The sequence below is a fragment of the Nothobranchius furzeri genome, chromosome 3, assembly GCF_043380555.1.
Source record: "Nothobranchius furzeri strain GRZ-AD chromosome 3, NfurGRZ-RIMD1, whole genome shotgun sequence".
Taxonomy (NCBI): Eukaryota; Metazoa; Chordata; class Actinopteri; order Cyprinodontiformes; family Nothobranchiidae; genus Nothobranchius; species Nothobranchius furzeri.
The window spans coordinates 70,417,473-70,994,188 of record NC_091743.1 but is presented as its reverse complement, the minus strand read 5'-3'; the positions used below and the strand labels follow the sequence as shown (position 1 = coordinate 70,994,188).

General features: G+C 41.6%; 10 protein-coding genes and 1 long non-coding RNA gene across 14 annotated transcripts; 6 read left to right on the top strand and 5 right to left on the bottom strand.

Annotated features, from left to right (window-relative positions):
* Positions 1 to 626: 626 nt before the first annotated feature.
* Positions 627 to 3,162, bottom strand: LOC139068995 (uncharacterized). Its single transcript, XR_011520226.1, has 2 exons — positions 1,598 to 3,162; positions 627 to 867 (listed from the first exon to the last, which is right to left on the bottom strand). It is a non-coding gene; the product is annotated as an uncharacterized lncRNA (long non-coding RNA).
* A 10,648-nt stretch (positions 3,163 to 13,810) lies between these two features.
* snrpc (small nuclear ribonucleoprotein polypeptide C) lies at positions 13,811 to 22,952 on the bottom strand. The gene is made up of 6 exons (XM_015958582.3): positions 22,826 to 22,952; positions 16,925 to 16,967; positions 16,389 to 16,497; positions 14,723 to 14,782; positions 14,381 to 14,476; positions 13,811 to 14,264 (listed from the first exon to the last, which is right to left on the bottom strand). Exons 1-6 carry the CDS (start codon positions 22,831 to 22,833, stop codon positions 14,143 to 14,145), a joined length of 438 nt encoding a protein of 145 aa, XP_015814068.1. The 5' UTR covers positions 22,834 to 22,952; the 3' UTR covers positions 13,811 to 14,142.
* A 688-nt stretch (positions 22,953 to 23,640) lies between these two features.
* Positions 23,641 to 36,879, top strand: ilrun (inflammation and lipid regulator with UBA-like and NBR1-like domains). The gene is made up of 5 exons (XM_015958583.3): positions 23,641 to 23,930; positions 28,513 to 28,667; positions 30,054 to 30,251; positions 30,346 to 30,650; positions 34,850 to 36,879. The coding sequence occupies exons 1-5, from the start codon at positions 23,773 to 23,775 to the stop codon at positions 34,883 to 34,885; spliced, it is 852 nt and encodes a 283-aa protein (XP_015814069.1). The 5' UTR covers positions 23,641 to 23,772; the 3' UTR covers positions 34,886 to 36,879.
* A 24,532-nt stretch (positions 36,880 to 61,411) lies between these two features.
* On the top strand, positions 61,412 to 75,164 carry LOC107385019 (SAM pointed domain-containing Ets transcription factor). Its single transcript, XM_015958584.3, has 6 exons — positions 61,412 to 61,694; positions 69,826 to 70,276; positions 70,919 to 71,116; positions 71,339 to 71,386; positions 71,608 to 71,742; positions 73,896 to 75,164. The coding sequence occupies exons 2-6, from the start codon at positions 69,835 to 69,837 to the stop codon at positions 74,072 to 74,074; spliced, it is 1,002 nt and encodes a 333-aa protein (XP_015814070.3). The 5' UTR covers positions 61,412 to 61,694; positions 69,826 to 69,834; the 3' UTR covers positions 74,075 to 75,164.
* A 1,783-nt stretch (positions 75,165 to 76,947) lies between these two features.
* Positions 76,948 to 114,375, bottom strand: pacsin1b (protein kinase C and casein kinase substrate in neurons 1b). Of its 3 annotated transcripts, XM_015958585.3 has the most exons (11): positions 114,063 to 114,375; positions 98,247 to 98,716; positions 91,650 to 91,775; positions 88,661 to 88,817; positions 88,252 to 88,487; positions 88,011 to 88,166; positions 87,329 to 87,504; positions 87,126 to 87,246; positions 86,916 to 87,037; positions 80,098 to 80,288; positions 76,948 to 79,037 (listed from the first exon to the last, which is right to left on the bottom strand). In XM_015958585.3, the coding sequence occupies exons 3-11, from the start codon at positions 91,707 to 91,709 to the stop codon at positions 78,928 to 78,930; spliced, it is 1,329 nt and encodes a 442-aa protein (XP_015814071.1). In that variant the 5' UTR covers positions 91,710 to 91,775; positions 98,247 to 98,716; positions 114,063 to 114,375; the 3' UTR covers positions 76,948 to 78,927. The 3 variants fall into 3 exon arrangements, with proteins under 3 accessions (XP_015814071.1, XP_015814072.1, XP_070406039.1); XM_015958586.3 differs by lacking the exon at positions 98,247 to 98,716; XM_070549938.1 differs by lacking the exons at positions 76,948 to 79,037; positions 98,247 to 98,716 and adding an exon at positions 79,471 to 79,638.
* LOC139068808 (uncharacterized) lies at positions 80,295 to 84,719 on the bottom strand. Its single transcript, XM_070549058.1, has 5 exons — positions 84,549 to 84,719; positions 84,006 to 84,261; positions 83,811 to 83,815; positions 83,555 to 83,767; positions 80,295 to 83,470 (listed from the first exon to the last, which is right to left on the bottom strand). Exons 1-5 carry the CDS (start codon positions 84,717 to 84,719, stop codon positions 82,250 to 82,252), a joined length of 1,866 nt encoding a protein of 621 aa, XP_070405159.1. The 3' UTR covers positions 80,295 to 82,249.
* An 8,951-nt stretch (positions 114,376 to 123,326) lies between the features above and the next one.
* On the top strand, positions 123,327 to 129,650 carry rps10 (ribosomal protein S10). Its single transcript, XM_015958589.3, has 6 exons — positions 123,327 to 123,435; positions 123,794 to 123,943; positions 127,971 to 128,145; positions 128,602 to 128,679; positions 129,382 to 129,437; positions 129,574 to 129,650. Exons 2-6 carry the CDS (start codon positions 123,794 to 123,796, stop codon positions 129,613 to 129,615), a joined length of 501 nt encoding a protein of 166 aa, XP_015814075.1. The 5' UTR covers positions 123,327 to 123,435; the 3' UTR covers positions 129,616 to 129,650.
* A 524-nt stretch (positions 129,651 to 130,174) lies between these two features.
* Positions 130,175 to 139,900, bottom strand: nudt3b (nudix (nucleoside diphosphate linked moiety X)-type motif 3b). Its single transcript, XM_015958588.3, has 5 exons — positions 139,589 to 139,900; positions 138,101 to 138,211; positions 133,455 to 133,499; positions 133,279 to 133,363; positions 130,175 to 133,044 (listed from the first exon to the last, which is right to left on the bottom strand). The coding sequence occupies exons 1-5, from the start codon at positions 139,685 to 139,687 to the stop codon at positions 132,848 to 132,850; spliced, it is 537 nt and encodes a 178-aa protein (XP_015814074.1). The 5' UTR covers positions 139,688 to 139,900; the 3' UTR covers positions 130,175 to 132,847.
* Positions 139,901 to 157,247: 17,347 nt separating this feature from the next.
* LOC107385024 (metabotropic glutamate receptor 4) lies at positions 157,248 to 437,549 on the top strand. Its single transcript, XM_015958590.3, has 12 exons — positions 157,248 to 157,672; positions 197,170 to 197,297; positions 205,885 to 206,895; positions 298,202 to 298,418; positions 355,911 to 356,046; positions 356,256 to 356,410; positions 356,699 to 356,839; positions 388,431 to 388,631; positions 407,378 to 407,514; positions 408,620 to 409,555; positions 430,906 to 431,152; positions 435,824 to 437,549. The coding sequence occupies exons 3-12, from the start codon at positions 206,335 to 206,337 to the stop codon at positions 435,871 to 435,873; spliced, it is 2,781 nt and encodes a 926-aa protein (XP_015814076.1). The 5' UTR covers positions 157,248 to 157,672; positions 197,170 to 197,297; positions 205,885 to 206,334; the 3' UTR covers positions 435,874 to 437,549.
* Positions 437,550 to 509,812: 72,263 nt separating this feature from the next.
* On the top strand, positions 509,813 to 553,311 carry igfn1.1 (immunoglobulin like and fibronectin type III domain containing 1, tandem duplicate 1). Of its 2 annotated transcripts, XM_015958592.3 has the most exons (24): positions 509,813 to 510,006; positions 527,503 to 527,691; positions 533,302 to 533,421; positions 534,567 to 534,709; positions 534,810 to 534,909; positions 534,992 to 535,036; positions 535,642 to 535,675; positions 535,767 to 535,950; positions 536,042 to 536,155; positions 536,232 to 536,400; positions 538,766 to 539,038; positions 539,140 to 539,964; positions 542,480 to 542,604; positions 542,693 to 542,834; positions 544,119 to 544,412; positions 544,529 to 544,825; positions 544,927 to 545,106; positions 545,198 to 545,326; positions 545,430 to 545,738; positions 549,693 to 549,778; positions 549,961 to 550,153; positions 550,238 to 550,534; positions 552,211 to 552,537; positions 552,633 to 553,311. In XM_015958592.3, exons 2-24 carry the CDS (start codon positions 527,523 to 527,525, stop codon positions 552,635 to 552,637), a joined length of 4,560 nt encoding a protein of 1,519 aa, XP_015814078.3. In that variant the 5' UTR covers positions 509,813 to 510,006; positions 527,503 to 527,522; the 3' UTR covers positions 552,638 to 553,311. The 2 variants fall into 2 exon arrangements, with proteins under 2 accessions (XP_015814078.3, XP_070405594.1); XM_070549493.1 differs by lacking the exons at positions 509,813 to 510,006; positions 527,503 to 527,691 and adding an exon at positions 528,667 to 528,869.
* Positions 553,312 to 555,611: 2,300 nt separating this feature from the next.
* LOC107385027 (immunoglobulin-like and fibronectin type III domain-containing protein 1) lies at positions 555,612 to 569,734 on the top strand. Its single transcript, XM_070549494.1, is given in 24 exon segments — positions 555,612 to 555,917; positions 555,920 to 555,937; positions 556,026 to 556,162; positions 556,236 to 556,335; positions 556,423 to 556,464; positions 556,546 to 556,591; positions 556,668 to 556,851; positions 557,620 to 557,630; positions 557,632 to 557,731; positions 557,846 to 558,008; positions 558,086 to 558,358; positions 558,884 to 559,312; positions 559,423 to 559,547; positions 559,624 to 559,765; positions 559,852 to 560,145; positions 560,258 to 560,554; positions 560,621 to 560,800; positions 560,898 to 561,026; positions 561,111 to 561,419; positions 561,489 to 561,574; positions 562,277 to 562,469; positions 562,633 to 562,929; positions 563,751 to 564,077; positions 569,472 to 569,734. Coding segments are annotated over 24 exon segments (3,987 nt in total). The 5' UTR covers positions 555,612 to 555,817; the 3' UTR covers positions 569,477 to 569,734.
* The last annotated feature ends 6,982 nt before the right edge of the window (positions 569,735 to 576,716 follow it).

The following is a 576,716-nucleotide window of genomic DNA, read 5'->3' as shown; positions in this document are numbered from 1 at the left end:
AACTAGTTTCCTTGTCCGGGGATTGGACCGCCAAGGCTCCCGCCTTGGTCTGCCACCCGATTCACATTGCACCGGACCCTTCATGTTCCTCCTGCGGGTGGTGGGTCCACAGTTGGACGAGCCCATGTATCCGGTTCGGGCTGGGCCCGGCCGGGCCCCATGGGCGAAAGCCCGGCCACCAGGCGCTCGCTCACGGGCCCCAACCCCAGGCCTGGCTCCAGGGTGGGACCCCGGTAACCCTCCGGGCCGGGTACTCCGACTCTTCGTTTTCACCGCCATGAAAGATCCTTCGAGCTTTATTAATTATTAATTACAAGAACTATCTCTGGCATAAAGTAACAGCAGATAATTTTTTAAACTTTAAGACTGAGCTTTAACATTGAACTTAGTGATTGTTGAGTTAGAACAGGCTAAAACCGGCTGTGGCATGGTTGTTTACGATAGTTGTAAATCAACTTTCTTTATTTTTTCTAGGGCTGCAACTAACGATTATTTTCATAATCGATTAATCTGTCGATTATTTTTTCGATTAATCGATTAATCGGTTTGTTATTGTTTAGCTATTTAACCTATACAAGTGATGGATGCATTTCAGTTAAGAACAAAAAAACATAAGAGAATTGTGCAGTTGACTGCAATCTATTTTATTGCACATGAACACAGTCAGCAGTATAAAATGAGCTAAACAGTGCAAAATATCAGTCCAGAATAATTTTTAGCATTAGCTGGAAGCCTGCTCCTTCCACCATGGATAGTGGCCTCATGTCTTTTACCAGCATGTTTAGAATAGAGTTTGTAAGTGGTATGAATTGCTGGGGGGTGAGTGTCTTCTTCCCCATGTAGTTGTCCATCATTGCTTGTTTTTTTCTGCATAAGAAACACAAATAGACTGAAATAAGTACACATATAAAATAAAGCAGCACACACACTACAACACTAAATCAATATTATATTATTTGAATTAATTAACAATATACAGTGATCATTTATTTTGAGGGTTACGTTCTACAAAATAGCCCGCAACAGGAGATATTCAGAAAAAAAGTAAAACATTTTTACTATTAAAAAGCTCTAAGTAAGAAGCTCATGAGGTTTTTACTTTGAGTCGGGAGTGTTTAAATTAGCCAGAGAAATGTGAAAAATGTTTATTTTGTGTAATACTGTTTAAGAAACATGATAAAAATGTGTTGTGAGGCGTTTTACAGCGTTAGATAGTAAAACAGCCTTTTAATAGTAAAAAAATGACTTTTTCTGAATTTCTCCTGTATTTAAAAATTGAAAGTGTACAACTATGCCGTGTTATATTCACCTGGACACAGCTTGTCTGTATATTTTTCTCCGCGGAGTTGTCCTTTTTTGAATGAGGAACATAGTTATGGGTTTGTGCCGTTTTTCTCTTAACGAGAACATTCTTATAAACAGACGTGCTAAATTTGGCAAGCGCATGATACACAACACGGAGGAGATTCACGATTGCATCTAGTCAATCAGAAGTAGAACACCGCAGACTGACGCGGCAAAAAAAACATGTTTAACATCCACTATAACGAACTCAGCTAAAACACTAAGTCCAGCTTGTTTATTTTCTGTTACTTACCGGGCTGGCTCTTCCAAATGACGGCTCACTTGACCGCGGTGCTCTTCCTCTGCTGCATCAGCCCCCACATGCTTTCGTCTCAAATGTGCTCCCATACTCGTGAGGTTTTTGTCCGGGGTTTCTCTTCAGTTTTGTCGCTTCTATTTTTCTTCCGTATTTCCTCTTGTTCCGCCATCTCTCACAGCAAGATGAGCGTCAGTAACGTGATACGTCATGAAAACCGAGGGCACCCATTGGCTCATTTCTTCTTCTACGGCTCCACTGGTAGATCAGTGGCTCATTACTGCCACACACTGGCGGCAAATTTAACAGCTTGTAACCGATGTCAGATTGTGGTAAAAAATAGACTTTATGCGGTAAAATATGATTATTAAACAACTAATAGATGACTAAAAAAGTTGTTAACTATTTTAATAATCGATTATAATCGATTAAATCGATTAGTTGTTTCAGCTCTAATTTTTTCTTTCTTTTTTTTCTCTTTTTTATTTCTTTTTTCTTTTCGCTGTAATTCAACTTCAACCAGTAGGTCAGAGGAGCAGGAAACTGCTCAGTGTTACTTCATGAGGAAATAAATAGTAATATTTTTTTATTTACTTTGTACATCTGTGGCACAGTTTCACCCCAGGATTTGACCTTGTACCCTGACAGGGATGAAGGTGTCTCCAAAAACTGCATCACAAATTGTTTTAACAGGTTAACTCAGACTTAGAATAGAATTTCTGTACAACCAGATTAACTGTTATAGATTAACTGTAACGTGAGTTTGGTGTTAAACAACACGCAGGTAAACAAACAAAAAATTGCCAAGAAACAAAAGTTTTAACATCAGGAAAGACTAAAGTCCACAGGTTGTATTGTGATTTTAGCTTTAAACATCAACTGGCTGCAGGGATAAATGTAGGATTTAGTCACACAAGCTGTTTATTAAAGCAGATGGAAATTAGATAAATAAATTAGAAATATGTGGCCAGATGGTTTTTGGTCTAATCCTTGTAAATAACCAGACTAAATTTAAATCTGTTTTATAAGCAGTACACGTGCAAATGTTCTTTATAAGATTTGTGCAAAAGAGTTTTGTAGTGCTTTCCTGCACAATTTCACTCCATGTTAGTTTTATAGGCTGCATGCATTTTTTACACACAAAGTGTGTTTGAAAACTGCTGTATGTAATCTTTCCACTATCGTGCACATTCTAACTCTCACCTAAAGGCAGTCTGAAAGATATGCCTGCACTTTACTCCTCAGAGAAACTTCTTATTGTGACTTATTAACCAGATTCCAGACAAAAGAAAATGGACAAGGGCATGGAGATGATGAAGTTTCAGTTAAAGACAAATGGAGTCAGGATGTTTTGCAGAGGGCAAAGAGAAACAAGGGAAGAGACGCTTGAGACAAAATAAGAAAAATTATCTCAGTTTCACCAAAACTAAGCTAGAAACTCACACAAGAGGCGTAAATTTGCAACCACTTTTATATGCATGTGAGGATAAGAACCATATGTTTGAGATGATGAGGACCCTGATAAAAAATTCAAATCCTTAAGCTGGATGTAAAGTTATATGAAATATTGATCAAGTGAAGGTTTTTTTTTTCGTATTCTTTTTCCAAATTTAGATCTTTAGAATTAGAAAATGGAAAAACACTAGAGGACTTTTCTCTGTGTCCTTCAGTTTCTCCAGCTTCTTTATCGCCTCCTCTGTCAGAGCGCAGCATCTTAAGTTATCCTATAACAATAATCTAATATCTAATCCATAGTCGGGCCACTGTGGACACCAACAGCAGCACAAAGGAAACTACTTTTGTTGTATTATTTTTCACAAAAATTATCTAAATGAAGAAACGTTTGCTGTGTTACGTATTTAAAGTTTTAATGTATTTTTTATGAGCGAAACTTGAATGGTGGCAGGACAGCGTTCTAAACTCCGCATTAACAGTGCCGTTACTCAAAAATTACATTTTCATTTAAGATACAATATATACAAATTTTACAGTGAAATAATCACAAAACCTAAGGAAGAAAGGTTATACTGAAACAGATTTTCTTCTCAGTCGGCTGGGGGGTTCTCAGGTTTTCTCCTTTTATAAAGCTAAAGAGGGACATAGTCTTTGTTTACGATGATGCCCCCAGATCATTTTCATAGGGGTGATGGGGCCAGAAAAAACTTTGGGGGTGGTCCACCAGATTGGTCTGTGTGGTAACGCCAGGAGGGTATAGCCTGTGGCAATGCATTGCATGCCCCTTTATTCTTTTTCATTAAAAAACAATATGCATCCAAACAACATGCTCACCTCAAATTGGAAGAACACATTTTTTATAAAAAGACATCTCAAACAGTTATTTGGAATGCTACTTTAAAATTTTTTGTAGTTTTTAAAGACAACACGAAATATTTAAAACTTTAAATGTTTGTTTTGAAAATGGTAAGTAGAAGAATACATTTTGTTAATGTGATTATTTAAATGACCCGCACTTGTATAGCGCCTCTCAGAGTAAGGACTCCAAAGCGCTTTACACTACAGTGTATCATTCATCCATTCACACACACATTCACACACTGGTGGGGATGAGCTACATTGTAGCCACAGCTGCCCTGGGGCATGCTGACAGAGGCGAGGCTGCCGAGCACAGGCGCCGCCGGTCCCTCCGACCACCACCAGCAGGCAAGGTGGGTTACGTGTCTTGCCCAAGGACACAACAGCAGAATTCTCTGTCCGGAGCTGGGATCGAACCTGCAACCTTCCGATTACTGGACAACCCTCTCAACCTGTTGAGCTACTGCTGCCCAATAATTTGCCCAATTATTTACTCTTTAATTGTATATTTTTATTGGGTTTTACATTAGTAAATAATTTGTGGGAAAATTAATGTGATTTATTAAAGAACATTGGTCTTGGCAATGGGGTGGCCAGCGATTTTTATGTGTGGCCCGGTCATCCCTTGGGGATGCCACTGGAGCTAATGCTGCAGTGGCAACCTTTGTATTTTGACACCAGCTGGTAAAAAGCTCCAGCGTTGTGGACAGTATGTTAGCCAGTAAACAGGAGCAATCCAGAAGTTATATCTTGTACACCAAAAAATACATGACATCTTTTTTGTTTTTCTCTAATATCGGGTGAAGCAGGCTAGAGGCTAATATTGAGCTAACGTTGAGTTAGCAATACTAACAGTAAATTAGAAACAGACAGCTCTAAAAATATCTCAAGCTTCGATTTCAATTACCAACAATTCGATATTACATCAGTTTATTGTGTATTGTAAGGAAGTGAGAGGTTATTAAATTTTATTTAATGAGCCATACGGTGTGGGATTCCACAGTAAATATGAAATCCACCTTACGGATCGAGGGTTATTTAAACCAGAAGATGGGATCTTTTTATTGCAGAGATTAGGTAACCGTTATGTATTCACTCAAAGACACAGAATAGAGAGAGTCAACTTTGAACTAAATCTATAGTGTAACTAAAAATGGATGAGACGGTGAATGGATGACGTGTGATGCAATCAGAACCAGCAAATCCGAAGAAGCGATTAGTTCTGACGGGAACTGAAGATGTTGTTTTGAAATAAGCTTTGGTTAGTTTCAGAACCGCATGAGACCCCATCAAGTAGTGTCTACCTTTGCCTTCGGTGGAAGTCCTCTGTAGATCAGGAATATCAAGGTCCAGTGAACCCTCTCTGGAAACCGAGCTGGTAGAAGCCGCGGTTCCGATCAGACCCGTCTCGAGTTACCTCCGGCACACGACACGTTATTGGAGTCTGTTCAGACCCAAGCCTGGGTCGGTGGAGCTTTTATTCTGAAAGGAGCTGTTGTTGCCGCTGGTTGTTATAGCGACTGGATTTTTCAGCTTGTCGCTGGTTCTTTCGGTTAAAGAGTACAAGGTCAGGATTGGCCACTCCATTGCTTGCTCTGGAACGCTTTGAACTGGCGTTAGAGCTGACGTGGCGTAGTTTTTTACCTCGGATGTTATGGTTTATTGTCAAATGAAAATGACCAAACACCGTCAGAAGCACGCCTCCGTCAGATCTGTAAGATTCTGATTGGATCAGTGAAAGGAATGTGTTATGTCCTTTTAACACTACGTGAAATGATTCCTGTTGTAATCCTTAAAGTCACAGTACTTATTATTTCTATAGGATCATAATAAAGTAATTAATATTTTGATTTCACAAGTTGGTCACATCTTATTACATTGACTAACACTTTGATGGATTAGCTTCATTAAAATGGAGTTCTTTGATTAATTAAAAGAAAAGAGTTCATTTTTCGTTCTTCTCTCTTCATTGCTGGATCATAAACAGTTTAGAAGCGAATGCTTCTGAAAAAAAAAAAAAGAAGAAGCGAATGCATGACCTTGAGGCTGTTTCATGCACTCTGGCACTGCGTCAAAGAGACTGTGGAAAAGATTAAATAACCTTGGTGGAAATAGCTCCTTCATCACGTTACAGTATGTAATCTTCGCTCATCATCTGGAATCTTCTGGTGCTGATCCATAACTGGCAACAGCCTTCAAACTCTGGGAACGGTAGTTAGAGTCGCTTGTTTTGAAAATGGGCTGCAGTAACCAAATTTGACCACAGGATGTCATTCATACTTCATTCTTGGCCAAAAATCCAATCTCAATCTGAAAAGTTTAGATAATAATTTAGGGTTAAGATTAGAACCTGTAGATGTAAAAGGATGAGAGAAATTTTAAAAAGTGCAATCCCATCTTAAATTTCAAATATTTGTTTTAAATCTGCTCCTGGTCTTATTGCAAGAACGTTTGTGTAAGATATTTGACATCAGTTCTCAGTTCATTCCTGTCCTTTTGACTTTATGAAACTCAACAATGATCCACAGAATACTTTGCATGCAAATGCAGCCGGATGAATATTTAACAGTTATTTGTAAAACATGGCGATGCACAGCGGACTGAAGCAGGTGAAGGAGAAACGGTGTCACCGGTCATCAACCAGGGATCCGGTCTGAGGACATTTGTATTTATTATAAGGTGGGGCTGCTGATAATGCGACGTGTACAGCTTGTTCTTATTGTTTCAGCCAAGGGAACCTTAGTCGAAAACATACGCTGTTAGAAGTGATCGAATCTTTGCAGCTTATTAAAAATGGCCATTCCTCTTAGATCGTTCTGACAGTAAATCAGTCCTGAAGGGAGCAGAAAAACTATTAGTCCTACTTTTTTTCTGTTAGTTTTGTTTTCAGGTCACTGACAAGACCTCCTGAACAAATTAGCCTCAATTGAATTAGATTTGATGTCATTCATTTGCTAACAAATGGTAAATGGCCTGAATTCGATATAGCGCCTCCAAGACGCTTTACAACACAATCAGCCATTCACCCATTCACAAACACATTTACACCCTGGTGGTGATGAGCTACACTGTAGCCACAGCTGCCCTGGGGCTCACTGACAGGGGCGAGTCTGCCGTACACCACCAGCAGGCGGGGGGGGGGGGGGGGGGGGGGGGGGTACGTGTCCAGGACACAATGACAGTGACAGACTGAGCAAGGCTCGAACCTGCAACCTTCGGATTACGGGGCGGGCCCTTATCTCCTGTTCCACCATTGCCCCTAAGAAGATGAACTCAGCTTTACAAGAACTAAATACATGGGAATAATTTGTAATCCAGAGAAGAGCTTGAGGATTTTAGGTGATGGACAGTGAAAATGGTATAAAAACCATCAAGGGTGAAGTTTTTACAGCAGTTTTATGTTTAAGTCTTTGTTTTCTCAGTGGTCTACATCTGTATCAGCCCTCAGGCCTGAGTGAGCCCCTGCTGGTCAACACAACCGCTGCTTAGAACAAGCACATTCAAGCAGCTCCGCCTAAGGCCAGGGAAAATGGATATTGATCTGGAGCCATGACTAAATGGATTACATTACAGAGTAGTGTTGGTAGCAGGGCAGCAGAGATAGGAAGAAGAGAGGGAGGAGGAGAGGAGGAACAAGAGATGGCAAGAGAGGCAAAAAAAAACTGGACGATGCACAGAGGGAGAACAGGGCTATTAGAAGTCTTGGAAAAACTTGTTTTTCCTAGCGGACTGATTCCTTTCTCACAGAGTCTTTTACTCCATACCCCCAACAAGCAGCCATGTGGAATCATGCTTTCATGCCATACTCCCAGCCTCCTCCTGGTTCATCGTGCAGTTATGAGCCAATTGGCTTCAGAGGAGTAGCTAGTCAGGAGGATTATCACCCTCTATTCAACCAAGGCTGTTGAGTGGTTAAGACTGCGAAGTGCGCACTGGGAGCAGACGAAGACACACTATCCTGAATACAGAACCTGAATAATCCTGCAGAGTGTGTAAATCTGGCCGTCAGTCAGTCACAGTCAGACCTGTTTGATACTAACAGTTAATCAATCAGCAGAGCTTCTTAAGCCTCCCTCCTGCACTGCCTTGCTGATGGGTCCAGAGGATGCAGAGAATTGCTTTCAGAGTGCCTCTCCTGTGAGCTCTGATATTCATGACATTAATGCATTCACTTGTGACAGGAATATCAAAGAGGTGAGCGTCAACCAAACCATAAAAATGAAAAACGGGAGAAAAACTTTGTTTGAGCCTCAGTAGAATTCTGGGCTGCACTTTCTACCCCCAAAGACTCAACGTAGTAAATACAAACTAATACAACAAGATTTTGGTCAAATAACCGATTACTTAAACATTTTCCACAAACCCCTGCAGAGCCAGCCTATTCATAACAGTTAAACATACCACAGCAGCAATGATTTCCTCAGATGTGATGAATAAAACCAATCATTTCAGATTGCCACGTCTTCAGTTTGAGACTATAGTCAATGAAGCTGAAAAGGAAGTCAGCTCTTCTTCAAAGCTCTAACAAGGAAAGTAATTTCAGCTGAAGCCCTCAGGGCTGGATCAGGTCCTGCAGGAAGGATTTTATCTCTCAGCTGTTCTGGGAACAGCTCAGGATCCCGCAGAAGAAGCAGGAAACCGTTCCTGGACACAGTAACATCTGGACTGGTCTGAAACAAGACTTAATGTTAACGATTTCCTCTTTAAGATTGTACAATCTATTGATTTAATCTGCTTTTAAACAGATTTTATGCATCCTACTATTGTCTTATTTGCCTTTTGCTTAATCTTGTGAGTTTTAATTGGTCATGTAACTTGAAATGTATTGTGAAGGCCTGCTGGGAACGTCTGGCAGAGTCTCCTGTCAGAAGGAGCTTCAATTCCCACCTCTGACAGAACTTTCAAAACATTCCGGGGAAGGTGGGGGTCTCCGTCGTTGAGGCGACCGACCAGAGCTGTGGCCACAGGGTCGTCGGTGCCTGTCGTGGCGACAACTCCAGAACCCGCTGATGGACAACGGTTAGGGATGCTGTCAAGCTGAAGAAAGAGTCCTATTGGGTCTTTTTGGCCTGTGATACTCCAGAGGCAGCTGATAGGCGGAAAGTGGCTCGGGTGGTCGCGGAGGCCAAACCCCGGGCGTGGGAGGAGTTTGGTGAGACTATAACAATCACCCCTCTAACTTTAGTCCAGGTGTGGGACTGCTAATTCACATATGAGGGTATTCTGAAAGAACAACCTCTGAACCCAACATATTTAAATATAGGATCACCCTCTCTTGGCACCAAAGGGTTTCCGTACAATCTTCCCTGCCAAAGACACAAAACACCAACCACTTCAGATCTCCCATGTATGGTTCTTTTGTTATTCAACTTGAATCACATGACATTCAAACATGGCTTTGGTGTATATCTCCCTGGAAATTAACCCCCTAAATGTCCATCTACAGCGCCGCCATAATGCGCCATAATGTGCTTAGGAAGTCTCTGATTGGTGCGCAACACACCGACCCGAATGCAACCGAAGCAGTCCAGAGAATTAAAAGGGGGAAAAAAATGCGGCAGCTAGCAAAAAATTGAAAATAAGTGGTATACCACAAAAATATGAAAAAAAAAAGGTCAATCTCACCGGGTTCAGCAGTCAATGACCCAGTACATCCACCGATCTGGCTACGCTGATCAGCGGTGAGGCAGGTGATCTGGAGTGGTTCCTCTCATTCAGCTGGAGAGCGCAGATATCAAGGCACGATCCAGTGCGGGACCATCGGGGGGTTTCTCTCTGGCTTAAACCCCTAATCTTATTCATTATTATTAATCTTCTTTTTTAACAGTCACCCATAGACCTACTGAGTTTTCCACTCAGTTACGTGGTAGACCTTTAGTTGGATAACTAATCAGGCTGCAGCAGATTCACGCTGACACCTGCACCACACCCATCCGTGCTCAGTTTTTTTTTCTTCTACCTCCACACCTGACGCAGCCCTCTCTTATTAGCGGGTGTGGTAAACAACACAAATACACTGATGAATACATGAACAACCCCGATTCACCCAATCACATACAGTGGAAAAGAAAATCACAGTGGCACAGTTTTACAATTATACTCTGGTAATTGTTTAGACCATTTTCTCACATCCTCTGTGCAACTATTAAATATTTTCTTTTATTTTAACACTGATCTAATGTAGCGATGGCACAGACACCCCCCCCCCCCCCCCCCCGCCAGAGGCATCGGAGGTGGAACCCCAAAGTAAGGATTCAGGTCGACCACACTGACAGTGTGTCTTTTTGTTTTGGTCCTTCCACTGTATTTGGTAGTTGATGGGGCCTAACTGTCTCAGCACAATGGCTGGCCCTGACCATTTAGGCGCAAGCTTTGCTGAGAACTGTTCAGATGCTTTGGAGGATGGGTGCGTGCGAACCCAGACCAAGTCTCCCAACCCGAACGGTGCACTTCTCCGGTGGGTATTATAGTACTTGGCTTGTCTGCATTGACACACTGCAATCCTCCTTTTGACTTGTTCCACCATTTGCTTCTGTCTTTCTAAGAGCAGATATGGTGACTGTTGAGGTTTAGCAGAGGTATTGATAAGCCTCTCAATGGGGCCTTTCAGGAATCTCCCAAGGTTCAGCTCAGCAGGAGTTCGGCCAGTGGTCTCCTGGTAGGCCGAATTGATGGCAAAACGGAATTCCCTGATCCACTGATCCCAGTTTTTATGTTTATTCCCCACATAGGATGCGATCAAGGCCTTGATGGTCCGATTGGATCGTTCTGTGAGGTTGGCCTGGGGGTGATAACTGGTGGTGAATTTCTGCCCAACACCCCAGGCCTTGCACAGATTGGCCACTTCATGGCCAGTGAACTGTGCACCCCGATCAGACACCAACTCCCGGGGAATTCCAAATCGGGTAAAGACCTCGTCTTTCAAGATGGTCACTATACGATGAGCCTTGGCATCTTTTAGAGGAAACATTTCCACCCATTTTGTAAAGTAGTCCACGACCACTAGAAGTATGGTGTTTCCTTTTTGCTGCGTGGAAAAGGTCCCATGAGATCCATCCCCAGCTTCCCCTAGGGTTCTTCTGCAGGAGTTGGCTGCAGGAGACCAGCGGGTTTTTGGTTTTCAGGCTTGTAGACTTGGCAGATGTCGCAGGTTTTCACTTGGTTCCAGACATCCTTTCAGACTGATGGCCACCAGGCCACCTCTAAGACCTAGAGGAGGGTTTTCAGTCTTCCCAAGTGACCACTCAATGGATGGTTATGAAAATAGGTAAGAAACACATGAACCTGGGCCTTGGGGATGACCAGCTGATATTTTTCTCCTACGTCCTTCACGGGACTACGTCTGTACAGGAGGTCCTGGAGCCTTGTTAAGCCCATTCGGTCATGTCTGATGTTGATAGCTGCCTCCTTAACCATCACGGCGATTTCTGGGACCTCGTCTTGAGCTTCTCTTATTTCATGCAAAGAAGATGGCAGATCAGGGCATTCGGAGGTGGATACGGCCACATAAGCATTCAAGCTGGGAATGGCTACTCTGGACAAGGCATCGGGCACAACGTTATGAAGACTTTGCAATATTTGACCTGGAACCGGAACTGTTGTAGTCTCAAGATCCAAAGAGTGAGCCAAGAAGAGGTCTTGGGACAATTTAAAAGCCCATGTCTTTGGACTAATACAGCCCCCTAGACCCACATTGCTGGCATCTGTATCAGTGGCGGTGCCAGTGGGGCACTAGGGGATCTAAACTATAATATATATATATATATATATATATATATATATATATATATATATATATATGTATGTATGTATGTATACAAACATAAATAGCAAAAGAAATTGACGTATTGTCTACATTGTTTCCAGACTATCACTTTTACAGATTTCTAAAAAGAAATCACACAACTCCTGAAAGGAGGAAATCTCCAGATTGCGGCTTTAATAACCACATTTTCTAAAAGTATAGGGAAATATCACATACTTGCTTTAGTTCTGCATAGACAAAAAAAACTGACTAAACAAAAATTATTTTCTCACAAAATCCCTTCCAATCTGGTTGAAGCCTTTTTTTTTCTCCCATTGCACGAGTGCCTTTCTTTCTGTAGGCCATAAAATAATCCTGATTTCTTGTAATTTCCTCAACTCCTGAGCTCTAATCATAAACACTTTTCACCACTCCACCTCATTCCCTTCAGGGCAACACTCCACTTCATGGCTAGATTGAATATTCATAAAGGCTCCACCGATTTAAGATGACACATGGGCATCCGCCTTTGCTCGACATATGCATAAAATGTGCATTAACACGGTTTTATTTCTGTCTCACTGTTAGGGAGTGGATGTTTATGGGATATTAAATGATGTCCGTCCCTTATGAGAGGCCAAAAGATTCTGTATGATCTCTCAAAGTCCCCGAAGATCATAATGTACAACATGCATGAACGACAGCTCCCAAAGGTTATCTGATGTTGTGCACGGCTTCTGCAACAGTCTTTGTAGTGCTTTCCCTCCAGTCTGTCACTATAGAAATTGTCAAACACAGCATGAAGCATATGGCTATTTCCCCGGACAACTTTGTTTCTTTTTTATACATGGCCTAGAAATTTCTTAAACCGGTGAGCCACAAAAATGTCCTCTGGGAGCATGAGATACAAAGGAATTTGACAGTCCATGGAAGCACAAAAATCAGTCATTGTGCATCATTCCAGAGCCTTGGCTCCAAAGACATAGCTGTGACTCTCTAGCGCCATCTGTTGAGACACTTCCACAGTTGAAGGCAAACATTTAGTGATTAGAGATAGAGAAGAAGCACCCTAGCAAGAAAGGAGCATTAAGGGGTTGTGCACACAAATGTCAGCCGAGATAACGACTCACAGGCTGCAGATGATTCTTACATAAGACTCATAATTCCTTCGAACGTGCTTGACTGAGTTAATTAATGAGGGCTGGGTCAACTTTCTCATTTGTCTAGCAGAGGAATCTTATAAATATCCATCTGTGTGCTCTATTTGCTTATGCTCATCTCGGATGAGGGTACAGTCTGTTCAGATCATAAGGCCGTCACAGAGATAACACTTCTTACAAGCACGTCAACACCTTCAGGCTGAGAGCATGTGTCACTTCAATTCAGGTGAACTCTGCGTGGAGGGGGTTACTTCCTACCAGAGATCTTTTATGTCAGCGCTGCATTCTAAATGCCAGACTTCCATCACACCCTCAAATCTGCAGGTTCATTCGAAAACCAGGAATTGCAATGCACAAATTAACTCCAAATGTACTCTGAAAGCTGAGCACCTTCCCTTCTAAGACACAACTCTTGATCAAGAATCCCCCCTCCATCTGAGCGAAAACAAACGTTGTTGGAGCGATGCCGTGTCAAGTCTGTAAATCGTGTAATGCTGTCAGAAGCTCCAGATTGTATTGAGCTGCTGAGCCACAGCATTTTATTTATAACGCCGTTCATAAATCACCATCCAGGCAGATGCACTGAAGTCCTTAAAAGGATGGTATGCCAAAATCCTCAGCCACTTCCAGGATACAAAATAAAAATCCTCAACTCAGGAGTTTCGTTGCAGCCCGTATGCTCCACCTCCTGAGAAATCAACTCATTTTAGCAGCCAAATGCTTAATTTTCTCCAAGTTTGCTGCCAACTGTATGAGTGATTCTGTATAGAAAATGTAGACAACTCATGTCTGGAAACACTTCAATGAGAATATGCAGATAAAACAAGAAAAGGCAGGACTATTGACGATCCAGAGGTTTTCAGTCCAAATGTTCTGTAAGTTTTTCATCAATGGATTTAAACCTCAGACTAAACAAGACTAAATAACATGTTGACTCTTACATTGAAAATGGTCAAATTCATTCACAAATTCATACTTAATTCAGCAAACAAGTTTGTTTCAAAGGATTTTATTTGCCAATTCAACAATGTGACATACAAAAAAAAAATTCTAACTAAATCCAGCAAACATCCTCAGATCAAACATGTGGGCTGAAATATTTGTTTTTGACACTAAAATCTGAGAATGTCGTTTTACTAAAACAAAAAAAATCATCCGAGTCTGCAGTGAATAGTAATAAATACCAGAAAATAATCATTCAGAAATGACTATCACAGGATTCTTGTCGTCGAGATTAAAAAAGAAAAACCGCACTGAAAAACCCAAGCGTCTTCTCTAACGGGACCAGGTAAAGGTAACCGAGGGTACACAGAGTCCACTGGGCCTTATCTATCCGGGCGCACCATGCCCATCCTGATTGGCATCATCATTGGACGAGGATGACGCATCATGTGGGGCGGTCCTGGCATCATCTGCATGGGTCCTCCCATTGGTGGCCTAATGTCTCCTGCAGAGACGAGACACAGAGTTGAGGCACAGTTTTAACAGGAGGAATTGTTTTTACCGGACATCTTATGGAGACTTAACTCCTGCAAAAATGTTTTAAATGCAGGCATCTCTTACCAGGCATCATCCCAGGGGGTGGAGGCCCCATCATGGGCATCATTGGGGGGCCCCCCATGGGTGGTGTTGGCAGCATGCCGGGACGTGGAGGTCCAGCTGCATCGCAAACAGCAAAAGTTACAGTATCATAAATACAAGCAGAGTAAATCTGCCACAGTGTTCCTGACGGTTAGTTTTATAGCTGACATCTTAGTTTGACCTTTTTATACAATAAAAAAAATCATAACGGTCTCAAGTCAGCAAATTAGAAGACCTTGTGTCATGTGATGATAATGCCCCTCATCCAGAAGTAACCGTGTTTTTGCTCAGAGATCAATTAACGCTACGAGATGCTGAACTCACCTGGCGGGGGACCACCTGGGAAAGGAGTGGGAGGAATTTTTCCCTGCTGAAACGCAGCCGCTGTGTGGGAAAAATAAACAGGAAACATGAAAAAAAATGGCACCAAACAAATATTTCATGCAGAACATGAATCAAAGAATAATCTGCTGGTGTTTAAAGATTTAAAAGCAAAGGTAGTTCAGACTCTGCATATGGGAGAAAAAAAAAGTCCAAATAGTTATATTACGCATGACGTGATAACTCTGCAGTAGACCAAATGCTATGCTGGCTTTGCCTCCCATATGGGAATTAGTGGATTGTAATCTCAGAGGGGGCCAGAATAAGCTGATGTATAGAAACAGTGTGTAATTATAACACACACACACACACACACACACACACACACACACACACACACACACACACACACACACACACACACACACACACACACACACACCATGTGTGGGATATGTAACAGCCTTTTATCGTTTAACCAAGCTGCTAAATATAGACAAGGAAATGCATGCAGAGCTCACATTAGTGTGAACGGTTGACCACACAACTAAATAAATCATCAGTATGTTACTGCCACTGGAGGTCAGTTTCACATTTAAGCTGAGCTCACTGTGGCACACGAACGGTATCCAAAAGAGCTCTGAAAGCCAGAACACACTTTCACAATTCTCATCAGGATTTGCACTTAGCTAAAACGTTCACGACGTTTCGGACTCGTCTAGGCTTCGGGGTGTCAAGAAAAGCTCCGGATACCCAGGAGCAAAAACCTTGTAGCGACTCGACACTTCACACAAGATGCTAAGGCACAACACCAGACTTATAGTTTGAATCGGCTTCACTTCAACATTTACAAAAACATTTAAAGCCCCAGTGTGTGTGAAAAATTAGACTCTCTAACGCCACGCAGTTCAGAGTAGGTATTGCAGTTATGGTAGCCCACATGCATTAAAAAGGCAATAGGTCATCAATGACTTCCAGCTTTCAATCCAGCAATCAGGTTCGTTATTTATGTATTATTTTGTAAATGTTATCTAATATATGTGTTGAGTAATAAAAAGAGTCAGAGGGGTGTCAGGTGTGAGCAGCCCAAGAGGAAGGAGCAGAATTTCCCCAAACTCGCAAGGCTGAGAGAACAGGCACCACCCCTATACCCAAAATAATTAGTTACAAGTTTTTATACACTGTGGCTTTAAGGAAAATGAAAGTTACTTCTTTTTAAAGGAATCTCATTCAGGTTTCCTGCATGTCTCCAGTTTGAACCTTTTCGACTTTTCCAAACTTAAATTGATTCATTTTCTGGTCACTTTTGAGAACCAAATACAACCATTTCCTGTAAACGTAAAATTCAGGTTTTAATAAAGATTCTTCTTTTTGCAAAGGACATACTTTTATTTATTTTTAATTCAGAGTTTAGATCTGCATTAGTAGAAAGTAGAGTTAATTTAGTAAAACTACATTCCGGTTCAGGATAGGAATAGTAAAAGCTGCATCTCAACTGGGATACTGGGTGATTGGCAGGTTAAACACATCATGTAGATATAGATCTGTCTGTAGATAGACAGACAGTAGTCTAATATAAATATTAGTAGTCTAATATAAATATTAGTATATATATATTTAAAATGCTAACCTGATCAGGTCCAGAGAAAGTTTTTTTTTTCATACTTACTTGTTTTGTCGATCAAGCTCTGAGCCTGCTCCTCCATCCATTTCTGGTAGTAATCTTTAACATTTTCTTTATGTTTTCGCCCACTGCAGTGAGTTTTTCTCACTGATGGCTGAGAGAAAAGAAATTATTGAAAACAGAATAAACCATTTAGGCTGAAGTTCTTTTGACTAGCTAAGTGGTCTCAACACAGCAGTCTGTGCCCAATGTGTGCTCGGTTTGGATAGCTGAGGAGGAGTTGTGAACAGGGAATACAGCCAACTGGTGTTCTAATCCAGCTACAAACTAAACTAATTTGTCAACACCAATCATAGAATCTTCAAACCATTTCGGTTCTAGATTTATTTAATCAGTTCAGCAGACCCCCTTTTAACTCTTCTGTGTACACTTTTAGGTTATGACATGTGCTCAAAGAATGATATTCATCATTTTTAATCAATTTATAAAAGTGAAATATGTTGTTGACTACTGATGAATAAACCTGCTTTAACCACACATAAAGTAATACACATTTAAAAAGGTACATAAACATAACTTACTGAATCATGTGTAAGGTAGGTATCACAGTAGTCACAGTAAAACCTGCAAAAGGTTGAAATTTGGCAGGTTAACACTTTCAGAGTCACAGCTGTAGATGGAGCATGTACACAGAAGAAATATCCCAAACTGGGCTGGTAAAAAATTGTTTAAATGGTTAAAACGACTGTCCAAGTAAAGTAATTTATTTACCAGCTTTTCATTATTTAATATTTAGCTCCTACCCCTTGATTTTCAAGTGTAAATCGGAAGTTACGGTGTAACTATGGTTCTGTGAGTTCCTGGATGACTGCCAGGGGCAGTAAACAGAGTGGATGTATCTCCTCGCGCTCTGCGCAGGTCGAGTACTGATGTAAACAAAGTCACGCACGTGACACGTAGCGCACCTGGTCGCGAGTCTATAAATTACGCGCCGATAGCTACGTTCGGGTCTCCCGGAATCTTCTCGCCCGAGAAGTTCCGAGTGACCCCTGTGACTGGAACTCACAGAACCGTAACTTCCGTTCTGCTTCGTTCCCTCCTGACTGCCAGTGGCAGTAAACAGAGTGGATGACTTATGCTCGCAGTGTCACAAGGAACGTAAAACTTACCTTCACTCAGGAGGTAGCCGCCAGAGGCAGCACCGCCGAAGCGAGCATGGACCCGTGGCCAACGTTGAGGCGGTAGAAGGGGGCAAACGTGCACGGAGTTGCCCAGGACGCCGCCGCACAGACGTCCGCCAGTGGCACGCCTCTCATCGCCGCCCAGGATGTAGTAACACTCCTGGTGGAATGGCACACGATCCCAGGGGGAGCCACTGCACCCACTGCCGCATAAGCCATCGCAATGGCATCCACGACCCAATGCAACAGCCTCTGCTTCGAAAGGGCTCGACCCCTGTTCACTCCTCCGTGACAAACAAACAGCTGGTTCGACTGCCGGACAGTGTTTGTGGCCACAATATAGAGCTGCAGTGCCCGGACCGGGCACAGCAAATTCGCCCGCCTTTGTCCCTCCGAATGAAATGGGGGAGGGAAATAAGCCCCCAGCTTGATTGCGGCATTTACGTAGCCAGAGGGCAGAACTTTGGGAAGAAAGGCAACGTTGGGCCACAGCGTCACCCCCGACCCATCTGCCTTCCACCGCAGGCAGGCGGGGCTGACGTCCAGTGCGTGCAGCTCACTGACCCGTTTAGCCGTTGTCACTGCCAAGAGAAAGGCGGTTTTCACAGACACCACTTCCAATGGGGCGGTAGTCATCGGCTCAAAGGGTGGCCCACACAGGGCCTGCAGGACCAGGGGAAGGTCCCAAGCAGGTGCCGGCCTGCACAAGGGAGGACGCAACCTTCTCACACCCTGCAGAAACTGGGTCACCAAATAGTGAGCCCCAATGCTCCCGCCATCCACTAAGAGGTGGTTGGCCGAAATAGCCGCCAGGTGTAACTTAAGGGTCGAGGCAGCCCGGCCCCTATAAAACAGGTGCCGGAGGTACCGCAGAACCTCATGCTGGAAACAAGAACCAGGGTCCACGTCCCTGCCGGAACACCAGGTAGAGAACCACTGGCAACAGCGAGCGTACGTGGCCCTTGAAGACGGAGCCCTGGCACTATCCAGCACCTGCTGGATGGAGGGCTCTAAGCCGACTGGGGGCTGCCTTCCCCCTTCAATGGCCACACTGTGAGCCGAAGATGATCTGGGGACGGATGCCAAATTCTCCCCTCCATCTGAGACAGGAGGTCCGTCTCAGATGGAGGACATTCCAGGACATTGATGTGAAGCCATGCCTGACGGGGGCTCCACAACCCCCGGACCGACCTGCTCTGCCAATGCGCCCCCCACCCCCGGGGTGACGCATCCGTCGTGACCACCTCTCGTCTGGCATGGAACGCGCCAAGCGGGACACCGAGACTCAGGTAGGCGACATCGACCCAACGACGCAAAAGAGCCACACAGCTGCTCGTGACCTCCAGCTCGACCCGTCAGTGTCGCCGGGGATCCAGACGCAAGCCGTTGAACCACCTCTGCAAGGGCCGAAGGTGGAGCAGCCCGAGAGGCACCAGTGCAGAAGCCGAGACCAGCATCCCCAACAGTCGTAGCCACACCTGGACCGGGGTGCTGCCCCAAGGCAAAAGGCCCGGAGCAAAGACCGAATCCGGACCCTCCTCTGCTCGGTCAGCCTCGCCCGCATGGCCACAGAATCTATGGCAATGCCAATAAAATCCACCCGTTGAGTCGGAGCCAGAGAAGTCTTCTGCAAGTTCACCATCAGTCCCAGCGCCTCGACGTGGGCAAGGACACTGGCTGTGACCAGACCCACTTCGCGACACGACGGCGCACAGATGAGCCAGTTGTCGAGATATGGCAGGACCTTCAACCCCGCCCGACATAGGGGACACAGGGCTGCCTTCACGCACCGCGTGAAAACTCGGGGGCGAGGGACAAGCTGAACGGCAGAACCAGAAACTGGTACACCCTCCAGAGGAAAGAAAACCGCAGGTACTTCCTGTGCCCCGGATGGATCGGGACGTGGAAGTACGCGCCCTTGAGATCTATTGTCGTGAACCACCTGAAGGACATTGCGAATCTGAAGCATGCAGAAGGGCAGCACCTTCAGGAACCGATTGAGACCCCTGAGGTCCAGTACTGGCCGCAGGGGCCCGTCCTTCTTTGGTAACAAGAAATACGTTGAATAAAAGCCGTCTGCCTGCAAATGCGGTGGAACGACCTCTATGGCCCGTTTGTCCATGAGACCATCTATTTCCTGCATCAGGATGCTGACCCGTGTAGGATCTGTGACCGAAGTCACCCTGACCCCCGAAGAGGGTGGGGGCCGACGGAGGAACTGCAACCTGTAGCCCTGGGACATGGTTCGAACCACCCAAGCGTCTCCGCATTGGGCCTCCCAGAGGGCCAGGTGCTGTGGTGAAAATCTGCCCGTCGCCAGCCCACGGCCCTCAGGTCATGTCCCGATGCCTGTTCGGGGCCCTGGGTGGGCGGCGGCCCCTCTCCTGCCCCGAGGATCCCCGGGGCGGTGCCTGACCTGCCCCCGAGTGTCTCCACGTCCCTGCCGTGGCAGCGGTCTGCTGGGTGGCTTGCAAGAGGTCCGCCGGACGAAACCGGCGCCGAGGGTCCCGTGCCCCTTGTGGCCTGGACTGTGGCACAGGGAGGACCCCTGCCCCGCTACGCCCACTCCAGGCCTCTGCGGCCTGTCTGGACTGCCGCCGACGTTCCAACTCTCTCTCAGCCTCGGGCCCGAACAACTGGCCCGGCACCACGGGCAGTCCACGCAGGCTCTGTCGGCAGTCATCAGACACCGGGGCCTGCGCCAACCAGACCTGACGGCGAGCCACTACCAGTGTGCCCAACAGCCGACCAAGCTCCCTGGACATCAGCCCAAACGCTTGCAGGGCTGCGTTGTTTGTATCGCCCAGTGCCATCCCCGCTGCGCCCGACTGCAGCATCTGGGACTGGGCTAGCAACAGCACCGACAGCGAATTGCTGGTGCGCGCCATCCTTGCCCCGATGTCTTAAGCCTGGCACAGTAAGCTGTCGGTCACCCGACACTGTGTGCTCGGACAGCGGACCCTGTCCCTCAATGCCTCATCTGGGGAGAGCACCAAAGAAGCAACGAAGTGGTCCACCGGGACATGCGGTCCAACCCGTAGGTTCCTGCCTCCCGCATCGATGCCAGGGTCCTGGCATCCCTACCGTGGTGGGAGAGCTGCCTCGGGTCCCCCCAGCACCGCTGCAGCTCCTCCACAAAGGCCGGCGATGGTGGGACCTGAAACGGGGGCGCCGCCGGAGCCCGGCGGAAGAAGGGATTCCCCGCCGGACGGGCCACCGGACCGTCGTCCAGTCCAATCCTGGCCAGTGCCACTCGCAGAATCGCCCGCAACTGACAGGGATCCTCCTCCAGCTCCAAGCTTGCTGAGCTATGGAGAGACATCCCCGAGTCCCCGTGACCTCCCAGGCCCGGGGGCTCCACTACCAGCCCCTGACTACGACCCGGAGAGGGGCCCTCCTCTCCGAGGGACTGAAACTCAGAATTTGAGGCCCTCATAGAGATCAGGTCATCCAAGCCCCCCTCGTCCGGGGCTCTGGTCAGTAGCGCTTTGAGCTGTTCCACCTCCGCCCACAAAGTGTCCACTTCCTGGCGAGAGGGGTGCGCCACACGCCGCTTCTTGCGCCTCGGGCTACCGCGTTGCTCAGCCGGTCCATCCCTCCGTCTCCGGGAACACGGATGAGGGATACCAGAGGGCAGCAGGCCTGACTCAAACAGGAGGCACTGTACTTGACTAGCCTGTCCTCCCGCACCGCCAGCGGCAAAATGCTGCAGTTCATGCATGGGTCAGTCAGTGCCTCTCTGAGGTGACCGACGCCCAGGCACTTTGGACACAAGTCGTGGCCGTCCTCCACCTGGAGGGGAACCCCACATGACGTACACGCCAACATCCCTACTGATGTGGGAGACGCCAGTGACTACACAGGAACTGAGCGAGGACTTCAAGGAAAACTGAAGAATGTGATTCAGTCCTGGAGTCGTTAAACAGCACACAATGTGTGTGTGTGTCGGCTGGGTAATCTGAGCGTGCCACCTCCACGGTCAGAACATCCAGCCCCACTTACCTGTAGCGCTCGCCGGCCGCACCCCCCTCCCCTTTCACACAGGAGAAAATAGCGACAGCCAGCTAGCCCTATCCGAGCCGGCAGCGGCGGTCCGAACGGCGCCGGCCGCACCACCCGCTCTCGGTAACAATTGACAGATAACCGCGTCAATCCACCTCCCCAGAGGGCTCCTTTGGGCGCTTCGACCACCCGGTCTTGGGCAGGATGACGCCAAGTAATAAATGTACTCACCTCTAAACCGACAAGATCCGAATCACGGACTTACGGAGCGATTGACCAGCAAAGCACGCCAGGTCAACAGCGAGAAGATCAAAGAGACCCGAACGTAGCTATCGGCGCGTAATGTATAGACTCTCGACCAGGTGCGCTACGTGTCACGTGCGTGACTTTGTTTACATTAGTACTCGACCTGCGCAGAGTGCGAGGAGATACTGCTACTGGCAGTCAGGAGGGAATGAAACAGAACGTCCCATTACTGCACAAAGCAACACAATTTTTTCTTTTGCCTTGAAAACTATTCAACAAATAACTGCAACCACGTTGTAAAATATAAACAAGCGTAAAGCTCTGCACGACACAGGCAGGAAATATATTTAAAATATAATTTATTTATTCAAATTAACCCTTTGATGCATAGTGGTCACTACAGTGGACAGGTACTCAAAATTGTTATTTCTTTATGTTTGCTATTAAGCACAGCTTATGAAGACTTTATTGCATGTGAGCCCCTACATTTGGACCTCAGTAAGTCAAGCCACCATATTTCATGTTCAGAATGCACGCTGTCCACTGAGATGGACATGTAATAAATTATTTGTAAATTAACAAAATGTTACAAAAATATTTGTTGGAATTTGTTTCATTCACACCTAAAGATGAATGAAAAATAATTGTTTAAAAAATCATGGTTGAAGATTTCATAATTCATGCATCAGAGGGTTAAAATACTTGAGATACGTCGTAATCTTGTTAGGAACTCCATATAACGATATTTTTTTAGGAAGGGCAAAAATGCTGTTACTCAAAATTAAATTAATAAAATAGGGTTGGTAAAAATATACATTAGCAATGTGTGATGCTTAAGTGCTCATGTAAACTGACAGACGTTTACACAAAGGTTTGTTTCAGCAATTAGACGGATCCCACAGCAAGTAACATCATCGTATGTAAACACAAATGAAAGGTTTTACCATAAAAACACATTACTCTGTTATTTTTACAGGTTAGTTATACGAGACTGAACTAATACAGAGTATGACAGATGACTAAGAAACAATAATAATGGCGATTAAAACTCACTTCGGCATGTTTCTCAGTAGACCCCGCCGAGAACGCGATTCCTGTGCTCTCTTTAACTGTTCCGGTCAGATTTCAGTACAGCTGAAAAACAGTTCCGGTAGACGCTAGTGAAGAGCCGCGCAGGTGTTCAGTGGGTGAATATGCGGAGAGTCTATCTTTAAAAGCTCTAGTAAGCAGCTGATGCTGCGTAACCAGCTGGTACTGCATTTAGACTCAGTCTCTTTCTACCCCCTGATGGACAAGGGTCAAGCCTGGAAAGTCCTAAAACACGATGGACAAGGGAACGCCACCAAAACGATCTTTTATGTAGCTCCTCTCAAAATAAAAATCACGACGCGCAAAAAATAATAATAATAATAAATGAAAAAAGGGGAAAAGAAAATTAATAAGAGGTCCATTCATAGCTACTGGCACAGACCAATATCTGCATCTTTGATGCACATCACCCACTAGAACGCAAACTGTTATCAGAATGTTCACCATTTCTTTCTAGCAATACACACACACACACACACACACACACACACACACACACACACACACACACACACACACACACACACACACACACACACACACACACACACACACACACACACTTTCTCTGGTTGTCCTGAGCTGAGGATGGGAATTCGTGATTTTGAGTGATAAACCAATGAAATATTTTATTATTATTATTATTATTATTATTATTATTTATTTTTTACTATTTTTTATTTTATTTTTTTTATTAGATAAACCAATGAAAATGTGTCTACAAATAGCAACAGATGACGTCAAAAATGACGCAGGTGGCGTTGCAACGTCAAACATCGTCCCCTGTTCGTGCCATGCGCACTGGCGGTTGTTGTTGTTGTCAATGGTTGTTATGGCTGGACTAGGCCTCGGACTCTACTGACAGAGGACCAACGCACCACCCCGTCTCAGCCACGGGACAACCGCCACCCATGGAGGGCACGGACATGGACGTGGACGCGGAGCTCATGCAGAAGTTCAGCTGCATGGGCACCACGGACAAGGACGTGCTCATATCTGAGTTTCAGAGGCTGCTGGGTTTCCAGTTGAACCCTGCCGGCTGCGCCTTCTTCCTGGATATGACCAATTGGTGAGCGCGCGGATGGGAGGGCCTACTATCCAGCATCAACATGACGCTAACATAGCTCTGGTGTAGACAGAAAGCATTTGCTGATAGGAAAATAAAACATGGAGGTTGTCACAATGCGGGGTTTATAATGATTAAATACGGAATGGGCCATTTAACTGTCCGTTACGGAAGTGGCTGTTAACTCTTAAGGGGCGAATAGAGCGGAAGTGAAATGGTAAAGTTTGACTGAGAGTCTCTCTGCTATAAAACAACAAAGAAGGTGGTCCAAGAAGCTAACGGAAGCTAATGTTGACAGAACGGTGGGTTAATATATATAGTAAGTCGCTGCCGCGTTACATAATTATGTGAGGAGCTAGTTAAAGTGAGCTCCATGTTAGCGCCAGTCCTGTATGGAAAGCCAATATAACACATAATGAACTAAGAAAGCCAATATAACACATAATGAACTAAGCATAAGCAGCAATGAATGGTACTGCTCTGTTCAAACGAGGATTTCAGATATTCAGAAAAGTAATTTCAATTTTGTATTGAGATTTGAGTTCCAGACACACAAGTAAATTACTCCTTTTAAAAAGTATTTCAATCCTTTTAGTTTCATTTTTTAAATATCAGTAGTTGAAACATTTCGGCACCACTGTTGTAGCAACTGAACGTGCTATTTCCATATAAAAGAAACACCCAAGTGGAAAGACAAGTTAATCATCCAGCTTCCCTTTTCACTCACCTCAAGTCATGTAATGCAACATGACTTGTTTGAAAGCTCTGAATCTGTCTGATTACTGTCCAATCACATAAGAAATGGCTGTTATGGACTTTGCTTTAACAGGTTATGGAAGCCATGACTGTAGAACTACACTTAACAAATTGTAACAAGGCATCTGAAAAAAGAGGAAAGAGATGTAGTATCTTCTCCAACTAGGCAGTCAAGTGGTTTTGATAGCTGGATGTGAAAATAACTTATAGGTATGTTTTTCTTTCAGTTCAAGCAAGTTGCCTTTTGAGAAAACCCACTTCAAAGGTCCCACCCCTCATGCCACACTGTTGGCCCAATTGTTGTTGTATTTCTAACAAAACGCACCTCTGTAGTTATATAAAAATTGACTATGCTAGCTAATATAGTGTGATGTTTTTATGGTGAAAAAAATATGCAGTTTTTCAACTTTCTTGGTTTTTGTTAAGTTCGAAATCACAGCATCTCAGTGCCACTGACAATCTGGAGAAATCCCCACAAACAGCAGGCCAAAACCTCCAGAACCCACCATCTCCTCTCACCTGCTCTCCCCATCTCACGCTCTAAACAGAACATGTAAACGACAATTTAAATGGAATTTGCAAACGACAAACCAAACAGAACATTCCGTCCATGGCGCTAGGCAGCTCGGCTCGGGCTTCACTTCCTGTTTAAGCGCTAAAAGCCAAAAATATGGGTCTCACGCGCAGAGGGGGGGAGACACGCCAGAGGGAAGTTCTACAGGTGGATAGCCGTTTAGAATGATGATTTGATGAGGTGATTAAAATTATGACTTGTTAACAAAGCATTTCATTATTGGTTGACATTGGAATGTGATGAGCATTTCAAGCAATATGGACAAGAATGCTCCAGAAAGAAGAAGAAAATATCTTTTCTATAGCGCCTCTCAAGATAAAAATCACGAGGCGCTTCACAAAAACAAATAATGTAAAAATATAAAAAAAAGAGTTTAGAAAATGATAAAAAATATATATATATATTTTAAATGAGCAAAAAATAGACAATTGTGATTAAAAAATGTAGAGAGAGAGAGAGAGTGTATAGGAAAGAGGGAAATTAGTGGATCCTGAGGAAGGTGGTTTAGGTAGGGAGAGCAGAACAAGGAGAGGGTGATGGAGGTCACACAAAAGCCAGCTTGAACAAGTGAGTCTTCAGCTGCTTTTAAAGAAGACCACTGAGTCCACTGATCTCAGACTCAGGGGGAGAGAGGTCCAGAGTCTGGGGGCCACAGCAGCAGATGATCTGTCACCTTTGGTCTTTAGCCTGGTGCGCTGCACAACCAGTAGGCTTTGGCCACTGGACCTCAGGGACCTGCTGAGGGTGTAGGGACTAAGAAGATCACCAATGTAAGATGGTGCTTGTCCATGTAAGGCCCTATAGACCAGAACCAGGATCTTGAAATGAACCCTGGAGTTGACTGGCAGCCAATGAAGCTGGAGGAGAAGCAGGGTGATGTGGGTGTGTTTGGAGGACTTGGTCAGAAGCTGAGCACAGGCATTCTGAACTACCTGTAGACGGTTCAGGGAGGTTCTGCTCAGACACGTGAAAAGAGAGTTACAGTAGTCTAAGCGTGAGGAGATGAAGGTGTGGAGAACTGTCTCAAGTTCAGAGCGGGACAGAATGGGACTCAGCTTAGCAATGTTCCTGAGATGGAAGAAGGAAGAGCGAACAAGAGAACTGACATGAGAATCCAGGGTGAGAGCTGGGTCAAAGGTCACGCCAAGATTCCTGATGGAGGGTTTGGTGTGAGAAGCAAGCTGACCAAGAGAGTCTCTGACTTTGGGAACCAGCTTGTCTGGGGCACAGATGAGGATCTCAGTCTTATCTTCATTCAGCTGAAGAAAGCTCTCAGCCATCCAGGTTTTGATAGATTCTAAGCAGGTGTGTAACAGCTGCAGCTTAGACATCTCATGGGGCTTAAAGGAGATGTACAGTTGGATGTCATCTGCATAAAGATGGTAGGAGATTCCTTTGAAGGAGCTCAGGATGTGCTGAAGAGGAAGCAGATAGAGGAGGAAGAGCAGAGGCCCAGCACAGAACCTTGTGGGACACCATGGGTAAGGGAGGTGGTGGAGGACCTAAACTTGTAGACAGCCACAGAGAAGGAACGCTTTGAGAGATAAGAGGAGAACCACTCCAGAGCAGTTCCTGATAGGCCTACCCAGTCTCTCAGCCTCTCCAGTAGCAGGTGATGGTCAACAGTGTCAAAGGCTGCAGTCAGGTCCAGCAGGACCAGAACAGAACAGTCCCCTGCATCACTGTGAGTCAGACAAACAATCAACTGATTATGAGGACAATTTGCCAACTTAACAACACTAAATCAGAACTGCGGGAGATTAATTATGGTGTGCCACAAGGGTTGGTCCTTGGACCTAAACTGTTCATACTATTTATTAATGATCTTACTTGGTACAGTTTTATTTGCTGATGACACAACATTGTTCTATTCAGGGTCAGATATTAATGAAGTAACTAGAGTGATAAATGACGAACTGATAAACGTTAACAACTGGTTTGACAAACAGACTTTCACTGAATCTTAATAAAACAAAATTTATATTCTTTAATAACAGAGACACAAAGATATAACCATAAAAATAAATGGAATGGACATTCAAAGGGTGAAAGAAACGAAATTTTTAGGAGTCATGTTTGATGAAGCTATCACCTGGAAGTCACACATACGTTATATCAGAGATAAAATTGCCGAAGCCATTGCAGTACTACATAAAGTTAAGTTTTTACTGAATAGTTCTGGATTGCTGACATTGTATAACTCACTAATTGTTCCATACTTGAATTACTGTGTAGAAAAATGGGGATCCATGTGTAAAACTCATACACAACCACTGTTTATTCTACAGAAAAGAGCATTGAGAATCATTAATAACAATCACCATAGAGATCCATCCAATCCGTTATTTATCAAATATAAACTACTGAAATTTTATGTTCTAGTGAATGTGAAAATATTGCAAACAATGTATAAAGCTAAAACCAATACAGAAAATGTTTGAAAAAAGAGTCAGTAATTATTTCTTAAAAGGAACTGAAGTATTTAAAAAACGAAATTTAGAACCAGAATGAAGGAAATGTCTATCTTTGTAAATGGCATGAGAAAATGGAACAACCTTAGCAAAGACATAAAAGAATCAAAGTCACTAAATATATTTTAAAAATGTGTCAAATCAAGTGTATTACAGAACTACAATAACCTAAATTCAGTTGTCTGTAAGTTACAAGAATATAAAATGAATCTGTTTTGTTTTGTTGTTTATTGAGAATTGTATGGAAGCATTATTAAAAAGTTTGGTTTGTAAATAGGGGCAGATAATATAAGATATTTCTTCCTTCTGTCCCTTTTCATTCAAATTGTTTGGTGTTCATGATTATGTATGCTTTTTTTTGTTGTTTGTGTATGTATGTGTATATATATATATATATATATATATATATATATATATATATATATATATATATATATATATATATTATTTTTTTAACACTTTGAATGAAACAAAAAATAGAAAAAAAGGGTCATTAGAGACCCTAAGAAGAGCATCTCCCTAAGAAAAGCATCTCCTACTGCTCCTCTCATGGAGTCTGCATTTAAGGATTATTTTCTTGTGTGAGTCAGACGTTAAAACTCCCATCAAGTCAAGTTGATGCCATTTTGAAAGTGAATCATCATGAAAGCAAAGTCCTTGGAACAAACTGCCTGACCTGTCTGTGTTTAGTCATGTTTCATCATCACTAGTGGAATATTCATTGCTAGTGTTTGAATGGTGTTGACCCTTGATAACAGTTTTTGTTTGTTTTGTGATGGAACAGGAATCTACAGGCTGCTATTGGTGCATATTATGACTTTGAAAGTCCCAACATCAGCACACCATCTATGTCGTTTGTTGAAGATGTGACGATCGGGGAAGGAGAGTCTGTCCCTCCAGATACACTGTTCACAAAAACATGGCGAATACAAAACACAGGTACTTCTGGACAGACCAGCATGAGTAAACTTTCTTTTTTCTTATGGTACAGATGTTTGTTTTTTTAGCGATGTTTGATATTGTCGGTCTACCATTAAAGGTGCATTATGTAGAATTTATGAAAAAATGACATCCTGTGGTAAAATGTGGTTACTGCAACCACTTTAAACAACTGGAGCTTTTTGCCAGCTGTCCTCAAATTACAATTGTCGGCGCTGCAGTATTAGCTTGCAGGAGACACGACAACCCCACGCTCACTGATGGTAAACCGTGACATCCCTCCTTTCTTTGTTTTGAAAGGAGGAAAAACGACAATCCCCGCAGCCAGCAGGATATGAAATATGTTTCAGTATAACCTTCCTTCCAAAATTACTCATTTGGGGTTTTCTCACTATATTTTTACATATTGCCCCTTTAATACAGCAAAAAACTTTAATATTGATATTGATTTTCACTTTTGTAATGACAACATTTTACATACCATACATCAAAATCTTCAGTTACTTCTACTCTCTCTCTCATAATGTCAAGTTAAGACAGATCTGAGGTAAAGTTTTTGAGATATTTTAGTTTATGTGACACAACTTCCGTAGAAACTTGTCCTGTACAGTGAACGTACACCGTCTTCACAGCACATAGCTACGTGTAGCTCGCCAGCTAACAAACGACTAAAACAAAACAACAATCTTCACCTAAGGCTTGTTTTTCTTAAGATCTTTATAAATGTTTTATCACCATAGCTGTAATATAGAGAAAAATAAAATAAACATTACTAACACACGTCTTAGCATCACACTTAGGGAGTATGAGATTCAGCTGCTGCTGGAGACAAAATACACATAGCACTTTTCCTGTTACTAACTTAAGTTGAAGTAGTTGTCATTTGGCATGGAAAATTTTTACAATTTATATATATATATATATATATATATATATATTTTGTGTTCGAGTAAGACCTTACCAATGGAAAGCCTTAAGAGTCAAACATCACAGAAGTACTTCATCAAATTGTTTCACCTCCAGCAAAATGGCACATCGGACATTGTTTAATCGCTGAGCGAAGAGGTAAATGTATAAAACAACAACTTTTATGAATGGCAAAAGTTTCTTAACCATTTCAGTCGATGCGTTTTGTCCTTGCGGGCTCCTTTAGAAGGAAGGAAATATGTCATCACCCAGAGACATATATTTTAGACCCCATTTTTATGGTTACATGTTACAAAGCCACTAATATTTTGCAACACCTGGGCATCATATAATACATTTTCAACATAATTTCAATGGATATTTCCAGAGATTAATGGTAAAAACTATACATTGCCACTTTAAGAGTCAGCAATGTACTTACGTGGGTGTGATTGTTTCTGTATTCTATGTAAATTGTAGGTGCGGCGTCATGGCCACCAGGCGTTTGTCTCAAGTATATTGGCGGGGATCAGTTTGGGCATGTGAATGCAGTGATGGTGAAGTCACTAGATCCACAGGAAATCTCAGATGTGAGCGTGCAGATGCGAAGTCCCACAAGTCCAGGCATGTATCAGGGACAGTGGAGAATGTGTACAGCCACTGGGTTATTCTATGGAGGTAGGAAGTTACAGCTTTTTGCTATTCAGGACCAACATTACTCTGCTGTCATATGCCGTAATCCTGTTATTGTTCCTGTTTGATTTGTTCACAGATGTCATCTGGGTAATTCTTAGTGTAGAAGTTGGAGGTCTGCTTGGCGTCACACAGCAGCTTTCTTCCTTCGAGACAGAATTCAACACACAGCCCCAGCGCAGTGTACAGGAAGACTTCAACCCCTTCGCTTCGCCACAGAAGAACAAACACGATGCCTCTGACGGCAGCTTCAAAGATCCCGGTGAAGCCTGGGAACACACGCAGGAGTCAATCCCGCAAGATCAGAATGGACTCTCTCATAATGCTGTACATAGAGCCTCAAATGGTCTCCAAACCAATTTTTCCATGGTGACTTATGGCCAGGTATGTATTTGGAAATAAAATAATTTTTGTAGTTTCTTATGAAGTGCATTTACCAGGTCAAGTAAATCCACTTAATAAATTGTTCCCACTTGCAGTGTCTGTTAGACACAAAGGAAATGATGACTTAATGAGAAATCATGCAATGCTTAAACTAACGGCTCATACAGAAGCACTCATCAATTTAATAGAAAATGACTACAATTTTACTCTGAAGTTACAATTTTATTCTGAAGTTCGTAGCTTCACTCTTCTAGTCACATCTATGCATTGATCTGGCCCCGGTTGGAAAACACCACCGTAGCTATGAGTAGTAAATTATTTCTGAAGGTTTATTAACAGGATTTGAATGTTTTTGGATGGATCCTGAGCTGAAAGGTGCCACTCTAAGCTGCAGATCTGTGTACTGTTACAGATATTTAAAATCATCGCACACCCAAACATTATGTAACATAACAATATGGTCATTTTCTGAAATGATGAAATGTTTTTGGAACTACAGGTGCTGGCCAGTAAATTAGAATATCATCAAAAGGTTGAAAATATTTCAGTAATTCCATTCAAAACATGAAACTTGTACATTATATTCATGCAATGCACACAGACCAATGTATTTCCGATGTTTATTACGTTTAATTTTGATATTTATAGGTGACAACCAATGAAAACATCAAATCTGGTATCTCAGAAAATTAGAATATTCTAAAGGCCAATGAAAAAATGTTTGTTTCTCTAATGTTGGCCAACTGAAAAGAATGAACATGAAAAGAATGTGCATGTATAGCACTCAATACTTAGTCGGGGCTCCTTTTGCCTCAATAACTGCAGTAATGCGGCGTGGCATGGACTCGATCAGTCTGTGGCACTGCTCAGGTGTTATGAGAGCCCAGGTTGCTCTGATAGTCGTCTTCAGCTCCTCTGCATTGTTGGGTCTAGCGTATTGCATCCTCCGCTTCACAATACCCCATAGATTTTCTATGGGGTTAAGGTCAGGCGAGTTTGCTGGCCAATCAAGGACAGGGATACCATGGTCCTTGAACCAGGTGCTGGTGGTTTTGGCACTGTGTGCAGGTGCCAAGTCCTGTTGAAAGGTGAAGTCTGCATCCCCATAAAGTTGGTCAGCAGCAGGAAGCATGAAGTGCTCTAAAACTTCCTGGTAGACGGCTGCATTGACCCTGGACCTCAGGAAACAGAGTGGGCCAACACCGGCAGATGACATGGCACCCCACACCATCACTGACGGTGGAAACTTTACACTGGACCTCATGCAACGTGGATTCTGTGCTTCTCCGCTCTTCCTCCAGACTCTGGGTCCTTGATTTCCAAAGGAAATGCAGAACTTGCTTTCATCAGAAAACATAACTTTGGACCACTCAGCATCAGTCCAGTCCTTTTTGTCCTTGGCCCAGGCGAGACGCTTCTTGCGCTGTTTCATGTTCAAGAGTGGCTTGACACACGGAATGCGACACCTGAATCCCATGTCTTTCATGAGTCTCCTCGTGGTGGTTCTTGAAGCGCTGACTCCAGCTGCAGTCCACTCTTTGTGGATCTCCCCCACATTTTTGAATGGGTTTGTCGTCACAATTCTCTGCAGGGTGCGGTTATCCCTAGAGCTTGTACACTTTTTTCTACCACATTTTTTCCGTCCCTTCGCCTGTCTGTTAATGTGCTTGGACACAGAGCTCTGCGAACAGCCAGCTTCTTTAGCAATCACCTTTTGTGTCTTGCCCTCCTTGTGCAAGGTGTCAATGATTGTCTTTTGGACAGCTGTTAAGTCAGAAGTCTTCCCCATGATTGTGGTGCCTTCAAAACAAGACTGAGGGACCTTTTAAAGGCCTTTGCAGGTGTTTTGAGTAAATCAGCTGATTAGAGTGGCAGCAGGTGCCTTCTATATTCAGCCTTTTCAGAATATTCTAATTTTTTGAGATACCAAATTTGGAGTTTTCATTAGTTGTCACTTATGAATATCAAATTTAAATGTAATGAACATTGGAAATACATTGGTCTGTGTGCATTGCATGAATATAATGTACAAGTTTCACGTTTTGAATGGAATTACTGAAATATTTTCAACCTTTTGATGATATTCTAATTTACTGGCCAGCACCTGTACACACACAGCAGTTTTAGAAGAAGAAGAAACAATGTTTCCTCTCAAGATGAATCATGACAAAAATGTTTAAACAAATCAGCGAATTCCACATAATATTAATTAATGGTGGGGTCTTCTTGTAGACAAAAAAGAAGAAACCATCTTTTATATAACACCTCTCAAGATAAAAATCACGAGCCGCTTCACAAGAACAAAAATAAAAAATAACAAGAAAAAAGGATTTAAAAAATATCATAAAATTGCACTGAAGCTCACTCGAATCATTTGGACGTAGAGTTGTCTCTGGCATCATGTGCACAGAAAGAAATTTTCAGATAAAATACTTGCTAGATTTGCTGTCTGAATGTGGTTTTCTGAGAAGTTGAGTAGAAACAAAAATCAGGATCGTTTTAAGGAACACAGTGTTGCTTAGAGCATAAAGTCCAACTGTCTGACTTCTGTTTATTTAGTTGAGTGGTTCTGAATTGTTTTCCTGAAGTTACTCGGGTTTAGGCTAGAAGTTTAAAGATAAAACACATGATTGCTTTGATAATTACTACAAATTCTACTCCCAATTTGGCATCAGTGTGATTCTAGATCCTGCGTCCGCCTGAGAAAATGTGGCATTGACATTAGCTATTGTTAATCAGAGGTCTTATTTAAAGGTGTGGTTCACTCATTTAATCAATGCATTTGCAGTGGAATGCTTTGTAAGTCACACGTTGGGGAAACAAAGCTCTGGTGCACCAGTTTCAGGAACTAGAAGTGAGCCACATTAGAGTCGAGCTTCAAATGGCAGGGGTTGGGGTCTTATTTCCTGATATTTGGATATCTCGCCCTAGATTGGATAACAGAAACGCAACTCTACAACTGACTGATTGTTCTGCAAAATGTAGGTTTTATCTCCACAAATAACACAAGCATGGAGGAGTTGAGCTGTGTGGTGGAGTTGCTAATGCTAATGGTTAGCTTCCACTAGCTGAAACTTTCTCTGCTGTTTCCTGAATGCTAAATCAACAACAGCCTTTCCTGTCGTGAGTCAAGATGGGCGAGTCCACAAATATTAGTGACAGTGTGACGTATATCTGTCAGGATTTTCTAATCTTAAAGTTTCACCGTCTGTTTTCTATCAGAAGCTAATGCAGGAGATAAGTGTAGGAGACTATTTTCATGTTCAGCCTGCATGGAAAACTCAGAGTGATGGATTATAATCAGAAATAATAATTAAAAATTAGGACTGCACAATATATCGTAAATATATTGTTATCGTGTTATCAGCATGCACAATTTGCATATCGCAAAGAACAGATAAACATCGTAATGAATGGTCAGCTCAAATGTTTGCTACACATGATGCAGTCTGTCAGTCAAACGGAAGCATGATGTTTTTTTAACAAATCAAATAGAGCTCTTCACCCATTTGGCCAAATGGGTGGGTTCTCATAGGTTAGATGCCCGCCTCCGGTACTTAATTTTGATGGTTAGCAAACACCTGAGTTAGCTTTGTTCTGCTCTTTTTGCTGATTCTGCTTTTCCCGGGATCCACTGATTGTCTTTTCTTGTTCATTTTCTTTTTCCCTTTCCTCACATTTTTGCTTTTCTCATTTTTAATTTCTTTGTTTTAATTATTTTTGTTCCCGAGTTAAGTTTTTATTCATCGCAAGTAATATTGTCATCACAATGTTAATCACTGTTATCGAATATCACAGGTTTTCCTAATATCGTGCAGCCCTATTAAAAATGTTTTTTTTCATTGTTCCACAATCAACTTTGACTTTAGTTTCATTCAGTTCCAAGTTTTTTATTTATTTATTCATTTTTTTAAAGAAAAAAATTGTACTTCCATCATTTATCCCCTCAGTTTTGATCCCAGTTTTAACTCACACACCCCTCTGAACTGTTGAAACTGTTAGTCTGTCTGAATGTAAATTAGAGATGAAATCAAAAGGACAATGATCAGGTGGTTTCCTGTTAGAACTGCAAGCTTTGTTTCTCATCTGAGATCAAAGTGCACCTCACTGTTTTGGTCACCACTTCAATTCCAGTTTTGCTTTTAATTGAAATAGAACATTTCACGCTGTAAACTAACACATTTCCTCTTGTTTTTCAGGGTATTCATGGTCCCTATCCGTTTGGACAGAGCTAGAATAACAACGAGCACCCCCCACCCTATTCCCGGCATCCTGGGAGTCCTTAAAAGGCAGAGGAGCTGGACGGGGGAGAACCAGTTGTTTTATATTGACTCATGACAACACTCTCCTCAAGCCCCCTCGTGGAGCTTTACACAGAAACTCGGTCAGCAGAACGATGATGGATCACACGTGCCACAGAGCCTGACATGGGTTCGCATGTGTGAATGCTTCGTTTAAGAGTGCTGCGAAGCTTTAAAGACAGGAACACGTGACTATTTTTATTTCCACCAAACAACACACCTGGTTAAAGAAAAAAATCACCCATGGTTACCTACATACGGTTTGTGAGTCTCTCTCATTTGCTGGGGTTACTACCCTCCACTACCTGAACATGAACATGGTGGTCTTTTGAACACCAAGCCAAGCCAGGGTAGATTCAGACAGTTGTGTGGAAAAGTCTTTTAGAATGTTGGAGTCCATCTCAGAGGCATCCTAACTCTTCGGTCCCATTCGCTGTTGTTCCTAAAGAGGATAAAAATCGTAAGAGCTTCTCATTTATTGGAAACGTAACTAAAGGTTGTGGCGATTGTTTAGACAGATTTCTTTTATTTTAGGCTTTTCATCTGTCTCCCAAAAGGTATTTGGACAAAAATGAAGAAGAAAGTTGATGTTTCAGATTTAAAATATCACACTATAATAGTTAAAATCATCATATTCTTCTGTTTGGACCTTAAAGTTGTCACACTAAGTGTTCGTACTTAAATGTGCTTAATTTTTTTTTTAGCCCAACCCGTGAACTCTGATTGGATTACGTCATTTGTTAGCTTTAGTGTGAAAACATTTGTTTTTAAAAGATGCGTTCACAAAGATTGTATATATTGGATGTTTTTGGTTTTACTTATAATAGAATATTTGCCTTTTTAGGGGAAAATATCAACAAATAACTGAAAAGCCAAACACTAAAACCTATTTGCATTACACTCAAAGTATTCTGTCATTCTGTTTCACAAGAATCTGAAAAGGTCTTTGTGTCTGCGGTTTACGGGAAATTATTTGGGATGTCTTTGGGAAGAGATACTGGTCCATTCTTGTGTAGGAACCCCGTTTCTCCCAAAGATGAAATGTGCACGGGAGCGGGCGGGACCAGGCCCGTTTTTAGGGCCTCGATTGGTTCATGCAGCACGAGACCGGCTGCATTTTTAAGGTTTTCACTTTGAAGTAAACGCTGAAAAGGATGCAAGTCCGTTAGAGAAAGGTATGTGGTTGAAAAAGCCATTAAATCTATTTTGCCTGATGAGTGACTAAAATAAAAAAAGATGTGTGTTTGAGTGCGCATGATTTTTTTTTTCCCTCATACTTAACTGAAATAAACAAGTGTATGCTACTTGGGTAAAGGATGACTGGACACACACCGTTACTAAGAGAGCTTTAACAGTTGCGTACCTCAGAAGTATTTTTTTCATCAACTCTGCATCATTTGGGTGAAGTGATGTAAGAGCACCCTTATCTTATTTATTTGCCGTCTATTTTTGTGCACTGCAGATTCAACGTGTCCCCTTTTACTACCAGTAGGTGGTGCTAAATCAGAGAAGACGACATTGTTCTGAGTATGAGTTGTAGTGTGAGTCTGGTATAGCTTCTGAACATGAGAATTAATGAGTTGCATCAGCTTTGTTTGTGCTTTTCTGTTAATTGCTATTTGCACTATGATGTCAACACTTTTGGAAAGAAAAAGACTATTTTGTTGGGCTTTTTGTGGACTGTGACACCAGCATTTTCACCCTGAAAAACGTCCGTGGGCTTTGTTTGTTGCTCTGTGTTTTCCCAACATGAACTTTTCACACATCCGTTTGGTTGCTGCAGAAATGTCAGATGTTAAATACGAAGATGACTTTACCTTTTGTTTTCACTGCCTGAATGAGCTCATCTTCAGCTCTGGGGTGTCTTTTTTTTTGTCTGGATGTGTTCTTCATGTATTTTTGGTTTAAAATAAAAACAGAAAACATTATTGCCAGAACTCCACAATACTTTTTTATGAAGAAATGTTCAAACTGACTTCAAACTTATTCATTCTCATTTTTATCCAATGCATTTACACACATCTGTGAATGAAATCAGTTTTATTGCCAGTTCACATCCCAAACAGTACACACTAAACTCTATGGCCTCTTTAGTCACGTTTACTGTGTGTGTGTGTGTGTGGTTCTTCCTGGATTTGCTGGTCGTGTGTGAGAGAGATGAATATTACAGAAGTTTGTAAGTTGCTGGATTTGTTTTCTACTTTTAGTTTGTGGCTGTGTGGACTTGGGATGAGTGGCATGGTGAGTGGATAGGATGAATGTTTCCTTAGTCCTAAAATAGAACATTTATCCGAAGAAGAAAATGTCAAAGTTTTTTTTTCTGTATCTATTATTAAGCATTTTTATGAATAAATTGACACAGACTAGAAAATGACTGAGTTGTCTTTTTTTAAAAGGGGTCTTGGATGATTTATATCCTCCTCCACTTAACTGAGACACGATGGTTCAGGCTGAACTGGGAACAGCAGGTGCGTGTCCACACCACAGCCCAGGGGGCCATCTGCAACCCTTTGAGTGAGTTTGTGTGGCTCTCAATTGCATTTCCAGAATGATGAAGGTTGTCTCCTGTAGGCTGTTGATGCGGCTTGAGACTTTCTAGCATTTATATGGTCAGATTTTTACTTGTATGCTTAGTTTGGGCCTGTCTGAGGAGTACAAATAAAAAAGTACCATGAAATATGTTTGTATGCTTTAAAGGTCTCAGTTACTCACCTTTTCAGAAAACATGGGAGTAGATGGTTTATGACAGGAGACCAGAGGTTCCATCACTGAAAAGGAATGTGATTATTGGTATTAAGTTATGTATGATTGAGTTAAAGACAAAATGTTTGTTTTTTGGTTATTTATTGATTGTGTTGGGGCATTCACAACAATCTATTTAAGAATAGAGTAAGAATGGCAATATTTAATGACTGTGTTTTCTTAAATTATGAGTTAATCCTTAAAATATGATTTGAGAGTGTGCACTCAACTCTTCGTGGTCTGTCTCCTTAGCAGGATGGGGCAGCAAAGGAAGATGCAAATCCAAAGTGCTGCTTAAAAGTTCTTGGAGTGTAGCATTTATAGAAGGAGGGATGAGGCTTAGAGAAGTTATGTGAAATTTGGTTTACTTGGTTGATTGACTTTAGATTTATTTAAGTTTAATGATTTGTATTTATGTAAATATTTACTGCTACCATTTTAATGTTAGGTATAAGTAAATATCGTTTGGTTCTTGTTTTCTGATTACCCTTTTCTTGGTCTCTTCCAGTAATCACAGAGGTTATAAAGGCAGATTGGTTGTTTCTGGGTTGATGTGACATGGTGCTTCAATGAAGCAATCTCAACCTTACTCATTGTTTTCTCTCTGAACTGGAGCCTCCGCCGGTCAAAGACTGCCATGGTTGAATGAAAAACAACAAATGTACGAGTCAAACTCATAAATATTCACCCTACGCAAATGTCTTACCTCTGGTTGGATAATAGCAATGAAATCCCTCCAATGCCTCCATTCGCTCTTCTTTCTTGGATAAAAAATAATGCAACATTGATGTTTTATTTCCACAAATAACACAAGCCAAAATGAGCTGCTAATGCTAATGGCTAGCTTCTACTAGATGCAGTCTGCTCTCACCTGGCTGCAGAAAATTAGTGATGTGATGCTGATGAACGAATCAAATCTTTTGAACAGATTTTCAAAGTGAACGATGACAGCCGAGTCCTTGTAGATAACCATTCATTTTGTCTTCCAGTAGTGCCGCAAATCCCACCCTCCGCGAGCCCTCATGGACATTGGCGAAATGCAGCCCACCCCTCCTCTGAGTGCTGTCATAGGAGGGATATGTTGCTTTCTCTCCATCCTCACAGCTCCGCTTTGTTCAAAAGAGCCAGCATTAAAGTTTAGTTATGGGTGTCCTATACCAGCTGGTTGATCAAAGACATAAATCATATTGGGCCGTCAGAAGGAGGAAATGCTGAAAGAACAAGATGCACGTGTTTCGTTGTTTAAAAAAAGGACTTGAAATTGGAAGTTTCAGACTTGGGACTTGCCCTCTCTGCTTTAGTGCAGCTCTTGTTCCAACTGTGAGTCAGGACATCAAAAATGGCCACCAGCAACATTTGGCTGCTATTCTTTCACCCAAAAGCACTCGGGAAAGGATTAGGGATCATGAAGGAAGGGGGAAAGTTGACTGTTGTGGGGTAATTATTTCATCTTGTAAAGAGCTTTGAGTTGCTCTCAATGAATGAAAAGTGCTTTAGAAATAAAGTCCTGATTGATTGATTGATTGATTGATTGATTGATTGATTGATTGATTGATTGATTGGTTGGTTGGTTGGTTGATTGTGTAGGATTTGGTAAATTGATTTTGATTCAAGGAAAGAGTCAGGTTTGTAAAAGTAAGAATTTATTGTCCAAACAATTAAAACATGGATGAATTTAGATGGAGGAGATGTGGTATATGGTACCTATGTGTGAATGCAATGTTATCAGAACTTCCGTATCTAGGAAAGCTGAGTTCTGAGTGTAAAAGAATTTGGTTTGTGTTAAGCTATAAAGTTGATTCTTATCAAAAAGCATCAGACGCAATCACACTGTGTTCTACCTCACCCTTCTCAGAGACCCTCTTCACGGATCTGGAGGTCATCGAGGTTGGATGACCTCTGAGCACCCAGGTCCAGTAGATTGACCACAGCGCCGACTTCTCCAGTCCAGAGATGTCGCCAGGCGCACAGGTTGGATGGAACCATTTGTGTCTAGACTCAAGGAGTCGGAACAAAATCAGCTTTGTTCTGCAGGAACCGTTTGCTGTGTCAGCTTTGCAACAACCTTGACGGCGTGTCAAGGCTGCTTCTTAGTTAAAGAGACTCCACAACGGACGGCCCTTTCCATAGCTTCCTCTAGAACTCTGTAGAACCGGAACACTGACTGATGAGAGCTGGAACTGGAACTGCTGAATCACCAGAGTGATTCTGTTTTAATATTCTCATGTTATGATTTGTGTGGCCAATCGGAAGTTGACATGTTGAGGAATATTACCAAGACAACCTCAGAAAACACGCCTTGTCAGATACCAAATGCTCTGATCTGTGGGTAAGAAATATCTATGTGTCACGCGTTTAACTTAACTTTACTTTGTCCTTGTGTGAGTGTAGATGGTGATGGCCTTGTCATATCAACATTACTGATCCATATACTATAAATCAATGTAATAATAACATAACATTCATTTGAAACTTCAGTCATTCAAGCAGAGATTAATGAAAGCATTTCATTTATCTTATAATTATTATAAGTGACAATAAACAAGCGTTTATTTTATGATTATTTATCTTATAAGTTTTAAAAGTTCTTCTGTCTTGTGCTGTGAATAAAAACCAGTCTTAGATAAGTGTGAGCCTGGAAGGACTTTGAAGCAACAGTGTCTCCTGTAGATTAGAGCTCCAGTTGGAGACTTACAGTATGTCTCCATATGACCGATACTGAAGAGGTGACCTGTAGATTGAAGAACAGACCATTTCCGGAGGCTACAATTGATTGATTGATTAGTTGGTTGGTCGGTCGGTTGTTCGGTTGGTTGGTTGACTGATTAGTTAGTTGGTCGTTCGGTTGGTCGGTTGGTTGGTTGATTGATTGATTCAAGGTTGGGGGAGATTGTCAATGATCTGGTATTCATTTAATTTTCCCATAACTGCTCCAACAGTTGATCTCTTCTCACCAAGCTGTCAGCCTTTTGTAGATTGGCTCATCCCAGTCTTGTACAGGTGTAAAATATTGACCCTGACGTCCTTAGACAGCTATCTGGTCTTGGCTGTGGTGGAGTTTGGAGTCTGAGTGTGAGGGTGTGGACAGGTGTCTCATAACACCTGCAAACAGGGGCCAATAATATTGAGTGAAGGATAGAATAGCTTCTTAACAAAGAGACAGGTCTGGGTGGGCCAGAATTCACACTTGTTTGTAGGTACTAAGTACTTGTTTTTCTGCACCATTATGCAAAAGAAAACTTTAAAAATCATACAATGTGATTTCCTGAAATTTTTTACACAATCTGTTTGACAGTTGAAGTGTACCTATGAAGAACATTTATGATCTGGAAAGCTTGTACAATCGGTGGCTGTTAAATACTTTTTGCCCCACTGTAAATAAAAACCATCTAAAGGTGAGAACAGGTACCATTCAGGCAAACAGTTCCACGTAATTTCTGCACAGCCTGCATCTCTGTGTATTTAGGGGACAATTCATTTCACTTTGTGACAGACTTTCAATGAAACTTCCACATAGGTGGTATGGCACCTGCAGCTACATTGTTTTGTTGATGACATTTGTCATTTCCCACTTAAATTACGTTGCATTGCTTTTGTGTTTATATCCAGATAATCATAATTTTGGAAAAAACAGATAGGCTTCCTGTAGTCCAGGTACAGATTGTGTGTGTGTGTGCGTGTGTGCATGCATACGTGTGTGTGTGTGTGTGTGTGTGTGTGTGTGTGTGTGTGTGTGTGTGTCCTTGGTGCTCTAAGGTACTTGAATGAAGCTTGAATGGGCCTTGTGCACACATAGAGCAACAGGGAAACTGCAGACAAATATTGACTTTTGTCTCAATGTGAGTTCTGCCAAACCTCCTATCACCCATCTCATCTATCATCCCACTTGTGTCAATAGTTCTGTGTTTGACAACTGCCCATCAGCTCTGGCACTTTGCTCAAGGGCTGAGGGAAGTGCAGAATCATCAAGGATAGATCAACTCTTTTAAAGTAATAACATGTATTTGATCATTCTTCTGATCATTTCTTTCATACAAATAAAAACTCCAGAGCTTCAAAGTTACTTAATCTAAATAAACAGAAATTATAATAATCTGCAGGTCAATTCAGTCAAACATAATTTCATGAATTTGTATTTCTTAAATTAGTTTATTACATTCATGCACAAAAACTGTGTATCATTTTTGATAGAATGCACATTATACCGCCCACACACAAAGTGGCACCTCCTTTTCTGCTATAATTCCTAACGCAATACACCTACGTAACCATGTAACAGTTTAGTATGCTATCTTAAAGGGAGACCAGGCAATTTTGGCTTGCTTTAAGGACCCCCTAGTTAAAGTTAAAAGTCCCATCAGTTATCACACACACTGATGTGTGTACGAAATTTGTTCTCCGCATTTGACCCATCCCCTGGTGGAGCGGTGAGCTGCAGACACAGCCGCGCTCGGGAACCATATGGTGGTTTTACCCCCCAATCCAACCCTTAATGCTGAGTGTCAAGCAGAGAGGCATTGGGTCCCATTATTTCAAAGTCTTGAATATGACCCGACCAGGAATCGAACCCTGATCTCCCAGTCTCAGGGCGGACACTCTACAACTAGGCCACTGAGCTAGTGTCCATTTACAAATGTAAACCAAAACCTCGCCTAACTAAGTGCAGTAACTCAGGAGGTAGAGCAGACTGTCCAGTAACCAGAAGGTTGCAGGTTCAATCCCAGCTCTGACCAGAGAACGTTACTGTTGTGTCCTTGGGCAAGACATTTAACCCGCCTTGCCTGCTGGTGGCGGTCGCAGGGACCGGTGGCACCTGAGCATGGCAGAACTCTCCTCTGTCAGTAGGCCCCAGAGTAGCTGTGGCCACATCGTAGCTCATCATTACCAGCGTGTGAATGGGTGGATTGTGTTGTGAAGTGCCTTGGGAGGTTGTAGAACTCCAAGAAGGCGCTATGTAAATACAGGCTATTTACCACTTTACTATTTACCATAGCTGTGCGTTCATCTTTGTAACACTTAATCTAACAACTAAAACACTTAACAGCCTTCCTTATTGTGTACAGGTGTGGTTCATCACTAAATTAAACAAATCAGCTGTGTTCATGATCTAAAATATGCAGGAAACGCCCTGGAACCAGACTGCCCTGCCAGGTATGGCAACTCCATTTCTTTCAATGTCCCAACAACCCGAACCGGCAACTCTGAAGTTGCAAGTGTCAGATGTGCCTGTTTCAGCACAGAGAGATCAGCTGGAGGAAACAGTAGCTTCAGACGACAGGATTTGGAGTCTTATTTCCTGATATTTGGAAAACTCGCCTCTGATTGGATAACAGCAACATCACTCCACCACTAATTATGTTTGCTTTGCAAAGTTGATGTTTTATCTCCACAAATAACACAAGCCTGGAGGTGTTCTGCTGGGTGGTGGAGTTGCTAATGCTGTTAGTTTCTACTAGTCGAGATGTTCTCTGCTGTTTCCTGGACACTAAACAAACAACAGCCTTCCCCATTGTGAGTCGAAAGGGTGAGTCCAAGCAACAGCTTGACGTAGAGAGTTTCACCGTCTATATTCTATCAGAAGCTAACGCAGGTAATACCTAAGCAGCGGCCATATTAATTAATGGAAAACCAACACGAAGCTCTTCTTTGAAAAGCAATGATTATGAGTAAAATACCAGACAAACCTCTAAATACATGAACAAAAAGGATGATAGACAATCTAGTGGGTTTCTCATCCCGATAACAAATCAACAGGCAAATAAACAAACAAGTGTCCCTGTGTACACACATATCTTACGTCTTATATATAAGATAGTTCAGTGTATGTTTGATGTACAAAAATGTTTTTTAAATGTTATTATGTATTTGTAGTTGTGTTCAACTGAACTCAAAACAAGATCTAATAAAATACCTTTACTTTTGCTTGCAGAATATTAGCATGCATATAACTTGCCATCCACAAGGGGGTGCTGCAGCACCCTCAGCACCCCTACTTCCTACGACCTTGGGTGTAGGACACAACTTTCGCGTTCAGCCTGCATGTTAAACTCAGAGTGACTGATCGATTACAAAAATAAAAAGTAAAAAATGATTTCTCAGTGAAGGACCTTTTTTAACTGAAATTTGCAAACAGAACAGAACATTCCAGCCATTACAAATGGCATCCCAGCTCTGGCTTTGCTCCCGGTTCAGCTGCTCCAAGCCAGGAACAGGCCATTTGTGCACAGAGAGGGGTAGACGCAGAGGGGGGAGGAACGTTCACAATGATTGGATGAGGGTTTTTCGGGATTGTACATTTCATAGGCACATACATTTATTTGTATTTTGACAAAATATTTAATACCATCAACGTGTGATGAACATTTCAAGCATTATGGGAAAAAATGACTATATTATCCCATTGCACCTTTGTGTATTTGATTTATTCAGTCAGAAATATAAAAAAACATAATATAATCATAAAACATAAATCATTACAATCATTAAATTCAAAGTGACTGAAAAGGCTCAGGCAGAAGCAAGATGCTTATATTTATGCCTGTCCTTTTTATTATATTATAATATAATAATGTCCTTGTTATTATAATAATAGTAATTAATTAAAACACAGACTGTCAAACTGAAATACTGTATACTCTTCAATTCTGTAACTGGTACAAATATTGTTTTTGTATTTGTTTTTAAACAGAATCATCGTAACACATTTCCTTAGTGTCCCCTCCATCCTATTCCACAGTCTTGCTCCACATACCGAAATACAAAATGTTTTATTTGTTGTACGTGCAAAAGGAATTCTGAAATGAAATTGTTCCCATAATTTATAACCCTCTTCCTTCTCAATGAATAATTTTTGGATGTTTTCTGGTAATAGTTTCTTTCTTCTTAGGTGTGTTCTTGCTGTGTCTTTCTAAATCCATGCTTTCGTTCTTTTTAAACACAGAAACAGTTTTGTTTACCAGTTTTGTAGCTACAGTGTCGGCGACGGCTGCCGGCTTCTTCAGGCTGACGCTGATGGTGGCGCGTCACTTCCTTTGTTTATCTGCGGGCAGCAGAGGACGTTGTCGCCCTCTACTGCCCGCTCTCCCCTCTCCGACGATGCAGTCCCATGCGTGGTCCAGCGTGTAAACTCCGTCGTCCCTGTTCATGGTCCCACATCCACGTCTCCTTATCTCTATTGCTTCCTTGATCCATCTTTTGTATTTTTGTTGTTCGGTGGTTATGATCCGTGTGTTGTCCCAGTCCATTATATGGTTTTCTCTTAAGCAATGATCTGTTACGGCTGACTTTTTTATTGTACTTTCTGCTTCTTCTTTTGCTGCTCTTGTGTGTTTACGATTTGCCTCTTTCTCGCACTCCTTTCTATGTTCTATTGTCCGTGTATTGAGTTGGCGTCCGGTTTCTCCTATGTATGTTTTATTGCATATTTTGCATGGGATTTCGTAGATGACTCCACATTTTTGTCCAGCTGATATTTTGTCTTTTGGGTGTAAACAAACATAGGAGAAACCGGACGCCAACTCAATACACGGACAATAGAACATAGAAAGGAGTGCGAGAAAGAGGCAAATCGTAAACACACAAGAGCAGCAAAAGAAGAAGCAGAAAGTACAATAAAAAAGTCAGCCGTAACAGATCATTGCTTAAGAGAAAACCATATAATGGACTGGGATAACACACGGATCATAACCACCGAACAACAAAAATACAAAAGATGGATCAAGGAAGCAATAGAGATAAGGAGACGTGGATGTGGGACCATGAACAGGGACGACGGAGTTTACACGCTGGACCACGCATGGGACTGCATCGTCGGAGAGGGGAAAGCGGGCAGTAGAGGGCGACAACGTCCTCTGCTGCCCGCAGATAAACGGAGAAGGAAGTGACGCGCCACCATCAGCGTCAGCCTGAAGAAGCCGGCAGCCGTCGGCGAAACTGTAGCTACTAACAGGTAAACAAAACTGTTTCTGTGTTTAAAAAGAACAAAAGCATGGAGTTTCTTTCTTGCTAGAAATAATTTTTGTTCTGTCTGCAATTCTACATTGTCTCTAAATTTTAAGAGTGTTGACTGTATAAATAATTTATTGGTGTGATCCCTATATCCTACCTTATGAATGATTCGTATTGCTTTCTTTTGCAAAATTATTAATGGTTGGATTGCACTAATGTAATTATTACCCCAAACTGCTGCACAATAGCAAAGATATGGAAGAATGAGCAATAAAGTAACCCGAGTGATTTATAATCCAAGACATATTTCACTTTGTTTAATACTGCAAATGATCTTGAAGTTTACACATATTTAATTTGTGGTTTCCAATTAATTTTATCATCTATAATTACCCCAAAGAATTTTGTTTCCTTCACTCTTTCAATATTTACTCCATCTATCTGTACATTCAAATTCATATTAGTGTTATGTCTACCAAAAATGATTAGTTTTGTTTTGTTCATATTTAGCGATAGTTTATTTATATCCAACCATGATTTTAATTTGATCAATTCAGCATTTGTCTCTTGTATTAGATGTTGTAAGTCACTACCAGAGCAAAATATGTTGGTATCATCAGCAAATAGAACCATCTTAAGTACTTGGGAACAGGGCCGGAGTGGGACACATTTTCAGCCCTGGAGTTTCAGACCCCAGACCGGCCCACTTAATGAATTATTATTAAAATCATGTTAGAACTTTATATGTATAGTCTACAAAAGCACACTACTCGGTAAAGCCTTGTAATTCAGTGCAAGAAAGAGTTGCTTTACAATGTAGGTTTATTTGAACATCAGTGCACATCTCCAACATTGTTCTTTACAACACATTCTCTAACAATATAACAATCTACATTCTGTTCAAACAGCTGTTCTGAGATTTTCAAATCTTTAAAATGAAATGACTCAGCACTCCCTTTCACACTTTTTCCAGTTTCCCTAGACTCACCTGCACACAATTAAAATAATCATCTGTAAAGCTTTGGCACATTTGATATGGAAAACACATTTTTGTAACCAATGAAAATATTTCTATGGCAAAATATGCAGGTTTATTTCATTTTACTTTCATTCTAATAGCGATCTGTTGTGGGCTTTGTGCATTTACTAATAAAAATACATCAGGTCACTACTATTATTTGGACATTAAAATTATTATAATGAAACTGATGTTTGCACATGAGTTGGCTCACCTTCTATCCCAACAGGAGCAATACCCTCACTGCTGGCTCCTGGCTCTTCTTCTGACACTACATTGTGTGAAAATGGTCACAATTCAGCATTCATTTTCCTTTTTTACATGCTTTCTGATCAATGCTGAATCATCTAGCATTTTAGAACACTTTCATATAGAGCCAGGATAGTTTTCATCATATAAATTTTAATAATATTCAGTTCACTGACTCAATAAGTAATCCTACCAGTACATGCCCACTCTGGAATTGTGGGCTTCTGCCTGGTGCTTAGGCCTACTGGATCTTGTGTTTGACTCTGAGGGGCTACAAGACAGTTTGGTGGCATCAGTCACATCATACTGTTAATTATATTACATAACGTTATGTCATGATGCCATATTATTCATTATTGATGCTTAATTAACTTGAATGGTGATTTGCAGCCGGTAAAGTTTAACATCTTGACTTGCCTTACCCTTTTTATCTTCATTTGAAGTTAAAGACCGCGAGCTTGTTTGAGAAAAAAAGGAGCTAATTTTTGCACATTTAGCTGCATCTGTTTCCAGCGCTTTCCTCTTTTTAATTCTTGCCTTCTCCGCGCCACCCTTGCTCTTTCTACTTTCCATCTTTCCATCAACTGCGTGGTCACGTGGTGCGCACAGGCGCATACGGGGAAAAAAACGAGCTGCAGCCTGCAGGTAGAGACAGCCGGGAGGAGCGTATGAGATCAGCCCGGCGGCCTCAGTGCCATGACTGAACACCGGCGGCACCAAAAAATAAAAATAAAATGATAAAAAACAAAAACGAGAGCACCGGCCCATGCGGCCCAAACATTGCGCGGCCCACCGGGAATTCTCCAGACCCTCCCGATTAGCCACTCCGGGCCTGCTTGGGAAATATTACATATGTCATTAATGTACATTAAAAATAGTTTAGGGCCCAATACCGACCCCTGTGGGACACCTTCCTGACAGGATGAACAAACATCATCTAGTTTCACAAACTGCTTCCTTCCAGATAGATAACTTCACATAAACAATCTTAAAGATTTTTTTTACCCTTTTTTATATTTGAATCGTAAAAAAATCAATAAATGTGCTGGGGACAGGAAGCAAATGTGTGTTTTATCCAACACCTGGCTAATAGAGAATCTTCTGGAAGTATCAGCGTGAATAGATTAGAGACTTTATTTGTCTGGGCGGTGAACGCCGGAGGTATAATAAACGACAAGCAACTTGTGCCAATTTTTTTTTGAGTGGCTGGCTCAGAGAGCTCGTAAGGAGAATAAACAGTAAGGCATAATTTTCTCAAATTAAAGTAGCAACAAACACATAAAGCACTGTTTTACTGGCAGTTTTCACCTGTCAAAAAATGTCAAGTACATTTCTTATTTCCTCCAAGTATTAGTCTAAAATCTAAATGGCAATAATTGTAAAAACATTTCAGAAACACAATAAGCAGCACAACTTTGCTTTTCATTTTCTACACTCACAAATATCCAAAAGCCCTATTACTGTCAACATCATTAAACCATGATTTTGTTTTTCTTTACCTCATCTTCATGTCGAATCAGATCAAGGGAAAGATGTCATCATATGGCCCAGATGTGTTTGTTTCCTTGGTCACCATATTGTGAGACACGTCACCTTAGAGACCTAAGTCAAATTAGATGCCGTGTTTACACTCATAATTTTACATGGTGTCACATAATGAGTAGAAGAGAGGAGGGCTTTTTTGCATGAATTACCGTGATGCTGACATTTTGAGTTTTCTTCTTTTTAATCGTTCTTACTTCATTTAAAGTTTTACTAAAAAAAAAAACAACCAGCATGAATTATGCAGTGGTCAAAAGTTTCAATTATAAACACAAATAAACATTAGGCACGAATTTTGCGCCGTGGCCGATTTGGATTAACCCGATAGACTATAGATTATAATGGATTATTTTTGATGCAGTGACGTTCTATGCCGTTGATGCTATAGGCCCGTTGATGCGTGACATCAAGTTCCAAAGCTGGCATCAGGGAGCCATTGGTCGTTTATAAGTGGTCAGGCCGTGGCAATAATGTGGCACTGTCATGTCCTTTTTTACAAAAGAATATGCAATGGTGGCAGGGTCAGATTTAGGACTGAAGAAGATCCGGGGCTTAACACACACTCACTCGAGCGCACACACACACGTGGCAAGCACTAGTCAACATCATATATATTTGTCTTGTACCACATGATTTTTAATCTGAAGCTACATATTAAGCATTTTCAGGGCAGAGTATTGTTCCTGTTAGTGTTTAGTGTGAGATTATAGTAAATATTCCCTTTCTTTCTCCAACAACTTTACCTGATAGTAAGCTAACTTTAGGCAAACCAGCAGCACAACAAATATTTTCAAATGAGACTCACAAACCTGAGTCAACACCAGTCTCATCAAAGCTGGGGTTCTGTCGTTGTAATTTTGTCTAAAAAACGTCCTTATGTCCATCTTCACTCATGCGTTTCAGGTAGAGTGTAGAAGAAGCCGGCTGCTGAAGGGCTTCTTCTTCAGTGGTGGAGGCTCAGGCAGGCTGTATACAAACTAATGCTAGCTGCTCCCTCTCTGTTGGACTTTGGTACTGCATGTTACTTCCGCGATTTAGATCTGGGGCTTTTCATAAAACATCCGGGGCTTGAGCCCAAGTAGCCGGGCCTAACGCCGCCCCTGAATGGTGGTAACAAGGGGGTGTGGGGGCAGGTCTCTGCGCTGCCACAGACTTCCCTTTAACTTCAACATAACTTGCTTTTTATTGCGATTGAAGCTGCTCAGGCTGCTTCCCCTGTGACCGAACCCAGGATCAGCGGAGGAAAATGGAAGGATGAAGCAACGCTCCTTAAGAATTTTTGACAAATCGCTCCTAAAGTTGAACTGTGGTGATTTGAGCTCCAACTCTAACGGAGAGAAGCTCCCGGAGCTCTGCATTCCTCAAGTTTGCCATCTCAGCTGATTCTGATTTAAAAAGTGAAACTTGTTACTGTTTTACTGTTACTTTCAAAATAGTTTCTGGCCAGAGCTCGGCAGTATGTCGTGCACATGTTGCGCCAAGGCGTAATCGTCATTCACAAGTCTGGCGTTACGGTGATATTACTACCAAGAATGGGGGCACAAATGCGCCAAAACTCCCACATCGCCATGCCGCCACAATGTGTCTTTTGAAACCGGCTTTACTGTCTTGTTCATCATGAAACAACCCCTCCGCCATCCTGCAGGACTGTCACTTGGCCGATCAATAATTTCCTTGGCAACTGGCAAGTTGGTTATTTCACCGAACAAGGACTTCCTCATTCTGCAACACATTCCAATTTCACCGCTGGCGGGATGGTTACTGTTCCAGACACTAACTTTGTTCCCGACTGAGATAAACCAATTTTTTTTTTCATTGTAGGGCTAGTCCGTGTGTTTGAATTTGGCCACTTGGGGGCTTCTGGGTCATTGTGAGCCCTAGCAAAGTTTCATAAGCTGTATTGAGGCTCAAAGCACTGTTTACAGTGTTCTACTGCCACTGTATTGTTACCCATTTCACAGTGAGAAGAAATCTCTTTACTGAATGTTTCTGTCCTTTTCTCTGAAACAATTATTTTGCTATGACATCGTTTTATTACACTTGCCTTCAGATTTCATACATCAGTAAGTTATAAAGTCTTCATGTTTATCGAGGATCTTGCTCACCAGTAAAATTCACGTCACCGAACCAACTCCTTTACTTGTTCTATGTTGGCTTTCCTGGCATAATCCTGCACTGAGTGACAAGCAAAGTGACTTCCACTACTGAAAATTTAGAAACAAAAGGAGAAGATAATAAAACTCAATGTTGAAAAAATAGAATTATGGTTTGAAGATGCATCTTTATTCAAGTTTGCAGCACCAGATTGAACAAAGCATGAAAAAAGAGCATTTAGTTGTTTTTCGTTTAACTGCAGAGCTGCCTTTCTGCACTGGAGAAAAAACCCTTCAACCGATCAAGTTACATGAGACTAAATAAATTATGAATTGACGTTACCAACACCACCAGATGCAACTGAACAAACAAACCCAATAAGAAGGAAAGGAAATACGACATTCTCACTGTTGCACAATGTCACAAAACACACATTTCATTAATTAATATGCATTTGACTACCAAAATAATTGTAGGATTCCGTATTTTAATCTGTAAAATCAAATAAATGACAGGAAAAATTGACAAATTGTATGTAAGCTCTGAATCTCTGATCTCTGAATTGTGTGTACTGAAACTCTAATTTCCCTCTGGGACAAATAAAGCTTTCTGATTCTGATTCTTCTAGCTTTCATAATTCCTCTCCAGCTGAAACTGATAGCTTTTCTTTGCATTAAAATGTTGTACTGTACTTTGAGCTTTTTAGAGACATAAACTATGTGGGAACACTGGCTGTCACAGCTCAAACGGGACACCGTTACAGTCCCTCTGCCTACTGCATGAAAGGGGTGGGAGGATAAAATCTGACCAAAGCTCCCAGTCTGTAGCCTTTCAGCTACTTGCATGCGACAGTGAGACAATGAACAATCTTAGAAGCTCCGAGGCTTATCAGTACATACACAGTAATAAGGATGGTTGTGTCAAGTTGAAAGTGGTGGGACACAATTTTATTTACTTCAATTAGACATAGAGCTGAGTCAGAGTCTTAAAGAGCTCCTTGACTCATTTTGTTAATACATTTGCAGTAGTCTATAATAGGAGTGAATGCATTGTAAGTCGTACTCTGACGAAAAAAGCTCCGGTGCACCTGCTTCAGCAAAGTTGCAGGTTCGATCCCGGCTCTGACCAGAGAATTCTGCTGCTGTGCACTTGGGCAAGACACCTAACCCACCCTGCCTTCTGGTGGTGGTCGGAGGGACTGGTGGCGCCTGTGCCTCACCTCTCTCAGTGCGCTCCAGGGCAGCTGTGGCTTCATCGTAGCTCATCCTCACCAGCGTGTGAATGTGTGTGTGGATGGATGAGTGACTGATTGTGTTGTGAAGCGCCTTGGGGGGATGTAGAACCCTAAGAATGCGCTATAAAAATACAGGCCATTTAATCGTTTATACATGAGCCGGCTCAGGAATTAGGCTGATAGGAAAATTTGGTTTTGGTTTGTTAAGATCACCAACAAAAAGATAGCCTCTTTAAAATACTACTTTAAAAAACATTTCTATTTGGTCTTTTGAAGAAATTAGAGTAAAATTTTCAGACTCAGATTTGTGAAAAACTACACATCAGCAGAAATGTCTCACAACCACCACCGGGCACGGCGGTAGAAAGCTCATGATTTGGGCCTTAAACGTATTCCCTGTTTAAGGATATGGGCACCATGTCGTCACTGGTTGAACTGGATGAACTCTCTCTCTCTCTCTCTCTCTCTCTCTCTCTCTCTCTCTCTCTCTCTCTCTCTCTCTCTCTCTCTCTCTCTCTCTCTCTCTCTCTCTCTCTCTCTCTCTCTCTCTCTCTCTCCAGCCCACTCTTACAACCATGCCATAAATGCTGGTTTCCTGCCAGATTTCAGCATCAGCGTATTCAATGTTAAACACAACCCAGCCACTTTATTAGACCTGTCTCTCTCTCTCATTTAACCAAGTATCACTGTGTTTTCTTTTCCGTCTGATTATTTGTTTTCCATCTGCTGCCATCCTCTCTGCCTGCGTGCCTGCCTAGGATCCCAATCTGTCTGTCACCTGTAAACAAATCATTAGTTCCAATACAATTTAAGTCTCCAAATCTGGATTTGGGTTTAAAACCTACTGTTGTGTAAAACTCTGTAAACCCAAGTTTTTTAAGGTCTTATAAAAAGCTCATAAAAAGACAAGTTGTGTATAAAAACATATGCAAATCTAAAACAAAACTGCATAAAAAAGCAAAAGACAATTCACTTGTTGCAAGTTCAGCACAGCTATAGCAGTGCAATGCACATGATTTAGGAGACACGGTGTAAAGTGTCAAGTGTTTTTGTTCGTCTGAGGTTGTATTTACCCAGAGACTCAACCATGTTGTCTTTAAGTCACCACTGTCCCACAAATGGCTGCAGAGAAAGTCAAACTCTCCACCAGACCCTCAGTGTCATTGGTGTATGAGGAGGGACACTACAGATCATCATAGAAGGAAAAATTATTTTGGTCCTACCAACGGCACTTTGTTGATAGATCTCTTCAGAATACTGATGTTAAACGTTGAATTAAAGTCCAACAACAGCAGTCTGGCCTCTAATTTTGATTGAAACACAAACAAGTATCCTCCTCATCCACCTCTCCTTCCAAGTTTGAGCTGGTGATTTAATAATTTAAAGGTGTGGTTCACTGAAAAAACATGTTTTAATGATTATTTCTGATTATAATTAGTCTCTGAGTTGTTCATGATATGAAAACATGAAAATAGTCTCCTACACCTATCTCCTGCATCAGTTTCTGATAGAAAATAGGCATGAAACTCTAGGATATGAAAATCCTGAAGATCTACGTCACACTGTCACTTAACATTCATGGACTCACCAATAGACCTTTTTCACAAAAATGGGAAGTGCTTCATCTTCAGGTTATCTCGTTCCTCTCGGTCAGACTTCATTCAGCATCGATGTGTTTACACTTCAAGCCTTCATGGGCGTCGCACCCATGGGGGATGTGGGAGTTTCAGCACCCACACTTTTCTTTTTGAGATCGTTCAACACCCACACTTTTCCAGCCGTTTTGCTCGCCTCCACACCAGTCTGGTTTCTCTATGTCGCAGGAGGTAACATTTTATCTTTGATTTTAGGAAATTCACGCAGAACCTGTGAGTGATGTTTTGCCAAAGCCAACAACAGCTGGCAAAAGTGGTCTTCGATCAACATTGTACCAGACATATGCAGGTGATGAGACAACTCTATTGTACTGATGCTACAGCTAACGTAAATGTGTGTGTGCATGCATTCATGCATGTTGGTGTTAACAGAATAACATATTTTGTTATGACTATTTCTTTCTCAAAGGACTGGCTTAATTTTTTTTTTGTATCATTTCCAGACCCTGATTTGATGGCTGATGGACCTAACCGGCACAAATCAAAGTTTAGTGAGAGAAGAAATCTAAAGTTTTGTAGTATGTCATAAATAAACAGCTCCGTTAGAAACACAGGTTTCTCATCATTCTGTATGTTAAAATCTATTCAATTTCAGAGCTATAAATTATTTTTATGCGACAGAAAAGGCATAGTCTCTCTTTACTACCTCTTGCAGATTAAAATGTGAGTTGTAACATGATGCTTTTACCCTATTTTTTGTGGAAGTGGTGGTGTTGTGGAATTGCAGAGATGATAATGGAATAGAAAATAACTTTATTGTCCCTCTGTGGATACATTATAGTGTCAGCAGTCACATTTGTTACAGGAAGAATAAAAAAAGGTTGTGCATTAAACAAAGAACATACAGTACGTATATGCAAAGCAAGACATAGTTAAAATATTTAATACATTTCAAAAATAAAAGATACCCAGAGTATGACTTGCAAGGCATTCATTCCTACAAGAGACCAGTGCAAATGTATTGATAAAATAAGTGAACCACACCTTTAAACTCCTCTAGAGGTCCTTGGTTAAATAGTTTGTGATGAAGTTTCCTTCCAGGTTAATACACCAGTGCTCACTTTTCGTCGCTTCATTTTTATCCTTTTTTATTAACAGGTTTTCTGCCTCTACATTTCATGACTCCATATTTTGGCTTGAAGTTAGTTTTTTCAACATCTGCATGTTCGGGCATGTTATGGCTGCACTGACATGCCCTTCTTAACCATTACCGGTGAGTAACCAGTTTTTTATAATTCAGAGGAATCTTCTAAACATGTTCTGCAAAAATTCCAGCGATGTGCATTTTTGCAATTTTGCATCTTAATTCACCAAACCGTAAAGCTCTCATGACCTCAATGAAATGGTAATTGACTGCATACCTAAATATACTTAAAGATTGCGCTGAGGCCCAACTAAAAACTGTTTATTGACTCTGTTAAGACAACTTAGGTGGGTCACTGACACCTGTTTACAGTAGGGACACCTGTACAATCATTACTCACATCAAGATCACTGAGGACCATTTGTTCTTTCATACGAGGCATCTTTTAGCAGGTTGCCATTCAATTGCACAAATGTTGTTCCAGTGCCAAGAGAAAGGTCAGATGTTATTGAAGAAACTGCCATGCAAATTCTGCAGCAGAGGAAGAATGTGGGGGAAGCCACAAGCAAATAGACATTTTCTTCAAATAAAAATATTCCCACATTTGCTTCCAGATGTCTGAAGTACAAAAAACAGTACATTGTTCACTTTTCAGTCAATGCAAGCCCCAGTGTGTGCAACTTATTTCCCTTTGTACCCTAGAAATGTATCGTATGCATGCACAAGTTGATACTGATGCAATTTTTTGCACATGCACAGTCCAACTTGAGATCAAACTCTGTAAAGAAAAGAGACTGCCATTGCTCAAGTTTAATTTGGTGTGTCCTTAAACATTTAGAGAGGCCTTGATGTCTTTTGTGCACACCCTCTGAATATTGCACGTTTAATCTTGTCTGTGACTAATCGTATCCAACTAACGACTCCTGAACCAGAAAGAAATCATTTAAACTAAGCCTACATCCTTAAAAGAAACAACCACTTAGCAAAACGAGAGAGGTAAAAGAAATAGGAAACTTTTTTAAAGGGAACATTAATAACTTTTGACTTAAGTCAATTAATATCCCTGTATGCATGCCATTTTATTGTCTTTTTTAATGTTTTGGTGTTTCTAACTAATATGTATAGAGTTATTTGGGTCTTCCTGAACTTTTCCTCTATGAAAATAAAAACATCATTATCACAAGTCCTCTTCTACCTATGCAAGCCAACCAACACATACCTGTACAGTATATATATATATATATATATATATATATATACATATATGTAAAGGATTTACCCAGAATAATTGTCAGCAAATAATAATGGACAAAAGATGTTGTGCAAATGAAAGTGCTCCCAACCATGTAAAAGTCAATATTCTCAAGTACTGCATAGACATAGAGATCTTATATTGAGTCTGCTTCCTGCTGTTGCTCTTCTGTGTAATGAAATCATTCATGCAACTGAAAACAGTCGCCGTGTTGAATTGCAGATGGGTAAAGCCACTTTCAGTAATGCAAAAACCCTCATCACTTACTGCATTTGAGGAACGTACTGTGTAGAACCTTTGTGTGAAGAGAAAAACTGATTATTCACTCACCTTTTGAGCATTGTTTGCAACTTCAAAATGGGACTGAATTTCCTGGTACCTTACAGCAAGTGGGTCGCAGGTTTAAAGCCCAGCTGCAGCCTTTCTGCATTGAGTGGGTTCTCTCTGGGTGCTTCAGGTTTCCTCACACTGGCTGCAAACTTGCATCTTAGTATAATAATATGACTAACAAAACATGTAACATGTAATACAACTCCTTAAAGAGGTCATTCCCTCATATTTTTAACACATTTGCAGTGGTCTCTAGGATTGAAGACAGTCATACTTGGAAGGGCGGTGAAGGGCTCAGATGCACCTGAATCAGGAAGTACTTGTCAGCAGGAGGAGAAAGTAGTTTCACCAAACTGAAGTTGGCAGGAATATAAAAAAGCCCCCAAATTAGCAATTTTAAACATTATGATTAGATTTTTTCATGCTTTTTAAAATTCCTGGAGAACTTTTAAATACATTCTAAAAATGTAAAAACAACAAGTCATGGGCATATTTAAGCACACAATACCAACTGTTCTTGGAGAATGAAAAAAGATAAGGTATTGAAAGTTTGAGGGCATTTTAAACCAATTTAACGTACAAACTGGGACAATAAATTTCCCGTATTTGTGGGCTTGAGTGGTAACGCGAACAGCTGTGAGGTAAAACGTGTTGCTGATGTCGGGGCTTGTTGAGTCAGTGGGTACGTTCACTCGGAATTATGGGCTTGTTTTCATATGACCGGTTTATCCAGTATTTTAAATAATAACTGTAAAAAAGTTAGCTAAAAGATATTCCTTTCCTACTTTTCTGGATAAAATAAAAAGGAGCAATGAAGCAAATGAACAAGGAAACATTTCTTAGGTTACATCACCAACAACCATGCCATGCTCAAAATTGCTTAAATCACCTTTCTTTCCCATTCTGACGTTCAGTTTGGCGTTCAGGAGATTGTCTTGACCAGGATCAAATTCATTGAAGCAACTGCCATGTGATTGGTGGATTAGATTATTGCGTTAAAGAGAAGTTGAACAGGCGTTCCTAATAATCCTTTAGGTGAGTGTACTTCTAAATTTGAACTGACAATTAATAAAAAGATCTTCATTTAATTTTATGACCAGCGCCTGTTTGAGAAAACAAATTTCCTGAATTCAGACGGTCTCATTAAAACTTAAAAACTTCTGTTCTGGGCTTCATCAATAAGCATTTAAAATGACTTCTGTACACTTTATTACCTAAAATGTACCACCAAATCGAACACAAAGAGTCCATGGAAAGTTTAACTGCAGCTGAATGTCATAGAAATCTTGTACCAAAAGGATAAAGAACAAATAAAGAAAAATAATAATAATAATAATAATAATAATAATATAACATTGGTGAGCATTTTGCAGATAGTCTAGTTGGTCCAAATTTTTAGGAACTAAAAAATACTTTTTGTTGTTTTTGCAGCTTTAAAATAATTTATCTTACATGATCCTAATTTTAAACAACTGCAAATTGATGACATCTAATATGTTACTAATAAATGTGCTGCAGTTATCGTTAAATTCAATTCAAGTTTATTTATGTAGCGCCAAATCACGACAAGAGTCGTCTCGAGGCACTTCACGTAATAAACATTCCCATACAGGTCATTAAGCCAATCAGAAAAAAATTTCCTAAAAAAGGAACCCAGCAAATTGCATCAAGTCACTGACACTTTACAGCAATCCTCATACTGAGCAAGCATGCAGCGACAGTGAAGAGGAAAACTCCCTTTTAACGTATCCATTTACTAAGGATAGATTGATCATATCTAGAATGGGGGCAGTAACCAAAGGAAAAGCATCTTTAAATGATTAGGTTGGGATTGAATCTAAAATGCAAGTTGAAGATTTTGATGAAGCTGATATTTTTGATAACTCTGAAAGCTCAACTGGATCAAAATGGTTCAAACACAGATGAGGTTCTGCAGTTACCTCAGATGCTGCCTCACTTACTGAGGAAGAAAAAATCGCATTAAGGAGGATGCTAAAGATTTTGTTTCTAAAAGAATTAATTTTACTTGTGAAAAATCCCATTAAGTGGTTGCTGCTGAGGGCTAAGGGAATAGATGGTTCTGAGCTATGATTCTGTGTAAGTTTGGCAACTGTACTGAAAAGAAATTTTGGATTATTCTTATTCTCTTCAATTAGCGATGAAAAATAAGCAGTTCTAGCTTGTTGAAGCTTATTTTTTATAAAGCACAAGACTATTTTTCCAGGATAAGTAGGACTCCTCCTGGTAAGTAGAGCGCCATGTTCTCTCCAATTTCCTAGAATTTTGTTTTAAGGCTCATAAATGTGAATTAAACCAGGGAGCCAGCTTCCTTTCCCTAAGTACATTCTTTTTTTAAAGGGGCAACATCATCTAATCCCACACGTAAAGAGGAAGTAACATTATGAAATAAAGCATCAATTTGCGAAGGGCTAGAAATAAAAATATTGCCCTCTGATACGTTCCTCTGAGATGCTGAAGATAGTAAAGATGGAACAGTTGATTTAAAAGATGCAACAGCGTTGTCAGATAGAGACCGACTATAGGGAAATTTACTTTCATGTCGCGAGAACTCAGTTATAAAAAACTCAAAGGTTATCAAAAAGTGGTCTGAGAGGACTGGATTATGTAGAAATATTGTTATTTCCTCACACTCTATGCCATAAGTCAGCACAAGGTCTAATGTATGATGGCAGGAGTGGGTGGAGCTATGCATTATTTGGGTAAAACCAATTGAGTCTAAAATATTACTAAAGGCTACATTGAGGCTATCATTTTCAATGTCCACACGAATGTTAAAATCCCCCACTACATTGACCTTATCAGTATTTAGCACCAAATCAGATAAAAAATCAGAGATCTGATCCAAAAACTCAGAGTACGGGCCTGGTGGACGATATAAAACTACAAACAAGAGTGGTTTTACAGTTTTGCAATCTGGATTAGGAAAACTAAGAATAAGATGTTCAAAAGAACTGTAACTATTATTTGGTAAGGGATTGATTAATAGGTCTGAATGAAAAATGGTTGCTACTTGTCCTCCTCGCCCTGTACTTCGAGCAATATGATGATTTAAATAATTAGAAGGAGTCGTCTCATTTAAGCTAACATAGTCCTCTTGCTGCAGCCAGGATTCTGTGAGAAAGAGCAAAGAAATCTGATTATCACAAATCAAGTCATTAACTAACAAAGTCTTAGAAAAAATAGATCTAATGCTCAATAACCCACATTTATTTTATCTAGTTTTCTGCTCAGCTGAATTTGTTCTAATATTTATGAGATTTCCATGATTTGCTTTATTAAGCCTGATATTTAATCTGTGTGGTTTTGGCTGTGGGCAGGACACTGTCTCAATGGGGTAGTGGGTGGGTAACAGTACAGAAGCTTCAGAGGGGTGGGTTAAACTACGACTCTGCTTCCTGGTCTGGACCCTGGGTTGTCATGGAGGACTAATAAAACTGGCCATGTTCCTAGAAAGAACAGCTGCTCCATCCAAAGAGGGATGGATGCCGTCTCTCCGCATCAGACCAGGTTTTCCCCAAAAAGTTTTCCAATTATCAATGTAGCCCACGTTGTTTTCAGGACACCACCTAGACAACCAGCGGTTGAAGGACACCATGCGGCTAAACATCTCATCACTGGTCCGATCAGGCAGGGGGCCAGAGAAAATTACGGAGTCTGACAATGTTTTGGCAAACTTACACACTGAAGCAACATTAATTTTAGTGACCTCCGATTGGCGTAACCGGGTGTCGTTACCGCCAGCGTGAATAACAATCTTACTGTATTTACGCTTATCCTTAGCCAGTAGTTTCAGGTAAGATTTAATGTCGCCCACTCTGGCCCCAGGTACACATTTAACTATGGTTGCTGGAGTCTCTAATGCTATGTTTCTGACTATGGAGCTGCCAATGATCAGAGATGGCTTGTCAGTGGGTGTGTCACTGAGTGGGGAAAATCTGTTAGAAACGTGGACGGGTTGGTGGTGTCCCACGGGCTGGGTTCTATGCTTCCTGCATACCGTCACCCAGCTGGCCTGAGGTCCCGGCTGCTCGGGTTCTGCTGGAGGACTGCTACGGGGTGGTTCTGAGCTAGTTAGTCCCACGCTAGCTAAGAAGCTACGGCTATCTAAGAAGCTACGGCTATCTACGGGCTTTTCAACAGTGTGGAGCTGGTCCTCTAATTCCGACACCCTCTTCTCCAAAGCTACAAAAATGCTACATTTATTACAGGTACCTTTATCATTAAAGAAGGCGGAGGAGTAACTAAACATCTGACACAGAGAACAAGAGATAGGTGGCGGAGAAGCAGAGACAGAAGTAGCCATAGCCGTGCTGAGGCTAAGCTAACTGGACAAGCAACTCGTTCAACACCAAATAAACTGTGTGCGAACTCAAATGGTTCCCTAAATGCTAGGTGGAACAACAGAAAATGTGTGTTTTAGCATGCTTATGTGCTACAATAACTCAGAGATATCCTAGTACAGGGAAATTTAATTAATTTTAGCAAGCCACAAACACCAAACAGCTACACGTAGTGCAACACTGAAAATGGGAAACGCATTACCGCAGATACTGCCACCTACAGGGAGAATTTAAATGAAAGCTCAGTTATTAAAGTTAAAGTTCCATTAGTTGTCACACACACCGATGTGTGTGCGAAATTTGTTCTCCACATTTGACTCATCCCCTGGGGGAGCGGTGAGCTGCAGACAATGCCGCGCTCGGGAACCATTTGGTGGTTTAACCCCCCAATCTAATGCCGTAATGCTGAGTGTCAAGCAGGGAGGCATTGGGTCCCATTTTTTTTGTGTCTTTGGTTTGACCCGACCAGGAATTGAACCCTGATCTCCCAGTCTCAGGGCGGACACTCTACCACTAGGCCACTGTTATTAAGCAGAACTCTCCATTAATAATCCTTCTGATTAAATATTTCCTTTTCTTCACGTCATTATTTGTCTAATTATTCCTTGAAGTTTTTTTTTCAACCATAATATTTGAACTTCCTCTCCTTGTTGAGTTAGCAGGAGAAAACGGTTTTGAATGGTTGCATTTTCTTCACCTTTAAGGGGTTCTTCTGTGTTCAATCATCTTTTATAACTTTGAATTGCTTCACCTTAATAACTCAGGTCAACTGCTGCAGTTCTGAACCTACCCATGGACACACACACACACACACACACACACACACACACACACACACACACACACACACACACACACACACACACACACACACACACAAGCCTTGGTAAGTAAACAGGACTGCCCTATAAATATAAACTGCAGTCTGCTGGAATTCCTTCACACGCAGTCACCGAGTCACTTGCTTTGTCTTACTCTCTGCACACACCCCCCAGCAGGTGCTTTCACTGAAGCTTTCATCTGCAGTTGTGCTTTGGGCTTTAGGCTGCGTCTTTCAGGTTACGTATAATTCTGCCAAAAGGTCTTTTAGTGGGCTTTGGGGCCTCAGCCTGGGAGCTCAGCATCAGACCTCAGGAGGAAGTGGACTGAGGAGTCCCTGCTGTCTGCTTCACCTCCGACCTCAAGTAGCATCTTAACATCCCATCGATTGGAAGCGTCAGAGCATCTTTAAAGAGGTAAGATGCCTCAGCCCTGAAATAAAGCAGATTTTTATTTGTTTAGTTATTTATTTAATTTATCGTAATTTGCTGGGAGTTTCTTCATCATATTGATAATTACATTCTAATGTCCTTACTGTAGATGATGCCATCATCATAATTTCATCTTCCAGGTGTCAACCCCCAAAAATGGGCAACACATCCTGCAACAACAGCATAACGTTAACTATATAATAATAACTAATCAACACATTCTCACTTCCTTCGTCAATTTTAGCCGCTTCGGGTGTGAGAATATGTTCAACTAATTGTTGCACAGACACCCCCCTCCCCCACAAAAATAAAAATAATAATTACTGAAATAGCATGGGATAGGGAGCCCAAGTCTCCTCTCTTTCTGGTCGGTTCATGGGTCCCCGGAAGAACAAAAACATGACTGTAAGTCAACGGGACTAAAAGATCTATTTTTGAATACGCTTTGCCTTATGCCCTGAATTTAAATGAAAAGTAATGATGTGTGTTTTGACCATGCCTGTCATGTACTTTGAGATTTATCAGCTTGTAAAAGTCTGTAATTAGCATGACTACAAATCAGGCAACGGTACATCGCATATATGATATCACCACAGAGTCTCTTCTCCCCTAGCGTAGCTGCTACTTACCACATGGTGAGATTTATGGTGGTTGATTTCCTCCTGGACAATGTATTCGAAGTTTGATAAAGTCACTTTGGTAATGCACATTTGTAGTCCTGGACTTATTTTCACACAAAACTTAAAATAAATTTTGCCCCCAGTCAAAAATGAGCGCTTTCTTATCATCAGAATGTATTTTTAAAATTTACAGATATCATATGTGAAAATCATGGCACCAAACAAATCAGAAAATATCGATTTTACTTATTTGCTTGTTTGTCACTATAAGTAATATGACCAGTTTGGGTTCATTAAAAAATTGTTTATACTATGTATATATATATATATATATATATATATATATATATATATATATATATATATATATATATATATATATATATATATCCTCTTCAAAAAAAATTTTAATAATGAAGGTGGTCTCATGATAATTCCAGATAGGGTCTTTCCCAGTACCTAATTAAAAAAAACATGTAAGAAGTTGACTTTTTGTTAGCTTTTACTCAGACTGATCAAATTACAGATGTGGTTTGATAACAGCTGCCAGACCACCAAAACCTGTTCTAGGGGTTAAAAAATGTAAAACACATTTGTCTTCACTGTCTAGATTAAGACAAGAGATAGAATTTGGATTTAGATCAAAGCTGGCGATAAACTATTGCGGGTAATTCCCTCGCTGTAGGACAAAACTTATGACAAACAGAAATAACAGAACTGGATGGGATGCTGGTGCTATGCTGTTCTCTCAATCAACATAACACCTGGGTATCTATTATAGGAATTATTCTGCACAATAAACATCACAGAAAACTTTTGTTTTTAGACAAATTTAGACTAAGAAAAGTAGAATGACCCCTTTTATTTAAAAAAAACAAACAATAAAATATAAGAATGAAGAAAGAAAAAGTCAAATTTTCTTACACCAATTTTTTTCCCTGTTCCTTTACCATTCATGACAGTATTAAAGAGACTTCATGCTAGGGAGCAAATAGATGCAATGACATCATCCAAACATCAAATAAGCAGAAACAACATTTCATCTTCATTCGTGGGGATGTTTGAACTTTCCGTGAACAACTTTGGTGCTCCACTAATTACTGATGATGATTGATGAATCTTTTAAACCTATATTGATGCAAATCCGTGTTTGTTCATGGCGTTGATCACTTCTGGTGGTTGACTTTAATTTTTATTCTGAAAGAAGAGTTTTTCTTTATTGCTTTGTTCTCATTTGGATGCATTTACGGGTGTTTCAAATACAGAATAAGATGCATGTCCCTTTCTCCGCATCTCAACTTCCTTTGTGCAGAACATCTGTTCTAAGGCTGATGCTGGAGATAGCAATAATCAGAAATATGTAAATTTTGATGAGAGTAAGCACCTTTGATCTTTCTGTAGAGGCACCTGGTGACATTTATCACAAAGTTTAGCTGATGGCAGGTGTATTTCTTTGTAAGAACATCCCACAGACTGATTTAACAAGTCTCTAGCAATTTTGACCTCAGGCCTTTGCGCCTGACAACAGAAATGAATCAACATCATTCCAATAATGGCAGTTAACACAACCCACGTAGAGGGTGTGAAGTAGAAAGTGGGGACAGGTAGAGAAGGACTGGCGAAGAAACAGTCCCCTACGTTTTAATCGTAATGTGAATGGAGTAAGTACATTATATTTATATGGCACTCATCAAAGACAGAAGGTCACAAAGTGCTTCACATAGATCAAAACAAAACAAATAACAACATCATAAAATCATAATGATAAAAACAAAGTCACAAAATTATAAAATACCATAAAACTAATGAAAGATGATTACAAATTCGAGTTCAAAATAAGAAAATAAAATATGAATGTAAATATCTGGTCTGTGGAACTTCTAGAAGATTCTGGTGTGTGGACCTGAGGGCTCGAGTTGGAGCATAAGGCTTTAACAGTTCAGTAATATAGGGAGGAGCTTGACCATGTAGATCCTTGAAAGTTATAGTCAGGATTGTAAAATGAACTCTAAGCTAATGAGTAACCAGTGCAGAGACATTAGAATAGGAGTGATGTGTGCTCTTCTGTTTGCCCCAGTTAGGAACCTCGCTGTAGAGTTCTGGACCAACTGAAGGTGGTGAAGGGCTTTTTTGTTAAAACATGTGAAGAGTGTGTTACAGTAATCTAGGCGGGAGATATTGGCATGGAGAACCATTTCAAGTTCATGTTTTGACACCAACCTTCGCAGTTTGGAGATGTTTCTTTAGCAATAAAAACAGTTTGGGACCAATGTTTTTGGGTGGTTTTCAAGAGACATTGATTGGTCAAAAACACCCAAATTGCTCAAGTTTGTCTTGATGGCAAAAGATAAATGACCAAGTTTTTGACTGATCAGGGTAACCATGCTCTCGGGAAGACATAACCTGTCGAAACATTCGTTCTGTTTGTTTGCACCTATTAGAGTACTCAGGACCAGTTTGCTCCAGCCATTCTTTCTCCTCTACATTTGATGTCCCATGGGCTGTCAGAGCACCTGATGTCCCTCTGGATTATGCGTGACATGCTCTTCTATTAGGGTAACCATGCTCTCAGGGGCAATGATCAGACATTCAGTCTTTTCAGAGTTGAAGGAAGTTGTCTTCTAGCCAGCTGGTGATACCTGAGAGACACTCTAGTAATTCAGACAGTTTATAGAACTCAGAGTGCTTAAAGAACAGTACAGCTGAATATCATCTGCATATAGGTGATAATAGACATTATGAAAAAAATCAGTTACCTGTCCAAGAGGGTGTATGTACAGTAGAAACACGAGTGGACCCAAAACAAAGCCTTGGGGTACCCCACAGAACATATCAGAACAGAGCAGCTGCACTTGTTGCTGGTGTCATAAACACGGCCCAAGGCTACTAATTGACAAACACAGATCGTTTCCTCCAACCAGCAGACTCTCTTCCCAGCAACCACGGTGAAGCTTCACACTGAGATAAAAACTTCTTCCTTCATCCTTGTTCTGGGAACAATCATTTCCTTCGTTGGCTCGGGTTTCCCATGAGTAACAATAACAAGTCAAAGAAAAAAGAGAAAAGATCTCCCTTTAACCGTCACACATGGCAAACAGTCACGCTTGGCTGTACGCACTCCCTTAACTCCAGACTCAAACAACACCAGAGGACAACCCTTCCATTTTAAATCTCATCTGTGATGGAGCATCCATGTTGAACACCACTCTGTGTTTCAGCTGCTTTAATCCCTACTCATTAGCTTTAATTCAGGCATAAATTGTGAGCAGCAGCAATGATGAATCAGCTTGTGGGTTAGTTTAAAGCTCCACAGGTCCTCAGATCTTTGTCTCAATGTGAGACTTTTCTTTTCTTATGCTGTTTGATTCCAAAGACAATAAAACGCACAGCTTCAGTTGGTCATTTCTTTCCTATTTTTTGGTTTAAAAGGTAATTTTTGTCTCCTTCTCATGTTCAATGAAACCAAATGTAAATAATAATAATGAAAAAATCTCCTTCTCAGGAGGGGCGCCTGCTTTAAAGGGAGTTCCTTTCCTTTGGTGGCCGACTCGGTAAATGGAGCGAGCCCTAATGCTCCTGAAATGAGTATCAGTGTCTTGACCAAACTCATTTAGAGATCAGTCAGGGTCTTAATCCCTCTCTCTTTGGGGGGTGAGTTTGGCTCTTCGTTTTCCCGTCTCCTCTTCCTTTTGGAAGAAGGTAATATGGCTAAATTTGCTTTGCTAATGGGTTTAGTGCAAGCTGTTGCAGGGTGGCGTTGACACTCAGCAGCAGACCTGGGATGCCAGAGGCTTTTAATCTGACTCCTGATGGAGTGGATGGGAGGATGGGTTAGAGATTTTGGGAAGTTTAGAAATAAAAGGAAGACCAGGGAGGAGGATTTACAGCTGGGGTGTCGGGGACCTTTTTGGGGACGTGGGTTGCAATGATAACTTCATTTAAAGTAAGCAAAAAGAAAGAAATGTGTGGAAAAGTGTGGCCATAAGAAAAATCTGATGTAAATCTCCTGGTAAAAACTTGTAAAAGACTTTAACTGAAAACATATTATTCTCTGTGTTGAATATATTAGAATTTGTTGGAGTTGTAAAAATAAACAAGCAAAAAACAAACAAAGTTGCTTGCTAAATTTTGCAGATATAAAGTTTTGGAGGCTGAGAACTAGGTGTTTGCGTGTTTTACAAATATTTTTGTAACACTTTGCATAAAGGGTCCCTTTATTAATGTTATTTAGTGCATTATTAAGCATTAATAAACGATTAAGCAGAGTAATAAAAACTGCTTAATATCAATGTTAATATGCATTACTAAGCACACACACACACACACACACACACACACACACACACTTAGCCTGTTGTCCTAACCATAAGGGCACTTAATATTAACAATATTGGTTATGTTAATAAATGAGTTATTTGTTTATTAATGCTTAATTTTGCACAAAGTTAATCAAGGCACCCTTATTTTAAAGTGTTACCAAAGTTTTTGCAGGATATTAAAGGTACAATATGTAAGAATTCTACAGCCCCAAACTGCCTAATGTCTCAATCATGTTGGAAGGAAGGTTATGTTGAAACAGATTACATTCTCAGCCGGTTGGGGGTTGTCAGTTTTTCTATTTTAAGAAAAGATCGAGAAAGGATGTAATCTTTCTTTACACTCTGTGAATGCGCAAGGTTGCAGATTCTGTGAGCTAACGCAGCAGCACCAGTATTTGTAGTTCGATACCGACCGGCTAAAATGCAGCCGGAATTTGTAAACATTCTAAGCCAGTAAACAGGAGCGACCCTGAATTTATTTCTTGTACCCATAAAGCTGGGCGGACACTGTGCAACTTTTTCACTCGTAGCACTCAGCTTCAGCTCAAACTGTACGGCTTCCTCGCAGGGCAGATCTCATGAGTCATGTGCTCACACTGCATGACCCAGTTCTCGGATGCAACCTGACTGCTCACACTGTACGTCTGGTAGCAACACGTCAGACTTAAAAAAAATGCTAAAAATAGCAGTTTTTACACAACACGTCAGACTTTTTTGTGTTGTTTTGCCTGTTGTCCTTCGGGAGTGCTGCAGGAGGACACACAGGGATTTATGGGGTTGGATGAGAAAAACGAAATAAAGAAAGTAAATCTGTGTTTTGTGATCAGTTTAATTTGACACGAACACGACAATCTTGACAATTCTTGTCACTGTGTGTAAAAAAAAAAACATTTAGAAATAAAAATGAACAACGTGTGTTATTAGGGAAATAGCGGGTGAGCGGTGTTGATGCATTATTGCGCATGCGCCGTGAGCGGTTCTGGTACTTTTTGGGTTGCAGCCGCTCGCTGCGCTGCTTCAACCCTCATGAGGAACGAGCAAAATATCAAACACTCCAGAAGTCAGAGTGAGCTAATGATTGCTGATCGGTAGCTGGTCACGTGGTGTTAATCGCCTCTCGTAACCTCCTGTATACTACATGACGCTCAGCGCAAAACTCGCCCCGATCTTGTGGATTCTCGCACGAGTGGAAAATTGGCTCAAAAAAGTGAAAAAGTCACACAGTGTATGCCCGGCTTAAGAAGCCCGACATCCTTGTTTTACTCTAATATCGATCCGTAGCTAGCAACAGCCACGAAACTCACGGAACAGCAGTGAGAAAGTCACTTGTGTGTTTTGAAAATGGGCTGCAGAAACCACATAACCAATGACTCTTAATGCACCTTTAGTGTTTTTAGTTGTTCTTTAAACAGAGTCAAAATGACTAAAGCTGCTACGATGCTAGTTCTGTGGGTTTAACAGAAAAATATCGTACTCTATGTGGAATGTATTTGGATTTTAGAGAAATTGGTTTTGATTTTCCATGTTTTAGCAAATTAACAATAACATTTTTAATCCTGCTAATTGGTATACCAAGCCAACAACGGCTTGAAGAGGTAAATGAATTCACCTACTTGGGAAGCATAGTCACATCAGATGGTGGCACGGACCGCAACGTCACATGTCGCATTGGAAAGGCAGCGGCAGTGTTCCAGCGGCTACAGCCAGTCTGGGCGTCTGGGTCCATCGGGCTACAAACAAAAATCCGCCTATTCAACACGATCGTCATTCAAACCGCCATATACGGGAGTGAGACATGGAGGTCGACAGCGGCCATCACACAGCGCCTCAATGCGTTCCAACAACGATGCCTCAGGCGCATCCTTCACATTTCCTACCTCGACCACATCACGAATGAAGCGATCCACCACCAAACGGGAACACGCCAACTCGCTGAGGTCGTTGCAGAGCGACGGTTTCGGTTTGGGGGCCATGTGCTACGAATGGCTCAAACACGCATACCAAAAGTGGCATTGCTGTGGACCGCAGGACGCGGAAAACGGAAACAAGGACGGCCAAAAATCACATGGCGCAGAACTTTTATCGAAGACCTACGTGCCGTGAACCTGTCATGGGATGAAGCCGAGGCTGTCGCGGCCGACAGAGCTCGCTGGCGATTACTTTGCGCCCAATGCGCCAGTAGGCGCCAGAGGAACTAAGTCTAAGTAACTGGTATATATCTTATTTTTCAGATGTAAAGTTTTTAGATGCTGAGACTACATATGTTTTTCTGCTCTTAAAGTATGATTAAAGTGTAAACATTGTTGTGATACCATGACCGGAACATGACTCACACTTTTACATTATTTCTGAGGAACTTTTGTGTCTGAAAACCAAACAAACCCTTATGAAATTGTCATACCCCTTCATGTCAAACTCATCCCTTAAGAGATGTTGGACTTGATGGGGCATAAAATAATGTTTTCTCTAATTTTACGACACTTGGGTTGCTTATCCTTGGACACATCTTCCGATAAACATGTGCTCCGTGCTTCCTTTATTGCCACTTCAGCCACAACCTGATGTGTGACAGTGTTGTGTCTTCCCATATGCCAGCTGTGGCAGGCAGGTAATATTGGTACCATATTGCACTCTTGCAACAGTTTGCATCCGTAAATGTTCACTTTTGATTACAATGGTCACAACCTTTTCTCTGTTGGCTTCACTAAAACAGATGTTTCAGCTGGTTTTGAAACGTGGGATTTAAAGCAGGTTTTGTGCACGCCCCTTGGTGTTATCTAACTTCTATTTGATTAAAATCTCCAGCTGACACTGGAGACAGAGGGCTGCAGAGACGGCACCTTGAAAGCCCAAACAGGAGGCTGAGTCGCCTCAAGGCTCAATACAAGTCACCTACCCCCAAGACATGAACCATTCTGGGCCACTGACCCTCAAATAAGAGACTCAGTCAAATCCATTTTGCCCCATGCCTGCCAGCGCTGTGTGCGTGTTTGAACTCCCTTCAGAGTGCTTTCACGATTAGAACTTGGGGGTTCCTATAAAAGCGTCATTCGGCACAATCTCACCTCACGAATACATCTGATGGAGTTATACAGAATAGCTGCTGGTTTAGCCTTTTTAAAAGGGGACTTTTGCAGATGTTTTTAACGTTTGCATCCTAATCTGCCTTCTTTTTAGCAAGCTGTCATGTCACACCCAGTGAGCTGTTTATCTGAAGGTGAAGAGTTTGGGTCCCGGATCGGGATGACAGCGGACTCCCTCGTCCTCCTGGAGAGAAACAGAACTGAAGATCCGTGGGAGATGGTTGAAACCAAACCGAACATAGAAGCCCTGGAGCGGGGCGTCCCAGGCCTCTACTTCCCCTGTTATGACATGCTCCTCACTGAAGATGCTACATGGCTGGTGAAAGTTTCAGAAGCCTCCCCGACACTTGCTGGGCCCATGAATCGCATGGAGAGCCAGGAGGAACCGGAGCAGTGCCCCGTCATCGATAGCCAGGAGCAAGGCCTCTCTCCGGGCCTGGAAGGGCAGGAGGAGGAGCGGTCTCTGGAGCAGGTCCAGAGCATGGTTGTTGGGGAAGTTCTGAAGGACATCGAAACTGCCTGCAAACTGCTCAACATCACCCCAGGTACAGCCTCTCGCCACCACACCTGCTGATCCAATCAGTCATTTTCAGGAGACATCTGAAAGAATTAACGCATGTAACTGTTAGAGAAAGAGGAAAGTGTTGCTCGCCATTTGCAAACAGTGAAATATTGATTCAAAGACTTTTTAAGCCATAGAGCCTCACTCCCAAAATCAACATTTTTTTGTGTAAACAAGCTCCAGCGAAATGACAGCTGCTCAGAACCGTGTCCTCTCTGACGCAGAGTCGTGTTTGCCTGCGCCAGGATCTGTTTAATCCTGACCTTTTGCTCGAGGTTTTCTGAACTGTGACAGCAATGACTCTTCTCCACCTGCAGACGTGTACACAGTCTTATGGGCGAGGTCTCTCCTGCTTGGAAAGCAAACAGAGGAAGCTTATTTATGCATTGTACAGCTTCTCGCTGTTATAAACCCATGTGATACCCTGGCATCTGTTCTCCTGATTAGAAAGAACTCTGGTACCATAAAAACATAAATACCTGTTGATTTATTACACATTTATTACATGGCACAGTGAAGCATAAAATAACCTCTTATCTGGCTGAAGAAAAATGATTTGGAACGAGGCATTCTGCTGTGGAAGCAACTGTTAGCTTTCTCACATCTGGACACTTTTTCCCCACAGATCCTATAGACTGGAACACGGCGAACGTCCAAAAGTGGCTGCTGTGGACAGAGCACCTGTACAGGTTGCCTCATGCAGGAAAAGCCTTCCAGGAGCTGACAGGAAAAGATCTGTGTGCCATGAGTGAGGAAGAGTTTCGCCAGCGCTCCCCGCTGTGTGGAGATACGCTGCACGCTCACCTGGACATATGGAAGTCAGGTAAATGAGCGGTAATTATTTAGGATCACAACCAACTCCACCTCATGATGACTGTGATACTTGGCTTGAGATCAAAGAGTACGGAGCTTCTAGCGAAATAACACTTTTATAAAATAATCTGTTTCATTTTTAAAAAGAAGGGTAGTTTAAAACTTTTGCACAGCAATAAACAAAACAGGAGCTTTTTCCTCTGATTGATTGCATGTCACATTTTATCTCCAGCTGCCTGGATGAAGGAGAGGTGTTCAGTAATAGATACCAAAGCTGCAGGTAGGATGGATTTCCTTCCACGCTTTTCATTTGAAGCCACTAAACAGCATCAATGAAAGCTGTTTTTACAGCATTAGGCTAAATAAATTGAAAGATAAAGCACTTTTCACACTTTTTACCCCAAGAACAATTTTCTAAAGCAGATGAGATTTTACATCATTTTACATTTTTGACTATAAACATGCATAAATGACCTAAGGAGGTTGTGTTTTGGTGCACAGGCGGCGAGGAGCTGTGGTCTGAGGCAGATTCGTCTTGTTCAGGCCAACCAATTCATCTGTGGCAGTTCCTTAGAGAGCTCCTGCTCAAACCTCACAACTATGGACGCTGCATCCGCTGGCTCAACAAGGAAAAAGGTACAAGGACATATCTCCATTGTTCTGGACAAACTGAGTTAATACACATCAAGGGATTTTATTGGCTTTTTACCAAAGGAAAACGTGCAGCTGCAGTAAACCTACAGCTTTGATGTTGATGGTTGTTCGAATTTAGGGAAATGAGGATCCATCTGATAGCCAAATATATTTTTTTTCCTCATGCAACTTGAGTGTAATTTATTGGAAGCCTTTGCAATATTGATATCACAACATTAGTACATGTAGGCTATTTCTGCAGCCCTTAAAGTAGCTATCCAGAGATTTCCCCCTTTCGTGAATTATTTGTGATTTTTTAAAGAAAAAATATAAAATAAGTGAGTGATAGTCGTACTGTGATATAAGGTATATGTCAGATATATGCCAATTTACTTTTAGAGCCACATACTAATTTACTTGAGCGCTGCTCAGCATTAGCCAGTAGGATTAGACATCTGCTTAGGTACAGATGTCAGTCACAGAGCGGCCACACGTTTGTAGACGTGCCCAGACTGATGCAGAGTTGGCGACATGGCAACATTTCTTGTGGAGAAGTAAGTCTTAAAAGAGAATTTTCTCACATACTTACCACATGGCCAGATAGTTTGCTTTGGTTTTCCCCACATTTAATGCTCCTTCTGTCATCCTGGAAGAAAGATTCAAAGCTCGCTAAACTCACAGCAGTTTTCTTCTCCGTGTATGGTTCAGTGATGTCAGTACGGCGTGACGCATTCATAGTAATACATGTCTTTTCACACAAACCTAAAATTACTTTTGCAACCGTTTTAAAATAGGTCTCAAAATGTGTCTGTAAAATTCTCGGACATCATATGTGAAGTCCATGGCACATAATAAGGGGATTAGACAATCGCTTGCATAACTCCAATTACAGTTAAACAGACAAAGGCAATAATCTAGTGTCGTAACCTTCAACCAATAAAAGCAACAAATAAAAATAGAAACTTGTGTTTCCAGAACTACGCAGCATAAGGGACACAGACATCCGGTATTGCACAAATATTGAACTCATACTGAATATTGCATTGATGCTATTGTGTACCAGGATAATGCCAGTAGTACCAGTTAAACTGAGGGGTTATACACTCTTACTGCGGAGAGGATGAATGACCTACGGTAGCGTTCTGTTTTACACCTGGGATGTCTCATCTGCCACAGCTGTCCATGGCATCTTCAGTGGAATAGAGTGGGTGGAAGGGGTTTTCCAGTAAGGAAGTCAACTTCACCACCATCCTCCTTTCACACATCTCATCAACAGAATCCAGTGGGAAGCCCAGAACCGAGCTAGCTTTGTTGACTAGCTTGTTAAAGTCCCATTGGTCATCATCACACACTGGTGAAATGACATCTCCGTATTGACCCATCCCATGGGGAGCTGTGGCCGCTCTCTGGAACTATTTGGTGGTTTACCTCCCCAAACCAACCCCTTGAAGCTCCCCGGCAGGGAGGCATTGGGTCCAATTTTTAAAGTCTTTGGTGTGACCCAACCAAATTTGAAACCAAACTCTCAGTCCAAGGGCGGACTCTACTATGGGCCACTGTGAAGGCAATCAGCCTTTTCCTGTCTCGATCAGAGATGCCTGCACCCCAACAGACCACAGCAGAATGATGTAGCTGTAAATATATAGTGGAGGTCACAAATGCACATAATAAACTTAACTTTATGTTTTTCTTTATGCAAGCATTGGTCAGATATATTTTGTCATGTGTTGTTGTTACTTAATGTTCATGTTGATTTTATTTATAAAGTCCCGTCCCACCCCCAATCAAGGGGGCCCAAGGTGCCGCACATAGTGCAGAGAAGCAGCACAATAAAACAGCTCTATAGTAAAATACAGAGATAAAAACATTTAAACACAGAAAAAGAGCTAAAAACAATAAAAGTGGGCAGCGATGTTTGATTTCTTGTGGGAGTTGGATCCAAAGCCGAGGACCCAGAACTGCAAAGGCACGACCACCCTTAGACTTACGCTTTGATTGCGGTACCACCAAAAGGTCACTCTGACTCGAACGTAGCGATCTTGCAGGGACGTAACGGGTCAGCAGAGAGGCTGAATATGGTGGCGCTGATCCAGACAGGGATCGAAAAACAAGGACCAGGATTTTGAACAAGTGTCTCTCCTTTTCTTTTGTTCCAGGTATCTTTAAGATCGAAGACTCAGCCCATGTGGCGAGGCTGTGGGGACTCAGAAAGAATCGTCCTGCTATGAACTACGACAAGTTGAGCCGCTCCATCCGTCAGTACTACAAGAAAGGCATCATCCGCAAACCAGACGTGTCTCAGAGACTGGTGTACCAGTTTGTTCACCCAGTATGAGTCTTCAGCGACCTGGGACCAGAAGTAGGAGGAAAACTAAAATAAAAGAACTAAATAAAATTGAACACATGCACTTGAACACTAAACCTGAACTGAAAGGTGGATAAAACTGACTCAAGCTGCGGCTGTGTGAAGGCTTTACTGAAGACAATACGCCTATTCAGGGGAATTTTCCTGCTGCAAAATCAACCAAACACAGATGACCTGAAGTGAACTGCCTCGTCATTTGCATGATCTGCCTGTTAATGTTTCAAAATGTGATCCACACTAATAAAAGTCACACCTAATTACTCTCCCATGCTTCAGGCAGTCAGCCTTCTGATACCTGCCGTGACTGTGTGGATCTGCGGAACTACACCAAACACTCACCGTACAGGAGTCTTACCTACAGACAAGGACGAGTCAGCAGTCAGGCAGATTTCTGAGCTCCTCCGAGACGTAACGGGGCGACGATTCCTCTAAAAGTGCTGTTGAGGAGATCCGTGTTTCTCCTGTCAGCTTAGCTGCAAATTGCATTTTGTGTTGTAAATGTTGTTGTAAAACTTAAAGGACTCGAAACAAAATTAATAGAAAATAAGGCAGAATGCTGACAAAATGTATTTTTTAAACAAATACTAATTTTCTCTGTCTTTTGAAAAAAAAATCATGTCCACTTTATTTTGTTTAGCACCGGTCATGCATTTTTTTGTCATAATTATGTTTATGATCAAATCTGTGCAGAATATGTAGTCAACCTCAAATTGACTTTGCATGTGCCAGTATGCAAATGCACAAAACTGCTGAATCTGTTGTGCAGCACAGCATCCAAACGGAGCCACGGAGAGGCGTCTGTGTGAAGAAGAATAAAATCAGATAAGGTAAACACAAAAAATATGTGTACATAACTGTTTATATATTCCAGGTTAAACCACATTTTATTCACTTTTGTTTCTGTTTCATTTCATTGAAACAAACTTTTTTTAATGTAATTGAAATTTGTCCAAGCTTTAAAGGGTCTCAACCAACTGAACTCTATTAAGTGGTTTCTGGGAGTTTTATTTGCAAGAAAATGTTTTCTACAAGTAGTCATTACATTTTACAATCTGTTCTTTGATTTGTGTCTTCTCTGATTTCGTGGACAGCAGCAGCTCAAGAGTTAGAGCGGGTTGTCCTGTAATCCGTGGGTTGCAGGTTTGATCCCGCTGCTGTCGTGTCTTTGGGCAAGACACTTAACCCGCCTAGCCTGCTGGTGGTCGTCGGAGGGACCTGTGGCGCCCGTGCCTTGCCTCCGACAGCTCGCCCCAGGGCAGCTGTGGCAACATTGTAGCTCATCATCACCGGCATGTGAATGGGCGAGGGAATTACTGATTGTGTTGTGAAGCGCCTTGGGGGGTTATAGATCCCTAGAAGGTGCTATGTAAACACGGGCCGTTTTTACCATTTAACAGGTTTTAAATGTGTCATAATTACCCCTCATTTCTGAGCATGAGTCAGCGCGTTAACACCAGCCAAGACAGCAGGCCACGAGCTAAAGGAAGGAAAAAAGGTGTCCTTGTTGAACTTTAAATTTTTGCTCGAGATTCAAACGTGCCTCTGCATGTTCTGATCAAACGATTTATATTAGAACATAATGGGCGTTCAGTTTCAGTTGAAAGTCAATTTTTATGTGAAGACTAAGATTATTTAGAGTCAAAGTAAAAACGTAGTGGCAATGATAAAAAGTCAGAGCTGACAAAACTTACACAAACCCAGCGAAGGGCCAGAACTTATCTTAAAGTAATTTACAAACCTCATTCTGAAAAAGAAAGGTGCCACAAACTAGTTTTTAATGCTGCATAAATTATTTAGCATCATTTTGTTATTTTTACTACAAGAGTTTCCTGCCAAGTGAGTAACAACCTCTTTCAGTTTAATTCAAATGGAAGTTAAATGGTAATTATAGGCTGGAGCTGCCGGTGGGTGAAATAATAACACCCTGTGTTTAACCAACTGACACTTATGATAATGACAAAACAAACAAAAGCCGACCACAAAATCTACACAAAGAGGAAAGCAGTTTTGTTTTCACCGCACGGTTTCCCTGCATGCCGTGTGTCCTGCAGAATGGAAACTAAATCCTGGAGAGAAAAAAGAAAAGCAAATGAACCCTGTGACCAAACCTCAGAGGAAATGATGGATGGAAGATAAAAAATGATAAACTGACTATATTCTGTTGGGTTTCTGCAGCGTAGTTGCCTGCTTGCATTGTCATTTAAAACAGAAAACAAACAGTCAGCAAAGAAATGAGCCTGAGAGGCCTTATGGACAACAGGTGCAGCTGTCAGGTGCACCTAACTGACCCGTGTAACTCTGGATGTCATGTTCCTGTGACTGTGATGAACTGGTGAACCTCACCTGTCTGCCTGATGGGCTCTGGGGCCAGGCGATGGGTGCAGTGAGATGGGATTTAAATCTGAAATGATAACATCTGCTCACCGAGGACCTCTTGTGGCAACTTCTACTGCAGAAAAGTAACTAAATATTTAGATAAAGATCAAAAGGACAAACTGTTCTGAAATGTACATTTTTTTTATTCACACCTTATAGTCTTGACTTTATTATAGTCACCTGACCGACTAAAGCCAACCTAATCGGAGTACAACTGATACTATTGGCTGAGAAACAATGTAATAAGCTGTGCAAGTGAACTTCTATTTTTCCAAGGATGGAGGGAGCACATCTACTCGTGTTTACAGTCAATAAATAAATAAAATAAATAATACTGAATGCCCATGTACATGCACGCACACACACACACACACACACACACACACACACACACACACACACACACACACACACACACACACACACACACACACACACACACTTAAAAACAAAAACTTCAGCAGTCATTTACTTGTGTGGATGACATTTGTCTTGCATCTTTATTAAGATAAGACATGCGTGTGAAGCCATGACACAATTTTAAGGTATTTTATACTTTTGTTCAAAATCAAAAAAAATCAGAGGTGTTTTATAATTTAGAATATACACAATAAATAAGAGCAGGATTTAAATATTACACTAGTGCACAAGATGAGACCAATATTTTAGACCTACAGTAGAAAATTCAACATGGGGGATTAGATTTTCGTATTTTCACAGTGTTATCTCTACTTTCTGTGCACTTTGAATAAATCACATCTTGCATTTTAAATGAGCAGCACACGCGTGCTTTCCCTCTCCAATAATCTGTTATGTGCCTCGGTTTTCAGATTTTTTTTATTTGTAGCTAATTCAGAGGAACGGACACAATCCAAAGACGCCCTCTAGTCTTCCGACGTTGCAGCAGAAGCAAAGGAATAGAAAAAAGATGTTTGTGGATTTTTAAACGACCAAATTCCAGGAGTTTGGACAGTGGAGATGTACGTCTTCAATCAGTTAATGAAGGAGGAGTTGATGTGTCAGTGTAAACAGATCTGGATGAGCTGGTGTCAGATTCAGCGCACTCGTTCACCGTTGAGGCGACTCCCTCTGAATCAGGAGCTAACTGAAGCCACACTGAGACTGAGAAAGGAGATATTTTCTTCACGATTTTGTAAAATGAATCATTATGCATTTGCAGATTAAATATTCTCTTTATCTTTCTGCTTTTAGAGCTACGTCTTTCCTCATTTGCATCAGCAACACCTGCCTTCCGTCCGCCACAGAAGAGGATTCTTCAGAAACACGTGCCGCTAACAAACCAACCCTTTCCAACACCGACATGCACTCGTAATTTAAATTTTCTGATTAAAACAAAACATTTAAATAGCAGGAAATTTCATTCAATACAACCTACATTTTTTTAAATTTGTTTTGGTACACAGTGAAACAGCTAATCATCACCCCCGATAACAGAGGAGTTTTAATTAAACTGAGATTCAGCCAATAATTAGGTGGAAACAAATCAAGGCCATGCGCTCGATCAGTTCAGTAAACGGTGAGCAGGAGCATCAGCATGCACCGAATCACACAGACGAGAACTGAGTCACAATCGCTCAGAGTAAGCAAGGCTCATTAACTGCAGAAACAAACAAGTTCTGATTGGAAATGGAGCTAATCTTCCAATAAAAGAAAAGAAAACAGCGATGAGGTAAGGTTTCCAGGCAGTTTGTGCTCATGGAGTCTGCATCATCAACACAGAGGAGAACATCAGCAGATTGTGATAAATAGAACAGGCACATCGTTGTAGATGGGTAAGACAGCGAAGGTTAATGTAAACAAACCTCCTGGTGTTTGGTAAAGAACCATTTCCACTTCAGAGACGTTTTACTCACCGATGACAGGCGGATTCATCTCACTTTTAAATAATTCAGCAAGACAGGACAATTAAAACTAAACTTCATCTGAGAAAACCTCAGAACGAGGCTGCACAGAGACTTCTGAGCTGTAACTCATACCAGGAAATATCCTGTACCCTAAGTGGTTATTATGAGGCTTTGCAGTTGGTTTGTTGCCCGGTGATGCTTACACATCCTGTAGATGTAGCCGAGGGCAACAAGAAATCCAATCTGAGAGCTAATGCTGAGCGAAACATCTGAGCAAATGCATGTCCTAAAAACAAAGTACCACCGTACAAGAAATGCACAGCCCGTCCCCCCCCCCACGTTCCAAATGATGATGCCGTGTCAAACGTCTGATCAGAGAAAATGTCACGTTGGCATCCCAGCCGGTGAACACAGCTACAGCTTCAGTTTCTGTGGCGATCCCGAGCGCTCTTCCTCCGTGATGAAGATGAAGACAGCTCTCCTTGTCTGACAGGAAGAGGAAGCTTTGCTTTGAAGTCTCTGGCTATGTGCAGGTATGAGTTCAGACTGGGTTTCACCTCCGAAGAGCCAAGCATTCCTCAGTTAAATCGGCTCAACGTAATTGGCCGGGTAAAGACCTAGCTGGCCGTTGTCTAGGCGACCTTTACACCAGCCCTGATCGTCCTCGTCCTCCAGCTTTGTCAGCATATCACCTTGATCGATAAACAGGGACATAAAAATGCAGCAGGGGGTGATTAGAGGAAACTCACACAAATCACAACAAGAATATTCACAAAGACAATGCAATCTCCAGGTTTCTGAACACATTTTTCATCTTTAACGTTGCACTAATTCCACCATCAGTGGATTGTTTGATTTTGGAAATGGTTTGTGATGTCAATACTTCTGTTGAGTCGTGACCAGAATAGGAACCCCTTTGGAAATCTTCCCTCTAATGTCATCCACATCCTGAGATCTCTTCAGGAGCAAACATCTGAGCTCATTTCTGTTATAAAATACTACAACCATTGAAACGTAGTGATCTCAGACATCCTTCATCCTTTGATCACCGACCTTGTTGCCTACAACAACCACAACGATGAGAAGTGAACTGGGATTCAGTAACGATGACCGAGCCACAACAGATTAAGTTGACTGGTTTATTTTGATTTAAGGAAGAGTGAGAGAGAGAGGGTACGGATGAGGGAAATGGTTGAGGCTCATAAGGGGAGTCTTGTGAATGGCAGCTAAGAAGGAGAACCAGGATGCAGGCTCGGTCAAAGTAGCCAACTTTAGAACCTCCCTACATGGCACCTGGAGGCACAGATAGTAGATGTGGGAAGAATGGATAAGAAGGCAAGGATGAGGGTTAGGAATGAAGGATGAGAATAAAAAAAGAGAGGACGATGAACTGGATTTATTTGTTAGAGGGATGAAATGGATCTAATGCAAGGTTTAATGGTTGTATTCACGTAAATAGTGATTAGAGATGAGTGGGGTGGGGTGAGGTGAGGTTGAGGATGTGAGGTAGAGGGGAAATTGAGAATTACAGGAAGGCCTTCTCACTGATGAGATAAAATATAAAGGTGTGCCCTTGTTATCTGAGTTAATCATTCATTTATTGGTTTCTATTGTAAATTGATAAAAGTACATTAAAGTAGCTGTTTGGCCCGGGATAAGATACAGCTGTATAAATGTGACCTTTGGCCAAGTTCAAATGGCGTTTGAGGTGTACCTTTTGTTTCACGCAGCCTTAAACAACCAAACACTCACCAGCTCTGAAGCTGAGCTCGTCTTGCTCTTGGCCTTCGTAGTCGTACAACGCTTTGACCCTCACACCTTCCCCTTCGTAAAAGGGGCTGGGTCCTCCATTGGTGTCACTTCCTGAATGTGAGCCCTTCTGCTCATCGTCTGACCACTCGGTGGAGGCCGTGTACGCCTGGTTCTTCTCATAGCTGCTCACACTGAACACAGAACCCAACATTAAACATCCATGGATCAAAACTTCTCATTTATAGGTGAAGTGTTTATAAGCAGAAGTTTAGCTTGAAATGTTCTTCACATATCGATGGCAACCAATCACTGTGAACATCCGGCTCTTATTGATTGGATCCTGATTTGTACGTCAAACTCCCCGTTCCATGCAAACTTCTCTTTGTGCATGAATCACATGTTCTTGGTTTGGTGCAGCCAAACAGCAAGCGAAGCCAGAACCGGGCTGCCTAGTGTAACGGATGGCACATTCCGTTCTGCAGATTTCATTTAAAGATTTGTGTCATGGTCTGCGTCTGTCTTCCCCATGTGTCTCCTGGTGTCCTCCATCCCTCTCTAGATTCCCTCTTGTGTCTCTTTGTTCCCCAGCTCCTCTTGTGCTCCACTCCATGTTCTCCCCTTGTGTTGTAGCCCTTTAGCGCCCTCATGTGTCCTTGTCTGTATCCCTGTTGTGTGTCTTATGCTGTAGCTCTTTGGCGCCCTCATGTGTCCTTTTTCTGCGTGTCAGTTTAGTGTCTTATGTTTATAGTCCTTTAAGTCTAGTCCTCCCAGGTTTTGTGTCATCTCATTCTTCCCCAGGTCCTCCAGGTCTCGTTTACATTCTGTGTCCTTGTAGTCCCCAGCTTCCTTGTCCCCAGCTCAACGTGTGTGTGTGAGATCCAGTCTCCTGCTCAGTTTGTGTGTTTGTGTGTGTGTGTGTGTGTTGTTCTGTGTGTGTGTGTGCTTGTCCATTCCCCTTTCCCGTTTATATATTAGTGCCTTGGTGTGTGTGTATTAGTCCTTCCCGCAGCCTTTAGATTTAGTTTTGGTGTCTTAGAGTTTCTTAGGTTTATTTGGCCCTCCTCTGTTTCTGTTTGCCCATTTTGATTATTAGGTTCACCTGTCTTCCCTCCAGCTCTCACTTCACACACCTGCTCCCATTTTCCCTAATCACTTCTCCCAGCGTATTTAAGCCCTGTCTGTCTCTGTGTTCTTGTCGGTCCATTGAATGTTTGTTATTCTGTCAGTCTCGTCTCGTTTGGAATACCAGTGTTCTTTGCCCCTTGGACTTTCTAGAGTTTTTGATCTCCAGAGCTTATCTGGAATTTTGGACTTCTGGCTCGCTGCCTGGATTTACTTTTGTTCCGCCTTCAAAATAAAGAATTTTACTTTTTCATCATCTCTGCCTCGTGTCATCCTGGGTAACTGCATATTTGGGTCCTAACATCCTCAGAACGTGACAGAATGGACCGACCTGAACAGGACCCAGCAGGAACTCCAGGTACACAGGAGATGTTCTTTTATGACGGTGATCCAGACCTTTGTATGGGTTTCATTCGGGACTGTGCCCGTTGTTTGGACTTGGAATCTTCAGAGTTCAACAAGGTGTCGTATATGGTGCTCTGGTTGAGGGGTAAAGCCATGCGGTGGGTTGCTGACCGGTTCGACATAGAGGATCTTAAGGCTGTGTCTTTTTGGGACTTTGCTGCATTGCTCCTCCGCACTTTTGGCCGAGATCCTCCTCCACCAGTCGCTGATGCCACCTCAGCATCTCAGATGGGTCACACCGCCACACCCTCACCAGGTCCTGACAGGGCCACCACTTCCTCTCCGATGTGTCACACCGCCACACCCTCACCTGATCCGGACTGCATCAACTCCCCATCTCAGACCATCAGAACCGGATTCATTTCAATCTCTCCTATGCATGTTGATGCCACCTCAGTTTCTCAGATGGAGTACACCACCACACCCTCACCAGGTTCTGACAGCGCCACCACTTCATCTCCGGTGGGCTGTATCACTTCCTCCGCACCTGTTGAAGTCACCCCCGCACCTCCTAGGAGTCGTGCTCATCGTAGACGACAACGCCATCACCAGCACTCTACTGAGGCCAGAGTGGTGCCGCCTATCTCAGAGGCCCCTACTCGGAGACCTGCGTCTGAGTCACACCTCACCTCAGCGGTGGTCCAAGGGAACGCATCGCACCTCGCCTCAGCGGTGGTCCAGGTGGACGCATCGCACCTCGCCTCAGCGGTGGTCCAGGTGGACGCATCGCACCTCGCCTCAGCGGTGGTCCAGGTGGACGCATCGCACCTCGCCTCAGCGGTGGTCCAGGTGGACGCATCGCACCTCGCCTCAGCGGTGGTCCAGGTGGACGCATCGCACCTCGCCTCAGCGGTGGTCCAGGTGGACGCATCGCACCTCGCCTCAGCGGTGGTCCAGGTGGACGCATCGCACCTCGCCTCAGCGGTGGTCCAGGTGGACGCATCGCACCTCGCCTCAGCGGTGGTCCAGAAGCGGACGCCACCCGGCTCGAGCCCCGAAGCAGACGTACCCGGCTCGAGCCCCGAAGCAGACGTACCCGGCTCGAGCCCCGAAGCAGACGTACCCGGCTCGAGCCCCGAAGCAGACGTACCCGGCTCGAGCCCCGAAGCAGACGTACCCGGCTCGAGCCCCGAAGCAGACGTACCCGGCTCGAGCCCCGAAGCAGACGTACCCGGCTCGAGTCCCGAAGCAGACGTACCCGGCTCGAGCCCCGAAGCAGACGTACCCGGCTCGAGCCCCGAAGCAGACGTACCCGGCTCGAGTCCCGAAGCAGACGTACCCGGCTCGAGTCCCGAAGCAGACGTACCCGGCTCGAGCCCCGAAGCAGACGTACCCGGCTCGAGCCCCGAAGCAGACGTACCCGGCTCGAGCCCCGAAGCAGACGTACCCGGCTCGAGCCCCGAAGCAGACGTACCCGGCTCGAGCCCCGAAGCAGACGTACCCGGCTCGAGCCCCGAAGCAGACGTACCCGGCTCGAGCCCCGAAGCAGACGTACCCGGCTCGAGCCCCGAAGCAGACGTACCCGGCTCGAGCCCCGAAGCAGACGTACCCGGCTCGAGCCCCGAAGCAGACGTACCCGGCTCGAGCCCCGAAGCAGACGGCGCCCCCTCCGGCTCCGAAGCAGACGCGCCCGGCTCTGAAGCCGACGTCGCCCCCTCTGGCTCTGAAGCAGACTCGCCCGGCTCTGAAGCCGACGTCGCCCCCTCCTGCTCTGAAGCGGACATCTCTGTCTCAAGTCTCCCCACACGTGTTCCAGTTCCCCAAGCCTCAAGTGTTCCCATCTCGAGTGTTCAAGTCTCCCAGCCTCCCGAGTCACAAGCCTCCCAGTCTCTAGCCTTCCAGTCACCTCAAGCCCTCCAGCCACCTCAAGCCTCCCAGTCTCTAGCCTCCCAGTCTCTAGCCTTCCAGTCACCTCAAGCCTTCCAGTCACCTCAAGCCTCCCAGTCTCTAGCCTTCCAGTCACCTCAAGCCTCCCAGTCTCTAGCCTTCCAGTCACCTCAAGCCTCCCAGTCTCTAGCCTTCCAGTCACCTCAAGCCTCCCAGTCTCTAGCCTTCCAGTCACCTCAAGCCTCCCAGTCTCTAGCCTTCCAGTCACCTCAAGCCTTCCAGTCACTTCAAGCCTCCCAGTTTGACGTTCCCCAGTCTATGTTCCCTCAAGTTCCCCAGTCTGAAGTTCCCCAGTCTACGTCCCCTCAAGTTCCCCAGGCTGACGTTCCCCAGTCTACGTCCCCTCAAGTTCCCCAGGCTGACGTTCCCCAGTCTACGCCCCCTCAAGTTCCCCAGTCTGACGTTCCCCAGTCTACGTCCCCTCAAGTTCCCCAGTCTGACGTTCCCCAGTCTACGTCCCCTCAAGTTCCCCTGTCTGAAGTTCCCCAGTCTACGCCCCCTCAAGTTCCCCAGTCTGAAGTTCCCCAGTCTGTGTCCCCTCGTAGTCGTGGTCTTTGTCCAGAGTCCCCTGTTGGTAGTGGTCCTGTGTCCCCTCTTAGTCATGGTCTTTGTCCAGTGTCCCCTGTCGGTAGTGATCCTGTGTCCCCTCTTAGTCTTGGTCTTGATCCTGTGTCCTCTCTTAGTCTTAGTCTTGATCCTGTGTCCCCTCTTAGTTTTAGTCTTGGTCCTGTGTCCCCTCTTAGTCTTAGTCTTGGTCCAGTTTCCCCTCTCAGTCTTAGTCTTGGTCCAGTTTTCCCTCTCAGTCTTAGTCTTGGTCCAGTTTCCCCTATCACCACACTCCTACAGTCCAGGCTCCTGGTTCCCCGTCGCCGGCCCCCCAGACTCCCACAGTCCCGGCTCCTGGTTCCCCGTCGCCGGCCCCCCAGGCTGACACAGTCCAGGCTCCTGGTTCCCCGTCGCCGGCCCCCCAGACTCCTACAGTCCCAGCTCCTGGTTCCCCGTCGCCGGCCCCCCAGACTCTTCTGTTCCCTCCTCGCCCGCCCCTTTTTGGGTTGTGTTTTGTTTGCTCCCTCCTCTCCCTCCCTCTGGTTGTTTCGTGTCTGGTTTTGGTCTTGTCTTTTGCTTGTGGTGTTTGTCTGTCTTATGGTCGTCTGGTATCCGCCCTTAGAGGGGGGGGTACTGTCATGGTCTGCGTCTGTCTTCCCCATGTGTCTCCTGGTGTCCTCCATCCCTCTCTAGATTCCCTCTTGTGTCTCTTTGTTCCCCAGCTCCTCTTGTGCTCCACTCCATGTTCTCCCCTTGTGTTGTAGCCCTTTAGCGCCCTCATGTGTCCTTGTCTGTATCCCTGTTGTGTGTCTTATGCTGTAGCTCTTTGGCGCCCTCATGTGTCCTTTTTCTGCGTGTCAGTTTAGTGTCTTATGTTTATAGTCCTTTAAGTCTAGTCCTCCCAGGTTTTGTGTCATCTCATTCTTCCCCAGGTCCTCCAGGTCTCGTTTACATTCTGTGTCCTTGTAGTCCCCAGCTTCCTTGTCCCCAGCTCAACGTGTGTGTGTGAGATCCAGTCTCCTGCTCAGTTTGTGTGTTTGTGTGTGTGTGTGTGTGTTGTTCTGTGTGTGTGTGTGCTTGTCCATTCCCCTTTCCCGTTTATATATTAGTGCCTTGGTGTGTGTGTATTAGTCCTTCCCGCAGCCTTTAGATTTAGTTTTGGTGTCTTAGAGTTTCTTAGGTTTATTTGGCCCTCCTCTGTTTCTGTTTGCCCATTTTGATTATTAGGTTCACCTGTCTTCCCTCCAGCTCTCACTTCACACACCTGCTCCCATTTTCCCTAATCACTTCTCCCAGCGTATTTAAGCCCTGTCTGTCTCTGTGTTCTTGTCGGTCCATTGAATGTTTGTTATTCTGTCAGTCTCGTCTCGTTTGGAATACCAGTGTTCTTTGCCCCTTGGACTTTCTAGAGTTTTTGATCTCCAGAGCTTATCTGGAATTTTGGACTTCTGGCTCGCTGCCTGGATTTACTTTTGTTCCGCCTTCAAAATAAAGAATTTTACTTTTTCATCATCTCTGCCTCGTGTCATCCTGGGTAACTGCATATTTGGGTCCTAACATCCTCAGAACGTGACAATTTGTTTCACATTAAGATTCTAGTTCTGCTCTAGTTGGGAAACGTTTAGGAGACGGACCTGCTGTATGTGAATGCAGCCCGTCCTCCGTTGGCCGGCAGAACTATAGCAGAGAGGTGCGAGTAAGAGTGACTGAGCTGTTCAGGGGTTTTTCCCCAGACTGTTGGCAGCACTGTGCTGCTATGATGTTGAAATAATTGATAAACCCAAAAAGCTGAAAAATTGTCTATTTTGTTCACCATAAAATGCCACACTTTATTAGCTAGTATACTGAATTGTTGTATTGTTATGTAGGTGCGTAACTTTAGGAATATGGCAGAAAATGTGCCGACAGCGAGTCTGAAACGTACGTCCTGTATTCTGAAGGTGCTATATAGGAGGCGAGTCCTGGAGAACAGGAGTTGGACTGCTGAACTGTGTGTAATCTAGGGGTGGGAATCGAAAACCGGTTCTTGATGAGACCAGGTTCCCACTGTTTCAATTCCTAGGAATCGTTTGCCATTTTCGCAAAAGATTGCCTTATCAAATCCAGTTGGAGCAAATGATGTCACAGTGCACGTTGCGTAGCTTACGCATTTACTCAGCAGGAAACATGGCGCCTAAGCGGCACAAACACTTCAAAGTTTGGTTACACTTTACGAAAAAGGATGGCAATAGGACAACTTGCAAAGTTTGCAAAGTAGATATGTCATCAAAGGGAGGAAACGCAACGAATACACAAAAGCATTTGAACACAAAATACGCAACGACGAGCGAATATCGTTTTTGACCCACTCCGAATTGGAGACTTTCAACACAGCAGCAGCGGTGACGTTGGCACGTCCTCTCCTGTTAATACTGCAGGTAACTAATCAGCTAGCACCGGCTAGCGTGTTAACGTCGTTTCCCTCATATATTCACCTCCACACTAACAGACTCCAGCAACTGATGTCCAACCTCTTATAATAGCTAAGGCAACACTACACCGAACAAGAAGACTCCACCTTCACAAGGAGCTTAAAAAAGAACATTTGGAAAGATCTTTCCAACCATACCATGTACAATTGATTATTTATCATTAATAAACTGGCATTATAATGCAGGAGACTGCCCCCTATTGAACTACGTGAGAATTTATAAGGAATTGTATTGATAGATAGAATCGACAATGATATAGACATTGATAAAAGCTTAATATAATCATTTATGACAAAGAAAACCTCTCCTATTCCACATTTAAGTGAGCAGAGAAAAGACCAGAGTACAATACTCTGTGTATGACGTTAACTTAAAACACTGAATTACCTCCCCCTGTCTCCAGACTGAGGGTTACCCACTGCTGTCTTGACATTAGTCAGCATGACATCATCATTTAACTTCTTCTTTTCCTTTTTGGAGATGTTATGAGAAAGGTCTGGGTTGTACTCCTGCAAGCAAGAAACTATGTGAATAAATAATACAAAGTAAGTCAGTCTAAATGCTGAGTCTTTAATGCATATAATGTATTAGTTTTACCTCAAACTTGGGCCAGTTCATGTGCATCCCAGGGCCATGGACACTGCTGAACCACTTCAGATCTTCTTGAGCACTAGCCGAGGTGATGGTTCGCTCCAGATCTCTGTACACTGTGGCATAACTGTGGATGGATAGTAAGCATTTAGTGTGTGGACAGTTCCGCTGACTTCATTTCCACGTTAACAGCTTAAGAGCTGCCAAACCTTTGGTCCTCTGTAAGGTTGAGGTGGCGTTTGATGTCCAACAGCACCTCCCTTAGGAAGCTCAGCCTCTTCTCTTCAAACTGCTGGCACTGGTCAAACACCTGCTCCATGTTTTCCATGTACTGAGGCGTGCACTTACTCAGCTCCTCCAGGGCCTTTTCATATTTCTCCTTTGCCTACATGACAGAAAACACCAAGAAAAACGAGGTAATATTTATTCATTTGCTGGCTAGATGTAGAAAACTAAGCTGAGAAGCACTAATTCTGGATTTTAGGGGAAATGCTGATTTCTTTTCCGTTCACGGCTCTGACCTGCTCATACCAATTGTGTAGTTTGGTATATTTATTTTTATACCTCATCAACTTTAAAATTCAGGGCTGTTGTTGCACAGTTCATGTTTCTCAAAGGTAAAACAGTTGATCTTTGTGACAGAAATACAGATGATCCAAGTAAAATTAGGACTTTTGGCTCATTTACTGTATGTTTAGGCGCTTTTCGTGAATCAAATAAGACGTCCCCCTGCAGAAACTCGATGAAACAATAAAGAGGAATGCAGGAGTGGTGATCAGTCAACTTTGACTCGAACTCTGCAGCTTCAAATGACCGGCCAGCTGATTTGCTTTTAGCTCAGTTTCTAGAACCCTGCCAGCTCCTCGGGCCCGTTACAGCTGACGTTTTCACCTTCTGCGAGTCCTGTTTGCATTTGTCCAACTTTTCCTGCAGTTTCTTCTGCTGCTCAGCCGGCGCCGAGGCTTCCCCCTTGCTGTTGGCCTCTCTGGCAGCAGCCAGCTTCTCCTCTTTGCAGGCCATGTGGTATGACTTCTTGGCAACCTCGACCTGAGCAGTATAGGTAAAGGTTCTGATCAGGAGGTCTGCACTAAACAACAACACAACAGTCTCTCTGTGGGACTGCCTTCCTCACCTCTTTTAGCTTCTTGGCCCACGGTTTCTGGCCCTTCCTAAAGCCCTCATCTGCCTCTTTGGTCTCCTTGAATCCTCCCATCATCTGTTTGTGGTATGAGTCCTTCTGCCAGTTCTTCACCTTCTCAAAGTCTTCATTGACTAGGTGGTTCTTCACTTCCTGGTGAAGCTCGCTCACCTTTTCTGCCTCGCCCATAACCGCCATCCAAGCTAGCTCCACCGTGCCGTACTGAGGACCTGTATATATGCAGATAACGCTCAGTTTTATTTATCATCACAATAATCAACACAGTCCAAAAGGTTCATTAGAAATTTTTCAGCTCAAATCACCAGACTCCTTTGGAGGTAATCTTTAGAAATTAGAAAAACGAGGCATTCAAGACTAAAGAGCTCTACTGCCTGCCACTTACCTTTATCCACCAGCTGTTTCCATCTCTTAGACCACTCAGTCAGCTGCTGTGCATATGCTTTCTCGATTTTGGCACGCTCCTGGATGCAGTTCATCAGGTCGTTGCAGAGCCGATGACCGTCATCGATGCGTTTCACTGTGCGTTTGTAGTTCCCAACCTTACATAACAACAGAAAATTGTTGTTGTGAAACCCATCCAGTAATAATAATAATGCATTGGACTTATATAGCGCTTTTCTAGACACCCAAAGACACTTTCACACATTCACACACTCCTAGTGATGATAAGCTACTTGTAGCCACAGCCGCCTTGGGAGGTCTGACAGAGGCGAGGCTGCCATTTGGCGCCGTCGGCCCCTCTGGCCACCACCAACACAGGCAAGTTGGGTGAAGTGTCTTGCCCAAGGACACAACAGCAGGATACCCCTGGCGGGAGCTGGAATTGAACCCATGACCCTCCGATCATGAGACAACCCGCTCTACCACCTGAGCTACTGCTGCCCCAGTAGATGGAAGACAACCAGTAGTTTTTCTTAGCAGCTTCAAACTTTTTGTATAAATTTTTAAAAGCCCAGACCACATTTGTATCAGTTGGTTAAAAACATTAAAAAGTGCCTTATATATGCTTCTGTCAAATACTTTCTATTAGAAATTGTCAATTGTGGAAATATTAATTCAATCTAGTGACATAAAAAAAACTCTTAAAAGTCTAATGTGTGAAAAACTGGGACATCTCGTGGCACAAATAAAGAAATGCACTTAAATAAAATCCCAAGCCCATTTTCCCCTGCTGGTTTACTGTATCAGCATGGTACTACAATTATGTAAAGTGTTTAAAAAATCTTTTAAAAACATACATAGCTTATTTTAGGATTTAATGACAGAAATTTTTAATCTAAAAACATTTAAAGAAATAAAAACAAGACTATTTTTGTTCTTATTTTCTAAATGTTACAAACTCTTTCTCCTACAGTCGTTGTTGAACATTTTTTTCTCATCTTTAGAATAGAAATCTTTCCATTTTTAACAGTGTAGAAACAATGCTTTGTTACTTTTGGTTTTCAGGTATTTTAGTCATTGACTCCAAAGGCTGTAAAACCATCTTGTTGTCTCGTTCTTCTACTCATTCAGGGTCAGATCTTATCCATCTACTTTCAAATAAAAACAGTTGAAAGAGTTAAAGATTTTAACATGAACTCAAGAAGCTGTCCTGGTTACTGTTTGCTGTAGATGTACTTTAAATCTGTCCTTCCACTTGTAAGATCCCTGTGTGAGATGCCACCTCACAACCTGCAGCTGCATCAGCAGGGAGGAGACTGCTGCTGCTGCTGTGTTGTGCAATGAAAAGTGCAGGGTGGGTTAATGTTATATAATTTACAACTCCTCGTGGGTGAAGGGCAGCACCTTCCCAGAGAGCTGATCATTAAACTCAGATCCATATAAACAGCCGTGGCTGAAACTCCAGGCTTGCTGCTGTTTTTGCTTTCCCGTGAACAACTGAAAACATTTAAACTCGCTGCATGAAAGATTTACCTGTAACTCACCCTGAAAATGACATTCTACAAACCTCGTATTTGCACCAAAGCAGCTGGAGGGTAAATGATTGTATTCAACGCCAGGACTTCGCTTCAGCAGCAGCCAGCCACGTCAGCAATAAGCAGGCGGCACTGCAGCAGCTCTAATGTGATGCAGAGACTGACGCTGATGAAGTGACAGCGTGAAGGATGCACTTTACCCCCTTCAGCTGATTTCTGAACACACAGGCGGACTGTGGGCAAAACTCGGGAATATGAGGGGGAAAGAGATAGCTTTAACGTCTCCTATGAGTCCAATCGTTCTATACAACTGTCTGAAAGCAGAGTAACACAGCAGTCTGTGCTTTCAGATGAGGGGAATCTATTCCCAGTTTGCCCAAAGAGTCACCTGCTCTGATCAATAATGAATGTATATCTGGGAGCACACAGCTCAAATAACCTGTGACTCTTTATGTTTGCGAAAGGTTGTTAGTGATGTAATGAGATGACAGAAAACAGCAGCAACATGCTGAGACAAGGAAATGAGGCGTTCCTCCTCTTTAGCTCAAACACCTGACTCTGTTGATGACACTTGACCTTGGAGTTTAACTCTAATGTCTGAAATTTGTTCTGGACTTTGATTCAACATCAATTTTCTTTTAGCAGGGGTTGATTAAATTCCCGTGGACTATAAACATCGTGTTGTTTTCAGATGATCTCCTAGCCTTCATCTTTAACATAATCTTTAGTTCAAAAGTAAAGTCTGACTTTGAGTTGAGGATTTACAGCAAATCTTGAATCAATATGGTTTATGCAAGTTTTTTTTTACTTCAGGTCTACATATAACCTCATCCATGCAGCGACCAGAGTCCAAACCACCAACAGCATCATCCACTCCCTGCACCCACCCTCTCATTTGCTCCAAAGTCCCTTCAGCAGATGCTTTACTGCAAAACTTCCTAATAATAACCCAAAAGATAACAGTGGAAAACATTCCTGATGGACTGAAGTACACAAGCACTGATCAATAAGCAAAAGATAAATATACTGGATTAAAATGTTGACTGAAGCCATTTTTACATTGTGGGGGCATTTTGCCAGTCCACACAATGTGGAGCACTCTAAAACCTGGTTTTAGAGGTATGGTGTGAATTAACTTTTAGTTTAGGTTAGGATTAGGAATAGAACCCCATTGGTTAAGGTTAGGGTATGGGTTAGGTATAGTGGAGTCACTGAAATTAATGGAAGGCAATGGAGGTCCACACAAACATATAAATACAAGTATGAGTGTGTGTGTCATTGATGTGTGAGTGTGCAGCATTCAAAGATCAGTGAGCCAGTCCTCCAGATAAATCTAATAGCTGAGTCCAGGCACTTTCCATCCCCCCATCCTCGTATGAAGCAGGTTTACTGAGAGTTTATCAAGCCAGTGCCACTTCCCCGTTAGGTTTAATCTGTCAGAAGCTTCATTCTCACCTCCCAGAAGCTGTCCGTGGTCTCCTCCTGGCTCGCATACTCGTCATAGGCTCCAGACATGGCTGCAGGTTTGGCAGGGCGGCTTCGGGTTGTCGGGGTCTACAGCAGAGGGGCGCTCTTCATGCACTGACAGGAAAACAGAAACAGTAAAGATGTGTAAATCAGAAGCTGTAAATAATGTAGCTAAATAAAACCATGTTACATTCAGAGAAATGTTTCTGCAAGGCCAGGATTAGATGCCACCGTTCTACAACAAGAAGGGAAACGTCTGCAAGGAATTATTAAATTACAGTTTTTTATTTTTTTTTCCTGAATCCACTGAAAAATAGAAAAGAGCTTAGAAAAGAGATGCAAGAGGCTATTTTTGCAACACTGTGCAGATAATGTGGGTAGTTGTTTTGTTTTAGCATTTCAGCTACTGGAACTGCAAATGCATGTCACTTTGAATATAACATTATTGTATTATTATTATTATTATTATTATAATTATTGTGGGCCAAGCGATCTTTGCAATATGCACATTTCACACACTGGAAATGCAAAAATAGACACGTCTACATGCGCCATATTTCCCTAAATATGACGATTCCGATTCAAATCTTGGTTGATCAGAAATCCCAAATCTCTGTTTACATGCACACTAACTGAAATGATCTAATCATGCCGTGAATTTATATGCACCAAGTACTCAATCAGATTAAATAGGCTGAGCATGTGCAGAATTTTCTTTCCCAGAAAAAAAAATTATTTAAACAAACAAAATGAAAAATGTAAAAACACAAAAAACAATTGTTCCTGCTTTCCTGATTCATTTAATCAAATTAATGTTTTAATTTTGCTCATAGAAGTTACATTTTATAAGTCAATAACTGCGGATATATGCTTTGCTGCATTTTATTGTTGATGATATTAAAATAAGGGAGGGTTACAGAGGGTTGCACAGACAGTCGGCCAGAACATTTAACTGAGGATGTTTTTCTACTCAACAACAGTCTCCTTAAACTTAAACCAGGTGTGTTTCACCGATGTTAACCTGTCTTCTTTACGAGCACGTCTCCATCCAGCTCCTGCAGAAACAGCTGCTGCATTCTTAGAAACGGGGATTCGTGCTGCAAACCCCGCAACGAATCTGCGTGTTTCCCGTACAGACTTAAACATGTTTGTCTAATAATTTGAGCATTAATCAGATTTTTATTTTACGTCCACAAAATGCAAATTCTGGATTATTTAAAAAGCGGCGCTCGTTAATTAGGCCGTCATTTATTAAGTCAGGTAATCTAAATGACGGCGGGGAGGCTTGCTGGTTGTTGCACACATGCAGAGTTTATTTTACTCCAACAATCCGAATGGCTGTGTGCATGCACGTCAATCAGAATGATGATGGACAACACCACCTCTCTCAATCGGATTGAAATTTCATTCCGATCGGGCCGAATTGGATCAGAACATTCCGATTGACATGTTTACATGCAGAATTTTTTATCTGATTGGGCGTTCAATCCGATTAATATTGCGCACGTAAACGTGGTTAATGATTTGTCCATAATTTGTTGAATACGCCTAAACTTTAAATTAAAAGTAAAACTTATAATAAGGAGTAAATGTTCATTTATTTCAGTGATTCTGCTCCGACTGAGAGACAATCTAAAGGCCCAGGAACCCTTTGCAGATGTTCTTGATTCATTAGCTGATTAGAGTGTAACATTCTGAGTCTAGAATATTGAACCTTTTCACAATGTTGTAGTCTGAGATGTTGATTGTGGGGTTTTCATAAGCTGTAAGCCATAATCATCACAATTATAACAAATAAAGGCTGAGTTATCTGGCTTTTATCAAACTTATTAGTTCAGCCTTTTAAGTGGAATTACTGAAATAATTGAACTTTCGGACCATTTTCAGATTTTTCGAGTTTTACCTGTGCCTGATTTTAAACCTACATTCAAAAATTCTAACTGTATTAAATTAATAAAATGGATAAACTAGTCAGCATTGGCTCTATTAAATATAATGTTTTTGCAATAAGATTAATACATGCACCAATCAGGATGTGAGACCATAAACTTCCTGTCTAAATGTGGTGGAACTAAATAAATATCTATTTATTTTATGCTTGTTATTATCCAGAGAAAATCAGAGTTGACCAAAATCAAAATGGGAACATTGGAGCTTTACGAAAACCTGGATATTGGAATGGACAAAAAAAAAAAACATGAAAATACTCCAAAGACCCCAGGAAACAGACAAAATTCCTTAAACGCTGAAATGAAGGGAAAATTAGTGTAATCAAAAGAAGTAGACTCAAAATCTATATGTGTGTCCATCTCTGAGAAGACAGTAGTCTGTTTTGAACAAACTCAGCACGAAAACCGAGCAAAGACGAACCCTCAACGGTAACATTATTCTGCTGCACACTCACGCCCACCTCCGTCAGGTCAGGTTCAGCTTGCTACCCACACTGCAATTTTAAACCCGAGGATGTTGTCAAACTGGCCTGCAAGGAGCAGAGACTCTTGCTAAGGGCTAATTAGCAACTGCCAATGCTATAAATACATCACACTTTTAAAAAACCTTAATATAAAAACTTTAAAAGGAAAACTAGAGCTAAACAATAGGATGAGACAAAGTTTGGTCACTTTCTACACAAATACAGTGATAAAAATACTATTTTCTATTTACTATATTTGCTAATGGTTTTGTGGCACTGTTTAATAAACATTAATCACTGTAATCTAAATTTAAAACAACCTAAGTGTTTGGGATTTTATCAATATTTTTATCAATAAACCCATTTCCTGCAGCTAGAGAGAGGGACAAGAAGCAATAAGGCAGACATACATCCAAATCATGATTTGTGGCAAGTGCGCAGGGCAAATGCCCCGAACATCTGGTCACAGAGTTTATTTATACAAAGAGATAAGAAAGGAATGGGAGTGGATCATGTGTGTGTGTGGGAGGACAAGAATGTGTGTGTGTGTGTGTGTGTGTGTGTGTGTGTGTGTGTGTGTGTGTGTGTGTGTGTGTGAATGCTTTCAGGACATTCAATTAGTAGATCTGTTAATAGGACTAAAGTAATGAAATATAAAATTTCCATAACACTAAGTTTTCCACATATATCATAGTTTTACACAAACACTTGTCATACACAATAAAACAGATGATTTCCAGCTGGTAGCAATAAAGCCAGACATATTGCAGCAGCAAAAGTGAGAAAAGGATGCTTTTGCATAAAGCAAAAATAACAGCACTAACATATTCTCCTACAAAAGATATAAGATATGAATGTGTGCAAATGAAGCGCGACCTACAAACCACAACAAAGGCAACAAACAAAGAGACAATGCTCCAACCAGAACGAGATCAAGATAAAATTCAAAGTAAAGATGCAAACATCTGACAAAAACCCCACAGAAACAAGAGTGTGGGGATGGTTTTCTGACAAAGCTGCTATCAGTGCAGCTAAACGCCATCTGCAGAGACAGCAGGTTTCATGGAGCCTCTGCTGGAATACTGAATATCAATAAGTAGATGATGGGACACAGAGAGTGTCTGATCTCTAATGCTGTGCATTACTGACTGGTGCCATTTCTGCTGCAGCCATTCATTAAATGACCCAAAAACGGGCTGAGAAAATGCCTGATCTGTGATGAATGACATGGTTTGCATGGTAAATTAATAGTTTGGCATTTAGAGAAAAGTGCTCATTCGCTTTCTTGTGGGGGCTTTAATGAGCGGATCAATGCTGCTTTTAGGTTTAAAATTAGCTTCAGAAACAGAAATGAAACAAACATAGAAACAGGTGTTAAGGCTTGATGCAAGACATGAAAACAAACTATTAAGACATAAAAAGCTCATTTTGACCCCTGCATCATAAAACAATTGTTAGTAATAAATGAAAACACAAATTTAAAAGCTTGCATACGTAGCTGTGTCTGAGGAATGGTGAGTTTGATTCTGTTTCACTTTCCCTTCAAAGCATAAAGAAAAGGTTTGATAGTTTCTAAAGAGAAAGACCAGCGCTCTCTGTGGCACTTCTCACTCTAATGTGGGTCAATGATGCCAGAGCACCCTAACCTGGCAAGCCTCTTTATATATGTAAATGTACAGACTGGCCACGGCCCATAGACAGAGCTCAGTCATAGGGGCAGACTCTGCAGTTGTCTTACAAACTGTCGCTGGATGTAGGGCTGTGCAATCTGAAGACATAAGATCGTTAAAGATTATAAAGTGATGACGATCTACCAAAGCTTGGAGATTGCAGAGCCGTCTATGTGCGTTCTATCACCTGTACCATTATTTCTGCACGCGTCTACCGGCACTTTTTTTTTTTCAGCTGAGTTACACTATTTGCTAGTCCTTGCTTCGCTGCAGCTGTGGTGCTACACCTGCTACAAACACATAGTGTCATGATTGGCTGGACCTAAAATTGTTCAGGCCAATGACAGACCTGTTAAAATGGAGCGTTGCTAACCCAACCCGAAGAGCTAAATCCTTTACTACTGCTACGGTTTATCTAGGTTCCCCAGAGACAGAAGCCAAACTGCATATTGGCCCATATTCAATGATAGGTTTGTTTACCTGTAAAGAGCAAGTCACCTCCAAATCAACTTTTTTTTCTGATAAACTATATAAATGTGTGTCTAATCGTGCTGCAGACACATGTGGTCAATAGTTTAGCACTTAAGTGAATTTTAGTTAAAACTTAAATGTTCTGCCTAAAACTGTCAGTGTTGTGCCGTTGTCAGCTAAAAACTCTGCACTGCGTATGAATTTAAATCTGCCATCACTATTAGCTAAGAGGTACCCTAGAGCGTTAACTAGTACCATATGATGTCGCAATGTCATTGTGAGCCTGTGTGTGTGTGTGTATTTGTTAGCGACTCCGCCCTCTCTGTCTGCAAGGCAACAGCATTTGTTGCATTTTTCAAACAGGAAGTGGGAGTGGAGTAAAACTCTGGTAGGGGGTGACTTGCACTTTAAATGGTAAATGGCCTATTTGTAAAGATCCTTCAAGGATTCTACAATACCCCAAGGTACTTCACAACATATCCGCCCATTCACACAAACATTCACACGCTGGTGGAGAGGAGCTACAACGACCCAATCCCATTATTTGCACTGTGCCCTGCGGTCTTCAGCAAAGTGCACTAGGAGAAAGTGCGGAGTAGGCTTCGAGTGCGTGGTACACAAGCGTGCCAAACTGAGACAGGGAGCATTGAGTAATCGACTGCAAAGCATGCCGGGATGCATTAATGCACACTTGGGTGCAAAAGGGGCGTGATCAACTTCCGCACTTGAGAATCAGGACACCCTATGCACTCGCACCCCTGGCCGGGTTTCCGCAATGGAAGGGCACATGTATGGAAGTGCGAGTATTGGGATTGGGCCAGTGTAGCCACAGCTGTCCTGGAGCACCCTGATGGAATTGAGGCTGTTGAACCGATGCCTCCGAGCAACTCCAACTACCACCAGCAGGCGAGAAGAGTGTTCATGGTCATGTATTTGTGATTTCCATCAGTGGCGACATAAATAAATGACTCCTTTTTTCTTGTTTTAACCAATAAATCAACAAATATTTTTCTGGTGTGTGGTAGAGAGTGTCCTTAGACTTTCTCACCCTTTACGACATAAACTGGTATTCTCCCTCCTCAAACAGTTATCTGACTACATCTAAATAATAATAATAAAAGTAAAACGTGGTGTTTCTGAAACATTAGGAATCAGTTTTACATTCGCCTAGACTATTTGATCACTGCTTAATAAAGTAAATAAATGAAACAAATTCCAAAAAACCCAAAAGCTGATTAATAAACAATTTTAATCGGAAGCAGCGACTATCGAACAATAGAAGGAGAAGCAGCCATGATGTGTTGTGATGGGAGGTCAGGGGGAGGGGTGGGACGCGTGGTGGGTATTTGGGTCAGTCGTGGACCGGAGGATGGATGGAGCAACATATTTTCACAATAAAAGGCTGAGATTAAACGAGGAAGTGAGCCGAGTCACACAATCATCCAAAAAAAAGTCAAAATCTATAGTTAATGGTTTAGTTTCCAGAGCAGAGCTCCAACAGTTTCATGACGACCTAAAGCTTCTACAGCAATGCAGCATGGAGGGTAGAGAAGTGGGTGTTTATCACGCTTGGTTGAGCCATTAGCTGCATGCGGGGGGGAGGGGGGGGGGGGGGGGGGGGCTTTTGTTTAAGATAGCCAGTGCTTGGCTTATGCCTCTACTTTTCATAAAAGTCAACATGAATCTGTTTCTAAATCAAAGTACACAACCTGATGAATTATTTATTATGGAGAATATAAAACCTTCCTAAAAAGCTCAAATTGAAGCAGCATCTTCCAATGTTCAGTTACCATCACACAGTTTTGACACAACCTTTACTCTTCCTCCTCATTTAAAAGTACAAACAACAGATTCTCTTCAGCATCCTCATCCTCACAAACAAGCAAGAGCGTCATGAGTCTCAGTTCATCTGCTGGAGGCACTCAGACTTCCAAATCTGTTGCCTCAACACATCCGACTGATTCAGACCCAGCACAAAGGCTGCCACGGTCTGCGAGAACACAGCCCCGCACAACAGCAACAAAAGCCTACCTCGAGTCCTCCTTGAGCAGCGGCTAAGGGTGAAGCTTGGAGGGAAAAAAATGGAACACGTGGGCTCCTCTAGCAGACAGCCACACTCCTCATCACCTCCCCTCTCGTGTGTTGATCTCTGTTCGGTGCTGCCTGCTCGCCCTGATGGTGCGTCCAGAGGAAAACCAGTCGGTCTCTAGGACAACAGATCTGCGATCTTCCTCCCTGGAGCCCAAAGCAAAGTCCATCCGTGTCTGTTTTCCCTCTGTGACTGAGCGATAATCCTGGTGTGTGGTGCTTTAACGGCTCAGACAGAGCAGCAGGCCGGAGCGAGGAAGCAGAGAGGAAGGGGGGTGGGGCAGGTGAGCTGCTGCTTGTGAGAGGCACGGGAGATGCTTCAGCATGGAAACGTGAGCTGTTCAATGTCCAGACTAGTGTGAAGAAAGCACTGGGATTGTTAATCATCAGATCACTGAGACACCTGAAGCCTTCTGCAAAAGGAGAATTGCACATTGATGAGTAAAAAAGCTCAGTAACAAGGTTATTTTTAAAATGATAAACAAAAATTCTTACTTGACAAATTTAGAAAAGGCAAACTTTTCAATCATTGTGTTTTTTATTTTATTTTGTAAATGTTATCATATCCACTTGTCAAATGTTTTGGATTCTATCAAAATAACAGTATCCTGTTTTTTATTGTTTTTTGGAGAGGTCTAATTTGTAGTATTTAAAAGGAGGCTGTGTTTTAGTCTGTTTTTGTGTTTTCTGCTTAGTTTTCCCTACTTGGGGAACTCTGGTGGGGGTTTTTAGGCTTTCAAACCTCAGAGTCACAGATACAAACAGAAGCACAAATCCTGTTTTCTCAGTGGCCAACTCGTAGGTAATTAGATCAAGATCTTTTATTAATTAGCACTGTTTCAAACCTCCTGAAACACAAACCTGCTGTGTCTGTGTTTGAGCAGGCACACTGCCCTCTGCATGATGAGATCTCAGAGATCATGAGATCTGCATGATTGGCCCTCATCACTTTTAGGGTCTATATACAGAGTCACATTCATCAATAATTCACTCAGCTGTGTAAACATATAACTCATGGAGGAGATAATCCTCCATTACTAACAGGAAACAAAGAGACCAATCTAACACAACTACACCTAAAATATGAGCTAACATTTATTACACAAGTTTAGACACAGTTGGGCGATGGCACCATGAGTCAAGATAGTAAATAAACCCAATTACACAAATCAAGAACCACAAATTCTCAGGTTTTCTTCACGTTTGATCAGAAAAAAAAATGTTGCCGCCTTCCCATTTTGAGCTATATAAAGTAAAAAGCATTCAACAGAAACAGCTTTGCTTAGTTTCCAGTGGCATCATGATGGCTGCAGACAACGGGGAATTCACAATGTTAGTATTGTTAGATCTTTCTGCAGTTTTTGACACTATGGATCACAGCACCTTAATTAACAGACTTGGTGACTCTGTGGGTATCTCTGGAACTGTTCTAGACTGGTTTAGATCGTACCTTTCTAACAGAAGTTACAGTGTCTGCATAAACCAAATCATGTCAGATTCTACTGATCTGTTCTGTGGGGGTACCCCAAGGCTCTGTTTTGGGTCCACTGTTATTTCTGCTGTACATACACCCTCTTCGACAGATAATTGAATCTTTTCATAATGTCTTTTGTCACCTATATGCAGATGACATTCAGCTGTACTGCTCCTTTAAGGATTCTGAGTTCTATAAGCTGTCTGAATTACTAGAGTGTCTATCAGCTATCAACAGGTGGCTAGAAGATAACTTCCTTGAGTTAAACTCTGAAAAGACTGAATGTCTGATCATTGCCCCTGGGAGCAAAGTTCCCCTGATTAATCAACAACTTCATCATTTATCTTCTGCCGTCAAGTCAAACTTGAGTAATTTGGTTGTTGTTTTTGACCAATCAATGTCTCTTGAAGGCCACTCAAACACACCGGTCCGAAACTGGTTTTATCCCTTAAGAAATATCACCAAAGTGCAAAGGTTGGTGTCAAAACATGAACTTGAAATGGTTTTCCACGCCTTAATCTCATCCCGTCTATAGATTATAACACACTTTTCACATGTTTTAACAAAAATCCCTTGACTGCCTTCAGTTGGTCCAGAGCTCTGCAGTGAGGCTCCTAACTGGAGCAAACAGAAGAGCACACATCACTCCTATTCTAATGTCTCTGCACTGGTTACCCGTTAACTTTAGAGTCCATTTTACAATCCTGACTATATCTTTCAGGGCTCTACATGGTCAAGCTCCTCCCTATATTGTTTTAACTGTTGCAAATCTGCAACGCCTGCCTCCAGAGGGTTAAACAGGTTTTGCTACATAACATCTAAGCTTACATTCCATCATTTAATGCATTGTCTTAGTTATCTTGTTTCAACCATCATTCATCATAATTTGTTCTGCATCATCATTAGTAGTAGAACTATAGCATTAAATAGATTTTATAAACTATATTTTTGCCTCTTTTTCAAGTTATTACAAAGATGTGATTTCCCTGGACTACCAAAAAGATCAAATTTCCCAAGATCAATGATATTGATAATTCATATTTATATAGAATATCACATCTTAATGGTCATTTATTAAAAGTAACCACTTACATCATGTTACATATGGAACTAAAGCCCCAGCTAACATGGTCACAACAGTGTTGATGCTCTAAATGACTCTAACTTGATTGTTAGAGGTTTGTTTCTGTGAAAGGGTTCAAATCTTACCAGCTGAACAACCTCAGTTAGGAGAAACAGATACACTCTGCCTGGACAGAGGGGCTAATGGCTAATCTCAGTGGAGCAAGTTGGAGTTTTCCAAGTGCTTCTGCAGATGTTTGAATAAAAAAAAATTAAATAAAAATATGTATCCCTTGTAGCACCAGAATTTTTTTCCCTCCACAGAAAATGACTCACAAGGCATGCATTCAGTCTAGATTATTTGGTACAGGAGTTGATTAAAGTCATTTTGTGATTAGTTGCTAGCTCATCTTTTCAAAACTAACCACTATCTCAAAACTATGGCTGTTTAAGGGGCTATCTACACCAGGTAAGGTAAATATACTTCGGATACTCAATTTAAGCATCTGGAAACAAAAAGTCCTACATTTCTTTAACGTGTGTGTTATGTGGCATAAGATGACTTACATGTACAGGTGAAACTCTAAAAATGTGAATATGATGTAAGAATTATTTTGTTTTAGTGATTCAACATAAAAGGTGAAACTAATAAATGAGCTAGACTCCTTATTTGTTATAACTGTGAAACTTGCGGCTTACAGCTTATGAAAACCCACATTCAAAATTTGAGACAATTAGAACATTGTGAAAAGGTTCACCTGCAAAGGGTTCCTGAGCCTTTAGATCAAAGGTCACAAACTAGGAAACAGACAGTATAAGGTGCCCACAGGCATTTTCTCTAAATTGCACAAGTATAAAATAAAAGACAATCAGCAGCCATCTTTTTAATCACAAATACATTAATATAGATTAAAAAATTACAACTTTCTTTTTTTTCTATTAAATATGTTTATTAAACAGTGTTAGTTTAACTCTTATCTATTCTAGTTCAAAGGTCAACCTGGTAGTCCTTCATATGACTCAATAACCACGAAATAACTCTTTGTTTCACAAAAGTTAGTAACCCCTGCTTTAGACAGTCTCTCAGTTGAAAACTGAAAAATATTAAATTTTGCACAAAATTTAAAATTTTCAAGTATCACCCGTTTATGTGTTCAACAAGTCTGTTTTCAGCAGCCCTTAAACCAGGCGTGTCAAACTCAAATTCCTGTTCCAGCCAGATACCTGCATCATGGGGTTGAGCTCTGCTGAGGAGGAGACTCCTGTTGTTTTGTTCATCTTCAACATAATAATGACAACATTAGATGACAACAGGTGCTCACACAGGTTTGTGCTGCTGAACATGGAGAGCGCCTGAGCAGCTTGACCACACTGCTGTGTGTCGGGGAGGAAAAATAAAAACTACAGCAGCCACAGAGTCATGCTGATTTGAGCGTGTCGCTGGAGTTGTATCAGCTCTGTCTGGAAGGTTAGTTGGAAAACTTTCTCTTTCAGTAGTGAACACATTACTGAGCGGTTAAAATCTCTGTTTCTGGACTTCTACGTCGTAAAATAGCTGAGTAAACTCGGAGCTGAGTGAGAGGAGTGTTTAGTTTGTCCGAGACAGCGTAGCTGCAGACACCGGCAGCAGATGCTGGGGAAAGAAACGCAAAGGAGGGGTCGTTTCGGCTCCGTGCTAACGCCGCAAAGCATCATGGGAGTTGTTGTCTTTGCAGTAAAATTGGCCAGCAGGTCAGTTTTAATATATTTTTGATGTTTATCTCGCGCGCCACATCTGGCCCGTGGGCCTTGTGTCTGACACATGTGCCTTAAACTAAGCAATCAATGACTAACTGATCAATATTTGGCAGGTCACTTTTGGTTGGAAGACCTCAGTTAGTCACCTCTGAACCTCTCGTTGAAGGACCACTGTTTGGTGATTCAACCTCCGAATCAAGTGTGATGGAGCAGAGAAACCACAAAGCTCATTTCTATAGTGGTGTCCCCCAGGGATCTGTCCTGGGGAAACTTCTATTCTCATTATACATGCTACCACTAGGAGGAATTTTAGCTAAGCATGAACATCATTTTCATTGCTATGCTGACAATGTGCAGATTTATCTCCCAATTAGTCCCGACTCCAACTCTAGCATATCATCTCTGCTGAGCTGCCTCAATGACCTCTAACTATGGCTCTCCGACAACTCACTGCTGCTAAATGAAGACAAAACTGAGTGCTGTTTTTACTCCCTTAAACCACCCAGGTGTCCTTGCGATCGACCTTGGTCAGTTGGCCATTAGACGTAAGCAACATGTTAGAAACCTCTGTGTCATCTTCGATGAATACATGAATTTTGACAAACAGATCGTCAAGTTTTCATCAACTTAGGGCTGTTTCCAGGCTGAAACAATTTTTAAACCGCTCTGACCTGGAAAAAGTAATTTATGTCCTTATAAGCTTGCGCATTGATTACTGCAATGACCTGTATGTCAGTTTATCCAAGTCCTCCATTGCTGGTCTTCAACTAGTCCAAAATTCTGCAGCCCGTCTCCTCATTAACACATCGAGGTGAGGCCATATTACTACCATTCTCTTAGAACTGCAATGGCTTCCTGTGTTTTTCAGAATACAATTCAAAATCATACTGTTCACATTCACAAGTATCCGTGGCCTAGGTCCTGCCTATCTCTCTGACTCCTTGTCCATACGTTGGCTAACACGGTCCACTAGGTCAACGGGGAAGCTTTTTCTTGAAGTCCCTCAATCTAGACACAAGCACTGGGGTGACGCGGCTCCAGCAGTCTGGAACAAATTCCCTGATGACCTGCGTTTGACTTCTGAGTTGTCTTTGTTCAAGCGCAAGCTTAAAACCTACCTTTTCCAACAGGCTTTTAATCAGTAGCTATCCTCTGGTGGCTCTCTCTTTTTTTTTAGCTTTCTCTTAAGCTTAGCTATGTCACTCTATATGTTGCATTGAACTGTATGTTATTGTTTTATGAGTGTTTACTTGCGCTGGTTTCATGTAATATCTTTTATTGTTATGTCCTGTAAAGCACTTTGATCTCCTTCCATGGTTGTGCGAAGTGTTATACAAATAAACTTGACTGATTGATTGGTTGAACATTTTGATGGATATATCCAGAGATTAACGGTAAAAACTACACATTGTCTCTTTAACCCACTCTGATTAATCAGTGATGACATTTTAAAATAAAAATGTCACAAAATTGATAACAGACCAAGTTTTATGAGCTGGGTTGGTTTATAGTTTTGTCTTAGAATCCATTTAGTCAAAGATAAAAATAGCACAATCTAAATGTTCTGATAATCATTTATTAGCACGGCATTGATAATAACAGTGTTCTACAACAGTCTCCCTTGGGATTGAATATCTCTCAAAGGTAGGGTCGGAGTTCCTGAAAAAGTCGCTACTTCAAAAGGTACTTTTTGAAAATACACAACCCAAAGTTCCAACCCCCTTCCCTAAATGTAGAAGATTTGGTCATTTGGAATAGCCTGGCAAGCCAGACTAAATAAATATCTTATTTAGTCTGGCAATGCTCAATTGATGACTCTTGGTCGTGAGGCGGGTTCTACCGTTGTCTTTCAATCGATCTCTGCATGCTACTGGACAATGAACAACATGACGTATTCCTCGCAATGGATGTCGGTAAATGAGGCGGTCCGCTGTTGAAGACGGTGGAAATACATCCTTTTTTTCTAAATAAAGAACTTAAATACATCCTTCTGCTCCTGCTTCCAATAAAGCCCAATTCCAAATAGTGCAAATTTGATGTAAAAGCTGTTTCAAATGAGCTGTCGCCATCTTGTTCCACTATGTTGCATCATTTCACCCACCAGACGAATAGATGGCCCTGATTGGGCCACAAAGCGGATAAAGAGCTGTGATTGGCCCACCATTATGGATCAATCACAGCTCTTTATGTGTTTGAAACCCCTCTAGAGAGCTGTGATTGGTCAGCCAGGATGCTGCTAGGGGCTGCAGAGGTTCCAATGGAGCGTTCCTAAACCAAACTTTGAAAAGCAAGAATTTGGTCTAGTTCACTAGGCTAACTTTCGAATGCTTCTAGCAACAAGTGAATATTCTAATGAAGCCTAAATCCAGGCTTTTAGGATGTGGAAACAAAGTGCACAGGAGGCCCAATCATTTAAGTTCTATAATTTTCTTCAGCCTAAACATTTACTACTTTGTGCAGAAAAACATTCATCAGCTTACACATATTGTTTGTGGCTGTAATCTCAACAACCATGCGTGCATTTACAGCCAAACATCTGCATGCAGAGCAATTGCTGACAACACAGTCACTATGGCAACACTGAGCTCTCCTCCATCCTTGCTGCTCCTCTGTAAAGTGTTTTACTGACAGTATGAATCTGATGTGGTCAAGCCTCGGAGGAGCAAAGACATCCTGCAGCCAAGAGCCTCTAACAGCTTCTACTCACTCCTTTTTAAATATGAGACGTCTTTTGCAGTACCAGCTAACAACTTTTTGGCTCACCTCGACACATTTTGTTGACTCAATATCCCAATTCTTGATGTTTCAATCCTAACCTACGGTCATCAGCTTTAGGCGATGGCCGAATGAATAAAACTGGAAAGTTTCCATTGCAGGGTGGCCGGACTCAGCTTTAGAGAGAAGGAGGAGCATTTCAGATGGACTCGGACTAGACCCCAGTGGCAGCCATTAAAAAAATAAATTCATTAAAAATATATATTTTACAAGTGAAACTCAAATAATTTGAATATCATGCAAAAGTTTGTTTTTTGACCAGCCACCACTGGTACGATTGCTGGTTTCCATAGGGTACTCCAGAGTTCAAAAAGTAGTGTGAAGTGATCTGTACATGGTACCACTACACAACCCAACACATTGGAGGATATGGTAGTGATGATAAACGTTCTGCTTAGTCAGCGGCTTTTGGTCTGCCTCAGAAAAAGAAAGATCAGAAAAAGGCTTCAGGCAGTGAGGCGGAACACTGGTGCAACCAATGACTCCACCTCCTAGCCAATCAGTGACAATAGTCTCTGATGTTGTATTTTTGTCCCGGCTTGGTACTCTTGAAACAACTTCCAAACAGGTACTGAAAAAACCTGAGTTACTAGTGGAAACGCCTTGGAACCGGGGTGAATTAGTCCAACTGATTCGAGCCGAGGAAAGTACTGGTGGAAAAGGCCCATTAGTCAGGACCAGAGAAGCTGGTGAAGGTGGTAGGGGAGTGGACTGTCTTGGGTTCCCCGCAGGAGTCCCAAGACGAGAACCTGGATAAGGCTGAAGACAACGAGTACAAATATGAAATTTCCTGCCTGGAACATTCACAAAGCATAGAGGGTTTTGCCAGAGGCACTTGTGCAACAGTTAGCTTAAAAGTTCTTAAACAATAAGAGCATCCACATTTTTCCTACAGCCATCACACACCAATATGAACACATACAGCTTTAAACTTGTGACATGAGCTGAAGAATAATGACAACAAATGCAAACCTTGGACCTCTAATGAAATGCAGCCTTCCCATCTCCCATGATCCCCTGTGAGGATCCGATCTCTGGCTCCAGTTACCTCACAGTTCAGGGCAAAGTCACTGGCCCCTGCAGAACTGAGCTGCTGAGCACGCACAGAGAAAATACTGTTGTGTATGAATTACTCAAATGACACGATTGTCATCAAATGTTACACACAATCATTTTAAAAAAGCAATACATTAAATATGCTCATCCTTTCTGCAGCAGCAGATCTTGTTAATGTTGTGGTCACTCTCAGAGCAACCAAGGCAAAATAAAATATTTAATTGCTCTGATCCAAAGCCAGACATGAATCTAAAAGCCTAGGGTGTCTGAATCTCTGTCTTAGATTACAAAGACCAAAGGGACTAATAAATAAGTCTAAGCTGTCTAAATGTCTCCCCTTCAATCGTCCAACATCAGCTGGGACTGAGGGCAGCAGATGGGATGAGCCAAGCTTGTAAGAACCAATGAAAACAGCATGAAACTGTCGTTTCTGGCCCCACTTGGAATAACAAATTCATAAATTTTCACACAGACAGCAGCTCAGAGAGAAAAGACAACTTAGGCCGGGGACACACTGGCCGCGGAAGCGCCGCGAAGCGCCGCGAAAATGGGACCGCCTTCATTCGGCGCCCTTGTTAAGCTATTCTATAGACCACATGGGCCGCCGAAGCGCCGCGAATCGCCTCGCGCCGGCGCGCGCCGGCGCTCCAGCCCGCGCCGTGCAGCGATCATTTCGGCGTTGGCTCTATTTTTTTCGCGAGCCGCGGGTGAATCGCGTCAATTCTGGCAGGAAGTCAAACGTAGACATAAGAGGCAGGCCGGTAAAGTTAACAAAATAAAGCATTTCAAAATAAAATTCCGCAATAGTCAAATGTGTTCGTAAACAGACACTGCAGAAAAACCACACGAACACGCACACACATACACACACATCGAACTTGTGTGCGTGTGTGACCACGTGAAGGGGGGAGTGGTTTTGGGTGTCTTTTCACCGGAGCAAACAGGACAGAGAGGCAGAAAGTCTGAGGCAAGCAGTTAGGATGGATGACTTTAAATTAATTATGGAAGTTGAGAAACACAAGGAGCTGTACGACCCCCGAAAAACATGATTGTTTACGTACCCATGTCGGAAGAAACTGCTAGGATACAGCTGCAGAATTGGAGCGGGTTCCAAGAGATTCAACTGGCAGAAACAACTCATACCATAGGTTCACACACACACGCGCGCGCGCGCGCACGCGCACAAACACTCAAACGTAGGAAAAGAGCTGAGAAAAGGCAGAGAGGAAATGGAGGACACCAAGTGTTTAAAAGAAAAACTACAGCTGAGCCGAGGCGCGCCTCGACTGGGGCGCGTCTGATCTGAACTGAGGAGCGGCGAGCAGCGGCCGAATTTCGTGAGCGATTCGCTTCTCGGCGCTTCGCGGCGCTTCCGCGGCCGGTGTGTCCCCGGCGTTAGGGTACAGTCTACTGTATTTTCACGACCATAAGGCGCACCTAAAAGTCTTAGATTTTCTCCAAAATGTACGCCGCGCCCTTTGGTGCGGTGCGCCTATTGTGTTGTTGTGAGACGCGAACGTAGTAGAAGACAAGGGGCGTGGCATGAACGTGCGGACGTGAGCGAAGACAGACCTGTGGATCTGCCACATCGTCATCAACATCCTCGCTGTTTGCCTCAGACTCCGGCTGTGAGTCTCCGTCCACTTCCTCTGCTTCCAGTTCAAAAAACAGCCGTACTATCTGAACTGCCTGGTGGACATTTATCCTTCTCATCATCCTTTATATAAGCCTAATAAAAGCCTACTAAACTGCAGAGACAATATATCTGTCCGGATCGCTCCAAAATATATCATCAATATCTGTCTGTTTGTTGTTACTCCGGTCGCGCCACTCCTTTCCCCGCGAAGCAGCTCCTTTTTGCGCACATCTCGTTACTCGTGCGGCCTTCCTCTCTCTCTCAGCTACATAATGATACTTTTTATCAATTGAATATGTGAGACTTCCATCAACAGCAAAAGGATCTCATGTTTTTGTGGGTTTTTTATGTTCACAAGCACATTCCCTCTCACAGATTACTAAACTGATGTTTAGACAAGTTATCAGATTGTCTAAAAATAGGTCATTTTTTAGTTTAGTATAACTCCGCTTTTACATTGCCTATTAACACAATTTAAAAACTGGGGTGTAGTTTATAATCTCCTTTTTAAAGCTGAATTGAAACCGAAACTCAGGGAGGCGGAGTCTTGCTGCTACAGCGTCCCAAATCAGACCTGTTCAAAAGACGCGGATATGCGTCCATGGACCCCAGAGGGTTAATCAAACACAATTCAAATCACACTATTTTCTTAGGCCTATTAATAACACACATATGATTTTGTTCATGTGGAAAGTTTATGTGGTTAAATCCACCAACTACCAGTAAACACATTCTGAACTTCAACACAGCGCATCAGCGCTTGAAGCGGCGCTGCGAGCAGCTGCGACCCAAAAAGTACCAGAACCGCTCACGGCGCATGCGCAATCATGCATCAACACAGCTCACCCGCTATTTCCCTAATAACACACGCTGTTCGTTTTTATTTCTACACATTTTTTTACTCACAAAGATTGTCAAGAAAGCGTGTTTGTCGTGTTCATGTCAAATTAAACTGATCACAAAACACAGATTTACTTTCTTTATTTCGTTTTCCTCATCCAACCCCCATAAATCCCTGTGTCCTCCTGCAGCACTCCTGGTGTACGCCCGGCTTTAGTAGGAGGGAGACCCGCGATTATCGCTTTGTCGCGCATGTCTCATTAAAAATGAATGGAGGAGAGGGGAAGTTGCCTCTCGTGTGACGAGCCCATTAGAAGAGCACGAGCCGTCAGCGCACGCAATGAGGAAGTGCACGTGCGCTCTAAACCAGGTCTGAACCAGAACTAGACCAATAAAGTGAAGCATGCTTTCGGCTGTTTATAATTTTCACAATGTCTGGTTTGCACTGATATGTTCCAAGTCCTCAGCCCGCACAGATGTTTTACCGGTACGTTTTACCGTGCCCGCGCCCTATAACCCGGTGCGCCTTTTGTATGTGTTAAATACCAAAAAGACACCCGTAACTGAAGCTGCGCCCTATAACACGGTGTGCCCTATGGTCGTGAAAATACGGTAATCACATTTGTAGTGACCCTTCATCCTAGCCTAGTGAACTAGACCAAATTCTTGCTTTGAAAAGTTTGGTCTAGGAACGATCCACTGGAACCTCTGCAGCCCCAACAGCATTCTGGCTGGCCAATCACAGCTCTCTAGAGTGGTTTCAAACACATAAAGAGCTGTGATTGGTCCATAATGGTGGGCCAATCACAGTGCTCTATCTGCTTAGTGAACAAATCACAGAGCTTTATCCGCTTTGTGGGCCAATCAGGGCACTCTATATTCCTGGTGGGTGGGATGATGCAACAGAGTGAAACAAGAGTATGTCACATTCATTGTCCAGTGGAATGCGGAGATCATTTGAAAGATGACTTTAGAACCCGCCCCACAACCGAGAGCTATCAATGGAGCGTTGCCAGACTAAAGTCTGGCTTGCCAGGCTACCTTCATCCATCACCCCTGCTACAAAAAAGGAATGGTACCAAATACTTCAAATCCAACGTGTGTCCTTCATTTGTCACATGAGCTAATCCAGCTAAGCAGCAGTCACATAAAATCCCTTCAATTGATGAGTAAAGGGACAAACCCATCCACTTAGGTCTCCCCAGGAATGAACCAGATGGTTTTCATGTGATTATTTCTACTCACAGGGTTTCCCAGTGATCCTTGGTGTATTCTTAGTCTAGTTATGGCAAATAGGTAAGTGGTGAACAGACATGGGACTACGGATGGAAACCAGCTTTCTGCTCATTCTGGTATATTCTGGTATATTTGGGTCTTGTACGTTCATTAATATGCACTGTCAAATAAAAAAATTCTAATTCAAATTTAAATGAGCTCAAGTGAAAACTACTGCAAAAAGAGGATTTGGGCAAAACATCAAGAATGACAAGGTCACTGGACGGACCCTTGCAGAAAATCACGATAAATTATATAATGACCTTTCTGTATAGCACCTTTACTGAGTCAGAGGACTCCAAAGTGCTTTACACTTCAGTGCATCATCCATCCATTCACACACACACATTCATTATGCTGCTTCGCTGCCACCTAGGCTTGACTGAATAGTCTTAGGTGTGTTCTTGCTGTGTCGTATCTCTAATTCCATGCTGTAGTTCTTTTTTAAAACACAGAGCAGTTTTGTTTACCTGTTTTCCCGCTACGTTTTGTTTGCGACTGCAAACATCCTCAGGCTGACGCTGATGATGGTGTCACATGTGCACGTCAATCAGAATGATGATGGACAACACCACCTCTCTCAGTCGGATTGAAATTTCATTCCGATCGGGCCAAATTAGATCAGAACTTTCCAATTGACATGTTTACATGCAAAATTTTTGATCTGAGTGGGCGTTCAATACAATTAATTGTGCCCATGTAAACATAGCTAATGACTGACATGACTGCGAGAGACTGGGTTTGAACTCGATCCCCAGTGAGTCGTGGTGGATGGCTGCTTATACTGTGCCAGGATCCTTTGGAGGTTTCTTCCTGTTAAAAGGGAGTTTTCCTCTCCACTGTTGCTAAATGCTTCCTAAGTATGAGGATTGATGTCAGTGACTTGATGCAATTTGCAAAATAAGGGTTCATTACGGAAATGAATTATAAACTTACCGATTTAATACTTTTTTAATCCAGGTACTTTACACGAAAAAGCGCTGAAAACCTCCACCTAAACTTCGTGTGAGGTTCAGGTAGATAGGTGTTCCACAGTTAGCTCCGGTTGGGTTGTACCTAGGTGGCTACATCCGTTAGCTCGGCTCCCACCTCCGCGTTAGCTTTGAATTAGCCAGGGTTAGCTTCAGGTTAGCTTGTAGCTAGTTCGCCCGGGTGTCGTCAGTCGATCCCAGCCTTACAGCCCCACCCTCAGCTCCTCGTCTCTTCCCTTTTATGGAATTGTCTGGGCTGGACGGAACCTGTGACACGGTCAAAATGGCGGTGGTGGCCACCTCCCATTTCAGACAAAAAACTTGTTATTGGAGTCTATGGAAACCCATTGTCCAGTATATATGTTGATGCTAAAATGCAGCTGAGAAACATTCTCGTTAGTCTCCGATTCATGAAGCAGAGATTGCGTGCAGCTGTGCGTACTCCATGTTTGATAGATCACAAACCTACTTGGCGTAAGTACATTTTTTTTGCTGAGCTTAAGTACGGTTTTAGTAAGGATTCTATGCAATGTTTGATAAATGAGACCCATGACCTGTATTGGAATGTTTACTATGCGAAGTACCTTGAGACGACTCTTGTCGTGATTTGGCGCTATATAAATAACCTTGAATTGAATTGAACTAGGGCTGGACAATAATTCAATACCAATATATATCAATTGATAGACAATAGAAAATAATGTATCAATAAAATCTTCAATAAAAGTTTCATTTTTCCATAATAGCCTATCTGATAGCTTTATACTAGTCATTACTTATACCCAACAAATCAAAACAGACCCAAGCTCTCTCGTCTCAAACCTAAACAGACAGCAATGTGACTCAAGCAAGATGTTGTCTCGAACAAAGGTCACAGTACTTCACCAGTGTGGCAATATCTTCATTCTTACAAGTCTGACAAAAAACAAACAACGGTGGATTGCAAAATTTGCAGAGAATCGATAGAAACCAAGTCTGGTAATGCAAACCAACTTGTTTTATCATAAAGCAATGACTTAAAATGGTCAGGGCTGCACTTAAAATATATTTTCCTACATTTTTTTATAGTTTTCAATAATTACTGATATTGATCAACTATGTTTTATCAGTAAGCTTTTTATCTCTATAGGTCTTACTCCAACACAAACATATTGCAAAGTTTGTGTTGGAGTAAGACCTTACCAATGGATGGCCATTAGGGTCAAAAATCCCTGGGAGTACAACCTCCAGTAAAATGACTCCCTTTCATCACTGGCAACGAGTGAAGAGGTAAACATGTAAAACAATATTTACGAATACTGAAAATTTTGCAACTGTTTGTAAATGCATTCTGTCCTCACAGGCTCCCGTAGAAAGATATGTGGCATTACCCAGAGATATTAGACCCACTCCCATTTATTTTAAACCTTATTTTTATGGTTATATGTTACAAAAGCCGCCAATATTTTTCAACAAGTGGGCATAATTTTAATCATTTTGAACAACATTTAATGGATATTTCCAGAGATTAATGGTAAAAACTACACATTGTCTATTTAAAATGAAAAAGTTATACAATGTTTTTATTTTGTTCCCAGCAGCAAACTTGTTTTGTTTAAAAGCAGAAAGAATAGCAAAAAAAATATGATCTAAACTTTAAAAAGTGTGACTTTAAAGAACTTCTACAGCATATCCTCCTCAAGAATCAAAAACACCAACAGGGAAATGTCCAGAGCAGAAATCAACCAGTAGACGTACCTGACAACAACTTTTTGACCTTTGACTAGGAGTGGCTGCAGCCCAGCCCAGATCACATCATAACTACCTAGTTTTACATGTGTAGCTATTCATAGAAATTATCTTTTGAATGACTGCGCGAGGCTCTGGAAAGCATCTTAAACAACTAAATTCAGGTGTTTAGAATAGGTCCATCAGTTTCTACGATGCATGTCAGAAGCTTTCTTTAATTTATGCGGGTAATAAGTGTTTCTGTTGTTAACTTCCTGGTTGTAACTCAGACTTTGTTTCACTTACGTAAATCAGTGATTCTACAAAAACTGATTTTAATAAGTAATACTCTTCTAAACTGAAAGCAGTTTAGCAAAACTATTTTGATACTGTACATGTATGTTTTGTCTTTAATCAATGCATTTGTATTTATTTTTATTTGTTTAGATTAGGTTTTGGGGGGTACTTTTGTGAAATTTGTTGGTTTTGAGTTGTATTTTCGTCATTGGGACTTGTTTTTTTAAGTGAAGCCCAACAGGCTAAAACGTTAACAGGTGACTGAACAGAACATCTTGATAGGGAGGGACCTGGCTCTTTTGGCCCCCAGCTGGAGCCCAATTAGTTATCCTTTCATGCAAACAGTCCAGAAAGATGTTAGAACATTGGTCCAAGTAATCCGAGTTCAGAACCGTGGACAGAGCCCACTCAAAGATGAGTCTCCGCACAGATGGAGGTCAGTAGCTCTGACCTGTTCAACCACCAGCTGCTCTTCAACAATTTATCAGATAAATAACACACTTCTCTCCTGAGATTAGCTTCTGTTGTTGATGTTTTAAACCCCTACTCCCCCTCTACCCAGCAGCAGCCTGCTGACTCTCCAAAAATCGCTGTTATCTGCACAGAAACTCGCGCAAAATAATGCAGAATGTCTGAAAGTCCAACTAAAAATCTGAGAATCCTGGATGATTTTAAAATGAAGATAGGATTAAAGCAGAATTTATAGTCTGGCTGAAGTTACGGCCATGTAATTTTGGGTTCAAATTGGCTAATAATAAAACAGTTAGCAGATTTGTTTTAAATTACCGCTTTAATTGAAGTAGAATAAAAAGAGTTATTATTCGGTCACGACAACAGATAATTAGGCAAAACATTTTAAAATTGAGCCTCTTTAGACATAGGGTTAGCTGGTTATAGCTCACATGCATATTAAAAACAGAATAACTCACCCGGAGGAACTCATCTTATTGTAATGTGTTAGCTTATAATTCATGACTCAACTGCAGGCTGCCTCCGCTGTGGTAAACGTTTTACTGAAAGCAGTCGCCAGATGGGGGATGGTTCCCAGGGGAAGTAACAACTTCCGGCACGCTCCTTCAAAATAAAAGAACCGGTTGCTGAAGGGGACATTCAGAAGAGCATTAGGTTTGGGGGAAATTATACAATTAGCCTGTTCCCAAGAGGCCAAATCAATGATTAGGATCCGTTTCTGACTTTATTGGGAAAAAAAAAGATAACGCTAAAATGGATCTCCTGTCTTCGTGGAGGTTTACGAAGACAGCATATTTCTAGCTTGTAGCCAATAAAACCTCTGACTTTGTGACCTTGTAGCCTGTGGCGCAAAAAGTGGGTATGCAGTGTATGCATGCATGGGGCACCAGGCTGGAGAGGGCGCCAAAGCAATGATGCAAAAATAATTTTAGTCTGCATTTCCTGTGTTTAGTAACAGTTGTGGTTTTTTCTGTTGTGTATTTGCAAATTACATTGTGAAGGAGTCAGGGACGACACAAGGTAGGTTTCATTCACATCATTACTCCTTGCAACACTGAGCTCTTCTGCTCTGTGTTGGTCACTAAGCCTATACCAGTTGTGCAGCACACCAGGCTAAAGACCCAAGGTGACAGATCATTTGCTGCTGACCCCCTGAACCTGAGATCAGTGGACTCAGTGGTCTCTTTTAATGTTACCTAATGCTGATCTGCTTGTCTTTTTTTTTCCTCATCAGACACTGTCTTGAGCTCCTTTAATACCACCATAACAAAAGGAGAAGACTGCATGGCCAAATACTTAAAATATGCACCAGAGATGATGGGTGGTGGTGGCAGAGCAAGAACGAAGTAGAATGACTGCTTCAACCAGCAGTGTTCAGTTATGCCATTTTTTAAAAGTGTGAAATGTTTGCAGACTTGCAGAATAACAACATGTTGTCGCTGAAGTCTTCTTTTTCCTGCTTGCTTGGGTTCATCTTAGCGGGTTGTGTGTCCTGCTATCAATATTTTTGTAAAAACTGACAAAAACCATTTGAAAAGCAGGACTTTATAAAAATGTTGAAATGTCATCATTGATTGGATTTGCACAATCTAAACTAAAATCAGTGTTGATTAAATGTTGGCAAATTCAACAATGTTGAGAAGCGTGACGTTGGAATGACATTGCTATTTCAACATTGATTAGATTTACAAATTGTAAACAAAATTCAATGGTTATCCAACACTGGCACCTGACGTTGATTCAACATTGACTCACCGTTAAAATGACAGCTGGGTGTATATATATATATATATATATATATATATATATATATATATATATATATATATATATATATATATATATAGATAGATAGATAGATAGATAGATAGATAGATAGATAGATAGATAGATAGATAGATAGATAGATAGATAGATAGATAGAGATATATATTACATTTTCATAATTTTTAGTACACTCAATTTAGTACATCTGCAATCAGCAGCAGCTGTCCCGCCTAGGAAAGATTTACTGAAAGATTTTTTGAACCGTCTACAGGTGGTTCAGAATGCCTGTGCTCGGCTTCTGACCAAGTCCTCCAAACACACCCACATCACCCCGCTTCTCCTCCAGCTTCACTGGCTGCCAGTCAACTTCAGGTTTCATTTCAAGATCCTGGTTCTGGTCTATAGGGCCTTACATGGACAAGCACCATCTTACATTGGTGATCTTCTTAGTCCCTACACCCCCAGCAGGTCCCTGAGGTCCAGTGATCAAAGCCTACTGGTTGTGCAGGCGCACCAGGCTAAAGACCAAAGGTGACCGATCATCTGCTGCTGTGGCCCCCAGACTCTGGACCTCTCTCCTCCTGGGCCTGAGATCAGTGGACTCAGTGGACTCCTTTAAAAAGCAGCTGAAGACTCATTTGTTCAAGCTGGCTTTTGTATGACCTTCTTCAACCTCTCTCTTTATTCTGCTCTCCCCACCTATTCCACCTTCCTCAGGATCCACTGATTTCCCTCTTTCCTATTCACTCTCTCTTTCTTAACATTTTAGTAATCACAATTGTCTATTTTTTGCTCATTTTAAATATTTTTGTAACCATATTCTAAATTCTTTTTTATATTTTTACATTTTTTGTTTTAGTGAAGCGCCTTGAGATTTTTATCTTGAGAGACACTATAGAAATGATATTTTCTTCTTCTTCTTCTACACTCTGGCTACAAATTTCTCAGAATATTATCAAAAAGACAATTTAATATATGAAAAATAATCTTTATGGCAAGATTTTACATGTCTAATTTTAAATATAAGCATTTTTATAAATGCCATACTCATACATGTTTAGTTTTTTCAAGTTCGATTCAAAACCAAGAAAAACATGGATTTTTATGTTACTACAGTGTGTTCTATGAAATATTTCAATCAAAATACAGAATATTCCACTGTCTGTTATGTATAAGATGTTAGACTCTCGTTTTAGGGTTTTGAAAATGAGTAAATGCTGAATTAAAACATCTGAATGTAAGAAAGTGCTTTGATGCTGTAAACTGCGGCACAGACAGCGGTTGGTTGAATTCCGAAGACTCGCAATATGGAACGGTGGTTTGCTTAGGGACTATCAACAAATTTGTAGTCCTTCGTAAACGAGTACAAAAAAATTAAAAGCTTCCAGAATAATTTGCTAAATGACTCAAAATTACTTCTGACTTTGTTACTAAACTACATTTACAAGACACAACAGTTTAAACACATTTCACACAATCTGATCTTTTTTATTGGGATTTTATTCCAAAATTAAGGGATTTTTTTCAATGGCTCCTAGGTAAATGAGTCTAAATACATAAAACCATTTCTCAATGTTGTTACTAAGCCACACTAATGAGACACAGCAGTTTTTAAACACCTTTCATACAATCTGATCTTTTTTATTAAGATTTTCATGAAAATTTCTGTGATTTCTTTCAATATCTCTTAGATTAATTGATTTTACTCAAAACCATTTCGCACTTGTGTTACTAAGATAGACCAATGAGACACAGCAATTTTGAACAACTTTCATACAATCTCGTCTATTTTTATTTTATTTTATCCCAAATTAAGGGATTTTTTTCAATAGCTCCTAGGTAAATCAGTCTAAATATACAAAACCATTTCTCTATTGTGTTACTACGCCAGACCAATGAGACACAGCAGTTTTTAACACCTTTAATACGATCTGATCTTTTTTATTAGGATTTTTATCAAAAATTAAGGGATTTTTTTCAATAGCTCTAGGTAAATTGGTCATAATACCCAAAACCATTTCTCAATGATATTACTAAGCCAGACCAATGAGACACAGCAGTTTTTGATCATATTTCACAAGATCTGATCTTTTTAATTAGGATTTTCATGAAAAATTCTGTGATTTCTTTCAATTCCTCTTAGGTTAATTGATTTTAATACTCAAAAACATTTTTCAATGATGCTACTACACCAGACCAATGAGACACAGCAGCTTTTTTAACATTTCACAAGATCCAATCCAAGTAATTTTTGTCAAAAGCTCCCAGGTAAATCAGTCAAAAAACTCGAAACCATTTCTCAATGGTGTTACTAAGCCATACCAATGAAACACAGCACTTGTTTTCACATTTCACAAGCTCTGTTCCTTTTTATTAAAATTTTTATTTAAAAAATAAGCGATTTATTTCAATAGCTTTTAAGCTAATTGCTGTAAATACTCAAAACCATTTCTCAATGCTCAGCAACACAGCTTAGGCCATTGCAATTAATCTTTGTCCTCAATCAAACCTCTCCTCCCACAAATTCTTAGGTGGTATGCTTTTCTTCCTCCTGTCTTGGAGTGGGGATCTCGTCGATGGTAACCTTTCTCAATCGTCACCTCCTCGTCACCACCTGGCTTGATATCAAGTTGTAGTCAATCGCATTGGTACACAGTCCATTTAATTTCAATTGGCCTCATGTTTCAGGCGAACATTTTCATCAGTAAGTGACAAGACCAAATTCTGTCTAATCTAGCCATGTGCCATGATGGGGTTTATGTTTTAGTATTTCACAAAGACAAACATCACAGCCACCAAGGCTCTGGTCAGCACATTGGGCGAAGTGAGTTTGGGGTCCTTGCAGTTCTTGAGCAGCATCCGGCCTCTGGTGGTCTTTTGAGTGTTCAAGGGCGAGGTCCATGGTATTTGTTTGTCTTTTCTTTCTAGCTGAAACGGCGATCATGTATTTCCTTTATGAACTCCAGAAGCGAGGGCTTATCTTTTGACTCAACTGTTGGGAGAGATAGACAACAATTTGCCTGAAGATGGATGTTTAAGATGTCCCTGCCCAGAGTGCATAACCTTTTTTTTTTTATTTTATTTTCATTTATTGACATTAAAATAAAAATACAGTTAGAACTAAATTGCTGCAAGCCAAAATGAAAAAGGGGACAGAAAGAAGAAAAACTTGTGTTGTCTGCCCCTTTTAACTAAAATAGCATTAATACAAATGAAATAGTCATATGATTCTTAAAGAAATTGAACAATATAGTTCCTGGACCTGTTAGCCGACAAAATCTCAACCCATGAAATTGAGGAAAAAATAGAAAAAGAAAACAATTTACACAGAAAGAAGCATTAAGTTATAGATCTATATACATACATATATACACATACAAGCACCTAGGTTATTATTTTTTTCCTTTCATCCCCCCCACCCCCCTCCCCTCACACATTTATGTAACGGATCTATATAAGTTAATCGTTTTATTTTTTTATCTCTTTTTTGAAAGTCAATATTGTTTTTGCATTCTTGAGTTCAGTATTCAATTTATTCCACAATTTAACTCCATATACGGAGACACAATGTTCCTTTACGAGTATCTGATGTCTAGGTATGTTAAATAATTCATGTCCCTTTAAATCATATTTGCTATGTCTTTTTGAAAATCGTTAAATTAAACCTGCAGGTACGTTCCTTTTGTTTGCATTATACATACATTTTAAAATGTTGTAGTCCACCAGATCATAGAATTTTAGTGTTTTTAATTTAATAAATAATGGATTGGACGGATCTCTGTAGTTGCTCCTTGTGATTATTCTTATTGCTTTTTCTGTAAGATGTAAATGGAATTTGTGTAAGTTTTATATGTTGTTCCCCAGATTTCAATGCAGTAGTTCAGGTATGGTATGATCAGTGAGTTATATAGCAAATATAGTGAATTATTATCAAGCAACCCTTTTGCTCTATGTAACAGTGCAATCGTTTTAGATATTTTAGTTTTGACACTGTTTATATTTAGTTTCCATGACATTTTTTCATCAATGATGACTCCCAGATACTTGACTTCTTGAACTCTTTTAATATTAATCTCATCTATATTTAATAAAATTTCATCATTTGAATTTATATTACTAAATATCATAAAACAGGATTTATCACTGTTTAATGATAGTTTGTTTCCATCAAACCATAGTTTAATTTTTTTCATCTCTGTTTGTATCACTTCTATCATCTGCTCAACATTATCTCCTGAATAGTAAAAAGTTGTATCATCTGCAAATAAGGTGCATTTTAATATATTGGATGCCTCAACAATGTCATTTATATAAATGATAAATAGTTTAGGGCCCAATACCAACCCTTGTGGTACACCACAAGTAATGTTATTTATATGTGATTTTGTGTTGTTAATTTGAACATATTGCTGCCTATCGGTAAGATAACTTGTTATCCATTTTAGGGCCATCCCTGTGATGCCATATTTACAAAGTTTTTTAATAAGAATTGTATGATCCACTGTATCAAATGCTTTTTTTAAATCAATAAAGATACTTATGAGATGATTTTTTTTGTCAAGGGCTTCCGATATTTCTTCTGTTAATTCCATTAATGCCATAACCTCACCCAAGACGAAGACATTTACAGCTTTCATATTACATAAGTGAAGGGGGATCAGCCTTGGCTTTTCATCATTTGACAAAATTCCTAAAAAAAAAAAGGTTGGGTCTTGTGAAATGCTATGAAAACTGCTGTGTCTCAGTGGTCTCCATTAGTGACATAATTGAGAAATCATTTTTACAGTGTTCTGCCCTCTGGTGGAGGATCTGTGTACTACAGGTCGCTAGTCGCTGGTATTAGGCATTCTTTTGCTTCAGCTTTTATGGTCTGTTACTCAGGGAACAAAAGCAAATTCTAAATGTGAAGAACAGTGAACCCGATGCTCTTCACACAAACGTCCACCAAACATTTGGCTCTAATTTAGACCTTTTTCACAAAAACCGGAAGTGCGTCATTGACGGTGAATCTGTTCCTAACTAGTTCAGATTTCAGTCAGCACGGATCGGATCGTGTCTACAATACAAACCTTTTACATTTGCCCAATATAAATTACAGCGATATTACGTTAAACATGATAATTATTTTGTTCTAACAATAATAATAATTTTCTTGTACATACAATAAAAAATCTATTTGAAACAAAATAATATGTTCTAACATCATAAACATGTATAATATTGAATATATAATAAAATGTATAATAATTCTATTGCGCGGCCCTCAATAGCATTTTTAGAATTGTGGAATGAGGTCACTATGGTATATATATATATATATATATACTGCCTTTTCTGGGCAGAACAAATGAAAAATATAAAATGTTTGCATTCTTTAAAAAAAAATTGGAGTTTTAGCTTGCTGATTTTGGCCCTAGTCTTGAAAAGGGACGTCCCTGAAATGTCACTCAGACCTCCACTGCCCCCAATGGTCAGAATAGTGCATTTGCAACTTCTAAGTGCCAGTCCACCACGTGTGGATTTACATTCAGTTTATAAACCTGGCACTTCAGTCTGCTTCGCATGTTTCCAGCATGTTTTAGGTCACAAAAACAGATGATTTGTGTGATTAATTTGTCCTGCAGACACTAATGAAGGCTGGGGAGACATTTCAGCTGTTAGATTAAGGTGTTCACAGCGAGGAGATGAGTTTTATTTTCGGTTTGACCAAAGATAATTAATAACATACACTAGGGGGTGCTAAAAACAAGCTGAAGTGCCTTCAAGAGCAACTGCAGTCAATAATCCTGTGCTGCGCACCTCAAAGCACAATACTTAGTTTGGCGCATACAAATTGAACCAGATATGCTGTTTAAAACCATTTAATCCCAGAAAATGAGAACAATGGTTCTGTTCTACAACCCCCCAAGGTGCTTCACAACACAGTCAGCCCTTCACACGCTGGTGGGGATGAGCTACAGTGTAGCCACTGCTGGGGCACACCGACAGAGGCAAGGCCTGCTGAACACAGGCACCACGGTCTCTCCAACCACCACCAGCAGAAGGTGGGTTAAGTGTCTTGCCCAATGACACAACAGCAGCATTCTCTGGTCGGAGCTGGGATCAAACCTGCAGCCTTTCGAGTACTGGACAACCCGGACTACCTCCTGAACTACTGCTGCCCCCATTATAACACAATTTAAAGCAGTAGCTATTATTTCAGCACTATATTAAATCAACATTGTGTGTGTGTGTGTGTGTGTGTGTGTGTGTGTGTGTGTGTGTGTGTGTGTGTGTGTGTGTGTGTGTGTGTGTGTGTGTGTGTGTGTGTGTGTGTGTGTGTGTGTGTGTGTGTGTGTGTGTGTGTGTGTGTGTGTGTGTGAGGAAGTGACAGAGAGAGTGAAAATAATTCCAGCACCTTCTAGCAAGTTAAATTCACAGGTGTTGATTGGCTAAATATTTGCCGGTTCTCCCTAGCAACCAAATGTGACAGCAGGAGCTCCACCCCAGGAATTACGTATGTCAAATATTCAGATGACACACTCACATGGAGAACTGCTCGGACCTGCACGTCTCCAAGACCAAAGAAATGGTCATCCTCTTCCCCCTCACTCATTGTAAACAGTCAAACTATTGAAAACGTTCACTCACACAAATATGACGACTTCATAATTGGTCATAAACAACCTCTGTTTGCTCCGTAAGCTCCGTAAACTTCAGGTTCACCGCTTTTATAGATGTTTCACTTAATCCATTCTCACACGTGTTCATTGTCTATTCTACCTTGTTTTTTACAACTTTTCTTGCACCTTATGGAGATTTTTTTACATGTTGTGTCATTTTATGGAGCTGCTGCCCCCCAGTTTCATTGTCACTACAATGACAACAAAGGCTTTCAATTCAATTCAACATAACTGCCTGGTTTGGTTCAATCCATCTTGCTCAACGTAACACGCTCAGTAAAATGACCCAGATAAGCAGCAAATTCATAGTTCAGGAGCAGCAGCCGCTCATCATCATCAATAACACCAGAGCCCTTAGGAAAGGCTCCCAGATTTCCACAGATTCCTCACATGTTCCTCACTCTTGCAATACCATCTTACCATCAGGTTGTCGGTTTCAGGGCCCTTTCACTGAAAACTAAGAGGGGCTCCCCTCCTCGGTTCACCACAGTGACTTTGGATTGGACTAAACTGAAAGTATTTTATTTTTCCTTTAAATTGATTGAATGTGTGTGTTTTGATTGTGCTTTTTTGGCCTGTGCTTGCACTTTCATCTGGAAATGAAGTTCCTAAAAGACAAATGAAGTGACTGACTGACTGTTTAGCTGCAGTTCAGGGGTGCTTTTTTCCCGGGCCCCAGGAGTGAAACAAGTAAAGGTTCATTGATGTAGCATTTATCACAGAAATCAAAATCACAAAGTGCTTCACAAGGATGAAGAAAACACAAAGGATTTGCAAAAAAAGCAGATTAAAATAAGAGAGCAGAGCCAAATAAAATAAAATAAATAAAACTAGTGAGCAGCACATCTACCACATTTATAAAAGTATTGTTTCAGGGGTTTTTTTGCCACTGGAGAGCATTAATTATCCTACTCGCAAACCCCATTAAAAACTTGTGCTGTGCTTGTTTTTCTACAATTTTTCTACAAGCTGCAGCAAGCTGGATTTAGCATGTTGACCATGGTGTTCAGTTCTTACATTAACAAGGTTTTAAATTATTTTTAAATCTGCAAATGCAATAACATTGGATACCACTAGATATTCAAGTGTAATAAATTAATCTGAACTGCGAAGGGTATAACATATTTTAGAAAATTACTACAGCAGCGTAGCATTGCATATTTGTAATTTCACTGGTTACGTTTATTTTTATTTATTTATTTTATTTATTAAGTTTTTATTATGGTGATGTTTCGCCTTAGCGGAGAAGGGTCTCATCCATACACCATTGGGCCTTCGTGGTGTTTCAGCAGGTTCCACCACACCGACAGGGGGCGATATACAGTACTGCGCCAACCGTGCTTAACCTTCTAACCCACCAACTGACGTTCTTTCCGGCTCCGGTCCCTACGCAAGTGTAAAGGTAAAGAGATACTCGGTGTAAAAATCCAAATATATCTTTACCATCTCATGTCTTTTAATTAAACAACATTGAACATCCGGTTGTTGATAAGGTCTTAAACGTAAAAGTGCACGTATTTATTAGTTGAATGTCTAATCATCGTTAATATGTGGTGAAACTGGGGAAGCGAACCCGGCTTTGGCGCTGTACGGTTGCCATTTTTTCCTCGTCAATCGCGGCCCAGTTTAATTAACTTGAGCGTTTGTTACTTTTCCTGGTTGTTGCTGCCATTGTGCCGTAGAATTAAGGTTGGGTGTTTATTAAGCACGCGCTGCTGTCATGTTTGTGAAATTGATCTACATCCTGTCGCTTTACGCAGATGCTGATGCCCAAGAAGAATCGCATTGCTATCTATGAGCTCCTCTTTAAGGAGGGAGTCATGGTGGCTAAAAAGGATGTCCACCTGGCCAAGCATCCAGAACTTGCTGACAAGAATGTGCCCAACCTTCATGTGATGAAAGCAATGCAGGTGAGAAACCCGGGCTTTTTGTGTGGCATGTAGTGTTTTTCTGGAGCTATCAGGTAGCATTACGAATAAACTACACTGCATCGATGACATCCTGACATTCATTTAAATGCAGCAAATATCACGTGACTTTAACCGTCCTCATGTGCATTGTTTGAAAACCTGTTGAGAAGCGATTATATGACGTGGTTTATGTGGTTTTATGTGAACTATAAACTTTTGCCATAGATGATTAAAAGCTGTCTTTGTATAGTTTTTTTTTATTGGCCAGCAATGTTTTCTCAATTTAGTGCTGCCTTTAGTCATGGCACTAATATGTTTCCTTGATCTGATCTAATACGGATAAATGTAACAAGTTCACACTTGCCCGTCTAAAATGATCCAAGTGTTTGGATTTGTTAATGTCTTTGCATCCTAACAAACGTATCCAACCTCAAGGTCATCTGAGCAACTGACAGGATGTCAGCAGTCACTAACTCTTCAGACCTGGTCATATTTTCAAATTCACCTCACTATTACCAAGGGTTTTATAAGCTTGCCAAGTGTAATAAAAGTAATTAACGAGGCCTTTTGTAGATCTTTTCAGGGTCTCTGTATGTTTTAAATTTCTCTGCAGTGATTTCTAGACCTCCATTTACTGTTTATTAATCATGCGAGACCATCAGGTTGTTTAATAAATTTGTCTTCGGAATAGGGAGTCTTAAGTCTCCTCCCTTTCCGGTCGGCTCATAGTTCCTCGGAAGAATGAAAAAATGAATGCGAGTCAACGGGTCTGAAAGAGCTATGTTCTAATCCACTTTGCCTTACGCCCTGGATCACATATTTTGTACTTCAATTTAAATGAAAAGTAATGAGGTGTGTTTCGACCATGCCAGTCATGTACTTTAAGATTTATCATTTGGTAAATGATCATAATTCGCATGACTACAAACCAGACATCGGTGTGTCGCATATGTCACCTCACCACTTAGTCTCCTCTCTGCTAGCGCAGCTGCTACTTACTGCATGGCCAGATTTATGGTGGTTCTTTCCTCCTGAAGGGAGGATTTGAAGGTAGCTGAACTTAGTCATTTTCCCCGTTTTTCTTCGTGTCTGGTTCGGTGATGTCACTTTCATAAAGTACATTTGTACAGTTGTGGCCAAAAGTGTTGAGAATGACACAAATATGGGAAATTGGAAAAGTTGCTGCTTAAAGAGCAAGTCACCTCTTACAAGAAGCGTACTTCACTCCCACTTCATGTTTGAAAAATGCAACAAATGCTGTTGCCTAGCAGACCGAGAGGGTGGAGCCACTAACAAATACACACACACTCATGACATTGTGACATCATAATGTACCAGTTTACATCATAGCATACCTCTTAGCCAATAGCAGTGGCAGATTTAAATTCAAATGCAGTCAAGAGTTTTTACCTGACAACGGCACAACACTGCCAGTTTCAGGCAGAAATTTTAAATTTTAACTAAAATGCACTTAAGTGCTAAACTATTGACTACACGTGTCTGCAGCACGATTAGACATGCATTTATATAGTTTATCAGAAAAAAATAGTTGATTTGGGGGTGACTTGCTCTTTAAGCTTTTATAGTAGCAGTTTGCATATACTACAGAATGATACGAAGAGTGATCAGATGAATTGCATAGTCCTTCTTTGCCATGGAAATTAACTTAATCCCAAAAAACCTTTCCACTGCATTTTATTGCTGTCAATGAAGAACCTGCTGAGATCAATTCAGTAGTCGTCTTGTTAACTCAGGTGAGAATGTTGACAAGCACAAGGCTAGAAATCCTTATGTCAGGCTGACTGGGTTAGAATGGCAGACTTGACATGTTAAAATGAGGGTGATGCTTGAAATCATTGTTCTTCCATTGGTGACCTGCAAAGAAACACGTGCAGCCATAATTGCGTTACATAAAAATGGCTTCACAGGCAAAGATAATGTGGCTACTAAGATTGCACCTAAATTTATAGGATCATCAAGAACTTCACAGAAAGCGGTTCAGTTCTTGTTAAGAGGGCTTCAGGGCGTCCAAGAAAGTCCAGCAAGGATCGTCTCCTGTCGAGGATTCAGCTGTGGGATCAGAGTGCCACCAGTGCAGAGCTTGCTCAGGAATGGCAGCAGGCAGATGTGGGCACATCTGCACACACAGTGAGACGAAGACTTTTGGAAGTTGGCCTGGTGTCAAGAAGGGCAGCAAAGAAGCCACTTCTCCTCCAAAATAAAAACATCAGGGAGAGACTGGTCTTCTGCAAAAAGTATGACAAACAAAAAACCCACTAATTCTGAATAACTCCAAGAAGTGGTTATCTGCTATCAGTCAGGATTTGGCCCAGGAGTTGACTGAGAGCATGCCCAGCCTTAGAAACATAAGGGCTTGTAATCGTCTCAGTACCTCACAGAAAAAACTGAAACAAAGATCTAAAAGCGGTTTAGCAGCAAACTTTGTGAAAACTAATATTTGTGTCATTCTCAAAACTTTTGGCCACAACTGTAGTCCTGGACTAATTTTCACACACCAGCGTTTCCCCTTGTTCGAAAATAAGCGCTTTCATGGTTTCAAAATGCTTCTTTAAAATTCACGGACATCCTGTGTGAAAATCATGGCACATAACAAGCAGAATTAGAAAATAGCATTTTTAGCTCCATTTACTTGCATTCATTTTTTTCTTCTTTTGGGGACCCATGGTCCGGAAGTAGATTAGCGTGACTTAGGCTTCCTATGCTAAATTAATATCCCGCATCACTTTGAAATGCGTTATGGATAGGGATGGGTACCGAATTCGGTACTTTTTAAGGTACCGACCGAATTCCATAGTACCGACCGAGCACCGATTCACGTCATTTCAAACGGTGCCTCGTTTCGGTACCCGTCCATCCTAACGAGAACTTGCCAAGACAGCTGCGCATGCGCAGGAGCGTTTTGTCGTCGCTTGCTGTGAACCAGTTGTAAACAGAGCAGCATGGTAGAGAGAACGCAGGCTAAAGCTTGGGTCCACTTCACTAAATGTGATGGGTAACTGGATGATGAAACCAGTGACAACTATCTAAGTGAGACATCCTCATCTTAATCTGCTCCGGTAGGTAAATATAATTAGCTTGATATATTAGCTTCCGTTTCGCTAATGGTACGTTCGCTTTCTCCTCGGAACTCCGAATTTCCGACTAGAACAACATGAACGCGCTCTAAAGTTTTGCTTCACTTTACTAAATGTGACGGGTGAAGACGAAACCAGTGACGATCTAAGTGTGAGGCATCGTTTTAATCTGCTCCAGCAGCTAAAAAAACTGTTTAAGATATCGTTAGCTTGATATGTTAGCTTCCATTGCCACCATTGTTATCAGCTAATGGTGCGTTCGCTTTCTCCTCGGAAATTCTAACTTTCCAGTAGGAAAAATCAAATGAAAAAAGATGGCAAAAGGAATGAAGACACAGTAAATTTAGTTCACCGTAAAGATGTTTGCTTCAGTTTAATTATCAGCTTATAAAACTACAAGGGCAATGTTAAAATACAAACAGTTATATGTTATTTATCGGGATATTTATCAAATATTGTTATATATTGAGAAAAATATATATTTAATTATAAAAGAGAATTAAAATAATAAACACTCAAAAGTATTGAAAATTGGTACAGTTAAGTACTGGTATCGATTCGTAGGTACCGGTAATTAGTACCGGATCGATTCAAATGTCAAAGGTACCCATCCCTAGTTATGGATGATCAGATCTGAGGGCATCACTTGTCCTGAGTGTGTGTATCTGTATTTATCTCCATTCACTTCAACCAGGGCACATGTTGGTGTCGAGGCTGAAAGTCAAAGCACTGATTAGTGCGAAGTTGTCACTGATTTAGTGGTTTAAAGCTAAAAACTTTAAAGAATACTTGAGTATTTCACAGCAAACTCACATGTTTGCTTTAGGTTGTCTTGTGTGAATCTAGTGGGTTTTCTGTACTAAATATACTGAGATGGTTTTTCAAACCGTAACTGTGTGTGGATTGTTTTTTTTTTTTTTTTTCTCTTTCAGTCTCTGAAGTCCTGTGGGTACGTCAAGGAGCAATTTGCCTGGCGTCATTTTTATTGGTATCTCACCAATGAGGGAATCCAGTACCTAAGAGACTTCCTTCACCTTCCTCCTGAGATTGTACCCGCCACCCTGCGCCGCCAGACCCGCCCTGAGACAGCCAGACCCAGGCCCAAAGGTAAAACACTTGTACACAGTTGACACACACAGTAGTCTGTTCTGCGTGTTTCCCTCTGAATGCTGAGATTCTAGCTGTAAAAGAAAGTTATTCAGTCATGTCATGTTTGAATATAATATGAACTGTTTTTTGGGGAGGAGCCTGTAATGATAACATTTACACTTAGTTTCTGACCCATAACTGTTGGTTGGAATTAATTGGCTCATGTGTAGCTCAGGCCAGATGTCTGATGCTGCAAAATGATTAAATATGATTAAGAAAACAAAAACATCTCATTGTGGGGCAGAGAAACAATTACATGTGCTAGAACACCTTTAATGCCTAACTTATCTGACAAATTTGGCTTAAACTTTGTTTAACTGATGAAATCCTTTAAATGAAAGCAAACATGTTTTGTTTTAAGTAACTCATGAAGTTGAGAAAACTAAGATGTTTTTGTCTTGTTTTAATCTGCAGGAATGGAGGGAGAGAGACCTGCCCGCCTGAACCGAGGAGAAGCCGACAGAGACACCTACAGGCGATCTGCTGCACCCCGTAAGCGTCGTTCCAACCTTAACTTTCACAGTGTTAATGGAGTTGTCTGGTCTTTTCCTGTAAAGTTTAATGAGCTGCAAAGAGCCCCTAAATAACCATTCAGTGTACTTATAAAATGGACAAACCCTTCTGAATAGCTGAGCAGTTCCCATCACCGCCATCTTGGCCATGTCTCATCATTCACACAAAATACAAAAATGGAGCTGAAAGCAGGGCTGTGAGGGTAGGGCTAGATGATTGACAACCTGGGGGGGGGGGGGGGGGGGGGGGTTGGAAAACAGTAGATGTGAGCAAATTTGCTCGTCAAAAATTCTCACCAGATGTGAACAGAGGAGCAGCGGGCAGCTTACGAAATAAATGAACAATCCGCTTCAGGGTGCTTCGCAGCTGGTGTGATCCTGGTGTAAGGCAGAAAACTGCGCTTGAGTGCTGCCTTCTAGGCTGCAATACTTAACTTGAGGCCGTCTTTTATTGGTCTTGTTGAAAAGGTGGGACTTATTCTCAATTTATTTTTTTTTTATCCTTTAAATGTTTAATTATAGGCCTCTAATGTTTTGGGATTTTAATCAAAGATGTCTGGGAACTACCCAGACACATTTGTTGTTACATAGTTGACTACACAAGAAAATAATTTCCTAGGCTTCACCAGAAAACGTTTTAAAATGGGTTTAACTAGTAAAATAAATAAAATGTTTTCATCAGCTGGTGCCGACAAGAAAGCAGAGGCTGGTGCCGGAGCTGCCACAGAGTTCCAGTTCGTGAGTACTTTTTCTCTTGCTCCACTAATGCATCGATCGTTTCTAAAGCAGTTCTGTTTTCGTGTTTCTCAGAAACTGAGTTAGTGGTTTCTATTATGTTCAAGCAGCTAAACTTGGTTTTTCTGTTTCCTCTTAGCGAGGTGGCTTCGGACGCGGCAGAGGACAGCAGCCTCAATAAATTTCATTGGTTTATTAATAAAGAAAATAAAACAATGGCTGTGTGATGTTTGATTTGGTCTAGGTTCATGCTTTGAGTTCTCTGAAATAATTTTAGCTTTCATTAAATATTTTTCTATTATTTCTGCATATGAGCTTTCAAAGATGCCACATTTAGTACAATTATACCAGAAAAAGCATTACAATTGGTTGGACAATTGGTTGCATGTAGATGATGCACTGATACCAATCCCGAAAGGTTTTTCAGAACCAGCCTCAGATTTTATTTGGTTTGCCGTCTAACTTGATGGCAAGTCGCCTCATCTTACTATATACTTTAAAATTTGCTGTCAAGATAATTTCATAAATATTTTTTTTTCCATGGGACATTGAGGTAAAATGGGAATTTGCATGATTAAAAATAAAATACTTCCTACTATAGATTCATCTGATGTAGAAACCAAGTTAGTTTTGAGAGAACACTTTTTCCTGTCAAACTGGAACAAGTGGTCTTCAGATTGTAGCATTCACACCTGCACAATCACACCTGCTGAGTTACAAACGGGAAACATTAAAACAAATTAAATGTGAAATACTGGTTTATTTGTTGGCACATTTATATTACAATCTTTAGTCTTCTTACACTGGTTTTATTTTATTCCACAATCCCAAATGATGAGAAAATCCAGTGATGCAGAAAAAAAACAGCACACATTTACAGGTCTAACTTCAAGGCTGAGATCCACAGCTAGAAGTGCATGTTTTAAGGGGTTTTCTCATTAAGATGTCAGTATTTGTGGTCATTCATCCAATAAAGGAAACCTTTTCCTCTGGTGTAATACTACTGCTTTGGCCGCAAGGTGGGGCCAGCTGGCTGACATGACTAAACCATTAGGTAATACACTTTGGAGTTTCAGATTAAATTTACTAATAAAAAATAAATAAATACCTTTCTCCAACTAAGAAGCTTTAATCAAGACCATCTTTTTCGGAAGAAACCAAACCCACTATGAAATGTTTTTAGGACCATTTTCTTATTCCACTAAAAAGTTTCAAACTGGGAAAGACTCCGCCAGTTTGTGTTAATCTGATCTGTATCACAGAGACAGGGCTGCCATAAAGAAAAAAACATTGGGTCATCATCAGTGTCAACAAACCAAAACAGTCCTTTTCTCCATCATTTCATCCACTTATTGGGATTTTCTGAGGGTTTCTCACCATTAGAAATAAAAATACTAGTTTCTGCACATGCCGATAGTAAATTGTTTTCTATATATGAAAAATGTATTTTACTTAGTAAAACGTTTAGATTTTAACCGTCATGGTTGTAGGAAGTCCGGAAAAAGACAAATCAAGGGGGATAAGTCTTCCACATGAAATAATATGATGGTATTAAAATATGGAATACATGATTCCTTGTTAAAATACCTTTCAGGTGGCTTTTAGAAGACCAATCTCAGAGTCATGCAGTCAGCCGGGGAGCACATTGGGGATTCTAAAAATAGTCAAACTATTCAAAGAGGGCACAACGAAGAATGTGAATAATCAAATGTTTTGGTTACAACAAACAAAGCTAAATGCGTTTCTCAATTTGTCTTCAGATGAGACTAACGAGACAAACCCTTCAAATCAAAATCCTCTGACTGAATGGTGAAAACTAGACTTTATTTCGGAAACTTTGCTGTTTTACCAGAGAAAATGAGGAATCTCTGGCAGCTATTAATTTGTCTTGGCCTTCAAAAACCTCACCCACGACCTCATCCCTTATTCTTTAGCCTCAGATGTTTTTGTATTCCACCTTAAGAGAAAATTCCCCAACAGCTCCAAAGCCAACAAAAGAAGTAAATCGGTTTTCCAGCCTCGGCTGAATTAACATGTTGCACTCACAGATGTGTAAGAGGTGTTTTGTCATTTGTACTCTCGCCTTTGATCTATACAGAAATAAACAATTTACAATAAAAACCTCTTACATGCTATCTACAGCGCCTCCAGTTTCACAGTATTAAGCCAGCTGCCTCACGGCTTACCGAGGCGGCGTGACGCAGCTCAGCTAGAGACTCGCCAGACGTCAAGAGAAAGGAAAACATTAGTATCCAAAAGCAATTTACACGTTAAAGATGAGGTCTCAAAACTGTACAAGGCTTGTTTGTTCTGCATCGTGCCAAAGACAGCCTTACAGATCCTTTACTTTCAATGTCAAGCACATGTTCTGTGTTTCTGGGGGAGGCAGATGAAATACTACAGAAGAAAAAAAAAAAATCACAAACACAATAAAAAAACGCCCGCAAGTCATCTGTGCTGTGAGGATCACAATGTAAACAACTGTTTTCAACCAAACTGAATGTGAGGAGTTAATTTATGGACTTGGGTTTCAATAACTTAAGAGATATGTGCTGCTTTTTAGGAGTCCATGATTCTTAAATCTCCTTCACTCTCAGCGTGTGGAGGAAGACTTCGTAGTCGCAAGAACACATCCCCCACCCCCCAAAAAAAGGATTGTTAGGAGGTAAAAACGCGCTGGCAACGCATAGATGTTGACATTCTTCACTCTGAACATTACACAGCATATGCTCGGATCAAGAGTGGAACCTGTAGTGCTTCGCTAGCTTCCCAGGTAAAGAGAAATGTAGCTGAAACTCAAAAGTACTCAGGGGGGTGGGGGGTGTAAAATACCTCGCCACTAGTCTGTTGCACAGTCAGCATCAGATCACTTGAGTGAGACAATACAACACAACGGTGCTCATGCAAGACACTTCCCACAAATCTGCTCGTCCACATACAGATAACACTTTCTATCCTCGGGGGTGGGTTACGATAACGACCACGTCCATTCTCAGATAATAACCCAAAAAATGGCAAAGACGTTTAAAAAGACCATCAAAAGCCTTCAGCTTAAGCACTATGTATACACATTTACATTACAACAGTAAAAAGTAATTCTTGCATTCAATCAACACCGCACTAAGGGTGCATAAAGAACTGGAAATTATGGGATACTTCATGCAGTTTGTCAGTAAAAAGAACATAAAAGAGGGATTAAATATGACATTTACAAAGTGTTTCAGGCTATTCATCCAACACTTCTCTGTAGATCTGTGCCACAGTTCTGGCACAAAGGAATTGGCAAGGCAAATCCATGTTATAGAGTGGAAAAAAAAGACAGAGAAAGAAAGTGGAAAAAGAGAAGTGATACTATTAAGAGCGCAAGTGATTGCAAAAGCTCCGGGGGGGGGGGTTCAGAGTTGTGGTTTTAGTTATCTGATTCCTGAGACAGAGCTCTGATTGATGCTGTAGGTGGGGGAGAGTTCCCCACCTATCGTGGTCACCAGTGGTGTTCCGTTACTGGTCAGGCAGCTCTCCTGGAGAGCCCCGAAGTAGGTGGCCTGCACAGGCTTGTGACTCATCAACACTCGCTTGGCATCATCTATTTTAAACCATTCCCTTTTTCTCCCTGTGGACAAAACAAAAACAGCCATTGTACAGATGGTTCACTCACAGAAAAACAACAAAATGAAAACTAGGTCTGGATTAGTTCTGAGAGCTTTACTCAGAGCCCATGGAAAAATCACAAGGGCAGGAACAAAAATCCTTCAAATGTATAAACAAAGCCACAGCCGAGCATGTGACTTATAGGGAACGATCATGTGAGCTCCATTTTAATATGTAAACAGTTGTTTGTTTTTACCAATCTTGTCTGAGTCCTCCCACTTTTCCAGCACCTCCGTTACAATAAGAACATACACGTAGGTTCTGTGCTTCCTCTCCTTGTTCTGTAGAAGGCATGCAATGTTATATTTTTACTCCTCAGTCACAACCGAGCAAGAAGATTGGTGACACAAATGCCAATATAAAAAAGCTTACCTCAAATATTCCAATTAATCGACCTAAAGTCCCCTTCACGCCGGCCTGTAGGGTGAACAAAGTGTTACATAGTAATCCCAAAATAATAAAAACATTCTCTGAAAATAAGAAAACACAAAAAGGCTACCATAATACAGTTTAATAAACAAACTGTGGTACTTTTATCTTTCAACTTCAGGGTGTTTTGCAGAGATAGAGTTGGAGTCGCTGATGTGATTTGTATGGTAATCCAGAACCTAGTGTCTGTGCTGCAGTAGACAGTTTTGTTTAGCTAATAAACACATAAGGGCCATGATTTACTTGCTGTCTGACAATGCGAACGTGTTTAAAATGGCTGCCACACGTTACTTGCGTTGATTTGCGGTGTCCCCCAAAATTAACATGATGCGTTCAAACGCAGTAGGTGACGTTGACAAGACGAGTGAGACACACTTACCATGGTGACCCCATCTCTGGTTTAGAGGTCTTTCATATCATATTTTTCAGACCTGAATGTTTTCTGTCTATTTCCCATTTTGCAGCTAATGCAGCCGATGGGGGATAAAGAACGTTTTAATGTGCAGCATGCATATGCAACTCCAAGTGAACGATCGTATTTGAGAAAGAACAAGTATTTCATGGTCTCTAAGTGAACAAGGTCTTTGAAATGTAAACAAGTGACTTGCCATTTTTGATAACACTTTTATGAAATAAATCTAATTTAAAAAAGCAACGACAGCTTCTAGAGTCTGAAAGGTTAGTTTAATAAAGCATTGTTACCAAGCAACTAAAAAAGGATCGGATTTGTTTTGTTTTCCTTTAAAGGAACTTCATTAATTAACAACTAATGTAAACCGTCGACTGGTCGTTTTCTGCTGACAGCTGTCTGAGTGTTGTAGTTGAGGATTATGCCACAGAAAATTCATGAAAGGCCATTGTTCAGCTGCCCCTTTCACACAGACATCTCATCTCACAAAATCCTTCAACTGTCGTGTAAGACCATGAAAAAAGGTCCGAATCAACAGACCAAATCTTCACTGTCAGTTATGGTGACTTCACTCACAAACCTGAAACTTGCCTCCAGTGAGGACTACTTTAAGACAAGACTCCTTAGTGCTCTTTACACTTAATCGTATTTTAAGACCAGTAACTATCCTCAAACTCCAGGTGAATAGTTGGTGAGGTTTAAATAGAGAGCAAGGCCATAGCTAACATGTTTTTAACTTCTTCAGGTTCCAGTTTCAGTCTATAAATAAACACTGGCTACACACACTGCAGTATGGGATCAGGGTTGCCTTCCTCAAGTCTTCTGATAGATCATATAAAAATGAACACTTACTACTACAGACTCACAGGCAGCCATGCCAGGAATTAAGTAATAGGTCAAAGGTCAGCCTGGATGACCTAATGAGATGGAAAAAGCCTTGTGTAACTGAAAACAGCAACGCATCATCCCAGAGGATAACACTGAAAGTGCCTTGTAGTAATGCAATGCTGTCCTGTGTCTTCCTGCTGCAGAGTTGGGGCCCATCATTGACACTAGAATAAGGTCAGGTGGTGGATAAAAGGATAAAGACATGCTGTGCAACATCTGGCCTAAGCACCCCCTCGGTGGAAGTGTACACTCATAAGCATAATAGATGCTTCACCGCTCATTTGGTCATCACAATACGCTGCTTCACCGCTCATTTGGTCATCACAATACGCTGCTTCACCGCTCATTTGGTCATCACAATACGCTCCTCGCCAGGGTTAGAATACGCCCTATTACACAACCGTCCAATAAGATGACTAGGAAGCAAGAGTATGTGGTGTATAGAACACCCCACTTAAACTCATGACTACATTTCTGAATGCAGGTGTTTAGTACTTTAACAAACCTCGGTAGAGAAACATGTGACACTACTTTTGATCCTGTGGAAATGTGTCGGCAAGCTCAGATGTCCCGCACTCAAAGAAGTCACGATAACGGATTATATCAGCATCAATCAGTGCAATGGATCACACACACACACACACACACACACACACACACACACACACACACACACACACACACACACACACACACACACACACACACACACACACACACACACACACACACACACACACAATAGATCTTATATAGTCAGGAGCCTACTATGAGAAAACTGCTACGCAAAGCAAAAATCAGTACCTGCACTATTAATGTCGTTTTCAAATCCAAATGCTCACAAAGTAAATGGAACGAACAGCTGAGACCCATCCACTGTGTTGGAGGCATTAGCAAGAGCAAGCCTCACAACTCATTTCTATGATAAAACCAAAAATTCTATGTTCTGATGGGCGCTGTTGTAAAAAGAAGAAATTTTAGGAAAGAGATTATTCTTCATATTAGGAGTTTGTGTGACTGCTAATGTTGTGCAACCACTGAGCTGCTAGGATTTAATCTCAGTGATCCCTTTGACACCTTATCCAGTGTACACGTTGCTAAGCTTGCAAACAAAGAGAGTGTAGACCAAAAAAAAAAAAACTCTTGAGAATACTATAACAAAATGTCCTCACTGCAAATGAAAAGTGTTCTCCAGATATTCCTGGCTTTGGGAAAACATAAATGGGGAATGTTTTACATAAAAGTTTATGACAAAAAGGTACAAAAAACTCTCCCAGCTAAGTTCACACGAGGATATTCTCATGACATCATCTGTGGGTCAGAAATCATGTATGCAGATGGAGCCAGACACAACCAGTGTTTTCGTTAATGAAAACGATGACGAACAGATTTTGTTGACGCCCTTCCCCCCCCCCCCCATACGCTGATGACCTAAAAATAGCTCTTTGGTGACTAAAACATGAGGAGATGAATGGGAGTTTTTGTTAACAAGCCGAAACTAGAAGAAAAGTCTGCTCAAAATGCAAATTTTCGCCTGTCTTACAAAAGTTAAAAAGTAACCACGCTGCTGCTCTGTGTCCCAGCAGAAGCGTATTCTGCTCAGCAGACCATCCTGAGCAGCTGAATGGAGCTGGCTCCCACCCACATCAGAAATCCTGCACAATAGCACTAATTCCTCCATTTGCATGGATTTCTGATGTGGGTTGGAAGCCAACTTCAGCTTGGCTCAGCGGCTCCCTGCCGTGGGAACGTGCAGCGCTCAGCCGCTCATTGATGCTACTAGGAGCGACGACTTTTAAATTAATCCGCTTCCTGAAAAAGTCATGCTTTTGAGCAGATAAATGAAAGAAATGACAGTTTTTAACATGTTTTATCTGAACATGTTTAAGACGAATGTTTTAAAGTCAGTGTCAGGATTATAGTGTCTGCTCCCTGGTTCCTAATAACGGGCCACAGTCCTGCTTTTTAACCCAACAGCATAACAGTTTAAGCCCATTTAAATGTCTGAGTATCTCTGCTGATGAGTAGAACTGGGATATTTATATTAATTCTGTAGGCTCGTGAAAACTCACAACACTGCAGCTCCATGGAAAAACATGACTGTATTTAAGTAGGTGGACTTTGCCAAAATATAAATTTAAAGACACTAAGATGGAGGTCTGATAACTGAAATATTAAATAAATAAATAAACAAATTTCTTTATTTCTATTTAAATATTGTGCATAATACTCTGTATTCCCCCTGAAAGTCCATTCTGTTAAGGAAAGAAAATCATACATTTGTTTTATGAAAATCTACAGAATGATGCACAGATCTGCATCAATACATTATATACAATATAGTGATTATCAATAAAGTAAAGAATAAAAAAAAGATATGTGTCTGGGGATAATTGTTTTACAAAATCTGTAAAATCCAGAGCCATAAAATAAACAATAACTCACTCCAGTAGCTCAGAGTACATGTCTGACCTATAAATTAATTTGTTAGAGAATAACACTTTGTTTAACATTTTGGAAAATTAAAAACAAAAATCTTTAGGTGTTTCTCAATGCCAAGGAACCTTGCCTTGATGTCTTGGCCCCGCCCTGGTTGCCTAGGTGATACGTCATCGGGAGCCGCCAAGACGTGTTCCAATCGGTTCCTATGTTCATGTTCTACCGAGGTATGTGTTCTCCGTTTGTTAGCCGTTTAGCTAGCTGAGCAAGGATACATGGGAGGTGCTTTGTGCCTAGCCTTGGTCAAAAATTACCCACAATACACCGCGGTATTTTCAAAAAGACGGCGGATCAGAAGTCGGAAGCTACTTCAGGGACAATTTTCAAGTTTAAAAGTAAGTCAATTAATTTAAAATGCTTTTTTTAGATCCAAAGAAGTTATCTATTGTTGGTTAGTTGCGGCTTCGGTGGCTAGCGGGTAATAACTCGTTTATATTTTTAATTTAATAAACATACACAATTTAAAAAGTAAAAGGCTCGTTATATATTTACATTGAAAGTAATACATATAAAATATGTTATCTCCCATGCCACGTGACGTTACGTGACCGCCGTGGAAGCCGCGGTCACGTGATGCAAGTCTGTTCCATTTAACCATTTTCTTTGACCAAGGAAGGACAGTGTCCTTGTAAGCAAGGCGCCTTGACATTGAGAAACACCCTTTGTCAACTAAAACCTTTTTAAGATGTAGTCGACTAAAACCAAGACTAAAATGCATTTTCGTCATCAAGACTAAGACTAAAACTAAGATGCACGCCAAAAACAACACTGGATAGAACACACCAGAACAAACCTCTTCGCACACTTCTCGAGCTGCAGCAACACTGGGCTCCTCTTCGGGCTCCATTCCTCCTCCAGGAACTATCCACTTGCCGGTATGTCGGCTACTGCTCACCAACAGCACCTATCCCATACAGCACAGATTAAATATAACAGATATTTTGCTTGTTGTTTCGTCACATAGAACATACAACTTGACAAAACTAGTCTAAACTAATCAAATAAAGCAACATTGAGGGCAGCAGTGGCTCTGGAGGTTGAGTGGGTTGACCAGTAACCAGAAAGCTGCAGGTTCGATCCTGGCTCCGGACAGAGAATTCTGCTGTTGTGTCCTTGGGCAAGACGCTTAACCCACCTTGCCCGCTGGTGATGGTCGGAGGGACCGGTGGCGCCTGTGCTCGGCAGCCTCGCCTCTGTCAGCTGTGGCTACATCGTAGCTCATCATCACCAGTGTGTGAATGTGTGTGTGACTGGATGAATGATGCACTGTAGTGTAAAGCGCTTTGGAGTCCTTCCTCTGAGAGGCGCTATTCAAGTGTGGGCCATTAATCAATTATCACATGCCTTTGTCACAACAGTGATAAGTTGCTGGATGAACTTGCATGATCGTTTACCCAAGCACTGGCTTTAGTTTGTTTTGTTTCCTGTACGGGTATAAGAAGTTAAAGGTTAAAGAATTTCACTGGAAACACCTCATCTGTGCGACACTGATGCACTTCCTGTAAACAACACATTTTATTCACAATCTATCTTCTATTATCTAGGACGAGTCTCTTATTTAGTTCTAATTTTGTTTGTAACGCATTTTCTTTTATTACAAACACATTTGTTCTTGCTTAGGAACGGGCAGTCAGTTTTCAAAAAAATTTAACAAACCTTAGTTAAAGCGGATTTTTATTCTATCATTCAGTTGACGCTACTACTACAATGTTATAAAGTTTACGACCTAAATTATTTCCTATGTATGTTAAGTGGCTCGCCACAAACGGAGCGACCTGTTAGTTTAAACTATTCCAGCTACACAATTCAATGGGGTAAAATATCTGTTTCATTGCACTAGGCGTTATTTAACATGCCACGATAAACCAGAATAAATACACACATTTTCTTAATTGTCTTAAAAACAAAATCGTCATTTTGTACATGTCTTACAAGTCAGCCAGCAGAGCCAATTCAGTAGGCTGTGGTTGCTGGCTGACAGCCGGCTGCCCGGAGCAACAACCTGGCTAGTTAGCATTAGCACGCAGCTAACGGTCCAATAATGCAAAACACATAGGCTTCCATTTGTACAGCTAAAGGGGCTTACATAACACTTAGATAAGTATGGGCAAAAACTAATTTAAATACACATACGTGGTGAACTACATATGAACCGGGAATAAGAGTTAAAAATCATTACAATCACAGCTATGTTCATTAATGTACTGATTTACAGACGGTAAGTACCTACGGCCGGCTAACCTTAGCATGGCCTAGCAGACAGCTACATCACCGGACTCACCTCCTCTTCAGATTCGCTCCTGAAGCACAGACAGGCGGCCCGCTTCTTGTAGCCGTCCCCATCGTACGTCCGGGTTTGGTTGGACTTGAGCTTAATCATTTCGCAAGCGCAAAAGTTTAAAAGTACAGCTAAGTTTACCGCGTATATAGATGATGGTTACAGACCAAAAGCCCTCTTCAAGGGAACCTCAGCGTTTGACTCAAAAGAAATAAGTTCTTCTTCGCTTCATTTTCACAAACCTAGGCACATCTACGGTACGGTCGCCATCACGAGGAGCCGTTACGTCCACGACGTAATTGAGCCTTTAATAGTTAGAACAGCGTAATGATGTTGCGTAACCAGCGCTTAAGAATCGGAGACTGTGAGGAAAGGAGGAAACGCAACACCACGCTCTGAGCCGGTGAAGGAAACTAGCGGTTTTGCCTCCAGACTCAAACTAACCTGATAAGCCCACTTGTTTGAGGCAGCAGTGATTTTGCTTTATTTTTATGAGAATTATAATCTAACCTTACATAAATGCTTTGAACTTAAACACTCAATTTAGATTATATTTCTCATTCAGCATTTTAACAGTTGATTGATTAAAAAATGGCCACATTTGTAATTTAGTATGGCACAAATAGAACACAGTTTTAAGTTTATATTTCCCTAATTGTGGTTTATAGTTTTCTTCATAACACCTTCTGGCCTCAAACATAATGTACACTACAGACAAATCAAACTACATTAAAATAATGCAGCCCCAAGGCCTACACTGTTTTTTTTAAATAAATAATTGAAACATACAACTGTCAGTCTTGGTCTCTTGGACAAAATTTCAATCCCTGAACACTACATTTAAATGATTAAAATCCATTTAAGGAGAAGTAATTCGAGGGAAACTTCTACAGCATGAGGATGTTAACATCATAATATTTTTAAGGGAGAAGGTAAAAAAAAGTTGATATCAAATATTTTATCTATCAGGGATTCCCTAAGTGTGGTGCCAGGGTGCGCGAGCTGCCGCTAGGGGGTGCGCGAGGTGAAAAGTGTAATGGCTGCGGAGCTCAGAGAAGTCTGTCAAATGTCATCATTAGCGTAGCCAGAAACTCATTTGTGGGTGGGCTTAAGAAAAAGTAAGTGGGCCCAATAAATACAATTGAAAACAAGTATATTTTGCGTGTGTGTGTGTGTGTGTGTGTGTGTGTGTGTGTGTGTGAGTGTGTCCTCCGCATGCGCCCTAGCTTCATAATAATAATGCGCCGAGCATCGGCACTCTGGCCTGCGCACGCCGTTAATAGCAAGATATGTTCCGTATTTGATCATTTTTCATGGTGTTGGAGAAATCTGAAGGTGGTGAGTCATTCTGGCAGATTGTAATTAACACCCTGTCTCATGCAGGTGTTCTGACATTGTAAACCTCACACACAGAACATTGTGAATGTAACTAAATAAATCAAGAAATGATTCCCATCTGAGCATTTTAGCATTATTATATTAGCACACTGACTGTGGGACAGCATTCTAAACGTGTCAGGCTATTAACAGCGCGCTGAAGATCTGAAGTTCAGAGTTAGACGCGTTCCAGCGAAGCCACGGCTCACATGTGAGCACTTCTGGGCTGGGCAGAAGTTATTTTACAACATTGGTTTAAATAGTGCCAATAACGAGACACGGTGAGCGGCTCATGGAGCTGTGCCGCCAACACATTCTCACTCCCAGCACGTCAAAAACAAACGCTTGGTCAGCCACCCTCCACATCAGTCAGACCCCTGATGCCAAAAGTGCCCTTTTTTGTTACTGTGAGGGATCAAGCCAAATGAGTGGAGGAACACAGACAATTTCCAAACATAGACTCTTTAATTTCCTTTTTGTTTTAAAATGTCCTCACAAAAACAGCTAGAGCTCATAAAAGAGGTCAAACAAACAAACTGAAACTCAATAAACTTCTAACTTAACATACTGACTGACTGAAACCATAACTGACCTTTCAAACAAAGACACACAAGGGTATATATATACACACTGGCTGATCAGACCATATGAACAATAGGGATTACTAGACAAACATTTACCAACTAAAACTAAAACCACAAATAAGTACAGTCAGATTGTTAATAAACCTAAACACCCTAACCCATAAACCTAACTATTTAACTTCAAACTTAAATTAATTAACAAATGACAAAATAATAAACTAAAGGAAATTCTTCAGTACCCTCTTCAGGGAGCTATTGGTTTGGCCCCATCAGCTCCTCCTGTATTTAGCTGACAGAACCCCTTCAACCCTGTTTGCCTGTCCCATCTCAGGAAGCAGGAAGTGGAGAACCTCTCAGCACCGGTAAGAGAAAACAAATCAACTTAAATTGAACAAATGAAAGGCAAAAAATACAGCAGTTAACTAAATGTGCGCGCTTAAAATTAGAACTAATGCATTTAAGCCATCTAAACAATAAATCCCAAGAAATATAAACATACAAACTGCAATCATAAAAGTGCAAGAGTGTACTAACGTTCACCGTTGTGTGGACATGGATGCGGCCATCACAGTTACTTATGTGCGAAAAGGGGTTTTTCCCTTATTTGACTGCAGATCCCAATGTAGCGTTACACTGACGCGATGGGATGTCCGCAGCCAGGGCACCAAACAAGCTCAATGTACCTCACCTTAACCTTATCCTCTTATTTAACCTTCCTCTCACCCCTATCCTAACCTTAACCATCTTGCTAGCGAACACGTTAGTGATGTGTCGATCGCTCTATGAAGTGAACAGCGGGAGCCGCCTCGTCATTGGTCGAGTTTGGGCCGAGCCAACGCGAGGGGGAGGTTTCAACTACCACGGTGGAGGTTAAAAGTAGAGGGTATGTGTAACGTCCCCCTCGCCAGATGGTATGTTCTAACATTCCCCTTGGGCGGCAAATACAAAAATTGACAGTCAGACTCTGACTGTCAGAGTCAGAATGCATGGGAAACAAATGCTTGATCACAGTGAGAGTAACGTTTTAGGTAGCAAGAGGGTTAAGGTTAGGATGAGGGAGAGGGGAAGGTCATAAATAGTGAAACGTTAAGGTTTAGGTGCGGTTAAATGAGCTGGTTCAGTGCCGCATCAGCGGATATCTAATCACGTCAGTTTTACTCTGCATTGGGAACTGCAGTCACAAAAGGGAAAAAACCCTTTTCGCACATAAGTAACGAAAAAGGGCACTTTTGGCGTCTGGGGTCTGACGTGGAGGGTAGCTGACCAAACGTTTGTTTCCGACGCTTAGGGTGTGAGAATGTGTTGGTGCCGCTCGCACACACACACACACACACACACACACACACAGAGTGATTCAATAAGCGCACGCTGCGCAAACTTCGGCGCGCCGTCAGACTGAAGGCAGAAATGAGCGCTGCCTCCTCCGTGATGAAAAACTTTTAAGAGGTTTTATAACAACAATTTTAATTCAAGGTCAAATTAAGATATTAGCTTCTATTTTGGGATGACGTATTAAAGTAGAGTCCGCTCCAGCCAGCGACTGCTCATGAACCTGACCACAACTCATGTTACTGCAGCATTTGTTATTCCAGTCTGCGTGGAAGCGGATCGCAGATTCAGCCACACCATAAAACAGCAATAAGTCGGTCTGAGGCAAAAGTGAACCTCATGGCTATAGCTTTTCCATCTTTTCCCCTATAGACATTTGATTACGCACAAGTAGGTGGCCAGTTCAGGTTTATGCTGTCACGCGAGGGTACACAGGAATAAACCCAAATGCAGGAGGCAGGATGACTTGATCCAATACTGAGTTACTTTAATAACAAAAAGTAAGTGGGGAAAAGGACTTCACAGGTCTTACTTGAAACAAAAACTACTAAAGATGAAGATCCACAGACTCTAAGCAATACCACAGACACCAGCAACACCACACAACAACGCCACACCAAGCACTGGGAGCAGCTGCTTAATATACATGGTGTGGCAATCAGGAAATTGTAGTCAGCTGCGGCACTCCCCGGTGCTCCACAGAGGGGGTAGGAACTGCAGGAAGAGCCACAGCCACCCTGCATAGAGAAGAAACACACATTAAAAACAATCATGAGGTGTAAACCATAACATACGCAGAGCAGAAGGAAGGAGGGAGCTCTGGCCGCACAGGTTAAACGTTCCTGCATTAAGAAAACCGTTAAATTACAATTTTTATGTGCTACCTGGGAACTCTAAATATTGATTTAAAATTAAATCAAAGGAAATTGTAATGGTATTGAATGTTTATTAATTACTATTTCAAAAATACATAATACATAAACATAAAAATGAAAGTGATGGGGAAAAAGGTCGATCATATTTTTTTAACCCTGTCTGTCGAGTATATATAGCCATGCCCTGATGTGGGGCTGGGGGGTGCGTTGACATGGTCGGGACATAGAAGGGGGTGCGCGGCTAAATAAGTTTGGGAACCGCTGATCTAAGTCAAAGTGGATTGCTTAGCTATCTTGTGCTTCATCTTCATCCTCAGAATCCCAAGGCTGTTCTTTCTATTTATTTATTTGTTTAATAATTTATTTTACCACAAATATATCTTCAGGGTCACTCAGCTTCAAAAAGTGCGGATAAACTCAACAACCTTGAGCTTTGAGGATAAGAGACACTTAAAAAAAACTATGAAACACATTTAGGCTCCTTATTTGTAGTCCGGGAAGTACCGGAAAACTCAAGTATGAGCTGACTTTTTCATAAACTCATCCTCACGAAATTCATCAGCTGTTTTCACAAAATGATCAGAATACGAGAATATGATCTGTATTTACTCTAAGGTGTTTGGCTCGTTTACAACTTACACCTGACACATTTTGGGTATGTAACAATACTACAGCAACACAGGGTAATTAAAGTATTTGTACAAAAATTTTTGAGAATCACCTTATTTTTCTTTTTTGGTCATTTTGTAGGTTTACCATAAAAGTCATATGAGTAAACTGCCAGAAAGTCAAATGAAATAGTAATCTTTCCCTTCATCATCTCCAGAACTTGTTTACAACAATTGTTGATACTTTTAATAAAGGTGGAGTATGTAATAATATAGTGAGAAAATCCCAAAAGGAAGGTTATACAGAAACATATTTTATATCCAGCTGGCTGCTGAATTGTCAGTTTTTCTCCTCTCTAAACAAAGGAAGGAGGGACATGACTACTGTTTACCATCAGTGAGTGTGGGGTTGCCATGTCTCCTGCAAACTAATATTACAGCGCCGACAGTTATAACTTGAGACAGCTGGCCAAAAGCTCCAGAGTTGTTTAAAGTGGTTGCTGTGACCAAATTTTACCACACAGGATGCCATTTTGACTTCATAATGCACCTATAAGCCAGAGTAGCTTCTATATGTCATGTTTATTTATACATGTTTGTTTATCATGGGGCTTCATGATAGAATAGGTTAACAAATATCTGATAATTTGCAGGAAATATATATAATCACACAATGTTTAAAAGCAGGAAATCTGAAGTGATAGTTGCTCCTGTGAATAGTAATGTTGACAGATTATACACAGAAATACAAGGTTTTTTTTCCTCTGGGGAAAACAATAAAATAAAATAAAATCAAAACATGCAAAATCAACAAAGGGCAAAAAACGGACAACATAGCATGCAAATATGATTCCAATTCTAATGAATTTACTGTTGCTCTGCATGATTATGACAGCCATGGTCTTAAACGGTAAATGGCTTGTATTTGTATTGCGCTTAGGGTTCTAACCCCCCCCCCCCCCCCCCCCCCCCCCCAGGCACTTCACAACACAATCAGTTATCCATCCATTCACACACACATTCACACGCTGGTGGGGATGAGCTACAATGCAGCCACAGCTGCCCCGGGACACACTGATGGAGGCGAGGCCTGCCAAGTGCTGGTGCCACCGATCCCTCCGATCTCCTCCAGCAGGCAATGCGGGTTAAGTGTCTTGCCCAAGGACACTATAGCAGCATTGAATTGGATTGAACCTGCAACCTTTTGATTACTGGACAACCTGCTCTAACTCCTGACTTACTGCTGTCCCTTAATGCAGCATACTCATGGTGCACAATCAACTTTTCTTCCAAAATTGGTAAACTGTGTGCAGGTTCAATAACGTAACGGGTTTCTGCAGTGTGAGCTGTGTTCTGGAATGATTTTTTTCTCCAGTTATCAGGTTTTTCATTGTCTGCAAAATGCTTGTGGGCAAGAAAGTGATCAAGATGAAATTATCAACAAAGATCTTTTTCTTCCCTGCCCAGATGCAGAATGAATGCATCTAAGAGGTAAAAGTGATAAAATGTATTTTAGGCATTTATTTAATTATAAGAAAATGAGCCAAAAAGACAAACTTGAATAATTTAAGGGTCAGTGAGGGTTGCACATCGAGAAAAACAGCCCTCCTCTTCCTTTTCATCCCTTTTTGTCTCCTTTCTTTCAGGCAAACAAAACCATGCCTTACACAATTAAATATAACTGTGCAGGGTCACTCAAGAGGCTGCACTTTTACGATCCAGCTGTTGCTACGGCAACCCCTTTCTCTTTGCAGTTCTCTGGTGAACCAGTTACACACAGACGGAGGGATTACAGTTACCGTCCTGTCCAAAAGAGGGCGCTCACTTCTTTTTCTTTATTTGCTTCAGACGAAATCATGTTCTGATAAGTATTTATCTTTACACCCTTTGCTAATTTGATTTTCTTTAATGATCATTCAGACATGCTCATTTCTTTTTTACAACATATTCGAGACTCATTTGTTGTTCTTCCTGAGATTAAAAAGTAGTTTTAATCCCTGTACAAGTATTTTGAATAACTGTCACTTTTCATCTTCACGCTTTAAGGGAGTATACATGTTGTTTACATTGTGATGCCTTTTGAAGACATTGTGCGATGTCCAGGCTTTTAAATTACACAGCATTTATGTGACAAGGGAACTTACTTGGATTATGGAATTTTAAAATATTATGAATTATATGCAGGTTTGTACTCACTTTCACATAATAAATAAAACTGGAGACATTACTCACATATGAGAGATTTTCTGATGTTTCAGTTGATTCTAAAGAGACACTGACGACTGTAAAAACCTAACAATCAAGCCTATGTTGTTCAGACACAGCAGCATTGGTAATCAAACCAGCAGAATATTGGAGAAAAGCTGAGGAAGGTTAAGTCTATCAGAGACAATGAAGATGTAATCCACTGAGTAACCTTGATTGAATGGGGCTGCATGGGATGTTTAAGGGTACATTTAGCCAAGCTCACAGATAGATGTAACATGTTTTTTTACATTTAAAGGAGCAATATGTAACAATTTTACAATGGAATAATCATAAAACAGGCTAATGGGTGGGGTGGGGTGGGGTGGGGGGGGGTAGCTCGGGTATTCACAGCATCTGTCTGCATTCCTTCGTGGGGGTTTTAGTTGCCTGCAGCTCAAGGCTACCAGGGCGTCAGATTCAGATAACAAGAATTTGTTTGGGTCAGGCTGAGATAATTTTCCTCTCTGCCTTCAGTCTTTAAATTGATCATTTCCAGTCCTTCAGTGAAGCCAATTTTGGGTTTTTAAACTTGTCCATACCATCTGGTGACTCTCTCTGAGATGACATCCCTTTTGCGCACTAATACCGGTAATGCAGCTAGACCATTGTCCAGCTTACGATTCACGTCGAGTAACGTCCCAGTCTGTGAAGTCTCCACACGGACGGTGCTTTCCGTGGGTACGGGTCACCCTCCAATCGCTCCCATCTTCCCAAATTTCCAGAAAACCAGATATCCTCCCACTCCAGTCAGGAGAAATCCAGTGATCATCAGACCAAATATCCACACGTCTTCGATGTCCTCAATGGACAGCTGGGAGAGGCATACGATCTTCCACTCCTTCCAGGATTCCAAAATATATCCCACCGGGTGCGTCCCCTGTGGACATGTGGGAGCCCCCTGCTCCATTCTCATTGTTGAAAAAGTCTTATCGATCGCATTGAATGACCAGTTTATCAAATCCATGGTTAGTAAAAAATAGAGTTTTACCATCCCAAGGCTTCCATAATATTATACACTTAAATTTCATACAATATTATAACATAAATGTTCTTTTAATCTAATTTTAAATACGATTTTACACCAATATGTGAGATTTCTTTTGGGAGACTATTCCACTCGTACATACCTCTATGCATTGCTGTATGTTTTAAAGGATCAGATCTCACTTTTGGTAATGTAAATTTATCTTCTAAGGCATGTCTTGTATCATACAAGTGCTTATTTTTACTAAATTCAAGAGACGTATATAAAATAGATGGCATCTTTGTCTCCCTAAGCTTCCAAATAAAAATAAGCAGTGAATATAATAGTCGGTCGTACACAAATAGCCAGTTTAGTTCCGTGTGCACATCTCTTACATTTGCTTTATAATCCTTTTTTAATACTAATAGTTCAGCTCTGTTAAAGATTTTCTGTAGTTTTTCATTTGTTCCTATTTGACCAAACTATAGAACAATAGTCCAGATTTGATAATAGCAACGCTTGTGTAAGCTTGAGATGCGCTAGATAAAATAATGTTTCTAAATTATTATTAAGGATTTGTCAGAGCTGCTCTCTGGAGTAAACGCGTTTCCGAGTGCAGTGACAGGAGATCCTTCTAGAGCTATGCTGTGATTTGAGACCATTGTGGAGTGACAGATAAACCACACAAATCCAATTCCAGTTCATTTTCTATTTTACAACTACGAGAACCCCCCAGAAACTCCTCTGCTCTCTTATCACACACACATTGCCAAGGTTACCAGAATGAATGACAGGTCAGAAGAGGCTACACTCAGACACTTCCAAATAAACCGAAAACCACCCAGAATGGCTCTTTAAATGTAAATTATAAATGACAACCAGTTACTCTACGATTTATCATATTAAAGTTTTTATTTATTCCTGACAGGAGCCTTTCCTCTGTCCTGACCACATTTATAACCTCTGCAACTTGTTGTTTTGCACTTCGGCATTAAGTGTCTCAATCTCGCAAGGTTTCTTTTTTCAAGATGTCATTCATACTTCATACACTTTTCACTTTTAAGAAAATAAAAAAGATGCAAAAAGTTTCCCAGTAGTTGTTAATGTCAGTGCAAATTAAATATGCCAAATCAAAGCTCATATATCTCAGTTGCAAAAGTGATGTTTAACAAATTGATCCTAAAATATGACAGAATGAAACTCGAAAGAGTGTATGTAACAGCCTTTAAAATGCAACAGTTATAAATGTGCGATCTGATTTTCAATAAAACCATTTATTTGTATTAAAGAAGCACTGTAAACAGTGTGAGCATGTTGCTACCTTCCTCCGCAGAGGCGCCGGATGGTTTGCCAGAACCTTTTTGGAGCCAATCGACAGTCTTTCTTCATGGTCTCGCCAAACTCCTCCCACGCCTGAGATTTTGCCTTGTCAACTGCCACTGCAGCACCTTGCTTGGCCCTCCGGTACCTGTCTGCTGCCTCTGGAGACCCACAGACCAGCCCGCCCTGTAGGCCTCCTTTTTCAGCTTAACAGCTCCCCTAACCTCTGGCGTCCACCAGTAGGTACGGGGGTTACTGCCACGACTGGCAGCAACAGCCGCCTCAACAATTGCAGAGCGGAACAAGGCCCAAATTCAGATTCAAAAGTCTCCACTGCACTCAGGATGTGGTCAAAGCTCTACTGGAGGTGGGAGTTGAAGACCATCTGGACAGGTTCATCTGCCAGGCGTTCCCAGCAGACCCTCACAATACATTTGGGTCTACCTGGTCCGCGCGGCATCTCCCCCTGCCATCTGATCCAGCTCACCACCAGGTGGTGATCAGCTCTGCTCCTCTCTTTACTCGCGTGTCCAAAACATACAGTCTCATGTCAGATGACACAACTACAAAGTCAATCATTGACCTGTAACCTAGGCTGCTTTGGTACCAGGTGGCATAAGGATGGGCATCCTTATGTTTAAACATGGTGTTTGTTATGGTCAAACTGTGACTTGCTCACAAGTCCAATAACAGAACACCACTTGAGTTCAGACTGGGCGGCCGGTTCCTCCCAACTATGCCACTCCAAATCACGCTATCATTGCCAACGTGAGCACTGAAGTCCTCCAGCAGGACTATGGAGTACCCAGTCAGAGCACCATCTAGTACTTGTCACAGGGACTGTGCATAAGCACAAACAACAGTCAGGACCCATTTCCCGACCCGAAGGCGCAGGGAAGCTACCCTTTCGTCCCCCGGAGGAAACCCCAGCCTACAGGCAGAGAGCTTTGGGGCTAACAGAAAGCCTACCCCAGCCCTCCGCCTCTCACCCGGAGCAACTCCAGCATAAAAGAGTTCAACCCCTCTCAAGGACTTGGGTTCCAGAGCGATGTGTGGAGGTGAGCCCAACTATATCTAGCTGGTGCTGCTCAACCTCTTCCACAAGCTCCAGCTCCTTCACCGCCAGAGAGGTAACGTTCCATGTCCCAATAGCCAGTTTTGGATAGCCAGGTGGATGAGCTCATGTATTCATTTCGGGCTGGGCCCAGCCGGGCCCCATGGGCGAAAGCCCAACTACTGATTACCATGACGATAAACTATATCCCTAAAATACCAACTTCTAGTTGAGATAATTGTCATCAAAATGCAAAAGCACACAGAATGTGAGAGTTGTAGTGACAGAAAAAGTATATTTTGTATTTTTTCTAATTGCATCATAATGTTACAATTGTAATTTTGTGCAGCAACCAACACATCTGTTTTACAAGCTGTTGATGATGAATTTCTTCTTAACTGATCTCTTCTTGTCTCCTCAACATCTGTAGGATGTCAGAGCTGTCACACGGTCATGAATCATCCATGGGACCCTCGGGTTTAGAAAGGTCTTTCCTGCTCAGGTTTCCTCCACTTGTCACCCAGAATATGATTGATTATTAAGAATGCATTATTTATCCATCAGTAGGTCTGGACATGTGCAGCAGATTTGCAGTTTAACACTACATTGTTGGATTTTGAAGATGGCGTAGATGCTATTAGCACTGGACTGGAAGCCCTGAGGCCTCCAGCTTATCTGTGCTTCACTCCCTCTGACACATAACCCGCTCACAGACACCCTCCAGCTTCTCAGCCTGGTGTGGACTTTTTGATTGCTTTTGAACAGATGCTGCTCCATGGAAAGATGGAGGTGAGCATTAATTGATTGAGTCATCCACTTCAGGTCAGCCACACCTACCAGCCCTGCGTTCCCTCTCGTCTCTTCCCAAACCTTCTCCGACCCTCCGCTCACCTGTTCTCAGTCTACTAATCAGACTCCTAGGTCTTTCATGTCTCCTCCTTCCACACCTCACATTTTAGATAGTCTCCATTTGCTTTGCAGCACTCTGTGCCTCATCATCTACTTTGTGTGTTATTTGAATCTCCCTTTTTAATCAGGATTCTGACTGTGCTCTGGCTCTCGTTTCGGTTTGCATGGCTGGTCTGTGCGCAGCCTCGTGTCAACCTTTTGTTAATGGAACTGGATTCGTGCAGCATCTCTTTTTTCGTGTTTCTGATTTTCCAAACCTAACAGAACTAGAACTGAGCAAATGATTTACACATCATTGGAGATCTAAGTAGAAAAGACATTATGATTCAATAAAGCAAAGGGATTAAGTTAATCACTGGATTTACCAGCACATTAGACTTTGCACACAGTCTTGGCAATATGTTTAGCACTGGTACCTGCCGCACCCCAGTACCCTCTCCAGTCTCATTTTTGGGAGTGAGTTTATTTTTAGACGTGCACAGAGGTGGTATGAAAATCTGATGAACTTGGTGTGTTCTACCTTTCATTCAAATAAAAAGTTGGAGCGTGCTTAGCCCGAGCAGTCACGTAGCAGATAAGCAGAACTGTCGCAACCCAGGTGTGCCAAAATTAATTGAGCTGAGAAATTCTGCTTTAGTGTTCAGTATCTCATGATGTGGCAATCTTTAAAGATAAAACACAACCAAAGGCTAAACAGCAGCAGAGGTTTGTTCAAAAGAAGACTCCACAGATACTGAAACATTAACCTTTCCAGATCCTTTTTTCTCCAGGTAAATACGAAAGTTAATTGACTAAACAAGCAGGAAATTGTGTTTTCTTGCCCAAGGCCAGAATAGATTGGAGTTAGCTTCACACTTAAGAGAAATTCCTGTGTTTGATTTTTTTCTCCCCTTAAAGTCATGTTGGGTCCTCTGAAGTGAATCCTTTGCAAAAAACAAACACATTGAAAACACTTAAAATATGTATTTTATGAAATATTAAATGGAGTTTGTAATAAAAATGACCTTAAAGGTCAAGCAGAGGATCTTGTTCTTCTGGGTGGATCATCTGAATCACTGGTCCTAATAACTGTCAGTCATTCTGGTGAGGCTTTCACGCAAGGCCGTCGTCGTACGCGCTCGTTCCTGCGTTGGTTTTCACTACCTGTGCACTCTGTTTATGTCTAGAGCGATAGCCTTCATTCCTTATGGTTCTCACCAGGTTCTTTTGAAAATGAGAGTTGCAAGAGAAAAAGTGTCTTCGAAGTCTACGATAAGAAAAGAAATAAGTGGAGAAGTGAGAAATAAAACCAGAGTTTTTTTTAGGAGACTCTTTATAACGATTGCGTGCGCTGAAAGCAAAGGTTGGACTCAGGACCGGCTTTGCCGACAGGCGACACGTCCTTTGAGTGATTCTGTCATGTTTTAAGTGTGATTCTGTCACCTTTGTTTATGCTTGTTGTGGACTCGGACCAGAGAAGGTTCGACGTTAGCACTAGAGCTAAACAACTCTAACTCTGGCTGATCACCAGTGGTTATTCCGATGCGATATCGGACGTTTTCCGAAGCTTATACCAGATTTTTCAAGGCAAAAGACCTGAAGCTGTAGTCCTAACCGACTCAGAGGCGCGCATAGTTCCCGCAGCTTGGTTAGCAAGAAAGCTAGTCTCTAAACCCTATACCAGAAGGGTGTAACAAAGTACATGCCGCAAATTACATGCTATCCCGACAATTTACGAGAACCTGTGGAAGGAATACCGTGTGGAAGAGGTTAATTTCCCCCTAGTGATTTAAGACTTAAAAGTCCTGACCTGTCCAGATCTAGGCCCTGCTGACGTGCCTATAGTTAGCATTAGCTGTTGAGCCCCGAGATAAAACACTGAAACTCCTTCAGGTTTTATCAAGCCCCCACAATGCGGGTGAAAAATTGAAGCAAACCCGGAAGTGAAATAAATTGCAGTTCCACCCTCATCCGCTGTGTCAGAAGCGAGCAAATCCTCATTGACTCCCATTTAAAAATACCAATTTCACATCAGAAATAAACATGTTTACAGCCTGGTACCAAAACATGTTTTTTGTTTAAATGATCTAGTTTACACTCATGACAACTCTGAGGGGGGTGAATTTTTTTCTCACTCTTCTAAGTGTATTAAATGCCTAAAATTCTGTATAATTAATGAGCATCAGACCCACGTGACCGCAGAGCTAGCTCCGGGGAAAGGCCTCAGTCTGAGCCTCGGCCTTGCCTGAAAACTGTTCGGTCATTTTCAGTCTCTCAACTTAGACCATTAGTTGTAGCGTTTGTGCGTTCTTTTTGGATATTATTTGTGCAATTGTTGGACAAAATGACTTGCTGTGGCATTAATTGCACTAATAGAGCGTCCAAGGAGTCTCCACTTCAATTTTTCGGTAAGTAAAATTATATTTATGTATTTTAGGTCACTGCCGAGCTGAGCTTAGATTTTAACATGTACTGTTTAACCATGAAATTTAAATGTAATAGGGTAAAACCCAGTGCATTTAACATAATGCTGCACTTTAGAAAATGGGTTGAAATATAACATGTTGGTGGAGCTGGGTTCCGTCTATCGGCTTGTGGAGCTCTCGGGAAACGAATGTTTTCCACCCGGTTTTCCCCTCCCCGCAGCTCGGCGCATCTCTGTCTGATCGCAGCTTCTGTCTGCTGCGCGGGCTGCCGGCTTGTGGAGCTCTGGATGGAAACCTTTCCACCCGGTTCTCCCCAGCGGCAGCTCTGCGCATCTCAGATCGCAGCAGCGCTTGTCTGCTCTGCGGCTGCCGGCTTTCAGCAGCTTTCGGGAGACCTCTGTGTTCCACCCGATTTTACCCAGCGGTCAGCCCGGCGTATCTCTGACTCAGAAGCTCTGGTGTTAGACTCTGGAACTCTCTCCCCCTGAGCCTGAGATCAGTGGATTCAGTGGTCTCCTTCAAAAAGCAGCTGAAGACTCACTTGTTCAAACTGGCCTTCTTCACCACTCTCTCTTTATTCTGCTCTCTCCACCTATTCCACCTTCCTCAGGATCCACTGATTTCCCTCTTTCCTATTCACTCTCTCCCTTTCTTAACATTTTTTCTTTTAAATCGCAATTGCTTATTCTTGCTCATTTTAAATATATTTTTAACATTTTCTAAGTGCTTTTTTATATTTTTACAATTTTTTATAGTTTTTGTTTTTGTGAAGCGCCTCGTGATTTTTATCTTGAGAGGCGCTATAGAAATGATATTTTCTTCTTCTTTTTTTCATGTTCGTGTCATGCTGAGAATGGTTGAAGGGTTGCTGATGCACGAAACCAAGCCTCCATCGTCGCCTGTTCTTGTGGCCCTAACGGGGGGGTATGATCGCGCAAGCTCACGACTCTCCTTCCTCTGGGTACAAAGGTGTCAAGGCCACGTTCGGTGCCCTGAGCCAGGTTGCTTCTTGGCTGAGGATGCGTCGAGACATCTCAGACTACATCCAGAGCTGCTTGGTTTACTGCCAAGTTCAGCCATCTAACCCCATCCACAGAGCTCCTCTTCAGAGCAGGGGGCCGTCCACACCGTGGTCGGACCTGCAATCCGATTGGGTGGGGCCCCTGACCAAATCCAGCAGAGGTAACAAATACTTCTTGACCGTGACCTGTGCATTCACCAAATGGGTTGAATGTTTGCCAACACCTAACGACACGGCTCAAACAACTGCTGTCCTTTTGATAAATCACATCTTCTCCCGGTTCGGTCTCCCCGCACGTGTTAACTCAGATAGGACCACTCACTTCACCTCTGAAGTGATGGAACATCTTTGGCGGCCTCACGTTCTGATCTCTACATAAATCAGTTTTAATCTTTATTTTTCTTTTCTGTAATCCATTTATTGTCTTTAAATGTGAATAAAAATGTATTTTAGCACCAGCCATGTTTGATATTTTGATGCAGAAAGCTTTATAGGTCATTTAGAATGCAAATTTCATGGAAATCTTTAAATAATTTGAAGATAATTCCTATCACGACCACCAGGGGCTGCTAACAAGCCAGTCAAAGCAAACCTTTAATGTCCAGCATCTTCTAGCTGTTTGCTAGAGTTTGATGACCCGATATTAAAATTTAAGTTGAGTTAAAACAATATTTAATATTAACAATAGCATCCTGAAACCTTTATGCTTATTATAAATGTTTATCCAGTCTCCTTTCTTGTTTTGATGATACTACAGCTTTATGCTGACAAATCACCTCATTAACAGTATTGAGTTCCCTCATGCATTTAGTTTACAAATATGTAGGTGTTTTCAAGTTGTTTTCAGATCAAATGCTCTGTTTTTCCATTTTAGTATCACAGGGAGACTCATTGTAAGCTGTTGGGGATCAACAGGCTGCAGATGTAACAGCTGCTAGCAAACATCTCAGCACAAAAAATCCCTCACACTCAGAGCGTTCGGTCAGATTGTCTGACCCGGCTGCACCCCTCCATTGTTGTAACATATTGCTTCAAACAAGATAGAAAAAGTGACTCATTTCTGCGTCCTCCCACCTGTTGGTGAGCGTCTGTGTCTGTGTTAATAAATTACATGTTTGCAATTTTTTTTATTTTTAATATCTCCAATATTAAACAGATTGTCACTTTTGTTGTATTAGATTATTTGCTGAGCCAGCTGAGATGTCTTCATCATCGTTCTTTAGTTTAAGTCTCACTCATCTTATTCATGCTTTTATTTAATGAGAGAAATAATTCTATAAGCCACCAGTAGCAGACATGTCTCTGAATCCAGCAGATGCTGCAGGCGCCTTGACTGAAAAACCATCATTAAAATGAAATTCCTCTCACCTTAGAATTTACATTTGGATTTATTCCTCTAATGTTTCCATGAAATGAGAGACGTCTGGGGCAGGCGATTATGCCTGAGTGCCTGATGTCTTTGACTTGGATTTTCACTAGTGACTGGAATTAACATGGCTTAAATTCCCCCGCCCCATGGCTAATTGAAACATGTAATCTCCTGAGCTTGTGCTGTGTGGAGGGTGGGGAGGGGCTCAGCTGTGTCACGTTATCCTTAGAGCAGACACCTCCAACAGGACCCCCTGCCAGTGTAAACGTGGTAGAAAGTGATGCAACAATGGTACTCCTGGAAGAAATAAAATTTATATCAGCTCTCCATACAGCTGAATAATTCACTATACTAACCATGCCTAATAGAATGCCAGTTCGGGGAGCTGGGAGGGATCTCATGCTTTGAGAGGTGTGAAATGATGTAAAACATCCTTTTTAATAATGTACACAACTTTTGCATGACTTATTTGTGGTGCGACCCACAAGACTGTCAGTTTTGCAACTGTGTAGCTGAAATTTGCTCCAGGAGAGGGGATGATGAATATTCAGAGGCGCAGCTGCCTTCAGGGCCCACAGAGACATGGCACGCTCCCCTCACAAGAACCCCCCCCCCCCCCCCCCCCACACACACACACACACACACACACTTTCCCTTGATCTGGTGGAGTGAGTCCAGAACTCCACAGGTGTGACCCAAAGCTTCCACGCACTGCTTGACCCTGTGATCAGGAAAAATAGCAGCTGTGCATGTTTAGCAAGTGGAGGCAGATTTTTCACCAGGATGGACACCAAGGCAGGAATGAGACAATCCAGCTCCAAGACTCCTCTGCACCAGAAAACCATTGTAAGACTGGATGACTGGGATGTCGTTTGACTCCTCCACAACACCGTATTAGCCTGAATTCGACATACCAAGGTGCATGTCACACAATAATAACAACAATTTTGGTTAAATTAAACCGTGCATGGTAAAAAAGAAAAGTAATTTCTTGATTATCTTTTTCCAAGGTACAGTTGAACAGGTAGAAGCCTGCCCTTGGACATAATTTCATAAATGTGCTGCAGAGTTTGCTTGCAGTTGTAGTCAATGCAACACACGCGCGCACACACACACACGCACGCACGCACCAGTGTCTCGACTGAGTTTTCGCACCCTGTGATTGGACTTGATACGTTCGTCATGGTTTACGCACAGCATGCCAAGAGCTTTGAGATGCTGCACGCGCTGCAGCAGCACCTGTAACGTGTGAGATGAACCGGAAGACACAAACGAAGCAATGAAAAATCTTCTCTTGATGGGAGTGAAAACTCACTTATTTCACACGAAATATACAAATTCTTAGTTCTTTGTACTTCAAGTTGACAGCTGATTTGAATGAATTCCTTTATGGTGCCACTTTATTCGCTCTGCAGACACACGAGTCTCATGCGCAAATGCGGCCAACTCGATATTAAAATTGACCATTTTAAACCAAACGCCGCACGAATTATTAATTTAAAAAAACTCACGATGGGAATTTGCTTCCTCGCATTTCACTGATGGGGCTTTTCTTCTCTGATTAGGACGGTGATGCGTTTGTCATCAATCATCCAGTGCACTGAGCGCGCGCATCCTCCGTCTATCAGTTGGAGAGGGCTCTCGCCTCGGGTGTGAGATACGCGCTACTCTGTACCTTTTATCCTGTAAAAGATCCGATCCCGGTCTCGATTATTGGCGTTTCTCAGTCCAGCCCTTCGCTTCCCATTCGCGCACTGCCTAAAGTTGAGGACTTGAGACTTTCAGCACCACTTTTCCACGGACAGCGCTCGCTACGATGCCGAGACACGGATGCAGCCTCGACACGCGTGCGGATTCCTGATGGATACTATTAAGTTACGAGGTTTCAGCGCTTTTCTCTAAAACAAAGGAACTCGTTTTTTTTTCTTGAACAGGAAATCTTTGCCCCCAAAACAACAAAAATAACGACATTTTTCCGTGGAAGTGGGTCATTTCTTATAGGATCCTCGTGGGGAGAAAGGCAGGGTAAGTGTTGATTTCAAAGATGGAAAACATGCATACGTCACTGCTATCAGATTATTTAAAAAAGCTCGTGACTTTAATCTCCCTAAACGATAAATCAGATAATTCATATTACATTGGATTAATCTTGGGACCCACGCACACATTTCATTGCACATTTAAGTGATTTGAACGATGTGTAATACTTGAAATATGAATAACATAAAGAGTTTGTGCAGTTTTGAAAAGTAAACGCGTGTATTATGTTCGAAGGGAGTGCAACGCCCTGAACTGAGTGCATTGATTGTTTTCTCTTATACGCGTTAAGGCGCAGCGCTCTCTCTCTCTCTCTCTCTCTCTCTCTCTCTCTCTCTCTCTCTCTCTCTCTCTCTCTCTCTCTCTCTCTCTCTCTCTGCGTGTGTGTGTGTGTGTGCGTGCAAGACTCGCTGCGCTGCAGAGGCGCCTGAAGTCTCACAAAATATGAAAAAGGAGAGAATGACTCAACATCCAAACTGCTGCAGCGGCAGGGTTTCACAGTTACAACTCCACAGATGAACCCAAATCATGTATGAATCGTTCCCTTTCTCATGCGCCAATCCAGACTGAGTCTGAAAATCGGGATGCAAATAAATACACTCCCCCCCCCCTCCACCACCACCACGATTTATCTTATCTCCACCTCTCACTTGGTGTCTCCCTCTCAGCCTAGGAACAAGTTGATTCATGGAGGGGGAGCACCCTGGTGTTTGGGTGGTGTGCTGTGTGAGTGTGCGGAGGAGGTGTGGGGGTGTGCGAGCATCTATTGTCAGTGCATGTGCAGATGTGCAGCCTAATGCAGGTGCAAACAGCAAAGTTTAAACCATGCAGCTACTTTAAGACCATTGCTCCGGGGGGGGGGGGGGGGGGGGTGCATTACACCCAGTTTGATGCATCTGTAGGCAAACAGAAGGCTGGAGGGTGGTGGTGAAGGTTCAGAAGATCTACCTGAGACTATGGATTTAACACTGTTTCCATTTAGAGTTGCTCCCCAGCGCCTTTCGGCAGGGCCAGAGATACTCTCATAGTTCATGATGGGGGTGTGGGAGGGGCTGCCGTGATTACAGCCAAATATGCCGTTGTATGCATTCCGTGTGAACTTACAGGCAAGAGGGGAACTGTTCCTCATCTCGGTGGGTAATTATCTCAAAAATGAGACTCAGCAAAAGAGAGTTTTTAATTCGCTCTGGTCTAGCCCCTGAGCTCCCGTGAGGCAGATTTGATGTCTTATGCCGGGTTTTTCTTGTTGGTGTGTTGTTGGGTGACTGATGCTCTACCTGGCTCCTGCAACAAAGCATGCTTAGGAAATCTCCCCCAGAGAGAGATTGGGAGGAACAGTCTGTGTGTGGATGGTAGCAGGCAGTGAGGTGCAGGGCTTTAGATTTACTTTTCAAAGCGTTGCTTAGCTTATCTTGTCCTCAGACTTAGTTTAGCAAGTGCAGACTCAGCATATAACTGCTGGTTTGCCTAATGCTAAGTTCTCTTTAATATGTCATGGGCTGGAGAGCGAGCAGCGATGAAGAGATACTGTAGCACAGCCTCATTGTCTGCTAAATAATACATGAGAACTCAGCAGCACACTGTAGATTAGCTTGTCTGCAGAATGCAAGCATCCTTTTATTTCATTTTGTTGGCAAAGAGGTGCAAATAATGAAAACGGTGCATTCCAGTCATGGAAGCCGTGATGATCAGAGTGACTGACATCTTTCTAGGAGAAAGAAGGGTGTTTGAATCTGTTCTCCAGACTGCAGAGAGACTCCCCGGCTTTTACCGTTGCTGTTGCTCGGATCCAAGAGCAGGACTGCAAGAAACAAACAAGTGCACTGTTCCCTAAAACAGACCTGTGGTTAAAATCCCACTAGACCCGTCTCCTTCCCTTGAACAAAAGCTTGTGGTGGAAATGGGGAAATGTCTATGCAGACCCAAGAGCCCAGGTTCCAGCTTCATTCTTCTCTCGGCAGATGCCATCTGCTCACCGAGGGAGGCTTTCCAAACAATTCCAAACACGCTACGTGAGAAACATGGCGGACACAGCACGCTCAGCTTTTCTCTGTGGATAAAAAGATAACGCAGAGGAACCACAAGCTAATACCATGCTATAACTATTGCCCTAGTAGCATTTAGGAAGATTTATTCTACATTTGATTATTTTCAAATCATCCCAGGAGTTACTGAAAATAGATTTTTGAAGTCAACTTTTTGGTTCAGTTATCTTTAAGAGAAGCTGTTTTTTTTCTGAGCTTTCTGGGTTAAAATCAAATGTTTGTTCTTATAACGACACCAGAACGTAAAAACAATATTCTCTTGTTCTCTTCTCAGTGACAGTGACGATGTCAATGTGGAAAAAGTAACAAGCAGAAATTAGACTTTCAAATTGCAAAATTACATATAAAAAATGTATTTTAAAGGCATGGCAGCTTTATTTGTATAGCACGCTTCACATTCAGAAGCAATTCAATGTGCTTTCCAGGTGAAGGACCACGGATCAGCAAGAACATGAAACATTAAAATCAATGTGACAAAATAAAACAGCAGATTTTAAAATCAAATTTAAATGCACAAATAAAAATTAGATGTAAGAATAAGATAAAATGACAAAGTGAATGTAGATGTCAGACTTATGTTATTCTATCATATACATTTATATACAGACGACACATTTTATATTCACGCAGTTCTTCCTTGAACACAGCTTTGTCCTTCTTGCAGCACAACTTTAATTGTCTTCAGCATGTCTTCTCCAACCTTCATCTTCATTTAAACACAAGTAAAACAAAGTTTGTGATCTTCAACCGTAACTTACCGCAATCCACTCTTCACCCTAGTGCTGTTTCCCTGGATGGTACAGAACTACAACTTGTCAGTTCCTATAAGTATCTGGGTATCTGGCTTGACATCACACTTTCATTTGACATTCACATTAATTCATTACTTTCTAAAACCAAGTCTAGAATTGTGTTTCTATACAGCAACAGGCCATCCTTTACTCATTCTGCAAAGCAAACCTTGGTAGAAAAGACAATTCTTCCCATCTCAGATTACAGAGACATCATTTATCGGACTGCTTCCAAAAAAAGTCTTCATAAATTCAATGTCATTTATCACTCAGCAATCTGTTTGGTCACTGGTGCCCCTTTCACTACACCCCTTTATTGTGATCTGTACTCACTCATTAACTGGCCATCACTCCATTCCTGCAGGTTGTTACTCTGGTATCAGGTCATATACAAAACCATCATCGGTATAGCCCCGTCATATCTTTGCTCATTACTCATCACTTCCAACTACCAGCGCAATTTACTTTCCAGTAACTTAATCTTTATGGTTATTCCCAAAGCTCGCATCTCATTTGGCCGCTCCTCATTCCAGTTTGCTGCTTCCAACGACTGGAATGAGCTTCAAAAATCACTGAAGCTCACTACTTACATTCCATTTTCTACCTTCAATAATTCATTGGCTTGGATGTGCTCGGTTTTCTTGGTTCTTGTTAGGACTCCAGCAGCAGCATTTTGAGCATTTTAAGCTGCAACTTTTTTTTGGGAAGGTGATTTCCAACCAAACGCCGATTTCTACCGAGAAGTGCTGCTTTCCTGCGTAACACGGAGCCAGCTCTTATTACATGTCAGGCATATCATTAGTTCCAAAATGGCATTGGGGGTAGCTGGAGATTAATAACAATGGAGGAAAGCATCAACAGAAAAATGCAGAAGAGTGATGTTGTATGTTCCCTGAGTCATCACACACACAGATTCTTCCAGGGGCGGCATTGTGTGAAATGGAGTGTGAAATGAGTGCACTTAACATCTTTGCAGTGGATTATGTACATTATCTTACGCTGGGGCGGGAAACCATCTCGCCTCCTGCTCGTGAATCTGTCATCTAGTTACATTCACCTTTTCCCAAGTGGAGCCCTCTGATTCAGTCATGCACAGACCTGAAGACCAGAATGAAATTAATCCTGGTTTACCTCACTGAGAGGTTTACACCATATTATGATCAGGTAGTACAGAAATTCACTTAAACAGGTTTTCTTCTGCCTTTCACTTTGCTTTAAGCAGAAAACCAGGAAACAATAATCAATAATGATTAATATAAATGTCGTTGTATTAAAACGTTTAATTTTTTAAGGAAGAGCATTTGGAATTTTGAACTTTGAAGCATTTTTTGAGCTGTAATGTTTGTGTTTTTGAAGTAAAAAGTATGAAGTAAAAACAGTAACACTTAGTTGAAATAATTAAGTAGTAAATCTGATGTAATTTACTTTGATCTATATACAGCTTTATGATACACATAATTCATTTTTTATACGGTGTATGTCATTATAGTCTAAAGTACTGCTTTGAATTGCTTCATATTTTTCAAATACAGCTTCACACACAGGAACACCTCTGACTTTCATTTATTTTGCTGTAAATAACTCCCTCAGTAACCCAATAGTCTTCTCACGACTTAGTAGAAAGAACTATTTCTTCACTGTGACACCAAGAAGGCGACTTCATTATTTTTTTATTCTCAAATTCTTAGATATTGAAGAGTTTGCTTTTAAAAACTCAAACATCAATGAAAGACAATAATTTAAACCGGAAGCTGGTAAATGTTTTAAATAAGATATCTGTAAAAAGATGGTTGGTTCTGATGCTATACAGACAGTCTGCATCAAACAGGAACGGATATCTCTTAGGTTTTATTTTTCTCTTCTGCCCCAAGTGGCCTCAGTGGGTCACAAAAGCATGGAAAATACTACATTTTGAGTAAAAATGACAGCCATGATCACTGCTACAGACACAATTTCATAAAATGGTGCAGTGGGAAGGTGCATTTGTGTGCCCACAGGTCTAGGTTTACTGGAAGTCACTGTAACATGGGCACCTTTTTTGTATGGGGGTAAAAAGAAAAGCTTCACAAAGCAGGAATGGTAAAGAAACAGCACCATTGCAAACAGCGGTCAATAACAAGCGGATGTTTCAAGAGAAATCCCCCGTTCTTTCTTCTGTACACTTCCTAATCAGAACTCAATTTTTTGATAATGAAAAAGTCAATAAAATATTTTGGCATGACTCAATTAAGGGACTATTACCTAGGAGACACTGGTTCGTGCTGTGGATTGTTCAAGCTATTTTTAACCCCCTTCTCAGTTAATCACAGTGTAAACCGTTTTATTGGGAACTTAGCTTGAGTTGCTTAGTGTTTATTTCATCTGTAAAATGCAGTAAATCAACACTCGGTTTTTTTTCAATACATTTGAAGTGGCCTCTGTATGAATTAATGCCTTATGAGGTGTTTTCTGTAGGAAAAAAGCCCTGCTGCTCTAGTTTCAGGAAGTAGAAGTTAGCCGGAGAAGAGGGGGAGCAGAAGACAGCAGAGTTTGGAGTCTTATTTCCTGATATTTGGACATTTTGCCTCAGATTGGCTAACAGCAACGTGACTCTCACTGACTGTTTGATTTGCAACATTGTTTAATCTCCACAAATAACACAAGGCTGAGGGAGTTCTGCTGTGTGGTGGAGTTGCTAACGCTAACGTTAGGTTGTACTAGCCCAGATGTTCTCTGCTGTTTCCCGGATGCTAAACAAACAACAGCCTTCCCCGGCATGAGCCAAGATGGGCGAGTCCATGAATGTTATTTGACAGTGTGACGTAGATCTGCCAGGCTTTTCTAATCTGACTGTTTCCCAGTCTTTTTTTCATTGGCAGCTAATGCAGGAAATAGGGGTAGAAGACTGTTTTCGTGTTCAGCCTGCATGGAAAACTCAGAGTGACCAATCACTTTCAAATATAATAAGTAAAAATTGGTTCTCGGTGGACTTGATCTTGGACTTATTTTTACACAATTTTATGTTTTTTTGTCTATGTTTTGCCTCTGTTTATTTTAAATTGAATAATGTATCAGTGAAATTAAAAAAAAATAAGTAAATACCATTTTAGATATGTTAATTATTCAAAAAAACTTTGTTCAAAGTTGAAAATATAAGATAAAAAATACAACTAATTGTATTATTTTATAATTTGCCCATTAAGTGTTAAATAGCAGTGGCTTTATGTTGCTTGCTTGTGCAAGTGACATAAGATCATTAATTGTACAAATGAGTAAACAAATCTGTCAAAAAATCATCTCATGAGACAAAAAGCATTGATACCTCATCTTTAACCTTTCTCATCATCTCTTAGTTCCAAGCTTCGGGCCACCTCCTCTCACCATTCCTGAATTAGCAAACATCACTGACATACGCACACAGACACCCGCAGCGCAAAACGCTCTACTTTAATGAGCAGCATGAATGCAGCCTTTTCTTCACATGAAATCATGGCTGCAATGACAAAAAAAGGGGAGCCACAGACTTTTGTGCTGAGCCTATCTGAGCCCTCCTCCTTTTCCACCGCAAGAATGACAGTTACAATGATGCCAGAGATGAGAGGCTTGGCGGAGAATGAGAGCTGTGTCAGTGCTGATAGTACTCTTAGCTGTTGCCTCCCATTTTCCCAGACTATCACCTGTAATTTCTTTTCCTGCTATTCCTGCATGGCTGTGTAATGTTTCTGCTGATTTCAGGGCTTTTCGTGTAAAGCATCCGCATAACGAAATAATCGAAAAAGAAGCTGCTGCCACATACAAGATGCTCAGAAAGGCTGTATGAGCATGCATGCATGCATAGATGGATGGATGGATGGGTGGGTGGATGGTGGGCGGATAGATAGATCGATAGATCGATAGATCGATAGATAGATGATAGATAGATAGATAGATAGATAGATAGATAGATAGATAGATAGATAGAAGAATAGATAGATGATAGATAGATAGATAGATAGATAGATAGATAGATAGATAGATACGGTAGATAGATAGATACGGTAGATAGATAGATAGATGATAGATAGATAGATGATAGATAGATAGATAGATAGATAGATAGATAGATAGATAGATAGATAGATAGATAGATAGATGATAGATGATAGATAGATAGATAGATAGATAGATAGATAGATAGATAGATAGATAGATAGATAGATAGATAGATCAACCAGTGATATTTAGGTTCTTCTAAGACTTTATCTTCGCTAGTTTGTGCAATATCATCCAGCCAGCCGCTAAAAGGGGTATTTTTGTTTCCAAACGGAAACGCCCCCTTCTTGTTTTCTCCTGAAATGTTACTTCACCTCCGATATTCACCTCCGACGTTTCTGTAGCCCAAGCAGAAAGGGCCCGCTGCTGGCTGGACCCTGCTCAGTTTGTGGGCAAGGGATAAGCCCAGAAGTTTGGAAACCACTGGTTTAGACCAAATCTTGCATCGACCATCTGAATGTTGCAGCTGAAATCGAGACTTATTAGATCAGGAAACCTGGAGCCTCAGTTTGCTCTTCTTGGCTGACAGGAGTGACCCCAGGTGTGGCCTTCAGCTGCTTGCTCAGGTGCTGCTTCTGCAGACCTTGGTGGTAACGAAAGATATGAGCTACTCCTGCTTCTCTATCACCTCCAACCAGTCTGTTAATTCTCCTCTGACATCTTGAGGCATTTTAATTCACACAGTTGGGTTCTCTGCTTCAGACCATTCTCTGTTAAATCCCAGTAGATTAATAGTTTCTTGAATACTCAGACCAGCCCATATCTGGTGCCAACAACCATGCTACCTTCAAAGGTGTGGGCCACTCATTTAATTAATACATTTGCAGTGGTCTCTAATAGGAATGAATGCTTTGCAAGTTATACTCGGGTGAAGAAAAGCTCCGATGCGCCTGTTTCAGGAACTAGCAGAACGCCAGATCTGAGAAGAGCTTAACACGTCAGGATTTTGAGCCTTATTTCCTGATATTTAGACATCTCACCTCTGATTGGATAGCAGCAATGCCACGCTACCACTGATTTCGTTTGCTCTGCGACGTGGATGTTTTATTTCCACAAATAACAAAAGCCTGGAGGTGTTCTGCTGTGTGGTGGAGTTGCAAATGTAATCGATCAGCTTCTACTATTCGAGACATTCTCTGCTGTTTCCTGGACGCTAAACCAACAACAGCCTTCCCCGTCACGAGTCAAGATGGGTTGAGTCCATAGATGTTAAGTGACAGTGAGACGTAGATTTCAGGCTTTTCTAATCCTAGAGTTTCACCATCTATTTTCTTTCTGCAGCTAATGCAGGAGATAGGTATAGGACACTGCTTTCATGTTCAGCCTGCATGAAAAACTCCGAGTCACCGATTATAATCGGAAATAATCATAAAAGTTATTTTTTTAAGTGCTCCACACCTTTAAAGTCACTGAAGTGCCATTTCTTTCCCATTCTGGTGCCATTTAGAAGTCTTGTTCTCTGAGAAACTCCACATGCATGCTCAACATGAAAATAGCCTTCAACCCCTATTTTCTGCATTAGCTGCAGAAAGAAAACAGACAGGAAAACAAAAAAAAGCCAGTTTATTCTTCGTGACAGGGTAAATTTACATTTTTGTACTCGCCCACCTAGGAATGCGTTTGCGGAAGTCTTGATTTTGCAGCCAGGAAAGAGCAGACTACGTCTCTGCAAGTAGAAGCTAACATTAGCTTTAGCAACTCCACAACATGACAAAAAACATTCAGGCTTTTGTTATTTGTGATGATAAAACATCAATGTTGCATTAAAAAAAAGACAAAAGAAGGCAGTGGAAGAGTCGCATTGCCTTTAATCTATCAGAGGTGAGGCATTTGCATACCATGAATATTAATTAAAAGGCACATAAGTCAACCGTTTTCTGTCCCGCCTCAGACAAACATCTATTCCCAGAACCAGGAGCACCAGAGCTTTTTCTCACAGGTAACAACTCACAAGACATTTATTCACAGTAGAGAACACAGCGATTTTATAAGCCACCCTCATCACACAGAATAGCTACCTGCGTTAACGAGTGGTTGAACAGGTCTAAACTGACCTGATGCATGTCTTCACAATCTCTTTGAAACTCTTCTCAAAATTGGGTTTGAATGTAATTCTTTAAAATGCATTTTTTATATTAAATGTGAATACTACCCTCACTAAAAGACTTTAATATTAATGGTAGCAGGAAGAGACATCGAAACACAGAAGATCAGAAAACGGAACATTCTGCTGATGTTATGTTGCTCTTTAAAAATGCAGCATACTTATTTTTTCCCCTCCTGGGGGCAGTTCGACAAGCCGAAAACACGACATGTTAGCAGATTTGTCTTGTTCACACATCGATTCAGCTTTCATCTGGGAGCACTAAGCAGAAAGTGACCACCTACAAGAAATCAGCTGCTCGCTGCGCTGACGTGCTTCAACTCCCAGATATCAGCTCCGTGTCTGTACATCAGTTAGAAAGGAAATGAAGTAAACATGCTGCTGTTTAACTAGAACGAAATCAACAAATCTGATTCCATTAATTTTTAAGACGGTTGAGGAAACATTTTAAAGTCTCAACTTAGTTGGTTAGGATTTTGATGCAAATTTGCCCCCAATTTATCCGTGTGAAAGGGTTAGCTAAATTGCTAAATTGACCCCATATGTATGAAATGCTGATTTTCTGACATTTGGCTCTATGTTTTACACTGAGAGCTTTGAGTAACGTGCCTCCACCACACATTTGCTGCAACCAGTTCATCCCTAAGCTGCACGGTGCACCTGCACTTTGACATATTGTAAACAACTGCAGAGCCTGGGGAAGATGGGATAAGAGCGGTTAAACGCTGTGGTTTTCCATACATCGGACCAGTTAGTTTTGATTCTACCATATTCATCTGCTAAATAGGATGAAACATGAACATTTTCATCGATCTATAAATGCTCCGCAGATTCCAGGGGCAGACCGTGAAAGCGTACGTGTCCGGAAAAAGGAACTTTTGATCACCTTAGTGAATGGAATAATAATAGCGGAATAATCCTGGAATGACCAGAGAACATGAAGTGACAACTTTTTTTTACTGTGGTGGTGGTGGTCTGTCATAAAGGGATCTCCGACCGGTGATCAAAATCTAAAGATAATCGGTGTCTGTGATTGACATTTATGACCACATTTGACATACATATTTAAGTTTGTAGAACAAGCGTGTGATTATTGACTTACTGCTGGAAACTGCTGGCTTTTTGATTCCCGCCTCCTGTGAGCCTGCGGGCTGCTGTGAAGCTGTGAGCGAGGCAGAGCCGGCAGCCCCGCCCGTTGGAAACAGCGTGTGTGGACCGACCGTACCAACTTGAGGAATTGGGGGGGTGGGGGGTGGGGACGGACTATAATTTCTCAACAATTAAAAACACATTGTTTTGTATTTGCAGACTAACTTTTACGTTGTGGTTTTAGACGACAATACAGGTTTACTGATGGTATTTATGTGTGTACAATAACTTTTGTGTGTGTGTGTGTGTGTGTGTGGGGGGGGGGCAACTTTGTGTGGGGGGGAACGCATCCCCCCGTCCCCCCTGGGATCTCCACCTATGCTTCCTTTGTTTGTTTTGAAAGGAGAACAACTGACATTCCCCGCTGCAGCTGGATATAAAATATGTTTCAGTATAACCTTCCTTCCAAAATGACTAAGACATTTGACTCTTTTGGAATTTTCTCACTGTAAAAATCTCACTATTTTCATACATACTGCACCTTTAAAGCAACACCAAACAGTTTTTAACACTTTAAGCTATTCCTTCAAAAGTGGATTTGAGTGACTGTGTGAGTATAAACGTCATCATCTTCACCTTGAACACCACTCTGCAGCCCTCTGCTGTCCAGATACTGCACTTAACAGTTTTGTGGAGTGGGTAGGTTCTCTAGAGGGTGCTCTTTACCTGCTTTACGGCTGTTAGCTGTTAGGCTGGCAGTTAGCATTTTCAGTTTGCCGATTCTTAATAAAAAGCGCGAGAAGAAGAAAAAGAGGAAGTTTACATTTTTGTTGACATCTTGGCGAAGCCTTAAAGTAAAAGAGTAATATCTTTGGAGGCAAAGCGAAGAGCTAAAACCAAAGTGAACATTGGTGCAGCCTACTGGAATTTGAGGGAGCCACAGGAGGCTACAAAAATCATGGACTGATGGTGGCCTGGCTTTGTTGCTACTGAATAATGTAATATTTTTGTCCAAAAGTGTGGATCCTTTTACTTTGTAGTTTATTGGAGTATTAATTAGCTGTTGTTAGTGTTAGCTTGTTGTTAGCACTAGCTACAGCAGGCTGTAGCAGGGTTGTTTACGATTGTTGTACTACCACTTTCAACCAGTAGGGCAGAGGAGCAGGAAACTGTTCAGTGCTACTTTAAATGCAGAGATGTTGAGATTTACCTTAAGGGTAAAACATCAAATGCTCATCTCCTGGTCTTGGAAAGCTTATAAAGCAGGGATCCTTTAAGCTACAGAGGCAACTCAAAATGTTTTCAAAAATGTTTTCACTCTGTTCTTTAACTTGTCACCTGTGTCACTACTAGCACTTCTTGCAAGTCCATATGGTTATAATAATAATATTTTAAAAATGCTGCTTTGTTTCCATGAGTACATGAGGTTTCCTCTTGGTGAGAATTCCAAGTGGATTTCAATTTCAGTGATTTGTGAAGTAGCCATGCTAATGCGCCAATCCTAACCAAAGCTACCCCCCCCCCCCCAAAAAAAAAACAAAACAAAAAAAACAGCTGGTTTGAAGGAAACTGACACAAGTTTCAAGTTGTTTTCAAGACTCCTGCTGTAGAAATCAAGATCTCTTCACAGTCATCACTTATCAACCCAGGTGTTGATAAAGAGTCCACATTTATTGGCTCAGACATCAGCAATACAAATGGAAGCCTGGGTTGTTACCTGGGGACAGCACTGCTTCTCACAGTCACACTCTGCTGGCTGGTGGGAAGGTGTTTGATTCAAAAAAATGACTCTTGCTCAGAAGGAGATTGCCGTGGTTGCTATGATGAGATTAGTGTGTTGCAGGTTCCAGAAAATTGACAGAACGTGACGAGAGCTTTGTAACGACTATACGCCTGATGTGCCCTAAAATTAGCATCCTGGGCACCAAAGTGAGGCCAGAATTCTCTGATGGCCTGTAGTGATTCATTTAACTTTGCAACGGCTGATTAAACTGTCTCTACCTCCTTTTTAACAGAGCATGACAGGACGACAGTTTGACATGTGAAACCTGTTTTAGTTTGAATTTGCACACCATCGTTTACAGGTATCAGTGACACCTGTGTGGGGATGTTAAACTTGTAATCACCGGTGCAGATGTGCAAGCAGGCACACAAAGGCGAACTGGCAGCATTCGTTAGCTGATAATCTGACTCAACTTCAGCTTGTAAACTGCAATTTTGGTGTCTGATCTTATCTGATAATGACATTTAGGAAAGCCTCTGATACCATACTGAAATCTGTAAAAAATAAGTAAATAAATTCAACTATTGTTTGGCTCCAGTATGCTGTTTAAGACCCCCACCCCCCAATGTAAGGGAATAGGGAGCTTAATGGTTGGTTTATGCTTGACACGTCCGTGAGCTTCGCACCGCTCCACGCGGCAAAATTGCATCATTTTAACAACCACGCCCCTCCACCTGGCCTCCGCACGGCCCAATCTTTCCGCACCACACACCTAGGAAATTTTCTAACCACGCGGACGGTCAAACAGGGAAAAATGTGGCGGACTGGCAAGAACTAGTTATGGCAGAGTTCGTAAATACAGACATTTGTATGATTCAGCTCTCAAAGATCACGGTGATCAACATGTTGTTAATAATTCTTGGAGAGAAATAGCTCGCACTGTCGGAAAAGACGAGGGCGCTGTTAAAAATGCTGGAAAAACACGAGGGACCGATATGTGAAGGCAAGGAAGGGGAACAAACGGAAAACTGGTGATCCTGGAGGAAACAAGAACACTCCACCAATTCTAAAAGAGCTGAGTTGGCTCTCAACTTTCATTAACAACTGTTGTAAACAACAGTAATTTCTACTTCTACTATGGTGTAGTGTTGGATGCATGCTGTAGAGCTCCATGCTGCCCCCTACAGTTTGGGGGAATGTTGGCTCACCGCAGAGACAAGCCGCATGAACCATAGTTGTGAAGCGCGTTCCATCCGCAAGCCGCATCACCAAGCGTTAAGTAAATGCGTCAAGCATAAACCAAGCTTAAGCCTCCTCCCAAGTCAACGGGGTGAAAAGAGCTTTTTTCTAATCCGCTTTGCCTTATACACCCTGGATCACACACATATTGTAAGTCAATTTAAATGAAAAGTAATGATGGGAGTTTTGACCACGCCTGTCACGTACTTTGAGATTTATCAGCTTGCAAAAGTTCGTAATTAGCATGACTACAAATCAGATACGTACATCATGATAAATGACATCACCACAGAATCTCCTCCCCCCAGCGTAGCTGCTACTTACCACATGGAAGTGCAGTGGAGGGGCGTGGTTGTTACAATGACGCAATTTCGCCGCGCGAAGCCGTGCGAACCTCGTGGACGTGTCAAGCATAAACCAACCTTTAAGCTTGGTTTATGCGAGGTTCGCACGGCTCCGCGCCGCAAAATTGCATCATTTTAACAATCACGCCCCTCCACCATGCCGCCGCACGGCCCAAACTTTCTGCAGCACGCACCTAGGAAATTTTCTAAAGGTTTTTTTATGCTTGACACGTCCGTGAGGTTCGCACGGCTTCGCGCGGCGAAATTGCGTCATTGGAACAACCATGCCCCTCCACTGCACCTCCGCACGGCCCAAACTTTCCACCCTGCGCACCTAGGAAATTTTCTAACCACGCGGACGGTCGGACGCGGAAAAACATGGCGGACTGGCAAGAAGTAGTATGGCAGAGGTTCGTAAATACAGACATTTGTATGATTCAGCTCTCAGAGATCACCGTGATCAACATGTTGTTAATAATTCTTGAAGAGAAATAGCTTGCACTGTCGGAAAAGATGAGGACGCTGTAAAAAATGCTGGAATGCCATGTTGTAAACAACAGTAATTTCTACTTCTACTATGGTGTAGTGTTGGATGCATGCTGTAGAGCTCCATGCTGCCCCCTACAGTTTGGGAGAATATTGGCTCACCGCAGAGACGAGCTGCATGAACCATAAACGCTGCGAGTTGTGAAGCGCGTTCCATCCGTGAGTCGCATCACCAAGCGGAAAGTGAATGCGTCAAGCATAAACCAAGCCTTTGGCTCCCTAAGGAAAATACAGCTTAGATCATTTTTCATTCAGTTGCTAACTCTTTTTTAGATAAATGTAATACTTTATTATTATGTACTGGAAGGCGGGACTTTAAGCTCCACATTTAAATGAGCTGTCACAGCGTCACGTTGAAACAACAGAAAACGTTGGAGATGCGTACATTTAAACGATGTGTCTGGTAACACTAACTAAACAAGTTTAACAAACATGAAGGTTTTCTGTTATTTAGAAGAACAAAAGTTTTCAGTTTTCTTCTTGTAAATAATATATACGTAGCTTTATTACCTCTTAAACAGAAATACTATTTGGATCTTGTTGCTGGTTTCTATTTTAACATGTGGGTATCATTAACAGGATCCTTCCGAAATAAAATGAAAAGACTACATCTCTGACCAAATGCTGCTTTCCTGCAAGTAAAAGGCTAGATAAAATTCACTGTAAATTCTGTGAAAACCTATCTCAACCACATCCTCCTACACGCTGCACAAAGAGCACAAGAGCATATGTAGATGCCATTGAGAGGCACGCACACATTGGCACTTGCAAAAAACGATGCATGCTCATGCAGAAAAAATAAATTATTATTACAGAATGCCATGCACTTGACATATTTTATATGGCTACAAACATGCAAATCACCACTGTACTCAGCGCTAAGGGGGGCGGATGCATAGAGAGTGAGCCCATCTCTTCTGAGAACCCTCCCATCCAACGTGGGTGTTTTGTCTCTCCTGCGAGGGACGCTCGTTGTTTTGCAGAAGCAGGTTCAGCTCTGAGATTAATGAAAAGCTTCATCTTAGTCATGAAAAGAGCATTTTCACAATCTATTTAACATCATGCATACCAAAGGCTCACATTAGGCACTGTTGACTTATGCTCGCCTACGGCAGGGATTTCTGATGTGTTCTCTGCCGCTGCTGAGATCTTCTGTGGCTAAGCTGCCCCCCCCTCCAGACATGCCCGTTGAGTTTTTCTCATGTTTGGTGTCGGAAGACTCGTTCTTCAGAGCAGAGATGAAATATGGCTCACAACTGGACGTCTGAGTGAGTTATTGAAAAAAATGAGAGTAATAAAGCTTCCAGGGATTTTTGGGTTCTGTTTCACCAACATCTTATGGAAGACTGTCTACAGAAACAGAGGGTTTCAAGCAATTTGGCCAAACCCTGGCAGGTCAAGCTCAGAGCTATGTGAACTCAAGTCAAAACATTATCACACAAGATGTTATTTTTTTTATTTTTTTTTTATCTCCGTGGTTTGGTCCTGCCCAGCAGAGTAAAGTGGTGTAATGGGCTGCAGCGGAAAAACTCAAAGAAGTGCATTCCATGAAAGCTGGATGTTGTCTCAGCGGTTGCTTCTGGTGAATTATTTAGTGCAAACAGTTGTAATTACACAGTGATTACAGTAAGGGAGATTAGATTGTGGCGTGACTGTATCACTGCATGGGTCATGGGACGATTTGGCATACCAGGAGGAGCTGCACCGACTCACTCCTCTCATCCCTCCCTCGCTGAAGCTCCGTCAGCGATTTCTCCCCCCCGAAAGCCCGGTGTCAGGCCGGCCTTCTCCAAACCTCTCCAGGATGCTGAAGGTCCCTGCGTGGCAAGGCCTCTGTCCCTATCTTGCCACCAACACCCTCTGCCCAGCTCACACACAAAGCCCCTCCCCCCCGAGCAATCACAACATCTTAGGATGTCAGTAAGAATTGCAGTACCCCCACCCCCCACCCCCACCCCACCCCTTATGCCTGTGATCAGGGCTCAGCCAGGCAGAGAAACTGGGGCAAAGAGAAGGCGCTTGCTTGTAAAAGCCAAGTGAAAGATGGGTCATCTATGGCTCACTGACCTTTTGTGGCTTTTCAGGGATGGTGATGTAATTGAGTGGGCGATGAGCAAAAGTGTGAGATATTCATGTGTCGGTGTAAACGAGGAGTGACTGGCACAGCAGAACGAGTCCGATCTGAGGACACAAAGGAGAAAAAAAACGTCATCCTATACACTTTCTTAAGAAAAAGACAACTGGAGGGCCCATTATGTGGCCCAGCTCTTCGGTTCTGTCCAAGTTGGTTCGTCTGTCTGGCTAAAATGGCAGAACTGCAAATTGTACTTGACAGCACAAGCTCCCCTTAGGGTGACTAAGTGGCGTCAACCTGTGGTAGTCACACACTGTTGCTGACACGGTGGTGATGAACACCTTTCATTAAAAGACAGGAGCTACTGTATAGGCTCCCCCTCTCGCACTGGATTCTGGTCTTAAAGTCAGCGAGGAAGGGGCAGAGAAGACAGGAAGGGGAAGATCCTGGATCCACCGTTTGCATGATTTTATACATAAAAACTCCTTCATGTCACAGCGATGGACTCAGAAATTCGAAGGAACCTTCCTATCAGAAGCTCCCTTCTTAGATTTGACATCTTCACTAAAAATGTTTGAATTCGTCACAAGCTGCCAACATAAGATGCTGCAGTGAACATAAAATATGTGGATGGACTTATTTAGCTTAGCTCCAAAAGGCAGAGACAGATAGAAGTTTAGAGTTGAGCAGAATTACAGCACGGGTAGCATCAAACTGCCCAGAGCGAAGTGGGGTTGAGTTTATGAAACTAAGCTGTAAAAATGTGACTTTACATTTTTGTGGTTAGCGCTTGTTGCTGATTAAGCCACATCTTCATTTATATCTATCATGCAACGTTTTCTTTTTGGAGCTTTGGAAAAAACACTCCTAAAGCAGATTTAGGCTTCACACGTGCGTTTTCCTGTCTCAGCTGCAGCTGCTCTGCAGGTCTAAAAAGCTATTGCAACCGTCTGGAGTGAACAGGTTGTTGTCATCACGCACCTCCCCTCCCAATCCAGAGAGTTACAAATCCGGATCCCTCCTCCTTTAGACTGTAAACACTAATGCCTACTCTCTCCGCGTAGCTAGCAGGGAGTTTAGTCTCCACAGTTGTGAAGGAGTGATTTCTTTCTTATCTAGTCTGCATTTTTGGCTGTGAGAGGTACAGGAACCTGTTCAGTCTTCATAAAGAAGAATTTGAAAAAGTTGGGCATAATCTTTAGGACTTCTCAAAAACCGAGCCAGAATGTGATCGTGACTTCATGGACTGCTTGTTAAATTCTGCCAGTTTTGGAGAGGGTTTTTAGACAGATTACTTCCTCAAACTAGTGCCACTCCAGTTTTAAAACCATCCAATGGAGAGGCCAGAGCAATGATTCAAACCAAACTGCTTAACTGCCTTGCCGCTTCCTGAAAAGTATAAAGTTTGGCGGGTGAACGTTAGGAACAAACAGGGACAATAATCCATGCCAGCCGTCTTTTCTCCATCTGAGTGGTTTGTGTGTTAGTGGCTAGATTCCTTTATGGAAAGTCTCCAGGGATGCAGTTCTCATTGGGTTAGTGGGCCAGTTCAGCAGCCAGGGCACTGGGAAATGTCCCTGTGCATAGATGCTGCAAAAGCTGCTTTATTCTCCTTTATGGACCACAATGCTTTGCTGGGAATCTAGACTTCCATCATGAAATGGGTGGAACCTACTGGGTGGAGGCAGGATTTCATCTGATCTACGCATTTTTCTTCTGGGTTGATAAAATGTCTCAAGAAAAAAACAACAACTTATATTTCAGAACAAACAAGATCTCTATAGTTCCAACGGTGACATTTTAATCACATATAGGCCTATCCTTGTTCTGAAAAGTTCTAAACAGCTTCAAACAGGTCTTTTAACTTCACACGTTTCACATCTGCATGCGCGGTACTACAGACGTCAAAGTGGGGGGAAAAAAATGTTAATCAATGTACTTTTTATTGGGGCTTTGGCTTAAAGCCGGATATACCAAATGCCATTTAAAACCGTGTCTTCTTGAGCTTCAAAATGTAGCATGACGCCACCTCTCATTGCATTTTGAGTGAATATTTCATGCCAGAGCTCAGATAGACAGGTTTTACCATTACAATGTCATGCTGAGAATAATTTTTGACAGATGTTCCGTCTGTGTGAGAGTCGAAGAGTCACTCTGTGTGCCGCTAAAGCATATCACAGCCTGAATTACATAAAAACATTAAATAAAAAGCAGCTAATCAAGGGCAAAAAATTCCATCAATTAAAGTTCCATTATGCATCCAAAATATGCAAAGGTAGTAGTAATGACTGTTAAATGGCAAAAACACACCACCACTGAGACCTTCACTAAAAGTAATATCCATTAAAAAAAGGGGAGTGCACTGCATGGTCAAAAAGATAAAAAAACAACATTTTCATTGATTGGTTAAAAGCAGGAGATAAGACATGTTGGTTCCATTAAGGTTCTACTGGTTGAATGGAAACGATGACATTAGGAGCTATAAACTAGCCTGCATGGCTCTTTCAGTAAACACTGGCACCTGAAGCACATTTAGCTATTAAAGGGGTTCAAAAAAGACTCCCGCATCTACGGTCTGTCCATGAATCATTACCGCCCTTACAGGCAGCCTTAAACTCTGCAGGTTTATGAAAAATTACAACCACCACCAAGGAGATCGCTCAATGACAGACGTTTTCTGCTGCCTCTGCTCGGTTCTCACATCCTGAAACTTCACATCAGCGCTCCTGACCATCAGGCTATGGAATTCAGTTCATTTTCACTTTGTTTCGTCGGGTTTGTGTAAGTGCAAGATGGTGATGCTGCATGTTATTCCCATTTGAACATACGTGAAGGGAATCTGCACTCACCGCTCAGTGGCCACACCCTCTTGGTCCTGCTGAGTGTTTTTACAAGCTTTAAAGGTGCACTCTGAACAGGAAGCAACAGAAAAACAAAAACTGGTGCAAATGTGAATTTTCCTTTAGGTTCTTTTTACTGTCTTTCTGATTAGTTACATGATCACTCCTTTTGATCACTATTAGATGTGTTTCCATTGTCAGAACTTCAGGGTAAATACTGGGAGGGGGAAATTGACTATGAGATTCAATGGCCCAGTCCTCTCAGCTGTTGTGTCTCCATTCAAATTCAGCCTTTTCAGGACTTTGCACAGACTTCAGCATGTCACGACTGCTTCGGCAGTGAGTGATGTCACTGATTAGCGCCCAAAACGTCCACAGTAACATTAAAGGGCAAGTAACGCCTAAATTCACTTTGTTTTGCTGATAACCTGTATAGATGAGTGTCTAATGGTGCTGTACACATGTGTAATCATTAGTGTGGCAGTTTAGTGCAACTTACTATAAATTTAATATTTCAGCCCCAAACCATAATTAGATCTCCATCTTCAGGTTAAAAACTCTGCTCCACATTTATGTAGAATCAGCTGTGGTTGATGGCTAAGCTGAAAAACGTGACATCAGCAAATTACAACGTGGCTGCACTGCACTGGTCTCCAGGTGAGGCAGCCGCACCTCCACCTGGCTCAGCCACTCACCTGCTGATATGACACATTAGCGCTGCGAGCCGCTCGCCTCCTTGAAAAATAATGCCCTCCTCCCTTTTTCATCTAATGATCGCGTTTAATAGGATATCCTCCAGAATGCTGCAGAATCTGTGTCTGCTTTTCTCCTGAGCGGTAAGTTGTGTGTGTGTGTGCACGCGCTCGTTGACAACTCATTTTTCTTGGGGTTGAGGGGGGTGTGGTCTACAACTGCCTCAGTGCTGCTCTCTCGGTCCGCCAGGCGATGCCTCTTTCAGAAGCGTTTTCCTAACAGGAAGTGTGGATGAAATACGTCTCCACCCAGGCCTTGACCTTCACTTTAAAGGCAAACTATGCAACCTTTTCATGCATCTAAATACCGAGCAAGTATATATTAAAATACAGATATATATATACTAAAATGAACCTTTACAGAGTTAATGAAATGCTACTCAGACCTCCACCACCCTTTGTGGTCAGAATACCACACTTGCAACTTCAGAGTTGGTGGGCTGCCCCCTGCTGGTGGAGGGAGCTGTGGAGTGGAGCTGACATGGTGGAGCTGCAGTCTGTTTCCAGCACGTTTCCTGCATGTTTTAGATCATGAACCCAGCTGATTAGTTAGATTTAGTGATGAACTACTACTTTAGAAACTAATGAAAGCTGAGGAGACATTTCAGCAGTTAGATTAAGGTGTGAAAAAGACAAACTCACAGCAGGGAACTTTTCGGTTTACCACAGGGAATTAATAACGGACACTAGTCAGTACTAAAATCTAGCTAAACTGCTTAGTATCTCTTTAATAACAGTAAAAGTTATATTCCGTGAAAGTATGGCATTATTTAATCCAATCAGAGGATGAGAGTGGCTGCATGATGTAAACTGTGACATTCAATGACCGGAAGAAGCTTCATTTTTTTTTACGGCGCTCTGTGACACAGCACATCCCTGTGAGTTACATTACTGTGGGGGCTTTCTACCGTGTTTTTGGGTGGTCTGAGTTTTGCGCTTATTTTCTCTTCCTTGCATTCTGCCTCAAAGGCAACTTTTTGTTGTTTGGGACGGCATCTGCTGATGTCATTTCCTACTGATTTACAACCAATCAGGTTCCGCTCAGCTACTCAGCCAGGCCATTCCGATTGCCTACCCCTGTTCAGCAACATCGAAAGGTCCTGAAAACGTCCGTTCAGCCGGCACGGTGAAGTGGAGACACGAACATGCTGGGAAGTTCTGGTAAATTCACCCTGAAGTTCCAACGTTGGAAACAGAAACATGCTTAATAAGCTGCGGTAGTGAAGCTTGTTTTAAGGACACAGATTATTTTTACAGGCTTTAAATAGAAAATGTAACTCTGGAGTGATTAAGGAAGGAACGTGAGTGGGAAGATTTGAGTACAATGTTCTACTTGTTTGTATAAACAGTGTTTTAGTTCTCAGCCACATTTACAGAAGATGTTATTTTGATTTAAAGTTTAATGACATAACACCAAATTCATGTTTTTCTTGATCATGTAGAGAATAATCTCAGCAATTCTGTAGAGCACAGCAAAACTGCCCCAATTCCTTTTGATTTAGAAAGAAGAAATCTTTTGTTTAAAATCTAAAAAGAAATATAAAAATGTAAATAGAATCAGAATATATTGCATATATGTTTATATCACCTGCCTCAAAATAGCAAAAGGATGCAAAGGAAATACAAAAATGGCTTTACCTTAGTCAGCTTTCCAGATTTTGGGCTAGAATTTGGTAAAAAAAAAAATCACCCAGATTGCGTGCAACCTTGCAATGCAACATGAGATCACTGGTAAAAAGACATCATTTCCCAACATATGATGGAAAAACTCAGGCTTACAGGCACCAGGTGAAAAGTGTTTCAACAACAAAACCAAGGCCTGTAACTTAAACCCTTCATTGAGTTAAACATGAAAACAATATTTCATTTGCAGAAATTAAGAGACGGGACACAAAGTCAAAACAGCTTGAATTTAAAAGTGTGAGTGCAGTCATGAAACATAAACTTAAAAAAGAGTCCTAGAGTTGTTTAGAAGCTGAAACAAACTTTATCATCAAACCTTTGGGCTCAGTTCTGTGTGACTGTGTGACTTTTTCAGTCGTAGCGTTCAGATTCAGCTCAAACTGTACGACTTGTACGGCAGAGCAAATCTCACGCTACGACCCAGTTCTCAGATGTGACCTGACTGCTCACACTGTACGTGTGGTAGCAACATCAGACTTTTTTGTGTTGTTATCGATGTCTGTGTTCCTTCGAGAGTGCTGTTGTAGGACACACAGGAGTTTATGGGGATTGGATGAGGAAAACGAAAGTAAGAAAGTAAATTAGTGTTTTATCAGTTTAATTTGACTTAAACACGATTTTTGACCATCCTTGTCATTGTGTGCAAAAAAAAGTGTATATTTTTCATCCTGTTTGTGGAACTGTGGACCAACTCTTTACCCTTGCTAGGGTGATGGAGGGGGCATGGGAGTTTGCCCAACCAATCCAAATGTGTTTTGTGGATTTGGAAAAGGCTTCTGTCCATATCCCCAGAGGCACCCTGTGGGGGGCACTCCAGGAGTATGGGGTGGATGGTCTTTTGCTAAGGGTCATTCAGTCCCTGTACCAGAGGAGTGCGAGTTTGGTCCGCATAGCCGGCAGTAAGTTGGACCTGTTCCCGGTGAGGGTTGGGCTCCGCCAGGGCTGCCCACTGTTACCGGTCAGCCGTGGTGTTGAGGGTGTGGAGTTTGGTGGCAGGAGAATCTCATCTCTGCTTTATGCGGATGATCTGGTCCTCCTAGCTTCATCAGGCTCTGACCTACAGCTCTTGCTGGGGAGGTTCGCAGCTGAGTGTGAAGAGGCTGGGATGAGGATCAGCAGCTCCAAGTCCGAGATCATGGTTCTCAACCGGAAAAGGGCGGCTTGCCAACTCCGCGTAAGGAGAGAGGTCCTGCCTCAAGTGGAGAAGTTCAAGTATCTCGGGGTGTTGTTCACGAGTGAGGGAAGGAGGGAGCAGGAGATCGACAGGCGGATTGGGGCAGCGTCGGCAGTGATGCGGACGCTGAACCGGTCTGTTGTGGTGAAGAGTGAAGAAGGAGCTGAGCCGGAAAGCAAGGCTCTCGATTTACCAGTCGACCTACTGCCCAGTCCTGACCTATGGTCATGAGCTTTGGGTAATGATCAAAAGAACAAGATCGCGGATACAATCGGCTGAAATGAGTTTTCTCCGCAGGGTGGCTGGGCTCAGCCTTAGAGATAGGGTGAGAAGCTCGACCTTCGGTAGAGACTCGGAGTAGATCCGCTGCTCCTCCATATCGAAAGGAGTCAGTTGAGGTGGTTTGGGCATCTTGTTAGGATGCCTCTTGGACGCCTCCCCAGGGAGGTGTTTCAGGCATGTCCTGCCGACAGGAGCCCCCCTGGTCAACCCAGGACATGTTGGAGAAAGTCTACGAACTGGCCCAGGAACACCTTGGGGTCCCACGGGAGGAGCTGGTGGAGAAGGCCGGGGAGAGGACGGTCTGGAACTCCCTAGTTGAGATGCTGCCCCCGTGACCCGGGCCCGGATAGGCGGAAGAAGACAAGAGATGAGAAAAAAGTGTATAAATAAAAACGACCAATGTGTGTTAATAGGGAAATAGCCTGCGTGCCATGTTGACATATGTGTAGTGAGCGGTTCTGGTACTTTCTAGGTCGCAGCTGCTCACAGCGCCGCTTTAACTGTGCGATACCCTCACGAGGGATGAGCAAAATATCAAACAAACCAGAAATTCATGCAAGCTCACAATTGCTGATTGTTAGCTATTACATGACGCTCAGTGCAAAACTCGTCCTGATCTTGTAGATTCTCACAAAAGGGGAAAATCGGCTCAAAAAAGTGAAAAAGCCGTACAGTGTATGCCCAGCATACATACCCGCAGATCAGCCATATGAAATATTTGGCTGCTACAGAATCCAAAACGAGCATTAATTTTAGATACTTGGGAACTTTTCCCAGTTATGGCTTTTTATCTTTATTTTTCACACAGAGATTTACTGGTCTTAGAACAATTATTCTATGTTTTATGCAGTGTACTTAAGTAACACAGAGCGCTTTTCTGCTCTTCCGCCCTACTTGGTTTGAAAGTGGAATTACAACAGTTGTAAAGAACACTGCAGCAGCCTGCTGTAGCCAGCGCTAACACTAACATGAGGCAACTAATAAAATGAACCATGAAGTAAAAAGATCATCACTGCTGGACAAAAAATGTTATTACTTACAAGTTCAGTAGCAACAAAGCCAGGTCACCATCAGTCCGTAATTTTGTAGCCTCCTTTAGCTTCCTCAAACTTGTAGGCAACGCCGAAGTTCCCTCTGGTTTTAACTCTTTGCTTTGCCTCCAAAGACATCACTCTCTTATTTTTACCTTCAGTCTAAGCCATGATGCCAACAGAAAAAAGAAAGTTCTTCTTTTTCTTCTTATTCTTATCTGCAAACTGAAAATGCTAACTGCTAGCCTTACAGTACCAAATATAAATTTCACCATCTGTGTACGCAAGAGCTTTCTGACAGGCTCGCAGAGGGTGACGGAGATATGCCCATGCCCAACTTTTAACTATCTGTCAAAAGTAATGGAGACCGTAAGCCTGTGATTTGTCTGGATGTTGCTTCCTTTAAATTTGTCAACAGCACCACTACTGCCACCTCAAAAAATAAAAATATATTTAGCTGCAGAAACTAAAGAGATTGAAGAATGCCTCGCAGAAAAAGTCCAAAAATATGAACATTTATTCACCCGTCACTGAAATAGTACAAAGATATGCAGCAAGAGTTTTATTTGTGGATGGAAATGATGAAAAATTTAGGTTTAGACGTGTTGATCATATGAAGAGGTGGAGAAGAATTAGGGACAAATTTGTCTATGTTAAAAAATCTCTTAAATACGTTAAAACAATATAAACACAACAGTAAATGTACTATCTTGGACCGGATATGTTACTGTAATAGTGGCAGGATACCCCAGAAAAGCACTACGCCCGCTGTTGTCCTGGTGGGGAGTTGTTTTGCAACAATCCCCAAGTGATGAAGAAGTCTGAAAAGACAACATCTATGCTAATTTATCTGCGAGAGCCAACGGAGAAGTATAAATTAAGCTCAAAAGCCATAAAGCAGGTTAAGAGCGCCCCCTGTCACCTACCCCCTCCACAAAACTATGCAATTTTTGGTCAGAAGACAGCTGTCAAACATGAAACTGGTCAATTTTCTAACCCAACAATCACTGAGATCAATGTTAAAGCTGTAGCTTAGATCTGTTGTTACTTTAATATAAGTAGTAAATGATGGAAAGACTAGCTGGATTTATGCTCAGCTGCTTTTTTTCTAGAATGTCTAAATTTCTCCTAATCATAAGATAAATCAGCGTAATAGCACGCTGCACAACTCTACGAATTTAATAGCAGTCGATTATCATGAAATGGTGAAATCAAAACAGTTTCATTTTTGTGGAAAATGCTGCACTACTTCACACATTTGTTTTGATGCACGTTTTAAGCTAGGACCAGAAATGTAAAAATCCCTTCCACTTTGAGCTAAGAGGCTTCCCAAACATCATACCTGTTTATGAATTCATACATTTCTCCTCCACCACGTTTTTTGCATCTGAAGCGGTTTTTATTTTCACATTTTCAATGTTCTGTGCAAGTGTGTGGGGAACAAACAGAGATGTGAGTGTTCAGTTTACTCTTTCAATGCATAAAACTAAAGTTAAGCTAACTTTTACAAAATCAGACTTCCAGAACCAGATATTTTATTTGTTGTCTCTGATTCTTAGAAAGCAGACACATTCTCTAAGCAGCTTCAACTATGGAATAAATCAGAAGGAAGAAAATGAAGCACAACGTGATTTCTGTGGTTGAATCAGTTAATTATCACTGAATTAGGAGGTCAGTGGAAACGTTCACATCCTGCTGTGGGATGAAAACAAACCTCATCATTTATAGTAATAGGAGAAAATAATACTCATCTTTTATGAGGACATTGTGAAGACTGTAACAGGAAACAAAACAGTGTCACAAATTAGCAAAACAGATTAAAATGCAATGGAAAGACGAGGAAATTGGAAACAAATATGTGTTTATGTGTGCAACTGGATGGAAACACAGTAAACGTTAATCAGAGGTGCTGCCAGGGCAGACCTTTAAGAAAATTGTTTTTTAGGAAATGATTTATATTTGTTTATATTTGCATCAAGGAGAGAAAAACATTGCTCATCAGCAGTCAGGCTTCATGCTGTATAAAATTGTCAGTGACATTGTTCTCTGCTGCCCCTGAAGACTTGTTACGGTGTTCAGGGCAGCTCCTGCAGGCACGGCGGAGCAAACTGATGTTTGAGTTGTGACATGAATGCAGCTAGAGCTCTGCTCCAGAAAAAAACATCTATCTTCTTTAACAATGCCTTTTTTGTTCTAATGATCTTAACTTGAGATTGCATTGTTGCGCCGTCTCCCTAACTGTCACCTAGCAATTACACACTTGTGGGGACCTGCGATAATCTGTGCACTGGAGACAACTGCACATTATTGTCATTTGTTGTGCGTTGGGGAGCTCTGGTTGGTGGTTTTACTTGTCTGAGATGGAACATAATTACTGAGAAATCCTTCTACTGTGCAGCTTGTAGAGACAGTTTCCACAAGCAGTCAAAAATTTCATCTGAAATCAACTTTTCAGCAGAGTTTAACTCATCAGACTTCCTGGAAGTAGGATAACGACCTAAATTGCAAATTTATACATTTTGTTTAAAAATAAAGTATTTTTGTTAATTCTGTTCACAGCTGGACTTTGAAAGACTTTGTAAAAGATGAATAAATAAGTAAAATTAAAAGATAACAAAACCATCCTTTTTCTCAAATCATCCGTCAAAGGTAGAGCTGCTCTGCCGAGAAAGTTTATCTGGGTTAATTCCTTTACCTGCATTTTCTCGTGCAGCCCACGACTTTCACAATCAGCAAGCGTGTATTAAGCATTCCAAGTTACCTTCTCCAAAAGATGTCACTTCATATCATGCGACTTTGTGAAAAACTGGCTGAGTTGTCTAGAGAAAACCTCAGCTGAGGCGCTATACTTCCAGTCACCATGTTATGTCATTTATTCTGTGTTAACACTGGTGAGAAGAACGGTTTCCAGCCCACACACTGGCCATGCATTTCTTGGCAAATGCCCTTTACCACCTGCAGTTTTGGAAGAAGATTTCACACTGCCAACATCTGCTGAGGATCTCAAAGGACCCGTGGGTTGCAGGCCGCTCATTTTCACTGCAGAGGTTTGGCTTTGATCCGTACAAGAGTTTGACAGACAGTAAGAGCTCTGCTTGTGGAAAAATTGCAGTAGAAAAAAAATGTAATGTGCTCGAATCTTCAGGAATTCACAGCCTGAATGGTGGCTTTCTCTGTGGGAAGGCAGGTGTTTGTGCTCCAGAAAAATGTAATCAATCATGCATTTAAAATAAATCCTTACATGCATGAGGATGTGCTGAATGGATCGACTTTTCTGAAGGTAGTGGATCTATAAATGTCATCCCACACATTCACACTACAAAACCGACTGAATGAAGCACCCGACAAAAAAACAAACAAAACAACAACAACAACAACAAAAAAAAAACAATCACAGGGTTCTGAAGGGAACTTAGGTGTGAATGGAAAGGGAAACTTAGAATAAGACACGTAAACACCTTTGGTGTCAACATATGAAACAGATTAAACACATTATGGAAAGTCAAAGACAAGTTTAATGGAAAAATAACATTACTGTAAGAAAGATTTGTCAAATTAAGTTCTTGTAGAAATTCCTTAGCCTGACAAGCCGTCCTATATATGAGAATATATAGACTCAGTCATAGGGCAGAATCTATGGTTGTCTTTCAAACTTTCCGCGTGCTACTGGATAACAAACAAGGTGACGTACTCACCGCAATGAATGTCGGTCAACAAGACAGTCCACAATACTCTGTCAAAGAAGACGCAAAAGAAGAAGATTCTAAATAAACTTAACTACCTGGGCGATGGTGGCACAGGAGTTAAGTGCTCGCCCCGTAATCGGAAGGTTGCAGATTCATGCCCAGCTCAGTCTGGCGCTGTCGTTGTGTCCTTGGGCAAGACACTTAACCCACCTTGCCTGCTGGTGGTGGTCAGAGGGACCAGTGGCACCAGTGCTCGGCAGCGTCGCCTCTGTCAGTGTGCCCCAGGACAGCTGTGGCTACATCGTAGCTCATCCCCACCAGTATGTGAATGTGTGTGTGAACGGGTGAATGACTGGTTGTGTTGTAAAGCGCCTTGGGGGGTTCCAAGTCTCTAGAAGGTGTTATATCAAATATAGGCCATTTACCATTTACCTCTATCTCAAAGAAACGCTCAAGTCCAAATAGTCCAAAGTTGATGCTAAAATCATTTCAAATGAGCCGGCACCATCTTTGCATGAGTAACATCCTGCCCACCAACAGAGTGCTGTTATTGGACCACCAAACCAATAGAGCGCTGTGATTGTACTGCTTTGAACCCGCGGCCCTCTTGGTTTTGCTTAGTCACTCTAACATCCTGCCCACTGGGCTGTGCTGAGATTGGTCCAACAAACACATGAGTGCTGTGTGATTGGACCGTCATGGATGTCAGTCAACAAGGCAGTCCGCCATTACATCATGGAAGAACTACATAAAACATTAAATAATACATATTTCTAAATAAACGCGCTGTGATTGGCCGGCTACAATACTGGCCGAAGCTGCAAGGTTCTAATGGAGCATTGCTAGATCATGAATTTTGCTACGGCAGGGTGGTTTATTTTGAAATAGATTTTCAGTTGTCAGTTTTAACAATGCTAACGCTGAATGAGAAGTAAATAGTCGGCTCTAAAAATATCTTATGCTACATTTTCAGTTACCGACAACTCAATATTACAGTGAAATGTATGCGTGAAGTGAATAATGAGTCAATCACAGCAAACTACACTACCTCTAATGCCTGAGGCATACCATAATAAGTGTAGTAAGTGCTCAGTACCGTAAAACTCCCAAAAGTGCTAACCCCAGATATTAGAGACAATGTATTCATCTGCTTATCATCTTACTGTGTGTGACTCGTCTTTGTTTGTCATGTAGTCTTCTGGTGCTGATGCGGAACCAGCAACAACCATGAAACTCATGGAACAGCAAAGAAAGTCACTTTATGTTTATAAAAACGGGCTGCAGTACCCAAATTTAACCACAAGATGTCCTTCTTAGCTCATTCTTATGTACTGCACTTTTGATGAAGTTAAATAGAAAGCAAAGCGTTTTATCTACCATCTTTATTCCCTCTTTGAATTAGCAAATACATTTAAGTCTTCCAATTTTTTGTACCTCTATATTCCTTTATATATTTCAAACATTTGTAGTTTCAGCTTGAAGCAAAAATATAACGGCTGCTATTTAGTGCTCAGCAACGTTCCTCCTACTCTTACAGAAAAATATTGGCTATACCACGATTTATATAAGAAATGAAAATATCATGCAAAAGCATGAACCAAATCTGCTCCAAACAGTCATAAATTACTAAAAATGTTTGAATGAGCAATGCATTTATCCAAAACTACTGGAGGCCTGTGTTATTCAGTCATACCTTGACTCCATCTTCCTGTTTTGTGGTTCAGTACGTTTATTGAGTGGCACCATCTATAATCTGGCAGGTTGTTCCTCCAGGGAAGGTTTTATTGTTTAAACTGAGCTTTTCTGTAGTTTGGGCTGGATGTGTAATGACCAGGTCAGCTGAAGTTGACATTAGCTGAAGCAGAAAGCTCCTGGATTGAGCTCATTAAGTTGGATATACTGGTGCTTCAGTCTCTTATTTACTAGGCGAGGTTGTTCTCTGCTTAGTTTTGCTTGTTATCATATAAACAAAACTGACTGCATTTAATAGTTGCTTCATCAAAGATAGATAAGGGCACTACTCGATGAATAAATTTACACTTTTGAATGTGATATTTTATTTTATGCTATTTTATTTTGTTTTCATGAATAAATTAACTGTTTGTATTACATTTAAAAGGAGCTGCACTCTCTCCAGTGCCAGATAATTTCACGATATTGTCTGGAAAACTAATGATCCCAGCCTCATAATTATTTCTTATATTTTATTTTGGGATATAATAAAGAAAAAGTCACATTAATAAAAACAAATCGCCAACAACTGCTACTTTAAATGAAAGTACTTTTCTATCTACTCCGCAATCAATTTGCAATGCATTCATTTTAAATATCCTGAAAAACATTTATCACCTTAACAAATGGCCACAGGTCATTAGAGAGCTGGATCCTCAGCAGCTACACTGAAAAAATGACATTTTGTCTGTGTTTTTTCTTTCTTCTGCCCTGCGAGGTAATCTGCAGCCAGTGCTGATTATCTGAAAATGTCAACTAATCAACTGACTGATTAATTGTTCTATCTCTATTTGTACGTTGTCAGAAAATCTATTCCCAGAGGCTGAATTGACATTTTGTCGCTGCTTTTCTTTGTCCTAAAGTTTTTGTCCTAAAAATAATGAGATAAACGTCACTGAGGAGAATTGGACGAAAAGATTCCTTGCACTAATAATCAATTCTCTTATTTGCCGTGATCAATTTTTTGTGTGACTTATCAATCAATGAATGTGAGGGCTTTTAGCATCGCTGCGTTTGAAGGTCCTTATTGAGCTGCAGAAATAGATTCTTTGTTGTAAACTTTGAAAATGTTTATCCTGTTGTCTCTTAATATGGTTGTCATTTATTGTTACAGCTGGCTTCCAAAGAGTGCATCGTTGAACCTTTGAAACTGTTGGTGCACTAAGCTGGGTTTCTCGCATTAGTTGTGCCGCGTGCATGATGCCCATTGCATCTGCGAGAAGATCAGACTTTTTGTTTTGATGTTTTATAAAGATGCCAGTAATATTTTGTTCCGGGACTTTCCACTGGACGCATAAGGGTCCATCCGTGAATTGTAGTACGCTTGTTATCACGTAAACTGCTGAAATCTGATGTGGTCCTGCAATTTTCCGGCGATTTAGTGACTTTGTTGGACCAGCTGAGGGGACACCATCATTACGTTTCGAGTATATTTTTTGCGTGCTACACTTCCAAAATGGGTCAGAGTCCAGTTTAGATTATGCTAGACTGGAAGTCAAACACAAAAGCAGTGTACAACTCTTTAAATAAAAGTCTTTCACTAGTACTAGCAGTACGTAAACAAAAAGAAAATAAACCACCAACCTTTTTTGGAACATGCAGCTGTTTTTCTCCTTGCTTGTTATTGTGTGTGGACTTCTAAAACCATGCGTGGTGTTGCAATTCTTCCATGATTTTGTTACATCACAGCAGTAGCTCAGGAGGTAGAGCGGGGTGCCTCGTGATCGGAGGGTCATGGGTTCGATTCCAGCTCCTGCCAGGGGTATTCTGCTGGTGTGTCCTTGGGCAAGACACTTCACCCAACTTACCTGTGTTGGTGGTGGTCAGAGGGGCCGACGGCACTGAATGACAGCCTCGCCTCTGTCAGGCCTCCCCAGGATGGCTGTGGCTACAAAGTAGCTTACCATCACTTCCAGTGTGAGAATGCGAGAATGCATGAAAGCGTCTTTGAGTGTCCTAAAAAGCGCTATATAAGTTTGATGTATTATTATTATTATTATTATTATTATTATTATTATTATTATCATGGAATCATCTTTCTGGAAGGCTTTTGCTTCTGTTTCGCTTCAGAATATCTCCTGTTTGGGAACGAGCTTGCGGGTAAATTGCAGCTATTACATTACATGACCTATTTCACAAGGGGTAACTCTTTAGCTGCCGTTTCTAGCCTGAAACGCTCCTAGTGGGAAGGAAGCTTGGGGGTAAAACACACATCTATGTTTCATCCCGCTTACACATCCAGTGAAACGCCAGGGTGAGGTACACCTATTTAACTCTTTGCTAACACAAACAGCCAATGGCAGCAACCTACTTTTGGTACAGACGTCCTAACGTCTATCTGATCAGGATCTACCTCATTAATTAGAGGAGGATTACCCAATCCTGGTTCTGGAGAGCCCCTAACGCCTCATTTACACCAACTATGGCATGTGGTCTGAATGTTTCTGTAAATTTGTTCCCATGACGATCAGAAATTTACAATATGCGTAAATGTATACTTATAAAAATAACGTGGACTATCATACATTGTGAACACGTGCTTATTGTTAATAATAAAAAAAACGGTGTGAACTATGTATCACAGGTTTTGTTTTGAAATAAACTGAATGCGCTTTGTTGAATCATATCTCACTTCCTGTTTGGCTCATGCAATTTCCATAAATTCATGATAATCCGCATGTGACGTCAGATTAAAAATAGACTCCATGCAGAAACTTCTTTCAGATGCGCGCTGTAGCTGGTGTGAATGCTCTGATTGGACTCAGTGATTTTAGTTTTTTGCGGAAACCATACGGAAACCGGACCACGGGGTCAGTGAGGCATGACCAGTATGCTTTTTAGATGTTTCTCTGCTCCAACACACCTGATTTCAATCAGCAGGTGTATCGACTTCTTCAGAGCTTGATGACCCACTGAACAGGCAATTAAGCAATTGAATCAAGTGTGTTGGAGCAGAGAACTAAATCCTGCTGGATATAAGATCTCAAGGACCAGGGCGGGATAGAGCACTGATTTTATATAAATTATGATATTTGAGTTGATTAATTAATCTCTGAATGTAGATCACTTAACCCTCTGGAGGCAGGCGTTGCAGATTTGCAATGTTAAAACCTACCTGGTTACTCCACGTACGTATTTCATGAACATTTTTTAACTCAGAAGTACCCCTGAAGGACTTAGTTGTTCATCCTTTGATCAAAACATTTTGAGCCTGAGAGGGTTAATCTGACAGGCAACTGAAACAGGATGCATGCAAAAGGCCAGAGAGCAGCCTTAGGTGTTTCAGTTTAAAAGGCTTGAGCAGCTTTATTTTGTGGACTCTTGTTAAATCGACGACTCTACTCTTTACATTCCTCTGTCACAAAGCTAAATTGTTCCTTTAATAGTTTATTTGAAGAGAGTCTGGTCCAGTTAACAAGTCTGAGGCCAGATTATCTCAAATTCAGCTTTCACACAGACACTCGGTGTTTGTGTGTCACCACCAACCATTATATTTCCATTATCTGAATCCTCACTACCCCACCAAAGCTCTCTTTCACTCTGATATGCCCTAGTTTTTCATATGTTGCAGTCTGGAGTGATTGTGTTGGAAATGGGTCTGTCAGGGGCACAGGTTTGATAAAACATAATTCCTTAATCCTAACAGACAGGCAGGTCCAGCTCCACAGATACAGTAAATCAATCAATGTGAGGTAGCAGCTCTCTGTATCGATCCCTATCTCGCTTCCAACTCTCCCTTCTCCCACAAACACTTGCAAAGATGTGAGACCATGATAGCTCATGATGCAGTTGGTTCTCCCGTTGGAAATTTGTAAACACGGCACCGTAACGGCTTTTATTCTAAAGTACAATGTTAGAAAAGATTGTATTTGATCCACAAGATGAAGTCTGTTAGGCGCCATTACCAGGCTATGCTCTGAGTCAACAGGAGGCTGGAGACGGTTCACCTCACGCCTCCCGTCTTTTACTGGGCCATTAACCAGGCTCACATATTTAGTGAAAGCCGCCTCCGGTACCAGAGGCTTCAGGAGATCGAGATATGTTTTAACCTGTAGATTCAACAGTCAAACCTGCCCTTTGAGTCATTTTCAATCCAAGCCCCAAGGTGTGCTTGTGATGATGGCTAGGAACCGAAAGCTGTACAGGCAAGGAAGCTGGTGATGGAGAAGAATATCAAGTAGGGCTTTTAAAAAAAATAAACTCTGTAAAACGTGTAGTCGTGTGGGAGAATGTGAACAAAAAATACTCTAAAGATCACGGGAGGGAAGTGAGGACTGTAGGATTCATTGTTTTGAAAGATGATCATCATTGACTAAGCCAGTCAGCTAACAGGAAGTCAACAGTTTTTAATATGCTCTTCTGACTCCCAGATGGTTTCCTCTCAGAGCATCTTCATCCTTAATAGGCAGCATGAGCATCCTCCCTCCTCTCCTCCAGGGCAGGAGATGCAACGCTCCTGTTCCCACATTTCAGTCCATTTATCTCCTGCTAGATGCAGCTCAGCGATCTTAGCCCTCCATTAGCTTGCACTGAAAAGCATCCAGGGTGAGTAAACAGAAAAATTTGGGACGGCTCATTTCTCTCCCCCTCCCATTCTGTTCTTTAACCTAGTCTTCCAATTCGCTTACACTGTCTTCAAAACAGCACATTCCAGTTGCGGCTGTGAAAACGCAGCTCTTGTCGTGTGGCCTTAAAGGAACGCGCCCTAACATTTCTGGAGCTGCCATAGAAAGGAAGCGGCTCTCTGGGGCGGTTGTCATAAAGTAGATAATTCATGAGATAAATTACAGCCTTGTTTCCTCAGCCAGCACTCGCATAACACGGCGTCCTAGCGAGATTCACCACGTTTCTCAGGGTTCCAAGTAAATCACAAACGTTGACCGCATTTTTTGGTTCCTCTTACTTAATGTGCCTGAGATTTTAAATGTTCCGGCTCCAAACTCCCACCTCCCCTTATATCTAATGGTGACAAAGCGTCAGGTTTAAGGAAGACAAATCTGTTTCCTTTCATTTCTTTGCTCAGTAATGCGTTTTCACTCAAGCCTGCAGTGTTGTGCAGGAAGTAGCAAAGTCCAAACAGCAAACTAGACATGATTTAATTAATTTAAATGGATACAGCTTTTAACTGTTTACTAAATGGATTTATTACTCACACATGAATTGTCTTGTTCTACATCTTTCAGGTATTGGTGTATTTTTTCAAATCAATGTAGAAAAAGTTAGTTTCTTAGATAATTCTCACGAGGCTTTACTTTTGAAGCAGTCGCTTTATTACCTCTTCAAATTAATTAATTAATAGAATTTGCTGAGGCCTTGAGAAAAAGTGACAGAATAATCCGAGTACAGCACCCCAGCGGTCATTTAAAGCTTTTCTGTGGCGCTCTTTCCTGTGCAGCTGAATTTAGGGGCCTGAATGGGACATTTGTCCACAGTCTTCTGTTTTTGTGCAGGATATTTGATATTTGAAAATGGTTGTTTGCATAAATGATATTCAGTACTCATGCAGAATAACCCTACAGTAATAAATCTGATATTGTTTGTAAGATTTAAGGTGTTTTTCACACCAGCAACCAAACTTTTGTTTACTTTGTTTCTTTCTTTTTTCACACATTCTCATAAGTTTGAACTGGACAAACTTAAAATCAAACCGTAAAACTTTAAATTAACATAACAGACCCATGACTTACTAATATGTACCGCGTAGAAATGCCACAGTCACACACAGTCTCCATAAACCAGAGACATTACTTAGTATTTCTGATGTTATTTACTGTGTTTCTTTAAATATGTCACAACTAATGAAAAAGTAACCAGATAAGGAGACCTGCCATTTAGCTTTTGTTGCCTTTAAATAGGGAGTTGTTGAAAGAGGTTGCAGTAACCACATTTTACTTTTTACTAATTTTTTTTACTTCATTTCTACATAATGCACCTTTAATCTATTTTCTGATTAAACAATAAAAAAATAATTTATGACATAACCAAGAAAAAGGTAATCAACACTATTATGTTAAATTTTCTTGTTGAAATATAATATACACCATACATTTAATACAGTACTGGTACAATATAAGTTTTTATAAATCCACATTCATGCACATGGCTGTGATTGAACTATTCTGATTATGACGACTGACTCCAATTTTACACTGCAAAAACCTGATATAATTTTTTGTCTTGAACGAAAACAAATCTTAAGTTAAAAAACAGCACAACTTGAAATTAGGTAAATATTCTTAAAGGTCAACTTTACTCATACTTTTAATCCATTTGCTGCAGTCTCCAGTAGGAATGAAAGCCTTGTAAATTGTTTCTTCTTCTTTTCTGTCTGTGGGGATTTAATCTCTGACACAAGTTAGTGACTCGATGCAATCTGCTGGGTTTCCTTACACAGGAAACCTAACTACCGGCAGAAGGAACTGAACTCAATGCACTGATAAGTAGGTTCAGTTGGAATGTTTACTTTGTAAAGTCCCTTCAAAAGACTCTTGTTGGGATTTGGCACTATATAAATAAATCGAATTAAATGAGATTTTAAAAAATCTGCCAATGCGGTAATAAAAAGTTGTTTGGAAATCTTAAGACTAACAAAATAATCTACGGTACTATTTAGTTATTTGTTGGTCCAGATAATTTTTGGACTAAAAAAATAGGACAAAAGATCTAATATTAAACAATTAATTAACCCTCAGGATTGATGGTTTATCCCTTGAGGTCCACGTGGCAGGGGTGAGGTGGTGCTCACTCCTCACCCCTGCCACGTGGACCCAAGGGATAAACCATCATTCCTGCTCAATGGTCAACTTTCCTCGCAAGGTCACCCATTAGGACAGTGGGAGGGTTCATTTCTTGAAAACTGTTTTTTGCAGTGTAAGATCAGCAGAATGGATTCCCAGCCATAAGAAACGTGTCTCATTGTCACAGAAACTCAAATGGATTCACTCACAGAAAAAAAACTTTCATTTGCTTGGTTCTGGTCTTACACGACCAAGTTCATTACGCTGCTGGTGCAATTAATACTGTGAATAAATTGGAAAATTGATTCATTTGACTACTGAGGATTTCTATACCAGACTGTATTCATGAATAAAATTAATTTCACTTTGACTTGAGAGAAACTAAAATTGTTTCCATGATATTTTCAGACCTAAAGGCCTTTTTCATGAACTTTAATTGGAATCTCACAAATAAAATATAAATAAAACTCCTATATCCAGCTGTCAGATTGGTTTTACAGCTGTTTACTGGATCCACGACCTGCTTCTGTCATGATCCACCCCGGCCTCCCTGACTGTGTCTCTCCTGCCTTGATTACCCTTATTGTTCTCACCTGTCCCTCATTACTCTGCCCATGTGTTCCTGATTCCCTTGTGTATTTATACCTCCCTCCTTGTTGCTGTCTTCGTCAGATCATTGTCGTTTTGTGCATGTTCGTTTGTCCTGTCGCTCCCGTTCTACAATTAAACATATTTTTATTTTCATCCGTTGCCTGCTCTTCTGCCTCCTGAAACCCACCACCACACATGGTCTGCTATCTTCACCCGAAGAACATGGCAGCTTCTTTTCACTCTAGTAAGCTCCAACAGTTATTTAAAGTGAAAGTGGAACACTATAATGATCAATCTTTTCCTTTATGAGTATATCTAAAGAGGAAACAAACAGAAGCCGATAACAGCTGATTATCTCTGATTAGAACAGCCTGATGTTCAAATTTCTCGATCTGTTAGGTGTGAGACATCAAGCAGAGACTTTGTGTGGCTTCAGCCATTTAACCGTCACCCAAAAAGTTCCCAGTTTGGAGCAGAATAAAGATGAGAATGTGCTGATTGATAACTGATCGATCCATACTTTCTTGGAACCCTCTTCTTTATTTTGTGTTGAACTCAATATCTCATTATTTCTGCAAAATGTGCTGAAGTAGGAATCTCTGAGACAAAGTAATTATCTATTGTTGCACATGAAAGGTGGATTCATCAGGGTTTTTGAGAGTGAAACAACTGATTTTGGACGCTGTGTGCAAAGACTCAGACCTGTAGAAAATAGGGGGATCGAATAATGGCGGCCTATCAGTAAACACACTTGAACCTCTTTTTGCATCATTTTTTCATTTACGTTAAACTTATTTTCACACAAAAGACAAATGTACTTCCCAAGCAACATAATCACAAACCCAGAAAAGGAATATGTTTAACCCTCCCACTGTCTTTATGGGTGACCCCTCGAGGAAAGTTGACCACTGAGCAGGATTGATGGTTTATCCCTTGAGGTCCACATGGCAGGGGTGAGGTGGTGCTCACTCCTCACCCCTGCCACACGGACCCAAGGGATAAACCATCAACCCGGCTCAATGGTCAACTTTCCTCGTGGGATCACACAAATTAGGACAGTGGGAGGGTTAAAGGGGGACGGGCATTTTAGGGTTGCTTTTAGCACCTCTAGTGGCTGTTTGAAGAACCGAATGCAAAACTATCTCCTGGCTGTGCGTTTGTCTTTTTAACATTAATTTAACAGCTCAAATGCCTCCCAGGCTTCCACAGTGTCTACAGGAGTGATTCATTACTAAATTAAACAAATCAACTGGGTTCATGATCTAAAACATGCAGGAACCAGACTGCAGTGCCAAGGGCAGCAGTAGCTCAACAGGTTGAGCGGGTTGTCCAGTAATCGGGAGATTGCAGGTTCAATCCCGGCTCCGGACAGAGAATTCTGCTGTTGTGTCCTTGGGCAAGACACTTAACCCAGCTTGCCCACTGGTGATGGTCAGAAGGACCGGTGGCACCTGTGCTCAGCAGCCTCTCCTCTGTCAGTGCGCCCCAGGGCAGCTGTGTGTGTGAATGGATGAATGATACACTGTAGCGTAAAGCGCTTTGGAGTCCTTACTTTGAGAGGCGCTATACAAGTGTGGGTCATTTATCATTTATCAAGGATGTCAGCAGATTTTTTTTTTCTTGAGTGGCTCAGCATCTCCGCAGCTGTAAGGGAAATATTTTGGCCACAGAGGGCAATAGGGGCTGGGCCTTTCATTAACCCTGTAAAGGGTCATTTTAGCACATACTGGCTCAAGAAAATCACTTAAAAATATGACACATTTGCAATGTCTCCCTTTAAGTGACTAGAGCATTCAGTGTTCAAATCACCTCATTTTCCTTTGAATAATAATAAAAAAATATTTTAAATCAGGCAATATTTGTTATTTAGGGTCACCTTGCTTTTCTGTCCCGCAGCTCATTCAGAAATGTGTTTGTGCAGAAAAATCTAACAAATTAAACTTAAGAGTTTCAAACACATCAGTGAGTTATTTGATTGTGTCCTATACGCGGACTTAGACAAATATCTCTGCTAAATTAGTGGCACAATGAGTTTTTTTCCTTTTCTTTCTTGAATTTTAACAATCTGAGAATCGCTATTAGGTCAGAAAAAGTGTGGAAATATGCAGGGATAGATAAAGACATACTGATTATTTATACAAAATACACACATTGTCAAATTTCCACAACTGAAAAGTGTGATTGGGAATAAGAAACTGTGTTTACTGATAATTACTGTGGGAACTGATTGCGACTTCAGTCACTAGATATTCAAATAAATAAAATATTTTGATGCTGCAATAAATACTTAACAGAAATCTAGCCTAATGCTGAGAGTATAACATGTAAAGGTTTGAGTGAATTGCTGGAATAAACAAATGTTTCCTGTTAAACAGAGTGACTAAATCATGACGGAACGACTGTGTAATATTGCTGAGTTGCAGCCTGATGACAGATGGGTCTAATTGCAATAACTGCATTGTGGTTTTTTAAATTTGCTTCTCCTAAAAAAAAAAATTCCAGTTGCTTACGAGTTAGATCCACCTAGCTGATGAATCTCTTTAAGGTCGCTTCAGTCCTTTTATTCTTTCATTAGCAACAAAGTGGCAGCCTCCACTGAGCACTCCGGTCCGTGTGCAAGCCAAGCCCTGCTCTCTCCACCCATTTTCCACAGGGCAGCACTCCTACCTTCCTATTGATCTGCTGTGCAGCATCAACATGCTGGAGTGTCGATTAGAGAACCCCTCCTGCCCATGTGAGAGAGGAGCACCCTCTCTGAAAAGTTTCTCTCCCATCCAGCAGCTCCTCGGGCCTCAGGGCACCCTGATGAATACAAGTAAACGTTCATGACAAACGCACCTTTGCTTGTGTTTATTATATGTTTCTTTTAATGGGTGTGAAATGACCAGAGAAAAGCTGTGAAATCTCCAGTCTGAAGTGATAAAAATGCAAGATGGTGTGAAAGTGCTGCGGCGGGTCTGCAGAGTAGATTTGTTTGCTTCAAAGACCGACCTGCTTTTGTCCTGTTTCCAGGTGAAGCGCACGTGAGGGCTGGCAGACTGAATAGATCAGAAGGACACCCTTTTTTGTGCCATTGTTACTCATGGCAACCACAGCCTTGAGTCTTGCTTGAATTGGCTCACGTACAAGAACATTTTCTGGTAAGTGGATTTAAAAACAACTAGTTCTCTTTAAGATTAAATAACCTCTGCAGTGATGAAGTTGGGTATTAATAGGGATAGTATGATCCAACATGACCCTCTGCAGGAATATTGTTGCTGGGGAACGTCCTGTAAGATTAACACTCATCCCTCAATGTGTCCGGGTGACCCACTTTTACCTGCAACAGTGTCAAGTCAAGTCTCATGCAACATGTTAGGCTGTCGGAAAGGAGATTAATTTATGAAGGCTGAAAACGAGTTTACGACATCAGACATCTTTAGAGCAGGAGGTAACTGGGACGAAATCTGTCTAAAGCCCAGAAGGATGATGAGCTAAAGGAAGAGGAAAGCAGTCTGAGGAGGTAGCTGTCAGAGGGAATAACGCCGACTGCTTTAAGAAGCTGGCAGGACACAAAGTGAGTTTGTGACTGATGGGACCAGATACACAATGTGCTGTTCATCTATTAGGTTCAGTTTTATACAAGAAAAGGCTGCAGTGATTTTGCCTGAATGTCATCTCAAAAACCTCTGAAAGGCCAGTATTACGTGGTTTTTACTGTTTTTATTGGAGCAGTGGATTTGCTGTGATTTGTTTGCATTTAAAAGCATTTTATTCAAGCTGTTATAGCAAATCTACAGAACCAGCTAGGTTTTGAGCACCTAGCTGGTTCTGAGACACTTTTGATGGAACCTGAAACGTGTGATGCCAGAGGAAACCAGATAGTGCTAAACACCCGTCGCTGTTTCTAGGTCCAGACATCTTTTATTGTCTGTGACTTCAAATGGTGTTTTTTCTTTTTGGGACTCTGGCAGTTTGTCCTAAAGGTGAAGTGGTAGCAGCCGGCTGGTTCTCTGAGAACCTCTCACACCAATGGTGTTCTGCTGCTAAATACACTAGTGCGTAATGAGTGGAGGACCCAGGTAAATGCAGAAGAGCGACGGCTCAGCGAGACCAACAACCAGATGCTCCAATAGTTACTTTCAGTCTGAAACATGTTATCGACCGAGGTGTTTTTTATTTTTTATCTCTATAATATATTTATAGCTATAAGGTGTTAGAACGTTGTGAAGATGCATGAAAAAAAGTCTTTCACGCTAATTTGTATTCCAGTTTAGCCAGTGCAGCTTTATTCTAGAAGAAAGGGCTCATTGATTGAGTTGCAAATTGATTTGAGTGGTCAACGTTATTGTTAAGTTGAAGTTTATTCAAACGTGTGCATTCAAAAACAAGAAAAACATCAAGGTTCAAATCCATGTAAATGATACAGTACTCAAATAAGAAGTAGGATGAAGCAACAGATTATTAGATCCCACCCCTTTCTGTCCATATTAAAAGTCCAAGTAAACAGTTTCCTTCTGTGCAGTAATTCCAGCACAGACTGCATGAGTCCATGTAGGTGCAAATAGTTGCAATAAATTCATGTTTGCTCATTCATAAATGACTGCATGAAAATGAATATATTAAGCCATAAAGAGTAGAGGGAGGTGGAGTGTACACTCGGTAAAGACGGCTCTCCCTTGCCCTGACTCCAACATGCCTCCATCTAAAAGGCTAGGTTATCCAGAGTTATCTCTGTAGTTATGCTGCTATAGGCTTAGACTGCTGGAGGACACACTGACCACTTTCCACACTCGACTACTTTCTTGTACAATTTACTCTTCAATTGTATTATTTCCTGCTATTTCAGCTGTTTACTTTATTTTTTATCTTAAGTGTTTTTCTCCCCAGAAGAAGCTACAATGGTGTTCTGCTGAGCTGTGGTGGCCTTTTACTTTCTTTGACATGGAATGTGCTACTACTAGTTTACCTGTTGAAGTAATTATAGATTCACTAGGATGAATACAATAAAGTTTATCTCTTACTAAATAGAACATTTACTAAGAAATCACACTGTAGCCATAGAAACACTTAGTATATATGATGTGCAGGCGTGTTTGTGTGTGTGTGTGTGTGTGTGTGTGTGTGTGTGTGTGCGCGTGTGTGTGTGTGTGCGTGTGTGTGTGTGTGTGTGCTCTGTCTTCTCGATCCCCAGTGAGTCGTGGAGGATGGCTGCTTGTACTGAGCCAGGATCCTCTGGAGGGTTCTTCCTGTTAAAAAGGAGTTTTCCTCTCCACTGTCGCTGCATGCTTGCTTCGTATGAGGATTTAAGACTCTGACACTAGTCAGTGACTCGATGCGACCTGCTGGGTTCCTTATATAGGAAACGTTTTACTGATTGGCTTAATGAACTGACCTGTATTGGAATGTTTACAGTGTGAAGGTCCTTGAGACGACTCTTGTCGTGATTTGTCGCTATATAAATAAACTTGAATTGAATTGCATATAGACATCTGTATCTATGCATACTTACACATACAATCATACAAACACACATTCATACATCCACCTATACTCATGTATAGACAATGTGGTTACATACAAAGATATATGCGTACACACACACACACACACACACACACACACACACACACACACACACACACACACACACACACACACAGTACATATACATTCCCATGCACACAGATTCTCACATGCACGCTTAGAAAAATGCTCATTTAATTGAAGTCACTTAGACCAAATGTCTATAAATAATCTTAGTTTTTTGTGTGAGAATGCACAGTTTTAGTTGATATTATGAAAGCAGGCGGCAAGTTTGATCCACAATGTCAGCCATCACCCTTCTGCCCCTGGAGATGGTTTCCTAACATCCTATTTTTTAAACTACTTATAATAATTCCTGTTGTTCTAATTTATTTTAAAACGAATGACTCAGAGAATTTGATATTTTGAAGTGAATTTCTAATAATTTCACTCTGTTTAAATAAATTTGCATCATAGCTATTGTTGAGCAACCTCAGTTTGGAGAAACAAAGATTAATTCTGACAAGTCACATAAGCTAATGGCTAGTCTGAGTGGGGCTGGCTACAAAGCATTTCTGCTGTCTTATACTGTAAATGTCAAAAACTTGTAATTTATTTAATTATATTGCAAGAAATGCACTGACCATGGTTTTTGAGGGCCAGCACTGATTCTACTGCTCTGACCTAGTAACGCAGATTTTAGATGAATCCAGTGTCTTTAATTAGTAGAAACATTTTAAAAATCATGAATAAAGTTCCATTCATTTTTTGCGCAAATTTGAGCTCACGAGGACCAGGAAATATGTTGGGATTGTCTTTATTACTGCTTGGAAATGATGCGTTCAGGGATTTCAAAAGAAAAGAAAGATTTATTTAGTTTCCGACCGGTTTATCATGCTGCTTATTGGCCTTTCATAATCGGCAGCTGTTTTGGCACATCTGTATGATATGCAGAGTGTAAGTTAGGGAATTTTCATTATTTTGCTGGGAAAAAAAAAACACGAAAAGCAACATTTATGAAAATGGTTGTAAACCAGAACTAAACTTTAACTGCTAGAAAATCTTTGTGATCGTAATCATTTACTTTGTAAACGGCACAAATTATTTTTTAAACTCGTTGATGTCTTGGGCAGGTACACAGAAGAAAACAGCCACACCCCCCTTAAAAAACGTACAGAAAAGCTGGGAAATGATAAAGTCTCATATTTAGCTGCTGCAGTTTTCCATACACGCACTCATTTGCCTGAAGGTTATTATATTTTAAATGCTTGTGCTGTTGCAGCTGAGGAAGGTTTGCTCTCATGATGTAAATCTAGTGTTTCCTGCAGCTGTCACTGACATTTTGTTGCTGGTAAGCAGTTTCTGTTGTTTTTGCCTCTAGTCTGCACCGTGCATGTTTACAGAAGTAAAATATTAAAGGGTCATCTCTAAGTATATGTGCATTCTGTTTATATGGTGCCCTGGCAGCCCAGATCCTCTTGTCTCCATTTTAAAAGCAAGCTGGAACTTAGGTGGATTTACAATCTGGCAGGCCTGAAATAGCATTTGTGTTGAATGCCGTGTTTTACATTAGAGCTGTGACTGAAAACACTTCTGTGCACCCAACACTTAGAGGAGCATCCCTTCATATCACAGGGGATAAAATCCTGAAGGTGGAACACTGACGGCGGAGAAAAATGGAATTCTTGCGTTTCAGATAAGCGATGATATTTCCCAGATGATTATTTCACAGGACAAGACAGGACTGCTGAGATAGCAGAGATCTGTTGAGTTATTAAGGAAAGATTTACTTGCATTCAGGTCTGAAAGCAAACACCACATGATGTTGATCTGAAAGGATGCAAAACAAACTTATCAAGGAAATATTTCACGAGGACTATTTCTGCAGCACTTGAGCAGATAAGACTCTTGTTCACACTGGTGAGTGCTTTAATTCCAAAGGAGGCGTACGTACTCTCATCCCACCAGATTGTCTGTCCCACAATCACAAGTTTGATCCCACTGACTTTGATTCTGCCATCTCAGAACACTTTCTTATTTGAACAATTCAGCAGTCACAGCTGGACCCCCCTTCCCCACCTGTACCATGCAGCGCTAGCAGCAGAACTCGCTCTCTTCATCTCAGCGTTTGCTGTCGGTCTTTGGTTTGCATTTGGTTGTGAGAGCTGAGGTGAGCTGGCTGGCCTCCCGGTCGTCGTCTGTTCTGCAGCAGCTTAAATGGACCTACATTGAATCGACTCTGAAAAATTACTTCTCACTCAGTAGGAGATAGTTGGGTGTATTCAAAGGACCCTGTCACTTCCAATATGCTCTCAATGAATCTCAGCCATTGCTGATCCAAGGCTTTAACCCACTCCGCTGACAAACCAATGCCTACAACCCTATTCTGCCACCGTGTGCAGGGAGATTGTTCTTTCAGAACTCTTTATTGTTGCGAGACTTAACAGGCTTCAGACATCTACATACAGAATGGCTAGTATTGGCACATTCGGTGTGTTTCTCTGGCATGATCGCAACTGTGTGGGAGTGTCGGTGACAAAAAGGAGAATAGAGGTAATAATCGTGTCAGAGTGTGGAGATGTGCATTACTGTGCGAAGTGTGGAGACGCCAGATCTTGCTCCACGTTCCGTGGAACACGAGCGTATTTACAATCCCGGAATAAGGAAAGAATCTTCATTTGGGAGAAATACAACAAGGTTTTATCGTGGAATGTTCTTTTTCTGTATGGTAATCAATTATTTAAACCTTTTGTTTGCAGACAAGGGTCTGGTGAGTTGATGGTTGTTTACAGTCCAGCCACGGCTTACATGAAGAGAAAATAAATGTTAAATTTTAAATTAAATGCAACAAATGGTCAAATTTAAACATTTATTTTCCTTTATGGCTTGAACATACCTTATTTTAATGCAGAAGGACAATAGGATATTAGCCATCTTATATTATTTATGTTGATATTTTCCATTATAAAACCATCACAGAAAATGATAGCGTGCCTAATAGCTGTTATTTGAGCTGAGCATAGTAAATTACCATAATAATGTTCTGCTCTCACCTTTAGCAGCTCAGGAACATGAAGCTCACAGAAACATCAGACTTCTATCAGTCTCCCCACAGCCGCCCAGCATTCGTGGCGTGATGACCTTTAAACGACTCCTACTGTTTAACTGAAACCCGAGGGGGGTGTGGTGTAGCACCAAAGTGGTTTAACCAAAGAAAGTTGAGCAACGTTGTCTCTTTGAAATTCTTTTGATAATAATGTTATGAATTGGGTTGCAAAACCAAATCCCACGGCATCTGTGCTGGCTCCACTCGCTCGGATTCAAATCCAACTCACAAAGGAGATGGCCAAATAACTTGGAACAGGTTCTTTGTTGCATTGGAGACCAAAACAAAAGGCTGATGGTCAAAACGCACCAACAGATCCTTGACCAGCCAGCTGCTTCTCCTCCATGAGATGCTCGTGTGTTATTAGACTTCAAAGAAAGGCCAGCGTGGTTGTGGCCTTTGTGGCGATCAGTTGATTCACTGAGGGAACTGAAACGATGTTTAGATGAAGCCTGGCTTCTTTGTGACCGTGAGCTCACAGACGGATGGGGCGTAGATCAAGTCGAAAAATGTTAAATGAAAAAAGGAAAAGTTTCTAAACTTTTAGAAACTCTGTTGTGTAAATTTAGTTTTAAAAGTTTTTAAGTTGTGCTGGTGAGTACCGCTATCTCAAAGTATTCTGTAAAGTTTTATTACGTGACGTCAAAAGCCTAAAGGTGGCTGATAACTTTTTTGAGAGAGAGAGAGAGAGAGAGAGAGAGAGAGAGAGAGAGAGAGAGAGAGAGAGAGAGAGAGAGTGTGTGTGTGTGTGTGTGTGTGTGTGTGTGTGTGTGTGTGTGTGTGTGTGTGTGTGTGTGTGTGTGTGTGTGTGTGTGTGTGTGTGTGTGTGTGTGTGTGTGTGTGTGTGTGTGTGTGTGTGATTTAGATAAATTATAATAGTTCTAGGGTCCCCAATTGGCTTCTATCAGGTCAGGAGCTTGGACATCCGGAAGGGGCTTTGAGTAGAGCTGCTGCTCCTCCGGTGTCGACAGGTGAAGGGTTGCTCTATGTTCACTCAGCTCATAGCAGCAAGGGATTACCAAATCCTAAACCGTACAGAAAATGGATGGGATGGTTTTTATCTATGAAGTATTGACCAAGGCAGTGGAGACCCACATAACAGCACAAAACGATACACAAAAGCAAATGCTGTTCTATTCAATAAAACTTTGTGAAAGTCTTCTATGGATATAAATCTATAACTGGTTTACTTGTCTCCTGGACTCTGCAGCTGATTGACTTATGAGACTTAAACATGGCTATACTTTCACAAATGATGAGCTAATGTCTGACATGGTAGGAGATCTTAAGCTCTGATCTTAAACTTGCATTAAAGGCAACGAGCAACGCAAAGTCCTTTGAGGATCTTATGTTACTAGTGTGCACGTATCTGCTGCAGTTATTTGGGAGTGTCCTGTAGGATGTCCTCAAAAAGACTAAGAACTCCACACAGCTATTTAAGTATGGGATTCCTCTTTATCTTGTGGTATCATGTCATTTAACAAACAATGCACAGTTTTTGGTTTTATTTATCTATTGTCAATTAAAACTGTTAACACTATATATATATATATATATATATATATATATATATATATATATATATATATATATATATATATATATATATATATATATATATATATATATATATATATATATATATATATATATATATATATATATATATATATATATATATATATATATATAATTATAACCCCCTTGTGTACGATTTTTCCCTCTGGATTAAAAGCCTTAAAATTGATTATTGGGATTAGTAGTTTTATCTTAAAGGAACCACATCCAGTCCCACTCATGCTTTATGCCCTCTGTTGGAGGATCTACAGGTGGCAAGGGGCCACTTTTATTTCATTATTGTTGTTATTATGGGGTTATATATAATAAAAATACATTTCTACATAGGTTTTATATCAGTATTAATCAATAAATGGTTCAGTTTAAAAAGTTAATCTTAATTTATATTTTTTTCTGGCTTTAAATCAGGGGTGCCCAGCATGTTTTAGTAGTTTCTCTGCTCCAGCACACTTGATTCAGTTCAGCAGTCTCTGCAGACGCCTTTTGATTTCCTGCAGATTGAAATCAGGTGTTTCGCAGCAGGGAGACAACTAACACATGCTGGATACCGGCCTTCCAAGACCAGGATTGGCCACCACTGCTTTTAAGTATCATAATCAGGAAACAATGGAATTTAATGTACTGTAGTTAAATCATAGTAAAAAATCCCTTCATTTTTAGATCGTTTTGCTTTAGTGGCTTAGCTTATGCAGTTAAGTGCAGTGCACGCTTCCATGGTAGACCTGCCGGGGTTAAAAACATTCATTTCTCCCATTAAATCTTGTAATTCTCCAAACATATTACAAGATGGAGAAATTGAGCAAATATGCACATAACCATTCAGAAGCAAAGCAGACTTTGTTTAGATTTTTTTTCTTCTGTAAAAGCCACCTTGCATGTTTATTAGCTTCACATCGGTTTCAGACTCATTCCTCCCACTTTACTCCGGCTGTTGTTGCTGTACCTGTTCTTTTCTTTACTGCAAGCCTCAGACGTAGAGAAGCCTCGGAGACCCACGTACGGGTTCCATCTATCATAATATGTGTAAATCATTCTGCCTTTCATAAACACACATCCCTAGGAAATGCTGGAGTGGTCCATTTGGCAGAAAGAGATTTCAACTTTATCAGAAACTAATTCAGGCTATTGAACTTTCCTTTAAACCCAAAAAGACTTAATAATTTGACGGGTTTGAGGCAGAGATAATAATGTTTTGTATGCTTCTGCTGCTTCTCAAACCACAAAACAGTCACCTACTTCTTTTTAGTTTGCAACATGATGCAAGAGAAAGGAAGGCTGAAAGAACGTTGCAGCACTGTGATGATCTATGTCAAGGCTGATATGTGGAAACCAAATGTAACCAGATGTAGATGTCGCCAGGCTGCATAAAAGAAAATATTTGTGATGCATAAACGTCTTCTCCCTCTTCATAATGCTGCAGTTAAAAGGTTAAGCACGGAGAAAAACGCTATTGAAAATCTCATACCAATTCAAATTCCTTTGCCCTTTTCTGTTTTCTCTAAGCACTGTCTCACTTCCCTTCTCTTTTTCATCTTTAGTTCACTCTGAAGCCTGTGGACCTGAGACGGCCTGAGGGCTCTGACATACACCACCTCCCTGCCCAGGGGAACGGCGCAGATTAAAAACTTCTGATTGAGGTCGAGGGGAAAGAGACACAGAGAAGGAGGGAGAAAGAGGAAAAAAACCTGTCGTCCATCTTTGTTCTTCCTAATGTTCTAACTGAAAGATCTCTATAGGAAAGGAGACACAAAAGCAGCAGCCCACAACAGTGGTCAGATGATGGAGTGATGGAGTAAAGGAGGAGAAGAGGATTACGTCCTATGAAAGAACCAAACTCATATTTTACTCTAATTGAAGGCCGAGATAAGAGAGGAGAGACATGAGAGGAAACCTTTTCTCTGACAACTGCTTCAAGAGGCAATGCAATTAACCCTCTGGCCTTCATTAAATAATACCTGGCTTTTGTTGCTCTCTGATTGCCGGTGTGGATGTGTGCTCGGGCTGTGATCATGTTTCAGCCCGCAGCGCGTGCGCCGGATCGGACCGGCTGTCACGGAAACATCCGCACTTTGCTACTGCTGCTGCTTCTTTATGGCTCCCTCAAGGCCTCTCAGGCTGCCAAGCCCAAAGGGCCAGGACAAGCGCACTTGAACTCCATCCGCATTGACGGAGACATCTCCTTAGGTGGGCTATTCCCAGTGCATGCCAGGGGTCACGACGGGAAGCCTTGTGGGGAGCTGAAAAAGGAGAAGGGAATTCATAGACTAGAGGCGATGCTCTTTGCCCTTGACCGCATCAATAATGATAATAATCTTCTGCCGAACATCACTCTGGGAGCGCGGATCCTAGACACCTGTTCCAGGGACACTCACGCCTTGGAGCAGTCACTCACCTTCGTGCAGGCTCTGATTGAGAAGGATGGGACGGACGTCAAATGTCTCGGCGGGGGCCCGCCCATCATCACCAAACCCGAGAGAGTGGTGGGTGTGATTGGAGCTTCCTCCAGCTCCGTTTCCATCATGGTGGCCAACATCCTGCGCCTCTTTAAGGTAAGACATTAGCATCCTCGTTCCGTGTGGATTAAACAATATTAAAACAAGAGCAAAAGAGTGACTTCTGATGCGTTTGCTGTATTGATCCTGTTTTGTACACAATGTGTGTTTGAATGATTAATAAGTGAACAAGAACACACGCTGCTGATCATCTGTGTTGGTTTGCTGCCACACAATGGACGCTTCCGTAACTTTAGAGAGGAGATCCCGTTGTACATCTCATCAGTCTGACTGTTGCCCTGGAGGAGCTGGTTGCTTAGCAATCAGAGGTATTGCCTGTCACAATACCAGAGTGATTAATAAGAATCTAGATTTCACCCCCCCTAGCTAGTTTGCTGTTTACCTTCGCTCAGGACAGAAAGAAAATATGTTCCGTTCGTCGATGTTTGGACATTTGATGAATTATTTAACACATATTTTATTTGCTCTCCACTCAGCTATGGCGGATGTAATAGTTCTTTCTCCTTAACGGAAGGTGGGATTGCTATTTATCGGTTGGCTTACGACAAAATAACTCGCTCTTTTTTTTTTTCAACATCGACTGTCATGTATTTGCTGTGGTTTTATGGGCATCGTGTCTTTTGATACAAACATGGTTCAGCTCCTTGGAGTGGTGCTACAGATTACTTAACTCCGTCAGACTGGACGAGGGATTTGCCTTCATCTTGTGTCAGCATTCAGATTCGTCACTCATTTAGACTCGTAACTCATTTAGACTCGTAACTTGTAAATGTAGTGACAATCCTCATTCAGTGCGTTTACACGTGCATCAGAAAACTGAACTTTTGCCCCAAATAGACTGGTGTTTCTTTTAAATGCATGTAAGCACGTTAGTCTAGTTAGTTATAGTCTGCTGCAGACAAACTGGTTCTGTTGGTAAAGTTTGTTTAAAAATCAAGCTAGTTCATTGTTTAGTTCGTCATAAAATATTTTTAACTAAGTTCACTGATCCAAAAACGAACTAGTTCATAGTTGTTTATATATACATATATATATATATATATATATATATATATATATATATATATATATATATATATATATATATATATATATAATTTTTTTAATACCACGAGGAAAAACTGTTTGAATGGTTTTCATAAAAAGGCGAATTATCAATCAATCATGAACTAGGCTGAGATAGGAAACTTAGATGTACCTCAAATTCCAATATTCAGAGTGCTGTAATTACGTTAATTTACATCTAATTAAGGACCGTGAGACATTAGGATTGCATATCGAGTATGGAATCAATCTTACGGACCACTGAGTTTTTTAACCAGAAGATTGGATCTTTTTTATTGTAGGGATTTGTAACACTTTGTATTAACTGAGAGACAAGAGAAGAGAGAGAGAGTCCTTTAAACGTTTGATGATTTATTACTAAATAATTTAAACAATTTAAAAAAGACTAACTCTCTAACGATGGATGTATCTGGTATGAATGTGACGTGAGGTGGATGCTGTGTGTGAGTGATGTTATTATCAGAACTCTTGTATCCGGAGAAGCAAGTCTGAGTGAGGGATGATGTTTTGCTTCTAATTACGATCAGAGTTTTGACCGGAGTTTCATGAACACATGAGACGCCATAGTTGTCGCATCCACACATACCCTCAATGAGACTTCCGTACAGATCCGGAGTGCCAGGTCCACAGACCCTCCTTGGTACTGGAGCCGATGAAACAGCGTCGGCAGTACGACAAACCAGTCTTTGGATCGTCTCCAGGTAAAAAGCGACAGGTGGTTCACAGCATCAAAAGGGACCCTCCTTGGGTCAGTGAGCTCAGCTTTTATTCTGAAAGGAACCGTTGCTTGGTTGGTAAAATGCAACAGATTTTTCCAGCTTGTTGGTTCTCAGCTTAAAAAGGGAAGTACGGATGGCCGGTCTGATACTCCGCTTAGCATGCAGTGAACTCCAGTGAGATCTTGAGAACTGAACTAAGATGGCGTTGGAACTGGTTTTATTAATCTGGATGTTTTGAATTCTGGTCAAATCAAAGCTGGCAGAGTTATAAACACCACAGAGACTATGCCACGCTTGGGTCATAGAGAGCAACAATCAGCCCCAAATGATTTAGTAAAAAGGAAAGCAAATAAATAAATAAACGAATAGTTAAATATTACCGCTGTGACTGTGACTGGTGACCCGATTTATTCCAGTTAATTCAGCTTCCGTGTAGAAACGATGAGCTGGAACAACCCTCAAAGTCAGAGGATGTTCGTTCATAAACCAGTTCATGCATGCCAGAACGAACGTACTCACTTTAACATTCGTCAGGTAAAATATGAATGAGTTCACTTCATGTTCACAACAAAAAACGAATGAGTTCATGAACGATCGTTTAATGAACGTGTTCGGGCACAACACTTGTGCTGAAGAACCCAGATACACAGGTGGGAAAACCAAGCATCTACATGTAAACGGCTCAGTGGAGCTGATACCGGTAACTTCTGGGAGTGACGAGACCGATGAAGTGGTCCTCTGATAATTTCATCGCTGCAAAGTAACTTGTGTGGCACGTCAAACAGAATAGTATGTACCAGATAAACTTTACTGCAGCATTGGCCATTCCTTCGGCCATTGTGCACATCCTGTTTTAACTTCATCTGCTTCGCCATGTGTTTGTTTACTACTTGTGTTGATACACGGAGCCTAAGTCTCCTCCCTTTCCTGTTGGCTCATGGGTCCCCGGAAGAATGAAAAAATGAATGCACGTCAACGGGGCTAAAAACACTATTTTCTATTCTACTTTGCCTTTTGAGGCAAAAACTAACTCTGAGAAACTCTATTATTAGATTAGATCTGAATTTTTTAGAGATTAGAATCTGATTTTTATTCTCTCACCTAAAATCTTGAAGAGATTTGTTGTCATGTTTAAAAAAAGCACCTTATCGTGGTGGAGGAGTTTGAGTGCCCTAATGATCCTAGGAGCTATGTTGTCTGGGGCACTTAGTGCCCCTGGTAGGGCCTCCCATGACAAATTGGTCTTAGGTGAAGGGTGAGACAAAGAACGGTTCGAAGGATCTTTCATGGCGGTTAAAACGAAGAGTCGGAGTACCCGGCCCGGAGGGTTACCGGGGTCCCACCCTGGAGCCAGGCCTGGGGTTGGGGCCCGTGAGCGAGCGCCTGGTGGCCGGGCTTTCGCCCATGGGGCCCGGCCGGGCCCAGCCCGAACCGGATACATGGGCTCGTCCAACTGTGGACCCACCACCCGCAGGAGGAACATGAAGGGTCCGGTGCAATGTGAATCGGGTGGCAGACCAAGGCGGGAGCCTTGGCGGTCCAATCCCCGGACAAGAAAACTAGTTTTTGGGACATGGAACGTCACCTCGCTGGCGGGGAAGGAGCCGGAGCTTGTGGCAGAGGTTGAGCGGTACCGGCTAGATATAGTCGGACTCACCTCGACACATTGCATTGGCTCTGGAACCCGAGACCTGGAGAGGGGTTGGACACTCTACTTTGCTGGAGTTGCTCCGGGTGAGAGGCGGAGGGCTGGGGTTGGCTTTTTGTTAGCCCCGAGACTCTCTGCCTGTGTGTTGGGGTTTACCCCGGGGGACAAGAGGGTAGCTTCCTTGCGCCTTCGGGTCGGGGAACGGGTCCTGACTGTTGTTTGTGCTTATGGGCCAAATATCAGTTCAGAGTACCCACCCTTTTTGGAGTCCCTGGGACGAGTGCTAGATAGTGCTCCATCAGGGGACTCCATTGTCCTGCTGGGGGACTTCAATGCTCACGTGGGCAATGACAGCTTGAACTGGAGGGGTGTGATTGGGAGGAACGGCCCACCTAATCTGAACTCGAGCGGTGTTTTGTTATTGGACTTCTGTGCAAGCCGCAGTTTGGCCATAACGAACACCATGTTCGAACATAAGGATGCCCACCGGTACACTTGGTACCAGGGCAGCCTAGGTCACAGGTCGATGATAGATTTTGTAGTCGTATCATCTGACCTGCGGCCGTATGTTTTGGACACCCGAGTGAAGAGAGGGGCGGAGCTGTCAACTGATCACCACCTGGTGGTGAGTTGGATCAGATGGCAAGGGAACATGCCGCGTAGACCTGGCAGACCCAAACGCATAGTGAGGGTCTGCTGGGAACGCCTGGCAGAAGAACCTGTCAAGACGGTCTTCAACTCCCACCTCCAGCAGAGCTTTGACCACGTTCCGAGAGCAGTGGGGGACACTGAGTCCGAGTGGGCCTTGTTCCACTCTGCGATTGTCGAGGCGGCTGTTGCTAGCTGTGGTCGTAAGGTGGCCGGTGCCAGTCGTGGTGGCAACCCCCGTACCCGCTGGTGGACACCAGAGGTTCGGGGAGCCGTCAGGCTGAAGAAGGAGGCCTACAGGGCGTGGCTGGTCTGTGGGTCTCCGGAGGCAGCAGACAGGTACCGGATAGCCAAGCGGGGTGCAGCAGTGGCAGTTGCCGAGGCAAAATCTCGGGCGTGGGAGGAGTTTGGTGAGGCCATGGAGAAAGACTATCGATCGGCTCCAAAGAGGTTCTGGCAAACTGTCCGGCGCCTCAGGAGAGGAAGGCAGCAACTCGCTCACACTGTTTACAGTGGGGATGGGGAGCTGCTGACGTCAACTGAGGCTATAGTCGGACGGTGGAAGGAATACTTTGAGGAGCTCCTCAATCCCACCAATGCGCATTCCGAGGAGGAACCAGAGCTGGGAGGCCTGGGGATGGACTGTCCGATCTCGGTGGCAGAAGTTGCTGAGGTAGTCAAACAACTACACAGCGGCGGAGCCCCGGGGGCGGATGAGGTTCGTCCTGGGTATCTCAAGGCTATGGATGTTGTAGGGCTGTCATGGTTGACACGTCTCTACAACATTGCGTGGTCATCGGGGGCAGTTCCTAGGGAGTGGCAGACCGGGGTGGTGGTCCCCATCTTTAAGAAGGGTGACCTGAGGGTGTGTTCCAACTATAGGGGGATCACACTCCTCAGCCTCCCTGGAAAGGTCTACGCCAAGGTACTGGAGAGGAGGGTCCGATCGATAGTTGAATCTCAGATTGAGGAGGAGCAATGTGGTTTTCGTCCTGGCCGTGGAACTGTGGACCAGCTCTATACCCTTGCAAGGGTGATGGAGGGGGCATGGGAGTTTGCACAACCAATCCACATGTGCTTTGTGGATTTGGAGAAGGCTTATGACCGTGTCCCCAGGGGCACCCTGTGGGGGACGCTCCAGGAGTATGGGGTGGGTGGCTTTCTGTTAAGGGCCATTCAGTCCCTTTACCAGAGGAGCGTGAGTTTGGTCCGCATAGCCGGTAGTAAGTCGGACCTGTTCCCAGTGAGGGTTGGACTCCGCCAGGGCTGCCCTTTGTCACCGGTTCTGTTCATCACTTTTATGGACAGAATTTCTAGACGCAGCCGTGGTGTGGAGTGTGTCGAGTTTGGTGGCAGGAGAATCTCGTCTCTGCTTTTTGCGGATGATGTGGTCCTCCTAGCTTCATCCAGCTCTGACCTTCAGCTCTTGCTGGGTAGGTTCGCGGCCGAATGTGAAGCGGCTGGGATGAGGATCAGCACCTCCAAATCTGAGACCATGGTTCTCGACCGGAAAAGGGTGGCTTGCCACCTCCGGGTCGGGGGAGAGGTCCTACCTCAAGTGGAGGAGTTTAAGTATCTCGGGGTCTTGTTCACGAGTGAGGGTAGGAGGGATCGGGAGATCGACAGGCGGATTGGTTCGGCGTCTGCAGTGATGCGGACGCTGAGCCGATCTGTCGTGGGGAAGAGGGAGCTGAGCCAGAAAGCCAGGCTCTCGATTTACCGGTCGATCTACGTCCCAATCCTCACCTATGGTCATGAGCTTTGGGTAATGACCGAAAGAACGAGATCGCGGATACAAGCGGCCGAAATGAGTTTCCTCCGTAGGGTGGCCGGGCTCAGCCTTAGAGATAGGGTGAGGAGCTCGGACATTCGGGAGGGACTCGGAGTAGAACCGCTGCTCCTCCGGATCGAAAGGAGCCAGTTGAGGTGGTTTGGGCATCTGGTCAGGATGCCTCCTGGACGCCTCCCCGGGGAGGTGTTTCGGGCATGTCCTGCCGGCAGAAGGCCCCCGGGTCGACCCAGGACACGTTGGAGAGGTTACATCTCCAATCTGGTCCGGGAACGCCTTGGGGTCCTGCCGGAGGAGCTGGTGGACAAGGCCGGGGAGAGGACGGCCTGGAGCTCCCTAATTGGGATGCTGCCCCCGCGACCCGGACCCGGATAAGCGGAGGAAGACGAAGACGATTTTGTTTCTGAATTATGAAAAAATAGCAAAAAAAGTATGGATATTTTTTCAATGAGAAGCTGATTTTAGTGGAAAATCAATTAAAAGAAAACATAAATAGATCTAAAAAATATATTACTGGTGATTTTACTGTCATTCTGTTGTGGAAAACATTCAATGAAAACTCTGAAAAGCTGCTTAAACCTGCATTTTTTATTATTGTAGCCTATCTATATTATTAAATGATCAGAGCCACTACAGAAGGCCCAAAGAGCCTGAGTCATGTTGCGGTAACTTGAGAGGAACTGTGAAATAGTAAAGCTTTTGCTGTATGCTTGTTCATGTTGAATTCAAATGAAATTTACACAAGAAATATATGATGATAATAAGAATAATAATTTTATGTCTATGTAACAGCGATATTAGGGCAAAAATGCAGAATATACAGTTGTTTGTTTGTTTTCTCATTATATTGGAACTTCACGTTGTCCCACATTTGGCAAGTTGGGATCTGGTCACCCTACGCTGCAATAGTCTTTTATTTTGAAATGTACCTGCGGTTTTACACTGAAACTGAATATGATTTCCTGTCTGGCCGTATGTTGCGTACTGAGTGCTGCAAATTAAGGAGATGTCGCTCAGCATTTTCTCTGTTTTTCTAATCACAGAAGTCACAGAACACCTTTCCTAAAAGCTGAGTCAGTTTATAGAGATGCACAGAAAATGAGATGATTTTTGAGTACCCTCAGAGACAAATAAAGTTGTAATAAAAAGTCATTTTTAAAGAAAATGCGGGAATCTCATGCCTGCTGTGACTTTTGAAGACAGACACTTTTTTATATGTATGTCTGTTAGATGCTTTTTGGACTAAAATGTTTCTGCTTTGAATCTAATTCAGTTACTGTTGTAAAAACATAGCATGGCAAGCCGTTCCATATATGTAAATATATGGTATGTCCATGACCCATAGACAGTTAAATGTTTAAATGTTCTTCCACATTATTGGGCTTCTTTCTGACATATGTTTATTATATTATTACATGACTCTTTACAAGGATTTAAAACAAAGGGTGTAAAAAAACAGCATCTTAATGTTCTGCTTATAAAACAAGTAAATCAGGTCGTTTTTATAGCAGGTATTTATTTTTTTATGTTTTCTAGTAAAAGCTTCTCACTTTCTGTTTGAAAGTTTAGTGGCTCTGTTAGTGACAAGTAATCAAAAAAGTAAAGTTTTGGTTTTTATACAGAGATGCTATTACTGTAGATGTAAAAAGCTGCACATGAGGGATGCTCTTCAAGCGGACACACACACACGCACGCACGCACGCACGCACGCACGCACGCGCGCACACACACACACACACACACACACACACACACACACACACACACACACACACAGCTCTTATGAAAACATTTTCTGCCTGAAAGTATCAGCCCACTCAAACAGAAACAGTATAGATTTTAGTGCCTAGAAATTGCAGCTTTTCCTAATATCGATATAGCATCTAATACAAACTGATTTATCTTCTACATTCCTCTGTGATCGCCTCCATCTGGAGCAATGCTGACTGCTGGTGGATTATTGGTCATCTATGATTGGACCAGGTGCCCTTTTGTTGAATTGATTGGGTTAATTATCAGGTTATATGTGTGTTTAGGTGAATACAACCAATAAAATGTGAGATGAAAGTAAAAGACTGTGGGAGTTTGGTTTAGGAGGCTCTCAGATGTGCTTTTCTGCAGTGCAACTAAACAGAAGTAAAGAATACGAGTATTTGTCACGGCTTCATGTATGGTGGGCGGATGTTGAATAAAACAAACCTAAACAGCTTTGTATTGATTAAAATGTTTAAACAGTTTATAAAGAAACAAAATTACATCTGATCAACTAAATAAAGCTAATTTCTCAGGGTTTCGTTTTACTTTTAAAATAAAAAACTAATATATTTGTGCACTGTCTCTGTTGCGTGACAAGTTATGCTAAATTGAATGCATTTATTTTCATTAACCCAACATAATAATCTTATACTGATGCAGAAATCAGGACAAATGAATGATGTTTGATGATGGTGGAACCACTCACCTTCTGTACATTGCTGCTCTACCAGCTGAAGGTTTGGGAGCACATCCGTGGGTGCAGAGGTAACGTGCCGTGGGATTTCTTCCCAGAGAGGCCAGCACTTATAGAATCAAGAAAATACAGGAGCGTTGGGGCAATGCTGGTTTCTCCGCGGTCCTCTAAGCCACCCCTTCTTCACATCTTCTCTGAAGTTGAGAATGAAATGCCCCATCAGCTTTTGTCATGTGCAACTATAAAGGAGAAAACAGCGGAGACTCTATGAGGATGCAGCTTTTTATTTCTACAGCTTGCAGAGCAGCTGTGATGACTTACCACTTGATTTGTTTTTTTTGTGTGTTTTTTAAAGTTTCTGATATGAATAAAAATAAGTCATTTTTTGCAAACTTTCTGCAATCAGTCAGATTGCAGAAAGTTAATATTAAAGGCACACTTGGCAGCTTTGCTTGCTTTTAGCACCCCCTAGTGTTCTTTATTGATTCTCTGTGGTTAAACCGAAAATGAAACGTACCTCCTCACTGCGCATTTGTCTTTTAACACCTTAAAGGGGCATTATGGAAGTTTGACAGCCAAAACATGTATAGAAATAATAAATTTCTTCTTCATACATTCTCCTGCAATGCCCTGGTCCTGTAGAATAAGCCCTGGCATTTTTACTGTGATTGCCTGTTTTTCTGTAAAATCACAGAAAAAGAGAGATGCTCGGGTCGAGCAGGCTGCTTCATGCGCGTTCACGCTCAGGCATAGCCCGTAGCTTTTGCTATCAGTAGCTTTAGCAGCAGAGAGTGAGGTAGTGCCAACTCAGCGACTTTGTCGCTATTCCTAACGCCTAGTGATGAACCTAGCTACATTTCTGAGGACCCTTAGCTACTTTCCTCTAGATATTTCCTGCAAATTAGCAACAAAATAGCCATTTTCGCTCCAAACCGTTTTTTGAACGTTGTTTCAGCTGTCATCTAGCATATAAAAGTTACAGATACAAAAGACGTTATTGATGTCGGACTCCCGTGCTGAAGATCCGGGTTCGATTCTTGATGTGAACGTTATTTATGTAGAGTTTATTTTTTACATTAATGGTATTTTTTTACAGTAAGATGTCCAAATTTTTATTTGAGACTCGCCGAACAGCTTTGACTTCACAGATAAAAAAAAGATGTGGGTTCAACTTTCATTTTGGAACAATTTTTCAAGCAAGGGAAGGGAATGATCTGAGCATGCAGGACTGACCCATCTTAAACCTTTGTCTGCTGTGCTGAAGAGAAAGGTACAGAACCAAATTATTTAATTAATTAGCTGCACGTTCTCCTGTCCTCTGGGCCACACACACACACACACACACACACACACACACACACACACACACACACACACACACACACACACACACACACACACACACACTATCTCAGCTGTTATTTTCGTTAAGGAGTGTGCACGTACAGCATGCGCGCCTCATGCACGAGCCTACTATTGAAGCTGCCGTTACGCTTTTGGCCTGAGGGGGCAATCGCGAGCATAAAAATTCAAAACTCCGTAAAGTCCCTGTAAGCTCTCAGCTGAAATTTCTCTCAGCCTTCCTTAGTGTTTACAGGAGTAATTCATCACTAAATTAAACAAGATCAACTTTGTTCATCATCTAAAACATGCAGGAAACATGCAGAAAGACAACTGCAGCTCCAGGCATGCCAGCGAAGTTTTTTCTAAGTCCAACAGGTGTTGGCTTGCCACACTGATATTGCAAGTGTGATTTTCTGACCACAGAGGGTAGTGGGGTCTGAGTGGCATTTCATCATGCCTGTAAGGGGTAATTTTAGCACATACTGGCTCAAGAAAATGATTTAAAAAATCAAAAAGTTGCATAGTATCCCACTAAAATCAAAATCATAGTTAGGTCCATGTGTCACAGCTTTGATGAAGATATTTAGCTTCTTTTAATCCAAGAATGGAAGAAAATCTACTGGTTCCTCACGGCGAGTCTCATTCTGAAATAGCACATGGCAAAATAAACACTATGTGAACATTAAAATGAATAAAACGGCTTTCTGGTAATGGAGCCCACAATAGCTCAATACAGTAAAAAAATAAATAAAATAAAAACACAGCCCATCGTGTTCTTTGGTATGTTTATTTTCATTATAAAACAAGCAGAAACCCATTCACGCTGTCAGTGTGAGGCAAGTTAATAAAACATCATAATAATAAATAAAGTTAGACTTGCTTGGGTGAAAAGAGAGAGGTCATTTCAATGTAAAACACATAAAACTGACATTAATACCAAATAAAGACTGAAAAAAAACCCCACAACAATTATGGGATGAAGAAGAGTAAAACCCCCACAAAACCCAAAGACCATTAGAGCAAGTCCACCCATCAGTTTAAGGATCTGAGGAGACAGATGTGAGGCTTTTACTTATGTTTGTTTACGTTTTAGTTAATCTAATACTCCACGGGAACAGCCTGCAGTCTATTACTTTATGAGCTCTGAGATTCAAAAGTGTTACAAACCTCGTGGGGTGTATCCTCCTTGTAGAGGACTCCTAGCAGTGTGGTGTTAGTGGTAAATGTGTTTCATACAGTCGGAAGGAAACATAAACGGTTAAAAAAGCCCTTCATGAGCTCTAGATCTGCCTTCCTTTTATTAATCTGAGCTTGCATGAACACACACACACACACACACACACACGCACACACACACACACACACACACACACACACACACACACACACACACACACACACACACACACACACACACACACACACACACACACACACACACACACACACACACACACACAGGTAGGGTTGCGGTAATGAGCCTCTCCTGCAGAGCGTTCCTGATCCCACTCTCACACGGAAACCTCCAATCTTTTGTCAGTAACACTGGGCCTGTTCCTTCTTCATTAATGCATACAAGCATTGTCCTTGCCTTTTAAATTCAAAATTCTCTCCTCACTGTATGCATTAACACTCTGTTCTTCTTTTATTTAAGCATCGTCTGAATGGAATAGCTTCATTAAACTGTATTTGGGGTTGTTTCTAAAAATACCCTTGCAAGTACAGCATTGTTTCTGGAAATGCCTTCATCCACACAAACACACCACAAAATACCGAGGCATGTCTGGTCTGTGCTTGATGCTGTAGAGGTCGGGCATGCACATTAAGCTCACATGATCGATGCAAAGTGTAAACTCAAGAGGAAGGAGAGAATAAGATATACTGAGTGTGCATGGAGTCATAGGTCAGGTTAGAGGGGCTGTGGTGTTGTTTTCAAAAGATTACATCTCAGCTGTCAACGTGAGAAAGCAAGTGTCACAATTGTGCCACACTGGAAACTAAATAGTATATAGTTGCAAGGATCTTAAAGCACAATTACTGTGAAGATGCAGGACTGAAATGATTTTAAAAACTTTGCGTGGCTGTGGAACATCACTTCTGTGTGACTGCTGAAGATCAACAAGCATCCCTGATTAGTCAGCGCATTGAGTAACATTGGTCATAAACTACCAACGACCTTTAGGAAGAATTTTCTGAAAAATGTTCATGAGTGTTCTTCGGATCCTTGTGTGATACAAAGGGCCTTGCTCTCATCCTGCTGGATGTTAAGCTTGTTGAAAAACGTAGAGGCAAATTTTCTCCCAAACAAGGGGAAATCGGGAATTCTTGTCGATTCAGATCTTGTGAGTGTAAAAACAAACAAATGTGCTGTGTGAAACTAAGCTGACCCATTAGACATAAAACAGAATCTGACTTTCCTGCCATGAGACAAAAGTCATAAAAAATGCTAAGAAATAGAGATAAATGCAAACATAAGGACTGTAAGAAAATGTAAAATATTCACACACGTTTCTATCAAATTTTGCTCCCCCAAAATAGCTGCTACTCACCAAATGACCAGCTTTATGTGGTTCTTTCCTCCTGTGGGAAGTTTGTTGAACTTACAGCCCTTTATCCTCAGTTTTCTCCGTGTCTGGTTCCATGACGTCACTTTCGTGAAGCGCATTTGTAGACCTGGACTTATTTTCAAACAAAACCTAAAAGAACGTTTCCCCCTGATCGAGAATAAGCACGTTCTTGGTATCAAAATGCTTCTTTAAAATTCACAGACATCATATGTGAAATCCATGGCACAGAACAAGTGGAATTAGAAAATAGCGTTTTGGTCCCGTTGACTTGCATTCATTTTTTCGTTCTTCCAGGAACCCGTGGTGCAGTAGGCTCCCTATTTCTAATATAAATTAGCCATTAATGGCTTTTGGTGCATCTTTAATTCTAAATGAAAAATTAGCACATTTGTGTCAGAATAACATTCCCATACTCACCAACACCCATAGCCCGATGAGATCTGGGCTGTATGTCCGAGCGATGAGATTTCCTGTGACAGTTCCACTCAGTGTGGTTTCTGAATCAGGTTATTGTCATTAAACATTCTCACCAGCTAATCAATCAAATCTCACTCTAATTGAAAAACAGTCACTGTAAGAAAATAAATAAAAAGGAGAGAGCTTCTGACCCGAGGTAAAGTAGGCTGGTTGGTTACACAGATTAAACACTAAACCCATAATGGAGAGTGGTGTGTGCTCGTTTAGGTGGGGCCTTGAGTTATGGCTATCCAGGGATCCATAGGTCAGACTGATGCCAGATGGTCCTCCTAGCCCTGATGGACCTGCTGATGGTCTGGAAGGTTCTTACCTTTACAGCCTTCTCATATTGCGTCATCTTCATCAGCAAGACATCCGTTGCTGCACAGTGTGGAGAGCAGGATGGCTACCGGCTCTGCAGCTACACATTAATGTTTGCTTTAAATTGAGCCAGTGCATGCACACGAGAACCCCCCTAGCATACTGATGAAGGTGAGTAGAGACTTCAGCATGAGTGAACACACTGTCACACACAAAGTACACAAAAAATGGCAGTGTTAAAACACACACCTAGTTAGAGAGCAAATGCCTCATGCAAAGAAGCATCCGCTTACGAAAAGTAATCAGGCACATTTGTGTGTAGACTTCCCTCAACCAGCAGCAGCAGCCACCTTGGAGGAGTTGGCAGGTTTACAGTAAAGTGTTTTCTTAGCTCACAGCTGCATACAGATGTGATCTAAAGCAGCTTGATGAATATTTTACTTCAGCCGTATGCATTGCTAACGCACCGACCTGCAGCTGCAGCTCAAGACTATTTTTGTTTTTTTGAGAAGTGGGAGCTGCTGTGTAAAGCATTTGGGGAAAAGATAATTTGTGATCACAGACAAGATATGTCAGATGAATCCATTATTCATTTGCCTTGCAGATGTGCTCCTAAGTTGACACACATCACCTATGATGCAGATTACACCACCCGTTTAGCTCAGCGGGCGGTTCTGAAAAGGATTTCCTTTTCATCTCGAGCATAACAAAAGCCCGGCTCTTGTTCGCTGAGAAGAAAAACATGTTCTCATGAATTTCATCTTTTTTTAGTTCTGGGCTGCACAGCAGTTGCACTAAAGAAAGGCAGTGACCCAAGATTAAGAAGCTCAGAGCATTCTACCCTTTAATGCTCGCTGGAAATCATTTTGTTGCCTCGTTGTTCTGACAATGCAGTTTACTGCTGCACTGAACAAAGCATCTAACATCCACCCAATGGCCAGTTTCAGTGGTAAAGGGACCAAAATAGAGAACGAAATGACACATTCTGTGGAAATAAAATGTTTTTTTTTTCATGCAAGAACACACATGACCTTCAGCAGTCCACTACTTATCTCTGGGGCAGCAGTAGCTCAGGTAGTAGAGCGTGTCATCCCATGATCGGAGGGTCATGGGTTCAGTTCCAGCTCCTGCCAGGGATATTCTGCTGTTGTGTCCTTGGGCAAGACACTTCATCCAACTTGCCTGTGTTGGTTGTGGTCAGAGAGGCCAACAGCGGCAAATGGCAGCCTCACCTCTGTCAGACCACGCCAGGGCAGCTGTGGCTACAAAAGTAGCTTACCATCACTAGCAGTGTGTGAAAGTGTCTGTTATTATTATTATCACAGGCTCTTGTTTCCAAATTTTGCACCAAAGCATCAGAAGCTCACCCAAAGATGTATTTTCTTAATGTGTCATACTCTGTCTGACTCTGCAACGTTGATGTTTTATCTCCACAAATAGCACAATCCTGAAGGAGTTTTGTTGTGTTGTAGAGTTGCTAGTGCTAACAGTTAGCTTCTACTAACTGAGGCGTTCTCTGCTGTTTCCTGGGTGCTAAACCAACAACAGCCTCCCTCGTTGTGAGTCAAGATGGGTGAGTCCATGAATGTTAAGTGACAGTGTGACGTAGATCCGTCAGGGTTTTCTAATCCTAGAGTTTCACCGTCTATTTCCTATCAGAAGCTAATGCTGGAGGTAGGTGTAGGAGACTATTTTCATGTTCAGCCTGCATGAAATACTCAGAGTGACCGATTGTAATCACAAAAAAATCATAAAAAAAAACATTTTTTTAGTGAACCACACCTTTAAGCTAACAAGTGCATGGATGTGAACACAAAAAGAACAAGGCAGGAAACATTTTCACCTGCCTTTCCATGATGGCTGAAAACTAAAACAGAAAATTACACGAGAAAGAGAGCTGCGAAAGACTTGTGAACTCACAAAATGGGCCTTGCAGCTGCAATTAGTGCTTTGTCGTAATTTAGTCCCAAATCCAAACCGGCTCCTGTAATTCCTTCGTCTTGCTTTTTATTTTGATTCGCAGTCAGTATGATTATTGTGGTCACCAAGAAGAATTAGGATCAAGGTTAAGTAGTTTTCAAGATTCTTTTCACGAAATACTTGCTGTTACCATTCATTTACATTTTTTATGTTAAGCTAAAGCTAACGAAATAATGCCAGATTAGTAGAATGGTTGGGCTGGTTACAAAATGCTTTGTCCCACTTATCTAACTCTAGGGAATATGGCAGCCAACTAAATTTCATTTAAGGTGGACTATTTCTTTAATATAATGCTAATTCAGTCTGAAAGGTTTCGTGTTTGCATTCATTTACTGAGCAGATGCTTTTATCCAAAGCAACCTGAACTCAACATGGATGGAGAAAACGCACACATGCATGCATGGAACATTCAAACTCCACACATTAGGGCTGCAATTGGGATTTGAACCAGCAACCTTCGTGCTGCAAGGCAACAGTACTATCAGCTTTACTACCATGTAGTCTTTTGTTTGCTTTTATCCAAGATTTTCTTTTCCCTTTTCACTATCATGACTTATTTTAAGTGAGTGCTGGAACAGAGAAAAAAAATCAAATATAACTTGAATTACATAACACAATGTGAGGTAGAAGCTATCGTGTTAATCTGATTCAGAGTAAGCTTGACCAGCAGAAACTACTCACACAGAAACACGTAAAGAGAATGACTGATATCATTGCCAGCTGACTGTAAGTTTTGCGATCCCCCTCAGTGAGCGAGACGATCCATTCTGCAGCTGCGTTGTGGTCGAAGTTCCCCTGAATCCCAAAAGGTGCTCACCATCTGCTCTGCTGGAGCCTCTTTTAGCATGTTAATGATGATTTCCCCCCAGTCGATCTTCTGCTCCTGACTATGTGCATCTTTGCTTCAAACCATTTTAGTAAAGTAGGTTAACGTTCAGCTTGTCTGATCAACTAATGTGCCAAAAACCCACATACTTATTTTTTATTGCTGGTGGAAAATCACTGAGCAGTTTCAGAGCTAATAGATGATGTAGAGAGAACAAACATCTCTGATCAAAGTACACTACCATTTTAACAAAAAGACTAACAAACATCAAATTAGTGCTAAAATGACAGTAAGAGCTAATTAGCTCATTGATGAAACATCAACTCCAGCTAGCCACTGGGAGTGCTTCGTTTGTGTTTGCTCTACATTCTCATGTCTGGCTACAGAGCTTTGTCACACTTCTGTATTTCATTTTTCACTGAGAACTGAAGTGTAGCAACTATTCTAGATATGACTAAAGTATGGCATTCGTGGTGCACATCAGTGTTTGAAACAAAAAACATCCATGTCGTAAGTTCCACCAATGAACACAGAACAGAAGCCTCATTCATAAAGCTTGTCTAAGTGACTTTCCATGCAAAGGTTGTGATTCACACTGAAAAAAAACTGCACACAGACCTGGCGTGAGTTCATTTTTGAAATGGGAAACCTGGCAACACAATATGTGCTAAAACTTCCCTTTACAGGGTTAATGAAAGCCCCCCCCCCCCCCCCCTGGAGGAAGGATACCCCATTTCAACTTGCCCTGCAGTCTCACAAAGTCACGCTTTGCAAAAATCCATGTTTACACCACAGGATGAATGAGCTATACCTGGTTAGCATTTATTCTAATGTGTTTATCATGGTGGACCCTCAGAAGAAATAAAGAAACCATGTTTTAGATTGAGAAAACAGCTGCTGTGATTGATTACTGATGAATCGCTCTGGTAGAAATTAATGAAGGCTGAGGAGACATTTCAGCAGTTAAGGTGTTAAAATAAAGAATGCATAGTGAGGAAAGTTTGTTTCATTTTTTTACGACAGCGAATTAAAATGGACACTAGGGGGTGCTAAAAGCAAGCCAAAACTGCAACTTTTTCCTTTGATCAAACTATAAATTGAAACTGCACCACAGCGAACCCGGGGCAGAGGTGCAGCTGTCGGGGTTTCATACCAGCGGGGATTAGCCAACGAGTGGGCTGATATTCGTTTGATATAAAAAAAATCCCTGCCTAAAGCCCTTTTGGGTTAAATTAAATATTCCCTTTAGATCTGGAATATCTCAGTGATCCCTGTGCACCATGCTGCTTTTATTGATAGTGTCAATGATTATTAAAACCTTAGACTTCATCAGACCACTTCTGTTATGTTTCTACCTTTTGTGTGTCACCACGGTCCCACTGTTGCAGCAGTGCGGTGCCGCCCAAAGGCAAGAAAACATTTCTACGAGCCTATGTCACGCCCCAGAGCCTGGATTTCCATCTCGGTTGGCATGGTTATCCATGAAATTCTGCATATGCAGAGTTATTCATGCACAATGTTCATAACGTAGTTTGCATTTTCCATTTCAGGCAGAAAGTGGGTGTAGGAGGCAGGATGTGATCCAGGCACACCTGAGAACATTTCTAGGACAGGTGTGATGTAAAAAGCAGAAACTGCATGCAGATGTGTGTACGCAGAGTTTTATAGGTCAGAAAATTAGTTTGCACAAGTGATTTTATTTTTGTTGAGCTTAAGTAGGGCTTTAGTTAGGATTCTATGCAAAGCTTCATAAATGAGGCCCCTGAACTGTAAACGAACATGGGCAATACAACTAGAAGCAATAACAAATGACTAAATAAATAACTACAATTGAGCATTCAGAGTTACTTTTCAACAAGTGAATGGGTCATAACGACATCACGTCAAACGCACCCCCAGGTATAAGATCACACTGTATGGTGGTGACATTAATGATGACTTCAAACTTGGGATCAGTAGTTTAACAGATTAACTGCTGCCATCTTAAAATATCCCCAATCTTAAAAAATACCACAGCAATCTATGTGAACATTATTTTATAAGCCTTTACATGGCTGTTCATTATTATGACATACCTCCTGGAAGGACCCCCCAGACCATAGCAGTGAGAAATTCTGCTGTTTGTGCAGCAAATAACAAACATTAAGTCAAAAATCAGTATAAAGGTTCATGAAAGAAAGTTTACACGAAGTTGGCTAGGAAGAGTAATTGTGAAAATGGAAAACACACAGCTATCCTTTAGGTCGAAGCTAAGGCAAACCAACAGTCCCTCCTCTAACCATGTTTTCTGTGTGTTTTGGCACCATTTTGGTTCCATGTGATCACATTAAAAGAAAATATTTCAAGTTCATTTATTCAATTTTTATCATGGGACTTTGAATTCATGTACTAAAGGTTGGCATAAAATGGGACAAAGATGCTTTGAAATTTATTTTTTTGGTGAAACAATTTTTTCTCTAAAAATGAATGGAATAATTTGAATTTCTGTTATGAAAAACTAATAAATTGATCTGCTTCATTTGAATGAATTATTATTGTGGCCTCGATAAGCTTCTGAAAGAATTTATTTACATCCAGTGTTACATTAATGTTGTACCAAGATCTTGCATTGATGATGGTAGAGTCTGACCGCTGCACAAAGCCTTCTCCAGCACATCCCAAAGATTCTCAACAGGGTTAAGGTCTGGGCGCTGGGGCCAAGCCATGTGTGAAAACTGGTCCCTGAACCACTCTTTCACTATCGGAGCCCGATGAATCCTGGCTTTGTCATCTTGGAATATGGCCGTGCCATCAGAGAAGATGAAATAATCTGGTCATTCAGTATATTCAGGTAGTCAGCTGATCTCATTCTTGGAGCCCATCCTGCTGCTGAACCTAGACCTGACCAACTGCAGCAACTCCAGACCATAACACTGCCCCCACAGGCTTGTACAGTAGGCACCAAGCATGATAGGTGCATCACTTCATCTCCCTCTCTTCTTACCCTGATGGACCATCACTCTGGAACAGGGTCTATCTGGACTCATCAGACCAGTTTTTAATGAAGCGTTGACAGTTCTGAACCCAGTTTTAGTCGTTTCTGAAATCTCCTTAGATGTTCTCTCTGCTTGATGCCGATGATCTGACCCTTGTGTCTTTCCACGTGACCTGCCATAGAACAAGTTTGCCAGAGCGTATATTTACATTTTTACATGCTGTGGTGCCATGTTTTGGAGTATTTCAACTTTCTATACATCAGTACAACCTTTACATTCTAAATTTTTAATAAAATAAATGTAAAATATTCATAGCACTAAATATTTTACTAAAAAATGCAAGTATCTATACAGAAATTGAAAATCGTTTTTTGTTTTTACACATATTTTTCATTATACAGAAATGCCAAAGCTTTATCCCTCAAAATTGTCAATGGAAAAAAGTTTCACACAATCCTTTCAAACAACCACAAATTTATTTGAAGTGCTTCCATAAAAGAGTTTCTGAGATACACTCATTCATATAAACTGTAACAAAAACGAAAACATAAATAATAATAATCTGCAGGAGTCTAACATAATAATGTTGAAAATTTGTAGCTAATTTTTCAGTAGTATATAGTTTTACTTTTCTCTCACTAATAATAATAACAATTATAAAGAATATTGCATGAATTTATACATGAGGAAACTGAAAGTGAAACCTAAACATCACCCGGTGCTGTAAAGGCGTCAACTGCTTCGAGGAGGGAGGATGTACCATTTGTCGGGTCCATGAGTCATCAAAATGTTCGGAGTGGTGTGTGTGTGTGTGTGTGTGTGTGTGTGTGTGTGTGTGTGTGTGTGTGTGTGTGTGTCAGAAGTTTGTAGTGGGTATGTGATGTGTGTAGGATGTGTTTGTCTAAATGTATTGCGAAAAAGCACAAGAAAAAGCCGAAAGACTAGGACTACAAAGAACTAAAATTTGCAGGAAAATGACATCAAAGCAGGTGATTGGGTGAGTGATAATCATCTGACAGTTCACATTGACAACGTCCATCCATCCATCTATCCATTTTTATCCGCTTATCCGGAGTTGGATCGTGGGGGCAGTAGCCTAAGTCGAGAGGCCCGGACTTCCCTCTCCCCAGCCACTTGGGCCAGCTCCTCCAGGGGAATCCCAAGGCGTTCCCTGGCCAGGTGAGAGACATAGTCCCTCCAACGTGTCCTGGGTCTACCTTTAGGCCTCCTCCCGGTTGGACGTGCCCGGAAAACCTCACCAGGGAGGCACCCAGGAGGCATCCTGACCAGATGCCTGAGCCACCTCAACTGGCTCCTCTCGATGTGGAGGAGCAGCGGGTCTACTCCGAGCCCCTCCCGGATGACCGAGCTTCTCACCCTATCTCTAAGGGAGAGCCCAGCCACTCTTCGGAGAAAACTCATTTCGGCCGCTTGTATCCGCAATCTCTTTTTTTCGGTCACTACCCAAAACTCATGACCATAGGTGAGGGTAGGAACGTAGATCGACCGGTAAATCAAGAGCTTCGCCTTCTGATTCAGCTCTCTCTTCACCACGACAGACCGGTAAAACGCCCACATTACTGCAGATGCAGCACCAATCTGCCTATCGATCTGACACTCCAGTTTTCCCTCACTCGTGAACAAGACCCCGAGATACTTAAACTCCTCCACTTGGGGCAGGACCTCATCCCTGACCTGGAGAAGGCATTCTACCCTTTTCCGAATCAAGACCATGATCTCAGATTTAGCGGAGCTGATTCTCATCCCAGCTGCTTCACACTCGGCTGCTAACTGCTCCAGCGAAAGCTGAATATCACATTCTGATGAAGCCAACACGACCACATCATCTGCAAAAAGCAGAGACCTGATCCTCAGGCCACCAAAACGGTTGCCCTCCACACCTTGGCTGCACCTAGAAATCCTGTCCATAAAGGTAATGAACAGAATCTGTGACAAAGGGCAGTCTTGACGGAGTCCATCTCTCACTGGGAACAAGCCCGACTTACTGCCGGCAATGCGGATCAAGCTCTGACACCGGTCATACAGGGACCTAACAGCCCGTATCAGAGGGCCTGGCACCCCATATTCCCGGAGTACCCCCCACAGGGGCCCCCGAGGGATGCGGTCAAACACCTTCTCCAAATCCACAAAACACATGTAGACTGGTTGGGCAAATTCCCACGCACCCTCCAGGATCCCCCTAAGGGTTCAGAGCTGGTCCAGCGTTTCACGGCCAGGACAAAAACCACATTGCTCCTCCTGAATGAGGTTCAAATATCCGATGGACCTTCCTCTCCAGAACCCCTGAATAGACCTTACCAGGAAGGCTCAGGAGTGTGATCCCTCTGTAGTTGGAACACACCCTGTGGTCCCCCTTTTTAAATAAGGGAACCACCACCCCGGTCTGCCAGTCCAGTTGGACTGCCCCCGATGTCCACGCAATATTGCAGAGCCGCGTCAGCCAACGCAGCCCCACAACATAAAACTCCGGGCGGATCTCATCCACCCCCGGAGCCTTGCCCCAGAGGAGCCTTTTAACCACCTCAGTGACCTCAGCAACAGAGATTTGAGAGGCCAATCCAAAGTCCCCAGACTCTGCTTCCTCACTGGAAGACGTGTCAGTGGGATTGAGGAGGTCTTCGAAGTATTCTGCCCACCGATCCATAATGTCCTGGGTAGAGGTCAGCAGCACACCGTCCCCACTATAGACAGTGTTGGTAGCGCACTGCTTTCCCCCCTGAGGTGCCGGATGGTGGACCTGAATCTCCTCAAAGCCGTATGGAAGTCTTGCTCCATGGTCTCACTGAACTCCTCCCATGCCCGGGTTTTTGCCTCAGCGACCACCCGAGCCACGTTCCGCTTGGACTGCCGGTACCCGTCAGCTGCCTCTGGAGTCCCACAGGCCAAAAAGACCTGATAGGACTCTTTCTTCAGCATGACGGCATCCCTAACCGCCGGTGTCCACCTGCGGGTTCGGGGGTTGCCACCACGACAGGCACCGACGATCCTGCGACCACAGCTCCAGTTGGCCGCCTCAACAATGGAGGCACGGAACAGGGTCCATTCAGACTCAGTGTCCCCTGCCTCCCCCGGAACATTTTAGAAGTTCTGCTGGAGGTGGGAATTGAAGCTCTTTCTGACAGGAGACTGCCAGACGTTTCCAGCAGACCCTTGCGAAACGTTTGGGCCTGCCAGGTCTGACCAGCATCCTCCCCCACCGTCTGAGCCAACTCACCACCAGGTAGTGGTCAGTTGACAGCTCCGCCCCTCTCTTCACCCGAGTGTACAAGACATGCGGCCGCAGGTCAGATGAAACAACAACAAAGTCGATCATCGAGCTGCGGCCTAAGGTATCCTGATGCCAAGAGCACATATGGACACCTTTACGTCTGAACATGATGTTCCTCATGGACAATCCATGACTGGCACAGAAGTCCAATAACAAAACACCACTCGAATTCAGATCAGGAGGGCCGTTCCTCCCAACCACACCTCTCCAGGTCTCACTGTCGTTGCCCACGTGAGCGTTAAAGTCCCCCAGCAGAACGAGGGAGTCACCGGAAGGAGCGCTCACTAGCACCCCCTCCAAGGTCTCCAAAAAGGGTGGGTAGTCTGAACTTTAGTTTGGTGGATAAGCACAGACCACAGTCAGAACCCGTCCCCCCACACGTAGGCGGAGGGAGGCTACCCTCTCATTCACCGGGGTAAACCCCAACGTACAGGCACCAAGATGGGGGGCAACAAGTATGCCCACCCCTGCTCGGCGCCTCTCAGTGGGAGCAACTCCAGAGTGGTAGAAAGTCCAACCCCTCTCGAGGAAACTGGTTCCAGAGCCAGAGCCATGCGTTGAGGTGAGTCTGACTATATCTAGTGGGAACCTCTCAACCTGACACACCAACTCAGGCTCCTTCCCCACCAGAGAGGTGACATTCCATGTGCCAAGAACCAGCTTCTGTAGCCGAAAATCAGACCGCCAATGTCCCCACCCTCGACTACCACCCGTCACACACTGCACCTGACCTCTTTGGCCCCTCCCACAAGTGGTGAGCCCATGGGAAGCTGTTGACAACGTGACAACGTTTGTTCTAGCATGTAAAGCCCTGTGAGCTGCAGATCAGAACGACACAGCGTCTGTGTCTGAATGAAAACGCTTTTCTTATTTACGCATTTTGGTTGTTTTTTGCAAAATCATTTGTGGAAATATGCAGCGCTCTGGGAAATATTCAGTGTGTGAGATATAAGTGTAACTCCTCCAGTTTAATATGCAAAAAAACCTTTTGTTCTATCTTAAATAGTTTCAGTTCTACAAGCATTTGACCACAGATATGCAAATGAGATTACCGGCGCTCCCGCCAGTCTTAAAGGGTTAAGGAATGAGAAGCAGCTCATTGCACTACAAGCATTTGAACACAGATATGCAAATGGGAGCGCCGGATCTTCCGCCAGTCTTAAAGGGTTAAGGAATAAGAAGCAGCTCTTTGCACCACTTGGGGCTCAATAACTTATATAATCACTCATGCAGCAATTATCCAATAGGAGGCTCCTACTGATTTGTTCATGTTTATGTTTATTTATTTGGCAGATGCTTTTATCCAAAGCGACATACAATTTTTAACCTATAGGGTGTGTTTTGATCTGTGGGGGAAACCGGAGTACCCGGAGGAATCCCACGCATGCATGGGGAGAACACGCAATTCCACGCAGAAAGGCCACAGTCGAGTTTCCAACCTGCAACCTTCTTGTTGCAAAGCAACAGTGCTATCAACTGTGCCACTGTGCAGCTTTGCTTAGTGGAAACTTTTTATTTGGTCGAGCAAAACATTTGTTTTAACCCTTTATAGGGCCAATGTCCATATTTAGATACTTCCACTCATATCATGAAGAAATGATGTCGGTGTGCCTTTTGACAAACTCTTAGAATTACGGGATTTCACCCAAACAATCACTAGAGATCAAGCTAGTCTCGGTTTGTGCCATGGCACCATTCCACCAATCAGTGCGGGGCTATAATGCGCCAAATATCGGTGTGTCTGCAGAGCCAGAAAACTGCTTGGTCTCCTTTTGTCCTCCATCTCTAAAACTAGCAATGCTAGGTTTATGAAATTCTCACATCACAAGGTTTGTTAGTTGTGCTAAAGAAGGGTAAATATGATGTAAATGTTAAACTCAATGAAGTTGGTGAAATCTTAGCCTGAAACTCAAATCTGCCATATTTGAACATGTGCCCTGAACAAGTAAGGGAAATTATGAATATTTTTAGGTAAAATCTGTTGTTTTTTAGACATAATCTTAATATTCAAGGTAACAGTACTCATAACAATTATCATATTGAATATATTTAGCAGTTTTAAGCTAAGATTTCTCTGGGAAATGGAGGAGGACTGTTATTATGCAAACCAATCTCACCATCACTGATGATGATGAACTGGAGGAAGATGACAATGAGGCAGATCCTGAAATATAACATATTCTAACAATCTATTTTTGATAAGAAATAGTATATTTTGTTCAATAACTTTAAAAAAATATTCCACAATAATCTGTTTTAAAAAAAATATTGCTAGATATTTCTAAAGTGTCTTATAATTATCTATAGCAGGGGTGTCAAACAAACTCACACGGGGCCGAAATGAAACAGGGACGGAGTCGAGGGCCAAACTTAATATTTTTTGAAAAAGTGACGGCAAATTTGCACATTTTCTTCATCAAATTATATGCAATTTTGAACCTTTAAATTTGGAAACAAACTTATTTCTGCATTAACACTGAATGTGGAATAACCAAATTACACACGAGCAAGTCAGTTTTAAATAAAAGGCATCAGTGGTATTCATTACTTGTGGTATAATCAGCATTTTTAAAGTCTTTTAAATCTTTTCTCACGGGCCAACAACAAAATAAAAATATAATTTTATCTTAAATGAAAATGCAACATCTCACCTGTTATCTTTCACGTTTTGGAGCAGAAAAAGAGCATAAAACCAACATATTTAAAGCTCAGTTTGCTCCACTGGTTTACTGTGATGCTCACCTGTTCCAGCCAGATACCTGCATCATGGGGTTGATCTGAGCTGAGGAGGAGACTCCTGTTGTTTTGTTCATCTTCATCATAATAATGACAACATTAGATGACAACAGGTGCTCACATAGGTTTGTGCTGATGAACATGTCTGAGCAGCTTGACCACGTTGTTGTGTGTCGGGGAGGAAACACGACAGCAGCCACAGAGCCGTGCTGGTTTGAGCGTGTCGCTGTTCGCTAGCGTTATATCAGCTCTGTCTGGACGTTAGTTGGAAAACTTTCTCTTTCAGTCGTGAACACTTTACTGAGCAGCTAGAATCTCAGTTTCTGGGCTTCAACGTCAGAAAATAGCTGAGTGAACTCGGATCTGAGTGAGAGGAGTGTAGTTTGCCCGAGACAGCGGAGCTGCAGACACCGGCAGCAGGTGCTGGAAAAAACACAAAGGAGGGGGCGCGTCGGCTCCGCGCTGACGCCACAAAGCATCATGGGAGTTGAAGTCTTTGCGGTAAAATCGGCCAGCGGGCCAGTTTTAATATATTTTTGATATTTATCTCGCGGGCCACATAAAAATGCGCCGCGGGCCTTGAGTCTGACATATGTGATCTATAGTATTCAAAAATTATGTCTTAACTTGCTGATGTGTTTTATTTTGGGATTTCTTTTACCAGAATGGGACCAATGTCCATATTTGATCACTTCGTTTTTTTCAGATTTTCTGCATGAAAATAAATATTTTTGAAAATTGTAGCCACAGAATACACTTTGGTTATTTACAATAACACCCTGGGGTTGACATCTAAATAATTAAATTACTTTAATGAGTGCCCTATAAAGGGTCAACCTTTAAACATCATCTTTTACTTTTGGTCCCTGTGAGGTAAAAATCCTAAACCCTGAAAAGTAAAATAAATAAAAACGGGTGATGAAATTTCACGCTTTGTCTCACCTTGTTCTGATGGGTTTTATTTCCCCATAAAACTTCCACTGACACAGCGTAATGACGGCTCTGTGCCAAAACTGATTTAGCTGCTCATTTGTGGGAGTGACAGTTATATCAAGATTAACTAGTTTTAGCCCATCGGGGCGTCTCACATCAGCCAAGCCTTCTCATTTAGTGAGCCACTGACAGTGTGATTGTTCATATTTTTGACTCGTCGTTCGTGGTCTTAACAAGATGTCATGTTTAAGGCCTCAGCAGCAAATTTTAGTGAAGTAAAAATAAATATTTATTTCTGGTTTATTTATTGATGCTTTAATGTAAATACATTTGTAAAAACTGCTGCCAGTTTAGGCACTTTTTAAAAATAAAAACGTATTTTATTTGGTATTAAAATACTTCTTTTTGCTTCACACACCAGCTCATTGAAATACAGCATAGGGAGTCTTCTTACCTTGTAATTGTAAAATAGGAGCCATTTTGTTCAGTCACAGTGGGAACTGCAGATAATAATCATGCTTGGTGCAGGAAAATGGCATTTTTTTCCATTTTCTGCATTTTCAGATGTCCCACACCCCCACCACATGCCCTCCTCTCATCTTCCTTTTTTTTTTTTAGATTTGTTTTGTTTTCCTGCAACACAATCTACAAATGTTGACTGACTGTGCAGCTATTAATCTTCCAATCTCATTCCGTTTCCTTTGATACTCCATCTACTTAGAGTAATTGTGTTAATTTTCTTCTGACTTTGATCAAATAGATAATAAGGTTATTTTTGCATCATTGATGTCACATGCTTCTCCTGTATGCACCAGTTGCTTTTACTCTAGTGCACAAAAAGAATCATTTTAAGAAAATGTTTTTTTGCTCCTAATTTGGCCAAATTCTAACCCAGACCATGTGATTTTCATCTTTTCACCAAATGACCCAGATTTCATGGATTTTACTGGTATTTTTCAGCAGGTTGCAGGGGGCTGAATGAGGCAGATTCTGATACCTTGAATTGAAACTGGCAGTTTGTTCACATTCAGGTTTTACTACAACTTTCTTTGGCTTTAAACCTTTAAAGTTCAAAGGCTGAAACCTTGAACAAAGGGCAGAACAGTTTTTCTAGGTAACCTTTTTAAAGTTTCACCTGCAGAGAAAGGAAAGTAAAAGGTTGTATTTTCCCATTTGAATCTACTCTAACTTCATGTGGCAGTGTTTTCATAATCAGTCCTCTGACTCATTATAGTGACTTAAATTGCAATTTGAAGGCTTTTCAGAATCATACAAATCTGAAAACAGCTTTTGAATGTTGCCTTTAGGTGTTAATTTTAATTATTGATCAAGGTGAGAGCTGGTGAAAATGTAGAAATAACCTTTAGCAAGTTTTAGGAAGATCATAAAAAGGTTTGTATTTTTGTGATGCACAAATTGCTGTTTTTCAGAGTTAACAATGTGGAACACTGAAAAACATTTTTTATCATTATTTCTGATCATAATCGGTCTCCTACACCTATGTCCTGCATTAGTTTCCAATAGAAAATAGATGGGGAAACTCTAGGATTAGAAAATCCTGACAGATCTACGTCACACTGTCACTTAACATTCATGGACTCACCCATCTTGACTCACGACGGAGAAGACTGTTGTTGGTTTAGCGCCCAGGAAACAGCAGAGAATGTCTCGACTAGTAGAAGCTAACTTAGCATTAGCAATTCTACCACACAGCAGAACTCCTCCAGACTTGTGTTATTTGAGAAGATGAAACATCAACATTGTGAGACAGTGGCAGAGTCACATTGCTGTTAGCCAATCAGAGGTGAGATGTCCAAATATCAGGAAATAAGACTGAAGCTATATTCTCCTCCAGCTGAATTCTCTGTGCTGACACAGGTGCTTCTGAGCCCCAGAGTAAATCTTACAAGGCACTCTTTCCTATTAGAGAGACCACTGCAAGCATTCAACATATTTTAGATTGTGCCTTGACTTTTAAATGCGGAGAAAAATGTTAACTCTTTTGTTTTGCACTTTTCTCCTGGTGGAATTGTGGCTTAACAAGCCTCATCGTAAACAGCTTTTGCTGTTGTCTGTATCACATCTAATGTAAATGTTGTCAGTTTTCACTAAAAATGTTGAGTAAAATCTCTTTTATGTGGTTTACATCTAAAAATAATCCTGATGAGCGTTCAGCTTCACTGTAAGAGATGCTGAAATAGAGAGCTATCTTCACACTCAGGAAAACGGCACGCTAGTTTTATTATTGGTGGATTTCCACTTGTGTTTCTTGCTGCTTGCTGAGTAAGTGTTGATCAACTGTGACAAGACACTATGGCTGGGCTTGCAAAACAAATATGATTTAATAACAGAACAATTCCTTATCATGCATCTTTATTGATATATTTGCATTTTTTCCTACAATAAAACACAGTACAGCTGGCAGAAGCTGATGAATGATTTAGACAAAAATGTACATTTTCTTGCCTAATGTTTTGTCTCTTAATTATGTTTGGTTTAAATATAATCTCTTTTTACCCAGAGGCTCATTCTTTTGACGATTCCAACATAACATGTCTGTATTCCTGACGAACATCCATTGAGAATCTGGATCTAGATATTTCCCCATCTGTTGCTTTTCTTCACAAGCCAACCGCTCGTGTGTTTGTTTAAAACACAGAAGTGACTTCCAGGCTGTCTGTTTATGTTTTTTCAGCTCAATTGCATACAAAATATTAACAATAATAAAGATCTTTCTATTTGGATGCGCACATTTGGGGAGAAAAAGAAAAATTTATACCAGTGCATTACTTGTGACTCTGCAATTAACATTGCTAGTGTTTTGGGTATGCATTCACTAAAATGTACCAAAAAACACCTGTTTTGAGACAATTGTTTCAATTACATTGAAACCAGTCTTGCACAAGAGTTTAGTTTTGATTTAAATTAAGTGCAAAAACCTGCATGTTTCATTAAAAAGTACAGACTGCTTCGATGTGTCAAATGAATGTGTTGTCTCTAAAACATAAAAAGCTAAAATCAATGCACACCTTTAATTATTTTTATTGCTTTATAAACTGATTTTGAGTTGTTGAGCACACCTGCCATTTACTCATCAAAAACACAGACGTCTGGAATAATAAAAAGCAGAAAACGCCTTCCCTTTTAACTTTGAGACTTCTCATCTGTGGTGAAAAATTCATAAAAATGCTTCCAGACATCATTTTCAAAACACTCCCGTGTCTTCTCAACTACCAGACGCAACTTTTCAAAGTCAGATTCTTGTGAAAAGAGTAGATGATAGCAGTTTATTGTTGTTGCTTCGAGCCATGTTCACGCTGCAAAACGCTAAGCTTCATTTTCACATTTACAGGTGCATTCTGGAGTTTCTCAAGAAAAAACAAAGAATTCCAGTCTGGATACGAATCTGACAGACGGTCCTAAACCATTGTCTATACCCTTCAAAGATCTGATTTGTAAAGACTGCAGACTTTTCACAGACACATTTTTAGAAAAGTTGAAGGGAGAAATGTTGTCTTCATTGTTTTGAATACTATGCCAGAAGGAAGTAAAGCCAATTAGAGCATAAGAGAGGCGGTCAGGGGACACGAGAGGAGCAACTCAGGAGGACAATATAAACATGACTGAAATCATTCCCAAGATATAAAGAAGACTGAGCTAATTTGTTTGAATGGTTGTAATAAAATCCATTTCTGTTTGATGTTTCAAACAAAATGATGACAGAGCTTACAGCCATAGAGAAAAACTGTCGACGGTTTCCAACAACACACTGAACAAAACAGGGTCATTTGTCAGGAATGCTTTGTATTACTGCAGGATTAATGACGAGAGAGAAGGAGACTTGTTTGCTGTTACAGCTTGACGAAAATCAGTCAGATGAGTTGAGGGTTAAGTTGAGTACGGACTCTTGTTTGTTGTTTGATGTGGATCGCTTCTGAACTCTAGTATTTCCAACATTCCGAAAGGGCTTAGCGCGCATGGCCATGCTGTGATTGTAATGGTGAAGCCGTTGAGCCACTAAAAACAGTCTAGATGTTTAATATGTCTGTTCATAGAAAATCAGATTGATTAGAATCTATTTCAGACTCTTGCTCTTCCTGCTGTTTAGCATGTTTACTAAATAGCAACGCCTATTTTCTAAAGTCAGAACTGTAGACCTGATGGTAGCCTTGACAACAAAGATGGAAGAACTCTGCACTGTCACACGTGGGTTTTTGATAAGCTGAATTGAAGCCCAGTTGGCGGTTCCCACCACCTCCATCTTTGTCGCATCTTGTCAGTCCCAGAAAACACAAAAATGGAGCTGAGAGCGGAGCTTTGAGGGTGGGGACTGAGGATTGACACCCACCAAACTCCAAGCTGATGTAGCCACAAACTAACTGAGCAAACCGAAGCTAACCAAAGCTAACGGAGGTTTGTTCGCACTTTTCGCCATTAAACCGTATTTGAGTGAATCTGCTAATCTTTTCTAGGCTGTAAAAGTTTTAACATGAGGCTGAGGCCTTTCCTGGAGAAAGCAGGGTGGGACAAGCTGCTAGCTAGCACTGATGGCTTACCTACTACCTCTCAGTCAAAAGGACATGTCCCTAATTATTAATAATTTCAATGCATTTTACATATAAAAGGATGAATTACCAATAAATACATGAAAAATCATCCCCTCAGCATTGTCACAAAGATAAACTTGACCAAGTAAACTTAAAATGGATTTTTGAACCAGGCTAGCATGTTTAAATCAGCTGTGAAGCTTGCCTTTTCCACATGGAAGTCAATGGAAACTCACTAAATCCAGCCCGTAATGGATGAGGAAGGAACTGCACTTTGTCACTTCTGTGTTGGCTTCACTTTGGCAGCTGGAGTTTGTCCCTTGGTGTGGGTCAGGAAGCATTTAAATTAGTTAATGTTTCAGTGTTTATGATAAATAAAATTCACTTCGTAGCTGCATTCCATTATAAGTGTTGAGCATCATCAGTCATTAAAACAGAATCTTTTATTTACTTCATCCTATTGCTTTTGCACTGAATCTAAAAGTCTCATGTCTTTTAATACACAAACAAATGTGAGAAACGCTGAAGACTTCCTGCTAAGTGACCTAAGGAAGCTTTAGAAGGTTACCATAGCTGTAAAGATCTCTTCTAATACTGGGAATGTGTGCCAGAAATACCAATGACTTTGAGTGCTCATGTTTCATTTGCTCTGGCAGATTCTTGGACCCCTCCCATTCAAACAGACGTCCACTCACTCTGATCAGGGCCAACCAGAACCATTTATCTAATATTGGCTGGGTGTGATTTGATAAAGCGGTGCTGCAGAACGCCGTAGAGGGACGACCCCAGATACACCACATGGTCCAACAGTTAAGGCCCATCCAGACACATTTTGGCTCGTGCCCACAAATAATGACCTTGGAAAATTGAAAATAACCTTGGAATCTCTGTGAATTAGCATTTATAATTATATTAGACTATATGAAAACATGATAATATAGTTTAGTAATTTAGTCATAATTGTTGTACCCTAATCTCAATCAATTACATCACAGAAGATCAGAGTGGCTACATGCAGTATGACTGTCTGTCACTGTTTAGCATGGGAGGAAGTATTCTCTAATAAATAGGTTAAAACAATTAATATGCATGTTTTAAGGGAAGTTGTTCCTGAACATCTTTCTGTTTAAAAAAATTATGAAAAAAGTGACAAAGGCAAAAATAGATGTAATTTCCTCATAAAATTACACAGTTTAATCACTTTTCAAGCTTTCAAAATAAAGTTCAGAGTTGTGGTTTATTCAGGCAGAACTAAGCAGGAAACGGACATGTTAAATGTGAAATATGATTCACGTTTAAGAAAAACTCAGTGTGTTACTTGGTGTTTTCTAAAGCTGTTATAACAAAGCTACAGAACAAGCTAGGTTTGAACAGAAACACGACCCCAGAGCACTCACCCCCTTCCTCGGGTATCCCTGAGATGCTTCTGCCGGAACGGGAAACCTGCAATGCCGGACGAAACGAGATAAAGCTAAACACCAGTTATTGTTTTCTAGTTGAAAACATCTTTTGTTGTCCGTGACTTAAAACAGTGTTTTTTTTTTGGGGGGGGGGAGGGGGGGAGGGGGGGGGGGGGGGACTCTGGTAGTTCGTCCTAAAGTTGAAGTGGTAGCAGCCGGCTATTTCTCCTTCTCTGGTGTAACTGAGTAGAGAACGTCTCACACGAGAGGTGTTCTGTTGCTAAATACGTGAATGTGCAATAAATGGAGGACCCCGGTGTTGGCGGATGTTTCTTAGATGAATGCGAGAGAACCATTAGATTAATTTTTGATCATTTTTGTTTTTAGTCTCCATAATATATTTACAGCTATATCATGTTAAAATGTGGTTAAGAGGCATGAAAAATATTTTATCCAATTAGTTTTCCTAATTTGCCACTGCAGCTTTAACTTCTGATATGGTTGAATTATAAGGAGTTTACACAGTTGTTATGTATAATCAGACCACACTTTCTATTGAGTTGTTCTTTAATAGATTATTTTCAATGAACTGGTCAGTTACTACAATCTAAACATCTGTCTACAGACCAAGTTCACTCCTTTCAATACATTTGCAGGGGTCTCTAGAATAAATGAATGCCATTCCAGTCGATCTCTGTGGGGGAAAAAGCTCTGGCGCTCCTGTTTCAGGAAGTAGAAGTTATTTAGAGTAGGTAGCAGAAAACAGCTGGGTTTGGATTCTTATTACATGAGATTCCTGATATCTTTGTCCAACAGTACGTGGCAAGCAAGTTCTAAATGTTAAAGCTAACGGCGCCAAGTTAGGAACGCTGTTAAATGCTAAGATTAGGTGCTCGTGTTAAAGGAAATAAAATAGTAACTCAGAAAGTCTTAGACTTAAAGGCCCCGTGTGTGAAATTCACAGAAATCATAGTAAAAAGATCCGACTCTTTAGCACCACGCAGTTTAGAGTCGGTATTGCAGCTATTGGAGCCCCCGAGGATCAAAAAGGGTTTTTTTAATCATTATTTAAAACTTTATTAACAAATATAACAAATACAATACAAAATCGTGTTGCTGTAAACGGCAGCATGTCATCATCTAATTCCAGCTTTCAAGTCAGCGAACAGGTTAGTTGTTTTCATCTAACTTATTTTATTAATTTAATCTAAATAGGTTTTGAATAAGAAAAACTTTTTAATGTCAGTTATGTTTGCTAATAGCAAACGGCAGCTAGTTAGTGATGACTTCTGACTACAAAAAATGACAATATTTTGTTCATTTTATTTGAGAAATGTTATATTTCTATTTGCCATTTTGGAAATATACAAGGTAGTGTAGTCTGTAATTGTTTTCTCTCCGTAAACAGAGTCAGATATCATCCGATGGTTCATCAGTGAAGACAGACAGAGGACGAGGGAGAGGAAGAGGGCGAGGAAGAGGGAGAGGAAGAGGGAGAGGACAGACGTGTGCCAGCGCACAGAGAGGCAGAGGTGTTAGATATGCGACAGAAGCAGGGCAAGCATCCCAAGATGAAGGAGCCGAATTTGCTCAAACCAGCCGCAACGTTCCACGCACAAGAGGAAGAGGCAGAGCTGCAATAAAGTCTAGAAGATCGGCGCTTTCAAGCGCTTTCAAACTATCCCGTTTCTCAAGTTTGCTTGTAGAATATGTGTGATCCTCCATCGCTAGAAGTACGGTGTGGCTAGTTTCTTCTTCTTCTTAGTTACTTTGTCAGACTGCATGCTTACAAGGCGCACTTCTGCCCCCTGCTGTTTCTTTGAGGTTACATCATTTAAAAACGCAAACATCAAATGCGAAGCTTAATATGTTGTATGTCCCTAAAAGGTCACTGTATTTTAAGATGGCGCATGCCATATGGAGCACCGGTCTGCTTCTTTTGTCTAAAATATTAAAATATAAAGCTAATAATAATGCTTAGAATAAATGCTTGTTTGAATTATCATTAAAAAAAAACAAATTTGAGAATGTGATACAAGAAATTTGATAACTTATAAGATGAAATATCACACATTGGGCCTTTAAGTTAGTTTTTTTACTGTCATTGTCATTGCTAGGTTGTTGCAATCCTGTATTTTGAGGAGTAAAAACGTAAAAACGTGTATGCATAGCTGTTTAAAAAACATGAACCATAATTAGGTCTTTTTGCATTTCTATGTAAATTAAAGTCATACATGCATTGGTTTACTGAAAAGTTCTCCTGCAAGGTTCAAAAATAAAGAAAAAAATTGGACAGTGAGTTCACTGAATCACAATGACACCAATGTGAGGGTGTCTTCTACCTCCCTGTAACCATGGTGATCTTTGACAGGTGCCAATGTGTCTGAGGAATGAATGGAACTGTATTGACTTAATATTGACCTTCACATGCTTGATTAAACCTTTTCACAGCTAGGTTTGCAGACCAGTGATCTATGTGATTGTATCAAATTCTCTACCTGTGACCGACAAAATCTCTGCAATAAAATCACATCATATTCTGGAGATAAACTCATGATATGAAACGCTGCACAAGCCTCCTGATTAAGGCAAACATCTGAGTGAACATGAAAGCATCACACCTCCCTGTTTTCTAATAAATCTGTTGACAGGCAAAAGGTCTCCGGTTTTTATTGGAGAAAGATGATTTATTGATTTTTGATGCTCCTGATGGGTGTTTGGTAGCTCTGCTGTGCTCTTTTTTATCGTGTTCATTCCCACAACAGCCATCCAGGTGATTGCAGCTGCTCACAGATGACTGCTGTAATAGACAGGTGTCAGGCAGGGAAAAGGCCAAGCTGTGCCCACAAAACATGATAATAGTCCAAAGGAAGTCCAAGTGCATTTTACCAGTTTGGCTGAGCTGCACCGATCGATTGTCAAGATGGCATATTGTAAGGCCGACCAGAAATCCTTAAATTTGATCTATTTTAGAATGCCTAAACACACAGAGACTTTCTGTTCCCATTTGCAGCAAGTAATTATTTAGGCAAGCTTGCTTTCCAGACACTTTAGACAACAGGCAATTTGGTTTGACCTATAGTGATTGTCAGCCTGACACTAAAGTCGACAAATGCCAAACAGTGCAGAGAAACTGCAAACAAACTCTGCTTTTTCCTTTTTGTGCATGTGCTCTAGCGTGGCACGTGTGTGTGTTTGTGTGTGTGTGCCCGCAAGGGCTTTCAGTGCGTGCTGCTTGAGCATCTATTTGTGAAAAGGCCACCGGACCAGTGGGGAATAGTGGCAGAGCGTTTGTCAACCCTCTGCTATCCAAGTCTTGATGTAGTTTTCTCAGACTGAAGACAGTCTGCAGCGAGGCATGAGGAAGACCATTACACACACGTCTACCACGCTCTAGAAGATGAAGAGGTCCGGGAACCCATCCTCCCATGGAAAGTGCCTCTGGCTAAGATGCAGCATGCTGTGCACACGGGCCCCAGTCGGACCCTGCAGGACTCCACTGACATAACAGAGTGGAAGCTCGCTCCCACTAACCCCCCCCCCCCCACACACACACACACACCCACACACACACACCCACACAACTTTTAATAATGTAATGAAAGGAAATCAGGGTTTTCTGCTACACAGAAATGATTTACTCCCAGTTCTTCTTTGTGTTATGTACTTTCTGCCTTTAATAATTTAAACACATTTGTTAATCATTAAATGGTGCTTTTGATTTTTTGTTGATTTTTACACACATTTGCTTATTTCTAAAGACTAATCAACAAAAGTTGGGTAATTTAGGAAGTCTTCTGGGTTTCTTTTTGTGCTCTGGTGGCGTTAAATGCCAGGCTCATGGTTTGTTTCACAATCAGCATCGCTGAAGCAATTAGAGGCAGTCGCATCAAGTCTCTGTCTGACTGATCCAAGCCAATATCTTGTCAGCTGCTCTAGTGGAGGCAAGGTTTGTTGAGTGTGTTTAAGTATTGAGTTTCCAATGGATTACATGGCTCATTATGTTGGATTAGCTTAATTTAAATTATTTAATTTGTAAATCATTCAAATTATTTAAATGTTTTATTGCAATTAGAAAAATAGTCATTATTGTCTGAAACTAAATGTGAAAGTCAACTGAGCAGTGACTCAGGAGGTAGAGCAGTTCATCCAGTAATCGGAAGGTTGCAGGTTCAATCCTGGCTCCAACCCGCCTTGCCTGCTGGTGGTGGTCGGAGACCGGTGGCACCAGTGTTCGGCAGCCTCACCTCCCTCAGTGCACCCCAGGGCAGCTGTGGCTATATCGTAGCTCATCCCCACCAGCGTGTGAATGTGTGGATGACTGATTGTGTTGTGAAGTGCCTTGGGGGGTCATAGAACCCTAAGGTGCAAGACAAATACAGGTCATTTATCTTTTACCATTCACACAAATTAATTTGTTTTAAAATTTGAACAGGTAAAGACAAAAGGTCCATCCATCCATCCATCCATTCTTATCCGCTTATCTGTGTCCGGGTCCCGGCGGCAGCAGCCTAAGCAGAGAGGCCCAGACAGCCCTCTCCCCAGCAACTTGGGCCAGCTCCTCCGGGGAATCCCCAGGTGTTCCCTGGCCAGCTGAGACTGGAAAAAATAAGCAGCAAAACCAATCACCTCGCTGTAGGTTTGTCTTTATAACACCATAATCTAATAGATGAAACATCTCCCAGCCTTTCTTAGTGTCTACAGGAGTGATTAATCACTAAATTAAACAAATCAGCTGGGTTCAGGGTCTAAAACATGCAGGAAACGTGCTGGAAGCAGGCCGCAGCTGCACCAACAACTGTGAAGCTGCAAGTGGAATATTGTAGCCACAGGGGCCGATAGGGGCTGAGTGGCCTTTCATTAACTCTGTAAAGTTGTCCCATCAAGGACAATGTTGCTTCTTGTGGATGACGAAATGAACGTTATAATGTAAGATATGTGATGCATGTTTTTATTTGTCTATTAAAGCAAATATCTGGAATTTCTTGCCAGAGGGCATCAAGTAGAGGCAGAAAAAATGTTAAGAAAACATTCCACATTAGGTACCTCTCCCAGCTTCTGTGAGTAGGCTGGAAGCAACGCCTTTTGTTTGTGAACGCACATCTCTAGCCAGGCAACAGAGTTAAAACACATTATTTTCCCATAATTACTGTCACATTATGCTGTTTATTCATGTCCACAATAAAGCTTGACAACTCTGTAAATGTCTTGGTTCTTCTGCAAACACTTGGCCCGCTCTGAGAATGACATCTGTACGCAAGCGGAAGTGAAACGCTACTGGCTAATGCTGAGTAGTGCTGAATTCTAATTGCATGGGGCTCTAGGAGATAGAGGTTGGAAAAAAAAAGAATTTGATGTAACACCTATATTATGTCACAGTACAGGGAAAGACTAACAATTTCACAGCTTTCTAAAAAAATCATACAAAACTCTAGCTTAGAAATATAGACCTACCGTAACAGTAGTTAAGACATTTTGGTTGGTCTAGCTACGCTCCACTGTAGCCTCAGCAGGCCTACCATTGGCCCAAACCTTCTCAGTGGCCTAGTGGAAGTGTCCGCCCTCAGACTGGGGTTGGATTAGGGATCTTATGCTACCATGCGCCATCCAACACGGGGGGTGGGGGGTGGCCTGGTGGTAAAGTGCTGGGGAAAACCCTGCAATATTGTCCCTTGCTCTGACTGTGGACACTGACTGTGTGTGGAGACAGTCTGGAAGACAATCGCAGGTTTCCATTTCTCGTGGTCAGACTTTACATTTACATTTATAGGAAGCCTTGCAAGGCTAACAAAGTTCCTGAGAGGAGGAAAACTCTGGATTGCTGCTTTAAGGCCAACGAGTAATGTTTTGATCAGAATGATCGGGGAAGCTACCTTACTGTTATTTTCTTCACCCCTCCCGAGAGTTACTTGCAAATGGCGAACGAACGTCTATCAAAGATTGTTTCCCACCTTCACCAGGCTGTCAAACCCACATGTATTTAAGTTGAGGAAAGCACAGCAGGCTGAGCGGCTTGTGGCAGAGAGCTGTGGGATGATGCAACAAAGTGTGCACCTGTTCACCTTTCAAAAAATTACAGCATAAGTGAGCCACATATAGAAGACGGCGAAGGAGGCGTGGACATGTTTTCATGATCCTGCCGTTTGGCTGTAAACCGGGTCAAACTGATAATATGAGGCTCCTGTTGTTTATGCCTGCTGTTTACAGAATTATGTGACAGATGCACAACAAAAAAGTGAGTATCTGTCTAACTTTGAAAGACACATTTGATGGTAGATTATTGAGATCAGAATCAGAATCAACTTTATTGTCAATGCCCCATTGTCCCGAAGCATAGAAATGTCTTTTTGATTATAGATGATCACACATTTTAAACATCACAAACTGTAAATGAGAAGTTTTTAAAAATAAAACGCCATGTTGATACTGAAATAGTGGCAAAATATCATGAACTAGTAAACAGTGTTTCAAAGCCGCATCATTAGGAAACCATTAGTTCATCATTAGCTAATCATTAGGCAACTGTTGGGTTATAAACAACAAACACTAACAACATTGAGTGTTTTCCGACCATTAGGTTCAGCTTGTTCTTTATTAACTAATTAGTCTTGTTAAGTAACCACTACTCATTAGTCTGCTACTGAACTGATTAGCTTATTATTGACTAACTCCTGCAGTTTATCATTAAACATTGGTTTACCAATACAACTTAGTTCATGACTTAGATAATTGCTGACAAACTATTGGTCTATTATTCACCAACCAGTAGTTTATCCATAAATAGCAAGTGGGTTATTAACTAGTATTAGTTTATCATTAACTAACTTGGCTTATCATTAGATCATCTCATAAAATCTGATGTTTATGATCAACTAACCATTTGTTAATAAAAACATATTTTTTCATCATTAACTGGTATTCCTTTCACTATTAATTTATTTTTCTGTAATGCTTGGTTTATTATCAACTAACTTGACTAAGCATTTGCTTAATCAATAAATGACCATTAGTAGAACACTAACTAAGCATTAGTTTAACCAGTGGTTATGTGATCATCAAGTAATGGTTGTCTAAACAGAAAAAGATTAAATCACCATTAGTTAAGGATTAGTTTAATAGTTTTGTTGCCGTATTAATATGATTCACTTCTGTGATTGCACAGTTAATATTTTAAAAGCTCACATGAAAAGTATTTTCTTTTATTAAATGTTTTAAATTTAATTTCTGTAATAAATCTCAGCAAAGTTCAGCACTGAAGGTTTATGCCAGTATTTTCTTATTGACCATCCTTTAGACAACAGTTGAAATGAAAGCTTTTCTATAAGGTCAACAAAAGTATTACGTTAACTGGAGGATTTTTACACCCATAGCTACAAATCTCCTTGTAAAGGCAGATTGTTTTAATGTATGCTTGTGAAACTAAAAGCTACATTGCCTGTGCTTATTACTGTACTTTGTTTCATTTCCAAATGATCCCACGCTTATTCAGAGCTTCTCAGAATCTGTTTTTAACTCTCACTGATGTGGCAAATATCTCAAAAGCACTGAATACACTAAGGTCATTTTAATTACCAGAAATGATGTTTAAATATCTGTCGTGCGTTAATATAACTGTTCATGCAAATTTCCTTTATCAGCAGTGGGTGCGGCGGGATTCATTAGCAGCCAAATTTAAAGACGTTACCATATTAGGCCTCAGCTGTGAGGGAGTCTGGAGACTTGATGGACTCTATGCACATCCTACTTCACCAAGCAATTAGAAACAACACACATTATTATGGTTGGTGTTTTTTTCTTGATAAACTAATAAATAAAAAAACCTATCTTAATGTATAACGTTGCTTGATTTGAAATGGCTAATAAAAAGACCAGTTGGTGATTAAAGGAGCTAGAACTTCCTGAGAGAACATTTGCTAAAACATCACAGCAGAAACATGTTAATGCACCCGGGAAAACTGTTTATCTGTCTAAACTTTTCCAAGAATATAATGAAGGAACAAATACACCAGTCATACAGGGACCTAACAGCCTGTACCAGAGCGCCTGGTACCCCATACTCCCGCAGTACAATAAGTTTGTTTCATAAACATACTAAAAATGTTTGAATGCTGAAAATAACATTTTACTCTCTTTGACACTGAATGTGCTACTACTAGTTTACCTGTTGAATTAAATATAGATTCACAAAGGATGAATACAATAAAGTGTAACTCTTACTAAATAGGATATTTGTGTGTGTGTGTGTGTGTGTGTGTGTGCATGCGTGCGTGCGTGTGTGTGTGTGTGTGTGTGTGTGTGTGTGCCTGCTCTGTCTTCTCGATTCCTAGTGAGTAGTAGAGGATGGCTGCTTATACTGAGCCAGGATCCTCTGGAGGTTTCTTCCTGTTAAAAGGGAGTTTTCCTCTCCACTGTCACTGCATGCTTGCTTAGTATGAGGACTGCTGTAAAGACTCTGACACTTGTCAGTGACTTGATGCAACCTGCTGGGTTCCTTATATAGAAAACTTTTTACTGACTGGCTTAATGAACTGACCTGTATTGGAATGTTTACTGTGTGAAGGTCCTTGAGACGACTCTTGTTGTGATTTGGCGCTATATAAACAAACTTGAATTGAATTTACAAACTAAAGTTTACTTTAAAATAAAAAAATAAAAAACAACTTACACACTGGTGAGTTTTGTAGAAATTAAAGATCGACACTTCAAAACCCCAACTTTTCCAAATGTCTTTTCTCGAGTTTTGAGCTTTTTCCTCCCTCTCTCCATGTTCCTTTTAATTTCATCCCATAAGCACAAATGTGGGAAAGCCCTGAAAAGCTTGAAGGAGACATGTTTATCACTTTCTAGCACATGCGTGCAAAACTAAATCAAACCTTTGTGTGATGTGATGCAGAGGAAAGAGATTTTCCTGCAGTCACTTCTCACCTCGGTTACTTTTGACATTCCAGGAAATGATCTGAGTGGAGAATGCTATCTGTCCTTTACAGCAGGTCCAAAAGTCATAGCAGAACTTTCCCAAACCCTTCGCTCATGGGGATGACACTCCTAGTAATCCTGTTTGCTTGTTTTTTTGTACGTTTTAGTCTGATGAGGTTGTTGAACATGTCTTGTGTGTGAAATTAAGACTTTAAATGTTTGATGATGATTGAATTGTCATGAATATGTGTAGCATATAATTGTATTTTGACATTTTGCAGGGATGGCTTTTTATTTTTTATTAAATGAAGCTCAGAGGTGAACAAGATGAAGTTAATTAAGCGTTTCTGCCTTGCAGCGTGTCTGTGAACGTGTAGGTGTAGAAAGATGAAGGATTAAACTTCTAAAGACACAAAATCTTTCCCTCTTTGTCTTCATCACTGCCTCCATTTTTCATCCAGATTTTTGGGGGGCTTTGTTTTGTTTTCTTTATCTGGAAATGTGTTGTGACTGTTTCCATCTCCATTAAACTCAACCCCCCATCTCTCACTGTTTAACAGTAGTTTTTCTCTGTAGCTGAGCAGCCCTGTTCTACTCTGCTCTGCTCACTTTCTTCTGCTGACTTTGTGCCTTTCAGCTCTGAAGGGGCCGAGTAGCCAGCGGTGTCTGATGCAAACCTCCACATTACTGTGATGGACAGCGTTTGCTAATTTTGCTGTGAAATAATAAAAGTTCAACGTGTCAGCAAGGTCATTATTTGGAATGAACCACTGAGAGCAGGGGCACTATCATGTTTAAAAGTAAGAGAAACCTCCAACAGAGTTTTGGCCCAACTTCTGACAAGTTTGGCGGCTTGATCATATTTATTCTAATTAATTTGCCCTACTTTAGAAGGTTCCACTTCTGTTGGGCACATTCATCTTCTGTGGCCTTTATCAGAGACCAATGCAACCCCCCCCCCACCCCCCCACCCCCCCACCGCATATCACAGGCACAGAAACCAAACTCTGATGGCGACTAAAGAACGCAGTCCTTCAAAGGAACTCCAGTGGGTATTCATGAAAAATGCATGAGTGCAGACTGCACATGGATGCTCCCTAAAGCTGACTCTCTGGAAATCTGACAGTGACAAACAAGGGTCTAATATGTCACTACCACAGTGAGGAAGAGGAGTATCTGAATGTGTGTGTGGGTGTAGAGCATGCTTATATATGTAGATTACAAACTCACTGGGGCTGGTGTTAGCCATTAAGCACAAGTCTACGGTCTCTCCTAAAATGTAGTGATATCCCCCAGGCGCTCGAAGAGCAAAGCAACTTAGAGATGCTCCTCCTTGTCAAGGCTAATTCCATCCATCCGTTTTTGGGAAAGAGGCGGGGTATAAAACCAGGTCACCAGGTCATCACGAGCCCACGCAAAAGGTCAAAAATCAAGCATTACTCTGGGGTTGCTAGGAACAAAACATGGTTTTATAATAACCCCAGACAGACATCATGCATGTGCAAAGTGAATATGTTAACTTCACACAGGACAGGTTTTAAACCCATGGCCGTCTTGCTACAAGGCAACCGAGCTAACCAGTGCAATAAAACAAACAAACAAACAAAAAAAGACAAATAATTAAATAAAAACTGAAGATAAATCATTTCCCGTTTTGGTAATAATGCAACATACGGGTCTCTTATTCCTTTGCTTCCTTCTCCTCAAATAGCATTTTCAACAAGCCCATAATTACAGTTTCATATATGTAACCTTTTGTATTTTTGAGGATCTAAACTGCTTATCACCAGTCAAACTGATCAAGCTGGGTTTTTTTCATTCTAGTTAGTACATCCATTCTGAAAATCCGAAGAATCATTCATTTTCCAGTAGTCTGTTAAAGCGACACTATGCACTTTTTTCATATTTTTAAATTATTTTCTTGAGCCAGTATGTGCTAAAATGTCCCTTTCACAGGGTTAAAGAAATTTCACTCACACCCCACCACCCTCTGTGGCCAGAATATCGCACTTGCATCTTCCGAGTTGCCAACGCGGTCCCTGTTGGACTTAGTAATATGGAGCTGACATGCCTGGCACTAGAGTCTGCTTCCAGCACGCTTCCTGCATGTTTTACAACTTGACATCAATCATGGAGAGGAGGGAACAAGGAGTGAACAGTAGAGGGGGGGACGGGTGCAGGGAGGGTGCTAGTTTAGAAGATGCACCCTGCTCTTCAGAGAGCATCTTCTAAACTAGCACCCACCCTGCACCCGTCCCTCCTCTCTACTGTTCACTCCTTGTTCCCTCCTCTCCAAGACTGATGTCAAGTTGTTGTTGTTATTGTTGTTAACCTCAAGGGCAACATGCCGATTATGACTTGTAAGTCGCTTTGGACAAAAGCATCTGCTAAATACATAAGCATGTTTTAGATCATGAACACAGTCGATTTGTTAGATTTAGTGATGAATCACTCTTGTACACACTAACGAAGGTCTTGGCTGTTAGATTAAGGTGTTAAAAAGATGAGTGAAGTTTAACTTTAGTTTTTTTAACGGACACTAAGGGAAGCTAAAACTGCTTAGAATCCCTTTGAATAGGCAATGCTTTGTCTTCATCTTTCACTGCTTCATCGTTCTGAGTAAAAACATTGAAAGTGAAAACCATCATTATCAATTTGTTTGCCTTTAATTAATTTCATGATAAAACAGCATGCCAGTGGATATACAGTTGTCAGCTATTCATGGCGTAGCTTTTGTTCGGTCCCACTGTAAAGCAATCATAATTGATGCCTGAGTGTCGAAGACTAGTCTTACAGTTTTACTTCCACAGGTGGAGCGGTATAGCTTCAGACGTAACTTGTTTTTAGAACATGTGCTGATTTTTTCCTCTTTGTCCATCCGTCCATCCATCTTCTGAACCCGCTTTGTCCATGCAGGGTCACAGGGTGGGGGGGCTGGTGCCTATCTCCAGCAGTCAACGGGAAAGTAGGCGGGGTACACCCTGGACAGAGAGCCAATCCATCGCAGTTTTTCCTGTTAGTGATCCCTAAAATTAAATTCTTTGTCGAATATGAGTTTTAAAGGGGATGTAATATGATTTTTTATATTAGTTCAATGGTCAATTTCAAATCATATTCATGAAGCTTACTCTCACATAAGATTTCAGAACCTTCCAGAAGGAACCATTTTAGGACCCTGCTATGTCAGCGCAAATAAGCTGTTGCTGACCACGCCCACCCACCGTGATTGGCTGCTATGAGTTGAGGAGCTTAGATATATGGGAGGGGCTTGGAGAAGAGCTGCTGTTCTTCCAGAATCAGGAAGTGAGAGGTGATTCAGTGCTAATTTACCTTACCGTGACATCACTCACGGATTTTTTTTAAACGGCTCATTTTAGGAGGAAAATTTCTAAAAACCATTGACAGAAAATGAATGGACATGTATAGAGGCTAGGATTGGGCATCGAGCATCGATCGGAACTGGTTCCAACTGTTTATTTTTCCGGGAATCGTGCAAAGTTTTTTTATTTCGATTCCTAGAATGCCGACCGGAAGAGGACTCCGCGGCCGATCTCCGTGAAAAATAAACGTGATCTGCAAATTGTGATCAACGCTTTTCAGAGCTGATTACACCAGCTATCTGCGTGCAGCACGAGTCCCCCCTCCCCCCACCCTGTGTTCAGCGGCCAAAAGCGAAAAATGTGGCGTAGAGGAAACTTGTTAAATACGTCAACACGGTGGATTTAATAGAAGCTTTAAAGAACAAACTCTGGATGGAGTGAAGTGAGTTTGTCTCACTGCAGAAATAAAAACACACATGGAGCGTCCGCAGTCAGACACAGCCGCTCACCAACACTCGTGTGTGTGTGTGTGTGTGTGTGTGTGTGTGTGTGTGTGTGTGTGTGTGTGTGTGTGTGTGTGAGCATGAGCTCAGAAGGCTGAACATTAACCTGTAGAATAATTAAAGTCATCATGCAAGAGAAGCTTCTCTGTGGTGGACCACACCAGCTTCTGCCACAACAAATAATTATGATAATAATAAATCACACATAAAGCTGTGAACATTTTAATTTCCTTTCTGAACTATTTCTGTTGAGAGTTTTAATGTTTAAAATCTGTTAGACAGTTACTGACAGCAGCTACATTTAAGTTTCACTTTCTGTTCTGACTGAATGCTGCTGCAGCATGGAGGTGTAGTTCTCAGTCATCCTGGACATGATCATCCTGAGAGTTTTAGCTGAAAACAGCTGGACGTTTCTGGATATGTTGGAGACATTTAGCCTCATCCCAGAGGCGTCTTCCATTGTGTTCAGAAACAAACTCACTGATTGTGCTGCAAGTCTTTTTCTTTTTTTTTCTCCAAAACATGTTTTTGTTTGAATGAAGGGGATGTTATTGTTCATAGAATTAAAATTCATGTTGAAGTTAAGATTATTAGTGGGAGTATCTAAAAATGACAGTGTCTTCACTAATATCATGCAGACACACACCTATCTGGAATCATCCTGATATTTTGCAAAATAACAAAATGGTGAACCTTCCGGACTGGAAAAATAAAGGAATCCTATACCTGGAACACATATATGAAGGCTTGGACTTCATCCCATTTAATAGAATAGTCTCCCAATTTGGAATGGATAAGAATAGCTTTTTAGAATATCACTAACAAAAATTTAAGCTCAATAAAATAGAATTACAAACACCACCAAGGGTATTTGACTTCTATAATCTCAAACCCCCCAAACTACTGTCTAAAGTATATAAGACACTGTCCAAAATAGACGATATAATAGCAATCCCTATTGAAAAATGGGAGGTGGAACTATCAGTCAGCTTTGACCAGAACGTCTGGTCTCAAACTTTTAAAAATGCTTTTAAAATGATCAGACACACCAATTTGCAGTTAATTCAGTACAAAATTCTACAGAGTACACTATACAGGTCATCGGATGTTCAAGATGGGGTTTGTGTCATCTGACACCTGTACACACTGCACAAACAACGTTCTTGGGGGTCAGGTCCTGACATGTTGTATGCTGCCGGGAAGAAGGCAGGAACATGCAGCAGTGCCTGGCCCGGGTTCAGGGGCCTCGGGTAGACCTTGGCTCCTCTGCTGTCCCATCACAGGGGAGGGGGAGGTCCAGGAGGGAGAGGACCCAACCTTACCTGGATGTCCTATGTCTTATATATTCTGGAAGTTGTGCAAATGCATGGATGGGCGTAGATATTCTGCTGAAGTGGGGCTGGGTTGGTGCCCTCGGACTCCGTGAGGCTCTGTAATGCTGCTGCTTTGGGCCCTGGCAAGATGGGCTGGGGTCTCCATGCCCTGGGTAGCATTTTGACAACAGAGGTGCCTATTGGGGCCAGTGGGGGAGCTGGCTCCCTGGAGGGCTAAGCCCTACCAGCCATTCCTCCCCATCCCCACATATTTTTCTCCTCCTGCTCCCTCACATCATCACACAAACATGCACATAGGACCTTTGGGGGTGGACAAGTCAGGGAGTGCGGGTATGGACCCCATCTCTGCATTCATGTGGCAACCTGCCCCCCAATTTTATTTGCACCTTAAACACTTCCACCAACGACATTCCACGCAAATACACACTTAGGGCCTTGGGAGTGAGCACATTCAACGGCAGTTGGTAGGGGAATTTCTCAGCCTCATCCCGAGTGCCGGTGCCCACTTCCAATTTTAAACTGCACTTAGACACTGAAGGATGTGAGTACAAGTGGGGTGGTGCGGTGGTATCAGCTGGCATAGGCCAGTTAATGCCCATACTGCCCGCTCACCACAGCCATGGAATACACCTCATCAACACACACTAACACTATATTGGAGCAGGCGGAGGGAGACTAGGGGGTCTTAGCACACCTCTGTTGTTGTTTGGCTTCCTGGGGCTGGAGTCTAGGATGGAGATCTGGCTGTCTGGTTGGGGTCTGGGGTGGTGGGTTGCTGTGCTCAGTGTTGGGCAGGGGAGCCTGCTCATCAGCACTCCAGCAGAAAGGTCGAACTCTGGGAACCAGTAATGTTTGTACCCCATGTGCAGCAGTACCGGGACCAGAGTGAATAGGGTGTGTATGGGGAGCATGAGTGGGTGTCCGGCGTGCATTTTTGTAAGTCTTTGGTTGTAAGTGTATGTGTGAGCATGAGGGAGGGAGTGTGTGACTGTGTTTGTGTATGACTGTATATGTCAGGTGGGGCCTTTGACTCCTCCCCTCTCCTTGGACTTCTTTTGATGATATACATCTTCGTCTCCCCTCTCCCTGCGACACCTGGTGTGGAGTGCGGTGCCTTGGTCTGCCTGAATGTTCGTGGCTCATGGGTCAGGGGGTTTAAGATTTTTGGCATATGCCTGATCAATCCCGGTGGCGGCCTGGTGGGTCTGGGTCCCTGGACTCTGCTGGGTCCCCGGCGGGGGTCGTCGTCCCTGGGTCTCGATTTGCTGGGTCCCGGGCTCAGCCGGCTAGGGGGTGGGAGGCTGCGGGCGGGCCTGTGGGCTTGCCGCTGATATCTCCCTGGTCTCTGCTGGCTGCTGGTTGTGGCCCCCCGGGACGATCCTCTGCGCCTCTCGAGGGGGGCGGGGGCCTTTCTGGTTGCAGTCTCCTTGAGGTTCCTGTGTTCTGGAGCAGTGCCTGGATCTCTGGGATTTGGAGCTCCCTCCGTCTCCTACACATCTTTGGGGGGCAGATCTGTGGCCCCTCACACTCTCTATTGGACGCTTTTATAGAGAAACCTTACATAAACAAGCGCGTGTACACACACAGGCACTCACATGGTGCTCTCATAAGTATGGGCTCGGGCACGTTAAACACATGTCTTAAGGCTGTCGTTGCCACTAAATGCACTATGATTTATTATCGTGTGATTGTTCAGTATTTCTTCAAGTTGACGCAGCGATAGCTTGCTCCTCTTGTATTGTTGTGTGTCCCATTTTTTTTTCTCTAATTTCTCTTTCTGCAGGTCTAGAAGCAGACTCTTGTTCATTGTTTATCCCACACACACACACACCTTTTGTCTTTTCCTTTCTGTTTCACCTCTGATTCCGTGTCTGGTCGGAATTGCAAAGCATTCAAAAACAAGAACAATAAAGTTTTAAGTATCATGCGTGACATTAAAAGCAGACGCTTTGATGCTCCACCTGAGAGTAAATCTGTAAGGCTTGCCACCAGCATTCAGACATCAATTCTGTTTGCTTCACAGCCAGACAGGACACGGAAAAAAAAAAGTTAAGATTATTTCATCAGTAGGACCTGTGGTTAGCTAGCTCATGTAAAGCATGTCATATCTTGAAAGAACCGGATTCAGGAATCGATAGGAACCGAAATCAAAACAACGAATTGGAATTGGAATCGGAATCGTTCAAAATCAAATGATGCCCAACCCTAAAAGCTGTACAGAGCCACATGACAGCACAAAAAGAAGCAAAGTATGAGTTTTGTTTAACATGTTCCCTTTACATTTTCAACATTTGACTCAATTCAACAGGATCCTGTAACCCAAATGTTCTGAAGTATGAAACAAGGCAAAATATGTATTACTGTAATTGCTAACTGTAATCCAGGTGTCAGAAACAATAGTGGAGCAAAATACTAAGTTTGCCAATAAAAAGTAAAGAAAGTAAATTAAAATATTTTTTATGTTTTCCGAAAGTCAGCAAATCAGTCTGAGGAGCACAGCAGATGCTGGGCTTGTCTACTTAATTGCTTGGCAAAAGGTGTAATGAAGTCCTTCTTTGTCAAAGAAATCACATTTCTAAATGAGAGTCAGACTAATTATCTTTGGACCTCACTTTGGCTTGTTTTTGCTATGCTTTCACTTTTAGCTCCAGCCCAAGCCCTCTGTGGTGTGTAATGCAATTTGAGCCACCCTTTCTGGTGACTCATCCCTGTTTCAGCAAAGGAAAAGAAGGTCGTATTAAATAGGGACTTTTGCATGAGGCTATCCGTGAAGTCCTATGCTTTAATAGCACACTTTAAAAAGGCCAATGAATGATTCTGGATATGTGCAAGCCAAGACACTTTCACATTTTGATAGCTGCTATTGCCTGGTGCAGCATTACCATGTGTGGGAGAAGAAATTATGTCATTACAGATTCTTCAAAGCCCATTACCTTCAAAGTGTCTGCTCCTTAACAAATGGATAGCTATGCTGAAAAGAGCCAGGTCCAAAATATCAAATTCACCCCTCTGAAAATAAATCTTCCTGCAGCTTGTAACTGTTGTCGCTGCTGTCATAATCTGTATGGATCTCCGTCACTCTGCCAATCGCAGAAAGAACCTTTAAGAATTCAACAGGCGACACTGCGACATACCAGAAAGAGCCCACTTGCCAATATTGATGTTTCATCAGCCACGTCGAGCCCGATGTGCATGACACGATTCAACATAAAGCCAACAATATTGCTAAAGATTTATTTCCCAGGTGGTCCTGTTCACAGTATTGGACATATTTGTAATATTGGACAGCACATAAAATATACTGATCTATTTAGTCCAGTATAATTCCATATAGGCAGAGCATTGATAAGAGCTGTCTAATTGAAACAGCAAGTGGAGGGGAGGATCGATGGTTACACTGGTATAGAGAGGTCTCCTTCTGAGAGTCATATTATTAGATTTCATACAGTATGATAACCCTTTTGCTCTTGATTGATCTCTTCCATTTCAAACATTCAGGCCTCGGATCAATGGTTCTGCCCTGCAGCTACTACCGTTAAAGAAAAAAGCAGAATGCAGCCACTACCCCACACCAGTGTTTGAGGGAAAAGGCGAGCTGTCTGATTGTTCTGACGTACGCTCCAGCTGTCTCTCACTGTTAATGTTTGTTTAACATGCATGGGTAGAACGTGCTACCTCCTTGCAGAAGGGCTGCAGCCAGGATTTGGAATTGTACCTTCTTTGCCACAAGGCTAACTGTGACTCCATGCAGTCTACTACATCACAAAACATAGGTTTCATTTAAAACATCCAGAGGTCTTTGAGTTTGACAGGATCCAAAAGTAAGAGCCTTAGACTCTTTACATTACACTGACTGATCTTTCCACAGTATGCATATAAAACTTAGAGGGATTTGACCATGAAGGGTGGAGAAAAGGCAGAGCTAAGTGCCCTTCTCTAATTCTCCCGGCCCAGTCTCTTGAGACATCCTGGTGGAGCAGGTGGGTGTAACTATACGGACCATAGGGCTGAATGAACTGTAATGAGATTAGTGAGTACAGTACACAGGAACAGCCATTTTATGGGCCTGCCTGGCCGGTATTACACACCTTCTCTGAACTGGTCTTCCCGCTGAGCCGAGTGTACGCAATCTATGAAAATGTAGTCCGCGGAGATGAAGCCGCACAGCAGTCACACGAGGTACTCTGGTCTTTGATTAAAAGAGCTTCAGTATCTTTAGATGTTGTTTTAAGGACACAGTGGGTCATTTACATTTATGCATCATTTGCATAAAATTGCATACAAGTGGTACAAAAACAGACAACAGCAACAGACAACCCCTCAATGTCAAAAGAAAAGCAGTTACTTCTGGATAAAAGCATTTGTTGTTTAGCTCAGAATAAAATACGTAAATTGTTGCTCTGTTTATTTTCTTAGACTTGCAAACGTCAAATTACACGTTCTGAAAAGTGACTCACTGCTTGGACAGTTAAATTTTTTTAGAGGAGCTTCTGGGTTTGTTTATCTTTCCTGTCGTCACTAAGACGCTTTTTCTGTGTGAAGAATTATGTGGTACATAGCAACCAAGCAAGAAAGGGAGAAAACAAAAGATCTGAAAACATATTTCAAGGCTATTTTATTGTATTTCATATTTCATATCAAAGCAGCTCTGACTCGTTCTCTGCTTTTTGTTCTCTTTGGGAAAGTCCTTGCTTGTGTATGTTTCAGAAGTCCCAAATCCATCACAAATTAGCCATTTTCAAACATGTGACCCCCGATCACAACCACGGAAAAAATGCTAAATAAATTCTCAAATGTTTAAAGGAGCCATAACATGGAAAATTCACTTTTTGGAGCACTTTACCATGTGATATTGTTTTTTCCTCATGAAAAAAAAAGCCCAAACCCATTTTTGGCTACTGTAGCGCTGTTAATCTACATAACTAGAATTTAATGCTGTTGCTACTCAGCTTTGCTAAATCCTGAGGAAGATCAAATGAATTGGCAATGAAACTTATATATATATATATATATATATATATATATATATATATATATATATATATATATATATATATAAATCTGCTCATAAATCCACGGATTTTTATATAACTGATAGAAGTTCATACACCAACTGGCTTGGTCTATATTTATTCAAAAGATTAATATTTAATTTAAGAGATTGAAATTAATAGCAAACGTTTATTTATTAATTCAGAAGATCTAAAGAGATCTTTGCTCGTTCAGTGACCAAATGCACCACTCTGTGTTTTATTTCAAAGAAAAGTCAGGTTTAAAAGGTTAAGAATTTATTACTAACAATTTAAAGATGACCATTTTAAAAGACAATTCATAAATGACAATTTATAAAAGGCTTGGCATTAACAACTTGGTATTAAAGCAATCTGTGTCTGGATGAAACTAAAAATTAAGTGTGTGTGTTTGAATGTGTGAATGTAGGTGCTTAGAAGGTTTTTATCTTAGAGAGAGAAAAACGCGTTCTGGGTGGAAGAATTTGGTTTGCAGTTAAGCTAAATCATTTCTTAATAAAACAGGCATTCCAGACGCAATCTTGTGTTCTACCTCACCGTTCAGACGACCCTCTGTTCAGATCCGGAGGTCAAGGGAGGACGTTGATCAGCCTCTGGGTACCCGGTCCGGTAGGGTAGACCAGTGGTACCAACTCTCTGGTCCTAGAGTTGCCGCAGGCACACAGGTGGATGGTTTTGTGTCTGAGCAGATTCTGAAGGAATCTTGTAGCGTCAGCTTGTTGCAGATGGCGTTTCTGTTGAAGCAATTCTATCGGCGTGACAGAAAAGCTTTAGTAGAGGTTTCGAACGGCCAACTCAATCCTCTGGACTCTCGTTTCCACGGAGAGAATTTTGGTGAGCTCAAGAACTGAACTTGAACTGAGGAGTTTGATTTTAAGAGACGGCCGGTAAGCTTATTCTAACGAATTAGATTTTGACACGTAGATTTAACATACCCCTCCCATGATAGAAAGCTCTTGGTTGTCATGTGACAAAGACATGTGAGTGCAGTTAACCTTAACCTGATTACTGTGTCCTGCATGGTGTGTATAAGTGCACATGATCTTCTTGTCACTGTTAAACATTACTGATTATCATAAATAATAATAATTATTAGTAGTAATTAAATACATTTATAATGAACCATGATGACTATTTATGAACATTGTAATAGACCGTGAAAAGAGTTTATTAAAAATGAGTCTTTTAAATCTTGAAGTGTCCTTCGTCTTGCGGTTGGAACAGCAGTCAGATAAAGGCAAACAGATTAAAGATGGTTTACAGCAGACTTTGCATTTCCTGTGATGGATAATCTGTAGATAGAAGGACAGCCAGGACAGCTTGACCCAGCTGAGGAAGTGTGACCTTTGGGTCACAAAAGAGGCCATTCATGTTGCTACACTACATTTGTGCATTTCAGCTGCAAATTTTGAGTTTTTCTTTAAAAGTCCTGTAGCTTTCTGGAGTTTTCCCCCTTTTCAGAAATTATGTATGGTTTTTCAGAAATCCGTAAAAGTGTCTCATCCATAAAAGTCTCATCATGTACTGTGATATAATGTAAGCAATACGTCTTTATTTATTTATATATTTGTTTTGCTAAGCACGCCCCCTGACCCGCAGCACTCCCTGTAATAGGAAACTGAGTGCCGACCAGAACTAACCAATAGCATTAGACTACCGCTTACATGCTTCTAACTTAAGGAAGTACCTTGGCTGATGCAGAGTTGATGAAGTTTTCATGGACAAGAAAGTCTTTAAAATATAAATATATGAAAACGCAACATGACACGAGAATAATACTTGTAAAACAACGTGTTTTAGCTCTGTTTGTCGGCTACAGAAGCACATTTGTAAACAGAAACGTGAAGTCGCCATCTTAAAAAAACAGAGCGACAGACTTTTTGTGTGATATGTTGTCAGCCACTAGATGGTGCCATCGGGTAAGAGAAATACTGCAGAAAGAGACTTTAAACTAAAATATAAAACCAAATCAGCTTCAGCTGGCTAAATAAATTACTGCCGATACCGAGAGTCAAACCCACGTCAGCACATGGGAAAACTGAGCAAGCAGGAAGACACTTTAATCATTGGACTCCTATAACCAATAAAGCAACTGACTTGTAGGCATGTTTTGTCGGGCGTGGGTGGAGCTTCACTGAAACAAAGCATTTTATTTCCAGGATATGAATTCAGGCTGATAAAAATAACTCTTATTTAAGAAATGACACCTCAATAGTGCTAATGGTAATATTATATCATTTACTGTGCTTACCTTTGTTCTCAAAGGTTTAAACAAGCATGATTTGGATCCTTTAATGTATGTAAAAGGCTTCTTTTTTATTTTGGCCAAAAATTTGCAAGAATTTTTTAGTAACCTTTTAAAGCCGTTTTTCAGAGGTTTTATTCCAAGATTGATATTCGTAGAAAACTGAATAGTTTAGGAAAGAATGAGTAATAGACCTATTTTTGCTTCCTAATCGGCTGATTAGCCTCCAGTGCTCCCTGTTTATACAGACAGATGCCAAGTCTGATCATGTTTTAGGCTTGCTAAAGTAGTTTTTTCCCCTGTAACTAAAGAAAACAGAGAAAATATTGCATGTAGTATTTTGTTTTCAACAGAATAAAACGAGTGTTCTTATAGTGTGAGTGAGACACAGTACCTCTCTCTGCTGAGTAGTGTTTTTTTTTATCTTGATTTCACACTGGGGCACCAACAGGGAAGGTTTTTTAACAGCCAGCTTTCATGTCCCAACAATTAGGCAGCCAAAAGGAGACAGCGATCTCATAGTGGGACAGCTGTTCACAAAGAACTCAGTTACAAACACATTACAAAGTGTGAAATGGCTAAGTTGGCAGAGCGTTGGTGTCTATGTGGATATGAGGACTGTCTGAAGAAAGAAAATGAGGATGACATTGAGAAGACACAAGAGAATGCAGTACAATCCGACAACTGCTAAAAATTCATAACACAATAAATCCTACAGCACTAATGCTTTATTTCCACAAATGACTCAAGCCCGAAAGTGTTCGCCATGTTGTGGAGCTGCTAATGCTAAAGGTTAGCTTCTGTCGTAGCCGCAAAATCAACACAGCCTTCCGTGGTTAAAAACCAAGATGGGCTGGGCTATGAATGCTAATTTTCACTGGCCACAGCCAGGTCTAATTATAATCAGACCTGTAGAATTAAGTCATCGAGAACCTGTCTCACAAACTAGAGGTTGGCTGTAAGATCTCAAAAATACAGAAAATGTTTTATTGAAATTCAAGAGCAAAAGAAAATCTTTGCAAACTTTGGTTGAAAATAAGAGGGTTGGATTCAACAATTAGACAGAGACCTGTAGATAAAAATAGCATCCAAGGAAGAATACCAAGGTCAAAACCACAGAAAACCAATTTACAAAGTCTTGGGCCACATTTAGAAAAATTATTGTCGAGACAAATGTTCCAGAGAAACCTTTAGGATGGTATAGATCTTGTTTTATCTGGGGAAAGCTAATCCTGCATTTAAGGGAAAAATATATCATGCAAGCAGTCAAACGTGGTGGTGGCACTTGCTGCAATTAATGCAACCATAATTTCTGCTCTCTACCACAAAATTCTGAAGAACACTGTCTGACCTTTGACCTTAACATGTAACAACTCCCCAAATAAAAAAAAAGTCAAGAAGAGTGGGACAAACATCCTCTTCAGCGACGTGAGACACTCTATAAACTGATCACAACACTTGATGATCATAGTTGTAGACACCTAGAGCATTACGGCTAGCTAATTAATTTTTTAGATCCCATCGGGCTTTTCCTGTATTTGTATTTCCTTTGTACTGGCATTTTGACACTAAATTTGACTAACATTAGATTACATTTGTAGCGTGATCAGAACAGAAGTAAAACCACTGCTCAAGAAAATGAGAAGCAGAGCTGAAATGTTATGTTCTGCTTGAGTTTCTCTAGATGTTCTTTGGCAGCTGTAGGATAAAACATGGCAACCCAGTGTAATGATTTTCTACAGACTCGGTGTTGCACTGGAGAATTAAAAAAGAAATGCAAGAATCAGTAAGGTCTGCTAGATTCAATTCCAGTCAAAGAAGTTTGATTAGTGTGTGTGTGTGTGTGTGTGTGTGTGTGTGTGTGTGTGTGTGTGTCCCTGCAGGGCTGAACAACCTCATCAAACTCTTATACAACTAATGTTAAACACTCCTAATTTGTTTGTGTTGCAACTGCAAAGAAAAAAAAGCAGATTTAAAAGCATAAATATTCAAAAACAAACAAAAAATAAACGTAGAATTTATGTATTCTTATTTTCTTGTATGATTTTAAAGCTTTGGTTCACTCATTTAATCGGTTCATTTGTAGTGGTCTCTTGTAGGATTTAAAGTTTTGTAAATCCTATTTCACACTGAAAGCATCAGCGGCATGGAACGGCAGCGGAATGGAGTGTTTCAAACCAGCCACGATGTGGCAATTCTCAGGTGAAGCGACTCGTCGCCAAAGATAGAATCGGCATCTATTTTTGCCACGAGCCACTTCTGGGACACGCCGATTTCCGCAGTCAACATAGGTCTCGACAGGAAATCACACGGAAATCCTGTGTAATTTTCAAAATAAAAGTACTACAGCAATGCAATTTCATGTATACGAAGCTTACGTGTGACCCAATGGCTCATTTACTCCCAGTATTGTTCCATAAGTGCAGCAGTGTGTTATTCATGGCTTTTAGTGTGAAACCGGGGTAAGTCATTCTTGGGGTAAAAAACACTGGTATGCCATTTTTTGGAGCTAAAAGTTACCCACATCACAGCTGAGCTTCAGAAGGCAGGTTTTGGAGTCTTAAATCCTGATATTTGGGCATCTCAGCCCAGATTGGACAACAGCAATGCAGCTCTATCACTAATCTGCACTGTTAATGCCTGGAGGAGTTCTGCTGTGAGGCGGTATTGCTAATGCCAACAGTTAGTTTCTACTAGCTGATACTTTCTCTGCTTTTTCCTGGATACTAAACCAACAACAGCCTTCCCTGTCGTAAGTCAAGATGGGTGAGTCTATGAATGTTAAGTGACAGTGTGACGTAGATCTGTCAGGATTTTCTAATCCTAGAGTTTCACCACCTGTTTTCTATCAGAAGCTAATGCAGGAGATAGGTGTAGGAGACTGTTTTCATGTTCAGCCTGCATGAACCACTCAGAGTGACCGATTATAATCAGAAATAATCATTTGATTTTTCATTAGTTTTATTAATCAACCACACCTTCAGGGGTTTAACCTTAATTTAATGTTTTATTTTTTGATTTTAATAAAAATAAATGTAGTTTTGTCTTTTTTCAGACTTGAATTAAATGTCATAAATTTTTCATGACATCTCATGTTCAGGCAGAGAATAGATCAGCAGCTGATGGAGGAGGAATACAAGCAACAGCTTCTCTCCGGTGAGCTTCCGTATCCTAAAACCAGGAAAAACAGAAGCAGAAGTAACACCGTGATGCTCAGTTTTTGTTTTATCCCATTAGATCCTAACATGTCCACTGACATGTTGAATTAAGAATGAAAAGCTAAAAGCAAATTCTGCTCCTTTCTTGTAAAAGCTGTGAAAAAACAAACACTGAATTTAATTCTTTGTGCCATTATTGACACCAGAAAATGGGCTTCTCATTCCAAATGATATCCTTAGTCGGCTAATCAGGGTTTAACTTCCACACGGACCTCAGCACTTCCCGGACCACCTTCACTAATCATCCAGACAAGCTGATCAGTACAAGCCCTCTCACGGCCCGTCTTGTTGATGCTGCACCTCATTTAAACCCATCTGCAGGTCATGTTATCTAAATGAATGGAAACAGGATAGAAAGACCCTCGCTTGGCTGTGATTTGAATTTCATGGCTACTCTGTGCTACCGAGCTCATTTTGATAATTGTTCCTCTAGTTATGCTAAACGATAGGTGTTGAAAGGTGAGCACACAGCGTCCACATTCTCCCTACATCACTTATTCATTATTCAAAACTACACTAGGTGCTTTAGTAGTATGTTTTGCCTAAAGACATCATTGATTACCTTATTTCTCACAGGTTTTCTTGTACAATAATAACTGCACATCTGACCCCAATGATCTTTGGTGCAACCACTAATGAGCTCATGGAAATCCCTGAGCGAGAGCAGCATCCAGAATGAATGAACAAACTGAGTTTTTTTCTTTTAGGATCTAAATTTAATAAGATGATAAATGTCTCAGAATTCATCTTTCGGTCATATCTGGTGACTCGACCGACGCGTTAGCGAGAGCTGATGGGGTCAGTGTGTCTGGTCAGTCATGCAAGGCAAATGAAAGGCAAGGTTTGGGTGTGGCTTTAAAATATTAACTAAATTAAAAGCCAGTCAGCATGATTAAGAGAAGTAATTATGTATTATTAATCAGCCACACAGCATCATAATGGTCTTGGATGTATCTGTTATACTTCTGAGATAAGAAGTAAATTAAAACTCTAATGCATCTCATAAAACCAACGTTACAGGTAACAATGATCTAATTAGTTAATTAACAAGAACAGGTTGGGAGTTTCTAGCTGAAATTAGCATGTTCTGGTATTTTCTGTCACTCATATACAATCAGATTTTTCTATGTATATAAAAAAATGCCAACTCTGCATAAAATGCTTTTAAATGCAGTGTTCTTGTCTTGTTCTCCAGCGGTCAATGGGCAATCAGGCAGGGTCCACCCAGGACAGAGAGCCAGTCCATCGCAGGGCAACACAGAGACTCACAGGACAAACAAACAAACACACACACACACACACACACACACACACACACACACACACACACACACACACACACACACACACACACACACACACACACACACACACACACACATACACACACACCTAACGACAATTTAGACAGAGCAATTAACCTAACAGCCATGTTTTTGGACTGTGGGAGGAAGCCGGAGTACCCAGAGAGAATCCACACATGCACAGGAAGAACATGCAAACTCCATGCAGAAAGATCTCAGGCCGGGAAGCCAACCCAGGACCTTCTCGCTGCTAGGCAGCAGCTCTAACCACTGTGCCACTGCTCAGCCCATAATCAAGCTGCAAACAAAAATAAAATCACTTTTCATGAACAAAACAAGTAAAATACAAACATTTAAAAAGGAAAAACCATTAGTTTTGGTGTTCTATTTTTAACGGCTGACTATAAAACGAATAAAGGAAAGGGGGGGTATTCCGTCATTCTGTATTGATCTGAAAGTATCGACCACATGCATGAGACCAAACTGGAGGTTTTGTACTGAAGTGTTCTTATTTATGTGTCCATAAAACTGGCACAGCTTTGAAGTCTTTTGTTGTTTGCGAAGGTTCTGAGATATGCACAATATCCAGCTCCCCCTGCAGATTTATTACATTTATTCCTTCCAAGTTTGTATTTTAATTTGGTGTTATGCACGCAGATCCCTGGGTTCAAAGACTAGGTTCACTGAGAAACAATTTTTTCCCTTCTTTTTCAAAATGATCAGTCATTCTGAGTAAAACATGCAGGCTGAACGTGAACATTGCCTCCTACACCTGCATTAGCTTCTAATAGTAAATAGACAGAAATGCTCTGTTGAGAAAAGCCTGACAGATCTACGTCACACAGTCACTGAGGATTTATGGACTCACCCATCTTGACTCGCGACAAGGGAAGGCTGTTGTAGGTTTAGCAATCAGGAAACAGGAGAGAACGTCTGAACTAGTATTACTAGTAGTAATAGAAGCTATTCATTAGCATCAGCAACTTCACCACACAGCAGAACTCCTTCAGGCTTTTATTATTTGTAGAGATAAAACACCTACGTTGCAAAGTAAACAAAGTCAGTGGCACGAGGCGAGATGTCTAAGAATCAGGAAATAAGACTCCAAATCCTGCTGCCTGAAGCTATTTCCAGAAAATCCTGACAGATCTACATCATGCTGTCAATCAACATTCATGGACTCGCCCATCTTGACTCGCGACAAGAGAAGGCTGTTGTTGGATTAGTGTCCAGGAATCAGCAGAGAACGTCTCAACTAGTAGAAGCTAACCCCCAAATTCCACTACCTCTGCTCCGCTCCGCTCTACTCCGACACGGACGCCAGAGCAAAATCGGTCCCGTTGTAGTCAATCAGAGCAATTCCACTACTGCGGCCTTGCTCCGGCAGTGCGGCGCAGTGCGCCGCCCTCTGTTCCGGCGTGCGGCAAAAATAGAATCGATCCTATTTTTGCCGGACGCCGGAGCACCTCCGCAGTAAATGGACAGAAATCACAACCGTCCAACAGGACAAGGAGCGGGCACAACTTCCGTTTTTCACAATACATCGATAAACAAAAGGCGTTTTTTGTTTCATATGCACAGGTTTAACAACTTTTAACAACTATCAATGGCGGCTGAAGTTTAAATGTACAAAAGTAAGCCATAAATACAGTTTCCACTATCAAAGTAGTCACACTTTGTTGATCCAAACACTGCTGATCTCTCAACACAAATGATGGGCAGATTAAACAGTTCATGCCGATGCTTCTCCCACACAACGGGTGTTTGGATCTAACTTCCGCGTTTATTGCTCGGACTGTATCGCAAGATCTCGAAAATCCTGCGCATGCTTGTTTGCCCACCTCAGGTCTCCACACCGGAGCGGAGCCGTTGTAGAGCGGGTACCAGTAAAAATTGAGTTCGGAAGCGAGCGGCTGCGGAAGGCGGGGGCGAACCGGACCGGAGCGGAGCGGAGGTAGTGGAATTTGGGGGTAACTGTTAGCATTTGCAGCTCCACTATGAATCCTGCCGTCTGATTCTACTTTCTCCACTGGCTAACTTCTACGTAAACAGGAACATCCGAAGCATGCATTCCACCTATAGACCACTGCAAATGTATTAAAAAAAAGATCTTTATATCTTCAAAATCAACTTTAATCATTAGCAGCAGTCCTCGTTGCAGTATTGATTCGTAGTATCTAACCTTGTCCTTTGTGGACAAGGCTTAGTGCATTCCTACAATGTCAAATTCAATATTCATCTTAACATCATGATTATGAATAGTTTACATTATAACTCACTTTCTACCTCCCGCCATATTTAATTAGTCACGGGGAGCTCAGCGACCGTATTCTTCTTCCCGTTAAGGTCGGCCATGTCGGTCTTTTGCGACCCTGACTGTGTTTTAAAGCTGCCCATTGTGCTGTTTTAAAACATTTACCCATCCAGTCCTGAAAGCTAGCTGTGAAGTGCCAATCCCTCCCACCATGCGTCTGGTTGCCTGCGCCTGCTGATCAGGGATCACATGCCAGAATTAGAGTGGCCAGGGACTCCATCCCAGGGCTATTTTAGTGTCGTCGTGACACATTTCCTCAGCCACCCTTTTCTAATGTGGCTGCTGCTTTTTGAGCCACATATATGTTTAAATGTGCTGCACTTATTCACTCATTATTCACTAAGCTTGTTATTTCACAAATATGTTTTTGAGAATTTAAATTTCACACTTAAAGAGAAACACATCGACATTAGAGGGTTGCAGAAGCCTCTCCAGTTTCTTTAGGCTGACTGAGGGGGAAAAACCACAACGTCACACTGAATGTGTTAATTGCTTTGTATTTCTGACTCACAGCGTGATCGAGGGACTCTGTTAGAAAAATGCTGCACTTTTGTAAAAGGAAAAGCTGAATTTCATGGGAAAAGCTCATAGCTCTGAGGCTTCCATTTTCAATGAGTCGCTGTGACCAATAGCATTTTCTCCAGCTGTTGCAATACTCTAACTTATTCTTGGGGCTGGGGAGACTATCTTACAGCCTTGCCAATAAAATGTGTGTTGCCAGTGGGAAAGAGTGGGAACTGTCAATTGGTTTCACCTTATCTACCTTAAACACGCCTCTGCTGACTTTATGCTTCTGCCTATTTCCTTTCTCATTGCAGTTTTTGTATCGTTTCCTTTTTTATTTGATTATTTTTTCATTCTTCGCCTGAAGCCAAAGAAATTGATAATCTACTTTTAGTAATTGACTAGACTGTTTTAGTCATAATTACAACTAGCAATTAGCATTTAAAGAAAGCTTAAATGTTGCTTCATTTCCTAGTAGTACGTAAATATTAGGGATGTAAGAAAATATCAATATGGCAAGGCATCGTGAAATTTTTTTGGAAGAATTTACATGCAAATATTTGTGTCTTTTCTTTTCTTTTTGTGCGATTCAAACGCCGACTGCTAGTTGGCAGCAGTGTGCAACGGGTTTTGTTTCCACCACTGAAATGTAAATCCCTCTCTTGTGGTTCTGATTCCTCATTTTAAACATGTTAAGTATCAGTTTGGACTGTTTATTGAATTTTCCTAAAATAAATTCAGTAAAATATATTCTCTAATAAAGTCTGACTGAATGTATCTTAATATATCGTGACATATCGTATCGTCTCCCCTGTATCGTGATGCGTATCGTATCGCCAGAATTTCACCAATACACATCCGTAGTATATATTATTAACTGTAGATAAAAGTCTGAAAGATGAAACCAGACATGGACTAGGAATAGACTGATAAATAGATGGGCTGAGATATCGTGTTAATAACTACTACAGGTGAACACGAGAAAGAACAGGTGGAACATAGGAGGGTCTGACAAGTGGCACATCAGCCAAGGGGAATTATGTACAGGGACAAGTGAGCTGGTTACTGACAGGGGAGCTGTGGGAAGATGAAGAGTGAACCCGGACAAAAACACGGGAAAGCAAACAAATCTAAAGGAACAAAAGATCAAAAAGATGCAAAACATATGATTAAATAAACTCAGACAAAGGAAGGAACTAACATGGTGTGAAGTAAACCAACAAACCCACATATGACTCATGCAACACTTGGGCAGGTCACAAAGGGCACATGCTAAGACTTAAAAAATTCAAGCAGCTGTTGTGAAATGTCTTTTAACTCATTTGCTGCCAGCTGTTTCCTGATCGGTAAAGCCCTTCGCTGTTGAGCGCTAGGATGATGTCGACGCCAAAACAACCAAAACAAAGAGGAGACTCACCTCTTACATCAGGAAGAATTCACGTGTTTCGAGCTATATCCGTTCTTTCATAATCCGTTGTTGAATTGTGATCGGCAGAAGCTTTTCCGGTTCACGCCTCACTTTTTTTACAGCAGCGGACCAAAACGATCTCCTAACACATGGATTTTCTGCTTCCTGATCACGTGACGTGTGCGGATGAAGATCGGCTTTGGAGCTGAGATGTTTGTTCTCACGGTGTTGGGGCTTGTTCAGATGCCCACACAGTAAAAACATGCAAATGACGACTTTAGCCGTCACTGGCAGTGAATGAGTTGACAGAATTGAATCACAAAAAGTGTCATATTTCAGTTTATTTCCAGTGTGGTCACAAACTCTTCACAAAGTTGTGTCACATTTTTCACATTTTCTGACTCAGGGAGACTAAACGTTTCAGTCTGGTGAGGAGGAAATGGTTGAAAAATTTGTTTTCAAGATTTGTTCTAAACAAATTAATCTGATTATCACAAAATGCCTCAGGATATTTACTCAATGCAATTTGTTTCTGCCTCAGATTTGTTCCTATTTAACTGCAAAACAAATCCAAATTTGTGGACTTAAATGTCCACACATTTGTTAGAAAAGGACTCAAATAATGAATTATGTAGAAATCAAGAGTTTGACGATTTTACTTACGTCTGAGGCAGTTTGTGTGATGATCATCTTACTGCTAATTGAGTGTGAGCTCACTTTGTGACACGGACTGGAAGCGCCTGATCTTCAGAGACGAGAGGTGGTCAGGTGAGGTGGAAGTGGTCGGCCCTGTGAGTGCTCTTCAAAATCAGGTCCCCAAACAGTCGTGGAAGTATAGATGACAAAGCCCAGCCAGGGACTCGCTCTCAAAGAGTCTGATTGTAAGCTGATGTCAGTGAGGCGGCAGTGATCAAAGGACTTGTGTTGCTCATGTCGAAGGAGACCATGTTGAGAGCTTGATTTATCCAACACCCTGATTCACAATTCAGAGGCCATCATTTTACACTGTTGGTGCTCCTCGCTGGTGTTCTGCTCTCTAAAACCGTGCCTCCATCTTCCTCCATGTGCAGCAGTTTCTTAAAAAGTCACAAAAACGTCTGCATTGTTGCTTCAGTGGCATCTAATTTCATTATCTGTCACAAACGCTTAGAGGTGTCCCCATTTTAGTGACAAAAGATATAAAAGGAGAAAAAAAAACAAAATTTAGCAGCAAATGTGTCTGAATTCAGAGAGATGCTGTACTGGCAGCTTTGTTGTGAAAGCCGTGTCATTGACAAGCTGCCTGTTGAAATGTGACGCTGCCAAACGGCCAATTAGGAAAGCACTCGGCACCAGGAAGAAGGTATCTATGCCACGGCAAACGGAGAATAATTGCTCAGCAGGTGACCAAATCCTGCAGATTTGATTTATTTTGTAGCTTGAGCAATAACCAGCAAGAGTTCAGAAATTCAGTGGTTTTTACTTTTTGATCAGTAAAGGCCTCACAGGAAGTGGGAGGCCCTGCAGCTTCTTTGTTGTGTTTTTTATTTAAAGAGTAAATCAGGTTAAAGGGGACACATTATGCAAAACTCACATGCTGCCATGTAGGTCTCGACTGCCTCTATAAACAGCCCAATGTGGAAAAAAAATCAATCCATATGTCTTTTGTTAGTGAGTGGTTTTAGGAATTTTGTGCCTAAAACAAGCCATTTCAAAAAGTCCCTATTTGTGATGTCACAAAATGGTCTCTAATAGGAATGAGTGCCTTGTAAGTCATTCTCAGGGGGAAAAATACAGATGCACTATTTCTTAGAACAAAAAGTTGTCCACATCACAGCTGAGCTTCAGAGAGCAGGGATTAGAGTCTTATTTCCTGGTATTTGGTCACCTCACCTCAGATGGGATAACAGCAACACATGTCTACCGCTGACGTGAAACGTTGATGTTTTATCTCCACAAATACCACAAACCTGAAGGTGTTCTGCTGTGCGGTGGTTTGGCTAATGCTTAGCTTAACAGCCAATACTTTCTCTGCTATTTCCTGGACACTAAACCAACAACAGACCTCCCCATTGTGAGTCAAGATGGGCGAGTCCATGAAAGTTAAGTGACAGTGTGGTGTAGATCTGTCAGCATTTTCAAATCCTATATAAGGGATATTCATTTCTGATCCTCAAGGGCCAGTATCCAGCACGTTTTAGTGGTTTCCCTGCTCCAACACACTTGTTTCAGTGGTTGAATCACCTGTGCAGAAGCTCATCAGGCTCTGCAGAAGCCTGTTGATCACCTTTTGATTTAAATCAGACGTGCTGAAACAGAGTTAAAACTAAAACATGCTGGATAACGAATCGAATACCCCTGTCCTATATTTTCACCATCTATTTTCTATCAGAAGCTAATGATGACCCACACTTGTATAGCGCATTTATACATTCACACACAGGTGGTGATGAGCTACAATGTAACCACAGCTGCCCTGGGGCACACTTGTACAGGTGCCACCGATCCCTCCGACCACCAGCAGGCAAGGCGGGTTATGCCCGCAGAGCCTTGGGAGCCCCTAATGCAGTGACAGATTATAATCAGATGGATTCATTAAAAAATGGTTTTTCAGTGAACCACACCTTTAAAGTGACAAAGTCCTACGACTCATTCTGGAAGGTACTGAAACTCTCAAAATTAAAACTGCTGAAACTGCTTCACGTGAGAGAGATTTTACAACTTCATAAACACGTTCTTTACAGCTCATAGAACTTGTATAACTTAACAAGTCACAAAATTTCTAAATTAAATGTTTTTATTTTAACAGAAATACCAACAGTGCCATGTATTGCTGTTATAATTTTATTTCTTAGACTTTATATAAATATGTTAGCACTTTTTATTCTTCAGATCTTGTTTTATTCTTTGGAGAATTTTTAATCAGTGCCCTCATTTCTTTGTATTTGTTGAGATTTCCAGACATTTATTATAACTTAGTTGTATCTGCAGTCCTTTATAATTTTATTTATTCATTGATTCTAACACAGTTTCTGATTTGCATGTATTTACAGAGTATGTGTAAATAAAAACAATAATGACATGCTCTTCCCCCTACTGAATCATTTACAGATCACCCATGGATGGATGGGTCTGGCTATAAAAGCTGTTAAAAAAATCTATATTCGTTTTTTTTTTTTTTACTTTTTTTTTAATTGCTTGGATGTCATTCCATATTTTCTCTGTTTTTATTATTTTTTCTGGTATTTTTTGTTGATCAACAAACCAGATTAGTGTGCATTCAGGTCAAATCATTACAATTAGAATTCACTTTGGTATCCCCTACACTAACCCCGAGTATGCTTTAAACTTACTAGCACGTTTGAATAATTTAGGAATGCTGAGATCATCAATAATTGAGGAGTTTAAACATTAAACAACAAACTGGAAGAACCGGAGGGCACAATCAGGTGACGGACTCGGCACAGTTCAGCCCGAGCTGACAGGGAGGCCTGATCTTTGGGCTCCAGATTGGACTAACCAGGTTTATGAATTACAATGTGGCAGTAATGTCTCTCATGGTGTGCAGACAGGTTCTCCAGCAGTTTGACGGATATGTGGTACGGATAATTGGGCTGGTGATAACTGTCATCTGGCCACTTAATGAAGATAATCAGCTTTTAGTTTGACAGCTCAGTTAGGGCTATCCAGTTTTTACTCTCGCTGCATGCAATTTCGAAACAGGGAACAAATCTTACAGTCAGCTACTGCTTGAAAGAAGATGCTGTTCTCATATTTCAGGTTTTGTTTCTCACCTGAGAGTTCCCGCTGTCCAAAATTGAAGCTTTTCTTGGTGTCATTTGCTCATGCAGCTGCAGAGCCTTCCTTTCCTTTTCCCGATAGACAAAGCCTGACCAGGAGACAGATTTATAGATGGGCACAGAAGCCAGAAAGCACCACGTTTTTCTATCAAATTCACAACATTTTACCGTAGTTTAGCAAACTTTATATGGATGTTGTTAACAACTGCAGAGCTGCTGCCGTCAGCACCTTGCATACTAATGACACCATGGAAAGAATTCTTATTATTGCTCCCAAATTTATTCACCATTAACAACCAGCAGCCACTCATCCCAGGAAAAGAGGCAATAAATAAAATAGAAACATAAAACAAAGCTTCTGTTCTTGAAGCTTCCCCTGCTTCTACCTGAACAAAGTAATTCTCATGTCAGGGCAACACAGGGGGAGTATTTTGCTGAATTGATGAATTTGTGATACGTTCAGGGATGAGTTTGTGATGGACAATTTTTCAAAAGACAATTCAAAGTAATATAGACTGTGCTTTAGAAACAGAAAGCATCAGGCTGAGCTCAACCCACTTTGAATACCAAACAGCAAATGTACTCAAGCTGTTTTTTTTTCCTTTTATTTGAAATATATATATATATATATATATATATATATATATAGAGAGAGAGAGAGAGAGAGAGAGAGAGAGAGAGAGAGAGAGAAAATTCTTGCAATGTTTCAGGTTTCGTTAATGCATCATTTATAGAGGATATGGGCCCATTTTATTTAATTTAAATATCACAAAAAGATTAAACAGACATTAGTTTTCAGAATAAACCTATACATGACAGCTGGTGCTAACTGACTCTGTATTTGAGTTCTTTAACATTAAATGCCTGTTTAGCTGGGTGAGGTTTTTGCTTTTATGTTTTTCCAAATATTTGCCTTTAAACTTCACTTTACCATTTTTATCAACACAGGATAAAAAAGAAGCTTTTGCAAATACAGATTTCCTCTAAATTTAAATGGCTCACAACTAGAGTTTGGTGTCCAACTGACTGCAGCTTTCTCTGTTTTGAACATGGATGTGTACCAGCTTATAACTGTTGTTCACTTTTATTCTGAAATATTGTTATTGCCTCTTGAAAATCCAAAACTTTGAGCTCATCCTCAGTGGTTCAAATAGCCAAAATTTGCCTAATGACTGTTAATTGTGCAAATACATTTGAGTAGCTTTAAGCAACATTGTCTTTTGCCTTACAGGTGATTTACGCAGTCTACCAACATCATTTAGTCTCCAGGTGCAGATTTTCTAACCGACACTAAAACTGATGACTAACAAATACACTTTCAAAGTAAAAAAAAAAGCCAAGCATAAAGACAAAGTCACACAAAATGAGTTAGCAGCCTGATGATGAGTGCAGTCGTGCATAAAGGGTCATTAGATGAGTCATATTAGATTGCTGAACCTCCATACATTAAGCTGATGTTTTGATTTTATTTGTGATCACAAGATGTCATCATAATCACTGACCTAAAGAGGAAGTTCCCTGAGAAATCATTTTTTTACTTGTTAGATACTTCCTGTTTTTTTTAGTTCAGTTCATTTCGCCAAATCAGGACAGGAGCCGTCTCAATGCACTTCAGAGTAAACATTCCAATTGAGTTCAGGTCATTATGCCAATTAGTTAAAATTTTCCCATACAAACCCAGCAGATTGCACCAAGTCACTGACTTGTGTCTGTGACTTTATAGCTATTAACTCATTCGCTGCCAGTTGTTTCCTGATCGGTAAAGCCCTTCGCTGCCAGCATTTCTCACCGTTTTTACAGTTTTTTTTAAGAGTCACAGAACGTTGCGCGCTAGGACGATGTTGACGCCAAAACAACCAAAACAAAGAGTAGACTCACCTCTTACATCAGGAAGAATCCACGTATTTCGAGCTTTATCCATTCTTTCATAATCCGTTGTTGAATTGTGATCGGCAGAAGCTTTTCCGGTTCACCCCTCAATTTTTTTACAGCAACGGCCCAAAACGATCTCCTAACACATGGATGTTCTGCTTCCTGATCACGTGACGTGTGACGTATGCGGATGAAGAGCGGCTTTAGAGCTGAGATGTTTGTTCTCACGGTGTGGGGACTCGTTTCGATGCCCACACAGTAAAAACATGCAAATGATGACCTTAGTCGTCATTGGCAGTGAATGAGTTAACAGTTCACGTAAATAAAACATCAACATTCCAGATGCAGTCATTGGTAGAGCCGCATTGCTGTTAGCCAATCAGAGGAAAGAAGTTTAAATGTCAGTAAAAAATACTCCAAGACTGTCGTCTTCTGATCTGGCTCACTTCTAGGTCCTGAAACAGGAGCGCCAGAGCTTTATTTTCCCCACAGAGATCGACTCAAGTCATTCATTTATACTAGTGACTAGGGCTGGGCGATATGGCCTAACAACACCTGAATAACGATACATGGACGATAACTACATGTATGTGAAGAAACAATGGTTGTTCAGTAGATGGGGCTGTCACAAGTATTATGCTGAGTTACGTTGTCATGTGACTCGGGGTGGTACAGCTTCTTAAAGGGACACTAACGTTGTCAACTTAATTTCCGTTTCATTTTTTTGAAATGATCAAATTTATTGACATGAGAAAATAGATATTGATTAGAGTGAGAAATTTTAATAACAGTAAATGTTTGATTTATTGCTCAGCCCTATTAGAGACCACAGCAAATGTGTTGGTAAAATGAGTGAACTTGGTCTTTAATTTTATTTTGCTAAATACCTGCACTCCCTGGAATGCAGGTGCTGTGTTTCTGAAGTCTGAGACCAGTTTTGAGCTGAACACAAACATTTTACTACTCTACATAGTAGTGGTTGTTTTGCAGCTCTACAAACTACAGTAGACATAAAAAACACACATATTAAAAATAAATCCTCAAATCAGCTGCTCCATCTTTAATCCCGGCTGGTGAACTTTAAGTTAAGAATGAACACCGGTGATGTTCAGATTTTGTAACGTCAAAAAAAAAGAAAAGGGCGAACACGAACGCAGCGCTTTACCTGTCAGCGTCGATAAGGCCAGATTCACTCATGATTGTGTGTATAAAATCGTGGATTGAACGGTGACATTCGAGCAACAGCGGTTTAAATGGGTCAGTGATTGTGAGCCCTTGTGCAGCTTTGTGGTCTGCTTGGTTTGAGGAAAAAATAAATTTGGATCCAAGGCCAACATCTCGCCTCCTCCCTGTCACTCCGATCCTCAGGAGCGTAATAATTTTGATGGCTGGGGTATTGATTGATGCTATCTTTGGGCTTTTTATGAGGATGTTCTCTACCTTTGTTATTAAGTGACATTTTATTGGATGGTGAGGGTTCATCCGGGGGCATTTTAACCACACAGCAGACGTCACAAAGGAATGCTCTTCTTTTTTCTTCATCGTATAAATGATAAGTGATTAATATTTTCCTGCCAGCTGTTGTGAAATGCCAGTCACTTTTATTTAAGTCAAGGGGTCCATCATTCCTCCATCATGTAATGTTTTCTTGGATGTCAGTGGACCTTAGGAGACCAAAACTGAGTCGATGAAATTCTGTTTGGATGATTTACTTTCAAGGTTGTCACCGCATTTCACCCACTGAAGTTCAGTTTTCAATGTTTTTTCGTTACCTGGTGGACACGTTTCCAGAAGCTGTGTTTATTTTCCCACCTGTGAGGTCACATCAAATGTGGAATGCAATTTTTGTGCTTGTGGGTATTTTTTCAGTGTGTGAGGCTGCATCAGTGTTTAAAAACCAGAGTCAGCTGTTCTACAGAGCAAGGACTCCCCATCGTGTCAGCTGTGTGTTGTGGAAGAAGATAGGACAGCTCGAAAAATATAGAAAAAATATTTTGGCCAATATTGAAATCAGAATTTTTTTTAGATTGGAAGCAGAATCCAGAGTTACAATGTTAAATAAACTACATAATTACATCAGCAAACTCCAGAGGCACAGTTGTGCTTTTTAGTGGAGAATAAAATTCACAAAAGTATAAGCTATCAGAAAATATCACAACAGAGTCAGTACTGTAAAAAGAGGCAGGTCTTATGAGGGTGAAAAATATGTCAAGTAACATTCAGATATCAGTTTGACGCACATGTGACCAATTAAGTAAACCTTCCTAATTGGTTGATCATGTGGGAAAACGTAAACAAATAGTGCTGCTAAAATAAAAAAATAAAATAAAATAAAAACAGAGAAAAGCTTCTAGAGAGGCCTAAAGGTAGCCAAGCCATCCCATATATGTAGAAATGTATAGTCTGGCTATACGACCCATATGACGCGTGTGACCAAGCCTCAATATATGACGATTCGGGATGCCCCAGCGCGTCAGAAGAGGACGCATTGAGGATGCACTGTCCCTGAGCGTCGGTGACCGACGCCCGCCGTCAGACGGAGATTAGACCGACTTGTGAACTACTTAACCTTTCCCTCACCCCCATTCTAACCTTAACTCAGCTGAGTTACTGAGTTAAGGTTAGGATTGGGGTGAGGGGAAGGTTAAATCATGGAATAATGTCCGTGTAACCGCGAGGGTCAAATACGGACGCCGGCGCTGCCAAGTGTCCCTGCGTGTCCCTGATCGTCCTCTCCTGATGCGCTGGGGCATCCTGAATCGTCATATATTGAGGTTTAGTCACACGTGTCATATTTTGATGCTTTGGGTGTGAGAATGTGTTGCATGGACAGAGCTTGGGTATGGGGCAGAATCTGGTTGTCTTCCAAATGGTCTCCACACACTACTGGAAAGTGCTGGGGCCAATTGGAGCAATGAACATTGTAACATATTCATCACTACAGAAATCAGTCAATGGGGCAGCCCGCCATACACTCTCAAAGAAGAAGAATCCAATTGTTTTTCAAAACTTACATACCTATATGCTCATGTTTCAAAGAAAAGATCAAGTCTAAATCGTTAGAAGTTGATGCCAAAGCGGTTTCAAATGAGGGTCATCCCTGATCCAGCGATGGTGCTTATCCCTACGGACGTAGAGCGTTGTGATTGGCCAGACACAAAACTGTTCGGGCCAATGGTAGACCTGCCGATGCTACAATGGAGAATGGCTAGACCGACCTGCAGAGCTAAATCCTCTTGCCATTGCTTTGGATGTTCTAGACTTCTAGGCTTGCCGAGAAGGCCCCATGCTTCCCTCACGTAGGCTCAGGCGTGGCGCTGCACCACGGCTACGAAATTCACTGGACACAAAGGTGGTAAATTTAGATTCTTTCATGTTGCATTTAATTTAAAGGTACTAAAGCAAACCTGCAAACAAGCTAGATTTTAATGCAAACATGGCCCAAAACACTTACCCCTCCCCTCGGGTATCTTCACCAGTTCTGTGTTGACTGGCAGAGGAAACTCACATTGCCAGAGGAATCGAGAGCGCAAAACACTAGTTGCCATTTCTAGGTCTAAATGTCTTTTATTGTCCATGACTTCCAAAGGTGTTTTTCCTTTTGGGACTCTGGTTTATCCTGAAGTTGAAGTGGTGGCAGCCGGCTGCTTCTCCTTCTCTGATATTATTGAGCGGAGAACCTCTCTCACCAGTGGTTTTCTGTTGCTAAATGCATGAGTGTGTCATGAGTGGAAGATCCAGGGAAGTGCATCAGTTCAGTGAGACCGACGACTGGATGGTCCAATCGTTGTTTTTAGGCTGAGCCGTGTGATTGGTGGAGGTTTGTAAACAAATGCGAGAGAACAACTTTTTTTAATCTTTATACAATGTTAGAAGTGTAAAGACGCATGAAAACAAAAATGTTTTAAGCGAACTTATTTTCCTAATTTTGTATTGTAGCTTTAATATGTAGTAGAAAAATAAAGGAATCAAAGCCAATCTCCTGATTTTATTCCTATCAGGTAAAAATCCAGACGTCACCCATGGGACAGTGCACGTGTGGCTTTCCAGTTAAAGAAGCTTACATTTTAATTAGCGCTCCTCCCTGAGTCAACCAGAGTGCTGCTCACATTCATAACACATTTTCATTGCAGAGATTTGACATGTTATGGCAGGAAAAGTACATATGCAATTAGTATTGATGATGTTTAATATTTCACTTTTAGTTTGACTAATTCAATAGTCCTGCTACTCAGCATGCACACAAATTTCCAGGGATGGCTCTGACATCTAAATTTGCTATTAGCTCCATTTCTGCTGTTGCTAGAGAGACACTGTTTCACCGTCTCATGTCAGCAAACCTGAACACAGACATCCTGAGCACAGCAGCAAAGCTTTTATTTGTTTGCTTTCTGCAAAACTAGCAGTGTTTCATATTTATGTGCTCATATTTAGGGCTGCCGATATTCTCTTGGTTAAAAGTCCAAAGTGTTCCAATATTTATTCACAGGAAAACCTTCGATTTTAGAAGCTGGAACAATGAATTATTTGCGAAACCCAACTTTGCCAAATATCCAGTCTCTGCATCCGTGATTACATAATTCAACTGTGTTCATTTAATCTCGTCTCCAAACATGACTGTGAACTTTTCTGCATTTTTACGTTTCTGGAGAAAGCCTCTCATAGCTAACTAGATCATGTACAACAGGTAAACGTCATGAACAGTTTGGAAAGAACTCCTTTAATTTTTACTTTCATTTATATTACATACTGAGAACATTAAGGTTTTCCACAGTCAAAAAACATATAATATCAAATCTTAAAAAACAATCACAGTCCACAGTCACCAATTCTTGTCATGTGTCTTTGCCTATGTATGTCTGATCTCTGAATTGTAGGTACTGAAACTCTAATTTCCCTCTGGGATTAATAAAATCTTTGAATTGAATTGAACAAATCACTCCAGAAGCATATTCAAGGCCTTTCCAGGTACACAAACAGTTCTCCTAGTTGTTGATCTCATCATAGGATCATCTTGAACTCATTAGTTATCAGTAGCTACTCATTAGCTCAACATGCTGCCTCATCAAATGGTGCAGCAGAAAAAGTCAGAGGGCTCTTGTGAAATGAGACTTCTTGGCAACCTCATCAGTCTCCAAATAAATTTAAATAACTTTATTTTAACAATGTAGTGCCAAATGTACCATGTTTAATGTATTTTTCTGAGATCTCCAAGTCCCCAAGCGGATAATTAATTTCCACAATCTCTGCTGTTTCCAATCCTAAACATGCCTTCTGCCCTTCTGGAGAAGGATCTACAAGTGGAAAATGTCATCCATCCATCCTCCGCTTAATCGGGGTCAGGTCATGTGGGCAGCAGCACAAGCAGAGAGGCCCAGATTTCCTTCTCCCTGTTCTCCCTGTTCCCTGGCCAGCCGAGAGACATAGTCCCTCCAGCATGTCCTGGGTCTTCCTTTAGGTCTTCTCCCAGTTGAACATACCTGGAAAACCTCACCAGGGAGGCGTCCTAACTACAGTAGATGCCTGAGCCACTTCAACTGGCTCTTCTTCATGTGTAGAAGCAACAGGTCTACTAGCAGCCCCTCCCAGATGACGGAGCATCTCACCCTATCTCCAAGGGCGAGCCCAGACACCCAACAGAGAAAACTCATTTTAGTTGCTTGTATCCGCGATCTCGTTTTTTCAGTCACTACCCAAAGCTTGTGACCATAGACGAGGGTAGGAATGTAGATCAATGAAAAGTGTCAGTTTTGAATTTATTTTTATCATAGTTAAATTGTATAATAACAAAAATAGGGAAATATTCCAACCTAAGCCTATAAATATATTATTTTAAATAAAATTATACAACTATTATTTTATTTATCTGGCTTCAAAGGGTTAATCTGCTAAGAAAGACAATTTTCTGTAAATATTAAGATTTAAAATAGTTTTATTATTATGGGATGGAGTTTTTAGTTGTCTAATTTCTGTTCATGAACAGAGAACACAAAGTGGGTCAAACAGGTGGCTGTTAAAGTTGTGTTGAGGGAAATCAGTATGTTATTGTGAGAGGGTGTGTGTGTGTGTGTGTGTGTGTGTGTGTGTGTGTGTGTGTGTGTGTGTGTGTGTGTTTGCAGTCAGCACTCGATGACCCCCTCTGTGGTTTGAATGACACGCTTCCCTTGAAGCAGCAGGAGTCAGCGCCTTATCAGCCTGTGATGGATGGTCTGAGGAGGTTTTGGGTGATGGATCTGTAGGACTAAAGCAGAGCTCGATGTGGCACTCCGAGCTGACAGAAACAGCACAGGACCAACATTCTCTGTTGTCAGATTAGTAAACACTCACATCCTGTTGTCCCAGGAGATGGGAACGTTGATAACAGACTGAAATGCTTTTATTTTATTTCATTCAGGATCAAACCGACTTGATCTCTGAACTCATCACTGGATTGGAAGTCTGTTTGTTTCTGCTTCTCTATAACATCACTAAGCTCTCCATTGCCTCATCGATGGGCTAAATTAAGGGTCACTTAAAGGTGCCATCTTTGGTACACACAGAGGAGCGCAGATAGAGACCCAGAAAGCAGGAAGTCGATTCCTCTCATGTCAGGAGGTCTTCAACAGATGGAGGAGGCTAAGTTTAGCACAAATGAGAAGCGGTTCAAAGAAACTTGGAGCATTGTAGAGGTTCAAAGAGTCCTGATCAAACTCCTGTGATCAAGTTTGTACTTGGTCTGTTATGGCTGTTCCAGATTTCTATTGAACAGTACATTTTAAAATATCTCATAGGCTTAATGAGAAACAAATGATAAGATAATCATGAGAAAACTATAAGAAAATAGAGAACTTTTCATCCATCCATCCATTTTCATTCGCTTATCTGGAGTCAGGTCGCGGGGGCAGCAGCCTAAGTCGAGAGGCCCAGACTTCCCTCTCCCAGCCACTTGGGCTAGCTCTTCTGGGGGAATCCCAAGGCGTTCCCTGGCCAGGTGATAGACATAGTCCCTCCACCGTGTCCTGGGTCTACCTTTAGGCTTCCTCTTGGTTGGACGTGTCCAGAAAGCCTCACCAGGGAGGCATCCAGGAGGCATCCTAACCAGATGCCTGAGCCACCTCAACTGGCTCCTCTCGATGTGGAGGAGTAGCGAATCTACTCCGAGCCCTTCCCAGATGACCGAGCTTATCACCCTGTCTCCAAGGGAGAGCCCATCCACTCTGTGGAGAAAAGTCATTTTGCCCATTTGTATCCGTGATCTCGTTCTTTCGGTCACTACCCAAAGCTCATGACCATCGGTGAGGGTAGGAACGTAGATCGAACGGTTAATCGAGAGCTTCGCCTTCGGACTCAGCTCTCTCTTCACCACGACAGACCGGTACAACGCTCGCATCACTGCAGATGCAGCACCAATTCGCCTATCTATCTCATGCTCCAGTTTTCTCTCACTCGTGAACAAGACCCCGAGATACTTAAACTCCTCCACTTGGGGCAGGACCTCATCCCTGACCCGGAGAAGGCATTCTACCCTTATCCGGAAAAGGGTAGCTTAAATTTATTTAAAAAATATGGAAAGTCTAAAGAAAAAGAAAAATACCACCCATACACAAACAACCACCCAGAGACACATCCAGCTTAGCATTTCAGCCATCTGGACTGCTTCCATGTGATTCTTGGGCTGGACTTTATCCTTAAATGACACATTTCTGAATTCATGCAACATTAACAGACAAAATTTGGTTTCATCAAACATCCTTTACAGCAGTCATTTAGAAACATCTCTATAGTAAGTTTAATTTGGCGTATAATTCCACTTTGATTAGTTTGGCGCACACCTCTGCTGGAGAAGTTTCTGGGATAAATCCAGATTCACAGCTGCGTTTTCTCACATGTTTGAAGACTAACATCAAAGATACCCGCTTCATTGCTTTTTTCTTTTAACCATCACATTGCCATCAGCTGTAGCTTAGTTCCTTGGTTCCTATGTCCTTTTTGAACAAGTAACATCAGTTGATCAGAGCTGCAGTAAGCAGGGGAGAGGCTCAGGCTCCCCAGAGTGATCTGCATGATTGAAACAGGGCGATGTCAGTCTCGGCGGAAGACAAAGCAGGACGAGCTTCGCTTTGTGTCAGTTTAGTCGAGTGTCAAAATGTTAAAGGTTGAACCTGAAAGATTGAAATGTTATGAAAAGGTCTAAGTCACGTTTTCTATCCTCAGCCTCTGGAGAGTTCTGGCAAGCGAATGATATGTGGCAACTCTTAAATTAGACGTCATTATTTGGATTAGAGGTTTGTTGTTTGACATTGGTGTCTCAGTCCTCGAGGACATAGCTTTATAAAATTAACTGGACTTCTTGTTTTGCCAGAAGTCCAGTTTTAAAGGGGGCATATTCTTCATAACTCACCTTTTGCACTCTTGTGCTGCCATGTGTGTCTCATAAACATACCAAATATGAAAAAAACAACTATCTGTTCTCTCGGCGTTTGGTTTTACTATTTATGTGCTTAAAATAAGCCGTTTAAAAAAACTGTTTGTGATGTCATAAACAGGGGCGTTAGCATAGAGCCCCTGTCAGTTGGAACAGAGGCACTGCTCATTTGGCAGCCTCTTCCAGATATCAGAGCTTCTCAGCTTGTAGCAGCCTGAGCGGGTGATGGATAGGCGTGGGCAGTTCCAACTTGTTTTCTTATAGTGACAGAGCCCTGAAATGGGTCATTCTGTAAGGTACTGAAAATGTCAAGAATAAAAGTGGGCTGGGGTCTCCATGCTCCATAGGTGGCATTTTGACAACAGAGGTGCCTATTGGGGCCAGTGGGGGAGATGGCTCCCCAGAGGGCTAAGCCCAACCAGCCATTCCTCCCCATTCCCACACATTTCTCTCCTCCTGCTCCCTCACATCATCACACAAACATGCACATAGGACCTTGGGGGGTGGACAAGTCAGGGAGTGCGGGTATGGACCCCATTTCCTCATTCCTGTGGCAACCTGCCCCCCAATTTTATCTGCACCTTAAACACTTCCACCGAAGACATTCCACGCAAACACACACTTAGGGCCTTGGGAGTGAGCACATCCAACGGCAGTTGGCAGGGGGATTTCTCAGCCTCATCCCAAATGCCGGTGCCCACTTCCAATTTTAAACTGCACTTCGACACTGAGGGCTGTGGGTGCAAGTGGGGTGGTGTGGTGGCATCAGCTGGCATAGGCCAGACGATGCCCGCACTGCCCACTCACCACAGCCATGGAATACTCCTCATCAACACTCACTAACACCATATTGGAGCAGGCGGAGGGAGACTAGGGGTCTTAGCACACCTCTGTTGTCGCTTGGCTTCCTGGGGCTGGAGGCTAGGAGGGAGATCCGGCCATCTGGTTGGTGTCTGGGGTGGTGGGTCGCTGTGCTCAGCATTGGGTGGGGGAGCCTGCTCATCAGCACCCCAGCAGAAAGGGTTGAACTCTTAGAACCAGTAATGGTTGTACCCCATGTGCAGCAGTACCGGGACCAGAGTGAATAGGGTGTGTATGGGGAGCATGAGTGGGTGTCCGGTGTGCATTTTGTAAGTCTTTGGTTGTATGTGTATGTGTGAGCATGAGGGAGGGAGTGTGTGACTGTGTTTGTGTATGACTGTATATGTCAGGTGGTGCCGTTGACTCCTCCCTTCTCCTGGGACTTATTTTGATGATATAGATCTTCATCTCCCCTCTCCCTGCCACACCTGGTGTGGAGTGCGGTGCCTTGGTCTGCCTGGGTCGTGGCTCCCGGGTCAGGGAGTTAAAGATTTTTGGCATCTGCCTGACCAATCCCGGTGGCTGCCTGGTGGGGTCTGGGTCCCTGGGCTCTGCAGGGTCCCAAGCGGGGGTGGTCGCCCCTGGGTCCCGGGTCATTGGGTCCCGGGCTCAGCCGGCTAGGGGGTGGGAGGCTGCGGGCGGGCCTGTGGGCTTGCTGCCAATATCTCCCTGTACTCTGCCGGCTGCTGGTTGTGGCCCCCCGGGGCAATCCTCTGCACCTCTCGAGGGGAGCGGGGGGCTTTTCTGGTTGCAGTCTCCCTGGAGTTCCTGTGCTCTGGGGCAACTCCTGGATCCCTGGGACTTGGAGCTCCCTCCGTCTCCTGCACATCTTTAGGGGGCAGATCTGCGGCCCCTCACACTCTCTATAGGACGCTCCTATAGAGAAACCTTACATAAACAAGTGTGTGTACACACACAGGTGCTCACCTGGTGCTCTCATAAGTATGGACTTGGGCACGTTCAACACATGTCTTAAGTCTATGGTTGGCACTTAATGCACTGTGATTTATTATCATGTGATTGTTCAGTTAAACAATGTTGATTATATATTTCTTCATCAAGTTGATGCAGTGATAGCTTGATCTTGTTGTATTGTTGTTGTGTCCCTTTTTTTGTTTTGTTTTTTCTTGTCTCTTTCTGCAGGTCTAGAAGCAGACTCTTGTTCATTATTGTTTATTTTTGTGGAAGTTATATTTAGTCTCTTTTAAAGACATACTAAGGAAACTTTCATATTTTTAAATCATTTTCTCGAGCCAGTATGTGCTAAAGTGACCCTTTACCAGGTTAAAAAAATGTCTCTCAGCCCCCTCCACCCCTTGTGAGCAGGATACCCCGTTTGCAAATTCAGCCTCTCTGGATCGCTGCTCTGAAGTCTCACAAAGTCACGCTTTAAGGCAACCCATGTTTACACCTCAGGACAGACAAGCTATACCTGGTTAGCATTTATTCCAACGTGTGCATCATCGTGGAGCATCAGAAGAAACAAAATCTGATGAAGCTGCAAATAAATGAAAAAGAGAATGTCCATCCACAGAAAATATTTGAATCACCAAAGCTCAGAGACATGATTCCTGCACGTTTTAGATCGCGAAATAAGCTAAATTGTTAGATTTAATGATGAACCACTCTTTTAGAAACTAATGAAGGCCGAGGAGACATTTCAGCAGTTAGATTAAGACAGGAGTATTACATTCTGGGCTTTCAGTTTCAGTTTTGTTTTCACAACAGTGAATTAAAATGGACACTAGGGGGTGCTAAAATCAAGCCAAAACGACAAAGTTTTCCTTAAGTTAGTTTGAGGTCACATATTTTCTTAAATTATAAACTAAAGTCAGTATTTCACTGACAGAGAAAGTTACTGTAAATGTTATTTGGGAGGAATTTTCCAAAATGTCTCAAAAGATTCACGAAGGTTAGCTCACAAGATGCGGACCCTAATTCGTGTTACACTTCAAATTAGAAATCTGTTAGAAAAACATTTGTGTAGCCATGTTTTTTTCTTAAAATAGTCACAGGTTATCTGTAATGTCCATCTGGAACGGTTAAAAAACTGTTCTAACTGCAGTCTCAGTGAGTCAGGAGTGGCAGGAGATGTGTAGTATCTTCGGAAGAGGTTGGCAACCACATTGCAAATTAAATTGGAATAATTTGCTTTACAATCTATTATCACCAGGGATGGACAATATATCGGCATCATTATCAGTATCAGCCAGGGTTAGTCGTTTTTTAACATATCAGTCTCGGTCTGATAAATAAAACCGGGCCGATGTTAACAACCAATATTTTTTCCATTTTGACTCCATTTGTTTGCCTGTTTCAGAGGGTGAGGGGGGTAATGTGTAGCCATGTGAACAGTGACTGCAATAATCTCAGAACCATAAAGGTGTGTGGTGTGTGTACATAATAATGTAAATTCAGCTTTAATAATTTTCATTTTATACAAAATAGCTGATTTTAGAAGCATTCATGTCAGTATATCGGTATCGGCAAATATCGGTTATCAACCCTAACGGCGATATTAATATCGGATATCGGCCCTAAAAGTTCATATCGGTGAATCTCTAATTATCACAGTTTTTTTTTTTTCAGAATGACCTCAGCTGCTTGCCATGACTCAGCTAAAACAATTAGCAAAAGTGTCACAAATGCCAGTTTAGTGTAGAAATTAACATATTTACTTGCACATTATTGTCTTTAGCCATTACGGCCCAAAGAAACACCGGTTTAAGATAAATACTGTAACTAATAATAGTTGTGCGACTTGTGACAATGCTCTAAAATCCTATACTTAGCTTTTTAAACAGTTCAATTAGTTAGAACACATCAGATATTTAATTGTTATGGAGGGCCTGTTTTACAGATCCAATTGCCTGTTAAGTCTTTTTAACTTTAACATCAGCAGCATTTGCAATAAAGGACAGCAGCACATTTAGTTTTAGGCAGACATGTTGGTTTTTATGCTGAAAGTCAAACACTTTTAATAGACTATAAAATAATTCTCTCTAATACGCTGTTTTTTTTATCTCTTAATCCATCAGTCTGAATCATAGCCTGATATCTGTATTGTGTTCAGTTGTTGTTCATTCTTGCAGCGGCGAGTGTCTGTTTTGTTGAATTATTATGCAGAAATTGGTTTTCTATTCAAGAGGCTCAGCTATTTGCTGCTCCACTTACCCCGACAGTCACAAAGTGAAACTTTAATCTCTCTTCAGTGGCAACAGCAGCTGATAGCAATTAGGGACAAAGCCTGGATACTGAAGTGATGCGTTTGACTTAGAGTTTACCCAAATGTCTCGCTGTGAAATTTCACTGACTTCTTGTTATTTCTGCAGCTTCAGTCCAGACCTAAATCTCCTCTGGCCCAAATGGAATTAAATCGCTGTGTGAAAGGAATGCTTAAGTTTGTTTGTGTGGCTGTTTGGCATCCGTGAAATCTAAATAAACTAGATTTCTGTGCTTAATCTGGACCCTCAATGAGTAGCTTTTAATGGAGTTTAACAACAATAATTTGATGCCGTGATTGAAGCGAACTCCAGCTGTGTGATGCTGTTGCAGAAAGCTGCAGGTAAATGATGTGACTGAATGAAGTGAGCATATTGTCTTTTATCCTTCTGCTACTTGGTTTTAATGCAGCCTTTGCTGAGCAGCAGCCAACACACACACACATCCTGCTGTGGCCAAGCACAGAGCTTTTTGCACTGCGAGCTTTGCTTTCTCTCAGAGAAAACAATGTTGAAGTCCACTGCTCCTAGACTCCAAAAGGAGACCTCGGCACTTGCACATTTTTCTACGTTTAGACTTTTCTATGAACAGTCAGGAAAGTAAAAATGGGTCAACATGCTATTGACAATGCATTTCTGCTTACTGATATGCTAGAAATCAGTAATTTATAGATGCTAGGAACAGTTCTAGTCAAGTAATTTTGTCTGCATGTTGAAATGTGTCCTTTTTAAATAAATACGGTTCTGTTCTTTACTGGAGAACTGGATTCTGGTATTTCACTAGAGAAAGATAATGGCACAAATGGAAGAAGGGTTATCACCGACCCAGCTTATGGTACCAAAATTTGGAACGACCATTCAGCAAAAGGTTTTGGCTCTGTGTTCAGTGTGAGTCCTGGCAGCAGTAGAGAGATGATTTTGTGTGAAGAATTAGAGCAGAGTTTCTAAAATATGAAGTATTTTCTCCTTAAAGAGCAAGTTCACCGAGGAGCTGTGTTACTTTTCAAATTGAATCGGTCATTCTGAGATTCACAGGAATGCAGAACATTAAAGTAGTCTTCTGACAGTTCCTACATTAGAAGAAGAAGAAGAAGCACCTCTCAAGATAAAAATCACGAGGCGCTTCACAAAAACAAAAAATGTACAAATATAAAAAAGCATTTAGAAAATGTTTAAAAATATATTTAGAATGAGCAAAATAGACAATTGTGATTAAAAAAATGTTAAGAAAGAGAGAGAGTGAATAGGAAAGAGGGAAATCAGTGGATCCTGAGGAAGGTGGAATAGGTGGGGAGAGCAGACCTCGTGGACGCGTCAAGCATAAACCAACCTTAAGGCCCTATAGACCACAACCAGGATCTTGAAATGAACCCTGAAGTTGACTGGCAGCCAGTGAAGCTGGGGGAGAAGCGGGGTGATGTGGGTGTGTTTGGAGGACTTGGTCAGAAGAGCACAGGCATTCTGAACCACCTGTAGACGGTTCAGGGAGGTTCTGCTCAGACACGTGAAAAGAGAGTTACAGTAGTCTAAGCATGAGGAGATGAAGGTGTGGAGAACTGTCTCAAGTTCAGAGCGAGGCAGAATGGGACTCAGCTTAGCAATGTTCCTGAGATGGAAGAAGGAAGAGTGAACAAGAGAACTGACATGAGAATCCAGGATGAGAACTGGGTCAAAGGTCACGCCAAGATTCCTGACAGAGAGTTTGGTGTGAGAAGCCAGCTGACCAAGAGAGTCTCTGACTTTGGGAACCAGCTTGTCTGGGGCACAGATGAGGATCTCAGTCTTATCTTCATTCAGCTGAAGAAAGCTCCCAGCCATCCAGGTTTTGATAGATTCTAAGCAGGTGTGTAACAGCTGCAGCTTAGACATCTCATGGGGCTTAAAGGAGATGTACAGTTGGATGTCATCTGCATAAAGATGGTAGGAGATTCCTTTGAAGGAGCTCAGGATGTGCTGAAGAGGAAGCAGATAGAGGAGGAAGAGCAGAGGCCCCAGCACAGAACCTTGTGGGACACCGTGGGTAAGAGAGGTGTTGGAGGACCTAAACTTGGAGAAGGCCACAGAAAAGGAGCGCTCAGAGAGATAAGAGGAGAACCACTCCAGAGCAGTTCCTGATAGGCCTACGCAGTCTCTCAGCCTCTCCAGTAGTTGGTGATGGTCAACAGTGTCAAAGGCTGCAGTCAGATCCAGCAGGACCAGAACAGAACAGTCCCCTGCATCACTGTGATTCAGAAGGTCATTAGAGACCCTAAGAAGAGCTGTTTCAGTAGAATGAGCTCTACAAAAACCTGACTGGAAGCAATCATAGATGTTATGTTCATCAAGAGTTGTTTAGCCACAACCTTTTCCAAGATCTTGGAGATGAACAGAAGTTTAGAGATGGGTCTGAAGCTGCTATGGAGAGAGGCATCAAGTCTCGTTTTTTTAAGAAGCGGGTGGATTACAGCGTTCTTAAAGTAAGCAGGGACCTGACCAGAAACCAGAGAAGCATTAATTATAGAGAGCACGCTGGGACCGATGGACAGAAAAGCACTTATAAACAAAGATGAGGGTAAGATGTCGAGTGGGCATGCAGCGGTCTTCATAGAGTTAACTAGTTTGGTTAACTCAGGCAAAGAAACAGGAGCAAAGCTATCTAGGATGATGGGCCTGGTTTCAGTCGGGAGAGGCAGTGATAAGGCTGAAGGAGAGATGCTAGATCTAACCTTATTGACTTTGTCCACAAAGAAAGACAGAACGTTTTCACAGTCTGTAACAGAGTGGATGGAGGCTGTAGGAGCGGCAGGAGACACGATGCTGCTGATGGTGTTAAACAGCACCTTCGGGTTCCCTTTGCTCTGGGACACCAGGTTGGAGAAATAGGAAACGCTCGCGTCTCTGACTGCAGATTTAAAGGATGTCAGAAGATCCTTTAGGTGCAGCAGATGGACGTGGAGATGGGTTTTCTTCCACAAACGCTCAAATTTTCTGCATTGGCGCTTTAGGCTGCGAAGGCTGTCAGTATACCAGGGAGTAGGGTTCACTGCAGGAACTGATCTGGTTCTGACAGGACAGATGTTGTCCAGAATGGAGAGGCAGCGCTCGTTAAACTGAGAAGTTAAGGAATCTGGGTCGTTATCAGAAGAACAGGGTGGATCAAAAGCAGCAGAAAAATTGCTAGCTGTGCTCTCATTAAGAAAAGGAGAACTAACCATACGGAGAGCAGGAGGTGGGGATGCAGAAACTGACAAGTTAAAGAAAATGCAATGGTGATCTGAAATATAAACGTCCTCAGGACAAACACTGTCAGCATTTAGACTCAGGGTAAAAACAAGGTCTAGAGTGTGCCTCCTGGTGTGTGTGGGGCCAGAAACACTCTAGGTAAAGCCGAAGGAGTCCATAAGGCTGGAGAAATTCATGGCTAAGTGATCGGAGGGATCATCAACGTGGATGTTAAAGTCACCAACAATCACCAGTCTGGACAGCTTCACAGTGGAGGATAGAAAGTCACTAAACTCCTGAAGGAAAGAAACGTTAGGACCAGGTGGACGATAGACCACAGCACAGTAGAACGGGTCCTTACACCCAACTTTAATCAGCTGCAGTTCAAAGGAAGCAAAGTGACCAGAGGTTGTAGAGCTACATGGAAGATGATCTCTGAAAACAACAGCTAGGCCTCCACCACGACCAGAACCCCGGGGCTGGCTAAGAAAAGAATAACCACTCGGGCAGGGTTCAATCAGACCAGAATAATCAGATGTTTGCTGCCAAACTTCAGTCAGAAACAGAAAATCCAGGTTTTAGAGAGAATTAGATCATTGAGCAGGAAGGACTTATTGTCAACAGAGCGGGTATTTAATAGAGCCATGCTGAGTGAGGTGGAGGAATCAGAAACTACAGAAACAGCTGGAGTTAGTGGATGTAAATTAGCGGGTTAGATCCATGGTGTTTATAAAAACCACTTATGGAGGGAACAGGATGAGAAACCGCTGAGGAATGAGGATAAACCGACCTTAAAAAACTTGGACGCATGAACCGCGCTGCAACGCGGCCTGGCGGAAATGCGGAGGTGGCGCTCAGGTCACCAAACAAAGGAAAAGAAGCTAGGAGATTTTGCCGATGTTTACTAGATAAACCACGCTTTAAGAGAAGTCTTATTCTCACCTGGATTCCTGCTCGTTTACCTCTTTTCCTCTGACGTTTTCCCGGGACCGGACAAACATCGCTGGAGGTGTGCAGCTCGGGACCGTCGTTTGGCTCCGGGCCAGTGCGCCACTCAGGTAAACAAACAGGATGGTACGTCCTCGGTGCATCTTGGGCGATCATGAACGAACGGAAGGACAAAAGAGTCTGGCGATCATAGGAGATGGTAGCAGGGTCACTACTGAAGAGGATTGCAGACAGGAGCAAGGTGGAAAAGAGGAGGTTAGTGGAGAAAAGTTTGAAAAAGTGGCCGGTGACTGCGGCTAAGCCAAGCACAGGCGCCATCTTGTTGCCGACCGGAAGTGAGTGACCGGATTAGCCGTCAATAGAAAATAGATGGGACACTTGGATTAGAAAGGCCTGACAATTCCATGTCATATTTTCAAGTTAGCACCGATCTTGACTCGTGACGGGCAGGCTGTTGTTGAAAACAGCCAAGATCATCTTGGCTAGTAGAAGCTAACTGTTAGCCTTAGCAAGTCCACATCATGGCAGAACTCCTCCAGGCTTTTATTTGTGGAGATAAATCATCAACATTGCAAAGCAAACAGAGTCAGTGGTAGAGTCGCTTTTCTGTTAGCCAGTCAGAGGACGAATGTCCAAATATCAGCAAATCCTGTCGTCTGAAGCTAATTTCCAGCTGAATTCTCTGTTCTGAAACAGGCTCATCTGAGCTTTTCTCCTCTCCAAGTAGCCTATGACTTACAAGACATTCATCTCTACTAGAGACCTCTGCAAATGCATTAAAATCTGCAAAACAAGCTAGCTTTCAACACGTTTTTCATGCCTCCTAACAAAATAGTATGAATATAAATATATTGTGGAAGTAAAAAAAAAGTGGTTTTCTTGCATTTGTCTAAAAACCTCAGCCAATAACATTACTTGGTCTGAAACCAACGATTGGACCATCCGGTTCTCTGTCTCACCGAACCTCGCACTTCCTCATTTACCTGGGTCCTCCACTCATTATGCACGTGCGAATTTAGCAACAGAACACCACTGGTGTGAGGTTTGCTGCTCAGTAACATCAGAGAAGGAGAAACAGCCGACTGCTACCACTTCAACTTTAGGACAAACTACCAGAGTCCCCAAAAGAAAAACACAGTTTGAAGTCACGGACAAGAAAAGACATTTGAACCTATAAAACAGTGACTGGTGTTTAGCACCATCTCGTTTCCTCTGGCGATGCAGGTTCCGGTGTCAGGCAGACGTGGCCTAGAGATGATAGCCGACCTGAAGAGTGAGAGTTACATGACCGTGTGCTTGTTTTGCATATTTGCCACTGCAGTTTAAAGACATATCAGCTGTTTACACACTACAACACCATGTTTACCTCTCTTCTTTGCAGAGAAGTGTGTGAAATCTTACAGAAGTGCTTCTATGTGCCTTCAAATATGGTTATCAAATTAAAGAACCAATGACTTTTTCATTTACTTCATTGTTTGGTTTATCTTGAGCAATCATGATAATCTCTACAGATGAAGTGTTTGAACAAATCCATTTGTTCAGTTGTGTGTGTGTGTGTGTGTGTGTGTGTGTGTGTGTGTGTGTGTGTGTGTGGAGGGGTGGGGGGGTGGGGGGTGGAGCCAAGTTTCAGTGGTCTCAGAACCTGTAGCTTTAACTGCCTTATAACCTGAAGAGAAAGTAGAATTATTGTTGATATGCAAAGTGAAGCGTCCAGCAATGACAACACAAATGACCTGAAGCGGAGCCCCAGAGGGCTCTACTCTAATGTTTCCACGCAGACTACCAAAATCTGCAGAGCAGAGGAAAACCTTCAGGACTGAGTCTTGCATCAGGATTACTTTCCTGCGAGTGTGTTCTTGTGTGGGAGAAACACCCAGACTGTTGGCTGGATTGTGGTTATTCCTAATTTGTTGGCTTTCAGCTACAGGCATTGAGGTATAGCGGATGGATCAGCACAACAACCCAGGGATGTATGCTGCCATGTACGACAGGAGAATCTTATAGGTTCAGAAAAAAGATACAACTAGACTTTTTTAATTCCTTAAAAATGTAAGGAAATAAATAACTCTTCTGACATAAAAGACAGGACCATTCACATTTTTGGACAACCTAGAGTGGTTTCATTTTTAACACCCCCCCCCCCCCCCCACCCCCCCAGAAAAAAAGAAACACTGAACAAATGAGGAGGTCTGAGGTGTCAGCTCACCAAAATACACAGTGTAGCCCTGAATCCGACTACCAGACAGCGACCCACAACATTTAGTAACACAGCAACAAAGATCCCTAGGATCCTCTGAGGAGGATTTCATTTTTTAATCTTTTTTGCATTGATGAAGCTCTCACTACTTGTTATTCATGTTTATGTTTGAACTTCTCAAACAAGAAGACAAACTAGAGTACTTCATTTGACAATTTAAACCCTACTGGGAATACAGACATGCTGTAAATGTGCGTTAAGGACCTTGGCTCCAGCACCGATCCTTTGTTTTCCATCGACTGATTAAACAAATAACCTATTCTATATTTTTAGCTTGAGTTACACTGTTAACTTTTCATGCTTTTGCACAGAACTTGTTAAATTATAATACAGCTGCTGTTTTTTGATGGTGACTGTGATACGATACAGAAGTGTCATGGAGAATGAGCTCATGTTTTGCTGCATGTCAGCACTCTTCAGCAGGTAAAAAGAGTCTGCAAAGAAAGGGTAAACGGTGTTTGCCTGTCTGTGCTTTCCATAGGCAGCTTGATTGAAGCAGATGCTCTGCATTTGGGCTGCACTGAAGGTTTGCAGAGATTTGTCAGGTGTCTGAATTTCACATGCAAATAAAGTCAGCTGTTTAGCATGGCAGCATCGCTGAAACAGAAAGAATTACTGCTCATCGTTTAACTGCTCCTGGTCCCACGGGTCAAATAAGTGTGTTGCCACACGTCTGCAGAGCCGTAACTGATCATTGAAGCAGATAAACTTTCATTAGTGGGAAAAAATGAGCAATGATTTATGTTTATTAGATCCTATCATTTTTATAAAGTACTTTAAATGTAAAAACTAAAACCTTAAGTGTGTACACAGAATTCTTTACAACGTAAAAAACATAATCTTATAATTAGATTAATTTCTACTCCTGCACAAAACTCTTCAGCATAACATCTGTTCATCTTCATTTATTGCGAATTTATGTGAAACAATTAGCCTGTTATGTCGTACGGTTAATTACCGTTGGCTGACATGCAGCCCGGTAACGGGTGCAGACAGGTGCTGCATGAAGTTTCTTTTTTTAGCCTTCACACCACGTATCTTTGACATGCAAATTACTCAAGATGTATTAAGTCCTGTCACAATAACGATTTTCTCCAATGCACTGACAAACTCCAATGCCAGTTGGGAGCTGCACTAAGTCCCGTTCATATGTGGAAATCCTGGAATACACCTGCCGGGAGGAAAATATTAGACTTTCTACTCTGAGGAAAGCAACTTGCCATCTTCACGGCGACTGACACTAGAGTGTCAGGCTGACGTGGTGTGAAAATAAATCTGCCTTTTTTGCCCCCACATTGTACCTGCTAATAGTCACAACAATTAAACAGCTTTACACGCTGCTGAGTTCTCAGCTGAGCACATGTTTGGTGTCATAGCTGAGAAAATCACATGCCAGGCAGAGAAACACAAGCTTCTTGTTCACTTTGCTGCAGGAAAACCTCTTTGAAAGGATGCTCTTTGTTCACCAGAGCAGGGAGCTAAAAATAGACACGCTACGGACCTGAGATGTGCAGATCTTAGCCAATCTGTATATTGTACTCATATAATCTAGAATGCCATTATTGTTAGGTTTTGTCAAAAATAATAGCAAAATATTTCAAAGCGTGCAAATGAATTATTTTTTTCTACAAATTTAATCTTTAAATATTCTAAATCCCAGGGACAGGATGTATAAATACTCACAGGAAAGCTTTGCCAAAAACAATCAAGCAAAAATATCCTACTATATAAAAATAGACAATAAAGGTTCTCATCTACACCGTCCTTCCTGTCTTTCCTCTATAAATGACCTCTACTGGTTTTATGTCATGAATGGTTACGTGTGCTTTTAAAACATTCCCCTTCACAAACAGCCTCTCTCCCATTAATCTATATTCCCTTACATGATGTCCTGTTTTTCTGTGGCTTGCTAAGGAAACCATCTCCAGGTTCCAGGAGGCTCGCTGACTTCCAGCGTGTCTCCATGAATACATTTCAAAATATGCTACGACTAATCGGACTAGAACCAATACCACACATACCAAACACGAACCCCACCAACAGACATTCAAATCATATTCTGTATTTTTCCTCTTCTTCTTCAACCTTTTCTGATCCAATCAGATATGTGACATAGATTTCACATATGATGTCCGTGAATTTTAAAGACACACTATAATGCCAAGAAAGCTTATTTTCTAAGCAGCAAAAGTAACTTTAGGCCAGCGGTACTCAATAGACGGCCCGTGAGCCAGGTTTGGGCTCGTGGGCCACCTATTGAGTACCGCTGACCGCGGGCGACCTCTTTGTGGTCTCCGAACCATGCCAACGAAGAACAGTGTTTTTGGCAACACCAAAAACTGGATGGTCCAGTCGTTGTTTTTGGATTAAGTCGCATTATTGGTGGTTTGTTGTTTTTAGACAAATGAACCGCTTTTTTTATCTCCACAAAATATTTACAGCCATACCATGTTAGAACGTTGTTAAGAGGCATGAAAAAATATTTGGAGCCAGTTTGTTTTGCAGACTTGCAATTTTAGCTTTAACTATAAAATGAATTTGTTTTCTACATAAGAGCCGCATACCAGTGAATTAGGCATAGGCCAGTAATTCAATAAAATAACAACAGTTTTGAGTCTTTCATCCATAAAAGTCCATTCTTTTCTGATTCTAGTTTGTATTTTCTAAATACTTACTATTTTCACAACACATTTAGGCTCAGGAAGCAACACCTACCAGCTAATTTTATGTTTTACCTGAATAAGTGAGTATTACACCAGCAGGCGTGACGATCACGAGAGGATGTTGACTTTAGCATGGGTGTTTACCATTAAACCTGTGTGTGTCTGTAAGTGTGTGTGTGTGTATCAGTATACAGGTCTGCTGACTGTGATAATGAAATGCTGTATGTGGTAAAGACACATCTAGAGAGAAAGCCAGAGCTGTTTTCATTAGAATCGTGTTCCACGTATATCAGCCTCTCCTTGTTTTTATGGGTGACACAAAAACACGACGACAGATTTTCATCAACAGGCAAGCTGTGCGTCGTACCAGGAAGCGCCAATGCCTCCTACCATTTTTCTTTACCGTGTACAAACGCCATTGAGTGGCATACCTAAAACAGCCTCCTGTGTGAGAAACAAAGAAACAATCAGGACTTAATTCTCGCTGAAATTAGAGTCACTCAAGAAAGGCTTCGTGCTTCAGCTGGCAAATTGTTTCTGAATCTTATGTCATGGATTTCTTTGTTCAGTATGTTGGCAAAATCTTTTGACAAAGAAGAAACCTCTAAAAGTAAAGAGGAAGCTGAGTTTCAGTAAACAGGGAAAGGCAGCACAAGTCTTCTACTGTGCATTTAAATAAAGCTAGTGACCCTTAATCAGATGTGTGACACGCTCATCATCTCCGCTTGTGAAGTGGACGCCTGCTGCAGCAGAAGGTCCCGGCGGTAATGGTGTTATAAACGACTCAGCGGGAGTTTTCTGGATCACTGGCTGTGTTTTTGTCTCTCTAAACTTCACAAGATTTCAAATCTGATCTTAAAAACATCCAAATGTTCATGATCCACATCAGAGTGGGTTGGATAGAAGGTAAAGTTTTCATAATCTTTTATAGTATTGCATGTAACCCTGTGAATAGAGGCCATTTTACCATTTTTTGACAAAACATGTAATTCTCATTTGTTTGTGAAGAGCATTTAAAGAGGTATGGTAAACAATGCTCCAGCATTACATTACCTAACCCATCTGTAATGTGGCTTTATTTTGTTTAAAGGTGCAATATGTAAAGATGACATCCTGTGGTCAAATGTGGTTACTACAGTCTATTTTTAAAGCAAAAATAATACTCTCACTCCAGTTCCGTGTTTTTTTTTTTTTGGCTGTTGCCAGTTACCAGAAGATTCTAGCTGACAAGCAAAAATGGGTCATACATAGTATGTTGATAAGTAGATTAATACATTGTCACATCTGGTTTCAGCACTCTTGGGGGTTTTACGGTGGGGAGAACTTACTACACTTATTAGCATTGTTAGCTGAACGTTAGCCTCTCGCCTGTTTCACCCAATATTAGAGTAAAATAAAAGGATGCTGTGGCTTTATAGGGGTACAAAAATAGCTTCTGGGTCGCTCCTGTTTACTGGCTTTGGTTATATAAACAACTTACTCTGTGCATGCCGGTGTCGAATTACAAATGCTAGCGCTGCTGCGTTAGCTCACTGCAGATTTGGCAACCTCATAAACTCACTGACGGTTAACAGTACCTACGTCCCACTTCCATTAATTTGAAAGGATAAAACTGGCAATCACCCAGCCAGCTGAGAGTGAAATCTGTTTTGGTGTAACTTTCCTTCCAACACGATCGAGACATTAGAGTGTACTGTGATTATTTCACTGTAGAATTTTTAAATTTTGCATCTTTAAAATAAGAAAGATTTGATTTTATTGAAGTGGGAATTTATGGGTCTGACAGGAATTTAAATAAAACTAATTTGGAAAATTAGAGAGGAAATTCTCCTTGTTTTGCACAATGCTATTTACAAGGATGCTTGTGTTGATTTACAATAAAGTCAGACAATGATGAAAGATTGTTGCTTGTACTGCTGACGTACGTTTCAAACCACACAAAAAATGACACAGGATTGTTTGAGTCACAATCTGCTCAGACCACTGGTGTCCAGCCCTTTTCCTTCATAGCCACCATCATGCAGAATTTAGTGTTTTATCTGCTTCAACACATCAGAAGGTGAACATCGGACCTCCTAAACGGGTAATTCAACCCCTCAAGCTAGTGTGTTGGAGCCAAAACATGCTGGATAGTGGCCATTGAAGAACTTTAGTGTAAACTAGTGGCTTAGTCTTAATTTCCCACAGGAATTTCTCTCCCATTCTCTGATATCATTCTGACCATGGTCTATTGTAAATGACTACTCAACCTCTCCACATAAACTCCACTTCACAAAAGACTTTAATCATCTTAACCATTTGCCATACCTGAAATACTTGAATCTCTCAATCAACATGTGTGTTTGCAGATACCCCAAGTGAGCTACGCCTCTACGGCCCCAGAACTCAGCGACAACACCCGCTACGACTTCTTCTCCCGTGTGGTGCCTCCAGACACGTATCAGGCCCAGGCCATGGTGGACATTGTTAAGCACATGCGCTGGAACTACGTCTCCACGGTGGCCTCGGAGGGAAACTATGGAGAGAGCGGCGTCGAGGCTTTCATTCTGAAGTCTCGGGAGGACGGTGAGTATGCTTGTCCTCATATATCACTGCTCCTCGTGCCTTTGCACTTGAAAGAAAAGGACAAATGAATAGATGCGTTCTAAAAAAGGCTGACTAACTTCTATTCTTAATTAGAACTTGATCAAAAAAAGACGATATGTTGACAATAATGAGCCAAAAAGAATTTTACTAAAATAATGCAATAATATCAGATTTAACAGAAATATGGGACTGAAATGATCACAGACCTTTCTAATTCGGTGCTGCACTATATTTAGTTTTGAAAAACAATCTTTTAGGTAATTTCTAACTTTACAACTAATAGAACCTTTCCACTGCACATGTAAGTGGTATGTAACGCAATAGACACATTTTACCCGCGGGCTCCCTTCCAACCAGGAGTGCTTCAGAAGTGAAACGGGAGCAAAAGTGGTTCACGCAGCTAGTCCTGCAAGATTACAAAATCAAGGAGAATTGCAACGGAGGTTTCACATGAAATGACATACATTTTTTAAGCAACTGGAAATCTGCACGACTTTTATTATGAAAGTTTCCAGATGTTTCACACTGCTTTTGTGTTTGAATTACAAAAAAAAAAAACTTGACACATAAGCAAGGCCTCCCTACGCTTTGGGATGCATCCGAAACATGACGCTTTGCGACAGGTGGAAACACACCCAACTACTACAGCGCCAGCTAACTGCTGCAAAGCACTGCATTTATGGTTCTTTTTTAAAACACAGAAAAGGTTTATTTTTACCTTGCTGACAGTTTTAGCCTGGCAAGCCAGACTAAATAAATGTTTTATTTAGTCTGGCAACGCTCCATTGAAGGCTCTCGGTTGTGGGGCGGGTTCTACCGTTGTCTTTCAAATGATCTCCGCATGCTACTGGACAATGAATGTGACATACTCACCGCAACAGCTATTGGTAAATGAGGCGGTCCGCAGTTGAAGAAGGAGAAAACACATAATTGTTTCTAAAAAAAAAAAAAAACACTTAAATACATCTATCTGCTCCTGATTCTAATGGAGCCCAAGTTCTAATAATCCAAAATTGATGTAAAGCCGTTTCAAACAAGCTGTCGCCATCTTGTTTCACTCTGTTGCATCATCCCACCCACGAGGCATATAGAGTGTCCTGATTGGCCCACAAAGCGGATAAAGCTCTGTGATTTGTTTTACTAAGCAGATAGAGCACTATGATTGGCCCACCAGTATGGACCAATCACAGCTCTATTTGTGTTTGAAACCCCTCTAGAGAGCTGTGATTGACCAGCCAGAATGCTGTTAGGGGCTGCGGAGGTTCCAGTGGAGGGTTCCTAGACCAAACTTTGCAAAGCAAGAATTTGGTCTAGTTCACTAGGCTATGACAGTTTTGTTTACAGCTGTAAACTTCCTCAGAGCTGACGCTGATGGGTGTACTAGATGGATAAAGGAAGCCATAGAGATAAGGACACTTGGATACAAGACCATGAACAGTGATGATGAGGTTTACACATTGGACCGTGCATGGGACTGTGTCATCGGTGAAGGGAGAGCGGGCGGCAGTAGAGAGGAGGAGAGTGTTTAGTTTAGATCTGAATTTAAGTTAGTAATAAGAGGCACTGTTATAACTGCAAAATAGAAGCAGTCCATGAAATTTAATTTCAGTTTTGTCAAAAAAAGTGGCTGAAAACATCAATAGTGAAACTGGAAAGCAAGTGTGTGTGTGTGTGTGTGTGTGTGTGTGTGTGCGTGTGTGTGCGTGTGTGTGTGTGTGTGTGTGTGTGTGTGTGTGTGTGTGTGTGTGTGTGTGTGTGTGTGTGTGTGTGTGTGTGTGCTTGAATTCCAACTTATTTACATCTTCTCAAAAGAATAAATTAGCTGCTAGTTGAACAGCGTCTGTTGCAAAAATGGTTTGCTTATAGCTGAGATTTAACATCACAAATAACACCTTGAGCATGTGGGAAACAAATATCTCAAGCAGAGAACTGGAGGTGTTTCTTGGACACTTTTCTGGCTGATTTGTGAGCTTTCATTCAAACTGTTGTGCTGAAGGAGATCCTGAGGTACTTCACTGTTTTGTTTGACTAAGTGTGAGTTAAATTAAAACAAAGGCACTATAAAACGACCCCATCACGTCTGTCTTCCACAGCGTCTGACAGGAAAGAGACTATTTTATTTGTTGTTGCTCATCGGTTCTGCCTGTCAGTCTGAACCTTTAATTATTTCAGAACGAGTCAGAAGAAGAGTGGAAAAAATTAATCCTTTTGAGCAAATATTTGCATGGATTGAGACGGAGAGGAATATTGATGGTGCACAATCTTAAACGTTGGTCGTTTTATTGGGATTTCGGACAGTTTAGAATGTACAATGTCTCCTAATAAACTGAATTCACTTTCATATTTGCAGACACAAAGACAGAAGATTAAAGTAAACAACATCTGGAAAAGCTTCATTCTGTGGTTATACTTTCAAAGTTCTGTAATTCTAATACCCTGTCACCTGCAACAGTTAAACTTTTTGAGTAATGTTCCGTCAGTAATTTGCTGGAAGGTGCGATGCTAAAATGCCCCAGAAAGTCATTTTGCAAATATTATCTGCAGGTGACAAATACCACCTTCCACATCCAGCTGGGATTTATTACACATCACGCCAACAGATCCTTTCATCACTAAAAACTAATGAGGCGAGTTATGCTCATAAAAGAAGGTATGACCTCAGAGAAAGTTTTCCTTCTGCGGGATGTCGTCGGCTGTATAGGAAGAAGCTCTCTTCCTGCACAAAAAAGGGACAGGGATACAAAACAACAAAAGGCAAAACCCAAACTGGGCTCCGAGTCTAATCTGACTTGAATCTGCCTTGAAACGGCCCAGGGTGTGGGACTGAGTTTTGAAGGTTTCAGTTGCGCTGCAGCGGAGAGCGTCAGGCCCGAATACAAAACAGAAGGTACCAGAGGATATGAGCGGACATGAATGATCGTGTGTTAGGTATGTTTTTCGGTGGCGCCGCTTAAAGAATGTTACTGGGGCCGATATATTCACACACAGGAGACTTCAACCGCTTCCTAGGTGGAAATGGAGCAGTCCCGATGGTTGTCGACACTGGTTCTGCTTCTGCTGCGTGTGCGCGTTCAGCTTCACATTTGCTTTTGTCCGTGTGGGTCGCGCTTTTGTCTTTTAGTTTTTAGTAGGTGATGCTGGAGATGTGTTTATGGGGGGTTAATCGGGGTTGATAGTCAAACCGGTTGATCCATGCAACCCTACGCAGAACGCGGTTGCCTGGAGCATATCAACAATCAGCACTCTCCATCCTCTTAGCTTAAAATAAGTCAAGGCATGCTAAGAATCCATATAAATAATGTAATATAGGTGGAAACAGGATCTTTTATCGGGCTTCCCATGAGTGTGTAAGGTGAGAGCTTCTAGGGGTGCCCATCACCCTTTCAGAGAAGACAGGCTCCCCTTAGCTCCCCTGTAATTCGAACCCTGGAGATAAAAATATTTATAAAGATCTTCAGTTAAGAAAAGCAAGACTTGGGTTAATAATCATATTTTAGTTGTTTTCTAGCTGTCTAGCTACATGCTGTTAGGACAGCAGATCCTCACTACAAAGGGCCAATTCCTCTTTATTCACAAGTCGTAACAAATAAACTAAAATGTCTCAAAAACTAAAACTCAGATCTGTCACATTATGACATTTATTCTGACGTTTTGAGAGAGATGAAACCGAGGAGCTTGATGTATAATATGAGTTGTATGTAAAGGTTGGGTCGTTAAAAGAGTAAAAACCGATACTAATGTTTTCAGATATTATCTTTAATGCTAATAAGGGAAAGATTACTTAGAAAGCTTTAGAAAGTAATTTATTTATAAATTATAAATCTTTAATTATTTAGTGTTGTTTTACTTATACGTCTTGTGTCAGATCTGTTTATTTTATTATAATCAACAGTAACATTTCTAACAGATGTAATATATATATATATATATATATATATATATATATATATATATATATATATATATATATATATATATATATATATATATATATATACCAAAGTTGTGAGGGTTCAAACTTGGACACGTTTTACTTGAAATACTTAATTTTTGAACAAGCTGATATAATTTATATATAATGACAATAAAACAGAGTTTGTGGTTAATAAAAGACAAGAAAAAAGTATTATTTACAGTACTTTACCAGATATCATGTTTAAATGCCTTTTAAATCAACAGGAAAAGGGTCCAAAGAACACCTACAGTTCACTGCGTGTGATACTTGTGGGAGAAAAAGTGTTTCTCAAACACAACCTCTTGTTTTTTTGTCACCAAAGGCGTTAAATGGGATTTTGCACACGGTGCTGTCAAATCAGGAGCTACTTTTGTGTTGTAACCATAAAGCAAGTATCCTGATATTCCTGTAAAATGCAGTAAATTCTGTTATTGCTTAATTACAGTTTCATTTCACTTTACATAGAGCAAATGAAAATAGGAAGATTGAAATACCATGTTTTTTTATACGTCTAGCAGAGATAAAGGATTTGTCTCATCACTGGGACCAAAATGTAAGACCTGAAAAACAGAAAGACAAAAAAATAAAAATTTAGCTTTGTTGCCCCTGAAGATTGAATGTTTACTTCTCCAGAATAAATGTCCGAAACAACATTGGTGTTCATAAATAGTTTAGTGGACAATCCTTTTTGTTTTGGTCAGATCTGCAGAGCTGATGTTTGTCCACACTGTCCACACCTGTGTCAGCTATGGTGTCTGGATAAGACACCCAGCAGGTCTGTAAACACACAGAATCAATATCTTTTGGTAAAACAAGGAGGGTTACAGTTGGACTGTGTACCATCTCAGCTCAAGTCTGAGCTGGTATCTCTGGAAACAAGACCAAACCTTAGACGTTCCCTGTAGCATCAACTTTGAGGAAAAACTATTTAAATCTTCTCTCCAGAAGTAGTCAGGATTCATGTCACCATTTGTTCTGCTTGGAAAATATTTTCAGCAAATTCAAACCAGCCTTCATATTTAAAGCTGATGTTTGCTCTGACCTCCCTTCTAAACAGATGTGATTTTCTGCTACAGCTGTTTCTACGAAACTAAACTTTTTATTTAGCTTAGAGTGACAAAGATAAAATAAAATAAAGAGGAAAATGCCCGAATGTCATACTCTTATAGGTACATAAATATAAAGAAATCCATTTAAATCCAGGATCAACCTGAGACATTAAGATTAACTCTGCCGTAATCTTCCTGCTTAACTGCTGTTCAGTGAAATATATTTTAATCTTGTTTAGCTTGTTAACCTTTCCCCATATATGTCACTATATGTAGAAGCAGGTGGTTTATTCAGTACTTTGATAGTAGAAGTAAGCAGCCTAAGCTAATATAAAATACAACATGTGCTGTAAATACTAGAAAACTACTGTCCTCTTACCCAACCACACAGCACTGGTTGGAGCTGAATACACCTGAAAAGGTAATTTATCAGAGTCAGCTCCCACAGCAATGACCCGGTAGCCCAGGAGGCACCTGCTCGCAGTCCTACCGACAGAACTGTTCTTTTCTTTACAAAGCTAGCTGATATGTCTGAGCCACTTGTGAGTGAGAACTAGGTGGTAAAAAGTAAAAATGAATCCCAAAAAGGGACCTTTGACATTTGAAATTATACAGTACAAATTTCCGGTACCTAGGGATTGATACCAGTACTTAAGGGTATTTTGGATACTGTTTAATATTTACTGAAATCTATTTTTAATTACCTATACATCTTTTCCTTAATATATAACCATAGTTGATAAATATCAGAATAAATAACATATGACTGTTTGTATTTTATCATAGTAGTTTTGTACTAAATTCTTCAATATGAGAACTTTTAACCACAACTGTTTCTAAATGATGCAAAAACTAAAAGCAGCCCCATATACTCCTATTCTTCTTCTATGCCCTCTGGAATAACTAAGATGAGGAGATGGTGTATTATAGACTACAAATGAAACTAAAACAAACTTGGATACCATTCAACTGTTTTTATTGTGGTTTTTCAGTACCTAAAACTCAGCTCCATTACTCTCCTCTCGCCTTCTGGACACACTGTGTGATGGGTGGGTCCTTGTAGTTTTATAAACTGCAAATTAAGCTGAAGCAAACATCTTTGCTGTGAACCACATTTACTGTGCATCTTCATTCCTTTTGCCGTTCTTTTTCAAACTGTTTCATTTTTCCAATTTGGAAGTTGGAGTTTCCGAGTTCTGAGGAAAACACGAACGCACCATTAGCTGATAGCAATGATAACGGAAGCTAAAACATCAAGCTGGCGTTATCTTAAACAGTTTATTCAACCTCTAGTATTATCTGGATGTTTAGGCTTTTTTAAATAATAATCCAACTAAATTGTATCATTTAGAAAATTTTTTAAACATTTAAAATCAGTTCGTTATTACAGGAAAGTAAAGCCAAGCTATAATAATAATAATAATAACAATAACAATACTAATAGTGCATTTTACTTAACAGTGCCTTTAATGACACCCAAGGACACTTTACAACAATGTGGGGGGGGGGGGGGGGGGGGGGGGGGGTTAAATAACAAGATAAACACAGCACAGAAGTATGTAAAAACACTACGATGCTAACATTTAAAACGGTGTAGTTACCACTATGTGGTAAAAGCTTGTTTGAAGAGGTGAGTTTTGAGTTTTGATTTAAAAAGTGGGTGAGAGTGAGTGGTGCAAAGATTGGGGGAAGAGAATTCCAGAGGTGGGGAGCAGAGCGGCTGAATGCTCTACTTCCCATGGTGACAAAACAAGCGGGGACCGAGAGTTGAGGAGCAGGAGAGGAACGAAGAGCGCGGACAGGAGTGATGTGAGTTAGATCAGATATGTAGGAAGGAGCCAGGCTATGGGGAACTTTGAATGTGACGAGTAGAATTTTCATGCTGATTCTTTGTTTAATGGGCAGCCAATGAAGTTGTTGCAGGATGGGAGTGATGTGATGAGATGATGAAGTCCTAGTGATGACATGTGCTGCAGCATTTTGGAGAAGCTGTAGTTCATGGAGGGATTTTCTCAGGGAGACCAAAGATAATCTTGGAAATTGAGTTCTTATGTCAACAAAAAGGTTTGTAGGAGCATCTTAGTGTGTTAACCCTCCCACTGTCCTAATGGGTGTGACCCGGCAAGGAAAGTTGGCCATTGAGCAGGGTTGATAGTTTATCCCTTGGGTCCACGTGGCAGGGGTGAGGAGTGAGCACCACCTCCCCCCTGCCACGTGGACCTCAAGGGATAAACCATGAATCCTGCTCAATGGTCAACTTTCCTTGCCGGGTCACACCCATTAGGACAGTGGGAGGGTTAACAAACCTGTTATATGAAACAAACATGGAAACGTCCTAATATTTATTTACTATTCACTACTTCAGTATTTATGAATGTGGCTGTGTGTGCGGCCTCTATGAAATCAGCTGCAGTTCTTAAAAGTGCTGGGCAGAAGAAGCACATCGTGGACTGCAGACAGCCATTCTCTGCAGAGAGTTGATTACTACGGAGCATGCCCCAATAGACGTCATTAATCAAGTTAATGAAACTCAATGTCGATAAGAGCCCTAACAAGATTCCTTTGCAAACCAACGGCCTGCCTGACATCAACATGAGAAACCCTGCTAATGGAGAAACTGCCACCCCTGTGTGACACCAAGGACTACAAGCATTAACCTGAGGATTGGGAAGAAAAACTACATGTGGGTAATGTAAAATGAAGAAAGAGAACAAACAACCCCACATTGCTCCAGGGGTAAGAGAAAGACCACATCAGACTAGATTGATGTTATTTTTGGTCACAGAAAACAAAATATGAGTTCAACAGGAGGGAAAGCCTAATTATGTTGCATTTATGAGCAAGTGCTTACTTTAAAGTTCATCAAATGCTGTTTTCGTTTGAAAAACCGGGTAGAAATAAAATATCTAAATGTCAACTCTGTAGGGAATCTGTGTTGCCCCGCCGCCCCTCACCTGTCTTGCAAAGGCAAAAACAATTTCCTGAAACATCCGGCCTTCTACTTGATTATGTCAGTAGGGTATAGGCTGTATCTTAAAATGCAGATTAAAACATCCTTGGTTTTTTAGTATTTACAAGACCAAGATTTAGTTTGAGGGCTTGACAGCACATGTTTTCATTTTAAGCCTGTGCTGAATGGGAACGACGTGACAACAATTGGGTTTTCCAGCAGCACGCATAGCTGCAGTATCCTGGCGTCTTTTCATCTTTCTTTTATAAAACATGAGAAAACTTTCAATATCACCTGCTCTTTGCAAACAGCTGTCCTTATTGCAGGGGGAAATGTTCAAAGGCTGAATCACTGACAAAAATTGGGAGAAGTACAACACCACCCAGATGAGCCGGGGAGATTTGTGAACATCTGTATGCTAAATGACCGCAGTCACCCAGCACACTCAGCAATGTTCCTGTTTCCATCCATATGGCCTTTTAATCTCCAGTTCACACCCCTGCGTGGCGTGTCAGCCAGTTATGGCCTTATTTATTAAGTGGCACAACATAAATGACCCCCAAGTGCCTCGGATAGCTCTGGTTGCCATTTGTTTAAACAGTTACTTGTCATTGCCTAATTGGGCAAAACTAATAGTTGAATAATCATCACTCATCTGTAGTTTTTCCTCACAGTGGTCGTTCCCTCTTTCTGTCAAGGGCATGGCGGTTATATACGGCTCTCAATACAAAGTCGATGTAAAAGCCAATTTCCTGAAGCAAGTGCCGCTACTTGAACCTTGATCTTAGGAAGTGTCCCATAGGACTGTCCGCCTAAGTCAGCATTTCACATGACACCACTCTACTTTCATGGATGTATTGGCGTAAATGCTTGACCCTTTTTGTCCCCTCATGGAGGCTTGTACTTCCAGTGGATTAAGGAGATTATGCGGGATGCTGCGGTTTATTTTAGCTCAAAGAAAATGTGCACAAATCGGAGCAGAGATTATATAAAAAGTTTATCTGCATTTTGGAAGAGAGGTAAAACTTCTTCTGGTTGACTTTTTTACTCTTAGGGTTGTCATGTCCTCTGCATTAAACGTTGAGATCAATTAGTTTAGAAGATGAAAGAGATATATGTAAAATGAGAATAACATGCCGCTAATCTGGATTACAATTGTGTGACTAATCTATGCAGCTCCTCTTCTTTACAGCATATCACTTTTATCAGAGATAAGACTTCCTCAAGTTTCCCTGGGCAGAAGCCAAATGGCCTCATGAAACACAAGAATGAGCTCTCATTTAGCATTTTTCAGTTTTAACCTTTTTGTAGAGCATTTGTTGAAGCAGTTTAAAAGTTTTAATTTCCACCCCAGGGTGTGGTATCCTTATTTAGCGCTAGTTGTCTTATGTTTTCTAAATCCAGCACTGTTAGTTTTAGAGAACCGACTGTAAACATCAGAGGAAGGCAGTTTTCTGGGTTTTCAGACACACCAGCATCTGGTAGGGATGTTCCGAGCACGGTTTTTGCTCCCAATCCGATTCCGAGTCATTTGATTTTGAGTATCTGCCGATACCGAGTCTTGATCCGATACTTTTAAAAAAAGTATTAAAATAAGAAGAAAAATAAATAATTTTTAGCAAAGCATTAAATTAAGAAATAAAAAGGAGGAAAACAATCAAGAAAGCATTAACATAAGAAGAAAACACATCCAAATTGTCCTTTGAAGTTTCACTTTCATTTTTTAGGAAGTGCACCAACTAAAAATGGTTTATATTGTGAATATACTTAAAAGTAGCAGTGTTGCTCTTATTTCAAGTTGTTTACTCCCTGAATAGAGCTCCGGACTCCACGAGACTCTCAGTTAGTAGACGCCATATTGGCAGGTAAAAAAAGGTAAACTAACACGGACCATAAACATGAACGTGAGCGGGATCGGCTTGGATTTTACTTCGTCTGAGTAGGGCTGTCACGGTAACCGCAAAAATGAAATATCGCAATATGAAGAAACCCACCGCGCTGCATCATGGGCCACCGTGATTACTGAACTTGATTCAACTCAATGATGCATGTTGAGAAGGATGGCTGCACTGGTATCAAAATGAAACGCTACTTCGCTCCTTTGGGAGCACTTTGGTTTTCAGTACGTCAGCTGCTGCGCAGCCAGAGTCCTTGGCCAAGACAGAGCTGCCACCAGCGGCAAAAATAATAATAATAAACGCTCGGAGACCTGCTAAAGTCCCGGACAAGCACTGCTTCTGCAACCGTCCCGAAGAGAGTTTGAGCTGAGCTGGAGCTCACTCGCTACCTGCAGGAGGAATGCATCGACCCTAAAGAAACCCCCCCTGACATGGTGGAGCAACAACCGGGAGAGATTCCCTTTGCTCGCCAGTCGCACGCAAGTACGTGTGCGTTAGTGCAACGAGCGCACCATCCGAGAGGGTTTTCAGTGTTGCTGGAAATGTTGCCACCCCTCTCAGATCCTCTCTCAAACCGTATATGGTTAACATGCTGGTTTTCCTTGTAGGTAACAAGGATGTGACCGAGCTATAAATCACCGTCATTCGTGTGTGTGAAAGTGAAACGATAGTGCCCCGCGCCCGGTACATGTAATTTTTTATGCTTGATTTTAAACAACTAAACAAAATGGGGACTTGTTTCTTATTTGTTAGATGCTGCAGCCAAATTTGCATTTAAAAGCTTAACCTTCTCCTGAATTTTGTTGTTTTTAAGTTCAGTCGGACTCCGACTGTCGGAGAAACAAACGTTACTGCGATCTGTGTTGCTACTGCCCTTTGATCTGCATTCAGTAAAGTGTTATAAAAGAAGGCACGGCAATTTTTAACTTTTTTTAAATGTGTAAGCATTATGTTTAGAAAAAAAGTGCTGCAATAACATCGCACACCGCAATATTAAGCCACCCTGAATCACCGCAGGGGGAATTCCTCAAACGCGACAGCCCTACGTCTGAGTTTACTTCACACTTTTAAACTGAAGAAATAGTTTTATATAGTCAGAAATTAAATAGACTAAACATCTCCAACCCTTACCGTGCCCCTGGGATACTTTTTAAAAATGCCAGAAGCTGTCGGAGCGGACTTCTTACCTGACCAGTCTGGGCCTCTCGACGCTACTGCCCCCGTAACCCGACTCCGGATACGCGGATGAAAATGGATGGATGGATGGACAAATAACAGATTTACACGTAAGTAGTTTAAATAGAGTGCTGTGCTGTTTGAATGTATAAACTGAACGCCAAGAGAAATCACTAGTGTCCGTGAATAAAATAAATATGTCAGGCAGGAGCGTCTCAGGATCTGTCTGAGATCTGTCTAGGTGAGACGGATAATAGCAATCAAAGTGCTTTTTATGTGTGATCTGACAATTGATCAACCATTGCTTAAAAATTAAATACAGCTTAGCCCGTTAATTGCTGTGATCATAAAACACGTAAACGGCAGCACGCAGAACTCACGAGACAACGTTTTACGTGATGTTTACTTGTTGCTATGAGTAATAAGACAGAAAAAGCCACGCCAAAATAAGTTTAGGAAGCCCACTAAGAATTGTAATAAAAAGCATTTAAAATAAATACCATACACAGTTGAGGAAACGTTGGTTTAAGTACCTGATATGAAGCGGTCGCTGCATGAGCGAAAACCTTTACTCTCCGGATCCCACAGTTTCATTTTCGCCCGGTCACTAGCGCGTTTTATTACAATGATCCAACGTTTGCAGCGCTCCGGATCTTGGGGAATCCTGTAGATGGCTCATCCCTTATGTCGTCCGTGTCTGTTCTGCATCCTGGTGCACAACAGGAATCTACCATATTTCCTGTCTGATTGAGTTCTCTGACAATAACAAATAGTCCAGCTGCCAGCTTCTACCTGCCAAAATGGGGCCGTTTCGATTTGAACTGTTGCATGCCGGGAGAAGTGACGTCAACTCCCGTAGCTCTATATGCAGCTGTGAGTTGTGTTCACGTGGTGGAGCAGGCAGGTGGAGCCTTCGGCAGGCAGGGTAACGTTTCTCTGCATAACACCTGTAGCTCCAGCGCGCAGCACTGGGAGCAGCGTCTAGCCAGCAGCAGGGCGTATTGAGCACCGGTGCTGCAGGAGAACTAGATACCCTGATGTTCTGCATGTTTCCCTTTGTTCATTAGTGTAACTTTTTCTGTCAGCTGGTTCCACGTTTTTGTCTGATTTCACTGTGAACTGGGACTGGTAGAGGAAGACTAGGGATTAATGGAGACCGGTGATTTACTTTGTCTTTTTTTAAATTTTTTATTCTTTTTTTATACCGTGTCCTGTCTGTGAAGCAAGCAGAATTGATGTCTGAATGCTGGTAACAAGCCTTACAGATTTACTCTCAGGTGGAGCATTAAAGCGTCTGCTTTTAATGTCACGCCTGATATTTAAAACTTTATTGTTATTGTTTTTGAATGCTTTGTAATTCCAACCAGACACGGAGACAGAGGTGAAAGAGAAAGGAAAAGAAAAGGTGGGGAGAGGGGGGGGGGGGGGGGTCCACAAAAATAAACAATAATGAACAAGAGTCTGCTTCTAGACCTGCAGAAAAAGACAAAAAAAAGCAAAAGGGCAAAAAAATGCCCGAAGGGAAAAGCTGACAGGGAAAGTAGCTTGTTTGAAGGCAGCGAATCACGGAGCTGTCCATTCCAGCATGTTGAATGCCCAGTATGCACACATCACAAGTGTCTGTAGCTCTGCCTTTGCCGTCCAGTTTAAAATACCATCAAGCCACGTTAGCACTGTGTTAGCAGGCTTGCTAACAGCAGCACCTGGTGTCCGAGTCCTTGCCTGCCGTAAATTGTGTGACATTGCTGTGTTGTTTTCATACAATAAACAAATATTATTGATGTAGAGCACATATGTCAGACTCAAGGCCCGCGGGCCAGATGCGGCCCGCGGAGCATTTTTATGTGGCCTGCGAGATAAATATCAAAAATATATTAAAACTGGCCCGCTGGCCGATTTTACCGCAAAGACTTCAACTCCCATGATGCTTTGCGGCGTCAGCGCGGAGCCGACCTGCCCCCACCTTTGTGTTTTTTTCCAGCGCCTGCTGCCGGTGTCTGCAGCTCCGCTGTCTCGGACAAACTACACTCCTCTCACTCAGCGCTGAGTTCACTCAGCTATTTTCTGACGTTGAAGCCCAGAAACGGAGATTCTAGCCGCTCAGTAATGTGTTCACGACTGAAAGAGAAAGTTTTCCAACTAATGTCCAGACAGAGCTGATATAACTCCAGCGAACAGCGACACTCTCAAACCAGCATGACTCTGTGGCTGCTGTCGTTGTGTTTCCTCCCCGACACACAACAACGCGGTCAAGCTGCTCAGACATGTTCATCAGCACAAACCTGTGTGAGCACCTGTTGTCATCTAATGTTGTCATTATTATGATGAAGATGAACAAAACAACAGGAGTCTCCTCCTCAGCTCAGATCAACCCCATGATGCAGGTATCTGGCTGGAACAGGTGAGCATCACAGTAAACCAGTGGAGCAAACTAAGCTTTAAATTTTTAGGTTTTATGCTCTTTTTCTGCTCCAAAACATGAAATTTAACAGGTGAGATGTTGCATTTTCATTTAAGATAAAATGATATTTTTATTTTGTTGTTGGCCCATGAGAAAAGATTAAAAAGATTTTTAAAATGCTGATTATATATACATATATATATATATATATATATATATATATATATATATATATATGTAATGAATACCACTGATGCCTTTTATTTAAAACTGACTTGCTCGTGTGTAATTTGGTTATTCCACATTCAGTGTTAATGCAGAAATAAGTTTGTTTCCAAATTTTAAGGTTCAAAATTGCATATATGTTGATAAAGAAAATGTGCAAATGTGCCGTCACTTTTAAAAAAAAAATTAAGTTTGGCCCTCGACTCCGTCCCAGAGTTTCATTTCGGCCCCGTGTGAGTTTGAGTTTGACACCCCTGATGTAGAGGAACTTACTGAAATTAAAACTAAGCCATTTTTATTCTATTTGAAAATCTCTTTCTCAGGATGAATTTAAAAAGTCATGCTTGTTGTTTTAAAAGTTTAAATCGGATGTATTTCTCCCGATTCCGATCCTTTAAAAACCATGTGATCGGGTTCGATTTCCGATCACGGGAAAAGATAGGAGCATCCCTAGTATCTGGCACGTCATAGCCTCACTCTGATTGGTTGAGTAGCACCATGGGGCGAACTGCAGCTAACTTGATCTCTGACGATTGGCTGGGTGAAGTCCCATAATTCTACGTCTGTGCAAAGGCACATGAATTGTCTAAATACTGTATTTCTTGTACCCCTAAGAAGCCATGGCATCTTTTTATTTTACTCTAATATCGGGTAAAGCAGGCTAGAGGCTAACGTTGATCAAACAATGCTAACAGTATTTTTTATTATTTACAGTATTTTTTATAACTAGACATTTTGAAATAGAAGCTGGGTGTTATTTCACTTCTACACAAGGACACTGAAGGGCCAATTTAAAAGGAATGGCAAAGGCACCCTTGTTTTAGCAATGCATGAGGACCGCTGTCACAAGGGGGGATAAATAGAGGCTTTGGTACCTAATGTGATGAGAAAACATCGACATAAACCAACCGCTGACTGTCAGGGACAAGCAATCTCCATACCCAGTATGCAGAAATAACCTTGACAGTAGAAACTGAATTTGATTTAGCTAAAAAATCATAATAACATTACAGCAATGGTGTATTTTGAGCAAGATTTCCATAAAGTAATAGGCTGCACAAGGAGATACAAATAGGATCCCAATTGTCTCATTAGCCCTGATGAAATAAGGGAAATGTCTGGGCCGGGTGAAGCATTTGGAGCTGATTGGAGAGAATGTCAGATAAATTATAGTCAGTTCTGACCAAAAGCATTACTAAAAGACGCACTGAATAGATGAGTTGGGGAAAAGGTTGTCCTTCTAATACTTTATTTAAAAACTCTCATCTTTGAAGGCATCACAACCTGTTTGTGTTTAGCATTAAAGCAAAGTGTTTTCTTTAGATTTTTCGCTTGGCTGTTACAAAACTAATATTTATTAAAAAAAAACTTTTGTAAAAGTGAGATGCTGCTCTGATGGCTTTAAGACACAGGGCTGGTGGGTGAGGTAAAACCATAAAAATCCGTCTTTTGTCAAGAAGAGCCTTTTCAGTGGGGAGGAAGGAAACAAACTGTCATGTTCTGTGTCCCTTTGTTCCCCAGCCCCTCCAGTTCCCACTCCAGGTTCTCCTTTTGTGTTTCATAGCGCCCTCATGTGTCCTTTGTCTGCGTCTCATTTATGTGTCTCTTTGTGTTCCTCATTTGTCCCCTGGTCTTCAGCCTTGCAAATATAGTCTTCTCCAGTCATCCCTCTGCAGTGTTTATAGTTTCAGCCTTTCATTTTATTAGTCTCTTTTATATGTTTTGCCCCACCAGCCTTTGTAGTTCTCCTTCCCTTTAGAATATTAGTTATGTGGTTGCTTTTCTTGTTTTTAGGTTTTTTTTTCTTAGGTCATTTGAGTTCCCTCCCTGATTAAGTGTTGCTTTCACCTGGTCCTCCCCCCACTCACCTGCAGCTCATCTGCTTCCCATCATGCCCCAGTTTATTTAAGCCCTGTCTTGTCTCAGTGCATCGGTCCATTGTTGTTTGTTCAGTGTTGTTTTGGTGCTCTGTGTGAGCTTCCTGTCCCGTCCCCAGTTTGTGCTCTAAGTGGGCTTTGGTTCTCATGTTCTGGATTTTTGGATTTTGGCTCCCTGCCTTTTTTGGATTTAATTCTTTTTATCCTACAATAAAAGGATTTTTTTCTTCATATCCACTCCTGCCTCGTGTCACCCTGGGTTCTGCATTTTGGGTTCTAACATCCGTTCAAAACGTGACACAAACAGCCTTTTATTTGATGCCTTTTAAACTTTATATAAAAATAATCCCTCCATTTTCTCTTCCACTTTTTAAACTCAATAAGGAGGCAGGGAGGACTTCAACTTTATCTGCAAAAAGAAGGGCATTGGCTTCCTCTCAGGATTCATGTTATTAAAGTGTTATTGAAGACATTACACTGGAGCTTCTATTGAGTTATATAGGCCTAAGAGAGGATTCTTAATTTAATCTTGAATGAGGACTAAAGCAAGAAAGATTTAGCCTGGAAGGCATCACAGGATGAATATTTGACACAATGTCGCTTTGACTCAGGGTGTGTCATTTCCATTAGGGACGACAAGCCGGTTAACAGTTGGTTGGAAGGGAGTGAGGTGAAGGGAGACGAGGGAGTGGGAGAGTGGGTGAGATGATGCGAGATCAGATTTTAAGGCTGCAGGAAAAAAAGGGAATGTTTGTAGAATACACACTCAGAAATGGTGATCAGTCAGAGGGGAGGAAGCTGCTGCAACTCTGCAATTTCAATACTTGTCTTCCATATTTTTAGGCAAACCTAAATGAAATTATTCACTTTTTAAAGGATTCCTTTAAAGGAGTGGTTGACTCGTTTAATAAATACATTTGCAGTGGTCTCTAGTAGCCTTTAATTCGTTCTTGGACTTGCAAGATATAAAAGTCGAGGTGATCGCTCCTTCCAGACTGTTGCACCCCAACTTCCTTTATCCTTATGTAGCATTGCCAGTCTGCACACTTTTAAAAAACAGCTAAAGACCCTTTTACTTAAAGCTGCTTTTATCTAAACCTTGTATTTTCTTATTTTTAACTCAATTTTTAATCTTTCATCTGTTTATGAAAATTTATAATCAATGACTTAATTTTTTCTGATGTTAATCTATTTCTGTTTTGAGATCATTATGATTTCATGACTTTGTTTTATTTTGTTTTTAACTATGTGAAGCACTTTGTGATTCTATGTCTGTGATAAGTGCTATATAAATAACATTTACTTAATAAAAATACACGGGTGCACCATTTCTCTGAACTAAGTTACCCACATCACAGCTGAGCTTCAGATGGCAGGTTTTGGAGTCTTATTTCCTGATATTTGGACATCTCGCCTCGTAATGGATTACAGCAAGTGACTACCACTGAATTGAAGTGTGATTGGTTTATCTCCACAAATAACACAAGCCTGGAGGAGTTCTGCTTTGTGGTGAGGCTGCTAATGCTAACAGTTAGCTTGAACTATGCAAGATGTTCTCTGCTGATGCTAAACCAACAACAGCCTTCCCCATCGTGAGTCAAGATGGGTGAGACGATGAGTGTTAAGTGACAGTGTGACATAGATCTCAGGCTTCAATCCCAGAGTTTCACCATCTATTTTCTATCAGAAGCTACTGCAGGAGATAGGTGTAGGAGACTATTTTCATGTTCAGCCTGCATGAAAAACTCAGAGCGACCCAATATAATCAGAAGTAACCCATCATTTTTTTTCAGTGTTTCACACCTTTAAACAAATAGACTAACTCTCAAAACACTCACTGCTGCAGGAATTTGTTTTAAAACCACAACGTACACATCCTGCTATCATGTATAAGTTAGTAGAATCATCATATTAATGATGTTTAATCTCCTCCATCCATTTTTCTCTTATATTGATTCATTTTGCACCATTCTCCCAGCTTTATGGATGGATTAAGCTCCTGTATAAACAACAAGAATGTGGTGACCCAAAATCAAAGCAGGTGATCAATAGCAAGGATGGACCGGGTCAACGATTCTGATGCCTGTGCTTACTGATGCAATGTATTGGATAAAAGGGGGCTGGTCAGATGGTGGGTACAAACTACAATCAATGCAGCAGCTATCATCATTTGCAGGGTTTAATAATGGCTTTGCCTGAAGCACGCAAAAATTAGCGTTCACTTGCATTTAGGCAAAAACACTCCAGCATCTACGCTCCTCGCATCCTATCAATCATTACAGTGCGCGTAGCTCTCAGCAGTGGTCTGGCTACCTCCACTCATCGCACATAAACACCCCCCCTCAATCATGTAATGAGTGGCATCAATTATGTGCCCAAGCTGCCAGGATATACAAATGATCTGGAATGCCTCAGACTCTGAAGGCCAGCAAAAGTGACGATGCATGTCTCAGTTTAATTCTTTCACTCGGTTTCTAGTTGCGGCTCAATAGAGTTTTCATGAATTTTAAAAGGTATTTCCCTGTGTTCATGACTGACAACAGCATCAGTCACACAGGGTACAGCCACGAGGCAAAGAGTGTTCCCACCAACAGGTGCTGCCGATACTCGTGGCAGTCGGAGCATTTCCTTTTGGTAGAAAGCTTTCCAGCTCTCAGACGGCAGAATGTGTCATCTGCTATCCGAGACAGCAGTGAAAAACACACAGAGCTTTTCATGGCACTTGAAATGTTTCTACAGGATGTGGCAGCTCTGAGAAATAGTGGTTCTCTTCAGTCAAATATTGTGGCTGAGCAAAGCAAATGAGCAAATCCGTTTTTTCCGACTGTCAAATAAAACTGCGATCGAAATGGATTAATGAATGAAGAGATCAGTCTTTTTTTTATTTAGGGCTCAAGAACAAATAGTAACAAGAGCAAAAATGTGATAAATATTCTGGCAATTCTTCTCAAAAGCTAACATCCATGAGCAATAAGCCATGAGCCACATTTGAAATATAGATATAAATCTATATTTATCATTAGACAATCTTGCTGCAGGCTTTGCATATTAACAGTGTCGTCAGACAAGGTGTTGCGTTTTGCATGGTTTTATGATTGTGGATTACATTTACGAAAAAAGTTTGCGTGCTACGTTTTTAGATGGTTTGAGACCAAAACAAACATTTTCATCTGTGCTTCACCTGCAAAGATATCACCCTCTTCCTTTTACTTCCAGGCCCCGCCACGATTCCAGCAATAAATAAATAAATAATCTCTTTTTCTTCTTGCGCTTTTATTTGTGTTGATTGAACGGCGAACTGAAAATGTGAACTGCTAGCCTTTGTTTGAGCTACCGGCAAAGTAAAGCTGTAAAGAACTTGTGCCAATGCAAACCCTTAAAGTTGTTTAGTGGTGTTTCTGGCCAGAAGAGGGCCCAGAGTGCTGTCCAGTGTGAGTCTCCTCAAGTTTCTGCTTCAAGAATCACTGAAACCAGTTTTAAAACAACAGTGTTAAAAAACTGTGTTAAAAACTCTTTAGTGTCGCTTTAAAGCAGGTGTTACTGCATAATTCAGGAATGACAAACAACAGGCTTTTCAATCACGTGTCTTTCATGCTCCTGTAGAGAAACAGGAGTCCCATTTCTATTTTTATGTTTTCAACCATCAGATGTTTCATTGTAAATCTGCAAGAAGAAACTATGTGTAGCCCACATGTCTCCAAAGGATTCCCCAAAAGACAAAGCAGCAACCAAATTGTCAGATCGTCATGCATTTCATGATGAGACCACGCTATTTTTGCACGCAAAAGCGGACGCCTGTGTTTGACGGAGGAGGAGCAAGTTTAAACATGCATGATGGTTTCTGCTGAGTTGCTGCAGCAGCAAAATTGATTTTGAGTGCAGTAAAAGTATTTTTAGAACAATTGATTTGGAAATACATTATCTGACAGTGATGCTGGCATGGTAAAGTGGTCATCATCAGAGTTTAAAGGAATGCTGCACTTTTTCTAAATATGCTTCAAATCTGTTTAGCACATTAATTATTCCACACCAGAGTTTAAATACAATTTGTTTCTACAGTTTGCCTTCAGCCAGTTAATTTACACCATTTTGCAAACTAAACAGACATTAGCACACAAAAATAAACCGAGTGGGTTGAGAGGTTGATAAGCTATGTCTGCAGGAGAACATCAGGATCTTCCAGCAGGGAACCCCGAAGGCTTCAGGAAATGAAAGTCTTATTATCTGACTTCACTCATGTTGTTTATAGCCGAATAAATTAGTGGAATTGTTTTAGCAAGAAATGGGCAACTTTTTTGGCTCAGGGCACTAGCTGATATGCTGGCAAGCATTAGATAATGGTATATTAGAGGTGATGAGTGCAAAAGCTCCCGTTTGATGACCTAATTAAAGGCGGAACAGGCAGGATCAGCTTCATAGGGGCTGTCAGTGAGGGTTTGAGCAAGGCATTAAATCTGAATCTATTAAGTTAATACCACGAATAACCTTGTTGCACTAAAATAATTCTAAAACTGATTTTTGCAAAGTGACCTCAACAAAAAGAGCAGACTGATAAAAGCCAAACGCTTAGGGAATAAACATTTTCCAGTTTTTTATGCATTGTTGAATTTTTTACCTTTTATTTCTGTAGTTTGAGTTAAAAAAAGAAGAGACAAGACCTCCGTTCCAGTGTTTGAGCTCCTCAAGACCATTTTAGCTTTTTAATAGTTTTTATTGAGCAGCCACATTAAGGTTTCAGACTCTAATAGGTTAGTTTGAGCCATTGCTTTATTACAAGTCATTAGGGAGGACCAAGTGATGCAATTTTTAACGCTTTTTATACACCAGAGCCTCCTCATACATTGATTCATCAACCAGCAGCCTTTGGCCCTCCAACTCAGACTAACTCTGAATTCAGATAAATGATGCTTGCATCTTCTTCTGCTTGGATTTTTAGAAGAAAAAATTTAAACACATCAGATGTTTCTTTGGGCTGAGCGTAGAGCAACATCAGTTTAGGACTTCTAATGCAGCCAGTGGCACAGCGAGGAGAAAAATGGATTCAATTAAAGCGATGCAGACGGCAAATTCTAGATACACACATCGCAACATGTGGGGGAAAAAGGTGGACCTTGAAAAAAGAGGACTACTTACAGAGAGGATGGGTCCTTATTCTGAAAAGTAGTACATGCAAATGTGTTGCATTGTGCTCAGAGAGCATCAGCTTTAGACATGTTTTAATATTTCCTGGATATACCTTTTTTTTCGTGTGACCTGTCTGGCTGTGAAGCAAACAGAATTGATGTCCGAATGCTGAAGCCTTACAGATTTACTCTCAGGTGGATCATCAAAGCGTCTGCTTTTAATGTCACGCCTGATACTTAAAACTTCATTGTTATTGTTTTTGAATGCTTTTTAATTCCGACCAGACATGGAGTCAGAGGTGAAAGAGAAAGGAAGAGACAAAAGGAGGGGGGGGGGGGGGATCCACAAAAATAAACAACAATGAACAAGAATCTGCTTCTAGACCTGCAGAAAGAGAGAAGAAAAAAAAAGCAACAAAAAAATGGGACACAAAAACAATACAACATGATCAAACTATCACTGCGTCAACTTGATGAAGAAATATATAATCAACATTGTTTAACTGAACAATCACACGATAATAAATCACAGTGCATTAAGTGCCCACCATAGCCTTAAAGGGGCATTATGGATGGGGTTGCATGACTTAATTTTTTAAAAGTTGACAGTCAAGTAATGAAGATCGAGTCGACGTCATACACCTGAAGCAAAAAGTCACTACAGAGCAGTGAAGTCGACTAGTTTATACAACCCCTAATTATGGAAGTTTGACAGCCAAAACATATATAGAAATAATACATTTCTTCTTCATACATTCTCCTGCAATGCCCTGGTCCTGTAGAATGAGCCCTGGCAATTTTACTGTGAATGCCTGTTTTTCTGTAAAATCACAGAAAAGAGAGATGCTCGGGTCGAGCAGGCTGCTTCATGCGTGTTCATGCTCAGGCGTAGCCCGTAGCATTTGCTAGCAGTAGCTTTAGCAGCAGGGAGAGAGGCAGTTCCACTTTGTCACTGTTCCTAACGCCTAGTGACAAAGCTAGCTACATTTCTGAGGGCCCTTAGCTACTTTCTGTATAACTTTCTTCTAGATATTTCCTGCAAATTAGCAACAAAATAGCCATTTAAGCTCCGAATAGTTTGTTTCAGCTATTATCAAGGATATAAATATAAACAGATACAAAATACGTTGCTGGCTCTTTAGCTCACCTAGTAAGATGTCGGACTCTCGTGCAGAAGACTCGGGTTTCGATTCTGGATGTCAATATAGTTTATTTAGAATTTCTTTTTTACATTAATGATATATTTTTTTTTACAGTAAAATGCCCACATTTTTATTTGAGACTCGCCGAACGGCATTGCATTCACAGATAAAAAAGGTGGGTTCAACTTTCATTTTGGAACAGTTTTTCAAGAGCATGCAGGAGGACTGACCCATCTTAAACCCTTGTCGGCTGTGCTGAAGAGAAAGGTACAGAACCAAATTATTTAATTAATTAGCTGCACGTTCTCCTGTCCTCTGTCCTCCGGGCCACACACACACACACATGGGACTGTCTCAGCTGTTATTTTCGTTAAGGAGTGTGCACGTATAGCATGCGCGCCTCATGTACGAGCCTACTATTGAAGCTGCCATTACGCTTTTGGCCTGAGGGGGCAATCGCAAGCATAAAAATTCAAAACTCCGTAAAGTCCCTTTAATACCTGTGTTGAACTTGCCCAAGTCCATACTTATGAGAGCACCAGGTGAGCACCTGTGTGCGTTCACGCGCTTTTTTATGTAAGGTTTCTCTATAGGAGCATCCAATAGAGAGTGTGAGGGGCCACAGATCTGCCCCCTAAAGATGTGCAGGAGACGGAGGGAGCTCCAAGTCCCAGAGATCCAGGAGTTGCCCCAGAGCACAGGAACCCCAGGGAGACTACGACCAGAAAAGCCCCCGCTCCCCTCGAGAGGCACAGAGCATCGCCCCGGGGGCCACAACCAGCAGCCGGCAGAGTCCCGGGAGATATCGGTGGCAAGCCCACAAGCCCACCCGCAGCCTCCCACCCCCTAGCCGGCCGAACCAGGGAAACAATGACCCAGGACCCAGGGGCGACCACCCCCGCTGGGGACCCAGCAGAGCCCAGGGACCCAGACCCCACCAGGCAGCCACCGGGATTGGTCAGGCAGATGCCAAAAATCTTTAACTCCCTGACCCGGGAACCATGACCCAGGCAGACCAAGGCACCGCACTCCACACCAGGTGTGGCAGGGAGAGGGGAGACAAAGATCTATATCACCAAAAGAAGTCCCAGGAGAAGGGAGGAGTCAAAGGCCCCACCTGACATACACAGTCATACATAAACACAGTCACACACTCTCTCCCTCATGCTCACACATACACATACAACCAAAGACTTACAAAATGCACGCCGGACACCCACTCATGCTCCCCATACACACCCTATTCACTCTGGTCCCGGTACTGCTGCACATGGGGTACAACCATTACTGGTTCCAAGAGTTCGACCCATTCTGCTGGGGTGCTGATGAGCAGGCTCCCCCGCCCAACGCTGAGAACAGCAACCCACCACCCCAGACCCCAACCGGACAGCTGGTGTGTGTTTGCGTGGAATGTCGTTGGTGGAAGTGTTTAAGGTGCAGATAAAATTGGGGGGCAGGTTGCCACAGGAATGCGGAAATGGGGTCCATACCCGCACTCCCTGACTTGTCCACCCCCCAAGGTCCTATGTGCATGTTTGTGTGATGATGTGAGGGAGCAGGAGGAGAGAAATGTGTGGGGATGTGGAGGAATGGCTGGTTGGGCTTAGCCCTCCAGGGAGCCAGCTCCCCCACCGGCCCCAATAGGCAACTCTGTTGTCAAAATGCCACCCAGCGCATGGAGACCCCAGCTCATCCTGCCATGGCCCAAAGCAGCAGCATTGCAGAGCCTCACAGAGTCCGAGGGCACCAACCCAGCCCCGCCCCAGCAGAAAATCTACGCCCGGACTATAAAAGACATAGGACATCCAGGTAAAATGGTAAATTGCCTGTATTTGATATAGCGCCTTCTAGAGTCCTAGAACCCCCCAAGGCGCTTTACAACACAACCAGTCATTCACCCATTCACACACACATTCACACACTGGTGGGGATGAGCTACAATGTAGCCACAGCTGCCCTGGGGCGCACTGACAGAGGCGAGGCTGCCAAGCACTGGCGCCACCAGTCCCTCCGACCACCACCAGCAGGCAACGTGGGTTAAGTGTCTTGCCCAAGGACACAACGACAGCGACAGACTGAGCGGGACTCGAACCAGCAACCTTCCAATTACGGGGCGAGTACTTAACTCCTGTGCCACCGTCGCCCCAGGTAAGGTTGGGACCTCCCCCTCCCCTGTGATGGGACAGCAGAGGAGCCAAGGTCTACCCGAGGCCCCTGAACCCGAGTCAGGCACTGCAGCATGTTCCTGCCTTCTCCCCGGCAGCATACTGTACATGTCAGGACCCGGGATATACCTTAAGAGGTGTGGGTTTGCAGGAAGTGATGACTGCCTTTGTCATGGCTTTAAACACACAACTATACAAATGTTTATATGTTGCTTAAGGCATGTGCAACATCTCCTACTTTAGTGATTTTAGAAATCATAATTATCTGATGTATTTACAGTGAAGTGTGTCCATGAATGATAACAAATGCATGTCTAAAATATAGATATGATGTAACACTCTGACCAGTGGTGGATGTAGCTATTTGGGGGCCCAAGGCGAACACAGGCATGGGGCCCCCTTACACTAAATTTTCGACAATCTTTTCTTTAACTGGATTTGCGAAACTCTACCCTCTTCTGACATGAGTTATTTTCACTTTTTAATAGTCCTCCTCTTTTTTACTGTCTTTCTCTCCCTTAGACTGCCTTCAATATTTGCTCTGCTTTCTTCTTCCTATCAGTGCTCCCGTGCTTTTGCTTTTCTTTTTTTTTTGTCTTCTATTCTCCACTTTGGTCTATGTTTTCCTCCCTTTAAACATTTTCCATTGTCTTTCCTTTTCTGCTCCCTTTTGATGTTTACATAGAAAAATGACGTCACTTTTGGAAGTGAAGATAAAAGCTTTTTTAAAGCAAGCTGCTTCTTTCTCTAATTGGAGCCACCAGGACAAATCCATTTCCTGCTTAATGTTTTGACTACTGCTTCGAGTTAGTTACGAATGCTCCCGCCTCTCTTCTTCTTTTTCTGCTTTCTCTTCTTCTTCTTATTTGTGGTCTTATTGGCACTTGGCAAACAACGATTTGGTGCATTACTGCCACTAACTGGATTGGAGTGGAATGACTACCAATCCCTTCCTATTTGTGCATTGGTGTCTTAAAGGAATAGTTCATTGTGGCATTAACAGAGGGGTGCCAGCAGTCAAGGCTAGGGGGCCCCCCAACAAAAGGGGCCCCAGGTGGCCGCCGACCCAGAGGCGATTTTACCGTAGGCGTAGGTCGGCGGCCACCTAAGGCCCCCTTGTGTTCGAGACCCCCTAGCCCTGATCGCCGACACCCCTCTGTTAATGCCACAATATTCTTATTACCAACCTGCGGCCGCAGACGGGATTGGACATGCACACTTCTCATTACCATAATTCCTGAACTGTTCAAGATATCATTAAAATTCCAAAAGTGCTGAAAAGATTAAAAATGGGGATTTTCGTGCATATACAATACATTATGGTAGCCACCGGGATTCCCTGTCTTGAGCGCAACGAATCACAACACAGATTCAGAGACATGCGGAGTTTGTCATCCAAAATGCTCCGTTTTATAACTTTTGATTGGCTGATCAGATTCAACAAATTCCAACGATTCCCAAAAGTACATAAAAGCAGCTTTCCAACAATATATAGCACAAAGTAATCAGAGATATGGAAAATATCGCTACGAGGGAAAATCCTGCTACAGCCTGATTTAAACGGAGCGCAGTGCAGCAGTGAAAGCAGATAACGTACCAGGGAAGCTAATTAGCATAAAAAGCCAGCATGAAATTATGGAAATGCGTCAAAGAAAATCAACACGATCTGTTAGGTGTCCCAGAAGGCTTATATCTGAAGACAGTGACCACAAAGAAGGACAGATCTCCAGTGAACCAGGGTATGAATGTTTGTTCAGTCTTTATTTTTTATCTTTTTTATTTGAACAACCCTCAACTATTTTCTAATTGAAAGCTTCAGCTTCATTCCAGCATTATTTATATTTTTACAATAAATAACTATTTTTGCTTAAACAAAAGTTTTTGGTATAGCAGTGCACGGTGTGCAAGAGAAGCACCCCATGGCAGTGTGAGGTGTGCAGGACTTTGCCTGCAGCTGGAGAGAAACTGCTTCAAGGCCTACCACATCAAATAAAAACATCTGAAAGTTTTACAAAAATAAATGGTCTTAAAAACTGCTAAAAAAAAACGATATCAAGGTTCAAACTATTTTAAGAATGGATGCATTACAGTTCAAAATTTAAATTGTTTGCCCAGTAAATTTGAAGTTCCTGTTCAGTAATAAATATAAAAAATTCAAATCCATTTTTTTGCTTTTTTAATTTTTAAGCTGATTCTTTAAAGGCTTTAATAGAAATAAATTCTAAATACAAACCATACACTGAAAGCCGAGGTTGTTCTGAAAAAAGGAGAAGAGTAACACACACTTTGCAATTTTTATTACAATTTTACAATCACAAGATAAAAAAAAAATACCAGGCGGCCCTGTTATAATTATGGTCATAAGAGGGTTATTAAGACGGCAATGCACAAACAGGAAGTGATTGGTAGTCATTCCACTCCAATCCAGTTGGTGGCGGTAATGCACCAAATTTTTGTTTGCCAAGTGCCATAAGACCACAAATAATAAGAAGAAGAGAGGCGGGAGCATTTGTGACAAACTCAAAGTGATAGTCAAAACATGAGGCATGAAATGGAGTTATCCTAGTTGCTCCAATAAGAGAAAGAAGCAGCTTGCTTCATAAAAGCTTTTATTTTCACTTCTGAAAATGACGTCATTTTTTGATGTTAACATCAAAAGGAAGCAGAAAGGAAAGACAATGGGAAATGTTTAAAGGGAGGAAAACATGGACCAAAATGGAAAATAGAGAGAAAAAAACAAAGGCAAAAGCACAGGAGCACTGACAGGAAGAAGAAAGCAGAGCAAATATTGAAAGAGCTCAAAGGGAGGGGAATACAGGAAAAAAGAGGAGGACTAATAAAAAGGGAAAATAACTCATGTCAGAAGATGGGAGTTTCTCAAATCGAGTTAAAGGTAAGATTGTCGAAAATTTAGTGTAAGGGGCCCCATGTCTGTGTTCGCCTTGGGCCCCCAAATTGCTAAATCCGTCTCTGCGCCGACCTATGCCTAATGGTAAAACCGCTACTGACTCTACCCAAGCAAAGCTGCAGAGAGGCCGTGATGGAGCGTTTCTGTATGGAATCTATTTTCCATCTAGACCACGTGGGAATCCCATGGTGGTTAAACTGAGAATTCCCATTTTTTAATAGGAGAAATCTGCAGAAAACAGTTTTGTAATGAGACAAAGTTTACAGTATGGGTGTGTATTGGCACGGATGTGGTAATGATATATATCACAATACAAGAATGTGAGGAAATATTGCAAAACTAAAATCCAGAGAATATTTACAAATTTTTACACTGAATTTATTTCGAAAACTCAGACCACGGTTCTAGCCTCCTTCTCCGGTCAGCTCATGAGTACCTGGAACAAAAAAAAAAGAAATGAATGCCATTTTAAGGAGATATAAATCCACTTTGCCTTATGCCCTGAATCACTCACGTTGTACCTCATTTTAAATAAAAAGTAATTGTGTGTGTGTGTGTGTGTGTGTGTCTGGGATGTAATTTTAGATTCATGAGCTTGTGAAAATTTGTAAATAAAACTACAAATCAGACGCATATGTGACGTCATCGCAGAACCTCCTCTTCCCCAACGTAGCTGCCACTTACCACATGGCCAGATTTACGGTGGTTTTCTCCACGTTTAATGCTCCTTCTGTCATCCTGGAAGAAGGATTCAAAGCTCTTTAAGATAACCCGCTCCTCTTCTTCATCTCTGGTTTGAAGACGTCAATTTGTTAAGACAGACATTTGTAGTCCTATTCATCTTTTCACACAAAACCTAAAATAACTTTTACCGGCGATCGAAAACGAGCACTTTCTTCAGACTTCATATGTGAAATCCATGGAACATAAACAGGATTAGAAAATAGCTTTGCATTCATTTGTTGGTAGTTCTGGGGATCCATAACCCAACCAGAAGGGGAGGACCTATCACAAGATCTGGTTCTTCCATCAGAATGAAAGCAGTAAAAACAGCAACGTTTGGAAGTTTGACTAGGAACGTATGATGTTGATTTTATTTTGTAATAAAGGACAAATAATAAGGTTTATTTCCTTCTCTCAGCAACTTTTCATTTATAAATATTCTGTATTGTTTCTTAAATAAATAAAGCCAAGCAAATACACAAAGTGGAAGTCTGTTATATTATGTAAACCCAGTTAAAATATTCCTTTGGAAACAAGCACTTGACTTGAAGTATATAACATGAGAATATGGGATTGGTTCCTGTGAGGTCCTGGTGGTGACAGGAAGTCCCAGTGGTTTAACAAAAGTCTCAAACCATAAAATAAAAACAACACAAATTCATTCTCACTAAAGTATCATTAAACACACAGAGGAACATGTTTCCAAACATCTGCTTAGAGGTTTTATGCTTTCTAAAAAGCCTTTTCCAAGCATGAAAATTGTAAATTATGCAAAAGAGGTTCTGCTTGTAATTAAAATGAAACGGACATCAGTGCCTAAATGGTGCAAACATCAAACAAATGATTCATTAGAACAAACTGAAGGTCAGGCTGTGAAAGGAACCAATGTTAGTTTGTGTACAACAACATGGTGTTTATTGACATTTTGTGAGACAAAAAAAAAAACATGTTTGCATTGTGCTGATCTGAGCACGCCACTCTTGCAGGGAAACTATTGCTGCGCGAAAGGTTTCAGGGAAAATGATATCACAGTCGCTTAGGATTCTTTTCATCTTGCCTCTTTGATGCAAAATTGGTTTGGTGCAGCCGAGCACTTAACAACATCACAGGGTGTGTGAAATATTTTCTTCACCAAATACTGAACCACAGAATCCTGCTTTGGGAGGATTGTGCTTGTGAGCACTAATGCACACTTCTGTGCCATCACTTGAGTGAATATTAGAACAAGGATTTTGAAAACAACAAACAGGCTGACTTCAGCCTGACAGAAATAAGTAAATCCTCTGAAAAGAATGTGAGAGAAACAATTCCTAGACTTGAAAACGCCAAGTATTGTCTTGAATTGAACAAATGTATGCATTTGCACGGTTGTGGAAAGACTTGGACTACCCCTGCTCCTCTAAACACACACAGACACACACAGTGGGCAAAAATAAACAAACAAAATGAGTAAAACTGTGTTTTGATCCATCTAAGAGTATAATTTTCTCCCAGTGAGGCAGTGTGAATTACTTTCTTTAATACATAAATCTCCTCTAAACAACTGGTGGTTTCTTAAAGCAACACTATGGAGATTTTAACATTTTATGCTATTGCTTTCACGTTGGTTTCAGTGATTCTTGAACCAGAAACTTGAGCAACTTCACATGTAACGACACTCTATAGCGCTCTGCTGACCAGAAACCTAACTTAAATACCCCTTAGCGTCCGTTTGTAGAGCCAAAAGCAAAACCTCCCATCCCTGTGCAATGGTCTTTTTAACACCTTAATCTAACAGCTGAAATGTCACCTCAGCCTTCCTTAGTGTCTACAGGAGTGATTCATTTCTAAAGTAAACAAATCAGCTGTGTTCATAATCTGAAACATGCAGGAAACGTGCTGGAAGCAGATTGCAGTGCCAGGTAAGTCCACAAAATTTTTCTAGGTCCCAACAAAGTGGGCTGCCAGTCTCAAGTTGCAAGTGGAATATTCTGGCCACAGGGGGTGATGGGGGCTAGTTGGCCTTTCATTAACTATGAAAAGGGTCATTTTAGCACATACTGGCTCAAGAAAATGATTTAAAGTGAGGGTCAATGCATGGGTGGAGACGTATTTCATTCACACTTCCTGTTAGGAAAATGTGTCTGAAAGAGGCGACACCTGGCAGACTGAGAGAGCAGCACTGAAGCAGTGGTAGACCACAGAGCTGGTTCTAAATAAATGTGGAGCAGAGTTTTTAACCTAAAGATGGAGATATAATTACGGTTTTGGGCTGAAATATTAAATTAAGTTGCACTAAACTGCCATACTAATGATTACACATGTGTACAGCACTATTAGACACCCATCTTTACAGATTATCACCAAAAAAAAGTTTATTTTGGTGTTACTTGCACTTTAAAATACAATATGAAAAAGTTGCAAATTATCCCTTTAACAGTTTTATGGCAAAGGTAGGTCACTGGGTGAAGCTCTCTACCTGCGTCACAGAAATAGCTGTTTACAGTGCTGGTAGCTAATATAAAGGCTAGGAGTTCTCTTTTCAGTTCGTCAACCATCAATAAAACTTACAAGAAGAGTTTAGCATTTTCCATGGAGCCATGGCAGAGCCTGGAGGTAAATGTAAGAGAGTTATGTCTTTGGTGAAGAAAAGCACTAAAACCAGAGAGAACATCGGCACGGCCTACACTCGCTTGAGGGAGCTGAAGGAGGCTATGAAATATAGGACTGATGATGACCTGGCTTTGTTGTTACTGGGCTTGTAATATTTTTTGTGTGGATATTTTTACTTTGTGGCTTATTTAGTATCCATTAGCTCATGTTAGCAGTAACTCATTGTTGGCATTAGCTACAGCAAGGTTATTTACCACCACTTTGAACAAATAGGAGGCAGAAGTGGTAAACTTATTTAGTGTTCCTGAGATTTTTATACTGAAAATCAGAAAATTGCTTGGATTTTGTCTGATCTGGTGATTCAACAAGAGTTTACATACATACAGTACTAGGGCTGAACGATTTTAGAAAAAGATTGAATTGCAATTTTTCTAGCAGAAATTGCGAGTTCGGTTCAATTCACAATTTTCTGCAAACAAAGATCCAACATTAGCCTGCCAAGCCATCCTGTAGATTAAGTGAAAAGATGGTCTAGAGTCTAATCTAGTACAACAAATCATTCACATTAATTTTTACTATTTAATCACACAATAAAAACAGTTAAAGCTATTAATATTTTTTCCCATTACTTTTTGTTTATTTTTTAATGTGTTTGTGAAGCAACTTGTGCTTGTGATTTTTATCCAGAGAGGAGCTGTATAAAAACATGTTCTACTCCAAAAATGCATGGAGAAAATCTGTGGGTAGAAATAGCTTTTAAATGTATTAAATAACAAAAAATCCACACAGTTTTCCCTGCATTACCAAGGCTGGCTGGCTGCACGTTTTTTGAAGCCGCCTGATAGTTTTTCCTCACTAACGTCAGTTCCGTGAGAGTGTCATGGCTTGTGGAAGGCGTTTAACCCAAGCCATGCAGAATCAGCTCAGGAGTCAGGAGGTAAGAAATTAAAGTCTTTTATTACACAAACAGGAACTAAAGTAGCACTGAAATCCAGTGAATTATCCCGAGGGCGATTGTTCAGAGTTCTTAGCACAGCGAGCTGCGGGGCAAGCGGGGTGCCAAGGAGACGAGTGTAGCGATCCAGCCGGACGGGAGGCGAGGAAGCAGAGAGGAGAAATGCAGGAGCGGTGGAGGAGGATGAGACGTGAATGAGGATCCCTGGTTCCTAGCAGAATTTGGTGAAGGTTGGGGTGGTAATCCAATACTGGAGTAATCATCCGGCTTCGAGTAGTGTCTCCATCCTCCTTTTAAACCCGAGCTCCAAATGATTAACTCAGCACAGCTGGTACCTCTCCACTCCTCACCTGTGGAACACAGAACCCCAAAGATTGTTAATTGAGGAGGAGGACTCACCTAGACCCGAGAACGATGACAGAGAGAGACGCACGCATTCTGACACTTTAGCTTGTTTGAACTAACGTGTGCCATCAGAAACATTCAAACCATTTTTAAAAGATGTCGGCTCTGGACGGTACACCCCATTCCCCTCCCCCGCGCAGGCTTTTGCCGCCGCCATAATACGGGGAAACCCCAGGATATAAAAAAAAGTTACACAACTGATCCTGGATCAGTCAAAACCGCTAAAACCGCAGCTTTGACGGTCATGTGATCGTGCTGTTTGAAACTGCAATTTCGGTACAAAACCGATAAATTTGGTATCGATCCGATACCAAGTAAATACAGGGGCTAGTATTGCCGATACCGATACTTTTTACTTCTAGTCTAGTACCATATCTAGTTTTGTGGGATTTATTAAGATAAATAGGATCAATAAAACTTGAGTTTTCAGACAAGATTCTCATACTGATGATGTAACCCTAACCCTATTCATCATCAGTATGAGAATCTTGTCTGAAAACTTAAGTTGTATTGATAACTTAATTATTTTGTAATTTGTCCTTTAATAAATCATGTGTACGATGATAATAAAATACAGGGAACATTTTCAGGCAAATAAAGTTTTCATTAGGAAACTCAAATGGTTTAAAATGGTTAACAAGCTCAAGATTTTTTTTCTATTTGAAATCTATAAAGCTGTGTAAAAAAATTCCAAACGGCGCTCGTTTTTTGGTCTGCCGTCACGCAGCCACAACAGTGCTTTTTGCTGTTCTGTGCTTGTCTCATGCTGGCGCGCTTTTTTTTTCAATGTAACGGCAGACCGCCCTGTTGACTGACATCCATAGCGTTCCAATCACAGTGCTTTACTGGTTTGTTGGGCCAATCACAGCGCTCTTTTAGCGAGGTAGGCGGGATGTCCCTGCAAACAAACATGGCTGCCGCTCGAAACTGTCCAATCACAGGTATCAGCCAGGTAAACTACAAATCAAGATGGCACTATATAGATTTCATGGGCCAATCGCAACCCTAAGTAAGCGGGATGTTATTGGGAAAAAACAAAACAAAAACAAAACGTGACTAGTCAGCCGCTCGTTTGAAATGGCTTTGGCATCAAGTTTGGACTATTATGACTTTAGCTTTTGTCTGAGTCAAAATCAGATAGAAGTACTAACGTTTATTTAGGAAAAGGATGTGTTTTGCATCTTCTTTGACAGAGTTTGATGGACTGGCTCGTTGACCGACATCTGTAGCAGTGAGTACGTCATGGCTTGCCAGGCTAGAAGGAACGGAATCGATACCATAATGCAGGTATCTAGTAAATACTAAAAACCAACGTTAGATCGATATTTTAGATCGGTCTGCCCAGCCCTACGTTCAGTCCTATACAGAACCATATTTATTAACACATGAAACTTAAAATAAACATTAAATTGTAATTTTTTGAGCTGAATCAACATATTTGACTAACAAAGTGTCATTGAATCAGACTAAACCTTACTGAAAATCTCTGGCAAGCCATAGACAGTATTCTTTGAGCTGGTTATCCAGCATATAAACCCCCAAATTTTCAAAATTTGTGTGTAGTTAATTTGCCAGGTTTCTGTATTGGTGCTGGCACATTCACAATAAAGCTCTGTTTATCAGGCTTGAGAGAGCAGCCAAAGTGTTTTACGAGAATTCTGTGCTGAAACAGGGAGGCTTCTGTCCCTGCTGCTGGTTTCCTTACTTGCTCACTCATTTGGTCCCTTTCCCAAGTCGGTTGGATGCTGTCAAAGTAAACTGAAACCAAAAAAAGGATGCAGTGTCGATCAAGTTTTTACCGGAAGCATTTGACTATTTCATTAAGATTACCAGCTGTTTAGAAGAGAGTTTGAGAAGGTCAGCTGGGGGTTGAATAACTCAGGAGAACAACACATAAATCTCTGGAAATAAGCTCAAATTTAAAATTACCTTAAGCTGTGTTGATAGAAATATGAACCTTCCAAACTACTACTACTACTTAAACAACTTAAATCCTGATTTATTATCAGTTAGTTCATAAAATGAGTTTGCATGGCCCATTATGAGATGTTAGAGGCTGAAGCTGCTTTTTAGGTGTAGTGCAGGTTTAATCTTCAGCTCATTAGTCCTGTTGGACACAAACTTAGCTTCCTGAAGCTTTGAGGAAATTATCTACATAGGTAAGAAAATAATTATTTATTAACTGATTCATATTTGAAAATGGAGGAAAAAAATTGGAAACATGATATCAAAATAGTGTGTCACATCTTAAAAAGTAGTCAAATCTCTTTTACTGTCCACCAAACCGTTATCCAATATTTGTTTCTTCCTGTATTTGTGTCATTTCCTTAGTTAACCTGCCAAAAACATCACTTGTTTAGGAAGTAGATTGATAAAATACATGATGAATTTATTTAAAAGTAGTTTAGTTGAGTTGCTCATATTTAAAGTTGTTAATCTCATTACACAGCACAGCATCACTCGATGCCTGTTCCTGTGATGGGGAGACATCCAACATCTGTAGCTATCGGTGCCATCAGCTCAGGTGCTGCAGAATGAGAAACTACGATGTTTTGCTGTCTGTCTGCAATGCCTCTGTATTTATTAATGTATCTTTCGCTGTTGGCCCGCTCCGTGTTTTTGTTAGAGATGCCGATGTGAACCGAGACTGAATGCAGACTGATGATTCGCTGTGGCGACACCTGAAAGGAAAAAAGCAGAAGAAGAAAGCAGTTTGTTTTGAAGGCTGCTCATCATGCAGCTGTCTTTTCCAGCATGTTGAAAACCCAGTATGCACATGATAGAAGTGGCTGTCTTCGCTGTCTGGTTTAAAATAACGCAACACGTACAAATGCGTTAACTCTGCGTTAGCATACTAGCTAACAGCTGCATGTTATGGTGTTTGAATCTCCGCCTGTTGTAAACTGTGTGAGGTAATTATTTTTCCGATCCTTTGAAAATTCAATCATCGGGCCCAGTTTCCGATTCCGGGCTCGCATCGGACCATCCCTACTTCACACGTGAATCCTGCACAGTTTCTGTTTTTTCTGCTCAGGTATATGTTTGTTCCACATGGACACCATCACTGTCCTCAACTCGTGTTAGCTTTGAACTCTGAAGAGAAAAAGGTTTTCACACCCTTGCATTCAGAGAAGAGGCTATCACCTAACTAGAGTGTTCCCACTAGAGCCACATTGTTTAAATCAAACAGACCACTATCAACAAAGTCCTTTTATAAGGTGATGGGGGGAACGGCGGGGGGGGGGGGGGGGGGACACGGGGACGGGGACGGCAAATCAATCAGTCAATGAGAGGATGAAAGCAGCTGCCTCCACTGTAGTGTTTTATGAGCTTTTTAATTGGAGAGAAGGTGATAATGGAAAATGGACGGAGGACATTGATTCTGCAGCCAAACTCTCTTTAGGACATGCAATTTAGAGCCGCGTCTCAAGGGCATTAAGCTCCATGGAGGTGGAGACTAAAAAGTTTTGGTCCTTTATTATTATTTAAAGAAGGGACTGAAAACCATTTGTGTTTTGTCCTGTTGTTGTACTCATCCTTTCATTCCTTAGCAGATATGCAGAAAAAATAAAACACTGATTTCTGAACCGTCTGGAATGAAGGCAAAAATAAACCTGTTTATCGTCTGCATATTTATTCATACTTAACATTTATCTTCTGCTGCTCTGAGTCCATGCAGCGTTAGGAATCCGTTTTTTATTCTTCCTTAGAAGCTCCTGAGCAACAGGTTCCTCTAATGAAGGGAAATTATGCTTGTGGCTCCTCAATTATGGCGCAACAATCCTCCAGAGCAGCTGGGTATCATTTCTGGAGGCTCCACATTTCTCTCATAAGTGCTTTTCTGTGTTATTGCATTTTTCCTCCTTCTTCTTCACTTCCTTCCATGGACATAAAATACTAGGCATGCAAATCTATTAAATAAACCCAACAGAACCTATTCTATAAGATCTGTAATTTATCATTTGTTTTCACCAGCGTGGCCACATTTGTGAATCAGCTCGATGTGATCCAGCAATGTGGATTTGTGGAGCAGTGGTGGCATTGCCTAATCAGTGTCAACCTGTCACTTCCACATGACCTCCTCACCACAGAAACAACAGAGAGGAGCATTAAAGTGAAATTCCAAAACAGTAGGCATCTGCTTTAAGGCAGCTTCCTCCACATGGTGCCTCAACTTTATTTTTCTTTTAATTAACCGCATTTGAAGGTAAGTAGAGGACCATTCTTTTTTACTAGGAAAGAGTGTGAAAAATAGTCTCTGGAGGAGGCCCGGGCCGTCGAGGCAGAACACCCCGAGAGCTCAGTTTGAAATGGAAAAAACGTATTAAACGACGACTACATCTGTATGAAGGTAGCTTTCATCGTTTATCTTTTTAACTGTTTAATAAAATGTGAGTCATTTAGGACGTCAAACATTCAGCGTTCTTTGTTAGAGGCTTCATGAATAAAATGTTACTGTAGCTTTAACGCTTATTTGATCAAACATCTTAGAAAATAGATAAAATATAAAATCTGAAGATTTTAGAAGTGTAGATCTAATAATTAAATAACTTCTCTTTCTCTCTGAGAAAATTACACCAGGATTTCTTCTCTGATTAATTAAATGTCACATTAGTTTCTGTCAGCTTTTGCTTTATTTTACATTGTCTGGCCTAATTACATGTAACTTTAAAGGGGTCATATAATTGAAAATCAACTTTACATAATATATACATATATATATATACACACACACACAGACACACACACATATATATATACATACAGTACATACATATAGTCTTACAAATTACTTCTGCATTGGGAACAAAACGCTGCCGTAAAATCAAGCGTCCTGTCCACAAAGACACATGTAATGGCCAGCACAGGATGTGGCATTTTTAGCTACACTTGTCAGTATGATGTTTTCAACCCTCTATTGGTAAACTGTTTAAAATATAAGAATTAATCTATTTTTTATCCTTTCTTTTTTTATTTAGCCGGTGTGAGTCCATGTGAGGTGAGCAGAGTAAATCAGCTAAAATGCTGCTTGGAAATGACCAAATTCAAAGATCTTTAGTGACATAACATATTTTGCAGAATATAATCAATAAAACAAAAGTACAAAAAATGTTAATCTGCTTCAGTTGCTTAAATAAATTACTGCTGACACTGGTAGTCAAACCGGTGTCCATCATGGCAAAACAAGATGGAAGGCAGAGGCCGGACTACCAATACAACAGCAGACCTGCCTAAGGCGCTGTTGTAGGGGTGTTATGTCAGAGCGGGCGTGGGCGGAGCTTCACTGAAACAAATCGTTTCATTTCCAAGTAAAAATTCAGGTTGACGTAAAAAACTCATATTTAATCTAAAACTACAACAGTGCTAATAGTAATATTTTATCATATATTACCGTAAATCCTCTAATATTAGCCTGTATTTAATTAACTGCCGGGTATCATATTTTGTCCGGTGTCGGAGTCGGCGGAGGTGAATAATGGCCGTTTTTTTATTGTGGCCAGGTGGAATGTGGTAACAAGCAAGTACCACAGGGGGGGGGGGGGGGGGGCGGTTGTGTCATCTGTCTCACTTTTGATTTGCCAGTGATAGACCGCGAGGGTAACTTTAACCGTGCAGAGACAAAGAGAAGGCGAAAATTTGATATCAAGTTCAAAGAGAATGTGCTGATTATGCTGCAGAACACTCAGGGGAGCAGTAGCAGGGGTTGTATGAACTAGTCACTAGTCGACTTCACCGCTCTCTAGTGACTTTTTATGCCTGTCATCGACTAGTCGCTGTCACGTGATAATGACCGGCAAGATGCAGTCCACGGAAAAGACAGCAGCCTGCTGTCAGCAGGTGACAGGTGATGCGCCCCGATCCCCAGCAGCGAAATGCATGAGGCACAAATAAAAGAATAAAAACAAAAAACATAAAAGGAAATGAGCCGACATGAACGATCGCGTGTTAAATTAGTTTTTGAGGTGGCGACACCTGATTTGATAATGTTACTGTGGCCATGCTCAGGACGCAGATGTCTGGAGCGCGTCAACAATCAGAGCTTTGCATGCGCAAGCTGGTTAAGGTTAGGATTGGGGTGAGAGGAATCCTAAATTGCAAGAGGGTAAACGTCACAATTTGGTTAAATGTCCGTTTTACGGCGGGTGTCAGTACCGACGCTCTGGCACAGCACGTTGCCTCCCGTGGCCGGCGAGCAGCGCTCACTCCACTGTTTTTGCGGTCGGTAGATCTTTTAGAACTGCAGTTCAAAGGTAACTCATGAGGTGAATATATATGAACCCAGGTAGCAGTTTTTCTTTAGGATTGAGAGGAGATGCAGGAAGATAATAAACAGACAGGACAGAAAAATAGTCAAATATAAACAAGTTAGTTTTTGTACCTGGTGGTTGCAACAAACAGACACCATTGAAGGTAATCAGAAGTGAGGAACATAAAATGAAATAATTATTTTAATGCAGCAGGAACTCTGAGAGGCTGCAGGCGCATCAGTGAGTTTGCGGCCGCTGCGCAGGGGGAGGGGGGAGAGGGCTGAAGCAGAAACTACCGTTGTTAAAAGAAATGTGTTTAACTTTGAAAATGTGGGCACAATATTGTCAAAAACTCCAGTGAACCATTAGTTCATTTTGCTCAAATAGAAATTGAGGCCTGCCTCTAATTCAGGTCCTCCTTCCAATAAAGGCCTGGAGCTTGATGAGCTTGAGTCAAATACAGACCCGGGCCTGTATTAGAGGATTTACGGTATGCCTACATTTGCTTTTAAAGATTTAAAATAGCATGATGTGGCTTCTTTAAATATATTTTTAAAAGGGAACGACACACTTAATCTGTCTAAAATCGAATTCTGTCACAGTTTGGTTTCTTTACGTGGTTTCACTGTAAGGATGATAAATGTGGACTTGCCCTGGGAGGTTCTTGTGTCATTTTTTCAGGGTATCACTGTTGCCAAAGTATGCTTGAAAATTCAGTCAATTTGGTGGCAGTGAACTATGGCACTATTACAAAGTCAATTAGGTAGGCTCCAGTCTGAAGCACTTCCATTCTGGGGACACAGTGTGTGGATTCAGCCCAGCCGGAGGCGCTTGTGGATTGTAGTCAGAGGAAGGAGGTCAGACAGAAGTCAATTGTTTTGATTGAAACCAGTACTTGTACTCTAAAGGTGAAAATAACACAGGAGCTATTATGCAGCAATGTAGCATTTTAATGTCTTGCACTTTGGAAGAGCGATTACAGTGACTTGCCATGTCAGTCCATCTGTTAGAGGGACGTCTGAGGGGATATAACAGAGGTGTCCACAGGGCGCTCTGTATTTAAATTCACTTTGCTTTATTTAAATGTAAGACGATGGACACCTCCTCATTTTTGTTTTGCTTAATCGTTGGGAGAATAATCATTTTGGCAAGGTGTTGTGGTGCAGAAAAAGTACTGTTGCTAATGAAACCGTGAGATTACAGACAGGTTCTGACTCGTTTACTGTGAATCAGTCCAAAGTGTAAAAAAAAGTGTCTTCTTGTCTGATTCACATTAAAAAGGATGTTTGTTTTCTTTCAAAGGAAATTCTTGGCTCGACATAGTTCCTTTGTTTCATTTAGTTTTATCTGTGTTGCATCTGAAAAAAAGAAATATCCCATTCATCCAGCCACTATGGATTTCTTTGTTTCATTGTTTGCCAATGCAGCAATAAACCAAACGTGAAAGAAAAGAAACAAAAATCAACCATCATCATAACATGTCGTTGTGGATGACATGATAATGGAAACATAGTGCACTTTGACCTCTTAACACACACCAGTGCAGTAACCGTGCAGAATGTGGCAGGAGTGAGTGAATGAAATAATTTTTTGGCGAAGGAATATGATGAGTAGACAATTACAAGCTGATTGGGGTTTTTATCTGCAATGTTTTAGCACTAGTCTGGATGTATGGCCCAAACGTATTCATCAGGTACCATTTAGGGTATTTGAAAAGGTATCTTTTCTGTTTGCTCCATGTAGCATTTTTGGATATTAATGTGCAATTTACCAAAATGGGTCTTTTTATTAACTATAAATGGAAAACAAATCATAGATGGATAAGCATTTTGCAGCATAGCTCTAAATGTCTATGCTGTTTAGTCTAAATGTAAATTTACATTTCCAATGTTTATACATGCCTATTTTGTTTTGAGGCAGAATAAAAAATGAAAGTCATTGTCATTTAAATTGAATAGATATCTTGGACATGTCACTGATTTAAAGCATCAATAAGTTTCCTGCCTCTCCCTCTTACAGGCTGAAAGTGGAAGTAAAACCGTTGTAAACAACCCTGCTGCAGCCATCTTAGCTAGCACCAACATGTAAAAGCTTACGCAAGCCAACTGATACTAAATAAACCACAAAATAAAATGATTCACATCGTTCGATGAAAACATTATTACTCATGTAACCGGGTCACCTTAGTTCCCAGAAGTAATTCTGGTCGGACGTGCAGTGCCACTGACGCAGAAGAGGCCAGGTGTGTCATTACGAGGCCGCTATAATTAGGGCAGTTGGGCTCTAGCTGCCTTGCTTTGTGTGCAGACGTGGGTGCAGCTAAGTGGTGAGTGACCTGGCCTTGCTTTATTTTAGTTGGTTGTATTTTTAATTGTTTCCTTTTTGTGAAGCGTGAGCAGGACTGAAGGGCGAACAAAACAAGGAATGTACGTTGGCAAGTTGAAGGCCGATGAGGTATTGGTTTAGGACATTTATAGCATTTTTGCTCTCTTTTTAGCATAGGATTAACAACGTGCGTTTGTTCACAGATCTTAGCCTGCTACTGTTTTCCAGTTCTTTTATTACAATTTATTCTTTCGTTTTTATTTTACCATTAGTCATCTTCGGGGGAGGGGGAGGGAAGGAAAACCCTCCCGTGAAGCTAGTAGTTAGCATTGATGACAATTCTATCTCTGGGAAGATAGTTAGCTTCATTTAGAGTATCCGCTGTAGGGGTTTGTCGAGGGTTTTACTCACTTCTGGGGGCGTGTGTATGAGCATTAGTTAAGGGGAGCACTGGGTGTTTTCCTTTGTATTATTATTGTCTTTTGTGTTGGTTCCCTACAGCGGCTTGTGCTTTGAAATTGTAGTCCCAGGGCCAGCATTGTCGTCGTTCCTCCCTCCTCTCTCGTTTTAGAGTTTTAGTCCACGCCTTTTATCCATATCTGTTTTCAGTAAATCTTATCTGTGGTTTGTGATGTGTCTTGTTAATAAAAGTATTGTTAACTTGTGAAAAGCCTCCGCTATGTTTCATTGAGTGTTACTACCTACGGTTTAGGATCAAAGCATCCAATCCTCTAGGTCACACTTACAAATTTCGAAGCAAAACCATCAGCTCCCTCAAATGTTTGTAGAATGCTCATCCGGTTTTAGAGTTTTGCTTCCCTTCCAGTCGTATCGCTCTAATTTTTACCTCAACACATTCACTGCCATTCACAACTAAAGTCATCATTTTAAATCCAACCGTTCACTGCCAATGATGACTTAAGTTGTCATTTGCATTTTTTTGCTGTGTGGGCATCGGAACGAGCCCCCGCACCGTGAGAACAAACATCTCAGCTCTAAAGCCGATCTTCATCCGCATACGTCACACGTCACGTGATCAGGAAGCAGAAAATCCATGTGTTAGGAGATTGTTTTGGGCCACTGCTGTAAAAAATAGTGAGGAGTGAAACAGAAAATCTTCTGCTGATCACAATTCAACAACAGATTATCAAAGAATGGATAAAGATCGAAACACGTGGGTTCTTCCTGATGTAAGAGGTGAATCTCCTCTTTGTTTTGGTTGTTTTGGCGTCGACATCATCCTAGCGCGCAATGTTCTGTGACTCTTAAAAAAGCAGTAAAAATGGTGAGAAATGCTGGCAGCGAAGGGCTTTACCGATCAGGAAACGGCTGGCAGTGAATGACTTATGTTATGTAAAAAATTAGTAAAAAATTAATTTAAAAAACCTTCCTGTACTTCTTGTGTTTTTGGTAATGATGGTTGGCGAACAGAAAAAAAGCTAACTGCTAGCCTTTATGTGAGTTAAGCTTAATTTTTGCTTCTCCGTCTGTGTTGGGACAAATGCATGCAACGCCATTATCCATCCTTGCGAGAGCTCTCCAGAAGACTCGCAAGGACGGACAGAGTTGAGCTCTCTTTTCTAAACATCCGTCTGACAAGACGAAGAACGCAAGCTTCTGATTTGTCAGGATGCCGCCATTGCGCCCTCAAAAACAAAGGGAGGCGAGGATATAGCGGCAGACACGGAGAAGAATCTCTCGTGGAAAACCTAAAATATGAAAGTTTTATTCGCCCGTGACTGGAGGAGTGAAAAGATGTGCAGCAAACGTTTTATTAGTGAATGGAAATGATGGAAAACTTGGGTTTAGCGGTGGCAAGAACATGAAGAGATGGAGGAGGATGAGGGACAAATTTGTCGCTGATAAAAAGTCTCTTAAATACCAAAAAACCCACAATATAAACACACGATCTTGCAGCAGATACACGACAGGACACCACTGAACAGAACTACGCCCTCTGGTGTCCTGGTGGTGAATTGCTTTGCGACACTCCCCAGGAGATGGAGAAGTATGAGGGCAAATTGTCTCCGTCCGTGCACGTCTCTCCCTCATGGAGTTGACAGAGAAGTATAAATTAGGCTTTACAGACACAGTAAAGAGCTAACAGCCGTAAAGCACATAGAAACCTCCCGTGTCTAAGTGAACGATAAACCTCTTAAGGGCTGTTTCTGGTCAAGAGAGGGCTGCAGAGTGCTGTCCAATGTGAAGCAGCTCACGTGTATGGCTGAAGAAGCACCAGTCGGAAAGAAATAGCATAAAATGTTTAAAAAAACCCTCTTTTGTGCTGCTTAAACTGAACATTTACTGTTGCAATCTTTAATATTACGGCTTTAAATACACAAAAAGAAGTAAACCTTTTAGAAAAAGAAGCAAAAACAGAAACCAAGATGGCATGTGCCACATGTTAATTATTTACTTGAGTGGCTTAGCACATTCAACACACAATAAGACATGAGTGGTGAACTAATAATGGAGAAAGGATGTACAATTAGAAAACTCAGTAGTGCAGAAAAAACAACAAATTGTGTTTTCAGGCCTAATACTTTTGTATTTCATGGGTTTAATTGAACATGAACTGAGAACAGACACGTTGTAACACATTATAGTGAACAACAAGCCACGCTGGTAGGACCTGATCTGAAGAAATGCGTCCCTCTGGTGTCTCAGACCCACACAGAAAGGTGAAGTTGGCAGGAATGAAGAGTAATTTGCAATGTTATTGTTTTAAAATGAAATTTATTTACAGAAAGAACCTGCAGTTTCAAGTAAACCAACAGATGATTTGTCTTTTTTCTGTAGATAAAGCAGGTAAACCAAATCATCACAGATATGTCCAGCATCTATATGTGTTTCTGTTCATCTGTGTTGTCATTTAAGAGATTAAACTCACCTAAGAGCTTTAGCTTTAATCTTTCACTTAGAAAAACGCAGATCTTGAGAGCGTTATACTCTGACAGTTTAGATGTCGTCCTCACAAGTGCTATATCACACATCTGTCCTGACCTCCATCAGTCCTTTTATTTAGCAGTCCTTGATTATCCACCAATACCCGATCATTACAAGTAATATAGGACTATTTATATTCACAGTGAGAACATTCGTGTCTTTCGTGTTTTTTCATGGATTAACTTAACTTACTGACAGAGGTCAGTAGATAATGTATTCAAATCAGAGCACAGAGCAGCAGGGCTGCAGCTGTGGAATCAGAAAAGCTTTTTACAAAATTAAACTGTGAAGCATGCGTTCTCTACAACAGTTTTATTTTTTAGGTTTTGTCCTTTTAACTGTTTTACCTAAAAATGTGCATAAATCCATGACATGGAAAATAAAATAGCTTTGTCAGTTCATGACGATAGTTTCTTCCACTGCTCAGTCTCACAATAAAAAGAACTGCTGCAGCACATCTATTGCACAATACCTGCAGAATCTGCCTCATGTTTGGTCTGTGTGTAATGAACCCTTATCAATGGTTACGTACTTTGGGTAGTGTCCAAATGAACAAAATCGTGGGTACATTCGGCTGAAATGAGTTTTCTCTGCAGGGTGTCTGAGCTCTCCCTTAGAGAATGGGTGAGGAGTTCAGCCATCCAGGAGGGACTCTGACTAGATCCACCGCTCCTCCACCTAACATCTAGTTAGGATGCCTCCTGGACACCTCCCTGATGAGGTTTTCCAGGCACATCCAACAGGGAGGAGACCAAAAGAAAGACCCAGGACACGCTGGAGGCACTACGTCTCTTGGCTGGCCAAGGGAGCATCTTGGAATTCCCCCGGAGGAGCTGGCCCAAGTGGCTGGAGAAAGGGAAGTCTGGGCCTCCTGCAACCCAACCCCGGGTAATAAAACTAATGACACAGCAGAGAGTAAAATAGAGATCCGCATTTTCCTTCCTCAAGGGCCAGTATCCAGCATGTTTTAGTTGTTTCCCTAATCCAACATACTTGATTCACCTGTGCAACAGCTCATCAAGCTCTGCAGAAGCCTGTTAATCACTTGCTTATTAAAATCAGGTGTGTTGAGGCAGGGAAAACAGTAAAACATGCTGGACCTTTGGGGGAGGGGGTGGGGATCACATTAAGTAAGTAAGTAAAACTTTATTTATATTAGCACTTTTCACAGATAAAATCACAAAGTGCTTCACAACATACATAAAAAGGCAAAACAAGACAGGAGCACAAGGTCAACTTACATAAAAGCTTGTCTAAAGAAAAGTGTCTTCAGCTGCTTTTTAAAAGAATCAACAGAGTCGGCCCCACGAAGAAACAAGGGCAGGGCTTTCCAAAGTCTGGGAGCTACCGCTTGAAAGGACAGGTCCTCTCTAGTTTTAAATCTGGTCTTAGGGACCTTCAGTAGGTTTTGACCCGAGGACCGTAGAGAGCGGCCAGGTGAGTGAGGGATTAAAAGGTCTGATAAATATTGTGGAGCTTGTCCATTAAGAGCTCTAAAAGTCTAAACTAAATTTTTAAAATCAATTCTAAACTTGACCGGTAGCCATTGTAAAGAAGATAAAACCGGTGTTATGTGAGTCCTTCTATTGGTTCCTGTTAAAAGCCTTGCTGCAGTACAGATTTTAAAGACGACTTAAAACGTATAAATATACAAAAAAAGCTACTCAATTACAGTAAAGTGAGTAAATGTAATTCGTTACTTACCACCTCTGCCAGTACAGTATATTGGCCAGAGTCTGCCGCCATCAGTACATCATTAGATACCTGAAAAGAGCTGTTTCAGTGGAATGCATCTTACGAAAGCCTGATTGGAACTTATCTAAAACATTATTAAGGTCCAGAAAAGTAGTCAGCTGCACTGCCACCAACTTCTCCAGAACTTTCGCCATAAAAGGGAGTTTTGAAATTGGCCTGTAGTTGCCAGGTTCAGATGGGTCCAAATTGGGCTTTTTCAAAATAGGGCTTAAGGCTGCTTGTTTGAAGTAGCTTGGAACTGACCCAGTAGAAAGCGAAATGTTAAAAAGTTTGGCGATGTGTGGGCCAACAACATCCCAAACTTTGAAGAGCAGTGATGAGAGGACTACATGGGCAGGAAGAAGGCCTCATCTTTTCCAGAGCAGCTTTTATGTCCTCCACAGTAACAGGAATAAATGAGGACCACAAGCTATCTGAGTGGCCAATATTAGAATTTAAGACAGGGGATGGATTAATACTAGCCCTAATGTCATCAACTTTTTTTAGAAAAAAGTTTAAAAATCTGTTGCAGTCCCCAGTAGAAAATACAGGTACCATGGAAGCTGTCGGTGAAACAATTTTACTGATAGTGTCAAACAAGAATTTAGTTTTTTTTTCCGTTCTTGTTCACAAGGTTAGAAAAGTACGAAGATCTGGCCTGTTTAATCAACTCGAACGATGAGATCAACTCTTTTAAATGCAATCTGTGGACCTCAAGTTTTGTAGATTTCCACAAATGTTCCACCTTATGGAAAGATCCCCTAAACAGCTTGATGTTTTCATTCATCCAAGGGCTAGTGTTTTTAGAAAAATATATTTGTTCCCCAACTGGGGCAACGTCGTTTAGAAGGGACAAAAAGTGACTATTAAATGAGTCAATAAAATGATCAGCATCACTGTGACCATCAAAACGTTCTGACTCAAACAGATTGGAGAGTTTTTCAACAGCAGTTTGAATTATAATTCGCCTTTAGGAAATTACTTTGAGGTTTACTTTCTAATTTAAAACACAGATTAAAATACACACAGTAGTGAACAGTAAAATGAACATCCACAACCCTCAGCTTGTCTATATTAAGGCCAAAAGAAAAAACTACATCTAAGGTATGGCTTTTCGAATGTGTAGAGCCAGACACATGCTGTTTAAAATGAAACGCCTCAGTGAGATTCAATAGCTCTGATGCTGTCTTGCAAGAAGGATTATCAATATGAATGTTCATATCTCCAAGGATTAAATTATTCTCAAGTTTAATAACACTGGACAAGAACTCTGCAAATTCATCTAAAAACATGCGTGCAGGACCAGGAGGACGATAAACTAAAACACAGTAAAATGAGTCAGTTTTCCCAACCTTAACCATTTGCAGCTCAAAGGAGTTGTAAGAGGGTTGGTTCATAAGCTGACAGGAGAAGCAGTCCCTGTAGATAAGAGCGAGTCTGCCACCTCGCCGCTCGGTGCACGGGGTCCCAAACACAGAACAGCCAGGAGGGCACAACTCGTTTAAAAGCATGTGATCTTGTTCCCTCTGCCAAGTTTCTGTCAAACACATGAGACCCAGATGTTCTTCATTGAACATATCTCCAAGGATGAAAGTTTTATTCGCTATGGAGCGAACGTTCAGCAGGGCAATCCTTGCTGTCTTTGCACACTGGGCCACTGATGCGCTCTGGGTAGGTTGGCACCGCATTGGAGAGCTGGCGCCATTCACACATTCCGCCTGATAGGGGACAGCTCGGATGATCCGCTCACGGGATGTATGGAACCGGCTACGTCGAGACGGGAAAGTTCGGTCAGAGAACCAGAATCGCGGCACCGAATGGGACAGCACTGGCACATCCGCGGGACCACATTGTGGCGCATAAACTGGCACCGGTCTGAGGCATCGCTTGCTCTTTGCAAATCTGGACTCACTCCATATAGATGTTTTCCCATAATGTTTTCTTAGCCTAAACTTTATTCCAGCTCTAGATCCACGCTTCCTTCTCCGTCCATGGCGGCTTCAGGGCCGCAGTGCTGACGTGGCACAAACAAAAGTTGATGAGAAAAATTTGGCGTGCCTGTCCCAGGTAACACAAGCAATCTGCATATGCTCCTTAATGCAGAAAAGCGTGTGATGATCATAATGGTATTGACTGACAGCTGAAACACAGTTGGTTGACAAACATGATAAGTCAAAAAATATAATCAAACAGATCACCAACATGCGAGAAAGTGGTGACGAAGCACAAAGAGCAGAAGCCGAGCCTAACACAGGTGCCATCATGCCCAGTGATATGTGAATGCTCTGCCTTTGAGTGAAGTCTAAAGGCTTGAGACTTGGCATGGACACGCCTCCATGACCTGAAACTTTATTTGACCCTCAAAGATCTCAGACTTGACTTGTCGCTCTCAAATGTGACTTTTTGAAATTACATCAAATCAGTGCTTTCGTTTATTTTGTGGCATTTCGTGTTGCTAAAAAATATTTTCATTATGCATGTAAAGCAGCAGCAACAGCTCTCAGTTTAACCAAGAGGCCCTGAAGTGGAGACAAAAAGTCTTCAACAAAAAGATTGCTCAGAGGAGACACAAGTCATTAAACTTAACAAACCAAATCAAATTTATTGATATAGCACTTTTCATACAAAAAATGCAACTCAAAGTGCTTCACAGATTAAAATGGCCCCATAGATCCCATATTCCCATCCCAGCCCCCCTCCCCAAGTATAAAACAACTGACACTTACACTTCCCCTCCCGCAACCAATTTCCAAGGTGAATGTACACTCACCCACACACACGCACACGCACACACACACACACACACACACACACACACACACACACACACACACACACGTGAACAACACTGTAAACAATAGGCTGATTAAGATGGGTCAGGTAATGGACGACACATCATCAGCGGAGCTATCTGCCTCGACAGCAACAGATCCACGGCAGCAGCCAAGACACTGGCCCATGACACCTAGGGAGGGAGGGGGGAGACCCACACCACTGCCCAGGCACTACCCGAGGAGCGCCCCGGCCACCGCCGTCGACCACCGGGCCTAAGGCAGAAGGCTCTGCAGAGGAAACACTGGAGGATTAAAATATATAACATGTAAAATAACAAAAGCTAATACGGATAGAAAGTAACTGATAAAAAGTGATTATAAAGATAGTAAAAGAAAACATAATCATATAAAAACACTAAGATGTAAATAAAATAATAAAATTAAGTAAACGATAAATAGGCATATAGATAAACAAATACTACAAGTGATACAGTTAAACAGACTAGATAAATAGTAATCATTTAAAAGCTAAGCTAAAAAGCTGGGTCTTGAGCCACCTTTTTAGCTTACAAGCAAACTGAACCCAAGTCATTCAAGCTGCCAGTTGTTTGAAAGACTTAATTATATTATTACAATATCGGCTTTGATTGCTGGGCTTTTTAGGGTATGTGAGAATAGAGGGGTGCAGTAAGCACAGAGGAAAGGCCACAATGAGGAAAAATGAGCTCTACTTTGTCATAACGCAGAATCCATGCATTATAAACATACAATGCAAAGTCCATTTGCTGTGAATTTACTCTCTGAAGTGTTAATCTGATGATACACTGCTAGACAATCTAAATAACCGATAGTCAGTTGTGAAAAAGCAGAAATGTCTCATTTATTAGTCATCCATGCGTACGTTATTATCTTGCTGATGTTTCCACTAGTCACACTTGTAGTAAACATGATGCAGCGGTTATTGATATCCTGAAGTTCAGGTGACATTGTGTACATAGCTTTATCTCTAAGTCGCTCTGTGTGCATGTTTGTGTTTATCTAAAAGGCATCACACATTATACAAAAACCCCACAGAAGACAGAGATAAAACGGCTCAGCCCTTCTGATGCAGACAGAATACACAGCTCTGGCTGGCCTGACACTGCTGCAGGTATTTGTCACTATTAATTTCCATTAATTTCTGGGAGGACACTGCTCAGATAACACGAGGGTAGCCATCTGCTGTGGCATGTGAGAGATGCGTGCTTTGAATGATTTTCACTTACTCATGTCCCATCCATTTAAGTAAACATCCAAAATGGCTGATAATGGAGCCCTCGTTTGAGTCAACAAGACAAGTGAGTTATCACGAGCACATGGCCCTAGTGATAAAATGCTCTCAAGGCTGCAGTCGGGTTGTGCGAGCATCCACTGCAGCAGGATGCTACAAACGAATGAATCAGAGCAACACTGGATTTACATTTACATCTACCAGCCAGTAGAGGGCACCATAGCAGTAAAAAGTCCACTTGGCACAGGAAGGCTGGCACTGTGGAAAATGGCGGACTCGGCAAGTTAAGCAGCTACTTCTGAGCGCAGAAGATGCTTTAACATTAAATACTGTTGTAAATGTGTCCTTACCCTGTCGGATTCGTCACTGGACATGGAGCTGGCAACTACAACCTCTGCACACTAGATGTTGTTATGTTGTTTGTGTTCCATATTTACATTTTAAAGACAGAATGGCAAATTTGAATAACAAGCTAACCTAAAAAAAAGTCATGCCTATTAACAACGTTATAAAATGGCTATACATATTATGTGGAGATTTTATTTAAAAAAAGAAGAGGGTTCTCTTGCTTTTGCCTAAAAATGTCCTCCAATAACACGGCTGTGTCTGAAACAAGCCCCCATAATTTGGGCCTGGATATGAAGCAAAACAGGAAGTAACAAAAATTGCAGTTCCACCCTCATCCGCTGGGGGCTGGTGTCAGAAGTGAGCAAATCCTCATTGACTCCCATGTTAAAAATACCAATTTCACAGCAGAAATAAACATGTTTACAGCCTGGTACCAAAACATGTTTTAGGTTTAATAGATCTAGTTTCATGACAACTCTGAGGGGGGTGAATTTTTTTGTCACTCTTCTGTTTAAGTGTATTAAATGCCTAAAATTCTGAATAATTAATGAGCATCAGACCCACATGACCACAGAGCTATCTCCAGGGAAAGGCCTCAGCCTGAGCCTCAGCCTTGCCTTAAAACTGTTCCGCGATTTTTAGTCTCTCAACTTAGACCATTAGTTGTAGCGTTTGTGCGTTCTTTTTGGGATATTATTTGTGCAATTGTTGGACAAAATGACTTGCTGTGGTATTAATTGCACTAATAGAGTGTCCAAGGAGTCTCCACTTCATTTTTTTCGGTAAGTAAAATTATATTTATGTATTTTAGGTCACTGCCGCTCTTGCACTAGCTGAGCTTAGATTTTAACATGTACTGTTTAACCAAGAAATTGAAATGTAATAGGGTAAAACCCAGTGCATTTAACATAACGCTGCATTTTTGAAAATGAATTGAAATATAACATGTTGGTGGATCTGGGTTCCAACTATGGATATGGTCCCCTCCCCCCAGCGGCAGCCCGGCGCATCTCTGACTCAGAAGCTCCAGTGTTGTGTACAGTTAGCTCCGGTTGTAGCTAGTTAGCTCCCACCTCCGCGTTAGCTTTGGGTTAGCTTGTAGCAACATCGCTTCAGATCGACGGGTGTCGCCATTTGATCCCAGCCTTACAGCCCCACCCTCAGCTCCACCTCTTTTCCCTTTTTTGGAATTGTCTGCGCTTGACAGAATATTTGACATGGTCAAAATGGCGGTGGTGAGAACCTCCCATTTTGGCACAAAAACTTAGAATTGGAGTCTATGGGTGTGTCCGAATCCACGGGAAGGATGCTTGTAAGAGTGCATTTTGAGGTTGATGACGTCACAGCGCAGAGACGAGTACTGTCTGAATTCCAAGAATACTCATTGTCGTGTCCTCGTTCCGCCCACATTTTGAGGACGGGTCTGTTGTATCCTCACAGCACAAGGCTATCCCAGCATGCTTTGCACGCTGACTGTGGATTTTCAACTGGAAGAGAAAATGGGGAGAGCTACCAAGTTTTAAACTGAAGTTTGTTAAAAACTAGCTGTAGAAACCTAAAAAGCTTAAAGAGGTTCTGTTTATAGACATTTTTCGTTTGTATATTTGTTCTTTAAATTACATTTTAGGCATAAATCAGCCAGAACGAGTTTGTATCGCGGGTCCCAGTTATTCCCGTGTGTGTGTGTGTGTGTGTGTGTGTGTGTGTGTGTGTGTGTGTGTGTGTGTGGCGAATTAAACTTGCCATTTGTTTTAAGGACATAGGAGCAAAGAAGCATTTTATTAAGCTTAGAGGTGAAGAGTGAAGCTGTTTACACACAACCACAGAAGTTCTTCTGTGAAAAGTAGTTTTACATTCAGGGATTTACACAGCTGGCATGTTTTAATGAAGTAAAAATAGTTTGTGTGAAGAATATAATTTTTATCTTCTCATGTGGGTGAATGTAAAAATGTGTTTATTGCCTTTTTGTCACATGTGGTCTGATTTTCTCTGTAGGACTGCAGGTGTCCAGGGTCAGGAGAGGCTTTACCTGGTGGTCATCCTGGGAGAGGCCTTCTACTGTCATCATGTTAATGTTATTTAGCTGTTTGATATTTGAACACATTTATTAAAACAAATACTAACTGACAACTATTTCTGGTCATTGATTTTATCACCAGTTTTATTAATTACAGATGTTTTTGAACATGTTACATGAACAGAAAATGAAAAGATGGTAAGGAGACAAGATTATTTATAATATGTTACACTTATTTACAGATCAAAACCAGTATGGGCCAGTTATGTACGGTTAAAGCAGGATTAACCTGAGTGACTCTTCCTGGATCATTTATTTAAACTGAGTGAGCAGGAAGTCTTTAACAGTGCAGCTGGATCTGCTGCAGGAGGATCCAGACGTGGATGGAGGGCTGGAGCAGACCCGTGGCTGGACGTTTCTGGTCAGAGGAACATCATACAGGACGGTCTGCAGAGAGAGCTTTTGGACGCTTCCTCTCACTGTCCACTCCATCGTCCATCTACATGGACTGCTGGGCTGGCTCAGACGACGGCTGTTACATCTCTAAGATGTATTCAGAAATATGAAATGAGGATATGGTTTATGGATCCACTGGTATAACAATTGTGACTCTTCAGCAAATAAAACCACAGTGTTGTTTTTAATAGAGGTTCCTACATAAATGACTTGTCTGTTAACAGTAGTGGTCTGCTGGTACCTCCTCCAGGACAGAGCACCGCTGACCTCCTCCACACACATCTTCCTCACGCTCATCCTCCAGACCCACAACTTCACCAGCACAGAGGCAGATGTTCAGCACAGTGCATGCTGACCTGTAATAGATTAAAGAGGTTTTTTTTAATAGAAAAATGTAAAACAAACATATAACCTGCAGTACACTGGTTCTGTTCAGTTTAAAGAAAAGCAGCAGGGAAGAGTTAAATAAAAACTACAGAGAATTTACATTTTTAAGACAGATCTAATCATTATTAGGCTTAAGTTGAATAAAAAATGCACATTGAAAACATTTCAATGCTATTTTATTAAAAAGCCTCTTTTTTTAAAATGTTTTACCCCATTTGATGCAAAATAAGAAGTTCTAAGGTCCAATTTACATTAGAAAACATCCTACTGCATTTAACATTTATAATGCATTTGGTTTATATTAATTACCTACATGATAATACTCTGTAGAAATGTGTTGTGTACATTTAACAAGTTCATTCTGTAGCTTAAAACATACATGAAACCATCTAAAGTTAACATGTAAGTCCTGAAATCTTCTAGAATAAACAAAGCTACTTTACCTGAAAACGGTTGTGAACAAACACTGCTGATGGACGTGAAGCTGCTCTAGCTCCTTAATATTCCTGCTCCATTTTCGCTAGCTTTAGCATTTTTCCTTTGCGTGTAGCTGCCGCCACAGCTGTGACGGGACCTTCGGGCCACCGTAGAGGTGAAGGCTAGACTGTCCGAATTCAGAGCCGCTGGGTTCTGGTCTTAGCGGTGTAGCAAGGACCCAGCCTTGCTAGACCGGCGAGGACCCGTACTCATAAGCATCCTACCCATGGATTCGGACACACCCTATGGACACGAATTGTCCAGTATATATGTCCATGGTCTGAAGCAGCGATTAGACCATCTGGTTTTCTATCTCACTGAACCTCCGCACCTCCACATTTACCTGGGTCCTCATTACGCCTTTCTGTATTTAGCCACAGAACACCACCTGGTCACCAGAGTCCAAAAAAGAAAAACAACATTTGAAGTCACGTTTGGACCTAGAAAACAGCGAATGGTGTTTAGCGCTATCTTGTTTACTCTTGAAATGCGCTTTGCGGTTTCAGGCGATGTGGTCTAGGAATGATAGCCGATAGGAGGGGCAAGAAATACTTGATCATGTTTGTGTTTATAAGCCAGCTTGTTTTGTATATTTGCCATTGCAGCTTTAATTGTAAAACTGTCCACATCTTTGACTAATGACCCTAATAAGATATGGTTGCATACAGATGTAACCATCTATGCCTCCCTCCATCCACGTCCTGTTCTGCCAGGTTGGGTTGCAGTGGGAACAGGTTCAGGAGGGAAACACAAACATGTCTCTCCCCAGCCACGCTCTCCAGCTTCTCCTGTGGGATCCTGAGGCGTTTTCAGGACAGAAAGCATTTGTAATTTCATCAGGAAATATTGGGTCTGCTTTAAGGTCTCCTCCCAATAGAAAAGGCCTGAAAAACCTTGAAAGCGACTGGAAAGCATTCTAATCAGATCTCAGGCATGCCCTGAATTCCATCATTAAAGGTGGGAACCAAGATGCAAATGCTTTGCTTCTTTTTTAGTTTAACTTTAGCTTTCTCCTCCTTACCATGAACCGGTACAACATCCTCATAGGGGTGATAAACTCCTCCCCATTTGTCCATCTTTTATTTTATCTCCTTTCCAACACAGGATATTCAAATTTAATCTCTCTTGAGGTTGATATTCTGATTCAATTATAAAACAGAGCAGTAAAATCAGGTAGATACAAATCTAATTAATTGTGCCTGTTGCTGTTATGATGTACACAAGCCTTTATTGTCATAAATGAAGCAGCTGAGCTGGTGGATTAGCTGTTTGACACAGATCATCGCCCTGTTTCTGCAGTGGCCTTTTGATATTTCATACTAATCTCAGCTAAAGGCAAACCTCCTACAATTGGGTTTACAAAAAAACAAAACAAACATCTGTTACACATTTACTAATTTGTGCTAAAAAAACATTCAGTCTTCACCATGAATTTTGATAAGACCCTGGAGAGCATCTGCTGGAAATCCTCAAACAGAATTCCTATTAGGGTGTGTGTTGGAGCTTTTTTTTTTACATGCTGTACCCAGACACGAGGATAAGTTTGCAGGTGACACAACTATTGTTATCCAGATTAGACACAAAAATGAAAAATTCATTTTCATCATGGTTCAGTGCAGGAAATCTGCTGCTCAGATTCAGCACAATCAGGAGCCAAAGGTGGATTTTAGAAGAGAACAAAGATGCTCATCCCCGTCTATATCAATGGAGCTGATGTAATGTGGGCGAACAGCTTTTGTTCCTGTGTATCAATATTAAAAACCATCTGTAATGATTATCACACATCAGCACTTTGGTTTATAAAAGAAACTGCAGCCAAGTTTAAAAAAGACAGCCAAAGCCCTGAGGTGAGTCTTTGTAAATGTTCTCATTAGAAAGCATCCCAACTGGTTTAAAACAAGCACCACAGCTCTGAAGTAACAAAGGAAATTATGAAAAACATCATCCATGTGCAGTTATCAAACCAACTAAAAACATCCTCACACCATGACAACTATAACAGCTTTGACATATTAGTTTGGCGTGATCTTGTTTTTCTCAGTTTGATCCTGTGGTATTTGATCATAAAGGGTTGGAAAACAGTGAGGAAATGTCTTCTTGGATCTTCTTGGCCAGCATTCTTTACAACACTTGGACTTTTATGTGTGCAAGTGTTGATACCTGTCACAATGTTACAGAACAGAAGCCCAGTCACTGAAATACAAACCATTTGCACTAGAGCTGAGGAAAATAATCAAATAATCGATGCATCGGGATGCGGACATAAACGATTCTGCATCGTAGAAGAGTACGCCATAATCGATTATAGTGGAATGTAGTTTCGTTTTTTGAACGGCAGCACCAGCGCAGCATTCAAATCTGTCAGAGTGAGTGGCCTCCACATTTACCAAGTGGTTCCGCCTTAATGTGGTACTGCAGGGCTGAGCGCTGGAGTTGTAACCTGAGACCGAACCGGAACCGAATCAGCCCGACCGGTTCTGTTGGATTTAGGCCGTGAATTATGTTACTTGAGTGGGTTGTCATGTGGCGCGCTCTGCTCGCTCTCACAGCAACTGAGAGAGAGAGAGAGAGAGAGACATTGTCTGCTCACACAAGAGAGAGGATCGGAGGACGCTCATCCAAATTGATGCTCCAAACATGCATTATTATTTTCATAATTTCATTATTATTTCTACTCGAAGCGCTCAGTCAGACCGAGTGTTGTGATGCCGGGAGATCCGGTCTTGGGGAGGGGGCGGGGCCAGTGACGGCAGCTGCAGCGTGATCGTTTCTCTTTTATTTAGGGACACAGAAAAGTTAAAAGGAGAGAGAAGACGTTTCTTTCGGCTCTTGGACAGCACAAACGCTTTTTTCCTCCTCTCCTCCCTATCTTATCCCAAGGCTTTTTGTCTGTCTCTGGGTGTACGGCGCTTCAGCATTTTTTCTGGAAAACTGAAAACTGAAATTACTAAAATGGACCTGGTCAGTTGGTCTCTCAACGCGATTGACAAAAATTTTTCAGCTTTATCTTCCTGCTGCTGGAAAAGATCACAACATTCACGCATGCAATATGTTACTTTTGCTCTTTTCATCTGATGAAACTTTTTACCTTCGTTTAGTTCAAAAATTGGCTCTCGAGAATCCATCTCACATTGCATCCACTCACTGACGTATGGCTGATCAGTTGAAAATAGTTTCAGATATCCAAAAAACTCTCGAAAAAATGTTTTAATTCCAGCAACAGAGTACAACCCTGTGACTGCAAAGAAATTGATACATTTAAGAAAAGTGGGACCCTCTTTTGAATACCTTTCAGTTTGTTGCCGACAATTGCTCACTGAGAAACTGTCAAGTTAGAATTGAAGCCTGAAAAGTAATGTTCCTGTTAGCGTTTTTAGATTAACAAGCTACAAGCATACAATTTTTTACCCATACTGATAAAATCAGTTAGTTGTAAGTCAAGAACAAATCGTGAAAATCCTGTAAAAGAAAATCTCACTTTAAAGGTGTGGATCACTTGTTCAATCAATACATTTGCAGTAGTTAGAATGAATGGCTTGTAAGTCGTACTCCGGGTAAAAAAAGCTCTGGCTCGCCAGTTTCACAAAGTAGCAGATTGCCAGATCAGAGGATCGGAGAGCTTCAGACTCCAGGATTTGAAGTTTTACTTCCTGATATTTGGACATCGTACCTCAGATTGGATAACAGCAACGCAACTCTACCACTGACTTACGTTAAATTTTTCATATTTATTTCATTCAAATAAAAAAAAAGAAAAAATCAGAATAAAATCAACAAATCCATCAATGAAAAGGAGCAGACAGAAGAAGGCATCTTATGAAGCTCTGCCCTCATTTTACAAAACTGAAAATGTCATCAGATTCATTAATGACAAAGAACTTTCAATAAACATAACAGTTGGATTTGGTTTGCAAATCAACCATAAGACAACATGTTTATGTTTATGTTTATTTATTTAGCAGACGCTTTTATCCAAAGCGACTTACAATTTATAACCTATAGGGCATGTTGTGATCTGTGGGGGAAACCGGAGTACCCGGAGGAAACCCACGCATGCATGGGGAGAACACGCAACTCAACGCAGAAAGGCCGCAGCCGAGCCTCGAACCTGCAACTAAGTTACAACATAATGAATAATCTTAATCTATCAAATTTCCTTTATCTCTTTAACAAGCTAATGTCTTGTTAAAGGAAAAAAAATAATACATCTCCAATTCCCCTCATTGCTATAGTTATGATGAATTTTTGATTTAATACATCTTTTGAATATACTTAGTGGCTGAGCGGCGTAGGTTTCCTTGCTTAAATAGTTCCATAATTTTACTCCTTGGACACCAATACTGAACTTTTGGTTTTTTGAATATATCTGTTCCTTTTAGATTATAGCTGCGTTTTCTTCTTACAAACAGTGACTGAACACTTATGGGCAAGATATTTTTCCAAGCTTCATACATTGTTTCACCAAAAACGTTGATGTTTTATCTCCACATAAACACTCCTGAAGGAGTTATGCCATGTTGTAGAGTGGCTAATGCTAACATTTAGCTTCTACTAGCTGAGACGTTCTCTGCTGTGTCCTGGACGCTAAACCAACAACAGCCTTCCCCGTCGTGAGTCAAGATGAGTGAATCCATGAATGTTAAGTGACAGTGTGACGTAGATCTGTCAGGATTTTCTAATCCTAAAGTTTCATCGTCTATTATCTATAGCTAATGCAGGAGGTAGGTGTAGGAGGCTATTTTCATGTTCAGCCTGCAGGAAAAACTCAAAGTGACTGATTATAATCAGAAATAAAAATTTAAAAATGTTTTTTCTGTCTCCCACACCTTTAACACCTTGAAGGCAACATAGTTTATTTCTCTCAACACCTCTTGTTTACAGTTCTGTCTTTTTTCTGACGCATTCTTTCGAGTCTTTAACAGCCTCTGAAATGTTCTCATTTCAGGCGGTGTGTGCATCTCACAGTCAGTCAAAATTCCCCGGGAGCCAAAACAGGGAGAGTTTGACAAGGTCATCCGGAGACTCCGAGAAAATCCAAATGCAAGAGTCGTCATACTTTTTGCCAATGAAGACGATATAAGGTAAAACCCGAAAACAGCCGGACAAAGCAACATGTTTTTGATGATAAGAAAATTAGGACCACAGCAGACAGAACAAGTGTGTGTGTGGACACACGGCGCCTCTGTCTGTCTGCCAGACCTCTGTGTAATGAACTGCAAAACAGAATCAAAGTAAGCTGGTTGGGATGCTGACCTTATCCTTGGCAACATCTGTTTTCTCACCTTCGCAGGCGGCTACTCCAGGCAGCAAAAAAGGCAAACCAGACCGGCCATTTTATCTGGGTGGGTTCAGACAGCTGGGGCTCAAAGATCACTCCAGTTGTGCAGCAGGAGGAGATGGCAGAGGGAGCAGTCACCATCTTACCCAAACGCCAGACCATCAAAGGTACAGACATGAGCACGGTGCAGGCGTCAGGTGTCCTCGTCTTTTTATAACCCTGAACATGTTTGAATAAAATATTCTCTCAGCGTGAGCCAAGGCAGATTTTAGTTCTCAAAGGGAGACAAGATCTATGGATCATCAAATTTGTAAAAACTGAATTTCAATATAATTTTATTTACAAAGAAATTATTAAGTATGCAACAGAATGTCCTATCATCACACTTGCATGCTTCAAGTTGTTTGATCGTACCCAGGCTGTACGAGTGACAGTGAACCTATTGATGTGTTCAGGGTTTGATCGTTACTTCATCAGCAGAACACTGGAAAACAACAGAAGGAATATCTGGTTTGCTGAGTTCTGGGAGAACAACTTCAGCTGCAAACTCAGCCGTCACGCCGTGAAGAAAGGCTCCGGACTCAAAAAGTGCACAAGTAAGATGTTGAGAAAAGAGCTATTCACTGTTCTTTATTTAAACTTTTAACTAGCTTAGACAAAAGAAACCTAAACATTGTCTTTAGGGCGCCAACACATTTGGCTCACAGTCTAAGTGTTTTGACAGCAGTTCCCACCTAAAAAAGTGAAGAAGCTTTACATTCGCTGTTGAAATTCATTGTTGTTCTGCTTGTCCGCTGCTTTGTCTTTATGCTGAGTCATGTTTGTTTACCCATACGGCCATAAGAAGTGATTGGCTGCATAATGAATCAGGCTCAGTGCCAAACGAATGACAGTTGTTGAGTGAAACACCACTTTGCATATTTCATCGTGGTTCAAACATCTATTAGAAAGAGCAACACACAGTTCAAATAAAAAGTAAATGATCGCTTCCATTTTTTAAGTGATTTTCATAGTAAACCGTAAAGTAAGTGATTCTTATTAAAACACCAGACACAAGATAAATTTTTTGTAAAAAATAAATTAAAAAGCAAGTTTGGGCACATTTTTAGATGTTAGAAAATACAATATTTTAGAATATTTATGTGAAACATAGTTTGATAATGCTGTTGCACTGGGACATCGGATGACATCTTGTTCTTTTTTGTAATGTTTAACGTTGGTTAGGGTTGCAGGGATTAACAGGTTTGACTATTAACCCCAGTTAACCCCACACGAACAAAAACAAAAGTGAAACTGAACATACACACAACCATCAGTACTGCTCCATTTCCTCCTAGGAAGCGGTTGAAGTCTCCTGTGTGGGAATATTTTAGATATATTAGATATATAGTGGAAACGGAGCAGCATTTTGGCTTTGTCCGTGCGGGTCGTGCTATTGTATTTTTGTTTTTCATTGGCGACATCTTCATTATTCTTGGTAGTTAGCTGGTCTGGAGGATACCAGCATGCATTAACATAATGCCAAAGTGGTAATTGGTCTTTGTCAATCTAAGTTCTAAACTACTTAGGCCCTGTCTACACGTAGCCGGGGATCTGCTAAAACGTAGATATTTTTCTACGTTTTGGCCTGTCATCCACACGAAAACGGAGTTTTTTCACACGAAAACGGATCTTTTTAAAAACTCCGGCCAAAGTGAAGATCTGCGTTTTTTCCGTTTTGGGTGTCTGCGTGTGGACAGACAAAACCGGAGTTTTAAGGTCCGCAACGTCACTTTCCGCGACCAAAAAATGCTGACATCACGTGTGCGACCTGTGTTTACACTAGCCGACAGCATGGATGCCCTCAGAGCTGCACTCGCTTTATCAATTGTCCAAGCGCTTTTTGCTTGTTTGTTTTTGCAAGTGGAATTACTGCTCCTTGCGGAAGACCACAGACGAAGGACGAGGTTAAGAACGGGGGAAGTACTGCCACCTACAGGTCTGGCATGTCCTTAACAACGTATTTATCCGGGTACGTGTGGACAGAGTTTGTTTTTTAAAACGAGGTGGTGTGGATGCAAGTTTTTGGAGGGGCGAATATTCGTTTTTAAAAAAAACCGGCTACGTGTGGACTAGGCCGTAGTTCATACGGTTTAGAAAACACTATTTACAAGTGTCAACATTTATTCATAGGACAGAATATGGCAGCTTACTTACCTCCAGGTGTTGCACTCAGATAATTTAGCAAACTTCCAAGATCCATACAGCTGGTCCTAGTTAGCAGGGTTAGCAGTTAAAAGCAGAGAGAAGCAACGAGAAGAGAGAACAAGTAGACTACAGCTTGTTTGGAGGAGACCCTTTTTCTGATGAACATGGCAGTGAGGCTCAAGTTCGCAAAGTCTCACAAACAAAAATGATTACTAATAATATACATGACCATGGTAACGAAAACAAATAGAACATAAACAAAAACATCTCAGCACGGTAGAGAGGAGGTGGTGACTTGGGTTTGTTCTGTAATGACTTGATCTGGACCTGAAACCTTCATGTACCGCCCCGTAAACAAACACCTTTTATCCTTTTGTACTTGAGTCAAATATGAGCCATCTGTCTGCATGGCTCTGGCAATATCCAAAGCCTCAAAACAACAAAGAAAAACACACCAGCTCCATTAATCTGTGGGAGGAACATCAAACGTGTCAGCGTGACACAGAATCATCACAAATCAGAAAGCAAATAAATTTCTTAAATAAATAATTTCAGACTCACAAAATGAATACCTAATTTTACGATTTTAGGCTTGAAATTATTTGATTTAACCAAAGTTAGGAAAGGACACAGACATATGAAACATAATAAATGTTCTTAGAGGTGGGCGATATGACTACATTTTTCATCTGTGCGATAGAAAATGTTTATTGTTTTATGTGAAGCTCCATTGTTGCACCATTGTTAGGAGTTTTACGGCAGTATTCTATGTCAAGATGCACCTTCCAGTGTGCCAATGCACGCAAGCCAAACATAAACAAACATGGAGGAAGATGGTAGTGGATGCGGTTCAGACCAAGGTATTATTCAACAGGATGACCTGCCAACCCCAGCAGAGGAGCTTGTATCTAAAAGAAGAAGGGCATCTTCTCTTGCATGGATGTGGTTTGGACATAGGAAGTTACACGTGGACCACAGAACAGTTGTTTGTAAGGTTTGCTGGCTCTCGGTCCCAACAACAAACTCCCAACACTAAGAATTTATTTTACACACCTGTGCAAGAATCACGAAAAAGAATACACACACACACACACACACACACACACACACTGCTGTGTCTGTAAGATAGTATCTCAGTGATCATCCTTCATAAGCATTTTCACTAATATGTTAGTTGTTTTAATACATTTTTTATGAAAAAAAAATTCCAAAAGCAGATCCCTGTTATGGTAGAAATGGTCATGATGCATTTGCTGCCTCACCAACAATGTGTGCTGCTTTTTAATTTTCTGTTTATCGTTGTGCGATGATGATTAGAATAGTCTTTTTTCTTATTAACTCTGGTATCTTGCTTAATCTTTGTTGACTGTAAGAGGACCCGCTCGAAAATGAGAAGGTACATCTCTAGTAGTTAACCCTCTTCAAAAACAATTTTATAAATATACAATTGAATGAATAACTGAGAAGCAGACTCACATGATCATCTTGATTTTAAAATATCCTGCAAAACAGCTGGACTTTTGAAACAAATATATATTTATTAAATCTTACTGCATAATTAGGCCTGCAAGTAAATATTCGTAAAGGTAGTTTAACGGCGTGCTGACTGGAACTCAATATTTGCGGAGTCAGCACTGCAGAAGCATTCGTGTCCTGTAAGGCCAATTATTGCAATATTTCCCAGCATGTTATGAAAAAAAACTCAGTTTGCATCCTCATGTCTAGAGCAACATGACAAGATAACGTGTGACACAATTTATTCTTATTTAAACAAAATTATGACCTATTTCTACATCATCCTGTGACCCCCTTACAAGAGTTTGGGTCGTTCTGAGAGCCTCCATCTTTCCTCAGTGCGCTCACTGTTCTGTCAGGGCCGCAGGCGTTATATGAGGAAACAGATGCACCTCAGGGAGAAGAGAGCAAAATGTCGCTCCACTCTGAGGCACAGAAAAGGCATCTTCACCAGCATTTGATGCTTTAACCCTTTGATGCATAATGGTCACTACAGTGGACAGGTATTCAAAATTGTTATTTATTTATTTTTGTTATTAAGCACAGCTGTTGAAGAATTTATTGCACGTGAGCCCCTCCATTTGGACTTCAGTAAGTCAAGCCAACATATTTCATGTTCAGAATGCAGGCTGTCCACTGAGGTTGACATGTAATAAATTAATTGTAAATGAACAAAACATTACAAAAGATATTTGTTGAAATTTGTTTCATTCGCACCTAAAAATGAATGAAAAAATTGTTTAAAAAAATCATGGTTGAAGATTTCATAATTCATGCATCAAAGGGTTAAAATCATTTCTATAACATCAGAGTCTCTAAGTGACGATTCGTTTTTTCTTAATAAAAGAAGCATTTTCGGTATTTTTCCCTAATTGTATTTATAATAAAAATCTTTTCATTTCAGTCTTTTCTGTGATTAAAAGAAACCTGAAAAAATCTTCTTGTTTTTAGACACCGATGCATATAACACATGAAGTATCTCAGTAGTATGACTCTCTAAGAGAATAACCCCAGGACATTGCTTAATAGAAATATCTTTCCCTGATGTATTTGCACCATCGTGATGAATAATTAATATTACAGCATTGGCACTGTTACTGGAAATGTCCTGCTACAAAAATGTTTATTATCACAGACGTTTGCTGAATGGTGTCACAGTAGAAGACACAGCCTGAAGCAGAGTTAGGAGCAGAATGCTCAGAGGGTTTAATCATTACAGGAATGTTTAATCTCCCAGGTAGAATTCAGATTCTCCAAACTTAAACACTCTATCCCCACCGCTAGAGCCGGAATCATAAAACAATCAAAAACAAATCAAATCTATTTGAATTTGTGAATGTAATGAGGCAAATTCTGAACTAAATACAGTAAAGTGATTACAAGGCACACTTGAAAACAAAAATCCGGCTGCCGTAAAAGGTAAAATGTGGACCACAAAGACCAGAAGGTAAACACACTAATGTAAAACCATGGCTGAAAACTAACATCATACTGGTGTGGAAAAACTTGAGGGACTGAAGGTGGGAGTTGAAATCCATAAGCCTCTGGTGTCCCACGTAGAAGAAAACCACCTTAAGACGCAGAATAAAAAGGGCCAACTTGGAAAAAAAATGACTGAAAACCTAACAAGGAATTTGCCATAAAGCACAACGTTCTAATTTTGTACCATTTGTTCACAACTTCATTTCCCATGTTACAAAGAAGGAAATTATTTTATCCTTAAAGTGAGACACTTGAGCAACTTTCTTAGTGAGTTGCAGTTGTTGGAGACATTTATTTGTGAGAAAACATTCACATTTTCACTCAAATTCACAGAGTTGGTGCATACACTGTAAACTCTGATAAGTTATCTTTACTTGAATAAAGTATTCAAACCGATAGCCTTGAAGTGCCGGTGTGCATTTTTCCTGGCGATAGGGGGCAGTTTATACCTAAATCGTTGCAAGCAAGCAGTATTTTAGTGTTGGAGTAGGACCTTACCAACAGATGCCCATTAGGATCAAAAAGCCCTGGGGAGTGTAAACCTAAGCTAAATAACAAGCACATCAGACTCTTTCATCACTGGCAACAAGTGAAAGGGTCAATGTGTTACGCAACATTTAAGAAGGATGAAAGTTTTGTAACCATTTTTTACAAATCAATAAACACATTTTGTCCTCATGGGCTCCCGTAGAAGGAAGCATGGCATCTAATATGGCGTTGCCCAGAGACTTGGGGTGTTTCTCAGTGCCAAGGAACCTCACCTAGATGTTTTGGCCCCGCCCCGGTTGCCTTAGCCTGGCCTGCCAGACTCCTCCTCTGTTTAATTCTGCACAGAGAAAGGGTCTGGGAACTCTCCTATTCAAATAACCCCACTCCGTGAGAATTCTGACCGAGCCAATCAGCGCTGAGTAGCGTACGTCACACTCCATAACGCCAAGTTTGTCGTAAACATGGTGACTGAAGTGGAGTTTGCTGCGGCTCTTTCCACTGTTCTAAATTATTTGAACATGTATTTAAAGCCACAAGAAGAGGCACTAAAACAATGAGTTTGAGTTATTTTGAGAGAAACAGCATCAAACGCAGCCTCGTGTTCTACTTCACCCAAACAGCTGGCCCTCTTGTGGATCCGGAGATCGGGAGAATGGGTTCATCCAAGATGACACTCGGGGCTGGCAGGGAAGACGCGAGTGCCCGATCGTCTGGTCCAGAGTGGTAGCCGGGTACATGGTGGTCAAGCGTTTGGCAGATGAATGTTCTCGTCTTTAACTTAACTTCAGAAATCAATGACTCTGGTAGAGTCTTCGTGAGCTGGTTTACGGTTCCGTTTATTCTTTGGCTATTCTTGTCGGCGTGACAGAACAGTTTGGCAGAGGGTCTGGGTGGCCTTCCCGTCTCCTCAGGCTGACGTTGGTTTCTGAACTGAACTTGAATCTGTGATGGTTAGTTTTACCAAAAGCTCTCAGGACCACTCCGACTTTCTCTCCAGAAGAAAGCTTGTTCATGCGTCAAAAACATGTGATGCAGTTATTGTTTATATGAACTCTGTGTTAGCTGGATAGGGTGACTTGACCTTGTTGCTAAACACATCTTTAATCATTATAATAATTATTATTATTACCCAAAGCATAATAATCTATTTCATGTAATTAAAATACCTTTATATTGAACAAAGTGATCATGTTATGATGATTATATTAAACAGTAATAAAATCAATGAATTTATTAATTATTATCTAATTATTATCATCGTGGCTTGAAGTGTCCTTCTCGGGACGGAACAGCAGAAATGATGTTTTGATCTTGAGCAGACATCGTGGCTCCTTGGGTTAATCTGTGGATTCAAAAAGTACTGTTTGACCCAGCTTGACCCAGCTGGGCAAATGTGACCTTTGCCACACATCAGAGAGCCTTCATCACGCTACAATATATATATCAGACGTCAAGCTAAACAGTCACTGACAGAAGGGGTTAAAAAAAATATGATCGACCTTTTTCCCCATCACTTTCATTTTTTAAATAGTAGGCCCTAATTAATAAACATTCTATACCTTTACAATTTCCTTTGATTTAATTTTAAATAAATATTTAGAGTGCCCAGGTAGCACATAAACAATGCAATTTAACGGTTTTTTGTATGGAACGTTTAACCCGTGACCAGAGCTCTCTCCTTCCTTCTGCTCTGCATAAACCTGAACTGGCCACCTATTTGTGCGTAATCAAATGTCTATAGGGGAAAAGTTGGAAAAGCTATAGCCATGAGGTTCACTTTTGCCTCAGACCGACTTATTGCTGTTTTATGGTGTGGCTGAATCTGCGAACCGCTGCCACGCGGACTGGAATAACAAATGCTGCAGTAACATGAGTTGTGGTCAGGTTCATCACTAGCTCCACTGGCTGGAGCGGACTTGAATTTCATACGTCATCCCAAAATTGAAGCTATATCTTAATTTGACCTTGAATGAAAATTGTTGTTATAAAACCTCTTAAGTTTTTTTTTATCACAGAGGAGGCAGCACTCATTTCTGCCTTCAGTCTGACGGCGCGGCGCGTGTGCTTATTGAATCTGTGTGTGTGTGTGTGGCACAGCTCCATGAGCCGCTCAAGTCACCGCGTCTCGTTATTAGCACTATTTAAACCAATGTTGTGAAATTACTCATGCCCAGCCCAGATGTGCTCACATGTGTACCCGTGAGCCGTGGTTCCGCTGGATTGCGTCTGACCTCTGACAGACGCGCTCTGAACTTCAGATCTTCAGCGCGCTGCTAGAATGCTGCCCCACAGTCAGTGTGCTAATATAATAATATAATAATGCTAAAATGCTCAGATGGGAATCAATTCTTGATTTATTTATTTACATCCACAATGTTCTGTGTGTGAGGTTTACAATGTCAGAACATCTGCATGAGACAGGGTGTTAATTACAATCTGCCAGAATGACTCACCACCTTCAGATTTCTCCAACATCGTTAAAAATGATATGGAACATATCGGCGTGCGCAGTCCAGAGTGCTGAAGCTCGGCGCATTGTTATTATGAAGCTAGGGCACATGCGGAGGACACACTCTCGCGCGCGCAAAATATACTTGTTTTCAATTACATTTATTGTGCCCACTTACTTTTTCTTTGGCCCACCCACAAATGAGTTTCTGTCTACGCTAATGGTGACATATGACAGACTTCTCTGAGCTCCGCAGCCATTACACTTTTCACCTCGCGCACCACACTTACAGAAACTAAATTGTGACAAGTTTAGAATGTTCTCAAATGAAGCCTAGACTCAGCAATTTGTAAGGAAAGTCAAAACGCCTGCAAAGGTTTTGAAACATTTTGGAAACTCTATCAAAATTGTGACTGGTAATTTGTCACTAACAGCCACGGTGTATGATTTACAGGTTTTAAATTGTGATAACTGATGTGGATAAGGCATGGTGAATGCAACAGGAGGAAAATAAGTTGGGAAAATGAATTCTGCTCATTTTTATTGATATATTTTCTATAATTCAGTCATTCTTGCAGATGTGACTAAGTGTTATTGGGTAGAAAACCTCAAGGGAATCAAAGGGAGTTGAAGCAACCACCTTCTTACTGTGAGATGATGGCATTAAACACGAAATAACCCTGGAGCCAGATGTGCACCTACACATTCTGCTTGAAACCCACGCAGGGACACTGATATTCAAAAACAGGAGTGTGTCGTGACAGAATCTATACAGTGTGCTTTAATGGGATTTATACCGAGCTAATCTACATTTATACCACTATGACAGAAAAAAAGGAATTTGCAAAACTGACTCACGATAATGTTTTTAGATGTTGCTTTAGAACGGTTGGCCATTTCTAAATAATTTTCATAAATTTAAAGTAACTTTAGAAAAGCTAACATTTATACATGAGTCGTGTCATTTCATATATTTAAAGGAGCAACAGTTCTACAGTTAAAGCAGCTTTCCAGAGTTTTCCCCTTTCAGAAATGATGTATGATTTTTCAGAAATCCATAAAAAGTGATTGTCTCATCATTTACTGTGAAATAATGTAAGCAATACGTCTTTGTTTTTCATTTTTTTTGCTAAGCACGCCCCCTGCCCCGCAGTGCTCCGTGCAATAGGAAACTATGCGCCGACCAGAACTAACCAATAGCGTTAGACTACCACTTAGATGCTTCAAATTTAAGGAATACCTCAGCTGATGCAGAGTTGATGAACTTTTCACAGACAAGCAAGTCTCTAAAATATAAATATATGAGAACACAGCATGACATGAGAGTAATACTCATAAAACAATGTGTTTTAGGTCTGTTTATCAGTTACAGAACATTTATGAACAGAAACATGAAGACGCCATTTTTTAAAAAAGAACAACAGATTTTTTTGTGTGATATGCTTGTCAGCCACTAGATGAAAAGCCAGAAAGAAGCTTTAATTAATCCCAAAACGGCCATGATGTTGGAAGGAGGATTATGTTGAAACAGATTTCATTCTCAGCCAGCATGGCGGGGTGCCAGTTTTTGTCCTTTTAAAAAAAATCTACAGAGGGATGTAGTTAAATTCTGTGAGCCCGTGAGGTTCCCGAGTCTACGCCAAGCTAAAGCTGGAGCCGCAGCGCCAGAATCTGTTATTCGACACCGGCATGCAAAAAGCTCGTGACTTTTTTAACGAACCAAAACCAGTAAACAGGAGTGACCCTGAAGTTATTTACACTCACCCAAAGGATTATTAGGAACACCTGTTCAACTTCTCCTTAATGCAATTATCTAATCCACCAGTCACATGGCAGTTGCTTCAATGCATTTAGGGGTGTGGTCCTGGTCAGGACCGTTTCCTGACCTCCAAACTGAATGTCAGAATGGGAAAGAAAGGTGATTTAAACTATTTTGAGCGTGGCATAGTTGTTGGTGCCACACGGGGCGGTCTGAGTATTTCACAATCTGCTTAGTTTTTGGGATTTTCATGCACAACCATTTCTAGGGTTTACAAATCTCCATCAACTGCAAGATGCCATCCTATCAATATCGGCCAACATTTCTAAAGAATGCTTTCAGCACCTTGTTGAATCAATGTCACATATAATTAAAGCAGTTCTGAAGACAAAAGGGGGCCAAACACCGTATTAGTGTGGTGTTCCTAATAATCCTTTAGGTAAATGTATTGTTCCCTTAAGAAGCTACAACAATTTTTTGTTTTATTCTACTGGGTGAAGCAGGCTAGACGCTTACATTGAGCTAACAATGCTAATGGTGAATTGGAAGCAAATAGTCGGTTCTAAAACTATTTCAAGCTATGTTTTTAATTACTAACTAAGGTTGTCACGGTGTGAAAATTTAACCTCACGGTTATTGTCAGCAAAATTATCACGGTTTTTGGTATTTTTTTAAAACGTGTTACATTTTCAGACAACTAAATAAACCCTGTACTGTATATCAGGAAAATATTGTCCTCAGTTTGTGTCTAAATTTAGCCTAAAAGTTGTTATTTTGTAATTGTTTTGTTTATTTGTTTACATTTTCCCTCTTTAGTCTTTAAAATACCAATATTTGCGCATACCTTCTTATTTTTTATCTGTTTGATCATCATTTTAAAAATATTAGATCAGGTGATACTCAGTACTCAAGTAGCCTTCTAATCAGATACTTTTTTTTTACCCTTACTTGAGTAATAAACCCTATATCAGGAAAATATTGTCCTCGGTTTGTGTCCTTCCAGTGAGCTTTGCAGATTTGGGAAAATGCCATCAGGCAGTAATAAATTCATAATTATTCTCAGAGAGAGGCCAACACCTACCTGCCCCTGGGAGCCCCATAATGCATAGTGTCTTTTCAACATGGGGGTGTCCGCGACACGGTTTATATGCAGGTAGCGGCGCTGCGGCTGCTTTATATAGCGACTCGTTGCATTCTCCCTCAACCCAAATCCTCAGCTCATGCATTTTAGCTAAAACGCTAATGTTAGCTTGCCTTGCGTTGACTGTAGAGTTGTGGGTGATGGTCACGCAGATGTGTCATGAGATTTGAAGCGTTGCTGCCTTTCACAGTAACTTTTTCTGCACGTGCTGCAAACAGGATAGCTGTCTTCTATCAACTGTCCTTCGGCATTCTTCAAATATCCAAAAAAAATGCCTGTACTTCCGACTTAGTCTTCTTTGAGGGATAATAAATGTCCTGACCGCTGCCGTCTCCTCCTTTGGCCATTATTTCAGCTTTAGCTTCAAGAAAGTTTTGGTTGTAAACAACAAAGTGCGTATGTGCCGCTGGCAACTTCAGCAGATGATACGGTGGCTGGTAAGGGTCACCGCGCCTACACCGCAGCCACGCTAATGCACTGAGATAATATATATTTTTAAAAACAAGACGGTTATTACTGTCAACTTTTTTACCGGGGTTTACCGCTACACTGGTTACCGTGACAACCCTATTACTAACAACTCAATATTGCAGTTAAATGTATGAGTCAAGTAAATTAAGACACTCGCTGCACTTTACTAATGAGTCGTTCAGATCTATAACAGCAAGATGGCAAATAAACACAGTCCCTCTAATGCTAGAGACATACTACCATAATAAGTGTAAGTGGTCCCTACCTTAAAACACCCAAGCGTGCCAACACCAGATATGACAATGTATGTATTAACTTATCAGCTTAATGTGTATGACTCGTCTTTGCTTGTCGTTTAGAATTTGCTGATGCTGATCTGTAACAGCTATGAAAATCACAGAACAGCAGTGATAAAGTTATATTTTGCTTAGAAAAACGGGCTGCAGTAACCCAAATCTGACCACAGGATGTCATTCTTGCTTCATTCTTACATATTACACCTTTAATTTCCAGTGTTTGATTTTTTTTTCTAAATTCTCCACTCAGTGTACAGCGAAGGTAGCCTTCGTTGTGTAAATCAAAGTAAAACACATCACAATATTTTGAGATAATTTGCCACCATTCTGAGGAACTCAGGCCAACACAAACAGCCACACCAGGCCTGCATAAACATATTACTTGTGTTATAAAAGAAAGAAGGAAAGAAAAGGAGAGCAGCAGAGTGGTGAGTATTACATGACAGGCTAATGGAATTCACGCTGTGGAAATGTACATTACACTGACTCTCGTTAGCTGTTGTGAGGCCTCAAGTAATGTCACCAGCCTCACTTTCCTTTTTACTCAACTTTTATGAGCAAGCACTTTCTTATTTCTCCGCCAGTCATTAGCTGAACGCCAGATTTTTATCCAGGAGGTCGCAGTATATCACAGATATAAATGAGAAACAAAAAATGAGAAATAACTTCCTGGTTTCAAACAACAGAATTTTACACCGCCACAAATTACAAGCTTAAAAATGCCAACATCGCAGGTTTTATGAAGGTGTGATTTAAAACATGGCATTTTTGCTACAGCTGGTAGGTTCACTGTCTCATGGTATTGTTCACATCAGCACAACGTAATGCTTCAGCGGTATGACATAAATAACGTGAGCTAGAAAAGGCTGTTGAAGTCTCTGCAGTTCTGCCATGTAATTTAATATTCTAGTCATTAATTTAATGTCTCTGGCTGTAATAAGCTATTGTATGAGCTGCTCTGCTTTATGCCGATGAATGATATGCAGCAGCAGTGTTAGGAGGAACCTAAAAAATGAACTTCTCCGATAACTGAAAGACACTTTAATTTTATTTCTAAAATTGTCTTGACAAAAGAAATGCAGACACTGTTAATGAACAGGTTTTTATATGTTACTCCAGTTAAAATTGAGGTACATCAAGAAAGTTAAAATTTGCATACATCTGACTATCTGACCCTGTTCTATGTAAAATAGTTAAATCTTACATCATTTGTATTTCCCCTAAGTCCCTCCCCTGGCCTCTACAGCAAAATAAATTATCAATGTGAGTCTAGATTGTTGACCATTAGAGTTACTTATCTAAAAGCGGGAGCTGTTAATTAACCAGATTTCTACCCAGTACCCAGCATGCCCAACGGTCTGATGCCCGAAGAAGCCAGACGTTTGCAACGGAGCAACCAAAACAAGTGCCTAAGTTGCAGATTCCTCCACTGCCTCCTTCTTCTCAAAGGAACATAAGTTTGTCGTTTATGATGGTTCAGGATAATTGACATTGAAAATAATTTGTAAAGATGGAGCAAGCGTTGTGATCCATGTTTACCCAAAACTGATGAAGAGTTGGCAATGTTTATTTTGGACAGGAAAATGCTAAGTAATTGATTGTATTTTAGAAGACTGTTAACAAAATTTTATTTAAAGGTGTCATTCAGCTTGTTTAATTATTACATTTGCAGTGGTCTCTGTTGGGAACGAATGCCTTGCCAGCCATACTCGGGGAAGAAAAGCCCAGAAATGCTTTGATGAGTATGGACAAGTCTGGTGCTGCAGAGTGGCAGAACACAACAGGATTTGGAGTCTTATTTCCTGATATTTGGACCTCTTGCCTCAGATTTGATGACAGCAACACGACTCTACCACTGACTTGCAATGTGGATGTTTTTTCTCCGCAAATAACACAAGTCAGGAGGAATTTGTCTGTGTGATGGAGTTGCTAATGCTAAGCTTCTAATAGTCGTTGTTTGCTGATTCATGTGCGTTAAAACAACAACAGCATTTCCCATCACCAGTCAAGATCGGTGAATGTTGTGATGGTGTGATGTAAATTTCTTGGGCTTTTCTAATCCTAGAGTTTCTCCGTCTATTTTCTATCAGAAGCTAATGCAGGAGATAGGCGTAGGAGACTATTTCATGTTCAGCATGCATGAAAAACTCAGTGACTAATTATAATCAGAAATAATCATTAAAAAGGTTTTTTTTAGGGTTCCACACATTTAAATAGAGCAATATTAGTGTTGATAATTGTTGTATACTGTGCTTACCATATGGTGCTAGCTTGAATGCTATCTCAACCTGCACTGAATTAATGTGGGGGCAGCAGTAGCTCAGGAGGTAGAGCGGGTTGCCCAGTAATCGGAATGTTGCAGGTTCAATCCCAGCTCTGTCCAAAGAATTCTGCTGTTGTGTCCTTGGGCAAGACATTCAGCCTGCCTTGCCCGCAGGTGGTGGTCGGAAGGACCGGCGATGCCTGTGTATGGCAGGCCTCGCTTCTGTCAGTGTGCCCCAGGGCAGCTGTGGCTACATCGTAGCTCATCACTACCAGTGTGTGTGACTGGGTGGATGATTGACTGTGTTGTGAAGCGCCTTGGGAGGTTGCAGAAACCTAGAAGGTGCTATACAAATACAGGCCATTTATCATTTACCAGTGTCAGTCTGTAAATGTTAAGATAACTGTGGTAGAGGTGGGAGAGTAATGCATTGGGATTTATCTTTGGTGTAAGCTAAGTGAGCTAAGTGATTAGCATCAGACTACTGCTTTAGCTCACTTTTCACACTTTCCCGTGTGCGTGGAATGAGGCGTGTCTTCCAGAAGGGGAGGGAGAGCAAGGGTTGAAGCTATAGCTGTTCAAATTTTTAAATCTCCTCTTCCTTTTTTTGATGATGTCATGCTACAGGCCCCAGATTTAAATTAAAAAAGGTCCATAAATATATTCAAAGGGCATATTAAATGAGTCAAGTGTAACCCAAAAAACAAGCAATTAATTTTTGCTGTTATGCAGTCAAAGTTCACACTTAACTAAATGGGTCTTTACTGATATGTACTGTAATTTGAACGTCCCTAGCTGCAGAGAATACATTCCTGAGCTATTATAGGACATCTCTATAGTGGAAGTCAATGCTGTATAGGCAGTAGGTTGTCAGTAAAGACGCTTTAGTGTAAAGCTTCACTAGCAGCTCAGCTTCATGTGCAATGAGGATTTCACAGAAGTGGTTCGAGGCTAAAGTGTGGCATGCTTGCTGCATCTGTGTAGGTGAAGAGATCGGCAGCGTCTCTGAGGCAGCTGTGCGAAATCCTCATGGGGCGTCCTGCAGAATCATCAGTGTCCTGTGAGTGTTACACTGCTTAGAGTGATCAAAGGATAAGAAGGGCATGAGTGACTGGAGTGAGGGGGGAAAGGCTCTAGTTGTCTTATTTGTGAGTGAAGGAGATGTAAAAGTGGTACTGATTAATCTGGAGAGAAGAACTACGGTAAACCCGGGACCTGTTGCACTGCTGACTCCGTTTGCATTGGTGATGTGGGAGAGCTGCAGTAAACAAAGCAATACAGATCAAGTTTGCATTTGCTTCTCCGTCCAACCATCTATTTTTTAATCCGTTTATCCTGAACAGCCTTGCACGGTGGCTGGAGTCTTTCCCAGACTGCATTGGGCAAGAGATGGGGGATATTTTGGAAAGCTCTTCACTTGAAAACATGGGAGAATTTTCTTTTGTATGTCATCACCGAATTCAGCACAGAATATGATTTAACCATTCCAGAGAAATATATTATTTTCAGAGGTTTTTTTTGTGCTTTAATAAAATTTCAGCTTTAAACAAACTAAATAAATTGATTTAAACATATTTTAGTATGTGTTTTGTTAAACCTTGTGTTTGACTCTCTCACTGTTGGTGGATTTTATCTCAGTTGCTACGGTTCATTAGGTTTTGAGTAATTGTTAATGCACAGCTCTCTTAGAGTCATGTCAAAGCTTTCAGGTCAATAGGTGGACCCTAAAAAGGCGTTTGCAACACATTTGATCCGTCATGTTTGCCATAGATCTGCTGTATTCCCTCGGATCATTGGCCTATTACAAGACCCAGTTTGGGGCAAGTTTCAGCTGCTGGACTCAAATTAATCTGTATAATACTCAGACTAGAAGGAGCTCAGACTATCTGGATCCAAAACAAACCCAAACCATCAACCTTCCACACCTGTGCTCCATTGTGCTAGTAAACTGCATTTGCTTTATGTCCATGACTTTCTCAGTACTTTAAGGCAAACATCTTTACTTTGACCTTTTCTGTCCAAAGAAGATTGGCAACTGTTTTGACAGATTTCTATTTGGACATAATCTTTCTGGCTGCAGAATGATGGTTTTGACTTTATACCCTTTCCAGAGTGATGGGCAGCAAAGATTGATTTTCTAAGATCATTTCTGACGTACTTACTTCTTGACGTTACCTCAGTCTTCTCTTAAACACACACACATGCACGCACACACTCACATACACATCTGAAATCTTTAAATAGCAAGCTGTAGAAATCTTGGATTTTAAAGTTATTGTAGTGACTATCAAGTCCCACTTTTAGTCACCCTCGGGTGCGGGTGGAGGCAATGACTCGCTTCAACAATATTGTCCAGGCAGAAAGCGGGTTTGGGTTTATTGTCCCATTTATTGAATATGTTGACAATCACAAGCTGGGTCCAGAATGGCTATTTCTTGTCCAGGTTTATGTAAATGATGAAAGTTGTAACGGCAAATTAGATGTGGCATATGAAACCAAATGAAGCGGTAAAAACCGTGTGACCTCCCGTCACCCACAAAACGCCAATGCACTGCCACCTCAACACCTTTATAGGCTCCGCAGTGCCACCAGTGGTCAAAGGAAATACAAACCATAGTGCAATAAACTGAAATGTACATAAAACATTATCAAAATAAACTTAGACCATAAAATAATCTAAACCAAAACAATATTGGCTCCTACACACCGGCCCCTATTGTGTAGACAGCACAATAAATAACAAAATAAGGAGCCAAAAAATGTCCCAAGTAGTCCCATGCAGGATCTTCTCTCCATCTTATACAGCTGCTTGAAGAAGGCAGATCTTCGAGATGGGCCTCTCCAGCTGTCCGGTCTTCGTTTTCAGCTGAACTGCTCTAACAAGTCCATTTTTGTCAGGATAAGTGTTGATTATTCTTCCAAGTTTCCTTTTTTTTTTTTTTTTTTTGCGGATCTTGAAGCCATGACGTCCATTGCTGTGACATTGTCTGGGAGACAGGCTCATCCCAAGACATTTTTCTCCTGCACATCTCCTGCAGCAATAACTTTGGTAACAAAGTGAATGGTGCCAGGAAAAGGTTAGAACACCGAAGAGAGTGTTGGTAAGGTCCGGCCCCTGTAGAAGCTGGCCATTCAATGAAGAGCCTTTGTAGCTTGCTCCACTGTCATAAACCACTCTCAAAGTCTTTTTCCTTGGGTGATAGACACCGTGGTGTGGAAGATACCAGACTTTTCCTTCTTTGGGTTCCATTTGGTCAAGAGGTACCTTTTCTGCACAGCCTTTGTCGATAAGATCCATCATGAATGCTGTATATTCCTTTTTGTAGACTTTGTTCCTCTCAAACTTTCTTTTGAGGGTCTGAAGGCATTGTGCCATAACACACCGGTTGTTGGGCATGATAATGTCATCCTTTTTGAAGGGCAAGTCCAAACAATAATGTCCATCCAGCATACAAGCTGAATTTTCCATTATTTCCATAAATTTCTTGTCCTCGATTGACATTTCATGTTTTTCTTCCAGTGTTTTTTCATCAAAGTCTTGATTGTATTGAGATATCAACAGCTCCTCCAGTTTGGCAACGGAAATCCTGTTTGCGTTAACAGTTGTACAACCTTTCTGGGTAGTTACACTGCTTCGCAGGGGACCATTAATGACCCATCCAAGTGGGGTTCTGACAGCATGTGGTCCGTTGCCTTGACTGTTGATTATCTCCCATGGCTCCATGAGGTTTGATGCATTCATTCCAATCAAAAGCTCGACATCAGCATTCAGTTCCGGAATCCTGATGGTGCTGAGATAGTCCCATTTTTCAACATCTCTCTGAAGAGGAATGTTGTTCCGAGAGACTGGAATGGCTTCTTGTGTGTAAACTTCAGGAAGTTCTACAAAGCTGTTACTTTGTAGCCCCGAAATTTCCAGTCCAGTGGTACAACAGCTGCTCACCAACCTTTCTTGGCCCATAGTACGCAGCAAGATGTTAATCTTTGGGCCTTGCACGTTTAGTTTCTTCTTTAATTTGTTGGTAATGAAGGTTGCTGTGCTTCCAGGATCCAAGAAGGCATAAGTTTGAAACACTCGATCTCCTTTCTTAGATTTTATTTTGACGGGAACAATTGAAAGAGTACAGTCCTCTCCTCCATCAGTACAAACATCAGCCTTATGAGACACGAGGGCACTGCTGACAGGTGTTTCTTGGGCTTTAGCTTGTTCTTTGTCAGAATGTAGGATGGTAGGATGCTTCCGGTTGCATTTATCACAAGTGAGGCGATTTTTACATTCCTTACTCATGTGGCCAACCTTAAAACATCCAAAGCATATTCCCTTTCCTTTCAGAAATTCAATTTTATCCTTTTGAGGAATCCTGGTTAGCTTTGGACATTTCAATAAGGAATGAGATTGATCACAATATGGACAGGCTTCTGGAGCTGGACTTCTGGTAGCTACTGGCTGCACTTGTGGCTTTGGTAGCACAGATGGGGAAGATATAGCGCAGTCACTGGGTGCTATAGCTGTAACAAAGGTGCTTCCTTTGATGTTGGTCTTTATTGAGCCTTTGTTTCTTGGTACTTCCTTTGCTGCAAGACTTGGTCTTGTTTCAGAAATGTCTCCAAATAAAGGATGAGACAATATTTTTACTTGATGCTCAAGGAAGGTGACCATGTCAGTAAATAGCCACGTTTACATGCGCATATTTAATCGGATTGAATGCCCATTCAGATTGAAAATTCTGCATGTAAACATGTCAATCGGAATATTCTGATCCGATTCGGCCCGATCGGATTGAAATTTCAATCCGATTGAGAGAGGTGGTTTATTCCGTTCTTCATTCCGATTGACGTGCATGTACACAGCCATTCGGATTGTTGGGGTAAAATAATGCCCACTGCGCATGTGTGCAACAGCCAGCGGGCCTCTCCGCTGTCATTTGGACTGCCTGACTTCAAAAATGACGGTGTAATTAACGAGCGGTGGCTTTTAAATCCGACGACAAGCCGTCCCCGTTTCAGTAATATTTAATTCAGAACTTGCATTTTGTGGAAGTAAAATAAAAATCTGATTATTGCACAAATCATTCGACAAACATGTTCAAATCTGTACTGGAAATACGCAGGTTTATCGCGGGGGTTGCAGCGCACGGATCCCCGTTTCTGTCAGCTTTGAACGCAGCAGCTTCTGCAGCAGGTGATGGAGACACGCTTGTAAAGAAGACAGGATAATCTGGGTTTTACAGACCTGATTGGAGTCTGATGTTGGGTAGGAAAACGTCCTCGGTTAAACACTCTGGACGACAGTAAAGTCCGTGTTAGAAGCACGTAAACGCAGATGACCTGAGATTCGGTTCGTTAATGATGAACACAGGCTTCTAAAACTTTCTGAACATCTTCTGTTATTTTGTTTGAACAAATTTTTCTCAACAGTTTCAGCTGATCGTCACATGTTATTAATAATAAGCCACAACAGAGCTCAGTAATAAAACATGAGGCTAACCCCCCCACCCCCGCTCTGTGCCGCAGCGCAGCGCAACAGCTGTCAATTCAGACCCGCGGACCAGCTGATCAAGAGGCAGACATAACCCTCCCTTATTTTAATCAACAATAAAATGCAGCAAAGCATATATGTGCAGTTATTCACTGAAGAAAACGTCACTTCTATGAGCTAAATAAAAATATTAAATTGAATGAATAGATCAGGAAAGCAGGAAGAATAGTTATTTCTGTTTTTACATTTTTCTTTTCGTTTCATGGCGTTTGTTTACAATTTTTCTTTCGGCAAAGGCAACTCTGCGCATGCTCAACCTATTTAATCGGATTAAATGCTTGGTGCGTATGTACGCATGGCATGATCGGATCATTTCAGTTCGTGTCCATGTGAACAGAGATTCGGAAATTCCGATCAACCAAGATTTCAATCGGATTGAGGAAATTTGCCACATGAAAACGCAGCTAATGTTGCCCTGAAACCTCGCCATTCCTGTAGTTCACAGGCTGCGGTTCTCCATTTTTCACGTAGCTTGTAGGGCCATTTCAGGATCACTTGCCTCATGTAGGATGGTAGATTAAGTTCTTCCATATAATGTATGTCAGACATAGCATTACAGCATCCTCTTAAAAACAAAGCAAAGTCTTGCAAAGCTTGAATTTCTTCAGTTTTAATTGCTGGCCAACAAATGACTTTGTCCATATATGCTGTTGCTATTTTATGTTCATTGCCAAAGTGCTCCATTAGAAGACCTTTTGCCTTTTGGTAACCTTGCTGTGATGGCATATGCATGCAGCTCCTCACAAGCTCTCTTGGCTGTCCCCTGGTGTATTGTTCGAGAAAGTACAAACAGTCTTGATAGCTGCTGGTTTTTCCCTCCACACAATGTTCAAAGGCTTTAAAAAATGAAATACATTGTAGTGGATTACCATCAAAAACTGGAATTTCTCGCTGGGGCAACGTAGCTGATAATTGGTGCTGAACAAGCATTGCTGTGATTTCATTTTGCTTTTGCATAATAGCACAAATTGCATTGTTGTCCACAGGTGAAAATATTTCCACAGGGTTCTGCTGCTTGTTTGGGGAAGATTGTGGTTGTAATGATTCACTTTGAATGGACATCTTTAACTTTTGTTGCTTGAATTGAGTCGGTGCACTTGACTTGAGTGTGACACAAAGCACGAGTATTGACACAGTCACGTTTGTGTTTTCCAGACATCAGCACATGAATGAACAGTTTAATGAGTGGAAGCCATCAATATCCTTAGCAGTTCTTATGCAGGCAATCAGCTCTTGTCAGGCCGCAGCGGCCGCAGCGCATCAAAACTCCACTCCAGCGTCTTTAACCCAAAAGGATGACTGCACTCACCGGAGATGTCTTGAACGTTTTGCTTGTGCCTCAAACCTTTTAGATTGCTTTGGAGTCCCAACAAAGGATCGATGTATGCTGACGTCTCAATCCAACCTCCAGGTAAACAGCGCTGCGGGTGTGGCACCTGCCAAACTTTTCCTGATGAGCTCCAGATGATGCGACTTCCTCCAATTCTAGACAGGTCCAGGTTTTTACTTGTTGTAGTGACTATCAAGTCCCACTTTTAGTCACCCTCGGGTGCGGGTGGAGGCAATGACTCGCTTCAACAATATTGTCCAGGCAGAAAGCGGGTTTGGGTTTATTGTCCCATTTATTGAATACGTTGACAATCACAAGCTGGGTCCAGAATGGCTATTTCTTGTCCAGGTTTATGTAAATGATGAAAGTTGTAACGGCAAATTAGATGTGGCATATGAAACCAAATGAAGCGGTAAAAACCGTGTGACCTCCCGTCACCCACAAAACGCCAATGCACTGCCACCTCAACACCTTTATAGGCTCCGCAGTGCCACCAGTGGTCAAAGGAAATACAAACCATAGTGCAATAAACTGAAATGTACATAAAACATTATCAAAATAAACTTAGACCATAAAATAATCTAAACCAAAACAATATTGGCTCCTACAGTTATCATTTAAGTGTTTGAATGCAGTCAGGTATTGTTTACTAACTTAGAAGGTGATTTATTCTTGTTTTATTTTATTTTTTACTGCAGCTGGGTCAAAGGTCAAACCCATCATCAGCAGATTGAATTTCTGTAACAAAAGTAAACAGAAAAAAGAAGATAAGTCATTAATAAAGATGCATCACTTGGTACATTTTATAATCTTTCCTGAGGCATTTTGAAGAAAGCTCAATGTTGTTTTAGGTGTTCAGTTCTACAACACACATTTTATTCAATATAAAGTGATGAGCAACAGCACAGCTAACATTTTAGATTTCTGTTCATTAAAGGAAAAAGAAAAAGGCATGGAAAAGTGTAGCGGAGGCAAATGTGTGTTATTTATTTGATATTCTGTATAAATATACAATATTACCTTGCTTGATCTTTATTGTAAATATCAGATTCTAACGGATTCTGTAGTTTACTGGTAACCAGTGTTGAGCTCCTTGTTATGTTTAATCCCCATTGTTTATTTTTTTCTTAATACAAAGCGTAGCAAAGTTTTGACCTTCAATCGCTGACAGTTCCGGCATTACACAGTGGCATCTTCAGAGCCTCGCTGGTGTTGACGGCAACAATTCTGCTGTTTATTCGCAGGCAGAAGGGGATGATGCTGCCCTCTGCTGCCCACGCCTTCCCAGTCGGTCACCACATCCCATGAATGATCCAGCATGTAAACTCTTTCATCCCTTTTCATGGTCCATGGTCCACGTCTCCTTATTTTCATTGCTTCTTTTATCCATCTTCTGTACTATTGTTCTGTTGTTTTGATCCATGTGCTGTCCCATTCCATTATATCCCTTGTGCAGTGGTCAGTTACGGCTGACTTCTTTTTTGTGTTATCTTCTTGTTTGGCTGCTCTCGTGCAATAGCCGAAGCAATAATAATAAAATATTTGCAGAGCTTCATAAAATAGCTACATATTTTCACATCAAACTATTAGAAATAAATGTCACTTATTGTGACAAGCTAAAGTTGGGCAACATTGCAGCAGAATCAGATTAATTTAAAGTGTGTTGAACTGTCTTGGTGGGGAAATGACTGGATGGCCTGTGGCTCATCACAAGCTGAGTAAAAAGGTCAAAAGTCTTTAGCCCACACTCTCTGTCACATGTATTCTCGTGTGACTCCTCACTAGAGGACACCCACACTTTGCAACTGCTTTATTTAATCTAAAAGGATTTCTCTGAAATGCCAGCCTGGAAAATGTGTGCGAGAGAGCCAAAATGCCAATGAAGAGGGAGCTAAAGGGAAGAATGGTGGAGAAAAAGAGAGGAAATGGTCTGATAGAGAATACACAATATAAAGTTAGTGCGGGTGGCCTGCCAAGCCTGCAAGGGAAATGTCACTCTCACTCCCTCTCTGGCTCCCAGGATTCCCCACGGCAAAAGCGTGGCGGCCAAAACTGTGACAATCTCTGCCCAATCAGGGCCCTGTGGCTCTTAATTACTGAGCGGTAACCTCAAACAATAATTCATGCATTTCAAAAGCTCAAGAGATAATCGGCGACATTAGAGTCCCTTTGGTGTGAAGCGCCGGGCTGGAGATGTAGAAAGTGAGAGATAGCTGACAGAAGGAGACCTCCTCTGATTTGAGGGCCAGAGCGCTCTCAGATTGAAGTGGCTACTGAAAATAGCTTCAACCCTATGAAGACAAATGTGGAATAACAAATATCTGCTCTAGCACAATGGCATTAAATTATTTCATGTTGCAGTATAAATGTTTCATCCAGAGTGTCTGCATGGTGTTTACAAGTAACAAGATGTTCTAACAAGATCACAAGATTCTGTTTATATAAGAACAAAAAAAAAAGAACCTAAAATGTTACTTGTGAGTAGATTTTTTAAATATTTAACAAAATATTTTATATTCTATATGGTATTTCAGCAAATTAGTTTTTTGTAAAAGACAGCAAACACCCTAAATCTAACTATATTTAGATAGATAGATAGATAGATAGATAGATAGATAGATAGATAGATAGATAGATAGATAGATAGATAGATAGATAGATAGATAGATAGATAGATAGATGATAGATAGATAGATAGATAGATAGATAGATAGATAGATAGATAGATAGATAGATAGATAGACAGATAGACGGACGGATAATGAGGGAATTACACACACCTGGCCATGGAACAGCTGAGAAGCCAATTGTCTCATTACTTTAGGTCCCTTAACAAGTGGGAGGCACATATGCAAACTGTTGTAATTCCTACACCGTTCACCTGATTTGGATGTAAATACCCTCAAATAAAAGCGGACAGTCTGCAGTTAAAGCATGTCTTGTTTGTTTAATTTGATATCCATTGTGGTGGTGTATAGAGCCAAAAATGTTAGCTTTGTGTTGATGTCCCAATTTTTATGGACCTGACTGTATATTGGCGATGTCCCGATCACGTGATCGGATCGGGACGATTTTTTCATATTTTTCAGTGATTGGAGATCCACAATTATAACTGACGAGTCTTGTCGATCTTCCGAAATACACTATGAGCACGTTACCTTATTCTACTTGCGGGAAAAAAAACTCATGTAGGGGGCTTCTTTTCTTATGTGATAGTCTCACCCTGTTTACGGACTGTTTATAGATAGTTTTTGAAAAGAAGTCAGCCAAATGCATGACGAATCAAGCAGCAATTTACATTTTTTAAGATGTCTGTGGTACTTACCAAATTTCGCTCTCTCTCTTGTCGGCTCGCGTGAGTTTAAATCCTTCCAGGGAAAAGTCAGTCTGCTATGAACTTGTTAATCCACCTCTTTGTAAAAAAAAAACCATCATGCTCAGTAGTCCAGCAGTAGCCGGGTCAGCGCAGAGCTTGTCCATTTCCAATAATCACGAAGGGTAGATGGCTTATATCTCCGTTTTCTCTCCAGAGCGTAATTCTGGAGCAGAACCCACATTTTGTGGAGAAGTGAGCTGCAGTAGAGGTAGCATTAGCTGCGCCCACCTTAAGGGCATTAAAACACGCAAAGAATAAAAACAGAGTAACAAAGCGAGAGTAAGTTAGCATTTCCTTGCGAACGGAGTCGGCGTTATAAATTCCCCTGACACTCTGTTTACTCAAAAATAGAGGGCACAGACATATGTACGTAGATGCCCCGTGGACTAGCATTGCCTATTAGAGCTGCCGTAGTGGCCGGCCGCCATTTTAGATGGGTCTTCATTCGCCCCCAGTGCATTCATTTCTACTGAGAAAGGTGCTTACCCCACTATAAACACACATTATCAATCTTTTTCATAAAATCAGACACAAGGTATGGCTTGATCATTAAAATATAAATATTATTAAACAAAAAGTGTGAAGAGACACCTCCAATATGGCGACAACGCTGTTACGCTCTCCAGAGCCCAATGTGGCGTCTACATATTCATGTCTATGGTAGAGGGCAATATTGATAAAACTTTTCTTTATTATATTGTACCAAGTCAGTCTTTTGCATTTTACTTTTGTTCAAAACATTAAACTGAAGCTGACCTATAATCTCTTGAGATTTTGATTTCATGGGATTTACAACAATAATGGTAATGCTTATTAATAACATTAGTCTTAAATAGTTAACTTGAGTTACTTGCTAAAAATATATTTCAACTTTATTAATTTCATTAGTAAAGGCAAATTATCGGATCGGGACTCGAAATCGGATCGGATTTGAAATTTAAAGATCGGGATTGGGAGCCTAAAATGCTGATCGGGACATCCTTAATACATATATATATATATATATATATATATATATATATATATATATATATATATATATATATAATGTATGTATGTATGTAATGATGGGTGTTTCAACCACACCAGTCTCGCACTTTCAGATTTATCAGCTTGTAAAAGTTTGTAATTAGCATGACTACACACCAGGAATCACCACATAATCTCCTCTCCCCTAAAGCAGCTGCTACTTACCAATTCAATTCAATTCAATACTTTATTTCACTCAAAGTTTAAATATACAAACTTCAAATCAGAATATAAGCATTCGAGTGAAATAGGGAGAGGAAGAAGAAAAAATTGTATATGACCTACCCCCTTTAACTAAGACAAGATAAATAACAAAAAAGTACATTTTGGGACATCAACACAATGCACTTAGTGCCCCTGGTAGGGTCTCCCATGACAAATTGGTCTTAGGTGAAGGGTGAGACAAAGAACGGTTCGAAGGATCTTTCATGGCGGTTAAAACGAAGAGTCGGAGTACCCGGCCCGGAGGGTTACCGGGGTCCCACCCTGGAGCCAGGCCTGGGGTTGGGGCCCGTGAGCGAGCGCCTGGTGGCCGGGCTTTCGCCCATGGGGCCCGGCCGGGCCCTGCCCGAACCGGATACATGGGCTCGTCCAACTGTGGACCCACCACCCGCAGGAGGAACATGAAGGGTCCGGTGCAATGCGAATCGGGTGGCAGACCAAGGCGGGAGCCTTGGCGGTCCAATCCCCGGACAAGAAAACTAGTTTTTGGGACATGGAACGTCACCTCGCTGGCGGGGAAGGAGCCAGAGCTTGTGGCAGAGTTTGAGCGGTACCGGCTAGATATAGTCGGACTCACCTCGACACATTGCATTGGCTCTGGAACCCGAGACCTGGAGAGGGGTTGGACACTCTACTTTGCTGGAGTTGCTCTGGGTGAGAGGCGGAGGGCTGGGGTTGGCTTTTTGTTAGCCCCGAGACTCTCTGCCTGTGTGTTGGGGTTTACCCCGGGGGACAAGAGGGTAGCTTCCTTGCGCCTTCGGGTCGGGGAACGGGTCCTGACTGTTAATTGTGCTTATGGGCCAAATATCAGTTCAGAGTACCCACCCTTTTTGGAGTCCCTGGGACGAGTGCTAGATAGTGCTCCATCAGGGGACTCCATTGTCCTGCTGGGGGACTTCATTGCTCACGTGGGCAATGACAGCTTGACCTGGAGGGGTGTGATTGGGAGGAACGGCCCACCTAATCAGAACTCGAGCTGTGTTTTGTTATTGGACTTCTGTGCAAGCCGCAGTTTGGCCATAACGAACACCATGTTCGAACATAAGGATGCCCACCGGTACACTTGGTACCAGGGCAGCCTAGGTCACAGGTCGATGATAGATTTTGTAGTCGTATCATCTGACCTGCGGCCGTATGTTTTGGACACCCGAGTGAAGAGAGGGGCGGAGCTGTCAACTGATCACCACCTGGTGGTGAGTTGGATCAGATGGCAAGGGAACATGCCGCGTAGACCTGGCAGACCCAAACGCATAGTGAGGGTCTGCTGGGAACGCCTGGCAGAAGAACCTGTCAAGACGGTCTTCAACTCCCACCTCCGGCAGAGCTTTGACCACGTCCCGAGAGCAGTGGGGGACATTGAGTCCGAGTGGGCCTTGTTCCACTCTGCGATTGTCGAGGCGGCTGTTGCTAGCTGTGGTCGTAAGGTGGCCGGTGCCAGTCGTGGTGGCAACCCCCGTACCCGCTGGTGGACACCAGAGGTTCGGGGAGCCGTCAGGCTGAAGAAGGAGGCCTACAGGGCGTGGCAGGTCTGTGGGTCTCCGGAGGCAGCAGACAGGTACCAGATAGCCAAGCGGGGTGCAGCAGTGGCAGTTGCCGAGGCAAAATCTCGGGCGTGGGAGGAGTTTGGTGAGGCCATGGAGAAAGACTATCGATCGGCTCCAAAGAGGTTCTGGCAAACTGTCCGGCGCCTCAGGAGAGGAAGGCAGCAACTCGCTCACACTGTTTACAGTGGGGATGGGGAGCTGCTGACGTCAACGGAGGCTATAGTCGGACGGTGGAAGGAATACTTTGAGGAGCTCCTCAATCCCACCAATGCGCATTCCGAGGAGGAACCAGAGCTGGGAGGCCTGGGGATGGACTGTCCGATCTCGGGGGCAGAAGTTGCTGAGGTAGTCAAACAACTACACAGCGGCGGAGCCCCGGGGGCGGATGAGGTTCGTCCTGGGTATCTCAAGGCTATGGATGTTGTAGGGCTGTCATGGTTGACACGTCTCTACAACATTGCGTGGTCATCGGGGGCAGTTCCTAGGGAGTGGCAGACCGGGGTGGTGGTCCCCATCTTTAAGAAGGGTGACCTGAGGGTGTGTTCCAACTATAGGGGGATCACACTCCTCAGCCTCCCTGGAAAGGTCTACGCCAAGGTACTGGAGAGGAGGGTCCGATCGATAGTTGAATCTCAGATAGAGGAGGAGCAATGTGGTTTTCGTCCTGGCCGTGGAACTGTGGACCAGCTCTATACCCTTGCAAGGGTGATGGAGGGGGCATGGGAGTTTGCCCAACCAATCCACATGTGCTTTGTGGATTTGGAGAAGGCTTATGACCGTGTCCCCAGGGGCACCCTGTGGAGGACGCTCCAGGAGTATGGGGTGGGTGGCTTTCTGTTAAGGGCCATTCAGTCCCTTTACCGGAGGAGCGTGAGTTTGGTCCGCATAGCCGGTAGTAAGTCGGACCTGTTCCCAGTGAGGGTTGGACTCCGCCAGGGCTGCCCTTTGTCACCGGTTCTGTTCATCACTTTTATGGACAGAATTTCTAGACGCAGCCGTGGTGTGGAGTGTGTCGAGTTTGGTGGCAGGAGAATCTCGTCTCTGCTTTTTGCGGATGATGTGGTCCTCCTAGCTTCATCCAGCTCTGACCTTCAGCTCTTGCTGGGTAGGTTCGCGGCCGAATGTGAAGCAGCTGGGATGAGGATCAGCACCTCCAAATCTGAGACCATGGTTCTCGACCGGAAAAGGGTGGCTTGCCACCTACGGGTCGGGGGAGAGGTCCTACCTCAAGTGGAGGAGTTTAAGTATCTCGGGGTCTTGTTCACGAGTGAGGGTAGGAGGGATCGGGAGATCGACAGGCGGATTGGTTCGGCGTCTGCAGTGATGCGGACGCTGAGCCGATCTGTCGTGGGGAAGAGGGAGCTGAGCCAGAAAGCCAGGCTCTCGATTTACCGGTCGATCTACGTCCCAATCCTCACCTATGGTCATGAGCTTTGGGTAATGACCGAAAGAATGAGATCGCGGATACAAGCGGCCGAAATGAGTTTCCTCCGTAGGGTGGCCGGGCTCAGCCTTAGAGATAGGGTGAGGAGCTCGGACATTCGGGAGGGACTCGGAGTAGAACCGCTGCTCCTCCGGATCGAAAGGAGCCAGTTGAGGTGGTTTGGGCATCTGGTCAGGATGCCTCCTGGACGCCTCCCCGGGGAGGTGTTTCGGGCATGTCCTGCCGGCAGAAGGCCCCCGGGTCGACCCAGGACACGTTGGAGAGGTTACATCTCCAATCTGGTCCGGGAACGCCTTGGGGTCCTGCCGGAGGAGCTGGTGGACAAGGCCGGGGAGAGGACGGCCTGGAGCTCCCTAATTGGGATGCTGCCCCCGCGACCCGGACCCGGATAAGCGGAGGAAGACGAAGACGAAGTACAAAATAGCCTTATACACAAAAAATAAACCACTCTCTTACTTCCACAAATAATATCACTACTAAAACATTAATCCTCCATCCTCAACTTACCAAATCATACGTTTTTAGCATTTTATCTTTATACGTTTTTTTGAATTGATCAGTAGTTGTACATTTTTTTAATTCATCATCCAGGTTATTCCATAATTTCACACCATATATTGAAATACACATTTGTTTTAATGTAGTACGGACAAATATCCTTTTAAACTCTGGTTTCTTTCTGCTCTTATCATTTTTTGGGATTAAAACAAAGAACCTTTGTAGATTAGTTGGCAGCAAATTATTTCTAGCCTTAAACATAATTAGTAAAATTTTCAAGTTAACTAAGTCTTTGAATTTCATAATTTTAGATAGAACAAAATATTTGTTAGTATGTTCTCTTGGATTTGCTTTATATAGAATTCGCAAAACTTTCTTCTGTAACAGAAACAAAGGATTAGTGTTTGTTTTATACGTATTGCCCCAAACCTCAATACAATAAGTTAAGTATGGTAAGATAAATGAATAATATAATGTCTGAAGTGTTGAAATTTCTAGAAAACCTTTGACTTTGTTTAAAATTCCAATACTTTTGGATATTTTTTGTTTTATATATTTTATATGGGATTTCCAAGTAAGTTTATGGTCCAAGAGAACCCCTAAGAATCTGACTTCATTTACTCTATCAATTAAAAAACCATCAATAGACAACGTAACTAAATCATTAGTTTTTCTGTTACCAAAAACCATGAATTTTGTTTTATTCCAATTGAGAAATAATTTATTGTCATTAAACCACTTCTTAAGTTTAGACATTTCACAAACCATATTTTGAATAATAATTTCTAAATCATTTCCAGAACAAAATATATGACCAGATTTATGATGGTTCTTTCCTCCTGTTGGAAGTTTGTTGAACTTACAGCCCTTTTCCCTCAGTTTTCTCCGTGTCTGGTTCGATGACGTCACATTCGTGAAGCACATTTGTAGTCCTGGACTCATTTTCACACAAAACCTAGAATAGTGTTTCCCCCGTTTGAAAATATGCATTTTCTTTGTATCAAAATGCTAATTTGAAATTCACAGACATCATATGTGAAATCCACGGCACAAAACAAGCGGAATTAGAAAATAGCGTTTTTATTCCCGTTGGCTTGCATTCATTTTTTTCGTTCTTCTGGGGACCCATGATGTAGAAGTCAATGGGCGTGACTTAGGCTCCCTATACAGAAACATCTGTGCAAAGTATGGACTGGAAGCCCCAAAGTCAAAGTGGGTAGCACACCCTAAGGTGGTGGAGAATGAGAGAGCCGCACACGCCTCCTATGTGACTTCCAGATCCAGACCAACAAAATGGTGATGGTGAACCAACCGGCCGTCATGGTGATGGACGAGCAACAGAGGACAGCTGTTGTGGTTGTCGTGGCAACACCAAGCGATGGCAAAATCAGGAAAAAGGAACATGAAGAACTAAAGAAGAACTTGAGAAAAAAACACTGTTTTTGAAGAGTCGTAGAACATTGTGCTGTATAACCACGTAAACACCAAAACTACCAAAACAAAGAGTAGACTCACATCTTACATCAGGAAGAATCAGCGTGTTTCTAGTGTTATCCGTTCTTTCACAATATGTTGTCGAAGTGTAATCAGCAGAAGCTTTTCGAGTTGGCGCTTTGCGTTTTTCACAGCGGCGTCCCAAAATGATCTCCTAATTCATGGATTTTCTGCTTCCTGATCACATGACGTGTGACACATGGGTGAAGATCAGCTTTAGAGACCCGTGATGTTTACTCTCAAGGTGCGGGGACTCGTTCCCACGCCCACCCCTTTAAAAGTGCAATTGTCGACTTTAGGCTATGGCAGTTAATGTGTTAAAATACATGGTACTGCTGATTTTTTTTGGTGCATTTTGCAACAAAGACACAAAACAGACCTATATGGTCACATGCTTTTTTCCCCACCAGTGCAGTCATCACTGTAGGAAGTATCAGCAGTACACCCCCTCCTCTGTGTGTTTTACCTTGCAAAGCCTAATTAAATTCCATTTGCAGTTTTATAAATATATGCTGCTCTATCATTAGCTCATCCTTGGTAATTAGTCCATTGTTCATCTAAATTGAATACACCTGTTTTTTTATTTATTTTTTGCTGTAATCTTTTGTGCTCTAGCAGCTGAGGTATAGAGTGAATGCTTTATCATTTGAAGACAGTGGAGACGGAATAAGTCAGGATTGGCATGTTGTATCTTTTTCTCAACACCTCAGAGAAATTAACAATCACTGAAATCCTATGGAACAACTTGGACCTCATATTGTCGGGGATTATCTGTCCTGAGAACGCCCGTTTCCATTTTGTCCTTTTCTTGAGTCTTAACTGTATTGACAACAGCTTAAGCAGCTCCGGATTCGATCAAATTTAAACGTACGTGAGTTTATTTAAGCCGCTAATGGGAAATGGCACATAGCATAAAATTAATAGGTAATGGCATCTGAATGTCAGCCTGAGATTGGAGTCCATCTCTCCCTGCTGGAGATGCAAGAAAGAGTTTTTGTTTTTAAACTGATGAGATTTCCCAGAGGAGAGAAACTTTGCCCTCCACATATTGAAATTGATTTGCTCCTCTGCGGCGATTCAGATGTTTACCTTCTAGCTAATTGCAAAAGGCAAGCTCTATTTAACGGTGAAAGAAAAGGACTCACAGAGGAGCAATGCATTTTCTCCTGTCCCTTTCTGGACCAATGCCCAAAGCTTCATTTAAAAGGGTCGGCTCACTCTGGAGTAGTTCGTACAGATCTGACTAAAGTGTTGACAGGAAACAAGGGTTTCGCAAAATCCTGGCATACTGAAGCAGTGCCTTTAAGCTATGCAACAAACGAGCCCTAAGACCTCTGCGATATTACTGAATACCTGATTTTCAGTCAGGGATAAACTTAAGAGTACATAATTCTTCATGAAGACTACAATAAATGTTTTTGATTTGATAGTTTCTTCGTTTCTGTGATTATCTGTAACCCACTTGTGAAATCATTTTCATTCCTCTCACGACTGCTTATCTACATGGATATCAACGCCATACTCAAACTGACTTGACATTCTGAACAATAAGCCAAATGAATGACCACGCTAGATGCACTTTACATTATTTAGTGAAACACACGCTGTAAATCTATCCAGGCGACGAGTCTCATTTGCTAATGTCTTTGTGTCTTCCAGATCAGGAGCGAATAGGAAAGGACTCACATTATGAGCAGGAGGGAAAGGTGCAGTTTGTCATTGATGCAGTCTATGCAATGGCTCACGCTTTGCACAACATGCACCAAGAACTCTGCCCCGGGAGAGTGGGCCTCTGCGACAAAATGGACTCCATTAATGGCACCTATCTGCTTAAGCACATTCGCCGGCTGAATTTTGCAGGTCAGTTCCGTCTTCTAACCCTGAGCTCACACGCAGATGACAACAAGCATACCATCTTCAACGTTCACTGTGTTAACAGGGCAACATTTACTTATTATAAATTACAACAGCTAGAGATTATTATATATGGTGATAATCCTGAATATAAAAAAAATGTTTTATTAATCTTAACGTGATGATGTTGAAGATTTTTCTGGAAACTATGAATGTCCTAAAAAAATTTCATGGCATTCTCTTGTAAAGGGCCGTCATACTGGAGGACATATCTGATAATTGGGATTAAGATTTGTCTTCTGGAAATAATGTAATGTTTAATTTCATGCCAATGAAGAAAAATGGTTTACATTCAACCATCTGAGCCTGTGAAGAGTCTTGTGAAATATAAATTATTATGTGACTGAAAGGTAAAAAAAAAATCCACAACGTAAAAAAAAACATTTTGTTCACAGATACACTGTTTGTACTGGTTATTTTTTAAATATGATCAATGACTTGAGTTTAACATGCTGTTTAAACATGAAAATAGTCTTCAACCCCTGTTTCCTGTGTTAGCCGCAGCTAGAAAATAGCTGGGGAAACGCTTTAATTAGAAAAGCCAATGACAGATGCACATCATATTGTCAAATTAGCATTCATGGATTAACGTAACCTGGCTTGTGACAAGGAAAGCTGCTGTTGTTTTACTGTCCAGAGGAAAACGGAGCATGTCTAGAAGCTAACCATTAGCGTTGGCAACTCTACAACATGGCAGAACTCCTTCAGGCTTGTGTTATTTGTGGAGATAAAACATCAACACTGCAAAGCTAGCGGAGTCAGTGGAAGAGTTGCACTACTGTTAGCCAGAGGCGAGATGTTTGCATATCATGGATATAAAGCTAAAATGGCAAATTTGACAAACAAACTAGCATAAAAACATTGTCATGCCTCTTAACGACGTTTTAACTTAATATAGCTAAGGCTCACTTCTACTACCTGAAATAAGAACGTCAGAGCTTTTTCCCACAGAGATTGACTCACAAGAAATTGTAAGTAACGTCACGAGCCCAGGCCTTCACCCCACAGTTTCTGGCTGGAAGCAAAAAAAAAAACAGCGTTTATTTTTTAAGTCTGCAGCTGCATTGATCGATGTGCGGTCCCGAAACAGGGCAGGCATGCGGCGTCTCAGCTGGTAGGCTAACTTTTCCCTGCACGACACCTGTAGCTGCCGTGGGCAGCTCCGGTGCTGCAGGAAACAATCTGACGTTTTGTAGTTTGTTGGCAATTTTTCTTTGTTTCTCTGTCGGCTGGTTTTGCGTTTTTGTCTGACTTTGCTGTGAACTGGGAATGTTGGTGCCAAGCTGGAAATTAATGGAGACCGGTGATATGCGTTGTTGACACCCTAAGGGAACAGCCGAAAGTGAAAGTAGTCTGTTTTGAAAGCAGTGAATCATGCAGCTGTGTCCTTCCCAGCATGCTGAATGCCCAGTGTTGCACACTACAAGTGGCTATAGCTCTGCCTTTGCTATCAGGTTTAAAATACCACCAAGCTGCAAACATTTTAGTTCTCCAGAGGAGACCAGGCCCCCACAATGCGGCTCAAAATTTGAGGCCAACCCGGAAGTACCAAAATTGCAGTTCCACCCTCATCCGCTGGGGGCTGGTGTCAGAAGCGAGCAAATCCTCATTGACTCCCATGTTAAAAATACTAATTTCACATCAGAAATAAACATGTTTACAGCCTGGTACCAAAACATGTTTTTGGTTTAAATTATCTAGTTTACACTCATGGCAACTCTGAGGGGGGTGAATTTTTTTTCTCACTCTTCTGTTTAAGTGTACTAAAAGCCTAAAATTCTGTATAATTAATGAGCATCAGACCCACGTGACCACAGCTCTGTGGAAAGGCCTCAGTAGAGCCTCGGTCTGGCCTGGAAACTGTTCCGGGATTTTGAGTCTCTGTGTTTGTGTACTCTTTTTTGGATATTTTTTGTGCAATTGTTGGACCAAATGACTTACTGTGGCAATAATTGCATGAATAGAACATTCAAGGAGTCTCCACTTAATTTTTCGGTAAGTAAAATTATATTTATGTATTTTAGGTCACTGCCGAGTTGAGCTTAGATTTTAACATGTACTGTTTAACCATGAAATTTAAATGTAAAGGGTAAAACCCAGAGCATTTAACATAATGCTGCACTTTAGAAAATGGGTTGAAATATAACATGTTGGTGGAGCTGGGTTCCGACTATTGGCGTAGAGCTCTCGCGAGACCGATGTTTTCCACCCGTTTCTCCCCTCCCCACAGCTCGGCGCATCTCTGTCTGATCGCGGCTTCTGCCTGCTGCGCGGGCTGCTACGCGGGCTGCTGCGTGGGTTGCTGCGCAGGCTGCCGGCCGGCTTTTGGTTCTCCCCTTCCTGCAGCTTGGCGCATCTCTGTCTGATTGCAGCTTCTGTCTGCTGCGTGGGCTGCTACGCGGGCTGCTGTGCGGGCTGCCAACCGGCTTGTGGTTCTCCCCTCCCCGCAGCTCGGCGCATCTCTGTCTGATCGCGGTTTCTGTCTGCTGCGCGGGCTGCTGGCTTTCAGCAGCTTTCGGGAGACCTCTGTGTTCCACCCGGGTTTACCCACGGTCAGCCCAGTGTATCTCTGACTCAGAAGCTCTGGTGTTGTGCACAGTTAACTCCGGTTGTGGCTAGGTTGCTACCTCCGTTAGCTTAATTAGCTCCCACCTCCACGTTAGCTTTGGGTTAGCTTCAGGTTAGCTTGTAGTTCGAACGGGTGTCGTCAGTTGATCCCAGCCTTACAGCCCCACCCTCAGCTCCACCTCTCTTCCCATTTATGGAATTGTCTGGGCTTGACGGAACCTGTGACATGGTCAAATTGGCGGTGGTGGCCACCTCCCATTTAGCCTCAAAAATGTGTTATTGGAGCCTATGGAAATGAATTGTCCAGTATATGTGTCGATGGAGGAGACAGGTTAGCTCTGCATTAGCCTGCTTGCTAACAGCTGCAGTTTCTTCTCTGAATCCCTTCCTGCCGTAAATTGTGTGACGTTACTGTGTTGTTTTTGTACAAGAAACAAAGAATATTGGTGTAGAGGAACTTGTTGAAATTAAAACTAGACCATTGTTATTCCATTTGAAAATCTCTATCCCAGGATGAATTTAAAAGGTCATGTTTGTTGTGTGAAAAGGTTCAAACTGATTTTTTTCTTTGGATCCTGATCCTTTTAAAATCACATGACTGAACCTGATTTCCTATCATAATTTGTAAGTGCAATAAATTACTTTCAGAATGTTTAATATACCAGCCTGTTGACACGCCCTACTATAGCAACTTGAGGCTTGTTTAAACATGAATACTACTTCTGGTGGTTACATTAATTTATAATAATTGCCTTGACGTTGAAAGTATTCTGACACATCATACCTCTTTAATAACCTTTTCTTTTCCAACACAATATTGCCATACATCCCAGCTCCCTAATGAGCTCTCTACCGACTTAATTTTCTGCATTGTTTGACCCATTTTTTCATCCCTTCAGTCAGCACTACGTTATACCCACTTATAAGTCAAGTTCATTTTCATGACCAGCATTTTAATAATTGACTGCTTTCACACAAAGAGCTGTGATCCAGCATAGCATTAAACAGACACAGCCTTTTAGAAGGAAATGCAACACAAAACAATTAAAATTCTTTACAGAGACTTGTGCTGTTCATACAGATAAATTATTCATTTGAACTCCTGCTCTTCAAGCTAATTTGTCATTCTAATATCTACTTATTACAGGATGTCAATTCAATGTTTAATTCACATAGGAGAGGTAAAATGAATTATTTTTTCTGAATGCAGTTTTTCTGTTACTGCAGATCAGGAACATTTTTATTATGTTAATAAATGTTCTTATGGATTAACGGCACTCCTTTTCCCCATTTGGTAACTCATGCAACCTGTATGCTGCAGAGTAGCTCAAAATAGTCACAACCAGTTATTGTTTTTATCAACTAGACACATTTCCCCCATGATATTAAATGTGCTTCACTTATTTTTCAAGTGTATTTTTCTATTCTTTTGAGGGGCCAACTTGACTTACAGTCCTTGAAATCAATATCCCAGTTGGATTCATTTAGATTCAGAATGAGAAATTGGGTCATTGCAGAGATTCTTACAGGAATGAGCCTCATAAAAAAATGCTTAAAAGATTCTGAAATGTGTTTCCATGAAACCGTTTTCATCGTGTGGTTCCTTTTTTAATAATGATCTTTGATTATAATCGGTCATTGAATTTTTTATGCAGGCTGAGCAGGAAAATAGTCTCCGACACCTATCTCCTGCGTTAGCTTCTGATAGAAAATAGACAATGAAACTCTAGGGTTAGAAAATCCTGACGGATCTATGTCACACTGTCACTCAACATTCATGGACTCACCCATCTCGGCTCATGACAGAGAAGGCTGTTGTTGGTTTAGCGACCAGGAAACATCAGAGAACACCTCAGCTACTAGAAACTAACTGTTAGCATTAGCAACTCCACCATACAGCAGAACTTTTTCAGGCTTGTGTTATTTGTGGAGATAAAACATCAGTGCTGCAGAGCAAACAGAGTCATTCAGAGGAGACATTTTCAAATATCAGGAAATAAGACTCCAAATCCTGTTGTGTGAAGCTCTGCTCTGATGTGGCTTACTTCTACCTCCTGAAACAGGTGCACCAAAGCTTTTTTCTCCACTGAACTTACAAGGTGTTTATTCCTACTAACGACCACTGCAAATGTGTTGAATAAATGAGTGAACCACACTTTTGAACATTTATAGGGCTTTGGACCTGGTGCAACAGGGTGTAGCCAGGATATTGTGTTGAGGCGCCATCTTGGCAGGCCAAAATAAGTGCCGAATATGGAGGATTGTTTATGTCAAAAAATGTCAAATCTCCAGCTAATAGAATATTTAGAAGATGCCAGCGAGAAATATTAATCAGAATTTGTTATAAAACAAGTACAAATATTACACACAGGGGCTTTAAAGAATTTTTGGTAACACTTCATTTTACAGTCCCCTAATTACTAAGTACTTGCATGGTAATTACATAGTAAGTAAAAAAATAATATTGTGTAATTAAAGTGTATAATTGTAATAAAGTGTAATTATTATGTAAAGCAGTATATACTGGGAATGATTAAGAAAGATAAAAACTAGAATTGAACCTGAGTTACATGGTAATTACTGTTTAAGAACTCAGAAATAATATTACACTGTAACTTACTATGTAATTACCATGTAAGAACATAGTAATTAGGGGACTGTAAAAGGAGGCGTTACTGATTTTTTTTCCATCTAAAACAGTAAATGTTTTATTGAAGTCATCCCAGAAATAAATAATTACCTGCATTTCATGAATGTAATTTCAGGTGTTACCACCAACGTTGGATTAACTGGTGGAAAGCTGCTGATGAGAAGCTAGCTACTTGTTAAAATCAGAGAAGAGAACATTGTCCTTCAGCAACAGCTATTAAGACACCCTGAACGTCCCCTCTACACCAGCTGGGCTGCTCAGAATCCGACTGCATGGAGCAGAAAAACAAGCGATGCACTGCTGTTCATAACGGGCCTCACGTTTGGTTCAGCAGTTCACACGCTCTGCTGTAAAACAGCTCCTTTGTTCTACTCGTTAACCCAGACACACATGAAAAGAGTCGGTGTGCAGAATAGTGATGTTCATATGAATTTTTATCTAAAATGCTTGACTGAGCCTGCAGATTCAGACACTCTGGTTCACGTTGCAGCCGTCATCTTTTCTGAGTTATTCAGAGATGCTCAGCGTTTTAACCACGAAACATAAAAAATAATTAAAACCTGTTTACAGTTAACATTGAATAATTTAACTGTTTATTAAAATTTTATGTTGGAAGAAATATAGAAAATGTGGCAAACATCCAGAATGAAGCTCATCATTTTGTTTTTGACACCATGGGAATGAAATGGGACTGCTGTGATGTCAGCAGGGTGTTTGTCTGCAGCCAGGGACATGACACCCCTGTACAGTAAGCACTTTTGGGCTGATTTTTGTACTTACCAGGCAGGCAGGCAGACAGTCTGCACACACTCTACCACAAGGGTTGCCTTGAGGTTACACTACACTTCATCTAATTGCATCAGCTCACAGCTGTATATTGATCCTACCCAGATACATAACACAGCTTGACTGCTGAGAGTGGATTTGCTACGTGTCACAGCAGATATTTATCTTTGTATGGTGATAATTGTATGTTACACATCAGGAAACAAAACGCAGTTGTCCCATTTTCTCACAAATAAGAAATCGACTGAAACATTTGCAGAAGTGGGTCATTTTTCTCTCACTCTAGTGAGAAATCATTCTTAAAGTCAAACCAAAAGGAAACTATAACAGATTTTTTTTAGCTGAGATTTGCAAAAAGAGATCAATTCTGCAGGGCTACACATCTTTCATTTTCACATATTACAGCTCATTCTGTTACAATGGCAGATTTTTGAACATTTATTGTTTAATTTCAGTCATGGTTTTCCTGTTTTGGAATCAAACCCTCCTAGTTCTCATTGTTGGGTCCTTCAGCAGCATCTTGAGCTGTAGCCACCAGAGCAGAAGAATGATACACCTTCAGACTGTCTGGCCCTGTGTTTTTTAGACTTATCTTCTTCTTGTCCCTCCCTCTGGACTAGATGTCTTCAGACTGTATCGGGCCACAATAAAATGAAGCTTCCTGTCAGTGTTTCATGTCTGTGGCAATCGCATCAGAAGGGAGGTGTTTTTGTTTCACAAGAGACCAAAAGGCTGTGTCCTGTCTGTCATTCTCACCGTGGACAACACTTAAAGTGTTTAAAATAAAATAATACTTTTGAGGGTCTTTATTCATACTTTCGTCACGATTTTCTTATTTATTAAATCTTGTGGCTTTCTTAAAGCGGAGGTCAATGAGAAATGTGTCATTCTGGTTCTTTTCATGATATGATTGGTCATTCTGAGTTACATGCATGTAGGCTTCTACCTTTATTTCTGGCATTAGACGCTAGAAAGAAATGGATGTTCGAGTCAGAAGCAGCCACACAGATCTACATCACACTATAAATCAGCATACATAGACTCACTCACCTTGGCTTGCAACGAGGAAGGCTGTTGTTGGTTTAGCGTCCAGAAGAGAGCAAATTGTGTACTGGTTAGTAGAAGTTAATCATTAGCATTAGAAACTACACCACATGGCAGAACTCCTTGGTTTGTGTTATTTGTGGAGATAACACTTCAACGTTGCAGAGCAAACAGTCATTGGATGAGCTGCATTGCTATTAGCCAGTCAGAGGTGAGATTTTTGCATATCATGAATATTAATCCTTTATAGGGCAAACGTTTATATTTAGATACTTCAACTTACATCATAAATGATGTTGGTGTGCCTTTTTACAAACCCTCAGAATTGCGGGTTTTCACCCAAACAATCATCAGAGATCAAGCTAGTCATGGTTTGTGCCATGGCGCCATTCTATCAATCAGTGCGGGGCTATTACTGTTAAAACTGGTGTGTCCACAGAGCACGAAAACTACTCGGTCTCCTCTGGTGTTTACGGTCAGATCTCTAAAACTAACAATGTTAGGTTTATGAAACTCTCACGTCACAAGGTTGACTAGTTGTGCTAAATAAGGATAAATCTGTTGTAAATGTTAAACTCAATAAAGTTGGTGAAATTATCGCATGAAAATCAAATCTGCCATATTTATGTTTATGTTTATGTACTTAGCAGACGCTTTTGTCAAAAGCAATTTACAAGTTATAATCGGCATATTGCCCTTGACGCTAACAACAACAACAAACAATTTCCAGTCAGTCGTAGGTGCCAGTGAGGCAGCCTGATGAATCATGGAGAAGAGAGAACAAGGAGTGGAGAGTAGAGAGGGGGACTGGTGCAGGGAGGGTGCTAGTTGCGAAGATGCTCTCTGAAGAGCAGGGTCTTTGGGAGTTTCTTGAAAGTCGAAAAGGAAGCCCCTGTTCTGGTAGTGCTTGGTAGGTCATTCCACATTTGTGGAACGATGCATGAGAAGAGTCTGGATTGTCCTGAGCGTGGTGTAGGCACTGCTAGCCGACAATCCTGTGATGACCGGAGCGGCCGGGCCGAGACGTAAGCCTTTGCAAGAGGATTCAGGTAGATGGGAGCCGTACCATCTCAGACTTTGTATGCTAGTGTTAGCAGTTTGAATTTGATGCGTGCAGCTAGCGGTAGCCTGTGGAGCTCAATGAACAGAGGGGAGACGTGTGCTCTTTTTGGCTGATTGAAGACCAGACGCGCCGCTGCATTCTGGACCATTTGAAAAGGTCTCACAGTACAGGCTGGAAGACCAGTTAGAAGGGCATTGCAGTAATCGAGGCGGGAGATAACAGTAGATTGCACCAGGAGCTGGGTGGCATGTTGTGTTAGGTGTGGTCTGATCTTTCATATGTTATACAGCGCAAAGCGGCACGAACCAGCAACAGAGGCAACATGATCTTTAAAGGTCAGGTGTTCATCAATCACAACACCCAGATTTCGAACTGCCTTTGAAGGAGCCGGAGATAGGAAGTCATTTTGGATTGAGACATTGTGCTGTATGGGTGGTTTTGCTGGGATGAGAAGTAGTTCAGATTTAGAGAGGTTGAGTTGGAGATGATGGGATTTCATCCATTTTGATATGTCAGAGAGACAGTTTAATATTTGTGCAGAGACAGTGTGGTCGTCCGGTGGAAATGACAGATAGAGCTGGGTGTCGTCTGCATAGCAGTGGTAGGAGAAGCCATGTGACCAACTGATCTCACCCAGTGAGGTGGTGTATATGGCAAAGAGGAGAGGTCCTAGTACAGAGCCCTGGGGAACTCCTGTGGCAAGATGGTGCACGGTAGAGGATTGTCCAAGCCATGATACACTGAATGATCGTCCTGTGAGGTACGATTCAAACCAGGCGTGTGCTTTATCTGTGATGCCCATGCTAGAGAGTGTGGACAAAAGGAAACTATGGTTGACAGTGTCAAATACAGCCGATAAGTCGAGCAGGTTAAGCACTGAGGATTTGCCTGTCGCTCTAGCTTCTTTTAAGGATTTCGTCATATTTGAACATATACCCTAAACAAGTAAAATGAATTATGAATAGTTTTAGGTAAAATCTGTTGCTTTTCAAACATATAATATTCTTGGTAATAGTAATAACAATTATCATATTACATTTATTTAGCAGTTTTAAGCTAAGATTTTTCTGGAAAATGGAGGACAGTTATTGTGCAAACCAATCTCACCATCAGTGATGATGATGAACAGGAGGAAGATGACAATAAAGCAGATCCTCAAATATAAAATATTTGAAATTGTTTTAATAATCTGTATTTGATCAGAAATATTAGTTATGGTTAAATAACTTTCCAAAAATATTCTACAGTTATCTGATTTGATAAAAATATTTTATATTGTATAATAATGGTGATATTCTGTATTTTTGAACAGTAATATAATGTTTTAAAAGTGGTTAGATTATTTAAAGTGTCTTATAATTGTCTATACTGTTCAAAAATAATGTTTATAAAACTTGTTGATGTGTTTTATTTTGGGATTTCTTTTACCAGAACAGGGCCAACATCCATTATTGATCACTTTGTTTTCTCAGATTTTCTGCATGAAAATAAATATTTTTGAAAATTGTAACAACAGAAAAACACTTAGGTTGTATACTACAATAACACCTTGGGGTTGAAATTAAAAAAATTTAAATGCTTAAATGAGTGCCCTATAAAGGGTTAAAGCTACAATGGCAAAATTGAAGAACAAGCTAGCCTAAACATTTTTCATGCCTCTTAACAGCGTTCTAACATAGCTTCAAAGCTATAAATGTGTTGTGGAGATAAAAAAAAGCCAATGACGCAGCTCTGTCCAAAACCAACGTTAAGACCATTTGGTTTGTCTCACTGAACCACCGTACTTCTGCACAGGGGCGGCGTTAGGCCCGGCTACTTGGGCTGAAGCCCCGGATGTTCTATGAAAAGCCCCGGATCTAAATCGCGGAAGTAACATGCAGTACCAAAGTCCGACAGAGAGGGAGCAGCTGGCAGTAGTTTGTATACAGCCTGCCTGAGCCTCCACCACTGAAGAAGAAGCCCTTCTTCTACAGTCTGCCTGAAACGCATGAGTGAAGATGGACATAAGGACGTTTTTTAGACAAAAAGTACAACGACAGAACCCCAGGTTTGATGAGACTGGTGTTGACTCAGGTTTGTGAGTCTTATTTGAAAATATTTGTTGTGCTGCTGGTTTGCCTAAAGTTAGCTTACTATCAGGTAAAGTTGATGGAGAAAGAAAGGGAATATTTACTATCATCTCACACTAAACACTAACAGGAACAATACTCTGCCCTGAAAATGCTTAATATGTAGCTTCAGATGAAAAATTATGTGGTACAAGACAAATATATATGATGTTGACTAGTGCGTGTCACGTGTGTGTGTGCGCACGCGTGTATGTGTGTGCGCGCGATCAGGTGTGTGTTAAACCCCGGATCCTTTTCAGTCCTAAATCCGCCCCTGCTTCTGCATCCAACTGGGTCCTCCACTCATTACACATTCACACATTTTGCAGCAGAACACCACTGGTCAATAACATCAGAAGGAGAAACAGCCGGCTGCTACCACTTAAACTTTAGGACAAACTACTAGAGTCCCAAAAAGAAATACACCATCTGAAGTCACAAACAACAAACAACGTTTGGCTCTAGAAAACTGGACTGGTGTTTAGCAGTATCTCGTTGACTCTGGTAATGTGGGTTACCGTATCGGGGAGAATGATAACCGATGGAGGGGGCAAGAGTTTCATAACCGTGTTTGTTTTTAAACGCTAGCTTGTTTTGCAGGTTTCCCCTTGCAACTTTAATGAGCAAGTCATTTTCTGCTCCCCTTTTCTCCGGATAACTTTTACTTCCTGAAGCAAGTCTGGGTGCAGAACTTAACTGCTTCAAAACCCTGCTGTTGCACAAAACACACAGAGCTGCTTTTGGTGTCTGTGGAATTAAATAATTACAAAAAAAATTAAAAAGCATATAAACAGCGCTGAACAAACAGACTGCTGTTGGATTAAATCAGACTTCCCTGTGGACACTGTCACTGTCTGTAATGAGAGCAACAAGCAGATGCAGCTTCCTGAATCAGACCGGAAAACAGGAAACTATAAAATCAGTGCTGCCATTGGATTGAGTTTAGTTTATGTTTGCGTCTAGTTTTCTGTGTTTTCGGTTGCTCTCTGTGTTTATTGCCCATTCCCTCCCTCACGAGGCAAGATGATTTTCATTTTGTGTTACAATTAAAGCCTCCCTAAAATTATATCGGGTTTACAGAATTACCATCTGCCCAGAAATGTGTGTGAGGGATTTGTCTTATGCTTTCACCATATTTGTAGAGTTAAAATGCAACAGCGAATGGTTATGGTTCAACCTCATTAAACAAAGTTAGTTAAGCGAGAAATACGATAACTGCTTGAACTAAAAGTTTCTTGCGCTGCATTACTGTTAAAGCATGATCAAGTTTCACAAACTTTATATTATGAAATGTTCAAAACAAAGTTCTAAACTGGTATGTTACGTTAGTTTTCCTTTTTGGCCTTCAACTTTGTTAATCTGATGGCTCCTGCAGGAGAAATTAAAAATGTGACCCTGTGATGGATTTGTACAGGAGCCTATGAATGCCTCTTAGGAGAAGTGTTGGTTTTAATAGCATGTTTAATAACTCATAATAATGAGATTAAAGGGTTAAATGTTGACATATTGCAAAATGTTTGACTCTTTGCCCAGAAGAAACAGAATATTTGAGTCATAAAGGGCTTCAATATGTCTTTTTAAAGGTGTAATTGACTGATTATTTCTGATTATAATCGTTAAAGGTTGAATATTGAACATGGACACCCTGGTGACATCTAGTGTTTAGAGGTGGTAGCTGCTGCAACAGAAAACATTTTCCAGCCAATGGGACGTTGGTTCACTGCTGACACGTGAAGTGACCAGCCAGCATGATGTCCAGTGACAAATAGTACAGAGTAAGGACTCATTACTGCTAATAAGTTAATTTTACAACAGTATTTACTATTAGCATATATTCTGGGCTCAGAATCAGCTGCTTGACTTGTCAAGTCTGCCATTTTACACAGTCCCAGCCTCGCCTCCAGAGTGGATTTTTTTTTGCGCAAAGCTACTCTCTAGTGGCTGGTAGATGTAAACATAAACCCAGTGTTGTGCACGACAAAATAAAAATAGTATTTTTTTTTAAATATAGCTGTTAAAGGAAAATGTATACATTCCTTTTGCACACCTCTAAATGCCCCATGGAGGTATCATTTGTTTAACAATATAGCATTTTATTTAAACTGTTCCATATTCCACCTTTAACTCTTGAGTTTTTCATGCAGGCTGAACATGAAAATAAGTCTCCTACACCTACCTCCTGAATTAGTATGTATCGACTAGTGGAAGGTAATCGTTAGCATTAGCAACTACACCTCACTGCAGAACTCCTCTGACTAGTGGACGCTAATCATTAGCAACTGCACCATATAGCAGAACTTCTCAGACTTGTATTAAAGTCCCATTAGTGTCACACACACTGATGTGTGTGCGACATTTGTTCTCCACATTTGACCCATGCCCAGGGGGAGCGGTGACCTGCAGATACAGCCGTGCTTGGGAACCATTTGATGGATTAACCCCTCAATCCAACCCCTTAATGCTGAGTGTCAAGCAAGGAGGCGTTGGGTCCCATTTTTTCTAAGTCTTTGGACCAGGAATTGAACTCTGATCTCCCAGTCTCAGGGCGGACACTCGACCACTAGGCCACTGAGCTGGTGTTATTTGTTCTATGGCTCATGTTATTTGTGGAGATAAAACATCAATGTTTGAAAGCGAACAGTTTCAGTGATAGAGTCGTGTTGGCGTTAGCCCATCAGAGTTAAGTTAGCCATGTTAAGCTCTCCTCTGAAGTGGCATTCTGCTAGTTCCCTAAACAAGAGCCCCCACCCCACCCCCCCACCCCCCCACCCCCGTCCCACCCAGGACGACTTACAAGGCACTAATTCCTGTAAAGACCACTGTAAAAGTATTGATTAAATTTGTGTCACACACCTTTAATGTTTCTCACATGGCCATTTCCCTCTGGGATTAATAAAGTAGTATTTAACTGAATTTTAGTTTATTCTAGCTATTAGTTAATTCTCAAGTTTCGAGTGAAAATTTGGAATATTTGAAAGCATGCTTCCCCTAAAGCCAATGCACATAAATCAGACTGGAGTGAATCTTTAGACAATCATTTTTAGAGATTTTTAGTAGAAATGTAGAGCATATCAAACTTTTAATTGAGTGAAGCGAAACCCAGTAAGCTACACACAGGTCATTGAGTTAATGAGTGGCTGCCACTTTGACGCCAATCATCAAGGTGTTCTGGTTGTTCAACCATGCAGAAAATCACAGGTTACATTAATTATTCTACCCCAGCAATTATTAAATGTTGCATAGTATACAGCCATGACAGAGAGAGAGAGCTATATCACATATAATTACAAGCACTTCATTAACCCCCACTGTTTCTCTGAGAACTCACAGAAAAAGAGCAGCTTATGGAGAACACACGCTTGACCCTGGGCTATGCCACAAAGCTAGAACACAGCTGAACGCAGCAGCAGCAGAAGCCTCAGTGGAACTCATTATGCCCCTAGACTTTTGAGCTGAATGTTTAGACAAGCAGTTTATGCAACATGACAGGCTTAATTTCCCATCAGCAACTCAAACACAGACGAGGCTGCATTCTCTTTACTCCTGCCTTCTTCCAAAAAACAAACATTTTTATCTTATTGCTTTTTTGTTTAATTACAGACTTAGAAAGAAAACTTTTTTCATTGTTTTTATTCTTATATTTGACACTAAAAGGTGTGGCATTCTACACAAAATATAATTTGTTCTATTTTTTTGACCACACGTTAAAGAAAGTAAATGCTGACAACATATATGAAAGTCCTGGCTGTGGAACACTGGACCAGCTCTATTCCCTTAGGCAGGTCCTATAGGGTATGTTGGAGTTTGCCCAACCAGTCTACATGTATTTTGTGGATTTGGAGAAGGCGTTCGACCGCACCCCCCAGGAGGCCATGTGAGGGGTACTTTGGGAGTATGGGGTACCAGGCCTTCTGATACAGGCTGTTAGGTCCCTGTATGACCGGTGTCAGAGCTTGGTCTGCATTGCTGGCAGTAAGTCAGACTCGTCTCCAGTGAGAGTTGGACTCCGTCAAGGCTGCCCTTTGTCACAGATTCTGTTCATAACTTTGTGAACAAGATTTCTAGGCGCAGCCAAGGTGTTGAGGGGATCTGTTTAGGTGGCCTAAGGAGCTGCTTTTTGCAGATGATGTGGTCCTGATGACTTCATCAGAACGAGATTTCCAGCTTTTACTGGAGAAGCAGCTGGGATGAGAATCAGCTCCTCCACATCTGAGACCATGGTCTTGAGTCATAAAAGGGTAGAATGCCTTCTCCATGTCAGGGTTGAGGTCCTGCCTCAAGTGAGGGAGTGTAGATATCTCAGGGTCTTGTTAACGAGTGAGGGAAAGATGGAGCGAGAGATCAATATGTGGATTGGTGCTGCGTCGGCAGTGATGCGGGCGTTGTACAGATCTGTTGTGATGAAGAGAGAGCTGAGCAGGAAGGCAAAGCTCTTTTTACCGATTGATCTACGTTCCTACCCTCACCTATGGTCATGAGCTTTGGGTAGTGACTGAAAGAATGACATCGCGGATACAAGCGGCCGACATGAGTTTTCTCTGCAGGGTGGCTGGATTCTCCCTTAGACATAGGGTGAGAAGCTTGGTCATCCGGGAGGGGCTTGGAGTAGACCTGCTGCTCCTCCACATCAAGATGTGCCAGTTAAGGTGGCTCGGGCATCTGTTTAGGATAACTCTCTAGTGAGATTTTCCGGGCACTTCCAACCAGGAGGATATTGAAGGGAAAAGCCAGGACATGGTATATGTCTCTTTGCTGGCTAGGAAACACCTTGGAAATTCCCTGGAGGAGCTGCCCTAAGTGGCTGGACAGAGTGAAGTCTGAGCCTCTGCTTAGGCTGCATTACCTAAGACCCAACCCTGGAAAAGCGGATGGATGGCGGGATGTATATACTCAACAAAAATACACCTTTGTTTCTGCTCCGATTTTTCATGAGATGGACTTAAAGATCTAAAATTCATTCCAGATACACAATACTGTCATTTCTCTCAAACATTGTCCACAAATCAGTCTTATTGTGTGATAATGAGCACTTCTGCTTTGCTGAGATAATCCATCCCACCTCACAGGTGTGTGTGTGTGTGTGTGTGTGTGTGTGTGTGTGTGTGTGAGAGAGAGAGATATTGGACAAATAAAAAAATGCACATTTGCTTATTATGTTTTTTTATATATTAGTGAAGGTTTTCAGGAGCTCATTAAAGACCTGCCACTCTGTGCACAAATCGTTTTCTTCCTTCAAGTGTCAAAAATGTCCCTGGGAGCTCTTGAGCATGTGTTATTTAAAAGATTTTCAGGATTTTGCTTTAAAATAAGTGCAGAGATGCCTTAATACCACTAAAACCACTTTGTAAACACTCTGGAATAAAATAATCTCATCACGATCACAATCTTTGATAGTTAATATAACCCGTGATCAACAAAATAGTGTGCTTAATATAGTTAGATAAACATACTGCCTGTCTTTTTGATAAAATCCCTGTAATCCTCCCATGATCACTTGGTGCTTTGTGCTGTGGGCGGTATTGTCACATAGGCAGAGGCTGGGTAAAACAGTAAGGCTTGTAATCCAGTAGGGCTGACTCATCGAGTTATGGATTAGGTAGCTGCATCCTCCAGAGTCGAAACAAAGAGCAGAAAAAAAAGAACATTACTCGTCAGCAGAAATACAGCAGCTGCATTTGGACTTGTTTATCTGTTGGGTCTTAACAAGGATGTTTATTGTGTTTGGGAGACTTAATATTGGCGCAATGGAAGCCAAAAAAGAGAGAGGAGTGTTTGAAGTTAGTCTATGTGGATGTAAGATTTCCGTGGTTCATCTCTATGCGCCGCTATGAATAAAGAACCCCTCCAGCTTCCATTAGAGAATCTGAAGAGAAATCTTTGGAGTGCATCTTTTGAAACACATAATTATGCCTGTCCCTAAAACAACTCAAATGAGAACGTTGTTATGCAGTGCTTTTGCAAGAGCAGACACCACTTGGAAGCCTAATGATAGATTTAGAGTCAGGAGCAGGTCTGCAGTCTTTCTTTCAGTCAACCATTCACCCATAAAAAAGGATGTGACTGCGTAAAAAAGTCCTGTGCTCTTTCATGAACAGTACTCAGTAAGCATCTTTGGTACGTACTTGCTGTGTACTTCTAATTCCATTTTTGGTTCTTTTTAAAAACACAGAAAAGGTTTCTCTTTACCTTTCTGACAGTTTCATTTGAGGCTGCAAACATCCTCAGCGTCAGCTCTGGGGAGTACTCAGTAAGGTTTGGTAGGTGGGGTCTGGACATGTTTGTATGTCTAAACATCTGGTATTGTGCAGTAAGGTGCTGGTTACATTTTCAAGGCTGCTTGATTGTGGCAGAAATGGTAAACACCCATTTTTTTGACTGAAATTGAGATTTCAATCATTTAAAGGGATACTTTGCAACTTTTTCATATTTTTAGATCATTTTCTTGAGCCACTATGTGCAAAATTTCTTAAAAGCTATTCAATTTCTGACCATGGAGGTCTGGTATCCCGCAGGTTTTGGTGGTTTCTCTGCTTCAAAACACTAGATTCAGTGGTTGAATCACCTGTGCAGCAGCTCATCAGGCTTTGCAGCAGTCTGTTAATCACCTGCTGAATGAAATCAGGTGTGTTGAAGCAGAGTTAAAACTAAAACGTGCTGGATAGCGGCCCTCGAGGGCCGGAGTTGAATACTCCTGCTTTACGGGGTTAATGAAAGCTGATGCTGATAATCAAGGAGTGCAAACGTTTGCAATATTGCAATTAATTTTTTTTTAATTGTATGAGTGTTTTTTTTTATTTTCTTTTACTTTTCTTTTGCTTCATTTTTAAAAGTGTACAGCACCTTGGGCTACTACAAAGGTAGTGGAAGGTGCTATAGAAATAAAGAACGATGATGATGTAGATGAATATGAAAATAAACAGACACATATAAACATCTACGCTGTAGTGAACTTCCACAACATCCAGCCATCCATTTTCGGCCGCTTGTCTGGAGTTGGGTCATGAAGGCAGCAACCTACGCAGGGAGGCCCAGACTTCCCTCTCCCCAGACACTTGGGCCAGCTCCTCCGGTGAAATCCTAAGGCGTTCCCTGGCCAGCCTAGAAACATAACCTGCTGTATATGAATTATATAGTCCTTGCTAAGCTGGGAACTCTATGTGGGAGGTGCGCTTGATTTGCAACTCGGAGCAGCTGAGAGTAAATCGCGAGGGAGGAGGATATAATTTTGTTTTCATAATCGTTCAAAACCCAGATCATAATTGCAATTAAAATTAAATTAATCGGGAAGCCCTTGCTGCACCATTCTGCCCCATTTCATAAAAAGAAAAAACATTTATTTGTAAAGCTAGTAGTGGTGGTAATCTGTGGCTACCAGGTCACTGGTTTAAAACCTTCTGGTAACAATTCATCCCAGAACTTCAGTTTCCTCCTCCAGACTAGATTGTCATTTCTGAGTCAACCTGGTTTGAGTGTGAGCATGAATAGTTCCTTGTCTCTTTATGGCTCTGTGGTGGATTAGAAGCTTGTCTAAGGGGTACTGTGTATCACCTAATGACCTCTAGAGTCAGTCACCAGGTCTCCCAGCCCTGAACAGACATGCTGAAATACAACAAAAATAAAATAAAGAACAAAGAAATAAAACCATCCATATCAAGAATGATACCATGTGAGTGTGCCTAGCTGATCATGACTAAAGAGGAAATGGTTGTCGAACTGAAATCCTCTGACACAGAGGCGTGGGCAACACTCTAAACACATGCGGTCTAATTACTGTAATTACCTCCCATATTGTCTCATTAGTTTTAAACCCACTTGAACTGATGATGGAAAGATTTTTGCCATCTTTTATGATCGAAACGAACTCTTCTGGTTTCATGCAGCTGTGAAGAAACACTAGAAACATGTTTTGTTATGGTTGAGCGAGCTTAAAAACAGAATCTTGTATTGATAGATTCTAAGAACAGCTGATTACCTCCGTCTCATTTTGCACTCGTGATAATTTCTGAGTGCATCTTCCTTTTCTGCTGCTTCTTCTGTGGCCTAAATTATGTAACCCTTTTTCAGTACCCTCTACAATCCTGAAGACATGATGTGACTGATGTGTCAGTTGATGGAAACAGCTCTTAGCATGCAGAATTAAGAGCTCCATACTGATTGGAGATGCGGGCTGTGATTTAGAAGTGTAGCATCAGATCAGACAAATCAGATAAGATGGTAAAAACTATATTTTTGTTTACTAGTTCACCTCTTCTGCAAATATTGCATTCTACTTTAGTAACATTTTTGGGATGCATCGATATGAAATTTTAGGACGATGCCAATATCCAGTATTAATATCTCTGTTATGGCCGGTAAACAATATTTGCTGAAACCAATATTTGAAGAGAAAGCTCTTAAATTCACACGCTGCAAGAACGACAGCTGTAACAAGATCAGCATTTTTACAGAACGCACTTTTTGTTTTCTCTTTTAGGCATAGCTGGCAACCCAGTGCTCTTCAACGAGAACGGAGATGCCCCTGGACGCTACGAGATCTACCAGTATCAGATCAAAAACCGAACAGCTGAATATAAAATCATCGGCCACTGGACAGACCAACTCCACCTAAATGTGAGCGCAGAACCTCCTCTTCTTCAGAAATCGCTTGAGTCCAATAAAAAAAACCTTCGAGGGATTTTTCAGTCCCTTTTTTCTGCTCCACAGCAGTGCATTATTACTCCTCCCAAACCGTTTGATAGCGTTTAGCTCCACGAGTAACAGGGCAGATGGAGATGAGCAGGAAGCCACCAAAGCTTAAGGACAGGCATATTTAATGTCTCCAGATTGCATCTCTGACTTCCAAAAACAATAAGTGGGGAGACACTGTGATAAAACATAAAATAAATGACATCAATATATGAAAACAAATGATGTTGAGCTTTTTTTGTTAGGTTTTTTTCCAAATGAATAGGTGGCCTTGAGCAGGTAAGAATGCAACTGCCCACCAGCTTACGAAGATGTCTATTTCTTTTATGTGCACCACTTTTTACGTGTTGTAGAAAGGAGCAGAAAGAGGTTTGGCAGTCGGCACCTGCTGTGCAACTTGCCAGTACTGATTCAGAAGCGGGAAGTATTTAATTAGACTTCTTTGAGGCTTTAATTAGATGCACATTTAAAGAGAAAATCCCCAGCTTTGAACTAACAGTGACAATTGAATAAAACTGATAACAGGAAGGAGGTAGGACTGTTTGAATCCAGGGGTTTGACTCGATTTTGCAGTTGTTAAAAAAAAGCAAACAAGAAAGAATTATCTTAATGTGAACGGAAACTTATTGTTTATACTTCCCAGTGATTTTTTTTCAATCAGTCATTGAGAAATGAAACATGGTGCAACAATCCCATTGCAGAACAAACAGGTTTCTGTTTCTGTCTAGCATTGCCCTTCAGTTGTTAAGCTTCCCTAAAAATGCTGACATGATGCATAATCTGTCCTTTTCTTCTTACCTGCTGAACAAAAGGAAAAAATAAAACCAAGTACACTTTGACCACAGGTCAAACATTACATAACTGTGTAATTGATTCTCTGGACATCAGAAAACTGAGGATGTTTCTTGATCAATATAACCTGACAACCTTCACATGCTTTTATTTTACACAACCGAGCTGACCTTGGACACTACAGCAGAACAAAAACTCAGTTTTTATGTTTGTGTGTCCAACCATGTCTCTCTCATAGGTGCGTTCGATGCAGTGGCCCGGTGGCATCCGTCAGATCCCTTCCTCAATCTGCAGCCAGCCCTGTCAGCCAGGCGAGCGCAAGAAGATAGTGAAGGGCATTCCTTGCTGTTGGCACTGCGAGCGCTGTGATGGCTATCAGTATCAGGCAGACACCTACACGTGTAAGATGTGTCACTTCAATATGCGGCCTAATGACAATCACACAGGCTGCGTTCCAACTCCCATTGTGAAGCTGGAGTGGAGCTCCCCGTGGGCAGTTATCCCTGTGCTTATCGCAGTCCTTGGCATCATGGCCACATTGTTTGTGGTGGTCACGTTCATCCGCTACAACGACACACCAATTGTGAAGGCATCAGGGAGAGAGCTGAGCTACGTGCTGCTAACTGGAATTTTCCTCTGTTACGCCACAACCTTCCTGATGATTTCCTCCCCGGATGTAGGAATCTGTTCGCTTCGAAGGATCTTCTTGGGTCTCGGGATGAGCATTAGTTATGCTGCCCTGCTCACCAAAACCAATCGAATATACCGCATCTTCGAGCAGGGCACCATGTCTTTGAGCGCGCCCAGGTTCATATCTCCTGCCTCCCAGCTCGTCATCACCTTCACCCTGGCCTCGGTGCAGCTACTCGGGGTGTGCATTTGGTTTAGCGTGAACACTTCCAAGGCCGTTATCGACTATGAGGACCAGAGGATGTCCAACCCTGCGATGGCTCGAGGAGTGCTCAAGTGTGACATCTCTGACTTGTCTCTCATCTGTTTGCTGGGCTACAGCATGCTGCTCATGGTCACATGCACGGTTTATGCCATCAAAACAAGGGGGGTGCCGGAGACTTTCAACGAGGCCAAACCCATTGGTTTCACCATGTACACAACCTGCATCATTTGGCTTGCATTTATCCCAATCTTCTTTGGCACTTCACAGTCCACAGATAAGGTAAGTCCACACTGTTTTATTTAAAGAGCAAATTACAGGTTAGAGACTTCTATGAACCAATGTTTAGAGAAACATATTAGAAACTCATTTTAACACATTTTTTTTACAGATACATGAATTATTTAGGCTTTTGGAGTCTTTTTTTTGTGAGAAATTCTTTTTTTTTTTTTTTTTTTTTTGCCAAATCAAGTGACATCTGATGAGGGAGTCCTGTTAGCTTAATCCAGAGAAAAATATGGATTCTAATGCCGGCTCTGACACAGAAGAAATTTTAAATGTTTATGATGGACCAAAACCATGAAGTTATGAGTTTTCTGCACGCCCCAGAGAGCAGAGACAAACCAGAGGGAGAAACCATCGTCCAAAGCAGAGATATTGTGCTGCAATGTGAGGAGAAATGTTAAATGGTAAATGGTCTGTATTTGATATAGTGCCATGTAGAGTCCTGGAACCCCCCCAAGGCACTTTACAACACAATCAGTCATTCACCCATTCACACACACACTCACACATTGGTGGGGATGAGCTATGATGTAGCCACAGCTGCCCTGGGGCGCACTGACAGAGGTGAGGCTGCCGAGCACTGGCGCCACCGGTCCCTCCGACCACCACCAGCAGGCAAGGTGGGTTAAGTGTCTTGCCTAAGGATACAACGACAGTGACGGACTGAGCGGGGCTCGAACCTGCAACCTTCCAATTACGGGGCGAGCACTTAACTCCTGTTCCACCATCTCCCCAAACAAGTAGGGAAGCAGATTGTTAGTTAACGATGCTAGCTTAAACTTGTGTGCTAACATCACAATATTGTGCAGATTACTATCATGTACCAGACAGTTAAAGTAGTATCGCTCAAATATTAACACTAATGAGCGTCTGTCAGCCGTCTCATACTCATTAATATCCATTCACGTAATGTAGTTTAGTGCTTAGAGAGAGGGAAAGAGACGCCTGTGATCCGATTCTGGAGCTCATGTGGGCTTCTATGAGCTGGTTCCGACTCAGACACCAGTGAGCCAGTCGAGCTGGTATTTCTAAAAGTTGTGCATGATCCTTTCCTGGATGTCTGCTGCGGTTCTGATCTGGTTCCGATCAAGAAACCAGCTTCACTGGCCCACTGAGCAGCTTCTGGTGGTTGGTTCTGACGGTGATCTGAGTTCCAGAAATCCGTATTTAATTTGTTATACTCCACCATGGGTCTCCAGAGCCCAGCGGACCTCCCTGTCCAGGTACCGACCGATGTGGGCTACAGAAGTCCGTTTTTTCAGCTGCACAAAATGCCCTCAGGCACGGAGATAGAGGCGTTGTTTCTCTTATATGGAAACCCTGGGACTCAATGTCCAGACAGGCTGGTGTTGGTACAGTCTTCACAAACTATAGTTTATCAAAATGAACACAATCCAAAACTAGTAAACACACACACTGACTCAATGACATGACCTCTCTACCCTAAAACTACCCACTCTCCACACTGAGCTGAGGCAGCGCCAAGCTTCTAACTCTCTTTTATAACGTCAGAGGTTAGGATTTAGAAAAAAGAGCCTTTTTAGAAGCGTTGCTGAGAAAGGTCACTTTTTACTAGAAAACTCTACTGTAATGTTTTTAAAACCAAATATCCACAAATAGCATTTCAAATAGTATTTTTTGACAGCATTTTATATGAATTAGAAGAAAAATTCAACCTGCAATTTGATCTTTAACTTAAGATGGTAAAGAACACACTTTAAAGAGTATTGGATACCAAATCCATTTTATACTTCATATAAAATAGTTTGTTTTATTGAATAATACAAAGTGTTTCTTTAGATCTCTTGAAGAAAGTCCCAGAGATGTTAAATTTAAAGGGACAATGTGTAGTTTTCACCATTAGTCTCTGGAAATATCCATCAAAATGTTGTTGAAAACGAATGAAATGATGCCCAGTTGTTGAAAAATATTGGCGGCTTCATAACATGTAACAATAAAAATCAGGTCTAAAATTCATGGGAGCGGGTCTAAGTCCCTGGGCAAAGCCATGTTTCCTTCTGTGGGACCCCATGAGGACAAAATGCATTTACTAATTTGTAACAAATGGTTACAAAACTTTCACCATTCATAACTATTGTTGTTTTACACATTTACCTCTTAACTCATTGCCAGTGATGAAAGGGAGTCTGGTGTGCTTGTCGTTGTGCTGAAAGTTGCGCTCCCAGGGATTTTTGACCCTAATGAGCATCCGTTGGTAAGGTCTTACTCAAACACAAAAATACCACTTGCTTGCAATGATACATCTATATACTGCCCCCTATCGCCAGGGAAATGACACATCATCACTTTAACAGCACTATCTTATTTTACATCAAGCTCAGTTTTGGTATTAGGAGTTTGATCATTCCTTTGATGACGGAATTCCATAATGTAGTTGATATTTTTCATAGAATAAAATCAATATGAACTGTGGTTAGTCAGTGCTTTCAATTGTAACACAAAGTGCATTTAGTTTTTTTTATCCTTGCCAATTTAATTAAACACATCTTAAAATTGTATTTCATTTGGTACACCCAAGCTGTAAATGTCAATTTGCAGCTTATTGTAATAAACTCAATCCCCAAAGCTTTTGTTGCACAACAAACAACATCTGTAGCAATAAAGACAAATTCTGCAAAGGAATGTTACAGTACGTTTAAGTTTTAAGCGTTGATACAGTCCGTCCTACATCGGCACAGACTAATATTAAAAAACAAAATCTAATGAGTTTGAAAGCAGCGAGCGAGCCAGTGACTCATATGTGAAGACTGAGACCTGCGATCTATTTACAGAAACACAAGCTCACAGTCAGACTCCCAAGTCAAATCAATGCACTCAACCTCATGAACCAGGGTCCTGGATCCCATCCAGTGGGAGCACTGGGAAGCTACAGGTCAAAAGGGATCTAAATGGAACGGGAAAGCGAGGCCATGCCTGGACCTCACATTCAGAAGAGGCAATCTGGGTACAAAGCCAAAAGGATACAACAATGACACGATGGAAATGTGTCAATCCAGTTGAAAAAGCTGTTCTGGTAGCATAACAAAAGGGTCTCAGTGGTTACGACAGCTTCACACTGGCACGGACACTATCAGCACTGCCAATGTGGGTCTGGCAGATGCATCAATTAATCTTTACCTCCTCCCTCTTGGGATTTAGGAAAACAAGGCATCAGCATTCTGGCATGAAAAATGGGCTTTGATTGTTTGCTTATAAAAGAAAAAATAAAACATTCTTAGGATGCCGAGGGAGCATTGTGTCTTTGGGCATCTAAAAACTATTTCTAAAAGCAGGCGCATTAGTAGAGTTTGCACATAGGCGTCATTTTAACCGGGGACACCGGGGACATGTCCCCGGCAAAATTTGTAATTGGCAGCTGTGTCCCCCCCACTTTCAAAAAAAGCCTGCTGATGAGGATTTTTGTTTTACCAGCTCAGATCTTATACCAGGGGTCGACAACCTGTTCCCATCGAAGAGCCATTATTACCCGTTTCCCACAGTAAAGAAAACACCGCAGCAGTCGCATCGTTGTGGGCGGGGCCTACCCTCAGACAGCAGAGCGCTGCTCACAACAGGTGACAGCAGCCGGTACCATGGGCGTCGCACCCGTGGGGGATTCAACACCCACACTTTTCCAGCTGTTTTGCTCACCTCCACACCAGTCTGGTTTCTTTACGTCACACTCACTCTGTTTGCCTCATCTCCTTCTTCACCTCCGCTTCTGACAGCCGATGTCGGGTTTCCAGGAGAGCAGGAGAGGGAGGGACGGAAGAGCTCGACTGAATAATTTTACATCTTGACATTAGCTGTACAAAGTCTGAGTTTGATAAAGTGAAGAACAACCATTTGCAGAGGTTTATAACAGGCGCGGCGCCAGGTTTTCATTTTTGGGTGGGCCACGGTAATTCTGGATTGACCGTAATAAGCAGTGCCTTAAGTGAAGCAGGCAGGTCGCGCTAGAAAATTTAGTTTAAAAAGACGTCATAAATGTGTTCCCCCGTCATTTTTATTTATAAAATATGAAGTAAAAACTCCCAATTTAAATTTTCATTCATTTGTCATTAATATGTAGTCTACACCCGTGCGTTAAGTGGACCAACTTCCAGTAAACGCAAAGCATCCAGCCCACCTCTCCAAATGCGTAAAATGTGCATCAGCCGCTAGTTAGGCGTGCCGCGCGCACCGTCAGCTATCGGCCCAGACAAGAGCAGAGCAAATAGAGAAAGAATAGAGGATAATTGTGTCTGGATGTGGATGGAGATTACATTTTACAGCAGCCTGATCATCATTTAAATACGTAAACCATCACCTGTCTTCTAGTCCACGCTATCAGCATTATTTTAATTGGTGTGTGTGTGTGTGTGTGTGTGTAAGTGTGTGTGTGTGTGTGTGTGTGTGTGTGTGTGTGTGTGTGTGTGTGTGTGTGTGTGTGTGTGTTCCACTTCAAACACTGGTCTAACCAACCAGACCAGCGTGTCCAGTAACATATTAATGTTACAATTAAACAGTTTCACTTCATGTAGGCTAGGAACGTTTCACCTGCCGTGGCCCGACCGCTTCTGCTCCACATAAACTTTGTGCGTGATCAAATGTCTCTACAGGTGCTTTCTGAGCTGAAGAGGCGACTGGATGCATCATGCGTCTCCATATTAGAGACGGGAACAAGCGCTGTTCAGCCAAACTTTCATAATTTCATAAAAATAACATTTTTCCAAGTGACACATCCCTCAGAGAGACCGGGTTTCCAGACCGCTTCAGTGGGAGGAAATCAACGAACATCCTTGAGTTTATCCGTCAAAATAAACAGTCAAATGGAAATATCTCTAACCTGTCATTTAACTGTTTGCCTTCCTGTGAAGATTGTTGCAAAGAGAAACAATTAAACTTGATTAACCCCAGAGCCACGCGCACTGCGCTGTACGTCGTGACTGTAAATGAGGGGAAACGATTTAATCGGATCCTTTTCTTTTCAACATGGTTTAATGTAAAGTTTCATTCAGTACAAACTTTAGTTACAATCTAACGAGACAGAGCCTGGATTTGGATTCTGAACAGTTTAAACATGTTTAAAACGGAGACATGCGTGACGCGTCTAAAATTCGCACCTGCTCTGCTATTATGGAAATTAAACTAACAAGATGAATAGCATGAACTTATTTTAGGCACAGACAACATCCCCCACACTTTTGAAAAGCTTGCAACGCGCCTGGTCGCTCGTGTACGTCAAAGTTATCTTTCGTAAGAAGATAATCAATAAAACGATTTATATAAAGTGGATCCAGAAGTTGTAGCCCGTCTCTGCCTACAATATTTTGATATTTTTCACCCTGTTGGTGGTTTTACTGAGCAGGTGCCACTTTTGTCACGCGATTCTTTTTAAAACATGTTTAGACTGTTCAGAATACAAATCCGGGCTCTGTCACGTTTGATTGTTGTAATTAAACTTTGTAGGTGGGGAAGGTCAGAAAGCAGCTCAGAAGCGCCGATATGATTACGCACAAGCGTGACGCGTCAACCCGGTCTTACTGTGAGACCGGGTTGGACCTGTTCAGGTTTACGCAGACAATCTTTACATTTAGAATTGGCATACAGATGTAAAATTAATGCAGTAAAATATAAAGCATTTTATTTAAATATCCATTCATTATTTTAAAAGTACAGAGAGCCGCATCAGATGGATGGAGGAGCCGCATGCGGCTCCAGAGCCGCGGGGTGCCGACCCCTGTGCTAGCCTACTTTATTGTCCCCAGCAATTTTTAAACCCCACTCAAGTGTATGGTTATTGTCCCCAGCAATTCTGAAAACAAACTGACGCCCTTGAGTTTGCATATGACTGCATTCAATTCACATTAAGACATGATAATCAAACATTTTGCACTGGTGTTCACAAAAATTGGTTTCAACCCTAGTTTAGTCACTGGTATGAATAATATGAGTTGAAAGCATTCAAAACTGCGGAGGGTATTACATACAGGGTGTTTTGCATTAAATGTCCTAAATATCTTTAGAAAAATCCACTGAAATGTCAGCAGTCACCACTGTACATTTGTGGGTTGCATATACATGAGTGCACAGTAAGGAGGAAGGAATCCACATGCAAAGCCTACATTATTTAATGCGAGTGATGCTCATCTTAAGCCGCATGTCAACAGCAGCCATAGATATCAGTGACTTCTTTGTTTAATCATTCCATCTATTCTCTGTGAAGATGAAAGGGAATTGTATAACCACGGAGACCGAACAGCTCTTTTGGAGGATGAGGTAATCCATTAGCTAGCATGGCTTTGAATTGGTAAATAGCAAAAGACAAAAAGAAGAAAAAAATAAAAAACTCTGAAGATCAAATCAAGTCTTACTTCTTGTTTTATCCTCCCTACATCCGATGAATGTAGCATATGGGAGGACATCTCACAGTCCTCTTGCTAACCACCATTTCTCCTGCTCTGATTTACATTGCTTGTACATTACTGATTTTATCCCAGAGAACTGAACCCTTGGAATACGGTGGCTCTACTTTTGTTGTTTAAAAAGCTTATCCTATTGCTCTGAGCGATCTGAAGGTATAGGATACATAATGGAACACAAAATTAAGCTTTAACTTCAGGAAAATTACCTCCATTCCTTCCTCATATCAGAGAGAATAATCAAACGTAACGTAAAAGCTAATTTCTTTGCGCGGTTAGCTTGAAAATGTTAGTTCAACTTGCTCTTTCATATAACCCAGCCATGTCCAGCACTGTAGCTCAGAGTGACTTTCTTTCAGCTCAATGACCTTCTTCACCACTCTCTCTTTATTCTGCTCTCCCCACCTATTCCATATATATGTATATATATATATATATATATATATATATATATATATATATATATATATATATATATATATATATATCAAAAGACATGTGGTACGATAGAGAAAATCTGTATCAACAAAAACTTCAATAAAAAGGTTATTTTTTTTACCATAATATCCTATCAGGTAGCTTCATACTAGAGTCATTACTTACACCTAAAAAAAACACAAATTGAAGCATGCTCAGTCACCAAGACCTCCCCTCTCAAACCTAAACAGACAGCAATATGACTTAATAATTCAACTCAATTCAGTTTATACAGCGCTAAATCACGACAAGTCGTCTCACGGTACTCTACATAGTAAACATTCCTATGCAGGTCAGTTCATTAAGCCAATCAGTAAAAGGTATCCTAAATAAGGAACCCAGCAGGTTGCATAGAGTCACTGACTAGTCACTTCCTACTCTGTTTATCCGCGGATAACCACCATCAGCGTCAGCTCTGAGGACGTTTTGCAGTCTGCAAACGACACTGTCAGCAAGGTGAAAAAAACCTTTTCTGTGTTATAAAAAAGAACTAAAAATGGAATTAGAAACTAGACACATTAAGAACATACCAAAGAAGAATCTATAATTAATTCAACAGGTAAACTAGTAGTAGCGCATCCCATGTCAAAGACAGTAAAATGTTATCAGAAGAGGAAGAATGTTAACTCTTTAATTCTGTGACTCTTAAAAAAACAGCAAAAACGCTGAAAAACACTGGCAGCGAAGGGCTTTACTGCTCAGAAAATGTTTGGCAGTAAATGAGTTTAGTGGTTAGCAGCAGTGTGCTAGCCAATGGCCCCCTCCATGAGGCTACCACAGCTCAGCAGAACACCATTGTAGCTTCTTCTGAGGAGAAAAACAGGAACTGAGGGTTCCAGTATTTGGAAGGTTGCAGGTTCAATCCCAGCTCTGACCAGAGAATGCAGCTGTTATGTCCTTGGGCAAGACACTTAGCCCACCCTGCCTGCTGATAACGGTCGGAGAGAGCATGGCGCCTGTGTTCTGCAGCCTCACATCTGTCAATGCTCTGCAGGGCAGCTGTGGCTACAATGCAACTCATCACCATCAGAGTGTGAATGTGAGTGTGCACTAGTGAATTACTGTGTTGTGAAGCACCTTGGAGGGTTCAAGGACTCTAAAGGGCTCTATATAAAATACAGGCCATTTACCATCGACATTCCTGGACAGATTCTAAATGTGTTGATAGTTTTCACACGTTTAGCTGAGAGCACAACACGGTTTCAAGTTTATGTATGAGACGGACACGAAATATTGCTGCTGCAACTTTTACTGCCAGTTGATAATTTGCCAAGCAGACCTTGAATATGTAAAAGTGACACCTGTATTTCTTTCAGGTCCTCTGCATAATCACCAACATGCATTCTGTGTCCTTGTTGAGCAACAGCTAGGTTCTGACATCCACCACAGATCGACTCCAGTGAATATAATCCTAAAAGCTAGCTGTCTTTTCCAGAGTTCAGCTGGGTTACTTTAGGGAGTAAAAACTGTAAAGAAGTGAAGGAAACAAACTCTGAAATAGGTTTGATTTGAGGAAGACCTAACATATAGAATGAATAGATTGGCAGTGTTCTTCACAAAGAGCCTGCTAACGGTACATTTATGGACTTTAGTTTAAAAAAAAAGATTACCTCTGTTTATCGGTCTGTAATTGCAGAATGGAGGCTGATGCAGTGACAAGAGACTGGACAGGAAAGTGAACTAGTATTGAAAGAAGTGCAGGGAGGATGCTGGAGTTTGTGAACTAGGGAGCAGGAGGGAGCTTCCAGAGAGACTGAAGGGGGATGTAAACGATGAGTCATACAGGAGGAAATGCACCACTTTCTGTGAATTAGCAGCAGTCTTTTTATCAATATTGATCCCATCCCTATTAAACATAGAAACACAAATCTGGAACTAGTTAAAACTTCCACTGAAGTAAATGTGTTGAGATCTGTTGGCAGGTTTAAATCTCTCATTCACTTGTTATTTCAATGCATCTGCAGTGGTCTCTATATGTGCAAATGTCTTCTCTGTGGGGAAAAAAGCTCTTGTGCTCCTATTTCAGGAAGTCTTCATTAGCTGGAGGAGAAGGGGACAGAAAAGTACGATTTAGAGTTGTATTCAACATTATTCACTATATTCCAATATTGTGCCTCTGATTGGCAAACAGCAACATCACAACCACTGACTCTGTTTACTCTGCACTGATGTTTTATCTCTACAAATAACACAAGCCTGGAGGAGTTCTGCTGTGTGGTGGAGTTGTTAATGCTAAAGGTTAGCTTCTGCTAGCTGAGATCTGTTTCCTGGATGCAACAGCCTTCCCTGTTGCGAGTCAAGATGGTTGATTCAATAGGTGACAGTGTGACACAGATCTGTCAGGATTTTCTAAGCTTTCCATCAGAAGCTAATGCAGGAGATAGGTGTAGGAGACTATTTTCATTTCCAGCCAGTATGAAAAAACCCATTAAAATAATAATTTAAAAAACAATTCTGTGTTCCACACCTTTAACATGCCAGATCCAAGCTAAGTGAAAATAATCAAAACATAAGCTTAATCTGCCAGAAGCTCACCTAGTTGGACCTTAGAATAGTAGAAAAGAATTTAAAGAGGTGCTTTTGTGATATTCCTGTATTTCTAATGGCCATGTGACTTAGGACAGGCTCTGGTATGAGCTGCTGCATCCTTCGTGCGCTAACTGGATATTTCTAGTGGTGTGTAGGCATTTACGCAGCTGGTATTTGTATATCTAGCATCTAGGTCAGCATTGGTGAGGGTTGGTAGTTAGATGTAGATAGAGGACTGGAACCTGTCCTCAGAGACTAGCCCTTCCAAAGCCTAAGTCAGTTGCAAGTAAGAACTGAAACCAACTACGGGAGAAGAGGACCGTCAGACGCTGAGGCCACTGCAAGAGAGGCTTGGCCTGGGTGACACCAACCTTCTCTTAGTTTTCTTTTTTAATGACCTCCAGATTCAAGTAGTGAAAATCATATTTTAGCTAGGAGTTAGAATGCAGTCCACAGGGTCAGCCAACAACAACAATGCTGCTTTTCCCCACATTAAGGTTTTCTTGTTGATGCCATCAGATTTCCTTCCCTGTAGAGAGGCTCCAGCACTTCACTCACAACGGCTCACTCGCAGCATTGTCTTAAGCCTGATAGAAACCCACAAGCCCAATGCCACATGATTCTTTATTCCAACAAAGATCACAGCTCAAACACAGCTTTCTAAGCGACTCTAGACTTTTCAGCAGTGACCCTAAAACAAATGGCTACAGTTTCCATCTAGAAAAACAAGTGGTTTACAGTAGGCGATGTGTTTTAAACAGATAGGTGGAACTGAGCTGTGGAAATAAACTTTTACATTAACAGTGTTATTTCAGGAGCTATCATTAAAGCTGGCACATCTCATAGTCATCATATTGTAAATGACAGGCATTGTAAAGCCTCACAGCTCACATTGACATGTCTCAGTAGAATTAAATGCTCCATTTCCTTCTAATTTACCTTATCTAGCCGCCTATGTACTAACCACCAGTTTACAGTGGGCCCCTGCCTCGCCAGTACAAGCACCATCATTTATCTGTCATCTGCGGCTGAGATTGATCTAAGAAAATGCCATAGGAGGCTTTCCCTATCATTCAAATGAGGACATCTGGTCCATCTATGGGGCGTCATTGCCAGGCTTTCTACTACCTTCAGAAACAGAAGTGACACCTGCTTACCTGGAGAAACTGTCTAAATCATTGGCTGTCTCAAAGACTGAGGCAGGAGGAGGGGCATCAGACAATGGGATGAATTGGAATGAGGCTCTGACACAATAGATTCAATCAGCCCACACAAACCGGCCTTGCCGGTATAGTGCTTGAATGGACTGATGAATTGAGTGGTGTTATTTATTTCCCCTAAGAAGTCTCCACCACACTATTGGCACTGTCAACAGAAATGCTGTTAGTCAGACAAAGAGTGGGAGTTGCAGCGAGTTCAGCCAGACCAAAAGAGTCAAACAGGAGTGTGTTTTTGATGGCGTGCATTCTGAGTGCATTTCTGCTACTTGCAAATTCTCAATTCCCAGCACATGGTACAACTCAACTCAGTACTATTCTCTTTTTTGTTTGTTTTTTTCCTCTGGAGATGGTACTTTGTACCTGGTACATTTTCTTTGTGCCCTTGGGTTGAGGTTTCAAACCAGCTGATATGATAGAAGATAGTGAATTTGAAAACACTGCAGACCACTGAGACTCAGCAGTGCAGAACTGCTGCACACGTCAGTTTTAACAAATGTGTGTGCAGCAAACCAGTGTGCAGATAGGTTAAAACAATGCACATTGCATTACTGAGGGTGTGGCTTTAAACATGCTACATTTGTATCTCACAATTATTCTTGCAGTTGAAATTTGAACAAGTGCAAAAGTTTATTTACTTCAGTAATTCAACTTAAAAGGTGGAGCTAATATATGAGATAGACTTATCATAGTGGTCCCTCTTTGATCACGGGAGTTAAGTTCTAAAATAACCCACAAAAGGTAACATCCACGAATTAAAACCCCTCACTACTCACTTTATACACTTTTCCCAGACTGGCATTAACGATTTCACAGTTCTGTGTGTTGTTTAAAAACTCTCAGTGTGATGTAAAAAAATAAGCATGCAAAATTTCACCAAAGGTAAGAATTGTTTTCAGGTGTATTTATTAGTTTCCCCTTAATTGTTTACTAAAGTGAGCTGCCTGAATGTTTTTCCTCACAAACACACCCCTAGAACACTGAACGCCAAGTATATCACGACCACAGCAGCACCACGAAAACAATGAAAAAAACAGATGCACCACTTTGTGCATTCGGTTTGGTTCGGGTCTACCGTTGCACCCCTCTCCTGTCTCTGCGCTGCTACCACTGTAACTTTTGAAACCAGGAGAGACCCTACATATGTTCTCACCAAGCAAAGACTTTTTAGATGGTCACATCTAATGCTTTTCCTCCCAGCCGCAGACATTTGTCTTCTTTTAGACATACATTGTTCAACTATTACTGGCCGGTGTCGGTACAAGATCTGCTCGGGTGCAAAATCGGCTCGGGGTCCGTCGACTGCCGATGACGTCTAAGTAGTTGATTGGCTGAACATGAACCTTACGGAATTACGTAATCACGTTACGTTGTTGTCACGTTACGTTGGTCCAGGCAAATCTTTCTATTGGAAAGATGGACAACTTTTACAAAGAAATCCATCATTAACCTCTTTGAAAATACACTTTTAGCATAGAGCTGCATGTATATTAAGGCTGAATGATTAACTGCATGTGCAATTAAATTGCGATGTGACAAAAGGAGATTTTCTAATCGCAAAGGCTGCAATTTGGCAGCGAGTGGTTAGCGCAATGCTAATATACATGGAAAAACCCATAGGAATGCTAATGATAATATCACCGATTACATTATTACAAATTATGAATTAGAAACGTGCCAAGTGATTACATTTGGAGTCTAACAGAAAGTAAAACTACCATCAATCAAATAAGTACAGACAGGTATTTTAGTAAAGCCAGAAAACTTTTAACTCCAGAGTTTGGGCTAGCAGCTATGAGTGTACTGAACTACGCATGGACAAGACATCAAAAACTCTAAGCACAAAATACTTCAATAAACGGGACACACTTCTTTACTGCAAATTCAATTTCACAGGTGTTGCTAATACCTATGATTCTTCAAGGGATTTGCTCAAAGAGGAGTTCAACATTATGAATACAATATAGTGTTTTATTTTACAAACACCATTATAAACACAAACTTACGTCTTAAAAACCATTATTTTAATAACGAAACTGCTAAATTCTTTCCAACAGTATAGATGTGTAGTGTATTTTGTCCGAGTGGGTTTGCCGTACTTTGACGTCATCGGCAGTCGAAGGACCCCGAGCCGATTTTGCACTCGAGCAGATCTTGTACCGACACCGGCATATATGGTTACCGCTAGCTTGTTCAACCAGCAGCCATATCTGGACCTGACTGGTTCATTTCTTGTCTAGTCCCAATAGCGGATTGGTTCTTTTTCTATCTTTTCCATTTTCTGATAGGATTTTCGTTTATGTCAGTTACCATTGTTGCCTTTTATTTATTAACAGAAAAAAAATCTGCACAACAGCTATGCCACAAAGGGTGAACCGTGTTATAGCGAGGGACTACTGTACATGCAAAGCCAGACATTTCAAGCCTCTGCTTTAGTAGCTTTCACAAATAAATAAATAAATCTAAACTAAAGCTAAACTCAGTAATGGCCACGTTAGCTTAATAGCCATTCAGCATATGCATTTTGTCTTGAGTTTTGTGTCTGTGTCAGAGAATTTTAAATCAGCACAGCTTCTATTTAATATTTGCACTGGAAAACAGAGTAGAGTAAAATACCTGACTGCAAATACAAGTCCTGATGAGCCGAGCCATGCATGCCATCAAAAAAAGCAGTTGACTTTTCTCACTGGTAGCACAAACAGAATCATTCACAGTAGAGTCCCCCAGGCCCAATGATAAATAACAAAGATTTATGCCATAGAGCAGAGGGAGCTGAGTAACATCTTGCACTTCACAGAGCAGTTGTGCATTCATTAGGCCTAAAGCTCAACAGCCCTCTGGGCCTTGACTGTTGACCTCGGGGTGATCCAATAACGTGAGCTGGCTGTGAAGCTAATCAAGGTCAAAGAATTGTGATCTTTACAAATGGCAATCTCCCGTGGAGCTACATTATTGAGTCCCCTAAGGCTTTTATTTGTTTATTGGCCTAATTACAGCACAATTATAATACGTTTTTTGCAGCAAGCCCTTCTGTTGATGATAACTGCTAAGGAACAACACTGACTATACACAGAACAGGAACAGTTAACATCATTTAGATAATTTGCTTATAGTTTTATTGTTCTGTGTTATAACAACACAGGTTAAGTCTGCTACGGCTTCTGCAGCAATTGTTGTAAGCAGAGACACCTCACGTTCTGATAAGACTCTTGTTTTTCTTGCATGCAGTTCAATGATTAATGCTACTATGAGCTTCTTCTTTGTCATGTTTTGCCTACAGCGAGATCTGCTGATGGCAGTATGATGACAGGGATGTGAGATATACAGCAACTCTCCTTTATGAGCTGCACTCACTGAACGCTCAGGTGCACTGCAATCGGGGGAAACAAATTAATGGACTGAAAACTGGATTTAGCCTGACAGTAAAAACAGGACTCCCATTTGTAGGCTAATGTAGCTCCAGGATGTAGTTGCTAGTGGTAGAAGATTATTTCATAATCTTGTGTCTGATAGAACACCCAATGAAAAAATAAAAGTAAGCTTAACTGAACTTCTGTCTATTTCCATGCAAATGGATGTTTCTTAGCTTGATGCAGGTAGTGAGCTCTTATTTCATTACGGTAGTATCCCTCCAGCATTAGAGGAAGTGTTGTTTGCCATCTTGCCGATAGCTTGCTGTCATAGGGAGCCTAAGTCACTTCTGCATCATGGGTCCCTGGAAGAACGAAAAAATGAATGCAAGTCAATGGGGCAAAAAAACGCTGTTTTCTAATTCAGCTTGTTTTGTGCCATGGATTTCACATATGATGTCTGTGAATTTTAAAGAAGCATTTTGATACCAAGAACGTGCTTATTTTCGAACGGGGGTGGGACGATATTCTAGGTTTTGTGTGAAAATAAGTCCAGGACTACAAATGTGCTTCGTGAAAGTGACGTCATCGAACCAGACACGGAGAAAACAGAGGAAAAATGGCTGTAAGTTCAGCAAACTTCCCACAGGAGGAAAGAACCACCATAAATCTGGTCATTTGGTGAGTAGCAGCTATTTTGGGGAGAGGAGATTATGTGGTGATGTCACATATGTGAAGTGCCGATTTCTAGTTAGTAGTCATGCTAATTACGAAATTTAACAAGCTGATAAATCTCAAAGAACGTGACTGGCATGGCCAAAACACCCATCATTACTTGTCATTTAAATTGCAGTACAACATATGTGCGATCCAGGGCGTAAGGCAAAGCAGATTAGAAAATAGCATTTTTAGCCCCGTTGACTTGCTTTCATTTTTCCGTTCTTCCAGGGACCCGTGATGCGGAAGTGTCAGGCTCTCTATAGTTCTGAACAACTCATTTAAATGAGTAAAACACCAAGATTGACTCATTATTCACTTCACACACACATTTCAATGTTGAGTTGCTAGTAATTGAAAAAGTTGCTTGAGATATTTTAGAGCCGATTTATTGCTTCTGATTTACTGTTAGCATTGTTAGCTAAATGTTAGCCTCTAGCTTGCTTCACCCGATATTAAAGTAAAACTTCTTAGGGTACAAGAAATAACTTCCTGTTTACTGGACTTGTTTTAAACCACTCTGGAGCTTTTTGCTGTGTCTAATTACAAATGCTGCGTTTGCTCAGAACAAACTTGGCAACCTCACGGTTCAATGATTGTAGAGAGTGACTACGTTTTTCTATAGTTTTTGGAAAGGATAAAAAGTGACAATTCCCCAACTGGCTGACAAATAAAACATTTTATTCAATGTAACCTTCCTTCCAACATGGCTGTTTTGTGATTATTTAACTGTATAATTTTTACATATTGCTCCTTTACAGAACTAGCTACAACTCAATTAATTAGAAAAAAAAAATATGAATTTACAAAAGCAGGATATAGCCTTAACTATGTGGATCCCCAAAACTCTTCATCTGGGAAATTAATTAATTTGAACCATCTAATAAGGGGGTCACATTTTGTTTTGGCTTCAACATCCAGGTTTATTTTTAGTTCAGTATTCTGCAACCCAAAGACTCCTTATGATAAATAATATAAATGGAAACCGTGTTCTCTCACCCAGACTCGGGTCACTGGGGCCCCCCTCTGGAGCCAGGTTTGGAGGTGGGACACGTTGGCGAGAGCCTGGTGGCCGGGCTTGCACAGCCTAAAGAGGAAACATGGGTCCCTCTTGGGATCAGCACTCCTCAACACATTCTCATACCCAAGGCGTCAAAATATGACGCGTGTTACCAAGCCTCAATATATGACGATTCGGGATGCCCCAGCGCGTCAGGAGACGACGATCAGGGACACGCTGGATCACGTGGCTCCGCTGGCATCACTGTTTGACGCGCACGGTCACACAGACATTATTCGACTATTTAACCTTCCCCTCACCCCAATCCTAACCTTAAGGTCCATAAACAGTGACCTTAAGGTTAGGATTGGAGTGAGGGGAAGGGTAAGTAGTTCACAAGTAGTTTTAATGTAATTTCCCTCTGGGATTAATAAAGTGTCTTTGATTTGATTGATTTGATTGATTTGATCTCACCACCGGCGTCGGATACCGACGCTCTGGGACGCTGCATCAGCTGTTTGTCCCTAATCGTCGTCTCCTGACACGCTGGGGCGTCCCGAATCGTCATATACTGAGGCTTGGTCACACGCGTCATATTTTGACGCCTTGAGTGTAAGAATGTGTTGCACTCATGGGAGGGGCCAAAGGGGTCGGGTGCAGTGTGTGGCGGGTGGTAGTCGAGGGCGGGGTCCTTGGCGGTCTGATCCTCGGCTACAAAAGCTGGCTCTTGGCACATAAAATGTCATCTCTCTGGTGGGGAAGGAGCCTGAGTTGCTGTGTGAGGCTGAGAGGTTCTGACTAGATTTAAATATGGATGGATGGTATTCTGCAACCTGCAGCTCTGGAGCCACATGTAGCTCAAGCTATTCCAATGTGGCCCTTTGTAGAATTTCCTGTTCTGACTTTTGCAGTGCCTGCATCAAATTTCAGCAGGATTTAAGACAAAAGTTTCCAATAATAATAATAATAATAATCATAATCTGCATTTTGCAAAAATGAAAAATAAAATTATACATCATTAGAAACTTTGACACTGATTTCAGCCATTTTCTTTAACTCTGCAAAATGTCTTTTCAGGAAATTGCATAGCATTTTTTAACTCTGCACTCTCTCCATCTTTTATTTAGTATTCACATATCAGCTTCATTCTTGAGTTTGTTTATATGATTAACAGCTTGGGTTCAACAGTCCGTCCTCGAGGCGGCAGTGAACTGTGCCCTCAGCAGTTCACTGGTTTACGCTCCCTGCAGCTGGGAGGGGTCCAGTGCAGTTGATCCCTCGATCATACTGCCTCCATTCTTCTGCTCTCTAGCCAGCAGGCTTTCGCGCCAGCAGGGCCTGGCTGAGATGAGATGCAGTCAGTCTGCAGGGAAAGCACCCGGGAGACTCGCAGATAATAAAAACAAACAACTACATTCAAGCAGACGATCACATCTGGGAGGCTAAATGTTATGCTGGACTGATAAAAAAACACCACAAACCAAATGGAATAAAACCCATCCAGCGAATAGAAAGAAACACGACTAATGGTAACAAATAATAACTATTAAATCCTGTGCATGAGGAATTTTATTAGCTCATTTCAATTTTATGCCAACTAAAAACGACTGGTCTGCAGTTGCGTGTGTTGAAATAGTTTATTAGGACTATGTTTTGGTCAGCTGTGGTTTGATTACAGAGTAAACCAGTTCTAGTATCATCCCGCACTGGCCTTAAAGAAACTTGGCATCCTCCAAAGATGCTAGACCCATGCCCTATGTACTTTAGACCCAAATTTTAGGGTTGTATGGTACGAAGCCGCCAATACTTTTCAACAACCGAACATCGTTTTAATCATTTTGAACGCTTCGATTGATGTTTCTTGAGATTAAATGTAAAAACTACTGATTTTCTCTTTAAAAAATGCAGGAATATGTTAACTTGTAAATCAATAAACTTGGCTGTATTTTTGTACATAACCTTTCTAAAGGTTAACCAAACTTTCCTTTGGATGAATGTCCTGCAGTAGGTCTGTTATGTGCCCAGATGCAACATCTAGATGATCATCTTTAACATTTTACTAGTGTACTCTACCTTCTTCAGTGATATTGGATTCATACATTTACACATAAAGAATATCCTTGGCCATGTTGTCATTCGTCCTTCTGCCAGAAGAAGCTGCTTGTTTACAAAGTCTGTTGCAACAATTTGGTGAAACCTTTGCAGTATTTACAACCTGGGCTAAAATGTCAGCAACATTCCTTCAGTTTGGTTTTGAAGTTGTTGGAAGCCTCTAATCTCGTTGCTCGTTAGCGGCGTTAGTGACTACAGTTGCTCAGTGCTGTCAGACGACTGAAATGATCCAAATCGCTGCTGTCACTCTTTCTGAAATCCTGGTTTAGCATCAGCATCAACCTTGGGTAGCTCGCTAATCAGAACATCTGCCACTGAATTTCATCAAGTTTTTTTTCTGTTGGAGGGCAGCAACTTGCACTCACTGAACAATTTATGAAAGTTTTCTGGACAAAGTATGTTTAATTCCAGCAGAAACACTAAAGTTTTCTGGCTGAGGTTGTACACAGGTTACACAACAATTATACAATATATCTTCTGACTAGTAATCTCAGTTGTCGGTTTGGTTTAATTAATTGTAATATTTAAAACAATCAGACCATTAGCAGCAGCTGTCTAATTATCATTACCTTATGGGAAAATATTGCCTTAATTTACAACCAGTTATCTCGATTTTCTCTGCAAAATAAAAAGCAAACAACTTCATTTTAATCACCAGTATAATGAATTTGGCATCTGCAAACATATCAGTTACCAGGACAATGGCGGGGTAAATATTTCACTTACGCCAATAACCCATCACTGCATAAGAAATGGGAAAACAATAAATAGTAAATTGCCTGTATGGGGCCTTGTAGGGTTCTACAAACCCCCAAGGCGCTTCACAACACAACCAGTCATTCGCCCACGCACACACACATCGACTCACTGGTGGTGATGAGCTACATTGTAGCTACAGCTGCCCTGGGCTGCACAGAAGGAGGCAACGCTGCCGAGCACTGGCGCCACCGATCACCACCAGCAGGCTGTGTGTGTTAAGTGTCTTACCTAAAGACACACTGACTGCCACAGACAGGACTCGAACCTGCAACCATCCAGTCATGAGGCGGGCACATTAAGGGGAAAAATGGAACACGGACACAAAAGGGACATGTTTATGTATTTAGCAGACGCTTTGGTCCAAAGCGACTTACAAGTGATAATCGGCATGTTGCCCTTGAGGCTAAAAACAACAATAACAACAACAACAAGAACAACAAACAATTTCCAGTCAGTCGTAGGTGGCAGTGAGGCAGCCTGATGAATCATGGAGAGGAGGGAACAAGGAGTGGACAGCAGAGAGGGGGACGGGTGAAAGGAGGGTGCTAGTTTAGAAGATGTTCTCTGAAGAGCAGGGTCTTCAGGAGTTTCTTGAAAATTCAAAAGGAAGCCGCAGTTCTGGTAGTGCTTGGTAGGTCATTCCACATTTGTGGAACGATGCATGAGAAGAGTCTGGATTGTCCTGAGCGTGGTGTAGGCACTGCTAGCCGACGATCCTGTGATGACTGGAGCGGCCGGGCCGAGACGTAAGCCTTTGCAAGAGGATTCAGGTAGATGGGAGCCGTACCATCTCAGACTTTGTATGCTAGTGTTAGCTATTTGAATTTGATGCGTGCAGCTAGCGGTAGCCAGTGGAGCTCAATGACAGAGGGGTGACATGTGCTCTTTTTGGCTGATTGAAGACCAGACGCGCCACTGCGTTCTAGACCATTTGAAGAGGTCTCACAGTATAGGCTGGAAGACCAGTTAGAAGGGCATTGCAGTAATCGAGGCGAGAGATGACAGTAGATTGCACCAGGAGCTGGGTGGCATGTTGTGTTAGGTATGGTCTGATCTCTCGTATGTTATACAGCGCAAAGCGGCACGAACCAGCAACAGAGGCAACATGATCTTTAAAGGTCAGGTGTTCATTAATCACAACACCCGGATTTCAAACTGCCTTTGAAGGAGCCAGAGATCGGAAGTCATTTTGGATTGAGAAATTGTGCTGTATGGATGGTTTTGCTGGGATGACAAGTAATTCAGTTTTAGAGAGGTTGAGTTGGAGATGGTGGGATTTCATCCATTTTGATATGTCAGAGAGGCAGTTTGATATTTGTGCAGAGACAGTGTGGGCGATCGGTGGAAATGACAGATAGAGCTGGGTGTCGTCTGCATAGCAGTGGTAGGAGAAGCCATGTGATTGAATGATCTCACCCAGTGAGGTGGTGTATATGGCAAAGAGAAGAACTCCTAGTACAGAGCCCTGGGGAACTCCTGTGGAAAGGTGGTGCATGGCAGAGGATTGTCCAAGCCAAGATACACTGAATGAACGTCCTGTGAGGTACGATTCAAACCAGGCTTGTGCTTTCCCTGCGATGCCCATGCTAGAGAGTGTGGACAAAAGGAATCTATGGTTGACAGTGTCAAATGCAGCATGCATCTTGATATTCTTAACAAATAAATTAAATCAAAGATATTGGTCAATAATGCCAAATATGTAAATTTGTGTTTCAGTCATTTTTATACTGGCTTAAAAATACTATATTAAGTCTACTAAGCAGGGGTGTGGAACATTTTTAATAGGGCCAGCCCAGTAATGATCTTCGACCAAAATACAGGGGGCAGAAAATCGAATAAAGGGGGGCAAAAGGAGATGTTTTTCCAGACGCCAAGAAAAATTAAATCCCCCTCCCCCCCCCCCCCCCCCCCCCCCGCAAAGTGTGTCACTGAGAATTTAAAACGAAAATTATTCTTGTGCAAATATTAATGTATTCACCTTTAAAACTAGTTATTAAAATGCAGCAGTTGCTGGATTGGTGCTGATCAAAGTGGAGTGCTTCAAATAAAAAGAAAATTAACATAAAAGTGAGACGTGTCATAGTCCCGGAATGGGTACATCTAGAAGTCGTACAGAAACCGAACCGCCTCTGTTGTGCAGTCAGTGTGAAACAGGCTTTAGAGAGGATGGACTCAAACAAGCCCAAAACTACTGGGCCTGATCCTCACAGCATAAGAACAAAGTGAAATCACACAGTATCTGAGTCAACCAGTCACTACACAGTCATTGTACAGAAATGACAAGATTCTGCTACTCCTCAAAGCTTCTATTAAGATGACTCATTAATTTGCGTGGCTTTGCAAATGATTAAATTGGAATGAGTGAGGATGGTATTCTGCGTTGCCCTCCCCCATGTTTGAGAGGATTTGACCATGCGTGAAATTTTCATAAGCTTGTTTCTTTTTATGACCCAGCTTGTTATGCATTATTGTAGCATCCGATCGACTCAAGTTTTCAAATTTGTTGCCAGCTTTACACGGCGGTCAGATTAAAACTATCATAGCAGAAAACTTTAGTCACATGATAAAAGCAGATGGGATTCTGGTTTAAAACACACTTAATGGCAGAGCTTACAAGAGTTCTGTGTAGAAATGACATCTGGAACAATCTGGCTGACCTTTGGCTCATTGGATGCTTTAATTCTAACGATAAACAACAGATGTTATATGTGGTGTTCTGCCCATATGCAAAAACCTGTCTGAAGTATTTGTGCTGTGCATGTGTGGTGTTTTTCTCCCGCAGATGTACATCCAAACAACCACGCTAACCATCTCCGTGAGCCTGAGCGCTTCGGTAATCCTCGGGCTGCTCTACATGCCTAAGGTCTACGTGATTCTTTTACACCCTGAGCAGAACGTGCCGAAGCGCACACGGAGCCTTAAGGCTGTGGTTACCGCCGCCACCATGTCCAACAAGTTCAACCCTAAAGCCGGACTCAGACCCAACGGAGAGGCCAAGACCGAACTGTGTGAAAGCCTCGAAACACAATGTAAGACCACGAATGCCGATTTGAAACATTTTCTTTGACAGAATTTATGACATAGACTTTTTTATTCTGTGAGATTATGTTAGATTCTTTTTAACTTAAAATACACCAGAAAACTAAATTATCCATGTAAAATTAATCTGCAGAATTTAAATTTTATCAGCAAAAATTCTGCAACGAATGACGTGACCTCCGGGTTACCCAAGACCAAAGCGATCGCCACTTGATCGAGTCGACACCTCACAGGGTTCACACGATCAGAGAAGTTATTTTTATCCCCAAAGCGGTTTGAATGAAGGAAACTGGACTTTGGTTTCTTGAAAACATTTCGCTTCTCATTCGAGGAGCTTTGTCAAAATAAGGGAGGGTCAAACTAATAAACTGTAGCCATCCATTGTTGCTTAATAAGCAGAAACTACCCATGAATACCCCTCCTTCCTACCCCCGATGAGTCGTTAGGCTCTATTGTGTGGGAGTTGTTGATTAGATGTAGGAGGGTGTGACCTAGATTGAAACTGTTTGGGGATTGGCTTCAGAGCTGCATTATAGGTGCTGGAAAGGTGAAACCCGAAGCCTCCTCCTCTATTTAAGGTAGGTTTTTCCCATTTGACACAAATGGCTTCCTTTACTCCTCTCTCAAACCATCCTTCTTCTCTGTCCAGATCTTCAAAAGCGGGTCCCTTGTCCTACAGGTGTAGAACTGCAGAGTCTTGACCTGAGGAGGTGGCTCTCCTGTGTGGTGCCATGTGTTTGTGCAATTGTTGTTTAGTTTCCCCTAAAGGTCTGGACAGTCCTCACTAATATAGACAGAGCTCACTAATTTGATCTCAACGAGTGACGATTACTTTGGTCTTGGGTCACCAGAAGGTCTCCTTAGTTGTTACCTTTTTGCTGGTGATGTAGAATTTTTGTGGATGAAGTTATTACTGGTGTATTTTCAGTTAAAATAAAAATATGTGTTCTGATGAGACAATTTCTTCCATACCTTAAGACTAAAAACCTACAGGCTTTTTTTTTTTTTTTGCTTTGCTTTATTCTTCTTCTGGGAAATCAAACCCACTCATGTTATCATTTGACGCAGAGCAAAAATGATTTCTCATTAACAGACGTGTAGCACATTATTTACCACCTCACTGAATTCAGTAAACGAGCCTACTGATATTCATTTAATTAGCAGGCTGATGTGTTTTGTTTTCGAGTATTGAAGGTTGCATGTAAATGTATGGTTTGTTTGTTTTGTATTTTTTCATATTTCATGTCAGAACTAAATCTTTTTTTCTCAAAGCCATTTTTATAACTTTTACACTGAACACACCTTGTGCTTCTCTGTGTTCATACTGCTCATAACTTATGCTTCTATAATTAATCATTCCATTAACTGACAGCCTTTTAGGCGTTAGATTAGATTGTGTGTGTGTGTGTGTGTGTGCGTGCGTGCGTGCGTGCGTGCGTGCGTGTGTGTGTGTGTGTGTGTGTGTGTGTGTGTGTGTGTGAGTAAGATAACAGTTAAGTTTGAGATTACCCAGACTCCGAAAGAATCACTCATTAGGGAGACATTTTAGGCCAGTTTGATTCCTGTCTAATCTAATATTAATTCAATGCAAACAAGGCAGACGAGAATCTCTCGAGCCTTGAGTCATTTTAGTGTCTCTAAGTGAAAACAGAGTTGGTCTTCACGTTCCTCTAGGATCAGATGGATGATGTTCACAAGGGAATAAATACCTTAAGAGGCGCTGCCATGTGTACTTTTGAATTCACACACTGCTCACATGCACATTATCAAGAATTACTCAGAGCGGCACATAATAAAGAAATGGACATGCAATGGCAAAAATGTGAAGCAACATAAACAACATCCTGAAAAAAGTAAATAGCTGAGGTGTTTTACTGTTATTAAGCAAGAAAGTTTTCATGGATTTACATGCAGAGGGTGGAATTTAATTAGAATCATATACTGCAACCAGCCACTGGGGGGAGCTTTGGTCCCATTTATCTTCCCTTTCCACGTTATCCCTCCACCAACACAGCCTTTGAGTTAGGCTTGTTGGGAAGGACCGTCCCACCTAACAGCGTTGCGTAATGTCAGCAAAACGTAGAACACAGCAAATAGCCGCTGTTATACTAGATGGGTGCATTTACCCCGGCTGCAAAGCGTCCCCAGAAGCGTTGAACTCTTTCCCTACTGTTTCGCATCTGAAACTATCCCGGTGGGAAGGGAGCTTGTGGTTAAAACACGAGTATTTTGTTACGAGCCACTTAGAGAATTTAAATTACAGACAAAAATAACATCTTACTTAAAGTCTGTAACTGTTAAAACAATAATGATAATAATACATCAGACTTGTATAGAGATTTTTAGGTCACTCAAAGACGCTTCACAGAAATGCAATTAACACATAGTAAAACAAAATTAAACATATTAGACTGAGGGATGCTGGGTTGATCTTAAGGGAAGGCCAATTTAAAGAGGCCAATTTTTAAGCAGTAACTTGAAAGTAGAAAGAGAGACGGCATTCCTGATGCTTAGTAGGAGAGAGTTCCAAAGTGTGAGGGCAGCGGCTGCAAAGGCTCGATCCCCCATGGAGCAAGTAAAGATTTCATAAAATATGTGTTAGGTACTTAAATGTTCCTTTAACCTAGGACCAGCCCGGACAGGACTTTGTAGTGACTTCCTGTTTGAGCAAGACACTTCAGGAAGCTTGCTGATATCCAAAAGGTTTTAGTCCCTGGTTGTTGCCTGCCAGCAGCTGCTCTCATCTTCCCCTGATCTACCTTCTAAGCAGGGCAAAGTTTATCTGGTACAAGCTGCATTTTCTGCCTAGAAGCAACGACCTCTTGAACTGGTTGCTTTGCAATGACTCCCATCCAGATGTACTTGGCATCAAACGGTACAGCACTAGCAGCAATACAGAAAAATTACCATTAAATATCATGATAAATAGCATACAACTGTTTGTATGTTAGCAGCGTAGTGTTGTACAACATTCTTCAATATGCAAAACTTTAACAACTGTTTCTAAATGACACAAAAACAAACCCAGCTCCATGTACTCCTAATCCTCTTCTACGCCCTCTGGAATAACTCTGATGAGGAGGCCATGTATTATAAACTACAAATGAAACAAAAACCAACTTCGATACCATACAACAGTTTGTATTTTAATACTGTGGTGTTTCACAAACTAAACTCCTTTTCCTCTCCTTTCCCCTCTGGACAAACTATGTGATGGTGGGTATTTGTAGTTTTATGAACTGCAAATTCCACTGAAGCAAACATCTTTGCTGTGAACTAAATTTACTCTGTATCTTTATTCTTTTTCAAACTGTTTATTTTTCCTACTTGGAAGTTGAAATTCCCAAGGAGAAAGCGAACGCACCATTAGCTAAGTAGACAAAAACTAAACTATCAAACTAACGTTCATTTTGCTGCTGGAGCAGATTAAGATGCCTCATACTCACATCTTGCTCTTGAAAAGAACTTTTTATTTGAATGTGTCATGTTAAGCTCTGTTAAATATTTCCAGGAGATTGTTCACATATTTTATACAATAAAACAAAATCAGAGATTAGAAATTAAAATTGAGTTTCTCTCTAAGAAGTCCTTGTTTCAGTCAGCTGGATCCTTCGGCATGTCGCACGTCTCCCTCCCTCCTCTAAAAGCTTTTGGCCCCACTGTATCAGTGACAAACTCTGGATATATACAAGTGAAGTAAATAAAGACTCAGCTAAAATGACCTATTTGCTGCCCAAAATGGTTTTCTTCAACTTGCCTTGGACAGGAAAAGGTCTGTCAGCAGAGATCCATTCACTCCGTCAGGTCCGAATTTAGAGGAAATCCAGCCTTTTGTTGTGCATCTTAAAGCTGCAGATTTGTTTATACTTTTAATACCAGCAGTGGAAGTATTTTATTTCAGACAAATAAAAGAGCTGACATTGTATTTGCTGCTGACACAAAAAGATAAATCAATTTGAGAAAAACAGAAAAGTATGACAATTCACTGCAGCAACAACAGCAGGGAACTGTGAGGCCTGCCATCCTACAATAGCCACATGCAAACACAAACAGCAATAATTTTATTCAAGATTTAGGTTTCTGCGGTGGGTTAATTGGGTCTATTGTATAAGGAGAAGCAGCGTGGGGACCCAAAAATCCCAGTATTAGTAGCAAGCTGCTGTCTATCCTGATGGGGTTTTGGTTTTCTGGAGCTGTACAGTGCAAGGCTATTTCAAAACGAACCATTTGTCATTGTCATCGCTGGTGTGGATGGAATGGGGAAAAAAATCCTGTCTGGGGCAGCTCCATAAACAGCCACGATCTGGTTGCAATATGTCAAGATTTATCTGCTCCACCTCGGCGAATCAGCTAACACGGTCTGGGGAGACAACTGGAGGGTTGACTCCTGACAGCTGCAGGAAAAGGAGGCGGTGAGGTCGCTGCTGGTAATGCAGGTTTACACCAAGGTGAAGAAGTAAATACTGGCACAATAGGAGCTATCGCCATGTGTTAATGCAACACAGCAGCAAGGGAACTAAGCACCGTTTGACATTTCATCTTTTATTTGTTCTACCAGAAAAACACAGCACAACAAAAACACAACAAACAGCTAAATGTTTTTTTCCTTCAACTTGCCTCCACACGAGTCTAAATTCCTACACTTATTTATTCTCTTCCAGCCTTCTCCACAAAGCAAACCTACATCAGCTACAGCAACCATGCAATCTAAGGGACCAAGGTTCTTATCGCAATTCAGGATTTCCACCCCAGGAGTGGGAGGGAAGGAAAAATAAATAAAACGTGCAGTGGAATTTCACACAGCTGGAAAAAAAAGGAGATTTGTCGTTGTGCGGGTGGAGATCACAGAAGCATCGCCCAAAGACGTGACATGCTGAGGAGAAACCACAAAGGAAGGCAGAGACGGACGAAAGAGACGACCTGAACAGAAAACTGTACCATTTTAAAGATTTCATCTTCTGTCAAACAGCAACACACACACACACACACACACACACACACACACACTGGAGGATGGAGCTTTCCTTTGGAGTGTTTACGTTTCTGCAACGCCGTCTTTACAAGAACCTCAGAGATCTCGAGCAGCTCTGCCTGGAACTGAAACCAAATCAAAAATATGTTCAGGCCTTTTTAATGTTATCTCAAAACACTTAAAAGGCCCCGCGGGGATTGTTGAATGGAAAAAAAGGCATGAAAATACGGATTTCTAGCAGGAGCTTGTGTTCGTTTTTATTTTCAATGCATTCCGGTCTCACGAGTCAGCCGACTGAAAACGGTGATCATCCCAACAATGCAGCAGATGCGGACCTGACCACACGCTTCCCGTCCTCCGCCAGGTTCTCTCTGAGTATCAAACGACCAAACTTACAGAACAGGATCTTTGCCAATTTTCAGCATGCCAGTTTCAACATCCTGTGTTGTGTTGTTTAAAAAATATAATAAAAAAAGGAAAAAATATTATCTTTGGAATGCGTTTAAAATCTGTTGCAGCGTCGTTAACAATTGTTTAGGCATGAGCCTACTGTTCGTTGAAAAAAATCTGTTTTTTTTATTGGTGAAGGTCTAGTGAGTGATTGTTTCTCTGTGCTTAGGTGAGATCATGATTTTGTACCAACAGCTAGCCGACGGCTGCCACTGCCCTCCTCATACCTGTCTGTGCTCTGAAACAGCAGCTCATGGTTAAACAGCATTTAGCCAGGAGATCTCACGGTGAGCTGTCATCCAGGATGACCCTCTCATCACTGCCATCAGCTACTCTCTCGGTCATGCGAGCAAAGTGTAAGGTCGAAGCTTAGCCGTACAGATCCATTAGCATGGGAATTAAGATGAAGGATGCCCTTGGGAGGATGGTGCAGCTCGTCCTGGAGCGATATCCGTAACGGCCTGGCCTCCTCTACAGGCACTCTCTTGATAAGGAAGCATAAGGAAGCTGTAAAGCTTTTCAACAAATGAACATCTAATTGCAAAAATACTATATCTCTATCAATCACCCTGAGCTTGCTGAACAGCTTAATGTTTGGCTTCCTGCAGTATAAAAGCGCTCTGACGTCTCGGGGAGAAAGACGCGCTGTGGGGTCATCTGTGTTGTGAATTCAGTGCCGCTTTTCCCGCCTCCCTGTCTTAATTTCAACACCATTTGTGTTGCAGAATAAAATGTGAGTGCTGACCAAATTAAATGGCAAGTTAATGTATGTTATTAAATAGAGTGATGATGTCTGCTTTATGTCCCGACATATCCTAAAATCGAGGAAAATGTTCAAAAAGATACAGTGCCTGGCTATCTGAATACGTATTTGTAAAACCTCATGACAACTAATGAAATGTGTGAAGCATGTTTAATTTTTTATACAAAATTTATTATTTCTATTAAAAAAGTTTCCAAACTTGCTCGCCCACTCTCATGCTCTTTTGTTAATCAGGAAGTTCTGCAGGTTATTTGATTTTACTTTCTTTTTTTTTAAGGACATCAAGGAAAATTCATCTTAAAGTTACTTATTTGATGAGGATGTTGTTCTGAATGTGATTTGATTGTAAAATTGTTTGTACAATGTACTGCTTGTATACACACACACACACACACACACACACACACACACACACACACACACACACTCTCTTAAACACCACAAATTGTTTCCGTCTCAAAGAAAAGGAAAACAATGGCTGCCAGTTCTCTGAATAGTGTGTCACCATAATTGCTCTGATAATAGCAGAAGAACCGAGACGGTGGAAGGAAACATGAAATTGTTTTAAAACACAGCTGACTCATTTTTTTTAATCTAAGACCAATATGAGTGCAGCCACCACTATTTCCACTCCCTCCCTGTACGATGAGCCCATCATGCAAAAGGCTTGTAAATAACTTTTGCTACATAGCTCAGGTGCCCAAAGTGCATCTTTATAGCAATATACACGAGGGAGTGTTTATCATCTTTCCACTGCACAGCAAAGAAGCCGCTGAGGTTTGGATTGTGAGATAGAAAAGCTTTGTGTCACAAAGTACCAAGATTACTTCTGGTTTCCAATAATATTCATCATCCGGCTTGAGCTAAAAAAAAACAACATGTCTGCACATGTGGAGGGTATTTCAGCTTTCAACTGATTATTTATCAAAACCACTTCACTGATGATTTTGATACTCTGGGACTCAAAGCAACACTTAATAGGTTTCCAGTTTCTACCCCCTTCTGGTTGAAAGCAGAATTACAACTGTCATAAACAATCCTGTTGTTGCTAAGGAGCAAGTGAGTCAACTGATCCTAAATAAGTAATGAGGCAACAGACCCAAAATGGTGGACAAAAAATATTATACTTACAAGTCCAACAACAACAACGCCAGGTCACCATCAGTTTGTGATTGTGTAGCCTCCTTTAGCTCCTTTATGAGTGTATGTAGCCTCCTTTAGCTCCTTTATGAGTGTACTTGTACATTTTGTGCAAACACCTAGTTCGGTCCTCTTTCACCTCACTCACACTAGCGTTCCTAACCAAACCACAAAACTCTTAAGTAAAGTTTCTGGTCAGCTAGAGGCTACAGAATGTCGTCCAATGTGAAGTTGGAAAAGAAGTTCAGGAAGGCTTTATGAATATCCAGCAATCCATTCTCTTCTGCTTATCCCGGGTCAGGTCACGGGGGCAGATCCCTAAGCAGGAAAGCCCAGACTTCCCTCTCACCAGCTCCTCTGAGGAAATCCCAAGGCGCTCCCAAGTGAGCCGAGAGACATCCCTCTGGCGTGTCCTGGATCTTCCTTTAGGCCTCTTCTTGGTTGGACGTGGCTAGAAAACCTCACCAAGGAGTCATCCAGGAGGCATCATAACCAGATATCTGAGCACCTCCACTGGGTCCTCTCACTTTATAAATAAACAATTTAAATTCAAGTTTCTGCCCCAGAAATCACTGAAACCTGTTTGAAAGAAATACCGTGTTAAATTTCTTTGGTGTACTTCCTGTCAGCTTCCAAGTTAAAGTTAAAGTTAAGTTAAAGTTAAAGTTAAATCCTCTTTGTGTTATTGCTAATGAGCACAACTTGTTTTTCAGGGTGTTTCACTTATCTCTATCCTCCCCAGAACCCAGTTTTATCCTAAACCTACAGAATAAGTTGGACCCAGAATCTGCCCCACCCACAGATGCTGCCAGCATCTCAGATCCCACAGGTACGACAGTGAGATTAATCAACCTGAAAATCCAGTGAAACACTAAAAGGATTCTACAGTCGAACCCAATGAAGCTCAACAAATGCAGCATCTGTGCACATAAACCTACAACTTACAACTGTTTAATGCACACAGAAATCTTCCACAAACTGATATAAATCGAAGCAAAAAATGATTTGCTGGTGTTTTGTTATCCTTTGGGCCACTGTTTGTTAATGATCATTATCGATGGCAGAAAGAAATCACAAAAATGAATAAGCTGACCAACAAAAACAATGAAGACCATGTGCTTAGATCAATCGTTAGAAAGTCTGACCTGTTTTTTATTTTTAAGGGATCTATCATCTTCTAGAAAACACATGTGATGATAAATCAACAAAAACTGTAATTTCTCAGGTTTTTAAGAAAAAATTACCTGTGAGAAGATTTGTTGAGCTGACAGGAATTGAAAATTTGCCAGCTTATCTGTGACTTGAGTGTCTAAAAAACGTGAGGAGTTCTCAGCTGACTGGGCTTTTTCTCCAACAGCTGGCCCTTCTGTGCTTCAACGAGCCTGAAAGCTAGTGATTTTCAAATACATAGGACAACTTGTGATGTTGTTCAGCAGAGCACTGACACAACACTTCCGGGAAACACATTTGTTGGAGAGCTTGCAACAAAAGCAGACTGATCAACAGAAACAGAAACAGTCAGACTGAGGTTGAGAGGTTTATTCAACAGGCCTCCAACTACAGCAAACATGACAAAATCAAGAATGCTTTCTAGATATTATTGTAGTGTTGATCACAGAAAACACAACAGCTGTTCAAATAAAATAAACTCAGTTCACACTAAAGTTATCAATCAAAACAGAGGTGAACTTTGGTGGAACAGTTCTTGCATCAAAGTCTCTAAATATGTAAATGCCAACATGAGAAACCTCTTGAAAAGCAATTTCATTTAGTTTCTATCATCAAAAACCCAATTAATTAAACTAATAGTTTAAACTGGGTCTAGTGGAGGCTGGAGTGCTGATGCTGAGGCGGTCCTTGTGCAAGCTCGAGCAGCCCGAACTCAATGAAATGTTTATCCACCAGCTCAGACCTTTCTCATAAGCACCTGAACAATACAAGAGCCCTCAGGTGACAGAATGAACACAGGAGTGTATTTGCCTGGAATTGAGCACCAATTTACTGCAGGATTGAGAGAAGCACTGCAGTGATATTTTCACTCTGGGCTCCCACGAGTGGGTTCTCTCAGCTGTGCACTGATGCCATTGTATACCATCACAAACAGTCTCAACACTGACAGTGGTGGGCTCGCTGTAAAAAGCTCAAGGCTGTGTTACTGGCGGAGACTCGAGCAATTCACTCCGGATTGCAACAAAGGCGAACAGGAACGAGTGACTTGAAAATGTCGGTGTAATAAAGAACTAGCAGAAAACAAACTTATCTGAAAAATCTGTGAAGCATTTTGCTGACATTTCATTCATTGTTTGTCTTAGCGATGACTGATCCCACACTAGATGTGCTACTGTAGCCTATATATGGTGCATACACTATGTTGCTAGGTAACAGTGCTTCATGAATATCCTGCTGTTATTGCACAATCAACGTGGTGCCTTTCTGACAGTTCACTAAGTGTGAAAGCAAAATGTTGCACACATGCATTTTTCTGTATAGGTTTGTGAATGCAACATTGTGATCCATCCATCCATCCATCCATCCATCCATCCATTCATCCATCCATCCATCCATCCATCCATCCATCCCAGTTAAGTATTACAGCTATGCATCTCAAATGTCTAGCAGGCACTTTTATTTATAATACATATATAATTAATGTGAAATAATCAAATATCCATCTAGAGGTGTCTCATGTCCTATCATCTATATTACCGGTAATTATTTCTTGTCCAGAGGAAAAAAATCTAACATGTTAACCTAAATTCATGATGTATTTGTATCCTCTGCTCAGAAGATCACGCTATTTTGGCCTCACTGCTCTCTGTAGCTGTTTCCTGATTATCCCTACACAGACGGGTTAAACAAAACTCCAGTTGCTATCCACGATAAAAAGGCTTGCTAAAACATGAATGGACGTCCCAAATTACAAAAGCCACGAAGCCAAACTCAAAGTTTAGAGCATTTAGAGGACTAGAACATTGACCCAGAGGTTTCCTGGTCAAGCAGTTGCATGAGAATACTTGTGAGGACCACTTGGAGATGGAGCAATGGACAGTTCAGAATTGATTAGGTTCCCATCTAAATGCACTGACTATTAGATTATTTTCCTCAGCTCTACCAAGCACCCCAGCTAAACAAACCAACACGCTTCCTAAAACTTGCTCTGATCAGTTTATTTGTGTGTCTGTCATGTCGACAGCTATGGCCGACAGAAGCAAATGTGTGCCTATAGACGCGTCCAGAATTAATGCCACAGATGGATGATAGAACGCAAGTAGATGGTTCAACAATCTTGTCAGGACGTGCCAGTGAGTGGAGCGGAGGTGAGGATCCAAATGCTGGGAAGGAAGCAGGCAGGCAGACAAACTAGAAAACGTAAAAGGTTTTAATGATCTCTGGACGCAGGGCATGGAAACAATGAGGCAACAAGAGACACAGAACTGGAGGGGTTTAAATACAAGAGGGCTGGGAGCTTGGGTGATTGGGAAACGAGAGGCAGGTGGGAGCAATCAACAGAGATGCCGGCTGAACCAAATGGGGAGACAGGACAGGGTGTGACAGCCCCCCCCCCCCCAAAGGGCAGATTCCAGATGCCCATAGGAACACAGAGCAGGGTGGGAGGAGGGGGATCCGGAGGGAGGGCCAAGAGGGACCGAGGGGCCAATGGAGAGGAGGCAAGGACCAGTAGAGTCCGGGGGCCTGTGTCTGGGGCAGAGGAGGAGACGACGACGAGCTCTCCGGGGCCTGCGTCTGGGGCAGAGGAGGAGACGACGACGAGCTCTCCGGGGCCTGCGTCTGGGGCAGAGGAGGAGACGACGACGAGCTCTCCGGGGCCTGCGTCTGGGGCAGAGGAGGAGATGACGACGAGCTCTCGGGGGCCTGCGTCTGGGGCAGAGGAGGAGACGACGACGAGCTCTCGGGGGCCTGCGTCTGGGGCAGAGGAGGAGACGACGACGAGTAATGTTACCGTTACCTGCCATTTTTTATTGTTACCGTTACCTGCCATTTTTTATTGTTACCATTACCTGCCATTTTTTAATCGCTGAAAGTTTTATTCTAGTTTTTTTTAATTATATTTTATTCTATTTTTAATCTTATTATTCATGTTATATGTAGCACATTGGTACCGAAGCAAGTTCCTAGTTTGTGAATTGTTTGTTCACTGACAATGGCAATAAACCTATTCTGATTCTGATTCTGATTCTCTTGGGGGCCTGCGTCTGGGGCAGAGGAGGAGACGAGGATGGGCTCCTGGGGGCCCGCTCCTGATGAGGGCAGGACTGGCGGTGATCAGAAGCAGAGACGTCGGAGGAGACGTCCTTGGGGCAGCAGAAGCTAAACAGGTTGAGCGGGTTGTCCAGTAATCGGAAGGTTGCAGGTTCGATCCCGGCTCCGGACAGAGAATTCTGCTGTTGTGTCCTTGGGCAAGACACTTAACCCACCTTGCCTGCTGGTGGTGATCGGAGGGACCGGTGGCGCCTGTACTCGGCAGCCTCACCTCTGTCAGTGCGCCCCAGGGCAGCTGTGGCTACATTGTAGCTCATCACCATCAGTGTGTGAATGTGTGTGTGAATGGATGAATGATACACTGTAGTGTAAAGCACTTTGGAGTCCTTACTCTGAGAGGCGCTATACAAGTTTGGGTCATTTATCATTTATCATTTGACTTCTGGACTGGAGGCGGCGGCGTCGGCTTCTGGGCTGGAGGCAGCGTCGTCGGCCTCTGGGCTGGAGGTGGCATCGACCACAGGACTGGAGACGGCGTCGACCACCGGACTGCAGACGGCGCAGACCCCTGTACTGGAGACGGCTGAGACGTTGGACTGGAGGGGGCATCAACCTCTGGACTGGAGGGAGCGTCGGCCTCTGGACACGAGGAAGCGTCGACCTCTGGACACGAAGGAGCGTCGACCTCTGGACATGAAGGAGCGTCGACCTCTGGACACGAAAGAGCGTCGACCTCTGGACTGGAGAGAGCATCAACCTCTGGACTGGAGAGAGCGTCGACCTCTGGACTGGAGAGAGCGTCGACCTCTGGACTGCAGAGAGCGTCGACCTCCTGACTGGAGAGAGCGTCGACCTCTGGACTGGAGAGAGCGTCGACCTCTGGACTGGAGAGAGCGTCGATCTCTGGACTGGAGAGAGCGTCGATCTCTGGACTGGAGAGAGCGTCGACCTCTGGAGTGGATGAGGCGTCGACCTCTGGAGTGGATGAGGCGTCGACTCCAGGACACGAGGAGGTGTCGACTTCTGGCCTGGGGGCGTCAACTTCTGGCCTGGACGAGGCGTCGACCACAGGACTGGACGAGGTGTCGACCACAGGACTGGACGAGGCGTCGGCCACAGGACTGGACGAGGCGTCGGCCACAGGACTGGACGAGGCGTCGACCACAGGACTGGAAGGGGTGTCGACTTCAGGACTGGGGGTGTCAACCTCCATCGACTTCTGGTCTGGGGGCGTAGATTCCTGGTCCGGAGGCGTCGACTTCTGGACCGTCGGCTTTTGGACCGTCGGCTTCTGGACCGTCGACTTCTGGACCGTCGACTTCCGGACCGTCGACTTCCGGACCGTCGACTTCCGGACCGTCAACTTCTGGTCCGGGGGCGTCAACTTCTGGTCCGGGGGCGTCGACTTCTGGTCCGGGAGCGTCGACTTCTGGATCGTCGGCTTCTGGACCGCCGGCTTCTGGAGTGGAGGAGGAGTTGCTGCAGGCGGGACCGCTTGGACAGGCTGGACCGGATGCGGTGTGACCTCCGGGACCACCGCTGGAACAGGATGCGGCACGACCTCTGGGACCACCGCTGGAACTGGTGCTGACTGGACTGGTGGCGCGGGACCTGGCGCTGACTGGACTGGTGGTGCGGGACCTGGTGGAGCCGGTAACTGGAAAAGCAGGGAGGATAGATTGTCCAGCTGGAACTCCTGGAGACTGAGGATGTGACGGAGTCGGACCAGCTCAGCTCGGAGACCGGCGAGCTCTGTTGGATGGGCTGCGAGCTCTGTCCTTTGGCCTGGAGACGAGAGAACTGCTGACTGGACCGGAGGCAGGGCCGCTGGCTGGACATAAACCCTCTCCTGGAGATACGGGGAGGATAGAGTGTCCAGCTGGAACTCCCGGAGGCTGACGGATCCGGCCAAGCTCCGCCTGGAGACCGGCTAGCTCTGTCAGCTGGGCTGTAGGTGTGGTTCCTCCGCCTGCAGATGATGGAGGCGCTGATTGGACCAGAGGCAGGACTGCTGGTCTGACAGGGGGTGGGTCCAAGCTGGTGCGCCAAGCTGGGGCAGCGGCGAGCTCGCGGCTCCGTCCTGGGACACGGGGTTGCGGTTCAATAGGAACTTTATCTGTGTTTGAACTGTTTTGATCCAGTTGAGCTTTCAGAATTATAAAAAAATATTAGCTTCATCTAAACCTTCAACTTGTATTTTAGACCCAATCCCAACCAAATCATTTAAAGATGCATTCTCTTTGGTTACCATTCACAGTATAATTAATCTATCCTTAGTAAATGGATATGTACCACAGGATTTTAAGGTTGCTGTAATCAAACTTCTACTTAAGAAGCCTTCTCTGGATCCAGATTATCTAATGAATTATAGACCAACATCTAACCTTCCATTTTTATCTAAAGTCTTTGAGAAAATAGTCATCAATGGAGTATGTGAACATCTAAACACTAATGATCTGCTTGAGGAATTTCAGTCTGGTTTTAGAGAGTATCACAGCACTGAAATAGCATCAGTGAAAGTTACAAATTATATTCGCATGGCCTCAGATAAGAATTTAGTATCTGTGATAAAGTTCATTATTGTGTGTAATGTACTGATAAACATTAGACTTTCATATATATATTAGATTCATTACACACAACTGACGTAGTTCAAGCCTTTTGTTGTTTCTAATATTGATGATTTTGGCGTACAGCTCATGAAAACCCAAAATTCCTATCTCAAAAAATAGCATATTTCATCCGACCACTAAAAGAAAAGTGTTTTTAATTAAAAAAAAGTCAACCTTCAAATGATTATGTTCAGTTATGCACTCAATACTTGGTCGGGAATCCTTTTGCAGAAATAACTGCTTCAATGCGGCGTGGCATGGAGGCAATCAGCCTGTGGCACTGCTGAGGTGTTATGGAGGCCCAGGATGCTTCGATAGCGGCCTTAGGCCGGGGACACACCGGCCACTGAAGCGCCAGGAGGCGAAGCACTCACGAAATTCGGCCACTGCTCGCTGCTCCTCAGTTCAGACCAGACGCTTGTTTCTCCGCTCCGGTCAAGGCGCGCCTCGTAGTTTTTCTTTTAACCACTTGGTGTCCTCCATTTCCTCTCCGCCTTTTCTCTGCTCTTTTCCTCGACACCCCCCTCCCCCTTGCTGTTTGTGTGTGTGGTTGTACTTGCGGTGTGAACCTATGGTGTGAACCAGTTGTTAATAGCTGGCCTACGACTTTCTGCCTCTCTGTCCTGTTTGCTCCGGTTGAAAGACACCCAAAACCATACCCCCTTCACGTGGTCACACACACACACACAAGTTCGCTGTGTGTGTGCGTGTGTGTGTGTGTGTGTGTGTGTGTGTGTGTTCGTGTGGTTTTTATGCAGTGTCTGTTAACGAACACATTTGACTATTGTGGAATTGTATTTTGAAATGCTTTATTTTGTAAAATTTCCTGGCCTGCCTATTATGTCTAGGTTTGACTTCCTGCCAGAATTAACGCGGTTCACCCGCGGCTCACGAAAAAAATAAAGCATACGCCGAAACGATCGCTGCACTTCGGCGGCCCATGTGGTCTATAGAATAGGATAGCAAGGGCGCCGAATGAAGGCGGTCCCTTTTTCACGGCACTTCGGCGGCCGGTGTGTTCCCGGCGTTAAGCTCATCCAGAGTGTTGGGTCTTGCATCTCTCAACTTTCTCTTCACAATATCCCTCATATTCTCTAAGGGGTTCAGGTCAGGAGAGTTGGCAGGCCAATTGGGCACAGTCATACCATGGTCAGTAAACCATTTACCAGTGGTTTTGGCACTGTGAGCAGGAGCCAGGTCATGCTGAAAAATGAAATATTCATCTCCATAAAGCTTTTCAGCAGATGGAAGCATGAAGTGCTGCAAAATCTCCTGATAGCTAGCTGCATTGACCCTGCCCTTGATAAAACACAGTGGACCAACACCAGCAGCTGACATGGCACCCAAACCATCACTGACCGTGGGTACTTGACACTGGACTTCAGGCAATTTGGCATTTCCCTCTGCCCAGTCTTTCTCCAGACTCTGGCCCCTTGATTTCCGAATGACATGCAAAATTTGCTTTCATCTGAAAAAAGTACTTTGGACCACTGAGCAACAGTCCAGTGCTGCTTCTCTGTAGCCCAGGTCGGCACTTCTGCCGCTGTTTCGGGTTCAAAAGTGGCTTGACTTGGGGAATGCAGCTTCTGTAGCCCATTTCCTGCACACGCCTGTATACAGTGGCTCTGGATGTTTCTACTCCATACTCAGTCCACTGCTTCCGTAGGTCCCCCAAGGTCAGGAATCGGTCCTTCTCCACAATCTTCTTCAGGGTCCAGTCACGTCTTCTCTTTGTGCAGTGTTTTCTGCCACACTTTTTCCTTCCCACAGACTTCCCACTGAGGTGCCTTGATACAGCACTCTGGGAACAGCCTATTCGTTCAGAAATTTCTTTCTATGTCTTACCCTCTTGCTTGAGGGTGTCAATGATGGCCTTCTGGATAGCAGTCAGGTCGGCAGTCTTGCCCATGATTGCGGTTTTGAGTAATGAACCAGGCTGGGAGTTTTTAAAAGCCTCAGGAATCTTTTGCAGGTGTTTAGAGTTAATTAGTTGATTCAGATGGTTAGGTTAATAGCTCGTTTAGAGAACCTTTTCATGATATGCTATTTTTTTTAGATAGGAATTTTGGGTTTTCATGAGCTGCGTGCCAAAATCATCAATATTAGAAACAATAAAAGGCTTGAACTGCTTCAGTTGTGTGTAATGAATCTAATATACTGGTATATGAAAGTCTAATGTGTATCAGTACATTACAGAAAATAATGAACGTCAGCACAATATGCACATTTTTTGATATATATAAATAGCAGTGGCGGGAACTATAGCCATTCAGACAAGCCCAGCTTTAATCTAACTGTCTAATGCTGATAGCTCTCCATCCCAGGATAGAGCTACTCTTTGGTCCTCGTCTTGCATCTGATTGCTTACCTGAAGGTTTAACATAATGCTACTGTAAAGTGGTATTGAAACAGTAGTATGAGTACTCACAGAGATGGGTACATTTTTATTCCTGTTTGTGTTCTCATCTTTATTATGAGTCTCTGTTCTGTTCTTCTTGAGATTAAAGTTAAATGTGGTATACTGCAGTTTGTCAGGTTATACGGTAGATACAGACTGTGGTAGAATCATTTCTCTGACTTATTAACTGATTTCAGATGCTTTATAAAATACTGCCTCCTTGCATGCAGACAACATGAGGTGTACTAACATCTCGTTTGTTTAGCATGCGATCTTAAATCTCCTCTGTTTACCAGTTAGGTTGGTCTGGTTTAATACATTTAACTGAAGCTTCTGAAGTTATTGTTCATTTATGTTGTCATTACAGCATTTAACTGTCATGTACAGCAGATGAAGATGTCCGTAGAAATTTTATCTCAAAGGTTGAAGCTTTAGAGAGTACAACAAGTGCTCATCTCGACTATAGAAAATGTTTCTAATTGAGCCCGGGGGAAGACAAATGCTGTATGTAGAGATTTTGAGGTTTAAGAGAAAAAGATACTTGGATAACATTTTTTCCTCAGGGATGAAACAAAGAAGGGAAAAAAAAAGTGTGAGGAGGTGGCAAAGTCTTTTTGATGAAACTAGGCCATCCTAACAAGGACTGGGAATGAGTGTGACAGAAGAATGCAGCGTAGAAAACGACAGCGTGGTCTTTCATATTCACCACAAATTTTGCTTTTATTTGCTATGCATCACTTCACTTCTTCTTTGAGCTCTCTTATTGACCTCTAACACATTATGTTATTTGGTAAATAAAATGTGCTACACTTCAGCTTCTTCGTCAGGGGAATAGCTGTAAACAACTGAATAACGAAAATAAGTTTATTTGTCTATTTTGCCTGACCTGGGTCAGTTCATGACGAGACAAATGCGTGGCTTGAAGATGGATCATTACCACTCATCCAGGGAGACAACGATCAAGAAGATCTAAATACATGGGTGGTATTTTTTTTCTACTAACAGGAGTAAAGGATACTATTCTGCACTTGACTCACTGAGTGATGTTGGAACTGTCAGGGTCAATATTCGCTTTAAGGATTTTGAGTAATTAATGTGAATAGAACCAGTGTTGGGAGTAACGTGGTACAAAGGTAATTAATTACTGTAATGCATTGCTTTTTGCTGTAATGTGGTAATGTAAGGCATTACAGGGAAAGAAAACGGTAATATTTACTCGGTACAATTGTCAGTAACGCGGTAATTACAATGCATTTTTAAACCCAGAATCAAGATGCGGGTTTCCTAACAATTCAAGTTGCAGGATGCCTGAAAAAAGATCCAGTATCCACATATATTACGTCATTTATGGACTCAGCGGGCATTCTATCAGCAGAGAGGACGAAGCGGTAATGGCTCAAATACTCCAGCAGCGTCCTGCGCGCGGCCGCTGTTATATTCACAAAATCGCTCCACCGAAACAAAGTCATTCATTTGCGATCGTTTATATCCGCCCATATTCTCTGGTACTTCACGTTTCTTTTCAGCTGAGTTCATAATCTGTGCCCCGGTGATTCAACTCATTGCTGCTGGAGCGCAGCGCGTATTAAGCTTCTTTTTTTTTTTTTTTTTTTTTTGCCTTCGGTAGATCCCTTTGGCTGTGTAAGGTTATGAAGTTCATTATTTTCAGCTCCACACAGCTGCCCCCTGTGCACAATAACACCGTGTAGAAAAACCAAGGTCGGGTGTTCCTCAGACTGTTTACAATCCAGGAGAAGAGTCCGAAGGAGAAGAAGAAGCTTTACTTAATCAAAGTACTTTATTTGTGATTAAAATTATTAAGCAAAACAGATGTTGATCAACAATAATCAAGTGAATGATCTGTGAAATAAATATGTCATGAGTTATGTTTAATGAAAACAGGACAACTGCACAGACATACTGATCCTCATCTCCATAGAAACGCATGACACATTGTTCCAACCAATCAGAGCTTTCGGCTGCCGCAGGAGAATCTGGTCTTGACTTCAAGTGTCCAATCCGCTTTACTACAACTTATCAACAATTCAGAGATATAAAACAAGGCAACACCATTTTTAAGTCAGTTCCATTTTGACTTCAGTTCTAGTCACGTCATCCTAAAGAAAAGCGCAGCCTGGCCAGATGTGTTTTCGTCTTTAAACTAAGAACTGTGAAGTTGGAGATTTTCGTCGTTTAACAACCAGACGACGTCCTTTCAAAATAAGAGCACCTGCTGACGCCGCCGAACGGTACCGGGGTCGACCCTCCAGACGGGCTTTGAAACGTTGTGATCGCTGCACCGACAGCTCCAGCGTACATCCGAGGTCTCCAGACCTGGCATTTCCTGATCTACCTGGGAGACCCTCACTGGGTACGTACACGGCAAAATAGCGGCTCATGTCATCACTTTATAAGCCTCGTGATATCTAGTCATAACAAAGACTACCAGATTCAATTACGTCAGCCTAGAGAGTCTGAACCAGACACACACACACACACGCACCAACACAACATCCGAATCCATTTTCATCCATCACAGAGTTAGTCCTGGTAGATTGTTTAGAATTTATAATTCAGAAATTAAAGATTCTCAAACGATCCCATCTCTCTCTCTTTTCTTGTCTCAAAGTCAATACAGAGTGTTTAACTAAACTCCCTGATGATAAAAACTGCCTATTCTTCTGTTTATAAAAAGTGAACTACTTCCAGTGTATTAAAATACAACTCTAGATAGTTACATCACTTCAATTCCGTTACATATGGCGAGCCAAGCTTGATATCTGCACAGTTTATTACACTTTGTGCCGACTTTGAGACATTTTGGGATTTTTGGTTCAGTGTCTGTGTGTTAGAAAAAGAAAAGCGAGCGCTTCCTCATTCAGCTCTCAGAAAGGGGGGTGCACATTCATCACCCTCCAACAGGAGGCGCTGTTTCATCAAAACACCTTAAGTGCTGACATGTGCGTACGGCCATTTTGAGGCCTACATCTAAGGGTAAACATTTCTCCTGTTTTATTGCATTGGAACCGTCTGTTTATTGTTTGTCGCAGTGTTTGTGACACTGTGTGCATCCATTTGTGTAATCGGAGACAGAAGACTCCGTCGGAAATTTATTTCCGTTCGATGAGCGCAGGATCCGCGCTGTTCTTAGTCGGAATTCTCGTTAGCGCCTACCGTAGCTTAACTTGCTCGGTAAACGCTGTCAGTCGAGAACAACCGCAGAGCGATACTGCATCCAGATTGCGTACGCTATTGAAACCCTTTCAATCACGGAGCGAGAGGCCCGTTGGTTGATCGAGGCAATTTGAGACCCTGGTCGCTACAGGGCGTTTGCTAGCATTAGCCGACGAGCTAACTAGCCACTCTTGGTGAGAAGGCTCGGGAACGCGTCCCGCAAAGCTTTCTAGCCGTTCCGACGCAGCGGAACTGCGTCCTTTAATCCGCTAAACCTTCCGGTACGGAGTACTTTGAGGTAACGTTAGCGGCGGTTCTAATAAACGCTACGGTGTTTAGAATCGTGAGATTGCTACGGGGATCAAAGCCGGGTGTCGGACGACGCATGCGCGGCGGTCCGCCATCTTAGGTGCCCGACACGTAGCTCGACCCGCCATCTTGGACAGGTCAGATGACAATGACATTTTTGGCATTATTGAACAATTTTGCCCAAAATATTCATTCACCAGCCAAGCTTCCCTGTAACTAATTCTTTAAAAGATCTACAGGTAAGGTTGTTTCTAAATAAGCATCTAATTAGAAGGCAAAATCGAAGAGTAAATTAGTAAATAAAACAGGCAAAGACTATTTACTATTTTTGGAAAATGGACTCAGAGGTCACAATGCAATTACAATCCCAACTTCAGGCGGCGATTCAAACCGCTTTCCTACCTATGATGACTGAGATGAAGAACATGATGAACATGATTTGCGCTCTTCAGAAAGACGGCGAGGACGTCAAACAATTCATGCGTGATTCTCAGGCGACACGGGCAGCAGCTCCGTGTTTGCCTGAGAAGCCACAAAATGAGACTGGAATGCTGCAGGTTAATGTTTTCACAGGTTCTGATTCACAGGAAAACAACAACACCTCAAAGGAAAGCGACGACACCTCACCGGTCGTTCCATCCGTGGCGATGTTAGGCGATGAACCCGCAGATGACGACCGCAGTACCACTACTACCACCGCCGTGACTGAGAAAATTTTACTTGCACCTCTGGTCGTGAGAAAGGGATCTAATAGGCGCACAGTGGAGGTCACTGTAAATCAGAGACATCGCTGTGTCGCATTATTAGACACAGGAGCGGACATCTCGCTCATCAGCGGAGCTCTTTACAGCAGCATAAGCGAACAAAGGGGGGAGGACATCTCACCCCCCACACTCATTTCGGGCCCAAAGGATTTTGGCGAGTTCTATGGCGCTCCCTCGCCCGCGGCTGCGACGACTGAGGTCAACATCTCGATAGGAGGCATGTCCTTTAAACACCTCGTGTACATCAGCGAGGAGATGCCGATGCCCATGCTCATAGGGTTGGACTGTCTCCAACGCCTTGACGCTAGAATCAGCGGTGCGTCCGGACAACTGTTTGCACGTGTGCGGAAGCCAAAGCCGTACAAACTTTGGCCTGACACAGGCGGACGCCCTTCGGTGGCATGTCTTTCGCGGGGGGACGCGATTTCGACCTCACCACCACTCTCGAAGCCACCGGGTAGACCCCCGGAACTTCTGTTACAGATTGAGAAGGTCATAGACAAAGCGGATGCTCTCACCAACGATGTCGAGCGAGACCAGCTAAGACAACTTTTGCTAAAGTACCAGGATTTTCTTTCAATTGACTCCTTGGACTGTGGTCTGACCACTATCCATGAAGTCCGGATTCCTACCAGGCCAGATGCACCGCCGTCCTTTGTGCGGCAATACAAGATTCCCCTGGCGTCCATAGAACCGGTCCAGGAAATCATTGACAGCCTCTTGGCTAACGGGGTCATTCGACCCTGCAACAGCACCTACTCGGCTCCGTTGTGGCCGGTACTGAAGCCTAATGGTAAGTGGCGACTTACCATTGACTACCGGCAACTCAACAAACAGGTCCCCTTGTCTAGGTGGCCTATGGCACGCCTGGAGCAGGAGCTTCCAAAAGTGAAAGATGCTAAGTACTTTTCCACCCTTGACATTGCGTCTGGATTCTGGACGATTCCCGTCCACGAATCGGACCAACACAAACTTGCTTTCTCCTTTGCCAACCGGCAGTACACCTTCACCCGGTGTCCTTTTGGTTATTCCAACTCGCCAGCTGAGTTCAACATCTTCTTGAACAAGGCCTGCCCCGATGCTCGAGAGCGTGGGACACTCATCTATGTCGACGACATTCTTATTCGTCGGCGTACGTTGGATGACCACCTGGCCGAGCTGGACCATGTCATGGGTCAGCTCGCAGCGGCGGGTGCTAAGATCTCTCTCGCCAAGGGACAGTGGTCTAGGTCACAAGTTCAGTACGTTGGCCTCCTTGTGGGACCACAGGGAGTGCAGCCTCAGCTTGGCAGGATTCAGGGTGTTGCCACCATCACACCTCCGACGAACGTCTCCGAACTTCGCAGCTTCTTGGGGGTCTGCAACTACTCGCGTCAGTTCGAGGAACATTACGCTGAGTTGGCACGACCTCTGACTAATCTGTTGAAGAAGGATGTGGCGTTCGAGTGGGCGGAGCAGCACCAGCAGGCCATGGATGACCTGAAGGCCGCAATGTGCTCGGCTCCGTGCTTGGCGCTCCCCGACTGTGACAAGGCGTTCCATCTTGAGGTTGGTTTCTCAGCTCACTGTTTGAGTGCTGGTCTCTACCAGATTCATGACTGCGACAGGCGTGTCATGGCCTATGCTAGTAGGCTCTTGACTGGACCTGAGTTGAAATACTCGGACTGTGAAAAGGCTTTGCTTTCCACCATGTGGGCAGTTAAGTACTTTGCGAACTACATTGGCGGACAGAAAATCATCATTGAGACGCAGCACCAGCCGGTGACCTTCCTTAACAGTCAGCGCATCAGAGATGGTGTGGTGACCAATTCACGAATCGCTTCGTGGCTGCTGGCTCTTCAAAGTTTCGACATCGAGGTGCGCTACGCCCAGAACCGACGTAGCCCTCTTGGCATGGGTTTGGCTGCGTGCCAAGATTGCTCGGACGACGCCATCGCGTCAGTCCCGCCAACCAGGCCCCCTCAGGCTCTTCTAAACCGCAACCACCACTACTACGACCAGTCATACTGTGCGGGTTTACCGACCGTATACGTGGATGACAGTGCTTTTCGGCACGGTTCTGCGCCTAGTGCGGGCGTGGGTGTCGTCTGGGTAGACGGTGACCGCAGGGAGTCCCGATGTTACTCTCTGGGTGAGAAGACCTCACAGTATGCTGAAGTAGCGGGGATCGTGATAGCGCTACGTAGCGCTAGGGACCGTGGCTTCCGTGAGCTGGTGGTTTGCACCGACTCGGACTACGCGCGTCTCAGTTTCTTGTGTCATCTACCGACGTGGAAGAGTAACGGGTTCCAGACCGCTAGCCGGAAGCCCGTCAAAAATCAGGCCCTCTTCAGGGCGTGTGACATTCTGGTGACTGCACTTGACATGCACATTTACTGGCGTAAAGTCAAAGGTCACTCTCGCGCACCCGGTCCTGAAAAGGAGTTGAACGATCTTGCAGACTCTTTGGCCAAACAGGGCGCGACCGATGGTCCCCTGTGGGTTTTCGAACCCGGGTGGCTTGAGGGACATGTGTGGTCTTTCCCTGATGAAAACCAGGTGTGTGTAGTTACTCGAGCTCGGGCTGCTAAAGCGTCCGACTCGGAACCACCCAAAGGTGCGGTGGCCGTTCAACCTGCCTATTCGGATACCGATCTCGTCAGTCTTCAATCCCGGGACCCTGCTATCAGCAGGATGATCAAGTACATTTCTGATCCTAAAACCCAGCTACCGACTTCCGTTGAGCTTGATTCCGTTCCAGAGCTTCGCTCTCTCTTTCGTGTGCGGTCCACGCTGAGGGTCGTCGAAGGGCTGCTGATGCATGCCGCCAAGCCTCCTTCGCCGCCTGTCCTTGTTACTCCAAAACCGCTGAGGAGGGGCATGATCTCGCAGGCTCATGACTCTCCATCCGCCGGTCACAAAGGCGTCAAGGCCACGTTCGGTGCCCTGTGCCAGGTTGCTTATTGGCCGGGGATGCGTCGTGATATCTCGGACCACGTCGAGCGTTGCTTGGTTTGTTGTCAGTTTCAGCCGTCCAACCCTACGCACAGAGCTCCCCTACAAGAAAAAGGGCCGACCACTCCGTGGTCGGACTTGCAATTCGATTGGGTGGGGCCCCTGACCAAATCCACCAGAGGGAGTAAGTACATACTGACTGTCACCTGCGCATTCACCAAATGGGTTGAATGTTTGCCAGCACCTGATGACACGGCTAAGACTACAGCAATCCTCTTGCTGAATCACGTTTTTGCCCGCTTCGGTTTGCCCACGAGGGTCGACTCGGACAGGGGTACCCATTTCACCTCTGACGTGATGAAACATCTTTGGGAACTGTTGGGTGTCAAGGCTAAGTTCCACATTAGCCACCGGCCCCAGTCCTCTGGACAGGTCGAAAGGGTGAACCGCACGGTTATTAGCATGTTAAAAAAGTACGTGAAAGCTAACCACCGAGATTGGGATGTGAAACTTCCGTTGGTCCTCATGGCCATACGCGCTACCCCTCACGAGTCTACAGGTGTCTCCCCGTTTGAAATGATGACGGGTAGACAGATGACCCTACCGCTTCACCTGCTGTATCAACGACAGGTTCAGTCCGACACAGCCCCGGCGTGTACGAGCGGCCAATACTTGCAGGACCTGAGAAGTCACCTGCTTGCAGCATTCTCGTTCGCACAGGCGTCTCTGGAAAAGTCAGCTGAAGGCAGAAAAACTTATTACGATAAGAAAGCCTCACATTCCGAACTCGATGTAGGTGACCAGGCCTGGTACTACATTTTCGCTCCCAAAACGGGTAACAACAATGCAACCTCGGGGAAGCTGGCTAAGAAACTTTTGCCCAGATGGTCGGGTCCGTACCTGATTACAGATAAGATCTCTCCGGTCGTGTATCAGCTCAAGATCGCCGACAAAAACAAGGCGCCCATCTACAAATGGGTACACAGGGACCATATCAAACTGCACAAGGGTCCCACAGATTTGGCCGATACCAACAACAACAATCCACCGACTTCAAAAGGGGGGTGATAAATACGTCCCGTTGGTTCCACAGATTTCTATCTCTGATTACACAAATTTGTCTGTTTGTGAGTGTACATGGTTGTCTTTCCTGTTATACGTCACGTGCAGACTCAAGGTGTGTTGAGACGGACGTGCTGTGGGCTCCTGGAGTCAGGTAAAAGGCCAGGTAACAGTGAGTGGGTTAGGCCACATAGTACTGTTGTCCAAAATTTTGTTTTTTTTTTATCTTTCCTAATCACAATTCCTTAGGGGTACATTAACATGAACATGATTACTAACCACTGATTTACATTTTAGTACTGATTTACATTTCTGTTTTTTTATAGTACCTTTGACCAGTTGATTTTTACAGTGAAAATTATGTTTGTGTTTATCAATTCTTTGATTTATCCTACGGGGCTATAACCAATTTTGCCCTTGTCCTGACACAAGTATTTACAGTGAGGATTCACTGATACCAGTTAGGGTTTCTTTCATTTTTCTGCTTCTCGCATCATTCCTTTTTGCATCTTACACAGTCAGGGCTGCATCCATTTCTTCACTTCATGGGTAATTGCACATAAAACTAACACATAGTACAAAAGGCACTCATAGAGTTAGGTTTTTATTATTTTTTATTTCTTTAATGACATGAAATGCACTTTTGTCGTGTCTACATTGAAGTGCCTACACTGTGCTCTCTCTCCTCTGCTGAGCTTGTGAGGATCCTGCTTCCTGGGGGTGGATCCGTGACTCGTCATCTGCATCGACTACTCCTGGGTGGTGCTCCGGCTCGTTGGCCTTGGACGACTGTGGTTCCGGCATGGCTGCTGGGACACCTCATTCGTTGGGATTACTGTCAACTGCTCTTCCCTTTTTGTGGATTACGATAAGTACTCTTTCAAAGTTCAATTTTTTATTTGGAATATTACCTTGCCTGCGGATGCGACAATCAATTTTTAATTGGAATACTACCCTGTTCGTGGATACGTTCAAGATTTGCTCCTGCTTTGCTTTATTGCCCGTGAGGATATGAAGTTGCTGTTGCTTCGTTTATGGCTTCCATGGGGAATAATTAATAACCTGCTGACTTGTGTTCTTCCTGAGGAGTATGCAAGACTGTTCTAAGGCGTGGGGTTCGTGCCTCACCCCAGATGGCTGTTCCCTTGGGATCGCATCCGATTATGTTGTCAAGATTCTTCATAACTTTTGTTTGTTCAACGACCAAGTGGTCTCTTGAAGGACCACATTGACCTTGAAAAGGGGGGATATGTAAGGTTATGAAGTTCATTATTTTCAGCTCCACACAGCTGCCCCCTGTGCACAATAACACCGTGTAGAAAAACCAAGGTCGGGTGTTCCTCAGACTGTTTACATTCCAGGAGAAGAGTCCGAAGGAGAAGAAGAAGCTTTACTTAATCAAAGTACTTTATTTGTGATTAAAATTATTAAGCAAAACAGATGTTGATCAACAATAATCAAGTGAATGATCTGTGAAATAAATATGTCATGAGTTATGTTTAATGAAAACAGGACAACTGCACAGACATACTGATCCTCATCTCCATAGAAACGCATGACACATTGTTCCAACCAATCAGAGCTTTCGGCTGCCGCAGGAGAATCTGGTGTTGACTTCAAGTGTCCAATCCGCTTTACTACAACTTATCAACAATTCAGAGATATAAAACAAGGCAACGCCATTTTTAAGTCAGTTCCATTTTGACTTCAGTTCTAGTCACGTCATCCTAAAGAAAAGCGCAGCCTGGCCAGATGTGTTTTCGTCTTTAAACTAAGAACTGTGAAGTTGGAGATTTTCGTCGTTTAACAACCAGACGACGTCCTTTCAAAATAAGAGCACCTGCTGACGGCGCCGAACAGTACCGGGGTCGAGCCTCCAGACGGGCTTTGAAACGTTGTGATCGCTGCACCGACAGCTCCAGCGTACATCCGAGGTCTCCAGACCTGGCATTTCCTGATCTACCTGGGAGACCCTCACTGGGTACGTACACGGCAAAATAGCGGCTCATGTCATCACTTTATAAGCCTCGTGATATCTAGTCATAACAAAGACTACCAGATTCAATTACGTCAGCCTAGAGAGTCTGAACCAGACACACACACACACACACACACACACACACGCACCAACACAACATCCGAATCCATTTTCATCCATCACAGAGTTAGTCCTGGTAGATTGTTTAGAATTTATAATTCAGAAATTAAAGATTCTCAAACGATCCCATCTCTCTCTCTTTTCTTGTCTCAAAGTCAATACAGAGTGTTTAACTAAACTCCCTGATGATAAAAACAGCCTATTCTTCTGTTTATAAAAAGTGAACTACTTCCAGTGTATTAAAATACAACTCTAGATAGTTACATCACTTCAATTCCGTTACAGCTGATTGGTTAGAAAGAAGGAAATCTAGGAAACAGTTTTTCTGGAAGACTGAGAAAACATGCAGCATGCAGGAAGGTTAGAGAGAGAAAGGGCAGGAAATTATTCATTTAAAATCAAGAAAACAAAACAAAGTGCTTGAAAAGAAAAAGTAGGTAGATTTATCCCCAATACACACTTTACCAGTGAAAAGCAATAATATATAAGCATTTAATATTCATACATGTGATAGAATCAGATCACCCCAGAAGTCAGTCCCACATCCAGGGCCGTATCAAGGCATTTGGGGACCAAGGAGAATATAGGCTTGGAGCCCCCACCACCTCACTCCCTGCTCAGATAATATAAGATGGCAGCGTGCTGAGAGTACAGATTGTTGTTGCTTTCATTTAATAAACAATAATTTTAAAGCACTGTTATTATATCTGACTGTTTTAACAGCAATCCTAGCTCAGACACATCATCACTTTCCACATATATGTCATGAGCTCACTGAGCGTCAGATTACCAGATTCATATTGAAGTTGTTTTGGTGAAAGTAACTTAAAGTAATGCAAAAGTAGTGTAATGCCTTACATTTTAAAATCAGTAATATTGTAATGTAATGAATTACTTTAAAATGAGGGTAACAAGTAATAAATAATGCATTACAGTTTTGAAGTAACTTGCCCAACACTGAATAGAACTAACTTTCAAAGCCATCCCACAAAACCGATGTCTTTGTACCCAAAAAATCAGCTGTGTACAAATACCTAAAGACCAGTTTTTAAAAGTGGGTTCACGGAGCAATGGCTGCATTTGAAAGTCGGCATGTCACAGAAAACAAATTACCTCAGGAAATTGTGTGAACTTGAGAAAAAGGGGTTCTTGTCTCTTTAAGTGTTTTATAATATCTGCTCGTCTCATTAAAGTGAAAAAATAAATAACTGTCTGATTGTTCAATGATGCTTGTCACTCAAAATATAACAAACATATTTTAAAGGTGAATGAAGTAAGAATGAAATCTTTTGGTCCAATCTGGGTACTGCAGCTCATGCATCAAAACAAAAGAGGCCGCTCCCATCTGCCAGTTACGGATCAGTACCAGAAGATTCTAGGTGACGAGTCATACACAGTAAGTTGATAATTAGATGAATACATTTCACTCAGAAAACCGACCTATTGCCTCAAAGTGATGGTCAAGGCCTGGGTGGGGACGTATTTCATCCGCACTTCCTGTTCGGAAAACGCTTCTGAAAGAGGCATCTCCTGGCGAACCGAGAGAGCAGCACTGAGGCAGTGATAGACCACACTCCCCTCAACCTCCATGCGTGTGCTGTCGGAGTTTCAAAACCTAAAATGAGTTGTTAACGAGCGTGCGTGCACTCACACAAGACTTACCGCTCAGGAGAAAAGCAGACACAGATTCTGCAGCATTCTGGAGGATTTCCTGTTAACCACGATCATTAGATGAAAAGGGGAGGACGACATTTTTTTCAAGGAGGCAAGCGGCTCACAGCACTAATGTGTCATATCAGCAGCCTCACCTGGAGACCAGTGCAGTGCAGCCACGTAGTAGTTTGCTGACAATGTCACGCTTTTCAGCTTAGCCATCAACCACAGCTGATTCTACATAAATGTGAGTTTTTAACCTGAAGATGGAGATATAATTATGGTTTTTGGCTGAAATATTAAGTTGCACTAAACTGCCACACTAATGATTACACATGTGTACAGCACCATTAGACACTCAACTTAACAGATTATCAGCAAAAAAAAGGTTAATTTAGGCGTTACTCGCTCTTTAAATGCAAGAAGCTGAAGGCGAACTGGTCCTAATCGTGCTGAAGTCCCCAGAAAATGAGGTTGCAACACAACTTCATCTGCATGTAAATGGCTCAGTCGAGCTGAAACCGGTTACTTACTGAAGGGACAAGACCGTAGAAGCAGTCTTCTGATAATACCATCGTCACAAAGTCACACATGTAACACCATCAAACAGTATAGTACATACCATATAAGCTGTTCTGCAGTGTTGTTATCTATTCCTTTGGCCCATGTCCATTTCCTGTTTTAACTTTGTCAGCTTCACTCCTGCCACCATTTGTTTACCATTTGTGTTGCTATAAACATGTTGCCACCTTCCGTAGTGGACTGGAACAAACTTCATCTAGTTTATTACCTTAGATCGCCAAGTGAAGTTTAGTTTGAAAATATAAAAAATAAACTAAACAAAATATGCAAACAGGTATAATTCTCTTGTCTGGCAGAAGAAGAAAGCAGTTTCGCTCTTTGTTGCAGAAAACTCTCTGGACACTTCTAGTTCTTTTCCTGCACCATCTTTGTTTTGTAAAGTGAGTGAAACAGAAGATGTGGAAGAGTTCTTTCAAAGGAGAAAATAAAAATTCTTTACCTTTCTACCTACAGAATCTAAATGATCAGTTCTGATCCAGGATGTCAATTTTAGTGACATAAAATCAGAACAACTATTTTACATTTTATTTAAATTTATGCCTATAAATGAAGTTCTACTTTTTCTAATCTTGTTATAAATGGTAAATGGCCTGTATTTAATATAGCGCCTTCTAGAGTCCTGGAACCCCCCAAGGCTCACTCACAAATTCACACGTTGATGGTGATGAGCTACGATGTAGCCACAGCTGCCCTGGGGCGCACTGGTAGAGGCGAGGCTGCCGAGCACTGGCGCCACCGGTCCGTCCGACCAACACCAGCAGGCAGGGGGAGGTAAGTGTCTTGCCCAAGGACACAATGACAGTGACAAACTGAGCGGGGCTCGAACCTGCAACCCTCCGATTATGGGGTGAGCACTTAACTCCTGTGCCACCGTCGCCCCAATGCTAATTTAACATATGACAAATATTCCCTTTAAAACAGTGGAAATAAATAGTCATTGCTTCAGTGAAGATTGTGTTGGACAACTTTTTATTTGGTCATTTTCTGTTCAATCTTTTAGCAAACAGAAGTGAGTCTGGTCTTGGATGAGTGACCAACACCTGTCCCTGACATCTATTACCACGAAAGTTCAGTAAAAATATCTCAAATACCATTACAACCCTTGTTAATAAATCATCAGAAAATTAATTTGAGTGCAATTCACCCTTACGTGAGAAAGATGTATTTTTTGCAGCAATGTTCAGTGAAAGATGTTCAAATTGCATCCCGGTTTTTGTAAATTAAAGCAGACATCTGGAGTTTTTTTCTCAGCAGCGGAAAAAATGCATTGCACCTTAAACCCATCTTTATTTATAGACATATTTAAAAGACTCCCTTGTCCATAAAAAATCTTGTCAACTCTGCATCAGTCTAGAAAAACACGCATGCTCTGTTACTGATATCTGTACATAAGTAGTGGCTAAGTGGCTAATGCTGAGCAGTGCTCAATTCAAATTGCATTGAGACTCTATGTATGTAATGCCTACATTATATCACAGTACAGGGTAAGGCTTCTTCTCTCTGGAATGAGCTTCCACTTGATATTATGCTGTCACCTTCGCTGCATGTTTTAAGAGTCGTTTCAAGACTAATTTTTATCGTTTGGCTTTTATGTGACCTGGTTGTATGCTTTTATGCTCCTTATTTACATTTTGTATGGTGCTTTTGTGGTAACACTTTAGTTTAGGGAAAACAAATTAACCATTAACTCATTCACTGCCAGTCGTTTCCTGATCGGTAAAGCCCTTTGCTGCCAGCGTTTCTCACCGTTCTTACTGTTTTTACTGAGTCACAGAACGTTGCACGCTAGGATGATGTCGACGCCAAAAGAACCGAATCAAAGAGGAGACTCATCTCTCATCAGCCTTTTTCAATCGTTATCCGTTCTTTCATGATCCGTTGTCAAATTGTGATCGGCAGATGCTTTTCCGGTTCGCGCCTCACTTTTTTTACAGGAACGGCCCAAAACGATCTCCTAACACATGGATTTTCTGCTTCATGATCATGTGACGTGTGACGTATGCGGATGAATATCGGCTTCAGAGCTAAGATGTTTGTTCTCTCAGTGCAGGGGCTCGTTCCGATGCCCAAACAGTAAAAAAATGCTAATGTGAACGAATGCAGTGAATTGTTGGATCTAAAATGACTTTAGTCGTCAATGGTAGTGAATGAGTTAATTAGCTGCCAATTAATATGCATGTTAGTGGACTACTAAGTCTAAACTAGTCATTAAGCATTTATTAACTGCTTATTTCTAATGCAGTAATTCTAACATTAACAGGCCATAAATTCAGAGTTTTATCATAATAAGCCATTCATAAAGGTTTGTTAACTGAAAGTAAATGTTCAGTTGCTGATTAACACACATACTAATTAGCTCTGACTTTAGAATGGGGAACATATTCTTGCCTTTAAGTGATTAATTGATTGTTGTTTAGGCTCTATTAACATGTTGAGTTTGGTGTTTATGTACATAATACCAGAACTAGGGCTGCGCAATATATCATAAATATATCATTATTGCGATATCAGCATGCACAATATGCATATCGCAAAGAGCAGATAAATATTATAATGAATGATCAGCTCAGATGTTTGCTACACATAATTTAATCTATCAGTCAAACGGAAGCATGATATATTTTTAACTTTTTTAACCCCATTTGGGTGGGTTCTCATAGGTCAGATGCCCGCCCCCAAGGCAGATGGCACCTAATTTTGATGGTTAGCAAACATCTGAGTTAGCTTAGTTCAGTTCTTTCTGCTGATTCTGCTTTTCCCGGGATCCACTGATTGCCTTTTCTTCTTCATTTTCTTTTCCCTTTCCTCACATATTTTGCTTTTCTCATTTCATGATTTTTTTATTTCTTTGTTTTTGATTATTTTTGTTCCTAAGTTAAGTTTTAATTTATCGCAAGTGATATTGTCATTGCAACATTAATCACTGTTATTGAATATTGCAGGTTTTCCTAATATCGTGCAGCCCTAACCAGAACATAATATATTTGGTTGTTAATGCAGAATAATTATTCCCCTTGAATTACTTCTTTAAAAGCCAAATATTGATTTGAGCTCCCGCGACCCTACAGGGACAGGCGGGTTCAAAATATGGATGGATGGATGATTTGAGCTATTTAGTATGTGCGTTAATCAGCAACAAACCGTTTACTTTCAGTTAACAAACCACTATGAATGACGCCAAAACAACCAAAACGAATTGGAGACTCACCTCTTACATTAGGAAGAATCCACGCGTTTCGAGCGTTATCCATTCTTTCATAATCCGTTGTCGAATTGTGATCGGCAGACGCTTTTCCGGTTCACGCCTCACTTTTTTTACAGGAACGGCCCAAAACGATCTCCTAACACATGGATTTTCTGCTTCATGATCATGTGACGTGTGACATATGCGGATGAAGATCGGCTTCAGGGCTGAGATGTTTGTTCTCTCAGCGCAAGGGCCCGTTTCGATGCTCAAACAGTAAAAAATGCAAATGACATTGGCAGTGAATGGTTGGATCTAAAATGACGACTTAAGTCATCAATGGCAGTGAATGAGTTAATGTTAGAATTAAATCATTGGTAATAAGCACCTAATAATAGCTTAATAATGATTAATTCAGACTTAGTAGTCTACTAATATGCATATTAATTGGCAGCTAATTAAAGGTTAACTTGTGTTCCATAAACTAAAGTGTTACCGTTGTTTTTACCTCCTGTTTATTGCTGTCTGTGTTTTTACTGTATTTTATGTTCAGCGCCTGGGGCTCCTGCAAAGGCGGTGGAAAGCACTATACAAATAAAGATTGACTGATGATTGGTTAAGACCCTCACTTTTCCTGATTTCTAAAAAAAAAAATCACACATAATTCCTGAAATGGGGAAAACTTCAGATTTCTGCTTTAAGTTATAATTACTGTGATGCAATGCAAATTGTTAATCCTGAATGAGGGAAGTAGAGTCTATCTGATGTTTTAGAAGTGAAACGTTGACCAGCAGAATCATGTCATGGCTTGATCTTCCACATGGACATGTTTTATTTCCAGAATCAAAATGCTCCGGCAAATCAGAATTTGTCACAGAAATATATTGTGTTTATTAGAGATACACAATATATCAACATCAATATCAGTATTGGCCTATGTTAGTCACTTTAGCATATCGGTATCGGTCCAATAAATAAAACAGGGCCAATATTAACGACCGAAATTTTTTCCATCTGGTTTCCATTTGTGTATCTGTTTCAGAGGGTGAGGGGGGTGATGTGTATTTTAGTGATGCACCGATATGAAATGTTTGGGCCGATACCGATATCCAATATTAATATCAACGTTATGGCCGATAATGGGTTTAATTTTAGGATCACAACATTGTTTTGTATTCGTTTTCCTGATTGTTTGTATTCACACATGTGTAGCAATTATCAACCTGCTGAGGGACTAAGCAGGGATTATAGCCTTGGCTATAATCTTGCATGTTTACCTATGTATGATTATAAATATGTCCATTAATATGTACTGTCCCTTTACAAATAAACTTAATCTAATCTAATCTCACCCATATTTGCCGATACCGATAAACTGACATTAATGCTTCTAAAATCAGCAGATGTTGTACGAATGGAAAATTATTAAAGCTGAATTTACAATATTATGTACACACAGCACACACATTTACGTTTCAGAGATGATTACAATCACTGTCTATCACGGTCTAAAAATGTTAATTGCATTGCACAACTAGGGTCTTTTTCTCAGATACACAGCACTAAAGTCTCAATAGTTTTCAGTATCTTCCAAATATTCTACATTTGTATGAAAATGCTGAAGTCACACATTCAGGAGAATAGGACCTGTTATTTCTAAGGCGGCACAGTTGTAATCTTGACTTGAGGGCAGAAACGCAACAGAATAACAGAGAAGGACGCATGTTAAAATAGTCCAGCAGTCATGTGAGCTGGGCTGGAGCGACGTAGTCTGTGTGTAACTAATGAAGCGACAAAGTGGACAATGAGTGCTCAGAAGATCCACATTTATCTTCTATCCCACAAGGGGACTCTACAGGAAGTTTGTGAGGGCTTTACCAAGAAGTAGGTCAAGTCTACATAGAGGTGAGCTCCCCAAAGCTGGTAGAAATCATGATTTATTACCAGCCATCCCATGCCCCTCACTGCTCTGACACATAGGATGACACTGTAGGTAAATCTGATATATGGGCTAAAGAAGCATTCCACATCTCCAAACATGGGAGGGGATCTGGTCACAGAGGGGGTTGAAGCTCATATGTAACAACCACTAAAACAGGGTGGGAAGTGTAGAAGGAAATAGCTTCTTATTTTTAATAAACAGAAGTTCCACCTTCCAGGCAGAGAGTCATGATTTCTAATGCAACCACTCGCACTCGAGCAAATGCGCTCCTCCCTGAGCAACTCTTGCTTTGATTACTTTTAAGAGACTTTGTTCTTCCGACCAACCAGAATTAATGACTGGGATATTCTGTCACTGAGGCAGGTTGGCACCAAACTACACTGAGCTGCACGGGAATGTTCACCTCCTCGGGATTCGCTTTCCTATTTCATAAACTTTAATTCCACAGGATGGATTCGGCTGCTCGGCCCATTATTGAGATTAATCTTGTGTTCACAGACTAGTACACAAACAAATGCTTAAAATGGCTTCGTCCAATCACTCCTCAGAACATCAGGAAACTGTTCATCTGATGGTTTCGGTGTCTTTGTGCAGCAGAGACTAGGAAGCAAGTTGTGATTTAAAGAGGGACTTTTTTGCTGATAACCTGTAAGAGTGTCTGATAGTGCTGTAGTCATGTTTAGTCATTTTTCTGGCAGATTAGTGTAGCTTACCTTAACTCATTCACTGCCATTGACGACTAAAGTCGTCCTTTTAAATCCAACCGTTCACTGCCAATGACGATTAAAGTCATCATTTGCATGTTTTTACTGCATGGGCATGGGAACGAGTCCCCGCACCGTGAGAACAAACATCTCAGCTCTAAAGCCGATCTTCATCCGCATATGTCACATGTCACGTGATCAGGAAGCAGAAAATCCATGTGTTAGGAGATCGTTTTGGTCCACTGCTGTAAAAAAAAAGTGAGGCGCGAACCGGGAAAGTTTCTGCCGATCACAATTCAACAACGGATTATGAAAGAATGGATGAAGCTCGAAACACACAGATTCTTCCTGATGTAAGAGGTGAGTGTCCGCTTTGTTTTGGTTGTTTTGGCGTCGACCTCATCCTAGCGCGCAACGTTCTGTGACTCTTAAAATACAGTAAAAACGGTGAGAAATGCTGGCAGCGAAGGGCTTTACCGATCAGGAAACGGCTGGCAGTGACTGAGTTAAGTTTAACATTTTAGCCCAAAACCATAATTATATCTCCATCTTCAGGTTAAAACTCTGCTCCACATGAATGGCAACAGGGAGCCTAAGTCACGCCCATCTACTTTTGGACCATGGGCCTCTGGAAGAACAAAAAAATAATGCAACTCAACGGGGCTAAAAAAGCCATTTTCTAATCCCGTTTGTGTGCCACAGATTTCACATATGAAGTCCATGAATTTAACAACACATTCTGATGCTTAGAAAGCAAGGGCAAAAGCTATTTTCGGTCTTGTGTGAAAGTTTGTCCAGGACTACAAATACGCATCACCAAAGTGATGTCAAACCAGAAACTGAGAAAAGCAGAAGAAAATGGCTATGCCACGGCTGAGGGGAGTTTCCTGACCCACGACATGCAGAATGGTACCGAGACGGAGGTAGGAGAAATAAAACACAATTTTATCTGTATAAGGAAACTAAGGGTGCACCACAGATGTGATGGTGAGTAGCCAAGGCGCTGAGCACCGCTTCAGGGGGGAGGGTCTGTAGAATAGACAGAGGTGAGGGATCTTGCAGCAGGAGTAGAAAAATATTGTCTTAGAGGAGTCTTACTGTAGAGAGCTGGCTTAGGCACATGGGAGGAGTAGGCAGGGCTGGGGTGAGCTGCGGTGGAGGTATTGGTGGTCCTGAGACGTAATCCAAGGTGGTGAGCGGGGGAGAGCGGTTAGGTCCTGGAGGAGGGAGATCTGCAGAGCACGGATCCAGAGTATGGCTGAGGTTGGTTGAGGTTGGTCTGTAGGATAATCCTGGGAAGAGCAAGGCGAGGGATCATAAAACTGGTAACGGGTAACGAGCAACGTACGAACTATTACTAGGATTGTAACTGTAGCAGAGTACAAACTACTGTAGCAGAGTGTAACTATAGTGGCAGAGTTACCCAAGTTGAGTAATCTTCCGGCGAGGTGAAGTGATCTCCAGCTCCTTATAAATGCTGGCAGGTGATGGGGAAAAGCACAGCAGCTGGACGCTCTCCGGAGCCGCCCACCTGCAACGACTTGAGGCTGATTATCAGAATGTGCAGACTCACCCCAGATCCTGACAGGCTATAAATTCAGTGAACTTCAAATCCTTCCTTCAGGTGGAAAGAAGCACCACAAATCTGGCCATGAGGTAAGTAGCAGCTACGCTAGGGGTAAGGGATTATTTGGTGATGAATATGCGAAGCACCAACGTCTGATTTGTAGTCATGTTAATTATGAATTTTTACAAGCTGATAAATCTCAAAGTACATGACTAGCGTGGTCGAAACACCCATCATTGCTTTTCATTTACAACATATGTGTGACTCGGGGCGTAAAGCAAAGCGGATTGGAAAACAGATTGTATAGCTCCGTTTACTTCCATTGATTTTTTCGTTGTGCTGGGATCCCATGAACCAACCGGAAGGGGAGGAGACGTAAGCTCCCTTTTATAAATTACTTATGAGTAGCATAAAACCAAAAGAGACAAGAACAATTGAAAAAAAAGTTTAGTTCTTTTTGTAGTTTAACTTTTATTTTTCAGTCATATTGAATAAAAAGAAAAACTTTTTTTTAGATATTTTGACAAAAATATTAGTTTTTGATTGAGTAATTTATGTTTTTAGAGCTCACTGGTATGTTTAAAAACTGATTTATTTTTAATAAATGCGATCTAATCACTTCCTTAATAATAATTCTCTCCATGCTCAGCAGTTTGTGTTTCACCGCTTCATGTTCAGATCAAATATCTGCACCACATGCTTAGTAAAACTGTTTATTCCTTCTTTTCCTACAATAATTTAATTAAGAACAAATGTCACTTAAAAAGCATCTGGCAGCTAGGAATTCAACTTTAAGTATTCTCATTTCTTTTATTTTATTGCAGAAAGAAAAGCAAATAAAAACATGATATTGCTTTTTGCCTGCAGGCAAATGTTAAATCCGTTACCACGCTTGCACAAAGACTCTCAATGCAAAATAAAATGCATGTTCAACATACTGTGACAAAAGGTATTAGTCATAAAGTCTAACTGATGGGGAGGAGATGGTAAAAGAATCGCATCAAGCTTTTATTCCATTTAATCACTGGGAGCCTAAAGTCCCCTTTTTTTCTTTCACCCCATTTGTTGCCTTAAAAGCTCGTGGTGCATCTGTTATGGTAGCAAAAGCTATGTGTATGTGTATAGAAAATAAACAACCAGAGCATCTGTGTTTTCACAATACAAAATATTGTAAAAAAACAACCAAAACCGTGGCTGAAGGATGCTGGTTTGTGAAACCAGACACAGCACAAATCAAAAGCCAATACAACAGCTTATTAGGCTATAAGCTGAGAGGCTGGGCCAAAATCAGAATCTGCTGCGAAGGAAATTGGCACATTTACGAGAACCACACAGCACCTTTTGTAAACAACTTAAGCACACTAAGGCTTCACTGATGGTCAATTAGGTGTGAGGAATAACAGGGGGCAGCCTGGCGAGCTCTGCCAAAAACAATGCTCATAAAACTGACATATTTCAGCCACCTAATTATCCACCGCCATCTGCATCTGAGGTGTCCTAAACACTCAACCTTGACAACAAACTGGGCCACAAGGAGAGTTAATAATGTATATAATACATGTCATCAAGGCAGGTTTCTGATTCAGATCATTAAATAGTTAAGTATGAATACAATCCTTCATGGGAAAGAATGTCAACTTTAGGTAATCATGAGAATAACAAGTTCTTCAGAGTTTCTCTTAGTAAACTTGGTAAGGAAGAAGTTTACACAAATGTCAAGGCACATTACGCAACTCTAAAATGACAATTCACAGGGAAAATGAAAAGCCTCCACCTCTTGTGAGCAGAACACCACATTCACAACTCGTGCCTCTCCGGACCGCTGCCTTGAAGTCTCACAAAGTCACCTATCTCCTAAGAAGAAGTAATGCTTAACGGCAATCCTTGCTTACACCTCAGAACAGACGGCGTTTACCTGGTTAGCTTTTATTATAACATGTTAATCATAGCAGAGGCTTTGAAGATTGAAAGAAAACATTCACCTGATGAAGTTACAAAAAGAAATAAAAAACATCTGACCATAATAGGAGTGGAACAAGAGTCAACATTCGAAGGTTTCTGGTGCTGCCAGCTGTTCATGTCAGCCAGCCACTCGTGGCTTGTAGTAACATGCCTGTCTGTTACGAGCCTGGGCTCTGACTTCCACGTTTGGTCACATGATTCCTCCTCTCAGAATCTTTCTTCAGTATTGCTCATTTATTTACCAGAACCTCTGTGGCTAGCTGACATGCTAGCACTAGAGTTCTTTCAACGGTAGTGCAGCCTCTCAGATTTCCTGCTGCTCTAAACATTGAAAGAATAATTTCATTTTCTGTTCCTCATTTCTGATTATTTTCAGTGGAGTCTGTTGCAACCACCAGGTAAAAAACAGACTTGTTTTATTTGACTATTTTTTCTGTCCTGTCTGTTTATTATCTTCCTGCATCTCCTCTCAATCCTAAAGAAAACCCCCTACCTGGCTTCATTCACCTTATGAGTTACCTTAAAACTGCAGTTCAAAAAGATCTACCGACCTCAAATATAGCGGAGTGCGCGCTGCGCGCCGGCTGCACCAATGAGGTGAAATCACCGGAAGACAAAACAGGTGATGTGCTCCGCTCTGCATCAGCAAAACGCATCAGGCACAAATAAAAGACAGAAAGCATGAAAGGATATGAGCCGACCTAAATGGTTTTTATCACTTGAGGCAACTTGCAAAGGTTAAGTGCTATTTGCCGGAAACGGTCTTTGAACACGTCATTCATCTCTTTGTCCCCTGTCGACTAGATTACTGCAATTCCCTGTACTATGGATTAGGGTGTTCCTTCTTAAACCGCTTGCAACTAGTTCACAATGCAGCAGCCCGCCTTTTAACAGGTACAAGGAAGCATGACCATATCTCTCCAGTGCTTGCTTCCCTTCACTGGCTGCCAGTGCATTACAGGATTCAGTTTAAATTGTTGCTTTTTGTTTATAAATCACTTCATGGTCTGGCCCCTCCTTATATAGATGATTTATTCTCACCCTACACTTCTGCCAGGAATTTGCGGTCGGGCTCACAGTTTTTATTGTCAGTTCCAAAGGCTCGCCTAAAGACGAGAGGAGATAGGGCTTTTTCTGTGACCGGTCCTACACTCTGGAACAGTCTTCCTCTGCAGATCAGGACCTCACAAAATCTGGATGTTTTTAAGTCCTTGCTTAAAACTCATTTATTCAACCTGGCTTTTATGTAGGATGATTTTATTTTATCATTGTCATTCTTTCTCATTTTTATTGATTTTATAATTGTGTGATGTAATGCTGGTTTTATCCTAACTTGCAAATTTTTATGGTTTTATGGTTTTTAGTTATACTTTCTTGCGATTTTATCTTCTGTCTTGTACAGCACTTTGGGTCAAGCAATAATAAGTAGAAATAAATGTGACCTTAACCTTGATAAATGATTGCGTGTTAAATTTGTTAAGGTGGCGACATTTTGAGAATGTTACTGTGGCCATGCTCAGGACGCACCTGTCTGGAGCGCGTAAGAGCTCTGCACCTCTTAGCTCTAAATTATCCCCGGAGAGTCCACATAGATAATGTAATATAAGTAGAACCAGAATCGTTTTCGGGCTCCCCCTGGGTGTGTAAACTGAGGGCTTCCAGGGGAGCTTGTCATCCTTTGGGGTAAGCCAGGATCCCTGTAGCTCACCCGTAATTCGAACCCTGCGTATAGCACAAGTTGATCGCGTGAGTTGCCGGATCCTAACTCATTTTCATGGGGAAACCCTGGAGTGTTTGGCTGAGGTCAAGACAGGGATGACTGAAAACATTTTGTGTCTCAGTGAGAGTAAGATGGAGGCAGTGTTATCCGGATCAAATGATAAATGACCCGCACTTGTATAGCGCTTCTCAGAGTAAGGACTCCAAAGCGCTTTACACTACAGTGTATCATTCATCCATTCACACACACGGTGATGAGCTACGATGTAGCCACAGCTGCCCAAGGGCGCACTGACAGAGACAAGGCTGCCGAGCACAGGCATCACCGGTCTCTCCGAGCACCACCAGCAGGCAAGGTGGGTTAAGTGTCTTGCCCAAGGACACAACAGCAGAATTATCTGTCCGGAGCCGGGATCGAACCTGCAACCTTCTGATTATTGGACAACCCGCTCAATCTGTTGAGCTACTGCTGCCCTTATGGTCGTATTGATGCCTCCATGATCAGCTGTGGCCTTTTCAGCTCTCAGCTGTGATTTTTATCTTGAGAGAAGCTATTTAAAAGATCGTTTTCTTTCAGTTGAGTGGGTCAGCACTTTATCTCTGCGTGATGATAGATAGCGCCTTCTGCTTTGACAGCCACATTGGTGTCTTCATATACGGTTCTTGTCCATGTTGTATATAATGCATTTGTTACTGCATGTCTGGACTACTGTAATTTATGCCTAAGTGGCATGAGTCGGGGTAATCCAGCTTGGTCGCAACTCATGCAAAACACTGCAGCCAGACTTTTTGAAGTGAAAGCATGACCATGTAATCCCAATTCTGACAACTTTACATTGGCTGCCTGTTGCTTTAAGAATTAATTTTAAAATAATTGTATTGGTTTTTATAACCTTGAAAGGGTTGGTGCCGCCTTACTACATACAGCCTTATGCCATGACTCAGATGCCCCGCTCTGAGAATCTTTTGCTGCTATTGGTCCCAAGGTCCTGCTTAAAGTTGAGTTTGGTCTGAAGCTTTGGAAAGAGCTTCCCTGTTCATGAGGGCTTTTACTTCTGTGGGGGGTTTTAAAACATGGGTGAAGACCTACTGTTATGATTTGGCGTTTACCTCTTTTAGCTACTTTTAATTTGTTCATTTCATGTTATTGGTTTTATTGTATTCTTGTGCTTTTTATGTTTATTTTTATCTGTGTGTCTGTAAAGTAAAAGATAACATTTAGTTGAGTTGAGATGAGATCTGTGCCTTTAACATTAGTAATCTAATTTAACCTAAAAAGAAATGCAGCTTTCCTTTTTCTAAATCCTCCAACTATTTCCCACACTGAAATTAAACATGAGTACAAAATAAGTCCCAGTGAGTATTTTTTAAGTCTGCCTGTAAGCCTAAAAACGTGTTCGTGGTGACAATTTTCGAAAGATCCTCTGGTAATTTGTTAAGTATTGCAAAGGAGTAGAAGATGAGATTGAAGCTTTTCATAATATGCACTTGAAAAGTCAACTAAATCTTACAAAACTGTTGAGGGCACTCCAGGAAATGAGTCTAAAGGGAACTGCTCTGCATATGTGAGAAAGTCCAGCCAGCAAAGAAATCTATAGAGATTCCCTCTATTCAGTCTTATAAGTGAGTGACAACCGAAATGTGTTTCTCTGGCTCTCAGGTTTGTGTCTGGAAACGGTGCTGCAGATGGATAGAGCGTCCTATAGAGATGGTGCAGTGAATGCTTGTCAGAGAGGCTCAGGAGTATATAAGTTTAAAGAAATATCTACCATTTGAGTTTTGCTGAAGTCTGCTTCATTCTCTTTCCTTTAACACACTGACTTTCTGCAGAGACCTGACGTGTCGGGCCTGCTGGCTGATCGGTTATTGATGAGTGTGATAAACTGTATCAGGTTGCTACCACAACATGTACACTTACACGTGATGACAGGAAAGATTTAACTGGAAGAGGATAACGGATGTTACTCTGAAAGCAGTACTGCTGTCCTATGGTTGGGTTTGGGTTACAAACAAGCAGATTTTTAGAAGAGTCCAGGTTCCCAAATTAGTGGATTGAGGATGTTTGAAAGTTTTAACTATAGGGGGAAACTCCTGCTGCCAAAAGTGAAGCCAAGACAGAAATGACAAAAATTGCAGTTTGCCCCCTTCCACTATGGGCTGGCTCCAGAAAAGAGCAAGTTCCCATTGGCTTCCATGTTAAAAAGGCTAACTTCACTGCAGAAATAAACATGTTTACAGCCTGATTAAAAAAAAAAAACATTTTAGTTTTTTAAATATGTCAAGTTACTGTCATGACAACTCAGAGAAGGGTGAATTTTTCTAACATTTAAATGTAATTAAAACTTGAAATGATGATTAATTAGGGGTGTGTCCTTTTGATTGACAGGTAGCAGATAAGCCATTAGCGCTAGCAGCTTGTCCCCTGCTAACTCCAGGTAAGGCCTCAGCCTCATGTTAAAAGTGTTACAGCCTAGAACAGGGGTCAGCAAACCAAAATGTTCAAAGAGCCAAATTGGACCAAAAAAACAAAAAACAAATCTGTCTAGAGCCGCAAAAAATTGAAAGTCTTACATGTAAGCAACACAGGTTGTAAATGTATATTAGCCATATTAGCCTACTATCAAAATTATTAAGTTGGCTAAAAAATACATAATGAGCATTCATAAATACATGTTTATTTTCCCTGCAGCGCATCCTTGAGAGAATGGCACACCATGTGACTACTCTGATGTACAATATTTGGTGCTTTAAGTTTAACTTCCATTACAATTACAATTACAATTATGTTTTGTTACATTGATGAAATTATAGAAATACAGTAAAAAAGTCAGTTTTTGTGTCATTTTTATTTTGAGGATTTGAACAAAATAACAGAATGGACTGTGCATAGGCTTCCTGCAATTTTAGACCTTCCCATGGAAACAAAATGCAGTCCTCTTCAAGCCTCAATAACAATACAATCCTCTTCACTTTTTCCCTTCATCTGGGCAACAGAGTGCAAAAAAACACCTGCAGTTAAAACACAGGCTGCCCATCACAGTTTACGTACCTGCATAACAGCGCTGTCTGTTCGATATCGGTCACATCACATGACACATCACAGGCAATTGAGTACGATGGAGCTGAATTAATATCTTTGATTTGCTGATTGGTAATGTCACCTGGCATTTTAATGGCTCTTTCTTTCACCGTCTTTGCTGATAGAGGCATGTCTTTAATTTTCTGGATAATTTCAGGGTTTTTTTAAGTCTGAAAATAGGTACTCTGATATTTTGATGAACGACTCCTTCATGTCACCATCCGTGAATGGTTTTCCACGGTTTATGATCTCTCGGGTTGCAACAAAACTTGCAGCAGTAGTAGAGTTTGGAGATGTAATCCAGTTCTTAAATCTACTTTTGCGCTCTTCTAATTTCTCCAGAAGTACTGCAATTGCAGTTTTTCTCTCGTTCCCAACTGGATAGTCAGCTGCAAATTTAGCATGCCTTCCCTGGGAATGTCATTCCAAATTACTCTTTCTGTTGTTTGGCAACTTCTCATTACAAAGCAAACATGCAGGCAATCCTTCCGCAATGAAAACAAATAATTCGGTCCATTCTTCCTTGAATTCTCTGTTCTCATCAGCTATCTTTCTCTTTTTCCCTTTGGGATCCATGGCTCTGACACACACCAGTTTGTTTACAATGGCCAACTGCCTGGCACAGCGCCGCGCTGAAACGTGTGTCGCAGGCTATGGTGCAAATCTTTGTTGAAAGAAATGTTGAATTTTAATTTTTATTATGCACCTTTTATGGCATTTAAAAATGTTAAGAATGTTTATCTTCCTACAGAAACCATAATTAAAAAATATATCCCCAGATCCATTTTCATATATATTTGAAGACGCTCCAGGGAGCCAGTAGGGGTCGCTAAAAGAGCAACATGCGGCTCCGGAGCCGTATGCGGCTCCAGAACCGCATGTTGCCGATGCCTGGCCTAGAAGGAAGAGGTTGGCAGAGTTGCTGAACTGCAGCTGTCACCAACCTCTGTTAGCTATGGTTAGCTCAGTTAGCTCATTGCTAGCCCCCACCCTCACAGCCCTGCTTTCTGCTCCAGTTAGTTTTTCCAGGAGTGATGAGATGCAGCCAAGATAGCGGTGGTGGGAACCGCTCAGTTGGGCTTCAATTCAGCTCTTTAAAAACCTACGGATGACAGCGTGGGAGGTTTGTCCAAATTTTCTATGGTCATTGGTTTTAACATGTCTTCCTAATAGTTGTGATGCCAGTCAAGTCCATATGGATGCATAATGTTGTCCATCTTACTATCGTTTTAGCCGTGTGACGGTGTGAAGAACACAGATGGATTTGGATGTTCCTATGAATAATCGCTGAGTATCACACAAATGGATCTGCTGACCAAGCATGTGTGTGTGTGTGTGTGTGTGTGTGTGTGTGTGTGTGCGTGCGCGTGAATGTGTGTCTCCTTTAACTGCAAGATGCAACTTTGTGATGATCCCTTCTGTCACAACAGGAAGACTATCTCAAAGTGGAGCACATTTTTTTGCCGTGACTCACAATACAGATTGGCACATGCAGGCCCTGCTCTTCCCACTGGCAGGGCTTAGTTACAGCACTTGTTTTTTATTTTATTATTTTGTTTATTTCTCTCCATTTTATTTTAGCACTGAACAGTTGTGCCTCTTAAAAATGGAACATTTACACTGCATACAAAGTGGGAGCTTACCATCTGCCAACATATAAACTTTCTGCTTAAAGTTTTTGAGAAAAAAAAATAATGTTTTGCTCTGCAATTGCAGATTGGATCACATCACTTGGATTCAACTGAACTGAAAACTGTGATGTTACATTTAACAACTAAGCAGAAAATAAATTGGAATGGAAAAAAAGGGTTTTTATAAAATAAAGTTGGTAGTTTGAGATTAAAAAAAGATTAAAAACTAAATCAGCTTTGGCTCAAACAGATTACATTACCCACAATGCCTTGTTTGAATGCACGCTGGCACAAGGTAGTGGCCATGTGTTATAGAGGCCCACAATCTTGATATTGAGGTCTCATTGGCGCAATCACACCTAAATCCTGATTGTCAGGTGACATTGGGGACATTTGTGGGGTGAATCCTCCTTTAAAGAATAATATGGGCCCTGCCTTGACCCTAATAAAGAGAGCAAATCCTCCAGTGCATAGCAATAAGGTACAGGTCCAATCAATCATTCAGTCAATAAAAACAATAAATAAATAAATGTTGGGGTGTTTGCCCAAACTTGATGACATACCACACTTGGTGACCACCCAAAAATCCTGATATTGGGGTTAAGCAGCCCTCCAGCTGGCCAAATAGAAAAATGAGCAGGTCAATAAAAAATGTATTTTTTTTTGCATTTTTAAAAAATGACGTTGCCATGGTAAACCAGATTGCTTTTGAACAGTAATAGCACACCTCTAACGGCTGAGCCGGTCATTTTGATGTAAAATTTGTGGGGGTGCATTCTGCCGTTCGAGCCACAATAACATCCGCAGAATAATAATAATAAAGATAACCAATCCTCAGATAAAGAATAATAGGGGCCCTGCCTTGTTTCAGATGTCTTGAGGTTTGAGGCTCATATTGTGAAGGACTGAAGGGAGTGTGGGTGCAGCTGCAGGAAAAAAGACTGCATATCGCAACCATTTATTTGGAGCCTATTAGGTAAAAATACAACCAGAAGCATTGGGCAGTAACAAAATGAAACAAGTCTTTTTATTCTTTTTTTTGTGACATTGTGACGATAATCTCACCACGTCCTCAAATGTGTATTCCTCTCTTTCCGTGAGTAACCCTAATATGACAGCTCCATACTTCTATCAATATGTTCTCTAGCTTGCAGGTGCTCTGGTGAATCACTGCAGTCTGCCCTCTTTTGGAGAGCCTCCCTGCTGCTTTTGTTTTAGTGCAATCACAGGCCATTGAAGCTGACTAACTGCTTTCATCCTGCTTTAATGATGGAAGACACAGACAAGGAACAGACAGCACAAGAAGAAGGTGCATCGTTCTTAAACATGTACTGCAGAGTGAATAAACCTCATCAGATGGACTGGTGATGCTTAATCAGCAAACGCAGGTTGGCTAAGCAAATCTCTGCTCTTGAATTACAGTCAAATGGTTTATCATAAATGGCTCTGAAGGTTGCATTCAGCAAAATACGTAGGGTACACAGGTGGTAGGAGCGATGTGCTGCTACAGAAAATACATCAAGTTGGGGGAATAAACTGTATGATTTGTATCTAGTAGTGGTGATTTTGATCAAAATGTGTTTACTGTTAAATCCTAAAGAAACACCAAAAGAATAACTAGCGATCAAAAAATGATATACAAAAAAGAAAAAACACCAAAAATCAAGGAGGCACATTTAGCAAAAACACAGTCAAATATTTTTTTATAAATATTGTTAATAGAATGTAAGCAATATTTCTAAGTGCAAGAAATTAATGAATAAGAAAATGAAGCGCATGCATTTTATTTAGGAAATGTTTTGGATGAAAATCTAGTACGGTATTCCGTCTGGCGAGTTGCATATTTATTTGGCAAAGAATTAGGCTCCTCCACATCAAGATGAGCCAGTTGAGGTGGCTCGGGCATCTGATCAGGATGCCTCCTGGATGCCTCCCTGGTGAGGTTTTCCGGGCACGTCCAACTGGGAGGAGGCCTAAAGGGAGACCCAGGACACGCTGGAGGGACTGTCTCTCACCTGGCCAGGGAACGCTTTGGGATTCCCCTGGAAGAGGTGGCCCATGTGGCTGGGAGAGGGAAGTCTGGGCCTCTAGACTTAGGCTGTTGCATAATGCCTCAATCATGTTGGAAGGAATATTACATTAAAACAGATTTCCTTCTCAGATGGCTGGAGAGTTATCAGTTTTCCTCCTTTCACAATGGCCGAAGAGAGACATACGTAGTTACAGCTTAAAGAGTGAGGTTGCAGAGTCTGCTCCAGCTAACGCTGCAGCGCTGGCATTTGTAATTCGACACCGGCCGGCTAAATGCAGCAGTGTTTCTAAATATACTTATTCAGTAAACAAGAGCAACCCAGAAGTTATTTCTTGTACCCATAGGAATCAATGGCATCTTTTTGTTTTACTTTAAGATCAGGTGAAAAGGGCAATAGAAACAGTCAGCTCTTAAAAAAATCTCAAGCTACTATTTCAATTACCAACAACTGGGTATTACAGCAAATGTATTTATCTACCTATAGACTTACTGTGTATGATTTGTCTTTGCATGTCATCTACAATCTCCTGGCGCTGATCCATAACTGGCAACATCCATGAAACTAACATAACTGAAGTAAGAATTTCACTTGCTTGTTTTGAAAATGGGGTGCAGTAATTAAAGTTGACCACAGGAAGTCACTCTTACTTCACTCTTACATGATGTACCTTCTACTGTTCGGTGGGACTGGTGGCGGAAGAGTATGGTGGCCTTGCTTCTGTCAGTGTGCCATAGGGCAGTGAGTTAATGTGTGTGTAAATGACTGGTGTGCTGAACTGTCTTGGGGGGGGGGGGGGGGGGGGGGGGTAGGACTCTAAAAGGCGCTACATAAATAAAGTCCATTAAACATTCGTTTGGGTTTGGGACCAGCAGGACAACCCTGACTTGTGCCACCTTGAGTCTGCATTTCTTTTTCGGCAAGTGCAACAAATTATGCTTCTAATAAACAAGTCAAAAGTGCAACTAGATCATTTGCCCAGCTGCTTGAGATTTGCGTTAAATATAATGGGAAAGTGCAAAGAAATAAAAGTTAAATGAAGTTTTAACCTTTTAAAAGTGTCTAAGTAACTACATGATGAAAAAAAAAACAAGTATTCAGAAAAGAAAATTCGTCGTCGTCTTCCTCCGCTTATCCGGGTCGCGGGGGCAGCATCCCAACTAGGGAGCTCCAGACCGTCCTCTCCCCAGCCACCTCCACCAGTTGCTCCGGCAGGACCCCAAGGCGTTCCCGGACCAGATTGGAAATGTAACCTCTCCAACGTGTCCTGGGTCGACCCGGGAGCCTCCTGCCGGCAGGACATGCCCTAAACACCTCCCCAGGGAGGCGTCCAGGAGGCATCCTGACCAGATGCCCAAACCACCTCAACTGACTCCTTTCGATCCGGAGGAGCAGCGGTTCTACTCCGAGTCCCTCCCGAGTGTCTGAGCTCCTCACCCTATCTCTAAGGCTGAGCCCGGCCACCCTACGGAGGAAACTCATTTCGGCCGCTTGTATCCACGATCTCGTTCTTTCGGTCATTACCCAAAGCTCATGACCATAGGTGAGGATTGGGACGTAGATCGACCGGTAAATCGAGAGCCTGGCTTTCTGGCTCAGCTCCCTCTTCACCACGACAGATCGGCTCAGCGTCCGCATCACTGCAGACGCCGAACCAATCCGTCTGTCGATCTCCCAATCCCTCCTACCCTCACTCGTGATCAAGACCCCGAGATACTTAAACTCCTCCACTTGAGGTAGGACCTCTCTCTTGACCCGGAGTTGGCAAGCCACCCTTTCCCGGTCGAGAACCATGGTCTCAGATTTGGAGGTGCTGATCCTCATCCCAGCCGCTTCACACTCGGCCGCGAACCTACCCAGCAAGAGCTGAAGGTCAGAGCTGGATGAAGCTAGGAGGACCACATCATCCGCAAAAAGCAGAGACGAGATTCTTCTGCCACCAAACTCGACACACTCCACACCACGGCTACGTGGATAAGAAACTTCAGTTTCCTAAATCAATTGTTTTTGGTCTACTAAAAGGGTCATGTAAAAAGCCCCCACTGTACCTTTGTATATCTACTTATTTCATTATAGCTTCTTATCCTTTTCTGCAGATGTATGTGTTTGCGCTTCTTTAGATTTGGCTGCATTTGCACAGTTGCACTTCCCTATAACTTTTATTTTAAAACGATGAACATAAATCACAACTTCTGAGCCACTTTTGGGTCAGTAAACATTCACACTGTTGGTAGTTTTCAAAATCCAGAGCAGAAAGTGGGCCAACATACACTCACTGCCTTGTCAGGAAAGTATGCTTGACCTTGCTTATCTTCAACAATAAAAACAGTTACATAATTCTCAGGTTTAGAAGAAAGCAAAGCCTCTGCTTTCTGAGACATTTTGTACTCAACTGTGAAACCAAAGCCCATCTTCTCAGTTTCTGACAACTGATGTGTACAAATTTAGCATCTGAACTCAGCAGAAACTGTGGAACTCAAGTAACAGTGAACAGATCTGTAAATGACATAAATAAGACCTTATTTCCTGACCTGTTCACAGTGATTATGCTCTAAAACACACAAGAACACCTCTGCACACCTCTACAAAATAACTTCCCACCAGTAATGGATACAATGACCAAAAATCTTGTGCATAATAGACTTTCCCTCTCAGACCAGACCTAGATTTGTATAACATCTTCTTAGAAACCTGGAAGTTTAAAATGTGTTTGCAGGCTTCATAATTTGGGATATTGTTGGGTAAAAAAATCCCATTTGAATTTAGATCTCTAAAAGCTATTCAATTTAAAGTTGTATATCGTACCTCATAGTAGAATACCCATGTTTTTAAACTTAGCACAAAAAGTAAATAAATTAGCTGTAGGATAATATCACACTTTTAGTATTTGGAATGCTGCCTGAGGTGTTCTTGTCACTGGTATTCTGGCACCTGATTGGCTCTAGTGTCACAGCTGTTGGACAGCTATGCATAGCATAGCATGGACATGCTAGATACTAGAATGAGCAACAGCACCAATAACAAGCTGATTGATCTTCATCGACTCATGGTTGTGGATCACAACCATCGACATTAATATATGGACAATGGGTTTCCATAGACTCCAATAACAAGTTTTTGTGCTAAAATGGGAGATGGCCACCACCGCCATTTTGACCTTGTCACAGGTTCCATCAAGCCCAGACAATTCAATAAAAGGGAAGAGAGGAGGAGCTGAGGGTGGGGCTGTAAGGCTGGGATCAACTGACGACACCCGGTCGAACTAGCTACAAGCTAACCTGAAGCTAACCCAAAGCTAACGCGGAGGCGCTTTTTCATGAGAAGTACCTTTCTGTGATAAAAAAATATTAAATCGGTAAGTTAATAAGTTATTTCCGTAATGGAAATATATTTTGCTTTGAGCAAGTTTTCACTATTTTTCACGTACCGTATTTTCAGGACTATTAAGTCGCTCCTGAGTCGCGCCAGCCATTAAATGTATAATGAAGAAGAAAAAAACATATATAAGTTGTATTTTTGGGAGAAATTTTATTTTTCTTACAAAATCTGAGACAAAGCGTTTCACATTGCAAGACAAGTACCGGTAACAATAACCGAATAATGAGCCGCAGCAGCGCGCCACGGTCTCCAGCAGAGGAAGGCGGTGTTTGAAACCCTCCCAGCGGGACAGGGGAACTCATTCTTGGGTCGGAGTCGGCCCGCAGCAGCGCGGTGTAGCCTACATATTTTGTTATATAAGTCGCTCCGGAGTAGCAGGACCGGCCAGACTATGAAAAAAAGTGTGATTTATAGTCCGGAAAATACGGTAGTTATTAGTATTTGAGATAATTTAGCAGGCTAAATACATTTCATATATTTCCAAAACGTAATGCTTGTTTGTATCTTGTACAGCCAACTAGCCTTTATTCTGGACTCAGTACAATTCACCAAAAGTAAAGAGACATTATACAGATGAAGTAAGCACAAGATAACTTACTGGAAGAAACTGAATTATTATCATGAGAACCAGAACAAGACAGCCTGATAACAGTCATGTGAAAATAACAGTTAAAAAGTATGTATGTGTAATAGAAATAAAAAATATATTAGAATTAGTGTAACTCACTGTGATCCAAACAATAAATCAGCCATAGCTGATTAGCAATCGTGAAATGAGGTCTGGGAGTTTTTAAGTTTCATTCTTTTGTTACAGTTTTTTCTTAGATCTGTTAAAAGGTCACCATGGCAGCCTGTGTGTCTTCAACGTCGGCTACACAACGCAGCAAGTGTAAGTTCCAAATACCTGTCTTGACCACTTCATGTATGGTTTTGTACTTTAAACAGCTAGGCCAAACCTGTTATTTTTTTCTCCATAGCCATTTGGATCATCGGTGACAGCTGAGTAAGGCGTGGTGCCCAGAGAGCTGCAGAGACCCTCTGAGACAACCTTGGCGTCCCTGACGTCAGTGTCTCCTGGTTCGGTTGGGGCGGACTGAGGTGGAAAGACCTTCTCTCCTTCTTTTTCAACTCCATGCATGGAAGAGCAGCTCCTGATGTCCTTCTCATCCACTGTGGCGGCAATGACATGGGGGTGGTCAGCAGTGTGAATCTGGTGAACATCATGAAATAAATTAATCACTTTTAAAAGTATGTGGTGCAAAGTTCACATCTGCTGGCTGTAAATGGATGTTTCAAAATGTGTTGGAAGCTACAAAATTACAGATAGGCACAGAAGAAAATACCAAACTCTGGGTAACTGAATAAAATACAGACAGATAACACAATCCTAGCACCTTTAGGAAGAAATAGTGCAGAGGAAGCATGAGTGTTGACAGTGGAGGTGATCTAACCTTTAGCCGCATTATCTGTCTTAGCTGTGCAGCAAATCTCAAAGTCATGAGATGACTCATAGTTACTCTCCTGAAGGGATCATCTACTGGAGTTCTGGTTTTAGGGGAGCACCTTATTGACATGATACTTTTTTCTTGTCATTTTCCTTTTTATCTGGAGGAGCTTTGGATATGTGAAGCACGGCTGCATGTACAATGTGACAAGTGCAGAGTCTGGAGAGCTCTCTTTGCACCCAAAACCTCCAATAACTTAATATAAGTATTTCTTACTGCCGACTTGGGGCTTCACTTGTCATTCCTACCACTCTCTCCAAAAAAAGATGTGGATTTAATACCTAAGAGCTAAAATACAAGTAAACATTCAGTAAATTTTCTCTGCACAGATTTTTTTCTTGTTTCATTAATGTGTTATTTCTTTTTCTCCACTTTAGTAAAGGAGGTTGTAGGCTTGGACAAGTGGATAAATCGTTGCTATGATGCAATGTGAAACATTGAGCGATCATAGAATTATTCTCTTTCTTACCTTCTCCCCAAGGCAGAAATGGCTCAAACAGCACACGTAATTAAATGAGCAATTCTACTTAACATACAAAATCTCCACCTATACGTATGTTGGTTTTCCTTCCTGTCTAATTTTTACAGCAATCTTTTTTCTGCACTGGTGATCCGTCACGTCAAAGGAAAGCGAGAGGGGGCTTTCTAGATAGATGTTTGTTCTGGCTGAGATTGAGCTCTAAATACGTATCAGACATGAAACTTTTTTTCTTTGCTCTCTCTTCAAGACAAGATGTACTACACTGGCAGATGTACTGTGAACGGTTATTTAATTTTATGGTAGACTAACTTGTGGTATGACTACCAAAAATGGATGCGTTTGAATAGCTTCACAGGGTCAAGCAAGAAAAGACAACCTGACTTCTCATTCAGATTCATACTGCCCACTTTTTCCACCTGACATATAGTGAGTGAGAGAGAGAGAGAGAGAGAGAGAGAGAGAGAGAGAGAGAGAGAGAGAGAGAGAGAGAGAGAGAGAGAGAGAGAGAGAGAGAGAGCGAGAGAGCGAGAGAGAGAGAGAGAGAGAGAGAGAGAGAGAGAGTGTGTCCCTGAATAAGAAACCTATCGGGCTCATCGACCAAACCAAGGATGAATGCTATTCAGCAAATGGAAAACCTGAGAGATGAACCTTAAAACATTAGCAGAAATATTGTCTCCATTTCCAACTGGCAGAACTATTTGATGCAAACAATGACTTCAGCAGAAATTAAGGAAAGGATGGACACAAGTGGAAACTGTCCGGTAGAGTCAGTCTCAGTTGTTCTAATTCCTGAAAAAAAAATCTGATTTTCAATAAGTTGCATATGTGTAAGCGCTATCATAATAGCAAGGCTATAATTTACTCATAAAAACATGTTTGCACTGCACATCTGGATACAGATGTTGGGGATGTATGCTGGCAACTACATGAAGGATAAGTTAGTCACAAGCCATTAAAAAAAAACAGGGAATCCCCTCAGGTGCTGAGGACGTAGCGTGACCAAATATGGTTAATTGAGGGTGTTTCTGTATGTAAATGACTGAGAACGGACACGGGCACCGGGGTGTGCACAGGTTGGATTTATCATCAGACCACTGCGGAGGAATGTGCGTACGAGAGGCCACTGCATGTTTCGTAAATCAGTCTTTTGACTGTTCGTACACACATTCTATATTTCGGTCGTAGAAAGGAAAATAGGGCAGTTTCAACAAATATTTTTCAGCTTGTGTTCATAAAGTTGACCTCTGCTATGATCAGGCTCAGATTTGCCCACTACAGAAAAAAGAAAAACCTTTACAGAGTTTCTTTGGTACGTTCTTGCTGTGTTGCTTTTCTAACATCATTTTTGGTTCTTTTTTAAGACACAGGAAAGGTTTCTCTTTACCTTGCTGACAGTTTTGATTGCGTCTGCAAACTTCCTCTGAGCTGACGCTGATGGTGGCGTCACTTCCTACTCTGTTTATCCACGGGCAGCAGAGGGTGACAACGCCCTCTGCTGCCCGCTCTCCCCTCTCCGATGATGCAGTCCCATGCACAATCCAATGTATAGACCCCATCGTCTCTGTTCATGGTCCCGCATCCACGTCTCCTTATCGCGATTGCTTCCTTTATCCATTTTTTGTATTTCTGTTGTTCAGGGTTTATGATCCTTGGGGTTGTCCCAGTCCATTATATGGCTTTCTCTTGTGCAATGATCTGTTACGGCTGACTTCTTTATTGTGCTTTCTGCTTCTTGTTTCGCTGCTCTTGTGTGTCTTTGACTTGTTTCTCTCTCACACTCCTTTCTATGTTCTATTGTTCGTGTGTTGAGTTGGCGTCCGGTTTCTCCTATGTATGTTTTATTGCAGAGTTTACATGGGATTTCGTAAATGACTCCACATTTATGTCCAGCTGGTATCTTGTCTTTTGGGTGTACTAGTCTGTTTCTAACCGTCATGTATGGTTTTGTTGTTGTGTTCATGTTGTGTTTTCTCATTGTTGCTCTTATTTTTTCTGTTATGCCTTTGATGAATGGTAAGGTTATCACTGGTTTTGGTTCTTGTCTTTCTGGGTTTCTGGTTCTTTGCTTTGGTTGTTCTTTTCTTTCTGTTGTTGTTTGTTGTTTTCCTTTGTTTATTGCCCATGTCAGGTATTCGCAGGTCTTTAAAGCGTGTTGTAAAGCTGGGACTGCATCATCGGAGAGGGGAGAGCGGGCAGCAGAGGGCGACAACATCCTCTGCTGCCCGTGGATAAACGGAGTAGTACGTGACACCACCATCAGCGTCAGCACTGAGGATGTTTGCAGCCGCAAACGAACCTGTCAGCAAGGTAAAGAGAAACCTTTCCTGTGTTTTAAAAAAGAACTTTACAGAGTTTTTTCCAACACTCTACAATGTCAAATTATTCTGAGTGGAGGCAAGCCTGGCCAACTCAGACATTCACCAGAGTATGAGGAATTCTCTTTCCAGCTGTTGCTTCTTCTTTTTTTTTTTCTCAACATGGGACTTCCAAAAGAAAGGTCCTTTACAGAAGAATAGTTTTTATATCTGGAATATATTCCAGGAACAAAAGCTAGTCTGTCATCATGGCTGTGCAGAGGTCCATTATTGTACAAGAGTTATTGTTCCTGTCCCTGCTAACACTGCAGTACTCAACAGCTCCTATAAGGATGAGTTATGGTGACCAAGACAGAGAGATCTATTACAGCCAGGCATCACATGATAGATTGTGGCTTTGCCTGGGCTTATTTTGTTGGTACTTAGGGTTGGCTGTGAAATATTCCTAAAGCTGTGGCCCAGCACAAAGGTGGTTTGTCTGTCAGGGCAGTGGGCATGCAGGCCAGCAAGCTCAAAGGACGAAAGCAGGACTGCAAAAAGGACAATATAATGGTGATACTTCTGACTGTAACAGGTGCTTTTTTTTACTGCACCATCAGTCATCACTACTGCATGACTTGTATGTACAGAGTCATGGTGGTGGTTAAAGGTACAGGACTCCAGAAGTATGTAATATATCTGTGACCAGGCGTGTCCTCTAGTAATTAATAATGTATTAATAGTACATCACAAGATGCAGATTAGTAATCAGGTTTCCATTCTAATGAATCAAAAAACAAACAATCATCCTCTGCTTTTATTTTTTTACATGTTTAGTGTTGAAACAATAAATAATAAAAAACAAAATTTTATGCAAATAACTATGAGTTTGGTTTGTAAAATGTATTTATAACTGACATGAAGGTGTGTTTTTCTGTCAATACTTGCTAGAATGTCTAGTTGTAATATCTAAAATTTCAGTCTTTTTTACCAACTTACATTTATTCCAGGACACAGTCTTTATTATTATTATTTTTAATCAGGAAATGCGCCAGGGGAAATCTTAAATCTCACAATGCCCAACTTTTAAACCTGGAACAGATACAACTGAATTATGCTATAAGCTTCAGCTAAGAAACTGGATCACAATGTGGAAATTGCTCCTACTAAGAAGAAATTAAAAACAATTTTCCTAGTAATTTGTTAAGACTTCACAAATAGATTTCATTTATATTATTGTGAAACTGCTTCAAAAATGAAGTTTCTTGTTTGACATACGAAGGTAATAACATGAAACGGTGCACTTGTTTAATCAGTACATTTGCAGATGTCTCTAGTATGAATGAATGCCTTAAAAGTCATAATTGAGGGGCACTTCCTGCTTCAAAAAGCACAAGTCAGCTGGAAAAGTACCTTCAGACGAAAGTATTCAGAGTCTATTTCCTGATATTTGGACATCTCTTCTCTGATTGGTCAATAGCAACACAACTCTACCAATGACTCCATTTGCTCTGCAATGTTGATGTTTTAAATCCACAAATAAGCCAAACTTGGAGGAGTTCTGCTGTGTTTTGGAGTTGCTAACGCTAACAGTTTGCTTCTACTAGCAGAGATGTTCTCTGCCATTTTCGGGACGCTAAAACAACAATAGTTTTCCCTGTCGTGAGTTAAAATAGGTGAGTCCATGAATGTAAAGTGACAGTGTGACGTACAAGACGTACAGGCTTTTCTCATCCTACAGTTTCACCGTCTATTTTCAATTAGAAATGAATGCAGGAGATAGGTGTAGGTGACCATTTTCATGGTCAGCCTGCATGAAAAATTCAAAGTGATTATAATCAGAAAAAGTAATTGAAAAAAGATTTTTCTGTGAATCACACCTTTAAGAATGCATTTTTAAACATTAATAAATGTGGTTTAAAAAGCATTTTTTTCTTCTTATTTCTTTTATCAATGCAAATAAATAGTAGAGGCCGACAGATATGCTTTCTTCTATGGCCAATACTGATGCCAATATGTTGAGGTCATGGTCAGTTGATAGCCAATATGTGCTTCTGATTTTTGGATCTGATTTTAATGGCCAACATCGAGATGTTTTCCACCTTCTTTGCATGCTAAAATGTCACCAATAACATTGTGCACAAATTTTGCACACTGAATTTAACCAATCGTTAAATCTTAACTTTGTGCACTGCACAGACATCTAAATCTGGTAATCAAAGAAATCAATTAACTGACCAAGTTAATGCAACTCTATCACCAGGTGTCTTCTGGTCTGCTCTGAGTCAGCTCTCTCATGAGTGTTGGTTGAACAACATTTTGATAGCAACTGATGAAGGCTCCCATGTCCTCCTGACACTCTTAGATCTCTCGACCGCCTTTGATATGGTGAATAACAAGATTCTTTTGGGTAGATTAGCTTTGTGGGTTGGCATGGACTGTCTAGCATTAAAGAGCAAATTGCAGGTTATTTTTTCTAATTCATATAAAATGCTGTCCAAAAATACTATTTAAAAAGCTTATTATGGATATTTTGTTTTAAAATACATAACAGCAGTTTTTTTCTAGTAGAAAGTAACCTTTCTCAACAAAGCTTCTAAAAAGGCTCTTTTTTCTTAATCTGAACCTCTGACGTAACCAAAGGGACCAAAGGGAGTTAGAAGCTAGGCTGCCTCAGCTCAGTGTGGAGAGTGGCTAGTTTCAGGGTAGAGAGGTCATGTTATCCTGTCAGTGTGTGTGTTTACTAGTGTTGGATTGTGTTCAATTTGATAAACTAGTGTGTGAAGGCTGTACCAACTCCAGTTTGTCTGGACATCGAGTCCCCGGGTTTCCAGGCAAGAGAAACAACGTCTCTATCTCTATGCCTGAGGGCATTTTGTGCAGCTGAAAAGACGGACTTCTGTAGCCCACATCGGTCGGTACCTGGGCTGGGAGGTCCGCGCTGGGCTCCAGACACCCGCGGCGGGGTTTAAAAAATTAAATGCGGATTTCTGGAGCTCAGATCACCATCAGAACCGACCACCAGAAGAGACGCGCGGCTCAGCGGGCCATCTGATTTCCGGGTCAGAACCGGATCAGAACCGCCGCACCAGGAGAGAATGCGCTGCTTTTAAAAATACCAGCTCGACTGTCTCGCTCGTGTTTGGGTTGGATCCAGCTCACAGAAGCCCGCATGAGCTCCAGAACCGGATCACAGGCGTCTCTCTCCCTCTCACTAAGAGCTAAACTATGTTACGTGAACAGATATTAACGAGTATGATACCACTGACAGATGCTCATTAGTATTAATATTATATTAACTGATCAATACTATTTTAATTGTCTGGTACATGATAGTAATCTGTACAATGTTGTGATGTTAGCACACGAGTTTCAGCTAACATGGTTAACTCACCAGACACCTGCTGCTCCCCCACTGCTTCTCCTCCTTCATCTCTCTGCTTTGGCCGATCGTTTCTCCCTCTGGTTTGTCTCTGCCCTCTGGGGCGAGCAGCAAACTCATAACTTTATAGTTTTGGTCCATCATGAGTAATTATAAACATTTAAAGTTTCCTGTGTCAGCGCCGGCATTATCTATATTTTTCACTGGATTAAACTAACAGGACTCCTTCAGCTGACGTCACTTGGTTTGGCCAAAAAAATAAATAAATAAACATTCTCACAAAAATGACTCTAAAAGCCTAAATAATTTATGTATGTGTAAAAAAATGTTTAAAACAAGTTTCTATTATGTTTCTCTAAACATTGGTTCAAGCGAGTCTCTAACCTGCAATATGCTCTTTAAGATGGTTTAAATCCTATTTAACTGAGAGATCTTTCTGCATCCCCACTGGTGACTACTCCTCGTCCTATCTGCCACTTCCATGGAGTGTTGCACAGGGATCCATCCTTGGACCACTACTATTCCCCATCTATATCCTTCCTCTTGGCTCCATTTTTGCTAAACACTCCCTACATTATCATCTGTACACTGCCTACTATCAAAGAATGCCTATCTGATGTTAAATAATGGCTATCTTCTAAATTTCTCAGTTTGAATAAGGACAAGACTGAGACTATCATTTTCAATCCTAGGTCTGTAAACAAAACAAGTTCAGGCCTTTCTCTTCCAGTAAATGTTAGCCCCACGGTGATCAGTCTGGTGGTGAGACTGGATACAGATCTGTCAGTATACCTACAAATGAATGCCACTGTGAAATCCTCCTACTTTCATCTGCATAGAATAAGGCCTCTAAAAAACAGCCTGAAACAAAGACATCTGGAATCTGTCATCCATGCCTTCATTACATCCAGGCTTGATTATGCAAATACTCTTTTGATTGGTGTAAATGAGACTACAATCTGCGGTCTTCAGAAGGTCCAAAATGCAGCTGCCAGATTTCTCACTGGAGTAAAGAAACACTGTCACATCACCCTGGTTCTAGCTGAGCTGCACTGGCTCCCAGTGGCCTACAAGGTGAAATTCAAATATCTTTAATTCACTTTCAAAATTGTCGATAACATGGCTCCCGTTTATCTAGCAGAACACCTCAATTCGCATGCTCCCTCTAAGTCTCTCCACCCAGCTGCCCACTGCTGCTGTGTGTTCTTGCAGATATTATATTAACCAAATACGGTAGAATGATTAATTTTACCTTCAGACACAAAACACCTTGACTTCCAGCCTTAAGTGTGGCAAGGCTGGTTGAGTCAGAGGTAACAAGTATTTTCTGAGTGTTTCTATTCAACTTTTGCTAAAAAAAAAAAAGGAGCCATTTTTCACTGTGACTCAAAATTATTTTCTGAGAACATATAAATATATATTTATTTATTTTTTACCATGTCCTGTCTGGCTGTGAAGCAAACAGAATTGATGTCTGAATGCTGGTAACAAGCCTTACAGATTTATTCTCAGGTGGAGCATCAAAGCGTCTGCTTTTAATGTCACACCTGATACTTAAAACTTTATTGTTGTTGTTTTTGAATGCTTTGCAATTCCGACCAGACACGGAGTCAGAGGTGAAAGAGAAAGGGAAAGACAAAAGGAGGGGAGAAGGGGGGAGTCTCCACAAAAATAAACAATAATTAACAAGAGTCTGCTTCTAGTCCTGCAGAAAGAGAAAGAAGAGAAGAAAAAAATGGGACACACAATACATCAGAAGCAAGCTATCACCGTGTCAACCTGATGGTGAAATATAAAATCAACATTGTTTAACTGAACAATCACACGATTATAAACCGCCTGCTCCAATATAGTGTTGTGTGGTCATGAGGTGTATTCCATGGCTGTGAGGAGCGGGCAGTGCGGGCATTGTCTGGCCTATGCCAACTGATGCCACCACACCACCCCACTTGCACCCACAGCCCTCGGTGTCTAAGTGCAGTTTAAAATTGGAAGTGGGCACCGGCACTCGGGAGGAGGCTGAGAAATCCCCCTGCCAAGTGACGTTGAATGTGTTCACCCCCAAGGCCCTAAGTGTGTGTTTGCGTGGAATGTCTTCGGTGGACGCGTATAAGGTGCAAATAAAATTGGGGGGCAGGTTGCCACAGGAATGCGGAAATGGAGTCCATACCCGCACTCCCTGACTTGTCCACCCCCCAAGGTCCTATATGCATGTTTGTGTGATGATGTGAGGGAGCAGGAGGAGAAAAATATGCGGGGATGGGGAGGAATGGCTGGTTGGGCTTAGCCCTCCAGGGAGCCAGCTCCCCTACTGGCCCCAATAGGCACCTCTGTTGTCAAATTGCCACCCAGGGCACGAAGACCTCAGCCTATCCTGCCAGCGCCCAAAGCAGCAGCATTGCAGAGCCTCACGGAGCCCGAGGGCACCAACCCAGCCCCACCCAAGCAGAATATCTATGCCCATCCCTGCTTTTGCACAACTTCCAGAATATATAAGACATAGGACATCCAGGCAAGTTTGGGTCCTCCCCCTCCCCTGTGATGAGACAGCAGAGGAACCAAGGTCTACCCGAGGCCGGGTTGGCACTGCTGCATGTGCCCGCCTCCTTCCCGGCAGCATACATGCCAGGACCCACCCCCAAGGCCCCGCCCAGATCCCCACACGGGGCCGGCCACCCCACACCCCAAGCCCCCAGGCCCCCACCCAGACCCGCCCAGGGGCAATGCAGCCGTCAGGCAGTGACCCATGGCCGCCGCCAAGACCCCCAATGGGCCCCACTCACACCCACCAGTAGTCCACCCCCCGAGGCAACCCAAGCACCTCCACAGGGGGGCAACGGCCCCCCAGTCCCAGACACCCCCAGTGAACCCACCTCCAGGGAACATCCGGATACTCCAAACTCAGACCCGAGAACATATTAACATCTTCATCAACTTAAAAGTACGCTGTGGTGTACTTCACAATGTGGTTCTTTCTTAGATACCACATTTAGGTGAATGTATGAGTTCATACGAGTCATTTAATAAACCATATTCACCAGATCGCTGATGTCCTTGAGAAATGTTCCTATTGAAGAATTGTCCAGGATGGCACTGGCATGGACACCCCCATAATTGCCCCTGGCCATGGGTCCTCATATCTTATTAGTGCATGCACAATTAATAAGGAAAAAACATTGTAAAATAAGAAAAAAGAATTGTTATTTAAATGAAAACATAAAGCCTATTGCCTACAACCTATTTAACCTTAATTAAATTATTAGCAATTTTACAAGATTAACCATTATTGTTCCAAATGAATAAATAAATCAGAGATTTTTTTTCATGGTTTTTGTTTTATTTAGAAGCTAAAGGGTTAATGTTCAATAAGTGCTAGCTGGACATTTGAACTGTTTAGCACATAGACATGGTGAGCCTTTATGTTTTTTTTTCTTTTTTTTTCTTCTAGATGCAGGAATTGTCATGTTGCGAGTTAGGAGGAGGTTAGGACCCAAGATGCAGAAAACACCAGATGGCTCGAGGCAGGGGCGGTTTAAAAGTAAAATCCTTTTTATTAGGATGAGGAACCAAAACTCCAAAAGGGCAGGAAGCCAAAAACCAAAGTCCTGAAACCCAGGAGAACGAAAACTCACATAGAGCACAAAACCTAGAGACGAGGCACGAAACAACACTGACACAAAAAACAGACAAGTGAGACACAGACAGTGCTTTATACACTGGGGAGGATGAGAGCGAGATGACCTGCAGGTGTGTGGGGAGAGAGACCAGGTGAACTGAGTCACTAATTAGGGAGGAAACAAACACGACCTAAGAATAAAAACTAAAGACAGCAAGAGCAGGAACATAACTAATAATCTAAGGAGGGGGAAAAAAAAACCTCAAACACCGATGAGAAAAAACACACTAGAGAGACTAAAAACATGAACAGCCGTAACTAAGGAAAATGACCTAAGAATAAAACCTAAAGACCTGAAGGGCAGCAAACACAACTAATATTCTAAGGGGGAAGCTGAAACTAGAGGAAAACACTGCAGAAAGAAAAATTACAGGGGCGTGACTAAAAGGGGGCCAAGGGAGCACAGGACCTGGGAGGGGGATGCCTGAAGAGGGAAACCTAAGCCCTTTTCAGACAGACATTCTGGAACATTTGCGGACAATTCAATCCGGTTTTTAACCGGAACTGTGCTTTCAGACACACCACTTTTGTACCGGAACTTGTCTGTGTTTTCAGACACACCACTTTTGTACCGGAACTTGTCTGTGTTTTCAGACACACCACTTTTGTACCGGAACTTGTCCTTTCGGCTGCGTTCACACAGCAGGGAAAAGTTCCAGATGTCTGACGGCGGGGGGGATCTGACTTATTTTAAGAAGAAGAAAATATCATTTCTATAGCGCCTCTCAAGATAAAAATCACGAGGCGCTTAAGCATAATTCTGCGCACACGAAGACGCATAAGAGACCTGGATGATGAAGCTCAATGGTTAAAGGAATCACTGAAGCGGTGTGAAGCGCTCCGTCGCGCATCTAGACAGTACCGTAGGAGGCGAGCTGCCGTGGTTCACCGCATGCTACAGCAGTGGGCTATATAGGTGCGCACAGCGTCCCCCGGTCCCCTCCTCCTCCCCCTCCCTCTTGTCCAGAACTTTACCTCACCAGTCTGAAGCAGCCACCCTGTCCGTAACAAGTCCGGACCTGTTACTAGGGGCTTCGTCCGGATAAATTCCGGAACACGTTATCCGGATGTTTGTATTCAGACAGAAAGGTCTTACGGACAGATTCCGGAGCATTTCCGTTTTTCATGGCCTGTCTGAAGGGGGCTCTAGAGGGCTGAAGATCTGGGGGCAAATGGGAACACCAGGAGACACATGAGGAAGATGCAGAACAATGACACATGAGGGCGCTAGGAGACACAAAAGGAGAACCTAGAGAGGGATGGAGAACACAATGAGACACACAAGGGGAGATGCAGATGCAGACCATGACAGGAATGACATAAGTGACAATCTGTAATTTCACTAGCAATATGGGGAGTACATACCTAAACCATTGCAAGCAAGCAGTATTCTTGTGTTTAAGTAAGATCTTACCAACAAATGGCCTTTAGGGTCAAAAATCTCTGGGAGCACAACCTCCAGCAAAATGACAATCACATCAGACTTCCTATCATCACTGGCAATGAGTGAAGAGTTAGATGTGTAAAACGTTTATGAATGGTGAAACTTTTGTAACTGCTTGTTACACATCAGTAAATGCATTTTGTCATCACAGGCTTCCGTAGAAGGAAACGTCACAACTAACATGGTGTCGCCCAGAGACTTAGACCCGCTCCCATGTATTTTAGACCCGATATTTATGGTTGTTTGTTACAAAGCCGCCAATATTTTTCAACATTTCAATGGATATTTCCAGAGATTAACGGTCAAAATTACACATAGTCTCTTTAAACACAGAAACACATTTTAAAGATACGACAAATCTGCTAAACAGTTAAGATGGGTGAGTTCATGAATTAATTAATTTTCAGTCTGAAGTAGATCTTACCGGCATTTCAAATTAAAGTGTTTCCTTCTGTCAGTGCGGGCAGTTGTTGCTACACCGTTGGTCATCATCACCAGCGTGTGAATGTGTGTGTGTGTGTGTGTGTGTGTGTGTGTGTGTGTGTGTGTGTGTGTGTGTGTGGATGAATGATAAACTGTAGTGTAAAGCACTTTGGAGTCCTCTGACTTTCAAAGGCGCTATACAAGTGCGGGTCATTTTTCATTATCATAAACAAGATACACTTGTAAGGTTCTAATCAACTAGTAGTTTTTCTTCCGAGGTAAATTAATCGCACCACGAGGTCCGTCTTTAACAACACAGACACTTCAGATGGCGGCATTTGCCGGGTCTACTCTTCATTATTCCAATGGTGAGCTGTAACATTTTAGCCATAACATTTTAGCCATGGCTTTAGCTCCACAGAAATCTGGAGCTTTGGAACTGTGAGAGAGCGGTGTTCATCAATCTGTTCACAAATGCCAGGAAGAACATGCTCACCTTAACGTTCATCAGGCAAAACCTATGAAGGAATTCACAAACGAACTTGTTCAGGCACAACACTGGCAATAATAAATAATTATTATGTACTATTATTGCTGGAAGAAGTTTGAGTTACAATATTTAATTAAAGTAATTGTTAATTTGAATAACAGAATGGTAACTCCCATTGTCTTAAGACAGTAAGATATATTTAAGATATTACTCATTGCTAGCCCATAGACCGTGGCTATGACATTAACAGTTGTCCTCTGAGCTTTTCCTGATGAAAATCAAGGAGAGCAGAAAAGAAAGGCTTTCTCTTGGATCCACAATCTTACGTCGTCTTTCAAAGACTTCTTCACTCCTGCTGAGAAACGTTATGTCCAATAAAACTAATCATACAAAATATACTCTATGACCTCACAATGAAAGGTGACTTTTAAAACTAACATGTAATTCAGGGTCTATAAATACCGACTTCAGATGACTCCTCATCCTCAGCTTGATGGGAGGCCTGTCCTTGGAGGAGGGCGGTGCAACCCTGTAAGGTGTGATAATGCCATCTAGTGGCAATGGTTAACACAATAAAACAAGAGAAAGCTCTTCAAGAAAAATAGTCGAGATTGCTTCTCTGAAAGATGAAATTTTAGGGAAAAGGTAACAAATATTTATCAGATAGAATTTCTTTAGTTCCTGAGTAAGTTCACAAATGCGGTTCCATATTCTTGACAAGGTCATTTATGACTTGACCTCATCTGACGGTCTGTGGGAATCTGATCTGTGTGGTTTTCCTTCTGCTCAGCATGAATATCAATTTGCAGAGAACTATTTTAAACCTCGCTGGCCACATGCAGACTACCGAAGCAAGAACATGCCTCGAGACCTCACGTGGGCCCGACAGTTTGCAGCTCTGAAGATCTGCATATCTAACCATGTTTAACCTAAAACACAATCTTCTACCTTTTGATATTTGATCACATATGTCAGTATTTCCCTAAAGCTTACATCTTTATAGAAATCATCATTAATCCTACCTAAACAATATCAGGCAGACCAGTTTCTGTAAATAAATGACAGTAAAAACACCTCATTTTAATCACCATCAGTGATTTTCAAAACAGAGTGTTTTTCATTTGAAAAATCACATTTCTTATGTTTTATTGACATTTCTGCTTGGTTACTGTTCCTCTGCACTTCTTTCAACCAATATATATATAAAAGTCATCTTTTCTGTCTGATTAAGTCTGTGAATACAGAAAAGGAGGGAAATTGTCTGACCTGCCCGGCAGCCATTAAGAGTGAACTGAATTACACGAGAGGATGTCAGAATAATTATTAAAAATCTTCCATTTTAAGAGTGAAATCTGCTGCTTGTGCTTTATGCTGTTGCGGTGGTTAGCAGCAGTTTTCTCAGAACCAGAAGACTGCAGGTTTGAATCCCAGCATATGCACATAGGTTTGTCTGAAAGTGTGTTTTATGGCAACTGGTGAATTAATTTACACAAGTCTGTCTTTTGTGAATCCATTGGCCATGGCGACCTGTCCAGGGTTTGCCCAGAATCTTCCCAGCAACTCGCTGTGATTGGCACCCCCACCCTTGTGGCTCACAGTCCTTTAAGGGATTAGGCGAGTCACAGAAATGTGTGAGCAAAATAGATTCCTCTTGGTCAGGGTTGTTAGTGAAACCCAAAAAGCCAAATACATTTCTAGCTGATGTTCACAAAGGCAAATCTGTTTTTGTTTACATGTAGAAAGGAAAACAATACTTTTTACAAAGACAATGACAAAAATGAATCATGTATGATTATTGAACTGTAACCCTGTGATGGAGTGGCAACCTGACCAAGACTCCCTCAAGAGTGAAAATGAAGAGAGGGAAGGAAGAAAGGAAGGAAAGATGGAGAGACGAATGAATAATGAACTGTATTCTATATTTCCTTTGTTTCAATTTTGAAATTAAAAACGGCTCTTTTACTCCTAAATCTTGAATTGTGTTTTTTTGGGGAAAAAGTAAACACTTTTGATAAAAAATAAAGAGATAAAAGCTCTAATGTTATTTTTATTATGTAGCCTGACAAGCCATCCTATATATGTGAATATTTAGCCTGGCCACAACCCATTAACAGCTTTCAGTCATTGGGTGGGATCTACGGTTATTTTTCAAACTGTCCCTGCGTGCTATTGAACAACAATGTGACATATTCACGAATACAAATGTCAGTCAACGAGGCGGCCCCCATGCACCACTAAAGACACAAATACATCTTTTTTCTAAATAAAAAATGTAGGTATCTCTTTCTGCTCTCGACTCAAAGAAAAGCCTTAATCCAAATAGTCCAGTTTATGCCGAAACCATTTCAAACGAGCTGTTGCCATCTTAGTTTCACTCAGTCACAGTAACATCCACTAAACTGATAGAGCACTGTGATTGGCCAGCCACCAGACCGGGCCTGTGGCGGTTCTAATAGAGCGTGGCGAGACTGACATTTGCAAAAACCTTTTGCTCCAGGAACTGACAATTTAGATTTGTTGGCTCGGCATTCTGGTGATGTTTAAGTGATGTTCAGATGTTTTACTAAAGTAAGGACCTTTTTCTACAGGTTACATCACTCAAAGAGATTAGAACGAAAAAGTCCTCTGACTGGACAATAATTATGTCAGATCAGTAACAAATTAGCAGCTACCTACCAAACAATCAACGTTGCATGGGCATAGATCACATCTACTTTGAGTCTGCTGGTCCAAGACCAATTCTAGACTTCTAGAGGACGTGCAAACTAGGCCTGCTATTTGGACGCCTAACTTTAACCCCACTTGGATGTCAATATGACATGAAAAATTTGTACCTTTGGTTGGGTATCATTTTGGGACAGCATGGGCACATCAAACACAGGTGCAGCAAATAATTTATTCAATACTGTTGCCCACTGTGCAAAGACACTGATGTCTTTTCCAGTTCATTTCTGTATATCCAATTTAGGTCAAATGAAGGTGCAGACTGTGACACCAGATGAAGTCTTTTCTTTGACGTCTTCTGGACGTCCAGTCCTGACGTCTCCAGGACCTGCAGATACGGGCTTATTCTGATCCAAATGAGGTGATTGTAGATGTCTGTTCTACATAACAGACAATTTTACAAAAGTGTTTAAAATGTGTTATGTAAATTCCTAATTGTACAACAAACTTTAGTCATTGAAATCAACATTTGATGATGTGCTTTTCATTTATTTGACAGAAAATGTTAGAAACTGTCTTTGTTTAGCTGCCATGAAACCGAAGACTCCTACCCTGCAAACAGTCACCGTCGCATGGACGTGCAGATCATGTCTATATTGAGTCCGTCGGTCCAGATCACGTCTGTAGGACGTCCAAACTACGTCTTTGCACTTTGGGTATGAGACGATTGGAGGTGCAGAAAATGGAAAAGGTTCTATCTGTTTGCTCAAACCCGCTGTTTACTTTTACTGAAGAATTAAGCTGAAATGGGCTTGATACTTTGAAGCAGAGCAACATTTATCTTTTGCCGAGGAGAAGACAATGAGAAACTGGTGACACTTGGGTTGTTCCAAAAAATGTCCAAAGATGAATCGATCCCTATCTGGCTGTAAAAAACCTGGAGACCAGTGAAGGGGATCAGACTGATGAACATCTAAGGTGATTCGGTTCAATAAAGACATTACATAATGTCTTCAATGGTTTTAGTTCAAAAAGTCATTGTAAACATAATAAATCATAAACCTGTCTATCTGTCCAGGACTGCAAACATCAGTGTGGCAGAAAAAATTTGGTGCTAAATCAGAGCACTCACTTCTATTTAAATGGATTCAAATTGTAAATCTATATGACAGCATGACTATAATTAATAAATAAATATAAATCATATAGATGTTTGAACTAGGGCTGAGCGATTTATCGTTTTTGGACCGAAATTGTGATTTCAAACAGCACAACCACGTGACTGTCTAAGCAGCGGTTTTGACTGATCCAGGATCAGTGGTGTAACTTTTTTTTTACGTCCGTGGTTTTCCCCTGTGTTATGGCGGCGGCTAAAGCCAGCGTGAGGGAGGGAGGTTGGGTGTCCCATCCAGAGCCGAGCTCAACTCCACAGCTGTCAGAGCTGCATGTCAAACTGTGTGCATTTTTTGTTATTTAATACATTTAAAAGCTATTTCTACCTATAGATTTTCTCCATGCATTTTTAGAGTAGAACATTTTTTATAAAGCTCCTCTCTAGATAAAAATCACAAGTTGTTTCACAAACACATACAAAATTTAAAAAATAGATAATAATGGGAGAATATTAATAGCTTTAACTGTTTTTATTGTATGATTAAATAGTAAATATTAACATGAATGATTTGTTGTACTAGATTAGAATCTAGACCATCTTTTCACTTAATCTACAGGATGGCTTGGCAGGCTAATGTTGGACCTTTGTTTGCAGAAAATTGTGAATTGAACTGAAATCGCAATTTCTGCAAGAAAAATTGCAATTCAATCTTTTCCTAAAATCGTTCAGCCCTAGTTTGAACCAACAAGACTTTCCACAGTAGCGGTGCTGGTGTCTGAGATGTCACTTCCCATTTCCCAGTGTAAAACTGTCTTCTGATAGCAGCAGACTTAACTGCATTAACTGGACTCATGTCACCTGTAAAAGGACACTGCAGAGGGAGGAGTAATGACTTGTGTATAGTTTGCAGTATTCCTACTTAAGTGTCCCGGCATGCACCAGGAACAGGTGACGCCTTTATGAGAACCCCAAGTGCAGCATGACAGAAACAGCAACGGGTTTACTTTTATGAAGGGAGACAGAAGAGAAGATGAGTGATCTTGAAGATGTCAAGAAAATTGCTATTGCAAAAATAAATAAAAAACGTATGAGCAAGAACAAAAAGTTATCTGGAAAATACATTTTACAGAGGAGAGTTTTTAAGTTTTTTTTCAACATGCAAGAAGAAAACAACATTGTTTGAAGGCGAGAAATAAGAGACATCACAGTTATCCTAAACTCCTTCAACAGCTGTGTGGTGCAATGAATGGAGGATCCCAGGGGCAGCCGTGCTGACCTCGACCTCTGACACATGCCAAGTTTAAACAGCTACGATTGTGACTCAGGCAACAAGAATTTAAAGTCTTGTTTGTTGCAACATGTTACCCAGTTAGCCTGTACGATCCATCTGATCTGTACCAGCCAGCATAAGCCACAGAAACAGAAACAACATGCAGTAAAATAACCAAATTAACTTAGATCTGTGATAAATGAAACAACACAGACATGGACACTTCTTTGCCTGTCTGCTCAACCAACTGGTAGAGCATTTCTAAAGTCCCTATATCACGTTGAAGCATGAAATGAACTTAACATGAAATTAAAATAAAATAGTAAAACAAGAACATTCTAAAGAATGTGGAGTCGTATGAGGAAAAGGCGTAACATTATTACATTGCATTATTAATACCTTAATATTACAATTATTATATTATTTATTTACGTTAAACTAAAACCCTTATTGCCCCACATCAAAAAATGCACAAGTGGAATGTTTTCGTTGCTTTTTTCTTGGTGAAGAAGTTAAAGGGTTAAGCTAACTCAGGCAGGTGAATTGATTCGTATTGTTGCAGAGTGACTTAAGTTCAAAACATGAATTACCATAATGGCACCAGGTGTAGCCAAGAGTAAAATACCAGATGATCACAGCCTGGGTGCATCTCACCTAAAGAGCTTTAGCTTATCGTGTTGTAATGACAGCCCAGGTCCACACCAAGATGTGATCATTGAAAATCCAGGTTCATCTCTCATCGCTGAATTCTACTCATCTTTGTTCAACCATCTTTTCATCTGAGTGATTTAGGAGCCAAAGACAGAATATCAAGTTTCTGCTGCAGAAAATTTCAGTCATGCTGAATGAGTCACGTTTGGATGATTTAAAAAAAAAAATACAGCTTGAAAACTGAAGATTACATTTATTTTCTCCTCAAGCGAGATGTTTTACGTTAAATGAAATAATCAGTAACTCTAATAACATCAATTCTGTCTTTGGTTTCTATGTAAAATCTCAGTATATACTGTTCTTGGAAACTTGTCACCTTTCGATTGAAATTCACACTCAGTACATAAAACATGCATGTTTCCACGATAGGGGAGTTTCTGGAATTCTTTGAGAGGGGGAAGGTGACAAGGAAATATGATGGCTCTGTCCTTTTAGCCATTGTGTCTCCATACGAAATCAGCCGTTTCAGGACTTTGCTAAGAGATCAGCATATTGGGCTTCAGCAGCACACCAAAAGGCGTCCGCGGATGTTCAATAAGCAATATGTAAGACATCAACAGTGAAATATTAGTGTGTGTGTACAGTGAATAATGAGTCACTCATGGCATTTTACTTCCTTTCACAAGTTGTTGACAGCAAGACAGCAAAGAACCACACATCCTATAATGCCGGAGGCCTACTACCGTAATAAGTATAGTAAGTGCTCCCTACCATAAAACACCCAGGAGTGCTAACACCAGATATCAACTCACTACGTATGACCCATCTTGTCACGTCTAAGTATGGTGTGATGCGTTACATGCAATACTATTAATAGACGTCTTAATATGATATGTGACACGAGTAGCCTACAAAGCCACATGATACAGTTATAGTCTGTTTCTTGTAAATAATTGTCTTTGCTCTTTACTGCCTTATTTCTATTTACCTTTAATCACTGCTGATGTGTCATACTAAACGTGTCAATGCTGCTATTGCCTGAAAACAGAATTTCCAAGAGGAATCTTCTCGAGGGATCAATCAAGACAATCCATGCCTAACAAAGAGTCCACAATTATGGCGTTTTGGGGACGACTTCTGCTGCATTTTTTGGGTGTTGGGATTTTAGAAACTGTAATTTTAAAGATGCATCAACGCTACTTATTTTTTTCCTTCCATTCCACTTCTTTGCTTCTTTGCTTGGCAGCATTGCAACACAAATAAATGCTTTAAAAATTATACAATTTCATTTTCTGAAGTTTTTTAAATGCTGTCTTTTAAAGTGAAAATGCACCTACAATGTGAATTTCAGATCCTCCATGATTTGTAAACGGGGCAATTTTGAAAATTGCCGGATGTTATGCAAATACTTATGTTCCTCACGGTAACCTTAATACATTTTTCTCCTTATGGAACGTGTGTCCAAATGTATAAACTCAATGTCAGTTTTGACATAATTTCAGCTAATGCACACAGGCAGAATGGTGCAGAATGTCTTCTTTAACAACCAGAGGAATCTAAAAGATCTTGTGATTTATGCTGCTGTGTCCTGAGTCAGTGTATCAGCAGGGCAAAGCTAGCATAGCTGTAAATCAAACTCAAGGTGTGACCTCATCAGCCACTCGCCTCTTATAAGGATTGGGGGCATCAATTTTCCTGAGCGCATAGTGCACTCCCTGAAGCTTTAAAACATTATGTCCAGTTGATAAAATGTCTCACTGATTATGACACCATTCAATTTATCCAGATAAAAAATAGTACAGCAGCCCAGAGATGGAGAGTCAGTGACCTGCGCAGTTGCAGGCCAAATTTAAGGCCTCGACTCAAGCTGGTGTTGATTAAAATGAACAAACTAAAAAAGCAGTTAAGGTGCCAATGACAAATCAAAACCACAACCACTTTAATTGAGCAGTAACACCGTTTGGCTGAATGGATTCCTTAGAAGGATTAAATAAGAGAGTAAATTATGGATTGCATGAACAAGTGGACCTAAAAGAATAATACTCAAAGTACCGATGACCTACCAACAAACCCACGCTTAGATTTTAACATGTACTGTTTAACCATGAAATTTAAATGTAATAGGGTAAACCCCAGTGCATTTAACATAATGCTGCATTTTAGAAAATAGGTTGAAATATAACATGTTGGTGGAGCTGGGTTCCGACTATCGGCTTGTGGAGCTCTCGGGAGACCGATGTTGTCCACCCGTTCTCACCTCCCCTAAGCTTGGCGCATCTCTGTCTGATCGCGGCTTCTGTGTGCTGCGCGGGCTGATGGCTGGGTCTCCCGGCAGCTCAGCGCGTCTGATCGCAGCTTCTGTGTGCTGCGCGGGCTGATGGTTGGATCTCCCGGCAGCTCGGCGCATCTCTGTCTGATCGCGGCTCCTGTCTGCTGCGCGGGCTGACGGCTTGTGGAGCTCTGGGATGGAAACCTTTCCACCCAGTTCTCCCCAGCGGCAGCTCTGCGCATCTCAGATCGCAGCGGCGCTTGTCTGCTGTACGGCTGCCGGCTTGTTGAGGTCTCGGAGACCTCTGTGTTCCACCCGGTTTTACCCAGCGGTCAGCCCGGCGTACCTCTGTCTCAGAAGCTCTGGTGTTGTGCACAGTTAACTCCAGTTGTAGCTAGGTTGCTACCTCCGTTAGCTTAGCTCCCACCTCCGCATTAGCTTTGGGTTAGCTTCAGGTTAGCTTGTAGCTAGTTCGACCGGGTGTCGTCAGTTGATCCCAGCCTTACAGCCCCACCCTCAGCTCCACCTCTCTTCCCTTTTATGGAATTGTCTGGGCTGGACGGAACCTGTGACACGGTCAAAATGGCGGTGGTGGCCACCTCCCATTTTAGTACAAAAACTTATTATTGGAGTCTACGGAAACCCATTGTCCATATATGTATGCCGATGCCTAAAATACATAAATATAATTTTACTTACCGAAAAAAATGAAGTGGAGACTCCTTGGACGCTCTATTAGTGCAATTAATGCCACAGCAAGTCATTTTGTCCAACAATTGCACAAAAAACATCCAAAAATGAATACACAAACACAGAGACTCAAAATCCCGGAACAGTTTCCAAGCCAGACCGAGGCTCTACTGAGGGCTTTCCACGGAGCTAGCTCTGTGGTCACGTGTGTCTGAGGCGGCAGTCACGTGGGTCAGATGCTCATTAATTATACAGAATTTTAGGCTTTTAATACACTTAAACAGAAGAGTGAGGAAAAAAATTCACCCCTTTCAGAGTTGCCATGAGTGTAGATAATTTAAACAAAAAACGTGTTTTGGTACCAGGCTGTAAACATGTTTATTTCTGCTGTGAAATTGGTATTTTTAACATGGGAGTCAATGAGGATTTGCTCGCTTCTGGTACCAGCCCCCAGCGGATGAGGGTGGAACTGGAATTTGTGGTACTTCCGGGTTGAGACCACTTTCTGAGCCGCATTGTGGGGGCTTGGTTTAACCCTGGGGGTGAATTTTCTTTTTTCTCTCCCCAAACTTGTTCACAGTGCAGTTAATTTTGTTGTCTTTATTTTTTTTTATGTTTTCCTTTTTGTATTTTTTTAGACTCATTTATTGTATTTGCTGCTGGCATTCCAAATTCAGTCCATTCAGCTGCAACCATATGACATCAACACTACATCACCCTACAGTAATGCTTCCCCTAGAAGGGATCTGACAACTAAACATAAATCCCTAACCCTGATGACCTGGAATGTAAAGGGCCTGAATTATCCTATCAAAAAAAAAGAAAGTTATGACATTTATTAAGGCAAATGCTGTAGATATCGTTTTTCTTCAAGAGACACATTTGTTGCCTCGGGAGTCGGATAAATTGCGCCAAGACTGGGTGGGTCAAGTATTTTTTTCATGTGGTAGTAGTCAAAGTCTGGGGGTAGCCATTTTACTTAACAAGCACTTGCAGTTTAAATGTCATTGGGCGTTTGGGGACGAAGCAGGGCGGATGCTTCTCCTTCTGGCAGAAATCCAGGGCCAAAAAATGATTCTAAACAATATCTATGTGCCAAATTTTGAAGATCCTTCTTTCTTCGGGTTATTGGAAAGTAAGATAAGTGATATTGGAAATTATCCCATCTTGATGGCGGGCGATTTTAACTTGGTCATGGACGGAGTGCTGGATCGAAGCACCTCGTCTCAGTGGCGCTCCAAATCCGCTTCTGCCCATTTGAAACAGTACCGGTCCCTGGCCCTGGTGGATGTCTGGAAAATATTTAATCCTACCGCAAGAGATTACACCTTTTAAACCCCCCCCCCCCCCCCCCCCCCACCACCACCACCACCACCACCACCATCACCCCTGGTCAAGAATTGGGTTAATGTCGAACTTCCTAATCTCTTCCGTAATGGCTAGCTCAATCGGTAACATACTTCTTTCAGACCATGCGCATGTGCTTTTCCATTTATGTCCCTTCATCAACTCTCCCAGGTGGAGACTTAATTCGAGTCTTCTTCACAATTCTAAATTTCGGCATTCTCTTAGAGACCAGATTGGGTTCTACATAGAAACTAACGTTGCTACAGCTCCTTCTGCTGGTGTAGCTTGGGAAGCTTTTAAAACTTTTATTAGAGGGTACATTATCCAGCATGCCTCATATAAGAAAAAATCTGATGCTGTTAAGCAGCTAAATTTGGAGAGAAAAATAGCCATAGCCGAATCTGCTTTAAAAGCGGATACAAGAACTACAAATTTTACTCACTTAACAAGGCTCAAATGTGAACTTAACAAAATCCTGAGTCAAAAAGCTGAATTCTTCCAGTTTCGAGCCAGACACACGCAATTCGAGGAAGGAGACAAACCAGGTAAATTTCTAGCCAGATACATAAAACAAAAGGAAGTCATGACTGCCATCCCAGCAATTAAAAGGCAGGATAATACTTTAATATTGAAACCTACTGATAATAACTAAACATTTAGGAAATGTTTTATACATCTTTATTCTTCTGAATCACAGGCCTCTATACAGGCTACAAATACTTTTCTCCTGCCCTTGAATCTCACAACCCTCTCAAGAGAGTAGTGTGACCTGTTGGAGGCGCCCATCTCACATGAAGAAATTTTATCAGTAATCAAAAATCTCCCATCAGACAAGGCTCAGATGGGTTCAAAATGGAGTTTTATAAGGCCTTCAGTGAGGAACTCCTCCCTCTGCTTTATTGAGGCTTGCAAAAGGGGAAGTCTGCAGCTGACACTGTCTGAAGGACTCATTTCTCCTGTTTTAAAAAGAATAAAGATCCTCTAGACTGCAACAGCTACAAGCCAGTCACTCAACTTAATTGTGACTGCAAAATCTTGGCCAAGTTACTAGCAAAGAGATTAGACAAGGTCATGACCACCCTTGTTCACCCGGACCAGGTGGGATTTATTGGATGTCACAGCTCCACCGCCAATACTAGGCGCTTAATTGATATTATATGGTCAGCCCAAAATGCCGCCCCAACGACCGACTTCTCTCCAGCAATCGCCCTGTCCCTGGACGCAGAGAAGGCGTTTGACAGGGTGGAGTGGCGCTTTCTCTTCCGGGTGCTGGAGGTTTTGGGCTTTAGCCCTAAATGTATTAGATGGTTTAGACTCCTCTATACTAATCCGAGGGCTTCAATACTTACGAATGGCATCATATCGCAGCCCTTTTCGATACAGAGGGGGCACAAGATAGGGGTGCCCTCTGCTCTTTGCGCTTGCACCGGAGCCCCTGGCAGCTACAATATGTAGCGATCGGGACTTCACAGGTATACAATTTAAAAATGTCACTCACAAACTAATGTTATATTCTGACGATGCTTTACTCTTCATATCTCAACCAGAATGCTCACTCCTTGCTCTCTTGTGAATCATTAAGGAGCTTTCCTACATCTCGGGTTACAGAGTAAACTGGTAAAAATCTGAAGCACTCCACTTGACGGCCTTCTGTCCTAAAACTCTTCCACTCAGGGGAATTCAGCTGGTCTAGCTACGATATCAAATACTTAGGTATTTTAATTCCTCCTGCTTTATCAAACCTGGTAAAGGTAAATTTTGAACCCCTTCTGGACAGATTCAAAACAGACATAAATCGATGGTCTCCTCTATTCTCGTCCAGCTAAGGAAAAGTTAATATAATTAAAATGAGCTGTGCACCTAAATTTAATTACTTGCTGCATGTTCCCCCGGTGAAGATCCATCTTAAGTTCTTTCAACAATTTTATAGTCTATGCAGTCAATTTATATGGAACAGTAGACGTCCCAGAATTAAGCTACAAAAACTGCAGCGCCCAGCGGAACATGGTGGACTGGGGCTTCCCAATATTTTGTTATATTATTATGCTTATGGATTGAGGCACATGATTCATTGGGCCTTACCGCCTGAATGAAAGGAATCCACGTAGTCGGAGACCTATATGAGGAAGGACAACTGAAATTGTTTAACATGCTCAAAACTCAATTTCAGTTGCCACATAGCCAGTTTTGGAAATATCTTCAGCTCCGCCACCTAATGCTGCAGATGTTGGGCTCTGCCACCTCACCTCCCGCATCTTACTCTTGTACGGAGGTGTTTCGGGAGAGGCCGGGAGGCCTCTAAATACTACTCCTTGCTCCTTAAGGGCACGGACGGGGGGCTTCCTGACCTTCGCGCTGCCTGGGAAAAGGATCTTGAGGTTCAATTCACCAACCACGAGTGGTCCAAAATTCTTCTGAATACCAAAGGGTGTCCAGAGAACTTAGAACAAGACTAACCCAGTTTAACTTATTGCATCGAATAAACTGGACACCACTTACACTACACAGGGCAAAACTCGCTCATTCTCTGGAGTGCTGGAGATGTCGGGGTGAGGTGAGAACACTGACACATATGGTCCTGAGCTGCCCCAAAATTTGCAGATTTTGGGAGGAAATCCAGAATTTTGTTAACTCAGTTGTGCAGCAGGAAATTCCATCATCAGCTAGGCTATTCATTTTAGAGGATCCATCGCCCCTTAAACAGTGGCAGTGCCAGGGGGGCGCTATAGCTACCCCTGGATTAGTCATTGCACCCCCATAGCAACCCCAAGTAAATATTAGATTTATTTTTTTACAATTTAATTTTAATTTAACGTGTGGATGTGATAATATTTAACATACAAAACAAAAATAATCAGTAAATTATCATATAGATAGTAAAAACTTCAACCAAAACAGGAAATTGATGTTAACCTTTGACCTCATTTTCCACCTGCGAACGAGTGAAAGGTAGAGCTAGTGGTAAAATGGATCGGTTTTTGTTGCCCAAATTTCCACAGGTTCAGTCAGAAATGAATGAATCTTTGGAAGTGATCTCAGACCCACAAAAACCTACGGATCTGGATAAAGAGAGTCAACCCTCAACCGCCGCAGCAGTCGAGGGTTTTGCCGCTGGAAATGCTAACACTAATATTAGCTAACCTTGCAACACTATAGATGGTTTTCTGTGTGGCTGTATGTGTTTATGATTTCATGGAAAAGTCAGCGATTGTATCATATGTTACTTCTTTTTCAGTGTGCATGCCTTTTGCTCTTTAATTTTTGATAGTCTGTATTATTTTCGGTTCCACTGTATCAAAAGACAAAAGCTCGATAAAACGTTAATCAAAAAAAAAAAGATGGGGATTTATTTACGTATGTAATAATCTGATGCTGATCATTTTTAATGTATGTAGAGCTAGGACAGGGAGGGAGCGGCCATGAGACCGTCCCCCTGGAAGATGATGCATGTAAGTAAAATTCTTTATGTACAGTGTGTCAGATTTATGGTTGTTGTCGTTTACTAAAGTCAAAGTTTATTGCGAAGGCCGTACATTTTGGGTATGCAGTAAGATTGGCACGTGGTTAAAAAAACATATTTATGAGGTGGAATGTTCTACTTTGTCTACTGGTTAAGGTTTCTTTGGTAATGTGGATGGATGGATGGATGGATGGATGGTGTTATATAGCTGCATAAAGGGAAAGAGGTATTTTATTGGTAGAACTGTAACAATCAAGCATGATGTCAATAGCTTTATTTATTCTTTATTTAAAGATGTTTTTATTTCTTTATTTAAAGAATAATTTATGTCTAACATGTTTTGAACTTATTGCAAATGTTAAAAGAACAGAATCAACATGAAATAGCTGCTTGGAGTTAAGTGTGGCTCCTAATAGAATGAGAAAACACTAGACTCTTAGTGCACTCCTTTCTTTATTTAAGCCTGTGTGGTCAGTAGCTGCCAACATTCACCTCCTCTTAAAATAAAGCCACCCCTGATTAGACACCTAAACGCAGTAACATGGGGTGTAACATAAGACAAAAAGGATTTCTCCAGCAGCCTTGAACCTTTTTTAGATGTTGGTCCGACTGTCTCCAACATTCCTTCAATACATTTTAGTTGTACTGTTATTCCAAGATTTAACTAAAATAGCTAAAACATGGGCCTGTCTTATAATTTGGTACTTTGCCCTAGATTTCCAAACTTTATCCACCAAACATCATCATCATTATTTCCACTTCAGTTCACTAAATCAATTCAGGCCATTGAGAAACTGCTTCTTGTGTTAATTGAGGTTAGCAAAATGATTACTTTGTACTAATTATTAAGAATTGATTACAGATTAATATGAAAATTAGTTTGTGATTTAATGACTGCATTTGACCCAACCTGCACAAACGTTTCCTGCTTTTAGACTTTTCCTGTGTAATGTTGAAGTAACGAGCTCGTGTTCAGGTCATCAAGCCTGGTGATGCTTTAAAGTAAACCAACAATGCTTTAAACACATTCGTGTAAACTTTAGACTGAACCAAAATTCCATCCTTGTTTATGTGACTTTTTCATTTATGAGCTCTTTAACCTGCTCTGTGACCCACCCTTCACTCACCCACCCCCCACTTCACCGCCCACCCAACTGCCAATGTCTCAGGAGACATCACTAACACGAAAAAGCCTAAACAGCTTTTGGCAGTCGCTGGGTCTCAGCAGAAGAGAAGCATCAAGCATCACAGACTTGCATGCTGCTGTGAGGATCTATTACAGAGAAAAAATTAGGAGAGTGGCCATACTCCTGTCTGAAAGGAAGGAGAGCTGAGAGCACTGAGGACTGGGTGCAGGTAGGTGGCCCTCCACGTGAAGGCTAGATGAGGGAAAAAAGAGAAAATACAGAGCAGGAAAAAAGAAAAATATTTCATTTTTAATTCTGCTATCATAAACTATATAAATCCAATGTTTGCCATCATGGTTTCAGCAAAAAGTGAGCAATAAATAAGCAAATTAAAAGAAATCCAGTTGCAGATGGAACTGAATGATTAAAGCTATCTGTCATAATGCAACTTAATTAGAGATTAGTGAAATTATCTGGCATACAGGTTTAGCTGCTCTAATTACACAGCAACCCAACACATAAAACATTACATAGGATTTAATCATGAACAGGACATACATTTGGTAATGGTGCATGAAATTCCGCCTTCTCAGTTTTAATTTACCACTTTAAAATCTGGGAATCGGGATCATAGTCTTGTTTGGAGGTGCGAGGCGTTCGGCTGATGACCAACTTTAGAAGAAGGTATCAAATCAATATGTAACCTGAGATTTAGGGAGCTGCGTGGAAGCAGCGGGTTGTAGTCTGACAGAAGATCCATTTGTTTTTTACATTAAAGAACTCCAGGCGGTATTTGTTTATGTTAGCTCTATACTTTATGCTCGTGTGAATGCATGCATGCTCAGAGAATATAGTCTAATAGGAGAGCTGAAAGAAATCTTATAACTCACAAGTGAGCATTTGTAGTTCTTGCTAGAAATGACAAATGCATGAAATTGTCAGTTCTTTACAGAAAACCCAACACATGACCAAATCCACTGGGAAGTTCCTGTAACACCATTAGTGCTAATTTGACACCAACAGGCCCTGTCATCAAGCCCAGTTTTGTGTGAGTTACACTGCTGAAGCTGCTGTCTGTCTTGTACGTTCAGCTGAAACCCGTGTTGTTTGGAAAAAAGCAGCGAGGGACATTTGAGAAGCTACCAGATGCCATTTTCGCAGTGTGTGGTCAGTGGTGCAGTCATCTGCAATGGGCTGAAGACTCACTCAGACACGTCACGTAGCACCAAAACATTACACAGATTCAGACTGAGTTCTGCAATGCCTTCAGGATCTTTTCTGCATGTGAGAAGGTTGATGGAAAAGAGAAAAGGCAAAAAAAAGTTGAGTGCTTTTAAACACTTTAATCACATGCTTATTCTATATAAATGCACAAATAATTTAGCACCTGTGCCCATTAGTACTTTTTTTAACCAAGACAAAACAGCAATATGGACCCTAAGTCAGGCCCATCTTCTTCCGTACCATGGGTCCGGAAGATTGAAAAAAGTATGCAGGTCAACAGGACTAAAAACATTTATGTGCCATGGATTTCACTTATGATGTCCGTGAATTTCAAACACATTCTGGTGCCAAAAACGAGCTTATATTTGAACGGGGGGAAAAGTTATTTTCAACTCTGTGTAAAAATACATCCAGGACTACAAAGCATCACCAAAGTGACGTAATCGAACCAGACACGGAGTAAAGCAGAGGAAGAATGGCTGTAAGTTCAGCAAACTTCAAATGCTTCCCTCAGGAAACCGAACAACCATAAATCTGGCCATGTGGTAAGTAACAGCTACGCTAGTGGGGAGGAGATTATATAGTGGTGTCATATATGCAACGTACCAACGTCAAGCTTTCACAAGCTGATAAATCTCAAAGCACGTGACAGGCGTGGTCAAAACACCCATCACTACTTTTCATTTAAATTGAAGTACAACACATGTGTGGTCCAGGGCGTAAGGCAAAGCGGATTAGAAAATAGCTTCTTTAGCCCTGTTGACTTGCGTTCATTTTTTCATTCTTCCGGGGACCCATGAGCCAACTGGAAAAGGAGGAGACATGCGCTCCCTAGTGTCACCAGAAGTTCCATAAACAACTGCTAGATCCCACACTGCAGAACTTTGTTCAGTCAGCCTTTTCTTAAGGTACCTAACTGAAGCCCACATCTGAGCTTGCAACGTTAATCTCTACAGTTAACTCTTGGCTGACAGAAAACCAAAATTGAATCTATTTGTAATTTGCACTGGTTTGAAGTTAGACATTGTGTTGTGTGGGTGTAACGATGCAATAGTTTTTAATTTGTGTTTTTAATGCTATCTAGAAAAGCTCATCTGGGGACAGGACTTAAAAATTAGCACTAGCTATGCCTTCTAATGGGTAGCTTCAGCCGCCACTAATTTGTACTACGCTGGATTGCAATGTCCCTTAATGATAAATCTGCAAACCAAGCAAGCTTTTAAACACAACATGGTCACATAACTCTCACCTGCCTGTCTGCTATCATTCCTTGGCCACGTGGCCCACTACCAGAACCCGCACTGCCAGAGGAAACGAGATAGCGCTAAACATCAGTCGTTGTTTTCTAAGACCAGTGTTGGGCATCTTATGTTTAAAAAGTAATTAGATAATTACAAATTACTTTTCAAAAAGTTACTTAGTTAGTTAGTAACTGAGTTAGTAACTCTGTTACCACACTGTTAAAGTAATTAGTTGCCTAGCAAAGTAACTGATGTTTTATGCTCCATAAAGCAGTTCCGTTCTTTATAACATGAATTTTTTTTAACAGAATGATTCTTACCATCTAGAAAGTACCTTTCAGATATATAACAATTCATCCAGTAAGAATGTTCTCATGGATATCTGGAATGTTAATTTCTACTAGGAACAATAGGATTATAGTGGAATACATAACCAGTCTGCCTAATAAGGCTAATTTAGGATTTTAGGGATTCTGATATATCTCAAACTTATTTCCTACTAGTGCAGTTGTTCTAGCCATAAACCATCCATCTTCATAACCCACTTTTCCAAGCAGGGTCACTGGGGGATGGTGCCCATCTACAGCTGTCTCGGGGTACACCCTGGACCGATTGCCAGTCCATCACAGGGCAACACAAAAACACACAGGACAAAAACAATTGAGCACCCTAAGGACAATTTAGAGAAACCAGTCAACATGACAGTCACATTTGCAATTTGACAGATAAGACTACAATAATTACTAGGAGAATTTAAATTATTGCTATAAAAAATAGGAATTACAGAGAAGTCTGATCGTTGATTAAATGTTAAAACTACTTGCCAAAGTCTTTGAATCATCTTGCCTGTACTGCTTTCACTTATCTCCTCACTTTAGTGAACTGCTGTTTGTTTTTCTTTCCTCATCTTTACACATTTGTCCTCACCAATAATCACACACCCAGCACGTCAATGTAATAATTGTCCCACGCATTTTGCTCGCACCACCCTCTCCCTGCTTTATAGCAATCAGGGAGCCGCACAGTTGTTTCCTTGATCTGTAAACAAACACCCTGATGTGTGTTCAGAGCAGTGTTCCTTTTTGTCGTTTGTAACACCGGCTCGGGGTTGGATGTCGGGTGCCGGTTAAGCTGGGGTCACAGTCCGGCTCAAGAGCCGCTTCATGCATGCATCAATGGTGTGGCTGTCAGGCTGCGCTGCGCTGTTTCTCCTTCTCTGATATTAATGTGGGGTTATGTAAATTGAGTACTTTAGGGGCTCAGTATATATATATATATATATATATATATATATATATAAACTCTAAGCTGTGATACTCTATCTAAATATAGAATATCACCCTGTCTGGTCTTTATTGTGTTTAATCAGAAGATTCTAGGATTCTTTATTAATTACGGGATTGTACACACTTCGTTTTGATTCAGAAAACAGTCAGGTTTGCAAAAGTAAGAATTTATTTTACAAACAATTAAAACTTGACAAATTGGTTAACTATTATTTACTGTGAGTGGATGGAATTAAAGGTGATGTCTGGAACCTATGTGTGAATGAGATGTTGGTCAGAACCTCCGTATCTCCGAGAGCTGTGTTCTGGATGTAAAAGAGTTTGGTTTGCGTTAAGCTATGAGGTTGATTGTTATCAAAACCCACATCAGACGCAATCTGTGCGTCTACATTACCCGTTTTTAGAGACCCCTCTTGGTGGATCCAAAAGTCAGAGAGGTCGGATGACCGCTGGCACCAGAGGGCTGTAGAATGCTGTGGTACCGATCCTTTCAGTCCAGAGATGTCTCGGGTCACGACAGACGGATGGAACCGAGCATCTGGGACTCTTAAGGAGTCTAAACAATATCAGCTTATTCTGCATGAACTATTTTGTTGTATCAGCTTTGCAGGTGCAAAAAGATTTTGACGACGTGTCAAAATCTTTGGTGGGTTATAGAGGTGTGCTTCAGGTGGCCGGTCTGAAGCTTCTCTAGAACTAAAGAATCACCAGCATGATCTTGTTTTAATGTTCTCATGTTATGACTGTGTAGCCAACCAAAGGTTGACAAGTTTGAGGAATATTACCAAGAATATCAGAAACACGCCTTCTTTGATCTGGAGTCTCTGATCTGGGTAAAAAGGTTAATTATGTGTCATGGACTAAACTTTACCTTACTTTGTACTAGTGTGAGTGCAAGTGTTATGACCTTGTCAAGTAAACATGCTGAAACAATCATTGAGCACAGATTAATGAAACATTTCATTTTTTATAATTATTATAAGTAACAATAAACAAATGTTTATTTAATGGTTATCTGGCTTAAGTTTTAGAAGTTCATATTTAATTTGAAATCTTCTTTCTTCTTTTAAGCGAGGAGTTTAGATAAAAGGGTGCTCTGTGAGGGACATTGGATTCCAGGATGTCAACAAGCAGTTCAGGATCTTGTGGCTTTTTGGTAGCTAGAATATAAAATCCACCTCATAGGATTTAATAAGGTCTGTAGATGACCGATGACCTGTAGGTCATCTGTAGGTGAAAACTGACCATTTGTGGACATTACATTAATAAACAGAGAACCTCTCACACCCGTGGTGTTCTGTTGCAAAAGACACAAGTGCATAATGAGTAGCGGACCCAAGGAGGTGCAGTGGTTCGATGAAACTGATGAAAGTTGCTAAGTTGGCAACGCTGTTGGGAGGTGCACTCGATCTGCAACTCGACCATGAGGGAGGAGCAAATAATCTGCTTGTTTTGTTTTTATAATCGTTCAAAATTCAGATTGTAATTGTGATAAAAATTTGATTAATTAAGCTAAGTTCCAGCTTCAAAACATAGTCCCAGACAGTTAACCTCCTGAGACCTGAACCTGTATTTGATGTGATTTAAAAGAAAAAAAAACTTCTAACTATTACAGAGTAATCTACTCTCAATAACGGAAACAAAATTACAAATATAAAAATAAAATGAAAATTAAATTAAATTAAAAATTTGTCTAATTTCCTATAAAAAACGAAGAAAAAAATGTTTAAGTCAATATCAATATCATGTGCCTATGAATAATAACAAAAAGGTCTAAGGTGAAGATGATAAAATTTTATAGGGCAAGGAGCCAATGTCCACATATGTGGACACAGGGCCGTAGGAGGTTAAATAAGCATTAAAGAGGCAATGTGTAGTTTTTACCATTAATCTCTTGAAATATTCATCGAAATGTTGTTGAAAATGAATTAAATGATGCCAAGTTGTTGAAAAATATTGGTGTCTTTGTAACATATAACCATAAATATTGGGCCTCAAATACATGGGAGCAGGTCCAAGTCTCAGGGCAACGCCATATTAGACGTGCTGTTTCCTTCTACGAGCGATTCTGTTGAAAAAGTTAAGAGTTTGTAAGGCGTGGGTTACGGCGACAGTAACCTGAAAATAATACTCATAAAAGAGCAACCAGAGACTCTGAGTCATTACAGTATAATCGCTGATATGAGCCAATACTGTTAAATTCCAGCCATGTTTGCCCTAATAACTAATAACTCAACGGTGCATTACCCATGTGATCTTCAGTAGATGCAATTACATCATCATAAATTTAGCTTAACATGATGACTTTTTTTTCTCTGGACAAGAATTATACGATATGGGCCACCTCTGGATTAAATTTTAATAATTTTACATTAATTACAAATATATAATTAAAAAGTGCCTGTGGGACATTTGAAACACCTCTAGCTCTCAACTGTGTGTGTGTGTGTGTGTTAGCAGACAGCTGTACCAGTTTCTAAAGCTTAAACTAGTAGTGAATAGGCACTAAGGTTAAAGTTTAACAAGAATCAGTACATTTTATGCATTTAATCTACTGATTTATGTATATAATTTCTCAAAACAGCTTGAAGTGAGTTAACTTGTAAATATTTTACAGGAGGAAAAATATCGAGATACATATTGTATATCTGAATTCAACAGAAAGATTGAGATATAAGTTTTGGTCCATATCGCCCAGCCCTATAGTGGGGTCTCGTTGGGTGATCTTTGGTTCATACTGTATACTTACTGTAAACAAAGAATATCAGTTACAGTCCTGGACTCGCCACTAACATCAGCTGAGCTCCAGGAAGCCATTAAATCCATGACTGATAGGAAAGCTCCAGGTCCAGACGGGTTTCCAGCTGAGTTCTACAAAGAATTCTGGATCATTCTGGCTCCAACATTTTTCAGAATGGTGAGGGAAATCGAAGAGTGGCAGATTACAGCCAAACATGAACTCAGCCGATATTAGTCTCTTGTTAAAACCAGGCATAGACCCTGCATTTCCTGCTAGCTATCGCCCAATTTCTCTTATTAATGTTGATCTTAAAATAATTTGTAAAGCCCTGGAAAAAGATTAGAGAAGGTAAACCCCTTCATAATACACCCTGACCAAACTGGTTTCATTAAAGGTAGTCATCCACAAACTCGTAGATTATTTAATTTGATAGATTTCTCTTACAGTACAAACATAGAAACTAGCATATTATCTCTAGATGATACAGTTAACTGGAAGTTCTTATTTGCAACTTTACATAAATTTGGTTTTGGGAATTTCTTCATAAACTGGCTACAAACATTATACAGTTCACCAACTGCACGTGTCAGGACGAACGACCAAATATCAGCTAGCTTCTGTCTTCAGAGGGGGACCAGGCAGGGATGCCCACTCTCCCCCTCACTGTTTGCTATCTTTATCGAACCACTAGCAGCAGCAATTAGGCAAACAACAGGTATTAAAGGGATAAAGTGTAAGAAAATAGAACATAAGATCAGTCATTATGCAGATGATGTTTTACTCTTTCTCCAGCATTCTCAATCCTCTCTCTCCCATTCAACATAACTGATAAACTCCTTTTCAAAAGTTTCAGATTACTCTATAAACTGGTTAAAATCCACAGTTCTACCAATTAATTTCTCTTTTGTCAATTTACTTAATACACAATTAGAGTCAGGGAATATCACATACCTGGGAATTAATGTATCTCCCAAGTTGGCAGATCTAACCAAACTAAACTACATCCCACTTTTAAAGAAAGTGGAAGATGATCTTGCAAGATGGAAATCCTTACCGACATCAATCATGGGGAGGGTTGCTACAATTAAAATGATGGTCTTACCCAGAATAAATTACTTATTTTCAATGATCCCAAACAAACCACCAGCTGACTGGTTTAGATCTCTGGACTCTTCAATTACCAAATTCCTTTGGCAGGATAAACCTCCACGAATTACCATAATTTCCGGACTATAGAGCGCACCTCAATATAAGCCGCACCGGGCTAAAAGCCGCAGATATCTACTGAATTGAAAACGTAGTTTAACTGAACGAAACTGAACTGATCAGTATCAAACAAAACAGAAAAGCTATTGATTAGTTTATTCATCGTCCTCCTGCGCACTGAAACCACTGAAGTCATCTTCTTCAGTGTCAGAGGTGAACAGCCTCAGAAGAGCTTCGTCACATACCTTTTCTGTGGCGATGTCAGTGTCGCTCTCCGTGTTGCTGTCATCATCCCCGGGTGAAGCTGGGAAAACAAGCAGTGCCGTTTTACTGTGAAAAATATCCTCCTGGGCGCTTTCCGTAGCACTCCTTTAACCATTCCTTCATTAGACTTTCCAGCATCCATCCTTTCTGGTTGACTAAAGCTGCACCTCATTATAAGCTGCATGGTTCAAAGCGTGGGGAAAAGTAGCGGCTTACAGTCTGGAAAATACGGTAGCTTAAAAACGCTTCAGAAGACCAAAGACAAAGAAGGAAGGAATCTACCCAACTTTTATTATTATTTCTTAGCCAACAGGGTGCAATATATACCAAGATGGTTGCAAGATAACCCACTAGATGAGTCCTGGTTAGACATAGAACAGACACTTTGCAATACGATAGAGCTTTCAGACTTAACATTTATTAGCTCAAGCATAAGAAAACATGAAGGCTTCAAAAGTATTATTATCAGCACCTCTCTGACAGCATGGTGGGAGTATCTAAAAATGACAGAGTCTTCACTAATACCATGAAGACGCACACCTATCTGGAATAATCCTGATATTTTGCAAAATAACAAAATGATGAACGTTCCGGACTGGAAAAATAAAAGAATCCTATACATGGAACACAAATCCAATTCAATTCAACTCAAAAATACTTTATTAATCCCAGAGAGAAATTGATTATGAAGGACTGGACCTCTTCCCATTTAATTGAATAGTCTCCCAATTTGGAATAGATAAGAATAGCTTTTTAGAATATCACCAAATTAAATCTGTAGTCAAACAAAAATTTAAGCTCAATAAAATAGAATTGCAAACACCACCAAGGGTATTTGACTTCTATAATCTCAAACCCCCCAAACTACAGTCTAAAGTATATAAGACACTGTCCAAAATAGACGATAGAATAGCAATCCCTATTGAAAAATGGGAGGTGGATCTATCAGTCAGCTTTGACCAGAACGTCTGGTCCCAAACTTGTTTAAAAACTTTAAAATGCTCAGACACTCCAATTTACAATTAATTCAGTACAAATTTCTACACAGAGTACACTATACAGGTCATCAGATGTTCAAGATGGGGTTTGTGTCATCTGACACCTGTACACACTGCACAAACAACATTCCTGACAGTTACATTCACTCACTGTGGTCCTGTCCACCTGTCCAGGAATTTTGGGGTAGAGTATGTGAAGACCTGTCAAAGTGTCTGAAATGTCATATCCCAACCTCGCCCTCTCTTTGTTTACTGGGGAACCTTGACGATGTCCCGATTGAAACATCTTTGGCTCACATGGTTCTGAATGCCATATGCATCGCTAAGAAAACTATCCTGGGGCGACGGTGGCACAGGAGTTAAGTGCTCGCCCCGTAATCGGAAGGTTGCAGGTTCGAGCCCCGCTCAGTCTGTCGCTGTCGTTGTGTCCTTGGGCAAGACACTTAACCCACATTGCCTGCTGGTGGTGGTCGGAGGGACCGGTGGCGCCAGTGCTCGGCAGCCTCGCCTCTGTCAGTGCGCCCCAGGGCAGCTGTGGCTACATTGTAGCTCATCCCCACCAGTGTGTGAATGTGTGTGTGAATGGGTGAATGACTGATTGTGTTGTAAAGCGCCTTGGGGGGTTTCAAGAACTCTAGAAGGCGCTATATCAATTACAGGCCATTTATATCAAATAAAGGCCATCCTCTTGAATTGGAAAAATAGAGATACACTTTGTATCAACCAGTATAGAAATATTTTGTTAGATCATATTACACTTGATATAGCCTCTGCTTCCACTTCAAATCAATCTCTCTGGGCTCCTTTGATCGGTTCCATCACATAGCGATGATGGGGGACCATTGATATTATCCTGCGCGATGATGTGGGTGAGGGGGGTGGAGGGTCTGAGTTTGGAGTATCCGGACGTTTCCTGGAGGTGGATTCACTGGGGGTGTCTGGGACTGGAGGGCTGTTGCCCCCCTCTGGAGGTGCTTGGGTTGCCTCGGGGGGTGGACTACCGGTGGTTGTGAGTGGGGCCCCTTGGAGGTCTTGGCGGTGGCCATGGGTCACTGCCCGGCAGCTGCATTGCCCCTGGGCTGGTCTTTGTGGGGGCCTAGGGGCTCGGGGTGTGGGGGTGGCCAGCCCCGTGTGGGGATCTGGGCTCTGTGATGCTGCTGCTTTGGGCCCTGACAGGATGGGCTGGGGTCTCCATGCCCTGGGTGGCATTTTGACAACAGAGGTGCCTATTGGGGCCAGTGGGGGAGCTGGTTCCCTGGAGGGCTAAGCCCAACCAGCCATTCCTCCCCATTCCCACACATTTCTCTGCTCCTGCTCCCTCACATCATCACACAAACATGAACATAGGACCTTGGGGGTGGACAAGTCAGGGAGTGTGGGTATGGACCCCATTTCTTCAGTCCTGTGGCAACCTGCCCCCCAATTTTATTTGCATCTTAAACACTTCCACCAACGACATTCCACTCAAACACACACTTAGGGCCTTGGGAGTGGGCACATTCAACGGCATTTGGCAGGGGGATTTCTCAGCCTTATCCCAAGTGCCGGTGCCCACTTCCATTTTTAAACTGCCCTTAGACACTAAGGGCTGTGGGTGCAAGAGGGGGGGTGTTGTGGCATCAGCTGGCATAGGCCAGACGATGCCCGCACTACCCGCTCACCACAGCCATAGGCGTCATTTTAACCGGGGACGCCGGGGACATGTCCCCGGCAAAATTTGTGATTGGCAGCTGTGTCCCCCCCACTTTCAAAAACGCCTGCTGATGAGGGTTTTTGTTTTACCAGCTCAGATCTTATCCAGGGGTCGGCAACCTATTCCCATCAAAGAGCCATTATTACCCGTTTCCCACAGTAATTCTGGACGGACCTTAATAAGCAGTGACTTAAGTGAAGCAGGCAGGTCGCGCTAGAAAATTTAGTTTAAAAAGACGTCATAAATGTTTTCCCCCGTCATTTTTATTTATAAAATATGAAGTAAAAACTCACAATTTAATTTTCATTCATTTGTCATTAATATGTAGTCTACACCCGTGCGTTAACCATCTTCCAGTAAACGCACAGCATCCAGCCCACCTCTCCAAATGCGTAAAATGTGCATCAGCCGCTAGTTAGGCGCACCATCAGCTGATCAGCCCAGACAAGAGCAGAGCAAATAGAGACAGAATAGAGGATGATTCTGTCTGGATGTGGATGGAGATTACATTTTACAGCAGCCTGATCATCATTTAAATACGTAAACCATCACCTGTCTTCTAGTCCATGCTATCAGCATATATTTTAATTGGTGTGTGTGTGTGTGTGTGTGTGTGTGTTTTCCACTTCAAACACTGGTCTAACCAACCAGACCAGCGTGTCCAGTAACGTATTAATGTTACAATTAAACAGTTTCCCTTCATGTAGGCTAGGAACATTTCACCTGCCGTGGCCCGACCGCTTCTGCTCCAGACGAACTTTGTGCGTGATCAAATGTCTCTACGCATCATGCGTCTCCATATTAGAGACGGGAACAAGCGCTATTCAGCCAGTTTCATAATTTCATAAAAAGAACATTTTTCCAAGTGACACATCCCTCAGAGAGACCGGGTTTCCAGACCGCTTCAGTGGGAGGAAATCATTGCATGCACCATGGTTCTGCGCTGCGCTGCGAACCCCTCAGATCTTCAGCTCACTGTCCACCGTGGGCGCTCCGAGCCACGCTGAACACAGTGTCCAGTATAAAGCTCTGATGTTCTGATGGGAATCTTTTACCTCCGCGATGTGCGTTAACGATTAAAATGTCAGCTCATCCATGTGCATCAGTGTGCGTGGGGGTAATTCTTTCAAACCAAGCAACATCCTTGAGTTCATCTGTCAAAATAAACAGTCAAATGGAAATATATGTAACCTGCCATTTAACTGTTTTGCCTTCTTGTGAAGATTGTTGCAAAGAGAAACAATTAAACTTGATTAACCCCAGAGCCACCCAGAGCGCATGTGGGAAGGTTCCTCCCACTGAAGCGAGTGTTTTCCAAACCCGGTCTCTCAGAGAGACTTGTCACTTAGAAAATGTTCCCTGATGATGAAACTTTGGCTGAATAGCGCTTGTTCCCGTCTCCAATGTGGCGACACATCCAGGAGCCGTCTGAGGAGAATCCCAGAATCTCACATCGTCTTCAGCTAATAAAGCGCCTATGATTACGCACAAGCGTGACGCGTCAACCCGGTCTCACAGTAAGACCAGGTTGGACCTGTTCAGGTTTACGCAGACAATCTTTACATTTAGAATTGGCATACAGATGTAAAATTAATGCAGTAAAATATAAAGCATTTTATTTAAATATCCATTCATTATTTTACAAACACAGAGCCGCATCAGATGGATGGAAGAGCCGCATGCGGCTCCAGAGCCGCCGACCCCTGTGCTAGCCTACTTTATTGTCCCCAGCAATTTTTAAACCCCACTCAAGTGTATGGTTATTGTCCCCAGCAATTCTGGAAACAAACTGACGCCCTTGACCACAGCCATGGAATACACCTCATCAACACTCACTAACACCATATTGGAGCAGGCGGAGGGAGACTAGGGGTCTTAGCACACCTCTGTTGTCGCTTGGCTTCCTGGGGCTGGAGGCTAGGAGGGAGATCCCGTCGTTCGGTTGGGGTCTGGGGTGGTGGGTTGCTGTGCTCAGTAGGGATGAGCGAGTACACCACTATCTGTACCTGTATCTGTATCTGTTCAACTAACTAAATTATCTGTATCTGTATCTGTACTCAGAATGGGCGTGGTATAACCCGGAAGTGGGCACGGTTTAACCGGAAGTGGGTGTGGTTTACATCAATACATTATTTTAAGTCTGAAATTGATATGGAATGATCAGAAGTTGATATGTGTATTGTTTATTTGAAAACTTTTTACAGAGCAGCCTCAGAATTGAGATTAAAAATTTTGATCACAATAGTAAAGAAACTATTACAGAACAAGTTTTTCAATAAAATCAGAACATTAATATTTAAGTGCATGGATTAATACATCTGAACTCATGCAGTAGGAACTAGGAAATATGAAATGCTAGAACCAGACACAACTTTATATATATTTTTATTTTAATTTGATTAAACTGATTTTTTTCTTAACGTTCTTGGCATTTTGCCCCACACAAAGTTAAACAAAACAATGTTGATTAAGGTGTGTGTGTCTGAGAGAGATAGAGAGGGTGAGAGGGAGAGAGATGGAGTTAAAAAAATAAAAAACCCGACCGGAGCGGAGGCAGTGAGTTAATGCTGCACGTCAGCTCTGTCTTGTCAAATGCACCATGTCAGTTACGACAAAAATAACTTTAAATATTCAACTGAAAAAGAGGCGAGCTGAAGAAAACCTAGGGAAAACTGAAGAAACGTGAGCAACAGTGAAGCAAGCACAGCAAGATCCGTTACTGTCTGTGTGTGTGTGTGCGTGGATGAGCCGGACGGACTGTGCTCCCGGCCGGCTAGAGAGTTTTGTGTGTAGGGAGCGGCGGGTGCTCTATGTGACTGGCCAATCACAGAGCGTGAAGACAGTCAGTTACCCAATGAGGATTTTCCTTCAGCACGATTACAGATATTTCCGAGGTTTACTCGTCTCATGCTCGTATTCATCAAAAATGCTTTATCCGTACCGGATACTCGTCTGAAACGAGTATCCGGCTCATCCCTAGTGCTCAGCGTTGGGCAGTGGAGCCTGCTCATCAGCACTTCAGCAGAAAGGGTCGAACTCTGGTAATTGGTAATGGTTGTACCCCATGTGCAGCAGTACCAGGACCAGAGTGAATAGGGTGTGTATGGGGAGCATGAGTGGGTGTCCATCGTGCATTTTTGTAAGTCTTTGGTTGTATATGTATGTGTGAGCATGAGGGAGGGAGTGTGTGACTGTGTTTGTGTATGACTGTATATGTCAGGTGGGGCCTTTGACTCCTCCCCTCTCCTGGGACTTCTTTTGATGATATAGATCTTCGTCTCCCCTCTCCCTGCCACACCTGGTGTTGAGTGCGGTGCCTTGGTCTGCCTGGGTCGTGGCTCCCGGGTCAGGGAGTTTAAGATTTTTGGCGTCTGCCTGACCAATCCCGGTGGCTGCCTGGTGGGGTCTGGGTCCCTGGGCTCTGCTGGGTCTCTGGCGGGGGTGGTCGCCCCTGGGTCCCGGGTCGCTGGGTCCCTAGCTCGGCCGGCTAGGGGGTGGGAGGCTGCGGGCGGGCCTGTGAGCTTGCCACCAATATCTCCCAGGACTCTGCCAGCTGTTGGTTGTGGCCCCCCGGGGCAATCCTCTGCGCCTCTCGAGGTGGGCAGGGGCTTTTCTGTTTGCAGTCTCCCTGGGGTTCCTGTGCTCTGGGGCAGCTCCTGGATCCCTGGGACTTGGAGCTCCCTTTGTCTCCTGCACATCTTTAAGGGGCAGATCTGTGGCCCCTCACACTCTCTATTGGACGCTCCTATAGAAAAACCTTACATAAACAAGTGTGTGTACACACACAGGTGCTCACATGGTGCTCTCATAAGTATGGACTTGGGCACGTTCAACAAATGTCTTAAGGTTATGGTTGGCACTAAATGCACTGTGATTTATTATCGTGTGATTGTTCAGTTAAACAATGTTGGTTATATATTTCTCCATCAAGTTGACGCAGTGATAGCTTGTTTATTTTTGTGGGAACCCACCCCCCACCTTTTGTCTCTTCCTTTCTCTTTCACCTCTGTCGCCGTGTCTGGTCGAAATTAAAAAGCATTCAAAAACAACAACAATAAAGTTTTAAGTATCAGGCGTGACATTAAAAGCAGACGCTTTCATGCACCACCTGAGAGTAAATCTGTAAGACTTGTCACCAGCATTCAGACATTAATTATGTTTGCTTCACAGCCAGACAGGACATGGGGAAAAAAAAAAAAATTTAAATAAAGTTAAAAGAATATCAGTAAAATAGGAAATAAAGGTTACATTTGTTGAGAGTAAATATTTATTTATGTAGCTTGTTTTTTTTATTACAATTTTAGAATTTTTGCTTCCATTTCTAGTAAATCACTAAACCCACTTCATATTCTCCAAATGAATTGAAACAAGGAGTAGCTCCGAAGTGTTATACTGTAACAAATAAGGACATTAATAACAGTGAAAGCAAACAGTAGCCTAAATATAGACTGAGCAAGAAGCTAGATATATGTTTTGCTCTGCTCAAGAGGTCCAACATTTCAGCACGCCCATTTTATTTTAATCTGTGAGTTGTCATGCTGCCTGCAGTGACAACCTGCCTTCGTAGTTAATAGTTTTATGTAATGATGTTATGAAGCATGCATCTATTTTTTGCTTAAAGCGACAAAAGCATCTACTGAAATGTAGCCGGCAGCATGAACCTCAGAGTGACAGAGGCAGCTGTGCAGGGTGTACTGAAAGCTATTTTGTCTTCAGTTTCTCTCCCCCACAAGTCAGAATTCATTAAAATGGTGAGCCAAAGCCAAACATTAAAGTCTACATGTAATGAGCTAAAACGGCTAAAATGTTCACTGAATGCAAAGAGGAGTGGATTTCATTCAATACACACCACCGCTTGCCAAGAACTCCTCTCCTGCAGATTGTTTGTCTAACCGTATATGTTGTACAGAACATGTTCAAGAGCCAAGATTGCTCCATGAGCCCAGAACCCTTTTTCCAAAAAACATATGCTGGAGTGTGTGCAAAACTAAAAATAAATCAAATCAATCCAAGCACCCCTGAATGTGGTGTCATATTCAAGCAGGCTTATGGAACACAACCTAAGGAGAGATTTGATACATTTCAGCAACAATACGACATGTGAGTTATCAATGTTTGAAGGTTTTGAAAATAGCTTCAACTTGGTGAGAAAATTGGAATTAGCACAGACACACTGTAGTGTTACTTTTGAAAATCAGGTATGCGTTGGCGCTACTATGTACATAGAAACTGGTTTACTGCTTACTGTAAGTATATAAGACATACAAATTCAGTAAGCAACTTCCAGTACCTATGTACTAACTCATCTTAGTTATAGTAACTTGCATTTAAATGCATTTTACTTTGAAGTATTAATAGTTCTAACCCATAATTACCTACTCCTGTGCACTTATTTTAAATGTAATCTGTTTGCATGCTTTTTTCTAGTCAGATCAACTAATCAGATTTCACAGTGTATAACACCTCATATGCTTAACCGTTTAGGTAAATTATCACTTATAAGTGATAGAAATCATACAATCAAGGGTTACACTAATTTTTAGAGTTAGTCAGGAAACAGAATTAAACTGAACTTGGTTCACAACACAAATAAGTGAAAGTCTCACTAAAGCAGTAGAAAAGCCCAGCTTACCCCTTATCCTTCTAAAAGCTCATGTTCAGCAGCAATAATATTATTCTCCAACTTAACCACACCTCCTTTAAACTCTTGCCCAATGACAAAGTTAAGACCTGCCAACGAGTGGCTTTAGGTCAAGTTTTACAAGAACAGAATATGGTGTAAAGAACCTGACTCATGTAACTGTGATGGCTCACATCGTGAGTCACTGCAAATGTTGCACAGCACCAACTGTTTCTGAATGAAGTTAATGTGGCAGCTTTACTTTAAAATGTATCAAACCAGAAACTATTTTAGTTGTGACCTACAATACCACACATCTTAGACTGTTTGATTAAAAGGCAGCTTTAATAGCAGATCAGGCTAGCAGAAGCTAACCAATAGCAAATCTATCACAGAGCAGAACTCCTCCAGGCTTGTGTTATTTGTGGAGATAAAGCATCAACGTCACAGAGCAAACAGAGTCAGTGGTAGAGTCATGTTGCTGTTATCCAGTCAGAGGTGAGACGTCCAAATATCAGGGAAAAAGACTCCAAACCCTGTCGTCTGAAGCTACTTTCTCCCCTGGCTTCTTCCTACATCCTGAAACAGGCGCACCAGAACTTTTCACCCCAGAGAATGACTTACAAGGCATTCATTCCTACTAGAGACCACTGCCAAAACATGAGTAAAGCTGACCTTTAACCATTTGAAGCACTATTAGTTTTAAACCTTGAAAAAAAGGATTCTCTGTAAATATGGCACCAATGTAAAGTACAACTCATACTTCCAGCCATGAAATCCATCTTAAAACAAACACAAAAATGAGCATTCCAGCAAAAGGAAGTGTCAACTTTACATTTTCTACACATCTGTTTACGTGAACAGATCAAATTCAATAAGAGGTTTGTGTTCTGTAGGACTCCTTGATCATGTCACTGGAAAAAATTGTAACAATGAAATTTTGAAACTCCTCTCTCTTTACTTTTGGAGTTTAAACGTTCATGCAGTTATGTATATTTATGAAACAAACCATAATCAACTGCCAGGCAATGCCACCGTGTGCAGCATTTTAAAACTAAGCCTGAGTCTTGCTCTGGTTTATATAAGGCTTTAGCGAGGTCTGTGCTTAATTTACACACGCCTGACAGGAATCCAGATCAAGTTCAAGCCAGGCGTTAACAGAAATGACGCTGACTGCTGCCTCTTGCTGACCAGCTGGAGTAACTGCAGTGGTGTGGATAAGGAGCATGCCTCAAAAAGTCCCCGAAGCAATTAAGATTTGCTAATTGTCTTTCAAAAGTTTCAAATATCGCCATAAAACATTGTCATTTAGAAAAAGAATAAAATAATAAAAAATGAGCAAAGAGAATCTGAAAAAGTCAAGAATGAGTCATCCAACTCTGTAAGGACCATTAGCCATGCATATGTGAAGCGCTGATGGTTGTTATGTTTTATCTACCTTTTATTTGTGCAGAACCCTCTGAAGTAAGAAAGATGTTGAGGAAGACGAAGGAAACTGAACAAACTGCCGTTGGGCAGGCACCAAGTGCAGAAGCTGAAAAACCTGCTGGTGAGCCAGCGCCGGGTACGGACGCCGAAAAGCCGGCTGGTGAGCCAGCGCCGGGTACAGAAGCTGAAAAACCTGCCCCAGAGCCAGTGCCGGGTAAGTAAAGATGTCAAACAAAGGTCGGTATTCCAGCTGTCTCCATCTGTATTTATTCCAAGTATTAGTTTCAATGGGACTGAATTGAGCTGCAATTCAAAACTTAACTACAAAATTCAGAATTGTGAATGGTTATGAACACGGAAAAAAAACTCTAAGTCTCTGAAAAAATTAACATCGTCAGTGACGTGAAGCCCTATTTTATGACGACATGAATGTCAAAGCGTTTGATCGATGATGTCAAGATAATCTCTGAGAACACAAAGAAAACGGCTCAAAACAACAAGAAAGATCTTGAATATTGATGGTCTACAAACTACTACTGATCACCTTTAACTTCAACGAGTCTTTTTTATGTGCAGACAGAGACACTGAGGCCACTCTTACAAAAGAGGAAGCAACTGACTCTCTGCCAAACTTGAGAATGTTGTCACTTTGGTGTCACGCTTCTTTTTTTTTTAAGAATTAAACCAAACAGATGTTCAAAGAAATCATCCAAGTCACCAGAAATGGCAGAAGATGAGATAAAAAAGACCCAACAACTGAACGAACGACAGCTGGAATCTGGATAAACCATCTCTTTCTGAAGACAGACCAAGAAAAGGAATAATTAATGCAAACCCAAAATATGACTGGCATACAGCCCAGGATTACCGCAGCACACTCTTGATGCTGTCAGACTGAAAATGAAAAAAACGTGTCTTTTCTAACGCAAAAAATTGTGATCTTTTAAGTTAATTTCCTACAAACTTTTTTAAGTTTTTCTTGATTTTCTTTCAAGCACCGTACAGAAATTATCCTGAGATGTCTGCCACGAGAAAATGCAAAAAGCCAGCTTTGCATTGAGCCTCATCAGCAGTTGCACAGCACGACTTTTTTAAATGCTGGTGCAACACCACAAGGCTAACATGCTCTATTTTACTGTCTTTGACTAACTGTTACTGTGTTTTCTGTCTCTTATGTACTTCTGTGTCTGTGGAACTTCCGTTTGTCAAATCATGAGTAATATCTTGTATTTTGTGGTCTTTCATGGCGATTATGTGTCCATAATCCTGTCAAAGTTGCAACCAGCCATGGTGCTTTTGTCAGGATTAGCATTAACCTGTCCTGTGCCCTCTCCTGGTGTCATGTTGCGTGTTAAACCGACGATTCTGAGGGAGTTCACCCCGGGAACAAAGGTACGCGAGCTGAACAGGAACGCTAATTACACAATTGATTCACCTCCCACAGGTGCATGATGCCATGTTGTGTTCAGCTGCATGCGTGATGTGGTTCTTCATCGCTTCTGGAAAGGTGTCATCACCACTGGATGATACAACTTTCATTGTCCCAATGGATGCAGCTCATTGGGACATTTTCACCAGCCTCCATAATGACAGAAAACTAGCCGATGATGGTTCTAGAGGACACTATGAATGGTTGTACAGTCTGTTCTACAGCCTAAAAGCCAAAGAGGAAGTACACCTTTTACACACAGCTATAAAGTCACAATACAACCTTTAAAATGCCCGAGTATATAAAATTAGATGTAGACTGGCATGTAGGCTAGATGATGTATCGATTCAGCATGCAAATAGGATGGAAAACATTAGATGTAGTCCATGAAAATCAGCCAATAACCTGGCAGCATATATTGGCAATCTGCTAACCATGACCTCTAAATGTCGAATATTTACAGAAAAAAACATAATCAGTCCGACTTTAATGAAATAATGCAACATCTCCAAAAACAGAGCAAAAATCTTTTGCCAGTTTGATAAAAATAAAATAATAACTACAACTTTGTATTGATAGTTAAGAAAATTACAAATAACTTCATTTATGGGCCTTTTTTCATCTTCCACAAAGATTGCTGAGCTACTGAGCTAGCGGTTCATTTCTACTCCTATTCTTGCTGATATTTGACCTTTTCATGCCTTCCTACATGCGACCGTCAAACGTTTTTTTCATCCAAAGCTGCTCTAAGAGAACAGTGAGCTGTCAACTCAGAACCTTACACTCAGAGGATAACAAGCTGGAAGCTGGCATCTTGACATCTTGAAGCCCTTAAGGCTTCACCTAACTCTTGATCTCTTCTATTACCACAAGTTCTCTGGAACAGCACAAGCACACAACACTGTGTAGGGATCAGACTCAACAAACATAATCATACAAGAAAGAGTGCTTTTTAGTAAGGCTGTGAAGTAGATCAGTGTCCTTCATAGGGATGCATATTGGTGAAGTTCTGGCGATACGACATACTGTGATACATTCATCCAGACGACATTAGTGATTTTTTAAGACTGAAATAATCGTAGGAAAATTTAATAAACAGTCCAAACTGATATGTATCATTTGTAATATGAGGTATCTGAACCATAACAGAGGGATTTATGTTTGAATGGCGGAAACAAAGCTCTTTTGAATTGCACCAAAAGAAAAAACTAAAATGTTTGTATGTAAACTCTTCCAAAAATTCAATACACAGCTTTTGAATATTGATACAATATTGCAGGAAAAAATATCACGGTATATTGCCATATTGATGTTTTCTTCCATCCCGGGTCATTTACAAAAGATCTTCAGAGCACATTTTCAAATTAATACAGATTTATCTCTGCAGGGTTCTAAAATCATAATAATGATTTTTGTTCCAGTGTCTAACTTAAACACTCAGAGCCTAAAAGCAAACTTTAAATTGTTTTGTTGCTGCTGATCATCAATACGATCAGCAAGACTGTGGTCACCAATACTGATCATTGATACCAATTGTATGGATTGGCTATACATTTTCAATGTAGTCATGAGTGCTACAGATACATGATTTGGAAATAAAGGAACAATAACATCACCTTAAATGGCCTGTAATAATTTAGACAAAAACATGTGTTTACTTTCATTTTTTGTGATTCTTCATTATTCACAGAGCAAAAAGAGCTTGTTTTTACCTTTGCTGACATGTTTCGGCGTCCAATGCCACCTTCATCATAGCAAACGCAGATGTTGGTGGCATCACTTCTGTTTATCTGCGGCAGAAGAGGACGATATCGCCCTCTACTGCCTGCACCTTTTCCATTGGTGACCATGTCCCATGAGTGGTCCAGTATGTAAACTCTTGTCCCTGTTCATGTCTCCTTATGTTGACAAAGGTAAAAGCAAGCCATTTTTACTCTGTGTGTAATGAAGACTCACAAAAAATGAAATCAAATTGAAAACAAAGAACAAATGTAACAAAGTTGATTTTACTTTTTCAAGAGAGAAAAAAAATACTTGCAGCACAATCAGTAGTTTGTTTCTGACCACAATGTCTAAGCCTCCTACTCGCAACCCAAGGTTCAGAACTGAAGGATCTTCTTGGATGAAAGGCAAAACATATTTACGATAACCAGAAAAGTCCTGTTTTCAATTACATCTCTCAAGATGCTGCGGTTTTATTTTGAAGGGCAGTTCAGAGGGCAGAAAGGGTTGTTTTCCGGTTCTAATCAGTGGCAGAGGTTATACTAAGGAAAACAGCTCTGTTATGAACAGTTCTCAAGCACCATCGGTCCCTCTGACCTTCACCAGCAGGCAGCACTGGTTAAGTGTCTTGCCCAAGGACACAACAGTAGAATTTTCTGCAACCCTCAGACTACTGGCCAACACTCTCTACCTCCTGAGCTACTGCTGCCCCTTGTAACGTGTAATTTAAAACTGAATAGGCAAGGAAATAACCAACAAACAATTACTTGTTTTAACCACTAGAAAAATATAATGGAGTATTTCTGTAGAAACCCTCAGAAGCAGGTTCAGTTTACATCTTTAGGAGCAGGGAGGGAAGCTGCAAATGTTGGCTAGAACTTTTTCTACATGAAAAAAAAAATCTGGAAAAAAATAATAAAGGCAAAAAAATAATAATCCATTTTGTTGAGAACTTTTAAAAGGGCAGTTTGGATGGCACAGCTCCACAGGATCGGGGACTGTAGAGAAACTCAGATGAGCTTAGATTCAGTTTTCAATAAGCCTGCCTTTAGGAAAGAACCCCAGTGATGGACTCAATCTGCACTGGGCCAGTAACACCCATTAGGGTTTTAGCGTTAGTTAATGTGTGTGTGCGTGTGTGTGCGTGTGTGTGTGTGTGTGTGTGTGTGTGTGTGTGTGTGTGTGTGTGTGTGTGTGTGTGTGTGTGTGTGTGTGTGTGTGTTCCAGCAACACAATGAACAGCTGAGGTGCTGCTGATTTCTACAAGGCAACAGGCGAAAGTTAAATTATTTCTTAGCTGCAGGCATTTGACCCGGGGACTGAATGAAAACCTTCTGCTCTTCAGTGATAGCAAGCATACTCGTCTTCCAGCTATGACCCTAAATGTACTGAAATGTTGTTTAATGCTGTCCATAACATAAAACATATAATGTAATAAACAGACAGTTTAAAAACAGGTTATGGTTAATCAGAACCACAATTATAACTATTATGAATAAACTGGCTTTTAAGAACGATGGAACTAATACCTGGTTTGAGCATCTATTCAACTTCCTGTTTAAAAAGCAGTTTTCATATGAATTGCTTAGATTTGCACCACCATTATACTTTCAACAGCACAATAATCAACTTTTAGCTAAAACAGTCAATAACTTCTAATCATTCATGGAAAAGTCTTAAACTTTAATCTGACCTGTTAGAGGCTTCCTTTTGTGATGCAACCTGCTACATTACTGAACAGCCAGGAAAACGCTGGGGTGTTTGGCAAACAAAGCTAAATGTGCACCAGTAACCAGGACTGGTAAAGCAAAAGGTCAATAAATCTTCAGTTTCTACATAGAAAATTTTGAACATTTTGAGTCTGGATAAACAGACTAGTCAGATAGAAAAATATCAGTGACACATCCTCCACATAACTGCTTCATTATGTTAACTCATAGCATGCAGTTATTTCAAAATAACTTCACCTTTAACCCAGCTGAATATTTAGGACTGGACTGAAAATTTGCAACTTTTGTATTTGACCGTGGATCCTGTTGTTTCCCTCACACTTCACAGTTCCTACTGTGTGTTGAATGCGTTGTGAGGGAGTAAGGTCAGGGCGAAGCAAATGCAAAAGAGAGGCAAAGTAGCTGAGAATGTAAATTGACTAACTTGCACCTTTTGTTCTTGCAAAAACAGATTTTGTCACAAACTGAGAGGCAGTTCAACAAACCGGCGGGAAGGTCAAACCATCCCATCCAGCCACATTTCGCTTCACTCAGCTGGAGGAGGAGGGCTGATTTGGTTTAGAAACTTTGTGCTTTTAGCTTTAATGCTGGAAATATGCAGAAAATCACTTTTCTGTTTGTTGTAATGACCTGTATGAGTCACGGCCTGGATCCAGTGACGCTGTTCTTCACATTAACACACATCCCATGTCTTCTAAGAAAGTCTAAATTTAGTCTCCTTTATTTAGAAATAATTGACCTACAACGTAATCATTAAAATGTTCACCTTTTAAGAATGAATTGCAACACTGAAATGATTTTCAGCCTTTTTTAATATGCTTTTAACATTTGCTGCCTCCATCTTTGCCCATCTATATTAACTTTTGTCAGATCAGATGTATTCATTTTGAATTATCACAATAAACTCTGACCTGCTCAAATGAAGCTGTTTTAATTTAACCAGGCATCAAGAAGAAGTCAAAAGTGCCCGGAGTCATGATCACGCAGTTTGTGGAGCAACTTCCTGACGGAAAGACGACTCCAGATTTTACCCGGAAACCCATAGCTATAACCATTCAAGAGGGTAAGTTTCCGTTTATAATATAAGTTAAGGCCCTGCACAAACATTTAAATACACACCATCGCTGATGACTATAATATTAATATAGTCAGAATAAACAAAAAGTCTTTGTAAAACTAACTGACTGAATATTTTGCATAAAGATCCAATCGGCCGATTAGATAACCATAAACAGAAACTTTTATTTTTGAGTATCAACATGAATATAATTGCCAAAAAATAGGTTTAAAAATGCGTGATAAATGTTTTCAAAAGCTTAGAAAAACCTGCATAAGCATGCAAGGAAACCTTTTCAAAGCTGCACTTTGACTGCAGATCCATTACTCTCACTAGAAATATTTGATGATTTTTTTTCCAAAAAACACGCAAGTCTCCAAATAATCAAAGATCCAATTATACATTTTCAACTCCAAAAGGCTTCAAGCAGCTGCAAATTTACATTTTATCTTCTCCCAGAATCTCCTTCGTGAATTTCTTTGCTTTACTTTTTGATTTTAACAAAAAATTATAAAGTAAAAAATCCCAGAGCTAAAAGACACAGTTGGTTTGGTCAGAAGAAATGTTCAGCAGAACTGTGCTCATCCTGAAATAGTCTCAATGTAATTTGTCAAATTTCTGAGGATGTTTTGTGTCATTTTTTGGGTTAGGGTAGAGTAAAGCTTGTTTGTTTAATAAGGTGAATGACCTGTATCTGATATAGCACCTTCTGGAGTCCAAGAACCCCTGAAGGTGCTTTACAACACAATCAGTCTTGATTGGAACCCAATGACAGTGACAGACCAGGGCTCGAACCTGTAACCTTCCAATTACAGAATGGACACTTAACCTTTCTGTCACCATCACCTCACGAGGAAGGAGAAATGACTAAATAATAATAATTGTAGCGCCACCACCCAAGCAAAAATCAAAGTAGAGATTATAAGATAATTTCACTTTTCTAACAATTAACTTTTTTGTGGGTTACGGTATCACTTTCTTACAACAAATTATTTTGTAAGTGTTTTGTATAAATGTGGAAAGTGCAATGTGATGTAGTACGATACATGGTAGATTTGGTACACTGAGTATAAAAATTTACAATCCCTAAACTTTCTCATTAAAAAGATGGGAATAAAAAAGTTCCACCAATTAGGAATTTTTCATTACAGGTAAATCAGCCGTCTTTAAATCCATCGTGGTCGGCGATCCAACACCTACTGTAACGTGGAGCAGAGCCAATGGAGAAATGTTTTTTCATCCTGATGTTTGCATCCAAAAATATGACGCGGCAACGCAGGAGCATAGGCTTGAGGTAAGCTTCATAAAACCCTAAATGATGGCAATCCAATGTAAATACTACATGTAAACACTTTTAAATTATAATATGACAATAATCCGGTTATTGCCCTTAGTTTCCAAAGGTGGCTCCAGAAGATGCTGACACCTACAAGTGTTACGCAGCAAATAAATATGGGAGAGCAGTTTGTACCGTTGTTCTGAATGTTATTGAGGGTATGATTCATATCATTCACCAAAGTATATGAAAACAACAGAGATCCAGACAACAAAACATTTTTAAATGATTTGTTCGCAGTGGGATTCTCCAAAACAAAGGAGCTCCAAAAGACACTAGGAGAAGGTGAGGGTTCTAAAATGGGGCTTTTCTTTAATTTGTTCTTAGTATTTTGTGCTGCCATGTGGGTCTCTACTGCCTCTATAAACATTCTAAACGCGGGTGAAAAAATAAATCGTTCCATCTGTCCTCTGTCAGGAAATATGTGAGGAAAACAAGCCGTTAAAAAATCTTCCATTTGTGATGTCACAAACAGAGGAATAAGAATGCGGCCAGCTTCAGGTTGCTTTCTTAATGTGACAGACCCATGAAACGGCTCATTCTGGAAGGTCTTTAAACTGTCGAGAAAAAAACTACAGAATTATTATTGTGAGAACGATTTTGTGCAAATAATGTCATAAAAATGCTGTGTATTTCCTTTACAATGTTCACTATGTTCTCTTTTTGAATATTAATAAATTAAATGCTGTGTATTGACCATAGACTATATGACGTAAGAAAAAAAGTAGTTATATGTACCATTTAGGGCAAAATAACAACCAGGACAGACAAATATCAACTGCTTGATACTTGAAATTATGAAGTGATCCTATTTATTTTGTATCTAAATATTTATATTGTTTTTAAAAATCGTATTCATTCTTTTTTGTTTGTTTTGAATGGTTCCTTAGACATGACAGACTTAAGAAAAAAGCTTAAAACACGGTGAGTGAAATGCTAAAAGCTTGAGTGTTTTTCTTTTTTAAGAAACTCATCAGACGTAGCAGAAATCATCAACCAATTGTTTACTCTGCAGTAATCCAGATGGAACACGGGAGGGAAAGCCGATGGAAGCAGGTGAAAAGGTTTGGGAAATCCTGCTTAGTGCAGAAAAGAAAGATTACGAGAAGATCTGTGCCGAGTTCGGCATCACTGACTTCCGTGGGATGCTGAAGAAACTTACTGAAATGAAAAAGGAGCGAGAGGAGGAGATTGCACAGGTTATTCATTCTGTCAACATCAGTTATTTCTACTACATCATACATTTATACAATAAAGGTTTTTTGCACATTTACTCATTTGTTTTCCTAGTTCATCACACATATCAGGAACCTAAAACCCATTGAGGTCAAAGATGATGACTGTGCAACTATTGAGTTAGACATGGACCTCATGGACCAGAGCAGTAAAATATTTCTGTACAAGGTGAGGCAGTTTTACGTAAATGACTGTATTTGATTCTGTGAAGAATGTTAACTTGTCTTGTTGATAACATTTGCAGGATGGTGTCATGGTTCCATTCACCAAAGAAGAGGGTGAAGGAATGAAGCACAGTTTAAAGCAAGTGGGCAAAAAGTACATTTTCACGATTAAAAACCTGGGGAAGGACGACGGTGGGCTGTACTCAGTGGATGTTGAGGGAGTCAATGTGTTCTCCACAGATTTTAAAGGTACGGTCCAGTTAAATCAATGTGCTGCCAGCCGTTTCCTGATCGATAAAGCCCTTCGCTGCCAGCGTTTCTCACCGTTTTTACTGTTTTTTTAAGAGTCACAGAACTAGGATGATGTCGACGCCAAAACAACTGAAACAAAGCGGAGACTCACCTCTTACATCAGGAAGAATCCGCGTGTTTCGAGCGTTATCCGTTCTTTCATAATCCGTTGTTGAATTGTGATCAGCAGAAGCTTTTGCGGTTCACGCTTCACTTTTTTTTTACAGCAGCGGACCAAAACGATCTCCTAACACATGGATTTTCTGCTTCCTGATCACGTGACGTGTGACGTATGCAGATGAAGATCGGCTTTAGAGCTGAGATGTTTGTTCTCGCAGTGCGGGGGCTCATTCTGACGCCCACACAGTAAAAACATGCAAATGACGACTTTAGTCATCATTGGCAGTGAATGAGTTAAAAGGAAAATCGAACTCCTGGCCACCAGCAGCTATGTTGCTCACATTTCAGTCAATTTTTGTACAAACTATGCTTCCACAACATGTAAAACTCAGCAGATCAGACAGGAAGTCAAACACAAAAGCAGTGTAAAACATCTGGAAACTTTCTAAATAAAAGTCACTTGCAGATTCCCAGTTGATTGACTTCAACTCATAAAAACCATACGTCTTTTCCTGTGAAGCCTCTGTAGCCGAGGTAAACAGAACAGAAAAAAATTCAGACCTTTTTGGTGATGAGCAGCAATCTCTTTCCTTTCTCGTTATCATGTGAACCGCCAAAACCGCGCATTGTTTTGCAATTCTCTCAAGATTTTGTGAAGTTGCGATGCCAGCAGTGTGGAGCGCTTTTGCTCCTGTTTTGCATCTGAAACTCTTGGGGTTAGAAGGGAGCTTGCGGGGGAAACGCCTCTATTACCTTAGACATTGCTTACGCATCCAATGGAAAGGCTAGGTAAGAGGATTATGTGGATTTAGATCTTCAAAAGTACATTTTAATTAAAGGAAATCAGTTGCACTCTTCTTCGTGAAGTTAATACAAGATAAGATAAGATAAGATAAGAACAACTTTATTTATCCCGAGGGAAATTCTTGTGTCATGTACATGCTCAAAGCAGTCGGAGAGACAAAGGAACAGGTGAAATAGAAACATGATATACAATATATACATTAAAAAATGATCTACAGTAGTACCATGTAGGATACTGCAAAACAAACAATCACATATCTCAATAATTAAATACATGACTGCATCCTTGTGAATAAGTAACTAAGCCGTCGTTGCAGGCGATTCACAAAAGTGATTAAAGTATTGTGTAAAAGAATAGGTTTGTATATAATATATATATAGGGATGCACCAAAAATTCGGCCACTGAAAATCTTCGGCCATAAATGACCCAAAAGTGCATTTTTGGTTTTCGGCCGAAACACCCAAATAACTGAAACAACACGTCCGAAACAGACCATCAGATGAACCTCATTTTTGGTTCATCTCGGTCCGCCCTCATGTGGCAACTTGCTCTTTGCTTCATAAAAATCGTACGTTCGTACCGATTTTCAAAGTAAAGTTTTTCCCTCTTTTAGTAATGCTGTTTTATTGATTGCTGGAATATTCATATAAATTATGTGACGCACTTTTTACTTTCAGTTTCATATCTACCACTTCTGCCCGGCTTTTTTCTTCTTTCACATTCCCACTACATCTGCCGCAGTTAGCTATGTTTTTATTATCCTTTCCACGTCCACCATGTCCTTAACACAGTGAAATGAGCTTTGGATTGTGTGTGAAGCGTGTTTACTCTCGTGAAGCATACAGACTTCGTTGCTACACAGCATCACTTTCCATCTCACTGGACACGTGGATATCTTTATCAGAGGGTGAATATTACTCTTCAGAATCAGAGTAACCCAATACCAGACCAAGAGTTTTGTCAACAATGAACAGACCTGTCAACATTGTAAGTTTCTGCTCTCTGCTGTATAATAATGTCCATCCTCTGTGAGCTCCGCTCCTCTTGTCTTCTCTCCTCAGTCAGGAGTCTCCCGACGGGGGGCAGTTTTCAAACTCAATAACCTCAGGAAATTTCAATAGACACACCCAGAAAGTGTTGCTCGGACTGAAGTTACACATCTCCATATCTTCTGGTGTAAAGTAATAAATTCAGGAGGGATTATATTTTCAGCTGTGGCTCTTTAAATGCAATTTTGTGACTTTGTGTGCATGACTGGGATCTGCAATTGTGTGCAATTTAATTTTAGCTTTCTAGCTTTTTTTTTTAAACTGTCCAACTAGAAATGACATTAAACTGCGTTAATATTCATTTAGTCCTCTCAGTTACTTATTTATTTGTATTTTTTTACTTTTCAGTGCAAGATGTTGACTTTGCTGTTAAAATACAAGAGGTCAAAGCAGAAGAAAGACAGGACGCCCTTTTTCAATGTGTTCTCACTACACCGATGAATGAGGTCAAATGGTATGGGAAAAGTGCACTGCTGTCAAACAGTGGGAAACATGAGATCATAGTATCTGAAGATAAGCTCATCCACAAGCTGATTGTGAAGGACTGTTTGCCTTTGGATGCTGGTATCTATGCCGCTGTGGCAGGAATCAAGTCCTGCAATGCGTGGCTTATTGTTGAAAGTGAGAAAACATTTATGTTCTAATTTTTTTTCTGATAAGTGGCTAACATAATGCTGAATATTAAATTGAAAATTATTCATAACACAATTTTGTTTTCATAGCTGACAAAAATGCTGACAAAAAAGCTAAGAAGACGGCTCGGAAAACGACCATTGCTGGCGCCGGCAATGATGAGGAACTTTTGAGAGTAGCCAAAGAACAACAAGAAAGGTATCAGAAGGAAATGGAGGAGAAAATGGAACTTGCCAAAAAAGCTCAAGCAGAGAAGGAAGCGGCAGAAGAAGCTGCTCGAGCTGAAAAAGAAGCAGCCAAAAAGGCAGCAGCTGAGGCCAAAGCTGCTGCAAAAGCTGCTGCAAAAGCTGCAGCCAGAGAGGCTGCAAAGGCAAAAAGAGCTGCTGCTGCTGGCAAAGATGGAACCATAAAAAAAACAAAGAAAACAGGAGATGTTGCTGCTGCTGGTGTAGGTGGCAAGAGTGGTGCTGCAGGGGCTGGTGCAGGAGGTGCTACAGGTGGAGCTGCAAAAGCTGGTGCAGGAGGTGCTGCAGGTGGACCTGCAGGGGCTGGTGCAGGAGGTGCTGCAGGGGCTGGTGCAGGAGGTGCTGCAGGTGGAGCTGCAGGGGCTGGTGCAGGAGGTGCTGAACACAGAGGTGGTACTGCAGCTGAAGGTAAAGGAGGACTCAAAGATGTTACACCTGGGGGTGAAGCTGAAGGTGCCGAGGGTGAAGACTGGGAAGAAGATTTTGATGAAGATGAGGATTTTTTTGATGATTCAGATGGAGAAGCAGAGGAAGAAGGGGGAGATGGGGGAGGGGGGCACAGAGAAGGAGGTATGGGAGAGGCAGGAGAAGGTGGAGGAAAGGAAGGGGATGGAGGAAAAAGCAAGAAACGAATAAGGGCTGGTCCGCTGGTCCCAGACACAATTATAGGTAAGAATTTAAGTTGTGTTGTTTTATTCTGGAACTCAACAGGGAGTCCATTTTGTTTCTCTTTCAAACAAAAACTACAAAGTTCATCCATATTTGTTTTCTGTAGAGAAGATTCCAGGTTTGTGCTCCTCAAGTCTTCACATTTTCCCATTTCTAAAAGCTTTATGAGCAGTTGTGTCTACTTCTGTGTTTCATACATAACAATGGTGCTTTCATGTTTGTAGACATGTTTCTCTTTCATGTGTATGTTACTGGACAATGTCAATGTAATTGTGTGTAATTGAAATCAGAACTGTTAGCTGTGTTTGACCAACTACTTCCACGTGGTTTCCAAACGAGAAACATTCAAAAGTTACAAAACGGGTTTCATCATTTTCCATAATTCTGTTTGGAGACTTTTTTACTTCTGTCCTTACAGGTTTCATTTTCTTTATGTTATTTGTAAGGCATACCCATCAGCAAATGAGAAACATTGGATATATGACAAGATCCCTTAAAAGTGAAAGCAAAAAAAAAAAAAAGAAAAAAAAACTGAAAGAAATTGATGCCAGGGGTGAAAGCGGCTGTGGTACAGCAGCCTGATGTGATGAATCCCCTGAAAATGGTCAGAGTGCAGATGGAGGTGAGCCAGCAGCATCTGGCAGCCATTCAGGTCATGCAAGGCACGGCCCGTTGATGGAGGAGACAGTTAGTGGTAAGACTTCAGGGCAGTGAATCGACTGCTGCATGGGAGGCATCGTCACTGCATAAAGTCATCGAATGAATGGAAAAAATTAGGGGGGATTTGAGGGTTAAAAAAGGATGTGTGTTGATTTAAACCTGGGCAGGGCTGAAATAGACGCTTATGAAATTTGATGCATTCCTGTTTTTATCTCTTCTGTATTTGACACATTTTTACTCGTCATTTGTCTTATTTGTCATTTAATATATATTCTTTGATCTACAGGTTGGTTTTCTGCAGAAAACGTACCGTTTGTGTCACATCGTGTGTGTGTGTGTTTGTCTTTCTAACGTCAGATGCATCTGTGCTTTTTTGTGCATCTATGTTAACATCATCGCTTGCTGTGACTGACTTCAGGATGAGTCGGTGCATTGAAGAAAATGATTTTCATGCAAACGAAAGGAAGAGATTCTGCTCCTGACGTCTATAGATGCACTTTTACAAAGCCGGACAGCAGAGGCTAACTTGAGCTGACCTTGTAGGACCAATATGCTCAAACAATTTTTTAATTTCACCAAGGACAGAATTCACGTCAGACAAACTAATACATTTTTCAGACGGCGAAGAAAATGCCAGTACTGATCGGAGATTTCATTTCTTAATAGGCTGTCTTTCTGTTAAGACTAAGTGAACAGAGGCAAATGAATACCACCAGAGACTTTCAGTTAAGCTTTACAAAGAGTTTTTCTCTATTAAGCTGCAAAAACGAAACTCTTTGAAGCAAGACAATTAAGAATTGCCCTAATGAGGAAGGTGTCTTCATCAAGTGCAAATAAAGGCTAAATCTTTCAAAAAATACTTATATTTATTACATGGGATTTCTACCAAAATCACACTATAAATTTAAGACTCAGTGTATATAAAACTATGAGGTAAGTTTATTTTCAGTAGCCTGAAAAGCCATCCTATGTATGTGAATACATAGTCTGGCCACGAGCCGTCAGGTGGAATCAATGGTTGTCTTTCAAACTATCTCTGCATGTTATTGGACAACGAACAACGTGGCCTGCTCACCGCTATGGATGTCAGTCAACAGGGTAGTCCACCTGTACGCCATCGAAGAAATGGTAAATGGCCTGTATTTGTATAGCACCTTCTTAGGGTTCTACAACCCCCCAAGGTGCTTCACAACACAATCAGTCATTCAACCAATCACAAACACATTCACAAGCTGTTAGTGATGAGCTACATTGTAGCCACAGCTTCCCTGCGGTGCATTGACATAGGCAAAGCTTGCCGAACATTGGTGCCACCAGTCCCTCCGACCACCACCGGTAGGCTCGAACCTGCAACCTTCAGATTACTGGACAACCTGCTCTACTTCCTGAGCTACTGCTGTCTTCAGAAGAAGACGCAACATATCCCTATCTGCTCTTGACTGCATGAAAAGCCCAAGTCTAAATAGTCCAAAGTTGATGCCAAAGCCATTTCAAATGAGCCACCACCATCTTTGTTTTTTTTTTCACTCGATCGCAAAATCTCACCTACCAAATCAATAGAGTGCCATGATTGGCAAGACACATGACTGTTGGGCCTGCTGAGGCTCCAAAGGAGTGTGGCTAGAGCGACCTGCAGACCAAAATCCTCTTACTTCTGATACAGTCTGTCTAGATTTCTAGGCTATGTATATATTTCAAGAGAGTTACCTGTGCTGTAATGAATTAATTTGTGGTAACCGTAATGCCACAGCATCAGAATTTCCAAACAATTCAACAAAACTCTTTCAGCATATCTCCCTGTGGAACATATCTGGAGCATCTCTGTTTACTAATTTGCTCATTAATAACCTCTTAGACCCAGGGGTTCACTTCCAAGCTGGCCTCTCTGACTGCAAAGCTGTTATTGGAGAAGCAGCAGAGCTGGAGTGTAAAGTTAGCAAAGAAGACTGTGCAGGGATCTGGTACAAAGATGGAGCTGAGGTGAGCTTAAAGTCTCATTATCAAATGTGTTTCCTGAATGGTACTAAACCAATTAAATCCCAAAAACCTTTTCTTGTTGATTTCCCAGATTAAATCATCTGAGAATCTGACTATTTCAAAGGACGGATGTTTCCACAGACTGAAAATTCTCAAAATCACAGAGGAAGATGCTGGGAAATATAAGTTTGAAGCAGATGGACGAAAGACAGAGGCTGAAATTGCTGTTGAGGGTAAAAGGAAAATACTAAAACTTAAAAATATATGTACAATTGGTGCTGAACACATTTAAATCATTCAGGGGTGTGCATCACAGGTAGGGTTGCCACGGTGTGAAAATTTAACCTCACGGTTATTGTGACAGAAATTATCACGGTTTTTGGTATTATCGCGGTATTTTTTTAAACGTGTTATATTTTCAAAATAAACCCTGTATATCAGGAAAATATTGACCTCGGTTTGTGTCTAAGTTTTGCCTAAAATGTGTTATTCTGTAATTATGTTGTTTATTTGTTTACATATTTCCCCTTTAGTCTTTAAAATACCAATACTTGCCCATAACTTTTTTTTCTCTGTCTGATCTCATCATTTTAAAAATATCAGATCAGATGATACTCAGTACTCAAGTAGCCTTCTAATCAGATACGTTTTTACCCTTACTTGAGTAATAATCCCTATATCAGGAAAATATCGTCCTCGGTTTGTGTCCTTCCAGTGAGCTTTGCAGATTTGGGAAAATGTCATCAGGCAGTAATCATTGTTAAATTCATAATTATTCTCGGAGAGAGACCAACTCTTATCTGCCCCTGGGAGCCCCGTAATGCATAGCGTCATTTCAACATGGGGGTGTCCGCGACACGGTTTATATGCAGGTAGCGGTGCTGCGGCTGCTTTATATAGCGACTCGTTAAATTCTCCCTCAAACTAAAACCTCGGATCACGCAATTTAGCTAAAACGCTAACGTAAACTTGCCTTGCGTTGACTGTAGAGTTGTGGGTGATGGTCACGCAGATGTGTCATGAGATTTGAAGCGTTGCTGCCTTTCACAGACACTTTTTCTGCACGTGCTGCAATCAGGATAGCTATCTTCTATTCTGTCCTTCGGCATTCTTCAAATATCCAAAAAATCCCCGTACTTCCCACTTTGTCTTCATTGAGGGATAATAAATGTCCTGAGCGCTGCTGTCTCCTCCTTTGGCCATTATTTCAGCTTTAGCTTCAAGAAAGTTTTGGTCGTAAACAACAAAGTGCGCATGTGCCGCCGGCAACTTCAGCAGATGATACGGGGGCTGGTAAGGGTCACCGCGCCTACACCGCAGCCGCGGTAATCCACCGAGATATATTTTTTTTAAAAAACAAGACGGTTATTATTAATGTCAACTTTTTTTTACCGGGGTTTACCGCTACACCGGTTACCGTGACAACCCTAAAATTTTTCAACTCCACTCTTCATTTTTTTGGCACCAATAGTGACTTGTAAAATAACCATCTTGAATGTCTTGTATTTTGATTTCAGATCCGCCTCGATTCATTGCAGAGGAGTTAGAAGCATTTAAAAATCCTGTTACCGTGAAAAAGGGACATAAGGCTACTTTCAATGTGAGTTTCATTGGGCGAGAGCCTATAAAAGTCCAGTGGTACAATGAAGGGGAAGAACTCGCAGATGAAGGCAACACCAAGATTGAGACCTCAGAAGGGAGCACACGCTTGCTTTTGCTGAAGCTTCAGCGTAAAGACAGTGGTGAAATCAAGATAAAACTCAAAAACGAGTTTGGTACTGCTGAAGCCATCAGCCAACTTAATGTGCTGGGTATGCAAAGGACAGATTTTTACAGAACTTCAAATTTTTGGTGGAAATAGGAGGTCAATCTGAACGTTAAATCAAGACATGTTAATATTTATCAAGCTGTGATGTTTTTCTGACAGATAAACCAACACCTCCAATGGGACCTTTGGAGATAGTTGAAGCCAGTTCTTCTGTAATTGACTTCAAGTGGAGACCACCAAAAGATAGTGGTGGCTGCAAGATACAACACTATATTCTTGAACGACAGCAAATTGGCCGAAACACCTGGAAGAAGGTGGGGCCTATTGGTCCGGTCGCCCAATACCGGGACAGTGACGTGGATCATGGCCGTAGATACTGCTATCGTATCAAGGTGGAGACTGAAATGGGCACTAGTGATCTGATGGAAACAGAGGACATTCAAGCTGGGACAAAAGGTAAACCCAGGTTTAAAATATTTCCACTCACCTCATCAATACAATGTCCACTTTAAATGATCAATAAACCAATTACATAATCCAACCGATTGCGTTTTCAGCATACCCTGCACCTCCATCAGCACCAAAGGTTGTCAGTGTCTTTAAAGACTGCATCAACGTCACCTGGTCTCCTCCTTCTGACACCGGTGGAACCAGTATCCTGGGATACAACCTTGAAAAACGCAAGAAGGGCAGCAACCTCTGGGGCCTAGTCAACCCACCAAATGAGATGATCAAAGGTAACTGGATTAGTCTTCTTCCACTACTTTTTATTTGCTTTCTAACCACTGATGTTATGATACACTTCTATATGTCAATCGTTTGCTGCAGGCAGTAAATGTGCTGTTAAGGATGTGGTTGAAGGCATGGAATACGAGTTCCGTGTCTCTGCAATCAACAACTCAGGAGCCGGTGAATACAGCACACCATCCGAGTTTGTGTTTGCCAGAGACCCTAAAAGTAGGTGGAGGTTTGAAAACATAATAGAACTGTCAAAATGTATAAACTGCATTAAGTATTAGTGTGATATAATAACATCTGGCACTGAATTTCATGTGTACAGAGCCTCCTGGTAAAGTGCTTGACTTGAAAGTGACAGATTCCACCTACACAACCCTGTCACTGTCTTGGACCAAACCCAAGGATATTAAGGGGGTTGAAGACGAAGCAAAAGGATATTTTGTGGAGATCAGACCTGCAGAAAATACAGACTGGGATCGATGCAACTCTAATGCAATAACCATGACAACATATACAGTAAAGGGCATGAAGTCCATGGCCATGTACTGGGTGAGAGTCATTGCTTCTAATGATGGCGGACAGGGAGAGCCTCAGGAACTAAGCAATTACATTCTTGCCATGCCCCCTCCTGGTAAGTAAATGTATGCATAAATCAAACTGGTAATTTAATTTTGTGCTTAAAGTAGCTCGAAAATTACGTTAAACACGGCCCATTATTGACATAAACTTTGTGCAGGTCTAGGAGATACCACCAATATCTAACTTTGCTTTAACTGTAAAGGATGGAACATTATGGAAAGGAAGAATTATTTTTTTAGCTTTAGCAAAGATAAAATTACAGGTGGAACTCTAACATTTAGAATGTGGTGCAAAAGTTCATTTATGTCAGTTATTCAACTTCAAAAGAGAAGCTAATATGAGATAGACTCATACAAAACCAGACATTTCAAGCCATTATGTGTGTACCCGTGATGATTATGGCTTACAGCTTATGAAAACCCCAATTCGAAAGTTCAGACAATTGTAAAAAAGTTCATCATTCTAGAAACAAGGTGCCAAACTAATTAACCCACAACACCTGCAAAGGATTCCTGAGCCTAGATGATCTCTCAGTCATGGCTGAATTACTGGAATTATTATGCCCCATTTCTGCTTCAACCTCACAAAACGTAGTTTGAGAAAAACTTAATCAGTACAAACGCAAAGTTCACTCAACCCCTTGTTTTGAAGGTAATGCAAGCTTCACACTTTCAGTATTCTCCATATGAAGATCTCAGGCGATCAGACCGGGGATAGTTTGTTTTCATTTTCAGCCTTTGAGGTAGTTCTATGCATCATGTATAAACTGTAAAAAGAATCCTGTTAAAGGAAAGCTTTCCTGGTTGATGTGCATTTTCTGAAGAGCCAATTTCAGAAGCTGCGATGGAGTTGGAGTCATTGCTGGTCTAACCTAGCCTGATAATTAGCTCATCATAGACAGTGCTTCATTTAAGTTCACTAAAGGCAAAACAGATGGCGGAACACGCATGGGGGGTAGTAATTAAAATTGTGCCCACATTCTCTAAGTTAACACACATCGCTTCAGTGGTGGACTGGTAATCAGGAGAAACGAGTGATTTCCCAGTGGCCTGGCCGTTAAACTGGCCCGCTCAGTGACTGCCGGTCATGACGTGCGTAATATCTAAATGAACAATCCGTCATGCAACTCATCAGGGCATCTGCTGTCCTGATGCTCGCACAAACGGAGCAAACTGGGCACAAAGACACCCTCTCCTTTCACTTTTTTGGGGTCTGGCAAAGCGTAGCAGACCCCCACCACCCCAGAGCGGCTACAGCACCAATGCACCTTTGGCCCCAGAGGCCAAATGGACCTAGACGGACCAGGAAAGGTGGAGCAGAAAAGGAGAGATTGAAAAAGAAGAAAACTCTGGCCACAGATGCATGTCCAGGCTGGCCTGTATGTGGTCATGTTGGGAGAACCGGTTTAAGGTGGAGTTTTTGGGCCAGTTTAATTATCGCGCAGTGTGCAATGCTGGGTACGTGGGGTGGGTTGGGGAGAGAGAAACAGCGGCTGCCAGTAACGGATCATGATGATCAGGTTCTGATGATCATCTCATCAGACTCATCCTTTAGGGACAGAGAGCAGTGCATTGGACCGGTACCAGCACATCCGCCACTTCTAAAAATAACCTTTCAGCAGGCCATTACTTTTTCTAGGGTACAGTGCATACCGGTAAATTTTCCAGGTATTCATTAGTCGAAATCTCAGAGATTTTTTAAAATATATCTGTGTGTCCTCAAACATCAGTGATCCACAGTCTGGCACGAGCTCCGTGAAGGGCCGCATTTTGCGCAAAAGGCTGTCCATTTAATCTGTGCCTACTACGTTGTAAACCTAAATGACACTATTGATGCAGTCATTTAGCAATGAAGAGACCCCCGACAAACTACTCAATTTTCTGTTCCTCACTTCTGATTACCTTCAAGGGTGTCCGTTTGTTGCAACCACCAGGTACAAAAAGGAACTTGTTTTTTATGTGACTATTTTTCTGTGCTCTCTCTATTATCTTCCTGCATCTCCTCTCAATCCTAAAGAAAAACTGCTACCTGCCTTCATATTTTTTCACCTTATGAATTACTTTTGAACTGCAGTTCAAAAAGATCTACCGACCGCAAAAATAGCGGAGTGCGAGCTGACCGCACCGGTGAGGTGAATTCAACGGAGGATGAAACAGGTGATGCGCTCTGCAACGCAGCAACAAAATGCATCAGGAAAAGCCAGAAAGCATGAAAGGATATGAGCCGACATAAACAAACGCGTGTTAAATTTGATTTTGGAGACACTTTGAGAATGTTTCTGTGGCCGTGCTCAGGACGCATCTGTCTGGAGCGCGTCAACGATCAGAGCTCTGCGCCTCTCATCTCTAAATAATCCCCAGAGTCCACATAGATAATGTAATATAAGTAGAACCAGGATCGTTTCGGGCTCCCCCTGGGTGTGTTGAGGGCTTCCAGGAGCTCCCTAGCTCACCCGTATTTCGAATCCTGCGTATAGCACAAGTTTGTCGCTTGAGTTGCCGGATCCTAGCAGACAGTTGCCAGAACGGTCCTTTCAAAATAAGATAGTTCCCGGATCTTGTTCCGGCGAGATCCAGCTCAAATTAAGCCTGATCATAGCCTGGAGATAAACAAACTGTAGCAGTTCCACCTTTTACAGAGAAAAACTGACAGAAATAAACCTTTGCACAATATTCAAATTTTTTGAGTTTCACAGTATATTCCTAAGCATTTACACTACCCGGACAAAAAAATAAATAAAAATAAGTCACCACCCAAAAAAAGTTCAAGCGGTATTATGTAGGACCACATTTAGCTTTGATTACAGCACACATTCCATTCTGCAACATCACCAGATTTGTTTCCACCCATGTTGCATTAATGTTTCACCAAGATCTTGCATTGATGATGGTAGAGTCTGACCGCTGCACAAAGCCTTCTCCAGCACATCCCAAAGACTCTTAATAGGGTTAAGGTCATAGGGTCTGGACTCTTTGGCACGGGCACAACATTGGGTTTATGTATACATCTACCAGCCAATAGAGGACACCATTGTGGTAAAAAGTCAGCTCGGCACAGCGAGGCTGGCACTGTGGAAAATGGCGGACTCACAAGTGAAGTAGCTGCTTCTGAGCCCAGAAGATGTTCTAACATTAATACTGTTGTGAAATAAACATAGTAGTAGAACTTAGTCCTTACCCTGTACGATTCATTACTGGGCATGGCGCTGAATGGTCACTTCATACATCGGCAGTGAACCTGCCATCCTGTTGGCTGGTAACCTTGTTCTATTGTTGCAACTACAACCTCTACACACTAGGTGTCACTATAATGTTTATATACCATATTCAACCTTTGACTTGTTGCAAGCTGGAAGACAATCTCCCATGCAGTAATTATCAAATAGGTGGCCCGTACCTATTTACTTAGGGTAAATTCAGTTGATGACTTTTGTTTTGGCCGGGCAATGTATGTTACTTTTCAAGAGAATGTAAACCTTGTGATAAAACATGCTATGCTAACAGTGCCACATTTGTCTGTTTAAATTAACTTCAAGTGTGCAATAAATAACAGCTATAGCCCATTTAAACTGTCTAGAGATGACAAAAATATTAAATATGACTTACAAAAAATATAGACACAATAAAAATCTTCCCTGGTAATATTTCAGTTTATATAGATGATATGTTTCAATAATTAATTGTTAGCTTAGGCTGTTGATTTCATTATTTAATATTGCTGTTTTGTTCAAAATACAGCTTAATTTGTTGAAAATGAACTTGCAGGCAGTTGTAAATATTAGATGTTTGCACTCCAAACTAAAATACAAAATGAATAAATAAATAAACACACACATACTTGTGTTTGAATGAAATTCATTTAAACACAAGTATGTGTGTTTATTTTGTATGGATAATGCATTTAGTTGTGTTGCTGTTTTCCAAGTTTTGCAAAAAACTTCTATTTTTAACTGATTTTTCTTATAGGAATTCTTTTTACTATAACTCTCACTCTGATATTTTTACAGTGAGGCCACGTTTTACTGACGCCAAGATCAAGAGCTTTATGATTGTGAGAGCAGGAAATTCTGCACGAGTCAACATTAACTTTGAGGTAATTGAGGGAGTTGTATAATTCCATGCTTATATAATTCCATGCTTATATATATATATATATATATATATATATATATATATATATATATATATATATATATATATATATATATATATATATTATTTTTTTATTTTTTGGTGCAAATTCATGAAAACGTTTGTCTTTGTATTTTTGCGTAGGCGTCACCTTGGCCAGATGTGATCTGGCTAAAAGACGGGTGCCCCGTGTCTAAAAAGGTGACCATCAGTACATCCGAGGGTACCTCTCAGCTTCTGATTACTTCAGCTGAGCGTTCAGACACAGGAATTTACACGATCATAGTCAAGAACATTGTGGGTCAAGAAATGTTCAGTATTGAAATTCGAGTCACGGGTCAGTTCTACAAACTACTGTGCTTTCTTGCTGTATTAAATACTCTACTCAGATTCAAAAGAGAAACATGTGCTTTAACTCCAGATGAGCCCAAGCCTCCAGGTCCGGTGGAACTCGATGAAAACGTGCCCGGCACCGTGACCATTTCATGGGCAGCGTCTCCTGATGAGAAGCGAGATGACAGACTTCACTACATGGTGACAAAACGTGACTCGGTCAAAAAAACCTGGCATGTTGTGGCCGATCGAATCTTCAACAATAAATTTACAGCCTGCAACATCATGCCGGGCCGGGAATACAAGTTCAGAGTTTATGCAAAGAATGACATGGGCTCCTCGAACCCTTCAGAGTCACCAAAATGGCTGATTCCTGCTAAAAAAGGTACTAAAAAAAAAGAATAAAGCTAGTGATTTTTTATGTGTTGCATCATGAAGAAATCGTCCTGACAGTGTTGAAATATAAATTATTTATTAAGGTAACACTAAACAGTTTCCAGCTTCGCCATCCAACTGCTTGAAAACAGACTTACAACTGTCGTAAACGACTATGCAGCAGCTGGCTGTAGCTAGCGCTAACAACAAGCCAACACTAACACGAGCCAAGTCTTACTAAATAATCCACAAAATAAAAAGAACCACACTGTTAAACAAAAATGTTATTGCTTACAAGTCCAGAAGCAACAAAGCCAGGTTACCATCAGTTTGTGGTTTCATAGCCTCCTTCTGTTACCTTTAATGAATGTAGGCCAATGTCTACTCTGGTTTTAGCTCTTTGCATTGCCTTCAAAGACATTACTATCTGACTTTTACAACAAAAAAGCCCTGAATTTCTTTTTATTTATTTATTTATTGTCATCTTGTGTTCTTTGACAGTCGGCAAAACGAGAAAGTTAACAGCTAACCTTTTATTAGCTACCAACACAGAAAAAAGCAAACTGCTGTAAAGCACGTAAAGAGCGCCCCCTAGGACACCTACCCACTCCACAAATCTGTTAAGTGCAGTGTCTGGCCAGTAGAGGGCTGCAGAGTGCTGTACCGTGTGAAGTTGATAAAGTTTCTACCAACATAATAATTCCAAAACAGTCAATGGTAAATGGCCTGTTTTTGTATAGTGCTTTCTTAAAATCTTCAAAACACAATCAGTCATCCACCCATGGACAAACACATTCACACACTGGTAATGATGAGCTACAATTTAGCCACAGCTGCCCAAAGGCGCACTGATGAAAGCGAGACTGCGGAATACTGGCGCGACTGGTCCCTCTGACCACCACCAGCAGCCAAGGCAGTTTAAATGTTTTTCCCAAGGACACAAAAGCAGCATTCTCTGGTGGGAGCCAGGATCAATCCTATAACCTTCTAACTGCTGGATAACCCGCTCTACCTCCTGAGCTACCGCCGACCTATGAGGGATTGTCTTTCTAAAGTCTCAAACATGTTGGATGGAAGGTTTCATTGAAGTAGATTTCCTTCTGAGCTGGCTGGTGGGTTGCCAGTTTTTGTTTATTCAATGTGGCCACAGGGTGATGTAGTCTTTGTTTACAATCTGTGAACCTGTGGGGTTGCAGAGTCTGTGTGGCAATTACTGTTCCATCAGCATTTGAGTTTTGAAACCGGCAGACAAAACTCTCCAAAGTTGTTTAAAAAACAAAAGCCAGCAAACAGCCCTGAAGTTATTTCTTGCACTTCCAAGAAGCTACGGCATTTTTTTTGTTTTACTCCAAAATCGGGTGAGAAAGGCTGTAGTCTGGCGTTGAGCTAAAGTGCTAACAGTGAATTAGAAGCAAATAATCGGCTCTAAACATATCTCAAGCTACATTTTCAATTACCAACAACTCAATAGTACAGTCAAATGTATTTATCAACTTACTGTTTGACTCATCTTCACTTGCCATCTCCGTAGCTTGCAACAGCAATGTAACTCACCGAACAGTAGAGTCACTCTTTGTTCAGAAACTAGTCTGCGTTACCAAACTGTGACCACAGGATGTCATTCTTACTTCATTCTTACATATTGGCCTTTTAGGTTTTTATCAATGCATTTATGTTTCCCTACAGAAAGATTTACTGTGAAAATGCCCGACTCAAAGGTCTGCGATCTACAGTGTCCTCCCAAGTTCCTCGTCCCACTAAAATTGCACACCGCCCCTCAAGGATATGAGTGCTACATGACGTGTGCTGTGAAGGGAGACCCTAAACCTCATGTGACGTGGCTCAGAAACAACATCAGCCTTAATACCAACACTAACTACTTCATCTCCAACACCTGTGGAGTCTGTTCTCTGCTTATACTGAGAGTCGGAGCCAAAGACACTGGGGAGTACAAGGTTGTTGCGGAAAGCCCACTGGGAAGGGCAGAGAGTTCAACTAAACTCTCAGTCAGAGGTATGCTCCCACCATTTGAGTTTTGCATGATGCAGATTTTACAAAAGAAATGAAAAATTTCTGAAACTAATTACTATCTGTGTTCACTTTTGCAGAATAAGTTTAACAGGAGAGCAAAACACAAGGAATCTGCACATCTTTCACAGCAAACGAAGAAAAATTATTAATGTAACTGGTGCAAATTTACATTTCAAGTTAAATATTTGTTTATGAACTGCAAAGGGTTTAGATAAAGTCACAGTTTGTGCATTGACACTTAAACAATTAAACTGATGCCAACTTGATATTGTGCTATTTCATCAAAATAAAAGCTTGATAACCAGTTTGAAGGTTTAACGGTTCACATGGAAAAATAGAAAATGTTTGCTTGTTAGTATGCCATAGTATTTTCTTAAATATGTTAGTGGGTAAACGGGATTTTTGCAAAATGTGGTGAAATTGTTACAATGCATGGGGAGAGTGATTTTGTTTGTGTAAGAAGCGTCAACCCTCCCTCCTAAACATCCAATGGACATCTTACAGTGACTCCTCAGTGGGAAAAGCATCCCCACGTGGCCAGATTGAGAAAGTTCTGGATTTTGTTTAGCATTTTTGATCAAACTGCTTTTGTTATATTTATAACTGTTCGCAGGCTCATTTTGGTTTCAAATTACCATCATCGTGTAGCAATGTTTAAGTGATCGTATTTGAAATTCAAAAAATACTCATCATTGTTTGCGTGCATTGGCAAATTTGTGTGGGTTTCAGCTGCATAAATAAATGTTTAAAACTGCATTTTGATGTCAATTTATTGAAGATGTTTTGTAAGTTGCTTTAAAAACTTGACAATTTAAAAGTTGCTACTCAAAAGTAAAAAAAAAATAATTTGTTCAGAGTTTCAGTTTGGTAAGCTTTGAGTTCCATGCTGCTAGTTTGTCTTCAAGAAGCTTAATTTATGTGCGCTCTTCTTATGTTACGGGTCTGAGCGTGTGTTTGCGGGGTCAGACATCTTTCCACGTTTAGTGCCTCGAAGGAAAAAGGGAACATTGAGAACAAAAATGTGACTGACAGGAGCAGGGTGGCGTTTCACGGTTTCAGGTTGAGATTGAAAGTAAATGCATTTCACTAATAAGGTTGAGCATCTTTTTCATGAGAAATGTTAGTTTTTGAGTTTCGTTTCCAGTTTCTGACCTTCAAGGGCTTAAAGCAAAAACTTCAGAGCATTTTAACCATATTTCTTATTGCATAAAGAGATCCACATGGATGACTAATAGAGACCAAGTGAGCAGCTCATCTCGAACCTCTGCCTTGACTGGAGGCAACCCTTTCAAGAACCTTCAGAACTTTAGTACCAGGTATCACGGCGTAAACCTATCTCCACGAACTGCAATTGAAAAGCAGCGGGTTGGGTAACTCTGAGGGTCATGAAAGTCTTTATGGCCTTTTAAAACGGGGAGTCCACGCTAAAGAACAAGACACAAACTGACTGACACACTGCAGAGCTCTGAAGATTACTAGCAAAAATAGTAAGTACTTATTAAAAAAAGCAGGATTTGTTGCATGTTTTTAGACATTTGATTTGTGTACATATTTTGCGTGGTCTCTGCACATCAATATTACTAAATAATTCAGAGTTTAACCAATTATTTTAAACTACTTAGTAAAAAATATATGAATTTATTTTTCTCATAAGTAAAGTTTTATAATTCGATTCTAATAATGAAAATTAAATTCATTAACCAACATTTTTATTATTATTATGAAATGTATTGGTCTAACAGTAAAGTGCTACAACATAAAATCCTGAATAAATAGTCACTGATATTGTTTTAATAAAGACAGTAAATCATAATAAAATTAATTAGCATACCTTCCACACTTCCCTCCTGAGGGAAACAGTCCTTTGCACAACTTTTAGCCTAACTGAAAACCATTTAATTGCACAAAAATAAGAGAGTACGTTCTGTTATTAAAGGAGCCATGAAATTTAAGTGACAAACCTGGCATTCATAAATCAGATCCCTCATAACACCCTAGGCTAAGCTATTTTCGCTCTCAGACAGATTTAGCTCTGCAGAAGCTCATCATGTGTACGCATTGTTTAAATATGCACACACTTTATTAACTGTGGGAACTCAGCTTGAATCTTTTTTATTTATATTCACTTGTAATAGTTTAAGTAGCTATTATCTATAATTAAAGACCACAAGGATCCAGTCATAGAACTATAATAAGAAAAAAAAAATTTTCCCAAAAAGAATAAAAAACTGAGAATTGAGCTGCTTAGATAACAACTTATGATGCAAGAAGGAGTTTCATTCCCATTTTTACCAGGAGATGTTCATATGAACTGAATCTATTAAAAAAATGTACCTGTAAAAATAAAATCCTAATGCAGCTGCAGCATCAGACATTTTTTGATGGTTGTAAAGCTTTTCTAATAGAATAAAACTTGACGGTAATGAATTATTTTTAATCTTTGACCTGAATGGTACAATATATATATATATATATATATATATAAATTCTTTTGACATCAAACCACAGAAATGTTTCCTCATTATGGAAGAGGATTAGGGTGACTGAAAAGAAAAAAAGGAAAGAAAAGTAATTCTTATTTTAATCTTATTTTAACATCAGAATTTTGACTTTTTCTCAGAGTCAGAGTTCTTTTTCTTTTCAGTGACCATAATCTTTTTAGTATTATTTCGGTAAAACAAAATTCTTCATATGCTTTTTTCTAATTGTGGGATAAAATAGCTTACATCAACAATAGATTACCTAAAAATGTGATACGTGATACCCAGAGCCAATTTCGAATGTCTGGCAGCCATAAATTTCCAGTGAGGTGGATGGGAATTCTTGTTGAGAATGGCAGAAAAGCCAAATCATCAGCTTGAAGACAAATAAAGCCAACAAAAATTGCTTAAAGCTTCACAGGTTTTGTTGTGATATGTTCATTTAGCCGATTGCTGTAAAATCACTGACACTAGTCAGTGACTTGATGCAATTTGCTGGGTTCCTTATATGGGAAACTTTGGCTTGATGAACTGACCTGTATTGGAATGTTTACCATGTGGAGTGCCTTGAGACAACTTTTGTGATTTGGCGCTATATAAATAAACTTGATTTGAATTGAATTTGAACAGGGAAGTTGGTGTCAAGATGTTAAAGATTAGCAAAGCTAAGGATGAGTATCCTACTGCTCCCGGGCAGGGTGAGTAGGAAAGTGGATTTCAGACAAGAAAAATTCCATCAAACTAATATATAAACAAAGGTTTATACTCACGTCTCCTATTTAATGACAGTGAAAATTAAACTGAGGTCACGAGTGCCTGGGGTTATGATCACTCAGTATGTGGAAAAAGTCCCTGAAGGAATGTCCACCCCAGATTTCATCCGGCACTCACAATTCAAGAAGGTTATGCAGCACACCTCTAAATACACACAAATATTTTTTCTGAATCACATCATAATATTGACAAAGTTCTTTGGTCCCCCTTGTGTAGGAAAACTGGCCATCTTCAGAGCCATCATTAATGGTAACCCAGACCCAACTGTGACCTGGATGAGGAATAACGGAGAAATCAACGAGGACAGATACAAATGTGTTTTTGATAAGTTTTCTGGTGAACACCAACTACAGGTAAGACAGCTTTCTCTCACGACTGTTTAAGGCATCATAGAACTAGTATAAAGCAGAAGCATATCTATGATAGATGCCTGATGTTAGCATGGATCAAGCGGATACCTACAAGTGTTATGCAAAAAACGACTTTGGAAAAGCCGTTGTCACCATTACGCTCAACGTCATCGAAGGTTGGACATGAATGATTCAGTCAAATCTGAAGCAAACACTAAAATCTAAATTCCTATTTTATCTCATTTAAATTTTTTTCTATTTAGTTGGCTTTAAGAAGAATAAAGCCATGCAACAATCAAGAACTGGTATGCAGTCTCTAGTTCACCAATATTCAACCATCACTGAGTTATGAAATAAGTCTAATGACGATGCTGCTTGTGTTCTAGCAATTCGGGAGTTACCTGAAGACTTTAAAAAAACATTAAGAAGCAGGTAAGTTGGAAGGAACTGCACAAAACCTGCTTTAATATTTTGATTTTGTTCGAATACATTTTCTTTTTCTTTTGAGGACGGACATAGCAACAAAAGAAGAGACAAAGCTAGAAATCGATGACAGGTTTTGGGAACTGTTATTGAGCGCGGACAAGACGGATTATGAGACCATCTGTGCACAATATGGTATTACAGATTTCAGGTGGATGCTGAAAAAACTTAACGAAAAAAAACTTGAGAGGGAGCAGGAGCAGGAGAAGGTTTGTGTCCATATCACTTTTCTGGAAAACTCTGTTAACCTATATATTAAAACTAGGGGTGAGAATTGAACATATTAATTATGATTACTTTAAACCCAAGCAACCTTAAATTGGGGGCCTGAAAAGTTTTGCATCACAATTGATGCCCTATTTATCAATAAATATCATCAAACTGCACCTCTAACAAAACTACAGAGCCTGAGCTACAAGACCACATAAACCTTTCTATGACAAATTTTTCTTCACGAAGAAAAGAAAATCAACTTCTTTATCATTGTTTTCTAGTTGGTAGAAAGCAGGCAGGCAGGAACTTTATCCATGCGAACATTATTACAGCAGGAGGGACAGGCAAACACACAACATTCATCTTGTAACCTTCAGCAGAACTTCCCCTGAACTCTACACTACACCTCTATATATTTTATCAGTGCTCTGCTGCCACCTAGTGTTCAGTTCAGTACACATATTTACAATGTTCCATGTTTTTTTACACTTCATCAGTAACACATACTAATATTTTCACATCCCAACAAATCCCATGATGGTTGCCTTTATAATGAGACAAAAGTGATCAAATAGACCTTGTGGTTACAGAAATATACTCAAAGTGTGGCTATGTCATCTGTGCCTCACTGAAAATAAAATGTGATTAATCAAGATTAATTAATTACAAAGCCTCTAATTAATTAATTACTTTTTAATCATGTCTCACCCCTACTTTAAACATCACTGAATACATGTTTGCTTTGAATTGTTATGTCACTATAGGTTGTTGAAAAACTGCAACTTGAAGCCCATTGAACTGAAACCTACCGGTGCTGCAGAGTTTGAACTTGAAATGTCACTCAAAGACCCTAACAGCAAAATTTTCTTATTCAAGGTGATGTTTTTTTTTTTTTTTCAAAAGCACTAATGGAAAGCACTGAAAGCTAATCTGTATATTTTGTTAGTAGATAAAAAATATGTTTTCATCTTTATGGTAACATCTGAACAGGATGGAGTAATGATTCCCTTTGATGTGGACACAGAAGTAAAACACGGACTTAAACGGGTGGGTAAGAAGTTTGTTTTCAGCATTAGAGGTGTAAATCCTGAAGATGCTGGAATGTACCAACTGGAAATAGATGGAGTCAAGATATTTTCAACTGAATTAAAAAGTATGCAAACATTTAAAAATGCAAAACACTGAGAATAGCGACGGTGAGTTTAACGGTTTGTTTTTGCTTTGCTTTAGTTCCAGCAGTGGACTTCCTGGTTAAGATTCAAGATGTGAATGCACAGGAAAGAGAGGATGCTGTGTTTCAGTGTGTGCTCTCACATCCAATGTCAAAAATCTCGTGGATGGGGAAGAACAACCCACTGGAGCAAGGAGACAAATATGATATAACCGTCTCAGAAGACATGCTGATTCACACTTTGGTGGTGAAGGACTGCCTGCTACTGGACAAAGGAATTTACGCAGCTGTGGCTGGAATTAAATCATGCAATGCCTGGCTCATAGTGGAAGGTACGGTCTTAAGACCTCAAATTGTGCCCTAAACAATAAAACAAGTAGCCTTTTCAGAATTTTTCTAACAATAATTCTTAGTAGTTATGCAAATGGACTGATTTGGTCCATGACTGTTAACCAAATAATGGAAGGAAAAAAAGGTTTTTATCTTCATGGTGTGTGCATCTAAAACCATGTTGTACAAGAAGGAGACAAGTTAAAGCTTCAATTACAGTGAAACATCTTTCTGTCGTGACACCTTTTGAAATAGATTCTGCAGAAGTGATGGACTATGATGTCAAATGTGCAAAAGGGAAGCTGACCGATATTAAAACTTGGTTTTTAATGCCTGTGAAAGATTTTGTTGCAGAAACATTTCTCGGGTAAGATTTACTGTTATAAGACTTCCACTCCAGGTAGTTCTTTAAATAATTAAAACGTAAACCAAATTAACAATTGAACAAATATATGAACTTATTTACTTTATTATTTAAATTGAGTTAAACATAAACATTTTCCTGTGGATATGTTTTTCTTTATTAGCTGACAAGGATCCAAACATGATTGGAAAGAAGAAAGCTCGTAAGGCTACTCGTGCAGGTGGTGGAGGAGATGATCTTCTCAGGATTGCACAGGCGCAACAGGACAGATTACAAAAAGAGAGGGAGGAATTGATAGCAAAGGCAAGGGAAAGAGCAGAGGAGGAAGCAGCAGCAGAGGAAGAAACCCTTGAGTGTGAACCTGAACCTGAACCCGAAGCTAAAACTGTGAAACTGGCCCCAGTAAAGGCAGAGCCAAAAGCACAAGTGGAGGAAAAAGTAGAGTGGCTAGAATCTCTAGAGCAGGAAGAGGTGAAATATTTGAAACAGGAGGAACCTGCACCCGTTAAGGAGGAAGAGGCAGAAGAGGAGCCAGTTCAAGAAAAGAGGCAAAGAGTGAGAACGGGCCCACTTGTTCCTGAAACTGTTGTTGGTGAGATGCATCAGATCATGAATTTTACTCTAGATACTGTTGTGTATATTACATATTTCTGTGTAAAATCACAAATAAGCTGTAAGTTAGTGTTTTGTTTTCTTTTTTAGACCCAGGGGTTTTCTTCACCAGTGGCCTTTCAGATGCAACTGCTATCATTGGCACAGATGCAGAGATGCTCTGCAAGCTCAGCAGTGAAGATGGTGAAGCCGTGTGGTACAAAGATGGACGAGAGGTTCAGCACTAAACTACTAGTCTCAGCTTTAATCCTCTGAGAAGTTAGAATGCTTATATGAGTGTCTCCATTTCAGATAACACAGGCAGACAACATGAGTACTGTTAAAGACGGAGCTTATCGCAAACTAATAATCAAAAACTGCAATGAGAAAGATGCTGGAAAGTTTAAATGTCAAGTTGATGGTCGTAAAACTGAAGCCATGCTGGTTGTTGAAGGTAATGTCAAGCAAAACAGCCAACATGCAAGGCATTCAGCATCAGTTTAGAAAAGTATTTTAGATTTTTTTTTGTTTTTTAACTAGATCCTCCAAGAATCAACTCTGATTACCTCGCTGACTTCATGAAACCAGTTACAGTCAAAACGGGAAAAGATGCAACCTTCAAGCTGGCATTTGTTGGCTGCGAGCCAATGAAAATTCAATGGTACAATGATGGTGAAGAGCTGATGGAGGAGAATAATATCAAGATTGAGAAATCCTCCACACATAGCAGACTTGTACTCACCAAGTGCCAACGCAGAGCCAGCGGTGGAATTAAAATCAAAATTAAAAATGAATGTGGAACAGCTGAGGCCATCACGTAACTTATAGTGTTAGGTAACATTTCATCACTGCGCTTGAAAAAGAAAACAGCACCTTTTAACCATTAAAGCCATTTGAAGTGTTTGGTAGTTGTGAATCTTCACAGCCTTGTTGGTCTACACAACAGATAAACCCACACCGCCTCTGGGTCCGGTGGATATCATTGAGAGTTCCTCTTCTTGCATCGAGTTCAAATGGAGACCCCCCAAAGACGCTGGCGGCTGCCCCGTGACCAACTATATTCTTGAGCGTCAGCAAGTTGGTCGCAACAGCTGGAAAAAGCTGGGAAAGATTGGGCCAGAGTCTAAATACAGAGACACAGATGTGGATCACGGGAGAAAATACTGTTACCACATCAGGGCTGAAACCAAACATGGCACCAGTGAAATGATGGAGACTGATGACATCCAAGCAGGGACAAAGGGTGAGTGATCTCAGAAGGGTTTGGAAAAACATTTTCGATGTGACAGAATTTTTTTTTTTACATTAGCATACCCCGGACCTCCATCCGCCCCAAAGATTGTCAGCGCTTTCAAAGACTGCATTAATCTTGCCTGGACTGCGCCTGCTAATACTGGAGGAACAAAGATTTTGGGATACAGTGTGGAAAAACGCAAGAATGGGAGTAACCTGTGGGGCATGGTCAACCCACCTGAAGAACCCATCAAAGGTTTGACTGCCCCAACAGTCAGTTATGCTGGGGTTTTCCCTTAAATCTGGTAAGAAAACGAATTATTTAAACACATCTCAGTTGGCTGTGCCAACAGGAAAACAATGTGCGGTGAAGGATGTGGTTGAAGGCATTGAGTACGAGTTCAGAGTGTCAGCTATCAACACGTCAGGCGCTGGAGAGCCAAGTGCACCTTCTGAGTTTGTGATAGCAAGAGATCCAAAGAGTGAGTAAAAAAAATGAACAAAGCTCAGATGACCAAACAGCTTGTCAGTTTATTTTGCTTCAGTGTGTATCTGCCACATCTCAGAGCCTCCAGGTAAAGTTACTGACCTGAAGGTGACCGACTCCTCATACACCACCTTGTCACTGATCTGGACTAAACCCACTGAGGAGGAAGGCATCCAAGATGAAGCCAAGGGGTACTTTGTGGAGCTTCGACCAGCAGAAAACCCAGAATGGGATCGTTGTAACTCCAACGCCATCATTATGAACTCCTTCACACTTGTGGGTCTGAGGTCTATGGCCATGTACTGGGTAAGAGTTATCGCCACCAATGAGGGTGGAGAGGGTCATCCTCAGGAGTTGGACAATTACATCATCGCAATGCCTCCTCCAGGTGAGTCGCTATAATTTTGTTGGGGATCTCTCACTCTTTCTTGTTAAACCATTTCTTTTGATTTGACAGTGAGACCTCAATTTACTGACAGAAAAATGAAGAACTTCATGGTGGTGAGAGCGGGGAACACCACTCGAATCAACTTCAATTTTAAGGTTCTGTAATGATTTTTCAACTAATTACATCATATCAGGTTCTTAAAACAAAGATTAGATTTCATGTGTGTTTCTCTGAGTTACGTGATAGAAATAACACTTTTAATGTGTCCAAACGGTCCCTCAAATCGTAAGTTAGTCATTTATAAATGTAATAACCAAGTACAGAGGAAACCCTAACCCTTCATCGATTAAATATTTTTGTTTCTTTTTCCATGACAAATTCATTTTTGTGGACCCAAACAAAATTAAAACCAAACAGAATCTTATTAAAAAATTAAATCATGACGAATATCGATCGACACTTTGGTCAACAAATAAAAGACAACAATGAAAATTGACAGTAACAAAAATCCAATCAGAAAACCAGAAACATGCAAAGGACATAATAAAGAACCAATCAGCTATTGGAACAGGTGGGACTAGATGAGAAAATAACTATTCAGAAGAATAAGAAAGAAGAAACTATTATTTTATCTTACGATAAAAATCATGAGCGGCTTCTCAAGTGAGTAAAGTGAGCCATCCAGGTTAAAGCACACTAAAAACCAAACGCATCATGAAATAAACTGTTTCTAAATACACATTAAAATTCTTTTGACATTGGTCCTTTTCACTGATTTATACTCAACATGGGTATAAAGTAGCACTTTATATTTGTTTCACTATGAATCCACTTCCTAAATCTGCATCTTTTAACAGGCATCTCCAATGCCAGAGATCACTTGGCTAAAGGATGGCTTGCCTGTAGCCAAAAATGTGACAGTGAGCAACACAGATACATCCTCACAGTTAATGATACCCTCATCAGAGCGTAACGACACAGGGATCTACACCATTATTGTCAAGAACATTGTTGGTCAGGAGACCTCCAGCGTTGAGATAAGAGTCACAGGTAAAACAAAAGTCTTCCGTATCCATTCATTCATTAAAGCAAAAATGTTTTTTTAACTAATTACCTTCAGCCTGGAAAGGTTTTCAAACCATTGAAATCCTCCAACAATGACTGATAACAATTAAAGGAAAAAGTTGGTAATTATTTCCTTCCTGCTCTGTAGATGATCCCAAGCCTCCGGGCCCCGTAGAGCTGAATGAGAACGTGTCAGGAACTGTCTCAGTGACATGGACGCCCTCTCCAGATGAGAAGAAAGATGACAGACTCCATTATGTAGTTAGCAAACATGATTCTGTTAAACACACTTGGCAAACAGTGGCTGATCATCTCTTCAACAACATGTTCACTGCCATCAATATCATGCCAGGAAGGCAGTATAAGTTCCGGATCTATGCCAAAAATGACATGGGGCTTTCAGAACCATCTGAGTCAGCAACCTGGCAAGTGAACAAGAAGAAAGGCAAGTTTTAGAATTTGGCTAATATACATGAAAGATAGACTAGAATCTAGGCCGCCATTTGCCAAAGCAAAATATTTTTACTTTGCATTTCAGTCTAGCCAAGCTCCATTGGAACCTCAGCAGCCCCAGCCAGTATTGTGGCTGGCCAGTCACAGCATGTTTATTTATTTTAAAAAAATGTATAATTGTCTTTCTCCCTGCTTCTTACACGATGTAATCCACAGCGCTCTATTGGTTTGATGGGCCAATCACTCTGAGGGTGGGCGGGATGTTACTCCAAAAACAAAGGTGGCGGCATCTCGTTTGAAAGGGCTTTGGCATCAATTTTGGACTATTTTGACTTGGGCTTTTCTTTGAGTCAAGAGCAGATAGAAGTACTTCTACTACTACTACTACTACTACTAAACTTTATTTATACAGCGCCTTCTCATGGCCCAAGGAACAAACAAAGCGCTGCACAACAGAAATGAACATAAAGAAATAAAAACAAATAAAACCATTTAAAAACCAACAAAAACATGTAGATAAAATCTATATTTAAATTTATTTTAAAAGAGGATTTGTTTGCATCTTCTTTGACGGAGTGTGGCGGACTGCCTCCATGATGAACACCCGTAGCGGTGAGTCCGTCATGCTGTTTGTTATCCAATAGCATGCAGAGACCCCACAACTGAGAGTGTCAATGGACCGTGGCCAGACTGCATTCGCGTATAGTTTGTCAGGCTACGTGAACACCAAATTTTAGTGTTTCCAGCAACAGACAAGTAAAATCAATTAATATTTTATTACGTCTCATAATTATTTTTATTTTTTGCTTCCAGAAAAGGTTTTTTTAAACCTTCCTGCTTCCAAGAGCTGCAGTTTTGAGGCACCGCCATCCTTTTCTGTTCCTCTAAAGATGCACCAAAGTCCTGAGAGCTATGAGTGCTATATGAGTTGTGCTGTGACGGGCAACCCCAGGCCCCATGTCACCTGGTACAAAAACAGCCTCAGCCTCAACACCAACACCAACTACCACATCACAAACACATGTGGCGTCTGCTCCCTGCTGGTGCTCAACGTCAGACCCAAGGACAGCGGCGATTACACAGTTGTTGCAGAAAACCCTCTAGGCAGGGTGGAGTGTGCAACAAAACTTCTCGTTAAAGGTAAAAACTATAGGTTTGGTTTCTTAAATGTTTAAAGGGGTTTTACACCCCTAAGGGAAATTTAGTCTGTTGCCGTATTTCGCGCAGTGGTATCGAGTAGCTTTTTGGGGCACAGAGGAAGAATAAACCTTCCTGTTGTGAAACTGACATCAGCTCAACGTGTGTCCTTTTTTTCTATTCTTCATCACAGACACACGTTATTGAACAGGAAACCAGTTGCCCCTCTGGTCATCACCTTAGGGAGGCAACATTAGATAAGTGTAAAAAGCCTTTTGTAACCAGCCTTTTGTAACCATTCTCCTAATCTGGCAGCATTCTTTTAGCTTTAGGTTTTTGGGTTACATTGCAAAGGAATATTGCAAAGCTGAGTCCCATTCTATCCTGCTCTGAACTTGAGACAGTTCTCCACACCTTCATCTCCTCACGCCTAGGCTACTGCAACTCTCTTTTCACGTGTCTGAGCAGAACCTCCCTGAACCGTCTACAGGTGGTTCAGAATGCCTGTACTCGGCTTCTGACCAAGTCCTCCAAACACACCCACATCACCCCGCTTCTCCTCCAGCTTCATTGGCTGCCAGTCAACTCCAGGGTTATTTTCTGGGTTCTGGTTTTTAGGGCCTTACATGGACAAGCACCACCATTCATTGGTGACCTTCTTAGTCCCTACACCCTCAGCAGGTCCCTGAGGTGCAACGCACCAGGCTAAAGACCAAAGGTGACAGATAATTTGCTGCTGTGGCCCCCAGACTCTGGAACTCTCTCCCCCTGAGATCAGTGGACTCCTTCAAAAAGTAGCTGAAGACTCACTTGTTCAAGCTGGCTTTGGTGTGACCTTCATCACCCTCTCCTTGTTCTGCTCTCCCCACCTACTCTACCTTCCTCAGGATCCACTGATTTCCCCCTTTCCTAATCACTCTCTCTTTCTTTACATTTTTAATCACAATTGTCTATTTTTTGCTCTTTCAAAATATATTTTTAATTATTTTCTAAATTCTTTTTTATATTTTACATTTTTTGTTTTTGTGAAGCGCCTCGTGATTTTTATCTTGAGAGGCGCTATAGAAAAGATCTCTTCTTACATAAAAAATGTAAGTGAATGGTAACAGCTAGCATGTCCCATAAACGATCGTACTTTTACTTAGTGGCCTTAATAATCATATTCGTCTTCGTCTTCGTCTTCCTCCGCTTATCCGGGTCCGGGTCGCGGGGGCAGCATCCCAACTAGGGAGCTCCAGGCCGTCCTCTCCCCGGCCTTGTCCACCAGCTCCTCCGGCAGGACCCCAAGGCGTTCCCGGACCAGATTGGAGATGTAACCTCTCCAACGTGTCCTGGGTCGACCCGGGGGCCTTCTGCCGGCAGGACATGCCCGAAACACCTCCCCGGGGAGGCGTCCAGGAGGCATCCTGACCAAATGCCCAAACCACCTCAACTGGCTCCTTTCGATCCGGAGGAGCAGCGGTTCTACTCCGAGTCCCTCCCGAATGTCCGAGCTCCTCACCCTATCTCTAAGGCTGAGCCCGGCCACCCTACGGAGGAAACTCATTTCGGCCGCTTGTATCCGCGATCTCGTTCTTTCGGTCATTACCCAAAGCTCATGACCATAGGTGAGGATTGGGACGTAGATCGACCGGTAAATTGAGAGCCTGGCTTTCTGGCTCAGCTCCCTCTTCCCCACGACAGATCAGCTCAGCGTCCGCATCACTGCAGACGCCGAACCAATCCGCCTGTCGATCTCCCGATCCCTCCTACCCTCACTCGTGAACAAGACCCCGAGATACTTAAACTCCTCCACTTGAGGTAGGACCTCTCCCCCGACCCGGAGGTGGCAAGCCACCCTTTTCCGGTCGAGAACCATGGTCTCAGATTTGGAGGTGCTGATCCTCATCCCAGCCGCTTCACATTCGGCCGCGAACCTACCCAGCAAGAGCTGAAGGTCAGAGCTGGATGAAGCTAGGAGGACCACATCATCCGCAAAAAGCAGAGACGAGATTCTCCTGCCACCAAACTCGACACACTCCACACCACGGCTGCGTCTAGAAATTCTGTCCACAAAAGTGATGAACAGAACCGGTGACAAAGGGCAGCCCTGGCGGAGTCCAACCCTCACTGGGAACAGGTCCGACTTACTACCGGCTATGCGGACCAAACTCACACTCCTCTGGTAAAGGGACTGAATGGCCCTTAACAGAAAGCCACCCACCCCTTACTCCTGGAGCGTCCCCCACAGGGTGCCCCTGGGGACACGGTCATAAGCCTTCTCAAAATCCACAAAGCACATGTGGATTGGTTGGGCAAACTCCCATGCCCCCTCCATCACCCTTGCAAGGGTATAGAGCTGGTCCACAGTTCTACGGCCAGGACGAAAACCACATTGCTCCTCCTCTATCTGAGATTCAACTATCGATCGGACCCTCCTCTCCAGTACCTTGGAGTAGACCTTTCCAGGGAGGCTGAGGAGTGTGATCCCCCTATAGTTGGAACACACCCTCAGGTCACCCTTCTTAAAGATGGGGACCACCACCCCGGTCTGCCACTCCCTAGGAACTGCCCCCGATGACCACGCAATGTTGTAGAGACGTGTCAACCATGACAGCCCTACAACATCCATAGCCTTGAGATACCCAGGACGAACCTCATCCGCCCCCGGGGCTCCGCCGCTGTGTAGTTGTTTGACTACCTCAGCAACTTCTGCCCCCGAGATCGGACAGTCCATCCCCAGGCCTCCCAGCTCTGGTTCCTCCTCGGAATGCACATTGGTGGGATTGAGGAGCTCCTCAAAGTATTCCTTCCACCGTCCGACTATAGCCTCAGTTGACGTCAGCAGCTCCCCATCCCCACTGTAAACAGTGTGAGCGAGTTGCTGCCTTCCTCTCCTGAGGCGCCTGACAGTTTGCCAGAACCTCTTTGGAGCCGATCGATAGTCTTTCTCCATGGCCTCACCAAACTCCTCCCACGCCCGAGATTTTGCCTCGGCAACTGCCACTGCTGCACCCCGCTTGGCTATCCGGTACCTGTCTGCTGCCTCCGGAGACCCACAGACCAGCCACGCCCTGTAGGCCTCCTTCTTCAGCCTGACGGCTCCCCGAACCTCTGGTGTCCACCAGCAGGTACGGGGGTTGCCACCACGACTGGCACCGGCCACCTTACGACCACAGCTAGCAACAGCCGCCTCGACAATCGCAGAGTGGAACAAGGCCCACTCGGACTCAATGTCCCCCACTGCTCTCGGGACGTGGTCAAAGCTCTGCCGGAGGTGGGAGTTGAAGACCGTCTTGACAGGTTCTTCTGCCAGGCGTTCCCAGCAGACCCTCACTATGCGTTTGTGTCTGCCAGGTCTACGCGGCATGTTCCCTTGCCATCTGATCCAACTCACCACCAGGTGGTGATCAGTTGACAGCTCCGCCCCTCTCTTCACTCGGGTGTCCAAAACATACGGCCGCAGGTCAGATGATACGACTACAAAATCTATCATCGACCTGTGACCTAGGCTGCCCTGGTACCAAGTGTACCGGTGGGCATCCTTATGTTCGAACATGGTGTTCGTTATGGCCAAACTGCGGCTTGCACAGAAGTCCAATAACAAAACACCGCTCGAGTTCTGATTAGGTGGGCCGTTCCTCCCAATCACACCCCTCCAGGTCAAGCTGTCATTGCCCACGTGAGCATTGAAGTCCCCCAGCAGGACAATGGAGTCCCCTGATGGAGCACTATCTAGCACTCGTCCCAGGGACTCCAAAAAGGGTGGGTACTCTGAACTGATATTTGGCCCATAAGCACAAACAACAGTCAGGACCCGTTCCCCGACCCGAAGGCGCAAGGAAGCTACCCTCTTGTCCCCCGGGGTAAACCCCAACACACAGGCAGAGAGTCTTGGGGCTAACAAAAAGCCAAACCCAGCCCTCCGCCTCTCACCCGGAGCAACTCCAGCAAAGTAGAGTGTCCAACCCCTCTCCAGGTCTCGGGATCCAGAGCCAATGCAATGTGTCGAGGTGAGTCCGACTATATCTAGCCGGTACCGCTCAACCTCTGCCACAAGCCCCGGCTCCTTCCCCACCAGCGAGGTGACGTTCCATGTCCCAAAAACTAGTTTTCTTGTCCGGGGATTGGACCGCCAAGGCTCCCGCCTTGGTCTGCCACCCGATTCGCATTGCACCGGACCCTTCATGTTCCTCCTGCGGGTGGTGGGTCCACAGTTGGACGAGCCCATGTATCCGGTTCGGGCTGGGCCCGGCCGGGCCCCATGGGCGAAAGCCCGGCCACCAGGCGCTCGCTCACGGGCCCCAACCCCAGGCCTGGCTCCAGGGTGGGACCCCGGTAACCCTCCGGGCCGGGTACTCCGACTCTTCGTTTTAACCGCCATGAAAGATCCTTCGAACCGTTCTTTGTCTCACCCTTCACCTAAGACCAATTTGTCATGGGAGACCCTACCAGGGTCACTAAGTGCCCCAGACAACATAGCTCCTAGGATCATTAGGGCACTCAAACTCCTCCACCACGATAAGGTGACGGTTCAATCATATTGACTGCCTTATTGATTGATTGATATTTGCCTTCCGGTTTAGCTCTCTCTTCACCATGACAGATCGGTACAACGCCCGCATCACTGCAGATGCAGCACCAATCCGCCTGTTGAACTCGCACTCCATCTTTCCCTCACTCGTGAACAAGACCCTGAGTTACTTAAACACCTCTACTTGGGGCAGGACCTCACCTCTGACCCTGAGAAGGCATTCTAGCCTTTTCCGACCCAGGACCATGGTCTCTGATTTAGAGGAGCTGAATCTAATTCCAGCTGTGAACCGTTCCAGTGAGAGCCAGAGATCACGTTCTGATGAAGTCAACAGGACCACATCATCTGCAAAAAGAGACTCAATCCTTAGGCCACCAAAACAGATATCCTCAACACCATTGCTGTGCCTACAAACCCTGTCCACAAAAATTATGAACAGAATCCTTGACAAAGAGCAGCCTCGGCAGAATCCAACTCTCACTGGAAACAAGCTCGACTTACTGCCGGCAATGCGGACCAAGCATTGACACCAGTCATACAGGGACCTAACAGCCCGTATCAGAGGGCCCCATACTCTCAAAGTACCCCCCAAGGGTTGTGGTTAAATGCCTTCTCCAAATCCACAAAACACATGTAGATTGGTTCTGCAAATTTTCATTATTTTTTCACACAAAATGCTAGCTTTTACCATTCACTTACATTCATTATGCTAAGATAAAGCTAACTGAATACTGCCAGATTCGGAGAATGACTGGGCTGGTTTTTCCCCATTTATTTAACTCTTGAGAATGTGGCAACAGACTAAATTTCACTTAGTATGCCTTTAAGTTTGCTCCAATGGAAATGAAATGTAACTGATTCTTCCCTGTTTCCTGTTTCAACAGATTAACACGATGAAGGTCTCCACAAGTCTCCTGTTTCATTCAACAGGATGGAGCAACATTTATCAGTTAAAGATTGCTGCCATCCAATTTACTTTTGTGAATTATTGTTATGTGTTTAAATAAAGTGCATTCAAAAAGAAATAAGCATGGCATGATACACAAGTACTGCTAAGGAACCTTAAGAGCTTTAAGGATGAACTATACTGGAAAATCGATAACACCGTTAGATAAGACCAATCATTAAAGAAAAGAGATACAAATTGGTCATTGGTCATTACTTATTGATTAGAATATCATTCTTCCTCTACGCTGCACAACTCACTAAAGCTGTAATCTTGAATTTAAGTGCTTCTAAACGTTTAAAGAATAAATGGATTAAAATGTTGAAAAAAGACATTTAGGCATTTTAAACCAAATGTGAATAACAATACTGTTAAAATGTATGTAAATTACCATTAGAATGGTTGTGAAAACTACTATGTGTTGACATATATCAGTATTATATGGAAGTTACTAATGTAAATGTAAAGTAAAGTAATTATTGAAAATCATGTGATGGTAGAGGGCTTAGGGAATGACCAGACGTACAGAAAGTGCTCTTTACATTTATTCAAGCCCTTTTTACATCTTTCCTTGTGTGTGTTAATTCATGAATCTTTCCCCAATATTTAAGTGTAAGGTTGAGCATTTACACTCGTATTCATCATGAGCTTCAAATTTCATTTCAGCCGTGAACATATGTTGGACAGGTGTGAACAGGACAGGTGTGAAAAGACACGAATGATAATGTTTCACGTGAAAGAATAAATGCCGCCTTGCAAACAGCCGCACATGTCAGTGTGACGTTCTAGAACATGTAAATACAACAGCTTCAGGGCATCTTATTATCACTATGATGTGAATTTATTATATTGTAATTAAAAACTAAGAAATGGAGAAATCAGTACAAAACAGCTGACACATATACGTCATCTCTTTGTTCACACGTTATTGAGCTGTTTAATGTCGTCTTGATTTTATTTTTGATGCAGAACTAGTGGGATCTAAATAAGGTGAAATATTTTGATTGATATTGATTTTTTAAAACACATTTGCAGTGATCTCTAATACAGTTGTCACGGTAACCGGTGTAGCGGTAAACCCCGGTAAAAAAGTTGACAATAATAATAACCGTCTTGTTTTAAAAAATATATTATCTCGGTGGGTTTACCGTGGCTGTGGTGTAAGCGCGGTGACCTTTACCAGCCACCGTATCATCTGCTGAAGTTGCCGGCAGCACATGCGCACTTTGTTGTTTACAGCCAAAACTTTCTTGAAGCTAAAGCTGGAATAATGGCCAAAGGAGGAGACGGCAGCACTCAGGACATTTATTATCTCTCAAAGAAGCAAAGTCAGAAGCATGCGCATTTTTTGGGTGTTTGAAGAATGCCGAGGGACAGTTGATAGAAGACAGCTATCCTGTTTACAGCACGTGCAGAAAAAGTGTCGGTGAACGGCGGCAACACTTCAAATCTCATGACACATCTGCGTGACCATCACCCACAACAGTACAGTCAACGCAAGGCAAGCTAACGTTAGCGTTTTAGCTAAAATGTGTGAGCTGAGGATTTGGGTTGAGGGAGAATGCAACGAGTTGCTATATAAAGCAGCCGCAGCGCCCACTACCTGCATATAAACCGTGTTGCGGACACCTCCATATTGAAATGACGCTATGCATTATGGGGCTCCCAGAGGCAGATAAGAGTTGGTCTCTCTCCGAGAGTAATTATTAATTTAACAATGATTACTGCCTGATGACATTTTCCCAAATCTGCAAAGTTCACTGGAAGGACACAAACATAGGACAATATTTTCCTGATATAGGGATTATTACTCAAGTAAGGGTAAAAAAAGTATCTGATTAGAAGGCTACTTGAGTACTGAGTATCATCTGATCTAATATTTTTAAAATGATGACATCAAACAGACAAAAAATAAGAAGTTATGGGCAAATATTGGTATTTTAAAGACTAAAGGGGAAAAGGGTAAACAAATAAACAACATAATTACAAAATAACAAATTTTAGGCAAAATTTAAACACAAACTGAGGACAGTATTTTCCTGATATACAGGGTTTATTTAGTTGTCTGAAAATTTAACACGCTTAAAAAAATACCGTGATAATACCAAAAACCATGATAATTTTGGCCACAATAACCGTGAGATTACATTTTCACACCGTGACAACCCTAATCTCTAGTAGAATAATTGCCTTGTAAATTGTACTCTGGGGGCCAAAAGCCCTGATGCACCTGTTTCTGCACTGAGAATTCAGCGAGAGGAAAAAGTAGCTTCAGACGTCAGGATCTGGAGTCTTATTTCTTGATATTTGGACATCTCTCCTCTGCTTGGATAACAGCAATGCAACTCTACCACTGACTGCTCTGCAATGTTGATGTTTAATCTCCACAAATAAAAGTTTGAAAGAGCTCTGCTATATGGTGGAGTTGCTATAGCTTTGTGGCTTTGAAATGGTTTAGTTCATTTCTTGCACAGAGGATTTTCTGCATTAGTTAGAAAAAAATGCCACTCCTACACAGCTCCATTATTATGTGGGGTGCCTCAGGGCTCAATACTCGGCCCCTTGCTTTTTATCTTCTATTGATTACTTCTTGGGTCAATCTTTAGGAAGCATAAGATAGATTTCCATTGCTATGCTGATGATACTCAGACGTACATGCCCGTTAAACAGAAAGAAGGCTGTGGTGTTGAGTCCCTGGTTGTTTGCTTGGAGGATGTAAAGGCTTGGATGTTTTCAAATTTTTTTTGTGAAAAGAAGATTGTTCTTGGTTCTGGCACTGCTGGCGGAAAACCTCCTCAGAACCTGGGTCCTATGGCACTGTACAGGAAGCCTTTAGTGACAAATATGGGTTTTTGGATGGACAGCAATCTAAAGTTGCATAATCTGGTTAGGGCAGTGGTTAAATCCAGTGTTTTTTCATGTAAGACAGCTTGCGAAGGTGAACAGTACTATGTCAATTGGGGATTTTGAGACCGTAAACCATGCTTTTATTACAACATGGCTAGATTATTGTAATTCTCTGTACTTTGGCATTTCTCAGTCATGTCCCACCTTCAGATGGTGCAAAATGCTGCTGTTCATCTTTTGACGGGCACACAAAGGAGAGAAAATATTACTACTGTTTTGGACTTGCTGCACTGGCTGCCTATTGATTTTAGGGTTTGTTTTAAACATTTGCTGTTTGTGTTCAAATCCATAAATGACATTGCCCCCTCATACATCTCCAAGTTACTGCACATCCACACTTCATCCCGGTTGCTTAGGTCATCTGGCCAGTTGGTCCTGGAGGTGCCGAATACTTGGCATAAACTCAGGGATGATAGGGCTTTCGCAGCTACTGCACCAAAACTTTGGAATGACCTACCAGCACAGGTTTGGAAGGCCACGTCGTTGGAAACTTTTAAATCATGCTTGAAGACCCTTTTTATGGCCCAGTATGAGTTGTATTCACTGAAAGTTTATTTATGTTTGTAATCTTTGTACTTATTCTGTTTTTACTGAGTAAGTTCTTGGCTGCTTGTGTGTCTGGCACGTTGATCAGCTCGGGTTGTTGTTAAAGTGCTTTATAAATAAAGTCATCTATCCATCTATCTATCTAATTAGCTTCTACTAGTCGACATATTCTCTGCTGTTTCCTGGACGCTAAACCAACAACAGCCTTCCCCGTCAAGAGTCAAGATGGGAGAGTCCATGAATGTTAAGTGACAGCAAGAGGTAAATCTGTCAGGCTTTTCAAATCCTTGAGTTTCACCATCTATTTTCAATCAGAAGCTAATGCAAGAGATAGGTGTAGAATACTATTTTCATGTTCAGCCTGCATGAAAAACTCAGAGTAACCAATCATTTTCAAAAATAATAAGTAAAAAGGGGTTTCTAAGTGCTCCTTTTTAATATTTTTTACAAGTGAACAGAATGCAATGTAAAACAAGTATTGTAGACAAAATTATGTTTTTTTCTTAAAGTGGCAGAATTACCACTTCTTTGTGGTGTAATTTGTCATGTTCATCAGGAAAACTAAGATTTTAAGACCTCTGCAATAAATCAGCAACAGTTGATGCTACTGTGACTTCTCACCGACTGAAAAATACACAAATAGCCACATAAACATAGATAATCTAGATAAGTTCTCTCTGTGTGTAAAAATCAAATATGTTTTTCTGTTTTATCAAATAAGAAAACAGAGGATGTTTGACTTCTGAAGACTCCTTCCTAATGTTGACAGTGATTTACAGACCTATTAAGATGTCCGAGAAGAGAAGTTCAAAGTTTTATGTGACATTTGACTGATCATATGGCACTCCGTTTTACTCATCTTCCAGCAGCTGTGAACCACTGAAACTCTATAATATAGATCACATGTTTACATTGGGTGTTGCTAACTTTAAGCAAGTACTGTACAGTAAAATATTTGAGTAGTCAACATGTATACTCACAGCTCTAATGACAGACCAGTAAGTTAACCATTTATTTTTCTTACTTGGTCAAATTGAAGAATCACCTGCTTCTGAAATCAAAAGAGCCATTACTGTGGCCATTTAAAAGTGGGTTTCTGCTCAAATAATAAATATTTTCCTATTGTAGTGTCCAGAATGGCCTCTGTTAAGAGAAATGGAGTTTAGGGAAGTAGGTAGCAACGAAATGTTGCCCTTCCTGTGTGAGCAGGGATTGAGTCTGGCAGAATATTGGGGCAGCAGTAGCTCAGGTGGTAGAGTGGGTTGTCTCATTATTGGAGGGTCGTGGGTTCGATTCCAGTTCCCGCCAGGGGTATTCTGCTGTTGTGTCCTTGGGCAAGATACTTCACCCAACTTGCCTGTGTTGGTTGTGGTCAGAGGTGCCGACTGCGTCAAATGGCAGCCTCGCCTCTGTCAGACCACCCCAGGATGGCTGTGGCTACAAAGTAGCTTACCATCACTAGCAGTGTGTGAATGTGAGAATGCTTGAAAGCGTCTGAGTGTCCTAAACAAGAGCAATATAAGTTGGATGATGATGATGATGATTATTATTATTATTATTAGTAGTAGTAGTAGTATTATTATTATATTCTCGATATTTCAGCTTTAAGTTTCCATATCATGCTATTTTAAACCTTTGAGAACAAATGCAGGCAAAGGATATGATAAAATATTACCATTGGCACTATTGAGATGTCATTTCTTAAATGTGAGTTGCATCAGCCCAAATTTGTACCCGTAAATAAATCTCTTCTAGGGCAGCACAATACATCGAAAAACGATCGTCATCGCGATAACAGGACGTGCGATAGGCCCATCGCAAAGCATGTCAAAAACGGCGATAAATGTTTGGTTCAACATTTCCATCTGTGTCATACATCAACTTTTTGTAAACCAGCTCTGTTTTTTACGCGGAAGGATTATTTGACCAATCAAATGTAGCCCTTCTGATATGCGGCCAATCAGATGGGTCCGTTCACGTAATACGCCCGCCCCCTACGTAGACCCTTAGGATGGGTGGAACGCAACACCTTAACTGAGTTAGCGGCGCCGTTCCCTTGTTCGTCATGCTGGCTCAGATTAATGAACGCACTTTGTGCTGAGGTTTCTGGAATCAGCGCTGCTTTCAAACGTGAACGTGAGTCCGCTCGGTGTCGTTAAGCAGCTGATAATAACCGGGCTGACTCCAACACGTGCCGGTGAACCAACCCACCTACCTCCATGTCGCTAGTGCTCCAGCGGGTGGTGATGTTAGCCCGAGGCTCCGGTTAGCTTCCAGCTAAAAGGCTACAGCACTCTCCTCCCAGTCCCACCCTGCTAAAGAGGGCCTGGAAAAGTTCCCCCACACATCAAAGTGATTTTTCATTTATGAGCTTTTATAACCTTGTTAATCAGGATAGTTGATTTGCTGCTGCACATAAACTCAGTCAGAAGCTCTGCTAGCCGGTTATCTTAGAGGAGCTAGTTCAATTTGTTAGCTTGTTTTCAGAATCATAGTTGCAGTTTCATCATCTGAGCTGCTTTTTAAGATCTAGGTAAACTTGTTCAATTTGGGGTTAAAACCAATCGTTTTCACATATTTTCCATGTAGTTTTTTGCCAGTTCCTCTTCTGAAAGGTAGACAATTGTTTTTCTCTTTCCCTCAGAAAATCTTAATATTCTCCCAGTTTGGCCCAGCACAGTTCACCTCCCAATTACAGCAACAGCCTTATATCATAACCACATAAGTGGAGAAAATGCTCAGTAGCAATGAGAGAATTTGCTGTTGCATTTAAGTGATGTTAACTATTATTTAACATTTAAACTTATTTTCTGATTGTTTTTATTTATTCAACAAACCCTGGTAAGGGATGTTTTTCTGTAGTTGGAGCATCAGAAAAACTTTTATGGTGGAGGTGATGTTTTAAAGTCACTGAGAAACTGCATGCATGCAGTTTGTTGTTTTGCTGCTAATACAGTAGTAGGCTGCATATTTTTGCAATAAAAATGTTATGTTGTAATGGAATTCATGCATTAGTTTTTGTTTGCTTTGAACCCAGAGCAGACATCACACGCCAGACGACATCAACACTGCATACTTTAGTATTTGTTCATTTATCGTGAGTAATATCGATATCGTAATATTAAGCACTTATCGAATACCGCAGGTTTTCCTAATATCGTGCAGCCCTAATCTCTTAGTTTCGGTGAAACCACCCAAGCCCGTTCCGACAAAGCATGCCTACAGCGTCTTAGGCGAGTCATTTATGAAAAAGTCTGAGGCAGGGGAAGTTTTTTCAACCCCCTGGCAAATAAAAATTTAAAAGTGTGGATGCATGTATGATTGATTCTGAGCATGGTTTAGGTTTAGATGTGTTACTTCTGTTTATAAAAATTATGAAGACAAGAGCTTTGTCCACCCAAGAGCCACAAACAGAATCAAAACACCTCAAATACATTTTATATAACATTTACGTCTTAATATTTGAAATATTAGACAGAGATTAGAATGATCTACATTGAGTGATAATGTAAAAGCGGAAAAATAAAGATGTACATGGACAGTCGTGCTTCTCATCTTTCCTTGTTTTCAAGTATCCTATGAATCATCACAGACATTTCATTTTCCATACAGACAGTAGGGATCAGGGAATAACTTAAGGTCTCCGGGGTGATGTTAGAGTTTATCGAGATAACGTCAGCGGGAAGGAGCTGTCCACATTTCACTCACAAGCCGACTGCTTTGATCCTTG

What these genes read in the sequence shown, in the direction of transcription:
- nudt3b (XM_015958588.3), bottom strand. Translation starts at nt 139,687, where the DNA reads ATGATTAAGCTCAAGTCCAACCAAACCCGGACGTACGATGGGGACGGC. An exon ending in GGAGCGAATCTGAAGAGGAG is followed by an intron (nt 138,212 to 139,588) that starts GTGAGTCCGGTG and finishes TGTATGGGATAG; the next exon opens with GTGCTGTTGGTGAGCAGTAG. An exon ending in GATTAATTGGAATATTTGAG is followed by an intron (nt 133,364 to 133,454) that starts GTAAGCTTTTTT and finishes TGCCTTCTACAG; the next exon opens with AACAAGGAGAGGAAGCACAG.
- igfn1.1 (XM_015958592.3), top strand. Translation starts at nt 527,523, where the DNA reads ATGTTGAGGAAGACGAAGGAAACTGAACAAACTGCCGTTGGGCAGGCA. An exon ending in GTTTGCCAGAGACCCTAAAA is followed by an intron (nt 545,327 to 545,429) that starts GTAGGTGGAGGT and finishes TCATGTGTACAG; the next exon opens with AGCCTCCTGGTAAAGTGCTT. An exon ending in TCTTGCCATGCCCCCTCCTG is followed by an intron (nt 545,739 to 549,692) that starts GTAAGTAAATGT and finishes ATATTTTTACAG; the next exon opens with TGAGGCCACGTTTTACTGAC.
- snrpc (XM_015958582.3), bottom strand. An exon ending in CCTACCTTACACATGATTCA is followed by an intron (nt 16,498 to 16,924) that starts GTAAGTTATGTT and finishes CTTTTCTCTCAG; the next exon opens with CCATCAGTGAGAAAAACTCA. An exon ending in ACCCCCTGGGATGATGCCTG is followed by an intron (nt 14,265 to 14,380) that starts GTAAGAGATGCC and finishes TCGTCTCTGCAG; the next exon opens with GAGACATTAGGCCACCAATG.
- LOC107385024 (XM_015958590.3), top strand. Translation starts at nt 206,335, where the DNA reads ATGTGTGCTCGGGCTGTGATCATGTTTCAGCCCGCAGCGCGTGCGCCG. An exon ending in TCTGAAGTCTCGGGAGGACG is followed by an intron (nt 298,419 to 355,910) that starts GTGAGTATGCTT and finishes TTCTCATTTCAG; the next exon opens with GCGGTGTGTGCATCTCACAG. An exon ending in TGAAAGCCTCGAAACACAAT is followed by an intron (nt 431,153 to 435,823) that starts GTAAGACCACGA and finishes ATTCTCTTCCAG; the next exon opens with CCTTCTCCACAAAGCAAACC.
- pacsin1b (XM_015958585.3), bottom strand. Translation starts at nt 91,709, where the DNA reads ATGTCTGGAGCCTATGACGAGTATGCGAGCCAGGAGGAGACCACGGAC. An exon ending in GAAACAGCTGGTGGATAAAG is followed by an intron (nt 88,488 to 88,660) that starts GTAAGTGGCAGG and finishes GCATATATACAG; the next exon opens with GTCCTCAGTACGGCACGGTG. An exon ending in GGGCCAAGAAGCTAAAAGAG is followed by an intron (nt 88,167 to 88,251) that starts GTGAGGAAGGCA and finishes TATACTGCTCAG; the next exon opens with GTCGAGGTTGCCAAGAAGTC.
- rps10 (XM_015958589.3), top strand. Translation starts at nt 123,794, where the DNA reads ATGCTGATGCCCAAGAAGAATCGCATTGCTATCTATGAGCTCCTCTTT. An exon ending in CAGGCGATCTGCTGCACCCC is followed by an intron (nt 128,680 to 129,381) that starts GTAAGCGTCGTT and finishes TGTTTTCATCAG; the next exon opens with CTGGTGCCGACAAGAAAGCA. An exon ending in CTGCCACAGAGTTCCAGTTC is followed by an intron (nt 129,438 to 129,573) that starts GTGAGTACTTTT and finishes GTTTCCTCTTAG; the next exon opens with CGAGGTGGCTTCGGACGCGG.
- ilrun (XM_015958583.3), top strand. Translation starts at nt 23,773, where the DNA reads ATGGAGGGCACGGACATGGACGTGGACGCGGAGCTCATGCAGAAGTTC. An exon ending in ATGGCGAATACAAAACACAG is followed by an intron (nt 28,668 to 30,053) that starts GTACTTCTGGAC and finishes TGTAAATTGTAG; the next exon opens with GTGCGGCGTCATGGCCACCA. An exon ending in CACTGGGTTATTCTATGGAG is followed by an intron (nt 30,252 to 30,345) that starts GTAGGAAGTTAC and finishes ATTTGTTCACAG; the next exon opens with ATGTCATCTGGGTAATTCTT.
- LOC107385019 (XM_015958584.3), top strand. Translation starts at nt 69,835, where the DNA reads ATGTCACACCCAGTGAGCTGTTTATCTGAAGGTGAAGAGTTTGGGTCC. An exon ending in CCTGGACATATGGAAGTCAG is followed by an intron (nt 71,117 to 71,338) that starts GTAAATGAGCGG and finishes TTTTATCTCCAG; the next exon opens with CTGCCTGGATGAAGGAGAGG. An exon ending in CTGGCTCAACAAGGAAAAAG is followed by an intron (nt 71,743 to 73,895) that starts GTACAAGGACAT and finishes CTTTTGTTCCAG; the next exon opens with GTATCTTTAAGATCGAAGAC.
- LOC139068808 (XM_070549058.1), bottom strand. Translation starts at nt 84,719, where the DNA reads ATGGGGAAGACAGACGCAGACCATGACAGTACCCCCCCCTCTAAGGGC. An exon ending in CACAACCCAAAAAGGGGCGG is followed by an intron (nt 84,262 to 84,548) that starts GCGAGGAGGGAA and finishes AACTGGACCAAG; the next exon opens with ACTAAGACTAAGAGGGGACA. An exon ending in TAGAGACTGGGAGGCTTGAG is followed by an intron (nt 83,471 to 83,554) that starts GTGACTGGAAGG and finishes GGAGGGCTTGAG; the next exon opens with GTGACTGGAAGGCTAGAGAC.